This window comes from Myodes glareolus, chromosome 3, assembly GCF_982192425.1.
Source record: "Myodes glareolus chromosome 3, mMyoGla1.1, whole genome shotgun sequence".
Taxonomy (NCBI): domain Eukaryota; kingdom Metazoa; phylum Chordata; class Mammalia; order Rodentia; family Cricetidae; genus Myodes; species Myodes glareolus.
The window spans coordinates 42,639,665-43,216,380 of NC_142028.1; the positions used below are offsets into that span (position 1 = coordinate 42,639,665).

Below are 576,716 nucleotides of genomic sequence, written 5' to 3' on the forward strand. Positions count from 1 at the left end.
CCGGTCACCTGCAGCTGCAGTTACAGGAGGATCTGTCACTGTGGGAAACCCGTACTTACTTACATAAACCCACACACAGACCACACCCACCCACCCACATAATTAAATGATAATATTAATAATAATAATAACAATATATTTTTTAAATCTATCTGGGCTCCAAGACATCTGTGCTATGTGCTGCAACATTTTTGTAATACTGAGAATCTATTCTGTAGCTGGGAGCTAAGAAGGACGTCTATATTTTTAAAGGGTCGTGAAGACTCCACGGAGCTCATATGAGAGTAGCGGGGTCTAAAGTTTAGGCCGCTACTTTGCAGCAGAAGCACTTTCACTGTGGTAGTGCAGTGTCCCCTCTGTGACAAGGCAGCTGTTTGTCTAGTCCGGTGTTGCTAAGGCGAGTAAAACCATCCCTGTCCCTGGGGCTGGAATGGACATGAGACCAATGAACAAGAGAGAAGGGAAGATGGTGCTAGATAAGGACTTCAAAGGAAGAAGGGGGAGGTCATAGGGAGTGGCTTCCTCGGGAGGCATTCTTGAGATGAACCTTGTAGATAAAGAGATTTTGAAGGATTAGGTGGGCCGGGTGGAAAAAGGTCAAAGAAGTAGAACATAGAGTCCAGTTATGGAAACCGTAAGTCAGGTCCCTTTCATGAGTCCCCTGCGGGGTAGTTACGCTTCACCAGAAGGCAGGAAAGTAGAAAGTAGACCGCTAGGCAGTCTCAGCTCTTAGGGGCCCCGGAGGGGCAGCTGTTCTCATCTTCCCTTGGTGTTTGATGTGACCATAGTCTCAGGAAATGACACGGACTTGCTGAAGAAATGAACCTCCTCTCTTGTAGGCGGAACACTTACTTCATCAGTAGCTTTTAGCTATCAATCTATGAACAGCTGAACAGCGTCACTGTGTGCAGTCACCATTAGCAAGTGGAGCGCTCAGTCTCTGTCTAGTCCTCGCAAGTCTCGAAAGTCCTCTTTAGCGGCAGTGCGAACAGAAGCGAGGTGGTCCAGCTTGGCCAGGGGGCCAGGAATGCAGCCTTCTGCCTTTGAATTTGTCCCTGACTCAGCCATCCGACTCCACCTGCTCATTGTCCCGGTTTCCTCTACTCTACAATGAGTACAGCATCGGTTGCCTCATCTCTGCTCACAGAAACTGCTTAGCCCATTCTGAACCCTAAAAGGAGAAAATTCTCATTTCCCTCAATAGTTTTTTTTCCGGGGGGGGGGGGGGTGAGGTTATCAGAATTAAAATCGGAACATAAGAGCTTTGCAAATCAAATGATTATTTTTAATGTATTTAGTATTATTGTATGTGGTGATACATCCATGTGCCTTGGTGCCCTGATAGAGGCCAGAGGACAACCTTCAGGACTCTGCTGTTCGGATAGTCCTAGAGATTGAACTTGGGTTGCCAGGCTTGTACGGGACGTGTTCTTACTGTCAGAGCCATCTTGTCAGCCCTGATGGATGGCACAAAGTTCAGAGACTGCTTAAAGTATTCAGAATCTACCAGCCCATGGTCTCTCTCTCTCTCTCTCTCTCTCTCTCTCTCCTCCTCCTCCTCCTTCTCCTCCTCCTCTTCTTTCTCCCTCCTCCACTCATTCCTCTTTGAACTCTCAATCCTCCCTTCTCAGTCTTCTGAGTCCTGGGATTAGATGTTAGCTGTTAGTGTATCAACCCTGTTAGTAATTTCTAAATTAAAGGATGGGGGGACACATTCTGAGAGAGGATTTCTTTGTGTTTCTTTGATTCCTGTCCTAGAACTCTGTAGACCAGACTGGTCTCAAACTCACAGAGATCTACCTGCCTCTGCCTCCCGAGTGCTGGGATTAAAAGCGCATGCCACTACTGCCCAGCTTCTTGCCTTTTATTGTTATCATTGCTCGAACTGATGGGAGACAGCACTGTCCTGGATCGTGAGCTGATATGTCCAAATCTGCCCCTTTCTGTGTATTCCTCTGTGCTGAGAGCACTGTCGGAATAATTGTTCTGTGTCTTCCCTTGTGATGGGGTCTGCCTGTCGGAAGTTCTGCTCCACCGTCTGGTCTTTGCATGGTCTCTGCCATTGGCTGTCCACAGCTGAGGCAGATACTAAAGTCTTTAATGAAAGCAGAAAACAGGATTAGAGATGTGGCTTAATGGGTAGACTGCTTGCCTAATATGTTTGAAGCCCTGGGTAGGATCCTCACCACCGCATAAAGCTGGGTGTGGTGGTGTGCTCAGGAAGTGGAGGCAGGACGGTCAGAACTTCAAGGGCACCTTGGACTACAGGTACAGAACAACTTTGAGAGCCAGCCTGGCCTGCATGAGAGTCTGCCTCAAACAATCAAAAGTGGGTGGAGGGAGCTTGACACACAATCTCACTGTACCTAGAAGTACACGCTGGGGTTCTTAGACATGCTAAACTCCACAAGGCCCAGGTGATAACAGACTTCTTAGGTGCATATGTCCCTTCACTGAGAACCACTTGGTGGCTTGTCTATCTTCATATATCTCTTTCTGGTTTTTTTTATTTTTGTTTTCCATATATGGTGTTTTGCCTGCCTGCATGTATGTATGTGTACCATCTGCATGCCTGGTGTCTGTAGGGCCAGAAGAGGATGTCAGATCCCCTAGAACTGGAGTTACAAATGGTTTCACGTTCAGTTCCCCAGATCCCATGTAAAAAGTCAAGTGTGATAGCCTGTGCTTATAATCCCTGTGCTAAGGAAATAGAGATAGGTGGGTCCCTGGGCCCCACTGGCTAGTCAGACTAGCCTAACAGGTAAGCCTTGGGTAAATCAGAAACCCCCATCTCCAAAAACAAAAATAAGGTGAGGGATGTCCAGGTGGCTCAGTGGTGAGAACTGACTCCTGCAAGTTGTCTTCTGACTCCCACACTCACACCCAACCCAACTACACACACACACTCTCTCTCTCACACACACACACTCACTCCCAACCCAACCACACACACACTCACACCCAACCCAACTACACACTCTCTCTCTCTCTCTCTCTCTCTCTCTCTCTCTCTCACACACACACACACACACACACACACACACACTACCCCATACCCTTACCCACACACACACTCTCTCCACTCTCTCTCTCACACACACACTCACACCCAACTACACACACATATACACACACTCACAATCAACTACACACACATAATCACATGCACACTTACACCCAACTGCACACACACACACAAACTCACACCTATTGTTCTTTTAAAAAAATAATATGATGTTGGGATGTCCCGGGCAGCTCACGGAGCAGCTGCTAGTAGCTGTGGGTCCCCACAAGATCTCCAGGGTGGCAGCGCCATGTGGCCGAGGGAGTCAGGGTCCCCGGGCAAGCGGCAGAGTCAGGCGGCTGGATGCGGTGGACGACAGAGTAAATGGACATAAGGCTATACATAAAGCTAGACATTTATTACTTAAAGAAAGGGAAACATAGACAAACATAGAGAGAACAAAGACACACACACACGCACACACACACACACACACACACACGAGAGAGAAAGAAGATGGCGGGGGGGGGAGGTGGGGTCAGAAGTGGCTGGGGTGGGCATGGTTTGTTCTTAAAGTGTCCCAATGGAATAACAACACCGAACTACACACACATACACTCACACCGAACTACACACACATACACATACATACTCACACCCAACTACACACACACACACATACACTCACAATCAACTACACACACACACATACACACTCACACCCAACTACACACACACACATACACACACTCACAACCAACTACACACACATACACACACTCACATCCAACTACACACACACACACACACACACACACACACATACTTTTTAGGTGGATAACACCTGAGGAGTGACGCCTGAGCTTGCCTTCTGGCATACGTGTGAACATGAGTGCACACATCTTCACATACACATATGCATAGCCTTCCTGTGGGCTATGTGTTTGTGTCACATCATCTGAAAATCCATACACTGGAAACCTTACCCTCAAAGTGATGGTAGGAATTGGGAACTTTGAAAGCTGAGAAAGTTGTGAAGGTAGAAGTCCCATGAGTGGGACCTGTGTCCCTGTGAAAGAGGCTGACAGAATAGGTTCTTCACTTGTGTGCCGGGAGGACACAGCCAAATGGCCATTGTCTCTGAACCATAAGTGGACTTTCCCAGACTCAGAATCTGCCAGTGCATTGTTCCCCCACTCCCCAGTTTCCCTCACTGTGAGCGAAGAAATGTCTGTCTCTAGGTCTTCCGGTCTGTGGTATTTTATAATTATGGCCCTATAGTGGGTCTTTCTTTGGAGTGCCAGCTTCCAAATAATGACAAGAAGACTTTTTACTAATTATGAAAGCTTAGTCTTAGTTTAAACTTGTTCCAAACTAGCTCTTAAAACTTAAATTAACCCATTTATATTAACCTACATTCTGCCACATGGCTAGCTATCTCTCCTCAGTACTGTACATCCGACTTCCTCCTTGTCTGACTGGTGAATCTCCTACCTCAGATCTTCTTTCCAGAGTTCCCATCTCTATCCAGAAGCCCTGTCTATTCTCTTCTGCCTAGATATTGGCCATTTAACTCTTTATTAAACCAATCAGAAGGTTTCTTGGGCAGTTGAGGTTAAACAGAGACACATGTTCACACAATGTACAAAAAGATGATCCCAACATGACCCAAATGGAATGAGACCATCAGTCTTTAGGTACAGGTTAGCACTTTTTTTCACTGTTCAGTAGACTGAAAGAGAAGAGGGTCTGCCGTCTGTTTTCAGCTAGTGGTAAGAGAAGTCTAAAAATGCCTTTAAGCCACAACTTGCTGATGAGTCCTTAAACAAGGTTCATATAAAGAAGCCATGAAACCACATCAAACATAGAAGAATCTGTGTGAAGCTGATAGAATGTAGAGCTGGAGAGATAACTCAGTGGTTAAGAGCACTGGCTGCTCTTCCAGAGGCCCAGGGTTTGATTCCCAGCACCCACACAGCAGTTTACAAGCACCTGGAACTCCAATCCCAGGGGATCTGATGTCCTCTTCTGGGCCCTGTTGGCCAAGCATACATGTACCACATAGACTCATATGCAGGCAAAACACCCAGACATATAAAAATAATACATTAATAAAAGATGAAGCGAACACCATGCACTTTTAAAAGTATCTAATTGATTGTAGCTCTTTAATGATGCAAAAGCACGCATGCATAGATGTCACAAATTTAGGGACAGAATGTATAAATGCAGGGTTTCACATATGTGTAAAGGTGGAGTTTCATATATGCATAAATGCAGGGTATCACTCATATCCTATAGAAAAAGAACTAGGGAAAGTGGTAGGTTTGGATGCCATGTGGCATCTCATTTTCACTATCTGACCCTGTTTGGTAACATAAAAATAGCCATAGATAGTACAATGGACAAGTGTTCTAATAAAACTTTATTCATAAAAAAGGTGAACTAGAGTTAAAAGTTTCCTGACCTCCAGTTTGAACAAGCAATTCTTCCTTTTTTACAAGTAACAAAAAGTTCCAGGGTCTGGTCAATACTGCAGCAGTATGGCTTCTTTCATGATTTGGATTCTTTCTCTGTTCTCTGCTCTTTGTACTCTGTGGCTTTGATTTTGATCCCTGCGGGATGAGACACCCACAGCCCGCCTTCATGAACAGGGTTCGAAGGCCACAAGAGTCTTGTTTCCTTCTTAGGAGCAAGAAAATGTTCCTTTGCGACCTCCTAACAAACTTACTTTACTTCCTACCCTGGGAAGGATGAGCTGAGTGTGCCTGGGCATCGTCAGCTTGGCAACCTATAACAGGGTCTGCGTTCACTTCCCGTTTCTGAGCAGCAAATTACCACACAAACCCTATCACAGGTTCTGTGGGTCAGACGTCCAAGCAAGTCACGGGGTGCTCCACTTAGGATCTTACAAAACTACACCTGCGGCCACAGCCTTTATTCCCTTATGAAGCTCCGGATCCCCTTCCAGACTCTTGTGATTGTTGGCAAAATTCAGGTTCCTGTAGCTACTGGAAGAAGTCTCTGTTTTTTTCTGGCTAGATGTCATCTTGGGACCGTTTGCAGTTCTCAAGAGCCCTTAGGTTCTGTGTCTCAAAAGACACCTCACTTATTTAAGGCCAGTAGGAAAATGGCCCTCTTTGAAGATTTTCTATGGTGTAACCTACTCAAAGGAACAATAGTCTAATTGTATTCACGGGTCCTGTCCACAGTGAAGAGAACACTCTGGACCCCAGAAAACCTGGCACACATGGTTTAAGCCAGGGGTTGGCAAACACCCTGTAGGGAACAGACAGTTCAAATTGTAGGCTCTCACCTGCTCTGTGTACTCACATAAAGAGACCACATATCATGCATGAGCAACTGAATTTGCCTGTGTTCTAATAAGACTTTAGTGAGTGTGGAGGCCATGCTGCCTACCTGGTACCAGGACACAGTAGAAAATTATACATTCAGAGGACTGGAAAGATGGTTCAGCACTTAAGAGCACTTGTTGGTCATTCAGAGTTTCAGAGCAACTCTGAATCACGGCACACATAATTTCAGTTCCAGGAGCTCGGACACCTCTTCTGGACTTCATATACATATAAGGACACATACCCACACACAGACACATACAATAATTCTTTAAAAAGATCATAGGAATATAGCCTATTTGATACTCCTTTTGTTGAGAGTGTGTCTCTTTCTCGGAATTTCTTTGTTTAATCTTGCTTATTTTTTCATGTTAATGTTAAAATAAACATATACAGTTTTTGTGTGTTTGACACAGGGTCTTATATAGCCCAAATTGGCCACTTGCTCTAGGCAGAGACTGCTTCCCAGCCACTCAGATCCAAATAATCACACAGAAACTATATTAATTACAATACTATTAGGCCAATAGCTTAGTTGTATTCCTTGCTAGTTCTTACATCTTGAATTAACCCATTTCTATTAATCTATGTATTGCCATGAGGTTGTGGCCTACCTATGCGGTTCTGTTCAGTACCTGTCTCCTTTGGCAGCTACATGGCTTCTCCCTGACGCCACTAACTCTCTCTATATATCTCTGTTTGTATTTCCTGCCTGGCTTTACTCTGCCCTGCCTTAGGCCCAAAGCAGCTTCTTTATTAACCAATGATAATCACAGCATGCAGAGGGGACTCCCACATCTACTTGCTTGCATTGTATTGATGACCTTGAACTCGTGATCCACCAGTCTTACCTACTGTGTGTTGGGATTACATGCATCATGCATGCATTACCTCACCTGGTTTGACTTTATATAGTTTTTTAAAAACTTAATTATTAAATCAAATGTTTTTCTACCTATAGATTAATTTGGAAAGGACTGGCATCTTCATAGTTGACTCTTTCAGTCTAAAATTACATGAATGTTTCTATTTATCCAAATCTTTATGACCTTCAGTAGCATTTGAAATCTTTCTCATATGATTCACCTCTTCTGATTGTTTCTAAGAACATAGTTTTTTATTTTTAATATAGATGTATCTTTTCTTCTATTTCTAACCTAATGTTATTTCAAGGATTCTTAAAAGCCAAAAGAGCATTTTTCCTTGTCTCAAAAAATAAAATATTTTTAATGTTTTTATTTGTCTGATTTATGTTCTTATTTCTTTGTTTAGACAAGATATCACTATGTAGTCCTGGGTGTACTGGAATTGGCTGTGTAGGCCAGGCTGGCATCACACTCAATGACAACCACCTGACTCTGCCTCCCAAGTGCTGGGATTGAAGGCATGCCTCACCGCTTCTGTCAAATGAAATCTTTTAAACTACAATCAAGAAAACATCCTTTACTTATGACTGAAACAGTTTGTAGCTGATGTGTGTCGTATAGGGGGAGACTTCCACAAAATTCATGTAAGGAAACTTACATTATGGAAAACATAAAATAACTTTGAAAAAAAATATTTCTTGGCTGACATCTGAATTTTAGAGTAAAGCTATATTTTTCTTATTCTTGATATTCTTTGGGGGAAATTGAACCCAGGGCCCTGTGTGTGCTTGTCAAATGCTCTACCACTGATCTACTGCCTATTCCACCATTTCTCTTTGCCTTTCCCTAATTGGGCATGCATGTATGTTCTTCACCTAAATACCAGTATGCATGTAGCTACTTTCCCCCAGCCAGGCATGCATGTAGCTACTTTTCCTTGGGCAGGCATGCATACAGCTATTTTCTTCCAGTTAGGAATGCTTGTAGGTAGCTTTTGTATTGCTCCATTTTCACTTGCCCTCCCTCAAGGAAGGCTGGCAACACAAATCTCCTGGCTTCTCTCCAGCCTCTATCTTCAGAAAGGAACCAGAGAAGGAACTCAAGGAGAAGAACCATCTAATGCTCCTACCTGCCAGTTCCCTGTGACAACCTGGGAAAGCAATGGGGAACCATAGCAACCCTTCCAGCATTGATTGAAAGATGGGCAAGGGTGACCCTTTCTAAAAGAGTCCTATACTTGTAAACCCAAGAGGATGCAGGGTATAAGTTTGAATAGTGTAGGTCGGGAGCCTAGAGCAGGGACCTCACTTGGGCAATGGAAATTTCCTTTCAGTCTGTGAACTCATGATAGGCCAGAAGAAGGAGATGGGTTGTTACTAAACTTGGGTTCACAATCTGTACCCTAAGAAGGCAGATTCAGCCACTCATCCTCAAGAAAACAATTAAAATAGCCAAATTAATGTAAAAGGCAGAAAAATGCAATATGGTCACACCAAGAAGAAGGACAGACAGATCCAGTAAACCCACTGTCCCATGCCCTGAATTTATCTTCTGGTCCTGAAGAGAGATTAAATAGATGGCCATGAATACACTTCTAAGATGTCCCTGTGCAGGTGAGGCCCCACCCTCCACTGTTAGGTGACCTGACAAGTTGTTTGAAGTGTGTCAAGTCTGTCTGGGGGCTGGTTCTTCCTCCGGCTAGGGCTCCACGTCAGATCCTTTCCTCTCTAAGCCTGCAGTTCCTGGGGGTGGGGGGACTTCTGTTTCTTTGGTCCATTGTTTTAATAGCCTGATAGTCAACTGAGGGATATGTGAGTCTAAAATGTATTCATATCTGCCATTCAAGTCTGGTCACCAGTGGCTTGTCACTCTTCCTTTAAGTCAGGAAAGGATGAGAGGCCACAAGTTCGGCTCACCAGTCCAGCCTCCTTACCGCCAAACACTCAGTCAAGGGCAAGTGTTAGAGTAAGAATCTGAAGCCAGATGCCTGCCTTTGCACATGAGGGATGTCAGGTGTGCAGTGTGGGTATGCAAGCACATGTGTGCGTGTGCATATAGCAGTCAGAGCCCACTTGTGCATGTAGCAGTCAGGTGTCCCCTTCCTCGGGTGTCGTCAGATATCTTGTTTCTATGAGACAAAGTCTCTCGCTAGGACCCGTGGCTCACCCAGTAGGCTAGGCTGGCTGACCCCAGAGATCTGCCTGTCTCAGATTCCCCAATTGTCTGTCATCAGTAACAGCTTTTTATGTGGGCGTTAAGGTTGAACTCAGAGACTTATATTTATGTTGCAATGGGCTGTGCATGCCCGTTACTGACTGAGCTATCTTCCCAGACTCTCAAGAGTCTGATGTAGATCATGCCGTACATTGTTACACTGGGATCTTATGAAAATCAATGGCTGGGGTGCAACTCAGCGGTGAAGTGTGTGAGGCCCTGAGTCCAGCCATCTGCACAGGAAGGAAGGGAAGGAAGGAGGGAAGCAGGCAGGCAGGCAGACAAATATTTGAAGTAAGGGTTAATAGGTTAAAGTTGCTTTGTATATTAAATACTTCTTCCTAGAATTTTAAATATTGTACTCATTCTTTTAAAAAGTAACTTTGCTTATGTTGATGAGTGCTATGTGTGGGATGGCGCTGTTGACTCGTAGGTGTGAAGACCTTCTCCTTTGAGCCACGGGCTCTCAGAGACCTTGAAATCCTGTCACCTGAAAGGTTTATTCCCTGGTGCTGTGACACTTATTTCCCTTGTCACAGTAATTCTGTCCTCACAGTTTAGACCATTGTCTCAAAGAAATCTGTGTGTGCTCATGGGGTGAGTGTGTGTGTGTGTGTGCATATGATTTTCTCATGGCTGTGAATTTTGTCCTCTCCATGATTCTCGTGCCTTAATCCTATTGCTAGGCAACATTAAGCAACATATCTCCCACATTTTCCTAATTCTGTTTGATATTTCACAAATGGACTCCGCATTTTATCTACAGGCAGAATGACGCCAGAGGGTCTCAGAGTTTGGCTTTTGAGATACTCAGATGTCCGTTCAAACCAAACCTAAATGGCCATAAGTACCAGATACAAGCGAAAATGGGGATGAGCAAGCATAAGAGAAGTCCATATGTTTGTTTTTAGACTTTGACCAATTGCTCCTCAATGGTATTGAATGAGATCCCTGCCACTCTGGCTTTGCAGGTGACCTGAAGGTCAGAGTGGACTGGACTAGTTCCAAGGACTTGGAGGTGATTGTATATGGGGAGGACTTTTTCTGATATTGGTGATATTCTGTATGCATAATTTGTGAGATGAAGCTCAGGTGTACATATCCTATGAAAATAGAGGACAAAGCTTTCAGGTCAGGATGAAGAATTGAGTAGCATGTGAAGAGTGGACCCCGGGTGCCCAGATGGTCTGCTTTCGAATCTGCTTGCCTTCTGTGTTCAGGAAGTTGTCAGAGAAAGGTTCTGATGGGCCGGGGGCTGGGGTGTGTGAGATCTGTTTCCACAGTAGACAGCTAATACGCATCACTATGCAAAAGATCATCAGAGTTTCCCCATCTGTTCTTCCCAGCCTCAGAAAAGCAAAGAAAGTAAGGCAAGTAACCCCTCCCTGTACTTGGAGTTGATGCTTACCCGGGGTAAACAGGTAGTTCAGATCTTCCTGACAGGTTTGAAGACATAACTATGAAATTTATCATAGTGAAATTTATGAAATTTATAAATGAGATGGGAGTGGAGTGACTGGTGAGAAATACACTTACAGGAAAATAAGATTAGGTAAGGGAACCTTATATTTTCCCTAGCTGTGCAAAGAGGCTCTGTCTCTTCACTCCCTCAAAATCCTTAGCAATTTGAGAGGATAAATTCAGCAAAAAGCATTTATTATATTACACAGTGTCTCATTGGGATGAAATTGGCATGGCTTAGTATGTGCTTTTCTGTGTCAGGGTCTCTCCAGAGCTGCTGTCCTCAGAGGGCTGAACTGAGGGCTAAGACACAGCTCAGTCAGTAGAGTATTTGCCTAGGATTTTACACAAAGTCCCAGGTTTGGTCCGCAGCACAGCCTACAGTCCCTGCACTTAAGAGGTAGAAGCAAGAGTACCACGAGTTCAAGGTCATCCTAAGACACACAGTCAGTTTGAGGCCTGTTTGGGATGCAAAAAACCCCACCTAAAAATAGATATGGGCCTAAATAGATGGTTCAGTGGTTGAGATCACTGACTGCTCTACCAGAGGACCCAGGTTCAGTTTCCAGCACCCACATGGCCACTCACAACTGTCTTTGACTCCAGTTCCAGAGGATCTAATGCTCTCACACAGACATACATGCAGGCAAAGCACCAATGCATATAAAATTAAAAATAAGTGATAGACAGATAGATAGATGGATGGATGGATAGATAAATAGGTAGGTATGTAGGTAGATGATAGATAGATAGATAGATAGATAGATAGATAGATAGATAGATAGACAGATAGATAGACAGACAGATAAAGAAGGCTGAACAGAATTGAAGGGCACCTTCTTACTTATTCTTTTCAATGGCACCTAAGTGCTGGCTATTATAGAAGATTTAGTCTTTTCCAGGGTCCTAGCACAGCACCTGACCCCTTCAGTGTGGACAAGGCAAAAGAGAGCAAGACTGAAGCCACAGTATCTCTTATAGCCTGGAGCTGTCAGTTACAGGCCACCATTGCACTCAGGGAACCTGGAGCTCTCTGATTGGCTGACCGCTGAGCTCCAGGAATCCACCTATCTCTGATTACAAGTCCATACCACCATACCCAGCTTGTTCTGTGGATACTGAGGATCCAAATTCAGTTGCATGTGCTTATAGAGCAAGGAATTTAGCGACTGAGCCCTCTCCACAGCCCAAGCCGTGATTTCTACAGTAGCCTATTGCTTATGTGATGTAAGCGGGAACCACATAGGATTCAGATAACAACAGGTGCAATTATTGGAGGCCTTTGGCAGATTGGTTACCCCCAAGATAGAGATAGTTCCATGTATACAGGAGAGATTTGTGCAGTGGCTGGGCCATTGATCAGTGGTCTCCAAGCAAACTGGAAGTCAGAATCTCCTCAGCTATTGTGGAAAATACTGGTCTTCCTGTCCTCTTCTGGAGTAGATTAGATCAGGGGTGATGCCTGGGTTTGGCAGTTTTTAGATTAGATTTCTAATGTCAAGTTCAACCTTAGCAGTTTCCATCCTTCTGTGATTGCCGGTATTAGTAGAAAAGTTGTTGAAGGTGTGGATTTCTGGGACCACTTCTGGCCTAGAAAATCAGGCCTAATTAAAATGTTTTCATTTTTAAGTTTTTTGATCGTATATACTCATCGTGATTGGAAGTTCTACAAGGTCTAAAATAGTGAATAATCTAAAAAAGGCATCTCTCCAATTTTGTCCTCCTGGCACTTCAATTTACCTTATGGGGTGATCAGATTTACTATTCTTCATATATTCATCCAGAATATATAAGACAGACGTGGATGTAGAGGCTACAGCTGAATGATAAAATGCTCACTTAGCATGCACAGAGCCCTGTAGGGTCTGTGTAGAGGAGGGTTACACAGTTCTTTTCTTCAGATTCACCTATCTTTATACTGGTTTCTTATGTCTCTCGGAGATAGGGTTCCATTGTTTTGCAAATGACTCCGGTGATGCTTTTTAACAATGGATTTTTATTGATGTCTATTAATTGTATGGAGTATGGGATTTCATAGTAACATTTTATACATGCATATGGGCATGTTGTATGTGTGTGTGTTGTTGTTGTTGCTGTTCAGTGTTTTTGAGACAGGATTTCATGTTGTCCAGACTGGCCTCAGGCTTGCTATGTAACCAAGGATGATCTTGAACTTCTAATCCACCCGTCTCTACCTCCCAATTGCTGAGATTACAGATGTGGACCACCATAGCTGTATGTGGTGCTCAGGAACAAATCCAGGGCTTCATGTATTCCAGGCAAGCATTGTACCAACTGAACTATATCCATAGCCCTCAGACGATCAGATGGTGATGATAATGATTCTTCTTTCTCCTCTTCCTTCCCGCTCCCACCCCGAGTGTCTCTATGTAACCCTGGCAGGCCTGGAATTCACTATCTAGACAAGACTGGCCTTAAACTTACAGAGATCTGCCTTTCTCTGCCTCCAAGTTCTGGGATTAAAGGCATGTGTCACCATGCCTGGTAATTTTTATAATTCATCATAAAAATTGAATTATTGGACCCCTTCACTGTTGCATGAAATGCGCTAGTCAGGTCGTATCCCTGACACCTTATGTTTAGTCTTTGTCTACAAAAGAGCTGCAGTCACTGGAAGGAGCAGCCACGTTCAGCCTAAGAGCTGTGACACCGACCTGCACAGGGCACCACAACCACTCCGTAGCATTGAAAGAAACTTCTGGAAAGAAGAGATTTAATACTGAGGCACAGCAACACAAAACAAAGGGAAAATGAGGATGTGGAACTGAATGGGGAAATGGAGAGAGCAGTGTACCTGGCAGGGAGAAGAATAGAAATCTGGCACTCCCAAGTTTAGATCCAACTCGGTGCTCTCCAAAGCACAGCATCCCCAAAGCAGAGCAGCTTGAAGCATGAGCGCCAAAGAGCCTCAGGGAGAAGCAGCAGAAGCAAATGCACTGGTTGCAGATTAAGAATGGCTAGAGCCGAAGCTTCAAGCTAGAGCATCTGGCAAGTAAGAGGAGCCGTGGACTCCATCCCCAGCGCTGCACTCTTCCCCACGCAGCCTCAACGTAGAAAACAAAATACTGTATATGAAGGCTCTCTGATGACAATTAGGGTAGTCACCAATCTGATTAACGAAGATGGCCAATTCAGGCACCCCCTTCACTAGGATTCCTAGCTGGGGTCATCCCTGCGGACGGGAGTTTGCCTGGCACCAAGTTTCTCCCTAACCCTGAAATGCCCGCCCCCATCAAGATATCTCTTTCAATATTCTCCCCGTCTGTCCTTCCTCCAATCCACCTACCCGGATTCCATCCCCACTCCCACCACCATTGGGCCGAGCTTTGGGAGTCCTGTTAAAGACAGGGAGAAGGTATTGAAGGGGGGGGGGTTCAAGGTCATGAAGGGGGAACTCTCCTCACAGAGACAGCTGACTTGAGCTCATGGGAGCACGCGGACTCTGGACCCACAGTTAGGAAACCTATGTGGGACCAACTGAGGCGCTCTGCATGTGTGTGACAGTTGTGTAGATTAGTCTGTTTGTGGCACTCCTAGCGGTGGGATCAGGTCCTTTCCCTGGCACTTGAGCTGGCTTTTAGGAAACTATCCCTCATGTTGCAGGGGAAGAACTTGGTTCTGCCTCACCTTGATGTGCCATGGGAGGCCTTTTGGAATGGAGGAAGAGAGAATGGGGAGAAGGTAGAGGGGAGGCGGGTGCAGGGGAGAGGAAAGGAGGGAGCAGAAACCATGAAAATAAAAATAATAATTAATAAAAAATTGAAAAAAAAAACCTGGGAAGAGCAAGCGGCTCCAAAAATGAGATACTATCCTTGGCATGCTATACTCAGTGGGAGGAACATGGATGTTGGTATTTAAAAAAAAAAATGGATCAGAAAGACTATATATGGAAGGAGAGAGAGAGAGAGAGAATTTTAAGACATTCTCAATACTGGACTGGCCTGAATTAGGTGACTGGGAACGTAGGTTAGTGGTAGAGTGTCTGCCTAGCACACTCCAGACCTGAGTTCCATATCTGGCCCTGCTTCCAAGGACAAGCAATTGGAAACATTTCAAAGTGTTCAGAAGGTAGATTCCAACGTACTCCCAGGTTCCTAGCATGGCTGGTTTATCCCTTGCTGACTACAGTAGGGAACGTGGGTGGAAGACACGGGTTATGTGGCTGGGTGAAAAGAACAGTCTGATATTTTTGAATTGGGGAACAGTGGACATCCATGGCAAACAAAGTTCAGCTTCCCGCTGAGAAATAGGAGCCAGGTGGTAGCTGGCAAGAGCAAGACACGTTTCTCCCCACCTTTCCTTCCTTTTCTTCCTCCCCTCCGGTTCTTCTTTGAGACAAGGTCTCACTGTGGAGCACCGACTGGCGTCACGCTCTCTATGTCGGCTGGCCTGGATCTCACAGAGACCCACCAGGCTCTACTTCCTAAATGCCGGTACCAAGGGCGTGCACCCGCCACTCTGGCCTTTCTTACTTTCGTCTTAAACCTCACTCCTTTGGCCCCCTTTGCCTTGCCCACACATGCTTTTTTTCCCCGGCCCAGGCCCCCAGATTCTCCTGTCCTCTCTTTAAGCAAGCCGCTCATCAATACCCTTCAAGCTTCCTCCACCTGTTGGAGTGGCAGGGCTGGGACCTAGAGAAACGTGTTCAGAGCTACTGTGCTTAAAGGAGAAGCCTCCCCAAATGGTTATAAAAAGTCTCATGTTCACAGCAGAAATGAACAAAACTGGCTCTAACGTGCTTCCCCTCTTTTCGTTTGCTCCAGAGAATGGTCACAACTCTTGCGCATGGCACTGGCAGCCCACAGCCCCGGGGCTATGTTTGCGCCTAGGTAAGCTGTCGTTTTCTACACTTTTTGGAATTTTGCTTGGAATGGATAGACTTTAAGCACATTTGCCATTTGAAAGTACCTTTGTTTTGCGCCTTGAGCAGCTAGCCAGAGGCATTTTAAATCAGGATGGCAAGGAAGAGAGTAAGATCTGTGCAGAGAAATCTGAAGATTTGATCCATTCTTAGTTCTTGTCAACAGACTCATTGTATGCCGTGTGGATGGCTTGGGTCTAGGACAGATTTCTCTCTGAACTTGACAGCATGGGGATACGAGTGGAATTTGGCCTTTCGTTTTTCCTGGCAGCCGGTGCCCGTCCATTTATATGGTATGTTCACAGGAGAGCTGACAAGTGTTGAGAGGTTTTATTTGATATGCAGTTTTTTTTCCTTTGAAGATGGAAAAAAAAATCCGTAAAAATAGGTACTTGTTAGCTAGTTTTCCTAGTTAGTCTTGTGATCGTAACCAAATGCTTCACTAAAGAGTTTCACCCAAGTACATTAGTGGGCTGAATGATTGGGCTGTGTTTAATATTCATGGCAAAGCTGTACACAGGGAGTTTTTAATGATACAAATGCAAGGCAATATTATTTTTCCTGTATGACTTGCAAAAGCCGTTCCTTCTAAAATAGGGCTATTTATGCTAATTTGCGATAGTTTCTGAATTGCAGGCGGCTCTGTGAATTTACTTTTCTTGGCAGATCTAGAATATCCTGCCATAACACATACTGAAAAACTGTTTGATGGATTATGAAAATCTGGATGTACTAAAGGTATGTCTTGTGCAAACCATGAAATGGTGGTTACATTAGAAAAAAAAATCTGTTATCTGATTGGGTTAAGAAAGCAGTCATTACTATAACCCAAGGAAAACCCAGTGGTTTTGGAATGGGAGATAGGTTCTACATGGGTACAAAGACTCAATACAAAGCTTGGTGACTCCGCATCTGATGTGGTTTGTGGTACCCAGTCCTCACTTGCTTTTACTGGTCGTTCTGAAGATGCTGAACTGTGCTGCACATGGAACTCACCTGGGAGGTGGGTGACGCGCTCTGTTTTCCGTTAGACATTCATTGTTGCTTTGAGACAAGGTTTCATATAGCTTTGGCTGGCCTCAAACTCACTATGTAGCCCAGGATGAACTCGAACTTCCCATCTTCCTGACTCTACCTCCCACGTGCTGGGATACTGGTGTTCGTAATCATAACTAGCTTAATTGACCTTTCTTTTGGAAGAATATAAATACACTTTATTATCTTAACTGTGCATGACACAAAGAAAATGGAAAATGGCCTCTGCCTCCAGTTGATCAAAGGTCTTTAATATTATAGGTGTACTATAAAACTAAGTGCATCTAAATAAATAAAATAGGGAAAACAGATCCAAACTCAGTAGACTTCTCTGTCCTATCAACTTTTTTGTAATTCAAATAAAATTTTTCTTCAAATAACTTTTAAAAAGTTTGTTTTGTTTGGAATTGTGGTAAATTAAGATAGGTATCTTGGGGAGAAGGACCTTGGATTGTAATTTAAACTATAAAATATTCAACTTTTAGTTTATTTTAAATGATTCAAATATTTCAAAATTGGTGCACAGTTTCCCTTGGCACTTTAGTAAAAAGATATAAAGGCTAAAACAGAGAAATAAATAATAGATCATCAGCAATATGGATAACCTTTTACAAATAAACTTGTAAATATAATAAAGATGTAAAAATATCTTTTTTTTACAAGCTGAGTTTTTAAGCATGAGCAGTAGTTGTCAGAATTACAGGTGCGGAATAGATTTTGAGAATTTTGTTATTATTTTCAATTGAGCTACTTGAGCTGTTTTTCTCAAATGATAATTATTGGGTCTGTAACTATTTCACCAGTGATGTGTGATTTCTTCATTAATGATAGATAACCTTGGTGGATAGTATGATTCCACACTGTATTAGCTTGTCTAATCAACTCCTTGGAGACAGTTTCAGAGCTGGGAGTAGTGATTCTAGCAGATGGAACGATCAGGAAGAAACAGAGGTAGTTTATTTGTTTAACGAATAGACACCAAGGATGTCTATGCAAGGCCCTGTATTACCTTTTCTCCAGACATGGGGAACCCTGTAGTGAAGGAGAGAAAGGCTCTTTGAAGTACTGCAAGAAGGCAAACATAAAGATGACTGAACGAGAAATTACTAAGAACTATGGGAAGTGTTTTGAAAGACACTTGCAACCTGGGTTGGGCATATATGATGTTGTATGGTTTTCAAAAAGATTTCTTTTCGAGACAGGGTCTCAAGTACTTCAGACTGATCTCAAAGTTGCTACGTAGCTCAAGATAAACTCAAACTTCTAATCTCTTTCCTTCAGCTTCCCCCACAATGCTGGGATTGCAGGTGTTCGGCATCAATCCTAGATTTATTGAAATGATGATGATTGAGACAGGGTCTCAGCATATAATCCTGGATGACCTGGAACTCCCTATGTAGACCAGGCTAGCCTCTAACTCACAGAGATCTGCCTGCCTCTGCTTCCAGGGCTGAGATCAAAGGCATGTGCCACCACACCCAGCCAAGAAAATGATTTTTTAACTCAAAGATAGAAGTGGTATTTTTATATTCCACTTCCGAAGGAAGAAAATAGATAAGAAATGCAGATGGTCAATTACATGTTCAGCCAGCTTCATCCACATTACAAAGAACGTGCACTTGAATACGAAATCTGTAACAGGCTTACACACTGAGAAGAGCATCGGATTGATTAAGGGTTTCTAGAGATAAGGTTGGATACTTGAACAAGGAATGTTCTCACCTACTTTTTTGTTTTGAGTTTATTTTTTGATAGATTATCTTTTAATCTTTGAGAACTTCATATGTGTAAATAACACATCTCTATCAGATCCAGCCCCAGCGCTTCCCAGTCAGCCCCAGTTCCTCTTCTCCCCTTTATGTCCTTTCAATTTTTTTTTTTTAATCCACTGAGTCTAACTAGCCCTGGCGTTTGGAATGTTGACTGATCTCGTTGGTTTGGTCTTGTCCAGGTAGTAGTTGCAGTGAGCTTGTGAGTGTCGTGGCCATGTTATGTGTGAAGACAGCAAGCACCCCACAACCCTTCTCCCCACCCTCCACTCTTCTATTCTTTTTGCCTTTCTTCTGCAATGTTCCCTGAGCCTTGGGTGGGGATGTGTGTTTATACAGATGTCCCATTTAGGGCCAAGTGACATTTATTTTCATCATTCTGGTCAGCTACATTAACTGCTGCCCACTACAAAGAGATGTTTCTCTGGATAAGATTGAGTAGCACTAATCTACAATATAAACACATGTATTTAGAAAGCGATTTGAAGACATTTCCTCTTAGCAAAATGACAGTTGTAGGCTCCGCTCTACCTATAACATCCCTAACCATGGGCCTTTGACCACATTTACAATACCAGGCATGAATCCCTATGGAGTAGACTTTATATCTAATCCAAATGCAGTAGCTTGTACCCATAACTGTTGTCCACCATTGTACCAGTGGGCACATCCTGCCTGGCAGGTTGGTATTGTAGCATGCACAATTCAGTTCTGGGTAATACCTTTGATGAGTTTTCCTCTCCAGTGGACTGTGTGGCCCCTTCCCACACCGTGAAAGCCAGTCAGCAGAGAGGAGTTTTCAGGTCCGCCCATCTTGATTTCTTTATGTCCTGCAACAGAAGTATATGGTATTTTTTTAGCAATAGGAACTAGCCATCTAGTTCTGGTGGCATCCAAGAGCAATGGCACCAGCCTATATTGTTTTGGGGGCCTCAGGAACCCCCCACCAATAATTCAGATAGTTCTTATCCATTTCTAAGCAAAACAGAGTAATTATATTTGAAGCTTTAATATGACAGAGATGTCGGAAGAACACCTAAATTGACTAAGGAAAGTCAAGTTCATGTTTATAATTTTTGCAACTTTGTCTTTCAATAACGAATTTAAACCGGACTTAATTTAAAATTGTTATTGCAGTTTGTAGTTTGAGAAAGTCAAAAGAAATTTGTAATCAGGAGTAAAGTAAATGTAATCACATAGGTCCAGGTTAGGTAAAAGTGTTACTTTTGATTTAAGTGGAAACATTGTGTTTACTGCATCTTATAGATAATTCTTTATCACTATATCCTTTCATTTTCTCTCTCTTTGCCACAGCCTACTAGTATTGCATATAAAAAAGACCTAACTAGTCTCCAAGGCTGGATATTTGTATTGTTCCTGGTCATCATCTCAGTGATTAATAACTTCGCGATGATCGTTTTACAGGTCTCTCCACAGAGTTAGACCATCCAGCTGAAGGCATAATCACACCGAAATTACCTACATGAAGGCTTCTATAATTTAATCTCTTTTTTTCATTTTTGTGTGTGCACTAGGCACACAAATATATGCATGTTTCATGTGTGTGGGTGCATGTGGCATCTGGAGGCTGAAGTCAGGAATCATCTACTGTTCTTTCATCTTATACATGAGCCAGCATCTCTGAACCGAGCCAGAGCCTTCAGATAGCTTAGTCTTGCTAGCCACGTTGTTCTGGGGATCCCCCTGTTCCAGTTTCGGGAATCTGGAATTACAGGTGGGTCGCCATGCCAACCTGGCATTTGCTTGAGTTATGGGGGCCTGAATTCTGGTCCTCGCGCCTGTGCAGCAAACATCTTAAACAACGAGCCAGTTCTCCAGCCTTGGTTGATGTGATTTGTATTTCCACCCGGGATACAGAAAAATAACTATTTTCGACTTGGTGTTAGCCAAACTTTCAGATTTTTATTTTTTTGCAAATTGCTGAGAGAAACCAGAGTCTCATTTCTTCATTGTTTTTCTCAGGTGATTCTGTACTCTGTTATTCTTTCTCTCTTCAATTTAAAAAGGGATTCTTTTATATTAGGCAGGTGCGTTTTTGCTTACTAATTACAAGTTGGGGAAAAAAAGTCGTGTATCACCGCTGGCCTTAACACTTGCTGTGGCAACTTGTGCCAGTGGGGGTTGATTCTTACATAGCCGAGTTTAACAAAAATGTCTTGTGTGGCTTTTGGACTTGACTCATAGAAAAAAACTCACTATATTTCATTTCATTATGGGGATATGTTATTTTTCTTCTAGACTACAGCAGAGGTAGCTTTTAACTATTTACCTTAACTTTTTTAGCTGTTTAGAATCGTAAATAGTGTGTGTGTGTGTGTGTGTGTGTGTGTGTGTGTGAGAGAGAGAGAGAGAGAGAGAGAGAGAGAGAGAGAGAGAGAGAGAGAGAGCGCTGGACTCCGGTTATCAGACTCGTGACAAACTCCTGCCCTGCTGTGTGTGCCAGCCCGTGTGTGACGTTTGTCGTGGTGTGAGGAAGGTTTTATTCCTGTCCTGGTCACTATTCTGCACTGATTTGTGACACCGCTTCCTCCTTTCCCTTCCTTCTGCCCCCGTGCCATCCACTGTCCCTCCCTCCCTCCTTCTCACTCAGCCTGATTTTCCTTCTTCCCCACTCTGCCTTTCAGTAGGGTCTTGCTATATAGCTTTTCTCAAACAGTCTTCCTGCCTCAGCCTCCCCAGTGCTGGGCTTTCAGGCATTTTCCACTATGCCGAACTACAGGTATTTTTAAATCTCATATCTGTTTGAATCAGTCTCTGAACTTTATTTTTTTTCTATTTTTTAACATACATATTTTAACATAAAATGCTCCCTGTGGCATCTGCTTTTAGCTTCTTTTGAGGTAACTGTGGGGTTTAACTTTTTATTTCATAGATGATTTTTTTTCTTCCTGTTAACAAAATTTGTTTTAGTTGCTTCCTTGGGCAACATGTTTAGAAGCTTATAAGGAATGAAAAATGTGTTTGCAATTATGTGAAAATATTATTCATATCGGAGTTAATTCTGCAAAAGCTGAAACCTCGTGAAAGAGACACATCTATTTCAAGTGCAATTCTCCAGTTGAAGAGTCCATACGGTTAGACCAGAACACACACACACACAAACACAAACACACACACACACACACACACACACACACACAAGAGCGTGCATGCATATATACACTTGTGATGTAGTATATATTTTGAAATAGAAGATGGATTCATTGGGCAATAAATTGGTAGAAGAGCATGAAATTCATATTCAAATAAACATAGTAGAGGTAGCCCATTTCAGAAAATGAAATTCATGGAGCCCGAACAACCCCCCACCTTCTGGTATTATAAATTGCTCAGACCAAGTTCAGCTCTTTCTTCTTCCCAGGATGATACCACCACTATAATTATACCAGTTTTAATAAAGGGTTTCTTGCACATATATGAAGCCGAATAGAAGCCTGACTATTTGAGGAGGGGAAGGTGGCAGAGACTGTGTAGCCCAGGCTAACTTTAAATTTGAAATCCGTCTCCCTCAGCCGCCCTAGTGCTGGGACTGTAAGCATGTGCCACCATGCCTGGCTAAATACAGGCGTTTGTAAGGATTCAATAGCCGTTCACACTTATAGAAGGATTAAATACTTGTAATTTTGTTACTCTCAGGCCTTGTAGTAGAACTTGGATGTATCGTACATTTGAGATAGAAATAGAAATTGGTCTGTAAATTGTGTTTATATTTTCTTTCTTCTTGCAAATACGATCTTGAAATTAAAGCAAGTATCTCAAAAGTACAAATCCATCATCTTCATTAGAGACACAATATGATACCCAGGGGAACCTTTATTAATTTTATACTGAGTAGTTTTTGCTTATGAATGACAAATTACATGAATAAAACTGAATAAAGTTAAAGTCATTTTTTAACATTTGCTTAGTAAATGTATGGTTCTAGTGATTGACACATTACTTTGTATGCTAACTTAAACAATTAAAGTGTACTTCACTTTTTGTAAAGAGGAGAAAAAAAGAAGCATAAGTAAGGAAATACTCAAACTTCCTTTAAAGAATATTTATGCAAGAGGCTGGAGAGATGGCACAGTTGTTAAGAGCACTTGCTGCTCCTACAGAGGACCTTAGTTCTGTTCCCAGCACCCACATCAGGCAGCTCACAACTGTCTGTAACTCCAGCTCCATGGGATCTGACGCCCTCTTCTGGCTTCCATAGACATCTGTATACGCATGCACATACACAGATAAACACACACGCACATAAATTAAAAAGAATAAGTCTTCTTTAAAAGTAAAGTTATTTCAATATAAATTATGTGTATCAAATGGTTTTCTGAGAATGAGGAAATAGGTGAATCGAAACTTGGGAAGCAGAGGCAGCCGGATCTCTATGAGTTCAAGGCCAGTCTGGTTTACAAAGTGAGTTCCAGGACAGCTAGAGCTGTTACGCAGAGCAACCCTGTCTAAAAACAAAACAGCAACAGTACAAAACTGGGATTAGATGGTGGGATGATTTAAATCCCAAAACCTTGGAAAGTGTTCTACAGCAAAATATCTTCTTATTGGGCTTGCCTGCACCACTGTGGAACAGAGAGATTGAGGAGGAATCATGGTCATTGTTGGTGGCTGAAGACACGGTGGCATAAGACAGCAGCGAAGCAGCCTTGAAGATGCTTGTGCAGATACAGATGAGAGGGAACTGCAGGTGAACATCTCTACAGTCCCTAAAAGCAGCAGAGGCAGCAATTAAAGCCATTATTTTAAAAAAGTAAATGTCAGTTCCTGGTATGGCTCTCATTGCTTGCCGATTTTATTGTCCAAGCAGAGTGACTCTCTGTTTGATTGATTCCTTTTTAGTCGTTTTTCATAAACTGCATGTGAGAAATGAGAATTGAAAAGCCCTTTTGTAAAAGGATGAGACTAACAGGAGATCAAATCGAACGTAATTGTTAGTTTAAACTCCCTCTTAGATTTATTGCGCATATTCTCGGTTTCTTGAATTTTAATTTTATGTCTATGTGTGTGTGCCTGAGTATGTTCATTGCCCGTGTGCAGCAGTTCACAGAGGTCAGAAAAGGCTTCAGTTTCCCAGGTATTGGAGTTACAGACTCACTTCCCCTGATACTAGAATTACAGGCTGTTGTCAGCTGCCCCATGGGTAGTAAGAACTGAACCCAGGTCCTCTACAAGAGTGGTAATTGCTTGAGCCATGTCTTCAGCCCCCGTGCTATTGTTTTTGGTGGATTTACCAAGTGTCTTTCATGCTTCATAAAATAAGCCTTTATCCCTAGTTTTGCAGTGGAGTAGTTTGTTTGGGTGATGGGTTTAATCCGCTCTTCTATGTAATATTTAAGCCTGTATAGCAACTGTCAGAGATGATTCGGGTCGTAGAATTTCCAAAAGAGAACTGTCACATAGGCAAGTTTCCTGAAAGACTAAAATTAGTTCTTTTCTCTCCTTCAGTGTGCTGCCGTATATAATTGGCTGGGAACCAGAGAAGTGGATTATGAGCAAAGAAGCAAGGGCAGGGATGAGGGATGGGTTGAGAAACTCTGTACATAATCTTTGGGGAAATGCTTTACTTTGTTGTTGAGGTCCCTTTGAGGATGCCCTTGTATTTCCCCCTTAATCTTTTACTATTTCCCTGGAATTTTCTTTTCCTGAGTTAATGGCCAGAGATGGCAGAACAGAGGGAGACGGACAGGCAAAGAAGAATGTTGGTCTTAGGTCTGAGGAACAGTACAGAGGACTCATCACAGCCCCAAAATCTGAGGAGAGGGCTGTGGGTAAGCACTTGTCTAAGAAGATGACATGAAAATGTTCATGTCAGGTTTGAAGTTGAAACTAGGTCAGAGTCCATTAGAGCCCTGAAAAGCCATAGCGCCTGCTGCCACTGGGGGCAGGGCTAAGGGAAGCCATGGCATCTGGTTCTGAGATCTTGATCAGGCTCAGTGGATGGGTGGCTGTAGTGACATTTCCATTGTATTTTAATAAATAAAGACTGCCTGAAGATCTGAGAGTAGAACAGTCCACAGGTCAGCCTTACAGACCAGGTAGTGCTAACACACACCTTTAATCCCAGTAGCCACACTAGTTGCCATAGAAAATGAGCGGTGCATGCCTTTAATGATGGTGGTACATGCCTTTAATCCCAGCCCTTGAGAGAATTATAAAATGGGAGGAAATAGCTCTCAGATACACAGTCTCCTGAGATTCCTGGAGGCAGGATCACCATTTCAGACTGAGGTCGAGGTAAGAGTCAGTGGCTAGCTGCTTTGCTTTTTGGATCTTCAAGTTGAACCCTAATTTCTGACCCTGAGTTTTTATTAATCATACTTCAGGTGGCCATGGTAGCTCAGATTCTCCTGCGTTATGCCTTGGATCTCATCCTGCAGCACCCAGCTAATGGCATAAGAACCCCTCCGTGTGTGTTTCTACCCACAGTCTCTCCGCTTGAAGAAGCACACCTCAAGGCTGCAGCCCACGCTCCTGCATTCTTGCCTCATCTCTGCCTCAAACAAACCTGTAGTACAATGTTGCACTGCCTTGTTTTAGTTCAACTGGACACAAGCTAGAGTTATTTGGAAAGAGGGATCCTAAACTGAGACGATGTCCTTGCCAGACTGACCCGTGGGCAAGCCTGTGAGACATTGCCTCGATTGAAGGTGGATATTGGAGGTCCAACCCACAGTGGGTGGTGCCACCTTTAGGCAGGCAGCCCTGGGTTCTATAAGGAAGTAGGTTGAGCAAGACAAGAGGAGCAAGTCAATAAGCAGCACCCCTCCATGGCCTCTGCATAATTAGTTCTTGCCTCCAGGTTCCTGCTGTTTGAGTTCCTTCTTTGTCTTCCTTCAGTGCAGGACTGTGATGTGGAAGTATAAGCTTCAGATTAACCCTCTCCTCCCCAAGCTGCTTTTGTCCGTGGTGTTCTATCACAGCCATAGAAACCCTGACTAAGACAAAGGTACCCTCTGAACTCTGGGACTTCCCTGGGCCTCTGTGCTGGTTTCCACAGCCAAGATTTGCCTGCATCAGTACATCTAGGCTGTTCTTTGCAGATGCATACATTCTCAGTCACCCTATGTTAATGGTGCAGCTCTGGAGTCCCTCCTGTAGACCTGGGTTTTCTAGATTTGACTGTTGCCTCAGGGACAATCTTGAACAAATTTAGAGGCTCAATATGTTCTCAGAATCTTCCTCTGACTAGCATTTTGTGGCTTAGTAATTAATGCTGGGAAGCTATGACTGCTTGATATAATCTGTATGTCATCCCGGCCCTTCATTAACAAATAGCATTTCTACTGACTTGGTGCTCAGATGCCTTCTTGTTCTTTCCAAGAAACAAGGGAAAATAATAAAATAAGATGAAAAATAGGGGTTAGGGCTTATTCAACTTACTTCTCTGTTTGACTCTCCATTTTATATAGTTCTTCCTTTAGTTTAACTTTTTCTTGTTTTCTGTAATAAGCACGTAGTATTATTGATACTGTAATAAATCGGGAAAAATACATTATGTTTCCCCAAATCAGCAAAAATGAAACTGCTCAAAAAATGATAGATGTATATAAATACAGAAAATAATGTATTTGAGTGTGTGTATGTGTGTGCATATGTGTACATGTATGTAAGTGTGTGTGTGATGTGGGATTCTGCTCTGTATGTGGTACATATGTTTTATTGTTATTGGTTAATAAAGAAGCTGCTTTCGGCCAATGGCTTAACAAAATAAAGCTAGGCGGAAACTTTGAACAGAGATGTAGAGAGAAAGTAGGTGGAGTCGGGAAGATGCCATGTAGCTGCTGAAGGAGACAGATGCCCTGGAACCTTACAGGTAAACCATGAGCCTCATGGTAAAATATAAAATAATAGGAATGGATTAATTTAAGATGTAAGAGTTAGTTAATAAAAAGTCTAAACTATTAGTCAAGCAGTGTTGTGATTAATACAGTTTCTGTGTGGTTTTTGGGTCAGGACAGCCGGGAATGAATGAGCAGTCTCCACCTACATGTGTGCATATGTATGTATGTGTGTGTATGTATGTGCATGTGCATATGCATGTATGTATGTGTGCATGTATGTGCATGTGCATATGCATGTGTGTGTGCATCTATGTGTATATGCATGTGTGTGTGTGAGAGAGAGAGAAACAGAAAGAGAGAGAGACATAGAGAGAGAAGAGAGAGAGAGATGGTTTCTTGTTTGTGTGTATACACAGGTGTACATGGGTGCCTCCCTCCATCATGCTTCACCTTCCTCCCTCCCTCCCTTACTTCCTTTCTCTTTCTCTCTTTTTCCTTCCTTCCTTCCTCCCCACCTTCCTTCCTTCCTTCCTTCCTCCCCTTCTCTTTCTGTTTCTGATATAAGGTCTCCCCATGTAACTCTATCTGGCCTAGAACTTGCTACATAGACCAGGCTGACCCCAACCACATAGAGATCTGCCTGCGTCTACCTCCCAAATGCCAGGATTAAAGGCGTGTGCCACCATGCCCAGATCCCACCTTACTGATTGATTGATTGATTGAGACATTCGAAGACCATCTGTCTTTACACCTCCACTGCTGGGGTTATAATCATATAGTACTATTGTCCGCGTATTTAAGTGAATGTTGAAGACCTAAATTCAGGTCCTCATGGTTGTATGCAAGTAGTTTATTGACCAAGCTGTCTCCCAGCTCCACAATATAATTTGAAAATAAAGCTTCACAGCTTTGAAGCTGTAATGATGGTGATAGCATTCGATGTTTATGTGATATTTTACCAATTAGCAGATGTTTTTTTCATGTAGCATTGGTGGTAGAATAGCCTAGTGGTTTGACATCAGTTCAGAATATGGTTCTACCACTCCAAGACACAGAGAGGGTAAGGTGTTGACCTCCTCTTAGCCTCTGCTCGATCTCAGTTCTGGTCTCCCAAAGTCATTGTTAGGCTAGATCATGGGAAATGTTTCAGAGCATTACTTATTGTTCAACTTTTTTTTTTCCTTGTGAAAAAGCAGGGCATGTGGGATTAGCATCAGTTCCCCAAAGGGGAAAACTGTGCTTAGAGATTAGGTGAATGACAGGTAACTCTTGCAATATTTCTGCCAGGACTGGAAAAAGCCATGGGTGAGTACTGGACTCTCTCTGAAAGGTGGGGCAAACCCGGACCTGAAACACCGGTTGAACCACTCTGTTGGGGTTAACTGACCCCATGTGGTCCTCTCAGCTCTCCCTAGAGTCCATAGCCAATGTCTGAAAGCCGGGCAGGAGCTGAGCATCCGCAGGGAGGGTTGAAGTCATTCTTCACTCTTTCGTATTTTGATGCTAAGTTGGAGGAAGAGGTGGTAATCGTTCCGGTAAAACTTTCTTATTTCAAAATGAAAGACGTCCCCTGCACATTTCTGTGAGCGTGCATCCTGTCAAAGCTGCTCCAAAAGCCCAGCTTTGTGAGTTGCTGTGGCTTTGAGAAGGGGCACACTGAAGCCTTCCGACCGCAGGGCACTAACTGGCCCTTGCCTTATTTGGTCGGAGATGAGTTGACACCTCTCATCAGCTGCGACTCTGTCATTTTTACTCCTGCTCTGCATTAAAGTTCCCTCCTCCCACCATCCCTTCACCATTCTTTTGCTTCTAACACCCCCCCCCCCCTTGACAAACCATTTTAAAAACGACCCATTGCTTTTAAAAATGAACCGAAGTGTTAAAATGTTGGAGTTTGGAACAGACTCTCTCCTCGTTCTATAATTGTGGAGTTTTTTGTGTGTTCATCTTTGAGAGAGGTAAATGATGAAAGTGAACATTTCCAAGTAAATACTGTAAAGGGCATAATTCACTTTATAAAAGAAATGTTTATTCACATATGGGTTTGTTAGTGATAAGTTTGACTTAGATCTGTGAAATGTTAGGAGTCAGTTGGCCCGAAAATCTCTAAAGTAACATTGTTGAGAAGACAAATTAAAATGCAAACATTTGATGCATCCTAAAGTTCTCAGTTTTATAACGAGTTGGCAGACTTCAAAGTTTATTGACTAAGATGGTTTGGAAAACCAACATGAAAGCATTATAATAAAATCATGCCTATAGATCATGGCGAAAACAGCTTAGTTCTAGAGAAAAAGTATAAATCATGAGGGGAAAAGATTTAGAGATTGGACCACAGATAGAGAAATACTTCACATAGGCATTATAATCTTCAAGGAATATGTGATTTTTTTTTCCTGTTAGGGAGAGGCCTCCATGTAAATCAAGCTGATCTACATGAGAATGACCCTGAACTTCTAAGTCTCTGGCTTCTACCTCCCAAGTGCTGGGATCACTAGTGGGGGCCACAGATCCTGGCTTATGCAGTCCTGGGGACTAAAGGCAGGGCCTTTTACTGTACTTTATCTGTATTTTAGTATTTGTAGAGTTTTAAGTACCAGTCTCACAAAATGTCAACAAGGATGCCGTGGAGGCAGAATAGCCCTCTCCAGTTTGCATGGCCTGGGACATTTCACAATGCTACAGATGTGACTTCTTTCTTTCTTTCTTTCTTTCTTTCTTTCTTTCTTTCTTTCTTTCTTTCTTTCTTTCTTCCTTCCTTCCTTCCTTCCTTCCTTCCTTCCTTTCCTTTCTTTTCCTTTCCTTTCCTTTCTTTTCCTTTCCTTTCCTTTTCTTTGGTTCTTTCAAAATTATACTTTGAATGGATGTAGTAGTGCATGCCTTTAATCCCAACATTTAGGAAGAGGCAATGGGTCTCTGGTATTAGATGCTGGCTTGGTTTACACAGTGGGTTCCTGGCTAGTCAGGACTATATAGTGAGATGCTGTTTCAAAAACAAACAAACACATTCACCATGCAATTAGTGGCTGGAGAGAGGCTCCAGTGGTTAAAGGGGTTTCTGCTTTTCCAGAGGACCTGAGTTTGGTTCTCGGCCCCCAAATCAGGCTGATCACGGCAGCCTGTAACTCCATTTCCAGAGAATCTGATACCCTCTTCCGGTTTCCATGGACACCTGCACACATGAACAACACACATGCTCATAAATAAAATGAAATAAGTAACATTTAAAACATTTGAAGGGGGCCGTCAAGATGGCTCAGTAGGTTAAGGTGCCTGCTGCCAAGCCTAATGACTTGAGTTCAATCCCCAGAGTCACATGACAGAAGGAGAGAGCCAATTCCCCTAAGGAGTCCTTGGACCTCCACACGCATGTTGTGACATGCTCATGTAGCCTTTCCCTCAGGAAATGGAGACAGTTAGAAACATGTCATTTCAATGACTTGAAATTTTTTTTAAGAGAGGGGTTTGGGGCTGGGGTGATGATTCCACTGGCCGTACTCCCAGAGGACCTGGGGTTGTTCTCACAGAGTACCTGGGTTTAATTCCTAGTACCCACACAGCAGTTTACAACTGTCTGTAACTCTAGTCTTATGGGGCCTGATGTCCTCTTTTGGCCTCCATACATACCAGACATGCAAATGGTATACAAACATATATGTAGCAACACACACACACACACTTTAAAGAGAGAGGGGTTTACAAAAATTGCAGGAATAGTAGACTATATTTCTGCCAACTCAACTCAAAGGGGAACGGGAGATTGAGCTGGAGCCCTAAACCAAGGCACTTCTGAGGGAAGTGAGTTCACGTTCCTAAGCACTGTCCTCAGCAATCAGAATTTCATGATTTCACTCAAACCTCCTGTAATTACCTTTTCTCTCAAATATTTTATTTGTTTGTTTTGAGACAGCGTCTGCTATTAACCAAGTGGCCTCAGACTTTGTCTAATCGTCTGGCTTGTTCCTTTCGAGGGTGAGGATTACAGACAGCGCCATCACATCTGGTTCATCCGATGCTGGTGATCAAACTCAGACTTGGGGCATCCTACCAACTGAGGTCTCTCCTTATCCCTTCCATCATTAGTACATGTGTGCATGCACACGTGGGAAGGTATGCTGCAGTACACGCTTGGAGATCAGAGGACAGCTTTTGAGAAGTTGGGTTTTTTTTTTCCTTCTGTCATGAACGGGGGATCAAATTCAGGTTTGGGGGCTAGGCCTTCCTATTGAGTTTCTAATTTTTAGCATGAAATTTATACATAAGTGTACCGTCCATACTACGTTACAGTATGATACTACTCCTGTATTGTGGTGCCTGCACTACAGGACCATTTGCGAGTCAGGCAAGGGCCTGGAGATTTAAACACACAAAGACACACAGACAGAGACACAGGTCATCCTTGAAACAGAAATGCCCCCTTTATTGTGTCCGGGGGCAGCTTATATAGGGATCCTTAACTGATAGCCATGCCCCAGCCAAACTCACCAGAAACCACTCCCCTGCCATCAGGAACTCCTGAGGTCTCCTGCTCAGAGCAGTTGCAAGCATAACACGTTGTTTACAAGCAATTCAGGATCTGGGGGTTCACAGCTCCCAAAACATAAGAGCTTGGAACCTGGGTGAAATAGAGTTTGCTTTGCAAACATAGCAGCTCCAATCCAGCCCCTCCGTAGTTATAGCAGAATGAAAGACCCTCCTTTCTTAAGAGGTGGCCAGTACTCCATTTCCTTGGATGTGGATGGGCCAACGGCAGGGCAGAAAGGAAATCGTAAGATTTACAAAGTAGAAGTCATAGCAACTGTGATGTAGTTTTTACTGGAAATTGCTTTCTCAGGATCCCTGGCTAGCATGTTAAAAGGGCCGGCCAGGCGTAAGTCATGTGCTGGAGACGCCCTACGGAGAGCTCCACAGATGCCCTAGGAGCTCAGCCATCCTAGCCCCACCTGCTTTAGTCTTCTTCCCACTACCAGCCTCCAGACATGAGACAGCCAGCCTTCAAATTATTCCACCCTCCAGCCTTTGAGGCAGCCCCAGCTGATGCTGTGTGGAGGACAGGACCACCTGTCACCATGGAGCCCTGCCCAAACTGCAAGGCAGTTGGAAAATAAGCACAATGAGTGTACCCTCCATATCCATGGATTCTGAGGGCATGGCTCTAACCAAGTACACGTGGAAAACCCCTGGGAAAGATGAGTCTGTTCTGAATGCAAAGGACTTTTGTCGTCCCTAAATAATAAAATATAACGATTGTACACACAGCATTTACATAAAGTTCTCTTGCTTGTGTGTGTGTGTGTGTGTGTGTGGTATGTGAGCAACTGTGGAGGCCAGAGGTCAATGCCGGCTGTCTTCTTTAATTGTACTTTTTTGGGTGACATTTCTAAATGAGCCTGGAGTTTGCTAATTTGGACTGAATGGTCATCGAACCCCAGGGAGCAAAGGAAGTCCTGCGTGAATGCATGAATGTGGACATGTGTATCGTTGCCATAGGCACCTCCATGTGAAGGACCAAAGTCTCAAGCCTATATGGGGGATGACAAAGGCCTCTTCTTTGAGTCTGGATGCAACTGTTGGCAGGATGTGCAAAAACTTAGTAACTGCAGCTTCCTCTGCCCCAGGATGTTTACAGGTTGAGCTTCTCCTTGCAGAGACCTTCTGCCGAGACTAGCTAACTCCTCCCCTCTTTGCTGTGTGTGTGTGTGTGGGGGGGAGTTCCTAGGTTCCAGGTTGTGGTGAGCAGTTGGTGCTACTCTGTTCGATTATGCTCCGCCCACCTGACCCCAGGTTTTCTGTATGTGTCTGTGTCATTCCCTCACCATCCCTAATTAGGTTTCTAGGACCTGGCTTCAAGGGTTGAAGCACCCCTTTCTTTCCCAATGCTGCCAGGCCTGGCTTAATTTTTTGCTTTACAGATTTATTTATTTTTATTCACATGTATGAATATTTTACCTGTATGTAAGTGAAAATGAGGATATGATTGTTCCAACTGTATGGTTGAAGAAAAGGGTTTTTATTATAGATATGCGGGCGGGTACAGTCAGAGGCAGCTGGAAGAATCCATACTGAACCCAGCCATGAGAGGAGAGAGGGTGAGAGGAAGAGAGTGGGGGCAAGCGGACCAGGAGAGGAGCCAGGAGGGCAAAAGAGAACCAAGAGAAGAGAAGAACCAAGAGAACATATGTTCAAAATGGCAAGGCTATAGAGGAAAGAGAAGCCAGAGGAAGGGAAGCAAAACCCCTGGGATAGAGAAGTGTTGCTGGTTGGTTTTTGTTTGTTTGTTTTTCATTTACTCTTGACTCTTTGGGGGCCCTGCTACCCAATTCCCAAATAAATACATGGAATCTTATTCTTGCTTATAAATGCTCCACCTTAGCTTAGCGTGTTTCTAGCCAGCTTTTCTTAATTTATCTTGTCTATCTTTTGCCTCTGGGCTTTTACCTTTCTCTATTTCTGTATACCTTTCTTTACTTCTTACTTGGTGGTTTGCTTTGCAGCTGGGTGGCTGGCTCCTGACACCCTCCTCTCCTCCTTTTCTCGCTCCTCCATCTCCTCTTCCCAGATTTCCCTTCTACTTATTCTCTTTGCCTGCCAGTCCCGCCTATCCTTTCTCTTGCCTCGCTATTGGCTGTTCAGCTATTTATTAGACCAATGAGGTGTAGCACAGCTTCACAGTTAAACAAATGTGACAGAAAAGAGTGCAACCATCTTTACTTCATTAAAACAAATGTTCCACAGCATAAACAAATGTAACACATCTTAAAATAATATTGCACAACAGAGAAATATAGGGAAGGAGGCAAGGCAAGTACTAAGGAATCACAAGTACTGAGTGAGCTTAGAGGCCAAGCTGACACTTTGGTACACTATTAGGCACCACAGTTAGCCATTTGTCCCAGGTACCTTTGGGACCTGACAGCATGTATGCAACTTTACCATGCATATGCAAAGCCTGTGGAGGTTACAAAAGGGGGTCTGATCCCCTAGTTCTGGAGTTATGGGTGATTGTGAACCACTAGGTGCTTGGAAGCAAACCCAGGTCCTCCTCAAAAGCATTATATGTGATCTTAACTTTTGACCCCTTCTCTAGCCACTCTCTCCACTTCTAAAATTTGGGGTCCTAGGGCCTGAATGCAGGTCTTCATGCTCTTGTGGTCAGATCTCTTAAGACTGCCTGAGCAAGGCAGTCTCTGACTGTCATTTTTACTGTGTCCTATTGGTCAGATGAAGTCACGGATCAAGCCAAGGGATGAGAGAAGTGTTGCTGGCTCTGTATGAGCCGTGTGTTATACACACGCAGGGTGACAAGGAACTGATGACAGCCACTTCGGAGACAGATAGGAAGAACAGTTGGTCCCGAGTAGGGAGAGAATGATGCTATCGTTGTTGTCTTTATAGACAACCTCACATTGTAGCCTACACTGGTCTTAAACCCATGGCAATCCTACCTCAGCTTCCTGAATTCTGGGATTATAGCTACCAAGCCTGGCGAGAGAAAGGTTTTGCTTTGTCTTCTTTCTCACATCCATCTCCCCAAGCAGGGCCGACTTTGGGAACACAGAGTGGCCTGGAGCTCACTGTTCAGCCCAGGGTAGTTTAAACTCTCCACCCTCCTACCTCAGTCTCCCCAGTGTTGAGATAACAAAAGTGTGCTGCTATGCCTAGCCCAAGAGAGTGGTTCTTACCCAGGGACTGCCTTTAGCTATGTGAGATTGGTTTAAATGATAGTCGAGAGGAATGGCAGCTGAGAGCCTGCCATAAGACCGTGCCCTGTTCTAGAAGTTACAGCAATTACCCGGGTAGAAACACATGAGCTTAGGAGCATGGGTGGGAGGGAGCGGTTATAATCAGATGCTGAAATACTCATTCGTGTTCTTCTGGGCGGTGGTTAGCCTGAGCTATTGTTTAACATTGAGCTGTGGACCTGAGCGACATCCTCATAGGTCATGACCTTAGCTTCTCGCCCACCTTCAGGACTCGGTGCCTGGTGTACCCAAGTCTTCTTCAGTCCCACAGGAAAGAAACCCAACATAGGGTCCCATTCACCTTTGCTGTCTTTTCCAGGGAGTGGGCGCTTCAGAGCTCTGCAGAAATCCTGGAGGCTGGTTTATGCAATTTATATAAACCCGCTACAAGATAAGCCTCTAAGATTGTTGAACTGGCTCCTTTTTTTGTTTTTAGTAGTCTTCATGTGCTTTATAACTTTGAAATATATAATTCTTTCAGGCAGTGTTCTGTAAAACATCATTTCAAGGAAACTGCCTTCTGCTGTGTTAGTGAGATCTCTTTCTCAAGGTTCAGTAAGTGACCCAGAACATTCAAGTCTGCTGGTCTAAGGTGGGTCTTTCTTGCATTCAAGCCCTTTCTGGTTGCACCTGCTCCTGGAATTTCAGCACCAAACCCCAGGTCCTGGCAGACTCGTGTGTGCCTGGCGCTAACTAGTTTCACCGGTGTGGTGGAGAATCAAAACAATGTGAGCCAAGGTCCACCAGATTCCAGAGGATTTCTTTCGGGCCCTAAACTACCACCTGTTCCCTAGGCCCTTCCGATTCTACTGCCAGGGTGTCTTGGACCTTTTATAACTAAAATGGCTCCCCAAGTGAGAACACGGGATAAACACTACACAAATCTTTCATCGTAAGAACTAAACTTACTGCAAATATTAAAATATAGAATAGCTGGTAGATGGGGGTTTTGTTTGTTTACTTGTTTTGTCTTTTTCCTCATTTTTTTTCTGTAAGTTCTTACTGGGTCTCCTCCGAATCACCCCACATCATAGTTTTCTCCTTTTTCAAATACTTGCCACTGCCTTCCACTCCATTTCCAATGTATCTGAGCTGTTAAAATTTCAGTGACGTGCGATCCTGCAACCCCACACTTGGAAAGCTGAGGTAGAAGGTTAATGAGTTCGAGGCCAGCCTGGTCTATCAAGAAAAGCACCTTTGCCTTAATCAAAACAAAGCAAAAGACCATAGTCTTGCAAATTAAGGGAAGATGTTCTTATAGTTGTTTGTTCTTCAGACAGTGTCTAACTCTGGAGGCTATGTAGCTCAGGTTGACCCTGAGTAGACACCTCCCTTCCTTAGTGCTGGGATTAACAAGTCTAAGCAACTACATCCTGATTTATATGGGAAGAATTCAGACATGAATCAAATCAATCCCTGAGCAGTTAGCCAGTTTTGAAACCTCGTGTGTGTGTGTGTGTGTGTGTGTGTGTGTGTGTGTGTATGTGTGCGCAGAGGAGGGCACCAGAGGTGTAAAGAAAGCCATGAAGGGTTGTCTGTAACCTGTTCAGTTCTTGCTGTTCTGCAGTCCTTCCTTCAGGCCCTGCACGCTCCTCTGACAACAGTATTCAGTAAAACTAGTCCCACAAGATGAGATGGAGAATAAAGCCAAGTTGCAGAGCTTCTGTATTATCAAGATGAAAATGGGGGATGGTGGTACACAGCTCTGGTTGTACACAGCGCAGTGGCAGAATATTTAGGTGGCGTGTGTAAGGATTTAAGACTCGGGTTTAATCTCCTGTTTGCTTTTTTTTTTTTCCAAAAAAGAAAACGAAATTTTGGGGCATGTATACCCACATATAACAAAATTGTTCAGAAATTGACATTCATGCAAAACTGCAAGCTACCAAATGAGATAAATGTGGGACACTTATTCACCTAAATCCTTTTCAGAAACCTTCCACCTTACTAAATGCCATTGGCTGGGTTTAAAGTAATGTTAAAAACAAAATATTGGGGTGTGCTACCCCTCATCTGTGATCCAAGCACTCTGCACTTGGGCCGGATCACATGAGACCATGTCAAAACCAAACCAAGAAAAATTTCCTGTTCTTAACGAACAGGCTTTATTGAGTGTCTGCGGAATAAGAATAAGATCAAAGCAGTTTGAAGGGTTCTGGAAACTGCATGAATATACCTTAAGTTAGGCTGAGGTAAGGGGAGAAGTGTCAGCGTTCAGAAAGAGGAGGGGCCTGGCCTCTGAGTAGACAAGGCCTAACAGGCCCACAGGAAGCTTGGCCAGATGGCCCCCACACAATGGATGCTCATCATTACTGGCTGCTGCTTGTTGAGAAGTCACAGGAATTGTAATATCCCGGTCTTGAGAGTGTTGTGCATGCAGCCACGAAGTGGGAGGCTGCAGCAGGTCCTGACGACTTCCCTCACAAGACTCCCACGGGGCAATGTGTGTGCAGCTTTTGACACCCACTTCCTTTTCTGCAGAAACGCCCTCTCCTAAGGTTGCCGACCTAGACACCCTGCCTCAGCCTCGCCCACCCACGTACTTCCTCCAATCCCTACAGCCCGCACTGGAGCCTACTCCGCTGGATCTGGAGCAGGAGAGGGGTCTCAGAGTGCTCTCCTGGGGGCGCGACCCGGAGGGCGGGGTGACTACGAACAGAGCTGGCTGGCCCGGCAGGGGCCCACGTGAGCTGTTCCCCCTGCTTGCCCTTGGCAGTTCGCAGACGGGTGCAGCGGGGCTGGGGCGAGGGAGTGCCTGGGAACAGTCAGTGAGTGCCTGGCTCTGTGCCTTGCAGCTGGCGGGAGGGTGGGGTCGCCCTGCCCTGCTGGGAGCTGCTGACCGGAAAGTGATTGGGGATGGGAGCCCCTAGGCTTTTTCCGCTCAGAGTGTGGGGACATTGAACATGTGGCAGAGAAACTTTGGACAGCATTGCTATCTGGGAGCATGAAGAGACTCAAAGACGCTTTTTCAGACTCTTTTCTGTCTGCTACCTGCCCTGTGACTTTTGCCAAGTCTCTTGATCTGGGGCCTTAGTTTTCTCAATTGTCCTGAGGGGATGAGGCCTGAAAGTGGCCAAGAAGGAAACACAAGTCATGTCATATTACATTCATTCCATGTCTAGTGAGTATTTAGGATGCTCGGCCAGGTCCTCATCCTACGTCTGGTATCTAGGGCCAGCGCTGTGCAAGTTAGATGCTGGCGCTCCCGAGTGGGCAGTGAGCAGGCTTGACCTCAGTGTCCTCACTGGACTACACATTGACTACAAAGGTCATGAGAAGAGGCGAGGTCTATGACGTACTTCCCGTAGTCCCTGGCACAGAATGGGTTCTTAACCCAAGCTCCAGACTTCCGGCTGCACGGAGCGGTTGGAGACAGCTGATCCTCTAAGAGCAGCCCGGTCTGGAGAAGTGGAAACAGACCTCGCAAGCTGGGCGTGCACTGCGCAGAGCAGGGCTCAGTTTCCACACTGCTGGCTAGCCAAGAAGGAATGCAATTACTCATTAAGCTCACTCCCATTGATCCCGGCCTTAGCAGAGCTTTCAGCCTTGCCTTCAAATCTCTAGTCCAACCCCTGCCTTAAAAATAAAGTCCAGTTCATGGATGTTTCCCCCATTCACGCTTTCTGATGAATAAGACTGTGAACAATCAAGATTGCCCTACATCAGTGATGCTTGGGTATTGAAATAACTTGGGGATGAAATTGCCAGCATTTAATAGCAGAGTTGGTAAAAACCAGATAGTCTTCAACTGTTGCTGAGGCTCTCGGCTCAATGTCTGGAAAATATTCCTACTTTGTGCCTTAGCAATAATATAAAAAAATGCTGCTGCCCCAGGTGCCACTAGGTGGTCCTCAACAGCTGTCTCTATTTTGATGTTGTCGAGTCCTGTTGTGACCTTAATTTCACCTTTTTTTTTTCTGTCAGTAGCCACTTTAAGGTCCTGTTGCTACAGGAATTAAGGGAAAACCCATTAGCAATGAGTTATGACCACACCCCTGACTTCTGCAGAATGTTGAGTAAATCAAACTTCTGTTCTTTCTGGAAAAAACCTGCAGCTGAAACTGGGATCAGGGTTAAAGAAACCCAGCTGGATTTTGTGTCTGACTGCCACTGGTAGTTTCTGTTTATGATCTGTTTATCGAACAACATCTTTTGCCAGGATGTGACTAGCTTTTCTAAGTCTAGGGTGGTGACATACACTGCGTGATGCCTCACGTCTAAAACACACAAGAGCCACCAATTGATCCTGACCCCCTGGCTTAATGTTTGTTGAAGTTGATGATCTGCTCACATATATTAACAATTCCTCATTGGAAACCAGTAGCTATTTGGTTAATTTTATTTATGAATAACAACAAAAGTAACTAAAACATAAAGAATTTCAGGGTTCAACATTTTTCATTTAGCCTATTTTTTTTTATTTCAATCTTTTAAAAAGTTGGTGAGTTTAGTTGCTAATGTTTTGGGCTCTTAATATTGATATAAAAGAGCCAGTTGTCTGTCCTTGGTTCCCTCAGTCCACCATACGTTTTTAACAAGGTGTATATATTATGCTAATCAGTATGGCATATTATCAAAATTCACTAAAAATGTTCTATATAAACTTAGTGTGTATATGTGTTATATATCTAAGTGTATATATATATATATATCACACTCCATTTAGTGTGTGATATATGTGCATATATAGTTATATCTATATAATAGTATTAATCACTCCTTCAGCATTATGGCATTGTCCACCCCCTTCCCTGCTTTCTGTAGCATTGGAAATTGAGCCCAGCACTCAGTATTCACTAGGCTAGTATTCTACTGCTGAACCACATTCCTAGCCCATTAGTGTTTCTAAAAGAATCTGTTTGTAATCTGTTTGTAAAGCCATGCTACTCCCCGCCCCTCACCTCGTGCTGGGTGGTGAGGCCCGGGCCTTGCTGAGCAACACCTCTGTCCCTGAGGACCTCTCCAGTAACTTTTACTTTTCCCTCCTTTGTCAGTCTTGGTCATTATATGTTTAAGAAACACAATTTTCTTTGGTTTTGTTGTTGTTTGCTTTTCTTTAAAGACAATTTGACAGTGTTTTACAAAGCTCAGTTTTTTTTATTTGAGTAAAAGGATGGAGAATCTTTTTGACTTTCCGAGACAGGGTCTCTCTGCAGCCCTGGCTGTCCTAGAACCCACTCTGCAGACCAGGCTGTCCTAGAACTCACTCTGGAGACCAGGCTGTCCTAGAACTCACTCTGGAGACCAGGCTGTCCTAGAACTCACTCTGGAGACCAGGCTGTCCTAGAACTCACTCTGGAGACCAGGCTGGCCTGGAACTCACAGAGATCCACCTGTCTCTGCCTCCTGAGTGCTGGATTAAAGGTGTGTGCCACAACCACTTGACGGAGGGTAGAGAATTTTAATTTAAAACATACCAAGGACTTGAGAAACTGTTCAAAAAATTGGTATCAGATGATAATGTTATCTATTTCTGTATTTATTTTAAATATATGGAATATTTTTTGTTTTTTTTTCTGTTTATGTGAAAATATTTCAATCTTTTAAAAAAATTTTTAATTTTTTTTTTCATTTTACATACAAACCACAGTTCCTTCTCCCTCCCCTACCCCTTTCCTTCATCTTCCCTCTTACCCAATCCCCCGCCCCCCATCCACTCCTCAGAAAGGGTAAGGCCTCCCATGGGGAGTCAACAAAGTCTGGCATCTCAAGGCAGGACCAAGCTCCTCCCCCCATTGATGATGGTTTTTAAACAAGGGGTTTTAGATTTCAGAAAAGGGAAGGTAATTTGGGTTTATCCTGTGCCTTGAGTAAATTTGGAAGTGCAAGAAGTTCCATTAACACAAAGAACACTGATGGGTGAAAGGCATTAAGCAGGACTTTGACTAAATGGGTCTGACAGCGACTTTTGGCACCAGGATCTTAATGATATGTATGTGGGGATGTTGGGTATCATTCACTGCTCAGTTTATAAAATTTAATTCCTCTGGTCTCCATCTACTTCTCTTGAATTAGTTTGACTTGGATATTGCTTAATCCGCTTTAGAAATGAGAAGACAGTTAAGAGAGGGTGAAGAGAAGCATCCGATAACTTGTGAGTCTAGGTCCTATAGTGTCCTATACAGCACAGACATTGTGATCAATGAGCAGTCTGGATGGAGCCACAGCCATGGACTGAGACTCAGTATGTCGGGACGAGCATCCCGACTTTTCCGTTGACTTCATTTTTCTGCCTGTAATTTTTTTCTCTGAATAAGCTAGAGATGACTGGATTTAGCAACGGTGGGAATAAATGCTAAGTAGATGGAGGAGAGCAGCCGCAGTGCTCTTGGAGAGTACAATCCAGTGGGAGATGAGACGGAGAGAGCAAGGTGCTCAGGGTACGGTCAGGGCCAAAGAGAAGAGGGGAAGTTATGTGACATTTCAGAGGAGAAGAGCTGCCATAAGATCTAGAGGAAAAGTCAAAGTCGGTAAAGGAGACAGAGGGAGACAGACGTTCTAAGAGAAGAGCAGCAAGCAAAAAGACACCTGGCAAAAGAATGCTCATTGTCCCAGGGCTGGGAAGTAACAGTGCTGGTTATTAGAGGGGTGTGTGTGTGTGTGTGTGTACGTGTATGTGCATGCGCGCATATGAGCACATGTTGGGGACAGTGGCCCTCAGGAAAGAGGAAGTGGTGAGAGATGGGGACAATGAAGAAGGAATCAAAGGACTTTGCACAATCAATAACGAGTAATTAATCAGGACATATCGTGACAGTCATAGCCCTGAATGCATACCAGTAGCAAATGTCCTGATTCCAAAGAGATCAACATGTTAATTGAAGTTGTCAACCTCTCTTTTAGTATTCATAAAATGAACAGGCAGAAAATCAGCAGAAATATAGAACCCCTAAGTATCCCAAACAATCAACTGTTTTTTTTGGAAAATGCTCCATAAACAAATAAGTTCCCAGCAAAATTTACCTCCGTTTTAAGGGTATATGGGAAGTTCACCAAGTTAGTTAGATCATCTTCAGACATATAAGCTAATATAAATAATTGAGAACATTTAGATTATGTTCTCTGGACCGGGAGGTGGCTCAGTGATTAAAAGTGCCTGCACCTAAAGCTGAAGGGCTGGGTTTGACCCTTAGGACCCACATAACGGAAGGAGAAACCGATGCTGACAAGCTGGCCTCTGATGCACTGTGGCGTGACTCCCACCCCTCCCCTACAACATAAATAAATACAGGTAAAATTATCTTCTCTGGCCACAATGGATCACACTACAAATCAGCAATGATGTCGGGACAACTTGAAACTATTTGGAAACTAAGCACCTTATTTCTGAATAATTCTTGAGTCAGAGAAAGGAATAAAAGAAATGTAAAACTCTTTCGAGTTGGGATGGCCGGGAGAGCGCCCTGCGTGATAGCATGTGGGACTGAGCACAGCAGATCTTCAACGCTAAGACTTAGAGGATTATGTGCAGATTAAATGCTCGTTAGAAAAGAGAAAGGTCTTAAATCAATGTTCTGAGCCAACACTTAAGAAAATAAACAGAAGAACAAATTAAAACCCGACACCCTCAGAGCAGATGTAGAATTGAAATCAAAAGTAGGAAAAGTTACTAAAAGCAAAAGCTGGTATATGAAAGATAATATTCATAAACCTGTAGATAGGCTTATGAGGGGAAAGAGGAAGCAGAGGTAAATTTAAATTTCACTATGCAGACTGTCCAGGGGTGATCCCTTAGCGTGGCAGCAACTGCTTTAACCCTGTCCTGGAACTCTCTGTTTCCTTAGCATCCCAAGGAGCTCTCAGGATGCTGAGGAAACAGGCAGTTAATAGTGCTCCTACTGCATCTGGACCATGGTAGCGCACATCGTTAATCCCAGGAGGCAGGGGCAGGTGGATCTCTGAATAGGCCAGCCTGATCTACAGAGAGAGGTCCAGGGCAGCCAGGGTTACACAGAGAACCCCTGTTTCAGGGTGTGTGTGTGCGCGCGGGTTGTGGGGATGCTTGCTGCTTTTTCATAGGAGCTGAATTTCTAGTACTCACATTGGGTGATTCACAATGGCCTATGACTCCAGATCCAAGGGATCTTATAACCTCTTCTGGCTCCCATGGGCACCATGTATACACATGGCAAGCGTGTGCACACGCACGCGCGCACACACACACACACACACACACACACTTTAAAAACAATGAAAACACAACATAGATTCTACTTATCTAGAACCTTTTCATCTTGCACTACTGAATATTTTTATAACTGTCCACTCCTGCCCCTCCTCTGCTTTCATGAGTTTGAGGTGTTACATGCTTTATGTGAAGTAGGGGCCTGAAGTATTCCTTCTACTGTGACTCGGGGATATTGCCTAGCGGAATGCTTCCATGGTTGATCCATGCTGTGGTCCATGGCAGGATTCCCTTTCTTTCCGTGGTTACATGGTGCTTACACATGCACATATCACCATTTATTTACATATCATCCATCAGTGGACACGCAGGCAGTTTCTGCATCGTGGTCATTTTGAAGAAATGTTGCAATCATTGTGGGAGAGAAAGCTTCTCTCAGAAATCCTGACTTCAGTACTTTTGGATAAATACACTGGAAGTCTGATTTTTGGATCATATGTTAGCTGTATTTTTAAGTGGTTTATGTTTTTGGTTTGTGTGTGTGCATGTATGCGTGCATGCATTGTATGTGTGTTTATCATATGTGTATACTGGTGTTCATACCCATGTGCATACAGGAGGAGGTCAGAGGAAGATATTGGGTATTCTGATTTATATCATTCTCCAATAGTTTCTTTAGGACGGTATTTCACTGCACCTGGAGCTGGCCTGGCAGCCGGCAAGTCTCACAGACCCTTATAACATGAGGGCCTGCTTGTTGGGGTTTCTGTCCTGCCCAGTTCCCACAGTCGCTAGGTTCCAAAGAATCACACAGAAGGTCTACCTAAGTTATAAAACTGATTGGCCCACTAGCTCAGGCTTCATAATAACTTTTATAACTTATATTAACCCATTATTCTAGTATATGTTAGCCACATGGCTTGATACCTTTTTCAGTGGGGCAGGTCACATTCTGCTTCTTCAGTGTCTGGACAGAACTGCAGAGGAATCAGCTTTCTCCTTCCCAGAATTCTCCTGTTCCCATTGCCCCATCTCTATTTCCTGTCTAGTTGTCCCACCTATTCTTCCTACCTGCCGATCAGCATTTATTTAAAACACAGTTGACAGAATACAATTGTCCTGCACCAGACCCTTCTGTCTCCACCCCCACAGTAATGGGATTATAGGTATGCATGTAGCTATACCCAGCTTTATGAAGCATGGGTGTTGGAAGTTGAACTTGGGTCCTCATGTTTCCACAGCAAATACCGGTAGCCACTGAACCATCAACATGGCCTCTGTTTCCAAGCTTTTGAGGCACCACTGTATTTTGGCTGTGCCTGCACAATCATACATAGTACAGAGGACTTTATGAGTATATCCTTGCCAATAATTGCTATAATTTCCTGTTTTCTGTCTCTGTCACTATTCTTATAGTATTCACCCTAGTAAGTGTGAAGTGTTCTCTCACCGTGGCTTTGATTGACATTTTCACTGTGATTAGCAATGCTTTCATGATGAGTTTTCCCACACACCTTCTGCCCATTTGTGTATCATTAATGGAAAATGGCCTCTGTGTGGTTTTGTTCATTTTTTATTTGTAGTTAAAATACTGGAATTCTTTGCACCTTTGAGCATTAGCCCCTTATCAGATTTTTGATGTGCAGATATTTTACCCATTCTGTAGTTTGTTGTTTCATTGTGATGTTTGTGGTATAGAAGGTTTTGATTCTGATGCACACTCATTTGTCTGATTTTGCTTTTGTTGCATCAGCTTCTAGTGGGATGCTGAAGAATTCACTGCGAAGGCAAAGTCATGAAACTGTTCCTGGAAGCTTTCTTCCAGGATGCTGGTGCGTGTGTGTGTGTGCGTGTGTGTATGTGTGTGTGTGTGTGTGTGTGTGTGTGTGTGTGTGTGTGGTGCGTGCTGTAGATCAAACCCAGGCCCTCACTCATGTTGCATAAGCATTCTACTAATTCAGCGCCCCACCACCCCCACCGCCAGCTAAAGGAGTTGGCATTTATTAATGTGTTGGTCAGACAGGTACAAAACCTGCTTTAGGATCCAAGGCTGTCTCTTAGACTACAAACTGCAAAGCCTTGGTTTGTCATGCAGATTAGGTTAGCTAGACCTGCACTGTCCCATCTGAGACTTTAGTGGCAGGTCCCATTACTGACAGTGAGAGGAAGAGCCGGGCATCTCACCCTCACTGAGAAAACTGAAGAGTTCAATGACGCCAGCTTCATCCTAGGCAGTGGAGCACAAAGCAGCAGCTACTCCGTCCTCTTTGCATTTGGGGACCGCTGATGGGACTCTCTGTGAAGTCTCTCACCATTGGGAGGGTCTGAGGGCTATGATGGAAAAAAATTTGGGGCTGCAGGGGAAAAAGAATTGATGGCTGTACTGGAAGGGACAGGCATAGTTTTGGCTGGAAAGATCTGGTACAGTCCCGTTTCCTGACGGTCACTGTTGCTCTTTTATCAGTTTGACCCACGTGTCTTGGAGCCAAACCCTCACAGTTATCTCTTTTAGGTTGAGTTTCAAAGGATGGGCCTTCTGCAGGTTTTTTTTTTTTATATGGCTGAATGCAGCCTCGAGCTCTTCATGATGTTTGTGGGTAAACAAAGTCATTCTTGATGCTTCTTTGATAATGTGGAATTGGCTAAATCCTGTGGTGTCCAGTGCATGCTGGGTTCACCCACATCACTGAAGGGGTGTGACTAGGACTCACCTGGGACACTATGTTCATCAAAGGTATGAGACCAGCTGGGTCCTGTGGTGTCAAGCTCATTTGGGTGGAATCATTTGGGACAATAAAAGTATCTGTGTTCTGTTGGGCCAGTTTTTTTTTTTTTTTTTTTTTTTTTTTTTTTTTTTAACTACGGTTAGGAAATAATTAGTACCCTGTGAGTGGCCAGTCCTGCTTCCTGGTTTTCTCTCTGTCACGCAGTTTCTTTATAACTTTTGTAAAAGCTTGAGAATGATTGTATTGGAGTTGGGGAGAAACAACAGGACAAGCAAGTTGTAAACCTCAGCAGCTGCCAGAAGGGATTGGAATGAGAGAGACAATGAGATGTGTCTACTGAGACAGGGCTCAAGCAAGCAGGCAGGTTCAGCAGTGTGGCCAGCCAGCACTGCATGGAGGAAGGAAGTTTTAGAGAAAGCAAATATGTCCAGAGGGGCAGGGCACACATGCTTAGGATTTTGGCCAGGATCCAAAGGAGAGCTAGAGAACTGGGAAAGAAAAGGTGATGATTATTGAGTTAGAAATCAGAAATGGGCAGACTTAGCACTGAGGATCTGCCATCAGCTGCCTCTCAGTTTTACTTATTTTTAAAAGCATTAATCCTCACAAATAAAACCACCCAAGGGGAAAGAAATCTAGCAATTCTCTCTCTCTCTCTCTCTCTCTCTCTCTCTCTCTCTCTCTCTTATCACATGTGTGTGTGTTCCTAGTTCTCCAATATCAATAATGAATGTAAAAGGAACTGACTGGTTCTTACTCAGGTGTGCATAGCTTTGTCTGTTTTATTTCTGAGATTATTTCGGTGACCTGACTTGTTCAGCTTGTTTGGACCATAAGAAAATGTGGTGTTCCTAATTGTATTCAGATCTCTTCGAAGTTGAAAACACGCATGCGATTGTCTTCTCCTGCCAGCAATATAACTTGCCTAGACCTTGCTCAGTCAGGTGTGGTAGGCACAATAGTGGCCCCTATGCAGATATCTGCATGGTTATCCGAGAGCCCTGTGAATATGGTACCACATACATATGGTGAAAGGGGGTTTGCAGATGGAGTTGAAGGAAGCCTTGGGATGCAGAGATTTCCTAGGTTATCTGGTGGGAAAAACAGGATCATAAAAGATGAAAGAGGTGGGCTGAAGAGTCAGTGATAGCTTGTGCCAAAGACTCAACTGGCCATATCTGTCTTTAGATAGGAGCCGAAACCAAACCGAGGACTCTTCTAGAAGCTGGTAAAAGCCAGAGAATGGGTTTTCTTCCTAGGTCCTCCAGGAAAGTATAGCCCACCAGATTGTGAGATAATATATTGACATGGTAATAAAAATAAAGTCAGAGTTCTATTGCTGTGAAGAGACACCCTGACCAGGGCAACTCTTAGAAAAGAAAGCATGTAATTTGGGGCTTGCTTTCAATTTTAGAGGGTTAGTCCATGACCATCATGGTGGGGAGCATGTTTCTGGAACAGCAGAGAGAGACACTGGGCTCAGGATGGGCTCTTGAAACCTCAAAACTCACTGCCAGTGACGTCCTTCAAAGCCATGCCTATTCCAACAAGGTCATACCTCCTAATCCTCTAAACCTTTCAAACAATCCCATCCCCTGGTGACTAAGCCTTCAAACCTATGAGCCTATGGGAGCTGTTCTTACTAAACCACCACAGCATCTTAGCCTCTATTTTACTTGGTCATTTGTTACAGCTGCAGGTGGAAATTTGAGTAAAATACATTTGCAGGATTTTTATATTTTTTAAGCAATCACAAGAATTGAAACAGGAGCATCACTTCGTTTCTCTCTTTCCTTCCCTTCCTCCCACTCCCTCCTCCTCCCTCCCTCCAGTCCCTCCTCCTCCCTTCCTCCCACTCCCTCCTCCTCCCTCCCTCCAGTCCCTCCTCCTCCCTTCCTCCCACTCCCTCCTCCTCCCTCCCTCCAGTCCCTCCTCCTCCCTTCCTCCCACTCCCTCCTCCTCCCTCCCTCCAGTCCCTCCTCCTCCTTCCTCCCACTCCCTCCTCCTCCCTCCCTCCAGTCCCTCCTCCTCCCTCCTCCCACTCCCTCCTCCTCCCTCCCTCCAGTTCCTTCTCCTACCTCCTCCCACTCCCTCCTCCTCCCTCCTCCCACTCCCTCCTCCTCCCTCCCTCCACTCCATTGCCATATCTACTAAACTCTCTAGCAAACAGTTTTTTGGTTCTTATTCTTGTCCTCAACTCTGAAGTAGTGGAAGTGTGTACACTTAATGTGCTAAAAAAGATAAAAAGGAGGTCAGGCATGATGGTCACCCTGGGAATCTCAGATTTAGGGAGATGGAAGAATTCCAAGTGTGAATCTTGCCTAGGCTACATAGCAAGACCCTTTTCCCAAAGGCAAACAAACAAAAATGTGTGTGGCCCCACACAAATACCCACAGTGGTGCCCTCAGCATAGGAACTGCCAACATCCCAGGCACTGTTAGGTGCACACATCACCATTCACTTACCCATTTACTGGTTGCCGGACAATTTTGTTGTTTCTAGTATTTTTCTTTTTTTGAGATAGAGGCTCAGAGCCCACGCTGGGCTTGAACTTGCTAAGTATGTAGTTGAAGATGACCTTGAACTTCTCTGATCATCCTCCTGCTTCCATCTTCACAGTCCTGGGATTATGGTTATGTGCCACCATGGTTGGTTTTATGTAGTGCTAGGGACTGAACCCAAGACTTAAGAGTTTCTATTGCTGTGATAAAGTACCATGACCAAAGGCAACTTGGGAAGGAGAGGGTTTATTTCAGGCTTACAGTTCCATGTTATAGTCTTATCAAAAGAAGTCAAGGCAGGAACTGAAACAGAGACCACGGAGGAGTGCTGCTTACTGGCTTGCTCCTCTTTTTCACTTGCTTTTTTTTTTTTTTTTTTTTTTTTTACAGCACCTAAGACCTCTGGCCTAGGAGTGGCAACACTTGCTGAGAGCTAGGCCTTCATACATCAATCATCAATCAAGAAAATGTTCTACAGACGTGCCTACAGGCATTCGGATGGAAACATTTTCTCAATTAAGATTCCTTCTTCCAAGATGACCTAGCTTTTGTCAAGTTGACATGAAACCAGTCAGCACACGATACAAATAGTCTGCCCACAACACGCTATCCCCAGGCTTGCATACAGGTTTTTGTATAGACATATATTTTTATTTCTCTTGGTTAAGTTGTCAGAAGCGGGATTTTTGGATAATATATTGTGTTTAAATTTTGGAATCTGCTAAACTTTTTTCCAAAATGGTTCTGCCATTTTGCCTACCAACAATAGCCGAATTTCAGTTTAATAGTAGGAGGAGAGGTTACTGAGCAACCAGAGAGTCTTCCACCCCATCTCCAAGTCTGTTTGCTATTACTAGATTTCTTATGATTAGCAGACATTCTAAACCACGTTTGCTTTATCCAGTTGGGGGGAAAATGTGACTCAGTAATTTACACATAGTTCATAAATAACAAGACATAATTCTTTCTACTACCCCAGATGGCCTTAATTTCCTTATGCTACCTCAGATTTGCTCTGTCTAAAAACTGACTCAATCCTACATGAGGGAGTGGGGTGTTGCCTTTAAGGGTTCCTGGGTAGGTGAAGGTTCAGGTGGGTAAGAATTCACACATTCATGGAGGCTACCCTAAGCATTGTGTCTTGTTTCTTCCTAATGAAGAAGGTTAAGTGTGGGGGTTTGCTTGTTCAGAGGGACCGACTTAGCTTATGATTTTGAGTTCTGAAGTCGGAGTAACCGGCAGTAAGAGCTGGATCTTTGGTTCTATATGCTTCTCTTTGTGCGCAAGTGGCATATTCATTCTTCCATGAAATCTTGTTCTTTGTTCTCATCCTGTCACCGACGCTGAAGGAGAGCCATGTCCTCATTATGGGTGGAGTGGAGTGAGCGAGAGGGTGAGAAGGGATGGGAAAGGGAATAGGACTCAGGACTGAAGATCTAAAGTGGCCAGGATCATCAGGAGAGTGTGTGCACCTTCTCGGGCTCTTTGAAATTGTCAAGGGAAGTTCTGGGTCTTCATGGTTCCATGCAATATGGCATAGAATTTATATTTAAATGTTAAGTGAAAGACAGTGAAATCGAGGATGATTCATATGCAAAAGACTATATCATTAACGGTTGAGAGGTTCAAATGATAATCTAAGTGAAAATACTTCATAAACCAAAGAAATATATGATTTCAGATGTTAAATATCGTCGATATTTTTCAAAAAAAGAATTCAGATTTTAAATTCAACACTGATCACAAACATGCGAGTGATTATCCGGAAGTTGGGAGCTTTATGACTAAGTTTTTTTTTTAAATGAATTATTCAGTTCAAACCGATAGTTACAACATCGTTAAAATAAAAATGACTGGATGTGACCCAAACATGTCATGTGAAGACATAAAGATTTAAGATTCCCCAGTAACAACAGCAGAGCAATTTAGCAGGAACAGAAAGTAGCTCAGTTGTGCAATAGTGAGCTGAGACTGTGGGTAGGTGTGAGAAGAAACTTTCAGACACAAGGAATGGCCAATATGGATGGAGAGGACAGAGTGGATCCTTGGCATAGAGCATCTTCGTGTTCACAGCGCCCGTGGGAGGAAATGGCAGGATCTCTCCCTTTAGAACGGGGAGAGCTAAGAACGGAAAAGAGTAACTTTCTCAGAGTCAAAACACATAGGTGGTTGAGCTAGCATGAAGGATCTCATTGCCAAGAACCCTGCTCATGTACTCAGGTGGGGTCAGACAACCTTTAGCCTCTAAGCCAATGGCTCTTAACCTGTGGGGCTGGTGGTGGTTCAAATGCCCCTTTCATAGGGGTCGCCTAAGACCTATGGAAAACACAGATCTTTACCTATGATTCATAACAGTAACAAAATTATATCTGTGAAGTAGCAACAAAAATAATTTTATGGCTGGGGGTCACCACAACATGAGGAACTGTATGAAAGGGTCTCAGCGTTAGGAAGGCTGAGACTTCAAGCAAGCCTTGTGAGTCCCCATCTTCTTGCCCAGTGTGGCACCAAATCTTCCAGACGGCTTCCACAGAACGTTCCTAAAAGAGACTTTCTGAGATGCTCTAAGTGATGAATACTCAGAAAGGAGATGGACTGACTTGAAGACATTCGGTAAGGTTAAATTCCTGGATCATCCTGTTGAAGTACTGTACTGTCTAAAGTGCCTGTGACAAGGCCCAGCCTATCTCTGTCTTCTGAGGTGACTACAGAAGTGCTGGCGAATTCTTTCCACCAGTGGGTCCTGCACGCACTGGTGTTGTGGGACTCTGTTGTTGTTCAGAATTCACCGTAGGGGTTTTCTCAAACTCTGCCTTCTTGCTCTATGGTGGTTTTCAGCTTTCTTTTTTCTTTCCAGGCTGGGGTGGATGATGCAGTTTCACTTCTGGCTGTCAGGATTCTCTTTGACACTGGCTTGTCCTGACCTTAAAGTGTGTTTGGTTGCCTACTTGCTATTTTTTTTCAAGTCCTACCCCCAGTAATGTAGAGAATTTATTGAATGAGTTCGGAGAACCAGCATTAAAGATCTGATGGGCTGAGCTGTGCTGTGTACAAGCCGGCACTGTGCTTTTAAATTCTCCATGTTGTTAGGTTTGGGGATGCTGAGCTGGAGGCTGGTTATGTTCCTGAACTGGCTGTGGGATGCTACACAGGGCCCATTGCTAAGGGTGGGAAAGTGTTTGTTATGATCGTAATTGTCTTAATTATAATTGCCGTCATAGCTCTCTCCCCTCAGGTAACTGAGCTCTGCTGGCTGTTCTTCGCGAAGGCCACCCACAAAAACCACACGCATGGCGTTTTACTCAAAACTCAACTTTAACCACCACTTTGTGATGCAAAATCAGTGGAATTTTGGGTACTTTCTGTAAAATCGAAATCTTGCTGGGGGTTTTCCGACATCCCAGTTGGTTAGCAAGAGATCAGTACAGTGAACGAGAACTTAGTAAAGTCGGCTAAACCCTGACTTCTGGGACCGCATGGGACAGCACTGGATGTGAGCCCTGTCAGCTGCAGGGAGCTGCTTGGACTGGGTTGAGATTGGCTCTGCTTTGGAAAGCTGTGGCTAAGTAAGAGGTCTTCTACTCGCTTTCCCGTGCAAGGCAGATATGTTAGCGCTTACCTGTTGCTTATCTCTGCCACAGAGTTTTCGGTCTCCACACAGCATCCACAGTTAGTCCTTTCTCGCTTCTAGACGCTCGTATGAACGAGAGTTGAAAAGAAAGAAAGATCAATGGGTAGTGTTTCCCATGCAAGAGTAGAGGTAGAGAGGGGGTGGCCGCTAAACTAGGCTAGCCCTGTTCTGGAAGGCAGGAAGCCCCTGACTGGGGAAGAACTCGCCCTGTGTCGCAGAAGTCAGGAGATGTCTGTTGGTTTGGAGCCGAGCGCTCAGGAAGTTACTGTGCCCGCCAAGGCTCCAGGTTTCGTCTTTTAAGTTTCATTCCTGCTCTGTGGTTTGGCAGACCGAGCACGTTGTCTTTTAAGTGTGACCTTATCTCAAAAACAAACAGAAAACCAAACAGTCCTACCAGCCAACAAACAAACAAACAAAAACCCAAACAAAAGCAAACCTTGACTTGGTGTGGTAGCAAATGTTTAAGCACATGAAGCCCCAAGGATTTCCTACTGCCAGGGTTAACACTTGGCCTGCCAGTGCTCCTTCCTCATCCACGGAGGTACATTTGAAGGTGACCTGGATCATGATCTCCGAAACAGAGGTGTCAAAAAAGGTGGTGTGTGGAGAAGGTAGCAGAACCAGTAGTCTAGCAAGGGCCCTGGGAGCTTCCCCTGCAGATTCTGTTGTAGCTACAGGGGCTTTGGTGTTGACACCTCCATTCCCAGGGTAGGAATGTGAGGCGGAGTGACATTCTAGTTTCCATTATTTTCTGCTGAAGTTGGCAGCCTGAATGAAGATTTTTATCTTTGGTGACAGGATTCAAATGAGACACGACAAACCTGTAAAAGCTGCCACCTGAACATGTCAATGCAGAACTTTCCAGTGAGCTGGATGGGACGTGGGGAGACACCCCACACGCTGCCAGTCTCACTGTATTGGGCAGCTTGAGAGATCAAAGACAAAGCCCAAGGGAACGAGCAAGTCCTTGCTGGCTGCGCAGTATTGTGATATTGAGTACAAGTGCCATTTTGGTTTCAGACAAAAAGCACGTATCCCTTGAAGGCTTACCTTATGATGGAAAAATTTTAAACTGACTGGAAAATTGATTTATTTTGGGTTGCCCGGTTTCTATAGTGGAAGCATCAGTTATGAAATTGCCCATTAAGTTGGACTTTAATTCTGACCCAGTTCTCTGAGCTGGGTGGGAATTAGTTCTATTTACCAAAACATGGAGGAAACCGGCATCAGAAAAGAGCAGTCACAGCCAGCTTTGCTTCAGAAGGGAACTAGTTTTTCTGTATTTGGATGGAAGAATGAGATCAAAGTAACTATCATAAATGGTCTATGACAAGACCCTGACTGTGGGGGAGTGACCCAAACAAACTTCAGTGATTCCTGATACTTCCACCTGGTAGATGCCAAGTTAAAGATCCCCACACCAAACAGAGCACCCTGGATCTTGTTACAGCATGCCGGGTGCCTGTGACAGCCTGGTGGCACTCGGTCACCTAGAAGAATAAGTTCGATATGAAGTAGCCTCTGGTATTTGTTCTACCGGTTTCCCATAGACTATAAACTCTTGTTTGTTTTCTAAAATCAGGTCAGCATTTCCGGAATTAGTCTGGTAACCAAACCAGCTGTAGTTTAACTCTGTCCTAATAGGAAGAAAGCCCAACTCTGGAATCTCTCCTAAGTCACAAGGAAATGCCAAATGAAAGTCACCAGCCAGTTGTAGTATTCTGCATTGTTTATTAAATATAATTATGTATGCATTTACAAACTTGACTTGCTTCAGAACTTGGCTTACGGTTCAGTTTTTAAACTTTTGTGCAGTGACGGTCCTAGTAAAACGAGACCCAGGTACAAAACGAGGCAACAGTAGAAAACCGTCCCTGTTACACTTCGCACCTATCCAGAAAAGAAATTACGTGACAAAGAAAGAAATCCAAAACGTGGCTCTTTCAGAACAGCATTGTCAGTGTTCAGCTATGCATCCTAAGGGGCAGCTCCTACTCTGTCTTACAAGGACATATACATATATTCATAATAACCTCTTACTAGTGTACTGTGTTGGTTCAAATGAAAATCTAGAAGCCATCAGCTAACTCCTTTGCCTATGCTGTGACATTCCATTCACCAGGGAGATGACACTTAACGGCCAGCCATGTGCTGCTATCCCAAACGTCGTGTAAAAAGTTCCCTTTAAAAAAATTCCATCGATTTCCTTGCAAGCTAACGTGTTAGCCTCTAACAGGGCTTCTCTTAAAGAAATACCTTAAATGATTAATTTTGAAGCTTAAAAGTATCTTTGAAACTAAAGTTGTTTTTCTTAAAATGAATGCTGTTTGAACAGTTCACAGACCTGGAGTTATCACTAGGAGACAGGCGCACCAATGCCAGTAGCAATGAGAAACAGCATAACCATAGGATAATTACAAGGTACAAAATTGCCCAGGGGCAAGAAACTCGCTATTAATATAATTTGGGCAGCAGCATCATTTGATATTTAACCATTTATTACATAAGTATTAACATATCAGCTTCAAAGACACGCACTCCTTGTTGGACACTCAGGAGTTACAAAGTTATGGTGATTGCATAATTTGTATTGCACAGCCTTATAAAAAACATAAATACTGGCTATTCTAGTTTTAAATACAAAATACATGTCATATACTTTTAAATCTATAATCTGGTTCAAGTGCAAATCAGGTACTTTCTGTAGTCCTTCCAAAAAAGGCATTTTTTAATAATTTTGGCACTAGTGACAGGTCACCATGCCAACAGAGCTAATTACAATACATAAGTCCAAACCTCTGAGAGTTGCAATCATATACATACAATACAAAACGGAGTATTTACAAATGTACTAAGCACACATGGAACCTTAGTGGGCGCAGGAGAACTAATGAGCCATACCCACGCCGGTAATAATTTAAAAAGGGTGAGTATAGTCCCTCTGTCTCGTTTGCTTAGGCTGGCTGCTGTGGGTTGACATTCATGTGAGGAGGATGTCCTAGAAGGCCGATTCTTTGTTTCTGCTTCCTCTGTTCTGTCATCTGGAAAGTTAAAAAGTTTCATCATTACACTCAGACACTTCCTGTACGTCAGGTCACACACTGAACCATAGATTTACCTCTGTGGTTACGGGTTATACTGAAACCCACTTTCTACAAATAGTGTACACACACACACACACACACACACACACACAGAGAGAGAGAGAGAGAGAGAGAGAGAGAGAGCTTCAAAAAGGACATCTTTCCGCAGAGTGGGGAATTCTGTGGCCCATCATGCAGGGTGACATTTGTCACAAGAACTGCTTGCTACTTGTTTCACAGAGAAACAAAGGGAGAAGAAGCACCGGCTTTGAGATTATTTCTGAAAACCATTTCCAAGTGATGGGGAGACTCATTGGAAAATGGTAGCTTGCTTTGATTCCGACACATCACTATACAGAAAAGCTGTGTTTTTAGAATCCCTGGGTCTGACACTTTGTGCCTACATTCTTCAGGGGGTCTTGGGTTCCTTGCCTCAGTGATTTAAGGTGAGAGGTTCTCACATCCCCAGGATGCAGGCTAACTAATGCTAAGTAAACAGAGCTCTGGTCACCGTGCTGTGATCAGGTACTCAATTTCAGATCTCATCAGGAGAGACCATTTCTCAGTGTAGGTTCCCATGAAAACTGCGCTCCCAGCCCAAAGCGAGGTTGATTTTCTTCTGGTTGTGAGGCTGAGCTCTCCCTCTGGACCTCTAGCTCTCTCCTGGGTATTTTAGGACTCAGTTCTCCGCTTGAGAGAGTTTTCTTAGCATTGTAGGGACCACTTCTGAACTTGAGGCTCACAAGTTAACTAAGATAATAGGCCCTATGAATGCATATTAGATTAAGTTATGTGCAAACAGCATAAGGCTTAGGGTAGAACGGCAAAAAATTATAGACTTTGGAATCAGATAGCCATTTACCTCAATCTAAAATGTTATTTATCTCCTGCCAATTTGCTCATTAGTCTGTGTAATGAAGGTAATTCCCGTCTGGTGGGTAGAAGGCTAAGGGCATATGCAGATGTCTTAGTACAGTGTCATATACAGGATGCTTAGGTTTCAGTTTTCACCTCAACCGATTTCCGGTACATTCCTAGTACACTCACTTTGGTTCAAGTTTAAAGTGGTGATGTTTTGCCTTCTCAAAGCTGGGCACTTAACAGTTTAAGCCAAGATACTATCTTTGGACTCCTATAATTTAGACGAAAAGATGAACAAAGACTGAACACTTCCACGTGGAAGTGTTAAGTGAAAGTTTCTGTAAGGAACTGAATGAAGATATTCTGGACAGCCTCCCAAGTTTACACTCCCAAGTTCATCTGAAGAAGGAGATGTTTCACACGGCACATGGGAAATACCCATTGTTTCCTTAACATGCTAGCTACCTGCTCATCTTATTGGTTCACAGTTCAGAGAGGGTTTGATCACCTCAACTGCTCTCTAGATAGGCAATCTTGTGAGGGAATCCATTTATAATCTTGATAATTTCAAGTATTTAAATAGATTTAGAAATCTTGGCAGGTTTACTCTCTATGCAAGGGCACTTCCTAAAGCATCCTTGTGAAGCTGCTGACACCTTACAGTTCAGAGCTGGCCCACACAACCTTCTCCACAATGCTTTCAGTAGCTGTTGGTACCAGAGAGAATGTTTACAGCCACAGGCCTCATCCCTGCTCAGTACGCCAGCTACTCAGTCTTTGTCTTAAACACCAGTTATAAAGCGTTCTGCCTGCTGGCGAGTGTCTGGCTTCACTTAGAGCCATCGACGGCTCCCTTCCTCTTGGTCCGTATTTCTTTTGATTTATTTTAAGATGGCTGGCGCATCGTATTCCTACTGTCATAGAGCAGAAAGGTCCATGGTGTTGGAGGCTAGTGGCCAGTCCTTAAACCCTGATCATCTCAAGTCCTAATACATATGGATCTGGTTTTGATTGTTTCCATAAAATGGTTTTTCAATGGTTCAGCACAAAAACCACACAGCAAAAACATAAAAATATAGGCAAAAGGGACCACAAACAATATGGTACATCAGGTCTGCTGTGGGGGCCTAGGAATATTTCTAGTGAGTTCCTAGATGCTGAAGATGTTGCTGGTCTGTTTCTGGAGAGCTGAGCATATACATTGTGTGCATGTTTTCATATACTCAAGTGCTTCCTTTCTCTTTTATGAAGACAGGTCTTAGAGACAGTTCTCTGTGGCTAAGAATAGAAAGCACACCATTTGACTGTGTGATCTGCATTAACCTTGGCCTTTTAGACAGGAGAAAGCCATTTAACACAATGCCATTGGAAGAACTGGGTATCACTTCATAACAGCTAGAAGGTAGTTAAATAAAAAAAAAAAACAAAACCAAGAACTAAACAAACCCCCCAAAGCCATAAAACAGCTAAGGACTAAATCTGCTTTGAAAGGAACCAAGACCAACAGTACTGGCCACTTAGCTTTCCTACCATTCCTGCCTGATTTCAAATAGTTTCTGTCTTAACTAGCTTCACGCAAACTTTTTACACCTACCTATAGACATACACGCCTATCTTACCATGAGGTACCACTCACTATGTTTAAAGTACCACACACATGATTGAGTCAAGAAATAGAAATAATGACCCAAATCTATCCTAATCTCACACAGTGTACGCACTGGACATCCAAAGCAAAACTGGCTCCTGGTAAAAGTCTCCACCAGGTTCACACCTAAAGTACCCGAGTCATGGAAAATGTCCGAGCTGTAGAACATTACAAATTCTCAGAGTCTCCATTTAGCTGAGGTTGGACAGCTGAAGCAAAGCAGTGCCTCACAACTATACAAATACAGGAATTACCTGGAATGTCTCTGTGTTGCCTTTTGGCTCTTGTCAATCACTTTATAAACCAGACGGAAGCAACGTCAAAGAGACCTTGCACAACACAAGAACACTAGATGCAGAATGGATGACCAGGTAGTGACTGAAAGTTGGCACAGCGATGAAGCTCGCTGACAGTACAAAGATACCTTAGTCTGGCTCAAAACAGATCTTCACACTCTCTGAAAAGCCTCCAGTTCCACATGGAGAAGCATCCTAGTTACTGAGAGTCCAAATAGCCAGGGAGGTCTAGTAACCAGAATTCCTTCCTATGGTTCTCTAGTCAGTCAGGCTCAAATGATGAGCCCCAAATGCTCAGATGTTCAAACAAAACAAGAACAAAACCAAGAACAATGAAAACCCCTAAAACGAAACCTCCAAACACAGCCTCTGCTGAATGCAATTCTACTGCTTCTATATTATTGTTCAGCCCCTTAGAGGTGCCCCATTAATATTCAAAGTCCTATCTTACTGGCAAACGCTTTCTCAAACTCTGAATGAAGAATGAATAACCCCGAGGAGGCTCTGACGCACTGACGGCAATCTTTCCCCTAAGCTCACTGTGAGGAAAGCCTCACTACCCTTTTTCCATTCCCACAGAAATCAGCTTAGACCTCTGCAACATACCATGTTTAAGTGTCATTCACCTGTCTGTCTCCTGGAGGGGAGACAGCTAGTTCTGAAGGCACTCGGTCCTTTTTGCCTCCGTGTCCTGGATATCCAGTGCTGTGTGTGGCAAGTGTGGTTTCTGAGTGTTGGTTGAAATGAGGAGTTGGGTTAACCTGAATGTTTTGCCATTCCTTGAGCATGCCATGCACTGTCATGCGTTTGCGCATGCCTCTTCCTTTCCTGGAAGCCCCTACTGTAGTTCTCTGCCAGCCCAGAAACCACCTGCTTGGATGATTACAGAAGCTACACCCTTTCTCACTGTAAGCCACTGCTGGGCCGGCCTCCTCCGTGTTCCATGGAACTACATTCACGCCTTCTCTTTCTTTCTTGCTAAACATAGGTTTCTAGAAGGCAGATGTCTTGGCTCTCTTTCATTAAAAAGGCAACATGCTAATATAATTTAGATGTTCAAGCACTTCTTACATTCCTAGCATGGCAGATAAGGGTCAGTGTCCTCTAGGAAGCCAGTCACATTTTCAGGAAAATGAACCTTTTGCTTAATATTTGCTCTTTTGCATTATGAAGGAAACATGCAAAAAAAATTATGAAGTTCTTACATTAGTCTTCCTCCTTGGAATAAGGATGTAAGAGAATCACATTTAGTATTCAGAATCTCTTGGGAGGGGAAACTTGGAGATGAGATACATCATTAACACTTAGAATAGCAATCCAGTCAGACGGAGCACCTGACGCCGCTAACCATGTTTTCACTAATATTCTCTCAAGGACTTCTTCCCAGTTGGTAGTTTAGAAAAATAACCACCAAAGACCTCGAGCCCAGCAAAGATGAAAACTAACGTCGCCCATACTTAAATGACTACAGCTCCATTGCTGGTTTCTACAAAATAGCTAAGGGATGAAGCAATGTGTAGGTTCCCCAGTGAATGGCAGTCTTTCATGGCTGTAGTAAAAATGTCTATGGCAGAGTTTCTTGTTCTTGAATCATTTGTGGGGCTTTTAGGTTTTAAGCCATTTTGTTGCCTTTTGTGGGCAGGAATTCTTGCACTGACCAGAACCAAATCTGTAATATGCCACTACGAGTTCTTATACACAGCAGCTTAAAACATGTTTAAAATTCTCCTAACATCAAACTTAATCACATTCAGACTTTTCAGGTTGGTTCTGAGGTGATTCATTACAGGGCTGTTCGAAGTTTGATTAAGGAAACAATTTCTGTCTCCTTTTGATTGCAACAATCCAATCCCTCCCTGACCCCGAAGCAACTATGGTCTATGTTTTTTTTCCCTCCCTGCATTTCTGAGCATCTCGAAACTTGAACAGTTTAATCCTGGTAAAAGAACTTCTAAATGTGCCACTGCATTTTCATGCTTCTTTGTAGCTTGCAACACTTTCCAAGAAAAAGAAAAGGTTCAATTTCAGAATCACTCACAGGGGAAGGGCTTTCTAAAGAGTGCTTCCAACTGCCAACTTGAAAACTGAAAAATAATGTAAGCAGGGCAGGGAACGGAACAGCTGAGAACGGACAGAGTCTAAAGTGAGTCCATGTTCAGTGAAATGTTAGTTCAATAGGACTAGCTCTACCCTGACCTAAGTTTACAAAAACTGAGTTTCTACTATGCTCAGCTGTGCACATGACAGTGAGGCATCCTCAGTACCATGAAATATTAAGCTTCTTTCTAAAAAAAAAAAAAAAAAAAAAAAAAAGGAAAGGAAAGCAAGGGAAAGGCAATTTAAAAAGTTAATCACAAAAGGCAAAACTGGATACAAAACAGAGCAAACAAACTCAAAACAAACGACTCAGCACCTAAGAGCAGGGCCAGCACTGGAGGATTAGGGCTTCACACCCTCACGCTGTGATCCACGGTGGAATAAATTTCCTAAGAGTCTTCTGTGTTCCTCATCAAGAAAGCCAGGGACTGGTGAGATGACCCAGGCTTTCCTCAGTGTCCCCTCCACCTGCCGTTCTCGCTGTGTTTCCTCGGCCCAGCTCACACCGTGGACATGGCTCACTGGCTCGTGAAGTGGGGCTTGAAGCCGCCTCTAAGTGAGTCACCCTCTGTGACCACTGGAGAACGGCAGGCTCAGCACTGCATGGGCAGGGATTTTCAGCGGAGCCTGAAGGGAAGGGCTGACTTGATTTTTTTTTCCCCCACCACAGAACGCTCAAAAACATAATAGTTTTGTTTCAGACATATTTTAAGAAGCTCCCCGGCAAGCTGGAGAAACCCAATTGTTCACATTAGGAGAGCATTCCCCCACAGAGCTTCCAAGATGACAGTGAGAAACAGTCATGCGGAAATGAGATGCAGGGTAGGTGCACTGCGGAGCTAGGTGGTCTCAGCAGTAGCGGTTCTGATAGCCTGGGCGTGAAGGACAGGAGAGCTCTGAAAAATGGCACGGGGGTCACGTCAGCTCCTGTATTTAAGTGTCTTGGATCAGCGTCTAAGATTTGCTTTTCTGCACCTAATGTAGAACAGCTGGTTTGACTGAGCCTCTTGATGCTACAGCTCTCCCAAGTGGGAGAAGAAAATGCTTGCTAGGGCCATGAAGTGTACCAGGCTCTCAGGGGCTGGAGGGACAGAGGCAGACAAAGCCATTGATGTACTCATGAGTCAGCTAGGTCCTGTAAAGCACCTGCTAGATGGCTCACAGCAGGGTGGGCAGTTAAAGAGCAAAGTGTTCCAATTAAAAGTTCATTAGTTTACTGATGTAGGTTATTATTCATTTTGGGTGGTTGCCAAGTTCAGGGGTACAGACAGCTCCCAACGAGGCCCCCCTTTCTTACTGGTCTTATATTATCTGTATTTTAGAGCATTTGAAAGAAAAGGACTTGAGGTCAATGCTGTCTTAGGGCACAGATGGGCAAAATTCAGGTAGAAAAGATATATAACGGAAAGCAGAATTACTTAAAAAATATTGCTCTCCAAACTGTCTCCAGGAAGTATTTATTGTAGGCCAGCTCTTCTCTAGTTATAAAGTACCTCAATAATAAGTCACCTGTGGATACGCCTTTCCACTTACCTATAGGGCAGGGCTGTCCTGGTACCTGCCGCTGTGCACAACACAGCCTCTTGCCCACAGTGCCGGTTAAGATGCCTTCAGAAACTTAAGACACCGAGCTCTCCCTGTTGGTGTGCGGCTACCCCAGCGAGACTGCTCACTATCCCTGGTTCAAGTTCTTGACCCTGAGCGTTACCTATGACTGCTGTGTTCCTAAGGCACCAGAGGTGTGGGTGTGGAAGACAATATGTTAAGTTTGGTGTATATCTGTATCTGCTACCTCTGGTCAGCTTCTGTGCTCCAAGGGGCAGGGTGGGAGCTGTGTGTCTGAGAGGACTGGACAGGCTTCCTAAGACTGGCAGCTTCTCTCGGGATGTGAAGTTTTAAAACCCTGGGTGAACACTTGAGAAGTCCCAGGGCTAAGACGCTGAGTCAAGTCCCAAAGGGCACAGCTTTATACACTGTGTTGTCGTTGTTGGTCAGGGCTTCGCTCAAGTAGTTTACATATTCAAATGGCACTCTTAGCAGCGCAGACCAGTGGCAGGGATGCAGAGGGCAAGGGCAGCAAAGGCAGGAACTGGGCCGGTGTGAGGACAAACGCTCCAACAGTTTCACTCGAACACTGCCTGCCTCTCCCTCCGGTCTGAGGGGTATGGCAGTGAGCGGAAAGTGTGCAGGTGTGGGGACCGGGTGTGGGGTCTGCCGCCTTTACCTGGTCCTTTAGTTCCGACAGCTGGCCAGAAAGATTGGTGACCAGCTTCATGGTGGACTCCAGCTTCTCCTGCAGGTTCCTCAGCTCGTTCTGTTCTCCTTCAGAATCGCTGCTGACCAGGGACATGGCTCTCATCCTGGGGAACCAATCAAGGTTTCTTTCCTGCGATCCGCATAGGAAAAGAGCCAGAGTTACTTCTAAGGTTAGAAACGGGAAGAGCCATCTTTCTGCGTCACCCTTCCCATGGACCCCCTCTCTCGTGAAGCTGTCTCTGCTTCATGAACAATAACGATTTGAGTACAGAGGCCAGAGGTTGAAGTCACGAGAGGATGAGGTCACGAGTCTTCCCCCTTTGCTCCCCTCTTTCCCCAGGTGTCATGTAGTACTTACTTGCCTGAAGGTCACTATGTAGACCAGGCTGTCCTTGAACTCACAAATGCTCAGATTATTATTTGGAGGAAAGGTGTCTCACTGCATGTGAGCTCACCAGCTTGGTTAGACGCCCTGGCCAGCAAGCCCTAGGGATTTCCACTTCTCTGGAATTACAGGGAAGTGCCCCACCACCTGACTTTTATGTGGGTTCTGTCACGTCCTCATGCTTGTGCAGTCAGTCCTTTACTGACCAACGTGACTCCCTAGAAAAGCTGTCATGAACACAACGGAACTCTTAGTTCCTACGAGAAGAAACTGCTGTAGAATTAAATATAAGCGGAAAGTAGGCTTCCAATTTAAGGTCCCAACTGCAACGATGGACACCACCACTATGGCTCCCGCCGTTGCCACTACCGTTCCTGTGCTGCAAATTATATGGCTGACAAGCTTTGCTTCAGTTTAGTGGAAAACATGCGCAGCAAACTTCAGTAATCTAAGTTACATGCATTCTGGGGCACTGAACAATTCACATTGCTGCATAGCCTATACCAGAAGGCTTCATTCTGCCCAACTGAAATCCCACCTCACTTAAACGCCCCTTGAAGCCACCACCTAGTTTCTGTATGTCTCTGGGCCTTTGACTGCTCTAGGTACCTCACACCATGCGGTATTCAAAGAGAATTTACACTACAAAGACAAAACCATCTACAATTGCTCTAAAAGCAAAACACATGTTAAATTCCCACCTGTTCTGGCATTTTAATGGACAGATGTATGAATTTGCCTGTTGATGGACTGAGATGAGGAACGGGTTCCTCCATCCATTTCCAGTTTGTGAGCTTATGGAAGACACCCCATGTCCTTTCCAGCTCGCGGTGGGTGACAGATGCTGCCCACTGTACACGGCAGGGCCATTTGGCCACTCGCCCCATCCAACGCAATCCTTTTGCTGTTGCAGCTTGTACATGTGAAGGGTCTTTCTCACCTCTGGTTAGCAGAGTGGGACTTTTCCTCCTCTCACCTCACTTCCTTCTGCCCATGATGCCTTTCTCCTCAACAGCGTGTCTCATACTCAGGTTCTGAGCAGAGGGGCAGGAATGAACAGCAAGAGCCAGGGGAACTGACTCATTTCGGATCTAGCCAGTGTCATTCTCACCTGGACCACTTTGATCTTATCAGTACACATTGCACACACCTTTCAAAACACCCCTGTAAGTAAGAACAATGTCCTGTTGTCGCTTTGAGCTACTACAGGCTCTCAGCATTTTTTGGGGAGTCAGTCTTTTCTGACATTGATTATTTTTGTCTCTGCTATAACTACCCTTGCCCACTTCCTCAGATAGCTATAGGCATTATGCAAAAGAAAAGGCGAAGCTGTATGCCAATAAAGCATTATTTACAAGGGCTGGCGGCTCACTGGGTTTGGACTTCGGACTTGCACTGGCCAACCTCTTTTGTGCATAATAGAGGGCATTAGTGTGCTTCTAATAAAAATCAATGCTCTGTGAGACCCCAGTCTAGCTGCGACCATTAGACCGTCTTCAGCTAAGGTGACCTTGCAGGAAAAGCCATGCAAGGCCCAGGTGCAAAATAAACAGAGGCAGCAAGCTGCACGCTAGTGCTTCTTTTATTTTGGGGGTGGGGGAGGCTCAAACTCACAATGTAGCTAAGGTGACCCTGAATTCATGATCCTCCTGCCTTGACCTCCTGACTGTTGATATAACAGGCATGTACCACCATGTCCACTTATGTCGCTCTGGGCAAGCATTCTCCTAGTTGCGCTACAGCCCCAGCTCAGTCACACCTTAAGGTACCAGGAAAATCCAGGCATTCAGTCCCAGGAGCTCAGTCCTCTCTAAGGTGAGGGCTGGGGCTGCGTCATGGAGTGACTAGACCACAGGAGGCAGTCAATGTTTGTGGGAGGATGGTGGGATCCTTCATGGACTCTACTCACAGGAGCTCAAATAGTAAATATGAAGTGCTTACAATTTTTCTTTTCTGCCGAAAGAGAAAAATGGCAGCGTCTATCCTGCTATACCCCATGATACACATGGATGCTGCTCTACACTCATTCTAATCAAGTTCTCAACTGAGTGACAGGTAAAAGACCAAGCCCAGAAAACACGCTGTTTCAAAGCCACTAGCTTAAAAACCAAGTATTTCGCTGCCAGTAATCAGTTTTCTACAGAAGAGCGCAGCAACCTGCTGCTGATGAGGGTCTATACATCCGTGGACATCATTCAGACATACAGCTCCACAACCCTACCAGGGCGCAGCTCACATTCAAGGGGTGCAGTGCTGAGGGAGAAACGAACCTCATGGTTCAGATGACAGCAGAATAGGGCTGGGGGGCAGTGAACTCTCTCTCATCAGTGCAAGTTAGCCTCTGTGCAGGGACAGAGGGATGTTGGGCCTTGACTGACAAAGTCATGAACCGCAAACTACAGAGGGATCCGACAGAAGTCCATCTTAGCCATCAAAGGCCCCAGACAACCAGGCTCGCTGCTATAGATTTTTGTAGAATGATTTCTAGAAGGAGAACAAAGATTCCAAATCCTACTGCCACTGTCAAGCTCTGAAGAACACATGGCTACACCATCAGCTGGAATGTGGCGGGGGTTACAGACCTCACCACCACAGATGTGAGCAACTGAAGCTCTGACTTGGGTGTAGGAGATGGGATTAAAACCCCTTTTCAAGTCAGATCTTGAGAAATAACTTGTATTTACAAATTGTATACCATTGTAACTGAGTATATAGGTGGGCATCTCATAGTTATTTGAGCTCAAGTAGGTATAAGCATTGAAAGTATTCTAAAAGTCTAACGAATTCAATGTGAACTGTACGAGCCTTTATTTCATAAGCTTGGCACTGATGATGATGCAGTGGCCACACAGACGTGGTCACTGTATCTGGACTCTGGAACCTCTTTAAAAGTAGACATGTTTGCCTTAGATACCTAAGTAGGGAGTGGGGCTTCCATGACCAGGTTCCTGCAATAGAAATGAGGAGAGCAGATGTCTAGCCAAGAAAGAGCAGGCTGTGCTGAGTCAAATGAGCAGTGGAGAGAAACACTGAGAACAGAAACCGCTGAGGAACAATCTTTGCACACTGTAAATCTGCATTGTTCTCATTGGTTAATAAAGAGCCCGCTATCCTATAGCTGGGCAGGAAGAGATGCAGCAGGAGAGCCAGGATAGGAGGATGCTGGGATGAGAGTCACAAGCTGGATGCGGAACAAGCAACATGGGAAGGTCTTAGATGAAGTAAACGAGCTTTGGGGCAACACATAGGTTAACAGAAAAGGGTTCATTTAAGTTGTAAGAGCTCGCTGGAGTCAAGCTTAAGCTACCAGCTGAGCACTTACAATTAATAATGTCTCTGTGTGGTTATTTGGGGGAACAGCTGGCAGGACAGGAAAGTCTGCCTACAGAACCCACTCCTAGTGCCCAGCTGGCGAGCATCCTCTGCACAGGAGGCCTAAAGGAGGCCAGCACCAGGCTCTGGAGGGAGCATGCATGCGGATGTCCTCAAAAGGACAGGGCACAGGTGTAATGGATCCCCAGCATGCTGGAGAAGGACATGAGAGCAGACAGGCAATGTAGCTTGGACTGCAGCAGTACAGTGGCACAAGGGAGGGTCTGGAGTAGGAAGGGAGACAGTGCCAAGTGTGAAGGGGGAAATGAAGGGAGAAGAGGAAAGGAGATGTGAGAGAAGAGACTCCACCCTGCCAGCTGTGGGCATGCCCAGTGAGTTGCCACAGGCTCACCTGTGATCAACTTATTATTGCTGTGCAAATAGATGCTCCAAAGCCAAACTGGTAGTGAGCTCATGGAAGGTCTCACTCTCGAATCCCCCGTGTGCTCATCTGCTTAGCAAACCTTCTATACAAGGAGAAGCCAGACTTTCAAAGAGTCCATGTAAATGAGGTGTTCAAAAGACTCCAGAAGATCCATGCTCAGGTGTGCACACAGCTTTGGGTTTAGGGAACGGCAACACATGACTGAACAATGACAGATTACAGTGAGATTGTGCTATGGCAAATTCCAACCTTCTGCAGCACATGTAATCTCCACCCCCTGCCAGCTCCAGCAGTGACTGCAGTGAAGGTCTTTGAGCACATGCAAAATGCACACTTTTTTCACATAAGAGTCCTTGGCTGAACTTTTACTTTTTTTTTCCTTCCCTGTGTCCCTGGGATATGAAGGCCCTGCTCAGGGAGTCCATAAAGCCACCCGCCCACGGAGATCATGTGTCTTTAAACCACGGCAAACTGAAAAAGTGCTGTGTAACATTCTTTTAGACTTGGGTACATCCATTACTACAAGGAAAGGCCATGCGTTAGCTGTGGCTAGTATGGCTACCATGGGCCATGGGTTCTAACCCTGGCATAGCCTTCTTTCTCCATGTTTTAGAAAGTCTTCTATGCAATGGCAGGGAAAAGGGTTTTCTGTAAACTTTCCTTGACTGCCTTCTTAAATTTGTAATATGAAACCCAGGTAGGGGAACCCCACGAAAACCCCAATCCATACAAGACAAGCTGGGTGGAAGAGATCTGAGCTCTGTGGTGGGCAGACCCTGTCCTGTTCGGCACTGAAAGGGACAGATCCACAAATGTGAAACCTTTGGAACCACCAGTATTTTAATTAATCACCTGGCTGTTAGGTCAAATCTCCAATTACGCAGTAGTTAAAATTAATTAGCAATTCTAGCCAGACTCTTTCTCAGTTTCCAGGTGGTTTTGCATGTGGCTCGGTAGGACAAGCTAGTTCTGGTGTAAGGTTCTCACCAAGAGGGCTCTGATCTACACAGAGAATCAATCTGAAAAGAAAATGTTGAGACTATTCCAATCACAGTCACAGCGGCCGGAAGCGCGCTCTCTCTCTCTCTCTCTTTGCACGCGCGTGCGCATGTGTGTGTGTGTGTGTGTGTGTGTATCTGGTGAATTTGAATCCTGCGACTTTCTATGTCACTACTAGCTTGCCATCCATAACTCCTGTCACCCACAGATCTCCAGCCAGAGTGTGAAGCCCGATACATCCAGGTTTGCAGACTCTCACCCTGAGGTCTACTCAGCATTCCATTGTCTTGGTTTTTCTTGCATTTCTCGAAAAACCATCTTTGACCAAGACTTTCAGTTTATAAATGGATTTACATTTTGGGGGATGTATGTATTTGGGGTGGTGGTGTCACACAGCATCTGCCACCCCGGCTCTGATATATTCCTCGTTGCTCTCCTGGCTCAGCTTGCTGCTTGGCATCTCACATGCCAATGCTATGAGGCACCGTCTGCCCTAGTCCTCCCACAATCCAGTCAGGCAGTTCCCATCGCAGCAAGCACTTCCTCTGTCAGAGAACACAGACTAACTGAAGCCGCGGCCGGAAGCAGGCTGACCACAAGTGCTAAAGCTCTGGCGAGTTCTTTTCTAGGTAGAGTTGGAAAAGTCCCTGTAGAGGCAAACACTGAAGTTTTAGACACGGGGGTGTCACTGACCAGCCACTTCAACATGTCCTTGACTGGAAAGAGGGAGAGTGTGCCCTGTGGGGGTGAGGAGCAGAGCCAGGGGGGAGGAAGAACAGAGGCGGGGTGCAGGAGGATGGACTGCCTGCTGCAGACGCTAATTGTTCTGAGAAGCAGGTGTTTTCTTCCCAGGTTCAAGCGAAGTTGCTGTTCTGAGAAAGACTCCAGAGAATCCATCGCCTCCTCAGAGGGAGCCTGCTCAGGTAGAGAAATCTGTTTACTGCCTAGACAAGGGAAGGTTACTTGCCAAACCCTTTGTTAGAAAGATTAGAACATGATGATGGGGGAGGGGTGAAGGGTAAGCCCATGGGTCCTGGAAGAGAGGACAAGTTCTAGAAAATAGAACTGTCGCTTTACTCCTGAGTAACCGCTGCGCTGGGAAGATTCTCGGTGCGGAGACTGTCTCCTAGCCCAGACGGTACCTGCATCTCTTTGTATTCTGCCATATAAGAAGCGTGACATGACTCAACGAGGGGGGGAATGAGGAGGCCAGGAAACAGGCTTGAGTTCAGTCTTCACCCCCTCAGAATGCCTAGAGAGGAGGGAGACTGAGGTCATGCTTCAGTCTGCCAAAGCAGACATGTAGGGTGCTCAGCAGACTTGGACTCAGTTGCCCCTTTGGTGAGTAAGGCTGGATCATCTACACTGAAGAAAACAATAACTATTCTTTAGACTCCATTTGCTCTTTACGCACGGTGCCTTTGAAATGTATACATTAAAAAACCCCTAAAAAGTATATTCCAACCTGGTGCTACAAAAATCAGTAGACGCTACAGGCTCAGCAGGGAGAGGCAGATGAGGCCCGGCGGGTTGTAGGGCCGCGAAGCTATTTTGTTGGGGTCCGTAGCTATAAACCACACATTTGTCTAAACACACTGGATGTGCGACACCAAGAGCGATCCTAAGGCAAACTCGGCCACTCACGACTGTGTCATAGTATCTGGAGGACAGCTGCAATACATTCAATCAGGAATCCACCTTTTCCACTGGGCTAACTAGAGGGAAGGAAGGGAGGGAAGGGCGGGAAGAGAGAGGGAGGAGGTGAGAAGGGATACACGGGAAAATGTGCGTCCTGCTCCATTTCTCTGTAAACCTAAAATTGCTCAAGAAAAATAAAGTTTGTCAACTGAAAGAAAACTGATCTTCTACCTGGAATTTCATTGCTACCCCAAGTAAGAATCCAGTTCGCCTAAACCACATCAACATTGCTCCTTCATAGTTTCTGGATACCTCTTCCACGGATTTGTGACTGTCTTGGCCTGGGTCAGAAGCCAGGTAGTTACGGGTGACTTTCTCTGTGCGCATAGGATGGACTGAGTTAGCTCATAGAGCTCATGGTTTCCTCCCTCCTCCTTCTCGCTCTCTCTCTCTCTCTCTCTCTCTCTCTCTCTCTCTCCTTCCTTTCTTAAAAAAAAAGAGATCACCAGCTATTATACTTGGTGACTGTCAGGATCAAATGGCTGTGAATGTGTCCCCTAAACTGGATGGCATTGTGCAAGTGCATTACAAATCAATAATATTATTTGTGTAAGCTGATGAAGCTCACTTATAGGTAAGGCTGTAACCTAGATATCAATTTGACACCTACCTAAATTACTTTCTTTCTGTGGGGTAAGGTTCCAGAGACCCCGTTTTCTCTTTTCTCAGGAGGGTTGTCCAAGCTGTTCACAAGTTCAAGTGTCAGTCTGGCTGGTTCTGAACTCGGAACGACAGTACCCAAACAGGCGCATTATATAACCTTCAGCTGGGCTGTGGTGACCTATTACCCTTCCTAGACTCAGTTAAGAGTTGTTCTTGGATGATAGAGCACAACAGAGACCAGCTCGTGCCAGCAGAGAGGACCGCACCCATTTCTGACGAAATTCCTCCCAACAGCCAGCTGCACAATCGACCTTTCAAGTCACTCTGGGGCCACAGGTGAAGTGCTCCCTGGGCACCCATGGGACTGGAGGAAGGCAGAGTTCACCACTGAGAGTGACACTTCTGGATCCTGGGTCCTGGGTACCTGGGGTTGCCACGCTGGGCAAACCAGAGGTCAGAGAGGAGAGGGAGGGGGATGGCTGCCTGTGCCAGGCAAGGCAGGGCAGGTCCTTTTGAGACTCAGTAAGAAACAATCTGGCAAAAATCACCCTTTTCCTGAATACAGCATCCAAGCTGGCGTCTGACAAGCTACTCAGGCAGCTTCCCTTGCATTTTCCACTTGCTGAGAACTGGCCAGAACATTCCTCTAGTTGTATATAGAGATCTTGGCAATCTTCACTGGTTTTCTGATTCTTTCAAGAGTTGATGAGTTTTCAGTGTTGACACAGTTAACGAAATCCAGTGTTTTCCTGTTTGTTTTATGCCTGATTTCATAACTACCTTCCTAAAATCTTTTGCTTTGTTTCAGGGGAAAGCACTTCCATCACCTTTGGACAGACACAAAGATACATAGCTGGGCGTGGTGGTGCAGCCCTCAATCTTGGCACTTGGGAAGCAGAGGCAGGCAGGTCTCTGTGCATTTAAGGAGAGCCCCGAGTCACATAATGAGTTCTGGGACGGCTAGGGTTACACAGTGAGATCCTGTCTCAACGTGCGTGCGCTCGCTAATAGTTGCTTCATTGCCATGGTGTTCCTTCTGAGCTCTTTCAACTGGGTTTACAGACCAGAAAACTCAAGACTTGAGTTTTGTTCAGGGTGCTCACTTTGTACATAGATACTCTGGGGGCAGGTTAGGAACGTGCTGCCATTACTGCCCACGGGGTTCTTAAGGAATTGAAGAGCTGGCCTGCAGCTACCGACCCAAAAGTGGTTCGCAAGGATGGTGCCACATCTGAAGAACGCATGCCAGAGCTCACCTATCAGATGCCTATTCCCAGTCTCCAGAGAGTCACAAGCTTGGTCATACAGGTCATCTCTGATGCCACTTTGAACGTTGCTATGGAGTTTCAGAGCTAACAAGGCTACAAGACACCCCCCCCCACCATGCCTACCCCTGCCTGGGCCACTGCCAATTTTTTCTTCTTTATGGAACAGACACTAAAGGGAAGGTCTGTGAAGGTGACAACTCAAAGTCCTGACCGCCTATATGACCTCTGCCTACTAAGGTCCTTCCACCTTTCCCGTGTTCTCTGCAGGCATTCTAGACAGCGTCACTCAAAAAGACGGTCTCAAAGATTTTCAAGGTATGTACGAGATAAACAAAGTCCGTTTACAGGATTTTTCAGGTTGAGGTTTATACCTCTTTATAGACTTTTTTATTTTTTATTTTTTTAATGGCTCCACACCCGTGGTAGCAATCTGATAGTACTGCCTGGTTCTAGCAGACAAAGTCAGTACTTAGAATCAGCAGGAGGGAATGCGAGACTTCAGGGAAAGGATGCAGTTAGGATGAGTGGCAGCCCAGTGCACTGTGCGGTGGAGGAAGAAACAGGAGGGTAGCTGCGTGTATTTCTGTGAGTTTATTAGATCTGTCTTACTGGGGGACTGCGTATGTGTGAATACTTACTGTAGGCATATAAGCATGTGCTTTCCACAGCTCTATCAAACCTTTGCTGACACAGTCCTCACATGCTGCTGCCTGGAATACCAGAGTTTCAGTCAGGTGCCCCCGGCTCCCCGTCTATGCTCTCCTTCAGCATTTCATATCCTTTAGGGCAGATGCTGGTTCCTGCTCTGCTTGTTGTCAGAGACCACGTAGCATACGGACTTTATCCAGAGCACGCTGGAGCTGCACACAGAACTGCAGGCCGGATGCCACGTGCTTCCCAACACACGGAAAGGTGTCCATGGAGCACAGGAAGAAGGCGGTGGCCCCACCTCCTCTCCGCCAGAGGACAGACGTGTTATGAAGTTAGGTGGGGAAACTTAAGCTCAGCAAGTGCTTTGTGCAGCTGCCACCAACAGGAACCCAAGCTTGAGCGCGGAGGGTGGGGTGAGAGCCTGGCTGGCTGGCTGGGAGGCACTGAATGGTGCTGACACACAGTTTCCAGCCACGGAGAAGTCAGCGCCAAATCCCTCTCCACTTCTCTTTCACCCTGATATTCTTGAACTTGGCCATGGTGTCAGCTAACTCCAGGAGGCATTCTGGGAATCGTATTTAGAGGGCAGCACAAGCTGTCACTTCACTTATGGCACCTAAGGGCTTTGGACCAATGCTTATGGACTCCCGGGCTAGGCACGAAGCTGTTGCTATGGCACTGGGGATACCGAATCATTGATATTGGTGCCCCAGGAATTTATCACGACACTCCCTTCCTCCAAGCGTCCTCCCTTGGTTTCCAGAATCAAAGTCCAAACCCGTTACTGTATGCCTGAATGGAGCAATAGGGTGTCAACGTCACGTTAGCAATGCCAGGACAAAGCAGAGCTGGTGAGAACTCGGGCAGACAAGCCAGGGTGGGGCTGGCTGCACCCTGGCAGCCTCTGCCCCCTCAGCTGTGCACTCTACATGGCTAGCAGGGGCTCCAATATTAAGGCACTTTAATTCTAATTTCCCTAAGGGAGTCTTTTCTGGATGGCTCTGACATTTTATGTGTTTCCTTATGCTGGGCAGCCCTTTCTCCAGACATCCAGAGCCTTGATCTTATCGAGCTATGACACACAGAGTCTCCATGCCAGCCCTTGGACTACCCTTGGCAGAACGCTACTGTCCCTGCACTAAGTGCCCGCCTGCAAATAATGAGTACCACGCTCTCTCAGGTCAAGCAAAGTGCGAGACTTGGGTCAGTTCTGCTTTACAACAGAAGGGAATGACACACAGGCAGAGGCGTGCGCACTTCCCATGCTGATCTTTTAACCTTGCTAGCAGTTGCTTTCTGACTGTTTACTTCCTGTGTCTTCTTATCAACTACAGACAAACAAGCTGGGGCCAGCTCTCCTGCTTTCCAGTTACTTCGCACACTTTGCTAATACAATTTATTTGCTTGGAACATTCATGAAGTAGACCTTTTTCGGGGGTGGAGGGAGGGAGAAAGAAAGAAAGGAAGGAAGGAAGGAAGGAAGGAAGGAAGGAAGGAAGGAAGGAAGGAAAGAAAGAAAGAAAGAAAGAAAGAAAGAAAGAGAAAGAAAAGAAAGAAAAGAAAGAAAAAAAGATTTTCACCTTGCTTTTTGGAGGCAAATTGCATTAGGATTTTTAAGGGAAGCATTTCCCAAGAATTCAAAGCTCCTGGCCCCTCCCTTGCTGGGCATGAGGCTCCTTTACCTGAGAGGGGATTACAGGAGAAGAGTCCACAGCTGTGAGAAAGAGTCAGCGTGGGGCTTAAGGGAAGCCAGATCAGACATTCTCCTGTTTAATTGTCACTGAGTGAAGCTCCTGGGCTTGAGTCACCTGGGTGTGGAAGCTGGTCTGCCTGGTGGTTCTGATGATTCCTCTAGCCTCCTGTCCTTAGACTCCCCCCTCTCTCTCCCACCAGATCTGGCCACCAGGGACTATTCTTCTGTGTCAGGTGTAAGTGAGGGGAGAGGTGTTTAGCATGTATTATGAATGAATATATCCTCTCAGAGAGCTGTATACTCTCTGCCCCACCTTTTGTCATCTCTACACTAGCCCTTGAGGGGGTCACCTGGGAGCCATGCTGGCTGTCCACAGCTTTGAGAATTAAACCCCATCTAACCACAAAGTTCTAGGCCTGCTGATTTATGCATTAGCCAGCCAGCATCACCTAAGAGATCCTCTTTCAGGCTCTCTTCCCTATCTCCCACGGGGCTTTTTCTGCCTGTTTTAAAAATGATTAATTCCATATGTTAGGGAGATGAGACAGCCGGATGACAAAGGCAGCAGGCTCCTGACCCAGAGGGCTGTGTGCAGGTGTACCCACACTTCTACCTGCAAGTGTAGCCCGGATGTGTGGGTTGGGGCCACCTGAGGCTCAACTGTGGCTCAGCATCTCTGGTCCAGTTGTGCGGGCCTGCAGAGGCTGATTTAGCTGTATGAGCCTTAGGTTCCCACCTGTCAACTGTTTACATCAAGATGCTGCATATAGAGTGTGCGTCTTATACATGCTGATTAATGACAACCTAGGACAGGCAGTGGTTATCCAATCAGCCCTGCTTCTGCCATGACCGAGCATCATTCTGGCAGCAGCCTCAGGGTACGCCAGCCATTTAAGTCACCTGGGGACACACATTCAGTTCAGCCACTCTGGGCCCTGGATGACCATGCTATGTATCATGAATGAGAGAAGCACTCAGAACAGTCTGGGGTACTCTATTCAGTCACCCCACTTTTATTCAATTCACTCAGAAATACTTCTGAAAAAAAAAAAACCCACAAAAAACCCCCTAAGACTACAAGGTAGAATTTCAAGACACATAAGTGAAAACCTATGTTTAGTTAGCAAAACAAATCCAATTATTTTTAAAAAGCATTTACCATTTAAATGTTTCTTGTGCTTCTAACATTCAAGAACAATTCAGGCTTCTATCTTGAGTAGAGTAGAAAAGTGGGCTACTGCGTCTTCCTGGGAATCACATGTTTTACCTCTCACCTGTAATGCCCCCATTTATGTAGTACTTAAATCCTCCTGGGCAGAGAGTTCAGAGTGGATTCCTACCCAATAGCACCGCCTTTTAACTTATCATCTATAGAGAAGCACGAACCCTCAGTCCAGCGGGCGTAGAACAAAGCAGCTGGTGTAACAATTAGACAAAAGGGCAGGTAGCACGTACATGACCGTGGAAATGCACGTGCGGACCAAGAATAACCAAACTCCTTAACCTACCACCACGACTGCAGTTCCTATGAGACAAGGCAACTTATTTATTGATTTTTCTCCCCATCTGGGCAGCCAGGGGCTATGTGAGGTCACTCTGTAGTCAGCTTGCCTGGAAACGGAGGTAACAAAGGCAACATCCTTTCTATCTATTAAGCTGCATCTGCATCATAGTGGGCAGGGAGCAGAAGAAAGGCGGTTTCTCCAACATTTGGATTCACGGGACCACTTACCAACACGGGCTGCAACCAAGGGTCAGGTCTACTAGGGAACCGACAGCAATCCCAGAACCCCTAGACCATTCTCTGCATCAACAGAAGCCCCACTGTCACGGAGAAGGGGAAGACACAGGGGTTTTTCCGCATAGGATGATGTTAAAATCAAGATGGCTTAGTGGCAATGAGTCAGCAGCCAAGCGTCTCCACAGGGATGGAACTGTGAGAACGCTCCTGGCAGCTCTTCTGTCTGTCACCTCGTGGCCCTCTGTTTGCTGCCTTCTGTACTTAGGCCTGCCCGCCAGCTGTTGCCCTCCACACCCTCCTGCCACCCTTCTGGCCTTATCTGTCCGGTCACAGATGGATGTGCGAGGTGGCATCAGTGGATTTATACACCAGATGCTCAATGGGCCCGGGAGGTCCAATGGCTTGTGGGGGATTGCATGCCTATGAAGAAGAGACTTGGCACTCAAACCAGGATCTTCTGTCCCCAAACTTGGGGGGGGATGGGCTTTGTGGGAAAAGCACTAATGAAGTGAGACAGGGGATGACCAAAAGGAGGGAGGCGAGGACCTATGTTATGTTATGCTTGAGTGAAATTTAACATGTGGGTGAATGGGTGGGAATTTATCATCTGCAAGACAGAGTTTTTTTCTTTTCCCTGTAGGGATACAAGAAGTGCACAACTGCTCTTGATGGACAGGAAAAATCTTGTTACCTTGACTGTGGACTGTTTCCTGACTGAACTAGGAAAGGTGAGAGAGCTGACCTAGTGAGCCTGTCTCATGGGGGGATTGTTTGTTTTGAGAAAAGGTCTCAGGTAGCCCAAGCTGGCCCCAAATTCCTGAAATCTTGTCTCCACATCTTGAATGTTTGGATTACAGGTATGAGCCACCAAACACCTGGCTGCCACATTTACATGCAGGGTGGCCATACCGAAGAGAGACGTGTGCCATTGGGATATAAATCAGGCAAAGGGGTCCTATGCTCGTACCAGACAACCTCCTCATCCTACCCAACCATGTTCACTCATGGCTGCTCAACTCTCATTCTCTCTAAATCATACCCCACTAACCAGATGGTAGCTTTGGGAGACAAGGCCCATTTTCTAGGTCCGTCGCCTCTGTCTGCAAGGTGCTGTCCTTGAGGTACCAGAAGTTCTTTTACGTCCTGAATGGCCACCTGAGACTTTCCACTCGGTCTCCCGCATGGCCCTTTAGCAGATGGCACTAAGATCTGCTAGAAGCTCTGGAATCCTAACCAATAGGTTAACGGAGAGCTGGGGAAGAGTTAAACATCACCTCCCCCTGTCAGGCAAGTGGTATCCTTCCTGATGACCACATAGCACTAAAGAGCCTTTTTTAAAGACAACACAGTGTACAGAAGGGGTGAGCCCTACCAGGCTCACCTTCCACCTCTGACAGCAGCCCCCTTCCTGTCCTTAACTCTGCAGTAATGACAGTCCCCAAGGGTTGTCGCATCTCACAGCCTGGTTTCCTGCCCAGAATCAGTGAGTAGGAGGCTTGCCTCAGCGGAGATGTTTTGGAGGCCTCTCCTCCTGACTGTAGACGCTTCCACATAGCATGAGCTCATGGGTTACAACATAGGCATGTGACGGCTCCACTACAGTTCCGACGGCCCAGGAGACTGACACCCCTGACTGGGGAAGCTGCGCACTCTCAGATCCTGTCCTGCTATGTCTAACTCTCCATGTCGGGGAGATTCATGTGGCAAACAAGTGGAATCACCAAACAGCACTGGCAAAAGGCTTTGGCTGGTGGCTCTAATACTCTTCAGTGCCATTTTTAGAGCATAAAGCAACAGATTTCCCAGCAGTGCTGATGTTCAGAGTTAAGAACCCTTTGAGACCCTAGATTTCTGACAAGACGTCTTAGCCAATCAAAGCATGGCACAGACAGGAAGCATAATGAATGCCCAGGTCCCCAGAGCATTACATGTAGAGGACTCTGACCAGGCTGTGTGGCAGGCATGGGGTCACTCTGGGATTTAATCCCAGTCAAGTGACGCTCACAAGACTTCGTGAAGTCTCCACGATTGAGACGGAAGCCCCAAAGGGCCCCGGATTTTTCTATGACCATAATGTAAGGGGATTAACAGAATGCTTCACAATCAGCCCTGGAAAAATGTCAAGCAAGGACACCGACAGCCACTAAACAGAGCAGTCCAGGTCACCATGCATGCACGTGGCAGTGTGCAGGCTGATAAAACATGGGCCGATTTGCCAGTGTCAACCACTGAAGGAAGAGAATCAGAGGGCTGATGACCTACTAAAGTGTCCTGACCCTGTGGAACAGGCTCTGACTCTTGTCCCCACCGACTAGGTCTCACCAGCACCCTGTCAGCTGCCTCCCATCAAAGTGCCACGGAAGGGGAACCCACCTCAGCACCTTCTAAGCTAGGTGTGGGCAGGCATCGACTCCAGCCCACTTTTATCCACATTTATCCTGGTCCTGGTATCAGTGAAGTGCCACCTAAAAGCTTATGTGGTAAGGGCTTGGTCCCCAGCTGCAATATCTAATCATTGAGAAGCGACTGTATTAGAAGCACTGTCTTAATCAATGGATCAATCCTTTGGATGGCATCTTTAAAGGTGGAAGAAACTTCCAGAAGTAGGGCCTAACTGGAAAACGTAGGTCATTGGGAATTTGACTATATTTTTTGGTCTCTCTCCAACTCTCTCAGGTGTGTGTTTGCCCATGTGCACTCCGCTGGGCATGTACACAAGGAGGCTGAAGGTTGTTGTCACTGGGTGTTGTCATGGTTGGCTCTGTCCACTTTGGCACAGCTGGGAGGCACCTGAGTAGGAAGTCTCAGTTGAGGAACTGCTCAGGTCCAGTTGGCGATGGACACGTCTACGGGGTATAGGAGGCCCCAGTCTACTGTGTGCAGCACCAGTTTCTGGGCTTGTAGTTCTGGGCTGTAAGAAAGTTAGTTAGGTAGAAGCCTGTGAGGAAAGCAGCAAGCTGCATTTCTCTCCGGTTTCTGTTTCAAGTTCTTGCTTGAGTTCCTGCCCTAAATTTTCTCACTAATGGACAGATTTGAAAGCGTAAGTCAAGCAGGCCCTTTGCTGTTGGTCAGTGTTGTAGCACAGACACAGAAAGGGAATGAGAACACTTGTTCCCCTCTACTGCTTCTCCCATCAGCTTTTGAGCCGGCGTCTCTCACTGACCCTGCTCCTCATCCCTTGTCCAGTTCATTTAGCAAGCAGGCTCCAGGGATGTGCCTGTCTCTGCGCCCCCAGCTCTGGGATTACAGGCATGTAACACCAAGCCTGGCTTCTAACGTGGGTGTTGGGATCTGAACTTGGGTCCTCATGTGTGTACAGGAAGTGCTCTGTTTACTGACGCCTTCCCGGCCCAGAATTGGCCTTTAAAGGATGGTATCTCTTTCTGTTCCCTGGCCTCCATGAGGTGAATAACTGTGCTCTCCCATTTCCTTCCCACACAATGTTCTGCTTCACCACAACTCAGGAACAAGAGAGCCAGCTAACCATGGACCAGAACATCTGACACGGAGCCCAAACCAACCGCTCCTCTTTCAGTTGTTTACCAGGCGTCTGTCACTATGATGGAAGAACAGACCACACAACCCTCACCCCTGACGGTGCGTCCTTTTCTGCAGTCTCTCTGTGTGTGCATGTGTCTGGGTGCACTCACCCATGTGTGCATGTATACAGGCCAGAGGTTGGCATCAAGTGCCTTCTACTGCCCTCCAGCCTTTTTTTAAAAAAGCTTTCCTTTTCTTCTTCTTCTTCTTCTTCTTTTTTTTTTTATGTGCGTCAGTGCTTTGCCTGCATGTCTGTGTGAGCACCTACCTGGTACTCAGAGACCAGAAGTGGACACTGGATCCCCTGGTACTGGAGTTATAGGCAAAAGTAGCAAGTATTCTCAACTACAGATCTGTCTCTTCAGTCTCTTATACCTTACTCTAAAACATACATTTACCATGTATTTAGTTAGTAGTGTGCGCACATGGCATGTGAATCAGTTCTCTTTACATCATGCTAGTCTGAGGAATTAAACTCAGGTCATCAGTCCTGGCAGCAAGTGACTTTTCCCATTGAGCCATCTTGCCAGCATTTGCATGAGTTTTTGAGACAGAGCCTCTTATTCAATGCAGACGTCACCGTTTATCTAGACGGGCTGAGCTCCAGGGATCTGTATTCACAAGCTTTTGCCACTAGGTTTGACTTCTTCAAAGGTGCTTGGGATCTGAACTTGGGTTCAGGAACTCAATATGGCAGCACTTTGCCCACTGAGCCGATCCCAAGTCCTTGGATGGTAACTGCTTATGTCAGTGTATTCTGTGTTTTCTGCTAGATTCTTACTACTCAGAGACTTCCAGTGCGGCTCCCCAGAAAGCTGGTGGTGGAGATCCAATCCTGGCATGACTGGGATTATACCTATACCCCCCGCAAGATTTCTAAGTGCATTAGAATTTGTGCAACACGAATTATACCCTGTGGGAGTTAATACTGATTGTCAACTACAGGGTCTAAGATCACCAGAAAGACAGACCTGTATGAGAAAGTTTCTAGACTGGTTAACTGAGGGGGAAGACCCACCCTAAGTGTGGGTGGCACCATTCCATGGGGTGCTGGATGGAATAAGAAGGAGAAAGCGAGCAGAGAGTCAGAGCTCATGACTGTGGACCCGAGGGACCAGCTGCCTCTCACTCCTGCCTTACTGCCTGCTCTGCCATGATGGACTGTATGCCAAAGTAACCCTTTCCTCCCCGAAGTCACTTCTTTTCAGGTGTTTGGTCAGTCATGAACGGAGTAACTAATACAGACCCTAAGGATGTCAAGTTGCATATGGCAGTGCCCCCTCTGGGGAGCCTTGTAGCTTGTAGGACTTGGGGTACCGGAAGTACTCCCAAGTGATGTGGCACTTGTGACTGTAGCACTGCCTGCACTATAGTTCAAACCCTAAGCACTGCTAGCCTGTGAACACTGCTGCTCACTGGGGTGTGTGTGTAACACTGCTGCTCACTGGGATGTGTGGGAACACTGCTACTCACTGGGGTGCGTGTGAACACTGCTACTCACTGGGGTGCGTGTGAACACTGCTGCTCACTGGGGTGCGTGTAAACACTGCTGCTCACTGGGATGCGTGTGAACACTGCTGCTCACTGGGGTGTGTGTGTAACACTGCTGCTCACTGGGATGTGTGGGAACACTGCTATCACTGGGGTACATGTGTAACACTGCTGCTCACTGGGGTGCGTGTGAACACTGCTGCTCACTGGGGCACACGTGAACATTGCTACTCACTGGGGTACATGTGTAACACTGCTGCTCACTGGGGTGCATGTGAACACTGCTGCTCACTGGGGCACACGTGAACATTGCTGCTCACTGGGGCATGTGTGTAACACTGCTGCTCACTGGGACAGACGGATTTGAAAAACCTTACATGGACAGCCTGACAGTCACACACACAGGAACAACAGCAGAGCGGAGTTGGGAAACTCATTGTCAGGCAGAGCCCTCCAGTCCTTGGCAACTGGGAGGACGGTAACCAATCCTGGAGCCTTTTCAAGAGCCAACGGCCTTTTCCAGGGTGAGGCCCGGCTCATCACAAAGGTTCACCTGCTTTCCCAGTTCATGCCTCCTCGCTTCGTCACACACCCCTGCACACCCTAACGAATTTGGAAAGCACATGCCATAAAGGGCAGCTGGCTGGGGACTCTCATGGCACATGTCTGGTGACGCCTCAGAGCCCTGCTGGAGAAGAGTGATGAGAAAGCCTGCAGCTTTTCTGCCTTGCCAGGACACAGCAATACACTCTTCCCACCAGCAGGAAGAGTAATCTGGGGCTCAGATTCTTTCCTTCATACGATCCCTTCCAGACACTTAGCAGAGCACCTCCCTGAAGGCTAGGCTGAGCCCAAACAAATAAGTCATGCTGAAAACTACACCTCCCGATCATTAGGCGTGTAAGGTGCCTCTAATAATGTCCAGGAGAGGATTCTGACACAGATCCTATGCTGGGAGGCGCTAGGTTAGGACCCCAGCCCCAGCTATTAGACAGCTCCGAGTCGATTCAAGTCTCAGGAGCCCCTCCTTGGGAACAGGAGGACAGTGGTTGGGTCCAGATGAGCCCCAGAGATCACGGGTGAACAGAGCACTGACATCTCCATCAATACGTTTTTGGTAGTGCCTCCTCTCCAGGTGCCAGAACCAGACATTGAGCTAAGAAGATAGAGCAGTGGTTGCCATGGCTGCTGTGCTCCCATGGCACCTCAGGGCATCTTTTCACTCACCCTGATCATCTCGGCCACATAACTCTCTGGTCCGGTGTATTCGGTGGAGTCCTTCACTTTCACCAGCACGATGAAACACAGATAGTGCCACATGTTGTGTTCCTCCTTGATGTGCTCTTCAAAGGTGACCGTCTTATTGTCAAACTTGTCTCTTTCTAAGCCTAAACGAGAAACAGAACATCTCAGATTCCTACTGAGCACTCACGATACAGGAAAGTCAATATAGCCGGTTGTCTTGATTGATCTGCATGCGGAGTTGGAGTCTATTGGCTTTGAAACCCGCTTTCATCGTGGCAGGAGGGCTCAGGCTGAGTCTGACTCATTGGGGTTTGGTTTATTTTATCTTTTTGTTTTGAGACAGGGTCTCACATGACCCAGGCTGGCCTCAAAAGCACTATGTGGCCAGAGGATAACTCTTAACTCTGGTTTTCCTGCTTCAAGCTTGCAAGTGCTGGATTTACACATAGGCAGTAGCATGTGAGGATCCCGGCTGGGTCTGAACACCACTTCTGCCACTTGCTATGGGCTACTAGACTTGTCGGTGTCTTGATCACTTCATGAGTGCATGGGAAACCTGCCTTCCAGGTTGCAGAGTAAGAACATGGGGATAGGCTCAGACACAGGAGATCAGTGAATTCCAGCTCCCGCTCCCAGGTAAATGCCAAAATGCAGACAGGGTAAAGGGAATTTTAAACCAATTTCTGATGTTGGTTGATAACTATAGTTGGTAGAGGTCTGGGTTAGCCATTATGAAATGAGAGTTAGGAAATAAAGAAATATATTTCAGGCCATTAGTAGGATTTGAATTGTTCATGTTAAAAAAAGGAGCACAAATATACAGAGTAAGGAAGATGCTACAGACACTGTAATGCTGAATTAGAGGTAGCCATTTTTATGATTAAATATATGAAACTAGAGAAGCAGATGTAGATGTGTGTAGATCCATTTCCATGTGTCTCTACACACACACACACACACACACACACACACACACACACACTAAGGTATACACATATACCAGTTCATATTTCTATAGCTTAGGCTGAGAGCAGTGGACACCAATAGGAATGAGGACTTAGACATTGGCTACTAAATGCCTATTTCACTATGAATAACTGGGGCATATGGAGAAATGGCTGATTACATTGCTGGATTAGGGAAAGCATAGGTCTGAGACCAGAAATTCTTAAGATGCCAGAAAATTAATAAGTACAAAAAAAATGACATGTCAGAACACAGAAACCAGTCTGAAGGGTTCTCATTGGCCAAATCCAAGGTAAATTGAGCATCAAAACAGAGTCAGGTACAATGGCACATACCTGTGATCACCAGAGTTGGGAGGGTGAGGCAGGAGGATCACACGTTCACGGCCAACCTAGGCTACATTGTAAGATGCTATCTCAAAATTAATGAACTAATAAATCACAGCAGAAAATAAATACGTGAGGCAGGAATCATCAATGGATACTAAAGCTGGGGCAGAAAGTCTAACGTGAGAAATACTAAGGTTAGTTACAGTTTCCAAGCTCCCTGCTATACAGTGACTTTCTGATGGAGGAAACATGCCAATTAGGTCCTCAGCCAAGTGATCAGACTGAGTATCAGCAGCTTTAATAGGGACTGGCTCCACGTGTCCCGGGTATGGCAAACTGAGAGGGACAGCAAAGCATGTCTTTGATATTCACATAAAAACGCAGAAGCTCAGCTCAACCACAGGGAGCTTCTGAGAAACTCAAATCGAGGGGCATCCTACAAAGCAAGCGCCTAACAGTCCCCAGAAATGCCAGTCTGTGGAGTTAAGAGGGGTCTGAAGGCGGAACGCCACACATGGTCTGGGACTTTCGAAGGGTGCTACCAGAATGAAGGTTTTAAAATTAGATAGGCAGATTTGTCTCTCTTTTGATTTCCCAATTTCAGTAACTATACTGCAGCCATGTAAGAGAATGTCCTTGTCCTCGGCAAATACATACTGAAATGTTTGGGCACCAAAGGGCATTGTGCCAGCCGTTGACACTGGGATGGCTTGGAAAAATTGTGTGAGTGAGTGTGCAGGTGCGCGTGAGTGCACGTGGGGGTCCGTGTGTGTGTGTGTGTGTGTGTGTGTGTGTGTGTGTGTGTGTGTGTGTGACGTGTGACTGAATAAAGCAGAGGAGAACCAGTGTTAAAATTTGAAGACTCAAGACTGGGAGAAACTGTCTTAGGTTTATGACTTCTATACCTAAAATTATATCAAAATAAAAAGCTCAAAAAATAGGTCTTAAAGAGGTTAAAAAGTATTTAAATGTTCAAAAGAAAAAATGTTCATTTTTTTATTACATATACCGGGAAGGAACTCATAAATTTAGTAACTATATTATGAATAACCCTGAAATGATTCCTCATCTTCCAGATTCCCACATGATTAGCTTGCTTCTGCATACATTTTCCTGCAGTTATAGTAACTTTTCGTGACATTTTGGTACCCCAGGAAACTATTTTTATTTTGTTTATTGAGAAAGGGTTTCATATAGCTCAGACTGACTTCAGGCTCTCTGTATCTCCTAGGCTGGCCTTGAACCTATGATATTCCTTGCTCAGCCTCCTCCCTGAGGACTGGAATTCCGGCTGTGAGCACTTGTTTCATGCAGCAGCTCCCTACTTCACTTGCATGCGAGGGGGGCCATGCCAGGACCCTATTCACGTCCTCCCTCCTAGTTCTCACAGTGATGGAGAAGTGCTTGGGAAGTCAGCCACTTTACAGGTGGGGACAATGTTCAGCGAGTGTGAATGACTGAACACAGGTGCACGGCCTGTCAGCAGCTAAGGCTGGGCATGAGCCAGGCGTGACGCACCAAGTCCAAGCCTTTAACTTTCACCTGACTGTAAGAGACCTTTTTCTTTCCTTCCTTTAAAAGATAAAACAGTCTGGGCGGTGGCAGCACACGCCTTTAATCGCAGCACTCAGGAGGCAGAGGTAGGCAGATCTCTGTGAGTTCTAGGTCAGCATGGTCTACAAGGGCTAGTTCCAGGACAGTTAGGGCTGTTACACACACACACACACACACACACACACACAAAAGAAAAAAGAAAAAAAAAACCAAAAAAAGCAAAACCTGTTTCAAAACCCACCCCTTCCCCAAAATTATTACATTGATTTATTTTATTTTTTGACACAGGGTCTCACTATATATCCCTGGCTGTCCTGGAATTGGCTATGAAGACCAGGCTAGTCTCAAACTCACAGAGATTTGCCTGCCTCTGCCTCCTGAGTGCTAGAATTTAAACAAAATTATACCACCTCTCAAACTCATGGCTTTTTATCTCTCTCTCACACACATGATATACATATATGATAAATATATAAACACAACCTACTGAATCTATTAGTGTTGCTTATATGTATGTGCGTATGAGTTCAGGTGCCCATGGAGACCAGAGCTGTTGGATCCCCCTGAAGCTGAAGTTAAAGTTGACATGAGCCACCACCTGGTATGGATGCTGGGAGCTAAATTCAGGTTACACCAAGAGCAACGCATACTCTTAACCTCTGAGCCTTCTCCCCACCCTTCCTCCCACTCTCTGCTTTGAGGCAGGATTCTGCTAGGTGGCCCAGGTTGACCTGGAAGTTGCAGTGAGGTCCAGCTAGCACTGGACTCGCAGCCATCAGCCTGCCTCGGCTTCCCCAGTACTATGATCACAGGTGGGTGCCAACATGCCCAGCTCTAATGATGGTATTTTTCCACGGAAGCTTGAACTTGAGAAGACTCTCAGGCTGCAGCTGGACGATGGTTCTCCTTTCTAGTTGGCTTACAACTAGACCAGGGTACTCTCAGGATGCCGGGACACAGAAAGATACATTTGTCTTAAATGTGTGGGCTACTTTTCTACTCTCCAGAACTTAAATCTTTGAGGCAAACTGGCAACTACTGCACAGAGTTTATTAGCTTCCCAGATACTCCCCAGCAGGAGAGGCCTCAGAGACCTCTGCTGTTTGCCAAGAGGGGGCAGAGATGGGAGAGAATAACGTGAGCGTCCCAGCCCAGGGTCTATTCTGTGCCCACCCCATCGCCGTGTGTCCACGTGCGCAACCACGCTGGCGGCGCCCTGCTTGCCTGACTGGGGCAGATACTTACCACAGATGAAGCATGTGGTCTTTAAGATCTCCTCCTTCTTCTGCTTCTCACTCCTCAGGTCAGCGAAGGTGTCGATGATGACCCCAAAGATCAGGTTGAGGACGATGATGATGACCATGAAGAAGAAGAGCAGGTCGTAGATCACCCTCGCGGCAAACAGAGGCTCCTGTAGATGCGAGATGGCACTCAGGGCAGTGCCCTCAGAGCCCATCCCTCCGAAGAGGTCAGAGCCCAGTTCCAGCTGGACAGGTGTCCCCTTGGGCAGGAGTTACACTGGGCATCAAACTTTAAAACCCCCAACTATGTCTCTTTTTAATCCCCTGGATCTATACTGTGAATTCTCCAGCTGCTGAAGAAACACAACCAGGAAGGTTCTGAAAGTGTGTTGGGGTGGCCAGGTCTAATATTAACGCAGACCTCTGTCAAGCAAGGAGAGAAACACAAAGTTGTCGTGGAGCCTGAACAAGCCTTAGTGGGCATGCGTGGGGAGGGGCACTGACTAGCTCTTGCACAGTGGCTTGTCACACTCCCAGCGCATCCTCCACACTGACAGTTTACAGTCAGCCCCACCACAGCGCACCCCCACTGGCCACCCCCACGCACCCCTGTGTCCTTTCTTTTCCTTGGGATCCGTTTACCTCCTTGGATGGCTTCCTGAGCACATCTCCTACTCCACCCCCACTACGCAGCCCGTGACTCAGAACGGTGACGATGCACATGAGCAGCGTCTCACACGTGTGCTCCTTATCCTGTTCCGTTTCTTCTGCCGGGAGCAGCTCTGTGAACAGGGCGAGTCATAACACGGTTAAGACAGGAGGGGGAAAGAGATACCGTGATTTGACAGCGACGTTTCTCAAATGCCATCTCTCCGGCCCATGGAATAAAACCACAGGATGAAGAGTCAGGTGTTTGCTGTCAGAACTCAAACAGTGCTGTCCCCACCACTAAACCCTGCTCACTTCTCAAGCCATGGCAGGACTGTCCTTCCTCTACAGAGCGTCACACACCACCTATGTTTGAAGATGTTACACTGTCGTCCTACCTATAAACAGAATATAGTCTTCGGCCCAGACTAGGAGGAAGGCATCTTGCTTCTCAGGTGAGGGATCTATCAGGTTCCAACTGGGCATGCTCAAAGGATGGAAGCATGGCTGGACCATACAAAGGGGCCATGGCCTCTGTAGCTTTACATTAGAGGTTGTCTATTCCAATTTGCAGCCTACCCTGCTACCACCCCGCTGCACTGCTGAAACACCATCTCTTTCTTATTCTTTATTTTTTATTTATTTGTTCTGAACTCCTGGAGACTGAATTCAGGCAGGGCCTCACACATGCTAGGCACATGCTCGCCCACTGAGGTGATCGTCAGCATCACCCCATTGCTGTAGCTTCTGGCTACATCTTACCCGTGTGGCTTAGCACAAGATCTATGAGGAGTCTTTCTGGAACCATCCCTTGCTGCCATCCTTGCACATGACCATTATTTCTTTAAAGGAGTTTTACCACAAAACCTTTAGAATATCCCTCCCCTTCTTTGCCTAAGAATCCTCGGTTGTTGTTGTGGTGCCTTTACCAATACTCTGATGGCTGCTTGTCTTCTAAACAGTACCCTTAATGAGGCAGAATTTGGTTCCATGATCATCCATTTCCCCGTCTCCCTCCGGCTCCATTGCCGTTTCCCACATGGGCCCCGTCCACAGTTGGCACTCACACTCAAATCAGCAGCTTGTGTCTGCACACATGGCTTCCTTTTCTGTTCATCTCCCTCGCGCTTCCAACTTCTCCCCTTTGCTGCTGGCCTCACTCCGGAGCAGTGTTTCTGCTTTAATCTGCTTCAACACCGCCCCCCACCCCGCCTCACCTAAGTTGCTGAAGGAGTCTGATATTCACCTGGGGCTGGTGGCCATGTGCTCCTACCTTCTTTGGGTGCAGGAGAGGTACAGTTTCCCCCCGTCTCCACTCTGCACACATCAGAGTACAGGAAATCGTTTGCCAAACTCTCGCCAGTTTCTGGGAAAGAGAAGGCAGTTTTGTGATGAACAGTCTGGCAGCATATGGTTAGAATGTTTGAAGTCCCCAGTTCACGGCTGATTAAACAATCCTTTACATAAATAACACCCTCCAATACTGCATATAAATTCAAAGCACAGATGCAATTTACACTTTTATTTGGTGAGCTGGATGGGAAAAAAGCCAGAAATGTCAAGTTCTGTAGGCTTACTAACAGTATCGCACTTAAATAGCACCTCTCCGACTTCAGAGACAAACAGCTGAGACGCTAAGAGAAATACTACAGGATGTATGAATTCCGGCAAGATCTGGATCATGCCCGCAGGGGAAGCACCATGGGCATGAATGGCACCCGAGCGCTCAGGCTGGTTTAGGTCAGAACCAGAAGGTAGGTGATGTTAAGTGCCACTTGGTGTCAACCGAAGGCTGAGGTTCCGGGAGAAGGCAGCCAGGCATGGTGCATCATAGATGGTCTAGTGTGTTCCGGACTCAGACAGCCCGGCCATCTTTAACCAGGTTCGGCTAACTAAGCATTGGCAGCTACTCTGAGAAATAACACTCAGGCATCATTTAAGTATTATCACTGTTTATCATTTGCAAATAGGAAGTCACTTCTAGTTTTGTTATATATACAGGAGCTCATTGTAAAACTCACATTTTTTTTTAAAGCCTTAGGGATAGCCACTACTAGCAATGTGTGGGTCTGTCTGCCCACATTAAATATACAGATATTCCGGTGCGGTGTGGTGTGCACGTGTGTAATTATAGCGCTTGGGTGGTAGAGGCAGGGAGATAAGGAGATCAAGGTCATCTCTGTGCACAGTGAATCTAAGGCCAACCTGAGTTATATTATCCCCTGTCTCACAAAACTCCAAGTACAAAGCAATATATAAATGTTTCAATTAAAAGTATATGATCTTATTATTGTTATTCTGTGTTTTCTCATGTTATCAGTGTTTTTCCGTAAAGGTTTACCCACCTCACAGATATGGCCACAGTCAGTGGAATGCTCTGTTATATTCAGATTGCTCCCAACCTCACACCGCAGTCCTAGAAGTCTGCCTTTTCACACACTTAGCAGGTTATCCCCATAAGTATAAATTACCAGGAGTAGGTGTGCTAAGTCAAGGGGATGCTTTCACTAAATATAGTCAAAATGCTTTGTGAAAAAGTTGTGCTGGCTGAAGATATGGCATTAGTACATTTTTTTTTTTTTGGTATGTGTTTTTGAGACAGAACCTTGCTACTGTGCAGTCTTGGCTGGCCTGTAATTTGCACCAATTTCACCTGCCTGAGAGTTAATATCAGAATATGTACCAACACCGTATTTGGCATCACCTTTGGAATAACATGAGGATGACCCTATAGTCATTCTTCATGCTCTGGTGTTAGGGAGATATCTGTCTGCGAACGTAATATATTTATTCTAGTCCAGTTATAATCCTGTTGACATTTAAAAAGACAAGAGGATCCCAAACCCACCTGGAACAGCCGTTTCATTGGGCAGTCTGTCTACTTCCAAGATAAAGTCATCCTTGAAGAACAGATAGCCCACTATTGAGAACAGGTACACCAGGATGAGAGCCAGGACCGCTGTCAAGATGATGGAACGTCCGTTGCGGGTGACACTTTTAATGACATTGAGCAAAGTCTCTTCTCTGTACACTAAATCAAAAAGCTTCAAATAACAAGAGGATAGAACAATTTTAATGAAGCCTGTGTTTAGGTTTATATCAGCATCATTTACTCTCTTGAAAATTCAGAATCATTCTATAGTTTCAACACATAACATGCTGCTTGTCTTCCCAGTGAGAACTGAAATGGTAAAAATGAGGAAAAATAAACACAGAAGGGGGGGTGGTAATCAGTACCAACTTCAAACAGCACACAAAACAGGTTAGAGGTTCCAGAAATAGAAACAGGAGCTTCAGAGAACAAAGGGTGGAAAGTAAGCAGGGTCTTGGCATTTATCCATTTAGAATCTATTTTCTGAGCTTCTCCAAAGGCCCAGCTACTCTGGTTGCTTCCAGGGAGGGCAGTATCTAATGGTGAAGGCAGGCATGTTACATGCAAATTGTAAGATCTCTGGGCTGCTGAGGCTCACAGTTTAGCTCAGCTACTGACAGCCACTGGGTCTTGGGCTTTGTTCTGTCCCCAGTCCCTAGCCTCAGTTTCCTCATTTGTAGACTGGAGGATGGAGAGCTAGTATTAACAGTAAGCAAGCATCATCTATACAGTGCTTAGCACACTTAGCATGCAGGCATTCTTATATGCTGTGCAAGTACTGTAAGTGGTAATCAACAACTTCCCGAGGAAGAGACCGGAGCAGAGTCACACAGTACAGTTGTAAGGATGTCCACAGTGGAGACATACCAGGAAACCTAACCCCTCTATCTCCTCCCCTAGTATAGGAGAGACCCCTGAATGTCACACTAGGTTCATAGGTTAGGCCTGACCCCTAACTAAGGGACATGCTCTCTTCATGAGGAAGGCAGATCCTTGAACATCCATGTAGACGTTAGAGGACGACAGGTAGATTGCCTTGGGGTACCCACATCTGTCTAGTTGGGGGACAACTAGAAGAGAGCTATGGGGTAACTCTTGGACTTAGAAACTTTTATTTGTTATTATTATTTTTTAAGATAGAGTCTTCCTATTTTGCCCATGCCGGCAGCAAACTTTTTATCCCCCTGCGTCAGCTTCTTGACCATCGAGAATTACAGGCACATGTTGTCAGGCCTGGTTGAAGGCTAGCTTTTTGGTTTCTGTTAATCAGTGTGCCCTCTGTCCTCGTGTCTAGACAGCCCTGAAAGGCTCGGTCTTCACTGTGGCTTTGGGTAACTGTGCACAGTGAAGTTAGTCATGGGGAAAGCACCTGGGGTCTTGACTGTGCTTCTGATTTACAGCAAGATGCTGACTGAGCCTCTCAGGACTGCCGTCTCCTCATCTGTAAAATGAGTGGATGAAAAAGGCTGATCTCTCAATATCTTCCAGCTTGAATTTTATATCTCAGGCCATTTTCTGGCCAATTAACTTCCCCTCCCACCTAACTCCAATCTGTATCCTGAAACTAGCTTCCTAGAGGGTACTGGGCAAAGGAGGATCCTTAAAAGGAAGCAAGGAGGTAGCATTCAATCCAAAAAAAAAAAAAAGACGGTTGCTCTTAATGCTGGTTAAATATTGTCTAGCAACTCAGTCTAAGAGAATGTCACACAATGAACAAAGGGTACTTGTCTTCTCTGGGCAGGAACCACAGACATGAAACAGGTCAAAACAGAGAAGACACTCTTATGGTTTCATTTTTTAAATAATTTTGAATTTTAAACAATAAACACATACTATTTATAAAACTGAGATGGTAAAAATGAGGAAAAATAAACATAGAAGGGGGGTAGTTTAATTAAATAAACCTTTTAATTAAAGAAAGAAACAAACAAAAATTAACCCTGAACAAAGTAGAAAATTTGGAAAAGACAGAGTACAAAGAAAAAAACCCTAATAATTCCATCATCTATAGACATCCACTCACATTATTCATTTTTAAAAAATGTAATATATAATAAAGCAAAGAAAAACCAGTCTACAACTCACAATCACAGAGAACCCAGACAACAAAGAGGACCCTAAGAGAGACATACATAGATCTAAACTACATGGGAAGCAGAAAAAGATGAAATCTCCTGAGTAAACTGGGAGCATGGGGACCTTGGAAGAGGGTTTCAAGGGGAGGGAAAGAAAGGGAGGGAAGTGGAGAAATATATTATAACTCAATAAAAATAATTTTAAAAGTGTAATGTACAGATATCATTAAAATATTATAATAATGACACATAAGCACTCTCAGACAACATTCATCAACATTTCATGTCACAATGATCTCCTAGTAGTATATGGAAAAATTACACACAACATAGCCAATATCATTTTTTGAATAATCAAGATGTTTTCAATTGTGCTATCAGAATTGCTTCTGTGATGATGAATATCTCTGGATATGCCTGTATACATGCCTGCCTACTTATGGTGTTCTAATTTCCAGAAACAGAAACGTAGAGTTCCCGTTAGAATAGAAAAGTACTGCCTACTGCCATTCCAGCCTGCTGCATCAAGTTACATTCAGTAGATAAAAATTTCTAACCATAATGTCCCCATGCCCACCAGACCAGGAATTATTATGATTTTTCACCTTTCCCCAAGTGACAGGTTAAACTCAGAGAAGCACGGCTATTTTAATGAGCTTGTCTTGGTTTGGCACTTTGGGATAAACATGTCTCCGTGTTTAGTGACCATCTGGAGTCCTCATTCTGTCACCTTATGAACTTTGTACATTTCCCTTCTCAGGTGTTAATATTTTCTTAAGAATACAACTAGGATGCAGGCATGAGGCCAGGTCCAGACAGTCTTTGGGGGCCGTGGCACCTTAAGTAGGCCAAGGGACCATTGTCGCTTCCTCCTCCCCTTCTGGGCTGTCTAAGACGAGGAAGCTCTGACTACCCAGAGGCCACTAGATTTCTCTGCTGGACATCTTTTTGTTTTACAGAAGACCCAGGTTTGTTTTAAACATTGGAAGTTTGCTTTCTTGGTGGGATAATTTGAACAGTTTCCGTATTGTGTTCTGGGCTCTCATCAGACACATTCAGGATTTCTGGGAACGAGAAAAGGAGCTCACGGGCAAACCTGGAAACACACAGGAGAAGCATTCACCATGATCTAGACGGATCTCCCTGGGCTTCTCCGCTAGAGAGGTGAGAGCTCTGGAGAAGCACGGATGTGAACCGCGGTGTGAGATGCCAGTTTCATAGAGGCACAGGCCTGTCCATGTTTTCAAGACAAATGAGGCTTGGACTTGGGGGATCAACTTCTTATGTGATTTAGGGCAGGAGTTACCTAACCTTACCATGCCTCACGGTCCTCAGTTGTGAAATGAAGACATCATCTATCTACCTCAAAAGTAGGGTGAGGATGTGGGAGAAGCACGGACTTATAAGGGGTAGCGGCTACGGTCTTGTGGATGAGGAGGCCTGAGGAAAGGACGTTCACAACATCCCACTCTGTCCCTTGCATTTAGGAAGGGCCCTGGCTGGCTCCACAAATGACTCAAAAGAAAGGGATGAAAATGAAGATAAGGAAGCAAGATCCACAGGAAGGAGACTAGCAGGGAAAGTACAGTCCAGCAGGGAGAGACGGCATGGGACAAAGGGGAGTCTGTCTCTTGGGAGAGAACCCCATGAGCAGGAACAAAAGAGAGGCCTCAGTGACCTCTGTCCCTCTACCCAGGGCAGAGAGGAGTTTGTTTGACTGGTGGGTATAGGTCTCCTTGGCTCACAGGCTGGAACTCTGGCCATGGATGTTCTTGCATGATACAGAAAGGTTCCGGAATAGAAACAGGGCTCTAAAGATTTCTAATGTACAATGACCAAAATAGGTCACATAATGGCACTCACAAGTATATCCTGCAACCTCATTGCCTAAAACCTCAAAGCATAGCCAGACAGATTCTGAAACTAGAGAAAATAATCCATTCTGTTTAGCCTGCCAACGTCTACCACTAATGGAATGAGCTAATCCTGGTGAATTCTTTATGAGATTTTGTATGTGAGCAGGAAGAGAGGATGACAAAGATAAGAATAGTGAGCCATTGTGAGGCCATGCTTGTCTAGGGTGCTGACCTGAGCAGCTGCATATGACCTGAACAGTATCCCTGTGAGGAAAGCATATCCGTCTCACTTGTAAGTGAGGAAACTGAGGCACAGACAGAAGCAAGCAGCTCAGAAACCACATAAATAGCACTTCCTTAAAGGAATTTCCCCACCTTTCTAAATCCCTTCCTTTCCCTCCCTCCCTCCCTTCCTTTATTTCTTAAGCCAATACTGAGGCCTTGGACATTTTTGATCTTTATATTTTTATTTCTTGTGTTTTCATAATAGGTCAAGTTTATGCTCTTGCCATGTTGTGTAGGTACAATGAAATGTCTTATCTCCAACTCTATAGATCTATGTTTCCTCTGACTACTAGACAGAAAATCACTATTTGGTTTGTAACTTAATCTGCTCCCAAGAAAGGGAACAGAACCAACTCACAGACTGTCAAGGCCATAACCACCTGGCCCCATAGGAACAAAATCACTTTTTTTTTTTTCTAGCAAGCTCATTCACGGGTCTTGAGGCTTTGCATGTTATTCCTACTTTGGTCCTTACATTGAGTTTGGTTTACTTTGGTTTGCATTGAGAAACAGATCCCAGAAAACAGTAGATGATAGTGCTACCTGAGTCAGAGAAATAGACACATACATAGAAAACATCTGAACCACATGGACACCTCTTCCATGAGTGGAAACTACAGATGTGCCGCACACAGGACACGATGGGATTATGTACTGTCAGGTTCCCGGGAGCTGCCTTGTTTCCTATGTCATTTTTCTCTCAGATCCTCCCAAGACCAGATACAACTGGGGCTTGCCATGATAGGACCAGGCACACTAGGTGCTGTTAGAAGGTGGGGTCTGTGATAAGAGGTGACACAGTTCTCCATGTGTGAGATACGTGAACACCTGCTACTCACCAGCAAGCTATAGAAGAATTCATGTACGAAGAGGCCCATGGCACAGATCAGCAGATACAGCAAATGATAGAGGAACTCGACATCCAGAATCATGGCTCGGTAGCCTCTGGTGAATGTGCCACAGTTGCCCACAAAGCTCATCAGAAAGATGATTTTATTGCATACCTGAGAACAGATGGTGGAGGGGACAGTCACGTGGTGTAGACCAAACTCAACTGTGCATGAGACCTGGAGAGGGCCTCAGCACCGAGTGCCCACCAAGCACACTCATGCCTCTCCTGTGTCTCTAAGTCATGCCATTTCTTTGCCTTTCAGGCATATCACAAATTACACAGGAGTCAAATAATTTCATGTGCACCAGTAATCAAGCAGTGCTTGTGTACGGCAAAAACAAAATTAACACATACTGAAATTACAATTTTCGAAATGAACAATTTCTAACATTCTTGTATGAGTCAGTCAAACAGAGAAGTCGCCTCTATCTACAAACTCTGTGATCGGCATGACCGAAGCCTGTTGTCTAAGCTGGCTCCGTTTCAGACATAACAGAGGCAGAACTTAATGACAAGTGGACAAATCTCATGTTTCTTTGCTTATATGTTCACAACTAAAGTGAACACTTTCTTGAGAAACAAAAATAAAGCTCGCCAGGATGAGCTCTTTCTCTTGAACTTCTTTCTGGGAATGACTTCTCATCTTCCCATGGGAATTCACGCTTTCCAAGAACCAGTTCTTGGGGTCTGGAAGCAGCTTCAGCCTGGCCAACCACAGTGTTTTATCCTTATGGGTATAATGACTGCTCAAGGATAGTCACTTGGCCAAATGAAGCCAATGAAAATGTCCCTGGGATTATATCAAAAGACAATTTTGTGTTTTCTACTTACCTTGACCTTGAAGGGATATGACCTTAGGACTTCTGGCCTCTTCTTACCATACCACAGTCATGCAAACACAACAGCACAGAGGACATATAGCCGAATAAAGGAACACAGGAACCGGGCCCTGACTCCACTATCTAGGCTCCTATATTCAGCTATACCTGAACGCAGGCTCTTGATTTCTATGACAAAATGAACCAATGCATTTCCCCTCTGCTTTAGCTAGAATGGGTTTCCTGATACCTACTATTGAAGGGGACCTGACTTATCTGCTGGCTAATACTTTTATATCTGCATAGAAGTCCTGTGCCTGGAAGCCCATCTCTGGTAACATGGTAACAGAAAAGGCTGAAGAGAAAGCTCTTAGAATGCACTCGGAAAACCATCCTCCGCCACTCTAGCTCCCTTGGCACCAGGTGCACAGACGTCCTGCCAGCTAATCTGTCAGCCAGTGTAAGTGAGCTCCCCGGCAATCAGATAAGTGAGGTCTCCAGCACAGACGGAGAACCTCTGGCTTTCTCAAGCAGGTTCAACAAACAACAGGCCAGGTTTCCCCTGAGTTCTAGCCCTGTGTGGAAGAGTCCTTCACAAGGTAGCAAAGCACAGACACTGGATAGAGTTTTAGAAGAGGAGTTTGGAGAGATGAGGGACAATCATAAACCAGTTGATGTCACAGAACCGCCAAATATACCCAAGTTTTAAAAATCTGAACAGGCTGATAAATCCACTTCATCCCACTCACTCTTCTCGTCAACGTTCACTGCTTCTCCAGGAAGTTTCTCCTGTCCATGGACTCAGCCCAGTGCCCTACTCCATACTGATTCTGCTTGACCAGCTTTAGGTCTAGCTTCCCACTCGATCTCCAATGGATTCTGCCCTTATAGACCACATCTTTGCTTGTGCCTTGAATGCATCCACCCAAGCTTCCTCCAGCACTTTGTCCCAACCTTAACCCTGGTGCTCCACCTTTTTGATACCACCCTAGTCTCCTCCCCCAGGCTTCTTCTGTCTGTTTAGTTACTCTTCCTTCTCCCATAGGTGGTGTCTCTTGCTAAAAACAAAATTAAAAAAAAAATCCAAAACCTCTAGTGCATTACAGATGGTAATTAATTGTCTAACTTGAGTGCTCCTTGCAAGTGGTTTATGTTAAAGATGAGCTGTCTGTGGAATGACTAAAGGGCAGAGCAAACAGAACCAAACAGTACACAGTAGATAATCTCTAGGACAGTAAGTCTTTCCATCCACCCATCTATCCATCCATCCATCCATCCATCCATCCATCCATCCATCCATCCATCCATCCTCTGATCATCCTGCATGCCCTCTTAAACTTTTCACTGCACGTGACACCTATGCCACCCTCTCCAGAACTGTCTCTCTTTGTCACTGCGCTCACAGATTTAAAAATGTCAGAGCTAACGTTAATGGCATGTTTTGTCACCTCAAGCATGGTAAGTGAACAATGTGACTACATTTTCACCTCAAAAACTTTGCTGCATCATTTCATTTTAGATGGTGGCCAGAGGCCTTGCCTAGTCATCCCTGACTGGAAATTTGTAGTTAAATTTGTCTTTTTCAGGCGAGGGGGGTGGCCTGGTTGTTAAAGTGCTTCCTTTGCAAGCTTGAGTTTGATCCCCAGAGCCCATGTAAAAAAAAATCTTGTGTGGTGATTTGTGCTTGTCATCTCCCTGCTGGGGAGGCAGAGACAGGCAGGTCCTTGGGGTTAGCCAGCCTAACCAAATCAGCAAGCCTTAAGTCAGTGAGACCTTGTCTCAAATAAGAAGGTGAATGGCTCCTGGGGAACGACACTGGAGTTGACATTTGGCCTCTGTACGCACCAGCACAAGCATGTGTACACACATGAACACCCCCACCCCAAGACCCAGGTGGTTTTAACGAGAATAGCCCACATAGGCTCATATGTTCGAATATTTCACCCCCAGTTGGTAGACTGTTTAGGAAGAACTAGGAAGTGTGTCACAGGGTAGGGGATGGGAGGGAGGGAGGAACTGAGCCATTCCCATTTGGCTTTCCCTGCCTCCTGGTTGGGGATCAATTTGTGAACTCTCAGTTGTTCCTGTGGCCAAACCTTTGCCATCAATGGACTCCAGCTTTCTGAAACCATAAGCCCAACTAAATGCTTTATAACACATACAATAAATTTGTCCCTTTTACTGCCCGCCCAAGCAAGACAGCAATTCTTCATTTGCTTGAAGCAAAAGATCTTGCCATGGTTTGACAAGGATATGGCTCTGCCCTTTTGCCCACCCTATGGCATTCTTTCCTTCACCTCTGTAATATCTGTGCCTTGTTTCTTATGTCTACACTATGACTCAGCCTTACCACACTTGATCAAAAGCACCGCCAGAGCCCCCAAAAGCCTCCCTCCCTGCCTATAGCACCTCCCACCCTAGTCCACATAACACGGATGAATGAATTTTCAAGAATGCCTTTGTACAAATCATCTTGGCTCAAAACACTGCAAGCACTTCCTACCAAGGTGAACAGAGTCTCCCAGCATTTATTCGCATAAAGTTATTCCCAACGGACACGTCTATGAAAACTACAGGTTAAAGCATTTGGGAAACAAGACTTTTCAGGTTCTCTTCTTCAGAGAGTCATGATCATTTCTGTAGGTTTCCGATAAATCTTACAACACTTTTCTTTTCTTTTCTTTTTTTTTAATTGAACCTAGTACTTCCTATATGGATTCCACCATGGAACATTTTCCAAATTTAACACTTAATATACCACCATGGATTGATGTTTTGGAAATAGATGTGAACCTGAAAGATGAGGCCCAATGGATTTCTCCTAGAGTTTAGTGTCCCAGGATCAGTCACCATGTAAAACCAAAGTCTCTTGCCTGCTGTTCCACTTTGCTCTATGGGACTTAAAATAAGCAAGTTCCAAGTTTTGCACTTCTTGGCCTCACCTTTCCTAGTCTTTAAGGTACAACTTCATAGGGTGTGGTGGCAGACACCCGTAATCTTGTCACTCTGGAAGGCTGAGGCAGGAAGATCACGAGCCTGAGGCCAACATGGGCTACATAGTGAATTTAAGACCAGCCTGGGCAACATAGTGAGTTCAAGGCTAATCTTGGCCACACAGCTGTCTCAAAATCAAAACCAAACCAACAAAACTCACAATTTCAACCCTGACTCCTTTCTCTGAGCTTATCTTGCCAGAATCCCTGCTGCTTTTGCCATCTGAAGACCTAGACATGGCTATGCAATACCCTTATTTTTCTGACACTTCCATTTTTGTATAGCTTTCTTACATGCTTAGAACAGAAACCAAAGCCAAGGAAGGTACTTTTAGATTCCCATGACACCTTTCATGTCTGAATTTTCTCTTTTCCTCCGCTAAGAGTCCTGTGCCACCTACAGTCTTCTATCGGCCATCACCCTTTCCTAAGGACCCTTGGCATCCCTTCCACTATAATGACTGCATTTCCCTGTGTTCACTGACATCAGTGATGCCTAATTCTCTTCTTTTTTCTCCACTTCCTCTGTCTGTTTTTTGAACAGTCCCTATGACCTCTCCCCTCTTTTCTATGTGAGACTTTGAGAAGTAAGCACTATGTTAATATTTGATCATTTGACTTACAAGCTAAAAACCTATGGTCTAAACAAACCTTTGTCCTGACTGGTCAAACTAACTTAAAGTTACTCTGCTGCTACAATTACTATATAGTTCTAGAAAGGGCTACTCCCCAATAAAGGGCCTGCTGAGGCCCAAATGATGCCTTTGGAGGCTCAATTTACCCTGAATAGGTCAAAGGAAGATGCCAATCTAACAGCATTTTATTTTATTTTTCTGGATTGAAAACACAGGCCAAGATGCTAGGGACCAAGTGGAAAAGATTGTCACCAATTTGCAAATAAGAACTGTAGTATAAAATGGTTCATACTTACATTGAAAGCTCCCAGCAGAAACAGTGTGGGTTGTAACCCAACTGAAAATATCAATCGTAGGATTGTGGAAGCAATTAAGGCCCGGATGCCGTGGGGCTTGGGCAGAGCAATGACGATTGCCAGAGAAATGAGCATGGCTGTCCACAGAAGGCCTGACCAGTGAGGCTCTAACGTTCCTGGAAAGACAAAACAGAGGTCTTTGGACTTCGTGCTTTCATGGCACTTGGGTGACAGATTAAGGCAGGTCTGACGACATTTTCTTTTCTTCAGTCACCTCTCTAAACTATGTTGTTCTGATTTTTACCTCAGATTCTCAGTTCCAATGTGTTTAGACTTCCAAGTCATTAATTTATGTTTCTTCTGCCTGGAAAACTCCCTGGTCCTCCTGTGTATCTCAGGTTTAGCTGACACATTACCATTTTGGGGAATCATTCCTACTCATAAAGAACAGGCAGAGTGTTCTCCTCCTCATGCTTCCTGGCATTCCTACAGGCCTGGTATGCTAGGGCAGCTTCCTACCCACGGAGCTACACTCCTGGCTCAAATGGTGCTCATTTCTTCTTTTCTTTCTGTCCTTCCTTCCTTTTAAAAGATTTATTTATTTTTACATGCACTGGTGTTTTGCTTGCATGTATGCCTATTTGAGGGTGTCAAATTGCTTGGAGATGGATTATAGGCAGTTGTAAACTGCCATGTTGGTTCTGGGAATTGAACCCCGGGTCCTCTGGAAGAGCAGCTGCTATGCTTAACTGCTAAATCACTGCCTAGACTCTAAATTTCTTGAGAAAAGTACCTGGCACAGAGGAAATACCAGATACTTCTTTAACAAATAAAACTGATTCGCAGGTCACAATTCATTTCTGGGGATGGAGGAACTGGAAGCCTAAGCTTGCTTTATATTAAAAATATGGAAAGGAAAACCGCAGGTTGCATGGCTGAACTTGATTTCCTCAAGGGAAGGAGGAAGGCAACTTCTGGCTCTTGAGCATCATCTACAGTTAGAATACCCCTGCAGTCAACGAGCTTCTACCAGTTTTTGTCATCTCTTGCTATTTCAGGTTCTATTTAGAGTGTCCCACGAGATGTCTTGGTTACATAATATGAGCCAACGTGGCTAAAAATACAATTCTGTAAAACACTCATTAAAAAAAATAAAACACCCCTATTGCAAATGCTGTCACATTTTGAGTCTCCCTCGGATGTAAACAAGCAGTGCTACATGATTCAGGACACTTATATAAAGGAGCTTCTCTTCTTTAGAATGGCCAGGAGTATAGCACAGTCCAAGAAGAGGTAACTATGCAGGTGGCTGCTCTTTCCCCAGGTACATCACACCCACCCAGAGGCATTTTCTCTTTGATTGTCCTCCTAGAGTCAGCCACTTGCCTTTGTTCACTTTTGGTATCCTTGAGAAGAAAAATCTGGTTAAAAATGGGCACAAGGTGGCAGTTCAGATCTCTAGCATCCATGTTAATGTTGGATGGATTTGGTGGCCCTCTTATAAATCCAGTGAGTGGGAGATGGGGACAGGGAATCCTTTCAATGAGTTTGCTAGCTAGACTAGCGAGGCTCAAGTGAGAGTCCTTGCTTCAATACATGAAGTGGGGAATGATCAAGACACATACCACATATACAGAAAAGAAAAAAAAAAAAGAAGAGAAGAGAAGAAAAGGAAAGGAAAGGAAAGAAACGAAATGGGCACAAAGGCACATAAGGTTTGTGAAAACTCAAAATGTGGATTCTGGAGGCATATGTACCTTTTTGTGCACATTTAACAACTGTCAGGCATCACCGTCTTTCTCCTGCTCTCATTCATTATCATTTATTCAGCCCCTCTGTGAATCTATGGGGTTGGGACAGTATCTCTACTTTAAAGGTAATCCAGTTTTTGTGTATTTTCTCCAAAGTAACATAGCAAATGACTGGAAGTTACATGCATCTAATGTTAATAGTCTTTAGCTACTATTAAAAAAAGAACTCGCTGGGCGGTGGTGGTGTGCCCTTTAATTCCAGTACTCGGGAGACAGAAGAAGATGGATCTCTGTGAGTTCAAGGCCAGCCTGGTCTACAAGAGCTAGTTCCAGGAGAGCTAGGATTGTTACACAGAGAAAAACCCTGTCTTGAAAAACAAAACAAAAACAAAAAAAAGAAGAAGAAGGAAAGAAAAAAAAAAGAATTCACTGTAAGCATAGATCAAGAATTTTGGCAGTTTGAAGTCATATGACCATCACAGGATGTTGTCACCACAATCAAGACACAGACTGTGCTTGTGCTGACAAACATGAGCACCCTGAAGATTCCCAGGAGTTCTCTGCAGTTTATGTGTTGCCTTATCCTACCCCCAGGTTACCATGAATGTGTTTTCTCTTACTATAATTGTGCATTTCTCATAAAAATGAAGAAAGAAGTCTATTAGTAGGTAATCTTTTGTGTGGAACTAATAAGTGTTTCAGAATCAGGCTGGTTACTCCTACTTCATTATTTTTATTGCTGAGTTACTATGGATGTACCACAATTTATTTATTTACTCAAAAAATGAAGGGATATGTGTGGTCATCCCAATGTGGAGATTTGGAATAATGCTACTGGAACACTGAAGTGCAAACCTTGGAGTGGGATTGACTGATGCTGTCCTTTCTTTTGGATAAACACAGACAAGTAGATTGTTGGCTCTTATATATAATGCACAACTTTGTGGGATACTGCCATATTGCTTTCCACAGAGACTGCACCTTTTTGCCTTTCATTGGCCTTTGACACTGACAGTCTTTTGTAATTTAGTCATTCTAGCAATATATGACTGTTATTCTCATTTGTGCTTTACTGACACATCACGATGCTGGCTATCTTCTCATGTACCTACTGGTCATTCTTAAATCTTCTTTTGTTATTCATTTGAGCAAATCTCTTGCCCATTCTTTTACTGGGGTATTCTTTTTATTACAGTGTTTTATGTGTTCATATTCTACATTCAAGTACTGATATATTCAGATATATTCTTTAGAAATGTTTTCTTCCATTCTCTGGCTTACCTTTCATTGCCACAAATGTTTAATAACCATTTTAAAAAGATTCTTTTCTTTCTCTTTGGGGTGATGGTGCTAAAGGCAAGGTCACACTATGTTGTTATGGCTGGCTTAGAACTTTTTGGGTTTGAACTCACAGAGATCTGCCTGACTTTACCTTCCATGTACTGGGATTAAAAAACTCATTCAACCAAGCTTGGTTTTCAGCAGACTCTTAATGTCTTAACCATAAATGTGGCCAGTACAACACTTGCATCCCAGTCCTAAAGAGGTCAATGTAAGAAGTTGCTCTTTCCTCCCTATTAACATGGTACTAAAAACTAGTGCTAGACTCCAAGGGATTGGGTTTAGAAAGAAATCTTGGAGACAGCTGGAGCTGGAGAAAAGTGAATCTGGACTATTACAGGATTTACTGTTAGCTTTGTTACATATGATAATGTCATGGTGGTTATATATATTTTAAAATATGCTTATAAGTTAGAGGAACACTGAAATATTTATAGTCAAAATAACAAAATGTCTAAACTTCTCTAAAATGTTTCAAAAATACAGTAGGGGGCTAGAGGAAACAAGTTTAGCAAAATGCTAATTGTTCAAGCTGGGCTGATGTACGTGGCAGTTTGTCGTGCTGTTCCTTCCACTCATGAGTATGTTAAAGCATTTCAATCATAAGAAAGTTTAAGGAGCCACACTGTTTTACTTGAAGTACCGTGGCATGCTCACAGACTGAGCAATACCTGACTCTGCACAAGTGCTGTACTTTCAGTGAATGGCTTAGCAGGTTGGGAAGATGCCTTTGCAAAGGAGCTTTTAAGGCCACAGCTACCTTTGCTTGCTACAGTCTCATAAGCCACGGAACTACAGCACTGCACACAAAAAGGTTGTTATGTACATCTAAGAGGTACATTTTAGCAATTCTGTTTTTAGGGAGCAAGAAATTGTGACATAAACACACATAGAAAATTTATTTTGGAAGTGCTGGGTATCAAATCCTGGCCTTGGTCATGCTTGGCAAACATCCTAACTACTGAGCTGCATTTACAGAGTCAAACATATACTGATCTCACATCGGCACTTTCAGGTTAGTGAACCACATCTATTTTCTGAGCAGTATGAATGCAACCATTTTCCTGAAAACAGTTGTTGAGCACAGAAAACTCCCATAGCACATGTTACAAATCCTGCTTCCAAGGTAACTTCAGTCTCCGTATGGTGAAAGGGGATTTGTAGGTTATATCAGCCTCATTTCATTCCTAGGAGCTCTGACATGCTTTCCACTTAATCCGCTGGCATGAAGTTGACCAATGATCCATAATCAGACAAGCAAACCTTGTATTCTTGAGGCTAATGAAGGTGAGTGCTTTCCATACATAGAGTGCTCCACCAGAAAGTTGGGAAGATCTCAACCATCATCTCATTCAAGGGGTCTCAGGTTTGAATGGGAAGGGTTTAGGCTTCTACAACTATTTTGTTGGAACCTTCTAGGCATTTCTGAAGTTACACGGAAGTCTCAGTATCCTGACTATGTGTCAGCATCCAGTAATACAGGCAATATCAAGGAGTAACCAAAGAGGCTTGTACATGTCATATGACCAGTGACCGGCAAGCCCATGTCTAGAATTTCACAGTATGAAGGATAATGCTGAAGGGTGGGGGGTGTCAACTTACTGTCCCCAGACACTGACCTGGATGCTGGGACAAATGACCAATAATGAAAATAGTTGGGTGAATTATAAAAGTCTGTTTGAAATATCTTTAGAGGGATGGATGGCACATAAAAGCACATGCAAAGAAATGGCTGAGCAATCTGTTGGGATGAACACAGCCATTTCTCTGAGTTGGAAGGAGACCTGGGTAATCACCCTGGAGGTTTGTGTTTCATTGCTCGCACCTCCACAGATTAATGGATCTTGGTTAATGGAGATACTTTCCCAGATGAAAACTGTAGCCCTGTGTTCCAATCAAATCTTTTCAAACATAAACACTCATGTTTCCTGACTTGGCATTTAAAGAAAAAAAATGCCCCCCCGACCTGTGTTTAGACCGTGCTTTAGGGAATAAGTGACTATTAAAATGATACCTTGAATGTAAGTCCAAACAGAAAAGTTAAGTCCTTGAAAGGGTATGTAGCATTATACAACATGTTATTCCTTTAAAGTTGGTCCTTAAATATACTTTTGTTATACATATGCTGCTTAGATCTACAACTGTAATATTCAGTTTAAATATTCTCAATGTTTTTCTGGGTCTGATTGGGAGCATCTTTAGTCCATTAAGTTTAGGTTGTTTTACCTAAAGGCAAAGTGGTGTGCTAAAGAGCTCTGGTGAAAAGTTTAGCTAAAAACTGGGCCTCCCTGGAGACAGAGATGCATGGGACTGACACATGGTTGCATGCTGGAGCACTTGCCTAGCATGCATGAGGTTTGGATTGCATCCTTACTGTGGTGAGAAGAAAGAGGACATGGATATCTAAGAGAGGAGGAGCATTTCATGTCTACCACCAGAACCCCAGTGCCTCTCAAATACCAGTTATCGAGTTGAGGATCCCCCAATAGAAAAATGTTGTCTTAAACTGTTTGCCTTTTCTCATCAAAACATGTAGAAGGCTCATGCAGATGACTGGAAGGAGATGGTGGGCGGGGGAAATCCATGAATGGTAGCAGCCGCTCTCCAGTCTAAACATTCAATGAGTACTGGCTAGTGTCTCAAGACGTGCCTCACCCCTGACCTTCGAAACGGAAAAAAGATTCCAGAGGTTTCTTAAAGTCTTGAGTCTAAAACCATCCCAGAAGTGTGCTGTGGGAAAACATACAGTGGATTGGTTACAAAATGTCTGTTCTGTAAGATCAGCTCCACCAATAACTAGCTTGGCACACTGTCTCTCTCAACTTCTCAGACACATGCTTTCCCCATATGTAAGACACGGGGTTTAAAACAATTTCTGACAGGCTCCATAGCTTCTCCTCCTCCTCCGTTTTCTTTTAAACTATTTTAAGTTTGATTTAAAATCAAATCGTGGGTAAAAGCTACTATTTCATCTTATCTGGAAATGGGTAATTTGGAAACTGGGATTCTAAATGGCACCAATGGTTTCTGTGATATAATTTAAGACCCACATTCTAGCCTTCCTGTTGTCATCAGCTGTTTCCTTGAAATTAAAGATACTGAGCCAGGAATGATAGAATGTACCTATGTGCTGGCTAGTTTTATGTCAATTTGATACAAGCCAGCATTATTTGGGAAGAGGGAACCTCAATTGGCAAAGTGTCCCCAACTCAGGCTGGGTTCTCAAAGTTAGGATTCTCAGACTTTAGGGTACCTTCCTTCTTCTTTTTATAAATACAATTTTAATTACATTTTATTTTTCAACCTGGATGCCAATGGGATTATTTTAGCATTTAGTTTACTTAGAAAAGAGTATCTCAAAATGAAGTACAAGTCTGTGTTTCTCCCCAGAAGTTCCATTAGCAAAATCAAAAACACAGGCTGAGCAAGCCAAGAGGACAGGACAGCAGGTAACACTGTGCCATGACCTCTGCTTTATTCGGTTCCTGCGTCCAGGTTCCTGCCCCGATTTCCTTTGCTGGTGGACTGTGATGTGCAAGCATAAGCTTAAACAAACCTTTCCTTTTCCAAGTTGCCTTTGGCCATAGTGTTTATCACAGCAATAGACATCCTGAGGAAGACAGCCTGTCAGCAGAAGGCTGAAGCAAGAGAGGAGGATCCTGGCTTCCAGGCTAGTTTGTACTGTATAGCGAGACAGTGTCTCAAAAGATATAAAGATACGGTTACCTCCTCGCACTCCTTTAAAGGGGTAGAAAAATGCCACCAGCAGGTTCATTAGGACGGCCAGGTTGAAGGAAATGCTGCTCCAGAAAGACATGTTTCGGGCGCACCAGTACAGCACAGGCTGGGCTGTGGAAACAGATGAAGTCTATGAGGTTGGTGATGATGATGACACAGCAGAGAGTTAGAGTTCAGCACGGCCCTGCCTCCTCCTAGACCCCCACAAGTCCACTTTTGTTCCCAGTTTTGACCACAACAGTAAGAACGAGAATTTGTTTCCAAGCTGGCACACAGTGATGTGACATCGGGTCACTGGAGAACTTGCTAACAGAAGATGCATTGGGGTACAAGAAAGAAGAGAAGGGCAAAGGCTGGGCCAGCTCGAAGTCCTGCGTGCCCCAGTCAGCTCCACCAGTTATGGAATCTGAGGGTTATCCAGAGTTCACACACTATGGTTCTGGTTCTTCCCCAGACCTCCAGTACCAGATGAGAAGCTCAGAGAGACTCAAGAACTCAATTAGCCTTTTAGAAATGTCAGGGAGACAGAACATTCCGAGTTGGCCCAGCTGAGTCTCTGACTGGGCCTGGTACCATTTTCTTGGCTTAAAACTCTCCATTAATTCTCCAGTACAGGCCAGTTACCCCTTTCTCCCATTGAGTCGCTTGTCATTTCCCTCAAATGGTACAGTTGATCTCAAAACCAAGGAACTGGGGTCAGTAAGTGGCTGACCATGGTCAGCAGTGGAGTTCACAACACTATCACAAAGAAGCAGGGGACACTTTGCACATTGCCACCTTCTTAAGCCATTGTTCTGACTGATGATTCCATGCCACGGAAGTCATAGAATTAACTGAAGTGACCATGTAGGGAACAGCGTCCATAAGACAGTTTCACTAGACATCAGTCCCCTCCAGAGCAAAGCACAGGCTATGTGAGCCAGTATCTCTATCACAAACTACCTCCCTAGCAATGAAATCTTCATTTAACTTTAGGACAGCAGCCAGTGACAAATTCAATGACCCTATAATGATGCCTGCAACAGCAGCCAAGCCTTTGGAAACTTCCATCCAAAGAAAGTTATGGAACAATTAAAGAGGTCTCTGTGTAATTTAGTAATTGTTGATATCATGTTGGAACTTGGTCACAGGCAATGTTTCAAAACTGTTGAGTTACAGAGCTATGAGCAATCATCTAGTTTGAAATTCTTCATTTTAAAAAAATAAGAGAAACCAATGCCCAGAAATTGGAGGAAGCATTGCCGATCTCATTTCCCCAATTAGTGATCATCTGGAGCCAGTGAAAGGGGTAAAGACAGATGGCCAATGTCACCATCCAATAGAGCTGACTGAATTCAGTCAACTTCCAAGTAGCAATGTAATATTTTGTAAATTAATTGCTGAAACAAAAAAAGAACATACTTTTTGAGATAGGGTCTCATGTAGTCTAAGCTGGCCTCAAATCAGCTTGGCAGCTTAGGATGACTTCAAATTTCTTATCCTCTTGCCTCTTCTTCCCTGAGTGTTGGGATGAGAACTGTGCACCACTATGCCTAGTTCTATATGGTGCTGGGGGATCAAACCCAGGGCTTCATGCATGCTGGGCAAGAACTGAATAACTAAGCCACATCCCTAGCCTGCTGAAGCAAACTAGAGATGAGAATTCATCTGGTCTGGCTGCAATAGTCACCGGCACATCTTTGAGGACTGATGTCCACTTCTGATATCCATAACAAAAACAGGAAAAGAACCAGAGAGAAATGGTTCTTTAATGGCAGAAAGCTGGTAACCGCTGAAGCTGAGTGACGGCTCTGGGGAAACTGACAGCATCCTCACGTATGCATCAAGAGCTCATAAGAAGTCCAGGAAAAATATAAGAAGCTAGTAGAAATCTGTGATGGTCCCTGGAAGCCAGAATTCCGTGCATGGGAATATGTCCCCTTCAGCACAACTCCAATAAATGTTCTTTAACTAGGGCATACAGTTTATGACTAAATCTAATTTCCCAAAGCTAACATTCTTTATACTCTCATTTTGAATCTGAACAATAAATAATCACTTCTGTAGCACAAACAGTTACTTATCCAGGTTCCAGGAAATAGTTAAAGACTACAGTACCTTTCCACTCCCTGTAGGACATGGAGCTATGTCCTAGCCTTCTCCAAATCTTTCTCTCGCATCCCTTCCTTACATGCTTTGCTTCTGCATCCCAACCTAGCGGTGACTCCCACAAACACAAAATTGTGCCCTTAAGCTCCCATGCACCCCCTCCCTCTGTTGTGATATAGACACATGTCATCAGTTTTGATATAATTCTTTCCTTGACGGAACACTCTAAGAGGAACCACTAATTACACTGTCCTGAGTATGGCTGTACCTGCGCTCTGCTTCTAATACACTGGAGAACCTGCGGGTGCTGGCATGAGGTTTCTAAGAGCAAGCCATATGAGCTCTGTGGTTTTCTCCTCATACTTGCTCTCTCATCATTCACTCTCCGGAAAGCAGCTGTTGTGCCACAAGGACACGAGAGACTCACGGAAAGGCCCATGTGCAAAGAGTCCCCTGATTCCAGAGTTGCTGGAGAGCACTGAGAACTGTATTCATCGGGGTTGAGTACATGCTCAGATGACAACAGCCCAGGATGGTACCTCAGTGGCCACCTAATGAAAGACCCTAAGTCATTAACTATCCAGCTAAGCATTCTCAAATTAGAAACTGTAAGAAAATGAATGTTTTAAGCCATCATGTTTTGGAAATGATTAAAGCAACTGACATACCTTCTGTGGTAAGCAAAATGATGCCCAATCAAATGTCCCCCAACCTGAATCTTCAGCTTACGAATGTGTTATATTACATGACAAAAGAGACTTCTAAAGTCTGTTAAGTGAGAGGAGGAGGTAGAAGTGATGCAGCCTGAAAAAGGCTCTCCTCAACATTGCTGGCTTCGAAGACAGAAAAAGGCTCATAACCCAGAAATACAGGCAGCTTCTAAGAGTCTTAAAATGCTGGAGGTGGTAGCATGAACACATCCCACCCATACCCTGAGTTTTAGCTCCGTGAGAACCTCCCCAGACTTCTGACTTCCAGAACAGTAAGACAGTACACTTAGGCTGTTGTAGGCATTAGAGTTTGGGGCAGTTTGTTATAGCTGCAGCGGGCAATGAAACATACTTCCCTCTCCCAAACGTTTAGGCTGTGTCTGCCGACTCTGCCAGATGCCACCACCATCCCTTTTCGTCTTTCAAGTCTTCATTTCCCATACTTCTGTAACCTGTCATTGCTTGATTATAGCCCTGGCCATAATCAGCTTTGTATTGTAGCCACTTAAAAATACGCCTGTGCTGTCCGTCTCCTTACAGATCGTTAGTTCCCACAGGAAGAAGTATACGCATTGCTGACCCCCACTGTACCTTGCAGCGTGTTTTCTGTTACCAAGGACTGTAATTTAGCTGGATTGATAGAATTGTCACACAACAGCAAAGAGGTAGATTGCCAGCACCCAAGACAAAGCTATTTAAATAACTGCATCCAGGGTAGGCCTTGGTCACATTGGTTCCTGGTTGTTTGTTTGTAAAGAAACTGGGTTTTTCTGGATGACTTAAGACTCCACACAAACAGCATTTCCCACCTCTAATGCGATAAGCATGAGGGAAGATTCACAGCAAGAAACGCTCAGCATAAGCAACTTTACCTAAGCTGCCTCTTGCTCTGCCTTCGAGTTACTCTGCCCTGAGTCTTCTCTTCAGCAGACATGATCTTCAGATGTCAGAAAGGGATGGCCCAAGAAGAATGCGCCCAACAGAAGGAAGTGCGCACTTGTGTGTGTGTGTGTGTGTGTGTGTGTGTGTGTTTCAAGAATAAAGCAGGAAAGGGTTTCTGGAGAGCAAATCAAATTGGGTGTTTAATTCTTGCAGAAGATACAACCATTTTCTTCTAAGAAACAGATTTATTTATCTTTATTTTACGGGTATGAGTGTTTATCTTGCATGTGTGTATGTGCACCATATGCATGCCTGGTACTTACAGAGGCCAAAAGAGGCTATCAGATCCCCTGGAACTGGAGTTACAGATGGTTCAGAGTGGTCAGGCAGGTGCCAGGAAAAGCAGCCAGTGCGCTTAACCGCTGACCCATCTCTGCAGCCTCATACTGATTTCTTAACACTAGAAAACACTACTATCAGTAGCCTAACAGACATTGAGGGTGAACTGGCTACAAATTTCCTATCACAGCAATCACAACCTTTGTAACTTCAGCCCAGAGTAAATCAGCTTCACTGATACGACAGCAAAATCTGCCCTGCACACTTGGTAGAAGTGAGCTATTTCGTGAAAAGAAGTGTGTTCCACTTTAATGCTGTTTCTAATGAGTGCATCTCTTCCCTTCCTAAATACTTGGGCTGTATAATTCACTCATTATTCTCCATTTTTTCTCTTAGTAGATGGCTTTGAAGCCAATTAAAACTTTCAGATGACAAGTACAGTGGTGCTTAAACTTCCCTAAAACAAACACTACTTTTCAAAAACAGAAATGAGAGAGGGCACTACTGCATTTCAGGAGAAGTCTTGGAACAATGAGACGGCCTTTCTGGGGTAAATGATTCTTTACAGTCCACTGGATGGCTGAGGATCTGGGAACGGCTAGGCCATTTGCTCCCTCCACCCCTTGAGGCTGAGGACCTGCTACTACTCTGGATTGCACAACTCTTTGCCAAGTGGAACTCCGGGGTAGAGGGAAATGAGGAGGGAGGCGCACAGGGCAAGCCTGGTGAGGAGAGCAGGCCTGGCTCTGCTCAGACTGGCAGGGACCAGAGATAGCATAAGAAGTCCCGGAAACTGATCTCTGATGCAGCTCTCCCTTACCCTAACCACACCCTGCAAAGAGCCTTCACCATCTCAACTGGAGCTTGACTTCAGAGTTTCAAGTTAAAAAACAAAGGACAAAACAAAACAAAAAAACCTGGCTCCCAACTCACAGGCACAAATAAAGCACGATCCTTTCAAAGCTGGTCACAACAACTGATGCCAAACACGATGCTGGTGCTGAAGGATCACAGTAAAACCTTATGAAAACTGGGAGCGCGAAGCCCTCTGGGGCAGAGCTATAAATGCGCCTAAGACGAGTAATCTCCATTTGACTTGGCTGGGCTTTACCACGGGACCGGCTGGTGAGCAATGCTGCATCTTCCATGGCAAACAATTGTGCTGCCTATAAAATGACTGGGAGTTTTGAATCTGAGCTACTTCATCAAAGGGAAAATAGGTGAGGTCCCAGGAACAGGTGTGCCAGTCTGCATTCTCAGCGCAAGGGAACCATCCTGGGAAGGAAACGACCTGGTCTTTTCTGTGTCTAGTTTGTTTCCACAGGGAGACACCCAAACAGGCACTCCATATCATCCACGATGCCCCCTGGGCCAATCAAATCAAATGCCACAAGAACACAGCCCATTTAGAGCCCTTAGATTGGGCCCATATACTGAAATACTAAAGTCCTCTATATTCAAAGGGGGGCAGCATCACAGCTGCTCCTGAACGGCTTCTACCCAGGCTGAGTGTGAAGCCCAGAGCTGTATGTTTCCAGAGCATTGTCCAGGCACTACAGCTCACCTCGAAGTTTCTTCTGCCAGTTCATTTCATTAAAGAGGTCCTCGGAGCGCAGGAAGAAGTCATTGATCTTGCTGCCCTGCTCATCCCTCTCCGTGGTATAATATATTCGCAGTTTTGATTCCTTCGTCAGGAATTCACAGATGCTGGGCACAGGGAAGACAATCTGTTCCATCGTTCGGTCCAGTCTGACGATCTAAGCGTGAAAATAAATGGAGGGTAAGCAGCTATTCCCAGAGCTTTCTATAAAGACTATGGCTATTGGCAGTGGAATTCAGGGTTCAAAGCTTAGGCAGGATACTGTGACTCTGTCTGATTTGAAAGGCCCTGGTTGGGATGTGTCTGTGTGTGCATGTGTGTGTGCCTTTGTGCATGCACATACCAGATATAAAAGTTTTGTTAAGTCTGTAAGAATTTGTCTAACCTCATATGCCATTCATTTAAGCATTATCAACTTCCCCCTATAATATCTTAATATTTCTCCACTTTAAAATACTGTTTTTAATTTTGTGACTATAACATGGAATAGTCACCATTTTTTAAATCATTAGAATCACAAAACTATAAGAGCTATACTCCTCACACTCCCAAGGCACTTTAAAATGATTCTGCTTTGAGACTGTAGATGAACAATGTACAACCTTTACTAGACACTGCCGAAGTGTTTGGACGAACAACTGATACGCTTAAAGACAACCAGCGCAATTTCACAAGCGAACCAGTTTAGCCTGTCTGAAACTCCAGCAGCAGCTGACATCAATACTGCAGAGTGTCAACATTAGCTGATGAAAATGAGTAGACGGGAAATCCATTCTTCCTTTTCCTTTAAATACAATCAGTGTTCATCTGGAACGATTTATACTGTGTTTTGCTGGGACGTTCAGCTGAGGCTGGTACTGTACGATGAAACGTTTTACAGTGATGGGGCCGTTCTGTGTGTTCAGGAGGACAGTCCTTAGTCACAGGGACCACTGAGCACTGGGCACTGCAGTTACTGCAAATGGAGCCACAGGGACCACTGAGCACTGGGCACCACAGTTACTACACATGGGAAATGCAATCATTACTTGCAACTAATTGAGACTTAATAGGCATGGCTCGAAGGCTATCGTATTAGGGCAAATTTGGGTCATAGTTTAAGTAAGCCTCAATCCACTATCTTTTCTCAGCAAAACCTGGGTTATCTCTGCATCCGGGACTAGACCATTTGCAATGACCTCCGACATCGTCTCATAATTTCCAGTACGAACATGAGATATGATATGTGAATCAATATGCCTCTGGGAGGGTACCAGTGTTTTTTGTTTGTTTTGTGTGTATGGCTTGGTGGTCTTTTGGTTTGTTTTTTTTATTTTTTTGTTTTTTGCTTTTTGGTTTTTTTTTTTTTTTTTTTTTTTTTTGAGATAGGGTTTCTCTGTAGCTTTGGAGCTTGTCCTGGAACTTGCTCTGTAGACCAGGCTAGCCTCGAACTCACAGGGATTCGCCCGTCTCTGCCTCCCGAGTGCTGGGATTAAAGGTGTGTGCCACCAGGCTTCTTGGGGCTCCAGGGGCGGATGCCTGTAGCCTCTATTCTCTTCCTCGTTGGGTTTCGTCCCCAGGGTTGTCTGCTTTCAATTCTAGGACAGTCTACTTAGTCACAGATTCAAGTATAGAGAACTCTACAGGGCCAAGGGCTGCAGTACACCAGAGACATGACCTCTTGGCCTTTCTTACCCTTCCCCAGAGGCTGAGGAGGTCAGGTGAAGCCCAGGGCTGACGCCCTGGACAGGAAGAGCTTGCTCCCTCTCTCAATACCTTTGTTCCCTGATGGGGCAAGAGAGGTGACTCAGGCCCAGTTGTGGTGGGAAACTTGTGGTGGTCAGGCAGGTTCCCACAGCTCTGACTCTGTAAGAGTAGAGGAACACGGTCTGTACACCAGCGCCTCCTGGATCTAGCTGGAGCTCAGGGGTGGGGGTGGGGGTGGGGGTAGGGTTGGAATCATTCTGTTGTCAGAATGGCAGAATGGCTTTGGTTCAAAGTCAACCTGTTTTAACTGGAAGTGTAGTGTGTGGTTAGCACCTAGAACCTGCCGGGGACACAGGCTCAAGGATCTGTTCTGAATATTTGCTATGAAGAGGCCACCCGCTTTGCACAGACAACATCTAGGACAATTCCTTCCTTCACCTATGCACAAAAGAGAAGAGTAACAGGCTCCAGGAGGCAAAGGGAGGGGAGTGGAAGACTTGTGGCGAAAATTCCATTCTCTGGCTCAAGTGTGAAGACTCCGGAGTCTGCTAGCAAAGCCCCAAGCAGCTATGACACAGTACCCTGGATCTGCATCCATAACCCTCCAGGGAATCAAAAGGAGGGTCCTGGCCAGCCAAGGGCACGATCTGGAGGCTAGCAACAGTTTTTAAATTTTTACTGTTTAAGCAGATTTAGCAGGAGTCAGGAGACAGAACAGCATTCCTTCTCTAATTCTAGCAGTAGGAGAATTTATCAGGCTCCGGTCTCCTCCCAACCAGGCCAGAGCTGGGCATATGCTATTTATGTTTAACATTCTGTACTGCCAAGCTTGTTTCCTAAAGGATGCAGGGGACAGAGGTGGCCAAGCTTCCGGCCACGATCAATAAATCAGGACTATGCGTTCACAATTCATTTGGCATGGCTGATGAGTTGATCAAATGAAGCATTTCATCAGGACGACCTGGAGAGGTAAGAACAGACTCCCGAAAAGCCATCATGCTGAACGTGTTATTCTGTCCAACAAATCTCTCTTCCGACACTGACATATTCACCAGCAAAACAAGGCGTAACATGCCGACTACCTAGATCCTGGGGCCAGACATGTTTCTCAGATGCTAAGAGACAATGCAGGTGGTATGAAATCTCCAGCAGTGACACTGGCAGCTAGAGAAGGGTGCATCCTCGCCGAGCCTTACTGAAGAGCTCCTCCATTTGCCACAGACGTGACGCCACACACTTCGGGAAGGACAGAGAGAGTGTTTTGTGCGGTGTAAAATGCAAAGGATGGTGGGGCTGCGGGAGTGGAACGCTAGCAGTTCCGATGCTCTGAGGATGACGTGCAGGCTTCTTCCCAGAAGTGTGTAAGCCTCGGATGCTCTGTGCTGCCTCCTCTCCTTTATCTTGTGCCATTTCCCCCTTGACTCACCCAATTCCAGCCATGCCTGCCTTACCTGCAGTCTTCCCTGTAGAGACCAGAAAAGCTCCTCCCTCTGGGCACCACCCATTTCAGTTCTGTGTTCTTTCACTCTGTATCTGGATGCCGCCATTTATCGGAACAGACCTCCTGGGTCACTATACTCTACAGCCGGTCCCTCCGCTAGACTTTGGGTGTGTACATGTTCATATGTGCAGGTGCTTCATCTGGATTATTCATGTGGGTTCTGGGAGGTGAAATGGGTCCTTGTGTTTGCATGACAAACGCTTTATCAACTGAGCTAGCTTCTCAGCCCTACCCACTTGTTTTAGGTGCTGGCCAGAATTTATAATTAAATCTACATCTGCTACCTAATAGAGGAACCTAGGAACGGAAAGCACTCCAACATTTTTATTGTTGAGAGCAGTAAGACGATGCCAACCCTGATACAGGTACCACCCACTGAAGGTCCAGGCCTTGCTGCCTGAGCTCTCCCTGCTCATGACTTACTAATTTTTTGTTTGTTTGTTGTTTGCTTTACCTCGATTTGTGCCGTGTGCTTTGCATAGAACTCTAAAGCTTCATCACCATCCACTTGGCCTCCAGGTTTCAGCATGGTTTGGAGCTCTTTGTTATGCCGAGCCAACTAGAACACAAGCAAAGAGAAAGTGGGCGTCGACGAGTGTATGAGCTATTTTTAAACTCTAGGGTTCTTTCTTTCAGGGTCTCATGTGTCTCAATCTGGCCTTGAACTTGCTATGTAGCTGAGGATGATCTTAAACTTTTGATTCTCCTGCCCTTCCCTCCCTTGTTCTGGTTTTACAGGTGTAAAAACCACCACAACTAGGCCTTTGTGAGTGCTAGGCAAGCACTCTACCAACTAAGCTACACCCACCGTCTTTCTAAAGCTGAGTTAAAAATGCAAAAGGACCAGCAGTAAGCCAAAGGCCACAGTACCAAGAGGTTTGCTTTGCACAGAGTCTGGCATAAAAGAAAGGATGGTTCATGCTCATGCAGGATACCCCCCCCCCACTTTTCTCTGATTTCTTAGGCCAGGCAGGAGGGACATGAGGTTTTCTGTGTACCCCATTAAGCCTCCATTCTAGGACTATTCAGAAACCCTTTTGGATGCTAGATGCTGAGTATGGAGGTGATGTGGGACAGGGGAGTGTTTGAAATCCTTCAGTAGATACACAGGGTTAGGGACCTGGCAGCTTTAGGCCTCTTGTCTTTATTGTGTTACACCCAGGTACTGTACCCAAGTTTAAAAGGGGCTAAGGAAAGGGCATGTCAGTTTCCAGCTGGGCTACAGCTTGCCCATCCCCACCCAAAAGCTGAAGGCACACCAGCATACCCAAAGAAGAAGCAACTTCAAAAACCAAGCCACTTGGGAAGGGATTATGAAATGTGGCAGTTTGGTGTCAGGGCAGAAAATATCACCCAGAAAGGCAAACAAAAGGAAATGGTAAGGACAGGTTCCCACAGATCCCCAAATGTGATAGGCAAGGAGGCTCAAGTTTATGTCTTTAGCTTGTTAAGAGAGATTCATTAGTATTTATAAAATGCCTAAGACGCCCTTTCAGCGGCTCCAGACAAAGCACCCAGTGTCACTGCTCAAGGGGAGATGCGTGTGCAGAGCATGGGGATTTCCAAGTTCCTGACCTACCACACTGAGAAAGGGGCAGAGTCCTGGAATTTAGCCCCTTGAGGCAGATGGCCAAACACACCTGCAAGCCATGTTCCGATAGGGACAACCAGTGCTGGGAAAAAGCTTTCCAGGAAGTCAGTGTCAGGGCAGCTGAGAATGCTGGTGGTGTCTAGAAGGGCCCGAGAGCGAGGACCATACCTGGTGAGCGAGTATGTAGATGTTGTGGCCCACGTTCCTCGGGGAGGCAGCTCCATCCTCACCATTCTCCCCATCCTCAAATTCCACTTCACCTTGCATGTAGGCTTTCTTGATCACCTCCACCTTTGAGAAGGGACAAGAGAACACACCTCCTGACTCAGAGGTGACCCGTGCAGGACTGGCATCTACAGCACTTAGCCAGCTATCCCTGCTTACAAAGGACTATATCTCATACCCTCCCCCCCCCCCAGGCTTGGATACAGCCCCAGACTCCTTAGTTAAAATGGTGCTGACAGTGAATACCAGTCGACCTTCACTGACAAAGCAAGCCCATTCTTGCCACTTGGACCAGCCGATGATCATTGACTGGTTTCTACCCTTCTGCTTTAGAAGCTGATGGTGCCTATAAAAACACCTCGATGCGGGGGGAGTGGGGAAAGAGGGTTGCTGAGATGATGGTTCACTGGCTAACAAGGGCCTTGCCCTTGAAGTCAGAAGACCCAAGTCTGAATCCTGGAATCCATAAAGGAAAACGAGAACTGGCCCTTGATTTCTACACGAGTAACCCCACCCACCCCATGGATGCACACGGAGACACCACCACCACCACTAGCACCACCAAAACCTGGAAAATGGCAAAATGTGACACACACACACACAAACACACAAATTTTCCTCATTCCAGCCATTGCTTCCTTGGGGGACAAAAAAACCAAAAACCAACCAAACAAAAGAACTAGTAAGAAATTCATCGGCTTTTGGAAAAGAAGTATAATTCCGTCCTGGGTCCAGGTCTCCCAGACCCTCTCTCACGGGAAGGCAACTGCCTGGGCCAGCACCACCTGCTGAAAATCTGCACTGTGTCAAGCACTGTGCTCAGTGTGCTAACGTCGTTAAGGTGTAGGGCTCACAAACGTTTTATGAGGGCTCAGAAACTTCCATTCCTTTATAGATGCAGAAATAAAGAGATAAAAGAACATGGCTAAGATCATGGTTAATGAGCTAGGATTTGAACTTGGCCACTACCCGTCACAGCTGCCTGCCTGACTCTAGGACTCCTCATAACCTAGCAGTATACTTCTTAGGGCATTTTACTACCTGTTGACGGTTCTCAAGCTCTTTGGTTCCCAGGGAACAGGGCTGGCGCTGCTTATATCTGAATCTATCTCTTGGCACTCAGCACAGTGCACAGAGGTGGACCTGCCAAGCTTCCCTACATAAACATATCGTTCAGAATTTAATAATTGAAACACTAAGAATAAATATGCTCAGTTATACTAAGAACTAATCATTTCCTTTGATGATTCAGAAGATATTGCAGCCGGGGGGCACCTTCTTCATTGCCACTAGCCATTATTTGGGACTTCTTTATTATCCAAGATGAAACCTAAAGAGGGCTACACATTCTGCACTGACAGTGGGTCAGCTGCTATTTGGAGGTGACACCCTCACTCTTTGAGTTGGTTTTCCCAGTAGCTCTAAAACCAAACACAGCATGTTATATATGCAAAGGACATGGATCGGTGCATGCACACATATGCATGCATACATGTGCACACACAGATGTGTTTTGAATATCTAAGCTTTTTTCCCCCCCTATTTGTCTTCTTAGAACTCTGTTCACTCCAAGAAGACTTGACCCTTTCTATGATCCAAAATAATGTGCTCTAAACACAAAGGGGAAACCCAGGAGATGAAGGCAGCCATAGCAAGGGGCTGTGGCATTTCCTCTACCCAAGACAGTTGTGAAGAGCCAGGGCACACTCTTGATTCGTAAGAGCTGAAATGGGTTCTATTCAAAGACTATTCTGACTGTACTAAGTAATGATGACCCTTATCTACCCGGTTACCCCAGTTACATAAGCTGTTATGTAAACTTGCAGAGACTCCTGTCTCTGCTGAGAACTCATTCCCTGACCTCTGGGATCAAAGAGCCAGGCTTCTGTGAACTTTTATTTAAAGGAATACATAAAGGGACTTTGGTCTGGTCTCTAGTGCACATTCAGGTCACTGGGAGGCAGAGATGTTTTAATGCCCTCATTTAAATCTGTCAGTTACAGTTTATTTGCATGGGGGAAAAGTCCAAACAGACTCAACTCATATCACCCATCCTTGAATACTGCTCCTCCCAGAGTTCCCACCAACTCCCAACATGGAAGTCAGCCCATCACGAATGTTGCTCTTTGAAAATAAACCGGGTCATGTTTTAAGAAAACAAAACCAAACATCAACATTCAAAATACACTCTCCTGTTATTTAGATTACTGACACCAAGAACAGATGCAAACTTGTAAGTCCTAATAAAAGTGGCAGGGGGCTATGTGTGGTGGCACTCACCCGTAACCCCAGCATATGAAGTAAGATGATCATGAGATTAAGCTGGGTACAGAAAATCATCATTTCAAACAACCAAGGGTGTCAGGGAATGGGGGTGCACACCCATCGCCCCAATACTTGGGAGGTGGAAGAAGAGCCAGAGTTCAAGGACAGCCTCAGCTATGCAGTGAGTTTGAAGCCAGCCTGAACTCCATGGGATTGTGTCTTAACCTCCTACTCCTGTCATCCCCCTGTTCAACACAACACCACAAATCAAGGACTGGGAATGTAGCTCTGTGGTAGGATACTTGCCTAATAATAAACAAAGAAAAGAAAATAGCTCTCGGGTCTTAAAGGACTACATGCCAGGTACTGTGCTACAGGTTTGGTGACTTTTGTACTCTAGAGTTCAAAATAGCCAGTCAATGTAACTTTACCTTCCCCCTTTTATAGACCAGAATCATGCAGCTACCTACCTAAGGTGATACGGTCAAAGCACTGTGCTGTGGACCTGAACCCACACTCACCCACTGCACTGTTCTCTGTGAGCGAGCAAAGGGGAGGGAAGCTTCTGTACGTGGTCTGTGCTGATAGGACAAGGTGGAACACCCCATGTCCACTGCCCTACTTCTGTACCCAGGCCTGGATTAAATCAACCTTGATACTTTTGATTTGGGGAATGTTTTCAGAAGATCAAAGAAGCAGGACCTTCATTCTGTCTCGAGTTTTGCTCTGAGGCTCATCGGCGCCACTGTTGAAGGGTCAGTCACAACTCACCAGCTCCTTGGGCCTCATGTTGTACAGAATCCTCTCTGCATTTTCACTATCGTGCCTGCTTTCCATGATGGCCAGGAGTAGCTTCGAAGCATTGTTCTAAATGGAGAGAACCAGGGAAAGAAATATGGAGGGGGTGCTTGGGCAGCCGCCTAGACATGTGTGCCCAGCTGCTGACTTAAGTGTGCATCCTGGCTGGACAGACAGACTCACCCTATGGCCAAGGACATTCCCGAGTATCGTCACCAGGCGGAGGGTGTGCTGCTAGGGACCTTAGAAGTATGTGTGACTTGGGTATAAGAGGTCTGTATTTGTTAGGACATGCATTATATTTCTGGAATCTTTTACAACCTCTGGAACCCCAGAACAGGGGTAAGAGATTGGGCAAAAGCACACTTCAGACACTGCTCTCAGAAAAGGTCTGTCAGCCAGTAAAACCCACAACAGTTCTAGCAGAAATAGACAATTTATACACGGTGCTAGAGTGTATCCACAGGGAACCCTATGGTCCCTAGATTCTCAAGCCTCGTATAAAATAGAATCACATTTGCATATAATCTATGTATCTTTTTTTGGTCTGCTTCATCTGTATATTATTTGTAAGACCTGATGAGGTATAAGTGCTCTTTGTGGACTGAGAATGTGGTAAAAGGTGTAAACATACTTAGTACAGATACAATCTTTTTTCTTTTTTTCCCTTAAATATTTTGTTATTGGATATTGTGAGTCAGAGATGACAGGCAATAAATACAATTTCTCCCTGTCTTAAAATCCATTAACTTTCATATTTCCTAATATCATTGCATACATATGCTATTAGTTAATAAAAGTGGCCCAGAGGAACACTTCACATCGACCAACACATGCTTTCCCATTACTTTAACAATACCCATGTGTCCACAACCTGGCGTTTCTTGACTTAATTTCATTTGAGGCCCCAGGTCTACAATTTACATATTTCTTTGTCTATGGGTCTCAAGGTTGCTGTTTTCCTTCTGGGGACTGGAAATAGAGCATTTTTTCCTCCTCAGCTTGGGTCGCAGAAGTTCAATCCAGTGGCTGAGCTCTCACCCGTTTCTATCCCAATCCTTAGACCGCGACTTTCATTGAAAAGGCACTGAAATGCCAACTAGGAACACATGGACGTCTCAGTCTATTTCAGACACACATCATGTACTTTCTGATAAGTGATAGCCATACGAGAACAGGAATGATATTCAAGTCAACTATAAAGTATTTATCAGAAGGAAAAAACAGTGCTAAAAAATTCCATTTAAGCCATATGCTCAAATCAACCACGATTTGGACTCTCAGTTCCAATTGCTAAAGGAAAAACAAAATTGACCATGCAGTTTCTGGGGGAGTCTGTTACTATCTCCCTAAAGCCTTGTTTTCCATTGTTGTCCACGCAGTAAATGCAGGCGAGCTTTTTAGCTGACCTCTGTAGTTCAAGACTATCTCCCAGTCATGATAAGGTACTTACTCCTGCCTATGGGTGTGAGAGAGCAGGAATCCTGACATGGGAACAGCAGAAGAGGAAATGTGCTCAAAGATGCTAACACATTTCCAAGCAGCATCACACATCAGGGTATGTTGCAAGTTCAATTCTCAGAACTAGATAATTTTTGAGTCTTTGAGAGCCTTTAGAAACCCCAAACAGGGGCAAGAGACTGGGGAACTGGTTGAAAGGCCTTCAGGGATGGTCTGTCAATTAGTAAACCCCACAGAATGAGCACCTTGAAGTCACCATTTAACTCCATAAAACGATTTTTACAAGGCATTACATGCTAGGGCTGCTGCAGGGTGGCAGCTCCAGGTTCCCATTCATAACAACGCAAAGAATGTACCAGAGGCCTGTATAGGTACATTCTTATTTTAAGCCAACATCATCAGGCACCTTTCTGCCAAGCCAATGACAGAACAGAAAAAGATGTCACCTGACTACGTAAAAGTTGATTTCTGCTGACACTGGAAGGGCCATGTTGTACATTCTTCCGCTGGTCCCTTCCCCAAAAGCAGCAAGCTCAGAAACTAGAGGACCGGTGTTTCCCGTCTCCCTCCCAACCCCCACTGGATTTCCGATTTCAGGCTTTCCATTCTTGGGTACTTTTTAAATTTCTCAGTTCTGGTGACAACTCTTCACTCCAGGTGACCTAGTTGAAAAGCTGGTATCCTCACAAGGCCCTTCTTTGGAAAGAGCAAAGTTCTGCATTTTAGGTCAGAATGTGCAATGTGGGTCATTCGTTCAGTTAAACAGAACTGTCTTTGGTATTTAGTTTCACAATACCGTGTCACATGCCAGGCAAAGCATAAATGGACTTTTCCCAAAGGTTGCCGCCTCTAGCTCTCAGTCTCTACTTGCCTTCAGTTCTAAAACAAGGTCCATCCGCTTCTTTCCCAGTGGGTTGATGTCATTGAGGATGAGGGCTGTGATGATATCGATGCCATTGGATTCATGGGTGGCAATGCAGTTCTGTGTAAACAGACACAGACACACACACACACACACACACACACACACAGGCATTAACATAGATGCTGGCCATAAATCAGACGTCAAAGGGCAACAGGCTAAACTGCTATTTCAACACAATGCTTACCACTCCCATAATGTCATTTGGGGAGAGTGCAATTTTCCGTGAGAAAGTGGTAAAAATAAAAGACAGATGAAGATCTCTAGTTTCAGAATTAACAGTAAACAGTAGGAAAGTCCCCATACACCCTAACTGATAAATTGGCTGAGTCTGATCCAAATAGTGCCGTGCGATCGGCTTTGTTCTTATAGGAAAATATGGTGTGTGACTGATACCAGGATCTGAGCCCCTTTCCCCTTTAGAATTGTGTTCCGTTCTCTCTGTCACTCATCTTGTGAATTTGGTACTTCTGCTTAAGGCTTAAGCTTGGACAGCAAGCTTCTGCCTCAGTTCGCACGATATCAAAATGGATCAGCCATCCCCAAGTTGGATCCTTGATTGCCCTGGTCTGTTCCTTTCAATTGGCCTTGGTGTAGCAGGAAAGTGAACTTGAGGTCTTAGATCCATAGTTCCAGAACCCTTGCATTTCTTTGTGTTTTCTCAAAACCAGAGCTATACCGCCTCCTTCACTGGGGAACCAGGAGAAGGAAGTGGATCTACCAAAATGTCCTCCCACTAGGACTAGGGTTTCCACAGACGGGGAGTGCCTAATTTAAACTGCTTCCTTGGAGCGAATGTCCTCCCTTCCTCAACTAACTCAGCGCCTAATACTTTCCCTGGCCTTAGGGTTAGAACTAACCATTTCAAGCCAGGGCGGAACTACCATCTGAAGTTAAAAACCACAGTCGTTCTTGTCCTGCAGTGCAAACTCAGACTCTTCCAGGAGCCATGAATGAGCAATGCTTCTACTTAAGAAAAAAGAAAAACATTGGGCTCCATTCCAGAATTACACTTCTTGGGAGGTCAGTCAAGACTAGCTGGTCTTTTCCTTTCCCAGAAGTCCATGATGTTATACCTCAGCTACAAATATTCTCTTCTTGCTTCCGATTTGTTTCACAGGAAGCAAGTGTTTTCTCTCTAGCTAGGTTTCAAGGAGCTACTTTTTGATCTTTTCTAGTATTTAGAATAGGTCACTTTTCTCAGGGGCTAATTTATGTCCCACTTTATTACTTTCCCCTAAATATCCAAGTTATGATTGGATATTTAAACCAAATCAAGCTACACCGAGCCAAGCCAAGACATAGTCACCCATTCATTCCCTGGGTAAACTTCTGGATTAGGAGAAGGCACCATGGGAACTTCCCCACTGCTGGAGAAAGGCCACTTGTCTTATGAGCATCCTGAGATAGATGTTACGTGGCTTCTGAATGGGTCTCTGTTAATGTTTCCAAGTAATAAATACATCTTGCTCGCATACCAAAACATGCACAGAGTTACCTGGTTCTCGTGGCAAGGCCCTTGGCAGTATTCAGTCAGGCTCTCCAGGGTTTGGTTGATAAGGGCTACGTTCTTCTCGTTGATGTACAGTCCGAGGAGACCAAGGCCTCCAGTTGTGCTCCCGCAGATACAGTCCAGAAACTGCAGTGTCTCACACACCAAATTGTAGTTGGTCTTATTATTTTGGCAACGAAGAAAATTCTACAACGGGGGCATGTGAGAACAAAAGCAAAGAGAAGAGGGCAAAGGTCACCCATCCTGCACCTTTGATTGTCTCTAATAGGCTGGTGTCCTGGACTGATCAACTGCTAGGAAGACAGGTACAACATGGGACAGAAGACTCTGCCTGGCCCGGGGATGGTCAACCTGTGGCCTTGGTCTATGGCTTCAACCCTGGGACTTTTTTCCCAATGTGTCTGCATGAGATTCAGAGAAGGAGGCATGTTCTTGGAAACTCACTTCAGGTTCTTTTGGTATGAATTCTCCTTGTTCCATTTGTTCTTTCAGCAAAATGAATTTGGGTGCATATGCAGGTGCGGTGAGGGTGTCCATGTGTGTATGGCGGCCAGTGGTCAGCGTTGGGCATCTTCCTTGACCGCTCTCCACCTTACTGAGGCAGAGCTCTTCACACCCTGGAATTCACCTATTTAGCCAGGCTGGCTGCCCGGTGAGCACCAGGGACTTTTGTGTGCTGGAATTATGGGCATGCACTGCTATGCCTAGCTTTTTACACGAGTGCTAGAGATCTGAACTCTGGTCTTCATAGTTGCAAGACAAGCATTTTACCTCCCCACCTCTCTGTTTAGTTCTTCCTTTACCCTTGCCTATCACCCTCTCACTGGGTGGTTAGTGGGTTGTGGTTATATTTAAAGGTGACAGAGTGGACTGTGTGCTGAACACACAAGGCTAGTACTAAGTAGAGTGTACCACAAAATGAGATGGTAGAGGCTTAGCTCAGAGGCAGAGAGCGTGCCTAGCATGCACGAGGCCCCTGGTTTCATCACTGGCACTGAAAACAATCACCTCACCTCCTACACACACACACACACACACACACACACACACACACACAGAGAGAGAGAGAGAGAGAGAGAGAGAGAGAGAGAGAGTTTGGCTGTAGACAGGTGTCATGAAGAAAACCTGGGTTAACTTGCTTGACCATTTCTACTACTAAATAAGGGGTGTGAGTGAGTAAACGTGTGTGTGTGTGTATGTGTGTGTATGTGTGTGTACATGTGCTCATGTGTATGTGTCTGACTATGTATTCTCCAAGAGACACACAGCAAGATCTTTCCTCAACAAGATATGGAAAGCAACACCTGAGTAACTTTGTAAAGCTGGGGACTTTGACGAAGGGGCACTTGTCTGAGACTCTGTAGTGAGACACAAATCAACTACAATATTCTTTATATCTCAGAGTTAGACAGTGGGCAATATCTACACTAGAAACCCGGAAGTAAAATGACAGAAAGGCAAAGTGGACATAAGCTTTAATGTGGTAATTCCACTTCACTCGACAAAGTAAGCACTGGACATTCATGAGAACACTGTTTACAACAATGGAGAAATGGAAGCGAGCTAAATGCCCACCAACTGGGGAGCAGCTAAAAAAATACAGTATACCTGTAAGATTTCATATTATAAATTAGAAACATGAGCAGGTACTGGCATGCCAACATGGAAAGATCTCTAGGTCATGCTGTAGGTTAGCAAAAAAAGCAGATTTATAATCATGTAGATTACTGTATAATATATATTCAAATTTATACCAAATGTTCCTAAACAAAGTAAGGAGGGGAACAGCTCTGTGTGGATAGAAGCTATACAACTCTTTATTTAAATACTTACTGCCATCAGAAAACTTAGGATGAGGATTTATTCACGTATGATTTGAGCAGCAGACGCCCCATGGAAACACAGATTAGAAGTTGGTAAGTAGACAGACTGCTAACTCATCACACACACCCCTCCCCCTATTTAACCTCAGTCCTTTTCATTCAATAACACGGTTCCAGTTCTGGTGGGACACAGGGGAAGGACAGATTACTATGGGCTTTCCTGAGGTAAGTAGCTCTTTCAGAAGGCTACAGGAAGTCAGCAGCGGGTTATACCTGGCTTCTCCCTTGCTGTGGTGACTAAAGGAAGGTACTGCCTATCTTAAGGTCTGGCAGGATAAAGGTTCCTCAGTACAGGCATCAAAAGGATACAGATGCTTAAGATACAAACTCATAGCATCCCCTCTGAGGCCCATTCTGGTGACATCCCTGTTCCCAGTGTGCTCCTCTCTGCTGTATGATGTCACTGCTCCTACCACAGTGTTCTCTGGCAGCAGCAATTAACTCCTGATTCTCTAAGGGCTCCCCTTTCTTGCCTCGGAGGCTCCCATTCAGTATTCCTTCTGCCTGACTCACTCCCCGGGCCTCCCCTCTGACTCCTCTTCTTTCAGGATACAGTATAACATCACTTTGTCCCGGAAGTCCTGCCTGCTCTGAGGCACCCCCATCTTATGGGATGGGAGCCTAGAAGGATGCCTTTCTGTTCTCTATGAACCAGGTGGGCCACGCAGGCTCCACACTGGAGGGGTCCCTCAGCACCACCGAGAACCACAGCCATGGCTCAGATTTGCAGGCAGCTCACCTAGCTCTGTCCTAACTCAGATCTATTTCCTCTGTCTTTTACAAAACCAGACACATGCTTTTCACTGAGAGGCCCAGGGATGCTTTGTCAATCCACCTTGAGCACAAACCACTCTGTCCTGTCAGCATGAAGAAGCTTTGTCTTTTCGGGAGGGCACAGAGTGGATGGAGATGGGTGAGGAAGGGAAAGGTTTGGGGCCTGTGCTCATGTAGCCTTTGGTAGCCTTTGGCCTTTAACCTTGGAAAGGGGAAGCTCCTCTGGGCCGCGGCTCAGCAAACACTCTAAACCACACAAACTGGTGAAAGGGCAATCCTTTGTCAGGTTTCTGACTAAGCAGGCCTTGCTCAAGGCGGCAACGGCCCATTTGGCAGGGCCAAATTCAGTAGCTTTCTCCCCACTGAACATCGACCAACAGGAAAGAAAGTCAAGGTTATTATAAATATGACAAGAAGCTGGCACAAGACCAGAGAAGGCTGGGGCTTCCTCCCTCTGAGCAGATCTCTCTTTCCTTGCACCAAGAAGCAGACCACTCCTGCCTGGCAGCTGTAAGAAAAACTGCCAGTGCCCCACCATCTGCCCAGGGGCTCTGCCAACAGGCGGCATTCTTAGTAGGTACATCCTACTTAATGTCATTTTGAGAGCTGGTTTCTTACAAGTACAATGCCAGTGGAGCAGGTTCCCCTGATCTGTGGGGAACCATGCTTCTTCCTTTTTATTGCTTTTTTTAAAAATTGATTTTTAAATGACCACATTCAGATGAGTTTCATTACAGCACTTCCATACACATCACAGAAGTTTTTAAAAGATGAATCTCACTTCCCCCAGCCCCAGTAAAAGCAGGGATCCAGGAACACCACAGGGCCCTGCAGACACCAAGGTTCCCAGGAATGACCCCTGTGCTCTCCCGGGCTCCTACAAGATGAGGGCTGGAGAAGGAAGGCTCGGGGACATTCTAGTTTCTACTCTCCACAGGGCAGTTTGGATCTGTCCTGCTCGGCTTAGTCCATTTCTGCACAAGATATCTTCAAACAAAGGATTCTCTGGTTAGGAAAAATGGTGTCTAGAATCACCTAATTGGAAAACCATTATGTACCTTCAGATGGTACATTGTTAGGTGTTCTAAAAATATGTGAATATGTACTGCGTGCGTGTACACACACACACACACACACACACACACACACACACACACACACACACACACTTTTTCCCCAGAGCAGTATAAGGACTTCATTAAAAGCTACTTCTCCCCAGGGATCCTTAGGGAATAAGGTGGAGGAAGAGTTATACGAAAAGATAAAGTATAATTCTGAAGAATTCCAGTAAAAAAAAATGGTGAATTTGTAATTAAGGCCTGGTTCCATTTTCCCACCCAAGGAACACTGGCATCAGGGAGAAGGAGGGAGACAGGAAGAGAGAAGACAGAGTAAGTCCATGAAACCAGAAGTCAGCTCAGAACCCACCTATCAGCACTGCCCTGTGACATGCAGCTGGCTTCTAGACAAGGTATCCTGGATTGCTGAGCTGGGAACTTGGCAAATCTTAGCTGTGAAGACCCCTACAGCACTTAGCACATTGTCCTGCAATCTCCGGTTGGCACGAGTGGCTCCTGTTCTAGACATCTGAGGGATGAGTGAGGTCCGGTCACCACTAGTGCTGGGTGCTGAACACGTGACCTCCAGTGTAAATGACAAACGACCATACATGCACACGAACTGCTGCCACTTCTTTCCTCTGTGGAGCCTGAAGTTGGTGGTGACCAGTGACACCGAATGGAAGAACAGTATAGAGCACTGATGCCCATGCTTAGCAGTACAGGGGGACCCCTGCCCCAACCCCCAGTCACAAAGATCCTACCGCTGAGCTGCCTGGGCCTTAAATTCCTATGGATCAGTCACTCTTCCCTTAGCTGATCTTCCCCACGACCAATGAGGCAGCTTGGAAGAAAGAGGGACACCTGACATCATCACGAGACATAGGGATTACAGCCAATGAGATAATATTCAGACCCTGGAGCTCTGAGGAAGGAATGTGTTGTTCTACTTGAACCAAGTCTCAGCTAGCAGATCTGGGTCTAAGGTGTCTAAGCCTGAAGTAGTAACGCTTGAGCAAGGAGCAACCAAAGGGTCAGCCAGGATCCAACACCAGATGGTGACAAGGTCAAGCCCAGAATGTCAAATACCTGAAGTGAACCACTGACTGACATGTATATTTTGACATTTAATGGGGTCAGCATGGCCAATGGTAGGTCTTATGGGGAGTTCCTTCATTTTTAGGTCTCATTCCCGTTTAACCAGTTGATGAACCTGGAACCTAGATGCTTCTCAGAGTTCAGGATCTTCAGACCAATTAGATGAAAAATAAAAACCATCAGAGGTATTAATCTTAATGACTTCTAGTTCATTTCATTGTTCTGTATTACTCGTCAACAATGTCCTTTCTTTATGATGAAGGTTGGCCGGGGCAACAGCAAATGGTCCATTTTATCCACAGTCACTTGGTGGATAAAGTCAGCAATGTAAATATTTAAAGGTGGTACCTTCCTCTGGCTAGACTTGGCCTGTATCAACCCCTCTCATATCATCACCATTTAAGCACAGAGAACTATCAATGCACACTTGTTTGGCTTAGGAAGAGACATCCCATCTAAGAGCTGTGCAGATACACTTTTTCTTTCCATCCTAACACCACTCAAGCAAGGAGCAGTGGGTGCCCCAGGTTCAAGAGTTGACAGGAAAGCCAGGCAGTACACCAAGGACCACATACTCCAGCATGCTTTTCCTGGGTAGAGATTGGGAACAAAGAGGCAGATCTCTGGAGCACACCCTCCGCCCTTTCTAAACATTCTTTGTTACAAGAAAACTGCAAGGGAGATAACACTTTGTCTCTGTCTTAGGTCTGGCTAATATCATAAGCTCTACTTCCAGACTGAAAGTCCAGCTTACTAAACTTCTAGAATGTGTAGTATACACTGCTGTATGTATGATCTGCCAAACACTATAGTGTCATCGTGCAGCACACAACTATATTCAGTTAGATCTATGTATTTGTTTTTATAAATGTATATGCTTCATAAATATACTCAATTGTCTATTCAGCTATTCAGTTATTATCTGAAATCTGCTGGCATGGGTGGCAAAGAGCAGTAGGCTATAAGACATACACACGTAGGTACTTATGCACACTAACTACATATGGAGTCAGCAACCCTAATGAATGAGGCTGACTAATGAATGTGGAGACACTGGTGAAGATAGGAAGGGACAGATCACCTATCCATATTTTCATTATTAGGCGCCCAGAACATCAGTAATGCTGGATCTTCAATTCAGGCAAGGTGGCCTAAGTGACAGGAGCTAAGCCATGAGAAGAAGTGGGACACCATGGTCCAAAATACCCCCACTCCCTACTATAGGTGTTGAGGTCTCCATGGGCCTCACCTACAAATGTTGGGGCTTCCTGTGCTACCAGTCAATCATTTACAAATCTAAGGGTCGCCCAATCCCAGGCTCTCACCTCTAGGTGTCAGATTCCACAACCCAGAACCCTCTCCTGTAGGCCTCAGTGACCCCACAATCTGGCTTTGCACCTGTAGGTATTTGGGTTCCCTACACAGGACCCCGCTTGCAGATCTCTGGGTCCCCGCAGCCTGGACTCTCTCTTGAAGGTCTCGGGGCCACAGCTCAGGGTCTCACCTGTAAATCTCGGTTGTGGTTTTCGCACAGGAGCTGCAGGAAGCGCAGGATGGGCTGCATGATAGTGATGACCGCACTCATCTCGAGGTCATCCTTGGTTTTGTCAGTTGTAGCCTGGGTGCCCTCCCCAGATTGGTAATGGTCGTCAGGGTCGGCCTCCCTCCGGAAGGTGGTGAAGGCTTTCCTGGTGGCAGCAGACGCTTCCAGGAGCTGATCCCGGACCTCTTCTGTTATCTGTGTTGTGGGTTCTTTGGCTGAAAGGCAAACGTGTGACAGTCAATACTGCTACATTCTCAGAAGTTCTATTTTCTATACTCCAGAGGACAGGTTCCTGCATTTGCTAGGGATTTGTAAGATTGGCAAAAAACAATCCAGGAAGCCACCATTTCCTCTCAGTCTCTAGACAGGATGAACATGGAGCCCAGCCCTGCTAACTTGGTAGTCATTTAGGTTTGTGTTGTGCTACTGAGCAACAGCTTTAGTACAGACTCTGTCAACCTCATAACCTAAGGCTCTGAGCCTCCGCTTCTTCCTCCATAAAATATAAGTACGTCGGTATCATCTAGAAGGCTCCCAAGAGACCTGATGTAATACTAATCACAACACCAATTAATGTTACTCGACGGACAACTGGTTGAGCCCTTGTCAAGTGCCAAGACAGCATGCATAAGCACTCTGTGTGTATTATCTTATCTGGCCTGTGAGGCAGCTGTGGCATCTTAGACGGGAGCACAGACTGCATGGGCTCTGACGCTGGCTCACGGGATCTGTGCCTCAGTTTCCTTATCTGTAAAACAGAGATAACCCTTTTATCTAAGTACAGGGTTAACTTGAGCTTTACGTGAATTGACACAGATAGGTAAAGAACTTTGAACAATGCCTGGCTACAGTCTGGGTTTAGGAATGGCTTCCAAAGGCCCGCGTGTTAAAGGCCTAGGCCTAGTCCATGGTGGTATGGGAACTGATAGAACTTTTAGGTAGTAGGGCTTGGTGTGAAATCATAGGCTAGAAAGAAGGGGTGTGTCCCTGAAGGGGACTGTGAGACTTTCTTGTCTTTTCTGGTTTCTTCTGATTTTCTGCCATGAGGTGAATACTTTTACCCTCTGCTGTGTGCTCTGGTGTTTATGTGCTGCTCCAAGGTAGGTACAAAGCCACCAGACTGAGACCTCGATTACCAGATGGATGTTTTCAGGGCCTGGGTCTACACGCCTAAGGTATCTGTGGCAGCAACAGAAAGCTGACTACCCATGCCTGGGTCATACTCAGTACTCAGCAGGACTTGGTAGGTTTATGGTTCTCTTTTTTTCTTTCTCCTTCTCTTTATTCCGCTTCTAGACTAGTGGTTCACAAACAGGGTGATCTTTCCTTCCTTCCTTCCCTTTTCCTTTCTTTTCATCTTTAACTCTACCCAACAGCTAACTGGAAATGCCTGGAGACATTTTTGATTGGGAGTGCAGGTGTGCTAATGGCATCTAACAGGGTAAAGGTCACAAATATTGCTCGACATCCTATAGCCTCTGCAAGGAACATTCTCCAAATGTCGACTGTCACCTGCTTGACAACTCTAGTACTGGCCTTGAGAGTGAAGCTCAGAGTGGTCAGTTAATTTGCTCAAAGATGCCTGACTCCTAAACTTGTGGTTTGTCACCCCTCTCCCCCTGAACATTTTTTTTTTTCAGGGAGATTATAGGGGGAAAAGTCTACAGTTTGTAAACTAAAGAGAAGTCACCTGACATGGACGTATTTTCCTCAACTTTCTCTAACAATAAGCAGAAAAGCACAGTAAAAAAAAATTCATGGATCTTAATTGTGATGGCCAACTTGAGAGGATTCAGAGTTGCCATTGGAACACACCTTTGAGCTTGTCTGTGAGGGACTTTCTAGATTAGGTTAACTGATATATGAAGAACAGCCCTGAATGTGAGCGGTACCATTTCCTCGGCTGGGGCTGAGGACTCAATGAAAGGGAGAAATGCTCAGCACTGGCATTCCTCACACTCTGCTTTCTGACTGTGGGTGCAATGTGACCCGCAGCTGCACGCTCCCGCTGCTGCAACGCTTTCTTGTCATGATGAACAAGAACCCAAAACCATGGTCCAGAATAAGCCCTTTCTGCCTTAGGCTGGTTTAGCTAGGTACTTGCCACAGAAATAAGAAAAGTAGCTAATACAGCCCATACTAATTAAAACTGTGCATACATCTATGAGGTAAGCATGAAGACCTTCCCAGGTGTCAGGGCTTTGTCCTGGTCACTTAGAAGGAAGGCATCATAACCACAGTGGAGGCTTTTTTCTAAATACCCTGGGGTAAGGACGCATCTTGGTAGTGGGACGTCATGAAGAGCATGCAGTATACATAATACAGGGCTCCTCTGCAGGTTCTGGTCCAACGGAACCAAGAGCATCCTTACCTTTCTTCCGGGATGGGGCATCTCTGTCCACTTCATCATCTTTCTTTTTGTTCCCCAAGTCGCTAGTGTTCACAGTCACTGTTGCCTTGATTTCCTGCTGGGCCACCTTCATTCGGTCATAAAAGACCTTGAAGAACTTCTCTGATTTCTTATCTTCCGTCAACCGGCAGAAGAAGGAATGCTGCCATGGAAAACAACAGGTAGATTCTCAACACCGTGCCCGGCCCGTGAAAAAGACTCATTGAAGACCCGCAAATTAAATGGAGATCCTAGGCAGCCACTGGCCTTCCAAATGATGAAGACCAGATGATAGGCTAAATACCAGTTCACACATTCATCTTCTGGGGGTCTCAGGCCTGAGCTATCCAGCATGGAACCGTCAAAAAACTGCTGAACTTGGAGCAGCGCCCCCAAGCTACGATTAAATCAGTAAAGACCCACTCCTCTCACTTCTGCACAACACACACAGCAACTCCAGAAATGGTGAAAGTGGAAAATGGTTTTAGTGATTACTGCACAGAGGTCACGTGTCCAAGGTCTTCTCTATACTCCTGTGCACATGCCTATAGACAATGAATGGAAATGCACGCCACCGTCTGCTCCATAGGGCCTATTCCTAGGTCAGGATGACCTGGAGTCCACAGGCCAGACTGAGAGGTGAGAGTCAGAAGTGCTCAGGAAGCCATTCGATCACATGATGGGAACTTAGATGGGGGTGACAGTGGGTGAGAGCAACCTCAAATTCTTCAAGAAAAAGGTGAGCCTCAAATAAGGCCTTGCAGGACAGGAAGGAGTAGTTAGACAGTGTTCAGAATTACCAGGTAGCTTGCCTCTTGGATGTGCATTTGTTTTTGGCCGCATTGCAAGCAATAGTGTATATTGTTGATGTGAAAACACAATATGGTGTCTCTACTTCATTTACGAGTGTTCGCTTTCACCCCCTTTCAAGAGCCACACTGTTATGCATTACTTACATAAAAATACAATACGTTCCTTTCCGAAGGAATGAGACAAAACTCCAGACAATGTATTTTCTGCTCTTAGGAGCTCGTTCTGTCAGTTTCGTACCTGGTTCTGGCAAGATGGAAGCTCCCACACGGGAGGCCTAGGCTTCCGATATTGGAAAGCACTATACCCTTCCTTTCAGCCCCAAAGCCCCCTAACTCCTCTATATCTCCCAATTCCCAACTCAGCAAACCATCTCCCAGAGCTATGGACCCATTGGCTACCAGGCAGTCACTCTGGCTCTTCTGGCTACTGACAAACCGCAGTGACCAACATCTGTCCAGTTCACTCATGTACTTTCTGGCTTGTGTCCTTTCTTCTTGCTCATTCTTCTTGAGTTCTGGTTCATTCTTGTACACAGCACAGGAGCTGCCTCTCTTTCGAATACTCTCTGATTCTGACTTTTCCCTTCCAATCATCCCCAGTGTCTAGCTCCATGTCCACCTTCTTGACTGTGTATTCGCTGGATCCTCTAAGACCCTACAGCTTCAACTACGTTTACATCTGGAGTGCCCTCCACTGCCCTTTACTGCCTTTGAATTTCTTTCTGGTTTCCTCTCATTTCATGCAGTCACCCACCTGCTACTGTGAACCGGTCATGAGCCGGACCATGTGTCGAGCACATGAGAAGCTGGAGTGAACAAACAGGCACCAAATCCCACCCACCATGACACTGGCAGCTTGGCGAGGAAAAGAAACAGTAATTCAACAACCACCCCAATGATCACTTCAAGACGTCTCCTTTAGTCCCGAGAAAGAGATCCGAGGGTCCCCTGGAAGACAGCTCCCTGACAGAGCTCGGTTCTACTCCTGGATCTCTCTATAGCTAGGCCCTCCTCATCCTTTGGCCTTACTGCTAAAGTTTCTTAATGAAGGCACCCCAAAACAAAGGCGAGATCAACTACTTCTTTTCAAATGACAGTTCTGTTCTCACTGGAACTGGATGCTCTGAAAGTTCACTATTGTATTTGCTGTTCGCCTGCTCACTGGTTTGTACACAAGTGTAAGCTCTACGAAAGCAGATGTCCTAGACCGGTGACTGACGGTCACCTCCACAGCACCTGGATGAGGAGGCTCAGCATAGAGCAGGCACACTACCGTCATTGGACAGAAGAATGACAAGAATCTAATGTTCTGTTTCTTCTTTAGTCTAGCCCCCCTCGATGGAATCCTTCTTAAATTCAGTAAACTTGACAAAAATAAATGCCATCCAATAAATAAATTCTGGAAAGCTGCTTAAATATCAGAAACCAAGTTCTAATGGTTCCCCCCAGTTAGAGTCAACACATCCACAAATAAAATAAGCCATGAGAGAATGCAGAACTAAACCACAGCTGCCTAATTCCTGGGACTGGCCTTCCCATGGATACAGGCCACACAACACCGTCCACACTCAGGGTCACAGGCGAGGCTGCTCAAGGAAGACCTGGTAGGACTCACTTGAAGGCAGGCAGTAAGCAGAATTCATGCAGTTGCCATACAAGCATGGGGCAACTTTAAAATTATTTGGGGACAATCTGGTCATTCAAAAAAAAAAAGAAGTACTTCAAGTAAGTAACGAAGTAAGTAAGTAAACGAAGCCTGTCACCCGTCTCCCCCAAGAGTGAGAGATGCCCACGGCTAGCTAGTCTGCTGTAAACCGCAGGGCTCAGCATCCAGGGAGGGATAGCCCAGCTGATGTCAGCTGACACCTCCAGCGTAAGGGAAGCTCTCCTGAAATGAGAGAAGGGCAAGGGCTTCTGTGTATGTCTGCAACCGGCCACTCTGTTTATTCTGCATTATTTATACCAATCCTTGGCCAGCTCCTCAAGGACCTGAGGCAGCTTTGTGAAGAGAACAAGAAAAAGACAGTTACTACAGAAGGGAGGGGAGATGTATACCCCCCCACCCAACACACTTTTTCAGCCGTGCATTTTCAACAACAGGAGAGGTGCAATCAGTGCCTCCAGGGAAGCTTGTGACAGAGCACGCAATGCAAGGTGTGGGTCTCAATCCCAGCTCCCTCATACAGTCCCGCCTCTCTACCCAGATGAAAGGGCTGCCACCACACACAGAGTGCATAGCCCAGGTCCACTGCCTGGCTTGATCTCTACTACCCAGAAAAGAACAGTCTCTGATGTCTTGCTCCCCTTATCTGCAAATGAGTATAGTAACACTATGGTGGTCCTGAAGTCCCACACAGAGGATTGGAGCCACCCTCACAGGAGGTCAAGTCCACTGCCTTCTTCACCAGGTGACCTTTTGCTCAGCATTTTAATCAGGGACCTGCTGAGTGTTAATTCTCAGGACCCTAAAAGATAACTCATGTTAAATACTTTAGCATGCCCCAGACCCTGTCACAGTTAGGAAGAATGTGACCTCACCAGGACACCCAGGTGGAGTGGTTTAGGGGAGAACGGAGCACAGGCCCCGGACTCTCAGAAAGACCAGGCGACACAGACAGTTGGAAGAAGACTTCCGGTCTCTCAAAGGAAGTGGTGGCATCTTCTGTAAGAAGAGCCGTGAATACTGACGGCAGAGAGAGTGAAGAAGTACAACGCAGCGAGGTGTACAGATCTGTGGAGAGGACAGATATGGAGCCACTCAGGCTCTGGGACAACCTGGCAGAGGCAGCTAGCGCCGTTGACTTGCCTTCTCCCTGGTGAGATCCAGACATAAGAGACTGGGCCCTTATCACTGCTCACAGGTAACCTGTCCACGGTGCCAAGAAGGGAGACTAGCTATGGCTTGTCACACCGTGTAGGTCAGAGCACCAGGGCAAACAGACACACAGCCCCCAAAGTCTCAGCCCTACCTGCTCTCATGTCCACTTTCTTCCCTGAACCTATTTCAGTGAATTGCCTCTTCCCCCAGGCCAAGAGCTGTCGGACAGAGATTTTCCTTTTCCTGAATCCTTCCTTCCATACCACCCGACACATGTCAGGGAACACTCTGATACAGACCTAGCCCAGGGCACAAAGCCTGCACTGGATGGCAGCAGAAATCAAAATGGCAGTTGTCTCTGTGGGCAGTGATGGGAAGTGCTATGAAGGGGACAAGGTAATGCTTTGGTGCAAAAGAACCATCTTGATGGCAGCGGCGGCTGCACAGATAGATGTCGTAGCAAACAAGGGGCTTCTTGAAGACATCCCTGTTTTCATCCTTGTACCCTATCCGTGCGTACTGTACCTTACAGTAGAAATGAATGTGGCAGACAGAATGACTGTTGATTATCCAACCTTCACCAAGGAGAAACCCAGGGCCCCCACGGGGGCCGCTGTCATCACATGACATGAAGGGATCCTTCAACACTGGAGAATGTGGAGGAGAGAGACGGTATGAGGAGTCAGTCCCTGCTGCTGTGCTTAAAGGAGGAGGCTGGGAGCCTAGTTGAGAAGTGGAATCACTTTGTAGGGGCCGCAAACAGCCAGCAAGAGGGGTGTTGTGGGACCCTCTATCTGGGAGCATGGCCTTGTAGGCACCTGGACTGCGATCTAGAAAAATTCATGCTGAAGTTGTAAGATAATGAATTTTGTAACCCAAAGCCTCTAGCTTTGTGGTCATCTGTTATTGCAGCCATACAATAGGTGTAAAAACATTAAAAAAAAATCTAATCAAGTTCCACTCTTCAAATCTGTACATATTATTGTGGGTAAAAATTGCACCACACTGAAAAGACAAGGCTGTTTTGGTTCCAGAATGCTAGGAAACTTCAGTAATATATACAGATGGGGCCACTTTCAGAACATCCCTGGTTGCCCAAGAGAATGGCATCTGCCTGCCTCTCACTGGCCTGTCCTCACCCTTCTGTTATCTCGAAGTCACACTGGATGCCAAAGCCCTCTTCATAGATGCTGTCTCATCAGCATGTGAGGAGATCGCCAAGATAGATAACATCGTTCATAAACGCAGCACATTGCACACCAGTGCACCGGGGTCAGGAGAGGTCAGAGGCTTGTGGCAGAGCCACATTAAACCTTACCTCTTGCCCAACAGGAAGATAGCCTTGGTGGGCAGACATGAGCAGAGGCTGAAAAGCAGAGGAAACGGGGCTTGTTCAGGGGCAGACGTTCTCTCTCTGCCAAGCAGAGACAGGACGCATGGCAGGTTTGCACGTGACATGCTTAAGGGAAGGAAGTGGGGTCAGGAGCAGGGTAAGGAAGTGGCTGCTGGCCCCAGACATCTCCAGGCAGTGGTGTGGGGTGGGGGTGGGGATGAGGACAGCCATTATTAGCCAAGGTTCCAAACAAAGGGGACGAGAATAGAGATCACAGGCTGTTACAGCTGGAGCTGGGAGAAACTAGCAGGACCCAGTGTCTTTCCAAGCATGACAATCCTGTTCTCTCTCTTCCCCAAATACTATCTCATGAGAAGACACCTTATATAAGAGAGGTGGGCATAAAGGATCCCTTTGAGATGGTATCAGAACCACCCAAACTCCCTCTTGGAACTAACTCACATTTACAAAATACTCATTTAGCTGTTCACATCACACAAATGAGGAAATGGAGGCTCACACAGGAAAAGAATTTCATAAAGGTCACAAGAAGACCTCTGTCTCCTTACTGATGTGGGAGGGCCTAATCCATAAGGGGTGGTGCCACCCCTGGGAAGTTGGTAGTGGGGTGCAGAAGAAAGCAAACAGAGTGAGCCAGTAAGGAACATTCCTCCAGGGCTTCTGCTTTACCTTCTGCCACCAGGTTCCTGTCCTGACTTTCCTTGGTGACGGACCGTGACACGAGAGTGTAGATGAAACAAGCCCTTTCCTCCCCCAAGTCACTCTTGGTCCCGGCATTACAGCAACAGAAACCAAACGAAGACGTTGCTCTGTTCAGGTCTTCAGGATCACAAAAGCTCGTGGTTACAGAGTCCTGGCTGGCGCTCCTATTCTGTGATCATTGTTTTGGGGACAGTTTTCCCATCTTGGGCTGAGTGTGACAGGTGCTAAGGAACTGAAGGAGACAGGTCCCAAACCAAAAGAATAATACAGTTACCTGCTATTCTGGTCCATCTTGAAAATAAACTGTTGCTTAATTAGCCTGTTGGCCACCTGCTACCTCCACCTGAGCTCTTACAAAGACATGCAGCCGGGCTTATATAACAAGAGGTGCCCTGAGGTGAGGGTCCAGCAGAGAGTGGAGGCACCCTGCAGCAGGCAGGAAGATATCTGAGGTGTGGTAGAAACTTTAAGTATAAGAGGTGACATCCCTAGTTAAACCGTGGGCCCGAGGTCTCAGAGAAGATCATCACTCGCTATAGACTGGAAGGCCTTTCCTATAGACTGGACACATAGCCAGGAAAGTCAATGAATGGGAGGCAGAGGTCTCCCTCGTCGGAAAGGAGGCTACAGAGCTCAGAACTCAGGCGAAAGGCGGGCTTTTCCACTATCACGGTGCTCACTGGAAACAGAGCTATCTGCTTCTGTCTGCCCAGGCCCTGGGATCTTCAGTCTGGAGGAGTCTCTGTGGCTAGGTGAATGCAGGAAGTGGAGACGCCTGTGATCCAGAATGTCTCCCTGTAGGAGCAGTCCTGGGGCCAGGATGGTGGTAGGACTTTGATCCTTCTCCAAAGAAAGACATTTGCACTCTGTGGTGCCACCTTCTAGAAACGCTCAAACTAGACCCTGAGAAAACCCAGAAAGTGAGGTATTTTTCCTCCCTATTTGATTGCTTCACAAGACATGACCCTGACTGATAGAGCCCTGACGTGGTATACTAGGCAAGGCTCACTTATCTGCTGCAGAATGAGTTGAGTCCTTGGGCTGAGTCCGAGAATTTGAAAAATGTGGCTGAGCACTGAGCCAGAGAACTGATGAAGAGTCTACCTTACTCTTCGCTTTACTTTTTTTGACATTAGCTCTGGGACTAGAGGGGCATCTTAACTGAATTTCTGCCTTCCCCAATGGAACAATGGCAGTGGCTCTGCACCTGTGATTAACTGAGATTTTACCACTTCCTGGGGCCTTTCTGGAAATTATATAGTAGTCAACAGCAAAGGAAGGATGCCAGTTTGCCAGGCATTGCCCACGTATGTGATATACACTATCTCCATTCATCCTCAGCTACCCCATAGGTAGGTGTCATTATTAGCTCTACAGACAAAGAAACAGAGCTTCTAAGAAGTTATATAATCTGCCAAGTCATACAGCTAGTGCACGGTGCCCCCACATTTAGCCTGGCATGCTTCTGATACTCTAGCCTTCAACCACTGCTTTGTTAAACCAATCTCTGTGGAACAAGAGTCTGTCATAGTCTGGATACCTTGTGGCTTTTTATAAGCCATCCCCCCACTATCCTCCAACTCTGTCAAAGGCATAAACACTCTACTATCATGGTAAAGAATCACTGTGAGAGGTACCAAGGCTGGCACCTTCACAGGGAACAAGGATGCTTAGTACATTTGTTAACGCTCACTCCCAAATAATCCCTTTCTGGCATCAAATATTACACTCGATTAGGCACACAGTCCTGTAGAACTGGAACTCAGAAATTAACATTTTGACCTTGGCTCCTCGCTAGCCAATCCTGTGGTCTTAAGTAGTTCAACAACCTCATTGGTGTCTTCAGGATTCCTTATCTGAAAAAAATGGAGAGTTGGATCCCTGAGAGTTGTAGTTATGGTGGTTGTGAGGTACTTAACATGGGTGCTGGGAACTAAACTTGGGTCCTCTACAAGAAGAGTATGCTCACTTAACCACTAAGCTATCTCTCTAGCCCCTGAAGTCTTTTAAATGAACTTTTCTTCAGTAGTTCCAAGATGGCTATATAAAAAGGGACAACTTATCTTTGAAAAAGTTACTAAAACTCAACACAAACAGTCAAATTTTAAGCTGGGTGTGGTGGTAATGCCCTTAATCCCGGCTCTCAGGAGCCAGAAGTAGGTAAAGATCTATGGGCTCTAGGACGGCCTTGTCTACATAGAGTCTTGGATAGCTAAGGCCTGTCTCAAAACGAACAAAAGAAAAGTCAAGTTTTTTTTTCAAGGTTTGATGGGTTTCAACTAAACACCTGAAGCTCTCACTTTACCAAGTTTTTGAGGCTGTTTCGGGCTTAAATGAACTAAGACATAAAATAAACTTCCACATGGGAAGGGAGGAACCAACAAAGAAAACCAAGGGCGTATGAAAAATCATCAACATCTCAACGTCATTTTTCTGAACTGCAGAGTCACTTCTGACGACTTAAAGAGGTACACCAATTTTCAATTACTCTGTCAACCAAGAACAGACAGAGGACATGTTTAGGCCCAGCACTGATTTCTGATGTCTGAGAGAAGGGGTAAAGACAAGGATTCTGTCACTTGGATTCACTAGGTTCCTGGTCTTCATGGTCAAGGCCAACACAGACCTTTAATGATGCTCTTCAAAGTAAAATAATTATTTCTTAACCAGCAGTCAGGTCCACCCTGTTCTGAGATGCATGCTTTTTCTGAAGCAGGAGGCTCAACTGTTCTCTCTTTTATCCATCTCTCAGTGCCCACAGGAGTTAGCACTTGCTGGGAGATTCTGCCCCATCTCTGTAGCATAGCATGCAGATCGCCATGCAGATCAGAATAGGAATAGTTTCATACATATTCATCAACAACGTCTCAGCCAACAAAGTATACTTTAAAAAAAATTAGGCCAGGCAGGCATGGCAGCACACTGCAGTCTTGCAATTCCAGTACTCGGTAGACTGAGGCAGGAAAAAAAAGCCTCTAAATTAGAGATCAGTCTAGGCTACATAGTGAGAACTTGTCTATAAAAATAAATAAATATGAGAAATGAAATGTCTTTCAAAGCAGCTGACTATACAGGTATGCCAGCAGCAATCACTCTTCTGTAAGTCTAGGAGCTGCTCAGAAGGATTTGAGAGACAATGACATTGCTTTGGAGAACCCTTTGCCTCGGAGCTATCTTTTTCTCCTGATTTATCTATCAAAACTCGCTATGATTTCCAAAAGTTGGTATCTTTGTGGGGACACACTGGTGTGATTTCCGGCCAAGGACATGAAGAGGAAGATTAAAATCTCCTGGAAAAAGCATAGATGACCAATGGAAGGTCAAATAGATGCCATCCATAAGAACAATGGAGCCAGAGCCATCCAGAACTCTGTGGTGCAGTGGAAGGGAACTATGGTAGGGCCTCTGCTAATCTCCCACAAGTGCACAAAAGTATTTTGGTATGTGTCTGAGTGGGTATGAGCCTTGTTTTAAAAATAAGTAATAGTGCCTTTTATTAATTACTATAAATCTGAACTAGATCCAGGGGAGACTTCTGTTCAAAGGATTTAAGGCCTCACAGTCTCAACCCATTAGATATCTTCCCAGAGAAGAAGGAAATGGCCAACAATCTGGGATATGATTTTGGGACTGCCTTGCTGTTTATGTGAAGCTCTCAGGTCCTGTCTTGGCTTGCCCACAGATTTCCTGTGGAATCTTAAGTGTGGTGTGCATGGAGGTCTCCTCCTCAGACCTCCAACCTGCATCATGACACCACAAAAGAAATATGTGAGAACTGCTTGGAAAAAACCAAGGAATGTTTCTGAATTAGGTGTGTTGGCACAGGTCTATAAATTCTATCTCTTGAGAGATGGAGGCTCTAACCTACATAGTGAGATCCTACCAGAGAAAGGAAGGAGAAAAGGAAAACAAAGACAAGACACATGCTAGGACATTGAAGTTTTCACCCAAACAAATGTGCTTTCCATCTCCCTCAAGACCATTCTGCAATGAGCTCCTTCATCAGGTATCAACGTGGAGCCACGAAGACGATCCATAGTGAAACATGTAGATGGTGAAGGAACGTAGGTAGGCAGGATGAAAAGATGCCACTATCATTCACCTAAGTGCAGCTCAATATAAAGCAATGCACTCTTTATCAGCTACCGAGGGGTGAAGGGCGGCACTTTTACCGTGGAAAGAGGAGAGCCCATGGTTGAGGCCCTGGTCATGGCTAGCTAGTCTTTCCCACATGGATGGGTGCACTGATCCAAGACATTACAAAAGAGGCCTGAAGAAGTCAACCTTTTGAGCAGACCCTTGTGGTCATGTACCTGTTCTATGTACCTGAAGGGACCATTCGTTAACCTAGACCAACGTTTCCTGACTCACAGCTCCGAAGTTCCCAGGAACCTTGCCTTGAAATGTAGAGCAGGACCAAGACTATCATTTGGCTCACACATTTTCTGTGTCTGTGCAGAGCCCTGGGCTGAGAAAGCTCTTTACATCCTATATCAATAACTGTGCATGCGAATGATCTGGGAACTAGATGGGTTTGGACAGGTCAGTTGTTAAAATCCGTAATTTTCTCATCTTCAGGAGGAAAGAGGAAGATTAAGGTTTCAGGGGCCTATTAGGAGGAATAAATAGGAAATACACGTGACAGTTCCTTTGGTACCAGACATCTGGAGAGATTCAATGCTACCCCACTTCCACTCTTCCCTGCTCTCAGCACATTTGACTGTGACAAATCCACGAGACCATAAAGTCCGAAGAAAACTAAATATACCCTCTCATGCCAAAGACAAAAACTGACCAGTTGATGGAGAACTGGCTGTCACCTGCAGTCTTCCCTGGACCACCTGTCCAACTCAACTCACTCTCAGATGCACTCCTGAGGCTATCACATCTCTTAGCCCAGCAGGCCCAATGTCACTATGCTGGCCCTTCAGGCAATGTCTCCAGGACCAGAAAAGCATCTGACAGTGACATGTACAGATGGCCAAATGGACGGAGGAGGGCAGGTTGAAATTACATGGTGCTCATCTTTGTTAGCTCAACATATTCCAGCCCTGGCAGCAGTAGTATGTATCCAAGCAGGTCACTGACCTGAGCCAACTTGGTGCCCTTTAGAAGCACTGAGTAGGGGCTGGCAGGGAGCGTGGAGATCACCTAATCCAGCCTCCCACCTGATGACAGGCGTGTTACCATAGCTGAACAGTCACCTCATGTTGCTGCCTGCCCTGCATGGCGCTCCTGCCATCCTGGCCTCTGCGGCAACTCCAACACACCCAGCCCTGGGCCAGAATTGTTCTCACCCCATTCCACCTGTAAGGTCTCAGGAGAAATGTCTCCTCCACAGCTGCCCTTGCCATCCTAAGGACGGTCTGCTTCCTTGTCTTGTTTTCCCAGTTTTGCTACACACTGGATGCTTGCTGGTTTTCTAGCCAACTCACCCACTGGATGGGATCCTAGTAAGGTCACAACTGACACTGTCCCTGTCCCCGACACACACAAGCATTTTGTTCAGTACTCAATATTTACTGTATTAATGAATGAATAACAAAACCCTTAAGCGGCTGGTAGCTAGCAGTTGAGGTTTAATTCCGGGTATGTAAAGGCTCAAAGTTCTGCTAAGTAGGGAAAGCGCACACTCCAGGGGGCCAGCTGCAGGCTACCGGTGTGCTGCTGCCACTTCGCAGTTTCTAGCTTCTAACTCTGGGATAGGCTGGGGATCTTTAATCCTCCCAGTTAACAGTTAACCAACCCAGCCTCCGAGACACAGCTGCCCGCATCATTAAGTTGGGAGCAGGAAGGGCAATTCTTTGTGGGCCTTCCGCCTCAGAAGCTGGCTCCCTCCCCAGGCTTGACAACTACAAACTTGGGGCTGAACTGTCTGTGGGCTCAGGTTACAAGGGCATTAATAAAAACACGTTTGTCAGACGCTGGCTGCTGAGGGCGCTGCAGCACATGCCCCTTCAATTCTTTAACAGCATTATCCTTTTTTTTTTTTTTTGAAGTCTTGGGTTCTTGGAACGATGAAGTGAGGAATTCATACGCTCTACAGATCACAGCCTTGAGTTGAGCATCTGAGCCACACTGATGAAGCAGGCTCAAAGCCCAGGTATGGGAGACTGATAAAACAGGACTTTCAGAGAGCCACTCTCAGAGGGGATCTTAGTGGACCTCTGGAAATGTAAGTGCTTGCTGGCTCAGTAGGTTCCGAAGTGGCTAGGAGAGCCACAGCACAGGCACAGAACTGCTGTGAACAGGAAGGTTCTCAGAGTGGAGGGCTCCAGGCTTGGGTGCCAGGTGACTGAAGAGCCCCACACCAGGGATCAAGCTGCTGGCTCTCTCCCAGCAGGAGCTCAGTGGTAGGACACCTGCCGAGTATGCACAAGGCCCTGCCTTCCAGACTCAGCACCAGGGAAAGAGAGAAATGTCTCACCCATCAAGTTAATTCTGCTGGAAGGTTTCCAAAGGGAAAGTCCCTTCGGTTACTCAGAGGGAAAAAAATTACCTACTCAGTCTGGAATCTGGATGTTTTATGCAGATGTCTGCAGCTCAAGTTAACGAAGGGAAGTCAGCCTGCCTTTGATTATTCAAACAGGCTACCTCTATTAAGGATTGCACAACTTGTAAGCAAGGCAGGGGTGGGTCTAACGTTTTAAATTTTTACTTAAAAAAAAACCTTAAGCCTGTTTTGCTGGAACTATTTATTCTTTTCTTTGGAGTTTTTCATGTCAACGTTTTCTTCTGTACTTGTGAAAAGCTTCCGCTCTGGTGAGTGTGTAGGGATCAACACAAAGTCAGCACAGAAATCTGGGTGGCTTCCCTCAGGAGCCAAAGTGCAGGGAGCATTCATTCCCCAGCAGTCCCATATATCAAGGTTCTCAGCCTAATATATCTTCCTTGCTATATATCAAGTGAGAGTCACCATGTGTTCGCACGTGTGTGTGTGGGTGTCTGTGTGTGTGTGTGAGAGAGAGAGAGACCGAGAGAGAGAGAGAGACAGATACATGGAGACCAAACCCAGCCAAGTACACACTGTCCCACTTAGCTACTTCCCTAATCCCTCACTTTTTTTTTTTTTTTAAATATGGGCTATTTTTAAAAAAGTCAACCTGTTAACTTTCAGGTAATAAGAGCCTACCAAATTATCTGAGAACCATCATTACGGGACAAACTTATTCTCTTGTTTTCCTATGAGTCTCTTTTACAATATGTGGGATTCTATTTCATAATATGGCCAGAGGAGACAGATGTCACTCAGCTCAGGGCAAGAGCACAGACCAGGATGTAGGGAACACAAACAACCTCTCTCCTTGGGGGCAAACTGCTGCAGTAGAAGCAACGGAATCCACCTGGTTCCGGAGCAATCTAGCAGCAGCCAGCCAGCCCCTATCGAGCCACAGGGGAGGATAAGCCCCTGCAATGGAGGGAGGGAGTGGTTATGAAAAAAATCACGGGGAAATAGACAAGGGAGGGTGGGAAAAAAACACCTTAGGAAAAAAACTCTTCTGAGGCCCTGGAGCTACACAATGGGGGTGTTTGGGGAAGGGAGGGAAAATATTCCTGTTTCCTGAGACGGCTCCAAGAAATCATGAGTGGGTGTGAGAAACAAGGAAGCTTATGGACTAAAAAGAAAGAAAAGAAAAGGAGGGGGGTTGGGGAGTCAGGGAAGGGGAGAGCAGGATCTGTGAGAGACAGGGGAATTAAAAAACACCATGGCAACAATGCAGTCCACCTACCCCTGGCCGCCCACCCACAGCCTGATTCTTTACTGACGCATTTTGAGAACAAGCTGGTTCCTACCAGCTCAGGAAGGTGAGCAAACCCAGAGAGCTCATTAAATCCCAGCTCTGCGACTCTTGCCTGCCTGCAGATAGTGAGCAAGGAGGACATAAATAGAAGTTATGTAACGTCTCTTTGTTGATTCCTGTGCTCACCAAAAACATGCGGCATGACCTGGTTTTTCTTTAAAGTTCGCCTCAGCCTGCTGGTGGAGGGCTCTAATGTAGTTAGGAATCGTCTTAAAGTTTAAACAGCAGGATACAGATGTCCCAAGTTAAAGGGACTCCTCAGGCCCAAGTCAGGAACCCTCTGAGTCAAGTACACTTTGGATATTAGAAAACAAACAAAGCAATAGAAAAGACAGGTGAAGAATCTTGTGACTTCCTCTTGGAAACCTTTCCTGGTGAAAACTGAAAAAGCTGAGAGTAAACCTACCAGGCAAAGCAAGCCTAACAAAAGTGACTCCCTCGGTTTTTGCAAGGAGTTGAGTATTTGAGACCAAGGTTTCCAACTAAGTGCTGGATTCTAACCACCTTCTGGGCACAGACAGGTGTCTTGTCTGTCTTTCTTTTCCTTAATGGGCAAGACAGTAAGAAACCAATAGACTACAAAGACCTCTTCATGAAAAACTGATACAAACAAACCTTCCATTGTAAAACCAAAAGGTCCCAAAACCTGGCCTGTCTTAGACCCTTCAGAGGCGGTGACTCTAAACTTCTCTAAACTCTAAACTCTGACTTCTAAAGAGCTGTACTTATGTTATGCCCAGATCATGGAGTCCCCCCAGAATCAACTAGGAGACCGAATCCTGTATGTAAAAGCAAAGGGCCTTTATTCTTACACAAGTTTGCAAACTTGTCTCTCCATGTGTTCAACATATTGGAGTGGTCAGAGAGCCCGGAGCTCAGTTAGAGCTGGGATTTTATAGTAGCAAAGGTGGGGGTGAGGGATTTCTAAGGTTTAGGACCCCTGATTGGCTGATATTTGTCTAGGGGTGTCCTGGTGCAAAGCAATGGGTGTGTGCTGCCAGGTGATCCTATCTACAATGGTTGGAATGTTAGGAATTTCCTTTGGATGTTCTGTTCCTGGGTGGTGCCTGGGTAGTCTCAATTTGTGGTCTTTATCGGAACCAGGTATTGATTGCTTCAGGGTAAACTACTGAGACTCAGGCCTCTATTGAGCTTGTCATGGCTGGGTCCCACACTTACAGGATGTACCCGTGATCCAGAAGACTTCTTGTTTAACCTGTTGATGCCATCAGACTGTTTCAAAACTGTTACCATGGAAACTTGCCCCTAGGAAGCATTCTTCAAGATGATAGTACAGGTACTGGAGAATATAATGCTTTTAGTCTCAGGAAGCTTTTCCTGAATCTTAGAATGTAGAAGTATACTAGGGACTTTTAAACCCTTAATACATGGGCTTCAACTGCCTTGTTTTCAAAGGTCAGACAGGTAGGCATTAGTCAAATGCGGGGTGGGTTGTGATGACCCCACAGCACATAAAGGCCCCACTGTAGTGCTCCAATTCTATATGAGCATTTTCAGTGTAGGGTTCTGGCAAGCAAAAACACTCCGCTGGGCTATAATAAGCTCAGTGGCTGACCTTCAGCAAGAGATGCTCTGGTTCTCATCGTACTACTGGATTTCCTTCATCATCAGAAGTCACAGGTAGTCAAAACCATAACACTTAAATCAGGCAGGAGGCTGGGGATCAAATGAAAGCAATTAAGGCTATCTTTATTGCAATATTAAAATGGTCTAGATGACTCATATAATGACTAGGACATGAGGTGGCTGTTGTTTGTTTTTAGTTTAAGAAGATCAAAGATCATCAACAAGGATTCCCGGTGACCGAGTACAAACCCCTCACCTAACCCAGGAGGAAAGAGACACAAGATTCAAGGCACTTGTTGCCAAAATAGGACAACCTCTGGTACATGTGGAGCCAGTCTTTCTCTAAGCCCATTAGCTCCGTGCCTTCTCCTAGTCTTCATCCCTGCAGAGAAGCAAGCATTCCCCCTTCTACAGTACAGAGAGTGAAGAACTGGCAGAAACTGACACATCTTCATGTGCCGACGCAGCAGCGTTGCCAGGTAACAAATGTAGAAATGTACTCAGAAAACTGTATGTGACAATATGCAACCTCCGCTCTGCAGCTGATAACCAAGAGAGTGTTAAAACACTATGTTCTCTTAACACTTCAGTTTTAGTGTGAAAATAAAATTAAATGGGATACTTCCTCTTGTAAATAGAAGACAGGCATAAATCTCACACATGCATGCCAAACTGGGAATAGTAGAAGGGGTGTACAACACCCATCTGAGGTGTATCCCAGCAATCCCTCTCCCTCCAGATGAAGTCCAGAAAACACCTAGAAATGTAATGACTGAACAAGAGCTTTTATATGGCTGGATACACTCACCTCTGGCCAGACAAAGCTACGCACAACGAGAATACAAACACAAACGCAAGAAAAGCTTATGCAGCAATAAGAGATCGAACATGCTTCCTTGTATGGGCTCAAAAGTCAACCTTTAAAGCTAACTGGATATGCCAAAGCAGTTAGGGCTTGCTTCTTGGATCAAAAAGGAACTATGGCTTTCTCTCACCTCCAAAGATAAGACAGACACTGCTATCTGGCATGGCCATGGTCAGAATGAATAGCGCACTGACGAACTTCCTGCCTGTGTGACTGAAAGGCTGTGTCATGTGGAATGTAGGTGAGAGAGTGTGGAAGGAGGAAAGCTTGCATTCAAACCTTGGGACAGTGATAAGACTGGATTTGTTGGGCCTCAGTTTCCTCATCTGTAATTGGGGTCATCTCATGTAACATAGTTAGGGATACTTGATGAAGACAAGAAGTCCCTTTCCTTTCTTGTCATTTCCCCAAAGAAGAGTACTCTTCGACCATCAAAGGTTTGGATATGGGGTAAATCTAGTCCATTTAACTTCACTGCAAAATGGCCAAAAGCTGAGCTCCACTAAGCCCCACATATGCCAATGAGTCTATGCTCTTTAGATGCACGGGAAAAAGTATCACTGATTTAAACTTTTCTTAAGACCTTTAATTAAATGTTCGCTTTCCATGTCACGGAGGGGAGTCTCAAAGGAGAGCCTTCTTGTCACTAATTTTCAAGGATCTGAGAACTGGACACTTGCTGAAGGGGAAGACACATTTAATACGCACAGGTTTTATTTGGCAAGTGAGTGATGGCCACGCTGAAGGGAAAACCTTTCATGGCTTATTCTTCTGTCATTTACAGTGAAGTTTATCAATGAAGCAAAATGGCCAAACACACAAGCTACTTCTGAGGTTCTAGAAAGGCAGCACATTCTCCAAAGAGGGCCTGCCACCAAAACAAAGGCTCAGATGCCACTTGTCTTGCAAAAAGATATCAAGATTCCCAAGGGGGAAAACGGGCCCATTAGGGAAGCTGGAAGTTGGCAGAGACTTCTCAGCACTGTGCAGAGACCAAAACTAAGACACCTGCCAGGAAACGGCACCTATGCAACCACCAGCTACTCTGTCTTTCTGAGTGCCTTGAACCTGTTTCCTCTTCTATAAGAAGAAGGGGTCAAAGCAGCGCCTTTCACACAGGACTGACAAATGAAGCAAAAACGAGCCCAGGAAGTGAGGGCCCGTAGCTGAGTTCCTGGCTTCTCGTATTCCTTATTTCAGTTGGTAGTCATTACTATGAAGGAATAAAGGAAGGCGTTAGCCCATGAGATATTTCTTCATTGACTTTATGGATTTATTTCCTTTGGGCTCTGAAAAACCTAATTCCTTCTTATCCTTAAAGAAAGCACTCCAGTAAGATGTCAATCAACATTAACAAGCTCTCCTGACATTGGCAATGAGAAGGGTAAGTTGTTAAAATAACACGGTGGCACGTAGGACCGGAGCCAGAGCATCTCTTTCCTTGGGGAGTATTTCCTGAGCACAGACGGTGGTGCGCATGCTGGGGAATCAGATGGATGCCTGACCAGGGAACTATACTCTTGGGTGAGTGGGAGCGAGAAGAAGTACAGCCTGGAAGTAAAAGCTACTACTCATTAGCAAGAACTATGTGTCAGGCCCCATGCTGAGCTGAGTACCTTCCACATATGGTCTCACCAAGTTCCTAGGAAAGACCTAGAGAGTGGGATCAAGAACACTGACTCATACACAGGGTGAGTGTGCTGCATCCATCAGAGGCAGGCGCTTCTCTAGCGTCCTGGGTGGGGCAGGAAGCTTGAACCTTGGTTCCCTTGGGTCTTCACCCAACCCCAGTTGAGGTTGGATCATTTCTATCCCAAGTAAGGCATTGAACAGAAGTAGAGACCACTGCTTCTGCTTCAGGGGATCAAGAGAAAGGTTTCAGAATAGGAGGATTAGGGAAAGTGGGCATGTCCTACGCAGAGCAAAGGTATTTCGGTACACAGCCCCACCCAGTCGGCCAACATGCAGGTGCAGGGAAAGACAGTGTAGGGAACGAGAAGGCAGAAACCCAGACACTGCCTTGTCTTGCAGGGCATTCACAGACTTCACCAGCATGACAATGAGGGTCTGTTCTCTATGGGGGGCTTTGAAAACAGGGAAAAGGATGACCAGGCTTCTCTTTGGAGGTGTAAGTCAACAATACTGTTAGGAGATGCAGGGTAGTTGCGGCAGGGTTGTCCTACTGATGAATGCGGTTCAGTACCAAACTGGGTCTCATGCAGTCAAGACAGGTAGGGTGCAAATCAAGGTGACAGAGAGAATGAGCTCCAAAGACTTAGGCGTGTTTTATGGCCCTACTCCGACCCTAGCCGGCCCACTCTGCACATATTCTTTACTCTGGAGTGCCAACTTCCTGGCTCAAGGGGATAACCGAATGCTGGCTGAAAATCACCGGGAGGTAAAATGGGCACAGAATTACTTCATGGCCAATAGTAAAAAAGAAAGGTAATTAACAACTTCAAGGATTCTAGCTTAGGTGGCTGGGGGGTTGGTGGCGGAGAGTCAGTTATGGGCAAAGTCTTGACATATAAATGGCCTGGAAGAGAAAAGAGCAGACGGCAGCCTGATTGGCGTCATGCTAACTTAGAGTTAGCTGAGGTAAAGATGCCCGAAAGGGATTTGAACAGGGATTTATAAATCAGTAAAGAGGTGGGACCCAGAGCTTACATCTTTGGGAGCTGTTGGCAGAAATGCTGGCTGGGAAAGTCTTGGAAATGAATGAGATCATGCAGGAGGTATGCAGAAGGAAGAGACCGATGGGAGACAAGGTCGCCTCAGCTCAGGTATTTCAAAGGTAACTAGGAGCCTTTAGGGACCCCTGTCTTTTCCTCTGTGGAAACCTTTGTGAGAAGCACAGAAATAGCAGACCACGAGGCTACAAGGAAATGACTAACCTTAAAGTGGGATGCCCTTGGGTTAGACGGTCAGAGAGGGCCCACAGATCACACATCTGGAATCTCAGCCACGTGGACAATCCCCTGAGGATGACTGTTTTTTTTACCCTGCCTTCTGGATCTAGGATAAAAGGCAGCTAGCAGGGGTAAAGAAATATAATGAAGAGAAACCAGGGAGGAACCAGTGTTCTAAAAATAAACCCAACCTTACCTCACTTCTAAAAAGAAGAAAGGAAGATAGATGGTGGGCTAGATGGATGGACACATAGACAGAGAAGATACTTATTAGCCTGAATTTCCTATTGTTTTCTGACTGAGTGGCTACAATATCTTGAGACTTAAGATACTGTTCATCTGATGAATATTGCCTAAAATCTGTAACTGTTGGTTCTGGAGTAGGGGCAAACTCAGAACAAAAGAATACAATCCATTCCACTTTCCTTTACGTGGCTTATTAGTCATTAATAATAATCAAGCAAGTCCTGGGGTTGGCAAATGATTTTCAGAAAGATAACATGGTAAATATCGTAGATGCTAAGTGCCTTTATTCCAACTGCTCAGCTCCATCCCTATGAGTGGGAGGCCCCATGAAGGACACTGAAGGACAGCTTTGTTTCAATAAAACTTTATACAAACATGGTCAAATGGTTATATGTGGCTCTTGGGCCATTGCTTGTCCTCATGAGAAGGAGAATCTGGTGTCTGCTTGTATTCTATATTTAGAAGTCACAAGGACAAGTGCAGAGAAGTACTGACCTAGAAGTGAAGGGAGAGATAGAGAGGAGGAAAGTTGACTGTTGTGGGTTCCGGAGAGGCCCACCTTATGAATGATTCAAGAATTCTCTGATACCTTTTTCAGCTTTATTTTTATTTTATGGGTGTAGATGTTTTGTGCGCTTGTAAGTCTGTGCACCACATGTGTGCAGTGACCACAGAGACCAGAAGAGGGTGTCAGAACATCTGGAAGTGGAGTTACAGATCCAGCACTTTGTTCGATAACAACTGTCAGTCTTGGATGAATGAAACTGTGATTCCTACAGCAGTGTCTTGCCTTGAACTGCAAAACCGCGTGCTTTTAGGCCCATGCACTGCCAGGCTGTCCCTTGGGCAGATCCACTAACAATGGAACTCTGAGAACTAACATTTTCCTTTGCCAGGAGCTTAGCTCAGTTTGACATGCCCAAGTATGGTAACTACTGTGTCTTGTACACGTATGGAAGCTGGGGGATGACATTAGGTATTCTTTTCTATCAATCTCTACTTTATTCCTTTAGTCTCTCACTAAACCTAGAATGAGACTGTTGGTCAACAAGCCTTGGAAAAATGCCTGCTCCTGGCCCTCACCGTGCTAGCTAGGCCAACAGGAGCACATGTAACTACATGCACATGAGAATTCGGGCTCTCATGTCTGCCCATATCCATTGACCTACCTCTCCAGCCCCTACAGCAACTACTTTTGAATTACGACTTTCCATGAGACCCAGATTTAAATCAATAATCCAAACGACCTTTGCTCAATGACAGCCTAGTTTCCTGGAGAGGGACAGGAGGACAATATACTCAAAAGTCAAAGCACTGGAGGCAGGGAAGAGGACAGGCCAAGTCAGGAGCACAGTGCACCAGAGAAATCGACCGGGTTGCCCTCTGCCTTCTACTTCATCCAGCATGGCTACCAGTGTAAGGAGTGATACATCAATGGCGATCGTATTTCCTAACTTTCCGGATGTCCAAAATCAAATACACACCCAGAAAGGTTTAGATAGACTGAGTGTGACAATGAGAGAAAACAGCACATTCCACAGGTCTTTCTGGGTGACAAACCACTTCGCAAAAGTAAACAAACAAAACAAAACAGAGGAATTCTTGACAGAAATCAATGCCAGTGAACGAAGTCTGTCTTGACATGACAAGACATTTTATGAATAAATAAGAAGAAAAATCCACACAGCGATGCAAGAGCTTTGCAGGAGCTGACTGCTACACAAAGCACTTTCTATGACTCAGCAGGCACCCCGAGAGGCAGCACCTGTAACCAGCTTGCTCTCAAGACAAGCAACCAGGCAGAGAAAGGCTAAGCACTTGGCTGCAGGTCTGAAGATCCCTTGGGCCAAGCATCTTCCCCTCTTGCTCATTGTTTACTCTTCTGGAGAGTTCCACAGCGGACTTTGTTTTGTAACCCCCATTACCGAAGAGAAACTGAGTTTCAAATTCAAAGTTACTCAAGGATGACAAGGCCAAAGCTCAGGTGCCAATGTTGCATAGAAGTCACAGCCCTTCATATGGCAGCGGGGCTCCCTGTCAAGGCTCTCCCCCAAATCTCTGAACATTTAAGCATCAATTCTCCAAGGAGGGCCAGGACTCAGGGATGGACCCTAGATGTGTTTTTCTGGCAAGTGTGGAGGCCTCACTGTTCAGATCCCTCAATTTTGACAGGCAGATGCTGCCCAGGAGGTGGGGCTGTCTCCTGGAGATGTCAGACTGCCTTTATCAGTTCTTAATGCCAACAACCCTAAATCCCTATATTCTGGTGGGAGAACTGTCTAGACTTTGGGCTAGCTCACTTCTTTCCCACATGGATAAAACCTGAGGTTAGAAAACACCACTTGAAAGTGACTCATTTTTAACTTCCCTGCCAAAAACAACACCCATTTACATAACTCGCTCACATACCAATCTTTCCTCCTCCTCAGGGTGACTGCCCTGCCAAACTGAGGCAGATCTCCTCACAAACTGGCCTTCCCTTTGGTGCCAGAGAATCAAATACTATATCTACCTGCAGCTCTGTAAGATGTGGGGGTCACAGGCAGTCAAAGCAATGTGTTCCTCCCATACTGTGCTCGGCAGTGATCGGTCTGGAACGGGTGTAATGTCATAGTCAAGAATGGCTGGGGCCCATTTCTTAGCCCAACCTCCAAAAGCACGAGAGTGGTGGGGGAAAGGCCCCATGAATTAGGGAACTCTCTCTTCGCAGATGAGCAGTCCAGTTTCTGCACTGAGTGTGCATCTCACATTTTCCATCTCTAGCTGCGTACGTGCAGAAGGAAAAGCTCTCATTGGGTGTGTCTGTAACCTAGACCTTGGCAGAGAAATAGACGTGGGCAGCCACTTGATACATGAAAATCACTGTGTTTCTGCAATTGGAAGCAAGTCCTCCAAGAGGGGGGGGACATTAAAAAAAGATTATCCCCTTAGTTTGCTATAGAATGCTCAACAGTCAGGTTAGCATATATCTCCTCAAACATCTGTATTAGCTTTAACATTAAAAAAAGTCATATATGCTCACAGACAGACTTTCCTCCTCCACATTCCAGGTAAGGACAATCCCATCCTCTGCAGGGAAGAGGAAGCAAAGGGAACTTCCCCCGGGGGCTGGTGGGAACATCTTAGGAGGAAGGAACACAGGAGTTGGCAAGGACTTGAAGGACGGATATACAGCGCCATGAGGCTTACTGAGCGCTGTGTGTGCCAGAAATTAATTCATAAGCAAATGCTTATTTTATAGTTTCCCACTTGCGACAAAACATCAAGCAGAAAGGAAATATTTCTTCTGGGGGCTGGCACTGGAGCGGGGGACAAAGGAGCAGGAAGTGTTCTTCAAGCTGAGCCTGGTCTCCCACTGCCTGACAAGTGTGTCACCCAGCCAGAGAACCCAAGGGCCGTGGCACCATCTCCACGTTCCTGTGAACAGATGCTTTGAAGGCCCCAGGCAGGAGCGTTACCACCATCAGAGAAGCCTCGGGAGAGCAGGAAGGTTCTGGAAGCCTTGGGGACAGGGTTCCTCCGAGTCCATTATGCCACACTAGGAAACAGACTAACTTTGGTCTCCAGCACTTTTCAAGGATCCAGGTCATGATGGATCAATGATGGGGGTGGGAGATGGTGGGGGGGGAGATGTTTCAGGACAAGAGCGCTCGCTCAGCAAGTGTGGCCCTGTCATTGGGCCTGGTTTCCTACTAACTGAATCTTTTGACAGTCTGGCCAATTAAATCCAGGACTTCTGGAGAGCTACAGTCCCCAGTGACCCGATCCTCAAGACGGGATTGAATTTTCATACTTCATCCAAAGGGAGTGGATGTGTGTCAACACTTTCTGCAAAAAAGGAACTGCACTTCCAAAGAAAAACTACATTCACTTCCCGAGACGAGAGGGCCGTCCTTTCCTGTCCCTGCCAGCTCACGGCTTTGAATGACACGTGCACAGTCAGTTGTAACTGAGTGAGGATGAGCGAGTCCCCAAGGGTGGCCCAACAATGCCCTCTCCCATCTCCTCTCAATGGCAGCCTGAGTCCTTTTACAACTGGGCTGGCTCATGGACAGAATGTGGTAGACAGGTCATCCTTTGAATTCTGAGCCTAGGTTTTAGATGGGTGGGCAGCAGGGTGTGGTGGTAGAGGGAGGGAAGCTACAGCAATGCTTCATTAGATAAAAGTGCTCTCTGATCTTCCAGAGGGCCAGATTCTGGAACCCAGGACTCCAAGTCTGGAATCTCACGAGCGCCACTTTCTGGACTCCACAGGTACTGCTCTTACACAGGCGCAGACCCACACACAGAGTCACACAATTACACACAGACTTAACAATACAAACCAATCTCAGAGGGGAAAAAGGATGGACAGCTTCTACTTCTGTGGCTTTGAGCACTTCTCTAAGAACCCAGCCACCATGGTGTAGGAAGCCTCACCCACATAGAGAACCAGCACCAGCTTTAGCTGAGAACCACCACCAGCTGCCACAGCCCAACAAGTGGCCACGACAGTGAGTCTGACTCTCCTGAAGAGTGCAGCCCAGCCAGGGCCACATGGAGTGAAAGAGCCTCCTAGCTGAGCTTCAGCCCACAGAGGCATGCGACTCGTATCAAATGACTGTGGGGACTTGAAGGGGTTACTCATGATAGATAGCAAAGATGGATGGTATGGGAAGCTTGGCTCTGTAGCTCTGACTTACAGTACGGGTGTTCATGTGTGCATACATCACAGGGGAACTGAGAGTCTTTTTTTTTTTTTTTTAAGTTTTTCAAGACAGGGTTTCTCCTGGAACTCACAAGAGATCCATCCGCCTGCTTCTGCCTTCCAAATGCTGGGATTAAAGGTGTGAGCCACCACCTCCTGGCAGAACTGGGAGTCTTAAAGGAGATATTATCAATGAAAAGGAAGGTTACAGAGTGAACCGCCAAGAACACCAAACTGGATGCTAGCTAGCTGTAGCCGCTTTTCCTAGGCCCATATTTTAACACTTTTTAAAATTTTAACAATTGTCATACAATACCAAACTGATTCTTTTGGTATTGAGTTGGATAGATTTTCACACACATACCCAATTGTGTGACTCCCAGTCAAAGCAGGACATACAATACTTCCACGCCTCAAATATTCCCGTGTGCTTGACCAAATTCTCCTGCTGTTCCTGACCCTAACGAGGGCTGATCTGTTCCCCATTACTACCCTTGTCCTTCCTAAGAACCATAAAAACAACACTTACAGCATGTCACTGTCTGGGCAGTGCGGTCTTTCTCTCAGTCTACCATCGGAGTACCCAGGCTACTGATCCATCGCCAGCTTAGCCCATTGTCCCGGGTGAGTTCCTGCCACATGGATGCACTGTGGCTGATTTGTCCAATCAGCATTCTTTCTAATGATTATTTTCACCACTTAAGATGACTCCAGGAGTGCACTTCCCGGGGAAATACTTAATACTGTTCTACAAACAGCCAAATCTTGATTTCAAGCTCCGAGGAACTCCAGATGTCCCTGCCAGTCTCGTACTTGATGAACAGGGGAACAGGGACTGAAGGGGAGACTTTCGAACCTCACACAATACCGGATTTGAAAGCTGCTTTCATTTTGCTTCGATGTCACGCAGGCAGGAGAGACCCTTAGAGGAGGTGCCACACAGCACATTAATTGTCAGGGCTGTAAACCTGGCTCCAAACAGACCGTGTGTGACTCTAGAGCCCACAGCCCAGCCCGCTTCCCTCCATTCTGCCTGCAATCTGTCACTGGCAAAAGCAGCGCTCAGAAAACCCACCTGACCACAGGCTACCGCCCTTCCATGAGAGCGTGCACGTCACGCTGAGCAGGAAGTGGTAATGGGCAGTGAGTTCCAGTTAGGGTGACCCTGTCTTTCATGGACCTCGGCGTTTATTTCAGCAATCATTAATAGCTGCCACTTCAGTCTTAGCCAGACTCGCCTCCCAGCTGGACATTTACTACTTCGAACCAGTTTCTTTACAGCAGGACCAAACTCTGAATCACCCTCCCTAGGGCTTTAGGGTTCCTGTCCTCAGCTGGCCCGAGATGCAACCCGAGTTCTACATCATTTTTTCAAGAGAAAAAGAGAAGCTTTGGGAGCTCCCAAGTCAACTAGAACAATTCATAGTTGTTCATACTAGAACAATTCCTGGACCATAGGCCTGATACCATGTAGTGGATCAGGCTGGGCCCCTAGACGTCATAGGAGGGGATGGGGTGGAGGGAGCAGGAGACCGAAGGCTATGTCCTTGTATGCTGGCCTACATACAAGGCCAGCATATGTACGAAGCCTACAGGTTACCCACGCCCGAGCACTTCACTCATCAGCGTCCTGCCTTGGAGAGGCAGGAAAGAAAGTGGTTCTACCCCATGTGTGTCTGACCAGGACTCTGCTGCAGCACCTCATCTTTAGCCAACGTGTGTGAGTCATGAGTGTGTGAAAACATGGAACTAATATTCATAATTACTGCATAAGATAAAGAACTGGAAGGAAAAACAGCTTCTGTCTGCCTCGCCGCCACTGTCAGGGGTATGCTGTGAAAAACAGGGCAGCTTGCCAGAACCCCCAGATTCCACCTCAGCGGTGAGCCTTGGAGCTGGCAGCCTCAGCCCTGTGAGCTGCCTCAGGCTTCCTTTATTTCCTCACCAGTGGTGGCTCGGAGCAGCTACTCATCCCAAGGACGGGAAGCCACCAGAGACAGCAGGGACTTCTGCCCTCCACCTCCTACAGCCAATTAGCCAGCTTGGACTCAAGTGCCTGTGAGAGCAGGCCTGGCCTCAGCAGATGGTGTCAGCTTCACCCACTGGCATTGATTCCTCTCTTCTCTTGCATCAGGGTCCCAACAAGGCCTAGGCTCCCTCTTACCCACCCCCGCATTTCTTTCTGCCACTTAGTAAAACACGTGTAGTTTAATAAGAGTATGGCTCAGTGTGTAACCATGTATAGAACCCTGTAACCGTCACCTAGAAGAAGATACAGGGTGCTTTTCTAGCACCCAAGAAATACTCTCCCGACTAGTACTGCTGATATCAGAGAGTCGCCAAGGGGTAGAGTGTTTACCACCTTGGCCTATGTCACTGCTATTTAACCTTTAAAATGAACAAATTTCACTGTGCATACTTATGGAAAGTATGGTAAGTATGGTAAAATGATATTGTGAGGTCCATACAGACAGTAACTATCTTACCACAGTGAAGAAAAGTCAACCATTCAACCATGGCCTTACACACACGTATTTTTGTTTCTGTGACAAGAGCAGGTAAAATCAGACTTTTCATAGACATCATACACACTGCACTTTTATTACCTATATCAGCTCTCGTCTAGGACAGTAGACTTGTAAATTCTGCATATTTGCTACTTTGCAAATTTCTGTCCTGTTTTCCCCCTCAGTGACGGGGACTAAACCCAGGGCCTTGTGTATGTGTGTTAAGTGCTTGACCACTGAGACATATTAGCACCTGTTTTCCACTGAGACAGGTCCCACGGCCTTAAATTTTCTATGTAGGAGAGGTTGGCTTTGAATTCACCATTTTTTCTGCATCTAATTCCCACATGCTGGGATTATAGCAAATTGATTTTGTTGTTGTTGTTTTTGAGACAGGGTCCTGGAACTGATGTGGGATTTCCCCTCTGTATGCTGTGAATATGTTTTATTACCATTGATTAATAATGAATTTACTTTGGGCCTATGGCACTGCAAAATAGAGCAAGGCAGGAATTCCAAGCAGAGACAGAGAGGAGAAAAGAAGGCAGAATCAGGGAGATGCCATGTAGCTGCCGAAGGAGACAGATGCGGGAGAACCTTACCGAAAACCACGAGCCTTGCGGTGATAGATAGATTAATAGAAATGGGTTAATTTAAGATATAAGAGTTACTTAATAAGAAGCCTGAGCTTATCGGCCAAGCAGTGTTGTAATTAATATAGTTTCTGTGTGATTACTTGGATCTGAGGAGCTGAGAAACAAAAGAGCAGCCTCCACCTACATTCTATAAGCCAGGCAGCCCTTGAACTCACAGAGTTCTGCCTGTCCTTGCCTCTCAAGTGCTGGAATTAAAGGTGGGCACCACTATGCCCAGCCAGCAAACTAATTTTTAATTTTTGAATGTCTCTTTCTTTCTTCAGTTTATCTGTCCTCTGCTGATGGATTTAGAGCCTTAAATGACAGCCTTGAGGTTTCTGAGAGGGCTACATTGCTCCTCATATAAATCCCAACTCTCATCTACACCTTGTACCCTTTCCTGCACAGTGTTTTTCAGTCTTAAAGACCTATCCCTTGCTCAGGTCCCTCTGGGTTTTGTCACCTACGTGTGCCAAAGTCTCCCTACGTTGTAGGCCCTATATTTAGTTTTTCTCTTGCAGTAAAAGCTATGCCCATTTTTCAAAACACAAGTCATCAGAAAATGTTACGCAAATCCCTTAACTCCTTATATTATCTAATCTATCTATCTATCTATCTATCTATCTATCTATCTATCTATCTATCTATCTAGATATCTCCTTATAGACCTCTGTCAACAAGTGGTTTTCATAGCACAACTCCTTTTTACTGGGAATTCATAAGCTCTCTTCTTGACATATAGCTTCCTATATGGATGTATATGTCTCCTGCATCCTTGCTAAACATTTTCATTGTTTTTTGAAAATGACCTCAGAAATTCTTAGATTTCTTCAGCTAGTGAAGCCTTTTAAAACACATGTGGAGGTAGCATGGCTTACAGCTCAATTGGTAGACCATTTGTCTGGCCAAGTGGGCATTTATATTAACTTGTCTGGTCACAGGCGATCCAAGACAACATGGTTACCGTCCCAGTGCAGGGACCTGATACTGTGAATCAAGCAGTTGAGGGAAAGTGCATCCCATCAAGGCGAAGGGCCCACTAATCCAGCCATTCTCATTCCCAGAGAGAACTCAACAGCCGTCTCAATAGGGCATGACTCATGTGCACATGTGACGGCTCAGACAAACAGTAGACTTTGCCACCGGCACGGGTGAGTAACTTATTGCCACAAATATCTGTGCATAATAAGGAACTTCAAAGCGTATGCTGGGTCAAGTAGGGATTGGAGGGCAGAAAGAAGGGCCCCTGAAGTAGGTTATGCAAGGCACAGGGTTCCAGGCTGGAAGAATGAGCAGAGACTGAAGTCTAACACGTGCTGTGTTTGCTACGTCAAGTGTCCTAGCCCAGGTCACATCTATCTTCAGGAAGAAACACGCTTCTCTAATGCAAGAAGAGTTGAGACTTCAGTAGTACAAGTTCTCAATTTAAATGTAAAGGCCAAGAATACATCAGGTCAGATATCGACACGGGCAAGCCTTCTATTACATGGATTAATCTGAACAAAGTTTGGATCAAAATGTGCATGTATATATGTTCACAAATGCATACATCCAAAGAAAGCCTTGTTCAGGGAGCTCACAGCAAAAGAAAAACTCAGGCAGAATAAAATTTTAAAAATAGTTAAAGGGCTCAGAACTCAGGAGGCAGAGGCCGGAGGATCATCAGAGGTTTGAGGCAAGCTGGTCTACACAGTGATTTCCTGGTCAGCCTGGGATTCATGGAGACACACATCTCATAAACACACAAACAACTCTTAAAACAAAAGGAATCATTTTAACTGGCATTTCTAGTCCAGAATGGTAGCCTAACTGGGCCTGTACTCCTACTACGAAGGAAGTTGAGGTAGAAGAATGGTCTGAAGCCAGGAGGTCAGGGTCAGCCTGACCAACATAACAAGAGCCTATCTAAAAAAGAAAGAAAAAGCTACTTATATGTAAAAATTGTTATATACATATAATAACTAAATCAAAATTCCTTTAAATAGACTCTGTGGGGCTGGAGAGAGAAGAAGGCTTACAACTTTTACAGGCGACCCAGGTATAGCACTCACAAAAGGTGGCTCCTAAGTACCTTAACTCCAGTTCAAGGGGATCAAAAAGTAAGTAAATCTTTTTTTTTAAAAGTCTCTTTAAGGACATTGCCAAAATTAATAGTTTAAATATCTTTAATAATATATTATTTTAAATATTATTTAAGAATTTGTATTACAATTAGCTAACAAAAAAAAAATCCATTTATTCATCTTTGACTAACTAATCTGGCCTGAATCTCTTTTCCCCATTAGTCATTTGCTTTCATTGATCTTTCAGTCAACAGCAGTTACAGAGTCAACAGATAGGTAAAAATTTTAGTGCTTCTAAATAGCATGAAGAGTGTCTCAACACTCTTCTGCCCGTTTAATGATGAGAACATCTATATTCCTGAGTAGAGAGTAAACAGACTTTAGTCAGTCTGACACACATTATGGCATGCCTATTCCATTTTTCAAACGCATCTTATAATTTGGAACTATAGTTCCAAAGACAGAATAATCACAGTATGAGGAAAATGGTTTCTGCCTCATGAGACCACATCTCCACACCTCCTGGGAACCTGGTCCTCAGAACTGGGGTGCAGCACTAGCTGCCTTCCTACCTGGATGGTGGTGTTGCCTCCTTCCAGAAGCGCAATGGCCAGAAGAATGCTCTCATGGAACACTCGGTCACTGGATGCATTCATTATGAGGTCGATGACCAGATTGGAGGCTCCCTCCTTGTCGAGGTGACACTGAACCTCAGCCAGGCTCATCTCACCCCTGCTCGTGGAGCTGGATCCAGGCCCTCCCCCTGGAAAGACAGAACATGGCTCTTACTAAGGACACAGGGAACAATTAGCATTTTTGCTTATTCACTAAGCATCAACCTTGGGAGCTCGAAATAGTCACACTGTTTCCTTTAACCCTCTCAGCAAGTCCACAGCAAAATGCTGATTATTACAGAGAGGTGCTTGTCTAAGAACACCTAAAGTTGCAAGTGGCAAAGATGGTACTGAATTCAGACAGACAAGATGAAGGAAAATGATGCATTTTCATTGAGTGACCCAAAGCCATTCAGCCAATATGGTCTCTTAAAATACAATGACTTGGGGTATAATTATTAAGAGTCAAATCAAAAGGAAACCTCTCTTAGACTCCTAGAAAAGCATCTCCTACCACAATCACCGCCAGCCCTCATTCTGACAAATTAATCCTTTCACTTTGAACATTTCTTCAACAAGTATTACAGCAGTGAAGGCAAGAACTGGAGACGGTGGGGGCGTGGTGTGGTGTGAACAGAATGAATACGGTCCCTCATCTCCACAGCTCTTCAGACAGAACGAATACAGTGGAGAGGAAAGGGTTTATGCCACTCAGTGGAATGGTTTCTGGTCATTTTTGGAAAGTTCATATTTAAGAACATGCCTTCAATTATCATTAGCAATAACCGAAACAATGAAACAGAAGAATGGTCTGAGTGAGTAATTTCAGAATGCAAAAGTCATCAGTTTTCCTCAGAGGTCCACACAGTTGCTGCTCTCACATCAGCCCCAATATCTGCGTAACATCTGCCATAGCTATTTAAGGCAGCCCACACTGCTGCATCTCCATCGCGATGCCTCCCGATTTCCTCATGCAACTGTCAAACAACACACATCAGAAAACAAAGAGAAAACCGTTTTCTCTTTATTTTCTGTGAGAACCATGGGATATTTGGAGTTTGAAAAGCCGAATTTCATCTCTGAGATGGCCAAGAACTACACTATCACCGAAGCCTGCAGAGCTCTATGAACAAGGCAGACAAGTCAAGTTTCCATCAAGTAGAAAAGCCAAATGCCGTCTCTAGAAGATGCTAGAATGAGTATATTCAATACTAGGATTATAAAATAAAATTTAGATGTTTTATTTTATGTGCATGAATAATCTACCTGCATGTACTGAGGCACACCACAGGAGTGCCCTGTGCCCTTAGATGATTGAAGAGTGCACTGGATCCCCTGCCACTGAAATTACAGACGGTTGTTATCCACCCTGAGTGCTGGCTCCTCTCCAAGTCAAACAGTGCTTTTAACTGCAGAGCCATCCCTTACGCCCAAACAATATGATTTTTATGTTTTGCATGGAACTTTCAAAGAATCTGAATGAAGCTGCCCCACAACCACAACTCCAAGATTGTGCCTCAGGAACTTGCTTTTGTGTCTTGAACACTGGGCTACTGGTTCCACTAAAATCCTAAACTCGGTAAAATTTGCCACGAAGCTCAAAATGTTTAAAACTTTTACCTGTTAGTGTGCCTAAAATAACTTCCACCACCTTTAAAGATTTGTTTTTAAATGCTTTTATTTGTATTTTTTTAAAAATTTTTGGTCAACTCCTATGAGAGCGTGAACACAATTCTATATATATTTGAAACAAATTTCCACTCCCTTGTTAAACTGTGCTAAAAATAGTAATCGTCATGTAAATGGGTAACTTGAAGAGTCTTTGGACAAGCCCTCATGGCATTCAGTAGGCACATAATAAATGCTAACTTTCATCATTCTGGCTGTCATTAGCCTCATCACTTAATGAGCAAATACAGCTGCTTACAAGCACAGGATAAGGGACAGTGAAATCTAGTTTTCTGCACCATTCTAGTATCACAAGAGTGTCACTGCATGAGAAAGGGAGACAAAAGATGTATGCAAAACATACATGTAGGGATGTAGGGAAATGCTATCTTTTAGGGGAACTTGTTCATGCAGCAAACTGATGGTTGGCCGAAGATAAAAGAAGTTGCAAAACAAAAACAAAAATAAATAAAACAAGGCCCAAACAAAAAAACTTCTAATACAAATACATCTCAGTTGCAAGTTGTCAGGTAAAAGCAGACAGCAACATGTGACATGCTCAGTTCACACATGACACTCGTTAACACAGCGCATAGCCTACCTCCTCCCCCAGGTTTGCTGGGTCCTCCTGGTGACAGTGGGCCATTGCCAAAGCTCGTGAGGCTCTCTCTTCTTCCTGAAGGTCTGATGTTTCCATAGTAACGGTTGACCAAAATTTGCCTGAGTGCCTCACCCTTAATTCAAACAGGATAATGAAATCAAATCACAGATTTAAAGCATAATTGAGCGACTAATAGTTAAACTGAAAAAAAAAACCACATATAACTGACCCAGTTTTACTCAGTGGGGGGGGGACAATGAATAAAAACCTTTTTAAAAACTTTAAAGTCAACTTCAATTATTTTCTTGGGGGAGATAAGATGCTTTATTTTTATTTTTAAAAACTGGTGGCAATCTAGACTACTAAATTTTAAAGTAGCCTCTCACAAGGATAAAGATAAAGACAGAACAGTTATTCTGAAGGGCAACTAACAACAACAACAACAAAAAAATGGAAAGCCCTTTGGGTTAAGCTGATAAAATTTGGACAAACTGCAAATTTTACAGGTCAGCTTCCACATAGCAGTAAAAGAATGTTACTCAAGGCATAGGATTTATTCCAAAGACCTGGAGAAGGGGAATACTGTTTTGAGGGCTGGCCTTAAACTCACTACAGAGCTGAGAATGATCTTGAATTCTGGGTTCTTCTGTCTCTATTTGCCATGTGCTGGGATTACAGATGTGCGGCATTATGCCTGGCCAAGAAACTAGTAAGATATTATAGTAAGAGTTTAAGTTGATAAGATAGTTGACAGCAAGTCTGTCTGACAGAGACGGCAGATGGGGACAAATGGTGAAGACATACAACACTGCAGGAAATAGGTGGCCATTCTTAACCTCTGGGTCTCGACCCCTTTGGGCAACTGTTGAACAACCTCTTCACAGGGATAACGGTAGACCACCAGAAAACACAGATGATTTACATTACAATTCATAACAGTAGCAAAATTACAGTTATGAAGTAGCAACGAAAATAATTCTATGGTTGGGGTCACCATAACATGAGGAACTGTATTAAAGGGTCACAGCCTTGGGAAGGTTAGGAAACACTGGACAAGTGGGAGATTGCAAAAATGCTGATCAAAAATCAGCATTATGGATAAAACAACACCCTGGTTTACTTAACTATAACACAGGAGAAAAGAGAAACGGGGAAGAGATAAAAGAGGTCAGGATGAACGTGAGCTGATAGCTGAAGCTGAGTTACAGACAAAAGCTGACAAACCCCTCCAGCCCTTTTAGTACACATGTCAATTTTACCTCATAAAAAGCTTTAAAAATATAAACATCAGTGCAATCCTGGAGAGTGGACATAATCATCTTTTTTACAACTCCAACAGAAGCAATACGATTCATTTCTCAGCACTGGGGTGCTTGAACAAGTCACACAGGAGTAGAGCTTATTCTCAACTCTTCCCTTTCCCACCCCAGTCCTGAGGGAGTCCTGGACCACCAATTCATCTCTTTCCCAGGGGCAAAGTAGTAAGGTCTGGAGTCCCTCCAGGACAGCAAAGGAGAGCTAAGTAGGAAGTCTAGCAGAAGGAGGTGCTGAGAACTAGCAGGTCTCTAAAATAGCTTCAAGAGTTCTGAGGAGACCTGGAACTGAGGCATGAGTCAGTAGAATTTTAAGTGATTTGTTAAGAAGTGCTGAGAATAGGTCTGGAGACATTAGGGAGGGGTGTTTGAGAAACGACTGAGCAGGGAGGGAACAGACCAGGAGGGTGGTGTCCTGAGGGAAGCAGGCAGCCAGGGCGAAAGGGAAAAGGCAGAAAGCCTGGGTCCTGCCAACTGTCAAGGTTCACCAAGCAGCAGAGCTACACTGCCCCGGTCATCTCCTTTGTTAATTGATGCTGGCAGCCTGAGCCCAGAGGGGCACAAGAGGGTGAAGTAAACCAACAAGAGAAGGTGCTGAAAGCTTGCTACTTATTTTGAAATGAAATTGCAGGAAATGGGGAGAAAAACAAAAGCAAAACCCGAAACCTCCCTTCTCCATTCCTCTCCTGAATGGAGAGTATTTTCTGGGGTCAGCTTATGAGACCCCTTTCCTACCTGGACCGACAGAAAACTCATGATGCCAAGACTGTGTCCAGTGAAGAAGTCCCTTGTTATATTTAATGTACTTTTGAAATAAAATGCTTGCCAGGGAGAAAAAGTTTAAGTATGAGGTTTCTTCACGGCTCAGAAAACCTCAGTTTGCCATAAAGACACAGCTTGACAGGCACTCTATCCCATGGGCTTGGACAAGCACATCGGCATTCTCCAAAGCAGTCACTAGGAAACCAGGGACTTAAGAGCCGACTTCAGGAGATTACAAATGTGAAAAAGAAACATTCATGAAGAACCACGAAGAAAGAAATGGGAAAGGCAGCAGGTGACCTCTGTGTTGAATGAGAGCTTATAATCTCCATTTTTAAAATAGCCAGATTCTAGTCTAAGTATTCTACTTAGTTTGAGTAAGAACAGGGTCTGAGTAAGATAGATGTTTAGTAAAGATCCAGAGGCCCCTAACTAGATCCCCTCCCAGCTGTGAAGAGACCTAAGACCAGTCGCGGTGTTTTCGGACCATCTATGTCACCATCAAGAGAAGAGTCAGGAAGACAGCAGAGCTGGGTGGTCAAATCAAAAGATGAGGGATGGGAGCCAATCAGCAAGTATGCACGTCTGAGCCTTCACACGATTCTACTTTGGACCAGGGGGACCCAACTTTCACCTCCCAGAGGTTGTGCTCTTCACAACTATTGGTTTTGAGGGGAAACAGTGAGACTGGGGTCTGTTTGCGACTAAGCAGGCAGGAGGTAAAGAAGAAGGGAACATGTGGGCTCTGCACAGGAAGCCCGTGTTGAGGCAGCCCGGATGCCCAAGTGATACAGAGGGACTGCACATTTGCATTCTGCCTCTCCTCAACAGAAAAACCCTAGCAGTTTCCATAGCAACAGATGCATCAAATGGGACATTTTCCCCCATTGGAGAATATCATGAAATGTGATTATTATTGGGGGAGGGTGTAGAACACATCCCACCCAAGAACTTTCCCCATTCTTATTATAAGGTCTGTGGTACATATTCATCTCACCATCAGTGTGTGTGGTGTGTGTGTGTGCGCGCGCACACACACGCATGAGCACATGTGTGTGTGCATGCACATGTGCACACACAGAGAAATTTAAATATATAGAAAGAACAGAACAAATAGGAATTGCTTTGGCTTATTCTTAAATAATAAAGTTGCTTTGTTTTTCTGTAGAAAATAAAGACAGGGTTTTAGATAAAAAGGAACAGGGAGAAGACATGAAAGAGCATTATTAAAAGTTATGCAAATCTCTAGTGTTTTTCTGTGCCATTGGTTTAATTTAAGACAAGTTAAAATCTTCAGAGAAAAGCCTTCCTAATCATCTTGATATAAATTACTCAACAGCACTAAGCTGTTCACCATGTACCAGGATATGGCATCTGATTGCAAGGGAGAAAACAGCGACTTCCCCAGTATTGTCACTTTAGCTTTGACTGAGCTGTGGAGGTGCACTTTTCGCCCCGCTCCTCACTGCAGTTTTTTGCATCTAGAGCATGTAAACAAATACCCGGTGTTTGTCTTCAGGTAAGAAACTTCACACATAATAAGTATTACCTAAGACTGAGAAAATGAACAGTCAAAGAAAGTTTCATTTGTAGTAAGTGTCAGGTTCAAATAATGACAGCTGGCATCTATCCGTCCTGAGCTCAGAGTTCCCTGTCAGAGAAGCGGCTAGCGAGGTGTGTGGGAATACAGCTACGTGCTGAACAAGGGACCCAAGAGTCAACACATCGCTTGCAAAGGAGGTGGAGGTGGCCGGGTTCCCACGTTCCAGGCACCTAAATAGCTTGTCCTTTAGGCAAGGTCACCCCTTAGACCTGAGTATGTCACATCTTAGTACTTAAGACTGCATCTGAATTTAAAAACATCTCCCTTTTCCTAACCTTTCTGTCTACACAATCACTTAAGCATTTCAAACTACAACGTGAAACTGCCTTAAACACCTGAGACACGGGGCTTCGTGCTTCCTGTGTGCAGCTCAGCTCCTGTCCTAAGCGATGGAGACTAGTATCGCTCCCATTACACAGTGGAGGAAACCAAGACACAGGAACACGAACTAACTTACAAATCACACAGTGCCTAGCAAAAGAGGGCTGTATCTGTTTCTAATACCATTTTTTGTTTTGTTTCCCTTGAGAAGCATTCGGCATTAAGGGTGGCTGGGCTTAACTTTTGCTGGCTACTTCTAAAATACAGGATAATTCTTCGCGAGCTGGCAAAAACCTGGGAAGGATGCAAATGTAATGTGACCCTAGCCAGTGAGCTGCAAAGGATATAGGCTGTTAAGGGGCATCATGTCCAAATCTGACCCAAATGCAAATGTCCTAGCAACCATTCCTTAGCTAGAGAAGTCATAAAACTTATTTCTCTACCAAGGCAAGAAAATGGAGCAAAATCTGAGGACAGTGGGACAGGGCGGGGGCTGGGGTATATGAACAGAACACAGGTGTCTCAGGCTATGCATTTAGCTCAGGAATAAATTTTCCATGACACAAAAGACCCTGTGACAGTCTTCACAAAGACTGCTTATTTTCTAACCATGCGACTTTGGGAAATATGTTAAACCTCTGAGTCTCAACTCTCTAACCTGTGCTATGAGGAAGTGGGCCTTGCCACTGGGTCAGCATACTTTGTTAAAGAGTGACACATGGATATACATGGAAGTCTTAGCACACTACTGAGTAAGTTCTCAGAACACAGAGATACACAGCTATCTTCCAGAAATGGGTACTGTGAAAATGGTGCTGGTCAGCATGTTTAGGTGTATATACATCCTTTAGAAAATTCTTTGGCAATACACAGCCTGCATTGTAAGAAAGTACCAATCTTTGTCTTAGGTGGCATTCCTTTTCTAGGAATCTATTGAAAGATACACATTTGTTTCCTTCTCAGAGGACAAAAAGTGACAAACTCCTTCCTAGTTTGGGGAGCTTTGAGTGACTGCTAGTGTTCAAAGACTTACTTATTGCTGCCCCACCAAAGGCTGACATGTAACATTAAATAAAGAAAGCAAACTACAAAAGCTGTGTGTCTGAAACAATCCAATGCTGAGAATGTGCCTGTGGTTGTTGGGACATGTGCTCTTCCACAGTTAAGACCCTGACCGATGGGAAAAGGAGGAAGTTGGCACTCTCACGGCTGGGCAGTGTAACTACACTCCGCTGGCAGTATGCTTTTGTGTTTATTGTAAGCCGGCTGGAAGGCTCACTAGTCACTGTAGAAGCACAAAGCTGCCCCATCACCTGTTCAGAGGAGGTTCACACCATCACCAGGGAGGAAGGTGTGTAAGGCTTCCTTGGTTATTATTTGGAGCTTGGTTGTGCATAGTTCTGTTCAGGTAGATAATAGCACTGCCAGCTAGGTTCACCTCTGTGCAAGGGGATGATTGGTCCTAAGCCAATTCATGTTTGAACAATATTAACACCAACAGAAGCTGTCTTTAAATCATAGCTGTGTGGTTGAGGGGGGAGTTACAGTCATTGGCTCCCAACACACGAGACTCAAGACTACATACCCTTTTATGGTCTTCCAGTTGCCTCAGGGGTGGACTTGGTTCAAGCTCCTGCTAAGCATGCAGAAATTCCATTTTAAGTATGGCACTAAGGAAACACTGCCGTCTTCAGCATCAGTCACAAACATATACAGTCAACGTTACATAAAAGAACTATCCTGTTTTGTGGTTTTCCCCCAAGGTATGAATACTTTAGATTCTTTATAGCAGCTGTCCCAACCCCTCATCCCATGACATTGTTTCAAATGAGCTTTTGGGCCAATATTGCCCTGTGCGAAGATTACGAATGGCAGTTCTATAGGATATGCTTTATATTAACCCAAAAGGGGCTATAAAACAAGACTCAACTGGGAAAGTCCTTATGATTCATACATGCAGCACTGAACAGCACATGCATAAGGACACCGATACATACAGAATGGGTCAGACACATACATGAGACCAAAGCACTCCCTAGCCCACCAGCACTTGAGTACTCTAACCAAACTGCTAGTGAAGAGCTCTGATTAGAAAACGACAAGGTGACCGCTGGGAAACACCTGCACTGCACCTCAGGCCTTCTAGCTTCTGTGTCTGAATCTTATCATTTCCGACAGACTTCTCTCTGATAAAGAACCTTCCATTTTAACTCGAACTCCTGTGATTTAGCAACAGTGTTCGAAAGGAAATTTTCCCACCTGGAAACATGCCAGCCCTAACAGGTTCCTCTGATCTTACTTTTTAACTCCCTTGGATTAACTCGAGTCCTTCATTCGGCCAGTGGAGCTGGGAGCTGGGAAGGATGGGACAGACCCACTGCCTTAGGCAGCTTTCTTAGTAGTTTCTGGGAAAACTATAAACTCATGTCCTGATTTTCAAAAGCACATAATCTTTACATGGGATCTGAAGTCAGTCCATACAACAGAAAGACCTTAACATTCCAGGATTCCTCACATCTGGACTAAAAAGGATTAGGAGTGAAGACCTGTCAGGGGTTTGTCCTCTCTCCTGGAGCTTGCTTAGTCTAGTTCTACCAATGGAGGACTTTCTTTCTACCCGCAAACAGCCAACACAGCAAGTTAGTTCCCAGCCTGCTAGACCTTGCCCTCCCATGCCCATCACTGGAGTGAACAGCTCGTCATGACAATGCACACACTCAAACGGGAAAACTTAGAAGCACCCATATTTGCTGGTACTGCAAATACAGGTGTGTAACACACCTCTGTGGAGTTCTCAGCTTCCGGTGCCTGTGGTAGCTAATTGGAAGTAAAATGAAGCATGTTAGTCATGTCATTTGCATGTTATAGACCACAGAGAAGTCTGCAGACCAACACTGAGGGACAAAACACGGAGAGAGAGACCACAGATCGGTGATTTTGCTGAATCAATGGTTGCATGGGGCTGGGCCATTGAGGGGGACCAGTGGTCTGATGTTTAAAGTAAATGGGATGTGGTGGGGAAAAAAGGCTGACTGATATGAGATACAGGTTTAAAATTAGAAAATACTATCACTGAGATGACTATGAATTCCACTGTCACCATGACTCGATTTGAAGTCACCTGGGAGATACACTTTTGGGTGTGTCTGTGAGGGCCTTTCCAGAGAAGTCTTAGTGAGGAGAGATGTTCCCTGATTGTGAGTGGCACCACTGTACAAAGGGAGAAAGGAAGAAGCCAACAAAGCACAGGCATTCATCTCCTCTGTCTGACCCGTGGAACACTGACCAGTCGCCTGGAGTATCTGACACAGCTAGACCCAATCTCACCAGTGTTCCTTCTGAGCCACGATGGTTGCAAACTGTGAGCCAAAATAGACCCTTTCCCACCTTGTGCTGCTCTCGTCAGACATTGAGCTACAGCAATAAGAAAGCTGAAAGAATCACTAGCCAGGAGGGAAGAGCTCCCATCTGTGGGTTTCTGGCTGGGCAATGAGAGGGAAAGTTGTGCTTTGGGTACCAATGGAGGCTTAGGTACAAGGGGGCAGACAGCAGCAGGGTTCCTCATTGCCACCCTGCAGGAACACATGCCTCCTCTGGAGTTAGGCTTCCTCCCATCTCTGCAATTCCTTGCTCCACCCTGCAGTGGACGGCTCTGGCTGAAGCTTAGCAGGTGGAATGATCTCTTCCAGAATCTCTTGACAAGCAGATGAGTTTCTGCATTCTGAGCATGATTATTCTAACCTTATGGCTCCCTAGGAGTAGCACAGACAGGTTTCCTGGGCTTATTCCTGTCACATCAGGTAAACAGCCCACACTCAACTTCAAAATTCCTACCTCGTAGAAAAAAGAGAGGAAGGTACATTCAAAGAATACGCACATGAACTCTCTGTCTCTCATACACACACACACACACACACACACCCACGCACATGCACACGCACAGAGAGAGAGAGAAAGACAGAGAGAGGATAGCTCAAAAAAGGTGTGGCTAGGAAAGTCTATCACTCCATATGAAGATAGTGCCACGTGTCTGGCCAAAGGACACGTGCAGAGAACAGGAAACTGATGTCAGACATAACCATCAGATCCTACGTGGGCTGCCCTGAACCCAAGTCATGCGCCAGCAGCATGGCTGAGCAGTGCAAGGTACACTCTGGAGCCATGGACTGAAGCCAAGGTTCACGCTGGAACCATATGACCCTGGCCTCTGCTGCTGCTCTCCAACACTGCCCACTGTGCCCCGCTCCTTAGGCCAGAAGGTGGCTGGGAAGTGGCCAGCCAGTCTGGAAGATGGAAGCTGTGAGACCTGGGTGGGTGTGGGGCTTCAGTGCAGCTCCAGGCAACCACTTCAGTAACTGGATCACCACAGTGGAAAAAATGCCCTTAATAGAAAGCTCTTGTCGTGAAGTTTAAAAAATGGTCTTCTATTTTGTCAGCTGATAAAATCCAAACTGTTTCAGCAAAGGTAGAGAAGCACATGTGGAGGATTGCTCAGTTAGGTCTAGACGGGGGAGAATAATCCAACACTATCACTTCTGGGGAGAAGAAGTTGGTGCCAAGCACCCAGCCTCCTGAAGAGGGTGGGGAGAAACACGATGGCCGAAAGCCTTCAGCACAGCAAGAAAAATAAAAACAGAGGTGAGGTGTGTGTACTGTCAAAATGGTAAACATGGTAACACAATCCAAGATGCCCCTTTAGCTCCACTCTTCTGCTCTGCCCGCTTTAGGCTAAAAACCAGAAACTGCGTAAACAGTTTTGCTTTCTGTCCTCAGTGGAAAACAGACATGTAAGAAATGGCAGCGTGAAAGCAACTGTCCGGACATGCTAGCGCGGCCAGAGATGGACGGAAGGTACTGTCTTCTACCGTTTGTGTTGGCCACACTCCCGCGGGCATGTCCTTTAGGTTCATTCTATATGATTAGAACAAAAGGATTACGGGCAGGGATTTCCTGCAGGAACCCAAGCAGCTACCCTCTTATTCCCCTGCCAAACAAAACCAAAGGAAACGAAGAAGCTGAAGCCGGAACTGGAATATTCTCCCCACCCCACCCCCTTGTTTAACTGTCTACTCTACCTCCGTTCTCTTTGTCCAGAGAGGCATCTCCAGTTCCTCGGCAGAGGCTGTCAGTATTCCTTCTTAGAGTGAGAGCAGGAATTTCCATATTTCTATGATTGCACTTGCGCTGTAGCTTCTCCCTAGATGATTGTGCTTGTTCTAAAGTTAGTTTGATTTTTAAAATAAAATTTAAATTATCTTTTTAAGGTTTTCCCCTGAAAATCTTATGAAGTTGTTTGGGACAGCAGAGGACGCTTGGAGGCCTCGCTGTCCAGACAGACAAGTTTTAGTGTTTTTCTGTTAGTGGGCTGCAAGGGAAAAGCCAGGAGCACTGGCAGCTGCTATGAGATGAGGGCCTCTATGAGGCCTCTTTGGCCACCAAAGAACCTCTCTGGGCTTCTGTCTCCTCACCTGTTCAGCGATACTGGGGCATTGTTGGGATTCCTTCCAGCTACAGTATCAAATAATGCATAGTCTATTGTCAGTAAACTTCATTGTTAAAAACCTAGCAGCCAAGTTCCCTAAACAATATAACTCTCGGGCATGGCATAGACCTGACCAAACCAGGAATATAATTAGGTAAAACAAGCAACAGTCCACATCAGCACTTCCTTCTCTGATGACTGAAGTCACAGTTCCTTGGGGATAAGCTGATTCTATGGCAGTAAGATGCAGCTCTGATAAGTATAATAATAAAGGATGCATGTTCCAAAAATAGCTATGTAAATATGATACCAATATAAGTAAACATAAGGAGAATCTGATAAATGAATTTAGTTTTTCTCAGTGGTTATTATTATCATTTGACGTGAATGGCAAGGTTTCAGACAACATTTTAAGGCATAGATATTCTAGGTTTTATTTCTCCCTGTTAGTGTATGCTGCTGACATCACTAATTACAGCGAACTCTTAGAAGCTGGTGGGTGATTAACAGGCCTAGTTATGAACCTGAAAACCAAGCAGTGTACCAGACTGCTTCATCATATTGATCCTTTGATTTTAAGTCTTCCCAGGACATTCAGAGAAGTTCAGCCAAATGTAACTTAATAGGAACAAACATTCAAATGACATGCAAACATGAAAGTGGAACTCAAATAGTACCTCAAGTTTCTGGACCCTCAATGTCCTTCCGGGATGAGGTCAATAATCAGGGCATCCTCACTGATGTCAATCAAGTAATGGGTTACGTGAATAGAAGATCCTCATGTGCCTACTTTACAAATAAAGTATCTGATTTCTTATGGAAGGATGCACATATGCTATCATGCCTGGTAATTCTGAAAGAAGCCCAGAGACTTTTCCTAGGTTATTTCTGGTGTTTGCAATTTCAGCAACTCCCTCACACCTGTCCATCTATCCATCCATTCCTTTCATGTGTGTCTATTATTGGAGCAGCACACAGCCGGGCCTGTGGACAGGCTTGGCTTCCTACTGTCCTTAACGAGAATTCTTCTGCGGCCCCACAGCATCCATGTTTCTGTTAAACACAATGCTTCCATGTGGACCATCCTGACAGAAACTGAACACAAGTCAAGACGTGGATGATAGATTGATACAGCAGTACAGCAAAAAGAACTTATCACTTCTGTCCCCCTAAATCAGCGTTCAGCTGCTTTTTAATCTACTTATAACCTCAGGGAAAGGAAACAAAACAAGAATGAATGAGCTTGCAACTATGTTAACCAGGCCCCATCTTTTATCAGTTTTTGCAACCCCTTCATTAAGAGGAAAGAAAGCTTTAAGGAAACCGAGCCCAAAATAGAAGTTTTCTAGCATTTACAAGAACAATTTTAAATGTTCACATCTGCAAATACAATTCTCTTTTTAACTATATTTGCTTTTAGAAATAAAAATAACTTAAAAATTATATGGCTCCACCCATGTAGTCTGATGCATATCTTACAGAGAGACTTCATCAGAACTCACTAGTGTGGTCCATTATTTAAAAATGAAATCTGGCTTGACTCAATTACACCACTTCAGACATTCTGGAATAATCTCAGCATTAAAAAGAATGAAAGAAAGAAAGAAAGAAAGAAAGAAAGAAAGAAAGAAAGAAAGAAAGAAAGAAAGAAAGAAAGGAAGGAAGGAAGAAAGAAAGAGAGAGAGAAAGAGGGAGGGAGGGAGGGAGGGAGGAAGAAAAGAAGAAAGGAAGGAAGGGAGAGAGAGAGAGAGAGAGAGAGAGAGAGAGAGAGAAGATAGAAAGAAAAGAAGCCAAAAGAAAAAGCCCTGAGCAGACTCTGCAGTGGTTTCTGTGTGCTGTGAGGAGCGCTTGCTCTGTGGTTGCCAGTGTCTAAGAGTAAACACTCCTGCTACACTTATTGGCAATTACTGCTGAAGGTCGCACATCAGCAGTGAGCCTAAATTCCAGGAAAAAAAAGAAAGGTCTTATGTAACGGCTGCCTGAATGTTGGCAGATGCCCAACTCAGCAGTTCACAGCAATGTAAAAAAGTAGGACGCCTCCACCGGGGTTGGACGTCATGAGCACGCCCCCTGAAGGTGAAATCTAACAATTCCTATGCTTCTCTGTCTCCCCCCTCAGCCTTCGCACATCCTGAAGTTTACAAAGTTTCTTGTCTGTGGCATCACTGGCTTGTAGGAGGAGCTGGAGGTGAGAGAAGTTAAGGGCACAATAAAAATAAAACCAGGTTACAGCTACTCTGGGTGACACGAAATGTCTGTCTAGTATTTTTTTCATTTTGCAGCACAGGAAAGCAAAGTTGCTAGCTGTCACCAGAGGCCTGGAGTGACATTAATTTAGAGCAGATCACATCTCAAATGGAAACTAACAGGCATGTCCAGGGAACATCAGTGCACACCCAACTCCTTTTCAAGGACAAAATGAGGAAACCTAGGTGGACCACTCTGTTAGTCCCTACTTCTGTCTGAACCCCTACCGTGTTCTCAGCAGCTATGTCACTTCTTCGTTTAGAAAAGTGGGTGCTATCCTGCCTTGAGGCTACGAATTTTTACCTGACCTCTGAAGTGACTACTTGACCTTCTGGCTTAGGGAACATCCCCAGATGACATTTGTCCATAACTCCGTGGAATTTCTATCATGTTTTGTGACAGACTGGAGTAATTTTTATGTTAATTTGTACAGGCTCTCTAGCAAATCTCAGCAGGGAAAATATTGTGTGTATCTGGGGTCACACTGTATCCAGCCTTTAACACGGTGCCTGTAACCTAACAGGTTTACATCTTTAGCATCAGCTGGTGTGCCCTTTAACGACCAGTGAGGGAACTTTCTATATCTTGATGGGGGGTGCACAAGTACACACATGGAACAATCCATCAAGCTTGACACAGCTCAGGAAGTTTCCTTTTCCCGCCCTTCAGCCCCCGTTCTTCCTATCTCTGGTGGACAAGACCGAGTCAGGGGTAAGGATGGAAAGTGCCCCTTTACTCGCTAAGAAACATGAACATAAACACCCATACTCTCCTATTTCTGGTGTCAAATGCAATTTTACTCTAGGAGGCAGATGGGAAGGGCCCATACAATGCACGTGTTTTATGAGGAATTTATGACTCCGCCCTTCTTTTACCCTCTTCCCCAAAGTCCTGACATGGATGGAGAAGCTTGGGCTTTTCCCTTTTTCCTACGTTGTTTGCAGCAACCATTTCCTGGCATGCTCAATGGGCCGTTATCACCAAAAAGCAGTGGCTCTTCACCAGTGAGGAGATCGAGGGATCAGGCATGCCTAATACCCCCCCCCCCTCAACACACACACACATTCGGGATTCAGGACTGAGCCGGCAGGAGCTCTCATTAAACTTCTGTAGAAGCTCGGCTATGGATGCCAGCTTCCACTAGCACACTCTGGTGAAAGGTTGGGGGGGGTGAGGGGAGTGCTCCACAGGAGCTGTGGAGGTTTTCAGAATGGTCTGATAATAAAGGCCAATCAGTCATCTCTAAGAAGAGGGCCAGAGCCAATAGCCTGAGGGACCAGGGACAGGGTGTTGGTGTCCCAGGGTTCTGACTGTTGCCAGGGGTAACTACGCAGAGGGGAGCCACAGTTGCTTCCTCAGGGAATTTTCAAAGAATCTAAGTGCCTGCCAGAACATTCTTCCTTTATAAACAGACAGTATTCTATTTCCTAGAGTATAATTATAAACACACCTGCTCCAACTGTGGAGTCTTTCCATAAGCAAGCAATAAAGTCCTAGCCAGGAGAACCAAGTTGTATCTTGAGCAAGCAAACACATCAACTGATCACTATGGTGCAAACAGTGTCTTAATAACACTACATAGACTCCGAGGAGGGAAGGTTTTGTTTCCCTGACTTAGTCTATACCTAAGCAAATAGAAATTCAGTTTTAGTAGCTCAGGGGGAGAAATTTAAAGGGATGCCTTCATAACTCTAGGTAGAAACAAGAGTACTGAAGGGGCCAGCACACAAAGTTCAGCGCACAGCGACATTCTAGCATGGAAACAATTCAGAAGTGGGAAAACTACATAGGAAACAAGAAAAGACGTCTGTGCTACAGGCAGTTGAGGAGGCTAGCAGGTGTCCGCCCCTCTTCACCCCTCTGCCATCTGACAAGCACATCTGTTTAAAGTGCAGGCATAATTGTGTCTGATTACAATAAAGACAAATACGTTCACAGCACATTCATCATATAGAACTATATGGAGCTAAACTGGCCACGTGTAAGACCTGGCTGGCCATGCTCTAGCTGGGTGGGCTGAGTGGCCGCTTGCCTCTCAGAATGCCATTCCTGAGGCAGCCAGTCCAAATTCACAACCACTTGTGTTGCTTCCAGACTTAAGTCTGTGGTGCATCTTAACTCTCCTTAGATGTATCTAAGCCATTTATTAAGAATTTTCAACAGCAGTGTGTTAGAGTGAAAATACACTGGATAACATGTCTAATCTGGTAGCTTCATTCCATCTAAATTAAGGTATTAATTAACTAGCCTAACAAAAAAATCAAATAAAATTTTATCCCAGTGTACTCTATGCACTCCAGCCAATAAAACCACATATGTGTGTATATGTACAATACATACTCTCTCTCTCTCTCTACACACGCACACTCACACAGACACACACAGACACACACACACACACATACATTTTCTCCAAATCATTTTTTTATCTTGCTAGTACCCCCTACCAACTGCACATCACAGCCTAAAAACACTAAGGCTGTTGAAAATGCACAGAACAAGCAAGAGGTAGGAAGTCTCCAATCCACTCACGTACCAATGTTTCTAGGACAGTACTATAAGGGCCACTTGACAGGCCAGTATAGGAACCACAGATTGCCATCTTCATTTCTGCACCTACTGGTAGTTCTTGCAGAAGAAAAGCCATGGCTACAGGGGTGGATTCACAATGACTTATGAAAATATTTATGTGACACCCCTACCCCCACCACATAATGCCTTTCAACACAAACAGCAACAGAGTAGTGGGATTGGTGTTTTGTTGTTGTATTTTAACTTCCCAACCAAGTCAATCTTTCTCTCTCGTCATGTCAAATGCTTAACACAAAGCAAAGTTCCTTCATGTTGACATCAAGAGTTAGCTTCACGCCTAAGGTACGGACCCAGGCAATAACTGAAACCTTGTCACAGCTTAGAAACTCTATCTGGATGAACAGTGGGATATCCAAGGACAAATGACACACATTCTGGAGGGAAATACTAACACAGACAGGACCGACCCTGCTCACTCCAGAAGGCACACTACACAAAGCCAGACACTAAACGCAGAGACCAGAGGACACGGTACAAGGCTAACTGGAAGGGTATCATGGAGACATCACTATGGGACATTAAAAACAAAACAAAACAAAACAAAAACAACAAAATTAGGACCTCGGCATTTTCCAATTCATCAATGGAAATTTGCTGGAAAAGAAGAAAGGAGGGGAGAAAAAGAGACTTGTTAGGAAGTGAAACACAAGAATCTAAACGTTAGAAAGTTGTAAAAGACGCTTATGCTCAAGCATGTCACCTTCAGTGCTGCTAGAGAGTGGCCATTTGAAGGAGCTTAGGCAACGTGGTCACGGCCACAGCTTGGAATGACGTCTGCTTTGGAACAGAATACGGAGCATGTGCCACGTTTCATTCACACACTGGGCAACAAACCTCACGAGTCCATCATCCAAGCTTTGAGACAGCCTTGTTCTCACTTGTAAACATGAGATCTTGAGCTGAATGGGACTGAGAGGCAACTCCCTGAGCTTTGTTTTTCAGAAGCAGAGAGGGAGGGACAGGATAAAGCCTGGAGTACTATAAACTCATCTGACTGCTTTACTGGGAGTCAGGAGCCCGAACTGCAGTTGGGCTCAGTCAGACCTGGGATTAACTTCAGGAGGCAGAGACCAACATATCTCATAACCTGGGAGTGTGGGTGAGCGATAGTCAACATTTGCCCCAGTTGGATTAGTAACATGGATCTATTGGCATCAACTGCAGGGGAATTAAAAAATCATGAGAGAATAATCTCAGTTACATTAGTCTAAGGATAGCAGGCTAATGCGCAGAAGCTCTGTCACATTCCATTTTGAAAAGTAAAGAGTTTGTCAGAAATGCTAGTAGCCAGAAAGGTCAATGCTCTACTCATCTAGAACCAAGGAGCTTCCATGGTTAGCAGAGAACCGACACTTGGTAAGAAATAAAAACCTTGGCATTACCTGGGGTGCTCTCTCTAGAACGAAAACAGGGATTATTCAAAAGGGCAAGTGGGATGTCAAATAAATTCTGAAATATCCTCTTACATAGTTCTTGGTCTCTGAATTTCTTTCAAAGCTCTTTGAATGGTAATATAAACCAAGATCAGCATAATAAAAACCTACAATGAACAGCGAGAGGCCAACACTTAAGAAAACTATGTTACTTTTTCAAGCAGGATCAAGGGGCTTGAAGATTTTCTGTGAGCTGTAGAAAGATTCACAGAAATCTTTAAGATTCCTAGCCATGGAGATGTTACCTTTTTTTTTTTTTTTTTAACCACAGGCAAAATATATTCCAGACTCAAAGCAGACTTTAGTGGGCATTTCTCATATGTATATTCATATATACACAGTCCTGGTATCATTCTAAATTCTGATCTCTTTGAAGATACAGGATACAAGATACTGTCAGCTTCATACCAAGATGTACTTCAATACCATTTTGTGATAATTTTTCAAATATTCTTTATTTTTATATTTACCAGCATGAGTAACATACACTGTTGGTTCTTTGCTTTCAGGGACATAACAGGTGAAGATTAATTGCTTCTTTAATTTCTGAGTGCTTCATACGGTTTGGAGAGGGTTTGCATCTATCCTTGCAGTTGGCACACTGGGAAGTTGGACCTCACTGGTGACATGCTGGCAGGTGGTAAGACCTTGGGGGAGGCCCTAGGACACAGGGCTCTGCCCTTGTATGGAACTGACACTTTGTTATCTGGGTTGGTTTATTATTATTATTATTATTATTATTATTTTGCTTGGTTTGGTTTTGAGTTGGCGAATAAGGTCTTATTCTGTACTGGAACTCTCTACATAGGTCAAGCTGGCTTCAAATTCCTAGCAGTTTTTCTTTCTCAAATTCTTTGGTGTTTAGGGTATCAGCTATCAAGTTGAGCTCTGGACCCTCTACAGCTGTTTAAGAATGTGATTTCTCACTGTCTCATGAGGTACTTAACACTCAACATTAGTTTGGGAGCTGCCCAGTCTTGGAATTCCAGGCTCCCCAACTGTAGCTATAAATATAACTCATCTATTTGTTTGTTTGTTCGTGATTGTGTCTGTTAGGCCATAGAGCTAGCCCCTCTCAGGTATTTCATTATAGTAACATCACTGTAACTCAACAACTGTGATTCATGTAGTCCTTACCACCCTTGGCACTTCTTGGACTAGCACATCTTATGGACAGTGGGCTTAACACTCACCACTCACTATTCCGATTCCTAATATGGGACCTGTTGGAAACCACAGGTTTCTGATGGCCCTAGGACAACCAGCATCGATGAATTTACCTGCTATCAATGGGTTTTTTTTTTCAATTGGGTGACAAACCAGAACTGAGATGAAGCCTAGATTTTCTGCAACATCTAATGCTCCTGTCCTTAATGTAATAATCATAAAGCATAAGGAAGACGTCACTGTTAGGACTACAGATAAACTTTAGAGCACTCCAGTGTAGTCCACCTGCTCACTTTTGATGCACTGGTGAAAATCCAGCTATCTGAAGTCAGACAGTGGGTTTACGTTTACGGGGCCTTGCTCTTAGCTGTATGATCCTATGCAAAATTATGAACCTTTTTGTGTGTTTATCCTTCAATATAAAAATAATGATATTTATTCTGAGGGTGATCTGAGGAAAGATATAAGAGGTCATGAGATTTTATATCTGGGGATTAAAAAGTATGTCAGCTTTTGAGAGATTTTGGCATATTTTAATCTACTTGGTAATCTGAGTCATACTTCCCAATGGTCTCTGTTCCCCTTGATGAAAGTAGATCCATATAAGCACACCATTTTTTTTTTTGAGCAGAATAGTAAGGAATTGTTTCAAATTTCCTTGTCATATATGACCTTGGTAGGTCCCGAAGTTGAATGAAAACACTGAGATGAGCAAAGGCACACAAAGCCTCCCCATCCGCGGGGACTACAGCCTAGAGAAAGAGACCCAAACCGGAAGATACAGCGTGAGAGAGATGGGATGTGGGAAACTGGGGTTCTAGGCTTGATCCCACTCAGGCTCTCCATGTGACCTCAGGCAGATACTTCATCCCAGCCCAGGTACTTATGCTCAAGGGAGGGATCATGAGGCAAAGCCTGAGACGTCTTCTAGATCTCATTCTGTGGCAGTGGAGACTCAAGAAAGGGCAGGAAAGAAGGACAGTATCATATATGCTCAGGAAGGTGCCAGACATGGGAACATTCCACACAAGGGGCAACCAGCAGGAAAACCGAGATGAAAGCAAGGGAGTGTCCTCACCACCAGGCCAAGGACAACCCCGTTTATAAAAACCCAAGCCAACTGTTTCCTTGAGAAAAGAAGGTTAGGTCGTTGGCTGTGAGATTTTTCTGCCCTTGAAAATGCTGGCATGTCAATGAGTCGTGTTTCTTCAACTCAGCAAGGACAAGCAGTGGCCATCAGAAATATCATCAAAGAACCTTGGTGAGACAAAGTTATTATCGACTGCCAGACTGAGGGAAGTGGGAACCCTTTCATGCCCTCTGCCCATTGCATAGTGTTCTACATACAGATGGCTAAGTGGTACTTTTAGTTAGTCAGAGCACCAGGGCCAGGAGTTTCAAGTCTACCGCAGGTTCCTAGAACATCTTCCTTGGCTTTGTGATCTTCCCTAGTCTAGTTTACAGTGTTTCCGTTTCCCAGTAGTGGGGATGGCAGTCCCAAGCAGTCTAGAAAGAGATGTCAGTCTCTGGGATTGGGGGTGGCTAATTTCTTCACCAGCTACAAAGGAAAGTGAACAGAGGCCCAGGAAACTCTTCTAGACTCTGGTCATCTCTTACTTCCTGACATCTGTCCATCCGTCTTTATCTATCCCCTACCCCTAAGCTGCCCTTGGCTTTTCTCTTCCCTCTCTTTTCTTTCTTTTCATGAAAACCTGCCTATGTGTGTGTCTATACGAGCAAGACATCATTTCTCACTGGACTAAGGCTCTCTGCACCTACTCCATATTTATACGCTTCTTCCTATTAGGTTTTGTCCACAACATCCTGATTCCATGACCAAGTATTCACCTTTACACACCATAAATATTTAGAATGACGTGTACATATGATTCTTTTGTTCGTTTGGTTTTGAGCCAGGATTTCATGTATCCCAGGCTGTGCCTGGAACTCTCTTCGTCACCAAAGATGACCTTGAACTTTGGATCACCCTGCCTCCACCTCCCTAGAGCCAGGATTACAGGTACATACACTGCATCCAGTTTAATGAAGCTTAGTGTATGTGAAAACCAGGGTTTTGCACATACTAGGTAGGCATTTACCAAATGGGCTTTAGCCTTGGCTCCCTTGATATTTAAAAGCCTAGTGATCTCAGGACAGTAGAGGAATATTCAGTACAGTAAAACTGCACATTTTCCTGCTTTCTTTTTCCTATCCAGGGAGCCTTGTCTGTTAAGTAAGCTGACATTAATGAGAGACCATGGTTAGGCTGAGAAGCAAGACTTCAGCAGTCTGTTATACTTCTGATGATTTGGTTATCGTCATCTATTCTGACAGGGAAAGTCGTGGTTTAATTACCCAGGCTCTTTCTCAGAACCAACCAGTGAGTTACTAGGTATTCTGACAGGCCAACGAGATCAGGAACTACTGGTAAAAGTGGCTAGCCGACAATTAGTGGGTGCTCTTAACTACTCGATAAAGGCTGTTGGAATTGAGATCGATGCTCAGGGTTCTTTGCTGGAGATGAGAAGAAGCACTGGGATTATTCTTGCCACACTGTGCCCTTCGTGAGACACGCGCCATAAGCCTGCTCTCTCTCTATACCAAGAAGTGTCAGGTCACGGGGATTGTCTATTTCACAATCTCAATCAGAAGTGGTGACATACTTGCTTGTCTTCCTTCCAGTTAGAACTGGATGGAGTTTCTTGAGGTGCTGGAAGGATTGGGCAACACAGTATCAGAAAGAGACAAGTCACCCCACAGGTATGCTTAGCTGGAACCCAAAATTCAGGTACCCAGACTGATACATAAGAGGATTATGCCTCACTGGGAAGTTCAGTAGGAAAGATCCTACAAGTGTTTCCTTGATGTTAGGTTATATGGTGAGTAGTCTACGAGAGACAACTAATAATATTTGACTTGCAGGAAGACAGTCATATGATTCAGCTACCTTTAGGGACAGGAGAGACAGCTTAAAAAGTACACTATCAGCTAGTAACTAAGGGTATTCCAAGCACTCTCAAACCTTAAGTTTAGTTCTACCGTGTAATTTAAACATGGAAATCGAACGCAGTACCTTTTCCCCATAGCCTCTGTCTTTGGTCATCATTTCCCTGAGAGTCTGTAAGACTTTAATGCATAGTTTCTCTTCATTCTCCTCGAGCAGCTGCTTGGTGTGCTTTATTAACCTGGAGGAAAGAAAAGCACAGGTCACGTCCGGAAAACATCCTCCAGCTAAAGACCTTGCATGAGAAACTTGGTTAAACTAGTCAGGTAAAGGGCAAATTTTCTTAAGGGTTCCAACTTTAAATACACTTCAAGACATCCATGCACTTAAGAACCGGTCGGCAGCTATGTCTCACGGGCGACACCTGCTGGCTGGGGACAGATGACAGGCTGACAAGGCAGGAGCTGGCCACAGTCTCTAGTGAAATTATACCAAGCCGAGAAAGCAGCAGACAGAGCCCTACTCATAAGCGTGCCAGTTTCTCTGCTGAGGATTGCTGCTGATATATGCCAACAGAATATTTTTAAAAACCTCATGAAGTTGGTGGCTGGGTAAACACACAATTTCTGTATCTGTAGTCTCGTCTTCAGAGGAGCTCCTAGGGCAGGGCCCACCTTTAAACTAGACAACTAATCTCACAGTGAAAATCAAATGGGGATGCCTTGTCATAAAACCACTGGTTTCTTTTCAGATTATGCCCCCATGGAATAAACCGAGAAGCTAAAATGTTAGGAAATGATAGCAAGGTCATGGGAGGTCCAAGACCTTTGAGGGCCTGGTGGGCCACGACATTTTGTTTGCTTGTACAACACATGGTAGGTATTGGCTCCCAACTTGTTGACGGGAGAAAAACATGAACAGGCACGCAATTCAAATCGGCGGGGAGTGTCAGTAAATAGGATCTAACAGACAAGTTTACTCTGGGACGGTCAGAACAGGGCTCTAGTATCTGACTTGAATCCACAAAGTTAAAAACTGGCCAACGGCTCCTCCTCCAGAATGGGGGGCTTTCTGGCTACTGACCACTCCGGAAGGGAGGCTGCTTACTTGCAGATGAAACCACCACTCTCGCATTTCCTCCTGGCATCTGTGTTCTCAGGGAAAAGCAGTTCTGGTCTGTGGAGAACATCCACCAGCACAGACAACTCGGCCTGGACCAGGGGCCTGAGTCGGTCCTCCAGGGCAGACACGATGTCCTGGAAGGAAAGCGTCACTTGGTCAGCAGCCCAGATGGAAGCTGGCTAACAAGGCGAGACACTATCTCTGCCTACGCATGTGGCACAGGCTAGGCTGCGTTAGCTTAGCTTTCGTACTGCCTCCCATTATTTGCAGTTATCAGACACTGTCCCACTGGGTACCAGAAGCATTGCCTCCCAATCCAAAAAACAAAGGGCAAACAAATCAACACCTTCTCCACCCCGTCATCTGAGACAGTTTTATGCTACTCAAGGGCCAGCCCACATATTTGTAAGTTCAATACCCAAACACTAGTTTAAGGATGTGAAAAGATGTCTACAGTATGAGTTTAAAATAGTCAGGGAATAGTATGGATTCTGTGACACTGTTTTCAAGAACAACATCCATATCTAAAAAATACATACTACTAATCCACCACCACCGAGTTTCTCTGGGCGGTGCGGTCACATGGAATTTTAATATCCTTCCACACAGCTACTAGTGCTGTCTGGTTCTTTACAATGAGCAGCATTTACAGAATAAAGTTATATAAACATGAGCACACAAATGAATGAACATGCTGTATCAACATGCTAAATACATGTACCCTGATAGCATGATGGTCTTCAAATGCAAAACACACAGCTGTAGGAAAGGAAAACAGAGAGAAGTTGAAAGGGCTGCCAACCCAACACAACAAACACCATTTAAAGGCAAATGATAGGAAACAGACAAGGAACCATCTTCAAAAGATGCAGCAGCCTGTGCCATGGCTTGTAGCCTGTCCAGGGCCTGCCGAGTCAGAGTTTAGCTGGCAGCATGCTAAGACCAAGACAGTACAACACAAGGGGATTTGCATGGGAAGAGACACCTCACTTCAATACTTTAACCTGTTGGGGGTTTCAAAAAAGGAATTAAAAGGCATTTTATCCAGTAACAAAAATTAAACCACATAAAAATAGTCTTATCTTATGTTTAAGCGACTCCATGTAATGATAACAGCTCAATAATGTTTAGGACACACAGAAAGGGATGCAAGATTAGAATTTTTTCCTGGTGGGAGGAAGGGGTTTCCAACAAAAACTGTAAGAAATCAGGACACAGATTCTCTAACTCATATGACTTTCGTGGGAGTGAAGAAGAGGTTCTCACTAGCTTCCCTAAGAGTATGCCTTTGGGGACAATTCTTTCCTCTCTCCCTCTTCTCTTCAGACCCTACTGGTCCCAAGTCCAACCCAAATGAAAGCATTGACATGGCATGGAAGTAATTCTCAAAAACTGTATAAACATATTGCATGAAATCTTGCATCTTTGAGAAGTCTGGACTTTACACTGAAATTTGTTTGCATTGTATTTTCAAATGTATGACATTTAACAGTAAGAGAGCGAGAGCAAAAGAGAGAGAGAGAGAGAGGGAGGGAGAGAGAGAGAAAGAGAGAGAGAGGGAGGGAGGGAGAGAGAGAGCTCGCGCGCAACAAAGATGCCAAAGCAATGAGCTGGGGAAGGCGCTAATGTCGAGGGAGCAAGCGTCTAGATGAGAATTAATTATAGACGTGGTTAACTGGCAAGAGCTGTCCTTATCACAAGTTTTGCTGCCTGCACGAGGGCATCTAATGATGACAGGAACTCGGGGATAATGTATAACTGCAAGATCAGATCTTTTCAAGCACTGACAAGTCTTTACAGCAAGTTATGACCTACCTATGCCATCTACTCCATTGCCCAGGATGGACTGACTCAATCTAAGAGGCAAAAAACTAATGTGCTTGCAGATAACTGACAAGGACTGTGCTGTCCAGAAACTACTATCTGATCACGGAGTGTTGAGCCTGTTATCCCTCACCTTCCCAAACCACAGAAAGTCAGGACATGGTCCTTCGGAATCAAAGTTACATCTGCTTAAGAATTCCTCTATCACAGGAAGGGGAGAGTCCTTATCTTGCCCGAGAAGCTCTATGGGCCTCTTAGCTGCAAGGGCGGAAGTCGTACAGCTCATAGGTCCTGTACAATAGTCTTTCAAAGGATGTTTCCTACTCTTTGCCTCTTTAAATCTGATCTTAGCTCATGTTACTTCCTCAGCCAAGCATCCCTCATCCCCTACCCTAACCACAGTCAAGACTGGGTCTTCTGTTGTCCCTATAGGTTTACATGTGTAATCAGCTGATTAGTGGCCTTGTTTCCCTCAAATCTGGAGATCTCTGTAAAGGGGGAGATCATGTAGGGCTTTTCTCATTATGGCACATCACCAGTACCCAGAGCTGAATGATCAATCGATGAATTTATTTGTCTCTATGTCAATTATGGACCCTCACAGTAACTTAATTACTTTTCCAAAGGAAAGTAACTTGTCTCCATAGCAGTAACCTTAGTTATTGTAACAGAAGCCCTTGAGTGCTCACTATACTATATCTCTGGCACCGTTCAAGGGCATGTGTTTTCCAAGGACAGCCATTACAAGACACTCTGGTTCACACACTGCTATAATATGGCACTGACATCTTTCCCATTGTATAGTAGCTTGAATTCCCCTCCTAAGAAATTAAGTGCAACTCTGAGGCTGCATTGACCAACAGAGGGCAGAAGAATTAACGTCAAGTAGCATCTTTAAAGCTGGGTGAGAAGGTCAAAACTGCTTTCAGGAGGCCCTAGAAATATTGATAGACTCGGCTGTCGCGATGGGAGGAAGCCCAGGTCACAGGGAGGTTCCACAGGGATTTAGGACAATACAGCTGATGCTCAGTCAGTTGTCTACCAGGGGAGTGGCCCCCTTCAGGAGCTTTTGTTCACCAATGACTTTGTCCTCCTGGCCTCACAGATCTCTCTCTGTAACCGAATTTCTATGTTTTGCGGCTTGAAAAAATACAGTTGTGATCGTCAAGTTAATCTCGACTTCCTTCAGCATCGGACATTACCTGCAATCTCTCAATGATATTTCTGTAGTCTCTAGAAGCTGCCAGAACAGAGTCTCGACGAGCAGCGTTGCGGGCCGATAGTCGCCAGTTCATGGCCGTTTTCTGCACAATGTTGTGGGACTTCAGGAAGAGGTTGTTGACTTGGCTGTCCAGGTCAACAGGAATGGCTATGGCCCGGCTCTTGGCTGGAAAAGAGACAGATGACTCATGAGTCCACGGCTTTCAGAGGGGCAGGATATGGGTTTGAATCCTCAGCAGCCACTGGGCTGATTCTGCCATGCCTCCAATGGGCAAGCATGTACGGTATGGTGAAGAGGAGAGGGAGCTCAACCTTTAACTGCAGCTTAGTTCAGGATTTCCCAAGGCGACTCCTGGGGACAGGAGCAACCATGAACACTAAAACAGTTCCAAGTGATAAAGCTTGGGGAAGACAGAGGAGCAGCTCAATGTCAGTTTGCTTTTTGAACAAACGGCTTCCTACAAATGTGTGTACATCTTAAGAATTATCCAGTTCGAGGCTAGCCTGGTCTACAAGAGGTAGTTCCAGGACAGGCTCCAAAGCTACCGAGAAACCCTGTCTCAAAAAACTAAAAGAGAAGAAGGAGGAGGAGGAGGAGGAGGAGGAGGAGGAGGGGGAGGAGGAGGAGGAGGGGAAGGAGGAGGAGGAGGAGGGGGAGGAGGAGGAGGAGGAAGAAGGAGGAGGAGGAGGAGGAGGAGAAGAAGAAGAAGAAGAAGAAGAAGAAGAAGAAGAAGAAGAAGAAGAAGAAGAAGAAGAAGAAGAAGAAGAAGAAGAAGAAGAAGAAGAAGAAGAAGAAAAGAAAGAATTATCCAGACAACTTGCTAGGTCAGGGATTTTTTTTTTTTTTTAAATCTGTTGTCCTACATCACGGCCTATAAAAGCTGACTTCTGCTGACCGGGACACAAACAGCATCTGCCCTGTAGGCTCTCCCTTCCCTCCCTAAAAAGAAGGACACACTCTCAACACATAGTGAAATCCACCACAGGGAAGCTCGACAGGACACCTGGCCAGTACTTATTTACCAAGACTGTCAAGGTCATGAATAACAAGTAAAAAGCAAGAAACTGTCCCAGACCAGGCTGGAGAGCTTACAACTACATGTGAGACAGGTGTGAGGATGTAGCCAGGTGTAGAAAAATGACAGTCATGGAAATATTAGTAAAAACTGGAATCAAGCCTAGACTTTAGCTGGTGACAATGTGTCACTGTTGCTCTCTAGCTTCTGACAGATGTGCACTAGCAAAAGCAATGTCGCTAACAGAGGAAAAGGTGAGAAGGACACAGGAACCCACTGCATCTTCTTCATACCTCTCCCAGGGATCTGAAAGTCATACTAAGTAGAAGCTAACCTAAAAGGCTAAGAGGAATACTTCTGTGTGGGGAATTCTTCCCAAACGAAAGGAACCATTTCCTATCTTCAGTGCTTCAAAACATCGGAGATAAAGTGTCTTCTATTGCCTGTATCTAACTGTAAGGAGAGCTGCAGCATTCTGAAGGTTGCGCTAGAGAGCAACCGTTTTTATCTCAATAGAACACATAATGCACAGGGAAAAACCCACAGCTAGTCAGTGACTTCCTAACAATTTACTCTATTGAATGGAAAACCACATAAGAAAAATACAATATAAAAACAAAAAGCAGGACACCTGGTTTACAATCATTTCTGTTAGAAAACTTGTGCCCTGGGGGCCAGGGAGATGGCTCAGTGGTTAACAGCACTGGCTGCTCTTCCAGAGGACCCAGGTTCAATTTCCAGCATCCACATGGCAGCTCACAACTGTAACTCCAAGAACTGACACCCTCACACAGACATACATGAAGGCAAAACACCAATACACACAAAATAAAAATAAATAAATTAAGAAAATCCGTGCCCTGGCCAAGCTACCTAAAACTGAACAAGACACAAGGGGCGCCAGTCGGGTACAGTTTTGGTCAGTCAGGAGGAGGCCGTTGCCAAGGGGCACAGCAGCGCTGGTATTTGGAAGTGAATAGCATGGACTCTTTTTATGACTTTGCACAAGTATCAACTCTGTTTTGTTTTTTTGTTTCCTTGCCTTTCTGGGGACTGCACCAAGGGTCTCATGCAGATGAGGCAAGCTCTCTACCACTGAGCTGTGTTCTGGCTTTCCCTGCGTTGTTACTGCTGTAGAGACGACTGAATGATGCAGCCTCTCTGACTGAATGATGCAGCCTCTCTACTCAAATGTAAACGGCCGTCAAGCCAATGGCTTCCTTGAGTTTGAATCAACTAACTTATGAAGCCAGGGCTCAGTCAGACATTTTGGCGTGTCACGTCTCTATAAACTGCTGTCAAGTCTGAACAAAGTAGAGGGCCATCCAGGCTCTCTCTCAGCTTAATCTCTCACAACACGCACACACACACACACACACACACACACACACACAAGCAATACCTGTCATATGAGAGGATTAGAGTACAGGAAATCAGGTAGGGCCTAAAAACTCAAAGCAAGGAGCCCTCACAAACATACCCCTTGCTCATCTAAAGGCTACATCACAGAACACAGAATTACTTGTGTGTTTATCTTCTGACCACTAATGGAAACTTTCTTACCTGTAAAGCACCCATCCGTTCCCAAGGACACCCTTTCTGAGAAGCATTGCCCTTGCTGTTTGCCAGGGTCTGGGGCTCTAGATCAGTCCCAAGACTTCTCACCTGAGGTGGGAAGCCTATTCCTTTGCATAGAACTTATGGAAAGTGGGGAAGGGTTAACATCGTAAGTTTGTTTTAAGTAGGTGCCCTAGAAGTAGGAAAAGAAAGGTAGTCAGCATGGGCAGAGGGAGAAGGCCCAGGATAATGGACATCCACAGGGTAATCATAATTTATAGCAACTTACCAACTATTTCAAACTAATCAGGAGAAAGAAGTCTGACGTTCCCATCACATGGGGCCTAATTATCCGGATATGTTGTATCTCAGAAATATGTACAATGATGGTACCACTTAAACTTTTCTCAAAAGGGCTGGGGTGTAGTTCCGTGCTAGAGTGCTTGCCTAATATGGAACAGGCCATGTTTAATATTTAGCATCGCAGAAAGAAAAAGGGTGGGGAGGATAATTGCCTTTTAGGATGGGAATCTTGGGGGTGAGGGAGCGAAGGGAGGAAGGAGGAGCAGCCACTGCACAGGGAGAGGAAAACAAGGCACCATTTGTGGGAAAGGGTGCTCTTGAGGATCTGATGGGTGCTTTACGGGAAGAAAGTTTCCATATAGCAAAATGCATCTGCTGGAGTAAACAAACTCAGGTTTTGAATGAGGGACTTCCCGGGGCCTTGAATATCCTCGTGGATTGTCACTTGCCAAGAACTGTCTGACTATGAACCGTGGAATCTTATTTTTCAAGGACTTACTGGTTCTTACTGTGCTGTCTTGGCAAAGACAGAGGCTGGGGAATCAAGAAGAACCGGGTCTGGCTTTGCAGCTTCCTTCCTTACAAGAGGCTCAGTAAACAGCGGGAACTTCATCTGCGTTCTACTGTATCCACGCTGACTGGGGACCTTACCTACATCAGAGAGCACGCGGATACAGCTCTCCACAGAGGCCTTCTGGCTCGGCATTAACCAGTTGCAGTGGTAAACTCTGAACACACCTTGCAGGAGTTGCACAAAGACAGGTTGGCGCGTCTGTAAGAAGGAGGGACAAGGTCAAGAAGATTGTGTGAAGCTCCAATGGCCTGAAACACAAGCTAGTGAGAAGACTCCAGAAGGGCAAGGGGCTGGATTCCAGAAACTGTTTTCGGCAGTGTAGATGTTAACTAGTCCCTAGAGAGCCATGTCCTAAAAGGTGGTACCCCGGGAATGAGGTGGGGCCGAGGATGAGGTCCTTCAGACATCAAAAGATGTCTTGGTGGTGACTGTAGGACCTTGACCTCCTCTTTGCTCTTTTTTTGCTTTTCTGTTTATGATCGGATGGATGGGTCTGGCCCACAAATGCACCTGCCATGATATGCTCCCTCATCACATGCCCAAAGCACAAGACCAACTGATTGTAAATAGAAAGCTTCTCAAAGCTAATGAAGAAGAAAAAAAAAATCAATCGTTTTCTTTTTGTAACTTAATTATTTCAGGTTTTTCATTGTAGTGACAGAAATCTGATAAACATAGAACCTAGATAACAAGAAAAATTTAGGATTATTTTAAAGCAACAACATATTATCACAATATTATCACAAATGTGATGCCACTTATTTTTACACATTTTAAAAGTGACATCATCTAATTAATTCTGTCCAGTATTAATCAGTAATGGAATCCAACTCCCAAAAGCCTTGTCCAGCTACAAATTAGCTGAATTACTTGAAGTCAGTGATTTCTCCATGGTGTTAGCTTCATCCACTATATAAGGTCAATCATAGTAAATTGCCCCAAACTTTCCTCCAAGCACTATGTCCTAAGAGCAGAATCCAGACTAGCCTTAGACTCATGATTCTTCTGCCCTAGCTTCCTGCTGACTGTATTATAGGCACGTGTCACCAAGCTCAGCCAGAATTTTTATGTTTAAAACATCTTTTACATTTCTTTATTATTTATTTATATGCATGCATGCGTGCCATGGGAAGTCAGTTCTGTCCTCCCAGCATTTGGGCTGTAAGGATCAACCTTGGGTTACTAAGCAGGATGGCAAGTGTCTTTCCTCACCCAGCCAACTCACTGGCCCTACAAGCTGTATTGTTAATTCACAAAAACAAAATGCTAAGTGGATCTACTCCAGAATCTACTCCCTTTCTTACTCATGGCAGTATCTTCCCCAGCTGAGATGGACAGCGTCTGCAGGGATTCATTTAACGCAGCGCACTGGGTACAAGTAAGCTACCTTCCACGGGAAGACCTCTCTGTGAAGGTCTAAGTGAGTAATCCTTTTAAAGTGAGAGAATGCAGCCATCTACTGAGTTAGATCCCGACTTTGCAAATGCTTTTTAAAATGGTGATTTTCTCTCTCCCCAGATGATAGCTTTGGACCTACCAGGCAAAGGTAATTGTCAGTGAGGAGCTAGACCGGTCATCTGTGTGGGACAGATGGGCCACTCAGCTTCACTAAAAATGCAGTGGAGAAAAGTAGGAGCAATGCTAAAGGAACTATTGCAATGAAAGAAAAGGAACCGTTCTGGAGGAAAAGAGTCCATTTTAAGAAAATGAAAGAGAGCTAATAGAAAATTCAGTTTCCTCTGTAAACATGGCTCATGTGTCTTCCCTTTAGTAGGTATGAGACTACTACCCAGCATGTCAGGCATGATCTCATTTAGGCCTGGATGATAATTCTGTGACATGGAGGTTACCTTTGTGTTATAATGAAGGACAAGGGCTAGGGAAGGATAAAATTACCCAGGAGTACTAAGAGGGGCCAGGAGGGCACTGAGTCAGCTGGTTCCTTCCATTCAGTTCACCTGGGACTGAAATCTTCAGGAAGCCCATCCTGTCCTGCACTCCCACCATCCAGCACGCAGCTACATTACTCACAGAGGTCAAGGATGCAGGAAGCCAGAGGAATTGGCAGAGAAAGCTAGAAATAGCTGCTAAGTTTGGTGGCTTTTTCTTAGCTCCTGAGTTTACACAGGGGCCCAATCAAGACAGCCAGAGGCCCCGAGTGCTTCTCCCTGACCAGGCCCTGTGCTAAGTGCTATACAAATATCTCATCTAGCCTCAGTGTAACTCTGTGAAGAAGGAAGTGGCATTATTGTAAATGTTGAACTTGAGATGAGAACCTTAAAGTCTAATTCACGGAGAAGTTCTCCTCCATTGTTCAACTCACTTGAGCAAGTGTTTATGAACCATCTACTTGTTCCTGTCTGATACCTGGGGATAGAAAAGATGACCTAACGACTCACCAGTAGCTGTCTCCTAATTGCCAAATGTGACAGGCAACCTGGTGACATCAGCTCACTGAATGTCTTAGTCAAAATGACAGACAGGGCTATTGTTTGATTGGATGGGTGATCAAGAGCAACACAGGGATCGTGACAGTTGTAGGATTTGTCCACAAGGGGGTGCTATCTGAAAGTGGTGGAAACCTGGATAGGCCAGGGAGGCACTGTGGAAGGATAGTGGTTCCTCTCCATCCCTTTCTCCTTCTTTCCTTTCCTTCTTCTCTCTGCTTACCTCTCTCTCGCTGCCTCCAGTTCAGTTTTGCAGCTACATGCAATCCCATTTTCCATCACCAGGACAGAGCTGAAGCAAGTGCCTCACTGTAATGTGAAACTGATTCAGTCATCCAGCACCCCATTCCTAAGCCTCCCCTTTCCCAGGTCCAGGGGTCCTACTTGGTTCTGAATCCCGCCCTTCCTGCACCTTCCCCTAGCCTCTTTCATCTCCTCCCTTGAACTATTCATGTTCTCTCCAGGCCCGCTGAAATTCCTTCCTCACTATGCAAAGATTTAAGTCTCTTTTAAATCTTTGGTCATTACCACTCTTCTGACTCTCAGAAACTCAAGTGCTCACTCAAAAAGTTGTTAACTAAGTGCCAGTCAACAAAGGACCCAGCAATGTGTGGGGGACAACAGTCTGTGGACTGGTCCAGGCTGTCGCGTTTGAACCACCTGCTGTGTGCTATGCACTGCACTGCAGCTCTCCTCACGAGAGGATGGAACGTTGATATTATAGCCCTCGTGGACATCTAAGAAAAGAAGTTATGAGCCAGGTGTGCTGGCACCCTTGAGAAGGTGAAGCAGGAGGTGCAGGAATTCAAGGCCAGCCTTGGCGACAGAGTGAGTCTGAAGCCACTGCAGGCTACAGAAGACCCTATTTCAAAATAGAAAGAAGAACGGGAAGAGAAGACATGGGAGATGGGAGGGCGTTGGAAATTCAGTGACCTCTCCGTCTTAAAAGAGCTCATATGGGACAGAATGGAGATTTGAATACAATCTGTTTTGCTCTAAAGTCTCCAAAATTCTCCTCTTCCTCCCTGGATTCGACATTTCCAAGCTGACTCTTGGACATTTCGCTGGCAGCTCAAGAGCGCAATATCTAACGCCAAGTTCATCATTTTTGTCCCTAGCATATGTGAAGGGAGGGAGAAAGCACGGAGATCTAGCTGTGAAGAAGACATGCCTTTCAAAAGAGAAGGATGGGGGCTATGGGACCAGCACAGGGAACATGCACTAGCGAGGAATGGCTCAATGAATGTGGAGCAATGCCAGTGATTGACATTTCATACTACAAGGGAAGCAGATCTGGCCTCACTACCCATTCAGCTTCCCTGCCTGGCACTTAGTGTTGAAGGACAAACACACTGACCTGGCTGCTAATGGGCTCCTGCTCCACTTCTCAAGTATGCGCAGACATTCAAAGGTAACATGTACCTACATTCCTCCGTGGCTCAACTGCTGGTGTTGAGATACTTCTAAACTAAGTTTCTCAACAGTGCTTAAGAATATACTGTACTGAAAAGCTCCCCCTTAGCTTTAGGGCTAGACAGCACAGGGCTGAGATCATGGTGACGCCACTTGGCTTCTGAGAGCATGGCTGGGGATGCAAGCTGACGCATCGGGGCTGAGTTTACTTCATGGCAAAATTCCATCTACGCTACAGCCTGTGGTAAGTGCCCATGAGTTTTTTTTAAAAATTATTTTTATTATTTGTAATTATGTTTAAGAATATGCACATGAGTGTAGGTGCCTACAGGGGCTCCATCCAGCCTAGAGCCAGAGTTACAGTGTGTTGGAGCCACCTGATGGGGGCTGGGAATCAGACTTGGGTCCACTGGACAAACAGTGCAAGCTCTTAAGTGCTGAGCCATCTCTCCAGTCCTATAATAATTCTTTTCTACTTACTGAATACAGAAATCCATTATACAAATTTGACTAGGAATCATTCTACTCTTGGAGAATTTCCATTACGTTTTTATTTATTTTTATTGGAGAATTTACATTTTATAATATGTCTCTCACTCAGCCATCCTGGTCCAATCATCAGCCCATGACAAGGACAACTGGTGACTTTCTGGCTATCAGAAATCGAGTGTCGCTTTCGCTCTGCAGCCTGGACAACAGGCCTGTGGTCACTGCTGTAGTGACCAGTTCAGACGTGGGTTGTAAAAAGAAAAGTGCTGTTTTCAGTTGAAATAGCAAAGATGTCCCCTGGATCTACAGAGTTCAGGCTTTGACAAGGTAAGTATGGGCAGAAGCTCTGGCAAGACTACACAGTTGGGGAAGCCCTTGGAGAATCCCACGTGATCTGCGCTACACAGAGTGGGTAGTAGCAGCCCTTGTGATCTACTACACCACCTCTCACCTCAGGTGCCAGGCACTTCTGAGGAATTCAAGGAGTACATTCTCAGTTAGAAGAGAGTTCTCAGTTTTTGAAGATTACCAAAAAGAGGTTGGAATAAAAGAATTTTAGGACAAACCCCTATGTTTTCAGGTACAGTCAGTCTTGTGTATCCTTAGATTCTCTGTCTGCAGAACTAATCAAGGACTGGACATATCTGAAAAACGATCAGGTCTGTATGGAATTCACACACATTTTTTCATCTCAGGCCCTGAACAATATAGTAGACCTACGACTCACACAGCAGATGCCTGGTATAGCTCATTATAAGTCCTCTAGAGATGTCTTACAGTCTGTCGGAACAGTGGGAAGGTTTTATGCAAATTCTAGTAAATTTTATACAATTACCTCACCATTTAGTATTCAGGACTTGAGCACCCCTGGGTTTAGGTACGTGAGGACAGGGGAGGTCTCAGAGTCAACTGCATCCAAGCATCCCTGACAAAGCAACCTTCCATTCTGACTTTGCAGAGTGGCTCATTTACAGCAGCTACCTCACACTGAAGGCCTGGAATGCAGATGCACACAGGAAAACCCCGCCACAGAGGCACTTCTCACCTGCAGAGTGGTACTCTGGTCTGAGAAGGGAGAGCTGAAGAAGGTAGTGACGATGCTCATCACGATTTCAGTGACGTACTTCTCCAGGATCGAGTCTGCGTGTTTCCTGTCGCTTGTGTTGTTACAGGCCTGGAAAACAGTAGGATGCTGGAAATGAGACACCCAAACCTACTCCAGAATACTGAGAAATCCACTGCCTCCCCCACTGATCACCAATTGCAGGACAGAGGTAAGGATTTAGAGGTCAGAATTTATCCCAGAAAGAAGTAATTAGAGCAAATAAATAAGCAATTTGTATTCTGCACTGTGGAAGGAGAAGAAACCTCAACTTGAGCAGCATGACATAAGACAGAGGAATAAAACTGGTAAGAGACTGACATGTCTATTAATCCAACTTCCTGCCTGTACCCAGCAAGCTGAAAGCCTTGAAGAACAGCAAATGGGACCAGAAGTAGAGTAGCCAATTTCCCTTAAAGGCAAACTGCCCCCAGGTAAGTTATCTGTCTACTCTGTCACCCACATCCTGAGGAGAGTCAAATGCACCATGAGGCCCTATGCTCTTTATTCCTATAAGATTTTACTGAGATACAGTTTGCAATAGCAGGCCATAATGTGTAATAGCTGAGCTCACTGGTTTGGAATGAGGAAAAGGCTTGGATTTTACCTATTCGCTACTTTTCATTTTTCTGCTTAGAATAACAGCAGCCCTTTATAAGGTTAGAGAGTAAATTTGAAAATAAATTAATTAGTTCTATACCTTGAGTTACAAAAATCACTTATAACACAAGGTGAAATAAGAAATTATTAAAAAGAAAACACACACACACACACACACACACACACACACAAGCCTCACCCTGCAGATGTCCACGAGGAAATTCTCAAACAATTTCCACATGTGATTGCTTGTGTAAATCTCCTTCATTTCCACCTCAGTGTCTACATAGCAGTGATTCAGGAAGTTAATGTAAGCGATTTTAACCTGCAGGCGGAAGAAAGCTTTTGTGAAAATCCACTCAGTACCTGAGGAGTCCACGAGCTCCATGCTCCTCACTGTGAGGCACCATACGGAGCGTCACTCCACGTCCCCTGCTGGCTTTTGTTTCTGTGGCCTTTTGATTTTCCATATTCATAATTATAAAATTCAAAACCATAAGGCTTTAGGGAGAGAATGTTTTTATGGTCTTGAGATAAAATTTGGTGAAAAAAAAAAAAATGCTGACCATGAGAGGCCCAAACTCAACTGAGTTGTTCCTGTTTGTGAAGGCACCATTAAGTACCACACGGCTCAGGCTGGGAGAAGTTTGCAATGAGTGACCAAGGAATACATGACCTATGTTTACACACACATGAATGTAGTGTCTGCAGCAGCACCCTTTATAACGGCCAGCAAGTGGAAACAGCACAAGACTGTGTCAGTGACAGCAGGAGAAACAAAATGGGGTATTTGGATAGAAGGAAGTATCACTTGGCAATAATCAGTACCAATGCATGGAAAAGTTGCACGATCTGTGAAAAACTATGCTAAGTGCAACAATCCAGCCAGAGCAAGACATCCTTGGTGCGGGAGAATTATCTGTATTCTGTCAATCATATTTTAATAAAACGCTGATTGGTCAGGCAGGCAGTATAGGCAGGAAAGCCAGACAGGAAGTAGAGGTGGAGTAAAGAGACTGGGAGTATTCTGGAAAGCAGGAAGCTCCCTCCGCAGTTCTGCCCAGACCACCGGAGAGGAAAGATGTAAGCTGCCCAGCTGAGAAAGGTACTGAGCCGTGTGGCTAACGTAGATAAGGATAATGGGGTAACATAAGTTATAAGAACTAATAAGTAGCCTGACCTAATGGGCCAATCAGTTTATAATCGTATGGAGTCCCATCTGTGATTTTCTTTGGGGTTTGCTGGCTGTAGGGTACCGGGCAGGACAGAAACCCCAACAAGCGGGCCCCTCATACTACACATCCTGTGTGATTTCACTTATACCGGATGACCACAAGAGGTAGAGGAAGGAGGCTTGCCATGAATGTGAGGCTAGCCTGGGCTACTTGGTGAAGAGCAGACCACACAGGAATACACAGTAAAACTCTGTCTCCTGAGTGCTGGGATAATTGGCATATACCACCATACCTGGCTTTGAAGGTACTTTTTGAGGAAGTGAAATTATCCACCATTTACCTGTAGTTCCCAAAGTTTGCATCATGGTCCCTCATTATTTCTGTACTAAGGGTTTTTGCTTGAAAGGACTAACTTACAAGTGAAGGGCATCTCAACCCATTGTTAGTCTCACTCCTAGGCAGTTCCCCAGGGCACATCCTCTCTGAGCTGAATCTGTCCCACAGCCCTGAGGCTTTTATCCCATTCTCTGTGAGGAAGCAGAGACTCATCTGCCTCCTGTTCTTTTCACACAAAATCAATATCCAGGAAAACGCCAGTGGTGTGAAAAGTTTTTGCACCATGAGCTATATAGGGTGTTAAAGCCAAGGGCTCTCCAGGCCAGCCATTATGTCTCCATTCAGCCATGGCCCCAAGTGCAGCAGAGAGCCTGGGAGAAGGGTGCCTTTCGGGCCAAGCTGCTCACCTCGGGGATGCAGTCTTCATGAGTGACCACACGAACAATGTCATCGAGCGGGAGCAAGGAGTTGCACTTGATCTCTGTGTACACATTCTTGCCCTCTGTGCACACGGCCAAGAGCTCCACCAGATGGATGTGGTACATGAGAGGGCTGTTCTCATCCATCCGGTCACGCTCAGACCGCATCATCTGGATCAGAGTCTGGAAAGAGGCTCTGTCGTTGTAGAACACGAGGACATCCTCTCCAGAATTGACAAGCTACACAGGGAAAAGGGCTCATTGGTGTTCCAAGCTTTCAGGAGTGAGGCAGCCTTACAAGATTCTATGTGTAGAGTAAGACAGACTTACTTTCCCAAGCAAGCTGCGTCTGTACCACTAAACTCATCTACGCCCCACTTGTTTCTGGACGGACCAAAGAGCATTTCTTAAGAGCATCATGTGAGTCCAAGGACACAGAAGTCATCAGGGTGATCATATAAATCTACTAGGGGAGACCAGGCTGTACACCAAAACACTCCATGGAACAGACTGCTGGCCTGTGCTCTCGGGTTACTGCTTTCCTAGTTAAACTTTTCCATCTTTTAGCATAGTTTACAAGGCATCCTGATGCAAATCCATCTCATTTCTCATCTCTTTAATCATAAACTATTCACTTCTTAGATGTGTTCCTTTCAGCCCTCATCAAAAAGTCAAGTCATTCTAGCTAATATGGTGATGCATGCCGATTTGTCTCCCAGAATGTATCTTTTAATAAATCTATGCTAATTTAATATACATCCATTATATTACAATATGAAGTACAAAAGCTTAAAAAAAAAGGCTGGAACAGAAGTCAAAATAAACTCAGTCAATTCTATTCACTCCCTGCCAACATATCTTCAACTCAGTACGTGCAGAATTTTATTTTTATTTTTTGGAACTACTAGAGACTGAGCCAAGAACCTCATGCATGCCATAGTCAATACCACTGTGTTTCTTCCCTTCGTAGTCTACCTGCTCACTACCAACCAACTGCAATGACCTCTAATCAAGGGTATAGATTGTGCTAGGTTACTTCACTTTGTTGTGCCTCAGTTTCTTCTCTAAGTAAAAAGAGAGACAAAAAATGACCTATGCCTCAGAGTTTTGCTGTACAGAATAAATAAATCATAACACAAAAATATCTTAGAACAATATGTAGACTATTGTAAACTTCAAGGAAATGTTAGCTATGACTGTTATTATTACCTCTTTTAATCCACATAGTACATGAAAATGCTCATTTAACAGAAATACTCAGAAGTCTTGAGATATCAAGACAGGAGAGCCAGTACATGCAAGCCAATAAACAACACAGCAGACATGTGCACCCTAGGCTGAGTCAACTCTACTGTCCTGGAGCCATCGGTGTAGACAGGACAATAAATTTAAACATGGGGTGAGTTTACTCAAATCCCGTGGGAGCCATCACCATATTTGCAGGGTGGACCTTCCTAATCAAAGCCAATACTCATCCCAACTTTCGCAAAGTAACAAATGAAACTCTGCCTCTATCCTGCAGACCAGATGCTCCTTGTGAAATATTAAGTCAAAACTGTTCAAGCTAATTAATCGGGTGAGTAATTAAATAAAAAAGTCATAATTCCTAGAGAGGAAGCTGTTCTGGCTTACTGCCCGCGCTCACATTTAATCTCCACATAGACGGGTCTAGCATTCGTCTTCCTTTTTTCTGTCTGAAGAGTCCAAGCCAAATTGCCTTACAAGTAATAGATTTACTGCTACCAAGAATCAATCAGACTCTTGCCTAAGCTACAAATGTGAAACTACGCACATGTACGAGTACACCCTTCCCTTCCATATGGCTCCTCGAGAGGGTGCCAAACCACACAGCTAGGACTAATTCAGCTTTCTAGAGAACAGCAGATGGAGGGGGTGGAAAGACGCGGTCGTCACCTCAGCCATGACCATGTCTTGGCACTTCTTAATGAATTTCCCTTCTGCCTTGACAATTGTCTGGAGAAACTTGATGTACTGGACATTCCGGCCGTGGGTCTCTATGCAGTGGACGAAGTGCTGGACCACCCTCTCGTTGATCTCGCTGCACAGCTGGAAGTTGTTCATGAAGATGTGCTGCATGGTCACGGCCTCCAGGATCTGGGGACCAGGATGGGGTCAGAGCATGAGCTAGCCAAGGCTACCAAAACCCAGAAGCACGTGTCCACGTGAGCCTGCTTCTCACTCTTGTGTCACGCTATGCCGTTGGCTAGCAAACACTGTGTTTTTACACGATACTGTTAAACGGCCTCTGAAAAGGTGCTGTGTGCATTTTAGAGTACGGTTTACAGTCCAGTCCAGCTGTTCTAGATTTTATGTGTACAAATGTTTTGTCTGCATGGATGCATGTACACTTTTGTGTGTGTCTGGTGAACGCTGAAGTCAGAAGAGGGTGTCGGATCCTCTGGAACTGGAGTTATGAATGGCTGTGAGCCACCATGTGGGTGCTAGGAACTGAACCCTTGACCTCTGCAACAGCAAGACGTGCCCTAAGCACTGAGCTATGCCTCCGGCCCAATACAGTTATTCTACACTTCTGTCAACAGTCTCTTTCATTTTAGTCCAATCTTGGATGTCAAGTTTGTCTGATAACTTATATAGTGTAAAGGCCTTGTTTAATCAACTAGCTGTGTTCATCAAGTTTTAACCCATTTTTTTTTTTTAAAAAAAGGCTCTCTTTCATTTCCCTAACTGACTTATTAAAAAATTAAGTGGCTTTTAGACACAAAGCAAACAAAACCAGCCTACAAATCGCAATCCCAGAACATAGACAACAATGAGGACTCTTAGAGATCCATATATGGATCTAATTTACATGGGAAGTAGAAAAAGACAGGATCTCCTGGATGGATTGGGGGCATGGGGACCTTGGGAGAGGGCTGAAGGGGAGGGGAAAGAAAGGGAAGGGAATAGAGAAAAATGTAGAGCTCAATAAAATCACTAAAAAATATGATATAAAATACAATTAAAAAATAAAGATGCTGGGTATCAATTCTTTACTGAACACATGTAATGCAAATGTCTTCTCCCACTCTGCGGCTTGCTCTTGGCTGCTCTTGATGGCATCTTGTGAATGGAAACTAATTTTAACAATGTTTGATTAATTTTTCCTTGTAAGTGTTCTTTGCACACTGTAATGTGGCTCACCACAGAGTCGTGAAGACATCCCATGGTATGTTCTAGGAACTTTGCTTTGCACATTTTATACAGAGTTACTCATAGATACTGAGTTTTATGATTGATATAAGGTAGGTGCTCCTATCTTTTGCCCCCTTTTTAACATAACAAAGAACATATATAACCCTATTACCCAGAAATCCTTTTAGAGAGTTCCAGTTGTTCTAAGTATGTGTATTTGCATATACAAAGATATATTTTGCAGTGTTATTTACAAACCCCAAAACTAGACAGTGACAAACTATTCACTAAAAAGGAAGTGAACTTTAAGTTACAGCCATTTTATCGAATGCCACTGAGCCATGGAAGACAGTGAGAAAAATGCTTATCTGTGGTTTACAAAGGCATCAGTGATGTGTTAAACAGAAAAAAATGCAGTATGTAAGATAATGCATGAAGTGTGAAGGCATCTTAAAGAAAATGTGCTATATTCTCTTACTGTATCTAGGAATATGTACTTAACAGACAAGCTATATAGAAATGTTCTGTGGGCATATTACATATTCAGCTAAGTACTAAAACTTCTCATGTTTGTATTGGTAATCATGACACACTAATGTTATTAGGAAAAGATAAAAATACACTTTCTTTGCCCTTACTTTTTTCCTCCTTTATACCCATGGCATCCTAGGCTCACAATATGGAGTACTTATGTCCTGAGAGCTGGCCACAGTGCTCTCCTTTGGAATGAATGCTACATTCTAACAAGTCCCAGAACCCACAATATCTAAAGACAACTGGTTCCCCCACAGTCCCCCCAATACAGGGCTGTCCGGAGGCTTCCTAACTCACCCCTGGGTTGAGAAACAGGTTTATGTGTTTATGCAGCAAAGCTTGATTCTGCTGGTTGCCTGCACAGAAATTCTGCAAGAATTCATGAGCCAGCCTCATTATCTCCTGCATCTTGGTGTCTTCTGCCTGTGTGGGAGGAGAAACAGGAAAAGCACTTATTGTAAGGCTTCTACTTCATGCTAATACCTTCTACCAAGGTGGCTTCCAGAGGTGTGTGCCCAAGGCACTGTGGGTAGAGTGAGGTGCTTGTATGACCCACTGAGAAGCAGCCAGGAACAGACAGATTTATATGCCCCGTAATGGAAAACAAATTCTTTCCTACTGGCCACTAGCACAAACACAAAGATTTTGCATAGGAAAAGGCCATGGAGTCAAAGTTAACAGAAGGATCCCACTGCCTACTGGTGGCTGAATTTCTGAATCCCTACTCTGAATTCCGACTTAGGAGAACAGGTGCTGACTACAAAGAACCCATTTCACCCCTGCTGCTAAATCCTCAGCTCAACTGCTGACTTTTTAAGAGTTCACCCATTGTCAAATATCTGGGAGGAGACAAAAAGGTCCTCAGATTATAAATTATGACAACTGCTGCAGCGGTTCATCCCCTTTCTCTGCAACCCTAGACATATCTGTAAATGAAGATTTCGCCTTCCCTTCTGAAAAATGGGATCGTATCGGCCCTGGGCATGCCATGCTTGGTCACGTAACTCTTCCATAGTTCAGACTCTGTGATTTCCCATTGCCACTTTTACTGTTAGTAAAGAGTTAAATATTGTTACAAAACAGAAAACCTACTGTCATTCTGCCCAGTTCTCAATCACAAACATTTTAGGCAGTGAAAGGAGATTGAGACTCTCCAAAGGGGAAGTCACCATTCACATCCTCCTGCCAATGGTCTGCCTAATGCATCTTGTATCTACCACTTCCTCCTGGAGGCAGGAGACTGGCAGCAAGGATAAGAAGACCCTCACACTATCTGCGACATGGACTTCCTAGCTGTGTGACCTGGAACAAGTTACTTCAATACTCTGGTTCTCCATTTTCTCATCCATAAGTGGAGATAAAATCAAGTACACACAGTACAATCACGAGGAGGGTGAAATGCGAAAGTCCACATGGAGTGCTTAGGCAGGCGCGGAGAAGTGCGAGTCAGCTATGGCTTCTGGTTTGAACGGAGGTCAGTAAAATGAAAGAGCAAGGCAGAAAATTTTTCGGATTAGTGAGTCAAGAAGTTAAACCCAAAACACTGTGGGTACTTATGTAACTCTCTGGAAAGGCAGCAGCTATTCTGAGCTGACATGCTAGGCACAAACAGGCAGTGGGTTGGAAGGGGTCCATTTTTATAGCTTGTCAACTCTGGCCTAAAAAGTAACCCAACCCTTGAAGAAGACAGGACAAACCCATCGGGAACAAGTGGCACAAGGATCGTGAGCAACCAGCTATGGTAACCAAACAAAGCCAGAAGAGCAATGGAATCCTCATAACAAGTCTCTGTAGGTGGGAGTGGGTACTATGCCTACCTCTAATTTGGAGGCAAAAGTTTTAGATGTAAGACACTAGAGGACTCAGGAGAGAGGGATACTGCTGGTTGAGACGGGCAACCTTGAAAGTCCTGTATGCTTCCATTTCTTCTACTAAAATAAAGGATCTGCTAAGTTCAAGGCAGCGAAGAGCTTCTGGGGTTTAAACAGTATTTTCACAAGGTGGGTAGGCTTGGAAGACATTGTGTGACAAGATGTTACTTGTGGGAATCTCTAGCATTCTCACAATCTGGGATGTCTGTGCTCTTTCCACAGTGAGTGAGCACACACACACATATATACAGACACAGAGAGAGAGAGAGAGAGAGGGGAGAGAGAGAGAGAGAGAGAGGGAGGGAGGGAGGGAGGGAGAGAGAGAGAGAGAGAGAGAGAGAGAGAGAGAGAGAGAGAGAGTTCTGCCTTAGTGGCATCAACTCCAAATTAATCTGGTTATACATAATTTAACATTGCTCTATAAATGGCTATCGTTAAAGTCAAGGACCAAGCTATGGCCATCCAATCATCTTCCCACACTACACACTGGAAAAGTGTGGAAGGCATGCATACTTGTATTAACTCCAAGTTTAACTCCAAGTTACCAACAAGTCTGGTGTCGCAGAAGGATGTACTTTGTGCTTTCCTTGTGGCTGGGAAAAGATATAACTCACCTGCTTGATAACTTCTCCCTGACTAAGAAGGTAGCTTCTGTGTATGGCACGATCTAGACTAGCAGACCCAGACTGCACAGGGGAGCAGAGCTGGCCCTATTCATACAGCTGTGTCACCCTGAACCTCCCTGGCCACAGTGTCCTCAGGACACTAGGAGCTAAGCAGCACAAGGGACTCAGCAAGGTGTTGGGAAACCTACAGTCCCTCAGCAGTAGGTTCACTGCAGGAGATGATGCTTTACCAATGGGGTTCTTATGGATGAGCTAAGTACTCCAGAGTCACACCAAACTTCCCTAGGCCTCAGTTTCATAATATGTCAAGAAAACTACAAAGGCTCACTGCTATTGAAAGGATTAAATGAATGCTTTCCCAAGAATCTTGCCTGTCTCCATAAATGCTGAGTAGTTAGCTTCCTGCCTGTTCTTATTGGGTTTTGTCAACAAAATCCAGACATATCTGGAAAGAGGAAGGTTCACCTGAGGAATTACTGCTGTCAGATTGATTTGTAGGCCAGTCTGTGGGGCATTGTCTAGATAAATGATTGATGTGGGATAGCCCAGTCCACTGTAGGCAGTGCCATCCTGGGGCAGGGAGTTGTATTAAAAAGCAAGTTGAGCAAGCCATGGGGAACAAGCCAGTAAGCAGCATCCCTTCACAGTCTGGCATCAGTTCCTGCCTTGAGGTTTCTGCCTTGAGTTCTTGCTTTGACTCTCCTCAGTGATGGACTGCAACCTGAGCGTTTTAAGAGGAAATAAACCCTTTCTTCCCTAAGATGCTTTTGGTCATGGTGTTTAGGAGAATGTGTTAGGTCAAGGGTTAGGAAAATGGAATCTTTCTTTCTTTATAGAATACCAACATTGGCGGTATGGGGAAGTTTGTCTCATACAAATTAGCTAGAATTGCTCTATGTCACAAGCTTATTTTGCTCTTCACCTACTATGTCCAATCCCGAAGTGTCAACCCACCCTGGGCAGCAGCCTGGGTGCAAGCCCCTCTCACCTTCTCATAGGGGATCTGCAACAGTTCAAGCACCACGGCATGAGCACCCATGTTCCTCAGCAGCCGCTGCTGCTGCTTCCTGCTCTTCCTCACTGAAGCGCTCTCCTGCACACACAGCTTGCTAAGTCGAATCAGAATCTGAGAGGAAGAAGTCAATATCAGAAAACAAACCTGGAACTGTAGTGTGGGGAGAGCCCTGAGGGGAGCCGGTGACAATGTATTAACAACTTAGGACAGGGGCATTCCTCCAGTATGTCATGTCCCTGATGATTGCATGAAATCCCGTCAGTGTGAGAAAAGTGTGCCTTTCAGAATAAATAGCATATCTGGGTTTCAACAGCCAGTGAAATGAGTTCATGGGTCACTTAAATAATCAGATCGGACAACAGCTGTCACGACTTAGGAGGGCTTTGCTGGGATAAAAACCAATGTATGCGGAGATCTAAAGACAAGCATGGATATAAACTTAGTGACCATATGAATGAACCTTTGATCAGCTTCAAATCTGAGAATTATGTATTACCTATTGAAAAACCAAAATAAAACAAAACTTTGTTTACCAAAGGTGAGAGACTGAGAATACTCAGTTAATTCTCAGAGGAGCTGGGATTCCAACTCAGACCTGAGGCTAAAACCCAAGTGTTCACCCAAGGGAGATGCTACTCTCTCCCTGGCCAAATTTTACATGAAGGAAAAGAGCTCGAACAGTGGCCTTCATCTTGTCTACGCGGACCAAGCTCCTTAGAGGACTATCAGGACGAAGCGGGCGGGGCAGCTCACCTCCTTCACCACTCTGTAGTTGTAGCTGCTGGTGCTCTCATGCTTTTGTGGCTTGTTACTCTCCCCTCCTAGGGACCAGAAAGAACATACATGTGGTTGGTGACTCTCATGGCCAACTTTTGGGTAAGCATCACCCTTTAAGAAAGTACACACATTCTGTACTGTCTTTCAACACTCAGGTGGCCCAAGACATTCACATACTCTTCAGCCTTTGGAAGAAGATGTCATGGTCACAGGAGGCCATGCCCTGTGGGAATTGTCTCTGTGGGAAATGTGCTACACATGACTCAACTAGTCTCTTCTCTATGGTGCAGGGTTACCCAGAAATACATCTTAACTTTGATTTTGAAGCTAATTTCTTAGGAGAATAGTGGTTATCCTGGCTAAACAGCAAGCATCTCTTGGGATTAAGACTCACCCTATCATCTGCATTGATATTTTAAGACTCGGAGAGGATGCTTCCTTGTTTTAAGATGCAGGAAAGCCACTTGAGAAACATAACTTGGAATTTGCTCACCTCAGTCTTCTTATGTTCATTTTCACCAGATGCACCATCCATGGTCTCATCGGGACCCTGGCCTTTGTACACCCACAGCTCGGATTTTTCCACAATGGAACGCAGTTGGTCCAAGTCTTGCTTGATCTGTTTGTAGTTGTCCACATCTTGGCTGGTAACCAGCAGTTGAACCTTAATGAACACAATCTGTTAATTACACGCCCCTTAAAATGTACACACACACACACACACACACAATCTTCTTACTACACATTACACCTCTTCTGATACCCAACAGCCATGTTGGCTATAGGAAGTACCTGTTTGAAGGCCTGAAGGACCTCCTGCCTTTGGCTGAAGTGCCGAAAGAGGAGCTGCAGGGCCCCAGACACCAGGGGTGGGTAGTCATGCATTGTCAAGTGGAGCAGGACCCGGAGGAAGGTTCTGCCACCATGATCATCCAAGTCCAGTGGTGTGTTCTCCTCACTTCAGGAACACAGAAAGAGGGAGAAACCAAGTAAACCACAGATTCGGGAACATGCATGTGAGCCTTGACGGAGCAAACTGCAGTTCAAACACTACTCTATGTAACGGAACCTCAGATTTCATCAACTTCTTAATGAGACTAAGGAGCACTACCTTCAGCTATGCTGTGAGACAAGTAAGGAGTTTCAACAATACATTATCAAACCAAAGTCCTTATGCTCCTAAGCTAACGGGGCTGACGTTACAGGATTCAAGACACCTAACTTACAGTGCTCTTCCACTGTACTTCACCTATGCTCCAGAATCTACAGCAGATGTGGGTCTTCCACGCTTTTGTGTTTTGCTCACCATACATTTTGATGATGGGCAGTGTTAAGTGGCCACACAAGTGCTTAAACCACGACTCTGTTCTACATTACATTAGCATCTCCATGTACACTGTCACCAACTGGTTTGATGCCATGATTCCTGCTTTGAAGTGTTGGAATGAACCAATAAAAAACTCAGTCTGCTCCAAAGGAGATTCAGCCAACATATTTAACAGCGATTACTTCAAAATCTATGATAATTATTGTGCTATTTACATAAAGAAGATCAATAAACAGACACTGAATTGAATGGCAAATCACTTCACAAATGGTCACCACTGGACAATAACTGCGTTAGCACCTATACTGACTGTGTCTACAGTTGCATGAATGACAAATGGTGAGACCTTCATGTCTGCAGGCTAATAAGTTCAGGGAGGACAAGATGTGGCATTATTGTAGTCACACTGTGTACCTAAAAGGGCGTGATGGTTGCACTGCTGCCCGAGATGAGGTAAATGGCTGGAGAGCTGAGCTGTCATATGATACTTAGTGTCATCACTGTGAACTGGATAGCATATGATACTTAGTGTCATCACTGTCAACTGGAAAAATTGCAAACAGATGTGCCTCAAATTTCATGTTTTCTTATATCAAGCACCGAGGCACGCTGCTAGCATTCCCAGCTCCTATAAACTGGGCCTTTGCACTATGCACATCCTTATGTAGCCCTCTTTATTACTAACACTGGCTTTGGCCAATGCATCAGTAAGCACAGCGAGAGCAGACGTGTAATTAGCACTTGCATACTGTTGGCTGGTCTTCTTGGAACATTTGTTCTGGAAATCAGCCACTGTACTGTTAGATGCACAAACTAGCCGTGTGGAGCAAGGTTGAAACCTCAGCTTTAACATATTCTTTTGAAGGCACCAGAAATGAGTAAAACAGGCAGGGTGTGCCATTCCCAGTTACTACATCACTACAGTTGCAGGGCAGACCTAGCAGTGACTACAAGGGGGGGAACAGTGACTGCACAGGGCAGCTCCAGTCAACCAAGAGAATTGTAAGAATTACTTGGTGTTCAAATTCTTGAGACTTTTGAAGATGCATGTTATTAAACAATAAGTAATCAAACCAAATCTGTTAATTGTAATTGCTCTGCATGTAGGGTATTTATTCTTATAGATAGGTGAGTCCATTATAATTATGTTTTGTGTTAAAACTAAGGCCTGCGATGATAAGAGGGGCTCACATTAGCAATAATTAAAGGACAAATTGTGGAGTTTTCTTATTTATTTATTTTGTTGTTATTGCTACATAGCTTGTCCAGAGCTCAGGGATCTATTGTAGCACGCGTGTACCACCTAAATTCTGTGACTCAGTAGCTTCAAACAAAGCAATACAAGAATCTGAACCTAAAGGCTAAATAGTAGTGTGCCCAAGAAATAACTCCATGAGAATTATAGAATGGCTGCCGGCCACACTCTCGAACTACCATGACATAGTCAATGAAAGCACACTTGCCTTCCTCCAAAGATGCCTTCTGCTTGTTCTTCAATGTGTTCAAAGTCAAGAGCACCTGAAAGGTGAGAGAACGGAAGGTGAGATACAGCAGGACTCGAAAACCTGCTTCTCATGGACTGACCCTAATGCGCTTCAATAGCGATGCTCACGGGCGGCCCTCAAATCTGCCAGAATCGTGGCCTACAAAGCTAGGAGCCAGGCTAGCTCAGATGACCCTCAAACCTGTCATTTTTCTTTGCTAAAGGAGAGTGATGGTCTCAATCCAAAGAAGGCTTAGGCTGTCTGGGAATCACGTCTACCACTGGCTCTTAGCCTTCTCCATTATTTTATGGCTAAGCAGAACTTCAAATATAGAACAAAAGTTGCCAATGGACAACTGAGTTCCTTGGAAATATTTTTGGAATTCCATTGGTTTCGGGTTGCTTTATAGGTAATCCCAACACTATAACCTTCACCTATCTTCAGTTCCTAAAGACGTAAAGTCTACCTCCCAGAAGCAATGTTTACTCAGTATGTTCTTGATGGAAGAGTCCTTCAAACACAGCAATCCTCAGGAGCAGTCACGGTTTACTTTTTCTGGAAGATATTGTTTTGAGCCTCAAGTGCTATTACACCCAGGCCCCAATCTATGGATGGATCTCCAGGCTGGCATCACTAACCTGGAACATTACTTGGTCCTTCTTGGTTGCTGTTTCCGGAGGATGTTTCCGACGACTGGGAATTGCTTTCATCAAACTCCCGCTTAAATATACACAGGAGGCAGGAGATCCTATAATCCAGCCTCACATTCAAAATAAACTAAAGATTCAAATAGAAATGGAAACACTTGGTTACATTAGCATACCATCTTTAACACTTTGCCAAGCCGCTGCATTCTGGCAGGGCCTGGTATTAGCAGCATCAATTACCTCAGGCACGGAGTCAAATATTTGTCTTGGGTTTCAACAGTCATTTTAACAACCACAGACTTCTGAGGGGCACACGAGTCTGCCCATGAGACACCTTAGCTTCCAGTGCAGACTCTGGCATCCTGAAGATGAATTAAACACCTGGAATGCTACATCACTCAAGCCTCCATCCTCTCTAAAACAGGACTCTATTTCAGCAAAGACTGAAAGTCAATTCTGGGCCTAACCTAAGAAGTTGGCTGCTTTGAACTGAAAATAACTGACAGAAAGTTTGCTTTGACTTCCAAGAATCTGCTTCATTTATATTTACAACAAATCTCTGATCATCTCCTCTGATTTCGGCAGAGCCTCTGGGCTCTCATTTTGTTAACTTCCTACATTCTCCATCCCTCTGCTGCCACAGACATGTTCCAAAGGATTATTGCTAAGACGCAGAAGAAAAGTCATCCAGCTGCACCATGTAAGCATCCTACCGACATCCTTCCTTCCCCTTTCTCGTAGCTTCTGTTTAGTCCTCTGGGTGACCTTACCCAATTTCAGGCTGTCACCAGTACCAGATGGAGACAGATGTTTGACCTGTCTCCAAGCTATTAGTCCATGTTCCCAAGTGACTGTTGGACATCCTGTTTGGTATCTTTCCAGAACCTTAAATTCAGTATTATACAAAACCAACTATAATCGTTACTTGTAGTAACGATTTAAAGGACACCCAGATGACTGGCTGGAGCTGGGACAACACACAGCAAGGTGGGGAGATGGGCAGAGAGCAATTATTAGTGAGGAAGGAGGGGCTCCTTTTGCTTTTAATGTTTTTCAGTTGTAGGAATACAGCAATTGACACAGCACATGGGAACAATCAAGTTAGGGGAGAAGAGATGAATAATGTTTGGAGCGAGCCAGCTCCTTGTGTGTGGAGGGGAAGAAGTCTAGGCTTGAGCTCAGTGTGAGACTCTCAGCCTCATTACACCCCTCAACTCCCAACAGCTTGTACTGTTCTCTTTCTGCTCTCTATATATGATCTTTAATCCTCAAGAAGTTGCTTAGTGGGAAGACTCACATTATCTATGCCCATGTCCTGCATCTGTGTCTGATCAAGCCACCTTAACTACGGAGGTCTTCTCTCACAACTCCGTCAAAAACCATTATCTTTGCCCCCGCCTATGGTGTTCTCCAAAATAGCTGATCCTTCTTTAAAATAATTAATTTTTATTATAAATGTATTGGTTTTTCACCCACATATTTGTCTGTGCAGCACTTGCATGCCTGGTAATCATGGAGGCCTGAAGACAGTCACCAACTTCCTGGAACTGGAGTCACAGATGGCTGAGAGCCGCCATAAAGGTACTGGGAATCAAACCCAGTCTTCTAGAAAACACCCAAGTGGCTTTAACCATTGTCGTCTCTGCAGCTGCCAACTGACCTGTCTTAATGTATAAATAACTAAGCATTGCTCTTTGGATGACATATGCCTATGCACCCTGTTCAAATGGAGCTCTTTAGGACCACAACTTTAATGGGTTTTGTTCATTCTTTGCTTCCAAGTGCTAAAAGGGAGCTGGAGCTGGTATCAACCAGCATTCATGGTTGGGTAGGCAGATGGATGAAAAGGGCAGAACATTGATGGGGACAAGAAGAGGAGGAGGAGGAATGAGGAGGAAGAGGGAGGAAGAGGAAGGCTTTGCAACACTAACAGAACTTTTGAGATGCACACTGAGAGAACAGTAAAGGCAATGGTTTGGTCAGAGAAAGGGAGGCCAGCTGTTGTTTAAAGCTAAGGTACACGAAGTAAGCTCTGGGATGGCGGAAGAGACAAAGTCATGATGGGAAGGGGTAGGAGATGACAACCAAGAATTAAAAGGAGTCAATTCTGAAGTGATACAGCGGGATGAGCTAGACCCCTGGCCCCTATCAGAGCAGGGAGAGGAGATACTGAACAGGGACTCTATGAGTATCTTGTTCCCTGCACCACACCTGCAGGATTTCAATGATCTTCAGCTTGGTGTCCATGACCATGATGTCCTCCTTCTCTGGCTCTGCCTGCTTCACGTTTCCTTCAGGGGCAGTAGCCATGGGTGTCATGGGCAAAAAGCCTCCTCCCCGAAGCACCACCTGGGTCATGAGCTCCCCAACTCCGTGGATAGATCGCATGACATTACTGCCTATAAAGGGCAAAGACAGACAGATCGTGGTCATGATATTCTCAGAGAAAGCCTGCAGCATCTGATTAGAAGTATGGCTTTTCTTGAGACAAATTATTTAACACATCCCTGTTCTGATACACTCTCTTGACCCATGGAACCCAAGAGGTTAATACACATTACCAATTTAAGGCTTCTGGGATCAATGGGAAGAGCAGGGGTTTGACATTTCCAATGGGGTGTGTCTGTTTATTAATTACCCCACCAAATTTGACTCAGCACCAATGATGCGTGCTTGTTATTGTGCACAAAACAGGAATATAAATTAGCAGGGTACAAACACTACTGCTTTTAACAAAAACTGCTTGGTCTTGAATTACCTCACTTCTGAGACTCAGTTTCCTGAGCCTATAAAAAGAGTTCTATGACAGAATTCATTGCTATCATGTATACAAAACAACACCACACAGGACTTGACAAAGAGGGAGAATCAAGTCAAATATCTTTTCCATCCTAGCCGCAGGAAACCAGCTAAGCATATGATAGATGGTGGTTATTCTATGCATATTTTGACCCCAAAATACAGGAAAAATAAACAGATAAACATGGATTTGCCTATTCACAAGGTGAAAAGAAATACCAAGGTACAAGTGTGCACTTTATTCCATCAGATAGGAGTACCATCATCAAGTGTCTCAATAGCATCGAGACCAGATGGTAGGACTTAGGTTTCAGAGGGTTAAACATTCAAAGCACAAGGTCACTTTCAAATTATTCAATAAGACACATGGAAAGACTCATGCAGATGCAAAGCCACGAGTGAATTGCTGAGGATGACTGGAATGGCCAACAGTGATGGGCACTGGAGTCAATGGAAGCCTTGCACATTTTATTCTATTGATATGCTTCCAATGTTGCGAATGGACAAGGACAGGATGTCACATGATGAGGCATGGCATGAGTGATGAGGAGGGCAGCTCTCAGAACAGACACTTCAGATACTCACTCTTCAGCTTCTCCTCATCATTGTTACCTTTATTCTCTTCTCCTTTCGCCATCTTGCTAATGGGGAAGATGGTAGTCACATGGACACAGTCTAATATTGCCAAGAGGATCTTGGTTAATCGGAGAAGGTCAGAAAAATTGTAGAAACCAAAGTATATGAGATTCCTGGCTAAGTTCACAACCTGTTGCATTTGAAAGAAGATGAAGAAATGGGTGTTCAATGGCCTTTGTCCTCTGGTTCCACTCAATGCTGATTAGCTAATCACAACATATCATGCCCTTCTTTATGGTTAGAGAACGTATACGTCTGGCTCTCTGCTTCTGATTAAGTTTCATTTTGTTTCACAAGAGAGAAAGCTAAGAAATGAAAATTTGCAAAACCGGCCGGCAGTGGCGGCACACGGCTTTAATCTCAGCACTCGGGAGGCAGAGGCAGGCAGATCTCTGTGAGTTCGAGGCCAGTCTGGGCTACAAGAGCTAGTTCCAGGACAGGTTCCAAAGCTACAGAGAAAACTTGTGTCAAAACAAACAAACAAACAAAAAAACCCTACTCATCTGCTTTGCTGACCAGTTCAGAAAAAAATGGGCCTAATCAATTGGCATCCTGACTTGCCAAGGGCATACCAAATCATAATCAGTAAAAGCACAAATAATGATGCTGTGGTTCTCTGGAACATGATCCCTAAAGGATGATAGTAGTCTTAGAAATAGTTTAATGCAAAGGCAACAGGCTTTATGTTCCTCAGACGATCAATCTACCTGACGGGCAACTGTTCTATTTTGTTTGGAGTAAATCTGACCCAAATTCCCTTTGTGTTTCAAAACTACAGCACTGAGATACAGTCACTGAGGATTAAGATATTTTCTACTTACTCCACAGAAAAAGGACCACTGTTAACAAAACTTCAGAAACCATTTCACCATGCCTTACCTCAAATGTAAGCTTATTTTTCTCCTTATCTGAGAAGGGGAATCTTTGACAAACCACATCTCTTAAATACTCCTCCACAAATTCCATCGTCTGAGCGAACCTCTCCTTAATTTCATCTTTGGATGCCCCACTGCTGTCGTAGCTGAGAGGAGAAGAGAGAGAGAAGGAAGGAGAATGGCAAGTTCTTCCCAGCCAGGCCCTTTCAGGCTGCTCAGTCTCTGAAGACAGCATCCCCTGCCCAGGGCTTGACTAACACTCCCTTTCTTAACATGGACACTTACATAGATAGCCACTCATCACATTTACTGGCTGTCTGAAGCACAGCCCTGGCATCCTACTTTCTCAAGAAATTCAACAATATTTGCTAGTTATACAGTTCTATTAAACTCCTGTGATGTCACTAGGTCACACAAGTGCTTGATCTGCTGGTACACAGAACAGTAGAATCACAGGATTTTTAAGTGACATACAATCTCTACAGGCAGCTGGACCCAGACTTACTCATCAATGGCGATCTCGGAGGGAATTTCTGACCACAGACGGGCATATTTCACAGGGGTCACTTGCTCCTGGGGATCTCGGTCCACATGCATGTGAAGCATGAGGCGGCAAAAGGATGCCCGGAGGTCGTACGGGAGGTTCTCATCAGACATACAGCGCAGAATAAGATCAACATCCAGCTGGCCAGAGATTTCATTGATAGCCAGGTACTGGCGGTCCAAACACATCCTCGCAAAGAGGTTAAGCTGATACCTGAGAAAAATCAACAGAAGGCTCGTGCTTCAGAGATCAGTCAATATGAGGGGAGACACAGAGCAGAATAGTCCAGGTGGCTTCAGATTTCACAGAAGTGATATACGGCCACCTGAACTTACATATCAACATCCCTAAATGACTGTTGTATACCTAATTTTAGATTCTATATTAAGAGATGGAGGAAAAGTTCAAGGTCTGCCAGAGTCAGCAAACCATAGTCACACATGGTTTAGCTGTGCTAAAACAATCAAGTCATCATGTGATTCCATTTGCAATCTTTATCTTATAAAATAAACAGGAAAAATAACTAGGCCTGAAATGACTATCTTTCTGCCCTCTAAATTTCTCTCTGTTCTCCCCTGTATTTTATACAGAACATCAAAGACCATTCAGGAAATGTCAAAGACACTGTTCATTTAAGTGTAATTAAAATGCTATAATATCAGGGCTGGAAAGATGGCTCAGTGGTTGAGAACAATGGTTGTTCTTCCAGAGGACCTGGGTTTAATTCCCAACACCCACATGGCAGCTCACAACTGTCTGTAGCTCCAGTTCTAGGTGATCTGGCATCCTCACACAGATAGATATGAAGGCAAAACACCAATGCACATAAAATAAAAATAATAAATTATTTTTAAAAAATCTATAATATCCTTAAGATCTTATAACATGTAAGTTAATACTACTAAAACGTAAATTGAATCATCCAGTTTAGAAGTTAAAAACATGAGTTCCCACCAACCCATCTTTTCATAGAGAATGGAAACTCATGTGTGAACACAGAATTAAGGATATAACCTTCATATGACATGAAGAACTCAACTGTGGCATATGATGGAATGTCAAATGTCAATAAAAGTGATATATTAGCAAAATAGAAGACATACAGCAGTCAAAATTAAAGAACGATCTACCTCTATTAACACAGAATTTATACTTTCATTATATACTAGAAACTAAGGAGAGGTTCAGAATGGTATTTGCTGTAAGGTATCTTTTACAGAAAATCTGAGGGATAGGAAACATTTACACATGTAACACACTGTAAACACACAAGGAAGAGCTGAAGTGATGAGTCAGTGGTCAAAAGCCCTTGTTCCTGCAGAGGACCTAGGTTCGGTGTCCAGTACACACATGGTGGCTCACAACCATCCAAAGGTTCAGTTCCAAGAAATCCAGTGCCCTTTTCAGACCGCCGCAGGCATAAGCACACATGTGGTGATGCACATACATACATGCAGGCAATATGTGTACACAGAAAATAAAATACTTTAAAAATTAACAAAGAAAAATTTTAAAAAAGATCATCATATATACATATATATAACAGACTAGCATATAAAAGAAACGGCATTCTACTGCAAAGTTGTGTCTATTTTATTAGGAAATATTAGAAGTACTAATTTTTCTTCCCTTTTTAGAAGTATCTAGCAGGTAATGTTTCTTCTTTGTCTTTCCATTTCCTTTGCTTCAGGTGGCGAGGTCATAGGGCCTTGGGTCTGGGACCAGGACTAGGGACTTAGGTGACTAGCAGAACTGGACAGTGGTGACATACAATGGGCACAAGCAAGCAGATAAACATTTCAGGAAAGACGGCAGCTCAAGGGAGTTAGGAAAACTGGAGGGTGACAGCCAGAATGCACCTGTGGCGTTAGGCGGGAACAGACAGCACACGCTGAGCATCTGCCTCAGAAATGCACCATACCAAGGTGCTGAGTACCAGAGTTACTCAGATTTGGGAATTCTTGCATTAATTTTATCACTGTTGTTTTGCAAATCTGAAAATCTAAAATACTCCAAAATCTGAATCTTTTAAAGCATCCTGTTTAGGGTCCCAACAGTTCTGCATTCCAATTTCTGAATTTTTAGGTTAGGGCCGCATGACTTGTATTAGTGCAAACCCCTGGGTTTTATCACGCATTTGACACATGCACACAGATAACGAGAATATGAAAATACAGGTGTGTGCATACACAAGGGGAGACATTTTCTGTGAATGTTCTAGAGGACCGGCACTATTATCCCTAGTGTGAAGAAGAGGGCTTTGGAACATAAAGTCAAACTTAGCTAAAGTAACATGGCTAGTCAAGTAAAGAGAGCAAGACCTGAACAGACGCAGCCTGATCGTGCGGCTTGCTTGCTGCTTCCCGCAGTATCGACAGGCTGTGCTGGATGGGTCAACTGTAACAGAGGCTGAAGCAAGCTCTTGTTCTTCCTATGACCTCATCAACACACACCTGTCTTTCTGTTGGACAGTCTTACTGTAGGACATCACACCATTCTCCAGAACAGTGGTCCTCAACCTTCCCAAAGCTATGACACTTTAATACCATTCTCTATGTTGTGGTGACCCCAACCAGAAAATTTTTTTCTTTGCTACTTCATAACTGTAATGTTGCTACTGCTAGGAATCATAATGTAAAGATCTGTGTGTTCTGGTGGTCTTAGGTGTCCCCTGTGAAAGGGTTGTTCAACCCCTGCAGGCTGAAAACCACTGCCTTAGAATGAGCAACAGAAAACTATATGCTCCCAAGGGCCACCACTGTGGGGCCCTTCGGTTCACGCCCAGCATGCCTCCCACTACCTGTAGTAGCTGAGGATGTCCCGGTCTTCCTTCTGTCCCTCCTTAGCATCTTGCGCCAATTCCCTGACACTCTTACTACGGATCTCTTTATTGCTGTCCCTCCAGAACAGCCAAACCTCTTCCTCATCCTCTCCAGCTTCCAGAGCATTCTCTCCAGTGGCCACGCCTTCAAACTCAAAACGAGAAAGAACCAACCTGTGAGAAAAAGAGACAAGAGTTCAGTTTTATGACATCCTTCGAAGTCTTGCTTTGCTTCCAGCCTAGAAAAACACAGAAAACTACTTTGGTCTTTATTCCTCCCAGAGGCAGAGCGACAAAGAATCTGTGTGGTCCTCATGTGCTTTAACCTAGGAATTCTTAACTAGGAAAATTTTCCTCCCCAGTACACACTTGGCTATATTTTTGATTGTCACAGTGGCAAAGGAGGTACTGCTAACATTGAGCAGCCACAATCCAGGGACAAATCTTGCTAAACATTTTATAGTGACAGGACATTTGCCACCACAAAGTCATCTAGCCCCAAATGTCACAAAGCCAAGGTTCAGGCACCTTGCAGTAACACAAGTTCTTTAAATTACAACTAAGAAAAAAATTGCACTACACTCTTATACCTTAACTCTGTTCAGTACTGTTCATCTACAGTGCTACAGTATAATCACCAGGAAAAATGCTCCTTTGCTAAAAGTGAATTACTACTACTACCAAAGCAGCAATAATGGTAATTATGACTATTATCAACAATAATTATCATCACTACTTTACCGAGGACCAAAAAGCACTACTTACACATTTTTATTTGTTGGGTGCTACAGTGGACGTGCAGAGGTCGGAGGACAACTTTCTGGAATCATTTCTCTCCTATCACCACGTGATTCCAGAGCATTGAACTCAGGTTGTCAGGTTTAGTAACAGGTGCCTAGACTCTCTGAGCCATCTCGCCAGCCCATCAAATTTTTGAACAATGATAATTTACAATTTTTTCAAACATTAATTAATATTAGCAATGCTTATTTGTTTCTTCCTTTTTTAATGAATGGGCTCCAAGGCTCTTCAACTCTTTAAGCTGTGTGTCAAATGCTCCCTGGTGGGTTTATACAACTTTCCAGTATACAGAGAAAGTGACATAGTAGATTTTAAAGTATACAAAGTGTCCTTCTGCACAGAAATTCACACCAAACGCAGGCTAAAAGCAAGCTCAACTGTTCTGATAAACAAGGCCCGTGAAACAAAGATGAAATTCTACCAACCAACATTAGACTAACTCTGTAAAGATGAAGGGTTAAGTTTATTCCCCACAAGCATACACATCCATTTAACATCTAACCTTATCTTTCGTGTGTGTCCCTAGATGGTACTCACTTGGTCTCAATCAGGATGTCAGCATTGGTGGGATTCAGCACAGCTTTACAAATGAGCTCCTGGGTCACAGGAATCGACTTGTTCATGGACACGCAGAGGTCGGAGAGGTAATCCAAGAACCTAGGAGAAAGCAAGTAAGCAGGATGCTGAACAGAGAACAAGCAGAGGGACCCTGGTTCTTCTTCACATAGAAGTTCCCACATTCCCTTCTCAAGAGAAGTCAGGTATATTGTAGACTTTGGTGACAGTGATCACAAGAAATCTAGATATGGCAGATGGGGAAAAACAAAAAAGAAAAAAAAGAATTGAGCAGAAGAGGAAAAATGCCTGAGGTTAATAAAAAGGTGGTAGGACCAACATGAGGGGGACGTTCTCATCAGGAAGAGACAATGAAGGCGCTGGGACCAGGGGGGACAGGGCCAGTTGATGCCTTAAAGCCCAGAGTGGCAGGCTGGCTGTGATACGAACTGGCTGAACTCTGCCATGTTATCTCTTGGAGACATTTCTCAACCTGATTGCATACCAGTTTCCTAATCTGTAAGAAAAGACATAGCATACATTTCTAAGGGTTTTCCTGAAGAGTAAACAAGGATATCCATGAATATGGGCTTCCAGAGATGCCAGGTATAGGTGGCAGTGGTCACCTTTCCAGCAGCTCTGTGAGCTCTGTCTGCAGAGAGACTGATGGCACAGTGCTGTGAACTGCTTCCCACGCCACCTGAAATCTCAGGGAGAACAAAGAAGAAAGAGATGTGGAAGAGGGAAAATAATGGGGGCGGACCTGTGTGTATAAGAGGGTGGGAAGAACTTAGATACAGGAAAGCATTCAGGAGACAACTAAACATATCAAGGGACACGGAGATAACATGGGCAGGGATTCTGAGAGCTCAAGGCCTAAAAGCCAAATGTCATTGACTGGGTGTCAAGTAGCTCATTAGCTACTCACTTAGCAAATAAAGGAACTAAAGGCGCAGGGAGGAGTGAGCAGTTGGTAAACAATGAAGATGGGGCTGCAGCAAGCAGTTCCAATACCACATCCTTGCCAGGCAGTGGTGGCTCGTGTCTTTAATTCCAGCAGCCAGGAGACAGAGGCAGGTGGATCTCTGTGAGTTTGATGCCAGCCTGTTCCTGAACTACAGAGCGAGTCCCAGACAGCTAGGACTGCACTCACTCTGTCTCAAAGAAAACAGCAGCAAAGTTGGGGGAGAGGAAAGGTGAGCAGCTGCTGAACCCTGAAGATGGAGGCTGCAGCAAGAGGTCCTAATAGCACATCCTTGCCACTACTCACCAAAGGGTCACTGGAAACTGACTGTCAGTCCCCAGGACAACAAGCCTCGTATATAACCCCAAGGGCAGCGCAGTCCCACATCTTAGATGTGCAGACACCTCCTCCTCTCTGGCACCTCACCTGGGCTCCCTGTTCTTTCGCACCAGGCTGACGAACGTGTCAATCTCTGCTGCAGTGATGTGCTTTTCCAGGAGTTTCCGGTTATTGTGGAGCAGGGCGGTGATGGTGTCTTCAGCCAACACATCATAGCCAATCTGCTTCTGCATGAAGCCAAACTGCTTGGCGATGTACTCCTTTGAGGGAAAGAAACACACGTCAGCAGGAGAGATAAAGACAGTGTGATGAAATTACACAGAAAAACTAGCAGCGGTGCATGGGGACTGCGGTTCAACAGGCAAAGGACCTTGGGCATCTTTCTTCAGCTTTCTACCCCAGGGCAATGATGACACAGCCCTGTGTAGCCTTTACTAAACCTATCACACAACATCATAAAAAAGGATTGGAAGCAGTTACAAAGCTCTGAATGTATTACTAACTCAGGACAGCTTAACCTTCCCCATTCCCCTGGAGGTGCTGGAGACTGATAATCTCTATCTGGACATTTGGAATGCCAGCCCATGGAGTTTTCTTTGTCTTGAGCTAAAAAAAAAAATCGTATTTTAAACTTACTTTTTAATGAGTATTTTGTGAGTATTATGTATGTTAAGCTCACCACACATGTATAGTGCCCACAAACGCCCAAGGAAGGCATCGGAGGCCTAGAGCTAGAGATAAAGGTTTTGTAAGCTGCTGCACGCATGTTAGGGACTGAACTAGGTCCTATGCAAAAGGATCTAAACCTGTTAACCACTGAGTCATTCCCCCAAGTCCCCTAAAACTTCATTTTTAAAGTCAGGAGGTTTATGGTATATTTTAACCTTAGTGTTTGGGAGGCAGAGAAAGGCAGGTTTCTGTGAGTTTGAGCCCAGTCTGGTCTACATATAGAATTCCAGGCAAACCAAAACTACACTGTAAGACACAGCCTTAAAAAGAAAAAAAGAAAGAGAGAGAGAGAGAGAGAGAGAGAGAGAGAGAGAGAGAGAGAGAATATTAATAGGTATAAGAGAGTCAGGAATATCTATGATGATCTTTCATATCCCTAAAAGCATGGATCTATCTTGGCTTTGCAAATCAAACATCATATTTTACAGAGATAGCTACAGAACCAAGGACACCCCTTCTGAGAGGACTTAGTTTCTATTTAAAGATATTTCCCTGGTAGAATGCTTGCCCTCCTCCCTACCCACACCTCCCACTTTCAAACACAGACACACAGGGACGGACACACATGCACATACACACACACAACTTTCTAAGATAGTTCTATCCAAGAAAGACTGTTTGCTTGCTTAAGATTGAAGTAGTTCTTCAAACTGGATGTAAATTGTTTCCCTAAGTCCTAAATTCAGCAGCCACTCAGGTATTGGACAGCAGACACAGGTCACATGCAGTCTATCCCTAAGGATGCATAGTTGAGACTTCAGAGGTATAGCTCTGCCATCTGCCACACAATCCATAAACTACTGATATCCAATCCAGCAGCAGCAACAGCAACAAGGACTAGTTTGGCTTCCTTGTGTACAAGTGCTATGTCCTAACACACTACAATACTCTTATCCCTTCATCTAAAGAATGAAGACAGAGGCAGACTATGTATTCTGGTATGAATGTGTTGGAGGTAGACTTAAAAAAAATCTGCAGCCTGCTGGCATGGTTATGTTTCTAAATCATTAGTAAAGATTAAGGTTATCTTCACAATAATGAAAGCCTTTAACTACAAAGAAAATTCAAACTTACAATCCAGACAGAGTGGCAGACCTCAAGTATGCTAACATTGCCAGTTTGTGCACCCTCAATGCTACAAAGATGCTGGTTGTCCTGTCTTAGTACCACTGACATGAAGCTAGATCACTCTTTGTTGAGTAGGGATGCCCTAGGTGCTGCTGAGTATTTCCCAGTATCTCTGTTCCTACCCATTAGATACCATGAATGCTCCCAGGATGTAACATCCAGAAGGGTCTCCAGACACTGTCACAGTTCTGTATGGAACAGAATCACCGCTGGTTGAGAGTCAATGATCCATCAACACATCTCTCAGTGTCTTTAGAGTCTCCATGCTGTTTATTACACCCTTGACTTCACAAGAAGAGTGTGTACCATATTTGTGTGTGTATGTGTGACACACAGAGAGAGAGAATGAGAGAGATACCTTTATTTATAGACAAAATGCAAATCTGTGTATAATATACACATAGACATAAGTCACTTTTTAAAACAGCAAAAATGATCTAGAACTATAGTCAAGAAAAACTAACCTTCAACAGCAGAGGTCATGAAATGTGGGTAGGAAGAAAACAATCTATTCCTTAAACATGAAATCATTTCGTGCCTAAGCCCTATGGGAACATGGCACAAAAGCATACAGCAGAGTGAGGGAAATGGCTCAGTGCGGTGGAACGTTTCTTGCACAAGCATGAGACTCTAACATAAACACCCAGCACCCACACAAAAGCCGAACACTACCATGGACACTTGCAACTCTAGCTTTGAGCTGGGGAAGACTAAGTTCACTAGAGGTTCTGAACCAGCTGCCAGCGCAGCTCCTGGTCCAGTGAGCAATCCTATCTCAGAGGAGCAAGGAAGAGAGTGATGGAGTATAACACCTTATACCCTCCTCTGACCTCCACAGGCATGGGTGTGCACACTCACAAAATGCACATGTACCACACACAGAACACACACACATATGTTCCACATACATGTACTGCAAATGTAACACCAATCTCAGAAATATAAGTTTCACTGAAATGTGTTCACAGAAGAGATTTCTTGGTATCTTTTCCATTTCTTATTTGTTAATTGACCCCTGAAAATTACACACGTTTACAAGAAACTGTGATGCGTCTCTAGTATCTCCCTCAAGGATCCTGTGATGCATGTTCTTCCCAAACTCACCAACCATCCGCTTCCTTTTTGGGGGCAAATTTAACAGAGGACTGACTATTCTCTGTCCTTTAATTGCAAAGGTATATATCACCTAAAACTCATGAGTAAAGCACATGAACATCAGGGAGGAACCCAACATTTATTTCCTAGCCATTTTAATCCCTACCTGGTTCTTCCTGTAGTCTTGCTGTGAGTGTCTCAGGACCCTGTAGCAGAGTCGGCAAATATGTCGGAAAGGAGCATGGCGCTGGTCCCCCAGCTCCTCCAGCCGTAGCATCGGGCCATCCCCACAGTCTGTGAAGGGGGCCTGCAACAGCTTGAAGATCTGTTTGTAAAAACAAAGAGCAGTCTGCCATCACTGTGTGCTTTAAACTCTTAACTCTCCCTCCAGGAAGGGACACACCTAGAGCAGGATTACTTGGAAAGGTTTTCTCTACTCAAACTCATCAAAAGACTTGAAACCTACATCTGTCAATCATCAAGGCTGGGTTTCTATACATTCAGCACACCAATATCTCATCGGTCCTCACTCACACGGTGGAGCATCATTTAGCAGACTGTGGGAAGGGGATTTTAGGTTGAAATTATATACCTTTATGACTTCTGCCAGGGAGAAAATAAAAAACAGATTAGCATTGATCCAGGCACTAACACTGAAGTTGTGAGAACTTGCTAAGCCAGATTTCACAAACATCCACAGTCTAATTTTGACCTCAATTGTCTGTGCATGCCCACGCAGGCACAGGCTGACCTCAAACAGAGCTGGCATGCAATCCCTAGAAGGAGATTTAGTGAGTTTCATAACAGTTTGGAAACGATCTGCCTGGTTTCATGAGACTATCCAACCCTTTTCCTGTAAGACAGTGTGACCCTGGTCACACCAAGCACAAGTCTCCATGGACAGGATGCAATTAGCCAACCTGCTTGTGGATTAGGCTATAAAAACAGTCATCATCTCGTAAAACTTTGAGTGCCTGCTGAAGACCGTTGGATTTGGTGTCTCCTGGATTACAATCCTAGTAAGACCAAAATGAATGTAATTCTTTGCTATCAACTAGACTGATTTGATTTCAGGGAACACTGACTAATAGTGCAGGTCATGGCCAAAGGAAACTATCTCTCCCACAGGAAAAGAGCAGCATCTGAAGGACTTAAGTATTGTGAGAATTAAAACGGACAGCAATTGTAAACCTCAGAAACACAGTGTCCTACGCAACTGACCAACACTGCTTTAACCCCTCACGGGATGGCTACTGTGGGAATGAACAAAGACATTAAGCCAGAATTCTAATCTGGGATTCAAAACATGAAACATCTGGATGTAATTTGTTGTTGGACTTCAAACCTGGCTGAAATATGAATTTTGTCTCTCACAGCCCAACAGGAAGGAGGATTTCCACATGCCAAACTCTCACGGAGAAGTATGGGGCTTTGTAACTAGTTTCTTCATTTTGGTCACCAGCAGGTTTCAAGGAAACACTAAGCAATTCTCCTGCAGTTTTAGAGAATGTACTGTGTGTATTCAGCGTGCGTCCTCTACCTGGATTTGCCATGCTGCTCCCTTGACTCTGTCTGTTTATTTAATACTGTCAATACTCAGAATTATAAGGACCCGAGAAGCTCATGGTTAGGGCCTGGTCCCTGATGCGGCTGTGTTAATAGGAGAGTCCTCTGGGAGGTGACTGGGTCACGAGGGCTCTGATCTGATTGGGTGGATTCACAGCTGAACGGGTTCCATAGAAGAGGCCTGGTCAGAGAAGCAAGTTCTCTGCTTCCTCATGCATAGGAGAGCAGCTTTGCCCCAGCACAGGCTCCTCACCATCATGCAATACACCACAGGCTAAGAGTAACAGGGCCAGTGACCATGGACTGAAACTCCTGCAACTGGGAATCACAGCAGACCTTTTCTCTGTAAGATTATTTCCAGGTATTTTGTCACAGCGATAGAAAGGTGACTCATACATACCAAATGCCATCTAGACACTTCTGTAAACTAGCACTCCATGTTGATGGAAACATTTAGAGGTGATCACTACGGCTGTCCATAAGAGTGAATATAGGCCTGCTGGATTTGTCAAATATCACAAATTCCCTTAACATACGAAGTAGCCATAAGGAACTGTGGCACACTATACTATATTTGAATGACATAGCAGTACTCCCTGAATGCTTCTTAGGGTGCCTATAATAAGTGCACACCCACACGGCTCATGCCTAGCAAGTGCGGTACCTAGCAGCTGGACTGGGGTACTGAGCCATGAGAAGACAGGGAGAACCTTACTTAGCTGAAAAGCCTGCAAGCCACACAATTCCACACTGGCAGACGGAATGAGGAAAACATGAACACAATTAAAAGAGGAGTGGTTGCCAAGGACAGTGGAAGAACAATGGGTGGATAGGTGGAGCAGAAAATTTAGGGGACAATAAAAATATTCCATGGATTTTTAGGGCAATGATACTGTGATAGTACACACATACCAAAACAAAACAAAACAAAAAAAATCATGTACAACACCAAGTGAGGATCATGAACTATTTATCAATCTATATTCATATGACACAAGCTCCATTCTGCTTCAGGATATTGACACTGTGGCAGGGGATACAGGAAGACACTGTCTTGCCACTTAAATTTTGCTATAGACGGAAAACTACTCTAAGAAAGGACTACTTTTTAAAAAACAATAATCCATACTACATCTTCCGGATCAGAGTCATCCATGTCTCTTCGCATGAACAAAGATCCCGCAGGCTTCTCACAAGGCTAACCCCAAAGATCACCAAGGCACACCGACCTGTTTGAGGATATTCTGTTCCCTCATCAGCTTCTGCCGCTCTCTGTTGGGCTTGGAGAAGACTACTTCCAGCACGTCTTGGCCTGAGTTCGTTCCGCCCGTGACAAAGTAAACCAAGTCTTCCAGCAGCTTTGTGACGGACCTTAGGAGAGCAGAGCTTGCTAAAGGCAGTGTTCAAACTTCTACAGGCTAAAAGCTTTGCCTGTAGGTTCAAGCGTTAGGAACAAGGTAAAGGGAAGAGGACTCAGGCTTCCTAGCACCCTCAAAACCACAGCTGAGGCCAACTGAGCTACATAACATGACTCTGAAACAAAAGCAAGCACAGGTAAGTACAAAAGCACCCGTTTCTGGACATCATACAGCGCAGCTGCCCAGAAAGCTCAGGCCTGCCTCTCTCTCACACAGTTCTTCAGAGTCCTGATCTTCTTGCTCCCCAAGGGCTTTTGTAAGTCACAGAGGAGGACTACTGTGTCAGCACCTGTGGGAAGCACTCACCTTCTTTCGTTCTGGGTGATGGTGCCCTTTTCCAGCTTCCCAGCAATGGAGCCCAGCACCTTGCTGGCATCATTGGCAAAGTCCAGGTCCCGAACCTCAGCAGGAGAAACAGGAACTATGGCAAAGGCTTCCTTGTCCTCCTTCAGAGGAGAGGTACCAATCTGAAAGTCAAGGGAGTTGTCATATGGTAATTTTGATTGGGAAAGTAAGGCACTAATCAAACGCTTTGTTTACAGGATATTAGGCAATCCAAAGAACTTGAAGTTCTCTTGGCATTTGTATCAAATAGACACAGGAAACTTCTAGAAAGATGTTCTCCAAATAGGAAAGTAGTTTTGTGGGGACTGGTGAGGTAGTAAGGGGGGCTATTATCTTTTTAAACAATTTTGCTACATCTGCATTGTGTATATTCATTGTGCATGGTACTACTGTGTTACAAAGAGCTATTTCCATATGAATATACACTGTATGGTAAGAAAGGAAAAGGGCAGAAGGAAATATGAGGGTAAATACATGCAATAGGAACAACTTATAATTAAGTAACATTTTATTAAGAGAAAAAGTAAATATATAAAATGGCAATTAATGACTCTAAGGAACATAGACACTGTACCATTCTTTTAATTTTTTCTGCAAACCTAAACCCACCTAAAAGGGAAAATAATTCTCAAAAGAAAAATCCCGCATGTTTTCATGCCATATAAGCTCCGTGGCTGGTGGAGAAAAGGAGTGATGGTAAATAGGTGGGGAAATCTCTTTTAGATGCACAAGGAATAGATACTCATCACATACACTGAGAGAGAAAATACTGAAGGTGCAGAGGGAATCAACCAAATATCAATGTATCTCAATACACAAGCAGGCATTCCCATAGCCAAAGCCATGGCAGACATGAAATGAATTGCTCAACAGCAAGGGAATAAAAGAAAAGGCCTGTTTATCTTCAAATCCCTGAGCTGGCTTCACCCAGGTATTTGATCCCTTGAAATAAATTTTTTCATCACATCAAGTTTGGTCATGACTGTACTCTTACCAAAGCTAGAAGAAACAAAACAACAGGGAAATTCTCCAAAGTTCCCTATCTTCCCATCTGTCGTCAAAGGAGCCCTTTTATCAGAGCATGAGGCCACATTCTGGACTTACCTTCAGCATCACAGGTTTTTCTTCCTCCTTGTCGATGGGAATGTTTGTGCTGTGAACCCATGTATTTGTGCACAGGTGTCGGAGACGGACATAGGAGTTTCTAAAGGGAAGCAATAAAAAACTTCAGACAGAAGGACATTTGGGATCATGATAATGTGGTTACCATGCACCATGCTAAAGGAAAAATAGTAGCCTGGAAAAACAAAAGAACTAAACAGACTTTAAAAGTTACTGATCCATACGCACAATGAACTCATACAAATCAGTAAGAAACATGAATAATGAAAATGGGACAGACACAGGCAACACTTTAATGCTAACATATAAATTGCAGATAAACACTCAACTTAGTATATCATTAATACAGAAGAAAGTGCTATTTTTTTTTCCTATCACATTCCTCAGAGCTCAAGGCTGGGAAAAGCTAGTGTGTAGAAGAAAGGAATTCTCCTACGCTTTTGGGGTAGGTGTTTTGTTTTAGTGACAGGACTGCTCAAGGGCCTGACATTCTAGATACTAGCCATACCACTGAGCTCACTCCCTGAGCGCTGCTGGCTAGAATGGAAAAGCGACAGCTCTAGCAAGGAGTCTGGTTGCTGACAACATGATAAATGAGATACAAACAAATGAAAATAAACGACTGCTTTTATTTACAAACTCCAACTTTAGATTTTCCCAGAAGAAAAACAGCACAGGTGCAGAGTGTGTTACAAAGATGCTCAGTCAAGTGTTTGTTGTAAGACAAAACTGCACCATCTAATGTCCATAAGGACCTAGTCCATTACAGTATATGGAATGTCAGTTTCTTAAAATGTTAACAAGTGATAATCAGTTATTTGAAAACAGATCCACAGCACAGAGTTCCACTAAGGTCATTCAAAGTAGCTCACAGTTTCACGTATGACAAATCACATGTTACAGTTGTGCCCAGAAACCTGTTTGGAACCTACATGAACCCAGGATCTTAAGTGCAGCTGATTTCCTCTGAATAGTTCAATCATATATAGTTGCTACTTGCTTATTTTTTTCTCTACATGATTTATTTTATGGTTATTTCTTTATATGATGAACATGCATCATGTTTAAGACATTTTTCAATGCAGCTGCACTTCTGAAATAGTAGAAAACAATGGAAGGCGGTTCACCCTTCAAGAATAGCCACTCCTTTAGTGAGACAAGAGAAGAGGACACGCAGCAAGCAGCAGCGACAGGAGACGGGTGAGGAGGACTCAAAACACGAAAGCATTCTGCTACAGGAAACCGTGATGACTTTGAACTGGAACTTTAGACACTGGCAGACCAGGGGCAGATCAGGTAAAGTGAAAATCATTCAAAGGAAGAGTCATTTAGGACCTATGCATACCACATTCATGGAAGAGCCCAAGCACAGATGTGCACCTTCAGTAGACCTGGGTTTCTTTTGCTGAAACTGTCCTGAACATTTCGAGGGCAGAAAAGGGAAACCCTAGTGCTATTTACTGTGACTAACATGAACCGAACAAGATATTAAACAGGGGTATTTGCATTTTTTCCCTTTTGAGTGAGTTTGGTTCATTTTCTGTATTTTTAGAGTGCAGCCAAAACTCAGAGCATAGTTTTAGTTGGATAATTACAGTCCATAGAGTCCTATGACAAATAATCCTAATCCTTACCTCAAATGCCATGCTGCTGGGATAAGTACACAAGAGTCATACAAGTCCTTCCAATGCTCCTTAAATTATCTAACTCACACATACTGCAATTTTATTATCTGATTCAATATATCCAAGATTGGTCATTATCCCTTTTATTTGACTCTGAAGAATTCTTTTTCGACTGACTATTAAAAAAAATGCAATTGCTGATACCACTTGTGCACATGTCTAACTTTATATATTGCAATCTGTAATAAGAAAAACACAGCACAATTTTAAAATGACCTAACAGGTTAGCGCACACTGTCATGGATGGCATCTTAATACTGTTCTTTTTGGTTGTCATGTGTTCTTTCAACTGCCTTCTTCCACAGGAGAGTTTTTACATGCAGAGAAAGGAATGTGTTGCTCCTAAGGTCACTTAGATTCCACAAGATCAGTGGATAAGAGGCCCTACTTTCCTCTGGCTCTAAGGATGGCAGCTTAGGACGAGAATGAAGAAAAAAAAATAAGGCAAAGATCCGACAAGACCATAAATGAACACACTGACAGGCCATGCCAGAGCTATTATCTCCCGAGGCTGAATGTACGTCCTCACCTCTTGTTTCTAAGCTTAGAATCAGTGTGAGGACACCTGCTCACAAAGAAAGTTGGCCTAGGAGAAGCAATAATGAATGCACAGAAAACAGAGGAGGGGTCTCAACCAGCCAACACCACTTAGCCAGTCGACTAGCAATTTAAACTTGCCTTCCTCCTAGGATTATGGGGATTTCTAAGTCACTGAGGAACACAAGCTGATGAGTTCCTGGTTCCCTCTTTGCAAGGAATGCAATAAAGAAGATTCTCATAGACAGTGTGATATTTTAAATCACATCTTTCAGTTCTTCATTAGCCTGACAATCCCTGAGTACAGACTTTCAATGATAAAACCTAAGGAAAAAAAATCACTAATTGTCAGAACATGGAAAATGGAGAATTATTTAAGCTACAATGTTCCTGAGTTATGCAGACCAACACCTATTTACATGGAGAAAGGAAGTTTTTAAAATGCAGTATTTCCTACCTCAAAATATGCTTTAAGCAATTTCAAAATGTATAAAAAATCTAAGTGTAAACAATGAAAATAAATAAAATCTTAGAAGAAAATATCACTATAAAATCTTGTGGTCATGGCTTTTTAGGTAAGAATACAAAATAGAATCAAACTGAAAAATAACTTGAACCTATTCAGTACACCATTAAAGACTGGAAAAATAACATGTAAAGCATTTGTTTCTCATGGATCAGATGTTTGTATCGAAAACATAACTCAGTAGTAAGAGGATGTGTAACTAAGAAAAATGACAAGGAGTATGAGAAGATAAACACCTGAAAAGAGGATCAACATTACTGACCATTAGAGAAATGCGAATCCCATCCTCAATGACATCTCACTTCACACTAATTAGGATGACTCAAAAAAAAAAAATATTGGTGAGAACTGGAACCCTCATGTGTTTGTTGATAGGAACAGAAGTGTATCTACTTTGAGAGATAACCTGTCAGCTCGTCAAAGGTTAAACTCAAGATTCCCCTACAATCAGCAACACTGCTTCTAGATATGGACTCAAGAAAAATATGGAACCACAAAAATTTGTATGCAAACATTCACAAAGATATCCCTCCTGTGTAGGCCAGAGTACAGATAACTTTAATAGTCACCAGGTAATAAATGTGGCCTACAATTAATGGGGTGGATGTTGGCTGGAGTGTAAGCTAGTACATCCATGTTGGAAATCAATCTGGAGGTTTCTCAAAAGACAAGAAATAGAACTAGCATATGATTAAGCTATACTATTCCTGAGCGTATAGCTTATAGCCTCCTAGAGCAGTCCTCAACCTGTGGGTCACGACCCCCTTAGGGGTCGCATATCACGTTACAATCCATACAGTAGAAAAATTAAAGTCATGAAGTAGCAATGAAATGATTTTATGGATGGAGTTATCACAGCATGAAGAACTGAACTAAATAAAAGTTTGCACATTAGGCAGGCTGGGAATCACTGTGCTAGAGAGACACCTGCGCATCCGTGCTCACAGCTGCTCTACTCGCAATAACTAGAAAGCAGGACTCAACCTGGATGCCCGTCAATAGATGAGTAGATAAGAAAAATGATACATGTAATAAGGGAATATTAATCATCTGCAAAGAAAAATGATACCTGTAGGTAAAAGGATGGAACTGTAAAAGTTATACCAAGTGTGATAACCCAGACACAGAAAGACAAACGCCTCATGTTCTTCTCTCCCATAGGCAGATCCTGGCTTTAGATCTTTTGTTTTGCCGGTTTAATGTGGAGGTGGAAGGCAGGAAAGAAGAAAGAGGCCTTTTTGTAGGGGGAAGAGGATGTTAAGGGAGAGGTAGACTCAGGTGAAAGGGAACTATGAGGTGAGGGGAAGAAAGGAAAAGAAAAGTGGGGGTGGGTGAAGTTGGGGGTACATCAACATATTCCAAAGATTGGGGAGAAGGGGACGGCTACCCCAAGAAAAAGAATATGAAATACTACATGAAAGCGTACCTCAACACAAGCCAACTTAAAAACAAAAAAAGTGTACAGGTCGCAGAGAACTGTGAAATGAAAGAACGGGAAGTTTGAGAATTAAAAGACTGAATGCGAATAGGAGGGGGAGAAACATGAGAGAGAGGAAGGGGTGTAGTGGAATATAACCCAAACTCAAAATCTACGAAAAGGCCTTATGGAAACCTGTCAGCTAGTGAGCCCATTTTAAAATCCAACTAAGAAAATTAGTTTGAACAGAATTATCCTGTATGAGAGGACAATGCTGCTTCCAGAAGACTTGGGCTATTAAATGAACAAGGCATAGGCTACCTCCCTGTGAGTTATTGGTAAAGAAAAATCCCAGTGCTCTCTAAAATAACACAAATTATCGCCATTGCCCTTGGTTACCTAGGATAACCATATGGCAAGAGCCTGTTCCTAAAAATACTACATGATCTGGCTCTAAGACAGAGGGAAATCAATCTCAAACCTTCCAGGACATATTCTCCCTGCTAGTCACTTTCATGGTAACAGAAGGTACTATCCAGGCTGTCACAGGAGAAGAAGTCTTACCCGCTGCTGGACCCTTCATGTTATAGTACCAACCTGACAGAGATGATATGCCCACTTGTGCAATAGTGGCACAGCTGTTATAGGCTAACCACTTTCTGATTGGATTTGAGGTCTGCTCCACAGGAAGAAATTTCATGCCTTGTACCCAGGTCAAAAGTTTATGAATGGCTAGGTATGCCATAGGCCCTGGAGCAAAATCTGCTATTATTTTTTTTTTGCTAAATGGTCATGTGATCAACATGCCTTCTAAATATTCATGCTTATACCAATAGACCTCCAGAAGTTTAAAGCTGCCCTCAAGTTCGATCATAAAAGCTTCTTTTTGTGGTAGACAGAAGTCCATGGAAGAAGATGTAACTGGTCAGAATGCTGAGAATAAGGGACAACGTTCACCCCTACATGGGATATCTGTCATTAATCCAACCACTACCAGGGCTCAGGGAACATCATGGCAGAGGAAACAGAAAAAAAGTCTAAGAGCTGGAGACTCTAGCCTCCCCCAGATTCTCAAGGGATGAGCAAGCCAACAGAGCTTAATAACTAGGAAATCTGATTGACCAGCAAAGCGAGGCTGTCTCACCTTGTAAGGTTTTGTTCTCTATGGGCAATGCCTTCCATTTCTCCCTCTTAGAAGGACAGCAATAGCAATGAGCACAAATCAAGGATTCTGAATTGTGATAGCCATCACACAGGGGGTGATGTTATACCCCCCTAGCCCATCCCAGGTTGAGCAAAAAAGTGGCAAGGTAAAATGAAACACAAAGGTGTACTCAGTGAGGGGCCTCATGGAGATCCAGTGAACACCAGGGAGATACCGGCCACCCATTGCAGAGCTGAAGAGTGAGATGTAATGTCCAGACACTCTGCCTCAGCCATTTACCAATATGGTTTCCGCTACAGGACTCTGACACGATACTTTGCTTAAACTCGCCGAGTCCCAGTGTCTTTCTATAAAAGGGTGAATAATACCTACCTCACAGAACTTCAAGTATGATAAAACTATAAATTATATAAGATGAGGATGGTATCTACTTAGCACTGTGATTCATACATACAACTACTTAGTTGGAAATCAATGGACAGTATAGTCATGAATAATACTGTTGTTGAATTTAGTAAGAATAGATTTTGACAAGGTGTGTTGGTGTACAATTTTAATCCCAGTACTTTGGAGGCAGAGGCGGAAAGATCTAGGTGAGTTCCAGGCCAGCCAAGGAAACACAGTGGGACCCTGCCTCAAAATAAATGAGTAAATGACAGACAAACAGATGGACAGATGGATAGATGGGTGGATGGATGAATACAGACAGACAGATAAATGGCTTTGGGGGGTGGTCAGTGAGATGGACAATGCATAAAGCACTAAGAGCACAAGACTGTAACTCTGAGAAGGCTGGAGCCATACCTCAGAGAGAAAGAACTCCAGCAGGGTTTGGTTCCCAGTACCCACCTGGTAGCTCACAACTGTCTGTAAATTCTATGGGCACCAGGTATGCACATGGTACATACACATACATACAGGCAAAGAAATCCATACACATAAAACCAAAACTTTTTAAAATAAAAAGTATGGCCTCTGAGTTTGAGCCCTGCTCCCTACGGGAAGGCTGTCCTGATCAGCATCCTCACACAGTGAGTACACACTCACATAAACACATCATGCACACGTACAGAACACTGAAAGTTGTTTAAAGTTTGGCTCTTCCATTCACAATGCAATACGGAAACACATTCTTAGGCAACAAAAGTAATAGTTAAGTTAAATAAAATACAAAAAATAACCCCAAGAGTTCAACTTTTCAGTATTTTAAATAAATTTACCATGCACACAGTAATTTTCAATTTTTAAAAGTTTCTTTTCAATTATTTATCCAGTTTACTAAGAGATTATCCAGATGTCGGGGAAGGAGAAAAAGGCTTTAAAATATAGAACTGCCAGAGATATGTATTAATAACCTAAATAGTATGTTTAAATTGTGTGTGTGAGTGTGAGTTTGTGTAGTGTGTACAGTGAGTGTGAGTGTGTGTAGTATGTGTGCCTGCATGAGTATAGAAGTCAAAGAACAAACTTGGTGTCAACTCTCACCTTCCATACCTTGCTTGAGAGAGTCTCTGCTCTCCACAGATGTACTAGACTACTAATACACCAGGCTACCAGCTCATAAGCTTCTAGGTACTCTCCTGTCTCACCTCCCATTTTGTCAGAAAAGCATTGGGATTACAGATGCATACAGCTTTACTTCAGATCTAGGGACTCGAGCTCATGTCATTTAGCTTGGATGGCAAACATGTTATCTCCTGTGCCATCTCTCCAACCCCAATACAGGACTTGTAAATAATGAAGTATCATGTCTATGTCTATGTGTATGTGTACTTGCATGAGTTTACATGCATCATGCATGCAGTGCCCATAGAGGCTAGAAGAGAGTATCAGATCCCATAGAACTGGAGTTACAGACAGTTGCGAGCTACCATTTATGTGCTGGGAACCAAACCTGGGTCCTTGGTGCTCTTAACCCATAAGTCATCTCTCCCGCCTCATAAATATAGTACTTTTTACCCAACCACCAAGAACTGACCATTGGTGAGGCATACATATTTAAATGTTATGTTGGGATCAGTACAAATGCTTCACCAACTCCTTCAAAAGTGCTTCAAGAAAAGGCCACGATGCTTTGCATTTCAAGAAACACATTCAGACCGTCAAGACTAGCCCTGATTCTCGTAGGATAAGGAATTTTAAAATCATACCTTGGGACAAGGCTGTCACCTCCACGAAGAGTTGTGGGGTCTAGCTCAAAGATGGAGGAGATGTCATTGCCTTCGGGCACGGAGACCAGAGAGTATACCATTTTTTCTTGGGCATTTCTCAACCTACTCCTTGATGCATCCTGATCTGGGTCCACCTGAAAAGAAGAGGGATCAAGTGAGGGGCTCTGTAGGTGAGAGCCTCACTTACCACCATCATGCCACAGTCCACAGGAAGAGAGGAGGAGCAACAGTGTCAGCAGCTGGCAGGAGAAGGACCACAGTTTCAGAGTAGACCTACAAGGTGGCCATTGGCCATGTGACCCCAAACTATTTATTCTCAACTTCTCTGTGTCGTCATACATAATGTTCCCACCCTGTGAAGGGACAGCAGCAGATGACTATGGAAAGAGTTATTGGCCACCAAGATCTTCACTCCATAGAGCCACACCCATGTGCAACAGCTGGGGAGCAGAGCACTTGAGGAAGCTTGGCCCGTGAAACTAGTTATTTGTGGTGGTGTTAATTTATAGGAATAGTTGTCTACCAAAAATATAACACAAGTATTTCCTAGGAGAAGAAATAAAATAAACCCGGATCTAAGTGTCCCTGAGCTTGACAAGTCACTCTAGTCCTAAAGAACACACGGGTCATTGATTACGAAGGCTACTGATGGCAAAGCAAAGGGCCTCTCATGCTGCAGTAACACTTGATGAACAATGGTGACTGGGAAACCCTAAGGATCCATTCTCATCTCCAAAGCAAAGTTCATGTGCCAAAGAATGTTCACAAATGGGCTTAGCCTGAATGCCTGCTCAGATGGGCTCTGCTTCTATTTCAGCTCGGAAACCACACGGGCGATTCTTTTCAATGCCAGACCACACGCCCTGCACCTGCTGGGAAAACATGATTTCCTCATCTCTGGCTTGCTTCTGTCTGGCTGAAACGTCACCTCTTGCCCAAATGCAGAGGAAGACAATACCAGGAATACACAGCAATCAAGACCAGGAAGTCAACTCAAAGGAAACAGAGAGAATGTGAGAAAATTCAGCTCCACAAGGCTGAGGTCTAACTTTAGTTTCCACAAACAAATAAATAAGTAAATAAGTAAGTGAAAGTTCTTTTACTCTTATACAGATCTATAATCTCAGATAACAGGGCTACTGGAGAGACTAGGGATTGGTGGAGATTGTGGTAGTGCTTGATCCTCAGCGTTCAAGACTAGCTTAGACAACATAGCAAGACCCTATCTGAAAAAACAAAGCACAAATAAAAACTCAATTAAGAAGTTCTCTTATTACCACACACACACACACACACACACACACACACACACACACACACACACACAAATCTGAGGGCTTTTATTTTCTCTACCCTAAGGTAACATCTGCAGCCAGAACACTCTGGGCCTTTGGTTTGGGGAGAATACTTAGAAGCTGTTCCCTCCTAACTCTTGTCACCTGAAGTGTTCTATACACACTCTCAACACAGATTCTGAACCAGTTATAACTAAGGGCTTGGTTAAGGCAATGACAGCTCAGAGACTCCAGTAGGTCTAGAGGAAACTGCGGCTTCATAAGCTTTCTCTATTTAGCAAGGAACCCAGCCACACACTCTGGTGTACAGTCGGCATCTGCCACCTAGTGGGAAGAAAGGCACATGTGATGAGCAGCAGAGAAGAAGCCTCAGGTTGGTCTTCTAACTCTCTCTGGGACCAGGTAAGTGGCCACCGATTTTAGGAGCAGCACACAGCTAGTCTAACACTTCATTGATGCCAACTTTTAGGAAAACCAAGAGCAGGTGAGAAAAGGACATTTTTACCAAGGTTTATATGACTCTAGACTTCCCATTCTCACTCCCAAGCTAAAGTGGCAATGCAGAAAGCAGGGCTCTCTCAGAGCTAACACCTGCCTACAGAAACCAATGCTGTGCTTCCAGCCTCTTGGATGCAAGTCAAACCCTCTCAGCCTTCATATGCAGACCCAAGTCCCAGCAACCGTGGGGCCATCAGAGCAATGCCATCTTGGTCTACATCCATCCTGCTGGTATTTCACTGGTACGGCGAAATGAGAGACTCAGAAAGACCCTGAGATACATCATGTTAGGGCAGCGTACAAAGGTCTTTCCTAACTCTTGTGAAGTCAAGACGAACTGCTGGAAATGAACACACTAAAGTCCCTACTGATCTCGTGCAACCTGAAAATGATGCTTGTCCAGAGGAGGAAAATGAGGTTCAGGGAAAGAAAGCTACTTGTTCACAGTCAAACAGCTTGTCAGTGATCAGTCTGGTATTTCAATGAAGCTCTGTCTTTCTTCCCTCCTTCCTGGGCTTCTGATCACAGCACTTTATCTCACACCAAGAATTACCATTTTCTTTCATACACAGAATCCAAAGGAGCAATGCCATCCCCCAGAGTAATAGTGGCTCACTAGGACATCTTCTACCCTCAAAAGAGCCATGGCTTGATATTCATGCCAAGGGTCAGACTCCCTCAGTGATACGCTGGCTGGCAGCACTGGGGTCACACATGGCAGTTTGCTCTCTAAAATAAAGAATGTCCAAGAATAAGAAATGTCAAACAGGAAAATAAAGTCAGGCCAAGGGTTCAGACTAGCAGGGAACTGGATTAGGCCTGTTTTCCAAGATGGATTAGCACTGGAGGATAAGCTTTCCAAATGCCTGTGGAAGGAAAAGTGACAGAAAGGCAATGGGAAAATGAAGACGAGGCACAGGCACCCTGTGGGGCACAGTGAGAGGAGGAGATGGCCCTAATAAATCGACGTAGCCACAGTCAGAAATCCTCAGCCACAATGGCTCAGATTCTTTCAAAGCCAACCTTCTACCTAAGCATAACAAGAAGGTTAACCAGGACTCACGCATCTTCATTTTGAGTTATTTTCAACTCACTTCCCTCTTTGATGTGCCATTTCAAATTTTACTAGAAAAACAAGTACCCTCAAGACCATCTACCAGACCAACCACTGAGAACAGCACATGCCAACAGACAGCAACCTTCTGGCATTCTGTTTAGTTTGAATTCAGCATAATCACTGACTCTACAAAGAGAACCATTTTGTGAAAGTCCTTATGCACATGAAAGATGACCACTGCCTTCTTGAGCCCCTAGATGGGTATACTCACACCCCAAGCATACACAGATCAATATTACTTGGTCATGATTTCTCTAAAGCTAAATCCATTTTGCACAGAAATTCCAAATCACATCGTAAACTAAAACCCATTTCTGAACTTGTAAAAAGCAAGGTTAGAGGTTAGGCACCTGACTGGCCCATCTGAGGCCATGTGTACCAGGCCTCATGTGTGAACTCAGAAGTCAAAAGGACACTATTCACTATCACTTCAAAATCTAGATTAGTCACAGGTCAAGGTCCACAGCATTAAGGCAATTGTTTGTAAGAGGCCAACTTTGACAAGGACCACCGCCATCTCCCACCCAGAAATACTCCAAGAGATACTATGCACTTCTCCAGCTTAGAGGTGACTGAACACAGAGGAAAAGCATCAGAACCAGCAGGGCCTAGACCAATCAGGCCATAGGAGGACCTGACTTCCTTTAAGAGAAGCACAGAACAAAATCTTGTTGAAGGTAGCCTGAGCCTTCCCCTTCCCCGACACTCAAAGGCCACTTGACAATTTCTTAAACAAACTCCAGAGGATTTGGCCTTAGCCTACTGGACAAAGACACGAAGGCGCTTGCCTATACTTACTGAGGGCTGAAACTCCAGGCATTCTTCCTCAAAGTCAGGGTCTACCTGATGAAAAAGAATCATTAGGAAATTAAAACATCCATTGCTTTCTCCAGGACCAGGACCCATCTGCAGGAGACATCGATGCCTGCAGCCATCCTTGAACAGCTAAGAACGTTGTCCCTTCCCTCCATTCACAGAACCAGCATGCCACAACAACGACACAAGTCACACAGATACAATACACACAGAATAATCCACCGGTCACTAATAGACAGTTCAGCTCTGAGTATAGACAGGGAAACACAACAGATTGGCTAGGAGCGCAACGGTAAAGGCCAAGATAAAGATGATGTCAACACACAGTCACTGATGACCCTGCTTACTTTTAGATAAAAGAAAAAGAAGAAACAGGAGGCCTCTAGAAAGAGCTACATTTACCTGAAGACATAACAGAGAAGACAATCATCCTTAATCTTTAACTATATAATCAAAGGTTTTAAAAGTTGCTTAGTAAGGTCTCTTCTTTCCAAGACTCCATTTTAAATGTCAACTTAGACTTCTTCATGTTTGCTTCTTAAGCATTTCAAAATCATCAGTTTGTACAGGTATCAGACACCCCAGGGAGTTTACAAATTTAGATTCCAAATTCCTAGGGCCAGTGGCAGAAGCAGTACTGACACCTAAACAAATCCTTGGAAATCCTGAGTGAGTGGGGCCAGATAACAGTGGGGTCTTTTGACGTACTACTGGAATCTGTATGCACATCTTCTGTATGTGCATACTAGATTGTATGCACATCTTCCATCAGATCAGAGTAAAACTCAACATCCGTTACATAGCAGGATGCCCCTTAATTTAATACAAAAATAAAAAAGGAAATTCCTCCTACCCTTCAACACAGAGTCTTTCCTTTCCTCAAAGCGCTTTCATAAGTTAGATACTTATCCAAGTGGCTCACACTTGGGAGTCTCAGTGCCTAGAAAATTCAAAGCCAGCCTGGGCTGCTGAGGGAGACCATGACTCAAAAAGATAATTTGAGAGCCTGGCACACTGTGGCACCAGACTTTAATCCCAACACTTGGGAGGCAAAGGTAAGTGGATTCACAGCCTGGCCTACATAGCAGTTTCCAGGTCAACTATATAGTAAGGCTTTGTCTAAAAAAAGAAAACGAAAAGTTAATTTGGTTCCTGATATTCTTTCAAGATTGATAATGCCAATGTCTCTCCCTAAACCCCAAGTACTCAGATTTCTCTATGAAATTCTCTAGTTCTCCATGCACTTCAATGCTTCTGATTTTATAAACCATGTGTCCAGTGCAGACAAGTATCAGACAAGTGTTAAGAGTGGGTCTGGTAAGTACAAGCAAAGTACAAGTACAAGCAAAGAAATACACAACAACAAAACAGGAAAATCACTCTACAAACCGACGTTACTTTCTAACTTCCTTTTTTCTCCCTACTTCATCAGGACGCCTTTGTCAAGTTCCACTGTATGCCAGGTATTTGTAACTTTCCTTTTCTACAGAAACAAGATAGAAGAACACAGAAAGGCAGAAGGAAAAGCGTGGTGGCTGAGTACTCCCTTGAGTTTCCAGGCGTCCCGCGGCTACAGGAAGTGAGGAAAGATAATCACAATGACTTCATTTTCCAAGAGAAAACCATGAGCAGCTACTTACCTCTGCTGCCAAGTAATGCCCTGTTGCCAGGTGCTTGAAGCGGAAGAGGCTGTTCCAGTATCCAGCTCCACCCCGACATGGGTCATGTTGGACCACCTGCAAGTGGAAAGTCAGTTAATGGGTGTGGAAGAGCTGTCAGCCCACACTGAGATGCCACCGAACTGGAGACATCACAAGTCACATTCACTAGTGGTGTTTTCAAGGTGGAGGGAATGAGGAGGGTGGGTTCGGCACCCTTCTGTACAGCTGTGCCAAGCTTCAAGATGGAACATCTCAATTTAGAGATGCAGAGTCATTAAAATGATGCTTCTCCATAGAAGGGATTATATCCTACTTAACATGCAATGATTAGAATAAGAACTGCAGTGCTATTTAAGTCTGCTTTAATACTAATGAAACATAAGACTGTTTTGCTGGTTGTATATATGGGTGTGCATGTGTGTGCATTCATCTTGTGTTTGCACATATAGAGGGCGGAGGTTGACTTCAGGTATCTTGGTCTATTGCTCTCCCTGAACCTAGAGCCTTCCACATTGGCTAGACTGGCTGGCCAGCAAGCTCTTGGGAATCTCCCTGTCTTTGCTCCCTAATGCTGATGTTAGGGTATGTGCCACTACACCCGGCTTTTATGTGTAAGTGGGGATCCAAGCCCATGGCAAGTGTTGGGCCATTTCCTTTAATCTGTAAATCAAGATTCTGAAACTCGTCCATAAAACACACAAGTTGATAAAGCAGAATTTCAGAGATCACTCCCATACATGTACTTGTGTGCTGCAACATATTTGCAGACTAAGCTTTGAAGTGTGAGAGTAAGAAGAGTCTGGGGCAACTGACCATGGAACTTTCAGCTTCTAGCCATGACAACGCATTTGACATATGTAACTACTGTGCCACAACATACAGATGACATCACCACAGTGAAGGAGAAAATTGGGAAGGATTATAAAACAAATGCACCTGTTAGACAGGTTGTGGTGTATCCCTGTGGTCTCTCAGACCAGCAGCCTAATGAGGGTATATATGAGCACAAGGCTCATGGTATAAAGAAGAAAATCAGAGATAGGGAGGAAAAGCCCTAGAGGTATTATGCAACACCCAGAGAAAGCTCCAGAAATTTGCATGAGTTTTTGACTGAATATCAAACCACCAATACCGGAAGAGACCATAATATACATCCCCCAAAATGATTAAGGCAGGCACAGGAGTATAGTTCCGTGGCACTTGTCTAGCAGACACAGAGCCCAGGGTTCATTCCCCAGCAACACACCCACACACGTGTGCAAACATGTAAACATGAATGTGACTCACATACACACACCTGAAATTCGAATACTCCCAGAGTTTTTAAGGGTCTACAAATGGTTTTGGGAGGCAAACCTTGACAGAGAGATTCAGTGGACCATGTTGAGCATTTATCATTAATAATGAAGCCTCACGATATAGACTATTCTACCTTGACCTATGGTGCAGGAGAATTGTCTGTATTCTGTCAATCATATTTTAAATAAATGCTGATTGGCCAGGCAGGAAGTATAGGCAGGAAAACCAGACAGGAAGTAGAGGTAGAGCAAAAAGAATGGGAGTATTCTGGGAAGCAGGAAGCTCCCTCCCCTAGTCCTGCCCAGACCACCGAAGAAGAAACATGTGAGCTGCCCAGCTAGAAAAGGTACTGAGCCATGTGACTAACGTAGATAAGGATAGTGGGGTAATATGTGTTATAAGAGCTAATAAGTAGCCAGAGCTAAGGACCAATCAGTTTATAATCTTATGGAGTCCTGTGTGTGATTTTCTTTGGGGTATGCCGGCTGTGGGGTGCTGGGCAGGACAGATACCCCAACAAGCAGGCCTTCATGTTACAGACCTAGGAATGCATGAAAATGAACCTACACAGGACCAGGATCAAACTGATTCACAGGAATATAACTCTGACAAAACAAATCTCCTTTTTTCTAAAAAGAACAACAAATCCATTCACCCAATAGAGTTACACTGCAGCTTCTATCAAAGAATTACAAACTCCTATACTGTAAAGCAATAAGGAGGTGACCCATTAACTCAGTCAGTTGGCATCAAATGATCCAACTTATGTCAGGGTCAGTTGGTCAAAGCATAAGATGTATCTGGGAAATAATGACACCAATATCATTATTGACAAATATTCACAGAATCAAGAAACTAAGGAACTCTGACAGGATAAGCACATACATACACACATGTACACACAAAGGAACACCATAGTTAGATTTATGAGATGCTGCACACAGGGGACATAGATTTCAAAACCTTTGTACTCACATCACAAGCAATATAAACAAATCCAACAGAACTACTTTTTGGTAACAAAAGCCCCACCAAGAAACCAGAACCATGATACACTGATGGGAACTGATAGTTTGAAGACACTTTAGGAGGCAGCCTGGGTACTCTAAGTAGAGTCCGACTTAAACCTATCACCCACGATTCTACTCTCAAGACATGAAAATACTGCACACAAGAATTAGCACATAAATGCTTAGAGTTGCACTCTTCATGAGAGCCAAAAAGTGAAAATTACCCAAACATTGTCAAATGACACATACATACATACATACATACATACATACATACATACAAAGGGAAACCCATATAATGGAATATTACTTGAGTGTAAGGAAATACAGTACTCACAGATGTTAATATAGATGAACTCTGAAGACAGCATTTGCTACATCTAAATGTGTGTAGCTCTCAAGTCCTACACTGACCTCTAACCTCCAAAGCTAGGCTCAGAGCCTTAGTAAGGGAACCTATACCCTTACACAAGACTCCAGAGAACTCCCTAATTCACTGTGCCACATAATGACATTTAGAAATCAATTTCCAGTATTGTTAGAGCAACCCCAAAGCAATTCCCCATGTAAAGGGAATCACATACAAAATATAGCTTACAGGAACATCCATTGAAGAAGCTGATTCCATCTCAGGGAAATGGAATGTAGTGGCGGCTGGGGGTGGGGGAAGGAGTGACTGCTAATGGGGACAGGTTTCCTTGGAAATGATCAAAGAATACTCTAAAATTTAGAGGGCATAGCCCCATGAATCTATTAAAAAGTATTTAATTGTATATTTTTCAACATAAATATGCAGTGTGTGAATTGCATTCCAAAAAGCTGTTAATGGAAAGAAGGAAAAACATTTTCAAGTGAAGGTAAAACAAAGGTATTTCCATAGAAATGAGAAAATAGACAATTTGTCCATGGCAGAACTGCACTACATGAAACAAGGGAAGTTCTTCTGAAGAAAGGAATCCTCGATATAAACTTGAATCTCTGTGAACTTAGAATGGTAACTATGCATGCAAATAGGAAAGATTCTGTGTGGTCCTGTCGTCTTTGAAACATAAGTGACAGCTTCCCTGGGTGCCCAACATTTTTGGCTTATCTGACTGCCCCATGCAACGAGTTTCAGCCCACAGCCTGCAGGTTGCAAGGGCGTATGTAAGATCTAAGGGCCACTGGTTAGCAAAGCAAATAATAAAATGAAGTGATGTTTATGATCCATGTATCAACAACATAAATGACCAGAACAACCCAAGGGAGAGTAGGGAGGAAATGGAAGGAAACTATTATGACACATGACTATAATACAAACATTAACTAAAGCTGGGTGGCTATGCCAATACATACATGAGAATTCAAGAGCTCTTTTAAATTTTTTTTGAAATTTTATGTGTATGAGTGATTTACCTGACTATTTCTGTGCACCACACACATGCAATGCCCAGGCTGGGCCAGAAGAGGACATCAGACTCCCTGCGAATGGAGTCTGATCATTGCTGGCTGTCTTGTGGGTGTTGAAAATTGAACTTGGTTCTTTAGAAGAGCAGCCAGTGCTCCTCTCTCCATCACCCCTAGATCTATTTTTTTTAAATGCATAAAATACATGGTGTTGTTTTCTTTCTTTTATTTTGAAGGAACACTTAAATTTCCAGTAAAGCAGAAAACAATTTAGAGAAAGACTAAACATTTTCATAGGAAATTCAAAAAAAATAAAAATAAAAACCTGGCAGGAGACAGCTTTTCATGAGTATGAAATGGATAGCAGGTTGTCCTTAGAGGAAAAATGGAAAATGCTCTCCAGTAGGTTCTCAAGTGAAATCTCCTTGGAAAATTAGCATCTTTGATTCATCTCAATCAATTTTGAACAAATAAGGCTTGGGAAATTGCTTAGGTCCTGGAGTGAGACACCATGACTTCTGTAGGCTTATACACTTCCTTCAACTTAGGTCAAGCAGGGTGAAAAATCTGTTTATAAAATGTCAACTACGCAAAAATATCCAACCCACTGAAAAATGGCTCAATGGAAGTGGTTAAGTCAAGAAAATGACAGTCTGTTTTCCCTCTACTTCCTAGATGCTCAGTTTTTCCTTAAAACTTTTGCATTTACCACTTCCAGTTAGCTTGGGGAGACCGTTACCTTACCTGCCTCCTTCCTCTTCCTGCTTCCCTCTCTGCTTCCCTCCCACTCCCTGACTCCCTCTTCCTGCTTCCTCCTCTCTGCTTCCCTCCCACTCCCTGACTCCCTCTTCCTGCTTCCTCCTCTCTGCTTCCCTCCCACTCCCTGACTTCTTCCTGCTTCTTTCTCTCTGCTTCCCTTCCATTCCCTGACTTCTTCTTCCTGCCCCCTTCTTCCTCTGTTCACTTTGTTCTTCCCATGACATTGTTTTGAATGCAAAGGAAAGGCACACAAAAAGAAAAAAAAAACTCAGTAGGGTGGGAACAAGGAGGGTCTCAGTGACCAAGAACAAAGTTCTAGCTCTCACAGAGTTTGTAATCCAACTGGATTGACTGGCCCTAAACAGATGTGAACAGAAGCCAAAGAACAAATGCTGCAGATGTGGAGAGGATAAGGGAAAGAAAACTGAGGGAGAAGCTCCCCCGCAAAAGGTAGATGGATGGATGGATAGACGGATGAACAGATGGACAGAGACAGAGGTGTCTTTTCATCATAGCAACTGCAGCAAATTATCTATACAATACCAAAATGAGCCTATTTCTTTATCCAGAAAAAAAAGAAAAGAAAGAACATATTTAAATGGGCAAAATATTTGAGCAGAGCCTTTACTAGAAAAGATGCACAGACAATAAATCAGTACAGAGGAAAATCAGCAGCATAACTGCTCACCTGGGGGGGGGGCACACAAGGAGTATCACCTTCCTTCACATCTATTTCAATGGTTAACATGGAAAAGAATGATCATATTGAATGCTCGTGGTTGAGAATTGGAAGGAATAACAAATTTTGTGCACTGCTGGCAAAAATACAAAATATTCTTTCCACTTTACAAAACAGTTGGGAAATTTCATTCTTGTTCTCAGTTCCCTTTTAGTTTTGGTTTTGGTCAGGGTCTCTATAGGTGATCCAGCTTGACCTTGAACTCACAGCTATCCTTGGCTCCCAAATAGTGGCAATAGAGGAATGTTACCACACCTGGATTCGGACTGGCAACTTCTTATAATGCTAATGTATACCCAATATAGGCTCCAATTATTTCACTTGTACGCATGTGAACACATGAAAGCTTACGTCTAAGCACAAATGGCTCTGAAGCTTTAAACAGCTCTCAATTAGAACCCCCTCAAATGCCATCAACAAGTGGTACATCTGCAAGCTGCATAGGATGTGACAACAGAACACCCTGAGGCAAGACAAAGGAATGGTCTATCAGAAGGAGACAATGACATAGACTAAGTGAGGACTGTTTAGCCTAAAGGCTGCTCTGTGACATTTAAGAAGCTGGCTACCTACTGGAGGCCACCTATCCAGGAGAAAACCGGAAGTGACCAGGAACGTGCTGAGGGACCTCTTAGGGGCTACTCTTCTTCTGGCTCTTGATCTAGGTGCTGGCTCCCTGGCCGAGGAGATGTGTAAACAAACACAGAATTTTGTGTTTATGACTTGCGCATTTTGCTATATTTGTCTTGATTTCAACCAAGATATAACATAATCAAGGCCAGAACGAGGGAGAAGGAAGAAAGTTGGCAAGTAGAGACAGAAATGCAGCCACTCCAAGAGAGATTTCAAGTAAGGAGGGTGGCTCTGCCTTCCTTCATGCTCTCAATATTTCTATGACCAAACATTCAAATAAACTTTTTCTTGGTCTTACAAGCTTATGCCTCAGGACAGAATTAGCATCTTCTGTAAGCAGCATGCCGACTGTGCTGTTACTCAAAACTCTTTGTCAGACTTCTTCCTGCCTGTGAGTGACATTCCCAATGTCCTGCAGTCTTGAAAGGTGGAATTTGAGGCTCTCTGGTCTCCAATGAGTTCATTTTTCCATGTTCATACTGTGTTGTCCCAAAGTCAGGTTAGTCGATGCTATTATGCCAAAGCTGTATCATATTCTGTTTCCAGTTCCTAACCTTACATGACATGACCAACCCTAATTAACTCCCTTTCAAAATGCAGATCATCTAGTAGATACAAGCTCAGATGCTAATTTTCTCAATGATAATTATTTGACAATTCAATGCATGCATATAATCCATTCGTTTTGTTTACTCCCTCCACCTGTCTCTCTTCTCTACCTCCTTCACTATCAGCTCTCGCCCCCTCCCCTCTACCTTCCCCTTTCCCAGATCATGACTTCAGTTTTTGTTTTGTGATGCATTTTAACAGGACCTTTTGTGTGACCAGTGGATTGGAATCATCCACTAACATTGAGGAAATCTTAATTCTTACCCCATCAGTCCATTCTCCTTTACCAAAACCTCCAGGGCACTGAAATGCCCCTCCTGTCACCTAGGCCATCCTGCTGAGTATGCCTGCTATCAGAATGCTCATTTCCTTTGTTTTTAATTTATTTTTTGAGAATTTCATGCATGCGTACAGAAATTGCAAGCTTTCCCTCTACCCTCTAAGTACTCTTCTCAAATCCATGGCCTCTTGTATTATTATTGTTGTTGTTATTGATATTATTCTTGCTATTATTTGAACCCGCTGAGTAAATTCAATGTTGCTCACAGGTATAAACACTTAGGTCTTGATCACTTAGGATTGGTTAACCTATCAGGGGGCTTGTCCCTGGAGAGAACAACCCCTCTCCCTGTGGCCACTACTTTGCTGTAGCTCTTGGGGTGTGGTCTTTTGAGATTCCCTTCCATCCACCAAGGTAGGTCAACTGCGGATGTCATTTTTTTCAGGTCTTCTTTAGGTAACCATATTGTTCAGATTTCATGAGTACAGCTTCTCCATTATCTATAGAAGACACTATTTCACAACTTGAGTCCCAAAACCAGTGTGGGAGCCATGCATTGATCAATGTCAGGTGGATTATTTGATTGAATAATATTGTGACAGATAAACAAGCAAGAGAAAGTGGAGGGGGGACAGAAAAGGGGAAAGTAAGGAACAGCCACATCTGGTGACTCAGGGAAAGAATGTGTAGATATTATCTTTCTCCATAGGGCCATGTACCATCCATCCAGTATATCATGGTATGCATGCTTTCCTGGGCCATCTCTACTCGTTTTTGTTTGTTTGTTTGTTAATAAATGCCCAGACATGATTTAGAAGCACATCTGCAGAGAGGTTTACTCTGAACTCCAGCACTTGCATCCCAGCCCCCCGCCCCACGCCACCACCACCATCACCACACTTCTCCAGGCCCACTCCTTACCTCCACCTCCCACAGGGCTTTGGAACTGGTGGCGGAGGTGGCTGACTGTCGGCCAGTTGTCCTCAGGAAGACATGCTGCTTCTTCCTGTGCTCATCGCATGTGAGAAACTTCTCTTGTTCAGCATGGAAGAGCCTTACCACATCTCCCTGTATGTCCATGCAAGATGAAAGTAAGGGGAAAATGAGTTTGAAAAGAAAACCAGCCTGCTGCCCTGAGAAAAGCAGAGTGCCAAAAAGCATCCAACTTACTCCCTTTAAAATGTCATCTTTGTTATCGCTCCATTTCATGAAAAGGACGATTTTCCAGCTTGTGTTGCAGTTGACAGAGTTGACCTAGAACGCAAAGCAGAGTTAATTTTTCACATAGCTCCGAGAATTACGATGTCATTCAGTCCCAAAGTCCCTCACTGTAGCCAGGAAGGCTGGGCTTCAGTACAAACCTCTCATTATAGTTCAGAGAGCTATGATGTCCCTACACGCTCACATGTCTGAAAACATGGTCCCCAGCTGGTGGAGCTGTTTCGGCAGAATTTGGAACCTTTAAGAGGAGGGACCTAGCCGCAGGAAGTAGGTCTCTAGAGTAGTCCATGAGGTTTATCGCCTGGCCTAGCTTCCTGTCCTCTCTCTTTGATGCCTGTTCTATGGAGGCATGCACAGCCTAACACTATTTGAGCTGCACCTCGCCCATCTCCACGTCCTCCCCACCGTGCCTGTGAACAACAACCCTTTAGTTGCTTTGTTTCAGGTACTCTGTCAAGGCAATGAGAAAAGCAGCTAACAGGCCCCAAAGACAGACACCATGGAGAACAAAGAACCTGAAAAGTCATCTGGGGAGTAAGAAATGGGCAACAAATTTGGGTAACAAATGGCTTATTTGTACCCATCACTACAGATGCTCCGACTTGAAGGTTAAAGCCCTGGTTTCCTCCTACCCCTTTTGGAAGGCTACCTTCTTTTCTTTCAAGTCTCTGGTTCTAGAGCTACAACTGTAAAGGCCAAATGAAATAAAATACTTTGAAGATGGAATGAGATACCAAGAAATGAGCCTGGGGCCTACATGTGAAAATGTGAGTAGTGGGCATTAGCAGTAGCAAGAGCCCTCATTTGTAAACTCACACAGCAATGGCGTACTAACACCATCTCACTTCATCCTTAGTGGCACCCTAAGAAATTCTACCCTCCTTTCAGACTACGGATGGAGAGAGAGAGAGAGAGAGAGAGAGAGAGAGAGAGAGAGAGAGAGAGAGAGAGAACCCACGGACGGAGCAGAGCTGAGGAAGCACAGACTGAGATTTGAGCTCACATCTTTCTCTGAGACACAGACATTCTAGCACAAGAGAGTTACAACCCCGGGTCTGCAACTGCCTGGTGAGAGGCTTAGCAATGTACAGCTAAAAACTAGATTCCCCAGCAGGGCTGTGCATGACCTGTAATGTCACTTCTTTAGGATTAAAAAAGGTACCCTACTTAGGGAGACAACTTGGCACACTGTGCCCCTACAGCTAGGGTAGGGGAAAAGTGGCAAAGTTCTTTTCAGGTCTCAACAAATTAGAGAATGATTCTTCAGTGACGCAAAGTTTCCACACCTACAAAACCTCATGCTACCCAACTGTGGGCCTTGGGCTCTTCCCCTGCAGAATGGGCTCAGTGTCCTGAGTTGCTGCTGAAGTCACATGCAGTGCACACACACTCTGGTCCCACAAGGTCTGCTCTTGGGGCACAACCTCATCCATATACCAGGGCAAGGACTTTTTCAAATTTCCTTACCTCATTGCAGCCTGGGTTATCCACCAGTTGATGGGTGCTGGCGTGCAGAGGCTGGCCAGCGTTGACAGGGTTCAAGACCACCTTGTCACCTATGACCACCTGGAAAGAAAGGAGCAACAGAGCTTTGCAAAGGGCAGAATGGGAGTGCACAGGCTCCGCTGCATGGTCCTGGGAGGCCATCTATCTCAGGACGTACAGCTTTTACAAGCCGACCCGCAAAAGCATGGCTTGTGTTCTGAAAGATGGCTGAGGCTGGATTTCAATGCACAGCAGTTGCTGCTTATACTTCAATACTTTGCAAGTTGGTCCAGGGCACTAAGAAAGGGCTTTTTGGTATTTAGTTGAGACACCTGTATAAATAAACTTGACTCAATTTTAGGGAAAGCAGGATACTATTTTGAGCGATCTTTATGCTTGAAAGAATGAAGTCTAGTCATGTTTCTAGAGCAATGATCTTCAGAACTGTGATTACAACATAAGAAATCTATTTTCTAATACAATTCCTTTATATATGGCAATAAATAGCTTTTACGTTTTAAAGGTTTATTTTTATTTTATTGTGTGTATGTCAGAGTGCCCACCTTGCCTGTATACCATGTGTGCTGTATTCCCATTGAGCAAAGATGGGGCTTCAGATTCCATGCAACTGGAGTTACAGGCCATTTCTTTTGTCCCCAGCAATAGACACTTAAAGATAATGTTCTATAACTGAAACAAATGCCTGACCAGAGCCTCATACCTACCCTTAGGTGTCACACAGCCTGATCCTTTTTAGTCCGACCTCCTATCTAAACTGACACCCTTAAAGCACTGAGGTATGAATAGATCAAACCCTATCGGATGGGAGAAACTATTTTTAAAAAGGTAACTACTCATAGTCTCAACTAAGTCAAACACATTAAATGACAATGACAGAATAGCAAAGATTTACTGAAAACAAAACTCAGATCTCAGTACATTGGTGTGTGTGTGTGTGTGTGTGTGTGTGTCTGTGTGTGTGTGTGTGTGTGTGTGTGCATGTGTGTGTGTAGGCCAGAAAAGATGGAGGACAACCTGTATCATTCTCTACCTTATCTCTTTGAGACAAGTTATCTCAAGGAGCCTAAGTTCTTTTTCTCAGTGAGGCTGGCTGGCTAGTGAGTTCAAGGATCTGCCTGTTCTGCTCTCCCAGTACTGGGGTTAAAGGCAACACACAGCCAAGACTTGCATTTATGTGGATACTAGAGATTTGAACTCAGCTCCTCATGTTTATACAGCAAGCCACCCAATCAACCCTGCATTTTCTTTTTACAGTGGGAGAAGAAGGAAAGGAAACAAAAGAGATATCTGCCTTCTTCCAAGGTAAAACCCACATATTCTGAGAATAACACATTTTAGAAATATATATGGTCATATTTTCTATAACCTGAAATAAATCTAAGTTCATTAAAAAAAAACTATCACTTGTAGCTCAATATTCATTGTAGGCCAGCAGTGAAAGACCAGATTGCTACTGTTATATGATATGTATACAAACACAAAATATTTGAACTGACCACAGATTATAAACTTAAATGGCACTACTTTAAAAATGTCAGAACCTAGGTTTTTTTTCGTATGTATGGGTTTCTTTTTATGGGGGCTGGGATAGGGGGTTGAGACAAGGTTTACTCTGTGTAGCCCTGGCTATCCTGAAACTCACTTCTGTAGACCATGCTGACTATGAACTCACAGAGATACGTCTGCCTCTGCCTCCCAAATGCTGGGATTAAAGGTGTGTGCCACCACCGCCCGGCTGGAAACCTAGTTTTAAGTAAAGGGTAGGTGAGTATTTCCAGAATACTCATGCTGTTTAAGGTGCCAATTTCTTTTTAGTATTTTCCCCCGTAAGCATCTATTTTAGAACCTTAACAAGGTCAAGTACATAGCTGACAGCATTTAAACATATTCACCGCTAAGTATGTGCCCACGTAATGACTGACTAATTTAACTAACAGATATCCAGAGTGTTCTCAGTTGCCTTGCAAAGGGATTCCTGTGGCTCTGTATTGTCCAGAATCCCAGGCGGCTACTGCAGTTGCAGAAGGAGATGGAGAAGCAGCCCTGCTTACTGACTTGGGATGCCTGGGGCGAGCCTGCAGTCCACTCCCATTCCCTACTAAGGCCTTTCCACTTTCTGTCCTTTGGTATCTCCAAAATAGCTGGATATTTCTGGTGCACTCATGGAAATGGAGTGGCAAGGGATCCTCAACCAGGATATTAATTCAGGATGGCTGTTCTCATGGTAAAATCACTGAGGTAATGGGATTTTTCTCAAAGGCCCAGTAGGAAAAACATAGCGACTGTATTTAGGTCACACTTCTCTTCTTGTTTCCTTGTTTCCCAAACACCAGTTTCCATAGCAATCGGATCTCTTCTTCTGCCTGTGGCTCCAATGCTAAGCTTCTCTTGGTGGAGCCTCAAGCACAGTGAGGGCTGGAAGCAAGGCATGGGGCATTTCCTGGTGGGGAAGCTCCACTTACACTGTCTCCAATGGAGCGCAGCTTGTAGAACGGCTGAATGTAAAACCAGGACCCTTCGTTTCCAGCCTCGTCCAGCGTCACTCTCATGGCGTTCTTCTCTAGCAGGGCCGGAAGCCTCTTGTTCACGGTTAGGTATTTATTGCTTTTCAAATGCAGGAGCTAAAAATCCATCAAGAGAATAAGGCATGAGCGAGTTTGTGAGTTCTCTGCCATAGGTCTTCTGGTCATATAAAATACTTACCAAAATTTCGACACCGAGCTGTTTGAGAAGCAGGAGAAATACAAAGTACCTAACGCTAGGAACAATGAGAAAAGGGACAGTGAAGGAGGCAGAGAAGAAGGCAGAAGGGGAGAAAAAACTGTCTGCCTTTTTACCAGTGTGGCCTTGGACGAGACAGGTAATGCAGAAGCCAGTTATATCATCTGGAAGCTGCTAGAGAGGCATGCCATCACCTTGTGAACAGGGGCTAGGAACTGTGGTCTAACTAGTCACTGATACCAGTGGGGAATGAAGGAAGGTAATCATGTCAATAGGCAATAGCCTGATTTAAAAGGCAATGCCATCAAGGATTGTTATTCCTTGTGATGAACAGGGTGACCCTGGACATCCACCTTCAATGCTCCCAGCACACTATTCTTTACTCTGGGGTGATGATTTCATGAAGCACAGGAGGAGAGAAGATCCAAATAGGAAAGTTTGTCTAATAATCTGGACCAGTAAGTATTACTAAGGTTCCCCGTGTTGGTAGGTAAAAGAGAAAACAGGAAAGCAAGACTTCCCCGTCTCTAGAGAAGGAAGGCCAGCTTGTGACTCCACCGCGGCTGTCATATCTCCCGTTTACATGAGAACACATGAGCACCCTTAAGGGGCCCACAAATGTACTGATGGGGTTGCTGAAAGTGGAGGCATAGCATGTATAATTTGTGAGTCCTGGAAAGCCTATGACCAAGAGAAATGGGAGCCAGTAATGCCCTCCCAGGCCCTTGATGAATGGCCTCTAATCCTCCACACACAGGCTCACTTTCCCACAGGTGAGCCTGACAGCAGAAATAAAACTCAGATCATTTCAAACTACCCTAGAAGAAGAAATCATTACCGCTGGTTTGGCATGCCGTTCTTGAAACCTCACAGGACTAGGAGGGATTAGCTGTCAGCATCTCCCACGAAATTCTTTCATCCTTGGTGCCACCCAGATCTCCAGCCTAACCAACTGGGTGTCTTCTACTCTGAGCCTCAGAACACTGGCCTAGCTTGATAACAGAACAGAACTTCAAGGGGACAGGGAAAAGTGACAATCTGATCTTCCAATAGCTTTCGAGAGCTGTTACTAAGACCGAACCCAAGTAACCATTTAATCAAAAAGCATTAGCCAGGAATGGTGACCCCCCATACCCGTAATCCTAGTAAGATCAGAGCAATCCTGGGCAGTTTAGCAAAACTATAAGTTAACTTCTGCAATTCCCGTTTTTTTAAAAAAAAATCACAAAGTTGGTTTTTTAAAACATTTTTTAGTTGCACTGTTCTATACCTAATAGCAATAAATATAGGAAAAAAATCATTTCTAATTAGTAATTTACAAGGTTGCAAAAGCTGGAACAGATAACAGATGGACAGGGTGCTCAGCAGTTACAACTACTGTCGCTGGGCCTGGGTTAAAATGATCTGGGAACTTTCTATATTAAGATAATTCCGAGGATTTCCTGACAAACTCATCTCTAAGACTGGGCTAGGTCTGATCAGAACCTTCTGGGAAAGACCTGGGGAAGCCTCTTTGAACTGTGTTATTCATTGTATGTTAAAAGGTACAGAGATATCAGGTGACCCAAACAACCATAAAATATGTCAACAGTTGTGAAATACTTTTGATTAATAAAGAATATATAAAAGAGGGTGCAGATGATTAAAGTTTTGCGAAGTAATCCCAATGCTTGGAGAGTGGAGGTAGAAAGGTCAAGAATTGAGGGTCAGCTCAGCTACCTGGTTAACATGAGGCCAGCCTGAGCTGCACAAAACCTTGTAAAGACATATATTCATGTGCGAAGAACTCTTTTGGTTTTCTCTGGCAAACAGCTCTAACTTACAGGGCATTCAATTTTCACTAAACACAGAGAACTCCCAAGCATCATAAATTAGGCCAAACTACTGCAATTAGGGTCTTCTTCAGGCATGGTGTTTCCCACTTGAACCATCTGGACATAAATGATCAGTAATTGGCTGAGAAAGGAAATGCTTACACCATGACACAAACCAAGAAAATGCCCAAGTGATACAACAAGAAACATGAGGGGATTGTCGCTGTTTTTGCTATTGCTGCTCTCTAGGTTGTTTTCAATAAAGTAGCTGCCTCTTTTGGAGCCCCACTGCCATGGAAATGGCACGCCATGCAACATGGCTGCTTCCTCAGTCTCCTTCTTCATGCTTCAGCTTCAGAAGGGAAGAGCAGCTCGCACCTACCTGGATCACATTGCCGTACTGGATCACGGTCCCCAGCAATTTCCTGTTTTCTGTCTCATTCTGTTTCTTTTCCAGGTCTGCAGCATGCTGTAACATTGACAAGGAAGACTGGTCACAAAGAGCAAATGGGTTATATTCCTCTGCAGCAATACAGAACCACTGTCACCAGAACCGCGGAACAAGCAAATCCCTGGGCACAGCCCGAGGTTCTATGAAATGAGCCAAGAGCTTCTGAAGCTCATCTAACTTGGCCTAACCTATGCACTGGCTTACGTCTCAGCTTTCAGGACCTTTGGAGATTATTAAAATGAGCTTTTTCTTCAGGGACGTCATGAACATTTGACTTATGAGAAACTAGTCAAGAATATATATCTTTTCACAACAGTGAAAGGACAGAAAGAATTTTGCATTCCTCTTGTGATTTGGAAATATTCTTTAAGGCTTTAAAATAAAATAAAACTGAATTGGAAAGTCAATTTGGAGCAGCATGTGGTTTTGGGAACTTTATTACGAAATAGCTGTGAGCTTGTTTTCTTATTTGTAAAACCAGAATAAAGGCAGTACCTATACCTCATATGCATTGCCTTGCATAGTGACTACTCACTGTACTGTATGTGGTCTATTATTGATTACTGTCAAATATTTATTCACCATAATTTCTCTAATTTTCATGTAGCTCCTTAAAAGAAAGATGATTGCTCTATTTTCAAAGAAGAAACAGTAAAATTTAAAGGTTTGGTCAACATCACACAGCTAATCGGATGTTGAGTACAATGGGTTCAGGTAAACTATTTTCTCAATTGTGTATATCAAATTTTGCTTGATTTCAGTTTTAGTTTTTAATCAAGAATTAAAATCTGTCACTAAGTGACAGAGCTAATCCGCAAATGTGCATTTGGGTTAACCTCCTAATTTGCAGAGTTACAGTAAGGTTGGAAACATTAGCAGTCAAGTCTGGCATGCTTAAAAAGGTCCAAGGCCAAGTAGAAGGTACTTGAAGGGGTTCCTGGGACCACCACCATGAACAGCTTTATCTCATTCTTTGTCCAAGCATTGTTAGAGGAACTACTACACCACAATATGGCAACGGGGAACTACTGACACCATGGACAATAAGCAGCACACTATCATCCTTAAAATGCATCAAAGAAACATGACAGGAAAGAATTACATACAGAAAATGACAGAGGTGACAGCCTAATGACCAATAATGTATTACGACTTCAGAAACATTTGTTTGCCATGTTCTCGTCAGGTGAGACACTGCCAGATATCAATGGGGTCTCCTTCATAGGGAACACACCTTCATTTTCACAGGCCTTTGTGGGCATGTTATCATCCAACTAAGTTGATATGTTAGCAAACCCTAGTTGGTGTTCTTACCACAAAAGGGAACTCACAAGCATTAAAACACTACCACAAATATTACAGAAGATTATGAAAGACATATCATAGCATCCAATAACTTCTCATTTTAACTAATTTTTTATTCACTTATTGTAAACTAGGGATAAAGCCCAGGGCCTCACTCATGCTGGGCAAACGCTTTACCACTAAGTAAACTTATTTACCAGTCGTTCAATAAGATAATGTGGTGGGTAGAATAGCAATGACCCCCACTGACCCATAAATTTGAACGCCTTGCCATGGGGAGTGGCACTACTTGACAGGGATTAGGAGCTCTGGCCCTACTGGAGTAGGTGTGGCCTTGTTGAGGGAAGTGTGTCACCAGGAGGTGGCCTTTGCATTATCAAGGGCTCAAGACAGGCCCAGTCTCTCTCTCTGTCTCTCTCTCTCTCTCTCTCTCTCTCTCTTCCTCCCCCCTTCTGTTCCAGAGATAGAACTCTCAGCTACTCTCTAGCACCATGCCTGCATGCGCTCATGTTTCCTGCCATGATGACAGTGGTCATGGGGTCTCTTCACAGAATTAGGATACTGACTAATACAGAAATTGGTACCAGGGACTGGGCTACTGCTGTTGAAAGGTCCGAGAATAAGAATATAAGAAATATAGATTCCAAAAATAGGAATGTAGAAATAGAGAAATATAAAGTTGTAAGCCTAGGAGAATGAGAATAGACGGTCATCAGCTTTCTCAGTAGCTTAAGAATTAACTATTAACAGTGAGTGGGTTACTCCGCTTTACAACACAAAGCTCTATTTACAAGGCTGAAGCAACTCTCTCCAAATTGAGAGCTTAACACTCCTGGCTATCCTTGATTACTGACGGATATGAGCTGAGTCAACTTTTAGGAGATAGATATGTGACCTCTGGGTTATGAATTATCCCTGCTATGTGAAACTGTCATCATCAAAGGGGAGAGCATAGGGCTTCAGTAAGCACCACCTGTAAGTACCAAGGAAGACAATAGACTAAGTACAAACACTAGTCTAACTGAAAAACTCTGTTAAGAAAGATTGTAAAGTAAAGCAATCTGTATCTGAATTTTACCTTGAGATTGTAAAAATTCCTTTGTTCAGACCTAATGCCTGGTGCCCCTGCTATAAAAAGGTGGGTTCAGAAACTGGCCTTTGCCACAGCATTAGAAAATCCGTCTCTGGCTGTGGTCTCAGTTAGCTGATAAGCTTTTTGTGTCCCATGGAGCTTTTTATTTTATTTTATTTATTTTTTCCTGGAATCTAGTTTCCTTATTAGACTTTGGTGGTCTGTCCCCATCTTTGTGTGACCCCCGTGGACCCAACACTGTGATAGGCCCGACAATGCTTTTGTTTAGAAGAATGTGGACTTTGGGATGTTGGATTAGAAAAGCAGTTGAATGTTTTAAGCTTAATGGGCCATACCAGTAGGAGCATGGAAGACAATGGTGCTAAGGGTGATCTGAACTGTCGGGACCAGCTCAAGAGATTTCAGAGGAGAAGAATACTAGTGTGGGGCCTAGAAATGGTTCTTGTGATATTTTGGTGAAAAATGTAGCTATTTTCAGCCCTTGCCCCCCAAAAATATGCCTAAGGCTAAACTGGAGAGTTTTGAATTAACAGTATAGACAGAGAAAGTTTCAGAATCACCTTAGTATTAATTGTGCCCTTGGTTATTAGTGGTCAGTCTTATGCAGAGCTATAATGAAAAGTAGCAAGCTGAGCAAGGAAAACAACAAAATGTAGAGTTTGAGGAAAAAAGGGGAACCAGGAAGTATACTGGACTTAAGTTTTGTGTTCAAGGAAATAAACAGATTAAAAGAAAAGCCTGTTGCTAGAGGAGATAAAGTGAGTGGTGACCTCAGGGTAAGATCCAACCCAGCTAAGCTTACAACATGCAAGGCCAGCCTGGCCTACAGAGTGAGTTTCAGGATAGCCAAGCTTAGGCAGTGAAGAAAACCATGGAAAACAGAAAGCTGGTGAAGATGTAATTGAACAAGAAGGCCATGTTCCAACCCCAGCAAGCAGAAAAATTTGGCAGCTTTGGCCATATGATTCTGGCTTTAGAGTCAAGGATAGAAGAAAGGGGTTATGGAATCTCCCTCTACATCTAAGGAAAGCTGCTGAGATCAGAGGGGCCTGTTCACCCATTTCTCTCCCGCTCTTTCGAATGAGATGCCAGTCCTCTACTCTCACTAACACAAAGATAAAGCCACAAAATTCCAGTCACCTCCAGTGGTAAAGCCGTGCAGACAACACAGCAGCACTCAGTCTCCATGATGACGTCTGTGCAGGTCGACAGTCCTGCTCCCAGCCCCACCCCATCCTTCTCCCAATTTCCACCCTGGATTTCCTACGAGCTCTCTGTAGTCTCCACAGGTAGTTTTCCAAACACCGGCCTCGATTCATTTGGAATGAGAGTTTACGCTTTGTACAGGGTGATTTGTTCTTTCTACTAAGCTGTTCTCGGCTAATGCTGCATAGAAACTCAAGAGAAAAAAAAATATCGATTGAGGAAAATAAAATAATATTTTTAAAAAAGAAAAAAATAACACCCAAGCAAATGGAGCTTTTCTATGCCAAAAATATCACACTGGTGAGGTTAATGCTTACAGAATTCTTGAGTAGCACAGCACTTCTTGGACTCAAATGATTTGAAGATGAAAAATTCTCATGAACCTTTTCTTATTCCCAAGAAACTCCAAAAGCCTCAGCTTCAGGCCTAAGAGCCTAAAATATTAAGTCCCTGTGCTGGCTGGAAGGAGCTTCAGTTGAGGAAATGCCTCCATAAGATCTGGCTGTAGGTAAGTCTATAGATCATTTTTTTAATTAGCTATTGATAGGGGACGGCCCAGCCCATTGAGGGTAGTTTCATCCCTGGGCTGGTAGTCCTTGGTTCTATAAGAAAGCAGGCAGAGAAAGTCAGGGGGAACAAGCCAGTAAGCAGCACCTCTCCAGGGCCTCTGCATCAGCTCCTGCCTCCAGGTTCCTGCTCTGACTTCCTTTGGTGATGAACAGTAAAATGGAAGCGTGAGCTTACTAAACCTTCTCCTCCCAAACTCGCTTTGTTCATGGCGTAACTCAGACAGTTCCTACCTATGCTAACAATGAGGACAAATCAATGTCAAGCTGACCATCAATAAGGTACTACTATTCCATAACAGAAACTAATTACAAAGAAGTGACCCTGGAGAGCAATGACAGCTGGATAAAATAAAAGGAAAATACACAGGAAGTAAGTAGCGAATAGAACCGAAGACTATCTTAAAGACACTGTGGAAGATCACAGTTAAAAATTTGTCAAACTATGAATTACAACTTTTTCATTTCTGCTAACAAGGTCACTGAACAAATACAGAAAGCAGTAAACTTATGGGCCATTATGTGAGCACACTCCTACAGCTCCTTATCACATAAAGAGAAAAGTCTCTAATTTACTTTTTACTAACAGCATGAATTTTAAATATGTTTGTTTAGTGCAGGAACTGGGAGATGGCTCAGTTGGTAAAGCGCTTGTCAGACAGCACAAAGACTTGCGTGGTCAATACCCAAGACCTACATCAAAAGCCAGGCAGGAAAGCACAGGCTTGTGATCTCATTGCTGGATGTAGGGGAAGTAGAGGCAGATTTATGGGATTCTATGGTAAGTCAAAGGCAAGTGTTCTCTCTCTCTCTCTCTCTCTCTCTCTCTCTCTCTCTCTCTCTCTCTTTCTCTCCTTTCCTCCTTCCCTTGCACACACACACACAAAACAAACCAACAACATCACAGTTCTGGCTTTTGAAGATCATCACCCAAGACTGACCTGTGCCTTCTCTCTCTCTCTCTCTCCCTCCCTCTCTCTATCTCTCTCTCTCTCAGACACACACGTACACACAATTGCACATGTGCACACACATATACCTGAACATACATCAGTCCTTAAATAATCCCCTCAAGGCAAAATTTAGTTTCTAGAACAAAAATATCCATCATGACTTTTAGGTTCAATAGGCAACTAAGATACAGATCAAAAGGCAGCAAGACCTAGATTGCACCAGGACCCACAGACTAAGGTTGTCCACTTCCCTGAAAAGAATGAAGTCATGATTTGTTAAACTTTTCAAATTCATCTCATGAACATATTGCAACACAGTGAAATGACAAATTTTCAAAGGAATCTCGACTGAGGGATGGAGAAAGGGCTTGTCTCAATGGACATAACTTTACTCAGTAATTTTATTTTTAAGCATTTGTCTAAGGCAACCGAACAAAAATAAAAAGTTCCAACTGTTTTTCAAATAGCCAAAACAATTTGTCAGGATCTTGAATAAGTATCCCTATCCTGCCCTCCCCATAGAAAATGTTTATCTAAAATTTCAATGTTGTCATACAGTGGGGCAACCATGGAGCCATTAAAAGTAGAAGTGAAGTCTTCCATTATCTCACAGCCAAGTGGTGAAACAAACAAGCGTCACTGAAATGAGAGAAGATAGCACATCCCCACCAATGGTTTAAAGACTCTGGGGCAGGGCAGGGTATGAGCAGAGCACACAAGATGATGAAGACCAAGGTTAGTCTTCAAGGAAAAAGACTGGGGGATACCAGCAATGAATGGTCTTTCCTTTTCCTGTTCGTGTTTGCCTTGGAAGCTATAGCACTCATTTGTGTGATTTTTAGAACTGTATCTGCATTGTGTCTCTGGTAAATATCCTTTTAAAAGTCATATAATTTTTTTTATGTTTTCTTTAGAGATCTTGCCAAATGAAATAGCTACTATTCCTTTTCCTTTTATAGTGGGTGAAGGACTGTTTATAATTTCTAAGAACAAAGTACTCCATCCCAGTTTCTCGACAACTGATACTACAGTGTGCTCTAAACAAGATCAAGGTGAACCCTGGTATAGTCACCTGTGATTTTGTTTCAGAAATAAAACAAGCATTGTTAAATTAGTACAGAAGGTACACTGCAAGAGTTGGGGAAGGATATTAGTGTAAGGTCAATGCGCTCTCAATGACGTAATAGGAAACTGAGTTAAGGATCCAGAAAAACAGCTACTCATATCCCAGGCTTTAAAAAAAACAATAAAGATTTGTCACTCCTCTGCTTGGCTTATGTCAAATAGCTTAATGACATGCTTATTCTCAAAATCTAAACAGTATGGGCACCCATTTCAAGGTCACGGGCAAACCACTCTCAGGAAACATCAGCTAGAGTCTTTGTAACTAACATTATGATACGTTAGTGACGCTAACTCATTTAGCCAAGAGACTTCTGGGAAATCAGGACCTAAAGAGTCAAACAAAATCCCTTCTGCTGGAGGAGTAAGTAAGCAGCCACTAGATGTCATTCTCCTTCAGAGGGCTGCGCACATCGCTTGCCACAGTCAAAAGGATATTGAGTGGTCTAGACAACAAATTCCTTAAATGGCATTAATTAAAAATAGCCTGACCTCTGACTCCCGGGTGCTGCCCAGTAATTGACCAAAATAAAAATGAAAACCCACTGGAGACCAGTCACCAGTCCCCAAAGGCAAGGAAGACTTCGACCAAAATACATTTCAATGACTGCACAAAACAGTCAGAAGATTTTGGGATTAGGGGGAAAAACTCCAACTAAGCAAGTACGACCCACACAAAGTCAAGGGCAGACCATCATTCAAGACAGAAAGGCCATGCCAACCAGTTCACATTGGGGCAAAGAACTGGCTTTCATTGCATTAAACAAACAAATAAACAAACAAATAGCATAAAGGACATAATATTCCCTCATCTTTCTGGTTCTCTTGTCTCTTAGTATCTGTCTGTCTGTGTATCTGTCTGTCTGTCTCTCTCTCTCTCTCTGTCTCTCTGTCTCTCTCTCTGTCTCTCTCTCTCTCTCTGTCTCTCTCTCTCTCTCTCTCTCTCACACACACACACACACACACATACACAGAGAGAGGGGGGACTTTTAATCACATTTAAGAATAGATTAAAAAAAAACAAACACCTCTTTTGCCCATTCCAGTTGTAGTGTAAACATCAAAAAAAAAAAACCAAAAAACAAAAAACAAAGGCATAGATTACAGGTTGTAAAGGTACTAAAGACTCACATCTAGCTTTAGCCCAGTCATTCTGAGTTGCTGTGGAGCATATGCTTTAAGCCTTAAGTGAATCAGCTGCCAGCATCCTTTAAAAATCCAAGTATTACACGCTGAAGCATCAATTTCTATCTTCACTTGTCAAAGCACAAGCCATGTGCAGCTCTTAGTCCACCTTCCCACACAGCACTGCACTGCAGGGGGGCGGTGCTGCTTCTCTCAGACCTGCACGTGTAGGAACCCCAAGTGCAGCACTACCTTACAAGCCCCTTTTATTCTTATTGGCTTCCCGATGGTCTAGAGGAGTATGAATCTGAACCCCTGCAGTAAAAGGCACAGGAGAAGAAAGAGTTAGAGATGCACTGCTAAGATCCCATTGAACAGAGTGACCTTCCTAGCAGAGATGCAAAGGCAAGACAACTAAAGACACCCAGGGCTTTCACAAAGATAAGGCCCCAGGTCTCTGCACCCAGTAGCACTCTCCCAGGAGCAAGGAGAATGGAAGGACCTTCCCCACCCCTTCGATGAGAGGCCCATGTTCCCACCACAGGCTTGCAGGAGTGGGGCTGGGGCTCTGATTGGCACCATGATTGGAAGAGGAGGAGTGGAGCCAGTGATATTCAGTAGACAGGAGTCAGGTAGGCTGGTTCCTATGAAATGTCGGGCTTGGTCCTGTGCAGTAAGCTTTCATTTCATCCCACACAATCTTAGGGCTGCCTAGACATTTACCTGGGTTAAAAGGCATCTGCAATTTTCATAACTCAGGGCCCTACTCCACTTTACACCTCAGCAAAAGGCATAATTGTGTGTGTTTTATTAGTAATTGTCACCAGTATATTTTTCCCCCGAAGTGCAGGTACTATTGAATGACACAAAGTGTATGCTATATGTTCTTCATAACATTACTGGGAGTTGTTGATCATTTTGAAAAGTCCCTTAGCAGACAACATGCTTCCCACATCCCAAGTATTTACCTGCCGTTATCAGTCAAGTCCTGCAAGCCCTGATTCCCTTGTCTCCCAGGACAGCTGTCACGGCACATTAACTTAAGCATACTATTTATTATGTAACTTATCGCTTTCCTTTTATTTCTCCTTTGTAAATTATTTTAAAAACTGATACCTAAGAATCCATTGAACATCTGCAAAATTGTACAGTATTTTCTATGGGGTGGGAGCAATGAGCCCGTGGCGCCTAAGGCCAACATTACGATCACTCTAATAGTGATGTAATCCCTTCGATCTTTACCAGTATCTCTACCTCCTTTCTTTCTTCTGCTCTGTTAATCCCGGGAAATGCCTCACACTGAGCCTTACATGTTACTCCCCTCTTCCTCCAGGAAGCTTGCTCTGACCACTGTGCCACATGCTCTTAAACAGTAAAGGACAGTTTGCCCTGTATTGCCTCTTTATTAATTGAAAGGTAACATTACCTCTTTGTTCTTTATTTGCTAGAAGCTACTAGATGGTTAAGGCAAATTCTACCTCTATTACCTAGCAGAAAGCTTAGTCAGCCAGTGTTTCTCATGTGTCCAGACACCAAGAGAAGAACTAATAAATAACAGGTACGAACAAGAGAGGATGCCCGACTTTGTCCGGCTGCCATTTTCACGAGTGACAAATAATTAAGGAACTTATTAAACATAATTGCAGACTATACTCAGCACTGAGAAAGACATAAGCAGGAAGCTGAAGTGGGGGAAAACAGGAAGCAACTCTCGGAGGAGTATGTAGGGAACACTCTCCTGAGAAGGATGCAAAGGTCCTAGTTGAAGAGCAGCCTGGCTAAGGATGACCCAAGCAGGATTAGCTAGGAGTGGAAAGGTCATGTGACTGGGGTGAGTGTGGGCTGCTCAATAAAATAAAGTGAATAAATCCTACTATAATAAGAGTACAGTACTGTGTACTGTATTATACCGTATTTTACAGTGCAGTATAGTAAGAGTACAGTAGCTCCAGAGGGAAGTTCAGAATCTAGGCACAGACAACCACATACATAACAGGAAAACGTTTGGATTTCATTTCAGGCACAGGGGAAGGACTCCATGTTTCACACTGGTCTCAACATGAGCTGACAGAAGGTAGGACCCCGAACACTGGATCTTGCCTGGAACACAGAACCCTCATTGGAACAGCACAGGCTGAGGGAAGGACCCCTTCTCATAACATCAGCCTCATCAAATGCAAATGGCTGTGACACTAAAATAGAACAGGCTCAGACCAGAGACTGCGAGCTTCTCCAGGGCTCAGCGACCATCTTCAAGCTATGACTGAACACCAAACAACACCAGGTTTATGTTTCTCCTGTCTATTTCGTGAGTGCCTAGTGTATGTGAATCCTGACCGCAGACACGAGGGACCCAGCAAGAACCAAAAGTGACACAAGGACCTGACCCCATGCAATTTACATTCTAAGAAACACAGAAGTTATGTGGAGAGAACTAAAACAGTGTGAGGTATGAAGGATTCATTAATGCAGTAACGTTACACTGGATCCATTCAAGATCTGCCTTCTACACACCTCACAGAGCTTCTACAAAGCCTAGCCTCCAGGTGTCAGGTAGCAGAGGAATCACATCATACTTTTATAGGATAATTATCTCAGAAAGGCTCAGAGACTTGCTGTGGCGCACAGTAGGTCAGTAGTACTGTGAGCACTTCTCTTACATGTCAATCAATATGATAAATACAATAACAGTTATTAAGCATTAACTAAGTGACTGGCGGTGTTCCTAAGACCTCCATGTATCCTTTACTGTGATTCTTGCAGCCTCCTTTTAAGGTGGACATGACCATTGTGTTCATTTTATGGGAAAGGAGCAGAGTCAGAAGGAGCTATATGATTTGCCCAAGTTCAAAGTCAATGAATAGTGGCGCCAAGATTCAATTCTAGCTGCCATGTTGCCTCAAGACACTCCTGGAAAGTTTTGTGGGTGCAGGGCAGGTGGAGAGGGGGAAGAGTATCACTTCCCTGAAAAATAACTTAAGATGGCTGCAGTTCATTTCTTCTTAGATTTAAAAAAAAAAAAAGTCAGGAGGGTGGAGAGAGAGTTCTGCAGTTAAAGAGTACTGGCTGTTCTTGTTGAGGACCTAGGTTAATTCCCAGCTCACAGCCATAAGCAACTCTAGTTCCAAGAAATCCAAAGACCTTTCTGGGCACTGCATACACAAATGGGACACAGATATATACACAGGCAAAACATTAATACAACGATGATGATGATGACTTTTAAAAGCCAACATATAGGGTCAGAGACTGACATTGCCCAGCCACCCTCAGCCTCCATGCAGATGACCACTCCAGCATCCCCATCCCTCCAGTCATCTCTGTACATACATGCAATTTGTTGAGCAGCACCGCATCTGTTGTGCTGTTGGCCCCAGGCTTAGCAGCTTTCCAGAACTGTTTCTGTGCAGAGTATCGGTTCATAGGACATAGCTTAAAGAGGCAATCTAGAAAGAAAAACAAAAGGCAAAAGCTGTTATTGGGGATACATATATACTCAGCCTATGATAGAAGGCTTCCCAGTTTTACTAAGGTTTTATAATATCTTACACATGTGTGCTGGTACAAAGCCCTTTTGCCATCACTGTATACAGGTGCAGATGAGGAAACTGAGGTTTACAGAAAGGTAATCAACTGTCTATTGTCAACAAGGCAGTTAATGGCAGAGCTGGGACTACATGCCAAAACCCAGTGTTCTTAATCTTTCACAATTACCACCATCCATCCATGGTAGATAACCCTAAAGCCATAAAGTCCCCATTGGATACAACAATATATACATGTATTTTTGGTCTTACTGAATTTTTTTAAGTGCAAAACTAAGACACACAAACACACACATGGCTTATTTGAAAGCACTTCCTAGAGCAAAGGTCTTTTAAGTGACATATGCATGATGACTGTCTGGGATATAGAAATTTCAAAAAAGCAAAATTCAAATTGAGACCAATAGATGTACCCTCGACCCTTGTGATTAGTGCATCCTAATTGCTCCCTGTTAGTAGTCCTGGGTTTCTGTGACTTTACTATACTGCCTTATACAGCATGGACAAGTGACTTCCAGATTTCTGTAAAGAAACTGACACAAAGACTGTAGCAGCAGAGCATCTAAGCCAACAACAGAAAAGCAGATGTGACCCTACTCTTACACTTCCTGTCAGCCACCCCAGAGTAAAGAATTAAGATCTAGTCAGGTCTGAGCCAAAGTCACGCAGCAGGTAGAAACCAAAAGAAAAACCTGCAGCATACTGTCTTCTGATGATGAGCCTTACCCTGAAGCAGCTGTAACGATCTGAGTGTGAAATGTCCCTGACAAATTCACATTGAGCACTGACTCTAGCAGGGGGCATTGTCTTGGAGGTCATGGAACCTTCGGACAGGGGGCCTATGTGGTGGATGAAGACCATGGACTTTTAGGGTTAGGACTGACTCTACTTCTTGACCAAATACTCTGCTTCCTATCTGCTGAGATGTGAATGAACTCAGAGCAAGCTCCAGCCCTCTCAGCCCGACCAGCACATTCTCCTTGACCGAGGCATTGACTCTCTTTCAAATCAAAGAACGAAATAAATTCTTTCCCCTCTCAAGTGATTTCTCCAAGGTGTCCCCTTACAGCAACTAAAACAGGAATGAAAACAAGTCCATGACTGTGATGAGGCATAAAACAATGTGGCCACTGGGGTAACGAGACACTACATTTCTGTCTCATCGCCATCTTTCTCACTAATGTCTCATTTCTACATGCCTGACTGTTTTGTCATGTATTTATTTAAGTTCAGTAACACATATATACACAACTTTTAAAATATCCATTTATTTTAAGAGGACCACGACAAAGTAAAATGTCCAAAGGGCTGCAGGTGGGGGTAGAACATGTGCTTAGCTTGAACAAGTAACACAGAATAACAAAAACAAAAATTCAGAAGTAATTTCCTTAGGAAACTAGTTTTTAAAATAAATACCACTGAAATTCATTTTGACATATTAGATATTCAAATAGTATGATAGAGAGAGTAAAATTAATAAACTCGGAGCAAATGGCCAATTTGGAAAAACCGCACCCTTAAGTACATCAGAAGGGACAAATCACTTGTTCTCATCTGCTCATTAAAACAGATTTTCTTAGAAGACCTTCTCCAATAAATCCTGCTTATTATCTTATTCAAATAGTTACTTCACCGTAAGAAAAATCAATGTACTGCCATTGCAGAGATGGCGCTAAGTCCTGAGTGAACATGTATTGCGGACATGGACACAGCCATGTCAGGGGCCAATGCCTCAGAGGACGGAGAAGTCTCACTCTGTCTGAGTGAGAATGTTGACAATGTGTACAGAAAATGTCCGCTGTTGCTTCAACCTTCCACAAGGTGTCCCAGCCTGAGGACTGCTCATTGGAGAGACGGCTCCTGCAGGGATGAGCTGCCCCTGCCTCCTTGTTCAGATGTACATCATAAACCCCACCTACTCATTTATCTATATGCAATAATCCCATCCTCCCTGGAAAATCACACATAAGAAACATGCCAAGTGCCCCGAGCACTGTAGCTTTCTTTCGGAGAGCCCAGAGCAGCCAGTCCCAATCTATGGTCTATGTGTCTGTGTCCTGTCATTTCTTTGTTTCCCAGTCGTTCATATCACGTCTAATCAGGGCTCTCTGGAGTCATGTAGCACAAAGCTGCGTCCAGTTTATAAACACTAAAACCTTATAATTCAGACAGTTCTTTCTTCTACTGAGTCAATAAATTTTCTCTATGTACTATACGTGTAAATACTTGATATCATCAAGAAAAAAATCTTTTAATCACAGAAGCAAAAGGAACATTTTCCATTTTACAATCTCATCAACTCAGCATTCTAGATGGTCACAAACAGTTCATTACAAGGTAAACATGGGAATGTTGAAATCCATCTTTATCAAGCATCTGATTCATCTGCTATAAGTAATTTTCATTACAGAGGAAAGGCACTACCCAGGTCTTTCCAGAACAAAAGGCATGGCAGGAAACCAGCGTAAAAGATAAGGCTGCTCTCTGTGCCAGTCATCAAAGGGGTAAGGCACGGTCATTTACAGACTCAGTGGAAAGTGACGACATCACTTAGAGAGACTTCTCCTACCATCACGATGGATTCCAGCTCTCCGTTCATCTCCTGAATAACCACACTACTGGTCAGGACCAAATGTCCTATCTTCTTCACAGGATCCAGGTGGCATCTAAGCTGAGCCAAGAGGACTTCCTTAAGTTAACATTCCCCACCTCACCCCGGACCCATTTACTGGAAATGGACCTGTGGCCTGGCACATGTCAGAGAAGTACTCTACCACACTGCTGCATCCCAAGTGATCCTCTTGTCTCAGCCTCCTTTAGAAACAAGCCCAGCTAACCTATCACTTAAATAAAATAAAACGATTCACAAATAAGTCACCAGCCATGTTTCTAATATTTTTAGTTATTCACTGAGAATTTCTTACATGTACATAATATGTTTGGTTGTGTTCACTCCTCCCTCCACTCCTCTCAGGTCTTCCCCTGCATCCACATCCCAACTTCATGCCCTTTTTATTTGTATGTGTGAATATATGTATGTTCATGCATGTGTGTGCAGGCACGCACAGAAGTCAGGGGAGGGCCTCAGATCCCCTCAAGCTAAAGTTACAGTCCAACATAAATGAGGAAATCAAAGAACCAAACTCAGCCCCCTGAAAGGGCAACAAGTGCTGCCCAACAACTGCTGGACCATCTCTCCAGCCCCTCCACCTCAACTACCACTTCTCTTCTGCTTTGTTACTGGGTCTGATTAGCAGCACCAATTTTTAACATATGACTTACTTTAAGGATCAATGGGATTAACTGTTTCAATTTTCATCAATAGTAAGATATAGAAAATAAAAATGACCTAATTTTTTTTACCTCTAACATATTTCATATGCCAACAGCTTGGTGCCATACATAACCAAAAACTAAACAACAACAACTAACAACTTGACAAGTTGATATGAGGAAGGGGCAGAATCCATGATGCTAAGGGGTAGGAAGCAATGAGAAGAATTATCTTATACCTGTGTATGTTGTGGCCAAGTCACTTAGCAAACAAACAGGCTCTGCCACACAGGCTCAAAACTCAGCAGGAAACTAAGCAATGCAAAATTGAAAGCCTTGAACGACTTCCTCACCAACTATTTTCCTTGGATGAAATGTAGCATTGCATAGGCTGAAGTGTATTTACAACCAACTGTCAATGTAAATATAAGAGATGCTAACACACTAGTAACGGAACCAAATTAGCCTTGCTGATTTTGCCCCATCTTCCTGGTTGCCGAGCAACGGATTCAAAGTGAAAATTAAATTAAGCACTCAAATATAATATTAAAGTACCCTTGTGGAATTTTGCAATTCCAAGGTTCCATGGTGCCCTTTGCTATTTGGATGGCACAGCAGAGCAAAATTAAAGTTCTGCTGGGTCCCAACACTGTGCTAAGTATAGAACCACTCAGATACAAGACGTTCAGGAGCAGAATATACACATATAACCTATAAGGAGGGAAGTGAGCATGTTTGTGTGCATGTATGTGTATATACACAAATACACCCCCCACACACTGTGGTTTGGTCTCATTCCAAAAACATGCCACAAAGAAAATCTTATATGACAGGTGTTATTTTAGGCCTGTGAGGAATAAACTAAATTAAGCTTTCAAAAAAAAATCACTTAGGAATATTCCAAAAATTTAGCATATGCCACACTGGATTAGGAGAGAACTCAACTGAATTACGGGGTTGTTAAATGCTCTAGGGCTGGGTGAGCTGACACCAGAGAGAAGAGGGTTCAGCTACCTCCAAAGGCTTAAATACATTCTAGAGCTCAACTGGAGAAGAAAGGATGTACCACCTAGTAGATGTGTTAGCTGTGAAATAAGGGCTTGGCGTGGACACTTAAGAGAAAACTGGCATTCAAAAAGCCACAGAGGTGCCTCTAGTCAAATGGAACCCAAAGGAAGGGAAGAAGGAAGTGTTCTCTCAGAGGCTATGTCAAGGAATAAAGATGAAGGCCTTGACCTCCACACCACCCATCTACCCCATGGCTAGAAATTTCAACTCCAGCCTAGGTCCCTAAGGGCAGAGGTCTAGGAATATAACAGCTGCTCAGCAAAGGTGCTGGATTAGTGATCCAAATGTGCTATGAACCTGGCCTCCAGAAACGAAGGCTGGGGGAGGGGTGGTCTTCTGAAGGCACTTCCAGCTCTCGGCTTCCAGAAGACTCTTCACAAACTCAATCACTATTTAGGGAAGCCCTTGCTATGTGCAGGTCCTGGGTATGGAAAACAGAACTTAGACACAGCAGTGTCTTAAGCACTGTCAGTGACAGACAAAAAGTCAAACAGACAAGTTGAACCACATCAAGTTCACAGTACTTGAAAATTAAATGGAGCAGTTAAAATGAAATGCTTTGCAATTCAACAGCTTTCTGTTACCCTTTGCCGTGTGTACAGCGGCAAGAATTCACGGCATGAACTGTCTTTGGACACAGTCAGGTTCATGGAGAACCAGAGACTCCCACAGGCCTTCAGCAAAGCATCTCCAGAAGCAGCACATCTGAATGAAGGTAGACCTGAAGGGCAGAAAGGGAATGCTAACTTGACGGGAAACACCCAGGAGACAAACCCCTGAGTGTGTCTAATAAGAAGTCTCTATTCGTACAGATCCTGGACTGAATAGAACTGAAAAGGGCAATAGTTGGAAACATTCACCTCTCTCTGCTTCCTGACTGCTGATGCAGCATAACTATCCCCCCACATCTTCCCCACCAAGATGGACTGTACCCCAAACATGAGTCAAGATAAATCCTTCCTTTTCTCAATGGTTCTGTTATGTATTTTGTCACAACATGGAGAAAAGTAATTAACACAGAGTAGACACAAAAAGGACAAAGGCCCTGAGCTGGGGGTGTGGGGAGTGGATAATGTTTGCAACCTTGAGAGAACAAGAAACAGGGGACTTGGAGTAACATCTCAGTGGATAGAACGCTTGCTGTGTAGGCATAAGGTAGAATCTCCAACACCTGTATTTAAAGGCAACACAGCTAGGCATGCCCATAACCCCGACTTGGTTCCAGAGTACCCACACACTCAGAGCATGTTACACACACACGCACTCATGCACATACAGAAAGGGAACAGTAAGCTATAGGAGTTGTGTATCTAGAAGCTACAGCATGAAGAGTAGCAGAGATCTGGGGTGGGGGTGGGGGTGTCTGGGTCTTGGTAAGAGCAGTGGGAAATCACAGAGGGCCTTAAGCAAAGACAGAAGAACGTAGTCTGCCTTATGAGTATATGGGAGCCTTCTCTCTCTGTCTCTCTCTCTCTCTCTCTCTCTCTAGGTTTATCTTAGTTTTCATTATGTGTACTTGTGTGTGCATATGTGAGGGTATATGCGTGTGAATGAAGGTGCCTGAGAAGGGAGGAAGACAGCATCAGATCTCTGGATCTGCGGCTGGAGTCACAGGTAGTTGTGAGAAGCCAGATAGGGGTGACAGGAACCAAACCTGGCTTCTCTGAAAGAGCAATGTGCTCTCTTAAGCACTGGGCTTATCTCCAGTCCTACAGGAGAGTTCTTTCCATCTTGGAGACCAGGAAGGAAGTAAACCAGGCAGGAGCAAGGCTTGGAGAAAGGAGTAGAAATCAATGACTTTATGTGGACTACACCAAGACTGGGATATGCCTAAAACATCCAAGCAGAAATGGTGAGTAATGTGCAGGTCAACCAGCAGCCAGCATGTGGGAAATGCCAAACAGCAACCTAGGAGGTCAGGAGACAAAATAAAAAGGGAGGAGCAGAAGGCAGGGAAGTCATGATTAGAATACATTGTTGTTGCCTATCAGGAACTAGTAACATCCCAGCTTCTCTACTGAAATCAAGAAAATACATGGATTTGAGATTTAGAAAAACTTGAGCTTGATTAACAATTTTTATACAGACAGAATAAAGTTCTCTACTTCCATCTCCAGGGGAGAAAATGAAGAAAATGATGGATTTTTTTTTAAAAAAATTAAATCCAGTATTATCTATGAAACCAAAATTTATCTTCCCAAGTTATAAATTAAGCTGGAGAGAGGAGGAGGACAGAACTTGACAGGTGAAGAAAAATAAAGCTTGTATTTCTGTGGAGGAAAGCCAAGAGGCAGCTGGCAGAACCAGAAAGTTCCCAGAAGGTTTGGGAACTGGAGGCTGCAGCCAACAAGTGTGGGACAAGTTAGGCAGAGGGTAGGATGGACTGAAAGGCTTAGAGCGGGCCATTGGACCTTGATGCGCACCACTGTCATACACATACAGTCAAATATGTGTGTATTCCTAGAGGAGGGGGTACACACAGGTAGGGTGTGCTGACAGGACGGGGTGGTCAGAGGTTCTGAAGTTTCAGACACCAAATGTGGTAAAGGGGTAAGAGATGGAACTGGAAGTAAATGGATCAAATAGAAATATACAGGTGGGATGGTGAGGTATACAGGCTCTCACTAGCCAGGACCAACCTGTCTCACCAGGTTGACAGGAGTCAATCTCCTGACAGTTGACAGGAAATGTCAATCAGGGTATCTTGGGCCAACTTTGGTCAGTTGCAGCCCACCTGTGCATGGCTCACAAGCTAAGAAGGGTTTCACATTTTCACATAATTGGAAACAAAAAACATGTTATTTTATAACGTAATATTATATTGAATTCAAATTTCAACATCCATAGAAAAGATGAATGACTCTCACCAATAAGAACATTTATGAAACATTTGTTCTCTTATATAATATCCTCAGTTTTGTCTATTGAACTGCAAAGCTTAAAATATCACCTGTCTTAAGGCTTCAAGCTTGCTCAGTGGGCAAAGGCATTTCCCATATAAGCCTAAAGACTTGAGTTTAATCCCCAGAACCCAGGAGAGAGATAAGGATGAGAAGAGAGAAGCAACTCCTGGAAGTTATCCTCTGACATTCACAATACAATAAATAAAAATACAAATATTACTTTAAATAATATTTTGTCTCATCCTTTACTGGAAATGTATGCTGACTTGAGACTTGGAAGCTCCTTCTGAGAAGACACAGAAAGCAGCAGAGAGATGCCGTGCCTGAAGCCCTTCGTGAGAGAGGTGCCTTGCTATTGGATAATTTGTGAATGAAACTACCCATTCCCAAATCCTACAGTCTCATGTCTTTTCATATCTACAGAATACCCATTAGCCCCTTCAGGCTCCTCTTCCTATCTAATCTACAGAGATAACCAAGATCAGCAGACTAGGACCCATCTCCCAGTGCTACATAGAGGTACTTGACAACTGACAAAAGCAACTAACCCTGAAGAAGCAGAGAGAACAGAAAGAATGGAAGAGAGAAAACAGCAACACTATAGTCAACAGCCTCACAGGTTAAGACTGAAAATTATCATCCTAAATATTCATGACACCTTAATAGGTGACAAAGAAAAGAAATTTAAAACAAGAAACCTGAAATACAAGGACAATGCAGTTTTTGAACAAAATAAGTTTTGGAAGCTAGGTTGGGAGACTTTTCCCAAAAGTAAAAACAGAGGGAAGAAGAGAAAAGGAACTAGCAGCTAAAACCCACAATTCCAACACCTAAGGATTTCAGAACAAGACACTGCAAGTGCAGAAAATTATTGAAGAAAACATCCTGGGCTTGGAGAAGATGACTTTCTAGGTTGAAAAAAACCCCTCACCAAATCCCTGCATGTGGTGAGAAACCATACATATGGTAGAAATATTTTAGAATAACAAGGAAAAAGATGCTTGAGTCTTCTAGCAAGGCGTGGGGAAAGCACCAACTCTTAAACAGCAATATTAAAAATAGAATAACAATAATATTATCAGACACTTCATATTAACTATCCCAGGACTCTGTTGCAACACAACAGTCCCTTTAACAATTCTCAGCCTAGAATTCTGTGCTAAGTAACCAAGAAGGCTTGAGAGTCAAGTCTCCAGACAGGAAGCTGCCAGAGGGTACACTCTACCCAAAGATGGAGAGGACATTTCTTAGGTTATGTCTATCTGTGTGGAGGTATATGCACACGAGCACACATTCTTGCAGAGACCAGAAGAGGGCATCAGTTTCTTTAGAACTGGAGGTTGCTGAGGAGTCACAGAGTACTGGGAAAAGACATTTTTATTATGAGATGTATAAACATTTTCTTGAATGTATGTGTATGTACCATGCATGTGGCTGTGCCTGGGGGCCCTGGATCCCCCATAACTGAAGCTAGATGCCTATGATCTACCATGTAGAACTGGAAACTGAACCCAAGTCCTCTACAAAAGAACAAATGCTCTTAGTTGCTGAGTCATCTCTCCAGCCCTAGGGAAGACATTTAAAAAATAGTTATTTGGTGTTTAAAAATGGTATCATTGTTCAGCTCCATTTCTGTGACATGAATTAAATGTTTAACTATGGCTATCAACATCACAAACAGCTCATAGATGGTAAAGAACGTTGCATCAGGTCACATAATGCAGGGCCTTGTCACTGACACAAGCTGAAACAAAGAGACAAAAAGCCCTAAAGGCAGTACAGTGTTAAGGACAAAAGGGACAGGTAAAGGATCCCTTGCCAAATGGAAGCATACCTTAGCTTTCAGAGTGAAAAGAAGCTCAGTAAATACTATGGATGTTATAGGCAAAGAAAAAAAAAACAACTAAGCCTTCGGTCCAGGAAAAAGTAGCACATGAAAATCATGCTCAACAGTAAATAATATATGCACAGTCATAAAAGCATAAGGCAGAGTATTAATTTAGCTCAAATAAAGTGGAAATGGAATATAGTGAAAAAGAAACAGAAGTATAATTAAAGCCAATGCCATATATAGTAGCCGTAAGCAAACAAGTGATATTTAAAACAGGCTAATATAATAATCTATAGATACCAAAAAGTAGTGGTAAATACCAATCCAAAGAAAATATTAAAGTATTTCAAATTGATCCTGAGAAGCGCAAAGTGTGAACTATTAATTATTGCTTTTAATTGTATTCCATCAATATTTGATAAACATGAAATCTATGCATTTGTCATAGAATCAATCAGTTCAGAGTGATCAACTTAGTGGCAATTAGTCCTTTGGCAGCATTGTACAATTGTCATATTTCTCACCTTCCCAATCACTGTCATCATTTCCCAAAGGAAACGCTGTCCCTACTACACGGCTGCCCCATCTGTGCTTCATATTTGAATTTTTGAAGGAGGTACACGTGTTAATGAAAACAGTTATGAATTTAAATTACTTCTGGGTACTCAGCTGTTCACTAGGTCCTGGAATATTACTTTACCTTACAAACGTATGCAGAGGAGCTGGTCTAGGAAGGTGCAATGAGCAGGCAGGCTGCCTCTCAGTCGCAGTGGCTGGAAAACAACTCAACACTGTCACTCATAATCAGTGACCTCATGAGGTGGAGCAGATAAGACATGGTGTTCAGCTGAGCTCTGAGAAGCACTGATGTCTCCCTATGTGCCCAGAGTTTCTGTTACCAGGACTTAAGCTTGTCTGGATTTGATTCACTTAGTGCCTTATCGACTGGCTCAATCAATTAAACATGGACTCTTCCAGATGGTGTAGGAGGTCCTTTTGTATTTGTGTTGCTTTCATTGGTTATTAAAGAAACTGCCTTGGCCTAGTTGATAGGACAGATCTCAGGTAGGCGGGGAAGACAGAACAGAATTCTGGGAAGAAGGGCAGAGTGGCAGACACCACGAATCTCCAGTCTGAGACAGACGTAGGTTAGAATCTTGCCGGCAAGCCACAGACATGTGGTGATACACAGATTTAATAGAAATGGGTTAATCAAGATGTGAGAGGCTAGAGCTAATGGGCCAGGCAGTAATTTAATTAAAACCATTTCCATGTGGTTATTTCAGGTATAAGCTACCCAGGGGGCAAAGACGACAAGCAGCCCACTGGCCCGGGTGTAAGCCACTCTGGAACTGGACACAGCCTGTTCCTCCTTACTACATCCAGAATCATGATCCTTCAAAACTACATCACAAACAGGATAAGCAACCAACACGGGGGGGAAAAAAACTCTATTTAAGGGCTGGGGAAATGACTCCACTGGTAAGGTGTCTACTGCACAGGCAGGAGGACTTGAGTCTGGACCACCAACATGCACACAAGATTGGAGGCCAGCAGCCTGAGCCTGCAATACCAGAGCTGGGCACGGGGTCAGGAGGGTGAAATAAGTACAGTCCCTGGGGCTTGCTGGTCAGCCAGCCTATCCAAAATGTTGAGTTCCTGGTTCAAAAAGAGATTATGTCTCAAAAATAATGATAAATTGGAGAAAAATTGAGAAAGACACTTGACGTCAACTTCTGAACACCATGTGCACACATGCCCCATATACACACATACACACAAAAATTTAAAAATGAAAAGACAAAACTCTTCATTCATCCAGCATATAGAAAGGCAACTCTTATCTCTAGTGTGTGTGCGTGCATATGTGTGTGTGTGTGTGTGTGTGTATCACAAATAATAAAACAACAACTGTCAATCACTCACAGCTTCTTTTTCTGTGAGAAGAATGAACACTAGCTGCATGAGCTCAGGGCGAGGTAGGAGGAGGAGTGTCAGTTCCTCACGAAGATAATTTCTTATCAATGAAAAAGAAATACGAAATATCACATACTTAAGAATCATCCCAGTGGAAACTCACTACATGATTAAGATTAATGAGGATGGGTTTGCCTTCCTGCTGATTCTGCCACACACGCACTCAATAAACATGGGACATGGGACAAAAAAGAGCAGTTCATAAAACCAATCCTGTGTCCAACAAACGCCTTTCAGTGAGCAAGTCATTAACTCCAGGTCACTGTAAGTGGAAGCTGTTTAGACACTGTTGTGTCTACTGCATGCTAATCACATTTCCTAAGCGGTGGCAGCAGCCTTTTGAAGTTAAGTGACATTTTCCAACTGGCAGTGCCAGGCAAACCTGGTATTATCTGTCTGCAAAAAGCATAAACAGTGTCATTAGAAGATGAAGGACACCGAGGTACTATTTTTCCCTCGGAGACACCCAGATGCCTTCTCCAAATAGAAAATTCAAGATGACACTGACAAGGATGATGCTCTCTGCCTTTTGCCACCTTTCCTGTATTAGATGAACCATCTTTCACACAACCTCTGGAGCTGGAAGTGCAAGAAAGGACTTCTTTTCTGGCCTCCAGCTAAGGCAATTCCACTTTTATTTACCTAATGATTATTGTGTTTAGACTGGCACTGGCCCAGAGAATGGCAGCTGCTAATCAGCTGAAACAGCAACTCTCCCCGTTGTAGCAGACAAACGCGGCCGAAAGTGTCCTCACCAACAGAACACAGGGCCTACACTTGTGCAGATACTGTATCCTGCCCTCTACACCTGGGGAGATGTCTGCAAGGACTGGGGTCTATTAAAGACTGCCTGGAATAGCAAGATCACATGACCAGAGACAGCAGCGTTCCATCAAGAAAGAATGGGAAGGGAGTCACAGGACCAAAGGCACTGTTTCCTTCCACAAAGTTCTTAGCATGAAGCTGGCAGAAACATCACACTCCATAGCATCCAAAGATGGCTCCATCCTCTGTACTGAGTGTGCAGGCTAGTCAACATTCTTAGTTTTTGGCCAATGCTAGTAATTTCTTATTGTTTGCAATGAAGAGTCCTGGGTGACTTGTGATTGATAAAAGATATTTCACTCAGCAGGCAATGGGACTAAGAACAAAGAGAATGCCAACTGTGGTTATTCAGGGACCCACAGAGACAGGTTATGGGCCTGCCTCTGCCACTCACTGACTGATCAATCTCCCAGGTAGCTAAACCTTTTCCAGTCTTCATGTCTACCTTCAATGGGATGGATCAATTATCTCTTGGTTCTTCTTGGCAGAGCCCTTATTCATATAAATTCCATTCAACGTCCTGTAACTAACAGGAAACCAGATCTGAGCACCCTAAAATGTTCAGGGGAGTAGAGTCTGGTCTATCCCACATAAGTTGTATAATTTCAGGGAAAATTTTCCTCCTCTACATATTTAAGTTTCTGGTCTATACAGGGATAAATCACAAGTTAACTTTCCAGATGAGAGTAGCTGCTTCACTTAAAGTCCTAACCCAGAGCGATGAGTCAATTAAATACCATCGCTATGATGCAGTGGGCAGGCAAATGGCACAGTCACGCTACACTGAGATGCTGGGAGGCCATGCTGCCCTAAAAAGCAAACCAGTGTCACACAGAACAGCAGGAACGGATTTCACAAATGTTATTTTATTTTGAGCAAAAGTTGGCAAAGCAGTGACAACAAAAAGGAGTCTGTTTGTACAGAATGAACTCATTTATATGAAGTTCCAGGTCAGGCAAAACTAACTTAGAATGGCAGTATCAAAACACTGGTCATCTTTGTTGGGGAATAGGATGGTGTTTGGAGGGATTAAATGCTTTCTGAGGAACCAGTAATTTTGTCTATGCTTAAGGGAATATACTTATAGGAATGAAATGTGTGTAAAATTTAATCAGGGATACATTAAATATCCATACATATATATGTATAAATAGATGCCTGTATACACACACATATATATATGGAAAAACCTCAATGAAATATTTTTAAGATTTCACGAAAAGGAGGAAGATCTTGCTGATAAGGAAAAGAAAGAAGAAAAACAAAATTTCCCTTGATGGAAAAGGTCAAAAGTGTCTGATTTCTATCACTAGAAAAATATGCTTTGTTTGGTCAGGGTTCAGGGTTGGGAGTGGGAGGGGAAAGGGAAGGGAGGGAGGTGACAGCTTCCCCTATGGTCCCAGTCATCTGTGTCACCCACAGGACACTCAGGCAATACAGTTTTCCTGGCCAAATACCTAGTGGCCCAGACGGACACAGGCAAGGTTTCCTGGTTATTTATTCTACCCAAACAGCTGGACCACATTAAAAGGCAGCAACTTAAAGATGTCCTCTCTAATCAAATAATACAATATCTTCAAATTAATCAGGGCAATGAAGCAGAGGGTTGGCCAGTCGCTATAGAAGGTAGGTGCTGCATGTATAGAGACCCTAACACTACTGTTCTCCCAATCTACAGGCTTCTGTCTCTGTATAATATAACATTTCCAAAATCACCTTTGAAATTTACTTTCAAGCTTACCCTTTTAAACCACATCCAATATATTCACTAAGTTCGAGGGTTTTTGTTGTTGTTATTCTTGTGTGTTTAAGTCCTAATTCAACACAAAAAGAATGAAAGGAGACATGTCTTCCATGTGAAAAAAAAGAAAAGAAATGTTAGGTGGATCTATTCAATGAAAAATCTGACACATAGAGTCAGGGTGCATTGAGGCGGGAAAGAAGTCAGATTATTGATAAAGCAGCACCGTAGACTTTGGGTTAGAAACTCTGACTGTATAGAACTCTCATCCTAAGCATCTCTTAAAGTCAAAGGCAAATAAATCTCACTGCACAGGCCTGATGTTTCAAAAACCGCCCTAGCTATGACAGGTTATAGCCACAAAAGGGCCTTCAGAAGGCATAAGGCAGCTGGCATGAAAGGAGTTACATAAGCTACTGGGTTGGTCATTCCCAGCCTCCTGGAAAAGTACTCTTTCCCTCAGAAAGTTCCACTACACAAAAGGAAAGTAGGTTGTTTCTGTTCCAGTGTTGGGCTACGGCTTTCACTCAAACACGTATTAAATACCTGTTCACGGGAGACACAAAGTCAGTAAAACCTGGTTGCAAGCATCATGGGAAGCCGCAGGGTATTTGGAGCACAGAGACACAGTGATGCAAACCCAGGCAGGGATGCCAGAGGCATGGAGAGAAGGCCTCTGAGGTGCTTTGCAGGTAAAAGTCACTGGCAGGGCAGGAAGAACAGAGTGTGGCATACAAAGAATGAAAACCCAGAATCGGTTTCTTGAGAGCCAAGCCAGCAGTCCCATTTTGTTGACTCTACTGCGTAGCAGCCAGACCTCTTGATGTGGCCTACGAAGTAGAAAGAGAAAGGACCTGTGGTCCTTCCTTACATAGAGGAACTGACTTCCTTAACGCCATGTACACAGAGTGCAAGGAAAACTAGAGGGCTAGCTGAGCAGAGCTGTCATAGCTGGGTTTGACAAGAGGGTTCATGTATGTCATTCTATTGTATGCCTTTCTTTCCTGCTTGCCACTAGAGAGGTGACAACCTAAGCTGGACTCCATTGTCCTGTCCTCCACCCCAGCCCTACCATTCAGCTCTTGCCAGGGGGATATGGGGCCATTTCCTTACTTCTAAAAGACTATAATTTTTAATTAACACACAAAACCATCAGTTTCACTGTGACATTTAAAGATAAATATTTCATTGTACTTTCTTTATATCTACTCCATCTTCCTTTCCCCATCTCACTTCGTCTCCTCCTAAGCAAGCCCTTCCTACTTTCATATCAGATGGATGCATGCATGCATGCATTTATTTAAACATGGATTCTACATATAGAGAAAACATGATTTTGCTTAACATAATGACCTCCAGAGCCACACATTTCCCGCAGATGTCTTGCATTCTTACTAGAATGTTCACCACATTTTCTTTATCCATTCATCTCTCGCTAAGCCTTTACACTGGTTCCATATCTTAGTCATTGTAACTAGTACATCAAAATACATGTGCCCAAGTATCTCGGTCATGTACTGGCTTAGATCCCTTTAGGTATACACCCAGGAGTGGAACAGCTGAATCACTGGGCATCCTATTTTTAGCTCTTGTAGGAACCGAGACTGATTTCCACAGTGATTGCACCAGAGATTACATTCCCACCAGTAGTAAATAAGGGTTCCTTTCCCCCACATCCTCACCAATGTTTGTCATTTGTTTTCTTGGCAGATAATCTGACCAGGGCGAGGTGTTATATTAATATAGTTTAAATTTATTTCTCCCTTATGGCTAAGAATGTTGAACTTTTTAATGCAGTTGTTAACTGCTCATACTTCCTCCTTCATATTTCCTCATTCACCTATTTATCAACTGGACGATTTTTTCAGGTATTTAAATTTTTAGTTTCTTATAAATTCTAGTTATTAATACTTGTCACATGTACAGTTGGCAAAGATTTTCTCGCAATCTATATCTGCTTGTCTCTTGACCCTATTGCTTCTTCTACTGTGCCAAAGGGTTTCATTCCATGCAATCCCATTGCCAATTTTTATAAATATCTCCTGAGCTAGTGGAATTATTTCCAGAAAATTCTTGTCTCTACTTATAACTCCAAGTGTCCCCCTCTGTTTAGAGTTTCTGATGTTAGGTCAAGGCTGTCAATCCATAAGTTCAGGGATCTAGATGAAGATGAAGGTTCATTTCCCTACATGTAAATCTGCAGTTTTCCCAGCACAGCTGTTGACATTTGCACATGGTGAACTGGCTCTTGGTGGAGAGATTCCTTACTTAAATCCCTAACACTGACCTTATGCCCAACAAAACAGGAACAATTAAACTGGGGCTCACTTTAATGGCACCAAGCATTTGCCCTGAGGATGAAAACTGTTTCCTTAATTTAATTTCCCTTATGACCTATGTTTCATGTGCTTACCCATTATTTTTATCCTAGCAAACACAGATCACCACTAAACTGCTTTTTGAAACTCAAAACCTACCTGCCAAGAAGAATGACTGTCATATTGTCTTTTTCTCAATAGCACCTACTCCAACGGCACAGAACAATGCTGCCTCAGATAATGGCTTATAAACAGTCTCAATAAGAAACCACAAGCCAAGCGGTGGTGGTGCACACCTTTAATCCAGCATTTAAGAGTCAGATGTAGGCAGAACTCTGTGAGTTTGAAGCCAGCTTGGTCTATAAGAGCTAGTTCCAGGACAGGTTCCAAAGTTACAGAGAAACCCTGCCTCGAAAAATAAAAAAAAAAAAAAAAAAGAAGATACCACAAATGATTCTAAGATTCAATAGATGAGTTTAGAAGAACAGGGCTCCTCAATGCCATATGCATTTTGGGTACCACTTGTAATTCCTTTTAGGGGAGGGTTGATTTGTACACGAAAGGGTGCTGCCATGCTTTCAAGACACTCCATCCCCTCAAAGAATCATAATCTAGAATCTTGGTACCTAGGGTAAAAGTTGTGGTGAGGTCATGGGGCTTATAATAGTTAATCTTCACTGTCAAGTGGATTCAGAATCACCATGGAAACACACCCCTGGATGTGCCTATAAGGGTGCTTCCAGAAAGGTTTAACAGTGGAAGGAAAAGACCTACCCTAAGTGTGGGTGGTACCGTCCCACAGGCTAAGATTCCAGGCTGAATAAAACAGAGAAAGTGAGCTAAGCACCAGCATCCACCCTGATGCCTTATGCTTCTGATGCCATGCCATCCTCACCACAATGGGCTGCAAACTTAGACCAGGAGCCAAACTCAACCTTTCCTGCTTTACGCTGCTTTTGTCAGAGCAATGAGGAATGTCACTCATCGAGGGCTCCACTCTCCACTCAGCAAATGGATGAGTGCATCTCTTGGGAGTGGATCAAATCTGGGAGGCTCGATTAGTTCACACTAGAGAAGGTCATTATGGATAGAGCGAGGCTGGCCCCTTTCTAGTCTCCTGCTTTCTTGCCCCTTCTGCACAGGATATTGAGCCCTTACAGACACTAGACTCATGAGTCAAACATAGGTCTTACCCTGTGAGTTATCCAGTCTCATCCGTCTGACACAGCAATACAGAACAGACTACAAGACGTGCTAAGCATCACCTTGGGCTTTCCACAGTAGCTGTCAGCTTCACTCTGCTCCTATCTGTAACTATTAAAAATGACTCCGGGAGTTGGTCAAATGTCCTCCAAGGGACGAAATCACTTCCCATGACAATTATAAAATTAAGCTTTTTTCTTTGCCTTTTCTATGAACCTATGCCCTAAGTTCTCAAAGGCAGTAAGTGACTGATGAACAAGAGTAGGGGCAAGAGGTATTTTAGACCCCTTTGAAGAATGCCTCAGAAGCATCTTAATGGATGTAATTCACTTTCTACAATTGGCTCCCCTGTCAAAAATCGTATAGGATGTGATAGTCAGTGGGGGAGCTTTCAAACATCACAATGCTCAGGCATCGATTGGAAGGTGGGTCATGGAGAATGTTTCCCACCCATCTTTCCATGATGGCTTCATCTTTCAATGATAGTTTCTGCTGGGAGCAACTTCTCTGGGATTTCACATCACATGTGCTATGGCATGGTAGATGGCATCCAAGTAGATAGAATGGACCTAGAAATCTTTATGTCTCCTAAGGTCTCCAGTTGACTCTGATACAAGAGGCCCTAGCACACTGAGAAACACTTAATGTGCAGGTTAGTTGAATTTTGAAAACAGCACTTCTCAGGCTGTGACATGCAGGGGGCTTGCCCAGGATCTTGTTAAAATGTGGTCTCTGATGGGCCCAGGGGAGTCAGGCATCTGCATTTCAAACAAGGTGCTGGTCCAAGACTCACAATGAAGAGTGAGGCTAAAGCAGACTCAAGTCATTAAGTCACTGCCAGTGATCATGGTGGATTTACCAGTCCAAGGACATCTTAAAGAGCATGGTGGTACAAACTAGCAGATCCTTCGAACACTTCTATGACCTGCTGTATAAAGAACTTCAGCCATGGGCACCAGGCCTTCATCTGGCCCATCTATTACTCTGTTCCATTTTTAAAAAATGTGCCCCCTCCCAGGAATACACCACTCTTCCCATTTCAGTGTCATTACAGCTCTCAAGTGTGTGCCATGTGTCACCCTCTGGGTCTTTCCCAGGTTGTCCTCCTCTCTCCTCTTTGCAGCAGCTATATTCGGGGATACCTTTCCACATCAGTACCACTTCTTCACCAATAGTAGCCTAAGCTCACCTCAAAGCCAGTTCTCTAGGGAAGACTTTCCTGCCCTCCACCTAACCCTGTAGAACTCATCACGCCATCCTCCAGGACCTCACAGAACTTTTTCCACTCTAGAACTGCTTTATAATTTGCAAATATGAATGTAGTTTAGCTATCAAGAACATATCTGATATTAAAAAAAAACACCTTTGACTTTGATCTCCCATTGTTGTTTTAAATTTTCCCATGTCTCTGGTGACAGGAAGAGTTGCTCTTTGCTTGGGTGCTAACTTAGCCATTAGCAGTCTCCAGTCCCACAAGCAATCAAAGCTCCCAGCATTATCTCTACAACCTGCCTCAGTTGCTCTTTTCTCCCTTATATTTCTCTCCATTGTCCCAATCCCATTCCCATGTTCCCTCCCTTTATTCCACTTGGATGAATAAGGAGGGTGGGAGGATTAAAACGGTTTCTCCCTTCTGGTCCTGAGGCTAGGAAATTCAGGCTGACCTCCTCATTTGTGGACACCATCCTAAATTTTTATTTGGAAAGAGTTGAAAACTTGAAGAAAGCTTACAAGGAAAACAGCATTCTAAACCCAGCATGAACCCTTCAATACTTTACACATGTGTGCGAGCGCATGTTTGTGTATTGGGTAGAGCATTTGCTTAGCATGTATGAGACCCTAGCTTTGATCTATAGCATACCCAGATAAAATCATTTCCAGAACCTCACAGTGAGGTGTGTCCATCTTGTCCTTATTACAACATCCATTTAATGTAAAATATATGTATTCCCAAACAGTTATCAGTTCCACCAAATTTAATGTTAATGGTATATGTTTATGTGACCTATGGTTTATATTCCCATTTCGTCATTTGACTCAAAGCTGCTTTCCCCAGTGCTTTCTTCGGCCTCCAGTTCAAGATGCAACTGAGGATCAATATACTGCCTGTGGATACAATCTTTCCACAGCTAGTTTTCGTCTTTTATGGCCATAACTTTAAAAGAATAAAAACAGAATGTTCTTCATATGGGTTTGTCTGATGTTTCCTTGTGCTAAGATTCCAGCTGGAATACTACATAAAGGATGTTGTGTCCTTTGCAGGGCCACCCATCTGAAGACTCACAGTGCCCATCTGCTCTCACTGGCACCTCCATAGGCATCTTGGCGATCAGCCTGGCATTGCTAGAGGGCCCTCCCCTGCATCCCCATTTCTGAGGAAAGGCATCTGTTCTTCAGTAGCAAGCATCCCTCCCTCCTGAGCCTTTCACCCATAGGCGCTCCACTCTGGAGCTTCCTTTACAGCTATGAAGACTCCCATGCCAGTTCCTTCATATGCAAGCCGGTATCTGGAGAGATCAGGAGCTCTTCGCTTAGTCAAACTGCTGCCAACATAGGACAGAAATGCTTCTTTATTCCACTTGTCGAGACTGCCAGACAGCCCTGTCAAACCCTAGACATTCTCTTCTCACAGTCCTCGATTGCTAGGGGTCCATATCCCGGCATTAAGCTCACAAGCTCAAGGCCAACCTCAGTTATGTAACAAGTTGGAGGCCAACAGGATGACGTGAGACTTTGTCTCAAAACAGAAGAAGAAAATTCATATACTCCCATGTTTTCCCAAATGAAGGAAACATATCAGAAGTTCTCTGAGGAAACCACCTGTGGCTTTTCTACGTCAATGACTCTACTGGCATAGATACACTCAAGGGTGCATGAGTCCCAGGTTCTAGGGCTTCAGTGAAGACTCTGACTTCCATTCTGCCTACTCAACCTCTTCCCCCACCCCCATAACTCTATACGTCCCGAAGCACACACTCTGGGTCCATTTTGTTCCAAAGGGCCTCGACAGTACATACACCTGCAATAATGTGCCCCACACCTGGAATATATATTCAGACACAATCAAAAACTCATTTCCAGAGCAGACTTCATCTTATTTCCCTCCCTCACACCTCATTTTTCACTATCTTCTCTTTTCTTAGCTTACAAAAAGGAGCTATTTTATTATCTTACTTGACATGTCTCTGGTGTTCTATTTGTACGAATTTTGACCAGTAAGCTTAAGTATCTTACACATAGACATTTTTACTGATTTCATTCAAACCTATCAAAATGCATAATACAATTTAGCAGTTTTTAAACAATTCAGAGTTTCTACCACCACCACTACTATCTTTTATAAAGCATTTGTATTATTCCCCTGGGCGGGTGGAAGTGGGAATTCTGTGCCCATTCATGGTCACTCCCCATTCTCCCATCTCTCTGGCCCTGCCAACTATACTTCCTAAGTTTATGGATTCTGCACATGTCACATAAAGAGACTTAACTTATGTGTAGTCTTTTGTGACAACACTGTACCATATGTCAGTACTTCTTTCCTTTTTATGCATGAATAATGTTATTGTGTGGTTATATTGTGTATTGCTTCTCCATTTATCAAGCAATAGATCTCTGTGTCGTCTGAATAATTTAATTCCTATCCATAAAGCTATTATGAATATCCATTCATTAGGTTATATATCTAGGGTGGAACCGCTAGGTCATATGGTTTGGCTGTGTCTGACCTTTCGAGAACTGCCTATTTGTTTTACAAAGTCATTGCACAATCTTAAACAATCTAGCCAGTGTCATATGATTACAATTTCTCCAGACTCTTGCCAACATTTCTTCCTCTTTTGTACATAATAGATTGTTTTGTTTTAGACAGTGTGTATGTAGCCAAGGATGGACTCTATATCCCTAAGATCAGAAACTGCAGGCAAGTTCCAACAATGTACATTTCTGTACTGAGGACAGAACCCAGAGCCTTACGCACACCACAAAAACATTCTGCCATCGAACTAGATCCCCAGCCTATGACAACAACAACAACATTATTTACTGATATATATATATATATACCCTTGCTGACCTCTCATTATGGGTTAGATCTGCATGCATTTTCTTAATGAGTAATGATTCAGAAGACCTTTCCAAATTCCTACTACTTGTCTAATTTCTTTGGAAAATTATTTTTTAAAGATGTTTTGCTTCTATTTTTACTCTTGAGTTGTGATTATTCTTTATGTATCCTAGATACTAGTTCCCAGTTAAAGACTTATTTATATTATCTCCCTTTCTTAGTTGTGTTTTGGATTTTTAGGATGCTCAGTTTTTCTAAGCTTGTTTTTCCTTTCTTTGTTGTTATATTTTGCCATTACCTATTCAAAGCCATGAAGTTTTAAAGCTATATTTTCAACTAGGAGTCTCAGAGTTTTATGTTTTCAACACTTGGTCCATTTTGAGTTAACTTTAGAAACAGTTAGGTGATTGCTATAGTAACACAATTCATAACTATATTCTAAATATTTATCCCTACTCCCACAGATAAGTTTAGCTCTCAACCCTCATCAAGTAAATTTCTCTTTGAAACAGAGGCCATTAAAGAAAGCGACAACCAACAAAATGCAGAGTTGTGGAGCCCAGTCCCAACTGATACATCTATAACACAGCTCCTGCACCTAAGGCTCAGGGATCATTGCAGAGAAGGGTCTGAGGGAACAGGAAGCTTTCAGTGAGACTGTGTCTCCTGAGAATGTCAGAGAAGTTATAACCATGAAGTTGACCACCATAGTCGCCTAAAAGAGACCTGAATAAGGATGAGGCCAATAGACATGCTAATATAGAGGAGGGGAAAGTCCAGGTGGCTCCAAGCCTAGACAAAGACCTATAGGCAGGAGAAATAGTCTTCTATATTCCTTCACACATGGAAATCAATTGTATTCACAGTATTTGTAGAAAAAAATTGTCCCAGATGTAACTGTTTTTGGCATCTCTGCTAAAAATCAGTTGGCCATAGATTATAAGTTTCTTCCCCTTAACTTTTAAAACACATGGTTAGAATCCATCAAATCCAACTACCACCTATAAAAAGAAAAGTAATTTCTCAATTATTGACTAAAAAATAATCCTAAGTGTGAGGCATGTACCTCACTAGAAGTGTGTACATAACATGCATAAGCTGTGTTTAGTTCTGGGCACCAGAGGGGAAAAAAGCTAGAAACTCACCAGGAAAGTCTAAAAATATATTTAGGGAGATTTGAAAATATTAAATATACTTATAGTTAATATTTAATTTATTATATTTAATATATATGTATATGTATTATATATAATTTTTCTGAAATTAGACAAACATGGCATATAATAATAACAAATGAAAAATGCTGTTCAGTATGAAGTGATGTGCCTGGATATGAAAGTCTAGCTTTTCAGATACAAGAAGAGGAAGATGGGTCCTCAGACTGAGCCTTATTGATAAACAGACGGCGCCATGAGGAATTCCTTGGCCACTTTTCTCTAAGGACTCTGAAGGCCATGAGTACAATGCCGTATTTGGTGAAATACCTCTGACCAAGATGCCTTCCAGGAGTAAATGCAACTGCTAACAACAAATTTATTTTGCTGGAAACCACAAAATCACAATGTGGTTTCATACGGTACACCACACAGCCAGGAAATTAAGTGATGCTCATGCTTCTACCTCTCCATTCCTGAGCGGTGAGGGCCACTGGCTTTCCATAGGGCTTGCTTGGGGAAGCGCAGCCTCAGAAATGAGTTCTTCTGACACAACCATGGCATTCCTTCCAAGGACTGCGTCTTCCATCACTGACGTCATGGTCTCAGTATCCCACATTTCACTTCATCCTCTCCACACTGCAATTCCTCAACAGCCCACAGGCTATCATCTTATGGGGCAGATTCAAGCATTCACATATAATTAACGAAGGCCAGGAAAATGTTTTAATTGTGAAACTAAAACGGAAACTAATTTCAATCGTTCTTTCAACCAGCACAAAATAGGAAGGTCCAAAAGCAATGGAGTTCTTTCTGAGCTCCATCCTGGGGGCTTTCAATGAGCCTGTCCACATTTTCCCTAAAAGGCATCTATGATGGTTGTAAGGCTTCTTCCAAAATTCATGTGGAAATGTAATTCCCATTGTGGTCATACTAAGAGGCAGAACTTTTAAGGAGTTATTAGGTTCGGAAGAAATAAATTTATGGCATTGCTTCATGAGCATGTTCCAAATAAAAGCAATGACTGAGCCCCACAATTTTCTCTTTTCTCACGTGCACTTTTTTGCTCTTCTGTTACATTGGGACACAGCACAGTGGCTCTTACCAAAAACTGGTGCCAACCTCTAAAACTTCCAGAAGGGAGAGATAAAAATCTTATAAACCAGTGGTGAGCCATCAGCAGACAAACACCCCAAGACAGTATGCTTGTCAGTGTTCCATTCCCGCAATACCCGAGACAGTCAGGCAATCGAGAACAAAGTTTCTTTGATGAGAAACCTATCCATCTCATAGTCACCACATGGCTGAGATTGGGGAGCTGGGGACAGAGATGAGGAAGGGAAGAGAGGAAAAGGAAAGGGAGACACACTGAGGTCCCACAATCGCCTTCACGTACATATCCTCAGTGACTGAAAGATCACAAATTAAGCCCTATATTTCAAAAGTTTGCGCCACTTCTGGATATCACCAAGTTGACAAATGAAGTTTTTGACACATGGGTCTTCCTGGAATATTATAGATTCACAGCACAGCCAGGCCTGGTCACAAACAGTTCAACAGTTTCCAGCCCCTAAGCTTGCCCTCTCTGAGCTCTACATCCCTTGATGCCTAGAACGGTCCTCCTAGACTTCGGTCCTTTATTTCCCTCTTTTGGTTTTTGGAGACAGGATTCTCTATGTAACAATCCTGGCTGGCTGTCCTGGAACTCACTCAGTAGACCAGACTGGCCTTGAACTCAGAAATTCATCTGCCTCTGCCTCCCAAGTACTGGGATTAAAGGCCTTTGCCACCACCGTCTGGCTGACTTTGTATCTTAAATATCTCCCATAGGCAGTTGTGTTGAGGCTTTGTCTACGGGATAGTGCTATTAGATGATGATCAAACCATAGAGAGGTGGAATCCAGTGGGGGGTCTTTAGATCATTTGGAGCAGACAGTAATAGGGTCCTCAGCTCCTTTCTCTTTGCACTGTGACTCATGAGAGAAACCAGTTTGATGATCTACCAGTCCCCACCATTGTGGACTGCCCTGCCATAGACCCTAAGGCCAACTGATTGTGAACCTAAGTTGGTTGTCTCGGGTGTTTTGTTATAATACCGGAAAACTGCCTACACAGGGCCCCATCTGCCCTGTCTCCTTCCCAACAACCAAAATGACTCTCTCCTTGGTGATAACAGGCAGAAATTCTCCTCCAACTTGGGAACACTCATCTTCCGTCTCTACAGTACTTATAAACGGCCCTGGTCCCATTCTACTACACATGAGCGATGTGCGTACTGCCTACCTTTCCTTCAATCTTCTCAAAACACTTTTCCCATTGCTGTGCACACACAAGCTAAGAGTTGTTTCACTTAAGGAAACATGATTTTATGTAAAATTTGACTGCTATTAGACTACAGTCTAAATCCTACCCACAAGCTTCTATCTGGCCTCTTCAATGTTTTCAACAGACTCGCATTAATTACCACTATTTGAAAACTGGGCTAATTCACATTAAAAGCCAGCTCTACAGCTTTTCGCTAACAAGCAAAGAAACCAAACAAACCAGTGTTTGGCAAGACTCTATGGCAGCCAGCAGCTGGACGCAAAGGGCCTCTTTAGACAGGCCAGAGACTTGCTTTCTCATTTGCTCTGTCCTCGATGAGTTTATTTACTCACTTACTGCTCTTTCTACCGCCCTAACTCAAGCTTGTTGAATATGCATTAGCCACAAAGCCCCAGTGACACATCAGCATGCCGAGATAACCAGATTCTAAATGCCAGCACACTTCTGCTTGCCCAGAGAAACAATAAAGATCAGCATGCTGTAACGTGAATTACAGCTACCATCTACCCAGCCCAAGGAGTGCCGTGTGCTGTGCACTATATAACCTGCATCGAGGAGCTGCAGGGTTTAATGACAATTATGGTACAGATGGGCAGGGTGTACAGTGGCCAAGGAGTATCTCTGATCACAGGAAGCTTCCTAGGAGTTTATGAGAGGCATACAGAAGTGTGCCCTAGCAAAGATGCAGCCAACCCCAACCAGACATTTTACATCTCGATATGACAGCAACCTGGTTCGGGAAACTGAGAGCCCATCTATGACCAATTGATCAGTCCTTTGGAACATAAATAAACCCTGAGTTTCAACCTAGGTCCCTATAAACAGGGGATTGACAAAGCACAACTATCGCTTCGCAGGGATGAAAGGCTACTACTTAATTCTGCTAATAAGTCTGAGTTTGGGAATTAAAGATGACAAACACTATTAGGAACTAATACTTTAAAAGCAGAAAAAGAATGACTCATAGCAAGGGGATGTCTGTTTGTATATGGAAATGGCTTTCAAGTGTTTGTCAGAACCTCTACAACAATTCCTCACAAACTCTTCTCTCGGTTCTTGGCTCACAATGAAGTCTTAACTGCAAACACTTGCATGAGATGTAGATACCAATTACACCCAGCCTACCGTCTTTCTGAGACAGACAACTTTGGAGAACAGCGCTGGTCTCCAGCTTGGGCGTATCTCAATTTTGTGGATGCTGTTTGGGTTGATGGCAAAGGCCTCCTCAAAAGTCAGCAGGTCTGTCATTGGCTTGCAAGGAGGTGTTTGGCAAGACAGGGGCACTTGGGTAAAGCACACACACATACAGCACATTTCTTTGTATAGAAAAGCAGTCATACCTGGACTTTGCAGGTCCATAAAAGTTTCCACCTCTCCATCCTCCCAAAGCCCTGTCAAAGGTCGCTGGAATCTACATGGTACGGTCAGTATATTTTGCCAGTCTCACCTTCCCCATCTTGCTGTCATCTGGCATCACCATCACTCTCCTGAGGGGGGCCCAGCGCTCTGGCAGTCCCCTTCCACCCTCTACTCTACTAGATGGTCCCTCTGTAGGCTGCTTTTCCATCTTCTCTCTTTTAATCCCCTAAAAATATTCTCGGATCTGGAGTGATGGCTTACTAGTTAGGAGGGAATGGTTGTTTTTGCAGAGGACCCCCTTTTCAATTCACAGCACCCATATGAGGTTCCACAACCATCTGGAATTCCAGTTCCAGAGATCCGATGTACTCTCCTGGCTTCCCCGGCACCAAGTACACAGACATACATGCAAGCGAAACACCCATGCATGTAAAATAAAAGATATTAGAGAGAGATTGCTGGGAAGATTGTGGTTCTCTTAAAAAAAAAAATCCCTGAGGGCTGGAGAGATGGCTCAGTGGGAAAAGTGCCTACTAAGTATGCATGAGGACCTGAATTGGGATTCCCAACACCCATATAAAAAATACCAAAGCAAGAGCTGCACCCGCCCCAAACTCTTGGGTCTGTGGGGCCCATAATCAAGCAGGAGCCACCTGAATTAGCAATGTTGTGGGGCAGGAAATCTAACCCTGGGTCACAGCAGAACTCTAGCCAAGTGCCTATGCCATGCCTAGCACAGGCAAACACACCAACCAGGAGCCCACCCAGTAGTGTCTATGGCAACAGGCGGTTGGGCACTGCAGTGATCTCCTTGTGATGAGGAAGCATGGCCCAGTCCAGAACCACGGCTACCTGAGTGAGACAGGGAGATCATACTCAGGCCTGGGGTTGCCTACCCAGGGCTCCAGGGTGAAAACATGAGTTCACCCTGTTCCTTGCAGCACCAGCCAAATGGGCACTATTAGAGTGAGCAGAAATATGGTATGGTGACTTATGGGACTGAGAGAGAGGGAAAGAGTGGGGAGGGTTCAGGCCCTGTGGACAGATGCATATCTGAACAGATTAGAGAGGAAGAAAGAGGTCTGAGATGGTGAGGGAGCTGACCCTGTTGATGAGAGCACAGGTGAGCCAACCCTGAGGATGTGCATATAGGAGACCTAGCACCACCCCTCAACTACCACATGCCAGGGGCTCGGGAGAGATGTCCTCCCTCATGCCCATCAAAACCAAGGGCAGGTGGGCGAACTGGCCCTGTGATCATAAGAGCGGGAGAGCTATCCCTGATCCCCACCAGTTGCAACACTCAGAAGAGCAGCCCCTGCACCTTGCTGTCGACAGAGGTATAAGTGAGCCAGTCCCAAAACGGTAACCATGGGAGAGCTGTCCCCATTCCCCACCTGGCGGACCAACCCTATAGCTGCTCAGCTCAGACCCAGACCCAGACCCAGACCCAGACCCAGACCCAGACGCAGGCTTATGTCTTGGTCTGCCCCATCTATAATCTACTGGAGCATGTTAAGGGACCTGACCTGCAGACCCAAAGTTGCAGGATCGCCACAACACAGGGCAGTAGCTGGAAGACTCCTAGTGGGGGACCAACATTGATTGTGTAGTGAAGACCAGACCAGGGGCCTCATACCAAAGCAATGACTTTGCAATAAACACTTGCCTGTAGAGAATTATGGACAAAGGGGCACACGGCATGACTTGGGTTGCACAGTAACTTCCATGACGAGATTATTTTTTGCTATTTTTAATTTTTTCATTTTATTTTCTTCCCTTTTTTTCTCTTGGATTTTATTTTGTTTGGGGTTGGGTGCAAGAGAGGAGGGTGGATGCAAAGGGACAGGGAATGAATAAAATCAAGATACAGGATGTGAAAGACATTGAATAAATAAAAAATAAACAAAACTGAAGGATGGCAGTAGAGATCTATTACCCTAGCATCGTAAGACAGACAGAGGATCCCAGAGGCTTGCCGCCAGCCAGTCTAACCAACTGGTGAGATCCAAGTTTGTCATGAGACACTGTCTCAATAAGTAATGTGGAGAATGGCAGAGAAAGACACCAGATGTCAACCATGAACACATGTGCAGACACTAACACACAGAGATGTACTGATTATTCTATTCCTCGTATGGCAATTGTTCAAAATTGATGGCTATGGACATTATTATGAGAATCTCATGAATGGATTCTCTTAACTAGCATTGTAGACTGATTATCTATAGCTAGACTGAATATCTACAGTTAGAGTCACTTTTTAGATGGGTAGACTGATGCTTAGCAACTGGTCCAAGATACACACCATGGGAATGGTAAGACTAGGAAGATTTTAGTACAGACTTAATTCATAACTATTATGGATGCCCTCAACTTCTTGGCACGCCTCCCTCCCACTCCCTGCATGACATCTCAGTTTCCCCTTAAAGCCTGGTAGCAGACAGTCTATGCTTATTCAGAGTCCACTCTCCTCCCTTTGCTTGCTATCAACCACTTTATCGCTGAAATAACAGGGCTAAGGGCCAGTGAGATACTGTGACAGTTGTCTAATAGTTCTGTTAATTAGGAAGCTTTTGGTTGGTAATGTCAAATTTCACTTCAGTATGTGGTACAGGCACACACTAGGGATAGAAAAGCAAGGAAAGTCAAGCAGCCCAGCTCTAGTCAACCATATACCAGACATGGATTTCTTTTACCTAAAAAAAAAAAAAATCGACTTCTATATTGGGTTATGGTCCCTTAAAGGGGACCCTGGAAGAGAGACTCACATCTTGCTCCTCAGGTAAACTTGGCAGGAGGTGACAGAAGCAAGTAGGGTAATGAGTAAAAGTGATCAGGGTGGGTGTCAGGCAAGGGTCTGGAGGAAAATCACTTCAGCATGCTCCATAACAACTCCGAATACTGCTTATGTCCCCTGAAGCCGGGCTGCCTCACTGGACTTTCAGACTTCTGCCCCAGCAGTCCCAGTGAGGGCATGAGAGGGGAACACCCCCAGCCCTCTAGGCTTGCTGAATCTCAGGAAGAGGTGGTGGTTCTTTGATGGTGAGTCTGGCCTCTATAGCTAAAGAACCACAGAAACAAGAAGAAGTGCATGGGAATCCAGGCCAAGCACTCACAGCACCCACTGTAACATCTGTGCTGTGACTTACATTCCTGGCTGTATCTGAGTCGAAGGCAGTTGCTCTGCAGCTCCACCCTCCACCCCAGACTAGGCCTTCAGGTCCTGGTAAATAACCCCATAGCAGTTCAGACCTCAGCTGGTTCTTCTGGGATCTGGATGACTGCCATATATGTCTCTTGGACTTGTCTGCATTAACCAAGGTCAAATCACTTCCTGTTCCTGCCTCATTCAGTACCTAGTCATTCTGACAAGCATCTGCCTTAACTCTTGCTACCCTTTACTTTTCTGGGAGTCAGGAAGGGCTGTTTATATTACCTTTGCTTTCCTCCTCAAATCTTCCAAAGCTGGTAAACAAGCCCCAGAGATACTGCTTCCACTTAAGGCCACCCCCACCTTTTCTGCTGCTTCACTGGGAGCTTTGAACCCCCACTTATTGTCTCTCACCTGGACCCTCCCAGGAGTCTCCCTAGCTCCAATCTTTCAGGTGACTGCCAAAGTTCACTTTCTGAAGCACCTGCTGATTGACTCCATCCATCCCTAACCCAGAAATCCTCAAAATTCTTCACTGTTAAGAAGCAGATCCTGAACCCCATAAAATCATCCCTCAAGGTAACAGAGCCTCAACCCCCCTTGCCTGTCTTCACATCTAGCCTCATCTTGCATGTTTTTACTATATGCCTTATGTTCTCTTTTACAATAAGTTCACCTGATATGTTACATAAATTTATTAAGCATTTCTCATGTCTTATAATGGAATTATACGAGAACACAGCTACCATCGTGTTTTACAGAATTCTACATGTGTGACGGGCAATAAGGCTCCATCTGACTCATTTTTTCCCAAGTAGCATCTGAACTTTACAGATAATTAATCAATGGATGTCTCAGAGTCAAATTCAAAATTATTTTTTAAAAAATTAAGTCTGTCACCGATCCCATTGTTGTTCGTATTCTGTCCTGTTCTGTTTTCTAGTGCTGAGGATGGAACCCAAGGATATCCATGCTGTGTGGGTGCTCTACCACTCAGCTACATAAACCCCAGCCTACGTTCATGCCTTTGCGATCCCATGTGTTCAGTATAATGTAAATCCTATTAGATAAATGATAAATGCAAATCTGCTCTAGACACTTCTCTTGGGTGACATACTCTGTTTCTGAAAAAGCAGAGTAACCTAAATTACAGTGTCAAATTTTAGGGTCCAAAGTGACTATGTTTAAGTTCTGTGTTTGCAAATGAAACAGCGAATCAGAGGAAGGAAATAAGTGTATGTTCATAAGCCATATAATGTAAGTACATGCCATATGTATATCCCATGGGTGTTAGTAAGCAGACCCAGCAAGGTTCAAGACAACAGTCAGAAGAGCTGAAATCAACCCAATGCTTTATGAGTCTAAGAAGTAAGGAAGGGACCTCTTGACATAGGCATGTTCTCTTATGGTGAATAGCATATCCTCAGTTATCAGACTATGGAACCATGTCCAGTGATCATGTCAAGAAGCTAACTGTTCATTGTATGCTTAGGAAAGACCAGTGTCCGGGACTTCTAGTACCATCACTCCCATTTCCTCAGGGAACTAGCCTTCTGTCACTCAGAACCTATGCACTTGAGTGCAGCTACTACACCTCTCTACTCTAAAGGAATTCTATCTTCTAGCACTAGGCAGAGATAAAACACAGCCCTGGTCTCAGTGATAAAGTCTGACTCTACAGTTAGCGGACTGAACCCAAAGAGAAGCTAAGCAGAGTCTCTCTCCTTCCGGACAAGTTATAAAAAGGAAGTTTCACATCTAGAGCTACTGACAAGGATTTAGACATCATCAAGGTAGAAATGGACACCGAACTGCTTCACCCATAGGAGAGCAGATGAAAAGTGGAGAAGGGGCAGAGTTCAATCCCTAAGGATGGGGTACCATCCCTTGAGTTTCTCTGCCCTGGCCTGTTACATAAGCCAGTGTAAGTGGAAGCTGCTCGGTTGTTTCCCAGCTACCCAGACCTGAATAATCACACAAAACTATATTAACTACAACAACTCAGACATATTTCTAAATAGCTCTTATATCTTAAATTAACCCATTTCTATTATTTTATATTTTATCACATGGCTCCTGGTTTACCACTTGCTTCTTGGGCAGCTACATGGCGTCTCCTTGACTCCACCTACTCTCTCTATATATCTCTTCCAGTCTGGCTATATTCTGCCCTGCGATAGGCTAAAGCATTTTTAATTCATTAACCAATAAGAGCAACACATATACAGAAGGGCATCACATATCATCTCCCCTTTTCTAAGTAAAAGTAAGGTTTTAACTTTAACATAGTAAAATTACATATACAAAACAGTTATTAAGCAAGAGTTATAGTTACAATATTTCTTTGTGAGTATAAAGTTCTATATCTAATTTATCTTTTATCATAACTAAGGAAAACTATAATTATCTGTCTTCAACTACACCAAAGACACCAGAAGGATATAATATTACCTAAGTAAACAGGAAGTACATTGTAAGCAACTTCCAAAACTTTAGACTTGACAGAGACATCTCACTGCAGACAGTCACTGAATGTTCTTCTGTAACAATGGGGCATCCAGTTTCAGTCTACAGGCCCATAGTATCTGGCAAACTTTTCCATGAAGCAGGAAATTTGAAGATCTGTTCTGCCTTGTAATGGCAAAGTTCATTAGTTGCTCTCTTCTGTGTCCTTCAGAATGTCTGGCAGTTTCTTCTAGGAAGCAGGAACCCTGAATAAGCATCCCATCTTTCGGAAAGCTCTGCAGTCACTCTTCTGTGGGCCCTGCATGTCCAGTTCATACAGTGAAGCATCAAGCAGTCCAGGCAAGACCAGTTTCTTGCCCAAATGGCTAGCCCTGTCACACTGAAGGCAAATTCCATAATGAGTTTCTTCAATGCCCATCAACCTCTCTGAAGTAACTGGTGTTGCCAGATGCAGACATGTCTCACTGTCAAGAAAAGTCTAAGTTCTTGAAACATTTTAAATGCCATATTCTGGAGGTCTTTGATTGTTGAAGATTATCTATCTATACTTGAAACATTTTAAATGCTATATTCTGTAGGTCTTTGAAGCATTGAAGATTATCTAACTGAAATGTATCTCTTTATATCCAGAAAACCTAAAGTAATTAAAAGTTTGATTATTATACCTAACTACCTATTTATGTGTATTTCTTATCTATAGATTACAGAGCTGCATAATACCTTAAACATAAGTAGAAATATACATACAAGAAAATTGACCTTAACTTTGTATCAATAGATCAAGATCCATACCAATGCAAAGTATTCATTTCTATATCATATCTCTTTATAAATGAAAACAAACATTTATAAACAATCATTTTGTGAATTTGTGAATTGTTTTCTCCAAACTGTTTCCTGCTGTCTGTTTAGTGAAGTATTTTTAGGTTCACAAAGACCTTTCAGGGGGTCTTGTTCCATCAAAACACATTAGCCTGAAAGAAATCTACAGGTTCTCATCTTCTGTAGAAACAAAAGCAGAACCTCTTTTCCAATGTAACATATACTTAGACTCAAACTGTGAAGTAAAAATACCTTTAAAATATATATGTTAGTTTAGGTTAGCAGCCCCCAGAATCAAATGTCTCTCTGCAGTCAAACATTCAAAGAAAATACAATAATATGCATAATCCAGACTCTCTGTGTATTTTCCATCTTTGTGTGGTTTTTATTTTACTCTATTACTTTTTAATATTTACTTTATTATCTTTACTCCTTTAATCTATTACTGTCTACACCCTTTTATATTACTTTTACTGTTCTATAACTGTCTATACTCTTTTTCCTTTCTCCCAAGCCTACAGACATTTTTTAAACACACTGTGACCTGTTCAGAAGTTCATTTTTGTCTGAATTTGTCTGAATCTGCCTTTATTGTGTATCTGTAATCGCAAATATGACTAGAAGCACCTTTTTTAAAAAAAAAATTTTTTTAAAGCTAGCAGGATAGTACTAACTCCGTGGCCCTGCCTGTTGGCTCCACCCCATCCAACATGGCAGAGGTATCACCTCTGTGAGCCATGCTCACCACCCAAGCTTCATGGATGGAGCAGGTCTATGTCACCATTTCATATATAAATATATATATGAAATATATATATATTTCAGCCTGGCTATATTCTGCCCTGCCACAGGCCAAAGCAGCTTTATTCATTAACCAATAAGAGCAACACATATACAGAAGGACATCACACATCAAACCAGCATATGAAAGCTGGGGTTTTCAATGTATGTACCTTCAATGACTATGACTAATAAAAAGGTCATGAGGAAAAAGCAACAGGAACGTCTTTGCTTAAACAGAAGCAGTATTCTCCAGATCAATGACCATGCATTTTATATAATGAGCAAATTTTGGCACAATGTTTGATGTGCATTGAATACCACTAGTAGTCAAAGACAGGTGTGAGACAGACACCATATGTTTTTACACTCATAGCATCACCAAAGGCAGAGGACTGGGTATCATACCTAGACTGCTCAGAGGCTGGTCAAACCACCTCCCAGCCTTCCCAGGTATGGCCAGCAGGCTGTGGTGGTGCGTCTTTTAAAAAGTTAAGATTGACATGATCTTCTGTACTTGCCCAAATTTTATTACACATAGACAGCCTCTTTCAAAGGCCCAAAAATCCTTCAGAACCCCAGCTCTGAATTAACCACCTGAAAAGGCTGTATCAAGGGTACAGGATCAGAAGCAGGAAGCTCAAGGCTCAAAGCAGACACAGTAAAAGGAGTTCTAAAGCCTCAGTGCAAAAGCTTTCCAATTTGCATCCTTGAAATGTCTGATTACATAAGATGGTTATGTCAGCTCTGACTGTTCAACTGACACTGCTCCAGATGAAGGCTGAAAAAAATTTTTTTCTACTAAGTCCAAGTAAGCCATCATGTTAAATTCATTCCCTCTATACCAAAGCCAGAACAACCTGTGACAAACATGGTCTAGTGACAAGTGCAAATGCTGTGTATGATTGTGAAAGAAAAATGGCCAGGTGAAATGAAAAAGTTGGCAAAGACCTAGTAATCTAGAAACAGACACTCTGCTTTAGATAGATAATGACATTGTCTTGTCTTGTCCTTCCTTCCTTCCTCTTTATTTCTTCCCTACGTAAAAAAGGAAAAATGCCATCTTGAATCAAAATATATGACCAGGTCCAGTGTGACAAATGACTATGAGCAAAGTATTCTTCCTCTCTCTTCCATCCAGGGAAGCCAGAGAGCCAGCAAAGCCATTCTATAGTCAGTCTCTTATGCTACTTCCAGCTGTTGGTTTGCAGGGCTGGGATGGTACCCAGGGCCTCGGGCATGGTAGGCAAGCCCTCTACCATTGAGCTTTACCCTGAGCCTGCTACTCCTGTTCAAGAATAATGTGAATTCTGGCTGGGCAATAGTGGTACACATCTCTAATCCCAGCACACGGGAGGCAGAGGCCAGGGGATCTCCGTGAGTTCAAGATCAGCCTGGTCTACAAAGTGAGTTCCAGGATAGCCAGGGTTGTTACACAGAGAAGCCCTGTCTTGAAAACACAAAAACAAACAAAAGAAAGAAAGAAAAGAAATAATGCAAATTCTGTATTATCTTTGAATCAGACACAGTTCTGGCTACTAAAAACACAGTGGTGAGCAAGATGGGCATGGTCTCTGTATAGTCTCACACACAGCTTAAATTCCAAAGGGAGGGAAGGAAAATCAGAAACGAAGCAACACAAAATACAAAACTCCAAGTAGAATGGAGTTTTAAAACACCATGAAGCCGCTACAGGGGTAAAGGTGACAGAGCAGGACGGTCAGGAGGTCTCTGAGAGTTGATGCATTGGCAGAGGGACACAAAGCAGGTGATGGAAGAGAATTCCAAGCAGAAAAGTATAATGAATGCAAAGATCTGTGCATGGAAAGACACTAGCTGTTTGCAAGTACTCGTAAGGTAGACAATGTGAGTGCAGTCTAGCAGGCCACAAGAGCCATAGAGAGGCCCACGGTGGGTGGGAGGCAGGGACCAGATGCTATAAAGCTGTTTATCAATCCTGACTACATACCCAGGGACTCTCATTCTTTCAAGTCTCAGGCACTGGCTTTGTTGATATTTATGTATTTTTAATTCCTCCAAGTGATATTAGCATGTAGCCATCTCTAGCAGTGGCCTGGTTGGATAAAGAGGCCTGCTGGATTTTGTTGAACATGAGGTGGGAGGTCATTATTGTGTCGGCAAAGCATAGCCTGGGTGGATCTACAGTGACCACTACAACTCTGTCCAGGCAGCTGAGTTAAAAACTAAAGGACCCACGGTGGGGCCGCCATGGTCACTCAAGAGCACGAGTGGGATCTGTCTCAGTGTAAGCTGTTTGAACAGACTCGTAGGGAGGTGACAGCTGCATTCCTTAGGGTTTTGGAGCAAAGTTTCTTACTTCGCAGATTGCCTAAAACATCAACATTGAAAACCACTGCTCTTCCAACTACCGTCCACAGTTGAAACTGAGTCACAACATGAATTACATATATTTCAACTAATATCACACACGCACCCTCCAATGAAATATCACAGTGCACTACAGAAACTAAAGGTTAAGTACTGTTTTCTGGCTTTGGTTGAATATGTCTCCTGGATTGCAGCATGATGCATGCTTCTTACTACAAAGGTCAAAGAGTTGTGGGAAACCCTGCTCTAAGAGACAGATGATGATGGCTCACAACAGCAAGGGGCTGCCAAGTAGACGCAGGGATGCAAGCAGATCGGCAGTACCATCAAGAGTGAGAAAAGAGGCCTCAGATGGCTAAAAGGCAATGGATGACGGATGAAGAGGAACCAGACAGTATAAGGTTCAGAGCAAAGGTCAGCGAGGAAAGGGCAAGGAGCAGGCGAGAACACAGGAGACTACCAATTTGAAGCAGGGTATCACTGTGAGATGCCTCTGATGTCTGTTCCTGAGAAGCTGTAACTCAGAAAGATGGATATACAAGTTTAGCTCCTGGGAGAACAGATGGTGATAGAAAAAACCAATGTGCTGTAGTCATCTGCATAGTCAACCTCTAGGGCTAGGTAAGAGCAGCTAGAGCACATTGTGTGAATGGGGAAGAGAGGGCAGCAAGAATGAAGCCTTGGGTCATTAGAAGTCAGAAAGAGGTAGGCGGTGGTGGGGAGGTCTAGAAAATGGCATCTGCTGAGTCTGTGGATGAAAGGCCTTCCTTCATCAGACAGAGGTGGAAAAGCCACTGTTGGGTTGAGGAGGTGACTCAGTAAAAGAGCCTTTACCTGCAATGTGCAAGGCCCTAGGTATCATCTTAAGCAGCACAAAAAGGAAAAAAAGAAGAAATAATAATCACTCTAACCTTAAAATACACAAATACACATACCCTCAGCAGAAGACCATACAGACACACACACACACACACACACACACACACACACACACACACACACACTATGATTCACTTTACAGGGCACCCTAATAATGATGGCTAACTCTAGGGTCCATGTTCTGGTTTGAATCTGAAATGTCCCTCTTGGGCTCATATACTCAATGTTTGCTTGCCCCTAGTACTGTTACTTTGGGAGGCTGTAGAAACTCTGAGAGGATGTTCTTGCCGCCAAAAGTAGATTATTAGGGATAGACCCTGGAGATTATACTTGGCTCTGGCTCTTTTGAGCTCCCTGCTCCCTGGACCACATGCTTGAGCTTCTATAGCATACTCCTACAGTTATGAGCTGAGCCACTCTGCCTTCTGTAGCATGAGGGCCAGCTTGTTGGGGTTTCCGTCCCGCCCGGTACCCCAACAGCCGGCAAATCCCAAAGAGAAATTACACACAGGACTCCATAAGGTTATAAACTGATTGGCCCATTAGGTCAGGCTTCTTGTTAACTCTTATAACTTATGTTACCCCATTATCCTTATCAACATTAGCCACATGGCTCCGTACCTTTCTCAGCTGGGCAGGTTACATGCTGCCTCTTCAGTGGTCTGCACAGGAATGGCTGAGGAACCTCTCTGCTTCCCAGAATTCTCCTGTTCTCATTGCATCACCTCTACTTCCTGTCTGGTTTTCCCACCTATACTGCCTGCCTGGCCAATCAGCGTTTTATTAAAATATGATTGACAGAATACAGATAATTCTCCTGCACCAGCCTTCCCCACCGCAACACACTGAAACCTTCTAAATCCATGAGCTAAAGTAATCTCTCTGTCTTTGAGTTGTTCTGTCGGGCATTTTAGTCGCAGTGATGAAGCAAACTGAAACTTGAGCCTTTGAGGCTGTCTCTTAACGTTGCAGTAAGATATGGTATGTATCTACTTCATGTCTAACAGAAAATAACATTCCTTTATCTTTGAATAACTCATGATCTGAGGATCAAAGATGGAGAAGCTCAAGGAGACAAGCATCTAGTATCCACCTGAATGAAGTTATCTTTAAGGTAGGTGTGTATGTGTGTGTGTGTGTGTGTGTGTGTGTGTGTGCGCGCGCGCGCACGCAAAGACATGCATGCAGGTTCACATATCAAAGTCAGAAGACAACCTCAGTTGATGGTCCTCACCTTCTACCCTATGTTAGGATCAATTTTCTGTTGCTTACCATTAGGAATTCCTAGCTGGTGCACAGACTTCTGGGGATTTCCCTGCCTCTTCATGCATGATACCAGACCTTGCTTTATTTGGGTTCTGTTCTGAGGATTCAAACTCAAGTGACAACACTTGCATGGCAACCCTTTACCCACTGAACTATCTCCCAAACCTTCCGTTTTGTGATTTTTGTCTGCGAATTGCATGCCAGGGAGGTGGGGAGCTATAACATTAACCACAGCAGTCTTGGCAGCTAAGATCTGAGTGAGGATAACCTCCCTACACAGCTTCTATTTTGGACTCCAGTAGGCTATTTAACAAAACCTCAGATGAAAGGTGTGAAAAAACCTCTGCACTTAGAAGCTGTCTTCAAGAAGACTCCGGGCAGTGTGATTTACAGCCTTCCCTGACAACCATTAGCTGCTAAGCTACCAATTAGGGGTGCCTGTCTTTTTAGCAAGTCCTATCCAAATGGCGGCAACTTCTCCTTCAATCCCTGTACATTTTCCTCCCCATTCGCACTTCACTCTAGTGGCAGCAAAGCTTCCAGATGGCCGCTGAAGTCACAAATTCCAGCCACCACAAGAGACAGCTCCACAAATAAATTAAAAAGGGTAAAATAAAATTTAAAAAAATAGATAGTCAGGATGCAGGACCAGTGTGCTCAGGCCCTCAGACTCAGGGTGAGAAATGAGAACTCAGAGCAGCAAACCCTCCCGCCACCTGGTGACATTCTAGATGGTAGATATATACACCCTTCAGCACCAAAGCAAGTCAGACAGAAAAGAGGAAGTTCCTCAGTATGCATTTTGATGACATCATCAAACATTTTACATATAACTTCCAAAGTATCTACTTGGAGCAAAGCTAGCTGATCATCTTGATCTCCACGGAAAGGATTTTTAAAATGATTTCCAAGTCAACTCACAACTGCAGACACGAACACAAGGAAACGATGTCTTAATCTCCAAGGCAATTCCTAGCAACCAGCACCTGGGAGGCCCTGAGAAATCCGACAGCTCCAACCAGCAGATGAACAAGGGTCAGAAAAAACACAGCAAAGTAACAAAACAGACAGAAGCTTAAGTAAAAGAGACGGTGGCAGGCCGGGACAATGGTTCACTCAGTAAGTAACTGTTGCATAAATATGAAGAGAGGACCTAAGTTTGATCCACAGAACCCATGTAAAAAGGTCATACAGTTAACGTGTGCTTAGAATCCCAACCCTGAGGAAGAAGAGACAGGCAGACCTGCTGGTCAGCCAATCTAGAAACCCAACTGGTAAGAGCCAGGCTAAGTAAGAGATCCTCCTGTCTTGGAAAGAAAAATTTAAACAACCATGGATGGTTCCTAGGGACTGACACCAGAGAGCATTCTACATGTATTCTACATGTATCTACACAATTGTGTACACGGGGGGGGGGAGAGAGAGACAGACAGACAGACAGAGAGACGGGGGGGGGGGGGGAAAGAGAGAGAGAGAGAGAGGAGAGAGAGAGAGAGAGAGAGCACAAAGCACAAAGAGAGACTGGTCTAAAGAAGGGTGAACAGTGACTTTATAGAAGAATCAGCAATCGCAAAAAGAACATGTGTGTTTCATGAAGGGTAGAAAAAGCTACTCTTCACAGGACAGTGACTTCAGATGTGAGAAGACAGTGGCGCAAGCAGCTGGTTAGGCCACTCCCCGAGTCTGGTGGTCAGCTTTCATGTCTCTGACTAACTGTAGGTCTCAGCATGTTAGTTCTCGAGGTCTGCCTTCCTAGAAGAGTAAAACAAGGATGTGGCTGGCAGAACCTCATGAGAGAACATGTGTGCAAATTTACATATGGGAGACTTTTCAGTGCCGACCAGGTACCATGCAGGACTCAATAGCTGTCAGCAGTAGCAGCAATCACCATTATTAGTGTGAAAAGTTATGTACGCCGGAATAGAGAAGAGTAAGAAAAAAACAAACAAACAAAAAACCAAAGACACTCAGTCTACCTGAGGAGCGCTCAGCTCCAGTTCAGGATGACTCTGGGCAGTCTAAGCAAACAATCCTACATTTCCCTGCAGACAGGTAAGTGGCGGGTTTTACATGTGTCGCCCAGCATCAGGCAGCCTTGCTCCTGGGGCATCTAGAGCACTGCTCGGGATCTTCTCAAGTCTGCTTGCTATTTTCTCAACAGGAAACAGAGATACATGAAGCAGATAGGAGGGAATGCTCTCCAGCTACCAAGACAACGGGCAAGCCAGGAAACCAGGCAACAACACACAACCCCACAGGTGGGGCACGCCAGTGTCCTGCTGGCTTGAGTGGGTGGGTAACACAACCCGACAGTTGAGCTCTGAGAAGTTTGGCAGCAAGCAGAGACAGGTTTCCTTCCCTCCTATCTCTTTCTCTCCCTCTACCCCAGCAAGCTGCCGGATGTCACTCTTTTGCCTTTCCCTCGGCCTTTCTCGGGGTGTGTATGAGGATGCTAGCTAGCCAGCTCCCTTAACCCGACACACGCCAGCAAATTGCAGGGAACTGGGGAGGATCAGGAAGTCATTCTGAGACAGGCAGGTCTGGAAGAGGGGAATGCAGGCAAGCTGAGAGAAGAGGGTTAACCAAGTTCTAGAAAACGAAAGTGAATTCGGAGCTTCTGCAGCCTCGGAAAGCTGGTGGGAGGGTAACATTCTCCTTGTAGGTAGGCAGCCCCCCTCAAATCCAGCTGCTTTAAACATTAATTGTGTGTGTGTGTGTGTGTGTGTGTGTGTGTGTGTGTGTGTGGTGTCCTCTGAGCCAGGAGCAAGGACTAGCTCCATTAACCTTACTTCCTCTCCTCCCCCTTCTCCATCTCCACCTTCCATCAGGAAGAATCTAATTTCCACTGTACATACTACAAACTTCCTTTTTAGGCTAAAACACAAAATAAACACAGTCGCCAAGAAATAAGGCACGCCTTCTCATCTCTCTCATACTTAATCAGTTTTTGTTTTGTTTTGTTTGTTTTTGGTTTTTTGAGACGGAGTTTCTCTGTGTGTAGCCCTGGCTGTCCTGGACCTCACTCTATTTATTTTTATAATGACGCCGCTCGTCTTACTTAGAAGGAAGACAGGAGTCTAGACCCCAGCAGGTGAAAAAGTGGGGCTGGTGGTAACAGTGGGAACAAAACTGTGAACAGTGAGCACGAAGATTACACATGACTACATGGTGCCAGAAATGATGGTTAAGAGAATAATAAGCGATAGCTAAGAGAGATAGTTAGGAGCCAGGAGCACGTTACAACTGGGGATATGCATCTTTACTGCAATCAGTGTGTGCGATAAGATGAAGCCCCCAAAGAGGCAGAGCGAAAGCAGAGCCAGAAAGAATAACTGGGGAAAAGGCAATCTAGACAACAGGATCCTGGAAAATGTGAGGACAAGCCCTCTTTGGCCTCGAAAAAAAGCCAAATAAACCAATACTCGCTGGAGCCCCTGGATTCAGAAGGAAGTTTATACTTAACAATATACATTATAGGTAAACATCTCATTAGTCAGCGACCCAATGGTCACCAGCCCTGGAGCCAGTGAGATACCCCTTAGAACCAGGAACCCCAAGCTCCAAGCAAGCTTTCCTTCTCCTCAGAATGAGATACAGGGGAAACAGTGCCTGAAACGGGTGAAAAGGCCCTTTCCAGGAATAACGAACTCCATGTCTGCCCAAATAAGGCAAGTGAAAGCAAAAGGCCACGGAGGACCTTCCTAAAGCAGCCAGCTGGGTGACAGGGATGTGCACCCCAACTCTAGCCTGGATTGCCTGGCTTGTGCATGGGCAGAGAAAACACGGGAGGGGGGGGGCGCTCCGAAAGGGAAGATGCGGTGCCGTGGAGAAGCCTGGGATTCACTACTTCCATCCCAACACAGACTTGGCCTGGGAACCTTCAGATGTTCCGAGCTGTGTCCCTGCACATCCTGTGACACCGCGCAAACTGGCACAGTCTGGTACTAAAACTCAAAACTGACCTTTTTCTTTCTCAAATGCCCAAATACAGACTCATCGTCCAAAGCTTAGATATGACCTCAGTGTTACATATCGGCCTGAATAATCAATCTTCAATTTTCAGAATGAAGACAATTACAAGACTTATCTCATGTAAGTATTTATTTCACTGTATTTTTTGGTTTCCAAATAAAGTTCAAATTTCATGTTTTAAGAAATCTCTTTATAGAAGAAATGACTTGGTTCTTTAAAATATATTTTTCTCCTCCCATATGCTAAGAGTCCTTTATATGCTGAGAAAATTTAAAATAAACACCATAGGAAAAGATTGCTATTGCTATAATAGAGGTTGGCTGTGGGAGAAAATAAAAAACCTCTATATTGGGTTTAAGCTTAGATTTTGCCACCGTCTCTTGTGGGTTTTCAGAAATGTCATCAGACCAGAGAGTGTGGGCATATGACAAGAGAAGACAGAAGCACATGCATACATAGTTGGGAGAAGGAGAACACATTCCATAAGATTTTTCCAGAAAACCTAGTAATGCTTTTCCCTTTCCTTGAGCAATGTGGGTTTCTAAAAGCAAACCAGGTCACCAGAAAATAAAACAGATGGTAAGAAACCATCGCAGCCTGAAAAAGAGGCCCATGAAGGGTTAAAAGCTCAGCAAACAGGATGTCACCTAAAACAGCATGTCAGCAGTGCCAGCCTTCCAGGATCAGAGTCCTGCCCATCCACTTCCTCTTTGTGCAATGTGGTCTCTCACTTATCCTCCAGCATCTTTGTTTTGGAAGTCTGGAGCAAATTCTGCAAGCCTCAGCAGTGTAGAGAGGCACCCAAGGCTGTGTGCATCTTGACTCGGACCCAAGGCAGAAGAAGTTGAAATGCACAGGCTGGTGAAGGGAGGAAGGAGCGGCCATTCATTTCCTAAATACACTCAGAATTGAGTCAGCTGGCTCACCCTGGACACGCTGAGGGAGGTGGGGGTATCCCAACAGTCAGCAGAAACCCAGCCTTTGGCTGTAAACTAACCAGCTATTCCTTTGGCATGTTTCAACATTTCTCCTTCTGAAAGCTTCTTGAGGGGTAAGGAGGGGAGGGGAGGGGAGGCCACACGGACACAGACATACTTGAAGCATCCAATCTCTAGGTTCAGAGGTTGGTGTCTGGGGCTAGTTCTGTGATTGCATGGAGTATATTTGGTCTGACTTGACAGCTCAGTGCTCGTCAATGAATGCATTAAGGCCAGAATTAGATCTTTTGAGGCCTGGTACACAGCACAAGCTTGCGAGACACTATCAGAAGCAGGAAATGAGCTGATCGCTTTAAAATCCCTAGTGATTCTGATCCTGTCTCTCAGTGACTCTAAACTGTGGTTTGTTTATTCCTATCAACTCATGATCCTACTTTTTAATATACGTGTGTGTGTGTGTGTGTGTGTGTGTGTGTACCTTCAAAACCCAAGATCCAAGTAGATTTCTTTTAGGCAATAAGAAATATGAGAAAGTGAAAAAAAATTAGCAGCTGTGTAGGCAAGATGGCATTTCGAGTCCTCAGGGAGCAGTGTGCATCCCTCCAATACCAGAAACGCCTTGAAATGAAATGACCTAGCAAATGTAGTTCTAGGGCACAATTTCTGGCCTGTAGGATTGGGTTATATCCAGGGCAGAAAACAACATGGTTCCCCCCCCCCACAGTCATTTTTGCATCGCAAATGATTTCTGAGCATTTGATTATTTTTAGCACTTCATACAGTGGAGTCTGCACAAAGCAAAAATAGATGTTTGCTTCATATAAGACTTGTAATGAGGTGGGCGTTGCTTGTTGTCCCAGACTTATTTAATACTGAATTGAGATGGTCCCAATATAGATTACCACTATCATCTCACATTTTTCTAAAAGAGGCTTATGTAGAACATGGCAAGCCATCGAGATACAAGTGCAAGAAACCGACAAACCATGCTTGTCTGGGAGTACCACAAGTACGGACGCCAGCAGTTCTGAATCCGAAAGAGGGCACAGTTCAGGAATGACAAGGGCAGCATGGGGATGGACTTCATCCACATAAGGGCTCCACCTTTGACTGGACCTTGGCATCTCTTCTAACTGGACTTTTGCCTTTGGCACTGGCCTGCTAACCTGGCTCTAGCTGCAACCACAAAAGCACTCTCTAAGGTAACCAAGCTGTCAGGCGTAGTTGGGTCCCTTCCAAAGGTTCTCAGGAATATTACTTGGAAATTTTGTCTACCTGAAACAGGTGGTATGTTCCCTTCCTGGAATGCTGAATGGTTCATCACAGTTAAATCCTCTGAGTTACATAATCCAGAGGGAGAGAGTTTAATTCAAGCTGCTCTGGCAGCTAATACAATGCTTGCTGCTCATGGAAAACAATGCTTGCTGGCTGGGAGTGGAAACCTTCATTCCCCTTTCCCGATATTTCACATAGCAAGGAGGATCTACCCTTAAGGACACCACTTCTGGTTTCTCTGTGACCACTCCATCGCTCTTCTCAGTGGGAAGTAATTCCATGCAATGATTGGCAGGTCTGCGCATGTTCAGTTCAGCTGCAACCTGCCCAGAGAGAGTCTGCCGTGATGAGATCCCCAACTCCCACTCAAGGGGAAGGAGAACCAGGACAGTTGTGCAGAACACATCTGTGGGGCGGCAGAGTCACAGGCTCAAGCTGTAACACTGAGGGGGATCACTCCCTGATCTGTGGTAATCTCCCCGAAAACCTCCCGGGAACATTTGCTCTCAAACCACTGACAGAAGATTAGATAACCATGCTAACGGGAGTAACCAGCTCAGTAGCTCTTAAGAGAACTGAACATGGAGATTTGTGGGGCCCTCCTGTTCCATCTCTTTTGTAACAAAAACAAGTGGCGAAGTTTTAAAAAATGTTTGCCTGAACTACTGACCAGTTTCTTATTTAATCTGGTGTTTCATTTCTTCATGCTAATGTTCTCTATCAGTATAGCTATAAGTATGCAATTGAAAAAAAATTAAAGACAATTTAAAAATAACTGATCAATCCCACTAACACACACACATTTTCACATAATCTAGGTGTATCATTCTGTACAGTTTAATGATCTTAATTTTATTTGTAAGAATACACAGGGGAGTGAGGAAGCTTGAGAAAACTGAAGGGGGGCAATACCCAGGAAGACTATAAGACTCAGTCTGCCCTTCTTTCGCACACCACTGGAAAGAGGTAAAGCACACATACTACCCGGGGACCGCCACTGTAGATTCTCTCAAATATAAAATACCAGCACAACACACCATCTAATGTGAACCTTCCCACAGCAAAGAAGCAAGGGCAGTGACAGACTTTCTGCTTAAAAGGAAAGCCCAGAGGGATACGCTCAATTAATGACTCATTCAAATGTCTATTCTCTAAGCACACCTAGGCAGGCAACCAGCAATTTCATAGCTAATTCTCCTGTAAGAAGAAATAATTTTCTATGAAGTCAGTTCTGGGTCATTACATAATTTATAGGACCCTTCCTCTACCCTTAACTTTGGTGCACTATAACACATGTTGTGTGTGTGTGTGTGTGTGTGTGTGTGTGTACACACGTGTGTATATGCGTGCGCACGTGTGTTGTGTGTGTGTGTGTGTGTGACACACATTAAGCTGACTAACAGAAATAACGAATGCAGTCAGTCCTCTGTATCCAGGGGTTCCATATACAAGAATCAAATGTAGGCAGAAATAACCATTGGCAAAAGAAAATTGTGCTTATAATGAACATATAAAGACATTTTTCTTATTATTCACTAAATTATCTCATTAACACACAGCACCAGTGTGGTATGAGGGATTACAAACAATCTTAAAATGATTAAAGTATACAGGATATTATGCCTACTTTATATGAAAACACTATGTCAGCCAGGCAGTGGTGGCACACGCCTTTAATCCAAGCACTTGGGAGGCAAAGGCAGGCTGATCTCTGTGAGTTCGAGGCCAGCCAGAACAACACGAGCTAGTTCCAGGACAGACTCCAAAGCTACATAGAAACCCTATCTCGAAAAACAAAAACAAAAACAAACAAAAATATATTTTAAAAAAAGAAAAAGAAAACACTATATAAAGCCTTGAGCAGTGGCTGATTTTGCTATTTCTAGAGGGTCTGGAAACAATCCACTGTGGATACAAACATACAGCTCTATTTATAAAGAGTTATTGATATTGGTAAGGTATTATCATTTTTTTGTTGTTGTTGTTTCAGTTTGTTTGTTTTGTTTCCAACATAGGGTTTCGCTGTGTAGCCTTGGCTGTCCTAAAATTGACTCTGTAGACCAACCTGGCCTTGAACTCAGAACTTAAAGATCTGCCTGCTTCTGCTTCCCAAATGTTGGGATTAAAAGCGTGTGCCACCACCACCCCTCTGGCAAGATATTAACAGTACAAAACTGATAATCACAAAGCAAAAATACCTACTTATATTTTAATTAACTTCCCGAAATGTTTTGTGAGCTTTATACATACTTCACAATATTGTCTCATTTAATTATCAAAACAAGCATCCTTTAGTAAAGTCTGAGGCTACAAGAGCTTGAGGAATTTTATAGTATCACAGAGTCAGAAACTAAACCCTGGCAATCTATCCCTACAATGCCTCCCAAAGCACTCAACGCTACTGCATTTGAGTCTGAGCGTTCAGACAGCGACGACCACAGAGTCACTCATAGGATTAACTACATGGAACTAAACCTATGTTTCAACAGGTTGGAATCAGTGACATCGAGTGAGCCAATATTTTTGCTGTTTAGTCAAAACAGCAGAAGTTATTTTATTTTGACATTTTTATGACACTATAGAAATAAAAGACTTCCCCATCCCTAAGGGTTCCATGTATGCCTCTCTTAGGGTTCTCCTTGCTACCTAGCTTCTCTGGTGTTGTGGACCATAGACTGGTTATCCTTTGTTTTACATCTAATATTCATATGAGTGAGTACAAACTGTGTTTGTCTTTCTGGGTCTGGGTTAACTCACTCAGGATGGTTTCTTCTAGTTCCATCCATTTGTCTGCAAATTTTACCGCTGAGTAGCACTCTACAGTTCAATCTTATGGCATTTTGTCAATGAAGATACCCTCCTCCCAGACATATTCAGATTTATGAGAAGCTGACAAAATACTAACCAGAGCAGAAACTCTACCCATTTAACCATGGCAGTCACAGGAACACCGCAACTCTTCAATCTCACACACAAACGTTGGTTGGAAGATCACGGCACACATGGCTCCATTAGCAATGAGGACTCAACCACTAAAGAATCTCACCACAGAGAGCATGCGCACGGTGCAGAATTAAGTACTGGTGCCTTTCCCAGCTCTGAAGACATCTGGAACTCCACGATTCTCACGGGCAAGGTAACCTGAACTAGAAACTAAATTTGTAATCTTGGTATTTGATGGACTTCTCGGGTGAGCACAGGATCTGTGTAAGTTATATTCCTCACTGTAACAAAGTACCTAATAAAAGCAAACTAAACAAACAGAGACGGGTTTCTTTGGGCTTATGGTTTAAATGGATGCAACCCATCCTGTCAAGGGTGGCATGGGACCTGGGGGGAGTCCGGTCACATTGCTTTTATGGTTTGGAAAGCAGGTATGAATGAATACTGGTGCTCAGCCTGCTTCCTCTTTCCACTGAAGTTTGGGACTTCTGCTTTAGAGCAATGCTGCCCACATTTAGGGTGGGTCATCCTGCCATGATTAACCTAATCTAGAAACTCCTTCGGGAACAGGAGCAGAACTTTGTCCCACCTGGATGCTCGATCCTGCCAAGGTGACAGTGTTAAGTCACCAGAGGGTCCATTCCACAATGGTAGGAAACTAATTAAAAGGGTTGGCACTGAACTGCCTGTTCCAACATTGCTACATTCTCCAGTACTGTCACTCAAAAGAAAATAACAAAAGCCACTGCAGAAAATAAAAAAGAAATACCTAAAAAAGCTGTTTTCTATAAAATCTTATATAATTAAAATTTTAACCCCATATCAAACAATTTTTTGCGAAAAGAAAATACACCTACGTAAAAACTCAATGTGCTCACTTTACAACCTTTAAAAAGCCCAAGAGTGTCAAACATTAGAGCAATGTGAAAATAATAATTTTTCTCATTCTACACGCCATAAACAAATTATGAGTCGGAAGGGCTAATATTTCAAGATGTTTGCAAAATGTGTAATTTTACTGTCACTGGTTATTGTTTGAGCTTCAGATAAAAAGGTTACCACCCTTCAAATCTCTGAGCCAGCTTTGAGTGTGTTAATTACTGCTGTAAGACGGAGCAGTGGAGCTGAGGGGGGCTTGGTGGGGAGGCACTTGCTGGGAAAGCCTGGGAACTGGAGTCCAGGTTCCCAGCACCCACATACATGCCAGGTGAGCAGGGCCACCTGCCACCTAGGGCTCAGCAGGCAAAGGATCTCTGGAGTAAGTGCTCTGTCTGAACCAGCCATACATCAAGCTCTGGGTTCCAGTTAGTAACCTTGTCTTAATATACAGATGGAGAGTAACTGAGGTCAACCTATGAACTCCACACATGTATGCACGCACACCTGTACACACACAAATAAGCACACATGTGCGCACATAAAAACTACACACACACAAACACATACACACTCACACACAGAGAAATATTTTTTTAAATCTAGGAGGGGATGCAGTCTGAGAATCTGAGATGTGGCCATCAAACTGTACTGAAGTTAAGAGACTCTCAGCGCGTGCCCTAACACCCTCTGGACTTCCTTTATAGAGACTGCCACACTTCAACTGCAGTCTGCACCGCAACAGTGGAACAGTTGGTGAACTCAAAAAAAAAAGCTTATACTATCCAAAATGATATTATAATTTTTCATAAGGTCCAGTAGGGTTAGGGATTAGAAGAGAAAGACTATCGATCAAGAGGTCCCTTTCCGAGAGGAGAAATATTTTTAAAGAAACAGTACATCTTTCCATTATAAACTAGAAAAGTACAAACAACACAATCAAAACTAACGAAATAGAAACTACCACCAAGGAGATCTCTGGAGACCCAAAAAGTCCCTCACAGCTCTAGATATCTATAACGTTGCTAGACTTGGATGCACCCACTGGCATCAGCAATATTGGGAGTATGTTGGAGATGTGAGACCTCAGCTTATTGTGTATCCACAGAATCTTCACTTTTAACAAGATGTCTGAGACACAACCTTGTACAGTGACGTTCAAAAACCAACTGTCAGCATCATCCAACTCACACCAGCGCAGACTGCATGACGAAAGAACTCAAGGGCAGCAAGGAACCGGCATCTCACACAGTGTGGAGAGCACAGGGCTCTTTGTGTCTCCAGTTCCCCATTTCAATAATAATGAAACACGGGAGGTATCTGTGGGACACAAACCTTGTTTCCTAATAAACCAAGCTGCTGTCACATTTAGCTAGCATCTTGCGAACACCACTGGCCACAGAAGAGATACCTGTGGTTGCTCTATTACTGCTCATGGGAACAGTCAAGAGTGGATCTGACTGGGAGAGAATATTTGCTGCAGCAGGATTCCAGGGTCTAGCCCAGAGCTAAGCCCACAGGAGCTACATACCTTAAAAAGTACTTAAAGAATAAACAAATAACTGAAAGGATTTCCCATCAAAAGTTCTCAAGTCGAGCATGGGGGCACACACCTGCAGTCTCAGTACTGAGAAGTCTGAGGCAAGAAGGTCCAGACTGGGACCGCCCTGGGCCACAGAGCAAAACCCTGTCTCTAGAGACAAACCAATAAACAAACCAGAGAAATCTCTGAACTGTAGACCAGTCTCTGCTCACCCCAACAAGATACTTCTTAGGCTCGAGGAGGAGCTTTCAGTAACGCTCAAAAACAGAAGCAAACCTTACAGGTGATCTTCTACCTGTCGTTTAGGAGAGGACACTGCAGTACCTCGAGCCTAAGAAGTATCTTACCTCATTTTCTACATGTTTTGTTTCCTCTGCAGCTGGCTGGCATCTGCTTGACTCTGCGTACTCTCTCTTTCTCTCTGTTCGGATTTCCCTCCTGGCTTTACTCTGCTAAGCCATTGGTCGAATCAAGCTTCATTTATCAACTAATAAAAGCAACATATATACAGAAGGACATCCCACATCACATTAATTTGCCTTGCTATAATACGTTGTCATTAATGTTAACAGTAGCCTAAGCCGATGGTCTGCTATTGATTCTCTTCAGGAGGAGAGGCCTGCATGTTTGGTTTTCTTATGAAGACTTCTTCAATAAGGTGTGGTGATGCAAGCCTCTGATCGAAGATTTAGAAGGATAAGGCAAGAGGTTTTTAAGCTCAGGTTAGTCAGAGCTACATAGTAAGCCCTACCCCCATCTCAGAAAGAGGGGAGAAAAGGCCAGGATGATGGCCCAGTGGGTGAAAGCACTTTCCATGCAAGCATGCCTGAGTCTGAGCCCCAGAACCCACATAAAGGAGGAAAGAAAGAACCAACTCCACACACTTGCACACTTGTCCTCTAACCTCTGACATGCACTGTGGCACACACATTCCCACACAAATCACACAGAAACACACAATAATAATACAGCATTTTTTTAAATAGAGGGGAGGTTTTTTTTTTACTGAGGTAAAAACATACATGTAGAAATTATACAAATTATTTAGTAATTTTCAAACGAAACTCATTTAAGTGAGTAGTCCCCAGACCAAGAAGTTAAACGACACTAGTACCCTAGGAGTATCCCTCCGACTCTTATGCCCAGTCATCATTGGGTCTCTTGTAATGATTAGGTCTCTGGTTAGCTATCAAGATACTTGCAACCTGCATCAGAACTAGCAGACTAATAAGACAGAAATGGTTTGGGGCTGCGAGGACGCTTGAACAGGCAAAGATAACGCTCCAGTCCGATGACAAGATCTCTGTGCTTGAGGCATCAGCAGCATGCTTCCCCAGCAGGAAAGGCCATGGAAGGTAGATGTGCTGTGCTTACAACCAGGTGAAAATCTTCAACATTAAAAGAATAACTTCATCATAAACTCAGCCATGAGAAAACAATGCAATTATACATGTTCCTAACCCATAGCCCCCAAAGTTCAGAGCAAAAGGTGGGTGGATTCCAGAAATAACCAAAGCAAAAAGGGAATAAAAGCCCATTGTTTATGGTTTCATATTTTGGTGTCTTTAACGAGGAGGATCAGAGGAAATTCCACTGTATAATCCACAGACTTGTCCATGGACCATCTCCCCTGCAGGAGAAATTTCTGGCTTTGGGCTATGTTGCCGACTTCCAGCAAGTAGTCTTTGACAGACAAGGTGCCGGTCTCCCATTAAAACAGGAAATGGAGCTGCAGGTGATAACACGCAGCCACGACTCAGTTAGGAAAGGTGATCAGAGGCCAAGAGGACCAAGACAGATCATTGTCATCAATCCCTGAATTGTTTTCAGTTAGAGGAGACATCTCTACTTTCCTGCTCAAAGCTCTTGACAATGACCCAGAACGCAAGAAGAGCTGCAGAAATCATGAAGTGGAGTCCAGATAGAGGTGCTTTCCTTGAAAATCACCCGGACTAAGAAAGCCACATGCGCACGAGGAAACTCAGTCAGCATGCCAAAAGCCATGCAGATGGAAGAGCACACATCATAATAACCTTTTATTGGTTATCCCACAAATATTTACCGAGGCCCTTTGTGTGCGTGTGCGTGTGCGTGTGTGTGTGTGTTCTCTTCTCGAGACAGGGTTTCTCTGTATAACAACCCTGGCTGTCCAGGAACTCATTCTTCAGACCAGGCTGGCCTTGAACTCACAGAGACCTACCTGCCTCGGTCTCACAAGTGCTGGGATTGGAGGTGTGTGCCACTACCACTGCGCCTACTGAGCACTTTTGAAATCTAAGCCATCTTTCAGATGCTGAGATGGAATTTCTGCATTCATGAGGCTTACATTTGCTCACGAGAGACGCTTATTAAAGTCCCAAATAAAGACAATCTGATATATGGAGGGAGCAAATACACACAAAGAAAGCAGAGAATCTAGAGGTAGCTAACAAGGGTTGTCTTTTCAGAGAAGGGTTTCGGGAGCACTCTGAAGAGGTTATAACTCAGTCGCACTTAAATTACAGGAAGGTGTGAATCAAACAAAGTCCATGAATACAGCCCCTCAGGCTGAGAGCACAGCAGGTACAAAAACCCTGAAGCAGGAAAAACCTTGCTGTGCTTAAGGTGGGTGACTAAAGTCAAGCCATTATGGGGATGGATGCTCTGGATGTTACAAACCAAGGAAACAATTTTGGGTCTTCTCAGAGTGATGGCTGTCAACTGTGTTTACTTAAAAGAGGAAGGGAGTGCCAGACTATTGCTCCGTTTATCACTATGCAAAGCTGAAGAGAGAAAGCCCCAGTTAGAAGACCCAGTTAGATGGTTCAGAAAGAGTCGATCATGACAGGGGAAGGGTGACAGTGATGAAAAATGACAGGGATGAGAAAATATAAGATGTGGGATATAATGTGTATCTAAATGAAGTGGGTTTGCCAAGGACTAGATAGGAAATGCGGGGTAGGGGAAGGAACTGGGGACACAGCTGTGCACTGCCCATCATGTGCAAAGCCTTCTTCAGTTTGATCTTCGGCACTGGCAGTTAAAAGACAAAAGAAAAAGGAAAAGCACTTGTTTTCTATGTGGGATCCTGTCCCTAAATAAATCAATACGTACATAATAAATAACTAGGATCTCAAGGCTTGAGTGGATGTGGGGAAGTTAGAATTCTTTACATTTTACTGGGATTATAAAACAGGGTGACTACCATGGAAAAGACTGAAAGTTTATTAAAATAAATAAATAAATAAATATCAGAGTTAACCTAATATCCATCAAGCCCACTTCTAGATAAATAATCAAGTAAATGAGAGCAGGATTCAATGGGAGATGTGCATAGCCACAGTCAGGGCAGCAACAGTCACATGATTGATTCAAATGGTGCAACTGGCAGGTGAGTAAATAGTGAACTCAACCTGCCCACAAAAAGGAAGAAACCCTGCCTGTTATGTGCTACAACACAGATAAGCTCCACAGGACTATGATGTGAATACACCCGTCATAAAGCACCAATACCTTCTGATGCTACATACATGAGGTGTCTAATGTAGCTGGGTATGGTGGCACAATACTGTGATCCCAGCACCTGGCAGGCTGAGGCAGGAGCATCCCAGGGAATTCAGAGACCACCCTGAGCTACACAGCAAAACCCTGTCTCTAAAGCAAAGTAGGAAAATCCAGAAATGGAAGTAAGTAGAGCTGTAGTTACTCAAACAAGGGAAATATTAAAAGAATAAAAAAATGGTTGTCAGATATAGTTTTGGACGCAAACTGAAAAAGCTCAGCAATGTGAACACACTTAGCGGTGTCAAGTGATATACTTCAAAATCCTTAGGCTGGAAATTTTCTGCTGTTTTAGAAATCATAAATAAATAAATAAACAGAGCATATCTGTGTGTTTAAGATGCTCGTAAATGGCCAGGCGGTGGGGGCGCACGCCTTTAATCCCAGCACTTGGGAGGCAGAGACAGGTAGATCTCTGTGAGTTCGAGGCCAAGCTGGTCTACAAGAGCTAGTTCCAGGAGAGGATCCAAAGCTACAGAGAAACCCTGTCTCAAAAATCAAAAAAAAAAAAAAGCTCGTAAATGAAAACACAAAACAAGGTAAAGAATAAAAATGTAAAGCTCTATTTAGTTTCATCTGCATTAGATTACATTTTCTGATTTGCTTTCCTTTATAATATACACAGTATATTAGATAGATATGGTGTGTATACAACTTAAAATGATTTAACCAATAAGTAGAAAGACAAGTTACTGACTTCTTTTGTAAGTGTTCATTAAAGTTGTCTTTAAGAAATATCACAATAAGCCTTTACCAACACTCTGGCATGTGAATTGTCAAATCTAGCTGTAATCTTCTTACCCACTCTGAAATGCCCTTTTGTTTAATCCATAGCTGCCCAAAAGAATGAACAAAATTTGGGGCACAGTATGTTCCTATTAATGGACTTTGTATTATTTTTATTTGTATTTGCTATTAATAAAGACTGACTGGGGAAGACTCAAGAGTCACACAGAGAAAGAAAGAAAGAAAGAAAGAAAGAAAGAGAGAGAGAGAGAGAGAGAGAGAGAGAGAGAGAAAGAAAGAAAGAAAGAGAGAGAGAGGGGGGGAGGGAGGGAGGGAGGGAGGGAGGGAAGAAAGAGAGAGAGAGAGAGAGAGAGAGAGAGAGAGAGAGAAAGAAAGAAAGAAAGAAAGAAAGAAAGAAAGAAAGAAAGAAAAGAACTTAGCCAACACTCCCAAGGCTTACGCAAGGAAAAACTGGACATTGATGAATGATAAGTGCAGGTTTATGAGGAGGAATTAAAGTGGTCCAGTTAGGGTACAAGTTTGAGATGGCCATAGAATATACACAAGTGGAGCTATGGAATAAAGGAATAAACATAGTAGGTCGAGTCTGTGATTCACAGGAAAGGTCAAGGCTACAGGAAGAAACTTGTGGCTCTTTGGTATCATGGAAATATAAAATCATGAGTCTTCAACTATGTAATGAATAACTGAAGAGAACGAGATGAAATCACGAGTCTTCAACTACATGATGAATAACTAAAGAGAAAGAAATGAAGCTAGGACAGCTCTGCTCAAGACTGGACAGGGGAAGAAACAGTCCATGAGCTTGGTGTTGGGAAGATGAATTATTTTTACCAAGACAATGAGATGACTGTGAGGCTTGAACTCAAAATCCTTATAGAATTGAATCTGAGGTGGTCACAGTGAGTTCCACCAAACAAAAAAAAAAATACTGAAAGATAAGAAACAAGAGCAGAAATGAAAGAAGGTTCATGAACCCTATGCACAAAAGACAACCGCATGGAGTCTAACACATTAGTGTCTGTCCCATTGCCCCCTCCTTCCATTGGTTCCTACTGTCATACAGCTGTGATCTTGCTTCTTATATATATGGTCTTGCCTCTTATATGTATGCCTCTTATATGTATGGTCATCTTCAAGCAAACTTGAGTACATTTCTGTCATTTATCACCAAATAATTCCTGATAAAGACCAAAGGAATAGAAAGGCAGTAAGATGTGAAATCAGCTGCTCTGGGTAAAAGTTACAAGGTAAACAGGGATATAACTCAGTGGGAGACAACCTGCCTAACATGTGTGAGGCCTGTGTTAAGTCCCCAGAGCTGCAAAATTAATTTAAAAAAAATAACTTATGAGGTGAATTGCATCATTTGGTCCCAGGTCTCATTCCTTCCTGTGTCCATGCCCTTTGCCTTGTAACTTTTCAGTGCCAAGCTACCATGGGTGTAGTGACCTTGTCTATCCTTGACTGAAGGTTCTGCCCAAGGGACATGCTTTGGATCAGTTGGATAGGTCACCTGATCAAGCAGTCAACCCCAAGGCACATGGGCAGACTTATGCAACATGAGCAGAGACGCTGCAACCCCAGACGCATTAACAATGAGCACCATGCTATCAATTACTAAGGTTTTGTGACTACCATGTAGCAAAGACAATAACAGTGAATGGATGTGGTCAATTTCTTCCCTACTCACGGTTATCACTACTAGGCAAGCCCTCCCCCAATATGAACTAAAAGTCACTGAAACCACAAAAAAATGAACATATGGGCATGTCCAACCTGCAGCCAAGGATTAAACTAGAAAGGTAACCCAAAACAAAATATTTAAAACATTATAAGAAATTTTTTTGGAATTTTGAGGGTTTTTTGGTTGTTTGTTTGTATTTTACTTTAGTTTGCTGTTGCTGTTTTGTAACTCAGCCAGGAAGTTCTCAGGCACTAACTTTATAGATGACAGTGGCATGTCACACTGTCAAGTCTGGACATACCTGAGAGATGATACAATCTGGTTGATCTGTAAGCTACTGTAACAGACAAACAAAATCAAACAGAAGGCTCTCAGGCATTCAGACTCTCCTACTTAAGATTTGCAGTCCAGGTTGCTAGAACACTCCAAACACAGCCTCTTTTTTCTTTCAAAAGCCCTTTGAATCTTTCCTCATAAACACACCACTCCTCTTCAAAGAGTGTTTAGAGCGCTGCTTGTCCTTTTAGGTCAAGCAGCATTCTGACATCCAAAGGCACTGATTCTCAGAATGTGTTAAATGTGCTCACATTAGCACAGCTTCCATAAACGCTGCTCACACACTCAAACAAATTTTGAAGGGAACCACTATTCTCCACGAAGTGTTAAAGTTGTCAATAAACCGCAATGAATGAGCTAGACTATTCATTTGATGGTGTTACTATGCTTGGGACGTTATGAAATTCAGAAGCAGCCTGAGTAACAACTTCAGATTCATCTGTGCCAGAGCCGGACCTCTCGCCACTGTCTTCTATCGCGTGTATCTGTGTTGTCCATTAAACAGTCAGCAAGCCTCCAAATGTGAGAGCGAGGCTGGTGAGATGCTCCATGGGTGTAGGGGCTTGCCACACAAACCTGACAACCAGACTTCAACGCTTTGGAGTCACACAAGGGTAAAGAGAAGCGAGTCTACAAGAATGTCCCCTGGCCTCCATACATGCTCTGTGCCATGTGCGCCGCACAGCATCATGCGTGAACATTCAGAATCGCAGGCACAAAGTTTAAAGAGTTTTATTTTTTAAATGTGTGGAAATATTTGATGCTTCCAATTACAGAGAAACTCAAATGTAGAGCTGAGAGAAGAGAGGAAATGAACAGCAATAGAACCGTTAGCTATTATGCTGGACTCAGGAACACAAGAATGCCAGTAAATATCAATTTGTGGCCAGCCAACAGTTTAAAAATATTAAATTCCCATAGGAAGTCCTTTCCTTGAACCTGAATATAACTGTCTTTAGCTCTTTAATAGCCATTCATAAAAGTCTTTGTTAAATATGTATAAATGCATTCAACAGCTGATCTTTGGAAACAAGACTAAAAACTCATTTCAAAAACTATGCAAGTCCCATGACAGGCTTTAAGACCCATTCTCAAACACGAAAATATCCATGTACCCACTAAAAGGCAGCTGTAAAACAGCTGTGCGCACTTCCCTGGTCTGGAAACATGTGGATTCACCACTTCCCAGCCAGAGAACTCCAAAGTCCATGAATCCTACTGACCTACTGATAGACAAGAAAGTGTGTCTTCAAAGGTGCGGCTGGAAGGAGAACACTAGAGGTCTGGATGGTCCTCTGGCATCTGAAGGGGCCAACGTGGAAGACCAAACATAATCTCTCACATTTGAGAACTGTCCTGTGACATCAACATTCTTTATTCCGAGACAGCGTGGACACAAAAAGAACTGCACTTCTAAGGCTCTAAAAGGTGATTTGCTTTTAAGTTTAGAAAATGAATGTGATAGTTTTGGTTTTTGTACTCTTAGAAATACTGATACATACAACTATAACATTAGAATTTAAACAAAATGCTAAAAACAAAATATGCTATTTTGTGCTAAACACTGAGCATAAGGGAATACATCTTTCACACCATCACCAGAACTGACTTTTTTTTTTTTAAAGCCAATTTAATGACATCGTTTTCTGGCATAAAGGTTCTCATGACTTCCTTGGATTGTACAAGAAAGGGCCCATATAACTTAACTATAGCAGGAAGAAAAACCTTTCTCTATAGAGTCTTCATCAACATTCCCAGCCTCATTTGGAACTTGTGCTACCTTCTCCTGGAGTCCTGCTCCACGCCGGCCACACAGAGAACATTCTTCACTTCAGCTATGACCTTTCACATCTCCTTGATTGTGCAAGCTCCCTGAGTTTGCTGAAGTCACCTTATCCAACAGGCTAATACCCATCCATGTGTAAGACTTCACTCCCGTGGAAGCCATCTCCCTTCTCAGACGAAGGCCCATCCAAGCCTTCTCCCACACATCGTTCTGCACACAACCACCCACACTAAACACTGAGCTTAGTTGTTCACTCAAGGAACACTGGGAGAGAAAGGCAGGAATAACATCTTATATATACCAGGATCTTCTCCTCCACAGGATGAAACAGGTCACAGCGGAGCACTGTGGAAGAGGAAGTGGAGAGCACGAGAAGAGGAGAAAAAGTGAAATAGAAAAAGAGGAAAGTATACACACACCCTGAGAGGTAATGTAGATACCAGCAGCACAGTGTGACTGTAGATAGAGCACTGACTTCTGCAGTTACCATAAAGAGCACTGCTAGCCATTCGACTGTGAGATTCCTATCACTATCCACTCTCCTCAGTCTAATGAAATACGTACCACTAGTACCAACAGCTCACACCAAGACACAAGAGCATCAAACGACCTTCCTGGGTCAGGAGTGGCAGACGCTGTATTCAAATGCAGACTTCTTACCCTGCCTTGCCTTGCTGCTCAAAATGCACATCCCAGAAGAGGGGTTGGGGAGTCCCTCAAGCAGGAGAAGGTGAAGACTGGAAGGATGTCACTTAGTAAGCACTTAGGTCACCTGACAGTAGAGGAAATGGAGAGAAGAAAAAATGTCTCCTCTGCTCCTGGTACAGAAGAGTACGCAGCACTGGTCAAGGCCGGGGGCAGGCTGGTTATTGTTAGTGCAGAGTCATATGGGTTTGACAGGTGGATAACGTCAGGAAAGGTGATGGAGAAGGAAGGTATATGTGCTGCATTTAGGACATAAGGGACTTAGGAAACAGCTCTGCTTCTTCAGTGCGTTTAAAGATGTGTATATATGTGTGTGTCCTGGCCCAGACAATACTATTTCTCTCCCTTTCCACTTTGACATGGCCTTGAACTATGACATTACCTAGCCTCATCCTTGCCTCAGCTGGTGATTTCTTACCTTTCAGCTGTATTTATTTGGAGCTGAGGTTCTAGGAGCTGGTACAACAGGCACAAGCCTGCTTGCAGGGGAAACTAGAATAAAGGTCAGTGCATTCTGGAGAAATCAACTATGGTGCCATAACACACTACTCACACACAGTGTTCCTTAACCGGCCACTTGAAAAGCAATTGTTAACGCTCTTGAGTTGAAAGAACACAGCTTTCAAAGACTCAAGATTCACTTTCCAATTTGGCTTACAAATTCTTACAAGTCACTGACATTTTTATTTATTTATCCTGTGAACTTATGACTATCCTCTCTCACCTCCAACACACTTTTCTGAAGTTCATCTGAGGACACGTGCAGCTCACTGTGCAGGGATTTGGCCATCAGGAAGAGCAATGGGCAAGATAAAGTCAACCATTATGCTTTTTGGATTCATGTCGAGCAACTCTAGACTTCCTGGTACAAGCGTTAAGATAAAATGGTACAAAGGAGAAGAGTGAAGAAATTACTGTATCCCAACATTCTTGAACACTAGGGCCAATTTCCAAGGTAATACACCTAGCAAAATTTAAGAATTGCTTTTCAAATGATTTTGGCATTGCTCTCCAAATTTCTCAAGTTACATTCAACTTAATTTCCTAAAAGTTGGAATTTAAAACCTATCTCAACATCACATTTCCACCCTAGGGTCTCCTGTGTTCGATGGTCTACAGAATCAGAAGTAATCACTTCCTCTTGGAAAGATGAGTAATGCAGCCTTTCACCTTGGGAGGACTCTGTTCTGCAAGCCAAGGTTGCTTCCGCCCCAAAAGGATGGAGAGAGCCTGTTTATTCCTTGGCAATAGGTTAGAAAATTCAATTTAAATGATCACGAGCATTTCATCTTCAGAGTGCTGAATGACTGAGTCTGAAGGCTAAGTTACATAGTGCTGCCCTATATCACAAGAGAGGATCTCTTGGGGGTAAGGACCATGGGAGTCACTAAAGAAGCTGGGACTGGAACAAGAAAGACAAGAAACATCTCCAACAATGAGAAATGCCTTTTCCTAGTGGACTGGCAGCTACGGGACACCCTTGTTAGTAGTTCCGGCTACTTCGTCCACCTACCAGATAAAATTCAGTAAGTATGCAGGACAGCGTTGAAACTAGAACTCATATGACAGGGAGGGCAAAGTTTCCTCGCAGAAGTGAGGCTGGGTTCCCACAAGCACAAAGGGAAAGGGGTTATAATGCCACCTCCAGAAAGTGCTTTGAATGAGTTACAAACACCTGAGGAGCCTTCAGTCTAGCACAGCTCAATAACTATTAGTTGCTACTGATTAGAAAGGAGGCACAGCTCCCAGATATCTACCCTGAAAAACAGGCTCAATGGAATCAGCGGGTACCGTTTCTATCTATTTGTAGGAGATAATAAATTCTGCCAAATCACACATACTTTGTTGTGGGCTAAATCATACAACAAAACACCATAAACAAAATGGTTTAAAAACAAGTATGAATTTCTCATGGGTCTGGAGGCTGAGAAATACATAATGAAATTGCTGATAAACTTAGTTTACTGAGAGCCCAGTTCCCCATGTACACAAAGCATGGTAGGTATTGAAAAGAGACAAGGGTTCTCTCTTGGGCTGTATGTGCATGGATGTGTGTGTGTGTGTGTGTGTGTGTGTGTGTGTGTGTGTCCCTGCATATATGTCTGTGCACCATATGTATCTGGTACCCACAGAGGCCAGAAAAGAATCTCAGATCCCCTGCTACTGGAGTTACAGGCAGCTGTCAGCAGCCATGTGGGTGCTGGGAATTGAACCCAAGTCTTCTAGAAAAGGAGCCAGTGCTGTGAAACACTGAGCCACTGTCTCGTCCCCACGCGCCTCTTCTTCTAAGAGGACTATTATATAAATGTAAAATGTCCCCATAGGCTCATGTGCTTGAACACACAGTCCTCAGACTCCTCAGACTATCTGCTTCTGGCTCCTGCCCACACTTTTTGCTTCCTAATTCACCAACTGGTGATATGCAGGAGTGGCTAGCTCCCATCACCTCACTCCTTCCACCATATTGTGCCACCATGCCTTGCCCCAAGGGCAGACTCTAATCCTTGAAACCAATGGCCAAAATAAACTCTTCATCCCATAAGTTGTAATACATTTTGAACAGAGGTCTATTTAGAGAGTAACATGTCACATGAATGTCAAGGAGGATACTGGGACAAAGTAGCCAGCAAACAACAAAACAAGCATCCTGTCACCAAACTGAGAACCAATCTTACCAATGACACAGCAAAACCCTCATGACCTAATCATTTCCCAAAGGCATCTTGTCCGGATATCATTACCACGGCAATTAGGCTTCGAAAAAGAATTATTTCATACAAAACTATACATACTATATTAAAATGCGATATTATAAGGTCCCTGCAGATGCAGATAGTTGTAAGTAGGTCAAACTGATGCAGAGTAGACCCTACTTGACATGACTGCTTTAAAAATAACTATAATTGTGCATGAAAATGCAGATCAGTGGTTATGAACTTGTACTACTCGCATAGAGGACCAGAGTTTAATTCCCTGCAATCATAGGGCAGTTAATAATTGCTTTTAACTCCAGCTCTAGGGAATCCAACACTTCCATGAGCATGCTCACATGCATCCACATATACACAAGTAAAAATAAATCTTTTAAAATAGTTCCAGGGCCATTGAGATGGCTCAGTGGGTAAAGGCACTTGCCACCAAGCCCAACAGCCTGTGTTCGATGCCCTGACCTAGATAATGCAAGGATAGAACCAGAAAATGGACTCCGGCAAGGTGTGTCCTCTGACTGACAGACACATATTTATACAAACAAAAATAAATGAGTTTAACAAAGTTTCAAAATTATAATTCTATATTGCAAAGGGACTTATTTAATAGTGAATTACATGCTATATGAATATCTAGGTAGATGTTGATAAAAGCACCCAAAGTTAATAAACAATAGATAAACAATAAATAAACACGACCACATCAGGCTACCAGAAGCTAGCCTGTAGCAGAATGTGGTGTCTTTCTCATTGCCCTTGACTGGAAGCTTCCCTGCAAAGACTTTAAATTAAGTGAGACAATAGATTTCTGTCTTCCAAACCACTTACATCAGCCCAAGTAAATGAGCATGACTTCTAAGTAATATTATTTTAATAAACACTCGTGCTCATGAACCCACCAAATTTGACATATATATTGTTTGTTTGGTTTTTTCCCCCCACAGGATCCTAAAATATCCTGAACATTGCATGACAAAGGGTAGCTAAGGTAAGAAAGGAAGCAGTGGAAATGGGAGCAACTGCAGGGACCAAGGAGACACGCTCTAAAATCTGCTGGGAAAAACCCAGTTCAGCACATGACTCTGATCCCCTGAATAGAGAAGAAAAAGCACTGGACACAGGCAGGACTCCACACGTTGTGATTGCACCAGAGTCACCGTTTGCTTCTCTAATGCCCTCCTCCTTTGTCCAACACTAACATGTGCATGTCCTGGCTCAAGCGTGTGGTCCCAGGTCCTTGCACACCCTTCTTCTATAAGCTCACAGGGGCAGCTCCCTAAGAGACTAGTTAGTAGCAAACCTACATGTTACCTCTATAGAAGAGGTCCCACACCAGCAAATTGAGTGCTGGCCTCAGCACACTCCCTCCAGCCCGACTGGATCCTATCTCCAGGCTCAAGGCCTTTCTCATTCGTGGGTGCCATCTTACAAAGGACTGTTTACTTGTGTGTGTCTTATCCAGCCTGGCTAGGGTGTAAGCCCTAGAAGGGCAGAACTAACTTAACATCACATCTCTGGTGCTTAGCACACTGAATTGTGAGCACTATTTTTTTTTTTTTTTGAAAGAGAATACTACCTCCAAAGGTGAGCTCTTTTCGGCTAAGTGCAAAATCCTACTGTCTATTAGAGGAAGAACAACTGCTGATCCGACAAGACTCTGGAAAATCTCAACATACGGGGTTGGCAAATGTAAAACCTGAGATATTGGTAACACACATTTAAATGATCTCTACTGTAAACAATTTGTTCCATGCAATATAAACATGTCAGAAATCTTTTCCTAAGTAATCTCAGTTTAAACAATTAGGCCAACTGCTTCACCCACTCAGTGTTTTCCCCCACATACTATCAGTAAAATGAAAATTAAATTAAAAATCTATGGTTATCACAAGTCAAGATTTTAAGACAAATGGGGATTATCATCATTTAATGCAAGCCTATTTAATGCAACTTAACTTTACAGTCTCATGATTTTTTGTACAAAACATGGGACAGGATGTTTTCTGAGGTTATCAAGATCCCGGGATGTGTGTTTAAGTTCCGGTCTTTTACAGTGTTCAGACAATGACAGTTAAAGAGAAAATTGAATAAATGCCAGTGATGCTGGAGCTATTCAGTTCAACTTGTCTAAATTATTCCTGCAAGAAAAATGGCCATTCTAATCAGGAGCACTGAATTTTGAATGTGACCTTTAGAACAAAACAAACAGTTATCTGCTTTTATTTTAAAATATTTGTCAGCAGATCTACTGCTCATGCTTTTTTAACCCACATTCAATTTTTAAGGCCTTTAAGTTATTCAAACTAGATCATAAATATTATTCTCTAGTCCTGTGACAGGAGAGGAGGGAGCTGGGAAAGGAAGGAGGTAAGACAGAGCAGGAGGAAGGAAGGGATGCAGCCGCAGCAGCAATAGCAGTTATACCTGCCATTTCTAGACAAATCTAACTCTATCCAAAAGTCATTTCAAATTCAAAAGCCTGATGTAAAAAGTAGACAATATAAATTATTTCCCTCTGTTAAACTCAGTGTAGCACACTGGGCCTCCCAAAATCAACACATTTAAACCCAGAAATATATCATAATGACTCCTGGTTCACAAGAGTACATAAATTCTAGCTATTCATTCATCTGCAAATTTCGGGATTAAAAAATTCTGCCAAGATTTCTTGAGCCACCATTATCACTATCAGCTGCTATTACTGGCTGAATTTGCTTTGCTGTTGTTGGTGGTGGTGTTGTTGTTGTCACCGTCAAGAGACTCCGGGTGGTCCCACATGGTCCTTCTCAATTAGAGAAATCCTTTGCTAAGAAAGAATTCCACTGACATCATTATCGTTATAGCAAAAACCAAATACCCAGCCAGGCAGAGCATATCCATCCTTTCCAGACTCCTCAACCAAGACTAATTGACATTTACACTACAGGAGATTAATCAGCAAATCATGGCCAACCAGGTCAGGTGCAGAAAATGCCCTAGATTTGGAATAGAGTCTCCACGTCATCCCATGGACACTTCCAAAAGAATGAATGACTACCACAGCTAAGGCAATACCCTGAATCTTCAAAGTAGCCAAATTCCAACCTGGCAGGAGTTCACAGGTCTCCAACCTCTCTAGTCTCCTGAACTCTAAACAACTATAATAGCAACCGTCAGACCAAGATAGGCGTTCTGGAGCCCTCATCAGCGACTCAGCCACACTATCACAATGCACCGTCACCTCTCCTCTGCAGACATGAGAGAGGTTACACGGGCAGTGAAAATTTACTGCTTGTTCTACCTGTGCAGTCAAGCTACTCTGTTCACCTAGACTTTTTTAATTAATTAATTTATTTTCTTTTCATTAGACTTTTGAGTTTTGAATGCAGTAAGAGGATTAACAGTTTCTGCTGCCCTCTCTTTGACAGAAAGGTCCAAATCCATCCTTAATTTCCCAGAAAGTTTAACAGGATTAAATGCAATTCTTTAATGATTCCTTGTAATTTATATAAATTTACCTGTGGCATAACAACTCTTAGCCACTCAACCTTCAAGTTACTGGTGACCCTGTCACCTCTCCACAGTCTTCTATACTGGACTACCACGCCTCTGTGGTTTTCTTTTACATAGTCAAGATTGATTGACATCACCGCTTTCTAATCATGAGCTGATTGTTAATTTATATGTAACTATCACCATGTAAGTACTGGTCAAGGCACATCAAGTAATGCAATATGGCTGCATTTCTCTTTTCCAAGATAGCAGTTTCTTTATTGTTCATGTTAGGTCACTGGACAAAATGATGGGTTATGGCACTTTTGTATATTATGCCTGCACTATGCACTCTTTTCAGATCCAACCCCCGCTACCCTCCCTCACCTCTCCTCTTCCCTCTCACTGACTCCCTTCCTCCAGCCCACATGATTTCCTCTTTCTCATTCTTTTTTTTTTTAATTGGCTAAACTACATTCCATATAGAAGAAAAAAAATGTAGCATCTGTCTTTCTGAATCTGGCTGATTTCCCTTAATGTGTATCAGAGAACATAATACAAATGAACACATCTATTTATTAAATGATGTGGTTTTAACATATTTCTTTTATAAATTATGAGGTTAGTCCAATTAATATGTATACATATTTTAATAGGAAATGAATCCAGTAATTACTTTCCTTTTTAGCTCAGTGCCCCCAGTCCCAGGTTTCTCCCTGCTTTCAGTTTTCCTTCCACTATCTGTCTTTAGTGTGTCCCTGACTTTATCCAAACTTCATACTTTATCCTACTCTGCCTGACAAACAACAGAAAACTCTCATTCAGAACATCTATGCCAAACGTTATCCCTGTTTTCATGCTGAATTCAAAACTTGGTCAGCTTGAAGATAGCCCAATACTATCAAGAACTTATTCAGGAGTAGAGAATATCCTCATAGGAAAGAAAACAAGAAAGGAATAAAACATGGATTCATGCGGCTACAATGAAGAGCTCTGTTACATTTAGATGAGTTTATGCCATGACACCATGATTGCTGCTGGATTTACAGTGAAGCTGAAATCACCACCCGAAACCCCAAATTCACAGTTACATTCAGAACTGGGACTACCCCACTTCACCTGTGCTGTGAGTCATAGCCCTATACTCTTTCTCTGCTGGAGGGAAGACAGACACCATGAGTAAAAGGAATATAAAGGAAAAAGCAAACTCAAACAGGATTCACATGCACACACGTGCACATACACGCATACACACACACACACACACACACACACACACGCACGCACGCACACAAACACTCTTATTTCTTTAAGCTGGAAGGAAAAAGAAAAAGATCACTACTTGCAAGTCAGGTCAAACCATCTGCTATCACAGTTTATCAAAATAAGATGGAACTGAACACAGTCAAAAAGAAACTGAGGAGTGATTAAGTGTTGAGGCTCTGGGTTCAAGTCACCAACTGTCACTCACTGAATGAGTATACTGGGAACAAATATGTTTTACTAAATTGTTGATGGTTTCTAGCTGACAAGAGGCTGGAAGTCCCAAGCATGGAGTTCACTGTCAAAGATGAGTCCCTGACACCATTTTCAATAGAAGACATCTTGTGTTGATCCTGGTTACTTTTGTATTAAAAAAGTAAGTTTATTTGATGTTTCTTAGGGGCTGAAAATACTAGACTGCACATAGGCATTTCTAACATCTTTCTGTACAATTGGCATACAGCCAGTATGTCTTTCAGGCAGTTGGTGGGTGAGATCTGGGTATAGTCAAACAACTAAATCTTGCTCAGTGCTGAAAGGAAATGACCTGCCGTGCCATGAAAAGACATGGAAGAAATGAAAAGGTATATTAGAGAGTAAAAAAAGGGAATGTGAAAAGACAGCATAATATTTTATTCTAACTACATGACTTCAAAGTTCAAAGATCAACGGTTCCCAAGAGTTGGAGGTGGGGTAGGGTACAGAGAGGGATTGTCAAGACAGTTAAACTATTCTGTAAGATGCTCCAATAGAGGATACATGCCATTTTAAATGTGTCTAAAGCCACTGAATACACCTCATGTCAGGGATGAAACCCTCACACTATAGGTTTTAAGTGGCAATGACATCAGCATAGGTTCAACTATTCTAAGAGGTACACCACTCTGAAAGGTGCCACGGCAAACAGAAAGACTGTGCACGTGTGGAACACAGAGTTGATGGGAACTCTCAGTAACTTCCTCTCAATTTCTTTTCTGGGAACCTCAAATTGACCTAAAGAACAGAGTTTATTTTTAAAACTCTATTAGGAAAAAAATTCCTTGATAATTCCACTGCTGGACTATTCGTCATCCTTATAGACACTGCACGTGTGAACCAACAGCTACAGAAAGGTTCTGATTGCCAAGAGGCAGCAGAGTGCTAGCTAAGAACACAATGACGCTGCTGAAATTCAGCCTGCTTGAAATCCTGACAACAAGCCATGGGACATTAAATAATTACTTAACGCCTTCTCTGACTCGGTTTCTTTGTCCATAAGACTGACAAACATTATTATGCAATTATAAAAAAAATTAGGTTACTCAATATTTATACAGCCTTTAGAGAAGAGGAGGGCACAAAGTAAGAGCTATATAAATTCTTGCTTAGTAAACTGGCAGTACTGCTCATAACAGTAATAAACGAACGACTTAAATGCATACTACTCAGTGTAGATAATTCTGCTCCGGCATAATTATGCTATGCAATGAATAATCCTCAACACCTGAAAAGAGTTAGGTAGTAAATGTGTAGGCACTGACTCCAAAGGATAAAAGGAAAAATGTCAAAGAAGCAAAAGGAAGTGAAAAAAGTGAGGTGCAGAAGAGTCATTACAGGCGCAAGAAGGCTCCCACAATTGTTCTGTTGTATAGATTCCTATCTGTCTTCAAATGAGCAGAAGATGTTTGGGGAAGACATGCAATAAACCACTAAGCATGATCATTAGATGTCTCTCAACAGTTCTAGTCCAGTCTCTGTACTAACTTACCAGCTGTACATCTTGGACAAGGTGCCTAACTTGGATTCACTCAAGGCAGCTTACTACTAGGATTCGGCAATTTCTCCAAGTGGTACCATTCTCCCAAGTCCCCTGAATCTGAGTACAAGACAATGCATTCTATAAATAAAAACACTAAATCTCTCAACGCTCCCACCCTGTGAAGAATTTATCAGCCTCTATAAATCATGGAGCACTGTTTCAAAAGCACAGCCCAAGCCAGATGGAAACTTGCTCTGCGTGGGTATAGTTCCATCCCCGGATCATGCTCCCAGTAACAGACTCTTCCTTCCCTCACTCCCAACTCCCACATCCTACCATTGGCTGCTACAGAAAAGAACTGCTCATCAATTGATGCCTGAGCAGCGGCTCCTTGTTTTATTGCCACTTTTGCTCCTTCTCTGAATTGTCATCAGAAACATATTTATACTATCATTCATAAACACAGGCAACCCAAATCAGCAACCCGCAGACAGGAAGGCAAGAAACTACTGTTTAAAATTAGCATCATGTTCTAATCACCTCCTCAAAGACACCACCTCCCGCTTTCCCTCTGTCCCTCTCCCAATCTACCACTGATGACATCATTGGAGAACAGCACCTACATTCAGCTAACGTCAAACAAATTTATCAGTGGCATTAATAGTTATGATTACCAGGCTCATGCTCCTAAAGAGAAAAAGTAACCAGACCTGTAAGTGGGTAAACCACAGATTACCTGGAATGTGGCAAGCACAGTGCCCATTCACTTCAGCATGAAGAATGTTACAGGACTAAGGAGACACATGACTTAGTGGGTAAAGCACTTGCTACACACGCATGAGGACTGAATGTCAGAGCCCCAGCATCCACGAAATTGCCAGGTGGGCACAACGACCTACCTGAAATTCTAGGATTGAGGAGAGGGGGGACGCCCAGGGCCAGCTGGTTAGCTAGACTAGTTATATTTTCAAGCTATGGGTTCAACTGAGAGATCATGCCTCAATTGATAAGTTAAACAGGAACTGGGGAAGACTCATCAGTCTCAGGACACTACATGCAGGAGTGCACACACACTTAAAGACACCCATGCACACACACATGCAAGCACACAAACACAGACAACTACACATACCCAAAGATAAGCATACAAAAGTAAAAGGGGAGATGTATCCCACTTCCCATAGTCACAACGAAACACTCAGCTCTGTTCCTAACAAGGAGAATAGAATTCATTGCTAACTATGAGGGTGGGATGTTTCTTAAACTCGTCAAGCCTTTAAGACAAGACACTCTCACTGTAGCTAATAGGACAGCCCTGCTGGCTAAGTAAACTGAAGTATATACTCTATTCATCATAGCGACTTATCATGATATATCATTTTTCTTAAATCAACAATAGTATTAGTAAGAACAAAATTCAAATGTCTTTGTCCATCAAGAGCATCAACTGTTCCAACTTTGACATCACACCCAGTCTACCCATATAATACCTCTGGACTTTGCCCATCTGTGATGTTAGTCTTAAAGTGGGCTGGGGATATAGTCCAGTGTTAGAAGGTTTGCCTAGAAGGTTCAATCCCCTGTACCTAGGGCAAAAGGGAGGGAGGGGAGGGAGAAAGGGAGGAGAAAAAGAAAAGATTTCTGTATTAGAATGGCCCTTCCTTCAATCCCAATCTCACTGGTTCCAATCACCTTTATCGCTTACTCATCTTTTATGGCTCAACTCAGTCTTCTTTCTAAGATTTCCTAATGACCACACCTATCTCTCAGTAGACTTCAGGCGTGCTCTATGACAGCTCATACAGCAGGAATATAGTACTAGTCTTGGCTTTTATAACACACTCATTCAATGGATTTTGGTTGAAAAGCAAGCTTTCTGAAACATGTTCTATTTTATATCAGAGATGCTGAGTTCAACAAGAAAGACAAAGTCTCTGCCCACAGTCTACCAGGAGAGGCAGACAAGAATAAACCATCACCCAAATAATTTCTTCCTTAAAATTATGATAAGCAACTTAAAACAAATTTTAGAAGACACAAAGGGGGCTGGTTAGATGGATTACTGGTTAAAAGCACTAGCTACTCTTGCAGAAGACCCAGGTTTGATTCCTAGCACCTCCATACTGGCTTACAACCACCCACAACTCCAGTTCCAGGAGACCTGATGTCCTCTTCTGGCTTTCACAGGCAATGTATGCATGTGTTGCATGTACATATATACAAGCAAAGCACCTATACACATCAAAGAATGTTTAAAATATTTTTCAAAAAAGATACATGGGATTATTTCAGCTACCTTGGGACACAAAAACAAATCTATTTCTAGTTCACCTTTTGGTACCTCCAAAAGGTGAAAGTTCAGTTGAGTCTACCAAACTATCTTTTCCATTAAAAGTTGTTTGAAATTACAAATCACGCATCAGAGAGCAAAGAGGGAGTAAGAAAGAGTAAGTGAAATACCAGCTCTTTGACTTGGGAGTCACAGGACTTAACCGCACCTTTCCAGTTTTTGGAGTCTACACTGAAATAAGGGACTAGACCTTGCAGGGAAGGGCTGAGAGGAGAGGAAGAAGGGGAAACTTTGGTCAGGATATAAAAACAAATTAGTTAATTAATTAACTTTTGAAGAGAGAGAGAAAAAAACCTTTGCAAACTGTCAAAAGCACTAGAGGTGGGGTATGATCTTTGTATCCATCCCACTACAAAGAGCACAGTCTATAAATGTGGCAAATGTTGGAGGTATGTTTGCTGAAGGGGTGCTAAGTCACCAACCAAGCCATGACTACCTCTGCCACGATCTTGTTTTAAGAGGCAAGGACTCATGCTAATCCTGAGACATCTACTAAACCCTTCATAACTAAAACACAAATTAAGCTCTCTAGATAAAAGCAGGGGCACTTCTTAGCAAAGCTGAGCAACAAGGAGCATCCTGGGATTTGTTTTTCAAAAAGTAGCAAGCAGAAGACTGTGTTTACAAAAAAAGCTTTGAGAGTTCATGTTTGCTCAACTCTCAAATGCTCCCAAATGAAGGACGAGTCAAAGAGTGCACCCCATAAATACTGCCAGGCTGGCATGATCCTAACACTCTCTGTTCTCATTATTTTTCTCCTCTAGACACCAGATGGTCTTTTTTTGTGTGTGTTTTTGTTACACGCAGAACAAAATCAGAATGAGACCAACTAGACACATGTAGCACAGAAGGTCCTTCCCTGTCCTTGGCCTCCAGATAGCCACTGTGAGAAGCCCCAGCTGGAATCTCCCCATTGTGGTCCATCCCTGCTCACATGCCAGCACTTCCAGCAAGCCTGCTAGTGCAGGAGACAGCAGCTCCAGGACCAGCAAACTCTGGCTATCTCTCTCTTCTTCAGCCGTTTGGGTCTTAGTGGAGTCATCTTCCTCTTAAGTCACACAGGGCTTCCTGTTAACTCCTTCCACCATGGACTGGAAAGCATGTGACTCGCAGCATGGGTGAATTCTAAACTGGGAGGGAACTGGTCTCATTACATCCCCAAGTGGCTTTTTCATGCAAAGCTTTTAGAACATGTATCATGTGCCAAAGCACAAAGATAAGTTTGTAATTATGTGCCAGGCCCTACATAACGTCCACAGAGTGCCCAATGACATCACCATGATGCTAGAAGGTAGAAGTCAGCATGGCTGTGAGGGTGGTGGCTACCATATGTTCTGAGGCATATGACCTTACAGTGCTCCTGCTGAGAGGACCCAGTTTGTCGCAGTCTCTGGGCCTATTTAAATAAGCCATCTAGGAGATTGAGACAGAGACCCATATTGGAGCACTGGACTGAGCCCCCAAGGTCCAAATGAGGAGCAAAAGGAAGGAGAACATGAACAAGGAAGGCAGGATCGTGAGGAGTGCGTTCACCCACTGATACAAGGGGACTGATCTAATGGGAGCTCACCAAGGCCAGCTGGACTGGGACTGAACGATCATGTGATCAAACCGGATTCTCTGAATGTGGCTGACACGGGGACTGTCTGAGAAGCCATTGATAATGGCACTGGGACTTGCTTCCTCTGCATGTACTGGCTTTTTGGGACCCTAGTCTGTTTGGATGCTCACCTTCCTAGACCTGGGGGAGGGGGGAGGAACTTGAACTTCCCACAGGGCAGGAAACCCTGACTGCTCTTAGGGCTGGAGAGGGAGGAGGAGAGGGAGTGGGGGGAGTGGGAGGGTATTGGGGGGAGGGGCGGAAGTGGAAACTTTTATAAATTAATAAAAAATAAATAAATAAATAAGCCATCTAAAAAATATTATATGAAAAAATGTGATAAAAGATAAACTGATTAAAATAAATAGCTGATGTGCTGGAAGTCTCAAGTATCTGCTTGGAGGGACCTGGGTCCTGGCAAACTCTTCAGTGCAGGTGACCAAGCCCTGCTTGTCAGCAGATTCACTGGCAGGTGAGGATTCTAACAATAAAGAGACTGAAAGCACAGGAAATGCTTCAGACGCTGATTCTAGAAGCAGAAGCAATCCTCCAGGGAAAACCAGGACACCGCATGGCTGTCTCCAGGGAAGACTTTTGTTTTCTTGGAGGAAGGGAAAAAAGACTCAGCGCTGACTTTTCATTAATAGGACTGTGGTCTCTTTCTTTCCTGGCACCTCCTTCTTCCAAGGGCTATCACGGTATGAGGTCTTTGAAGGAAAATCCCCCACTTCCCAGGAGGAGACGAAGACAAATGATGGAGAGAAATAAAGTAAGAGTTAAAAATATGTCCTCAGCAGCCTAAGTTACAGTTTGGAAAAGAAAGTGCCAGAAGCTACTGATAAGGACCCAAGGAGAGGCTATGATGCTTTGGGACAAGCAGACTTCATCTCTGACTCAAGAGGGGTTTACAAACCTCGACCTTGGGAAATCCAAGAACCCAACTTTATAGAAGAATGGAAGACAACACATAAGACCCTTAAGAAAACCACCCATTCAGAGATTCCACAGTAAGAGAGGGAGAGAAGCCGAACTGAAAGGAGGCCAAAAGTCAGAATGATGTTTGTAAGAAATGTACAAAGCACTTCTGTGCTTCATTCATGATGGAACTGTTAAGAGTTTAAAAGCTTGAGGGAGTCTTTTAATTGTTTTATATTTGTGTATGTGTGTATATATATATATATATATATATATATATATATATACTATAAAAATAATTTTTCTAGATAAAAAAATAATATGAAGCCCCTCTGTTTAAAAAGCCACAGTGACTCAAAAAGTCACTGTGACTTTGATTTGCAATCTCCTCATACAAAGTTAAGTGATTCCTAGCATTCCTGTCGATGCATTAGGCCATTATGGTATTTGTTTTGAGGTGGTTCCGTAGGTAAAGTGACTGCGGTACAAGAGGAAGGACCTGAATTCAGATCCCCAGCACTCATATAAGGAAGCCAGTGTGGCAGCATGTGTCTGCAAACTCAGCTTCGATGGGTCACAGACAGCAGCGTCTCCCGAGGCTCACTATCCAGCTAGTCCAACCAAATCTGTGAGCTCCAGCTTTGGTGAGAAACCTGTCTCAAAGAACACAGGTGAAGGGCACTTGAGAAAGACACTCCCCTTCCCCAAACATGTACATGTACACGGACATAGTAACACATACAAAAAGCAAGATCCATTATTTTGACATTATTTATTTGTGTGTGGGGGGGGGTATTAGTGGGGGAGTCTGCCTCCCCACCCCCACGCATACACTGCAAACATGGAGGTCAGAGGACAAGTTTCAGTAATCCCTTTGCTCCTTCCAGCATGTGGGATCTAGGGATGGAACTCAGGCTGTCAGGGTTGGCAGGAAATACCTGTACCCACTGAGCCATCTTAACAGCTCCCATGGTATTTATTTAAACTGGCTATGCAAACTGGTACTTGGAATGATTTTCTAAAACATTTACACACTATAATTCTTTAAACAGCCAACAATTTCTAAAAATAAACAAATAAATGTTTAAATCAGCAAGGCACAATGGCATAAAATATTGACTGGATCCCAGCAGTCAAGAGGCAGAGGCAGGCAGATCTCTATGAATCTGAGGCCGGCCTGGTGTTCATAGAGAGTTTGGGCCTACCAGGGCTACATAATAAAGTCTAGTGTCAACAAAACAAAACAAAACAAAACCCAAAAAAACCCACTAAACACCAAAAGCCTCTGCAAAGATTTCCTCTGCTGACTTCCAGCCGGGACTGCTTAGTGTTATTTGAGCTCTGTGACAGAAAAGAGAAGCCAGCCCCCTTCTCTTGAAAGTGATTGCTGAGTAACATGAGAACCCACATCAGTTTCTGCAACAAGGAGTCCCTTTTTGCTGAGGGGGAAATAACAGCCCAAGTGTTCAGGGGAGGTGAAAACTGGGCCAGCTGCACTCCAGTGTTAACTGCAAATTCTCTAGTTGGAAACTGTTTCTACAGTTTAAAGAGGGAATACAGGGTCCTAAAATCTCACCAAATCTGCAAGTCCACTTAGCCATAGCCCTAAAATGAAGTTCGTAACCTAAGTCAGGCGTCCCCCTCCATAAAAGTGACTTTCATGTCACCTCAAAGGGACATTGAAAATGGTCACTGGCACAACCCCAATGAACAGTACAAAGAGTTCATTCATCGCTGCCTGTCCATTTCATAAAGAGGTAAACGAGCTGCAGGGAAAGGTGCTGAACTTTATTTTCTGCACACGGGAAATTAAACATCTGCTAAGTCTGATGTAAGTTAAACACCAGAGAATGAGAAGTGTGTGGCTGAGCATTTACTAAAGACAAGAACATCCTACTTTCGTATACATACATACAACTTAATACTCGACAAGTTCTTGGATGATGTTGCTACAAACACCTCTGGAAAAGTTAATCCAAATGTGTAACTAACCAGACTTGGTGTTTGCCTGGCACAAGGGTGGAAATATGAAGATGAACACAGGCTGAGATGTAATTCTCAATTAATTAGACAAATTCAATTGCACTGGTTTTAATTCAACTGCAATTTAATCTTGGCAGTGTCTTTCCACTTACAGTCAGATCAAAGTCGTATTAACTTTATCCACTACTGCAAACAAACCAGGGCTGAGCCAAGGAGAGCCTCCATTCAGAAGGAGTTTTTAATGGCAATGTCTAAAACCCTCTTGGCCTGTGCCCACTCAGTTACCCTACAAAGCTCTGACCTACGCTTGGAGTTGAGAGGCAATCTGATTTTTAAATTCAAGTGAAAAATAGCCAAGGGGGATACTTTGGCAGAAAGCCAAAGCCCCCTATTGAGGTGGTTGTATGGTAATACTTCATAAATGGGTTTTTAAAAAACAATCTAAAATAGTATAGTGAAACAAAATTATCTAAATAATTCCCTTGCCCCAAAATAGCTGCACTGTAGAAATGGTTCAGTGATAGAGCACTTGCCTAGCATATAAAAACCATGGGTTCAAAGCCCAGAACGGAAAAAAAAAAACGAAGTAAAGAAATGTGCTGGCCACACGTACACAAACACTCATGCAGACACATATGTAAACACACACAAATAAATAAAATACAATCTTAAAAAAATTCTAAGGCATTCTAGGGAGATGGTTCAATGGTTAAGAACACTTGCTACACAATTAAAATGACCAAAGTTCAAATCTGAATACAAACCAGGCTTCCTGCAAATGTCTCTAACTCCATTGTGGAGGGGTCAATACCCTTTTCTGGCTGCCACCTGCATGCAGGTGCACATGTGCACATACCCACTCAGGAGCACAGGTGTACATACCCAGTCAGGAGCACAGGTGCACATACCCACTCAGGAGCACATACCCAGTCAGGAGCACAGGTGTACATACCCAGTCAGGAGCACATACCCAGTCAGGAGCACAGGTGTACATACCCACTCAGGAGCACGTACCCACTCAGGAGCACAAGTGTACATACCCAGTCAGGAGCACAGGTGTACATACCCACTCAGGAGCACATACCCACTCAGGAGCACAGGTGCACATACCCACTCAGGAGTACAGGTGCACATACCCACTCAGGAGCACATGCCCACTCAGGTGTGCATACTGCTTATGCGTGCATGAATTCATGCAGAAAATTTAAAGAACTTAAAACATAATCTTAATTTAAAAAAAATAATAAATGGGCTTGTATCTTTTCTTAGGCCCTATCTATCGCAATACTACATAAACTCTGGAGCAGTTACAGGTAATTGTGGCAGGTAAATGGATTACGTTCCTGGTATAAGAAGATGGGAAAGAGGATGGGAATGAACAGTTACTGTCTGCCTGTAAGATATATAAAAGACCATCTCTGCTGGAAATGGTATTTTACAGCATAAATAACTAAACTTAAACATTATTCACTTCTAGTAAATGGTGAGTAGTAGCTGACTCGAAGTATCACTATGAAATCTTTGATATTATCAATGAGGCATTTTGTTTTCCTGCATGCCAAAGTCCTTTGAAGCTATGCTATATTGACAGACAACCAAGAAAGTCAAATCCATTACAAATTACTTTGAGGGAATACGATGTAGAGATTCTGGGAGCATTGACTTCAGTCTTTCCGTTGTTTATGTTAGAGCTTCCCATTGTGGGTAAGTATAGAAAAATGTTTCAACTTCTTGGCTAAGTAAGTGACTTTAATAAATGCATACATATGCTGGTGACTCATATAAATAAATATGAAGGAAAGAAATGGGCTAGTCTAATTTGAAGATTGTGTGATTCTTAAAACTGAGGAGTAAGAAGAAAATGCAAGGCCTAATCCTTCATAATGCAGAGATTAAAATCTACCAGGAGATAAGAATGACTACAAACACTATCACACTGTAAATTATTCCTGGCCCAGGCCTGGCATGGCATAGACATGCAGGATGTTATGTTTTGTTTTATTATCAAGTCCAATATACTATCACATCATGTATGAAGAAGCGAGGGTCCAGATAGGTCAAGGGTATTAATGAAGGTCAAGCTGATATTCACAGACAAAGCAAGTGATGGATTCAAATTGTTAGCTCCTAAAGCCAAACTGTTTTCAGAATACCAGAAGTCAGTCTCTGGTTTCCTTGTCCTATCTCATGCGCTCACACTTCCCCACACAGCACTTCCTCCAGGGTGGTCATACATCAGAACGCAGCACACAGCAATTCTAAGACAACAAAGCGGCATAGTTCTCTCCTTGTCTGGTTTATTTTGCTGAGTTTTCAACACCATCCTACACATCTGCCATTAAATTATTTGTCCATTCTTTAGAAAGACTCACAACCTTTCAGCATAGTACATGATGTTTAAAATAAGACAACAAGCACAATAAATGCTTGAAGGTTTCCGGTGATGAAGCACACATTTGCCACTGACTGGTAGGGCAACAGAAAATGGGCCAAACTCAAAGAGCTTTGAAGCAAGAAATTTTGGAAAAGAGGAAAGATTCAGAAATGGCCTCTTGGATTCAAATCTCTGCTCTACATTTTGCTACCATTTTTAGCCAACTCAAGTTTCACAAACCGTTGGTCACCTCCTCCCTCCTAGGAAGTGGGCAAAACCCACCGGCTTCAGCGAGCTGAGATGGGGGACAGTGGAAGACAGGGAGGTGAGCGGAAGTTTCTGGAGCACACATGCTCTAACGCACCAACAACTAAAACACCTAACAGTGCCTAGAGAAGATACTCCTGCTGGCTAACTCTACACGTCAAATAGTTGTTCTTCCAACTCAGAGGAAAGGCCGAAAGAGGGAGACGGACATCTTGATCACCGTGATGATTTGGTTGAGTGAGGACCCACACATTTACAATGTGCTGGGCATTGTTCTAACCCTCTTGAACAGTGAGTCCCAAATAAAATGTTTTGTTTTTCTTTCATAGCTTTGTTATCCTGTTTTGGCAAGGCAATAGAAAAGTAACTAAGATAATAACATTTTGAAAGACATAGTTGCCAATATTCATTTTAAATGTTCTTTTACCGGCAACTTCAACCAGAAAAAGATCTGTTTGTTCTTATGGATGCTGCTGACAGTCACTGCTCCTCAACTGACAAAACAGTAAAAACTAATGGACAGAAACTCACGTGCGATTGATGTGGGATTTCCCTCTGTATCTTGTGAACATGTTTTATTGCCACTGGTTAATAAAGAAGCTGCTTTTGGCCAATGGCTTAACAGAGTATAGCCAGGCTAAAAAGGATATATAGAGAAAGTAGCAGGCGGAGTCAAAGGGAAAAGCCATGTAGCCACTGCAGGAAACAGACGCTGGATGGAAACTTACTGGTAGGCCACGCAGCAATACACAGATTAATAAAAATGGTTTAATTGAAGATATAAGAACTAGCTAAAAATATGCATAAGCTAATAGGTCAGGCAGTGTTTTAACTAATACAATTTCTGTGTGGTTATTTAGGGTCTGGGTAGATAGAAAGCAAACAAGCAGCCACTGCCAACAGAAGATCCTCAGTGTGTAATCAATATGCCACAAAGATGAACCCTGTTGTCCACACTAAGACCTTCCCATGCCTTTCTGATTCACTGCTTCTTATCACAATGTCATAGAAAGAGGCCAGCTTCCCCCAAACTCTGAGAAACTTAGAGTGAGGCTGAAATACAGCTCTGTCCAGCGAACGCAGACTACTGCGGGGAGCACTTGGAATAGAAACAGGAATGAGACCAGAGCTCAGGGGACTGCCCTCACCTCTCACTCCCTGCTTTAATAAATACAATGGTTGGAGAGGCCACTGCACTCTGTAAGCAACAGAAGTGACAGGAATATAAAAAGAAGAACTCATGCCAGGGAAATGAGAAGTAAAAAGAATAATACCAAGCCTATCACTGTAGCTAATGCTTTCATCTAAGAGGTAACAACAGAAGTCCTTATGTTTTTAAGCCATTGTTTCTTGACTGTAGTTGAAAGCATCCCCAAAAAACATAAGAATCCATCTAAGTCCCTCATTCGTGGCAGAGGATATTTTATCTGCCAGGCACCTTTTGTAAACCTAGAACCTGCTTGCTTGTTTGCTTGTTTAATTTAGATTAAACTGATACTAATCCAATGGTTTCCATGTTAACACAGCTTCCATATTAACACAGAACATTCCTAATCCTTGAGCCTAAAGCAACTGCATTACTGGAGTAAATCTGACCCAAGCAAGACTAACCTGAGTCCCTTTCCTATCATTTGAATATTCAAAACCAGAGATCAGTCTCTTCTCAATGATTCTATCTGTACAATAATGCATTTGAGGGGCTCCTGGCAGCCATGCTTTCCATCACACAGATAATGAATTTGTTGTGAACAAAAGACTTGACACGTTTCCATTTCCTTTCTTTAGCGTGTAACAGATGGGATACCCTGAATGTGCCTCCCCACTAAAACAGTAAAAGCTTAAGGAAATAGTAAAATGCATTTGAAATGCATTCAGTGAAGCTGCTACCCAGTCACGGAATCAGAGAGGCCAACATCAAAGTGAAAAAAAGGATCAGTAGCAGGGGCTCCGGCCCACTCTTAAGCAAGCATTCTCTTGAGGAATTCTAGAAAACCCAGAGATCTGGGGCAGGATATCAAATACAAGACAAGGCTCCAGCCCACTCAAGGTTGAAGTCTGAATGCAGCTCAGACAACTAACTCCCATATCCTTGCAATGGTAAATACCAAACAAGCCCATCCTAAATGATGGGGGATAAGGCAACTTACTTTTTCATTCAGTTCATCTACAGGGAAAAACTGACATAATAATTTAGAAGAACCAAGGTAAGACTTCATATTGGCTTGCCACCGTGTCTCATGCCAAATTGGAAATCTGTGGATTTTATACAGAAAATAAACAGAAAAAAAATTTTAAAACTTGCTATAAATTTGACTTCAGGAAATTCTGAAGTGGCAGCACTTCAGGCAACATACAGTAAAAAACCATTTCCTCTGAAGGAGTATAACGTCAAGCCAGGTCTCAATGAAACTCCACAGATGAAATGTAAAAAATACATAAGCACATGATCAGAATCACCACACACAATGGAGAATTATGTTTAGAAATAGTCAACTGAGAAAGAGAGATCTGGAGGCATCGTAGCTATTAGAACTTTTACAGATAAACTACTTCAGCAAAATATCCTATGGAACAGAAAATAAAACAGAGGCTTCAATGTATGGAGGAATGAGATCAACCAAACATATAGAGAAGAATCAAAAGTAATTTTTTGGAACAAAAATATAAATAAAATTACTCTCTCTAATGAGCATACCATAGACTTAGAAAAAAAAAGAATATGGCTAGACAGTGGTCACACACATCTTTAATCCCAGCACTCAAGAGACAAACGCAGGCAGATCTGAGTTCAAGGCAAGAATAGATGATATGAAATAAGAAGGTCCAGGCTAAATAGCAAAAATGTAAATAAAAAAAGTAAAAAAAAAAATCCTGAAGTTCCAGAAAGTAGCATTTGCATAGTTCTGAATTCTCCTTGATTATTTACAAAAGCCAAATTAAAATCTGGAAATCTAGCAAATATTGTGCATAATTAACAGAAGGAAATAAACACTTGGAGTCACAGAAGGAAGACTGTAGAGACCAAAGGTACAGAGAAGATCGGAAAGTTAGCAAAGGAGAAAAGACACAGGACATCCTCTCCTTAGTACTTGAGCAGAAACAAAAGAAAACAAAGCTGAGGAAGAAAGTGGCCATAATCTACAAACCTATGCCAAGCAAATTATCAATTACAGATAAAAGTAAAATATACAAAAAAATGAAGATATTTTCAGAATTCCCCAAATTTAAGGCAGCTTCTTGAGGCAGAAAAAATTATTTGAGATACCGATTGATTAAACACAACGGTCAGGCCAATTTTGTAAAATGGCAATATGAAACAAACTTGTACTTAGCAAAACTAGACAAACAACAAAAAAAGCTCTACCATTAGGAACAATAAAAGCCTATACTGAGAGAGGAGAAGAAGAACTTAAACATTTTAATATCTTGACACTGTGGGAAAGAATGACAATCATCAATTTCAGGCTTAATAAAAGATGTGGGGTAACAACTAAGACAAACACAGGAAGTATAAGCCGCAATCCAGTCCAGGTGAGCCCAGTGGAACAGACACAACAGTGATCCTTTAAAATCTTCAAGCAATGAAATAAAGCAAGAAAACAAACAAGAGAAGAACTTATAGAAAATTACTTCAAATATACTGGTATTTTCAGCAACTCTAAATGAGCTAAAGATTTCAATTAATAGACAAAGAGAGCAACTTTTAAATATCTGCTTAGCTACAGCTTATGGCATACATCTCTAAAACATGGCAGACAATTTAAAACTCAAGGTTATACTCCTAAAAAATTAAAAAATGATTCTGTTACCAATGTTTTATTTAGCATAAACTAAAATGAGTCTTAATACATAAAACATTAACAGACAAAAAGAATGTGTCCTACCATAATGATAAATAGGTTACTGCCAAAGTAACAGTTTCAACACTTCCATCCTGTATTAGCATAACCTCTCTACACATAAAAGAAAAAAAAAACTATAAGACAAAATGGTAAAATCCACTGTTGAAATTTAACTTTTTATGAATTTTATTTACATTAAAATTCACGCTATTGCTTGGGACACAGTTCTTTGACCCTAAACACTTATATAAATCCATGCCACTACTACTGTAGTTAGGATGCTGAGCAGTTGCACATGCCCAAAACATTGATAGCAGAAAAGCTCAACAAACAACTTTCGACAACTGTTAGATCCAACAGACAAAAGGAAATAGTGAAAGTCAGACGCCCTCAGATTATTTTTAAAAAATTAACCAAAAACCCTCTATGCAATAGGAAATATAAACACAGCCCTGGGGCTACACAGATTCAGCAAAGAGCTAACGGTGCAAGCATTAGGACCTCACTTCAGTTCCCAACACCCACATGAAAAGACAGACATGGTAGCCACACTTGTAATTCCAACAGTGGGAAGATGCAGAAAGGCAAATACCTGGGGCTCTTGGGTTAACCTGCCTGGCTGAATGGGTGAGCACCAAGTCCCACTGAGAAACCCTATCTCAAAAAGCAAGGTATATGGCTTCTGAGTAACCATACCCAGGGTTGAATCTCTGGCCTCTCCATGGTCACATACAACCACATACAAATGAATACACATACACAAACACTTCTAAATGGCCATGGACAAAAATTGTAATTAATATATTAAAATAATTAAAATTGAGTAAGAACAGAAAATTTTTTACTACAAAATGTGTAGGATACAAGTAAAGCAATATTTATAGGCATTTACAGCTTACAATGCTTAAAAATGTAATTCGAGAAGTAAATTCATTTGTAAATTAATTATTCAACTTAAGAGAGCAATAAGAGGGGCTGAGAGATGGCTTATTCTTTCCAGAGCCATGAAAGCTGGGCATAGCACCACGCACCTGTAGCCAGTCAGGCAAACCAATCAGTGAGCTCTAGGCGTGGTGAGTGAACCTGACTCAGAAAATAAGATAGAAAGCTATCCAGGAAGATACCTAACATTGACCTCTGGCTTTCACAAGTGCATGCACTGGTGCACATATGTGTACACACACACACACACACACACACACACACACACACACACACACACACAGAGTAAATTAAAAAATTAAGAGGTGGGCAGGAGAGTTCCTTTCAGGGAAGAGAAAGCTTCCATGTGCTCTCAGTTCACCATTCTATTGTTTGTGGTTACATAATTTCAGACTCTTGGGATCCTCGAATCTCTTACCAACTCTAAGCCCTTAGCTTCCCTTGTCATTTATCAGGAACAACTGGAAACGAGAGAATTCAAGGTCTTTCTCACATCTGTTGGGTCTCTTGCCACAACATAGTCACAGGCTCTGGGAATCCAGCAAGGGGGCATCATTGAGAAATGTTGGGGAACAAACAAGTTCCTTCAGAATTAACAAAATAAAAACACAAGATGACACAGTACATTTTCAAAATAATAAGCTTACAACATTGACTTAAAAAGAAACAGCCCTTTAACGACAGAAAGACTCTCAGACAGCAGTAAATCTTCACATCAGGAAAAAAGAAAATGAATGGCTGAGACTTCTTGGGACTTTCCCCCAAAATTCTATTCACCAAAACCACAAGATCACAGAACAAAGAAACAAAGTAAAAGATGGACAAAGAAACCAAAGTGGCTCACAGAAAATAAGGGTGTGCCCACAGACCATTCCCTTCCGTCCTTCATGTAACTCAGTTGGAACAGGCCTATCACCCCCAAATCAGAGTCCTTTCTAGTTTACCATGCCAGCCGGTTATTACAACTCACCTCGCAGATGGTTTTGTTAAACAGCAACGCGATCCATATTGATGGAAGGGCCTGAGGATATATGTACAGGGAAAACCAGGAAGTGCTTGAGAATGCCTAACTTTTCCAGTGAGCTCTCTAACTCCATTTTTCTTAAACTATTATTACTAAGATGAATTCAGATTATTTGTACACAATGACCCAATGGAATAAAAGCATGTCCGAGATTCAGCATTCTCAAGAACAATCCACAGAGTGATTCTCAGCTGTCTCTTCCCTCCTAGGCTATAAATTCCCTAAGGGCAGGGGCCATTCCTTTCCTTCCAGGTAGACAACCTCAGAGGCAGCCCAGGCTCTTTTACAGTTCACTACCCTTTGGGGCTGCTTTTCTGAGAGTCCTGCCAAGGATGCATTTTCCGTTGCAATAGTTAAGATTCCAGGACAGAAATAAGCAAAATGGCAAGAGGGAGGAAAGGCAAACAAATAATTCATCTTCCCTCAAGTATACTTCATCCTTCGAATTCTATTAAATAAACATCTTAAGGTAAAATTGCAAAGCTAAATCATAAAAATTATATGAGAGAAAACTTACTAAAACGTTGTGGACATGGAGCTGTGATGATGGAAATTCATCAAAACATGGGGATTAGTGATAAAGCCAGCACTCAACTGTGCCTTGTCTGGGCTGTTGGCATAGGCCTCTAAGCCCAGCACTCAGGAGGCAGAGGCAGGCCTTTGAATTCAGGGTCAGACTTTCATGACAGTTAGGGTTACATTGGGAAGATCATGTCAAGGGGGAAAAAATGGCAAGAAAGTCAACGAAGGATCAGAAAATCTCATTCTTACCTACAAAGCCTGAAAGCTACTTTACCATTTCCAAGCTAACATAAGATTACTGATATTTTTAATATTTTCAATCAAGTTCAGAAAGATAAACTACTGTAGTTCTTAACAGGCAGTTAATGAGGAGGGCCAAATTTTACATAATCTACATACAGATCATGGTGTGGGGCTCTATCGCTGCTCAGGGACTAATTGACTACAGAGCTGGAGGGCTGGGGGAGGCAGAGCACAGCTGGATTTAAACAAGGAGATGTTGGCTCCATTTAATGACATGTTAAGCATTCAAAGTAGTAGGAGTCTAGAAACAAGTTGGAACTGCTCAAAAACACCGAGATTTCACTCAGGAAATACTGCCCTTCACACCCACTAACCAGACCCCAATGCGGGCTGTGTCAGCCCCTGGCTCGGCATCACTTTCACACCATGCCTTTTAATTCTGTACCTTGTAGGAAACAACCAGAAATAACGTGGGATGTGATGTTTTGCTCTCTCAAAAAGCTGTATAACCTCATTCCTGACAGTTCTGGAAATAAAATCAATCCTAATATTAAAACAAAACAAACAAACAATAACAACAAGGAAAAAAACCCCACTCAAATTCTCCTAGTTTGCAAAAGACCAATCAAGATGGATTATGGGTTTCCTTCCTCCTCTGCCCAGGTCAGAGGACTGCATTCCCTTGGGCTTTTATAGCCTTGGATAATATTTAATTAAATACTCTGTTCTGACTGCTTTATGTACTAGAGAATACTAATTTTAGAAAACCAGTTAGTTGCTTCTCTCTAACTGTATGTTATTATAGCGAAGGTCAAATTTTTCACTGAAACTATGGCAACGACACCCCGGTACATTTTTGCCGACGAGACTAAAACAAAATTCTCAAGACAGTCTTCCGCTTGATGGCTGAACCTGTGCTGGATTATTCTGTTTCTCCCCTTTGCCTCGAGTACCACATTTGTGGGATGGCTGAGGGGTGGGAAGAGGCCTCAGTTGCAGTAATTTGCTAGCGTGAGTCCGAGTGAGCTTATATCTAAGTGTCATCACTGGTTACATTTTTAGACACATATAATTTTAGCAGCATAAAACACTGAGACATTTCAGAGGCACCCAAACTGGAACATAAATGTACCTGGAAAAATACCAGACCAGGGTGGGGGCATACACTTTTACATTTTAGTAAAGGGATAATCCTGAACGTATCTTCTTAATTATTGCAACTACGCAGATTATTTTTTTTTTTTCATAGTGCTCTGCAACTACTGGCCTCACGAGGAGCAGAGAACGGCTCATTGAAGAGGTGCATCTAGCTCTCCACACCTATGGATGCTCTCCTCGCGCTACTGCCAAAGCAGTACTACTGAGTCGCGCCTAATTTTGGCCTCAGGTCTGCACAGCTGAGTGAGAGTGGTCAACTTTGGTCAATGCCACAGAAGTAATTTATCAGCATCCCTTTTAGAAGTGTGATTGCCCTTGAAGACAAATAGCACAAGCCAAATGGTCTAAACCTCACCAAACTTGCACCCCCTGGGGGTAGAGACAAAGAGGTGGCTTTGGAGAAAGACCAGACTGGCTTTATCTTCCTTGTGTCAACAGTCTCAGCAGGACTGCTGCTCAGATAAGAGAAACACAACTTCCTCTTCTCTCCTTTTGTAAGGGTATACAGAAGACAAGATTACCATCACAAGCAAAGGGCCTATCAGTTACTGAGGTTGATCAAGACTTGTGAAGGAAAACACCTAAGGACTTCCCTTCTAAAGGCCAGTGTCTGTCAGGAATATCCTGCCACATTCAGGAAAACCTACAAACCTGAGAGGTTAAGGTTGGTCTGCCTATGGATACATGAATGTAGTTTTTAAGTACAAACAGATCAGTGTCTTAGAATATGGCAAGAGCCAGAGCCACACTGGGTCTTTCTGAGAGATGTCCTAAAAGCTGCTTGCTCACATATTCGGTCGCTATTGCTTTTAGGTATTGGGCACTTAGACTTCGTCATACGTGTTGGCAGTGGTTCATGTGCACTGGGTCATGCTGAGACAGTATCACCATGTCTGTACTATTTTATGGATCATCATTGTGAGCAGGTGGGGAAAATGAGGCTTGGAAGGTTTACTAGACCAGTCCACAGCCACCTCGCCAGTAAAAGGCAAGGCAAAGGCTTGGATCCACGACTGATCCAGGCTCCAGGCACTCCACTCCACTGACTCTCCACAGCCACTTCCTTGCTCGCTGCAAGCACATGCAGCAGGACCTTAACTTGGCAGGCTTTTGTTTTTGCCATTTGTTGATCTTTACACATATTCAGTCATTCCATCTCTCCACCACTTTGCAACCTTCTCCGATGACTAGACTGAACCCATTTGGTTTCCCAAGAACTTCTCAGCATGACTGTTGGAGCTACACTCTCTCCAGCTGTCTGCTGATCCATGGCCCAACCATAGGGCTTCTTCCAAGCAGGAGAACAGCTGGGTCCTTTGGTGCAAAAACAGACACTGTCAAAGGAGAACATCTACCTAACCTCTGCCCTAGAGCAGAAATTCTATCTCTGAGCCCCCAACAGATGCTTAGTCCCAACTGACCAGAGGAAACACCTAGATACAGGAGTCTTCAGGAGTAACCAATCCAGACTTACAGTCAGGACCAAGCTCTTTACAGCTAAAGCACTCTGCTCACTCTTAGCCAAGACCCACAGACCTGACTAGGAAGAGGCACCTATCATTGTCTCTTTAGGAACCCTGCAGGAGCCAGAGGGTCTGTTAAAAAATGCAATGCTCCGAAGTCTCACCTCAGATCTTCTGTCCCTGGGACACAGTCTGTCTATCAAAAGCAGAGTTAGGAAGTCACTGAGCAGCTCCTCAGCCCTACACTGACTCCTCTGGTGGCAATGACAGTGATAAACCAGCCCCTACACCTATGCATATAGAATGCAAAGGTGGGAGTGCCCAAACAAGGGAGGGGTGTGTGCTCACACACGTGATGAGAAGTGCTACTACAGCTTGTCAACAATGTGGTCTCGCACTCTTGAGTTGAGACAATGCCTCTTCCTGACCTGCTGACCCTGCGTTAGCTCTATTTCTACTGGACAACATGCCTGTTTGATTTGGTTTGTAGCAAGAGGCCCCAGACAGCTTCTGAGCGGCACAACTCTACCAATTCAGACACTCTGCAGTTCTCCAGATGTGGGTTCAAATCCACGTCCAGTCTCCCCACACTCTCTAGAGTCAAGGCACCCAACTGTCAAATAGAGACAATAACACCACCTGCACAATGGGATTGCTTTAGGCATTACTCATCAATGAGCATACAGCCCTGCCAGAAGGCCAGACACAAGGCAGTCAAGGAATCTTGAAATTGTAAACTTCACAGGGGCAATAAAAATTCAATGGGGCAATAAAAATTCAATATGCTAAAAAAAAACAAAACAAAAATAAGCTCTGAGGATGGATCAGTTTTCTCTCCTGATCACAAACACCTAAGATGATCAATCTATAGAGAAAGGTGTGTTGGGCTAACCATTTTGAAGCTCGTGATTGGCTGTCCCTGCAACAAAGCAGCACAATACAATGTGAGAGCATGTGGTGGAACAGTCAACTCAGTAAGAAATGAAGGACAGAAAGAACAGGGAGTCCAGGACGTCTCCTACCCCATCCCAAACCCTGCAAAAGACCTAAAGTCTTCTCACTAGGCCATGCTTTTTAAGGTACCACCACATCCTTGTCCAAGTCTTTACACTGTGAGTCTTTGGGGGCCAATCAAGATCCAACATGTAGCCAAAAAATGAGACCAACTGCAGCCCACTTTCCAGGGAGAAGACAAGCCTTTATAGAACTACCAGATTCCCATCTTTTGGAAAGAGATTATGGCATGAGATGGCATACTAAAAAGATCGGAGGCCAGTTGACTTGAAATGTCATCAATGAAAACACAGTTGGGCTGAGAACCACGAAATATCAAACCAGGAAAAACACTGACTCCCCTTCAACCGACTTTTACTAAGAATCAACATTATAAGCATTGGGTCAGACAGGCAAGGCAATGTGTGGTACTTCCACACGCCCCAAAGTCTAGGGGCGAAGACAAAAGGAGAAGACAGCTGTAATAAACACTATACTGGAAGGTTGGGGTTACAGAAAGGACATATCTCTAGTCTGTAGATGGAGCTCAGAATGACATAGATGGAGAGCTCACAGCAGAGGCAACTGAGAAATGGAATGATTTTCACCAGGACCAAAAAAAAAAAAAAAAAAAAAAAAAAGGCAAAAGTTGTACTGGAGCCAGACAGACAACTTCTGGTTCTGTCATTTCTAGCTATATCATCTTGGACCAAACATCCCACATCCTGTATGTCAGTTCCCCATCTATAAAAGAGCACCTCCTTTTAGAATTGTTCTAAGATGAAATAAACTGATGTACATAAAGGAAACTGTACAAATTAAATAAACTGATTTAACTAAATTAATTAGAGACTGTGCAAAGCACTCAGAACCATTTATTTGTATTTATAGATGGCAAATTACTCACAAAAGAAGTAATGACAAAAAAGAAGGGACAAAAGGGTGTGTGTGTGTGTGTGTGTGTGTATGTGTGTGTGTGTGTGTTTAATCCATGATCCCAAAGAGAAAAAGGAAACTCCAGGCACAGTCTGACTCCAATTCTGACACAGCATCATTCTCTGCCCCAGCAGGCTAGTTACACAGCTCCAGCTTCCTCACCTGTCAAATGAGGTTATCATAAGCTCAAGTGATTCACCTCCTGTTCGTCTTCACTGATGCCCTCGAGACAGGCTTATAAAAACCCTCTGCCAAAAGGAAAGTCCTTAATCAACCACTACATACTGCTGTCAGAAGAACCATATAATGATATGACAATTTGACCCAATTACACTGGCTGGGATTTCGAAATCCATTTGTTCTTGAGTGAAGGAAGCCACATCGCGTCAGTGAGATTGAATTAGATGACATGGTAATCATATTTATTTTGCTAGGAACATTTTCAGTATACACAGTTGAAAATTATTCTCCATTAGCAAGGGATTAACTATTAGGGTAACTGAATATGAAACAGACAATGTTGTCCTGTTTTCCAATAGGTGACTCAAATATTCAAGAATGAATGGACTCAAAGCATGAGAATACCCATACTCACTTATTATGCGAGGGACCTCAGACATACATCTCATATTTTCCAGAAAGTGGGCAGAAACATAGGGAGCTGCTTGCAGGAGTGTGTGGGACTCCTGCAATAATCAAGCTACCGAAACCAGCCCCACTGATTGTGTAACACCCTAGAAGCATTCTAGGTTGCCCAGGGAATTGATTTAAATTACAGCTTTGTTCCCTTTAAATGGAGTCTGTTGGTGCAAGATTGAGATAAGCTAGCAAATCTGAAATGAAGATTACAAAAACCTACTAATCTTTTTATTAAATTTGAATTGACTTTGTGAATAAAGAACAAGTTGCAAGAGCCTCTCCTACAAGGCAGCTTCAAGCATGCGCAATATCGCCAATATGCTCCATGGCATGTATCTGACATGTCCCTTAAATAGACTGATTTTTCTCCACTACTTAATAAGACAGGCAAAAAATAAATCCTGTATTCCTATCATGGATTAGAATCAGAAGAACAAACAAAATTTAAGTTCGGCCCTTCCCTTTACATGTAGGTATTTAAAACTAAATAAGATATGGGTTCATTCCTTGGTTGCCTTGCCAAAAGGAGGGGGGTTGCTTAGCAACAATTAAAACAATGTGCAGCAAGGGAGCAGGGTTTGAAAGAAACCTAAGCCAGCAAGCTTGCTTTAGTCACCCTGGAAGACCTCTGTGACCCAAGATCCTGGCTGTGACTCCTTCTGGCCCCAGGGTGAAGTCTGCCTGTTCCCTTCTTATCTTGACAGAGACAACTTGTAATCCCAGGGAGATCAGGACCTACTTCTCAGCAGTGTGAGCCTCCTGAATACCAACGTTTTCTTGTGAAATATTAACCTGCCCATTTCCAGTCCTGCCTGCAATGTTTGGAGTTGGAAGGGACTGGAGGAGTTACTTCAGTTAAACTGCATTTAACAAATGGGGAAACTGAAACATACAGACAGAATGATCCCTCCAAGATAGCAAAGCAGCTTTTCCTAGCTTTGGCCTCATATGGTATCCTTTTCTCAATGTCCTACCTTAACTGCAGGCAAGTCTATGATCTAGTAAGTAGGTTTAACCATTTATATCACTGAGCTTGAAATATGCCACTCTTGGTAGAGTCAGTTACTGAAGTTCCCAGGTAACTTCAAGGCCAACTACAAAGCACATGGATCAGAAATGAAACACTTCATTCCTTCTTTCCCCACTGAGCCAGCCTATTAAATCTCCAAGACCCCTCACAAAGGGACCGACATCCCGCAAGTACTCTAGACATGGGGAACAGGGGGATCTGGCAAAAGTAGAAAGACCACAAGCCTGCATCTCAGACCCATACCTATACATTGGGCCTCAGAGGGACTCACCCTGGAAAGCCACGTGCTCTTCTCCAGGATCATCCCAAGAGCTAGACTCCCAAGCTATCAATGTAGAGCCCAGGCTGAGGGACCAGACATTTTCAGCCAACACCCAACGTGAAAGGCTCAGACACTGGGCTATACTGGCCTGGACTGGGCCCTTAATGGCACTACAAATAGGCCCTAAACCATATGGAGATTATGCATACTCCTGAGCTTGTGTTGGGAACAGCTAAGGAGTCATTATGCCAAAGGGTCCAGGCCTTCCTTCCTTCTTAGCATTCCTTCTCATTGAAATAATCCTCAGTAAAAGCTAGGAAGAATGTAAGATCAGAAAAGTAACATCTTGTCTGTTCTCAATTTGAAATTACGCCAGTAACAAGGGTCATGCCCTTAGAGAACCCTTGGGCCAGGGCTGAAAATGATCTACAAGGCAAAGAGAGGAAAAGCAGAGTTTGCCCTCAGGACTCTGACATTCAGGCTCACCATAACACTGGAGCCAGCTCCTAACATCTGTTACCTAAATAGCATTAGGTATGAAACAGATGTGCCCTGCTCTGGGGAGGTGCTGCAGACAAAGGTACATATGAAGAGTGTCACTATTTACTCTGCCCTATAGGACACAGGAAAGCACTTTGCCCACCACCCTTCTGCTTGCAAACGTAACTGCTGTGTTGTGGAACAGATGACTTCCCGGAGAATGCGGGTAACTTTTCTCCCCGGAGTATAAAAGGCTGACATATGGAAGGTAACCAATAAATGTTTGTTGAATGAATGATAATCAGCCTGGGAAGCGGCATCTGACTGTCTATGGGCAAGTTACTCAACTATTTGGAGCCTCCATTTCCTCCGCTGCATAATGGAAACATCAATATCCACCGCCAAGGAAGTGGATCACAAACACAAATTAAAAGACGTCATTCACCAGAGCAATGCTTTGCAGGAAGGAGAAGGTCTTTCATTGGGATCAACTGTTAAATATTAGATGGGTCTGTCTCTCCGGAAAAACCCTAAGATTCTTAAAACCACAGGAAACTATGAGCAAATCAACCTGCTGCTCATCATCCCGCCTGCACCCATCAGCAGAGCCAGCAGTTGGTACACCATGTTGTCTCAGCCATACACCAGCTTAGATGGGTTAAGTGTTCGAATCCATCACACTGTGGGAAGAGAAAGGGAATCCAGGGGCAGGGAAGACACCCAGAACGTGCTAGCACACTGCAGCCTGATGCAAGCCCCTCCCCAATTGATGTATCTACTTAAAGGATGTGATTTGTTTCCTTTCACTTCAGTTCTTCCCCACACGATTTCTCGTTCTCCTCCCCTACCCCTCCTTCCCCGTTCTGCCCTTCCTCTCCTTCTCTTGTTGAGTCAGGGTCCTCCCTCTGTAGTCAACTCACCATCTTCCTCCCGCAGTCTCCTAAGTGCTGGGATTACAGGTATGGACCACCCTGCCTGGTTTTCCCACCTTAAATGTAAACTTCCCTTCCAAAACATTTTTTTTTTTTCCAGAAGCTCTACGCTTTCAACAAATTTAAATGCTGCAGTCTACTGACGTTGATATGCTAACACTGGTCCAAGGTCAAGAATCTGAGGCCAAGGTTGTTCTCTTACAGTGAAAGTTTCAAGGATAAAAATTTGACCATTCCCCCAGTGTGGGAAAGAGATTACACAATAGATGGTGTAACCAACTCCAAAGCCTGTCTGATTCCCTCAAAGCCTGAATTCCCTTCTTTCTACTCCAACAACCCTGGAGGTTATGAATGTGAAGCGAGCAGAGGCCCAAGACAGAAATGGGGACTAGCTGTCAGTTTCCATCTTTCCTTTCTAGAAAGTGCTTTTTATATTTAGTATCTTGAGGCGGGAGGGATGGGGAGAGATGGGACGAGCAAAAGATAATACAGAGAAAGGAATTCACTAACCACAAAGTTTCTATTCCTGGTTTCAATCTCATGTTTTCTTCCTTATTCTTCCTAGACTGTGGGCACAGCTAGCATCTATCAGGGAAAGCAGTGATTCTGCACCACCGTGCACAGACTCCAGCCCATTCAAATGGTACCATAGTGTCCAAAGAACCAAGGTACCGAAATGACTCCAGGTCTCCGCTATTTCTTGTCATTACACAGAAGGAGATGACACAGTTCAAACCCATTCAGATATAAAACTTTGTTTATCCCAACAAAGTTTTAGGCAGGGGATACAGTCAAGGAAATGACATGCCTGAAAAGAGAAATTCATTTTGGAAATGCACTTACAAGCGTCAGAGAAAATCAAGGGCACTCAATACTTAACCCTTCTGCTTCCACTGTACAAAAGAAAAGCTAGTGCTATTAAGGCGCAATCCATCCTAATCACTCTGTTTCTCCATATTATCTTCAATTCTACTTCCTTTGTAAGGACAGAAAGCCCCTATTCTACAATTTTCTGGGGAAGCTCAGAAAATTACACAGTCTCTCAAGAACACTCAGTTTATACAGGACAGCAATGGACCTTGAATCTAGGCATGGAGAGTCCATGTGTGCACCCTTATACATACAACGTAGTCTGCACTAGCATACACCAGCTCCTATTTCTCCTAACCTTACAGCCGCTGACTAGTCCTCTCAGTTTCGCTCCTTATCGTCTCTGTGACCTCTGGTAAGCACTGTTTTATTTTCAGTTCTTGGGAATCTTTCAGGACTCCCCATGAGTGAAAACACAGTCTTTTTCTATCTGTTCCTATCTTAATTCATTGTCACAATGCCTTCCAGGTCCACCTACCTTGTCATAACTGACAGAACTTCCTCAAGTACTAAATTCTTTCTTTTTCTTAAAAATATTTATTTATTTATTATGTATACAATATTCTGTCTGTGTGTATGCCTGCAGGCCAGAAGGGGCACCAGACCCCATTACAAATGGTTGTGAGCCACCATGTGGTTGCTGGGAATTGAACTCAGAACCTTTGGAAGAGCAGGCAATGCTCTTAACCGCTGAGCCATCTCTCCAGCCCAAGTACTAAATTCTTTACACACATTTATCTTATATACAAGATAGCCAGGTTCAGAGGTTAAATAATGTGGCGGTGTCATACAGGTAAAAACCCGTGGAACTTCGATTTGAACCCAGAAAAACTCACTGGTTTAAGGTTCCATATTTTTAAACAGCAGGGTTGCAAATCTCAGAAAGAACTTCCAAAATAAGAACCCCAAAGTCAGAAGTCATGGGAATGGAACATAAACAGGTACCCTCCAATTTCCATCTACTAAAGAACAATTTATAATGGTCCTCGATACGGGAAAGCAGTTGGCAAGCCAACAATGCAAACTAAAGCAAATCCAAGCGACTCAACGAAGCTCTGCTGATTGCTCGAATAAAGGCCCATCATTCCATTGAGCTGCTTGTCAGCATCTCTTTTTTCCGTATGTGTTTGTTCAATGCAGGGAGAAAGGGATCCATGAAGAATGGACCAGGAACTCCTGCAAATTGCCCATCTGCCCCATGAACAATTTCTAAACCAACAAAATGACCTTCAACTTCACAATGTACTTATAGCTGGAGAGGCAACAATCTCTTTTGAAAGAGAGATCTTTTATTTCACTTCTGGGGGAAAGTTCTTGGATAGATGACATCACAGCTGAAGAGATGCTTTAAAAAAAAAAAACTTAAACTATTTCCTCCCCAAGTCCCAAGGTGGGTATCTCCCAAGCAGATTGGCCAGGCTTCTTACCTGATATGGGAAGCTCACACTCAGCACACAGAGGCCAGGAAGTTCTGACCTACATTCACAAAGTCTGCAGCTCAACTTATTTCAAACTAGATTTCCCCACTACCACAGAGCAGCTCACCATCTAAAAACTACCTAGAAAAATAAATAAACAAAGTCACTGTCTCATTCCTACCTGTACAACTAAGTCAGGACATTAAAGGACATAAAAGCTTGTTTCCAAATGGCCTCTTTCCAGACTGTTGCTCTGATTTCAAAACAGTCCCTTCAAATTAGCTACCAAAGATGCATCCAAGCAAGAGCCACCCTGACCCTGCTGCCAGGGAAACATATATGGCTCTGGACTTCCTCTGTACTGGTCCTATTTACTTTAATGTCCTAAACCTGTATTCAAAGAGCCACTTGATCATTTGTGATTAAAAAAAGAAAAAATCTGGGATATATGAAATTAGGTAGGCACAGAAAAATATATACTGTATAATCACTCTTATTTGTGAAATCTTAAAAACTTCAACTCAGAGAGGCAGACTGAAGAATAGAGGTTACTGGGCGAGGAGGTTGGAGAGAGTCAAATGCTATAAGATCTCACTTAGAGCAGCAGATAGATAGGGAGGAGCAGATACAAAAGATTTATTGTACAACATGGTGACAACAAAGCAAACACTTGAAAACCTCAGAGTAAATTTATAGAACTCAGATCACAAAAGCAACGTGAAGAAATCCATGTTAATTACCCCAATGTAGGCATTCCACAATGCCTGCCAATTTCAAATCATACATATGTACAATTTTGTTAGCTTAAAAATGAAAAATATTTGACAATACTTTTTTTTAAATAATTAATAACCATTGGTTAACTTGTCTTGGCCCCCAAGGCTGAAATGAAACATGAGGTCCTGCTGGACCCAGGCCCCAGCCCCTGCTTCTGTCCAGCATCCCTTTTCTGTGTCCCAACGGCAAAAGCCAAGCCTGGATTAGCCCTTCCCTCAGCAAGGAAATTGGTAGTCTGTACTCATTAGCGGTGATTCGTAGCTGTGGTCGCACAAGAGAATAACCCAGGGAGCTCTAGAAAACCCTCATGCCCAATTAAGTGAGGAACACGGCAGGTGGGAGCAGTTTTATTAGCATTTTTCATAGCTCTCCAGGTGATTTCCTTATGCAGCCAAACTGCAGATCCAAACTCCTATTCCCATCTGCCTGAAGCTATGTGGCCACAGGTCAGGTACTCAGGTCTGAGTCTGATCAATCCCTTCCCATGCAGAGGAGATATGACTCTCCAACTGAGCTAACACAGGCAGCATCCTCTTTCAGAACGGTGACTAACGCAGCCAATGTTGGCTTGGGAATTTCACTCAGTAAATGACATTTATGGTCATTAAATAAATCCTTCATTTCTGCTCTACTCAAGATTTTGCTTTAGAATGACCCATGGAGGAGGAGCTGGCTGTGGAGAAAACAAAAATTCAGCAGAAGCAATAGCTGCTTCAAGTTTCTGTGACTCATTTTTTTAAAAATAGTTTTCCCTCATCCTCAGGTGAAAACATTCTCCTGATAGCCCCATGCCAACTGGATACAGCTCAACACCATGCTGCATCCAAATGGCTCCTTTCCATCTGAACGCCTGCCTTCTATTTCATCCTAATTTCTTTAGCTTTCATCCAAAGGAGTCAAACAGTTTCTAAATGGCTCAACATAAAGAATTTAGAACTCAGATGATAGAATCTGCAACTGGCGACTGCTGTACCCTGATGACTGAGACTGTGAGTCAAATTCCTAAGACAGTGGGTTCCCAACCCACGGCACAGAATAATCACTTATGTCACCAGGATGGTCAAGCGGTTAAGGCACTGGACTCAAGATTCAACAGACATAAGTGTGCAGTGGTCTGAGCCATGCTCTCAGTAAGACTTCTTTATGCATACATTTCTCTTTGTTGTAAGGGGTGGGGGATGCCTATGGGTCCCACGGACCCTTTGAGTCTAAGCACTCAAACTCACATGCTGAAAACCAACTCCAGCAAATGTCCTCTGACCTCTCCCAAAGGTGGTACATACATGTCCATACACAAAATTCATAAACAAATAAAAATAGTAAATGTAATTCTTAAACCACCTTGAGCTTTAAAAACAGATGTGAGTGCAGAGCTGTGTGCAGTGACACACACCTTTATTCCCAGCACTGGAGACAGAGAAAGAGGTGGGTCTTTGGAAATTCGAGGTCAGCCTGGTCTACACGGTGAGTTACAGAACAGCCAGAGCTAGATAGTGAGATTTTTTTGAAAAACAACCAACCAACCAACAAAGAAAAAGCAGTGCCCAATCTTCAGGGTTGATTTAATTGGTCCAGAGCATCTATGGAATTGAAGTCTTCTTTAGATAATTCTAAGATGTGGTTCAAACTGAGAACCAACACAGCAGAAGTCAGAAACAAAGAGATGGCATCTAAGATGCCAACTACCTTTTGAGAAAAATTAAAAGCACAGGACTACAGAAGGCGACATTAAGAGGAAAGTTGCCCTGCTGTACCTTTTAGCTTAACCTCAAGTACAATAATCAAGAATATCTCATTCCAGGTAAGGCAGCTAAGAATTACCAAGGCCCTAAGAGGGATCATGAGATCTGCTGAAATAGCCCATGCTCCCTGTGACTGGACCCTTAAATCTCATCTGTTTGGAAAAATAGCTTTGCTAACAAAAAGCTTTCAGATGAATTAGCACTTGGCAGCACATATTCTGTAGACAAACTAAGGCCCTTATAAAAGCCATGCCAATCTTGACTAAGAATTTATTTACACATTTTTCAGGAAGTTTTAATGCCAGGACTTGAATCTGATTTTGAAAAATATACTTAAGTAAATAAATCTCAGGTTGCTACAGGAAAGAAGAAAGGACTGGAAGCAGGAAGGGAGGGAGGGAGGGCCAGCTGCCCTCACAGTCGGAGGAACACCCTTCATAAGTTATCAAGGAAGTCCAGGTGACCACTCCATCAAAGCCACTACTTTACCTCTGAATTTCTTGGGCGGATTGTTAAGGTCCCCAGCTTCTGGCTGCACAACACAACGATCATCAACCAGGCTGCAAAAAGAAAAATAAATAAATGTTGTATCACACCAAGCCTAAGAAAATACAAATATCAATAAGCATTATGCAAAAGCAGAATATCCCAGGGCTTTTCCTGTGTAACATTTAGAATGTCATGTTCCTCTGCCAGGGAGTGTTGGCCAAGGAGTGAAATATTCTATGCACGGAGTGAAATAAACCTAAACCCAAGACCCAGCAATCTGCTTCTGTGAGGGACGTGTCACAGTTTTCTGTAGCTCCTTTCCCCAGAACCACATCTGTGACAGATTTGCACACCAACATGCAACATTGCTGAGGTCTGAAAAGCTCAGCCAAGGGTCAATGCATTCGATGAATGGTAGGTGAGGAGCCAACCCTGCACCAGGAACTATACCAAGTCCTAGGATGTGAACTAGAGTGAGCCAAGCCCCAGCACTGAAAGCTCAAGGCTTGGGTGTAGACGCCATAAAAAGAAGCTAATGAGTAAGGTGAAGGCAAGAAGGAAGAGAAGAGAACGGTCAGGGGCCATCTGGGCCAGATGCCTTCTGAAGCTGCGGACAGAGGAAGATGTTTCAGAACCGTTCAAGAGCTGAAGTAGGGGTTGAGCAGGAGGAGTGGAGCAGCTTCCGGTAATGGGGACCCAGTACAAAAGCACAGAAATGGGAAGGGCTTGGGGCTTCAAACGCACAACGATGTTACAAATAAGTAATAGTCCCAGATTACATCAGGACTGATAAAGCAAGTTCTGACGTCATTAAAACAATTTAACTTGCATAATTCTTTTTAGGAGAATCACGAAAAACATAAACATATTTTTGAACTTCTGTCTCAGAGATGATACTATGAGGTTACATGACCTATCCGAGTTTCTAAAACTAGGAGAGCCAGCTCATTTTCCACACGACCATGGAACTTGATCCCAGGTACCATGCTAGGATTTTTTAGAACCTCTTCCATTAACCTATGCTGCCTCTTATTCCAAATGCAAGGGACCATTAAATATTCAACTTTGATCTTTCTTATTCTTTCCTCCAAAATTGACCTTTACCTCCTGAAGTCTGCCCTGTTTTCAAGGCCCTAATTCTGAATGTCATTTCCTAAACTAAACTACATATTTCCACAGAAGTCTTTCTTGCTTATAAACTCTCTCCTCCTCCATTCTCCCAACCAAGCTGTATGGAAGCGACGGAGTAGGCTCCCTGCTTTGTGGCTCATAAGATGTCCAAGGCTGAAGTTCAGTATCTGCCCAGTGAACTGAATCCAAGTGTGAAGAGTTTCCCGCCTTTGCCCTCAATACACAAGACCTCACAAGAGGTCTTCTACAAGAGGCACAGTATTCAGTGTGGTCAGTGGCCTGAGGGTTTTCTACAAAAATCAAGAGTACAATGTACACATATAAAATCTCTACTCTGAGCCCTTGTATGGACAATACAAGTTGAGTGAGGTCACCAAAGCTAATTCAATACTTAAAAGGGTAGACTCAGAAACAAAAGTAAGGGCTGGTGATGTAATCCAGTGGGAGAGTACTTACTTATTATGTATAAGACACTGGATTTGGTCCATACACAACGCAAAGCTGGACTAACGATCAAATTCCAGCAAGAAGAAATGATAGGAGGAAGGGTCTCATTGAGCATAAACTGTAGATAACATTATGGTACCAGCTAAGGGCATGTTACTATGTGATTTCACTGGCCCCTTGTCTTAGTACTTCACCTATAAAACCAAAGAATTGCTTTCAAGAGTCTCCACTCAGGCAATGTTTAGATACTTTCTGCTTCTAAATGTATCAATTCCAGAGTCCTGTCACAAGCCCAACCCTCCTACCCAGGCACACTGAAACTCTGTTCCTAGAAGGGATCCAAGAGTCTTTGTTCTTAACAGGCTCCAAAGGTGATGTAACGGCACACCATGCTCACCAGTGTAGATTCACATATGCACTGGCTCTCCACGGTCCTGCCGGAATGCTAAAGTTGAGTGAGTCATAAAGTCACTGAGAGGTACCCACCAACAGTCTATATAAAAAGGATAGACACCTGTCTGGGGGCCAGACAAGTCCCATGAAGAGACTGACAGTCACTCATTTGTGTCTATGACTGGTACTTCATAAATGTTAAGCACATCCCAAGAAGGGGGGAAGAGGTCAAATTTAACTTTCCAGGTTAATGTTTATGCAAGCTACTCTCAAGTATGTGGGAGTGTAAAGGCAAATTATCCTCATTTGAAGAAAGAACCAGTATCCAAAGTTTAAAAAACATGCACCTGAACTTTATGAGGGACTCAACACAGAACAGTTGAGAAAAGTTTAAAGCCAAAGAACATGTCCCTCTAAGAATTTTAAGAATGGTGCACACCTACAATTGTGCACTTAGAAACTGAGACAGGACTGCAAGTTCAAGACCAGATGAGGCTCAAAATAATAATATAATGTCAGGCTGTGGTGAAAAATGCCTTTAATCCCAGCACTTGGGAGGCAGAGGTAGGCAGATCGAGGACAGCCTGGTCTACACAGTGAGTTTCAGGATAGCCAGGGCTACACAGAGAAACTCTGTCTCAAAAAACAAACAACATAAATAATAATAACTAATAGCAATAATATAAAATGATGGATATCCTCCTGAAAGGGAAAATAGGAAAGGAGGCTAAGATTTTAGGGGCTCAGCATCTGTGAGGTCAGAGGCCACAGAGGAAACATAGTTATAGGATGGGGCTGAGGTCTGACAGGCACCCTGACAGGCTGTGAGCAGACAAGGAAGCCAGAAGAAACTGCCCTACAAAGGTTATGTGTTAGGACTCCTGACCTTGGAGACCTAAGTCTTCTGAGCTCTGAAACTTGGGCAGGTGACTGCCCTGCCTGAAGCACACAAGTGTCGTCTCCATACACAGTGAGGATGGCGGTGCTCACCGTGATGAGGGTGCTTGGGAGCTAAGGGGATAATGGGGGCACAGGACTTACAACAGCCCCTGGTACACAGTGAACACCCACCGGGCTCAGGGAGTGCTTACCACTGCTGTACCGTATTGTAGTCAATGCTGAAAAATAAGAAGAAGGTGAAAATTTTAACCACAGGTGATAAAGAGAGATGGCCATCATCGGAGAGGCCCAAATAGCAGGAAGCCTGTTGCCCAAAGCCACTAACTGTTAAGGGTGGGTCTACTACGCAGAGAGACCAAGCATAGAAAGAAGCCACGGGTGAGTTCTGAAAATAAACTCTCTATAGAGTGAGAGCACGGGTCTAACTGAGGTATAATTCTGTTATCTGAAATAATTTCCTCATGGGGGGTGGAATAACCTGAATGAACGCTTAACAATACTTACTTTGCACAAATACCAGAAAATAAGCACGCTTCCAGTAATAGCTGTAATTACAACGGACATTCTGGCTGCTGTTAAGTACGGGCTTTTGGAAAATCTGCTAGCCTGCCTTCTGCCCCCATTTATTTGAGACAAGGTCTTGCCAGAATCAACAATGCCACCCAGGCCTAGCTACTCCTTCCTACACAAAGACGGCAGAGCATTCCTGACCATTCTGGAATGAGCCATGAGCCATCTTGATTCTCCATTCTGTCTCTGTCTGCCTTTAGGGGCTACTCCACTCTACACTTCCTCCCTGAGACAAGAGGAGTAGGAGGGGAAAGGAAAAAATGGCTAGAGGCACGCGATGGAACATATTCATATCCTTCACAGCTGAGCGACAACCAACGCGAGCACAAGTGAGCAAAAGGGATTTCGGAACTTGGTACAGTTTGAAACTTTCAAATGCATTTGGTTACTTAAAGGAGGAAAGGTTCTGCTTCAAAGAAGACAGATAAGCATGCAACCTGTAACAGTCTTCGCTCAGACTACACACGAGCCACTGGGTGAAAAGACAAGCCAAGAAGTTTTCCCACAAAGCCAAAAAGCACTTCTTTGGGTCTGTCTATATTAATCTTTAAATTGCATTCCCTTTCTTAAACCGTTTCCCTCTTATATAAGAGAAGACTACAACAAATTCAAAATTAATAGAGCCTTAACTACAAAGGTGTTGTTCTTTTGAGACTGACAGAAACGTTTCTGTGTAAAGGTGACGTGACTAATACAGGATCTGCTAATTTCAAGATGCCCTTGGGAAAGCCGAGTAATGGGACAGCAGTCTTAGCTTACAAAAAGCAGATGTTATGATATCTTAAACAACCCCCCCACAAGGACTTTTCCACTCTTACCCCAAGGTGCTGATAAATCCATTCGTAGATCCCTCCGCATACAGAGAACAAATGTCTCCAATATGTAGGAAACTAGACATTTTGTCAGACATGTCTTTGTTGAAACTCCTAGACAAAGTAAAACATGCAACATTGTTAGCAAAAGAGAAATGATGAGGGAGGGAAAAAAAATGTCACAAAGATTTGGCTTAGCTCCATTTCCCCCAAGTGCATTACTTAAAATTCAAATTTAAATAGGCGTTTGACAAGCAGGCGATTCCATAAGCCAAATGAGGACATATGCAACTCCATTCTGTCCCGTGTGCTAAATTCTGGATATTCCAATCACAGTGTCATTTGATTCAAACAAAGCCACATCCGAGTCAGGTTCAGCGCTTGGAGGACCCCTCAGCAATACTGCCTGCCCAGACATCAGGGAACCCAGCCAGGAACTCCAGCTACTAAGGATCTGGAAAGTCTGACGTACACACATTAGCATATCCAGTGTGCCTCATGGAACATGAATTCAGAAGGAAACACCTGCTAGAAAACTTAGGACTGGCAAAGCTGTGGGGTTAAGGAATCAAAGCAACAAAATGACATTAATCAAAGGAAACTTGGGAACAAGTATCACAGTGCCTTAGAGGTCTTTTCAAAGGCCAAAAACAGCACAGTCGCACACCGATGCTACTGCAGGTCTTTCCTTCTTTATCAGGAAATACTCCCGGATGGAGTAAGACCCTTGCCCAGGTCCAGGCCCAAACCCTTCCCCATGCAGGCACTAATGAATAGTAAGAGTCCCTGGCTAGATTACATGACTAGTTAGAAGTCAATTCCAGGAAATGTCTACAAAGCCCAGAAACTATTAAATACACACACACACAAACAAAAATAGTGAAGTGATTCCTAACAACAGTTTTCACCAGGGCCATGAACGCTGAGGAACAGAGCCAACTGCATGACGCTAAACTGACATTCAGCAAACAAACTCGGTCATGTGGGAAGCAACGGCGCTGGTGTGGACCGCAGAGTTTCCCAATGCTTCCTCAGCATCTGGTGTGTAGATGCATGAAGTGTCGGGGTTTTCCTCCAGGCCAAGACTCCTCTGAACACCTTTCCCCCTCTACTGACTCAAATAAATCATTTACTCCACAGGGCCATGAGAGCTGTAATGACGTGCAGAGGTAAAAGGCCCTCTCTTCCTTCTAACCTCTCTGGGTGCCAAGTTTTCCTCTGCAAACTTCTGGAAGCATTCTCCTCCCTCAGCAGGAATGCCAGATGCGGAGAGCAAACTGTTGAGAGAAGCACCTCCCCTGCCTCTGAGAGGCTGCAGGGAAAGCTGCCCACCGCTCCAACGACCCAGACACTTCAGGGGAGGCAGACGTAGGCTTATTTATAGAAGAGTCAGCAACCGAGAACATAATCAGCTCTCAGACAGAGCAGCCCTCATCTCTAGAGCTGGAGGAAGGACACTCAGAGCATGCAGAGGGACAATATGCCAGTTACTGCTCTCTAGAACTTTGTCAATCACGTTGCTATTTCTTCCTAAGGATGTAGTAGCTAGAGTCAAATCAATGTTTTGAACAACACACACAAGGGAGACACCAATGGAAACCACACGCCCCCAAAAATCACTATCGCCTTTATGATCTACAATTTAAAGGCTTTGTCATCAGGAGCCAGAAAGTTAGTATACTTCTGGGACCAATATCTCCTTTCTTGTGAAAATGGAAGGAGATGCCATTGTATATTGTAGCCCAGGCTGGCCTTGAACCCAAGAGTCTACTGCCTTGGCTCTGCCTCTTGAGTGTTGAAATTAAAGCAGGCACACCATACCTGGCTCATGATTATACAAAACTGTCTGTATGCTGGGCAAGTGCTCCACCTCTGAGCCATACCCTCCATCCAAAACTGTGATCTATCTTAAGTGAAAAAAAACGGGAGACCGTATATAATGAAAGCACAAGATGACTGCTTTGCTTCCTTGGCACTAAGCGACTGAACCCAGGGTTTAGATATGCTCGGCGAGTGCTCTGTTATATAGCTGTATCCCAGTTGTGGAGCTAATTATTAGAAAACAATTTCTGTTTGAGTCGGACCAAATTTATGTACATACTGGCCTTCCAGAGGACCAGTGGGGAGTTGATGGATGCAGGAGGGTGGGAATGTGCTTAGGCAAGACAACCAGGGTCTTATTTATGCAGAGTGACTAACACTCTCCTCCAGACTTGTCCTTCTAAGGGGCATTTAACTCCAGTGAAGACCAAGCCAGAAGACAGCCATGCGATGCTGTCCTTCAACTCTGCATCATCTTCTGTGTATCGTACTGAAAGGTTCCCTTGCTGAAAAGCAGCAGCTATAACCCAGTGTTCTATAATGGCAAAGCATGGCAAAACTAGCAAGGCCTGACAATCGCAATAGGTTCCTGTACTGCAATAGGATACCAAGAGTCTACGTTAGTGCTATTTGGTCCATCCAGGTTCTAACTAGACCCTACCCTGCTTGGCTTCCAAGATTCAACAAAATGGAACACTGAGTAGTGTAGACGTCTTCAGTCACTGCTAAGCCAAACAGCTAATGTCTGTCAAAAACTATCACGCCCACCACTGCTGAGAACATAACAAATACTCTTTCAGAACCCTCAAGACATGTGGTGGGTCATGAGGCAGAAACCACCACTGCTACCCTATGCTGTGGGACAATCGTCTGTACCCTGTCACTTGTGTTTTAAATAAACGTTGATTGGCCAGTAGCCAGGCAGGAAGTAGAGGCAGGACAATGAGAATCTGGGGAAGAGGAAACAGTCTTCAGTTGTCACCCAGACACAGAGCAAGCAAAATGAGAATGCCTTGCTGAAAAGGGTACCAAGCCACATGGCTAATATAAGTTATAAGAATTAGTTAATAAGAAGCCTGAGCTAACGGGCCAATCAGTTTATAATTAATATAGAACTCTGGGTGATTCCTTGGGATTTAACGGCTGCAGGACCAGGCAGGACTGAAAACTTCAAACAACAACCCTATTCTGATGTTGGGGAAGCTAAGCAACAGTAAGGTTCACATGTTCATCACAAATAATTAACAAATCAGGAGGCACAGAGTCATACCAGGTCTACCAAATTCCGTTGAGGACCTTTCCATCAACAGTAATCCCATGGCAGAGGCATAAACGCTGACCGTTCTTATTATCTGGGTGACAATGGAGAGTTGTTTTTTCCCCTTTACGGATAATTCTATTCAGTTTTTCCCTATTGAAGAATGTCTCATTTTCTACCTTAGCCATATAACACTTTTGTTCAGTCAGAAGAAAGGTTAAATGTCTTCTTTCTTACCCATATGCTTATTAAGTAGACAAGATAATTGAACAAGTAACCTTTTGCCATGGTTTACATTTTTCCGGAAAACAGAGGCCAGTACACCCACCACAGTTAACGATCCTCAACTGGGCAGTCTGCCAAAAAACCCTAAGAATCCTTAGGGCAGATTCTTCCCCAGGGAGATAGGCAATGGTTCCAACCTTGCACAAGATTTGAGAAGACAAATAGCTTCCAGGTCTGGCTGGCTGGAAACCTCTGGGTCTCCCCTAGTCTGCCTTTAATGTCAGGGGATAAGTACAGAGGACCAGAGACCCTGAAGCAATTATCAGTTGTGTCCTGAAAGGAAAAACCCAGGCCAGCAGAGTCAAAAAACAGGCATCTGGAGCTGAAGGGAAGAGGTGGGAAATGGGCCTGGGAACAATCTTCAGGAAGACTTCCTGTTGTTTAGAAGCAGGGTGGGAGGCCACTTCTTTATCTGATTGTGGGCCATTTGTGCCTGCAGGTTTCTACCAGCTGCACTCAGGGCTCCCAGTATCCCTCACACACAATGACCAGGGTCACTATGAGAAAAAAAGAGCAGGTACCGAACTGCTATAGAACTCTATCATAACTGTGCAACTTTCAGCACTACAAGGACACCCAGGGCTCTGTGCCAACAGTTCTACAAAACAGGCTTACTCGTCAGCCTAAGACTCCAGCCCAGCTCTCTACACATAAGCTATTCCTGTTATCTTCGCACCGTTTCTCAGTCTCTGTAGACCTCTGCCCACATATGTACACTGCAAATCTACTTCATAGGGAAAGGATGAGACCATGCATGCAAAGTGTCTGCAACAGCAGCTGACAAGCTTTCAACATTCATTGCTAACTGATTTTTTATTCTGTAGGTAAGAGGTAAAGAATAATTTGGAATAATGGAAAAGGTCCTCTGCATAAAAAGTCAGCAAGGCATTGAAACAAATGACCTCCTGTAAGACCCGTGATGTTGCATTTCACTTTAGGGAAAGAGAATTAGCTTCTCTAATTCTCCTATCAGAAAAAAAAGCTCAACAATACAGAACAACTCTCAGCTCCGAATCATGCAGGATGCAGGACTTTCTGAAGACAGAGAACTGCAGACTGTGCAAGGCATGAACCGTTGGCTAAGCATGTCATGCAATCTCTTGTTCATCGCTGGAATCCAGCAAAACGCTCGTCTGGAAGGTCTCAGCTCCTGCTATAACACACCGTCCTGCTAGAAAAATTACTGTCATCCCCACAGTGAGGCAGCTGCCTCCCAAAACTTTTCTTTTTCATCTGTCCACTCAAGTATCAATGGTCTCTAAACCTGTGACTGCACTGTAACCTCTTCTGCACAGAGGTTTACCATTCTCCTCCACCCCGACATGGTATGGTCTCAAGAGCTCTGGAAGACAGGCAGAAGGCCCCAGGCTCAAAGCACCTGCACTGAACCCCAGTTCTGCCCTGTATTCAGTGTAGGAATTCAGACGTTCCCTAAGCCTGGCTGTCCCCAGCTATATGCTAGGTCATCCTGAGGCTCGGGTACATGACTTTGATAATCACCAGCAAAGCCCCTTGCATAAAGCCATGTTCCATCTCCATGACCTACAAGTACCAACGCCCACCACCCTGACTGACTGCTGGCTGAGATACCTGTCAGAACAGGATTCTCCGAGAGAAGCTGGGCCAGAGCAGAGGGAGTAAGCTGGGAAGTGTGCCTGTCCACTGGGGCCACAGCGGCTGGATGGAGCTCCCACTACCCACTGTCTGAGTTTCTCATTGACTAAGCAATGGGTAAAGAGAAGGGGATATCTGACCCCACTCCTAAGGAAAGAGCAAGTACAAACACAAGAACACAGAGATCTGCTCTCAGAACAGATGCCAGAGGGGATGGCACTCGCTGTCCGTGTTGTTCTCTGTCTCCCGGACACTTTTCCCGGGTCTCCTCATGTGCTCTGCTGGCTTCTTTACATAACTGGGATTTCCACATCTGTATCGCTGGCAGCAGCCTCTAGGGTTCTGCTCCTGGCTGCTCACAGTCTCTTCCTTAGCTTATGAAGTTGCCCGCCTAGCCCACCCCTTCTCCTCCAAACAGCTGAGCATTACCCCCAGCCCGGTGACACTATTTGACTCCCTGCTCTCCTCTCATACCTCCTACAGCTCTGGCTCTAGTGAAAGCAGGCCCTTCAGATCTCAGTTCAATTGTTATTCCTACCAGGCCATCACAGGATGGGGACAAACGCTTCGGATGCTTGTACAGACTCTGCCCATGAGCTCTCTCCTCCTCAGCCTGCATCTCTGTTACAACACACATCTATCTGTGTGATGCATGTCTGACACCCTTGAGGAACAGGCAATCCTAGAGCTCTGCTTTGTGCACAACCTGCATCTCCAACACCAAAGCTCTGCAGAAAATGTTTGCCAAATAAAAGACTGAAGGAGTTGAGTTGAACATGACGTCTCAATGCTAAACTTCAGCATCACCAAACCCTTCAATTTTTTTAATCTCATATCACTTTCACCAGGGTCTCGGCCAGTATCATTTCTTTTCCCACTTTCTTTGCGTGTGTGTCTGTGACAAGCATGTGTGTACACACGTTTGCATATGTGGGGCACACATGAATGCATGTGCACATCCATAGGGGGCTGAAGTTGATGTTGAGAAATATCCTCAATCTCAGGATCTTTCACTCAGACTTGGAGCTCTCTGATATGCCCAGTCTCCCCGGCTGTCTTGCTCCAGGGATCAGCTGTCTCTATCGTTCAAAGCTGAAATTACAGGCAGGTTGCATGTGGAATCCGGCCTGTAGTCTCTACCTTAACATGGCAATCACTTTAACCAGTGAGTCATCTTCCTAGTCCCAAATGTTACTTTTAATTCATTTTTTTATTTAAATATATGCATGTGTGACTGCTTACCCATATGTGCGCTACCTTCATGTAGTACTTTCAGAGACCAAAACAGAGGCAACGAATCTTCTAGAACTGAGTTACTGGCAGCTGTGAACTACCATATTGGTGCTGGAACTGAAACTGAGTCTTCCACAGGAGCAGCAAGTGATCTAACCACAGAACCATCCTGCCAACGCCAAGTTTCGTTTCTTAACTAGACTCTTGAAAGGGTCTAGCCTTTTGACATTTCAACGCACAGTTGGCAGCTCTAAATTTCACACTCAAAAACTGCACAACTGAGTTATACCAAAAACTGAAAAACATATCATGTTTTAAGTAAATTTATGATTTTGTGTTATCTTGAGGCACATGTAGGGTGTGGGTTCAATTTACCTGAAAGTCTTATTTTTTCTAAAACCATGGGTTTCCCCTTAATCTATTCTGAACACAGACAGCATAATCATTTAGAAACATCAACCAGATCATTCTTACAACTTTGCAACATCAGAAACAGGTGCAGTACACACACCTGTGGCCCCAGCTCTTCATGAAGCTGAAGCAGGAGGGTCGCTGTACACACTAAGGACAGGCTATATAACAGAGACCCCATGACCCCATTTCAAAAAAAAAAAAATCAAATACCCAAAATCTCTTCCAGTCCTGTCTGCCCTCCCTTCCACCTTCACCATGACAGCCGGGGTGAATATTTCCTAGGCTCCCCATAGTTCTTACAGACTGTGACACCCCCCCCAACTACTTCTATGGCTAACCCCACACCTTTGTAGCCCCACTACCACATCTAAGAAGTTCTATTCACTCCCAAAACCGGAGTTATTTATATGCATCCACACGTCCCTCCAGCGCAACCTTGTCATCTCCTGGACCTACTGTTATTGTCAACCCATCGCCTGTCTGCTCTCTAATTTGTTTCCCCGACACTGCAAACCTACAAGGGAAGGACCGCTGTCGCCTCACGCTCACTGCAATCCAGCACCTAGGACATGACAAACATGTCCCGAACTGGGATTCCATGTCACCATGGTGCCAGCTTATGTATGGCCAAAATTGTCTGATACTATTTGGGGAAGGGTGTTTTCTAAAGTTAATTGATGCTAAGTGTCTAAACTCTTGGATCAATGATATATAGAACTTAGACCTAAAAAGTGGCCCTTTTTAAATTTCAATGGAAAATAAAGGAACAAGAGACAAACTTCTTTTTATTCCTAGACAGCTGCTCTGAGCTCAGCCGTGCTGAGCTCCACCCCACATGTCAGAAATGGCGTATGAACCCTGACAAGAGTGTATGCTTAGAAACAGACTCGGACTGCCTGTGTGCACGCTGGCTGTGCACCCTTAAACATCAGGTCAGCTTCTCTGGACCACGCACCCTTACATGTTAAAGACGGTGGAAGGAGCGAGTAATTTTTGCATCTCTCGGTTTTATTACATGCATAAACCAAACAATCCACAAAAAGGGCTCAAACATAAGACCCGGCTCTCAGTGTTCATTTCTGCATCTTTGAACAGGATTGAAACAAACACTACCTCTAGTGACTTCAGCATGTTCCTTCACCTCTGCCCTCACCTTGTGAGTCCTCTACTTGAAATACATTTCTTACTTGGTTGATACTGCTAAGAAAAAGGCTGGGAAAAAACACAGGCCCAGAGATATTTAAATCCTCTGCAAGCCCATGGGGCGCCTGTTGCCAGTACAGCATGTCTCAGGTACCCGAATTCACACCACCCAGAGAGTCAACCCACAACTCCACTCCCTCTCTCCCTCTTCCCACATCAAACCAGAGGCCCTGCTGGGAAGGGGGGGATGGTAGCAAACTCTTCAAAGGGCTGATAATTTAATTATTTAAAGCCTCTCCCACTTTGCTGTAAAAACAGGCTGAAGCACAGCCTGACTGAAAGAGAACTATGTTCATTTCCTTTTAAACAGCTCCAGATAGGTTTTACATTTCGTTTTCTAAATGCTCTGATTATGGGAAAGAAAAAAAACCTCATTTATTATCATTTTCCCATCCATTATATCTCCTGCACGCACTTAAATAATAGCACTTATATTCTTTTTCCTTAAAAAAAATTTATTTTTACTTTCGCCTACACACAACTCAGAATTTAAAAGTTAGGAACTCCTCAAGCTGAGTCTAAATTAGAACGCGTTTATTAGCCAAGGAGAAGTCACCAGAATACCACAGCTGTCATTTGTCACAGGCTCCTTACAAGTGGACGGGCTGCTGGAGGAAAACAGAAAGCAGCTCAGCCCCGGTCTTCCTGGTCAAGCCTGGGCTTCAGCAAGAGGGTCAGGCCAGCCTAGGCTATATAGTGAGTTCTAGGTCTGCCTAGACCAGAGGGCAAGGACTACTTTCCAAACAAGATAAAACCACATATTTGCACATTTGTGCCAAGAATAACACACATTTTCTGTGCTAAGATGAAGGCGCCTGGCTACTGGAGCTGAACAGCTGCCTTTCAGTAACTGGGAAGGACACAAAGTTCACTGGGGGGCCTTTAAAAGCCTCCCCAGCACGTCATCATTTCCTGGTGATCAAGCCCCCCACAGATGCTTTGATACCCAACACTTTCACTGGGACATAAGTGCAAGCCACCAGCACAGGGGTACACAAAGCACTCCCCAGACGTCTAAACAGGAACCTCTCAAACACTTTCTCAAATACCTTCGTAAACACTTCCACAGCCCAGTATATTATCAACAGCACTCACCTTGCCCCTTGCAACTGCAATTGCAGCAGAGCCTATCAACAATAAGACCTCAAGTCAATAGAATTTCCACTGGACTTCTTGTCCCCAGTTCTGGGAACAGAACTCTATGCCCCCAGCATGCTAGGCAAGCATTCTACCAATGAGCTACATTTCCAGCCAAGACAATCGAACTTTCATAGTAGAATACTACGTAGCCAAAGCTGCAGGAAGAGCCCAGTAGAGACTGTGGGGTAGCTGCTGTCAAGGTGTTTCCTTCAAGCTGCTATTCCCAGTCACCAAAGGACCCTACCCACTGCACAGCTTCTAGGCCGTTTGCTATGTTACTCCCTAGAAACAGAGCAAAGACAAGCACTACTCCCTTCCAAGGTCTCAGAGCAATTTTGTTTCGCTAAGACTGCTGAAATGCATGGCCATGCATCTCTTCCTGAACAGGAAGAAATGATACATAGTCTCTAGACTAAGGGATGTTGGGTTGCCTCCTGCCACCAAGGCCTTCAGCACCTCCCAATTTCAGAAGCTCCCTGTCATACCCAACATCTCAAATGACTCATCTCTCCTGTGTGGCCGTAGCCTCAATCAAGTCCCCAAGGCCCTTTCAGTTAAGATTCAAGGGCAAAATTAAATTGTCAACGCCACAAGGGCATTTGTTTGTCTCTTTGATCTGTCTCTTTGCCCAGTCTCTTGTGTGTACATTAGTGTTACCCAGAGACTGCAAGACACGATATCACAGCAGACTGGAGGCCAACACAGATGTGTATTATGTGCATTTCTCATTCAACCAGGCCTTAAAATGATCCACAAAACTACTCGACAATGCCACTTCTCCTTTTAAAATATATATATAGTTTTTGAGACAGGGCCTCAATACACAAACCTGACTGGACTCAAACTTCCTAAATAGACCACACTTGCCTCAAACTCAACAGTGATCTACACACCCAGCCATCTTGCTAAATTTTGCTTTGTCTTATTCTAGAGGGCATTATCATTTTCTCATTTGAAAAAAAAATTTACTATGCTCATGTGTAATATCCAAAAATGTTTATAATATGATAAATATAAGCAAACATATTTCATATCAATGTTAGTTTCTGGAGTTGCATTTGTTTGTTTGTTTTTTAGCAGTTTTTAAGCTTGTAACTTTTTAAGCTGGGACTCAAGAATCTGAAAACAAGACTAAGTTAAACTTCTTTTTGAGATTTGATCTGATTCAATCCACAAAGATACTGAAAGATGGGTAAAAACTTAACAAGGACCCTACCCTAAAGACATACATTATAACCCTGCCCTAACATTCAACACACATTAGGACCCTGTCCTAAAGACACACATTCAAGTTCAGGCAGACAACAAACAAATGGGACAAAAACAAGGTGACTAGAGTCAGTGTAAACACATGCAAAGAATCAAAGTCAGCCTAGGGGTGTGTATCAGTGGGAGACCACCAGCCTAGTATTCATAAGACCTTGGATTACACTCCCAACAGAAACCTCCTCAAAAGAGGAAAAATTTAAACTAGATCACACAACTGGGTGGCAGCTTAATTTTGGCTGGTCAGAAAAACCAGATGGCACATTTAGACTGACACCTGGAAGTGAAGAAAGAGGCAATCATGGGGAAAGGAGTGGGAATCAGGCAGATGGGGGACATCCTGGTACAATGGCACTAAGGACAGGAACGAGGTCAGCGGGTTCAAAAGCAGACATCAGGCCATAAATTACACAGCTGTAACAGAGAAAAGGGTGAAGTTGGAGGACTGGAGCCAGGCCCGAGGACACAAACCAGAGTAAAATCTATGCTTTTTTTTTTTTCTTTTGGGCTGGGCGGGGGGGTGGGGGGGAGCGGAGGCAGGTGCATGTGCTCTTCCATTGCCCAGGCTCCAGTCCTGCTCTTGCCTCTACTCACAGTAACACTGACAGAGTGACTTAGTGACCACAGCCTCTTCTGTAAGGTACGGTACATAAGGCTATGCTGCGGATTAAATGAAAGGAAGAGAGCGTGTGCTTAGCACACAACAAACAGAACAGGAAGACATTCCCGCTCTCCACTGTACTTTCTAAGCTGCTGTTGGCGTACAGACATCTTAGAGTTAGGTGAGGATAAGCGCTTCCGACCAGCAGCTCCAAATGATGAGTTTAGGAAAGGGACATTGCAAGTTCCACACACACAACCAGGCCAGCAGCAACGCCAGCAGAACATTCTCTGTGCTATTCCTAAGAAAACCAAAGGTACCATGTGTGGAGGAGGGGGGAGGATGCTGACATAGCTCTTACGCGGCACAAAAACAAGGAGTTCTTGCCAAAGTCCTCTAGCCCTGATTCCATTGCAACGCTGATTAAATGCTGCCTCCTTTAAAAATAACTACGTCTAAAAGATTTGTCTAAAAGTTAGACAGGTAAAGAGGGGCTTCTGTGTGAAGACGTGGTTAAAAGCATCTAGAACTGAGGTCAAGAATCAGTTCAAGAAGACACCACATCACTGTCAGGCCAAGCAGCCTCCAGTTGGGAGGGGTTAACAATGGGCAGAGTCAGGCAAGCCATGAGGTCTTTCAGAAGGAAGAGAAAGGAATGCCCCAAGAAGGAAGGGTGGCTGGCATGTGATCAATCTCCTGGCCAGAGGCCAAGGAAACTCTGTCCAGAGGAGAAGTCTCCTGCCATGTCCTCACCCGGGGACATATATGGTAATATGGCTGTAAACCCAGGGTAGAGAAAGTCCAACACTTTTATGGCTGGCTCTCCCAAGACAGAGAAAAAGGGTTCCTTTACAACTATCTGTTTCTGTTCCTGGGCTCTCTCAGGGTTAATTTCTGAACTTCCTTCGCGCAAAGACGCTGGATGAGATTTGTACTGCGAAAGCTGGATGAGCCTCGGAATATTCTGGAGTTGGACACAGTGCCATCTCAGCCTCACCACACATTCACACAGGTCACTCCTTGCCTTGTCCTATCAGAACCCATCCTTGCAAACACCACATTCTGTCATCAAGTAATTGATTCCGTTCTATAAGCCACTGCTCGGGACATAGGAATCATACTCAAATGCTTTCATTTTCAGCCCGTCCCAGGAAATGATCATCTCGGAAGAGCCAAGGCCCTTTCAGACAATCTCAGAAACAGTTACTCGAAATCTGAAGCTCAGAGCAACAGTTAGTTTAAAAGATGTCCCTTAAGGCTGGCGATGCATTTCAGTGGTAGAGAGCTTCCTAGTACAAGTCCCTAGGTCCATCTCCAGCAGGCTGCCCTCACATATTTCACACACCAATCTACTTGCCCCCCACCCCCATCTGCTAAATAGTCTGCCCTGGAAACACGTACACCCTCTACAGCGAATTATTCTTCAAGAGAGGGGCTAGGACCAATATCTGATCGTATGTCCCCTCAAGACTGTGGTAAGAAAAGGCAGCCACAAGCTCAGAACCGGCCAGTTAAAGTACTGGGGTGTTGGTGTTTAACAGCAGGGAGCCAACAGTCCTCATTTTACATGTGAGAAAAACCAACCAGTCAATGCAACTGTCTGGCGATTTCGTGAAGCTTGCAGAGCCTACGAGAAGTCAATGGAAGACCACAGGACTTTGGATACCAGGCCCAGCACTTGTGAAAGGAGAGAGAGGGCATTTATTTTGGTAAGAAGTTCAAGCCCCGCCACGGGATGGTTTACCAAGTAAGAGCACTTTCTGCCTCTGCCAGGGCTGACAACCTGAGTCAGAGTCCCCAGGGAAAGAGAACTGATTGCTCCAAGTCGTCCTTCGACCTCCATACATGCACCATGGCATGCATGTACACATGTACATGCGTCCACATGCAGATATGAAATAAATAAATGGGATTTAAACATTTTTAAAGTGAAAGTCAACCCCAGCCTCTGAAGAAAGCTCTGCTAGACTAACCTGAACTAGTAAATTAAGTTCAATCAGTCTCTTCAGGGAGGGAATTTTCACTGGATCTGGAGACCTACTCTAGCACAGGGCTCCTCAACCCTGGCATGACTGGCATGTGGAGCAGTTCTTCATGACAGAGATATTTTCCTCAGCACCGCGGTTCTCGACCTTCCTAATGCTGGAATCCTTTAATACTGTTCCTTATGCTGTGTTGAAAACTCCAACAAAAGAAAGGATTCTATTACTACTTCATAACTGCAATTTTGCTACTGCTATTAATCATAATACAAATATATGATATGCACCCCACAAAGGAGTTGTGATCCCCAGGTTGAGAACCACTGCCACAGCACAATGAGCATCATCCTGGGCCTCGACATTGGTTACCAACTGGAGCTCACCCCAAGACCCACAGGTGTGACAAGCAAAAATGTCTCCTGACAAAACCAAATGACACCCCTTGCTGAGACGTATCCTGACCCCAGGGAGAAGTCTGTGGTTTTGATTTTTGGTTTTTTTTTTTTTCCCCGATCTGATTATACAATTTGGTGGCAGGTGTTTGGGTGGGAAAGAATGGTATGTGTGCTACATGTGCGGAGCCCAGAAGTCAACTCTAAGAGCTGCTTCTGTTAATTTTTTGGTTTGGTTTTGGTTTGATTCTTTGACACAAGGTTTCTCTCTGTAACCCTGGCTATCCTGGAACTCACTCTGTAAACCTGGCTGGCCTTGAACTCACACATCCTTCTGCCTCTGACTCCCACGTGCTAGGTTTAAAAGTCATTCATATGCCACCACTGCCCGGCTTGTTTTTGTTTTTGAGAGAAGCTCTCACTTTGACCTGCGGTTCCTTGATTAAGCGCTGACTGGCCAGTGCATTCCAGGGACCTCCTGCCTCCCACTTCCCAGCGTTGGGATTACAAGTGTGCACCACCACACTTAGCTTTGTGTGTGGGCTCTGGCGACTGAACTCAGGCAAGCACTTTTCTGACTGAGCTATCTCCCAGCCCCCAGCCCCAAACAGGTATTTTTATACCTAATCTACAGAGGAGGAAACAGACACACAGATGTTCCATGTTTTGTTGATATCTAAGGACCAGGGAACAGGAGGTCGCCCGGGAGCCCCCATCCTGTGGTACAGCAGGGTGCAACAAGAGCTCCAGTAAATTCGTCTCACTGCCCTGCTCTCGGTTCCACTCTCCTATTCTCCTGGCCAGCAATCCCCCAAGCTGTGTGTCCTCTAGAGAGCTGTAGTGGGCAAGAGCTCAAACCCCACCAAAAGAGCAGCTTAATGCATCTCTCCATGTTCTTCACATCTCTCTGCACACCAAAAGGGCTTTCCACAGTAATAAGGTAATTCAGAAAAGATTTCATCAGCAGAGAGGTACAGAGCCTTAGTTTCTACTGAGAAAGCACCTGCAGCCTTCAAAGGCAAAGTGAGTATGGATTACTTCATTCAACAAATATGTTTTGCGCTCTTTTAATATGCTAGGTACTCTCAGAGGGATAAGAAAACAAAACACCCCTGCGAAAAAACAGAGTTTAAGAGACACAGTTTCAAATGACAGAAGTCTCAAGTAAAAGGAAAAGTTACAGAGAGGAAGAAGAATTTGGGCAAGATCCGAGGGAATAGGACTTGACAACATGGGGGGGGTGAAGTACACAGCAGGCAGAATACACAAAGACACACACACACACACACACACACACACACACAAGGCAAATAAATGAACGTCCCTAAGTCTTTTCTATTCAGAAGTAGATATGGAATGTTTTTAAGCTATCTTTATAAAACAAAAATCTTTCCCCAGATTAAAGTCCCACCCCCCGCCCCAGGGCAAATGAACCTGGACACTAGGAAGGAGGCTGGTGTTACTTTCCTTCGCTCGGGTTTTTCTGATGAGAAACTTTACACCCAGTGGTGCAGATGTTCTGTGATGAGAGAGGGCCTCAAACATCAATTCCCCCAGTGTCTATGGACAGCAAGTTAGAATGCATCTGCACTTGTTTCTTCACATGACTACATGACCCCTGGGCGCACAGGTAGCTTGTGGTCTCTTTCTGCCTCTAGGTCCAAAGTCATAAAAGTGTCCGTAAACTTTCTCTCTCTCTCTCTCTCTCTCTCTCTCTCTCTCTCTCTCTCTCTCTCTCTCTTCTCCCTCCTCTGGCCAGAATTCTGCCTGGTGAAGTGAACAGGACTGTCTTTCCATTTACCTGAAACGGAGAAGGCTGCCAGGGGCATGTACAAAGGTGAGCTTCAACAGGTGGGAACTGGACGTGAAACACTATAAAAAGGCCATTGCTAGCAGGACTGGGCAGGCATCCCTTAGGACAGACTTTCTCAAGCATGGCAGGGTACACATCACCCGAGGGTCTTCCTAAATGTCAGCTGATACAGGTCTAGGCAGGACGCAAGAGGACAATTAACAAGTTCCCGGGTGACACCCAATGCTGAGCCTCGGACAACATGGACAGAAAAGTGTAAACAGTATTTCTCAAACTTCTGGCTGAATCCAACAGCAAGAGAAATACTGAACTTAGCAGCAGCGTCCTCTTGCGTGGTCCCTCTCTCTGCATGTGTATGGGAGGGGGCTAGCAGTTGCAAGGAACACATGGGTTAATTTTGTCGCTGTTTCGGCACTGGGCTGCTTCACACACAATAAGCACATAGTCTGCCTCTGAGCTATCCCCACAGCCCAGTTTCAGTACAGGTTATGCCAGGATAATCCAAAATTCCATAACTTCTTGAATGCTGACATGATACCACAAAAAAAAAAAAATTCACACCAAAAACTATCTCGATGCACAAAACACTGAAGTTTTGCCTGAGAGTATCGTCAGACAATGTGTATAACATGAAGAAAATGCAAGTGAGCTTCAGGGTTTACACATAGGCGCTATCCCCAGGATGCCTCCCATCTATGTCACTGCAGTACGCTTGGATGGCTTCTATTCATCCTCCTTCATTGCAAAAGTTGAGCAAGATCCACAAATGTGACTCCCCTTCCTCTAGACGCTGTGCGCTAAGGAGTGTCAGCAGCATTTTTGCTAATCCAGGAATACACTGAAAGTCAGACCAAAATTTTTTTTTAAAGTTCAGATTACTTTCAGCCTCCTTTGAGATAAACACAGACATATCAAAAGGGATTGTTGATCAAAATGTTATTATGAAACACTCAGGTAAGTCAGGTGCAGTGGCACAAGTTTTTAATCCCAGCTCTTTCTTGGGAGGCAGAAGCAGGAGAAGCTCTGTGAGTTAGAGGCCAGGCTGATCTATATAGTGAGTTCTAGGACAGCCAGAGCTACATGGTGAGACCCTGTCTCCAAAGAAGGGCGGGGGGGGGGGGAGAGTCGGGTGTTAAGTTTTCATCATTTAAATTTCATTTTATCACCTACAAGATGACGGCAAAAATGCTCATGTGGTCCTAGGCAAAGGTGTCTCATTTCATTTCCCTCTCAAAAGAACAAGGGCTTCCTGATGAAAAAGCTGATTCATGCTGTGGGGCGAGAAATAAAAAAGATGAGCCTGGAACATCTTGTCACACACAAAGGAAGAACACTATGAGAACTTTCATAGTTTTGTCCAAAGCCTCAGGAGCCAACTTGAACTCTCTTACTGAGATCGATAAACTACAAGGCTGAGGATAGTGGCATACAACTACATCTCATCCCTGCACTCAGGAGGCTGAGGCAGGAGGATCACCAAGTATAGTAACCCAGTCTCAAAATTATAAGAACCAAAGCAGGTTGGAATGAAGACAAAGAAAAGTAGCAACATGAAGAAAAGCGTACAAAGTATGCTTCAGTCTGGGAGTTCACAGTGGTACTTTGAAAGGATGCCATATGCAGGGATGCCCAACAGTGGCACTAGCCATATTTTAAAATGAAAACATTGTGCCCCTGAAGGCAAAAACAAATAAAAATAAAAAAGAATCTGACTTAGACTATGCCTCTGTATCTAACTACCAAAATACAACAGACTGTAGGTTGCTGAGTTAGCAGCCACCGTTTCTATGCAATGAATGCCAATAGCACTCACTCCCCCAGCACCGGCAGAGAGGAACACCCTGTGCTGCAGACTTTGAAGTATTTCATTATGTACCTACATAAAGAATTCAAACCCTAAGAATTCATGATAAATACAGAGGCAGTGATATGTCTAAGATGGGCTTCCAAATAATCAAAGACTAAAGGGGTGGGACGTGTGTGAGGATGCAGATGGAACAAGATCGGTGCTGAGTTAACGATGCTGAATGCAGAGTAGGATGAACCAAGCGGGTTTCGTGGATTAAGAAGCCACTGCTGGGGCCGGAGAGATGACTCAGTGGCTAAGCGCAGTTGCTGCTCTCGCAGCTCAGTTCTCAGCACCCACACTGTGCAGCTCACAAGGTGGCTTGTAACTCCAGGTCCATTAAACCCAGTGCGACTTTTCAGGCAATTTGCAGGGACCAGAATACAGATCGCTGGCTTATGCTTGAAATCGATACTAAAAAAAAAAAAAAAAAAAAATTCCCTTACAAGCAAACAGGACTGAAGATATGGCTCCAAAAAACAGTTATTTTAAAAGTTTGAGGACTTAGGTCAATCTCTAGAATGCACCATGTTTAAAAGAAGAGGGAAAAAAGCAGGAGAGAGTACCTATTTCACAGGGTAAGGCTAGTTTACCAAATGAGAAATGCTATAGTTATAGACAGCAAGTACTAGGCTTTTCTTCTGTAATAAGACAGCTTTCATTTTCTTCCAAGGACAAAATACACCAATTGAGAACATTTGGATTGTGCAACAAATGACGAACTCTGAAGGATGAAGTATTTTTCTACTCTACTCATTTCATATATGTTACTTAAATAAAACCCCAGCAAGGGGCTGGAGAGATGGCTCAGCAGTTGCTCCTTTTCAGAGGGCTGGGGTTTGGTTCCCAGCACCTGTATGGTGACACACAGTCCATCTGCAAGCCCAGTTCAGGGTATCCAATGCCTGTTCTGGCCTCTGAGGTCACCAGGCAGGCAGGCAGTGCACTTCCGCAAATGCAGGCAAAACACTCCCACACAAATAAAATTAAAACATTTTTTTTTAGTGAAATAATCCCATCAGAGGGACAGATCTTTGGAAAAAGGAAAATTCAGGTATCTACAGGCTAGCCAGAGACTCAACTGTCTGCGTACCAAAGAAAGAACAGCAAATGGAAGGGTGCAACTTTGAGTCTTAAATACACAGCTAATTTTTACGTGTGGCAAAAAGCTTGGGGTCTGACTCTGGGATGGCTGAGACAGATTTATTCTTTTGCTGTGTGATTTGCCCATTGATTCCTAGCATTTGACAATGAACAGGTAACCTTTGCAGTACTACAACCAGGGACTTTAGCAATGCCCCCGTTAAGGCCTCGCTCCCGAGTTTTCCAGAAGAATCACTAATATGGAGTGTCTCGCACCCAAGGCGATGAAAACATAGTGCTCAGGGGCAGGTCATTCCCCCTCAGTGAAATTTGATGGCCAGCAGGGTGGTGATGGGGCAGAAAGCCGGTGAAAGCCCAGGACCACCGGATGCTTCTTAGAATTCGCTGAAGAAAGCAAAGATGGGTCTACTCTTTAGCGAAGGAGACGCCTTTGCTCCTTAAGTGAACCTCAATGCCAGGAAATGTCACATGACAAACCAGTCTGGAAATCTAGGTTTCCCTCATGCCCCCTGGATCAAGTTTCCATCTGGTATGTGGTCTTGCCAGCCAGGCCAGTCTCTTTAGAAAGCACAGTTGAGCTCAGCAAGGCTGAAAATTTCACTGGGGACCCCGTCAGGGTTCAGAAATCCTCAGAACTGCTGGTGTGCAAAATCTAGCTCCACCATTGGACCCTGACCACCCTCCCACCTGAGGTCCTCCCCTGCTCTCCACCTGCAGCCTCTCCAGCCTCCTTGCCCTGCCTCCAGCATGCCCTACTTCCTTCCACCTCAGGGCCTTCGCATTTTCTACTCTGGACTTGAGAAACATCAATATGGGCATATGGCTAGCTTCCTCCAGAGCTCTGCTCAAACGTCACATAGTGAAGACCTCTGCCTTAACTGCCACCACGACACACCCTTCACACCCTTTGAACTTATTTTTTTTTAAGATTTATTTATTTATTATGTATACAGTGTTCTGCCTGCACATCTGAAGAGGGCACCAGATCTCATTATAGATGGTTGTGAGCCATCATGTGGTTGCTGGGAATTGAACTCAGACCTTGGGAATAGCAGCCAGTGCTCTTAATCTCTAAGCCATCTTTCCAGTCTCGAATTTTTGTTTTTTATTTCTTATTTGGATAATACATAAATAAAATTTTCCAGTATTATCCATTGCCAGAACTTTTTAATTTTTACAAAGAGAAAGTCTGTGTTGATTAATCCAACTTCCCCTTCCTTTCGCCTCTGAGATGGTACCAATCTACATTCGGACCCTATTACCTGACTACACATACAGGACTTCCTACTTTGAGAATCATACACATATGTCTGGTGATGGCTGGCTTCTTTCAGTTAGCATAGTGTTCTGTGGTTTCAATACACCGTGAAAAGTTTCTTCCTCTTCTGGGCTGAATAATAGCTCACTGAACACATAAGCAGCACTTTGTTTTTCATTCATGTATGAACAGATACTTTGGGGGTTTGTTTCAGCCTATTGGCTATCATGAGTGAGGCAACTTTCAGCATAAAACAAACTGCATAAGTCATTGCTTTGAGTTATTTAGATACCTAAAAATGGAAATTTCAAATCTTACGATAACTCTTTCATATTTTCAGGAGCAACCATTCTGTTCTGCTAAGCGCTCCTCTTGCATTCCCACCAATGATACACTAGGGTTTCAATGTCTCTGAATCTGGCCCACACTTGTTCTCTGTTCTTCCTCTCTTTGCTTGATTTTTCCCCAGAGCACTTAGCACCTGCATACTGTAACACCTACTTCTTTATTTACAGTGACTGCCTCCCACCAGCAATTGAGAAAGACAACCAGCATCTACCTCTGGCCTTCACATGTACACACACATACACACACACACACCCCCAAGCAGCAACCTCTGAGGAACAGACTTGATTGCTTACTGCTGTACCCCAAGCACCTAGAACACAGCTGGCACCTAGCAGGTACTCAAGAAATCTGCTGAATAAGCAACATAACACATTTGAATCATAACACTTTTTAACAGGGGTGACAGTCTGTTAGGTACATATCACACCAGCTGTCTCTAACTATGACCAGGCTAGGAAATCACAGGGTTTAACAGGTGATGGCTTCCGGAGTTCATTCAGCTCATTCCTCAGAAAAGTAAAGTCATTCATACTGTTGACTTCAGGCCTTCATTCATCAAACTTCAACAGCAGAAAATAACCTAACACAACGCCATTCAATTCTAGTTATCAGCAATCTGCAGATCCAATGCATTTTATTTTGAAAAAAAAAAACCAAACCAATAGCAGACAAGACAGGACACTGTCCTTGTGTAGATTCCTTAATTAGAAGTATCCAAGGACAGCTTGACCTAGAAACCTAACTCCAGGCCTGCTTTTATTTTGGTGGATTTTTTTTTCTGTTGTTCATATTTGGTATCTGTTGTTTCGTTTGGTTTGTTTTTAAAGAGCTGCTTATATTAAAAAAAAAAAAAGGTCAGACAGAAATTCCATGAGATCATTATTAGCTAAAAAGCCATGTGGATTTTTCTCAAGTCAATTCCTTGCACACGATTGAATTAGTCCCAGAGTGTCCCACTACCACCCACACCTCTATAGTCATACTTTTGCAGCTAAAAACACTTTGAGGGCAAAGTCAACAGATCTTTTCTGTGACGTTTATCTACTGCTCTTCGAAGCAACCACTGCACCTCATATTCTTCAAAGAAGGCTGGCAACAGGAACCACATTGTCTGAATGGATGATAACACCCAAATGACTTTCGTGGAGAGACCAGAGTGATTCATTTGGAACATCAAGAACTTTCCCTGCTTGCTTTAGAAGGAAATCTTGATGGGATTTTCTGTTCCGATTTGATTTAGTCAAAGAGCAGTTTGTACTTTCAATGCACAGGCTCACAAGTACACATCAACACAACTGATAGAAATGAAGAAATAATTTCAAAAAAAAAAGAAAGAAAATAATGAAGAAGAAAAACATTGCTACCAGGCAAATCAGAGGCCACAGACCAACCTACCATCATTCCACACATTGAAGTAAAGCAGTTTAAGGTCTCCAATTATTCAGGCAGAGACACACCTGATTCTTTCAACCTGCTCACACGCCTTGATGTGAATGGTCAAGATATACTTCAAGCAAGAGAAAGGCCTCATGTTGCACGTGGACACTGGGGTTTGCTTGGTTTTCCTTCTTCACTATCCTGACTCCAGCTTTCAGCATAACGCTTTAAAAATTAATTTGACCCTACATTAAATCCTCCCACAAATATCTACATTCTCTTATCCCAGTGGCTCTATCAGTTCCTTCATACATCAGGGTAAGTATGGCTAATGTATCATTGGTGGGGCATAACTAAGAACTATTACATTAAGAGCAATGTGTTTACTATTTTTCCCAGTGTCTCGATCTCCCCCAGCACTGCACAAATTTAAGCACAAGCAGTATACATAACTGTCTGGGCTGCATCTCGGTTTCTTTACCGGTATCTAAGGCCTTCTGTGAGCCACAGCTCTGTACCTGGCTTACTACATCCTAACAAGGCAGTCTCATTATTTTTAGGCATCAGGTAGAGAAGACTCTGAGGACCAGTTATCCCTTGTCTGCAAAATACTCTGAAGAGTGGACTGACTCCAATCTTTGGTCAACATTAGACCACAGAAGAACTAACCTTCCCATCCAAAAGCCGCCCGCTCCACCACTACTCCCGAGGATCTTATCAGCAGGAAACAAAAGCATTATACTACCATAATGAAGTATCTGGCTTTTATTCCCTAATTAGAAAAACCCAAAGATTGTAGCCCAGGGAACAGCTAAATATTTAGGACATTAAAGAAGTTACCAAGAACCAGCTGCCCACAGCTCCCCAGCCCCTATTAACCTGTTGTTTACTTGGTTCACAAAAATTTCACAAGAAAAAAAAAAAAACTTGATGGATCAACCTGCAACTATGAGTGTGTGTGCCCCTACAGAGGCTATACTTTCTAGAAATGGAGTGGGACCATTTTAAGGCATAAAAAAAATAAAAATAAAAATAGGAGCCACTGTATTGACAGAGAAACACTGCCCTCAGCTCCTCTTCCAAGAACACATATCAAAACAAGAGAAACTCTCTGGGTTCCTTACCGTTCAGGTGCCTCCAGTCAAGTCCTGGAAGCTATTGTATTATTCTTTTAAACTCTAACTTCCCGTTTATGAAGTTCTCATTCTTTCAATTCGCCACTTTCATTTCTTACAGTCCAGCCCACTGATTACGTGCGAGTCCACAACAGAAAAGAACAAAGTGGCAATGTGTGAAGGGGAGGAGTATTTCACTTTTGCTTAAAGACCTCGGCAGAGGAAAAGTTCTGCATCGTTTGGAATTTAAATAAGGAGCATGCCTCTCCCATAGACCCATTATAGACCCATTTTACTGCATTTTGTTGTCGTTTGGTGCCTCCCCCCCTCCCAAACATCAGTCAGCTTCAATTCTGAGCCACCTTCAAAAGTAGTTGGCACTGGATCTTTACTCGGCAAAGATCATGACCAATTTTGACCACAGTTTCTTTCTCTCCGCTACTCTAAGGCTGCTACAAGAGGACTTGCGGAAAGGCTTAGGATAAATCCTCCTATTGACTTATTGACTCGACTTCCACACTCACCTGACCCAGGTCAGGCACTCCGTAGTCAAAGCTCGCCCAGCCAAGGATGCGAATCGTGCTCCCTTGCGGTCAGCTCCTAAATATTTACAAAGAAAGAAGACTGAGTAGGGAACCCCGCAAGGGTCTATAAGAAATGTTCCCAAATCCGAGTTTCGACCTTTTTGCCTCCATTTCCTGCGGATCCCCACTCCTCATCTCCCAATTTAGCAGCCAAATTGGCGGGATCTCTTGCCCCCAGATGACAGCAAACCCAGCTTGGTTATTTCCAGTACGTAGCTGACCAGAAAGATCAGGCACGCAGAAACTTCGAATACGCTGGAGGTGGAAATAAGGTAAGTGTTGAGGAGATCCCAAAGCACTTATTTCCCCGCATGGAGGAAGCCAAGGATACAAAACCTGCATCCTCATTGGGCACGAGTTGGGTCCACATTTCTTCCCTCACCACTCTCCCCGGCCCCCAGTTTTCTTCCGTTTTTAACCCCCCCCCAACACACACACACACACACACACACACAGGGGCCCCCACGCATGCATTATTCTATCAGCTATTCGGCGCAACAGGACTAGCTACATTTTTAGAAAGATTATTTCCTTGAGCAAACTCATATGACACCCCCTCAACTGCCCCCTTCCCAACAGGAGAAAAAAAAACTATTTCCTGCAGCCACTCCAAGAGTTTCCAACTTGGGGGAATGCCATTTCAGTACAGAGAAGGGGGTTGAAGCTGGTCACTAGAGTCGAGGACATTTGGGGTTGTTTAAACCTAAAAAAATAAAAATCAGACCTCCTCCCGAAATTGCTCGCAGGGAAAGAAGCCCAAAAATACACGCCAAGTGCATGCAAAGCCACCAAAAAAAACTCCCAGAGATCAGGGCAAAAACTTCTGCGCACGGGAGCCAGTGCCAACTCCCCGCGCCCTCTGCCCGGCCCCAGCAGCTACCTTGGTGACCGGGGAGCCACGCCGGTTTTGGGGAGCAGGACCAGGAGAGGGGTTAGCAGCCGCTGGGCAATCCCATATCCGCGAAGAGGGAGCTCGTTCCGTTAGGATGGGAGAGAAACACCCACACCTCCTCTCGGCGTGCGCTTTCTTTCTCTCCACCCCCTGCCTCCTCCTCCACCACCACCACCACCTCCTCCTCTCCTCCCACCCCAGCAGGCTTGAGGAAACGCTTCAGCAGAACATCCACATGGTTACTGCACTTTGAAGCGGCGCCCGGCTACTTATATAGGCCGGGAAGCTCCCTGGGCAATGTAGTCCGAGTCCCAGGTCGTGCCGGAGCCTGGGGCTGTGGAAAAGAACTACAAGTCCCAGAAGCCCCCAAACTCTGGGGCTGGGTTCTAAATAGACGCGCGCGCGCGGAGAAGGGGGAGGGGCGTCCAGCGGGACCGCCCGGCTGGCGAAACTGAGTCTGAACAACCGACTTCCCAGGTTTGGAAAACGCGACCCACAGTCACCCCAGAGGTATCTCCTAGCCCTGTGAACCATTCTCTTTGCCTGTCATATCTTCCCTTTCCTAAAATTTAGGTGTCACGAGGGGCCGGAGAGAGGGGAAGCGCTCGGATTACTGTTTGGGGAAGTTTTTATAAGCTATTAACCACCCCCGCGTGCCCTGTGTCCAGGAGCCAAGAATTTCAGAAATCCGAGGCACAAAAACGCCAGTGTTTGAGGTCAAGGATTAACGAAGCGAGTTTGTCTTATTAAATCTGTTCTAATTCTTTATTAAATCGTGCTAGTGTTTGCCTGAAAAAATAAGTCTGGGAATGGAGTGGTTTCTGCTATTGGGGACGTGGGCTTATCGTGTGAGAGACCTTTTCTGAATCCGAGCTGTGTCTTGTCTTTCTTCGCACAGTGGGGGGTAAAAGAAACGCAACCCTCTCCAACGAACAGATAAAGGAACCGGTGCTGTCACTTGCCTACGCTGCGATTGCGAAGCAGAAAAGAAATTCAAACCGCGACCGCGGCCCTGACCCGGTTTCTAGAAGCCCCTTTGCTCCTGGAATTTGTAAACGCTTAAGTAAATAAACCGCAAACCAGAAAAATAAGACTTTCGGAGAGAGCTGCTCACACTGAGATGCTTGCGTCTAGGCGAGGCGTGCTCCTAGACTTCATCCGCTGCATCTGGGGTGAAGGGGTTTTCAACCCACCCCCAGTAGTATCTAGGGCTCCAGCTGCAAAGTGCTTAGGGCTTTGACTTTTGGAAGAAGTCCTTAGATCCCAGGCCAAATCGTCCTCCTCTCTCCTTCCCTGCCCCACACCCCAAAACCAGATTACAACGTATTCATTCCACAAACGTTACCCAAGTGTCATCTGGTGCCAGGCCAGGAACTGTGCCAGGGTATGAGAGCGCGCCAAAATATAACATCCTAAGCAGGGTCTGGCTGCTCCCGCTAAAGACCTGCTACTAACAGTAATCCTTGTAATGCTAACAAATGCTTCTACTGAGCTCAGCCTGCATGCATGTTATTGAGTTTTACCAACTCTGGGTTTGTTCCTATCTGCGTGGCAGGTGCATGGCTCAGGACCAGGAGAAACCAGGTTATCTTCAGTCTATATTGCAGCTCAAGCCTGTACCTATACTAAGCACTTGCTTTTAGGGGCCTCCATCACCATTTCCTTAAAGGACCCCTCCCCACATTTTTTAGGAGCAGCCTCTGAACTGCTCCTAAATAAATAAATCGCTGTCACTTCTTTGTCATAGTTTTGCTATCTAGAGAGGGATTGGATGTTCGTTACTATTTGCCTGCTGTCCTTCCCTATTGCTTGGTTCAAGTCTTGCCTGAAGCCTTGAAACTTTAAGAACAAAGGAGAACAAAATAGCTAATAATTAACAGACATCTCATGGATGCATGTTTATGTCCCAGACATTGTTTTTAAGCTCTTCAAGTGTTATCATTTCATCAAATTCCTATTAAGGAAGCATTGTTTTTAGCCCATGGGAAGCTAAAGACATGCAGGTTGCATTACTTCCTAGAAGGCACACAACTGGCTGATCTTGGAAATCTAGTGTCTGCTGCTTCACGCTGGTTTTCTCCCTTCTCAGGAAAACCCCCAACTTGCCACAGCAGAAGAACCCACGCCTTTTCATATCTGTTGTTTCTCCTTCCCCCCCATAAAAACAATTGGTTCTGTTTTCCAAGGACCTTTGACTCTACCTTCCAAGCAATCCCAGCAAATTGGTCCATGATGATCTAACTGGTGAAGGCAGAGAGGGTTAACTTCATGAGCATCTTCCTGGGAAACAATGGAGTTGTGATATGGGTGTCCAAAAGAATACTTTTGGAACGGAACAGGTATCTCATTTTCATATTCACTACGTGGTAGACACAACCCCCCTACCTGCTTTATCCATGGCCTTCCCTCCCCAGACACACTTTATTTATGTGTTTATACTGTTTCTCTGGACTCAAAGGGACTGACTCTTCTGTCTGCACATTCCTGTAGATGTGCCAAAAAAAGTTTCTTAAACCTTTTAATGGAAGGTGTATTGAGCTTATGGAAGGCAGCATGAACATATTTTCTGAACATGCAAGCCTTTAGCTGTCCAGATCATTTTCTATGTCAGTGTGTGCACATAGTATTGTTCAACATTTAGCAAGTTCTGGAAGCTGCTGGAGCACAGAATGGTACTTTTGCCAAAAGAGGCTCCTGACGATGCACACACATCCCTATTGATGTGTGGCGATGCTGACGGTGATGGATGCTGAAACGAGTGACTTGCTCTTTATGACCAGGGGCCAGGAGAGGGGCTGTTGCTTCTCTGTTTTATTTTTCTCATGGGAAGAATTTCTCTAGACCTGCATCTCCAGTCCAGTAGCTGCCAGCCATTTAGGTACTCAGATGGTGGCTACTTCTAATGAAGATTTGAAGTAGTTGGAAGGTGCACAGTTAGTTTCAAACACTCTGTTTAAAACCAGAAATCCTCAATAACTCGTGTTGATTACATTCTGTAATTACAGTAGTTCGGATCGACTAGATTTCAAAAGTGAGAGGACTGGTTTTCCTGGTTTTTGCTTTTTAAATTGACTAAAAAATTAGTCTGAGGCTCATGTTATATTCTATTGGACAATGCTAATACAGAAAACTAAGAGTTAAATCCCCGAAGTAACTCCAAATAATGAAAACCAGAGCTGGGAGATAGTTCAGTGGCTAAAAGCCTTACTATATAAAAGCGTGAGGACCCACGTTCTGATCTCCCAAACTCACATGCAAGCCTGGCAGGTGCCGTGACCTGTGACTTCAGCACTCCAGAGGCAGAGACCTGAGCCCCAGGGCATGCTAACGAACTAGACTAGCTGGAATTGGTGACTTCTGGATAAAATGAGAAGCCCTACTTAGTAAATAAAGAGGAACTTGGCAGAAGATACTCAATGTCACCTTTGGACCTTGGCATGCATACACATACATATGTGCCATGAACAAATGTGCCTATACACATGCAAACATATCCATATACGAATACTACATGTACACACATGCCCAGTAAAAAGAAATTATAATCCACCATAAAAGGAGCCATGTGTGACTTTACCCTTGAAATGCCCATGCAGGGAAGGCAGAGAACTTCACAGTCAAGACAGTATTGTGGACTGAGTCTGAAGAAAGTCCAAAACTAGCACAGTAGCTTACTCCAGGGAAGCCCTACAAATAGAAACAGTGTTTGTCAGCAGTACATGGCTGCAGACTTGGACTAAATTCTAAATTCATCTGCTGAGAAACCCACCCACAGGTCCCTCCTACTGTGGCAGGATGTACCAAGGAAAGCAGGATTCAGAAAAAGAAGGGTTTACATCCAGTTGCGCCCTTAACATCCAAGGCGTGTGTTTGTGGAGAGAATAATGTAATTATTGGCTAATCCTTGGCTTGCCAACCGGCTGGGTCATTGAGTTACAGGACATGACAACACTTCCAAACCTCACCTGAGCATTACCAAAACAAGAACATGATCCCCAAGGCCAGGGAAATATAATGGTTCATCCTGATACCATGCTTAGCCACAAAGCAAATGTCATCTTGTTAGAACACAGTTATTTCCGGTTTTCTTCTAGGCATAATCTCCAATCACCCATAACTGTCATAGTGAGCCTTGAATGTTTCTGTTAATAGCTTCTCCGCGTCACCCATAAGTGGCATGACTCTAGCTATCGAATGTGCTCTATCTTGGACCTAACTTCTTTTTACCTGGTGTGATGAACAACCATTGCCCATGAGAAATGTCAGTAAAGAGAAATTGATGTTATCTGTATAGTTACCAGATCATCTTTCCTAGTCATATGTTAAATCCTGTGTGGTAGAAGAAAGAAGATATAGTTCTTTTTGATGATTTTCTAAAACCCATGAACTTGTCCCTCAACACCAACAGACATTCCAAATGGTAGTGGGGTGATCTGAAAGAAAATGCCCCCAAAGGGAGTGGCACTTTTAGGAGGTGTGGCTTTGTTGGAGTGGGTGCAACCTTGTTGGAAGAAGTGCAATTCTGGAGGCAGGCTTTGAGGTCTTATATATGCTCAAGCCACACCTAGTGTCTCAGACCACTTCCTGTTGCCTGAAAAATGTAGGATTCTCAGCTACCTTTCCTTGTCTGCCTGCACACTGCCATGTGCCCACCAGGATGATAATGGACTAAACTTCTGAACCTGTAAGCCACCACCTCAATTAAATGTTTTCCTTTATAAGAGTGACCATGGTGTCTCTTCACAGCGATAGAAAGCCTAAGTAAGACAGGTAGTATCAGTCCTTTGAGTTTTTATACTAAGTGGTCCAGAACCCACTCATAAGCATACCCAAAAGACTAAATTATCTTTGAGCTCCCTGTGTGATCTTTATTCTCTTATCTTCAAAGATAATATCTTTAAAGATGGATGTTTGTGTACCTTTTGTAACTCTAACCTGGAACTGAACAAAGAGGAGGTGTTCAGCACTTACTGGATCATGAATTCTTGGGACTCCATGAATGGCCAGAAGAGATGATGACCTGAAGACACTCCACAACCTGCATGAGATGGAAAAGTAGAGCTGGTAATCAAACAAAAAACGGGAAAGAGAATAAATTGATATGGAACTTAAAAAAATGGAAGGCATTTCCTGACTCCGGATGTTTCTCTGTTTCTCTGTTCTGCTCAGTCCAGCAGCCTCTTCCAAATAATCACTCAGAGGCTTATATTAATTAAAATTGTTTGGCTGATGGGTCAGGCTTATTACTAACTAGTGTAAATAGAGGTTGCTCATTTGTTTCCTGACTGCCCAGACCCGAATAATCACACAGAAACTATATTAATTACAACACTGTTTGGCCTATTAGCTCAAGTTTCTTACTAACTCTTACATCTTAAATTAAGCCATTTCTATTAACCTGTGTATCGCCATAAGGCTGTCGCCTACCAGGAAGTTTCTGGCCTCTCCTTCTCCTCTGGCCGCTACATGGCTCTCTTGTCTTCGCCTGCTCTCTCTTTCTGTCTCTTCCAACCTGGCTGTGTGCTGCCCTGCCATAGGCCAAAGCAGCTTTACTCATCCACCAACAAGAACACACATACAGCAGGACATCCCACATCAAACTAGCTCTCACATTTAAATTAATCTGTTTCTTTTAATCTATGTATCACCACGTGGCCGTGACTTTTACCGGTTTGCTGGCATGTTGTTTCTTGGGTGGCTGCTAGCATCTCTGCAATCCCGCCTCTCTTGTCCTGTATCTCTGCTTGGAATTCCCGCCTGGCTCCATTCTGCCTTGTCATAGACCCAAGCAGCTTTATTTATCAACAAATGAGAGCAACGCATATTCACAGCACACAGAAAATCCATCTCACAGCATCCAGACTCGGGCATCCTGTGCAGCCCAGAGAAAATATCTGAAGTGGAGGCCCCACATTTGTTGTCCTGTCTCTGAAATTTAGAAGAGTTTGCTAGTTGGTTACCTGGTGACTAGGGTTAATACTGCTTTATTTCACATGGAAACACAGTTGTGCTGTCTCTGAGGGTAGCATTTATAATATTATTTGGAATCCCACAAACATAAGAACTATTAATTTCTTGCACATTGTTTCCATGTGAAATTTGCAGAGTCAGGGGTGTACCACAAAGTAGGACATCCAACCCCACCTCCCGCCTCCCATCTACAAGACTGTTAATTCTTAACCTGTTAGGGTTGACAAACTGGACCTGGATCCTTGAAATACCTTGCTGCCGTACTCTATTATTATAGCAGAAATTAAATACAGGTGTCAAAGGAGACACATGAAGTTAGTTTGTTATTGTTTTAAGGTGGGGTCTCACTGTATAGCCCAAGTTACCTCAACTCGAGATTCTTCCCCACTTCCCAGTGCTGGGATTGCAGGCATATGCCCCTGTAGCTGTCTGAAGCTTTACATTATACAAGAATTTAAGAATCTGTGTTGTAAAAAAGCATATATGTTTTTCAAAAAATCAATTATTTTCCAGCTTCTGGGGCAATGATTTATTTATATTAGAATTTCACAAAGTGAAGTTCCATGGTATCTGAAACTCAATCTCAAATGTTTTACAATTATGTAACTGAAAAATATTACACATTTCTTTACTTATAGTTATTTGACTTACTAAAAGCTATGACGAAAACCCTGTGTGAAATATTTATAGTTGATTGTCTTTTTTGATACATTTGCAGTTATGTAGAAGAAGATTACATTTCAATAGATTGTTGAAAAATATATATGAACTAGCAATAACTAGCAATTTTCATGCCAATAGTCTCCAAGCTTTGAGTAAGTCTACATATTTCAGTATAGCCTTCTCAAGACTTTTCCAAATCGAGACCTGTCCTTTTCTGAAGAGAAACAGAAGATAGAAAACTTGAGAAATTTTGCAGACATCAGTCAATATAATCACTAACCCAGGTATTAAATTTTACTTAATTCAGTCACCAAACAACTGAAACCAGCAACTTTTCTCACTTCATGTCCTATGTTAGTATATCCAGATTTAAGTAAAGCAACTACTTGCTTTCATTCCCAATTTATTACCTTCCCAGATTTTAAGTCTTGTTTTTGAGTCCATATTTTAAGTCTAACGTGGATAAAGGCTTTGATTAACCTATATGCTGATAGATTACTTGAGGGCCATGTTTCACAATACGGGTCATTAGGGTGGAAACAGTCCAGAGCAGCAGAGCTGAGGGTGTAGGGCTTGGTTAATAGTGCTGGACTATCAATCAGTACTGAATAAGTAGTTTCCTGTTTTACCACGCACTCTGTGGGGCACTGGGGACTATGGAGGACAATGGAATTCAAAGAGCTTTTGCTGTCTGCCTTTTCATCACAGCCTTCCTTCCAGAGGAATTTCTTCATGCGGTTTAGAGGACAATAACCAGGAAGGCTGGCTCCATTTAACTCACAAGCTAGACTCGCCTGGGCTTTCACCTCTACCCTTCTGGGTTTCCTTCCAGGGGCAGACTGCAGAGTGTGCAGCTGTGGCCTAGAAAGCAGCCCAGATGCTGACAAGCCCTCCAGCATCCTCAGTTACTTACCTCCAGAGCCACCTGTCAGTTCAAGCAACAGTGTTTCTTTGTTAACACATTACTTATTACCAAGATGGTCCGAAGTTACTGAACCGTTTCTATTGACTGTAATACAGCATGTGAAGGAGTGGTTCTGAGTGGTTTCAGTTCATTTTCCATTCAAAACCAGCCCTTGCTTTTGTTTTGTTCTCTGTGGATATATACTTGATGCTGCCTTCTTAGGAGGATGAAAAGAAAAGGGAGGCAGGAGAGGAGGAGGCAGATTGAGGAGAAGGAAAGTGAATCTATTTAGAGGTAGTCTAAGCCTTCCTCAATATTTGGGAAACTTTAAGAAACAGAATAGATCATTTATCCTCTATACCAAATGAGTAGTTATTCTTTAAAGAAAAAAGTTTTAAATAAGCCTATGATACTTTTATCAATGAAAGACTACTTAAAAGACAATAATAATTGTTTTCAGAAGAATTCTACTCCTTAAAGAAGCAAGGCCTTTTCTCCCGAGGTTCTCTCTTTTGTCCATGAGACAGAAAACATTACAAGGCAGAATGAAAAGATTCCATTTAGTAGTAAGTAAATATATTTGGCCTTTAAGACGAAAGATCCTGGTAAGATGTTACTAATTATTTTAACTTTTAACTAGTGAGTTATTGGATGGTTGTTTGACCTTCAGAAAAGGTGTGTGTGTGTTCAGTTTGGGTTTAGGAAGTAGGAGTAATAGTTCATTAGGATAAAAAAAAAACTTGCTGCTTTTTTAAACTGTCTGTCCTTGCTTCTGACTTTTTATTTTTTTAGACCATGCTCAGCCTGACCCCAAATCAGCATTAGAAAGTAGGTTCTCACGTTAAATTAGCCTTTATTTCTCCTCTGCTTCACTTATTTTCAGAGCATATCACAAGGGAAGAGGCACCAATATTGAAAGGAAAAGGAGGAGGGACCTGCTAACCTATTTTCAAACTATGTTTTGAACGACTAATAAGTCTGGTGACATGTCAATCCATCTACAAAGTAAAGGAAATAAAACTCCATATGTTTATGGGAAAATGCCCAATGCCCAAGTAAATTTTATTAACGTCAGCCATTAAATGGCGAGTCTCATTTTATGTTTTTATTTCTTTTATAAATGAAGTAGAAGCAGAAAAATCTTGAGATGAAGGAAAGTAGGATGTGTTTTAAAGGTTTGTTGGCAGAGGGGCTCATGGTCATCTAGAATTCTCCAGAAAAGCTGAAGCTTGGTTGGGAGGTACTGAAGACTTCACGCTCATAAGATGGGATGCACTTTTTGAGGCACGTATTTGGCAAATAGCAGCACTCACAAAGTACACAGTGAAGAGCTCTGAGGAGAACTTAGAATGTATTGGCAAGTAGAACTTAAAATGACTTCTGAACCTAGATATTTTTTTCTCTTTAAGTCCCCTGTTCCTAACAACGTGTCTGCTATGTAGGGGATCCTTGGTGTATACGTGTTTTTTAAACACCTGGAGTCAACTTATTTCTTAGCACCATTTATCTGCATGGAGTATCCGTGTCTCTAAAGTTCAGACAAGGTGACAATGAGGATCCCTGATGGATTTTAAACAGGCTAGTTAGTCATGGTTCTTTAACATTGAACTACGTGTGTTAAGAGACATTCGTTCATTTCAAATAGTTGTTGAATTAAGATACAGCTTATAGTACTAAGTCATTTGTATCCTAGACTGGTCAGAACTAAAAAGCCTCACACAGAGAAGTAAAGAGGAGCCAAAATGCCTGGGTCTTTTCATTCCTAGATGTCTCCCTGAGAGAAACAAAAGCATGGTAGCATGCCAGTTACATAAGAGCTTGTATGTGAATGTTCACTGGATTTGGAGCTGCAGGCTTTGTGAGCCATCTCGTGGGTGCTGGGACCAGAACTCAGGTGTTTGAAGAGCAGTAAGCACTCTTATCTGCTGCCATCCTTCCTGGCCCCAGCCTTCATCCTCTTACCTGTCCATACCCATATCATCATTATATTCCCCTTCCTTGAACTCTTGATCCTCCTGCATTCACCTCTCAAGTGCTGAAATTACAGACATGCCCACCATGCCCAGTTTTATTCAGTGGGGGAATGGAATCCCTAGCTTTTTTTCATGCTGGGCAAACACTCTCCCAACTGTAGTTGGACTTTCCTTTTAGCCACCAGCCCCCTAAATAATAACACACAAAGACATATTGTTAATTATGAAAGCTTGGCTTTTAGCTTAGGCTTCTTCCCAAGTAGCTCTTACAATTGAAATAAACCTGTTAGTATTAATCTACTTTCTGCCACATGGCTTTTTACCTCTCCTTCATTATGTATGCCTGACTTGCTTCACGTCTTGCAGGTGTTTCCCAAGGGACTCAGATTCTTTTCCAGTTCCTCTCCCTCCCTGGAAGTCTAGATTATTTTGCCTAATAGAATGTCCTCCTGATCTAGTCATGTTGTATCAAATAGCATTGCTATATTGCAATGTAGCAATTGCATCCTTTTCAATGGCTAAGTAATAGCCCATTGCAAGTATGTGTCACATTTTTTTTCTATCTATTCATCAATGTTGGGTATTTAATGTGATTACAAATCTTGTCTCTTGTGACTAATGCTACAGTAAACATAGGGGTGCAGATGTGTTCTTTACATTTTCATATTCATTTCAATGTGTGTGTGTGTGTGTGTGTGTGTGTGTGTGTGTGTGTGTGTGTGTGTTGCATTCCAGACACAGAGCACATGTAGAGATCAGAAGGCAACCTTTAGCAGTAGGTTCTCTTCTTCTACCACTTAGATCCTGGGACTCAAACTCAAGCACATCAACAGCAAGCACGCTTATTTACCTCCTCCGCCATCTCACTGGCCCAAGCAGGTCTGTTTCCAATAAACTTATTTCATTTCCTTTGGATATATGGCTGGTTCTTAGATTGCTAAATTCTGTAGTATTTGTAGTGTTGATGTGTTTAAAAATGTTTTTAACCTTTATTTTTGCCTTATGTGTATGGATGTTCTGCCTACCTGTCTGTTTGCACAGCATGTGCATGCAGGACCCACAGAGGCCAGCAAAGAATGTTGGATTTCCCTCTGGAAAAGCAGTGCTCTTAAACACTGAGCCATTTTCTAGCCTCCAGTTTTTTAAAAAAGTATGTATAACATGTTTGTTAATACTTTTGATATTTGTTTTTGAAGAAACTTCTTATGGTTTCCATATAGCTATGCTAATTTACATGCCTAACAACAGAGGCTAAGAGTCCTTCTCTCTTCCTAGGCCTGGTCAGCATTTGGTATTTCCTATCTTTCCAAGATAGTTGCTTGATCTGATCACTATGAGTGACATCTTCCTCAAGTCTTCAGCTTTGGATTACCTTGATGATCAGTGATTGAAAAGTAGTTTTCCTTTTCCTGACAGGGTTTGACTGTATAGTTCTGACTGAAGTGGAACTCAGCGAAAGTCACAAAGACTCACCTGCTTCTGCCTCCTTGATACTGGAACTAAAGGTATGCCCCACCATGTCTGGCTAAACTAAAGGTGTGCCGCGCCATGTCTGAAGAGGAGATTCAAGTCAGGGATGGCTTGAATGTAGCTGGAATCCCAGAACTCAGGGAAGACTAGGGAGGAGGGTCCTGAGTTCAAGGCCAGTCTTGCCGAAATACTGTCTCAAAAGAATGAAAAAATACTCAAAAATAAAAATGTTAGGAATTTCAGTAATTCTACTGTACCTGCTTTTTTCAATAAAGTGTGAAAAAGCTAGCATGTAAGGGCTGGGGTGATAGCTCATTGGTAAGCTCATCTGGTAAGCTCAGAGATTTAAATTTTATCCCCAGAATCCACATAAAAAATTCAGTTAAGTAACACATATTCATAATACCAGTCCTAGGGGGGTAAAGACAGGAGGATCCCTGGGCCAGGTGCTCAGGCAGCTACTGTGAGATTTTTCAGGACAAAGACAGAACAGAGCCTAAGGAAAGACACCAGAGGTTGTTCCGTGCCCTCCCCACCACATTCACACAGGAACCATCCACAGAAGAACTGCACCCTTGAACATGCAGTCACACATGCACGCACGCTTGCACGCACACAGTATTGGAATGAGAAGCCAAGCTTGGGCTCAGTTCATCAGCTCTTAGACCACTGGAAATCTAAACTACTAAACTAACTTCCCAGCCCTTCCGGTTCTGCCCATTCTCCCCCGAAAGATGAGATGGGATTAACGTTCTGATGCTGCTTGTGTCACTGCGTCGCTATTATCACATTGTAACGAATTGGACTTTCTATTACAGCAGCATTTTATCCCCCTGCCTTATTTGCTTGACCATCAGGATGGCCAGTCCTCACCATGAAAACTTTCCACAAGGGATCACAGGACCGCTCTTCTTTCCCAGTGACCCAGGCAAAGAATCCCTCACAGTCACAAGAAAATGGAGTCTTCCCAGGGCGGCGTCTTTTTTTGTTCACATAATGGTGATATCAATTTATTTTTTATTCTAGAACAGGAAAACAAAGAGAGCCTAAAGCCGGACTTTCTTGCTAGATTTCCCAAAGGAGTGTGGCACAGTTCCTTTTTCTTCTCTGCAATTATGTTCAGATTAATTTGCTCCTGGCCCAGTTGACATCTATTCATTTCTGCAGCCACTGCATCACACCCCAAATGAACTTCCTCTTTCTATTGTTGGACAAGTTTTCACAAAATAGTTACAAACTTTCTGCTTCCGCTTTATTCAGTGGCGTGTGTCAAGCGTTTTCTCCAGACTCTTTCCTCTGGCGTCTCCCTGAGGAAAGCGAAGTGACAATCCATTATGGGCAGAGCTTTCTGACTTATGGGGAGGAGCAGACGGGGAGGACACATTTACTAACTGTCTTTGGCATGCCAGATGACAGTGCATCTAAGGCCTTTTAGGGTTCTTCACACTAAGTGATTTTTTTATTGGTCATATCAACACATTAGATACATTAGATCAACACTAGAGAACATTTATTTTAAATTTTATTTTTATTTGTGGATGTGTGTGTGTCTGTGTGTGTGTGCATGTTCACACGTCACAGCAAGTGTGCCAAGGGTCAGAGAACAACTTTGTAGAGTAGGTTTTTTCCTTCCACTATTATGTGGGTTCCAGGGATCTAACTCAGGCTATCCTGGGTTCACAGTAAGTGCCTTTACCAACTGAGCCATCTTACCAGCCATAGAAACAATGTATTAAGGTCTCACAGTTTGCTAAGCACTCCATATAGATCACCCTGCTGAATCTTATCACCATCCTCATAGATGGGTTTATTACCTCCTTTGATAGATGAAGAAGTTAAGTTCTAAATTTCAAAGAAATTGCTGAAGATCATTCAATTGAAAGTAGTGAAGATTGATTGACTCCTGAGGAATACCTTGGGTTCTCACAGTGCAGCCCTCAGATCAGCATCCTCAGCATGGCCTGTCCCCCAGGAAATTGCTAGAAATGCAAATTCTCTACTGTACTTCAGATGGATGGAGTCAGAAGTCCCAGGCCAGGGATGGCAGGTGAGAAGCAATCTGTGTTTTAACCAGTCCTGCAGGTACCTCTGATGGATGCTAGCGTCAAAGACTCAACTGTGCTTTGCTTTCTATATACAAAGGCATCACACTTGTTATTAGGAAACTGTGAAGACCACCTGGGAAATGACTTCAGAAGTTTCAACTGAATGGCCAGGAACTGGGGAGATCCTGTGGCTTTCTGCTGTGGAATAATCCTTTTGTATTCTGTAAAGATTTGTCACTTGAATTGGCTTAATAAAACGCTGACTGGTCAGTAGCTGACAGGAAATGTAGGCAAGACAACCAAACTAAGGTTGCTGGGATGATGATGGGTGGAGTCAGAGGAGTTGCCAGACAGACGCAGAATGAGTCAGACATACAAACTGGGATAAAGATAAAAGCCACATGGCAGAATGTAGATTAATAAAAATGGGTTAATTTAAGTTGCAAGAGCTAACTAGTAATAATCCTGAGCTATTGGCCAATCATTTATAGTTAATATTAAGCCTCTGTGTGTTTATTTGGGAACAGCTGGTGGGAGAGAAATTTCTGCCAATAGCTTTCTGCTTCTTAGCAAGATGCCTGAAATATCCCATGGTTTATGAGACCCTTCCTTGAAGTTTTCAGGAACTGGGCAGTTGATAGTCTTCTAAATTCCCTTAAATAGCTGGTATGAGAGTTAGACTCTATTTGGTCCCTAGATGATTGTTACCACTAGCATCCCATGCAAAATCACTCTCATAGTTTTGGTGGAGGAGGAAGGAGAGCAGAGAGAGAGGGTGGGGACCAGAGTCCCTCACAGTGTGTATAAGTTGCCTCATTCTTCCAAGGATACAGTGCAGTGGTGAACTGTGCACCCGCTGACCTTTGCCTGTGAATTCAATCCTCACCCTGTAAGATATTAGAGCTGAAATATACATTTGGCCTAATTCCCCCTTGATGTACAAACGATCACACACCTAGTAACATTCACAAATACAAATGTATTCTTTTACAGTTCCATGGGACAGAAATACAACATGGATTTTATTGGGATAAATTCAAAGCTTTAGCAAGGCTATATTTTTTTCTGGGGCTCTTGAGAAGAATCTGGTTTTTTGTTTGTTTGTTTTCTTTTGTAATTTCCAGCTTATAGCAGCCACATTCTTTGGCTCTTTTCAGAACCAAGAATGTTGTAGGTCAGTGTCTATTCTTTCATAGTCATTTATCTCTCTAGACACAGTTTGAACACTTGTGATGATATTAGAGAATGCAATTTAATGCCTTTGTCTCAGGTGTTTAACTTAAATATACCTGTACAGAGGTGGCTCTGGAGGCCACAGCCTTTGAGGAAGTTACCAGTTCCTTAGAAGCCTCCAGCCTGAGTAGGTCTGGGCCCATAAGCCCCATCCCAGCTCTTCAGAACTTGCCTCTACTAGTTGCTCTGCTACCCCCACCTCTAGAAAGCCAGGAACATGGTCCTGGAAATTCCTTATTGAAGGTCCAGACAGGACATCCCCAAACAAGAAGATAGCAAGGACAGGTGGGCCAGCTAACTGCCAAGATTTGGAAACCACAGTTCCAACTCTTCCTAAGAACCTGTCTCCTAAGCAGGAGAAGCCACAGTCACCTGGTGTCCCTGGGCTGACCCATCCACTTCATGAGGTCCCCAGTCAAAACTGGTTATGAGAGTCTGAATCTGAACAAATGGAGGAAGAGGAGACAGTCCTGATCATTATGGAAATGCCTGATGCTTCAGGTGACAGGGGGCAGGACATTCCATGCAGAACCTACCCCCTCAGCCCAGAAACTGGGCCCAGCCTACTCTGGAGAAGCCAAGAATGTGGGGACCAGCAAAAGGATCAGAACTTGGCACTGGCATCAGATGAATTTTTAAAACCAACATAGCAGTTGGGTTTTCTTTTCTTGCACTCACCTGTGTAATATATCCTCCTGAAAACCAAAATAAATAAATACATACATAAATAAATAAATAAATACACAAATAAATAAATACACCTACAAAATCCCCTTTGTCAATCAAAGCCATGCACTTTCAAGTTCTAGAAAACAGAATGTGGACATCCCCAGGGAGGGGGATTGCCCTGCTACCAGAATTTTTTCCCTATTAATAGGCAACTTTTTATTTGAGCAACTACATTTTCAAATTACAAGGTATTATAGCAAAAAAAAACTGAGCTCATATAACATTTGTCAGCAAGAGAAATATCGAAAGTCATTTTTAATTTTTATAAGACCAGTTACTAAAGTAAGTATCTGTATTTGTATGTCTGTGAAGAGACACCTTGAACAAGGCAACTCTTATAAAATAAAGCATTTAATTGAGGGTTTGATTACAGTTTCAGAGGTTTAGTTCATTGTCATCATGGTGGGATGCTACGAACCGGCTCAAGGGAGCCACTCAGACCGTAAGGGAATCAGGGCGAAGGCACAGGAGAAATCAGGATACGGCGAGGAAATTGACAGACAGTCATTCTTAATGAAACATACTGCTGCGTCTTTATTCTCTTAGTGTGAGGTATTTATATTTTTACAGACAAAGAACTTGGTAAAGGCATACATCATCAGATTATAAAATAGAAAAGATCAGCACAAAACAGTTTTACAAAGAGAATCTTTAAAGATGCTTTGGCATGAGTACAAGGACTTTTGCTTCCTTACATTTGTAAAGTTACCCCTTCTTTTTTCTTGTTATTAGAGAGACCATTGTTCTTGACTTAGCCCACCTTTATCAGCTTGTACCAGGTGGCTGACTTGGGCTCAGCTAAGTGACCTTGTGTGTCTGGGTGAGAAAGAAGAAGAAGGCTACTATCTTCCTGGAAAAACTTCCTGAGACTCATTTTGTACCATTAATCTCAACTCCTTTCCCTTCCCGACTCTCAGGGTCAGATGTTGTAATTAGCCTAGGTTTTCTGGCTATAAGGAAGGTTGCATAGGCCTCCTGTTAAGTTGCACATAAATGCCTAATGCTGTTTCCCTGTAGAAGGCTTCTAAGGTTTTTTCCTGCTAAGATTAACTCCTTTTATTCCACATCATCAAGGAATTGTCCTAATGATGATTTTGGCAATTCCCAGAACTGGCTACTTTTTTAAGGCTTTAATTAATAGTGGAGCAGAATTCAAGAATGTCCTTAGCAGTCTTGTTTGTATCCGCAACTGCCTGGAATAGTCTGATCTATTAGCAATATGCAAGAATCACAAAGAACACACAGACAAGGGAAAAGACACACATATGGCTCCAAGGACAGCCAGGTCGAGTCAATACTAATGGCAACTCAGGTAGCATTACACCACAACTGATTGCCAAGGGACCCGCCTGGAACACACAGCTCCTAGAAGCACAAATCCCACTCCTACCGGCAATATTTGCCCATCCAGTCAGCATTTCTGCTACACTGGCGAGACAGCCGTGGATGTAGCAGTGGGAAGCATGGTGGCACACATGGTGCTGGAACAGTAGCTGAGAACTGTATCCTGATCTGAAGAGAAAGAGAGAGAGAGAAAGGGAGAGAGAGAGAGAGAGAAAGAGAGAGAGAGACTCTGGACTTACCTTAGGCCTCTGAAATCTCAAAGCCCACCGCCAGTGACACAGTTCCTCCAACAAGGCCACTCCTCCTAATCCCTATAATCCTTTCAAATAGTGCCACTCCCTGGTTACTAAGCATTTAAATATATGAGCCTATGGGGGTCATTTGTATTCATACCACCGCAATATCTATACATAGAATTATTTTGGAGAGTAAATGGAGTGCTAACATAGCATAGGTATCCATAGCCTGAACGATTACAGAAATCCTGAGAGTATCTCAGAAACAAATTATACTCCAGGGATGTGAATGCAGTGTCCAGTGAGACCAAAAGAGGGTGCTAGATTTCCCAAGAACTGCAGTGACAGTGGCTATGAGCAACTCCAATGAGTCTAGGAACTTGGTTCCTCTGGAAGAGTAGTACTTGCTTTTAGCTGCTGAACCATCTAACTAACCCCCCTCCTCAACTTTGACTTACTTGGTATAGGGTCTTGTCTTGGTTATCTGGGGTTTTTTTTTGTTTTGTTTTGTTTTTGTTTTGTCAACTCGATACAAGCTTGAGTCATCTGGGAAGAAGAACCTCCACTGAGAAAATAGATTAGGCGGAGCACCCCATGGGAGCACATTTCTCCTTGGCCTCTACTTCAGTTTCTGCCTCCAGGTTCCTGTCTTGAATTTCTTCCCTGACTTCCATTCATGACGAAATGTGATTGTGAAGTGTAAACTACACAAATCATTCCCTCCCCAAGCTGCATTTGTTGTGGTGCATTTTCAATAAAAACCCAAGACAGGTCTCATGTATCCCTGACTGACTCTAAGCTTATTATATAACTGAAGATCTGAAGATGACTTTGAACTCTGATCCTCCTCCTGCTTCCACATCCCAGTGCAGGGGTTACAGCCTCTATCTCACGATCGCTGGGATTATGGGTTTGCATCACTAAGCCTAGCACAGCTAGCTTATTTCTCTTCTCATACTTGTATACTTGACCTCGATAAAGTAGTACACGGAAGCAGACACAGGCAGGAAACAGGGTTACACAAGTTTAATGAGCAAACTTAAATCGAAATCTGATCTTTGCCTCCATCTCTTTGTACTCCACAAGGTAAGACAGCTCCAAGCAAAGCTCGGGCCCACAAGCTGTGGTCACATACGCTAGTAACTCAAAGAAGGATTGTAAGAGCTGAAGGTTCACTGTATGCTTGGCATTGGCTGATCTTGGGGCTGCAATGGACAAGAGCAGCTCTCAAAGATGCTGTTGTGGTGTACTTGGAAATTTCCGTGGCTGATGCATAGTTTTCATAGCAGTATCTTGACATTTCATTTTCTAAACAAATGGGTACCAAAAGTCAAACTGCTGCTGTGGGAACATCCAGGATAGCCACCTGTCTCTTTCTTACTGAGCGTTCATGCCTGGAAAAGTCAGCCCCCATTCTTATCAACGCTAAGGCGTTAAAGAGACCCGCTATGATGATTTCTTATGCAATCCCCTTATTTCCTCTTCCAAATGTACATAAAACATCTTTTCCTTGGTCTTCATTTCTTTTGGTACCATCCTGGTTCTCATTTTTCTCTTCAATCACTACTGTCCAGAAACACCAGGAAAATAAAAAGATGGCAAGTTCAGACAAGGATAATTCTAGATTGTATTGGAGTTTTGAGTTATGTGCCTCCCATGCCTCCAACTATGTGAAGAGAAAAATGCCTCTCCCAGCACAGACTCTGAGACCAGCACTATGAACCAATTCTGTGAAAGGGGTTTTTAATATATTGGAATCAGCAGCGTCGGTGGCACAGGAGACCTTGTGACAAATGTGACTTCTTGGGATCCGCTTCAGATTTCCAGAACAATTCTTTCAAACAATCTCTACATGAGTCTAATGCAAGAAACATGTTCTCCTGACCTAATTACAACAGACTGGACCAGAGATGGCTTTCCTACTCAAAAACAGCCAAACCACAGGCTCCCCTTTGAGCTTACGGTGTGTTGTGGTGTGAGGAAGAGAAGCAAACCAGGCTTCCCCTTGCAGCAGCTAAATAAGGAAATTGATACCTTGAGTGTTACTGTAATAAAAGGAGTAGAGGCTGAGTGGGGCCACAAAGGTCATGAGCTTGTTTGAAACAGGAACTGCAAGTAGACACTATGAAGCTAAATACATTTTTAATGCGAACGTGTACAGAGAGATACAGAACTTGGCGAAATGGGGAGTGAAGCAGGGAGGTAGCCATGTGGAGCTGGAGAGCAGCTGCTGTGATGGTCTATGGAGCTGGTACATGCTAAAGCAGCCCCTGTTCATAGTTCTGTTTTTTACAGGGTGCCAGTTCCCTATGCAAAACATTTGTTTTTGCTTGTGGCGTTGAGGCTTGAACCCAGGACTTTGAACATCCTGAGCAAGCACCCTAGCACCTAACCATAACCGCTGTTCTGAAATCTAATCATTCCAAGTAATGGAATCTTTGTCTCTCCATTTAGGCTTGTTAATTTACTCTCATTGGCCAGTTTTTGGGAGGCTGAGGTAGAAGAGTTAGGAGTTTCTGGGCTACATAGTGGGGTCCAAGAAACCCACATAATAAGACATAGTTTTAAAAATCAAAAAGAGTCCTGTAGGATATAGAATTATTATAAAGTGTGGGAGGGGAGCAGCGGAACAGGAAGGATTAAATGGAATGGGATCTTGGGGACAGGTAGAAGAAGGAATATGGAGAGCCTAACGCTGAAGCTCCTTTGAAAAACCCATGTGGAAACCTAGTACTAGAAGACATTTCCTAAAATATATGTATGTATAAAAGAGTTTGAGCGGAGTTACCGTACAGTAGGAGGATAATATCCCAGCTAGATACCACACACTGTCAGATAAAACCCCCAGGACCAGAAGTGGGCTACCTCTCTCTGAGGTGTTGGCTAAGGGGGTCCCATCAATCCCCAACGATTACCAGCTATTGTCATTGATCTTGGTTGCCCTTTAGAAATTAATGCTAAGACCATATTGCTGAAGACCTCTCTTATTTGCTGAGTTATAAAGAGAGGTGTTATCTGAAAGGTTATTCTGTACTGACTAGTTTTATAGCATTGGAAGGTATTATGCACACTACGGGATTGAGAAAAACATCACCAAACTCTGAACATTATGAGCTATAATAACAATCTGCCTACCAAGATAGGCCCACTGATGTATAAATGTCTTGGGAGTAACCAACAACTTTCTGTTTAGATTTAAGACCTGTTCCACTAAATGAAATCCATACCTGCCACTGTTTACAAGGCCAAGGACCAGTGGCTAGATAGGCCAAAAACCCTAGGGAAAACTTACTATTATTATTCTACCAAATGGACAATAGTAAAATGATCCTTAGTGACTTGTTGTTGTACCCATAGATCAGTGTATCTTCCAAACCTCACCAGAGAAGCTTCTTGTAGTAGATGCCAGTTACCACAGTGGCTCACAACTGATCAGTGTACAGAGCGGAAAAGACTTCCATGTGCTTATCTCCAAATAGGAGGTCTGTATCAAACCCCTCCCCTAATTACTCAGGGATCTTTGTGGAAGAGGGGGTACAAAGACTATAAGAGCCAGGGGTGGGTGATAAATGAAAGGAAACAGTGCTTTCTGGGTGCAACAAGGCAGTTGCAAATATGAACTCACAACAACACTGCAACATGCAGAAGACATGTGCAAGTTCAAGTCAGACAAAGTACCGGTTGAGCACGAAATCCTCCTCACTGAGGTGTTATTGGCATTTGATGGTTGCTGGTATAGAGTCAATTTAATTTAGTAGTGTGCCACCCAGTTTATGAACCCATATCAGGATGGATCCCAAGAGTATTTGGGCAGTACAAACTGGACTTGATAAATTAAGCAAAACAAAATAAACAGTAAACAACAACGAAAGGAGAGAGAGAAAGAACATACAGATGGGCAGGGAGAAAGGTGGGGGAGGTCTTTGAAGAGTTGGGAGAGGGTAAATATGATCAAAATATATTGTATGGAATTCTCAAAAATTACTAAAAATATTATTATAAAATAAAAATAAAAGAAAAAGAAAAGAAAAGGAAAGAAGCCAGGTATGGTGTCCTACACATTTAGTTCCAGCACTTGGGAGACAGAGGCAAGAGAATCTCTGTGAGTTTAAGAAAAATCTGGTATACACAGTGAGTTCAAGTTCAGCCATGCTTACATAGTGAGACTGTCTTAAAAAATGGGAAGGACTGGAGACACGGCTCAACAGTTCAGGGAATTTACTGCTCTCACCGATGACCTGGATTCAGTTTCTTCCGTCCACATGGCAGTTACATCTGTAACTCAGTTCCAAGGCATCTGATGGTCCCCTTCCAGCTTTAGCATGAGGTGCACACATAGTACATGTACATACATGCAAAGCATTCATATGCATAAAATAAAAATTAAATGAATCTTAAAAACAGAAATGAAGTTAATCTTTTTTGTTATATTTTAAAGGAACGTGTGTGTGTGTGTGTGTGTGTGTGTGTGTGTGTGTGTGTGCATCCATTTTTAAGGAAGAAGAAAAGACCTAAAGTATTTGAATGGGAGGAGATAAACACAAATAAAATTCCCCATTCATAACTTTCCCACATTACCTATAGAACAAGTTGGCAAAACTAAAAAGCATAATGCTAGGCATGATGCTGGACCTCATCATTCAAGCTGCTTTGGGAGGCGAGGGTGGAGGCTTCCTTGAGCCCACGAATCTGAAACAACATAGTGAGACCTTGTCTCAAATAGCAAAATTAGACCTAAAGTGCCAAAGTTAATAGATTTTTTCCAACCGCATAAGACATTAAGGAGAACCTGGTTAGAAACCTGCATAGCAGAATTTTCCCACCTTTAAGTATTCCTACTTCTGTCTTTTACTCAGGATATTGAGAAAAATGTCCTGTTGGTTTTTAAGTAAATTGAAATACATGTTTTTGATATAAAAATTTATGATTGTAATAACCATAGCTAATAATCTTCACATATGATGTTTCCAGAACTTAATGTCAGTTCCACGGAAGTAAAAATGTCTTCCTGTTTTCTTCCCTATCTGCTGCTCCTGGAATAGAGCTAAAGGTTTATATTGTTGACTATACACACATTGTTTTTTCAGCAGATGTTTGCTTACTACTTATACACACTGTGTTGGTAAATTTGTTTATTGTCAGCTTGACACAATGTAGATTTACCTGGGAACTGAGACCTTCCCTGAAAAATCTCCCTAACCAGATCAGCCTGTGGCCATGTCTGTTCGACATTGTCTTGGTTGGTGATTGATATGGGAGGGCCCTGCCCACTGTGAGGAGCACTATCCAGGGTCCTCTGAGTACCAGCCTCAGTGTCCTCTCAGGGTCCAGAAAGAAAGCTATAGCAAGCACGAGAATTAGAAAAAATCTGAGGGCGAAATGAATTCTATGCTACATACTTTTCCACATCAGTTTCTTTATTGTTCTGCCTCTTTCCTAATTCTCCTGTCCTATTTCTAATTCCTCCTAGCTTCTTCTTCTAACTTCTTCTTCTCTAAAATCTCTTGTCCTTCAGGAACTTTAAAGTGATAAAGAAATTACAAGAGCTACCTTCTCATTGGTCAAAAGCACATTCCTAGAGAAAGCAATAAGAAGCTGAGCCATTTACCATGGCAACACAAGATCCTAAGGGCATAGGAGCAAGACCGTGACCAGACAGGGGGGCACAATGCCCAATGACAACTTTGAGACACAGATCCGTTGTTAACAGACTGGCAAAGTGAAGAACCGGCATGCCTTTTCTTGGGTGCTCTGTGCAGCAACCTGGTTAGATATATGCAACTCTTACCTTGTGAAAGCTGTAAAGTTTTAAACTTATGGTCTATTTCCAGAGAGCCTTAAGTTCAGTTTGAACTTGCTGTGAGGTGAACGTGAGCTAATTGTGTGCAGTAAGTCCAAACAAAATAACAAAGCAGCCTTATTAAGCATCCACAGTCCTCACGGAACAAACAGATCCAGTTATGAAGGATGTCCCAGTATTTAATCTATATGTCAAAACTATACAGCCAAATGAAAAGTTGTCTTCCTGACCACCCACAGATACATGACCAGTAGATAGAATATTTTCATGAGATAAACAGAAGCAGTGGGTAAACACTCAAAACTAGTTTTAGGGAAGAAATGAAGTTCCTAGGGAAGAAATGAAGTGACTCATGAGAGAAATTACAGACAGGAGCAATTGGACTCCACAGCCAGCAACTCCATGGCCTTTCCAGGTGGGGCTCCCTCTCAGAGAATCGCTCATCTGGTAGATCAGCCTACCGAACACTAGTTATCACCTGCTGTGTCTCTCATGGCCCCTGAGACAGCACCATCTTTAGGTGGGTGGGTATAAGGGAAGGCTTAGCTGAGCAAGCTAGAGAGTAATCCAGGAAGCAGCATTATTCCATGGTTTCATCTTCAGTTCCTGCTTGAGTTTCTGCTCTGATTTCCCTCAATGAAGGACTGTAACTCAAAAGTTTAACCCAAATGGACCCTATCTTTCCCACAGTTTGTTTTAGTTATGGTATTTATCACAGAAATTGAAGAGCAAACTAGAACAGATACCAAGTGTTTGAGACATTAAAAATACAGTGTTGATTGCTAAGGAATTCCAACTACATAGAGAATGGGAGAAGCAAACACTGTTCTTCCAGGGAGTGGCAAGTGCTTTGAGACAGTGGGAGAGGGGTTGTGATGGAGTAGAAAGTGGAGTGATATGTTTGGGGGTTAAAGATGACCTCTCTGAACCTGCAACTTTGTCCTGAGGCACGATGGTCAAAAGAGGACTAACCACAAAAGGTTAAAGCATCCAGGTGGGAAGGACAGCACATACCAAGACCCAGCAGTAGCTGGGTACTTGATGTGTCCTGTGAGCACCAAGAAGACAGTGGCTAAAACATGGCAAGAAAAAGGAAAACTTGTAGGAAGATAAGTCAGAACATTCCTGGTGGTACATGGCAGTGGTTGTATGTGCTGAAGTGGGTCTTTAAGAGAGCATTCATTGCAAAGTGTACAGTCATCTTTAGGAGCTCAAACTAAAAGCAGTGGCCAGTCCTCTTCACGAGAAGCCCCAGCCAATGACTAAAGATGAAGGGAAAGGCAGGATCTATGTTGTGGAGTATTCCTGGACACTGTGTGACGATACATCATTGGAATTGGTTTAATAAGAACCTAAACGACCAATGGATGCAGGATTTTCAGGCACAGAGGACACCGTGAAGAAGAAGAAGGGCAAAGATGCCAGGAGATGCAGAGGAAACAGCATGGACAGTGCAGAGTAGTAGAGTCATGGTAATAAAGCCATGTGAAAAAAGGTCGATTAAAAGATGAGGATTAATTTATGTTATTAGAGCTAGTGAGATAAGCCTAAGCTATAGGCCAAGCTTTCATAATTAGTAAAAAATATCCATGCGGGTTTTTTTTTGTGACCTGCAGCCCAAAGAAAAGCCTGACTGCACATGGTACCCAAAGTCTGACAACATTAAAAAACAAGTTTAAAAAAATTCAAAACACAGAGACAAACGTGGCTTCCTGGTTACTGCAGTCTCTTGGGTAGGCTCAGAGAGGTACAGAGACAAAGCTACCGGCTGCTGTCTGGGGGCTAGAGTCAGCCACCACGTGCCAGTGCCATGAGCTAGGCTGAACTGTGCAGTAGCAGCTGACATAGCAGTTTAGGATTTGTCTCACATGACCAGAGGATGATGCAGAAGCTCAGTAAAGACACCTCCAGATGTAGAAAACAAGCCTCTAAAGAGGTTGCAGTGTGTTTAAAAAATGTGTGTAGGCTTAAGAAAGAAAAGAAAATGGGTGTAAATAGTCATAGAAACAAAATAAGTAGTTTACAAGTAATAAAATAAAGTCTTTAATGAGTGAACAAAATGATATAAAAGGATAAGTCACATAAAGATGGAAAATACACAGTGAATCTGGATACTGTATGAGGATGTGTTAATTTTTAATTTTTGAGTGCTAATAACAAACAGCTGCTAAGAGACGTTGGATTGTGGAAGGCACGGCTGAATCAAATGAACCCATATACTTTAGGAATGCCTTAACTTTAACATGGAAGTCAAAAAATGTATTAGGTTAGGGAAGAGGTTATGCTTTTGTTTCCATGGGAAATGAAAGACTGTGGATTCCTTCTAGGTTAATAAGAGTACTTGGCTACAGACATGGTGGGGGGAAGCCAAGAAAGACTACAGGACAGGTGACATGTAAATTAATCCCTCTGCTTGGGAACAGCATGAAGCTGAGGTGAGATATGATATATCTTGTTGGCTACAGAGTTCTCATGACTTATTATTACAAGCCATCCTTTCATATGGCATGGATAGAAATTTATATTATAGTTTGGTTATGCACTCCAAATGGACTTGTAAAGTTGACAGATGCCTTTTGCTTACGCAAACATAGAACAAAAGAACATCTTTAGTTGACTTGTGCACACTGCACCTTCAATACTTGGGTTAATGAAGATATATATGTTACTTTTCAAAGTTTGTATGTTTTCAGAGCAAAGTGACCCAGACTCTCAGAATGCCTCTGTTACAGTTTCTCCATTGTTCTGAATCCAGAACAGCTTTAAGACTGAAGGATGAAATGGCCCAACCTCACAGACTACTCCAGCCCGGACTTCAGAAAAGTCTTGCATTTTCCCATCACACAGAGACTGGACTACAAATGACAGAGCTAGTTTTCCCCAGGACGTGACCATTATCCTAATTTTCTTAGGGTCCCCAAAAGATGCCAGGCCCCCAGGCAACAGGAAGTCTAGAGAACATAACACCCACATTTCCAAGAGTTGGGTGGGTGGTTTTTGGTTATTTGGTGGATTATGGATGTTTGTCATCAGGTAAAGGGGTTAATTACAAATTGTTGTTGGTCATGGTCAGAATAAAAAATAAAACTGACCAAAGGAGATTAGCATTTTCAACAAATGGTGCTGGCATAACTTGATGTCTACATGTAGAACAATGCAAATAGATACATATCTATCCCTGAGCTCATAACTCAAGTCCAAATGAATCAAAGACTTTAACATAAATCCAGCCACACTGAACTTCAAAAAAGAGAAAGTGAAAAGCAGCATTGAATGTATTGGCACAGAATACCACTTTCTGAATATAATACCAGTAGCACAGACACTGAGATGGACAATTAATAAATCGGACCCCCTGAAACTGAGAAGCTTCTGTAAGGCAAAGGACACAGACAACAAGACAAAATGACAGCCTACAGAATGGGAAAAGATCTTCATCAACCCCACATCAGACAAAGGACTGATTTCCAAAATCAAGAATTCAAGAAACTAGACATCAAAGCCAAAACAAAACATATAATCCAATTAAAAAAGGAGTATGGATATAAACAGAGAATTCTCAACAGAGAATTCTCAAATGGCCGAAAGACACTTAAGGAATTGCTCAACATCCTTAACCATCAGGGAAATGCAAATCAAAACGACTCTGAGATACCTTCTTAAACTTGTCAGAATGGTTAAGATCAAAAGCACTAATGACAGCTTATTCTGGAGAGGATTGGAGTAAAGGGAACACTCCTCCATTGTTGTTGGGAGTGCAAACTTGTGCAGCCACTTTGGAAATCAGTGTGATGATTTCTCAGAAAACTTGGAATCAATCTACCTCAAGATCCAGGATTACCAATCTTGAGTATAAACCCAAAGGATGCTCAAACACCCTATAAGGACACTTGCTCAGTAATATTCATAGCAGCATTATTTGTAATACCCAGAACCTGGAAACAACTTAGATGCTCCTCAACTGAAAAATGGATAAAGGAAATTTGGTATGTTTACACAGTGGGGTACTACTCAACAGTAAAAAAATACACGACATCTTGAAATTTGCAGACAAATTGATGGAACCAGAAAAAAAAAAACATTCTGAGTGAGGCAACCCAGACCCAGAAAGACAAACACAGTATGTACTCACTCATAAGTGGATATAAAGCAAAGGATATCCAGGTTATAGTTCACAACCCCAGTGAAGCAAAAACAAAAACAAAGAGGACCATAAGAGATATGTACATTAATCCTCCTGGGAAGGGGAAATAGACAAGATCCCCTGAGTAAATTGTGAATGTGATGGGGAAGGGTGGAGAGTGGAAGGGAAGTGGGGAGGTGAGAATGGGAGAGTGGAAGAGAATATGGGTGTTTGAGAAGGTTGAGTTGGGGAATGGTCGGAGATGGAGAGCAAGGAAAGAGATATCTTGGTAGAGGGAACCATTACAGGGTTAGCGAGAAACCTGGCATTAGGTCATTTTCCAGGAATCCACAAGGGTGACCCCAGCTAAGACCTTAAACAATAGTGGAGAGGGTGCCTGAATTGCCCTTCCCCTGTAATCAGATTGATGACTACCTTAATTGTCATCATAGAACCTTCATCCAGCAACTGTTGGAAACAGATGCAGAGATCCACAGCTAAGCACTGGGCTGAGTCTAGTCATAGAGAGGGAGGAGGGATTATATGAGCAAAGGGGTCAAGACCATGATGGGAAACCCACAGAAACAACTGATCAAAGCTATTGGGATCTCACTGACTCCAGAATGACAACTGGGGAACCTGCAGGGAACCAAATTAGACTTTCTGAATGTGGGTGACAGTTGTGTGTTTTGGGCAGTTTGTGGGTCCACTGGCAGTGGAAGCAGTATTTATCCCTAGTGCATGAACTGGCTTTTTGAAGCCAATACCCTATCGAGGAATACCTTGCTCAGCCTAGATACATGGGAGAGAGTGAGAAGGCCTTGGTCCTGCCTCAAGTGATGTGACAGACTTTGTTGACTCCATGTGAGGCCTCACCCTCTCTGAGCAGTGGATGAGGGGTGGAGTCAGGAGAAGGTGGGGGTAGCAGGAGGAGGGGAGAGGAGAAGTAACTGAGATTTATATGTAAAATAAAAAAATGGTTTTAAACAAATTAAAAAATAAAGGACCCATACTGTCAGAGCTGATGGCGAAATTGATAGGAGAATTCAGATGGTATAGATAGTTTTGGAAAACACATATCCAAAGGAAAAAATGTATACAGGAAGCAAAAACAAGATCCATTAAAAGTAAAAATTCTAAGCAAATATAATGTATATCATCTGAAGTGTAGTTTATTGTGAGATTTATTTTTAATTTTGTATATGTGTGTGTCATATGTGGGCATATGCAGGTGAGTACAAGTGCCCGTAGAGGTCAAAAGAGGACATTAGATTCCCTGGAGTTTGGGTTATAGGTACCTGTGAAAGTCACTTGATCTAGGCACTGAGAATCAATCTCGTAAGAGCATTTCACACTCTTAACTCCTGAGTCATCTCTCCAGGCACTGTATAAAGTCTTGAGCTTTTTATTTTTTCCTGCTTGCAACACCTTCAGCTAACATTATCTCTTGGGAGTTTGCAGAATGTGGAGTAGACTACGCACACAAAACATAGTATCGAACCAGCAGATCCATTTCTCCCTGAGGAGGTGAGGGTTAAGCTACAACAATGGTAAACTTATCCCATACCAACTGGAAGAAGCTGGTCTCAAGGGGAAGGATGAATTACTGCAAGTGCACATGAAAGACTGGCTTAGCGCTGTCTTAAGTCTCTGTTGCTACAGCGAGTACCAAGAGTTGACACTTCATAAACAAAGGGGATTTATTTAGCTCACTGTTTCCAAAGCCAACATGTAAACATAGATTCTCCCTAAGATGCAGCAGTCTCCATCCTAGTACATGCCCCAAGGGGCTGGCAGGATAATTCAGCAAGGGAAGGTGTTTGTCACACAAGCCTGACAACCTGAGTTTGATCCCCTGATTCCAGGAAGGAGTGGAACTGATTCATTCAAGCTTTCCTATGACCTCTACACACATGCCATGGTACCTGTGTTTCTGTCACTACACTAATAAAATTTACCCAAAGCCCCATCTGTCAGTCAGTGCTGAAGATCCTTCTTGACTGTATTATACAACACAGCAAAGAGGGACGGGAAACAGTCACGTGCAGAAAGAGTCAAATGAACGGAGTGGTTTCGATTCATAATCACCCAGACTATCAAAAACACTATTTCTTTGCAAGAGTTTGGAAATTTCACCAGATCTCTCATCTAATACGTTCCACATGGTGACCAAGCTTCCATCACACGAGTCTTTGGGATACATACTATCCAAAGTGTGGTTGAGGTGGTTCTCTGTAAAGAGAACCATCTATTAGGGGCCATCTATAAGGGTGTGTCCCCGAATATGCATTCAACCAGAGACTCTGAATGATACTCTATTCTCTAATGGGAAGCACACATGACTTCCGGAAGCAATATAATAGGCTCATTTATTTTCACTTCTATTAACCCATTGGGAATTCTGTTCACTCCACCACCTCTGCTACTCTAGAGTCTGTAGAGTTGAAGGCCCTCGTCTTCAGCCTAGTGTTATCTGTCGACCTAGCAAGCTTATCGATGAACTTCATCCCATGCTGCCATTATGGCATGTGATGCTTTGAATGAAAATTGTCTCCCACAGGCTCATGTATTTGAATACTTGGTCCAGAGTTGATGGAACTGTTTAGGGACGTTATTGAACTTTTAGGCTTTGCAGGATCAAGTAGATCACTGGGGGAGGCTTTGAGAGCTTACAGCTTTTCCTCATGTCTGTTTCCTGTGTGTGGATGTAAATGTGATCAGTTGGTTTCCTGTTCCTGCTGCCATGTCATCCTTGACATTATGGACTCTGGCCCTTTAGAGTTGCAATCCACAATAAATGTTTTTCCTTAAGTCGCATCTGGCTATACTATTTTATCCCAGCAACAGAAGAGTTGCGGATACAAAGCACTGGGGCTTCTCCCTGTTCAGGGACTAATGACGAGGAGTGTCTAACTTGTCAGGGATATTAGTCCTACGCAGTGGGAAGAATCGTCGGGGGTCTTCCCAAACAGTGCAGGGGTACCAGCATCACTTATAGCACCGCTGGCGGGATCCTGCATTAATTAGCACTCTCTCAACTGTTCTGAACACTCTCTCTTGTTCTTCCCCTTGATCTTCGCACAAAGGGCACTTTCAAGACCTGGGCTTTGTCAGATAAGAGGAAAAGGGAAGGCCACAGAAATACAGAGGGTTCTGATTTCTTATTATTTATTGCCTTAATGAGGAATGGGTATTCAGAAAGAAATTCATATAATGAGTTAAGAGATGGTGTGTGAGTGTTTTGCTTGCATGTATAGAAGGACATTGTGTGTGTGTCCTGATGCCCATAGAGGCCAGAGGATGATACTGGATCTTCTGAAACTGGAGTTACATATGGGTAGGAGCTGACATATGGTGCTGGTAATCAAATCCTGGGTCCTTTGGAAGAACAGTCAGTGCTCTTAATGGCTCCAGCCTCTCCTGTCTTCATTTTTTGTTTTCTTTCTTTATCTTTTTTGTGATCCACTGAATTTAATTAGAGTTACAGGAATAATCATAATGTGTGTGTGTGCGCGTGCGTGCGCGCGCGCGCACACACACACACACACGCAAACGTGCATGCTAATGTGAGTGTATGCACATGTGTGGTGGGGGGAGTCATTGGAGGTTGCGTAACTTACCAGATGTTACATCACTTAAGAAAATTACTCTCCCTTCTCCATCATCTCGTAACTGCCAATAGCTTCTCAGGGAGTTGGTGGGTCCTAGTGAACCCCATGTCCATTTATGATGGATTGTTGAGGAACCCGGTATTGTACAGGTAACCACGGATGCTCTGAGTTCCCAGAACTCTTCCCAGTCTCAGACCCTTAAATTCTTTCCAACCTCTTTTCCTCTGTGTTCTGTGAATAATGTAATTTGTTTAGCTTATATCCATTGTAAGCAGCCAACTTTTAAACAACAACAACAACAAAACCCCATAAATTTTACTAGTTTAATCTGTATTATTTTCTCAACATTTTGTTTCCCCTTAAGAGAAAGAGCTTATGTTTTATAATGGCTTTATTCATATATCCATTCATTCAATAAAATGTTCACTTTGGATGTTTATCATGTGCCAGGTCTTTGCTTGATTTTTCTCATACAGTAAACAAATCTGCAAGATCCTTAGCTTCCATGGGACTTACAGCTTAATGGTGTGACAGAACCATTACACTGGCTAGTTTCTATGGTAACTTGACACAAGCTAGGGTCATCTGGGAAGAAGAAATCTTACTGGAGGAAAAAAAAAATGCCTCCATAGGATTGGCCTGTAGGCAAGTCTGTAGGGCATTTTCTTCATTGATGAATGACAGGGCAGGGCCCAGCTTACTTAAACAGCCCCTCCCTGGATTGGGGTCCTGTAACACGAAGGCCGGCTTGTTGGGGTTTCTGTCCCGCCCAGTACCCCAACAGCCGGCAAGCAACAAAGAAAATCACACACAAGACTCCATAAGGTTATAAACTGATTGGCCCATTAGGTCAGGCTACTTATTAATTCTTATGACTTATCTTAACCCATTATTCTTATCTATGTTAGCCACACGGGCTCAGTACCTTTCTCAATGTGACAGCTTACATGTTGCCTCTTCGGTGGTCTGCCCAGGAGTGGCTGAGAGAGCTTCTGCTTCCAGAATACTCCCAGTCTCTTTGCTCCACCCCTACTTCCTGTCTGGCTTTCCCGCCTATACTGCCTGCCTGGCCAATCAGCGTTTTATTAAAATATGATTGACAGAATACAGATAATTCTCCCTCATCATTTCCCTCTTTTTTTTTTAAACAAAGGAAAATACCCATAATCCATTTGTTGGGAATGTGGGTGTAGTATTTCATGCTACTTCCTGCTGGTTGGGGGCGCTGATAATCTTATGGGGACCTAAACAAAATTTAGAGTTATCATCAAGTCCTGACTGGAGTATCCTGTGAGTCTTGATCATCTCAGGCAACAGTCTTGAACCAGTTCTGGATGAAGAACTCAGACATCTGGGCCATCTATTCCTGTCGGAGATTTTTCAGATGGCCTCCCTTGGTCAAAGGTGATTTTTCTTAACTCTGAATAAATCTAGAGCCTCTCGTTTTCTGTGGAAACAAAAGCAGAATCTCTTCTCCAAAGTAGCATACCTTTTGACTTCAGTTTTGAAGCCAAGGTATTTTCAAAATACCTTTCTTGGGTTAGTTCAGTATCATTTATAAACAAAAGTCTTTTAGCAGCTGTTGCTCCTTCCTCAGCATTCAAACAATTGAAAGAGAGCATAATAGCATACAGTATCAAGATTCTCTGTGTATTTTCCATCTTTATGTGGCTTTATTTCAACCTCTATTTCTTTTATTTTTACTTTTAACTTTTGGCTTTTTTGAGACAGGTTCTCTGTATATATCTTTGTCCTGGAATAACTCTGTAGACCAGGCTGTCCTTGAACTCACAGAGATCCTCCTGTCTCTGCCTCCCCAGTGCTGGGATTAAAGGTGTTTGCTACCACACCTTGAACTCAGAGATCTGTCTGTCTCTGTCTCCCAGGCATTGGGATTAAAGGTGTGTGCTACCACACCTTGAAGTCACAGAGGTCAACTACCTCTGCCCCTTAAAGTCTCAGAGGTCAACGTACCTCTGCCTCCCAGGCATTGGGATTAAAAGTGTGTAACACCACACCCAACTCCTCTCTTTTTACTTTCAGAACTTTAACTTTTATCCTGCATTTATTTTTAACACACTATAAACCATTTAGAGGTTTTCTTCGTCTTTGAAGCTCTCTTTACTGTATATCTCTCTTTTTCTGACCACATGAGCCTTTAATTTACAAAACAATACGGAAAGCCGTGGCTTTGACGGCTAGATCCTTAGCTTTCCAGCCTCTGTGGAGGTACTGGCTGTAGCCATTTTTGTTGCCACAACTCTATGGCGTTTCAAGGTCCTTGCCAGCAAGCTGCAGCATTCTGCTCACAGATCACACTCAGTCGGACTGCCTGCCTGAAAGAGTCAGAGTTTGCCCTGGCAGGACAGCCCAGAAAGCCAGCATTTTAAAACAGCACAGCTTTTTTCCTGCTACAGCTTAAAACCGAAAAGCATGCGTTCAGCTTTTCATCAACACCGTTTAAGTGTTTCGTGGCAGGACCACTTAATGAGCTGCAAGGTTTTGCAGCTAAAGCTGAGTCAGGAAGCCTCTCTTAGATGAAAGCCTTGCTTGCCCCTAGCAAGCAAAGTAGACCCGAGAAATTGCTGCTACCAACAAAACATGCTTTACTCTATTCTTTTCCCAAGCTTTCTCAGGCTTTCTGTGGATTCAGTTATCCACGTCTGGGTGCCACGTTGGGCGCCAATTATTAACGAATCAATCCCACACCAGTTATGTTTTCAGGGGTTATTTATTTGGCGAGGGGTAAAACTTACATACACCATAAACCGTCAGGAAGGGAGCCTAGTCGCTGGAGCAGGAGCCGGGAGCAGCAGCCGAGACCGAGCACTGGAACCAAGAGCCGGAACCAAGAGAGACCTTATCCGGAACTGCTTCTCTTTTTAAAAGAGAAATATACCACGCCCCAGTGGGCTGGTATTTCAGCAGCTATTGGCTGACGGAGCGGAAGTCGCTCCCCGCTGCACTGTGGGCTCCTGCTTCAGGGTCCTGGGTTCTATAAGAAAGCAGGCTTAGCAGATCATGAACAAGCAAGCCAGTAAGCAGCACTCCGTTATGATCTCTGCATCAGTTCCTGCCTTCAAGTTTTTTCCTTGACTGCCCTCAGAAATGGACTGTGATGTGAAAGCTTAAATAAACCCTTTCCTCCCCAGTTTGCTTTTAGTCATGGTGTTTCATCACAGCCACAGAAGCCCAAACCAGGAATCAAAGGCCTTTGAGTCACACATGCCAGCACTGAGCTGTTGAAAGGGAAAAGCAAAGATTATCCTCAATCGGGAATACATACAATGTAGAGTATACACAATAGCTTTGGTTTGTGTGGTGACCTTTCAGCCTCACCAATTCAAAAAATGAGAATAGTAATAAGTTCCTTGCCAACTGTTTGTTATATCAAAGAAAATAATGTATGAAAGCTTTTGGAAAATTTCTGTGAAACAGTCAACATGGAGGAAAGGACTTTATGTTAAAAAAATTTAAAAATATGTTAGAATACTTCAGTATGTGATTATATACTTATCAATTTGTTACCACAATTATCAACTGGTGGCCCATCTTGTCCCATCTGCCCTTTTTGGGATGGGGTAAAGGAAGTAAATCCTCAATCTCTGTCTCATTGTCTCTGTCTCTGTCTCTGTCTCTCTCTCACACACACAGTTTTTCTATATGTATTAATCGGGAAAGAAATTATTTTTTAAATTAAATTTTATTTCATATGCATCTGAATTTTGTCTGCTTGCATGGCTGGTACCCTCAGAAGCACTAGGTCTTTTAGAACTGGAGTTATGGATAGATGGAAGTTGCCATGTGAATGTAGGAAACCGAGCCTGGATCTATTGGAAGAGTGCACAGTGGTTTTAACTACTGCACTATCTTTCTAGCTCTCAAATAAATTAATTCTTTAAAAAATATGGCAGAAACCCAAACAGCCACACTACTATTATTGCTGCTAACAACTCAAGATCGTGGGCTGCAGAAATGACTCAGTGGTCAAGAGCACGTGTTACTCTTCTGGAGGACCCAAGTTTGATTCTCAGCACCCATATGGTGACTCACATTTATCTCTAACTCCAGTTCCAGGGAATATGTTTTCTTCTTTTGGCTTCCACAGGCCCTTCCCATTCAAGGTGCACAGATACATAAAATAAATAAATAAGCATAATTAAAATTTATCTTACTTTTGTTTATTTAAGGTACATGTATTGTATTTTATTAGTACAATACTATACCTTTGGATTTTTTTTAGGTTGCTTTCTAGCTTTTGGGCTTTAGTGACTCTGGTATCCTCCTGTGGAACACCTGATATTAAGAGTAGTTACTATCACATCAGACCGTTGTGTCTATTCTAAGAATCTTTAGATTTCCCCTTTCATCTTACTTTTGTTTTGTCTTACAATCTATTTGCTGATGGAACCGTAGAATAGTCACTATTATACTTTAGTTTGAGCTGGGTATGGTTGCATAGGTATGTAATACAAGCCCTCTCTGCAGGCCAAGGCAGCAGGATCAGCAGTTCAAAGCCATCCTGGACTATATAGCATGACTTTGTCAAAACAAACAACAAAATCCCATGACATCTCCTAAATGTATATTAAAGAACTCGTTAAAACACAAGATTTACCTGGACATGGTGAGGAGTGCACGTCTGTAATCTCATCCCTTTGGAGGCAAAGGAATAAGAATTTCAAGAAGGCTGACTCCAGTTTGTCTACACAGCGAGTTCCAGTTTAGTCAGGACATACATATGTAGTGTCTTTAAAATAAGCAGTAAAAAGGAGACAGGACTGGGCAATGTCCAGCATGCGGTAGAAACCTGGGCCCTGCCTAAGCCTGAGACTCCATTCCTTTGAGAAGAGCTAGAGATTAGAGGATCGCCTGGGTTTCTTGGCTTCCGGTTTAGCTCCAAGTTCAGTAAAGATGCTGTCTCAAAGGAAGAGAGTTATAGGGCAGAACACTAGATGTCTTCTTCTGGCCTTGGCACACACCTGCCTACCCTCCCCCAACACACACAAACAGAGACAGAGACAAAGAGAGGGAGACAGAGAGACCGAAAGAGTGCATAGATTGCTGTATTCTGTTTCCATAGATTTTGATAAAGTGCTTCATGTCTAGTAAGTTACCAGGTGATTCTCTTGCTGTTTGCCCGTGGTCCCAGCTTTGAGAATCTAGGCTACATACCATAGCCTAGATTTCCATAACTCTACTCACTGATGTACTGTCCTTCACTATGTTCATTTTCCATTTTAGGTCCATTTACTTAATTGTTTATAATGGTTAAAACTCAGCGTTTCTGGTAAGATTTCAAGATCATACTTGATTTGGGCAGGTCACTTAATTGTTTTGTCATCCTAATATTGCAGAATCATTATGAGGATTAAATAAGTTTTTTGTTGTTGTTGTTGTCGTTTTAATGAAGTATTTATTTAATATACTATTAGTGCTTAGCAAATGCTGAATAAAGATAATATCATTTTTCAGCCATGAAGAGTGGGGTGCATTGTCCGCGGAAGGCCTTGAATATTGTAGAGTTTTGTTATAATTTGCAAACTTTTAACAATAGCTGGAGAGCCCCAGATTAACTACCTGGAAACATTCTCAGTCCACTCCTTAACAGTCAGAGGCAGCGCTTGAAGTGGGGTCGATCACGTGACACAGTGGGTCACATGATTGGCGAAACAACATGGCTGCGCCCGCGCGAGGGCCACCTCTCGGATGCTACACCGGGCTAGCTCGCGTCTTCTGGCTGCTGGTGCTGGCGTTCGGGGCAGCACGGAGCGAAGAGGCTGGGGCCGGGGATGGCGCGGCGTCCCTCGCGGGCTCGTGCGGCTGCGGAGCGCCCCAGCGGCCCGGGGCCCACGGCAGCTCAGCGGCCGCGCAGCGCTACTCCCGGGAGGCGAACGCCCCGGGCCTGCCTTCGGGCCCGCGACCGCTCGCGCTCACCAAGGTGCGCCTTCCATTCTTCGGGGCGTGTGGGTGCCGCCGGATTCCGGAACGAGGCCGGATGAGCCAGGGTAGGGGTGATCAGGAAGGCCTGGTCTGATCACACTCCAAGTAGCTCAGCTGAAGATCGCATTTGACGGGTGTCCCCCTTCTTCCTGCTCCTCCCCAACGGGAGGTGGGCAGGGTTTTGTGGCAGTGTTTATTACTGAGACTTGAAGAGTGTTGTCTATTCTTTTTTACATCTTCTTGCCCTCTTCCCCCTTCCCCCATCGTGCTCGCCTGGTGAAGAGCTAACAGTTTAAAGTTGGGTGGATTCTTAGTTCTTGTTTTAGTACCTGTGGAGACTGAGTCTCCAGCAACTGTCTTAAACTCACCTGCAGTCTACTTTTCCAAGAAGCCTCTGTCAGCATCTACTTTTACTCTATCCGCCGCCCCACGAATCCTGTGCAGTGCATTATCTTCTAGTTCATAGGTGAGGCAACTGAAGTCTCAAGAGTCAAATCTCAGTGTAGACAAGATCTGGACGGTATACCTCCTAGGAGTGATGTCTGCGTGTGCTGTGGCTACATGGGTCTTATGTAGCCAACATAGCCGGTGACATACAGATTTATTTTGCCCGAGGCTTTCATGTTGAGTTCAAGGAGTGTAAAGAAGGAAATGGGGGGGCTGGAGAGATGGCTCAGTGGTTAAGAGCATTGCCTGCTCTTCCAAAGGTCCTGAGTTCAATTCCCGGCAACCACATGGTGGCTCACAACCATCTGTAATGATGTCTGTCAGACATACACACAGACAGAATATTGTGTACATAATAAATAAATAAATTTGAAAAAAAAAGAACACTTGCTGCTTTAAAAAATTTAAAAAAAAAGAAGGAAATGGAAACGCTGTATATTTCATTTTAATGCACAAAACAAAAATTCTTACAGTACCAAATGAATCAAGGTAGCTTAAAGTGAGGAAAGAGAGACTTATGACTTTTCTGTGCTTGGGAAGTTCAAGAATGGGCATGCTGATTCAGGGCATCAGGCTTTATCTTCAGGCCCATCTCTTGACTGTCCCTTGGGTCATTTTATTTTAGTTTGACTCTGTTTCTAGATAGCTTCCTGTCTCCCAAACCAGTTGGAAGAGGAAAAGTTTCTTTTTGGTAGCTCCAGGAAAAGTGCCCACGTGAATTTTGAGCCATGATCCTTTCCTAGTTGAATCTTTGTGGTCAGAGGAATGGCAAGATTTGCCAGGTTGTAATATATACGTTATATTACTAAATTGTCATATGCTATTTAATCTCTAAGAATTTGGCTGTGGAAGTGAGCTTGGCTCCACCACATTAAACTGAAACATGTTTGTCTTAAAAGTGTTTTTTAAGATTCCTTATCCCAGGATGGATGAAACATTGTATCCTTGAATACTACTGTGTGATACTTCCCAAATGGTAGACTCAGTTACTATTTATCCCCTGATACAACAAAACCTGTGGTGGGTGTGGCTAATGGAAAGCCTCCCCAGGAGAAGACTTTCTGCATTGGACTCCTTTTTTGTGTGTGTGTGGATCAGAGGCTCTAGTTAGTTTTTTGGTGCCTGGGACTTCCCCCATCAGTCTCTGCTGGATAGTCTTTCTGATCTGATGCTCTAAAAGCTTGCTGTTTACCTAATAAATTCACCCAGCGGAGATCCAAAGCCAGGCTGTCATGTTCATTGGCTAATGACATGTATGCAGAACACAGGCCTTGCCACAGGACGTGTAGTTGAGTCATCCATCTTTGCATGGGTCATACATGTTAGTGCGGTTTTGAGAAGGGAGTTTTCAAAGGGGACACCAGGGGCTTCTTGCACGTAGAGGAATAGGTGCTGGGTAAGGCAAAACTAGCAGTTGCTCACTGCAATTCATAGTGGTGTGCAGCCTAAACATAGTTCTATAATAATGGAATGATTCTTGACTATCTTATGCTCCAATATTTAAAAATTATGTTTATTAAGTGTGTGTGTGCTTCCTTGAAGGTCAAGGGACAACTTTAAGGACTCAGTTCTCTACCCTCGCCCTCTGAACTGTCTCATAGCCCCTATAGGTCTGTCTTAAGTGGCTGTGGCAGAAGCTATGGTGCACCAGGGGTTTTTTAAACTCATCTCTAGACACAGAAACGAATGGATTATTGGACTCTTTAATTTGGCCTCTGGTTCAGAAGAGTGAGATGCCTGGATGTACGGGATTTCACTACAATGGACATTTTACATTTGTAGGACAAAAAGTCTGATTACTGTAAGTTAGAAATTATGATCTACTTAGAGCAGTCTAGAGCTATTTTTATCTATATCCTTCAGGATGAAAACTTGGCCTATTCAGCACTCTCTACCTATTGGTTAATCAAAGAGGGAAAAGAAATTAGGCCAGGAGTCCACAGTGCAAGCTGTGATGGTGGTAGCATTGTTAGCATTCATCTTGGGGGAGAAGAGTTTGAGAACTAATTAGGAACTGTAGAAGTCTGTTGGGTACAGTATGCGGGCACAGTTTCCGTTGGGCTGTGTGTTTGAGCTGAGGGACATGAAGCTATTCTCATAGCAAGACCTTATCTTCTGTGAACTTGGTCTTTCCCCCTTTTCCCCACTTCCTGTAACTCCTTTATGAAAGCTTTTCTTGTTGGAGGGTGGGGCTAATTGTGTAGCCCAGGCTTACCTTGAATTCATGATACTCTTGCCTATTGAAGGACTGTGATAAAAACATCAAACATGGCTCCCTATGAAACCTTTAGGAGCTCTTAAGGCTCGTTTTGAGACTATTTTGGCATGATTTTAAATTATGCGCATGTGTGGGAGTATGCATATGAGTGCATGGCCCATGGAAGGGTTGTGTGACACTATTTCTAGAGAGACATAAGCGAACATTTCGTCACCCTAGTTGGAGAGCTGGTGACAGGCCAGAGAAAGGATGCCACCAAATTCCACCTTGGTGTTACTCATAGGAACGTGCGTAGGGCTTACCTACAGGAGCAGAAATGACCCAAGAACAGCTGCATCAACAATGTTCAGCTCAGCCTGGGCGACAGCTCACACAAGCTGGAAACCTGGAGCAAACTGCACAGCCTTCAGGCTGTTCAGCAGTTTGGAGAGCATTGGCTGGTGTCTGCTTCTTCCAAGCAGTTCAGCTCGTCTGAGAGCTTCTCTTAGCAGTTCTGACTGCTTAAGTGTGCTAGGGAGAGAGGGACCTTGTGAATCTGGTTAGTTTCAAGGACTTCCATCAGCTTTTTTTTTTCTTCCTGGGCTTAATGAGTTTTCCTGCAGGAAGGAATGCTTTACCTCCTCCTACAAGACCCTGTTTCACTTTTTTGTAAGCATCTTGTATTGTAAGACACCTCCTTCCAAGGTGGAAGGTTTTAATCTAGGAGAAAATTGCTACACAGCAAAAAGGCAGAAGAGGGTGTCAGATCTCCTGAAGCTGGAGTTACAGGTTGTAAGCTACTTGGCATGGATGCTGGGAACGGAACTCTGATCCTTTGAAAGAACAGTATGTGCTCTTAACTGCATCTCTCTGTCTTCTATTTAAGGCTACTATTGAGACTTTTGTTTGAAATCTTAACTTTTTCTACTTACTGTTTTTAAAAATCCCACTTTTCTCATAAGGACTGTAGAATCTATGTCCCAGATGCTATGGTATTAAGAATAATGGGCAAATCTAGTTTGGTCCCTGAGCCAAGACGATTACACATTTCACTATGACCCATACATGTAGCTCATGACTGAGACGGTCTTACAAATGAAATGGACTTTTGATCATTTTGCCTATAAATAATTCAAATAGTAACTTACTCCTCATATTTGTGGTCTTACATGTTCAGTCAGTGAAGATCATTTGCCCTCTGACTGTGGATCTTGTGCCATGTGGTGTGCTGGAGGTTTAGAGAGAGAAAATTTGTTCATAAGGAGCCTAAGATACTGTAAGGAGAAACATGTAACAGAAGAGTCTGTGAGGATAGCTCAGTTGGCAAAGTGCTTACTCTGTAAGCATGGAGTCACAGTTTGATCTCCATTGCCCACATACAGAGCTGGGTGTGGTGCCATGTGATTTTGATTCCAGCATTGGGGAGACAGAGACAGTAAGATACCTGAGTCTTGTTAATCACCTGGTCTAGCCTAACTGGTGAGCTCCAGGCCTGACGATGATACCCAAGGTGGTTCTTTAGTTTTCACAAACACATCTACACGTGTGTGCCTACCTTTACACACATACACGCGCACACATAGATACATGTGCACACATAGACACACACACATACCTTCAAATGTACATACAATCATACAGGTAAATAAAACATTAAACAAGTTAAAAAAGAAAATGTATAACTAAGATGACTTGGGTGTTTGTGAATCAGAGAGAGAGAGAGGAGAGAGATATCACAATAGATAGAGATGGCGTCAGAGGAAGTAAAGTGAGGTGCCGTAACACGGGTAAGAGAAGGATGTGCTGCAGGAGAGCCTGAGAAGGAGGCGATCCTTGAACAGTGATATAATTTATAAAGAGACAAGGTGTCTTATAGAATTTATTCAGCGAGTACAAGTAAGAGGTGATAAGTGTTAGATTCTGTTGTTTTGGTATTGCACCCTAAAATGTGATGGAAGTTTTGCACAGTTTTAGATAGGAAAGTGGGTTTGATAGGCTGATACTTCAGTTTGTTGATTGATTAATTAATTAATTTCTTTATGTATTGATTCTGAGACAAGGTCTTACTGTGTAGCTCTGGCCTTCCAGAAACTTGCTATGTAGACCCAGCTGGTCTTGAACTCACAGAGATCTATATACCTCTGTCTCTACAGTGCTGGGATAAAAGGTGTAGGCCACCATGCATTATTAATAAATGTTTCATATATATGGTTCTAAAATTTAAAAAGAATTGTGTGTAGAGTGAGAAACATGTCTATCCACTTATTCTGTTCCCCTCCAGACAACCAAATGCAAACAAATCTTAAAATCCATGACCACGAAGTCATCCGTACTTAACTTTCTCTCTCTCTCACATGGGGCAATGTCACCTCCTCTGTATGCACCCCACTTTCCTCCCCTAGTTCCGTATTGGTGAGACTGCCCCATGCCACCATATTAAAAGCTTCCTCTTTTGTCTGCTTTGCTTTCTGTTTCTGCATGGCCTACCGTAAGCTTCAACAATACACTAATGGTGGTTTAGTTTTTTCTGTTTTTCTCTGTGACAAAGTGGTGGTGTTGCGTTTTCAGAAAGCTCACCTGGGATCTAAATCCTTGATAAGTGAATGACTGGGTGGCAGAAATGGGTGGCAGAAATGGAGAGATGTGAATGGGTAATGAGAGTTGAGACTGGAGCCAGGGAGGCCCCGGTGAGGGTACTGCAGTTGCCTGGGATAGGAAGAGATGGGTATAGGATGACCAACCAGGCCAGGTGGCCTATGGATGTTGGGATTTGGAGATAGAGGGATTCAGGGTTTATTTATTAGTACTGGATTGATACACCAGACCAATGTCACATGTGATACAAATTAGCTGAACACAGCACCAGTGGGGTTGAGAGAGGCTCAGAGGTTAAGAGCACTTGATACACTTGCAGACGATGCAGGTTCAATTCCACGCAGCCACATTGCTGCTAACAATCCTGTTACAGAGGACCTGACATCCCCTTCTGGCCCTGGCACTTCATGCATGTGGTGTGGTACCCAGACATACATGCAGGCAAAGCACCCATACATACAAATATAGAAAATAGCACTATTGTGACTGGAAAATTCACGCACATGACTGAAGGAAGTAACCTCTGGCTGAGTAAATCTGTAGGCTTGAAATATAGGGAGAGTAATTCTTGGATTCTCAACTTCCATTTCTACCTCTTCTTCTAACTCTTCTATGCTTATTGTGAGGTGCTCACCCTCCAACTAATTACCTCTTGGGTTTATTTTCTCTTTTCTTTGATTTGAACTCTTGTTTCTAGGTCAGAGACTTGACAGTTCACAAAAGGCCTGTAAATTGACTTTTTGTTCTTATGATTTTAAAGCTATGTCTTGTGTCTATAGCTGTAACATGATGGCCGGCTTGTTGGGGTTTCTGTCCCGCCCAGTACCCCACAACTGGCAAGCCCAAAGAAAATCAAACACAAGACTCCATAAGGTTATAAACTGATTGGCCCATTAGGTTAGGTTAATGGGCCTTAACCTAAGGCCCATTATATTAGCTCTTATAATTTATCTTAACCCATTATTCTAATCTATGTTAGTCTTACATGGCTCTGTACCTTTCTCAGCTGGGCAGGTTACATGCTCTCTCTTCGGTGGTCTGCACAGGAATGGCAGAGGAACGTCCCTGTTTCCCAGAATTCTCTTGTTCTCATTGCATCACCTCTATTTCCTGTCTGGTTTTCCCGCCTATACTGCCTATCTGGCCAATCAGTGTTTTATTAAAATGTGATTGACAGAATACAGAGAATTCTCCCGCATCATTTCCCTCTTTTTTTTTTTAAACAAAAGAAAATACCCATAGTCCATTTGTTGGAAATGTGGGCGTAGTATTTTAGGCTATTTTCTGCTGGTTAGGGGTGCTGATAATCTTATGGGGACCTAAAGAAAATTTAGAGTTATAATCAAGTCCTGACTGAAGTATCTTGTGAGTCTTGATCATCTCAGGCAGCAGTCTTGAACCTGTTCTGGATGAAGAACTCAGACATCTGGGTCATCTATTTCTGTCGGAGATTTTTTAGGTGGCCTCCCTTGGTCAAAGGTGATTTTTCTTAACTCTGAATAAATCCAGAGCCTCTCGTTTTCTGTGGAAACAAAAGCAGAATCTCTTCTCCAAAGTAGCATACCTTTTGACTTTAATTTTGAAGCCAAGGTATTTTTAAAATACCTTTCTTGGGTTAGTTCAGCAGCATTTATAAACAACAGTCCTTTAGCAGCTGTTGCTCCTTCCTCAGCATTTAAATAATTTAAAGAGAGCATAATGGCATACAGTATCAAGATTCTCTTTGTATTTTCCATCTTTATTTTAACCTCTATTTTTTATTTTTATTTTTACTTTTTGAGACAGGTTCTCTGTATATCTTTGTCCTGGAATAACTCTGTAGATCAGGCTGTCCTTGAACTCACAGAGATCCATCTGTCTCTGCCTCCCCAGTGCTAGGATTAAAGGCACGTGCTGCCACAACCTTAAACTCATAGAGATCTGTCTCTGCCTCCCAGGCATTGGGATTAAAGGCGTGTATTACCATACCTTGAGGTCACAGAGGTCAATCTACCTCTGCTTCCCAAGTGTTGGGATTAGAGGTGTGTACCACCACACCCAACTATTTTCTTTCTTCCTCTTTTTACCCTAAGAACTTTAACCTTTAACCTGTATGTATTTTTAACACATAGTAAACCATTTAGAGGTTTTTTCCTCTTTGAATCTCTCTTTACTGTATCTCTCTTTTTTTGACTACATGAGCCTTTAATTTACTAAGCAATATGGAGAGCCGTGGCTTTGACGGCTAGATCTATCTCAGTGCTTAGCTCTCCAGCCTCATGGCTGAGATACCAGCCAGAGCTGTGTTTACTGCCACAACTCTATGGCGTTTCAAGGTCCTTGTCAGCAAGCAAGTTGCAGCATTCTGCTCACAGACCACATTCAGTTGGACTGCCTGCCTGAAAGAGTCAGAGATTTGCCCTGGCAGGACAGCCCAGAAAGCCGGCATTTTAAAATGGCACAGCTTTTTTTCTGCTACGGCTGAAAACCGAAAAGCATGCGTTCAGCTTTTCATCAACACTGTTTAAGTATTTCATGACAGGACCTCTTAATGAGCTGCAGGGTTTTGCCGCTAAAGCTGAGTCAGGAAGCCTCTCTTAGATGAGAGCGCTTGCTTGCCTCTAGCAAGCAGAGCAGACCCGAGAAGTTGCTGCCACCAAGAAGCCATGCTTTACTCTATTCTTTTTCAAGCTTTCTCAGGCTTTCTGTGGATTCAGTTATCCACGTGGGTGCCATATGTTGTGAGGAGCTGTGGGCAGGCCTGCTTTTCATCCCGCCCAGTTCCCACACGACTAGCTTAGCCCCAGAAATAATAACACACAAGTTGTATTTATTTAAACACTGCCTGGCCCATTATCTCTAGAGAGTTAGTTACTGACTAACTCTTATATCTTGATTAACCCATTTCTAATAATCTGTGTAGCACCACGAGGTGGTGGCTTACCGGAAAAGATTCAGCATGTCTGACCTGGTGGCTGGCTCCATGGCGTCTGCCTCATTGCCCTCTTCCCAGCATTCTGTTCTGTTTACTCCACCTACCTAATTTTCTGTCCTATCAAAAGGCCAAGGCAGTCTCTTTATTAACCAATGAAAATAACACAATAGACAGATAACCCTCCTCCATCATATAGTGTTCTGACAGATGGTATAATTGACAGCATATTTTATTTGCATATATATATATTCAAGTCAGGGTTTCTCTGTGTATCCCTGACTGTCCTGAAACTCACTCTGTAGACTAGACTGGCCTTGAACTCAAAGGTTCTCCTGTTTTTGCCTCCTGAGTAACAAGATTAATGGCTTATTCCACAACTGCCCCACTGAGGGCCTATTTTTAATGAATATGTGGTTCATACATCATATAATTCACTCTCTTAGAGTGTATAACTCACTAATTTTATTTTTTATTGAAGTCAAACTGTTAGGGCGATCTTAGTCCAGAATATTTCAGTATCTCCAAAGACACACCATATCCATTAAACAGTCATTCCCCATTCCTGCCTCCTCATAGCCACTGGCTACCATAGACCTACTCTCAGACTCTTTGGATTGTCTTGTTTTGAACACTTTATTATTTTTTAATTTTAATGTCTGTGTGTTGTGTGTGTGTAGGTATTCACATTTGCAGTGTGTGAGCGCATGTTCGTGTTGTATGGAGACTAGAGGTTGAAGTTGGGTATCACTCTTATTGCTCTCCCAGTGTATTCATGGATGCTGAGCATCTTAGTCAAACCCAGAGCTATCTGATGTGTCTAGTCTTATGAGCAAACATTTCCTGGGTACTGTGAGACAATGGTCTTGTACCCTGTAAAGATTTGTCACTTGTATTGGTTTAATAAAGCACTGATTGGTCGGTAGCCAGGCAGGAAGTTTATACAAGGCTACTAGACTAGGAGAGTTCTGGGAAGAGGAAAGGCTCAGTCTGCAGTCATCACCCAGATATAGAGGAAGCAAGATGAGAATGCCTCTCTGATAAAAGGTACCAAGCCAAGTGGCTAACACAGACAAGAATTATGGGTTAATTAAAGATGTAAGAGTTAATAAGAAGCCTGAACTAATAGTCCAACCAGTTTATAATTAACGTAGACCTCTTGTGTTTTTTTGGGACTGAACAGCTACAGGGCTGGGCAGGACAGAAACCTAATCCAACATCTGGGAATGATCCCCCTCTCTCCACTTGCTGAGCCTGGATTACCAGGTGGGCTGCCTTGCTCATAGTCACCTGTAATATCAGCTCCAGGGGATCCAGCATCCTCTTCTGGTCCTGACAAGTGCCCCCACACATAAGCATATACACATAGGCACAGAGACACAGACACCTACACATACATTAAAAAGACATAAATCTTAAAAAATAAAGAATTCAGATTTTCCTTATCTCCATAATTCATTGTTAGCAGAAGTTCCCCAGAACTGCTTCTTGCATGTCCAAATTTGTTATGAGGTTCGACTAGAAAGATCACTTTCCAAAAAAAGTTTCTCTTCTTTCTATAACTTGTGATTCATGGTCATTGACGTATGGAGTGATTTTACAAATTGTGTATGTGAGTGAGTGCGTGTGTGATTTGTTCCATGTGCAACTCATAAATACATGCACATGTGGCAGTCAGAGGTTGACATTAGGTGTCTTTCTCAGTTGCTTCTCCACTTTATTTTTTTGAGGCAGAGTCTTTCACTGAACCTGGAGATCACTGATTCAGCCATACTTGCTGACCACTGAGCCCCTGGGATCCTCCTGTCTCTGACCCTGCATTACCCCCGCCCCCACTAGGGTTACAGATCTGAGCCACCATGTCAGCTTTTATGTGGCTGCTGGGTTCCAAACTCAGGTCCCTGACTTTGTGCAGCAAGCACTTCATCCTTGAATCATGTTCTAGGCCCTTGATTTTACTAGTTTTGCAGAGATTTCTGTGGTGGGGGTTTTAAGAACTGCGTGCTTGCTGTGGCTGAGAACTTTACAGATACGCTTTGCTTTTGGTGCATGATGCCCTGTGTGTCCCCTTTCCCTGCAGATGGTCCCCATCCCTGCTGGAGTGTTTACAATGGGCACTGACGATCCTCAGATCAGGCAGGATGGAGAAGCCCCTGCCAGGAGAGTCACCGTCGATGCCTTTTACATGGATGCCTATGAAGTCAGTAATGCTGACTTTGAGAAGTTTGTGAACTCAACTGGTTATTTGACAGAGGTAATGGGCTTGGTGATGGGAGGGAGAACTTGCCATTATCCAGAACATCTAAGAAGGGTTTAGTAACTATGAACACTGAACTTTGGACACTGTTACTTTGTGCCCAGCATTGTGATGGACACTTCCTTTCTGTCTTTCAACTAATTTCTCATAGCATCTCCATGATGTAACAAGCTGAGAATCAAAACTGATTCATCCCAATCATACTGCCAGTCAATGATTGTAATCAGGCATGGTATGGACCACAGAACCTTTGCTGCTAACCCGTATGCTGTATTGTGGCAGTGTATTATCCACTGTGGAGGGCTGCTACTCACTTGGCTTTCTGAGAACACAGCCAGCGGGTGATTCTTCTCAGTGCACGCAGACTGCTGTCCCACAAGCACCGCACATTTCACAGGGGCGGTCAGGTGCCCAAGTGCAGATTTTCACTGTTGTGGCTTTGTTCTAGTAAGCCTTGGTGACCCAAAGCTTTTTTCTGGGGGCAGTTTCAGCCCTTTTCCAGGGGTCACGGAATCACAGTGCAAGGCAGTGTTTCGGTGAGACTCTCAAATGAACTTTTTCCTAAATCCTGTCTTTTTAAAACTCTCATTAAAAAAGTTACCCTTTTATTCAGTTTGTGGAGTCCCTACTTTAAACTCTTTTTTTTTAATTTAAAAAATTCCTTTGGGTGAACGCCAAAAGCAAAACAACATTCGGATTCAGTTCTGCACTGTCTCATTTCTTTGGAATTTCCTAAAATATACGAAGTGGTCATAAATCTTGTTTGTAGATATTTGTAGTAAGCAAAAGCAAAAGCAAAAATTCTTTTTGTTCATATTCTCAGCTTAATTCATTATCTGTTAGAAAAAGTCTGTAGGGGGGGTGGTGATGGTGGTGGGGTGTATGTACTTATGTATGTACCTACATGAGGATGTGGGTACATTCACCCATGTGAGTACTATAGAAGCCAGAAGTTAATCTTGGGATAACTTCCTCAATATTATATTACTCTATATTATTACTCTATCTTCTGTATATTACTGTTTTTTAAAAAGTTTATGTGTATGTATGTATGTATGTATGTATATGTGTGTGTGTGTGTGTGTGTGTGTGTGTGTGTGTGTGTATGTGCATGTGACCAAAGAGGTCAGAAGTGGACATCGAATCTGCTGGACTTAAGAGTTACTGGTGGGGGTGAACTGCCTGATATTGTGCCTTATTTTTTGAAAGGGTCTCTAACTGAACCTGTAAGGTGGTACTTTTGGTTAGACTGGCTAGCTAGTGAGCCTGGGATAAACCTAGCTCTGCCTCCCCAGCGTCCAGCAGAGGAGAATGTGAGACATCTCAGAATGTGTCTCCATATTTGCAATCTTTACATTCACTCAGGACATAGACAGTGAGCCATGATAATAGTGCACAGAGGACTTTATCACCAAGAAAAGTCACAGCCAGACATTGTTTGTCATGTTGTTGCTGTTGAAGTACTATTTGCATTCATCCTCGCCTTGAAATATGAGGATTGTATTTATTTTATAAGCACACATACCATTGCAGCACTAATTTTAAGTAATTGCCTTGGTGATCCTATTGGTTTTATTTTATGAACCTCTCATTCTGAGGAGGTCTCAGCTTCACGCTACCAGGAGGGTGGAGGGCACAGCAGAGTTGAGACCTTTTGCCTTTAGCACAGTGTTTCTTATTTGCATAGCATTTCTCAGACTCCCTTCCCATGTCTCTAACTTCATTGTACACATTCTCCATTCCTCACCACATTCTCGCCCAGTGACTCTGTTTCTGTTCTTGAGGATGATGCATCCTTCCCCTTTAGAGCCTTTAGTTCCCTCTGCTTGGAACCAGAGCCCCCTGCTTGTCTCTTCTTTCATGATTTGATACTGCTTTATTCTGCTTGGCTGGATTGCCCCTTTTTCAATGAGCCTTCTACTCATTCTACCAGGAGGCTGTTAACTAACTGTTTTAACTTACAAAAGCAGAATTAAGTATTAATTATTTTTAAGATATTTTTTCAGTATTGTAGCAAAAGGAGCGGCAGGCTGCTTCCCGCCGCCTGGATTCCGGCTAGCTTACACTTGAAATAATTACACGGAAACTGTATTCTTTTAAACACTGCCTAGCCCATTATCTCCAACCTCTTATTGGCTAACTCTCACATCTTGACTAACCCATATCTAATAATCTGTATGCCACCACGAGGTCGTAGCTTACTGGGAGGATTCTAACCTACATCCATCTTGGGCAGGAGAAGCATGGCATCTGCCTCACTTCCTTTCTTCCCAGCATTCTGTTCTGTCTACTCCACCTATCTAATATGCTGTCCTGTCAAAGGCCAAGGCAGTCTCTTTATTAACCAATGAAAGTAACACATAAACAGATGACCCTCCTACATCACAGTATGACTTTTATCTCTGCCCTCACATTTAAGCCCCCTAAGAACAGAGACCATCCCTCCCTGATTATTTATAGTTGTGGTCACTGGGAGAGGGAGAGCCATTTTCTTTACTTGTATAGTGAAGGGCACATACCCATGCTTCTAAATAACCTTTTACCCGTGTTCCTAAAAGCACTCATAATTAAACTCATTGGAACACACATACACCTCCCCAACCCCGCTCCCACCCCCATCTCTTCCCCCACCCCTCCTCTACATACCTACTCCCATTCACCCCCTCAGTACACACACCCACCTACCCCCCCCACATGAGAAAAGGCTCTATTTGGAAAGAAGAGAATGATTATAGAAAGGAGGAAAGGAATAAGAGAGGATAATGAGTGTATAGGATCTAAGTGCTTTCTCTACATGTATGAAATACCATCATCAAATCCTTTATTACATATAATTAATATCTACTGGTAAAAATGTACAAAAGGACAGAGCCCATGACTATGAAATACTCACAACAGTAATCTCTGATTTAGCCCTAGACCAGTCTCGTGGTAGGTGTTGTATATGTTGAATGAATAAGTGACTTGGGCTGTTAGGTATCATGGTATTGCTAGGACTATACAAATACTATCAGAGCTAAAGAAGACATTCATATCTAATCAATAAAAACAGACTGGAGGCTCTTGTAAGGCCTGATGTACAGGGTTCAGGACTCAGTTAACTTCATCTGGTGAAGGTTGGCCAGGCCTAGATGGGGAGACTCGGGGGGTATTCCAAGAACTGGTCATGGTTAAAGCAAGGAGACTAGAAGGGACTGTCCACCACAGCCAGTCATTCATTTCAGTGTGCTAGAACTCCTGGACTTAACGGGGCATCTTGTTTGGCATCCTTTCAGCCCCCGTAATTAGAATCTCTGGGGTTGGAGAACAGCAGACTGAGTTTTTTAACAAGCTGCCTGTGTGAGCCCGATTGCAAACGCTGTGGAGCTGCTGGCCTGGTGTAAGAAGTCCACACAGGCAGGCACAGAGCTCCGGGGAGCCCCAGTGAGATGAGTCCTTATGTTTCACGGATGTGTAAGAGCAGTTGGCAATGTAAGAAGCAAGGTGGAGCAGTGGAGTCACAGGTGCTAGAGGTCTAAGAGTCCCACTCTCGGAGCAGATATTAATGAAGATTTGTGATAGTTCTGTCAAAAAATGATTAAAGTGCAGATTCCTCCTGATGCTTAGATTGGCCCCTTGGCAACTGTAAACACATGGAGTCTGTCAGAGAATCAGCAAGCAGTGTCGTTTAATTCTTTAAGGTAGATCTTAGGAGCAGGGCATTGGACAAACAGCTTGCTTGTGTAATATCACTAAATTCTGTCATTTCTCAGAGTTATTTACAATATTGGGAGAAATATGTTTCTTCTCAGGGCATTCATCTTCTCAAAATCTAATCTCTTCTAGTCTGCAGTCCTATCAGCTAATCAGGCCCCATGTGAGAGCTGTCTTCTAAGTGACATGAACCTGTTTTAAGAGGAAACTGGATGCTTTCGAGTCATTTCTGAGTAGTTGAGGAAGTCATAGGGAAAACCCGAGTCCTCTTGGATGGGAAGAATCACCATATTAGCTCTGTGAATAAAAAAATTGGCACCCTTGAAGTCTGTGACTCTAACCTTATCTGGCTTTTTCTTTTTTACCCTCCTTATAGGCAGAGAAGTTTGGTGACTCCTTTGTCTTTGAAGGCATGTTGAGTGAGCAAGTGAAGGCACACATCCACCAGGCAGTAAGTAATTCTCAAGTAGGCTCTCTTATTTCTCTGGGTCTCATCAGAAATTACAAATACCACCTTCCTCTCATTTCTCGTGCCTAGCCATTCTCCTGCTGTAGATTTGCTCTGAGTCACAGGCCTATGGGGTCAGGGTGCCTTCTGTGGCTGAAAATATATAAGCCCAGGATGACGTCTGATGGAACTTCTGGTGTGCTTTGAGTTTTTGCTTGTGCCTTGGAGTGATGCTATGCTTCTAAGTAGAATCCAGTTCGGTGCTTTGGATGAGTTTTACTTGAAGCCATTTTTAGAATGGAGGATAAGTGAGTGTTGCAGACTGTGTTTTCAATGTCTTGATCTTGGCAGGGGCTGGTGTGGATCTAGAGCTTCATTAGTATTCATGAATCCCCATGCAAAGTCATGTCCATGGAAGGAGTTGTTTTGCTGGGGTTGTCCATAAAAAGTAGGGGCTGGAACTAGTCCTTAGGGAAGGGGTATACATCTTGTACAGAGAGAATACAGGGAGTGTGGACTAACTGTTTTTCTCAGACATAGAGACGATTGGCTAGGCTTCTATAAGTACTGTGTGTCAGAAGGAACTTGGAATTCCTGTGTCAACCAGTTTAGCAGGTCTATAAATATTTGTTTGTATTTATGTCTCATGAATAAGTAAAAACAAGAGAAAGAGCGAGGTTAGCTAGGAAGTTGAGCGTTCTCACAACATGGTAGACAGAGACTGCAGAGCAGGAGACAGTGAGAGGGAGTGGGCCTTGGAGTTGTCTAACAACACAAGGAGGACAGATATGGAGGGTGAAGATGAAGAAATCTCACCCCAATCTTCCTCTTTTATTCAAGATTCCTTTAAGTAATTCATGCTTGGGGACTGGAGAAATAGCTCAGTAGTTAAGAGCACTGGTTCCTCTTAGAGAGGACCCGTGTTCTATTCCCATACCCGCATGGAGGCTTACAACCATCTGAAACGTCAGTTTAAGGGAGTATGATGCCTTCTTTTAGTTTCCACAGGCACTGCATGCTTGGGGTGCACAGACTTACAGGCAGGCAAACCTTTTCACACATAGAATAAAATTTTAAAAAGTCCTGCCTGAACTTCATCCTAAAGTGTTAGTGTCCTTGCCCGGGGGTAGCAGCATCAGGAAATGGACCTTTTCTGGCTCATGCTTTCTCCGTGTTCTAACCAATGTAGAACAACTTGGGGTGGGGGAAATGAAATTGTCTTGGTCTCAGATTGTAAAATTGTATTCTGGTGAGTCAGGACATTTTTCATGTTTGTTTTTAGTAAATGTTTAAAAGGTATGATTATCCATAAAATACCAGTTTGTTCATTGCCAGCTAATATCGCCTCTTATACAATCCGATCCCCCACCTCCATTTTTTTTTTTTTCTAATGGGATTGAGTTCAGCTCAGGGTAGTGATGATGACCTGGCAAGCAGCTCAGGGTGTGGCTCCTGTTTTAAGACACGGGGTTCAGATGAAGGAGCCCATCTGTTCCTGTTTCTGTAATTTGCCTTTCAGAAGCAGGGTGTCGTGTCTCTTAGGAATTACTAATGCGTTAGGCGTGAAGGCAGACATGGAGCATTGCTAGGCTGCAGAGGTGCCCTGAGTCATAATGAAGTGTGTGTGCTTGTAGCTAGGGTAAGGATGAGCACCTCTCACCTGGCTGCAGGGTTGGCCTCCTGCTTAAATGCTTATAATGGAAAAGCAAACCTTTTAAGGTTGTTTTGAAAGGGCTGGATGAGTAAAGCAAGTCTGCTGATGGCCTGGGAGAGCTTCATCCCATCTCTTTTGTTGGCCTTACTTGTCTTCACTCACTAGACCTCACATTTCCATAAAATAGGATTTGAGATGTCCGTGAAATTAATTTAGGTTGACTTCAGAAGGTAGATGAGACAGGGGAGGTGACCTGGAGTCCCAGTACCTTTCATGCATCTGTAGGCCTCAAGTCAAAAGAAGGGCTTATTTGAGTTCTGGATTGTCCTTACCACCTGACATTAGTTTGTTTACAACATAGGGACCCTGCGGAAGCTGTATCAGGTGGTAAAAATCTAGTAACTGCATTTATTTTTATGTGCTTGTTTTCAGGATTGTATTCTATTCATTCCAGTTTGCACCAGTGGTATGAATTTCCCTATTCTTTTGCTGTCCAGTAAACCACAAATACAGATAGTCACCTGATTTAACTGTTACTCCATTATCGTAAGCTGGAGCACACTTGCCCCCATCACTCAGATCAGGAATTAGAGTTGCCACCTGCCCCAGCCGCCCCCAGTGTGTGTCACACTGATCACATCCATTGTGTCCCTAAAGTAGCCCCTGGCCTGGTTTGTAAAGTGAGCTCTTCCTTGCCTTTTATTTTACTCTCATCACCTAGGGGTAATCTTGTCCATTTAAAGAACCGCTTGTCCAAGGCATTACTAATCTGCTTTCCATCACATCCTGCACTTGTCTTCTCATTAATTTTTACCCTCCGAAGACCATAGAACATTAAGCTTGTAGATTTGCCCAGTCTGAATTACTGACTGACAGCTGGTCTGCATTCCCTGCAGATGCTAGCTGAGCTCTGAAGTATGACCAAGTTCATGGTGTACCTGTGTCGTGAATATCATAGTGCTGGCTTCCTCTAGCACGGTGGTTCTCAGGCTGTGGGTCACAAGCCCCACAGGGGTCACATGTTGGATACGCATATCTGATAATTACAATTCATAACAGTAGCAAAATTCCAGCTTAAATGAGCCCTTCTTTTGACTTGAGGCCTACAGCTGCATGAGAGGTACTGTGATTCCAGGTCACCTCCCACTGTCTCATCTACCTCCTGAAGTCAACCTGATGTAGTAACAAAATAATTTTATGGTGGGGTCACCGCAACATGAAGCATTGTGTTAATGGGGTGCAGCTTTAGGGAAGCTGAGAAACACAGCTCTAACATAAAGCAGCTCGTGTCTGCTTCTTCATCCTTTTTGTCGTATCAGCTGATGCTGTGCTCAGTGGCTGTGTCCATGAAGTCATTGAGAGTGTAGATGATGGGAGCCTAATTGTTTTTAATTTATTGATGGAGAACCTTTCACAAAGTGGTGGTCTGTAGCATGAGGGGGCTGGCTTGTTGGGGTTTCTGTCCCGCCCAGTACCCCAACAAGCCAGCAAGCCCCAAGGAAAATCAATCACACAGAGATCTCTATAAGTTATAAAGCTGATTGGCCCATTAGGTCAGGCTTCTTGTTAACTCTTATAACATATATTACCCCATTATCCTTATCTATGTTAGCCACATGGGCTCAGTACCTTTCTCAGTGTGACAGCTTACATGTTGCCTCTTCGGTGGTCTGCGCAGGAATGGCGGTGGGACCTTCCTCCTCTGTAGCCTTATTCTATTTTCATTGCCCCGCCTCTACTTCCTCTCTGGTTGACCCGCCTATACTGCCTGCCTGGCCAATCAGCGTTTTATTAAAATATGATTGACAGAATACAGACAATTCTCCCGCATCAGTGGTTCCTTCCACTTACTGTTTTCTTAATCATTGGTACAGGCTATACAAGAATGATAGGTAAATGCTTACTCCTTCACCAGCTTTAAAAATAAAAAACTAGGCGTGGTGGGGCACGCCTTTGATCCCAGCACTCAGGAGGCAGAGGCAGGTGGCTCTCTGTGAGTTCAAGGACAGCCAGGGCTACACAGAGAAACCTTCTCTCAAAAAACAAACAAACAAACAAAAGAATTAGAGGGTCAGAGAAGTGGCTCGGTGGTTAAAATTACTGACTGCTCTTCCAGAGGACCTAGGATCAATTCTCAGCACACCCGCTAAAAAATGGTCTATAACTCTAGTCCAAGGGGACCTGATGCTTTCTTCTGGCCCCTGTAGAGCACTGCATGCACATAGTGCAAGGCATACATGGAGATAAAAACCCACACACATAAAATAAAACATGGAAAGAAGTGAATTGGTTACTTATTACTCTTAAAAGGTAGCTAGCTTCATATACCTTCCACATACCACCAGGTTGGTGTGTGGTCAGTAGTGCATGCCCATGTGTGTATGTATATGTGTACGTGTGTGTGTGTGTGTGTGTGTGTGTTTGTGCATGTGTGTGTATGTGCACATGCATGTGTTTCTGACTGATGACTGGTGATTGGGATGGAATGGAGGGCCTCAGGCATGCTAGGTAAGCACTCTACTACTGATCTATTTCACCAGATCATGAACTTGAAAAAGCATCCTGTGCTCAAAAATAGCAAAGTGTGGCCTTCAAAAAAGATCATGATTCCAAGTGAATGAAATCTATAACAAGAATAAAAATTTTATTTTATTTCTTCCTTTTTATTTTACTGTTTTTTTCAGGGTATGAGTTTTCGGGAGTATCTGATACAATTTAATTTATTCAGTGTCTCTACCTTTCTTACTTTTTACAAGCATCAACTACACATGGTGTTCAAACATACCACATTTCAGTGTAGTGATTTTCTAGCTCCCGTTGCCCCAGTGTAGGATAAATAGAGAAAGCACTTTTCTTATTAATAATATTTTTTTTTAAGTTGGACATGTTAGCACTCATTTGAAAGTGTGCTTCTGCACTTAGGAAGTTGAGGCAGGAGCATCAGAAGATCAGTACTAATCTCGGCTACATAGTGAATTCAAGACTAACCTTGGTTGCATAAGACCCCACTTCAAACAAAGAAACAGAAGACACCCCAAACCAAATTTCCTTTAAAGATAATTATATTTTCACAGGGAGTTGTAAAAGAGGGTGTGTCCTCACTGAGTTTCCTGTGCTATAATTACAGCACAGGAACCAGAAAATATTACCCTATTTATCTGTAGTTCACAGCCAGAAGTGACAGGTGATACAACCTCTCCTTGTTGGCTGATTACACCAATTTTATGTATATTCATTGTGCATATATGTATTTATTTCTATATAATTTTGATGCAAATCTATCTATCTATCTATCTATCTATCTATCTATCTATCTATCTATCTATCTATCTATATGTAAGTACCATACTTAAAATTTTTAAAGTTCATGGATTTAAACATGTTATATATTTCATTCACTTGGAATCATGATCTTTTTTGAAGGCCACACGGCTATTTTTGAGCACAGGATGCCTTTTCAAGTTCACATAGGCCCTATTGTGTTCCCTCCACTTGCTTTAAACAGTTGCATTGAGATGTGGTTTATGTATTGTACCATTCACCTTTTTAAGTGTACAATTCAGTGTTGGTTTGGTATATTTTTAGAGTTGGGCAACCATCCCCACTGTCTAATTTTAAGTTGTTTTCATTGGCCCATAAAGGAACCTTGTTCTGGGTCCTTTTGAACTGAGCCTAGGAGTTCTTTCTGGCTCCTTTACTTTTTCTGATAATAGCATCGGTCCCACCCCAGTCCGGTATTAGCTTTGCTGTAAGAAGCCCTGGTTTCTGTACTAGTTTCTCTTCTCTTTCTGGGACAGAATGCCCAAACAAAAAGCAGCTTAGGAGAAAGACTTTATTTTGGCTTAAAGTTTCAGAGGGAAGAGTCCTTTATGGCATGGTGGCTGGGAGCAGGAAACTGGCTGATCACACTGCATCCGCACTCAGGAAACAGAGAGAAAATACGTGGGACCAGGTTAAAATTCTCAAAGCCTGCCCCCGTGTTATACTTCCTCCAGCAGGCCTCCACCTTCTAAAGGCTCAGTAGCTTCCCAAACAGTGCTTCCAGCTGGGGAGCAAGTGTTCAAGCCAGTGAGACTAGAAGAATGTTCTTTGTTCAGATCACAACTGCAACTCAATAGAGGAGTGTGTGTGTGTGTGTGTGTGTGTGTGTGTGTGTGTGTGAGTGTGTATGTGTTCAGTGCCGCTGCATTGTTTCATCAACGGGCAGAGTTTAAATAAGATACCGCACAGTTTCATGTTGATAGTTTCATTTCTGGGTTTTAAACTTAGCCTGTTCTATATTATATCCTGTTTCTCAGGACAGGGGCAGAGGGGTATAGCCCACAGCAACTCAGGACTTCATCCAGGATCACACATCAGTGCCAGCATCAGCTCTGTGATGACTGAGAACAGGTTAAAGCAAACTCAGATTCTGCCTTGTGGTTTCCTTTTCACCCCCAGCTCTAAGACAGTCCGACCACTTCATGTTGTTACTGAAACTTGGACCCCGCCACATGGAGTGCGTTCTGCTTTTTAACTCCTTAGACTGAGTTCTAAAAGGAAGTTTCTGTTCAGCCTTCTGATTCATGAGGCTCAGTCTCTGCTAGCTTCTTCAGGAAGTGGCCGTGGGAACAGTATTCCTTCACATCTGTTTGTTGGCAGCAGCTTCTTGTTAAGGCACTTCTAAACTCTCAGGTCAGTTTTGCTGGAGAGGAAATATCTGGTTTGCATTTGTTTTTCTTGACTGTCTTACACACTTTGTTTTCTTTTGGAATAAAGTCTTGCTGTTGAGAAGTCTGCTATGTTTTCTTTTTCCTGGAAAACTGCGTATTGTTTTTGCCTGAGTGTTCTAGTGTTTTTTCCTTTTTAGTGTGTGGTGTTTGCTCTGTAAGTGTGTTGTGGCACGACTCAATGGGGGTCAGCATTTTCAGTTACAGGTTTGCTTTTTCAATCTGTATTTTCAGCATTATGGGTTAAACATCAGAACTTTTTATTTGTTATTGTTTTTGTTTTTATCGTGCTTTTCTGTGTCTTTATTGCTCCCTCCCCATTTTTGGAGCCTTAATTTGTAGATTATTGTACTTTTTGTGGGGGTGTAGTGAGGTCAAGCCTAGAATCTTGTGCTGTTAAGCAAGCACTGTACTATCAAGGCATACCTTCTGATCATGCTTATTACTTATTTTTTGAATTACCTTTGTCTTTATTTTCCCTTAAGGTAAAATTATATTCATTTTGTCTGTTGGGTCTCTGAAGTAATATTTGTGAAATGACTTTTTGTTTAATTTATAGTACTTTATTGACTTTAGCAACTGTATGTTTGTGAATTATGACTTGCTCCTTTGTCTATAATTTTATGAATATTATTTACTTCATTTTGGATCAGCGTGTTGTCTGTGTGTGTGGGAAAGCACCGGAGCATGTGTAAGAGCTCACACGAGAGCTGTTGTTCTCCTGTGGTTTGATGTGATTGTACTAGAAGATTAGTTGCAATATGGTAGTGTGGAGAAGTGGTAGAATTTAAGTAGACTATTAAGATAAACCTTAACCTTTCCTATTAGGAGGTAATTAGGGGGTGCTGGGGATGCTGCCTACCAAGGGACTTGATTCTCTTCTTGTAAGAGTTGTAAAGGAGCTAGTCTGGGCTGGAGAGATGGCCCAGTCAGTAAAATGCTTGTCTGCGAGCACAAAGACCTGAGTTGGATTCCCGGACCCCGTGTGAAAAAGCTGGCTTCAGTTGTGCATACCTATAATTCCAGAAGTGGGGAAGCAGGCGGAAGGATTCTTGGGGCTTGCTGGGCAGCCACCCTAGCCACATGGATAAGCCAGTGAGAAACTGCATCTGAAAGATGTTAAGCAAGTGGGAAAGCACCTGCTCTGGTCTCGGTGTAGACATGCACGCATGGAATCATTACTATGTAAACATCCCTTTTTCGTTTGTGGCGACGTGAGTGAGCTTCCTGCATGGCAGGCATCGAACTATACTCCCAATCCAAACTGGTTTCCTTTAACTATTCCCCAGCAGTCAGTATTTTGTTATAGCCATGGGAAAAGGATGCATTCATCTTCCAGGTGGCTTTTATTTCTGTCCTGTTTCTGTATCTCTTTTTCTGTCCTTACAGTAACTTTGGTTGGACTTGAACCTGAGTCACTTTTGTTGTTCATTATTAGCTGGGCTAGAGTAGCTCTGTAAATTTCCTCAGCTCCTCCTTGCCCTTTTTCCCTCTTGTCATCCCGTTTCTGTCAGGTGAGTTTTTTCCTGTAGGATTTCTCCTTAGTTAGAGATTCTGTGCAGGAAGGGAAGCCTGGTGGGCCAGTGTCAAGTTTGTGCAAGAGTTTCTGTCCTTCCATGCTCCTTGTGGGTTGCTCACACTCAGGTCGCTGGAGTGGATGCTGTTCCTTCCAGTTCCAGCTGCTTTTCTCAAGTTGCCTTCTGTGCTTTCCAGCAACGCTTGTCACTTGTTTGAGGAATTTCCCACAGTTTTTGATCCTGGAAAGTCTGGGTGAGAGAATGTTTCAGCATACCCCCGCAGGTTGAGGGGGACTGATCTCAGGGACAACTCAGGCAGAGCACTTGGCTAGAGGCTGCTGTGCCCACCTGTTTTGAATGCCCACCTTCATCTCTGTGGTCGAATCTCAGTTGTACTCCCTTTGGGAGGCCCATTGACAACATCCTGTCTCACTCACCCACATTCCAGACTGATATGCTCTCTCTGTGATCTTGTGGCTCCTTGTGCCCTTCCTCTGTACCCCTCACCTCTCCTATCGTCATGATTGTGTAGGTATTTCATGAATATTTGCCTTAGCTAGATTACATTTTGTAAGGTGGGTTGAATGCCTCATGGGTTTTGTTTTTTATTTCTTTGTTTTGTTTTCTTTATTTTTGAGATAGCGTCTGTGTATCTCCGACTCTTCTGGAACTCTCTCTATATGTCAGGCTAGCTTCAAACTCAGATATCTGCCTGGTTCTGCTTGCTGAGTGTTGGGATTAAAGGCATGAACCACCATGCCTGGCTTCGAATTGTGTATTTACTATTCTATCCTTGGTACAGTGACTGTCACTTAATAAGTTCTTGATACCTATCTGGCAGAATGAAAGCTTATCATGCAGGCATTGTGTTTGAGCATTTAGTTTTTGAAAGAGCAGGGTTCAGACCTAGTGAGACCTATCTCTCTGGCTGCAAAGGCACCTCTTCCTTGGAGAGCAATATTGGCCTTGTCATCAGGGTTGAGATGAGTTCAGAGCTGCAGAGTTATTTGGAAAGGGCAGTCTAGGGCTGGATGGTTGGATAAGATAAAGTGCTTCTGTCATTTGTACTTTTACTGAAAAGAATAGTTGTTTGCTTGACATAGGAGTCAGTGTGTGGTGTGGGCTCAGGAAGTAAACTGTGATAATCCTGGAAGGGGAGAACCTAATATAATAGGATAACAGGGCACAGTTGCCTTTCTTCAGCCTGTTCCAAGGCACCTGATAAGTATGAGGGTGCATGAGGTAAGGTGGGGTCAACAATGCCTGTTTAATGTGCACTTACAATTGCTTTCAAGGCATAGGTCTTTTTTTTTTTTAGATTTATTTTTATTTCATGTGCATTTGTGTTTTGCCTGCATGCATGTCTGTGTGAAGGCATCGGATCACCTGAAACTGGAGTTACAGGCAGTTATGAGCTGCCGTATGGATGCTGGGAACTGAGCCTGGGTCCTGTGGAAGAGTAGCTTGTGCTCTAAATCACTCATCCTTCTCTCCATCCCCGGCACAGGTCTTTTAAGGCTCAACTTAGATCAAGGAAAAGAATAAGTCTAACCTTTCTTTCCCCAACTGAATGTTGGTCTTTATATCATCAGCTCCCCTATAGAAACAAGGTAGATTACAGATAGATTACTCATGCCCAAGGATACCCAGCTTTAAGAAATCTATTTGTGCCTGGTAGTGGTGGTACACACCCTTAATTCCAGAATTTGGGAGGCAGAGGTGGGTGGGTGGGAGTTTGAGGCCAGCCTGGTCTACAGAGTGAGTTTCAAGACAGCCAAAGCTACACAGAGAAACATTATCCCAAAAAGAAGTTAAAAAAGAGAAATCAATATGTGCAAATAAGAAATTAACAGTGGGCTGCAGTGCACCCGTGACCCCAGCATTCAGGAGGCAGAGGGAGGATGACAAGTTGAAGGCCAGCCTGAGCAATACCGCAAGGCCCTGTCTAATAAAACAACAACATCAGAAAAGGGTGAGTTAGAGATGTAGCTCAGTGGTAGCACACGTGTGTCCCTGGATTTGATCTCAGCACTGTCAAAGAACAAAAGCAAGGACAAGAGTGAGAGAGGCAGTATTTCAGTGAATTTTCAAAATAACCTTCAAGCATATTTTCTGTAGATGATTATTTTTTAGGCTTCATGTTATTCAGAGTTATATACACACTACGCAAGTACTCTACCATGAAACTGCACCCACAGCCCTCCACATAGAATTAATTTATATGTTATGGTCATACTGTGCCTTAGTTACTCGCCTGTTGCTGTGCTAAGAAACAATGACTGATGCTACTTATGGAAGAAAGAGTTTATTGGGCCTTATAGTTTCGGAGGGTGAGTCCCTGATCATCATGGTAGCGAGCATGGCAGCAGGCAAGCAGATAGGTAGTAGGTAGGCGGTAGGTAGGCAGGCAGGCTGATAGGCAGTAGGCAGGCAGATAGGCACTAGGCAGGCAGGCAGGCAGATAGGCAGTAGGCAGGCAGATAGGCAGTAGGTCGGTAGACAGATAGGCAATAGGCAGGCAGATAGGCAGTAGGCAGGCAGATAGGCAATAGGTAGGTAGGCAGATAGGCAGTAGGTAGGTAGGCAGATAGGCAATAGGTAGGAAGGCAGGCAGATAGGCAGTAGGCAGCAGACGGGAAGGGCAGGACACTAGAATGGTAGCTGAAAGTCGTTATTTGCAAGTAAGAGGCAGAGAGAGACAGACAGACAGACATGCAGAGAGAGACAGACAAACAGAAAGAGAGAGCGCTAACTGTGAATGACACTGGCTTTAGAAACTTTAAAGCCTACCCCGTAGTGACACACCTCTTCCAACCAGGCCACATGCCCTAATCCTTCCTAAATAGTTCCACCAATTAGGGACCAAGCATTCAAATATATATGCTTGTGGCGTCCCTCTCATTCAAACTACCATATATGGGCATTATGGTTAAATCTACATGGTCTGCGTGTATGTGATACAGGATTTTGCTGAGTGCGCTCAGATTATGTAAAGATGGGGCATAGGCCACCTATTGCACCCTCTGTCAGTGTTAAAGGCTTTCGTTTTTTTTTTAAAGGTTTTTGTTTTTTAAAAACAGTGCTTTCTTTTCTTATTCCTTTTAAGAAAACATCCAAATCAGTACCATATCCTATGTCTATCTACATTTTAACTGAGAAAGAGTAAAATTGATCAAGTTTCAGCTTTCACCGAATGCGTGTGTTCCTTGAGCCGTTCTCTCTTTTTGCCTATAATGTCCAACCCTGCAAGTTTCCAGTCTACCTGTGAAGACCTGAAATGTCGTGTATACTAATTGTGGGGATAATGGTCCAGGACTGGAAATTTCACTAAGAACAGAAGCGAAAAGTCTTTAAAAATTTTGTAGTTTCACCCTACATAACAAAAATATTTGTGTCCTGTTTGAAAACACAAGCATTGTTCTCTTGCATGCAGCCTATGAACTCATCAAGGTCCCTATCTTAGGATTTAGTTAGAAGTCATTCGTCTGACCTGACTGCATTTCTACTGTGGTGATGATTTTGTCTCCACCCTTTACTAGAGCCTGTTCTAATGAGTTTGTGTTGCTAAGCATAGAGACAGTTTAGTTACCATGATCTCTGTTCCATTTGATACTGCCAGTTGTTAGTTAGGTATTCCTTCAGTTTTATTTATACTTTGTGAATTTGAATAGATCTGCAGTTTCTCATTGTTCGCTGGTACCAGTCAAAAAATTCTCCCTGGCTGTTTTTATAAGGATTGCTGTCATGTTTATACTACATTTCAAGAAACCTCTGACTTTTTAATCTGCTTGTCTAAATGCATTCAGTTTTTGAGAGAGAAGTTGTAAAATTGTGAGCTTGACATCTTTAGACTTGAATGTGCATAATTACACAGTATTTCATCTTTTTACTGTGTGGGTTTTATTCTGGGCTGAGTGTGTATAAGAAGCATAATTTACCACCTCTGGCAAGAATAAAGGCATTTTGCTCTTTCCCCCTTCCTCCTTCTTACTACACGTCTGGCTATGTCCCACGGGAGAGGTGGGAAACCATGTCTTTGCTCTCTGATGTCCATTTCTCGAGGGGGCATGGGTTCTGTTTTCATTGCCGTTGGTCACTAGCAGGCTGGTACAGCTGTTTCGACTTAAACCCAAGGCAGTTGCTATGGAAATGGCTGAGGAGAACTAGGTCATGTTTAAAGCCTTTTCCCTTGAATATAAAGCAGTGTTATAACTTGAGGTTGTCTTGGTTGAGCAACAAACGTGTAGGTGGACAACCACATCCAACAGAGACTTTCTTGTCTTAGGATGAGGTGGTTTTTATGTTTTTATGGCAGCCTGTCCTCATTGCTGCTTCTACTCAGTAAACAAAACACCCAGAAAAGAACAGTGTTAGGGGTAGGGTCATTTGCAGTATAATGCTGGATAACTCCCTATGTGTGTTTGTTAATAAAAGTTGCTTTATTTTATAAAGTCTCCTAAATGTGATAGAATAGCATTTATTCTCAAGGCAGAGTCAGAAGTTCAAAGACAAGTTTTTAAAGACATGGAATTAACAGCCCTGACATTTGGGACTGAAGAGTTCGGAACATTGGTTTCTCTTCCAAAGGTTCTGGGTTTGATTCCTAGCACCCATATGGAGGCTCACAACTTTCTGTAACACCAGTCTCAGGGATCCGATGCCCTCTTTTGGCCTTGTTAGTACCAATAACACACGTGATGCATAGATGTACATATAGAAAAACACTCATACACATTTAAATAAAAATCAGACATGTTGATGTCTGTGGCACATGTTACCACCAAAGGCCATGAGGCGTGGTCTTTGCTGATACCTGAAGCCATGTTGTTGTCCCTGTCCAGTGCTGCCACTGAGGGCCATGTCTGGCTCCATGGTCTTACTGCAGGCAGGGGTTATGTTGATGTTTAAGGTTCATGCTGTTGCCAGAAACTCTGTGAAGGTCCTTGATCCATGCTACCACTGACTGTATAGGGCAAGGAAGTTGGATGATTGTAGACTCATAGTTGAGAAAGAGAGACATAGAAGGCTTCTGTGACTCCCTCCCCCACCAAAAAAAAAAAAAAGATAACAGCCTAAACAGAAAGCCACTGCAGAGGAACTTTTAACAACTGTGATAAAGACGCTGAAGTGTAGCTCTCCATAAATGATGGAGAGGTATGGGTGGGGAAGGCTTCAGTTTTCTTTAAGGGGCTGGCCACTGGAAGTTTGACCATGTTCCAGTGGTTGTGTGGGCAATGCAACCTGTTGAATTGTTCCTTCCTTCCTTCTTTCCTTCCTTCCTTCCTTCCTCTTTTTTCTCTTCCTCCTGCTCTTCTTTCTTCCTCCTCTTCCTCTTATTTCTTTTCCTTTCCTCATCCTCTTCCTTTTTCTTCTTCTTCCTCTTCCTCCTCCTTCTTCTTTATCAGAGGGGTGGGGGTGGGGCAGACCTCTGAGGACTAGGAAGTAGGTGTGATTGGGGTAGATGATATGATTTAAATACACACACACACACACACACACACACATATATATATATATATTTTTAAAACTGACATTTGCAAGAAGAAGGTATTCATGACATTGAATGGAGTGTACCATGAGTTTAGTCAGAAAATATCTTGGCTCATCCAGATCAAGTTGTCCAGGATGAACAAGACCATGCCTGGTCTCAACATAATTATTGTGGAGTGGCTTTAGTTTCTTGTGTCATTTGGAGACTTTGACTCTTCATCTGACTATCATAGTGGTAACTACGGTCAGTCTCACGGACTGGTATGTCATTAGTGTCCTTATTTGTTCTGAGGCTTTGCCTAGTTTGGAGGTCATCCTCCTGTTTGTCCCCTCCATGGTGTATCTTGCTGCAAAGGAACAGACTGGCTTATGTGTAGATGGTTCTTGAAGCAAGCCTGTGGTGAAAGATTGTCATAACATTCTCTTCTTGGGAATCCTTTGATGCAGCACATGCTGTTCCTTGACTTTATAGCCCATGGGCACTTCCCTCAGCCTGTGAGTGTTCTGAAGGGGTGATCTGATGGGTGGATGAAACACAGACTGGAAAGCTATTGGTGGTAGGTTTTTACTAATTGGAATACGTGTTCTATAGACAATTTAAGATGATTTTGTAACATGCAATAACATGAATAAATAATAGTGAGATTAGTAACTAACACTTGGTGATTCTTATTCCTTACCCAAATGCTTTGTATGCATTTTGTTATATAATTCTTATGATAACCATAGGGAACACAGGGAATTTTCATCTTCACTTCACAAATGAGTAAACCGGGGTCTGGACAGGGTAGAAAGCTCGAGGTTTTATGTCTTGTAGCATGTAGTACTGTTTTCAAGTGCAGGTAGCTTGTACCTGCTAGATAGTCAGGAGCATTTATCACTGGGCCAGTGTGAAGTATGCATTAACACTTCAGAAAACTAATGCTTTTCCAGATTGTCACTGTGGTGGATGGTTTGCTTGTCAGGGGAACATGTGGCAATGTTTTGATTCATTTCTGCATGTGCCACAGTTGATGTGCAACTGGTGTGTAGTGGGTAGAGGACAGAAATGCTGCTACACATTCTGCCTTCCACAGGAGGTTCTAACTAAGATGGGATTGTATGGCCTAGAGAGTGTCTAGATGCCGAGGCTGATAAAGCATGTTGTATGATACATGCTCATTACAGATAAAAGCACACATCTCTTCTGGTCTGCCACCTTGTTAAGTGTATGTACATTTTCCTGGAGGTTTTTAATTTACTTCTAACTATACTAACATACATTTTAACACAAATATTTTATTGAAACAAAGTCAGATCTATACTCTATAGGTTATCTTTATAACAATGCGTGATACATTTTCATGTTTAGGTAAGTTTTAATAACTAAGTTTAGGACAGCTGAATAATTTGTAATTTTTATTTAGAAGTAGTGTTCTATAAGTCCACATCTCTGCATTTTTTACTTGTGTTCTGTGTATCCTGCATATATCTTTGCATTCAGATCTTGCTGTTTTGGACTAAACAGGACTCTGTGGTCTTTGATCGAAGACTTGGGGTCACAGTATCTCCTCCTTATGCCCTGCATTATGGGTTCTTTTGTTTCTCTGTGGACATCAGTGAAGCTGATCATTTTATAGGCCCAGGAATTTAAAACTTGTTCATTTTGGGTGATGTGCTAGAGTATTGTGAAACTGAAGAAAAGAAAAAGTCAAAAGCTGAGAAAGAGAGCATGAAGGGAAGTCAGGAACCTCATTACGGATGAGCATGTTACTACTGCTGAGTATGCATCTGGATACAAGTTTGAATTTCAGAGACATACTGGAAATGGAAAGAAAATGAGGTGACTAGCTTTATACTTTGTACCTAATTTTGCAATTAAATAATTACTATGTATAAAAGAACCTGTCAATATACTAACTATCTTAAACTGTACTCTGATAGTTCCTGGTGACAATAGTGTACCAACACCATACCAGCCTGAGGCGTTTTCTTCCCCATTAGGGATCTCTACCTGGTGAAGCCAAATTACACTACAGAAAAAAATTTCAGGATGAGCCAGAGTAAAGTGGAGTTAGTGAGTTCATTGAATATTTAGACAGTAAGTCATCTGGGGAATGGACAGGACACTGCCCCAGGACATGGTGCAGGCTTTTGGACAGTTGTGCTTGGCTGCCACACTGGTGTGTATGATCCCATGGCTTTCTAAGTTGCATTCTACAACAGATGTCATTTATAACAAAGTTTAAGCAAGACTCAAAGCTGAAGTAAAAATGTACGAGTTGGCTTACTTATTTTTCTTAAAGACTTTTTAAAATGTGAGGGTTTTTTTGTTTTGTATTAGGCTTTCAGCTAAGATGTAGGCATGAGAAAGGAGTGCTAACATGGTAAAACTCAAGATTACTATGGTTCTGCTCATTTGTAGTTTTAGCATTTTTGCCATATCTTTCAAACCTGAATTGCCCCTAGAGGGAGTTTTGGCAATATCAGCTGTGGGTTTTGTTTTTGTTTTTGTTTTTTGTTTCTTGTTTTTGTTTTTTTGTTTTTGTCTCAGCAAGAAAGGTCAAGTAGATTCCAGGCAAGGAGAACTTCTTTGTTTTCTCACATCTTTTTACTTTTTGTCGTTGCTCTACCCTGTATCACAGAGACCCAGAGACTCCATCTGGGAACTAGGCTTGGTGCCTGTCACTTAGTGTGTCCTCTGTAAGTATCTGTAGCCAGTTGAATTCAAGGAAAAGCTAGGGATAATGAAAGGATTGACAGGCCACTGCTGTAGTAGCCCTTGGGACTTCTATGGAGAACCTAACCCCAGGATATTCTCCTTGGAAGAACGGTTAGGGAGCTTGGGGAGCTTCTTCTAACCTTGTGTTTGTTGTCTCTTCTAAAGCTGGGTTATGTGGAATCTTCAGCCCTTTCCACAAAGTACAGTGAGCAGAGGTGGGTGCTACCCAAAGTCGTACGCTCTTTGAAGAATATTCAAATTACTATTTATTATAGCTCCAAACGGGAAATGCCCAAATGCCCATTGGCAGGCAGAATGGATATAAACAGACACTATATTCTTTTTCATTGCTAAAGGTGAAAGAATTATTTCAAAATACAAAATGGCATGAGAAAAAAATAAAGGCACCCCAGTATCTACCATCCAGATTTGATATCGTTTGTTTTTTCTTTTCTTTCTTTCTTCTTCTTCTTCTTTTTTTTTTTTAACTTTAAGAGCTAGGATCTTTCACTAGCAGTGTTTTGTGCTGCGAGTGAAGTTGGGCAGGCCGGGTTATGTGATTACCTTCTTGAAATTCAAGAGTGGGTGACCTGAGTTTTCTGTGCACATTCTCCCTTGACATCAAGTGAGTTGCCTGGCATGGGCACCACACAGAACATACCAAGATTAGCTGCCGATGAAGTGAAGGAAGCCATGCCTTCCGCTTCCGAGTGCTAGCTACCATAGGCAGTGCCTTGCAGCTGTGGTGAAGGACAAGGGAGCCTTTCTGTTGAAGTGCTTCAAGCGAACGGCTTTTTCATCAGATTGTTGTGCAGACACCCTAAGTGTTTTGATTGTGCTAATGTGAAAAAGTAAATAAGCGTAGTTGATGTTCACGGTGACAGTGTTCACTGTTAGCAGGGACACAGTCCCTGTCACTTCCACCCCACCAAGCTCACAAGAATGCAGTCTGTTGAGAATACGATTGTCATGGGCCTAAACTTGAGTCTGCTCTAGTTTTCGTTAGAAGAATCATTCCCAACTTTCTGTTCTTCACTGTTAGCAGTAATGATTGATTTATGTGACTCTTCTTGTGCCTGCTTGTCACAGGGCCATGCTCAGTGAGACTGGTTCCCTTTCCCCACTGCTTGCTCAGTCATTACCCTAAGTTGCTAAGGGCAAGCCTTAAGCCCATTTTCTATGATTCTTCACTCTAATAGAGCTGCTGAATCTATTTGCAAATGAGCAAGCAGGCCTGAAGGGATTAAATACTGTAACTAGTAGAGCCATAATTCAAAGCTAATTTTGATTGGCATCAAAGCTTTAGGTTCTAACCAGTCACTCAGTGGGGAACCCTTCTCACTCTCATTACTCTGGTGAACCCTAAAAAGTTGTTATGTTTCTAGTAACGATTTTCTTAGTGTTTTGTAATCTTACTGGATTTGGCCTCCTCTGGTGTCTGAATTAGTTGAGGCTGGATTTTGATCCCATTTCACAGAAGAAGGCTGTCAGGAAACATCATGAACTTACCCAGCTAATTTTGGGCTGCAGGTTGAACTATGGTCTTTTGAACATAGTTCACTTTCTGTATGTGTTTCTACTTGATCCCTGCCCTCTTTGGATAACCTTCAACCTCATGTTTAATGTGAAGATTAACTGTTTCCCCTTCTCTTTTACTATATGTCTGATTCTCTATTTACTCTTTGGAAATTTCCCATCATGCACTTCAGTCCTGCTCACCTCCCAGTCCCTGTATATCCACCACACACCTCTGAAGCATGACCCCCCCAAAGTGAATTCAAAACAAAGCAAACAAAAACTTACCTTGCTCCTCCATCTTTCCTACACTCCTTCATTCATCCTAGTGGCATTGGGAGCTGCAGTGTGTTACTCAGTAAATCCATTTGCCCCACCTGCAAAATGTTCATTGCAATAAATCATTAGTTTGGTTCAAAACCTCTGGCCAACCATTGGGCCCTCACTGAAACCCTCTTGGATATCCTGCCCCAAGTCGCGAAGATCCCAAAGCTATCGTTCTGCAGGACAATCCGTTTGTGTCCTCGAGCAGGTCATAGATGGTACAGTTGTTAGGGTGGGCCAACCCAAGGCCTAGGATGTGTGTCTGGGTGGTACCTGAGCTGGTCAGTCTGGGCCACTGGGACTGCCCCCTCAACAAGGGGCAGAGCCTGCTCTCCTAGGCCCATAACATTGGAGCCAGCTCTCCTATGGCTGTGGTGAGGGCTAGGGCTATCTCTCATGAGTGCTGGGCATCAGCTCTTCCTTGTGGGACCTTAAGTGAGATTTTTACTTATCTTTTTGGCTGTGTATATGAGTTCAGTGTTTTCTGGAGTTATGGTAGCTGACAGGGCCTGTTCTCGGTTGCTTTGAGGTTGCAGCTGCTCCATGGTGGTTACCTGTCAAAGGCGCTAACTGGAGGCACCCAGAGGGCCCAGACTCCAGCATTCTGCACAGGTGAGTCTGGTCATGCCTAGTTTATGTGGTTCATTCAAAAATAATTCTGTGCTCTTGCAGAACTCAGTAGCTGTCTTCATATGTAAAGTGAATGGCAAGTGTGGCCATCTGCGCTTGGGGAAGGAAGTGGATGGCAGGAAATAATGTCTGCAAAGGCCTAGCCACTGTCTTGTCTGAGTTCTCCTCACAGATTTCTTTCTTTTGGACAGACCATCACAAATCTGATGACATGTTTACTAATAGCAGTCTAGCCATGAATGAGTCTTTATGTGGGAAAAGACTGTCTTATGGATAAGTAGTTGTGTCTTAGCGGGTGGCCTTGGGTATAGGATCCATGCGCTCTTTAGTCCTGCAATGACATACTTAGAAGCCACAGTATGACTAAAAAAACCAGAGTGGCAAGTCGGCCAGCAGGTCTCCAGGGTGACAAGAAGGTAATTATCTTAAGCAAAAATAGAGACACATGCTAAACCCTGGAGATGAAGAGGGGATTCAATTATGACTCAGCTTCCCAACAGTCTCCAACCGTGTTCTCCTAACCCTGTTTTTCAGATAGTGTTTTAGGCCTTTGTTTTCAACCATGTTCTGGGTTATTGCTCTTACAGTCAGGGAGCGGGGAGTACATGAAGTTCAACTTCAGAGATACAACCCCTTGACAGATATCAAACTTTTCACAGTCTGAACTGGCTTCCTCTAGAAACAGACACTGAGGTAGAATGATGTAGGATCCCTGGAGACCTGGGGAGAACTGGGCTTCTTAGCTCCCAATTCATGTCTACTGTCCCAAATCCAAAGTTGATTGTCAGGTTAATAGAAGAAGGAAAACCTGAAGGAGAGTGCATTTTCAGTTTGTGGTGCTAAGAATTATTCTACCATCGGGCTGCACCCCCACACTTTTAAAATTTTGTACTAGATGCTGAGTTACTCAGGAACATTTGTTAAGAAAGTTAATGAGTGTCCTGGTAGGAATTCAGATATGCATGAGGTATGGAGTGGGCCAGTCTAGTTCACTTAAAAAAGTGACCGGTGATTTCAGTGCCATTGACTTCCTCCATCTCTCAGGAAAGGCTGACTTTGCATCTGCCAGAACAGTGGTTCTCAGCCTTCCTAATGTTGTGACCCTTTATACGGTGTTCATGTTGTGGTGACCCCAATCATAAAATCATTTTCATTGCTACATCATAATTTTAATTTTGTTAGTTATGAATTGAAATGTAAGTAAATATTTGATATATCAGATATCTGATATGCAACCCCTGGGAAGGGGCTGTTTGACTCCCCAAAGGGTTGTGACCCACAGGTTGAGAACCACCGTGTTAGCGTGAACCAGATTACGCTGGCTGATTCTTAGCAGGGTAGCAGAAAGACACAAAGTTTAAAGTCATGTGTCTGGAAACAGGCAAAGGTAAGAGTTTGACATGGAGAAAAGAATGTCTGTTAGCGACCCACATTTGAGTAACGGAGTGGATGTCAAACTGCAGTGCAGGCCCAACAAATTTCTGGCCCAGTTCACATGGAGCTCTGAGGTGTGTACAGCCTATGACTGAGTCTCTGTAGGCCTTATGTCCCTGTTGTGATAGTCACTGGGGCCTCGAAGGTGCTCCTGGCTGTTGGAAATGCCAAGGGAGCCAGAGGCATCTGCTGATGGCACTCTCAGCAATGAACCAGTGGGCAGAGCTTCCCTGTGTCCACCATCTCCATGGAATCTGTGACATCCAAGGCTGCAAAGCGAAGAAATGTTTGAGTGCAGGCCCAAGGCCAGCTGTGACTCACTTGGGAGTCTAAGACTTAAAGTCCTTGTGGACAGTACAGATGTGTTATGGCAAGTCTTTGAAGTCATGGCCAGATGGAGGGAGGGTAGCTATGATCGCTTTCTGAATATAGTTCCTGTTTTCTGTTCAGGTCAATGTCTTTTTTTAACTGTGGTTGCTCCTCCCTAGGCCAAATCATCCGGTTCTCCATGTCTCCTGGAATGACGCTGTTGCCTACTGCACGTGGGCAGGGAAGAGGCTGCCCACGGAGGCAGAGTGGGAGTACAGCTGTAGAGGAGGTCTGCAGAGCAGGTGCTCACCCCGGAAGGCCCTGCGTTATCCAGCCTTCACGGAGTCCACCCCTTCTCCCCCACCCCACCCCCGTCCTCTTCCTTTCAGCTCTGTGGAGCTGCTGTAGTCAGAAAGTTGATTAATGACAGCTCTTGTTCTTGCTAGCTTTTCTTCTTCTTTGTGAGGTCCTTTGGTGACACTAGGGAGTGAGTCACCAACTCTTTCCAGTTCCTAAAGCCAGGTATGGGGTCAAATGGGCTCTCTGTGGTCCCAGAGTAGTTCTAGCCTTGCATCCCCTCTTGTAAATCCCTCCCAGAGCTGTTTGGCAGGCTGCCCTGTTTTTATTATTTTCTTATTTTAACTGTCTTCTGAAACAGTGGTATTTCTCTGCTCCTACAGCCATAAGATAGAAAACTCATGTTTGGGTCACATCTTCTAGGAAAAGCTCCTTAAAATAGACAAGGCTTTAAAAAAAAGTGTGGTGTGCTGTGCCTGCTCATGCTACCATATAAGTCCTGGACGATGCCTCGTTTCTCAGATTTCTAGACGGCTTCTTTCAGCCACATCATTTACTTCAGGCCTTCTCACCAGTGAGGAGATCCCGCAGTTGTTATGCCCTTGACATGAACTGTTATAAAGATATTTTTTAAAGATTCCAATTAAAAGCTATATTTATGAGTATGTCTTTTAAGGCAGATGTTCACTCGGAACAAATGTGCATTGTTTGCTCTCTTCGGTTGCATCCTTTCTCTTGACTGCAGTCCAGACGCCTGTGCACCGTGCTGATGCCTGTGTCTCTCCCGATAGGCTTTTCCCCTGGGGCAACAAACTGCAGCCCAAAGGCCAGCATTATGCCAACCTTTGGCAGGGCGAGTTTCCTGTGGCCAACACCGGGGAGGATGGCTTCCAAGGAACTGCACCTGTGAGTAGCCAGTGTGGGTTTGTTTTTATTTTTGTTTTTATAACTTTCCAGGGGCCCACCACCCACCTCCCAAATCAGTGTGCAGGAATGCCCAACCTTAGCTTGGCTTATTTTTAGCCAGCTTTCCTAACTTAAATTATTCCATTATTCTGTAACTATATTTTGCCTCTGGGCTTTTTACCTTTCTTAATTCTATATATCTTTCTTCCCGTCTTACTCCGTGGTTGGTTGTGTGGCTGGGGACTGGCCCCTGGCATTCTGCTCTCCTGTTCTTGCTCCTTGCTCTCTCTTGAACCTAGATTCTCTTTCTGTTTATTCTCTCTGCCTGGCAGCCCCACCTGTTTCTCTCTTTTGCTAGCTATTGGCTGTTCAGTCCTTTATTAGACCAATCAGGTGTTTTAGACAAAGTAACACAGCTTCACAGAGTTAAAGAAATGCAACATAAAAGAATGCAGCACATCTTTGCACCATTAAACAAATATTCTACAACCTAAGTGAGCATACCATATCTTAAACTAATATTCCACAACAAGCCAGGCTTTTAGAGAAAGGCATTGACCCTGGGAGTTGAGGCACTCTCGAAATGGGATGAAAGGACCTGGCCCTGCACCACATGCCTCTGATACCAGCAGTTGGGAGGCTGAGGTAGGAAGATCAGAAGTTCAACGTAGCTACAGAGTGAGGTCTAGGCTAGTTCAAGTTACTTGAGACCCTATCTTAAGCACACAAAAACAGGGCCAGGGAAACTCCTCAGTCCGTAGAGGTACTTGCTGGCAAGTGTGGTGACCTAAGTTGCCACCTCGAACCTGTGTAGTGTGAGGAAAGAGCAAACTCTCATAAGTTATCTCTTGGTTTCCACACTTGCCCTGTGGCACAAGCATGTCCAAATACATTGTGTGTGTGTGTACGCACACACAGTCACATGCGCGCACACTCACTCTCACACACACACACACACACATATGTACACACACACTGTTAAAAACCAAAGCAAAAAACACAAACCAGTCCCCCCCCCCAAAAAAAAAATGGAGTGAAAGGCAACACTGGTTCTCTGGCGGACACTGTTCTCCCGACACTATCGACCTTCAAGAGTGTTGAACGCTAGAAATCATCAGATGTTTCTTTCTGACTATGTGATGCTGACCATGGGAGGTTTAGAAAGAGACGTGCAGGATAGAGGAAACTAGTCTGGAATTCTTCCCCTCAGGTTAGCATTATGGTCCCTGCCTTTCCACTCATTGTAGGGGTTAATGGTTGCTGTGGCAGCAGCTTTGCAGTATTCCAGGCACAGTGCATCTAGCTCCTGCGCTACTTCTTCCGGTCAAGAGGCCCTCACGAAGTTCTCATTTTGTACCCTGCTCCATACCAAAAGTCTTGGCTAAGCCTGAAGCAAGGTAGAAGTCATCACCTCCCTAAGACCACTAATTTCTTACCAAAGAAAACACTACGTCTGGGAGAGGAACAGTGATCCTGAAGAAAGTTGAAGAGGAACCAGCTACCAGATGGCTTGGTTTGCCTTTTCTGCCTCTATTGAATAATGCATCATCTCCCATCAGTTTGTGTTGGCTTAACATATATGTAACTCACATACATAGGACTGGGTACACACACCAGGCATCATGAGCTTGTACAGGCAGAGTGTCCTCAAGCAACTTGTTTTTTAACTTAGTTCTGCTCCAAACACTGTGGCGCCCAGCAATAGCTCACACTGGGTTTCAGTTTCTCTTAGGTCAGGTGCTCCTTCACTCTTTCTTTTCCAAGAATTTTTTGGTCTTTAACTCTCATTTAGTTAGTTTTCAAGCTGAAGTTTTCCAACCATTTGGTCATATCCCAAATAGCATATCTGTGTCAAATATATAAATAGACTTTGCAGGAAGATTTTCTTGAGGAAAAAATTACAAATTAAAAAAAAGAAAAAAAAACTGTTAGAAAGACTGCTGGAAGAAAACGATTGTTTTCTTCTACCAAACCCGGTTATGGACTATTTCTCCATCACAAAACTTCTTTCCTCATTATGGTAATAGAATGTAGAAATGTCTTTGTCTGGTCTGAAGAATGGTACCCCTCAAAACTTCTACTGAAATTTAGTCCTCAGTTTAACAGAACTAAAAGAAGGGTCTCGGGGAGGTGACTAAGGGATGATGTGGTATCATGAGTACTTTAAGGCTCAGAGTTGAATGGGCTGTGCGGTGGCTCTGGCCATGGGAGGACACAGTGCTCCTTAGTCCCTTCAAAGGGATACACAAATTCCTATCTTACTGAGACCTCCATCTAGACTTCCCAATTTCCAGATTTGTGAGACATGTTTCTCTTTATCAATGCTTCAGGCTATGACATTTTGTTATAGCAGCACAAATTAACTAAGACAGTTTTTAAACAGAGCTGCACTACTGGACTGTCGGTAAGAGCTCCATGAGAAAGGGACTCTTCTACATCAATGGAAAGAAACAGGCCATGGGCACTACTGAATACCATTTAGCAAAGAAAGTTTTCTAGGTTGGGAGTGTAGCTCAGAAGTAAAACACATGTTTAACTACAGGCAAGGTATTGGGTTTGATTCCTGGAGGGAAAGAAAGGGGAGATGGGGAGTGGAGAGAAGTTTTCTAACTTTTAAACACTGATTACTGCTGGGAATATTTTTTAAAAAGTAAGAGATAGCTTGGTATGAATATACAAGGTGCCTGTGTATGGCGGTGCCTGATATGAGTGCATCAAACTCCAGGAAATGTGTTGGTTGTCTGGACTGGTGAGGTGGCTCAGTGGGTAAAGATGCTTGCCACCTAGCTTGACGATCTGAGTTTGATTCCTGGGACCCAGATGTTGGGAGGAGGAAGGCTTCTGTTAGTTGTCCTCTGATTTCCACGTGCACACTGTGTTACATCACACACACACACACACACACACACACACACACACACAAGAAATGTAATAAAGAGATGTTGACTATTAGCAAGAACAATCCAGTAGCTTCACTTGTAGGTGCAGGTAACCCTTAAAATGGATAACACTCCTTATCCAACTTTTTTTTTTTTGGATGTAAACACATGAAAGAACCTGGCAGGAAGGGAGACCTCGGCAGGAGGGGTCTCTCTCAAAGCTTGTGGTGCCACCTAGAGCAGCTGCAATAAATCCTGAATCCAGGGCATGGCTCAGATGGAGCTGTAGAGACAGACCTCGGTTGTTATAGTAGCAACATTCAAGTGAGAACTGTGAAGGCCAAAGTACAGAAGTGTCCACGTGCTCAGTTGGACAGGATCATTTTGTCCTGGGAGATGAACAGGTTCCATCCCAGAGGCACAGGAAACAGCCAGCATTGTCTCTGTTGTTTGGAGAAGTCTATGGTAACTGTAATGAACCAAATCAATAATGTAAGCACTAGTCAATTTTAGTAAAAGGCCACAGTAAAGCTGCTTTGGACAGTTATGGGTATTTCCTGTATTTACTACCACGGTATTGTATGTACATTTAATTAGGTGAGCTGAATAAGAAAAAAATCGAGCCATTTCTGGGTGCTGTTGTAACACAAAGCTTATAGGGCCTGATACATACATACACACACACACACACACACACACACACACACACACACACACCCGGGGGGGGGGAGGCGATAAGGACGCTCTGCAGATATTTACTTTGCTTTTATTGTAGTATTATGATTGGCCTAGGACCACCCCAGTACTTAGTTACACAAACTCCTACTTTGCTTTTCCCTTGTTCAGCTTTAGAGTGTTTGGCAGAGAGGTCACCAGGTGTCTGCAGAACTTCCCTGAAGACATTACTCCCGGAGTTACCAAGATAAAATGGTTCCAGTTACCAGGAGTTCAGAAGGAACCCATTCTAGAAACAAGACTTGGTCAAGGCTGAGGCAAGCCTCTGTCTTTAAGTTGAGCATGCTCTGGAAGAAGAGGACAAGAATTTAACTTTTTTGTTTGTTTGCATTTTTAAGACAGGGTCAGGCTAGCATAAAACTCACAGTCCTCCTGGCTCCGCTCTTTGAGTGCTCAGCACTGTGAAGTTAAGGCACAGGATGAATATTCTGCTAGGTCACTGTCCCACCATCATTAACCGACTTGTGAGCCTGAAGCTAGCATTTCAAGCAGGAATGAACCTTTCCATTTAATTTCATCCGAGGCTCCTGGAAGGAAGCTTGGTTAGTGTGATACATATAACCATAAGTCGTGAGCGTTCATTCCCCATACTGACCTACTCAGGTGTAATAACTTAGTAATTAAGAGGGTGGTAACTTCTAGATTTTACCTCAAAATCCTGTTATTTAAGAGGGGAGGCAAACCTTTGATCAGACACTGTTACTTTCCTGTTGAAGACCAACAACACTCATGAAGGACAAATTCTTGACAACACCTTTGTCCGTACCTTCTAGCAGCCTGCAGATGGATTCCTTCCTCCAGAATGTGTGCTTCTGTTTCTTATTCCTCCTACCCCATGACATCTTCCACTTTCTCCCCACAGCTACAGCCAACTTATCTTTTTTCTTTCTTCTTCCTTCCATTTTAATTCCATTGACTGTTTTTGGTCACGACCGTGTTTTTGAACAGATAGCTTATTCTGTGGCCTCCTCTCCCTTTTGTCTCTGACATTTAGACTGCAGAGTTCTAGCCCAGAGTATGCTCAGATTGCCCACTGGGGTTTGGCCTCTTGGAATTTCTGTGGCAGTTCCTATCATCTTAGTTTCTTTGTCCCAATCTGCTTTTTAGAGCTGTATTTAGAGAGAGAGGGAGAGAAGGAGAGAGAACGCTAATATGAGAGTGTCTAATGTGACCCAGGTTGGCCTCAAACTCTCTATGTAGCCCAGGATGGCCTTGATCCTCCGATTTTACCTCCCAAGTGGTAAGGTTGCCATCATGATCGTCCTGGCCAGCTCTTTAGAGCTGAATTTTTAGTTTGAGACATTCTCTCTTTTTCTCTTCCCTCATTAAACTCTTTACGATATCATTTGCCACTGAGCCACTCCCTGCCCATACTGGCTGCACATGGCATTTCTCAATGAGCCAAGGCACAAGCAGGGCTGTTTCCATAGTAAACACTGATTATGGAAGCAGCATGGTTAGGTTTTTCGACTTTCCAGCTCATCTCGATGAACTTCTCTTCATTGTGGCTTTATAACTTTGATTGAAATGCTCTGAATTGCCCAAGCAGCAGATGCTTCCGTATTCATGTGTAGATGCAAAACCATCTGAAAGCACCCAGAAATGAATGCTAGTTTATTCATTCTTATAGTCTTACTTCATTAGTATGGAAAAGTATGAATTATAAAAAGAGGAGAAAAAATCCCCAAAGATAACCACTTTTTTCATCACAATTTGATTTTTTTCAAAATGTCTATTGAAAAGAAGGGAAAGAGTTTTTCTTTGTGTCTTTGCCCTTTTTATGATATTCCCCTCCTCCCTACCTCTTGTGGGAACCAAACCTACGGCCTCACAAGCAAACACTCTACCTAAACACTGGCCTAAACCCTCCGTCCTGGCTGGGAGACTTTTTAAGTCATGAACTATCCAGTAACCTAGATTTACTGTTGTTCAGTGGTGCAGGAGAATTGTCTGTATTCTGTCAATCATATTTTAATAAAACGCTGATTGGCCAGGCAGGCAGTATAGGCAGGAAAGCCAGACAGGAAGTAGGGGTGGAGCAAAGAGACTGGGAGTATTCTGGAAGCAGAAGCTCTCTCAGCCATTCCTGCGCAGATCACTGAGGAGGCAGCATGTAACTTGCCCAGCTGAGAAAGGTACGGAGCCATTATGGCTAACATAGATGAGAACAATGGGTTAATATAAGTTATAAGCATTAACAAGAAGCCTGACCTAATGGGCCAATCAGCTTTATAACTTATAGAGTTCTCTATGTGATTGATTTTTCTGGGGCTTGCCGGTTATGGGGTACCCGGGCGGGACAGAAACCCCAACAAGCCGGCCCACCATATTACATATGGCGCCCCACGTTGGGCGCCAGATGAAGGCGTAAGTCACAGACAATCCGACACCAGTTTGGAATTATGATTAATAGAATGGTTATTTATTCAAAGGGGAAAAAACTTACAGATTACCGTCCCAGACAACAGCCCCTCCACGCGAACAGGAAAGGAGTCCAGGGGCCGGAAACGGAGCCGGAAGACAAAGACAGAGTGGAGGACAGCCGCTGCTTTTTTTAAAGGGAGAGAGACCACGCCCCAATGGGCTGGTAACTCAGCGGCGATTGGCTGAAGGAGCTGAAGGAACTCCCACAGCAGTTCAGTTTGTGTTTTCCCCTCTTGCGCTCTGTCTTACATTAACCTCACTTTGCTTCCATGTCTGTAGGTGGTACCCAGTGCTTTCTGACCTGTCTTTGGTTTGTGCTGTGCTTTCTTGGTGAATGTGTAATTTGCTGCACACTGCTGCATCCCAGAGATCTACTGTTAGAAACACATGGATAATGAGTTAATGTTTTCCTTATTTAATGACAGTGACTGAGGCTCAAAGATAAGATAGTCAACTGGAGGGAGCTTCTGGAGAGGGTGAGGTGATGTGGCAACTGGAGTCCTGAAAGACACTATGTGGTCCAAAATTCTGATAACATATATAGTAGGGCATTCTTGCTAATGATTTTGAATGCCTAGATACTGTTTGTCTGTTCTCTCTCTCTCTCTCTCTCTCTCTCTCTCTCTCTCTCTCTCTCTCATATTCACCTCTCTCCCATACTAGTCAAGTCTTGATACTTATAGCTAGTGTTGGTCACTTAGTTCTGGGCCATTCAGTAAAGCCCTCTTAGCTTTCTGAATGCCTTCTGAGTACTTAAAGTTAAAAAAAAAAGCAAAGCAGAGGGGGCAGGACTTTTTCTTTTGTTGTTTAGACTGGTTTTTGACAGGTGGGGGTGGAAATCAATATTTATATTCTGAAATAAATAGGTCTTGGTACATTCATGTACTGAAGAGATTTTTTAAAGCAAGCTGAGTAATTGGTCTTTCTTTTTAGGTTGACGCCTTTCCTCCCAATGGCTATGGCTTGTACAACATAGTGGGGAACGCATGGGAGTGGACCTCAGACTGGTGGACCGTTCACCATTCTGTTGAGGAAGCACACAACCCAGTGAGTATCTTGTAGAGAAGGCTTGGACCTTGGTAGTGTGACACTTGTCCTCTAAGTAGGCAACAGCTAGGATTTCGTGTGTTTGTCCTGACATTATCCTCACATTTCCCTAAGGAATGCCACATGCATGTGTCTTATTTAAGCTTTAGACTGCTGTATAAAAATGTCTTGTTTTATGTCCCACTGGATTGTGATATTGATAACTTTTTAGGGGCATATCCATACCTCTGCTCCATATCAAAGTATGATATATAAATGACCATAAAATTCTTTCATGTTTTAATATTAACCGTTAAGTTCTGGTAGATGATATTTTTCATGAAACTCCTTGCCTGGGTTTTGATGGGTTCAATTTTGAGTCAGCAGCGTTATTTGGAAAAAATGAGACTGGGTAGCTGCCAAGTAAGGGACCTGAGTCACTCAGTGGTTGTTTCGTGGTGAACCTGTTTGTGTGACAGGAAAATGTACCATATTCCTCAGTTAATAGAAGACCACCCTGTCCCTCTGAGTTTTACTTACTCTGCTTTGTAAAGAATGTTGAATACAAGTTCCCTGCCTCTAAAATTAAGCCCTCCAGTACCGCACATTAAAACTGAGATTTGAAATGAACATGTGTTTGGACAGCGCCTCTTTTACAAAGAACATCTTTGAATACTTCTTGTCTCTGAACACATTGGAGGTGGAATATGTAATAATTCCATCTCTAGCAAGCAGGCATTCGTCAATCTGACCGAAGAACAGTATGAAAACCAGCTCCTGGGTAATGCTCTATGCTTAACCTTTGTAATGCACAGAAGACAAAGATAAAGAACATTCATTCTTTACTTGTTTGTCCCTGGAAGGTTAACCAGTTTAGAGTCAATGAAAAACCTGTCAGACTCCATGCCTGGGGCCCTTTTCAGAATGTACAGATGAGTTTCTGTTTGATATGCTTGATTTCAACAGATAAATGTGAACTGTTTATAGTCTAGAGATATATATCTACTCTTTTGGGGAGTGCAGGTGGAAAGGCGGAGTGCTTTAGAAACTCTGCCCCCTTACCTTTGTGGCAGGGCTGGTGGAAATAGTGGGCAAATAACCTGTGCTCTGAAGTGAGAATAAGATTGTGCATACTTGGGGAGTCTGTGGTTGGGAGCAGCCACTCTCTCCCCTGGCAAGACGTGACTTGGCATTTGCTGTCAGAGGCAGAAATAGATTTTTTCCTGTCAGATTAAAGCATCTGCATGCTTGGAAGGGGCTGTGCAAGGCTCCAGAATTTTGGCACATTGTGAATGTATCTATCTGACCATCTGGTGTCGAGCTGAGCGCTCATTAGCTTTCACTTTTATGGGCTTGACTTTCTTCTAAGGATTTGTAGGAAAATTCACATTTCCCTTTCACCAGTTGCAGGCTATTTCCTGGATGTCACTCTTATTCCAATGAGATTGTCCCATTTAGATTCATCCTTGTTACAGTGGCCTCATTTGCTTTCTGATTTGATGGGTTGCAAGTCATCATTTTGAGAACTAAACCCCAAATCATTGATGACATCATTGAAATCTTTACAGCTTTGTTTATCCAGTAGATGAGCTGTCATTGTTGTCTTTCATTAGTTACTTCATCTCTTGCATCAAGAATGGTCTTTGTGCAAAACAAATCTAATATTGCCGCTTTTCTATTTAAATTCATACATGGGTTCCTGCTTCCTTCCTTCCTTCCCTCCCTCTTTTCCTTCCTTTCTTCTTTATTGTTTATTTTTTGAGGTGTTGCACTACCCAGACTGACGTAGAGCTCATCATATAGCCCAGGCTGGCCTTGAACTCAGAATCCTCTTTCCTTTGCCTCCAGGGTGCTGCTGGACTTTCAGCTTTGTACCTGAAACCTGGTTTTAAATGCATTCTTACTATCTGCAAAATATAGAAAGGGTACTTTTAGAATATGACTCTGAAAGCCAAAAATGATTTAACTTTTGCTGATCTCTTCTTCAGACCCAACTTTCAGATCTTTCTAAAACTCTTAACTGGAATGTTCCAGAAGTCCAGAGGAGTGTGGTAAGCAACACAACAGGAACCTGTATAGCTGCCATCCTCTCTTTTTAACCAAAGGAAGAGGATACAAGAGCAAAAGTTGTTCTTCTCAGAACTTGGTGTTGTCAGTATTTTACATTTTGGCTGCCCCGATTCGTGTTTAGTGCTGTTTTTACTGTGTTTCTTCAGTCATTTACAATATTTACTTTTTAAAGAATTTTATTTTATGTGTACATGTATTTTGCTTGCATGTATGTGTGTGGACCATGTGTTGTGCACATGGATGTCTGAAGAAAGCTTCAGATTCCCTGGAACTGGAGTTAGATAGAGACTGTTGAAAGCTGCAGTGGGTGCTAGGGATTGAACCCAGGTCCTCTGGAAGAGTACAGCCGGTGCTCTTAACTAATGGGCTGTCTCTCTAGCTCTACTGTCATCAGTTTGCAAATGTGTACATCTGCTAAGAAATGCTTGGCTAGCATGTCTATGCACTTCTTTTGTTGTCTTTGCTTTTTGGCCACATCTTGTTTTCACATGTACATTGCTATAGCAGGAATTAAATTGGTCTTAATATTAAAAACCCCCGAGTGAGATATAGAGGTTAAAGCTGAACGAGCAGAGAAGTAGAGCAGCCAGCCACTAGTTCTTACTTGTACCGAATCCTCAGACCAAATGGGCAATCCTGTCTCTAGGAATCCTCAGGATGAATGCTCTGACTGAATGCTGAGCTCCTGTTTCCTCCCACCTAATATTCTTCTCTTCACCCAGCCATATGCCTTCCTGTTTCCACCTCCCTAGTGCTGGGATTAAAGGCGTGTGGCTCCCATGTACTGGGATTAAAGGTGTGAGCCACCGCCGCCTGACTCTGTTTCTCGTTGAGATGGAATGAATCTAGTGTAGCCTAGGATGGTGTTGACCTCACAGAGATCCATCTCCCTTTGCCTCCTGAGTGCTGAGATTAAAGAGTGCCTGGCCCTCTATAGCTAGATAGTGGCTAACTCTGCCCTCTGATCCTCAGGCAAGCTTTATTTGTTATAGCACAAACAAAACACCATCATACATTGTTATTTTTGATTGTATGGAAAAACTGTGGCAAGCTTTTGAGGTCTAGCTGGTGCAGTCTTTCTCTGGAGAGTCTTTATTTTTGCTTCCATGTCATATTAGCTTAATCAAGTTAGGGACTGAAGTGTCTGAAGCTGAGCTTTGGTCCCTCTCAAGCCTATTGCCAGTTCACCTTGGTTCCTCCAGGTATCAGCCGAGAGACGGGATTTATCATGGAGACTCCTTGAGGAGTGAATTCCAGATTGTTGTTTACTTGTGCTGTGAGTGGACTGGAAGTTGTTTCACTTCCACTGCCATTTGAGTTGCCAGGTCGCTAGGGACCCCCTTTCCTGGGATTTGTGCTCGGCAGTTCTTACAGCAGTAGAGACTCTTGCTTGGTTTGATCAATTGCTATTTCTCTTCGAGGTTCTAATTTGTTTGCCTTTCTTCCCTAATAGCTTGTATATCTTTAGTGTTTGGCAAAGAACGTGGAGTAAAACCATTCACCTCATAGTAATGCCAGTTCCAGGTACTTCAGTGTCTGTTCAGACTCCAAGCGTGTTGGAGCAAAGATAGAAATACACATCTTCATGGAGAGTTTTAACCCCGAGACCCTATGTAAACATGTCATCTTTAGTGCCTTGTGCTTGTTCTGACTCCAAGACTAGCCCATAGCAAAAGGTATTAAAATTGCTTTAGAGAGCTTGGGGAAAGTCAGCTCTCTCTATGCACAGCTTTATTCAGGAAATATCTTTTTCTTATTCAGTAGCTTCTAGGGAGCAAAGGTTAATCATTAGTTTTTTAATTTTATTAGGCTGTCATCTATGGCTAAACAGGTTGTAGAAACAGCCTGACGTGCTTTGTACACAAAGTCCGCAGAGAAAATAAGGTATTTGGCCGTGTGCCATGAGCATCAGTTCAGTTTGCTTGTTTGTGTGCATCTGTCCATCTGTCCGTCCTCTGTAGGCACTTTCAGAGCACTGGCCCGGAAAACCCAAAGTGTGGCTATTTACTGTGACGATATCTTAGCCCCATAAAATATACATGGTCCAAAAATATAATTTGTATTTTTTGCCCATCTCTTTTGCTTACATCTAGGCCCCATATTACCTGTGATAGTGCGTAGTGCTCTAAAAAAAAGTAGAGCTAAAAAAAGAAAAGTAGTGATTATTTAATGTTCTGATTTCCTACCCCTGCTTAGTCACTATGGCGACCAGGTACCTTGCTGATGTGCAGCTGATGATGTGATGGGATAGTGTGATTTGTAGCATCTTTCTGATTCTAGAGCACAATTGCATCTAGATGGGGTTGGTTGGTTGGATGTTATCAGACAAGGTACAGGATCTCATTTGATAGCCCAGGCTGGCCTTAAACTAAAATCCTCCAGCTCTTGCTTTTGCTGTGATTTCAGAAATTTGCCATCATGCCTGGCTCAGACAGCCAACCATCCCCTGCCCTACCCCCAGGAGGAGAGTTCTAATCTTGGGATAGCCAGAGTAACTTGTGTTTTCTAACTCTACCCTGAGCAACAGTGTAATGCATCTCAACTTACAATGCACCTAAGCTTCTTTATGTATGAGTTAGAAATTCGATTACCCACCTGATGAAGTTGTTGGGCAATTAGATGTGTTCATTGTGAGACACTTTCCATTTCTGTGTCTCAAAAATATTGTTTTTCTATTGTTAAGCTGTGGTTTGACTCTCTAATTGGAATGTTGCTTGCGTCTGCCAGCAGAGATAATGGGGAATGTTGCCCTGTGGAAGCAAAGGGGAAGACAAATATACTTATGAATACCAGTTGTTTGCTATTCTCACCCCCTTGTCTTCAGTTGGCACACTCCTTACAATACAAACCATGCTCATGCTTCCATGCTTGTGACAGTCCAGTGCAAACACGGTATGCCCAGACGCATTCTTCCTCTCTTGCCTGCCAAGGCTTAGCCAGAGATTCTGTCAACACGAGCTTTGATCGTAGAGTATTCTGTATAGCTCTGGGCGGATGAGGAATGTGTATCTTTCTCTGGCATGTTTTGAGGTGGTAGGGAATTGGTCAAGGAGGTTATAAGCCCCTCCTTTCTACCTTCTGTGATGTGAAATATTTGTACTTTACTTGCTTCTAAGGACTCCTCTTTGAGCTGTCACCTATCTGCACATGGTCCATGAAGTGAATTGGGACGCATTCCTGTTTTCTGGTCTGAGATCGGCATGACTAGTATCTGTGCCGGCTTATTGGTCCTGCCCAGACACTTCTTCACTATTGCTTGATTGGTACAGAGCTTAGACTGGCTTTATTTTGTAGGTCCTAAATGTTATGCCTGCCTGCTTCTCTTTATAAACCCTCCCACGGCCTCCTGCCACTGCTTGCAGGACAAAACCACACGCTGCTGACCATCTCTTAGTTTTCCTCTGCCTGCATGATGTCCTACCCTGTCCAGACTCCATCCACGGGCACAGCTGTTCATGGAGCACACACTGAGTACCTAGTCTACACTAGAAACAGGAAGTTGTCTTGGAATTTTTGCCTGCTAGAAGACTTTTATTCATGTGTCTTGGTGAGAACATTCTGGAGGGTGAGAGTTCAAAACGAAAAACTGTGGTTGTGTTAATACAGTTCACTGATGAGCAACTCAGGGACTACAGAGATGTTTAGTGAGTGCCAAGGGCAAAGCAAGGTGGTTTGTACTGTTGGATTCTTGGGACTTTCAAGAAAATAATTTTCAGAGTGTAGAAGGATATATGGGGGGATTTGAAGGGATGAAAGGGAAGAGAGAATCATTGCAATTAAATTATAATATCAAAAATTAAAAAATCATCGTAACTTTGTCCTAGTGGAAGCCAGAAATCCTGCTGGAAGAAGTGTTCATGGGTATCCACTGCCCTTGGGTATCCACTGTCACTGTGGTTCTTGAGTGGAGCTTTTCATCCAGCACGAAAGAGCTGCTGAAGCACACAAGTCAGTGTGAATGTATAGAGTTCCAGTATTTAGCACCTTTGACTACATTTCCAGTGTGTTATGGGGTAGGAGGCTTCTCAAGTGGAAAGGCTGAATGCTGTTTCTAATGCTGAGAAGGGAGCATTTGTTTCCACTTCATTTTTAAACTGCCATCTCAGACGCTCACATTGCAACTTCCTGAGCGGGGAGTAGAACACTGAACTGTGCCCACCCTGCTTTCTTTATTAGGGAGATCAGCCATGCAGGGCTCACTGAGAGCCCTGAAAGCTATCCTGCAGCCTCTTGCTAAAAACCTCCTGGGCAATAGGAACTTTCCACCACCTGGAGAACATTGCTCTATGAACCCTTCTGTTTAAGGTGCTGTGTCCAGCCAGAAAATTTCTGCTGGAACATCAGTCTTCTGGTTCTCATTCTGCTTTTTCTCTTGACATGGAAGCTTTTCAGATCCCTGAAGGCAGTCTTAGTCTTAAGTTTTGGGAGGTAAATATCCTTTTTCTTCTATTATATCAAGGGTAAGTTACAGTTAGGGCAATGCAGTTACCTTCTTCCAAACAACACGAATGAGGATACAAATGTCCAGAACATATACAAAAGTTCACTGAATTGCTTGGAACTTTGGAACGATTTAAAATTTGGACCTTGAAGAATTTGAGTACACATTTTGAAGTACCTCAGGGGTAGAATCTAAGTGTGAATATGAAATGCTCCCGTATTATATGTAACTTATACCTGAGGGTGATTTTAAATACTATTTTAAACAATTTTGTACATTAGATAGCTTATGGAATTGAACCATCAGACGTTCAGCATACTGATACTTTGATACTTGAAGTGGTTTTTTTTGTTGTTGTTTGTTTGTTTTGTTTCTCTGAGGGCAGCTTGGGGCAGAGGTGCCCAGCTTGTAGTAGCTTTCCTTTCGATGATGATTATCTCCAGCAGATCTGGCTGTTTGTGAGTGGAGAGGACACTGAACAGAGAGAGCTGAAGTCAGGGCTCTGGAGCTCCAGAGTCAGCCCACATTTCCACAGTCCTCACTATGTTATGGGGCTGTCCCTGCTCTGTGGGAAGACACAGGGATATAGTAAACAGGACTTGGTATCAAGGAGGTTCTTAGGAGGAAGCATTGGATGCTAAGCAAATGAAGGTCTGTTTGTGTGTGGCAAGATTTCTTATGTTTGTGCTGGAGCCTGGACGAACCGTTTGTTCTTGACAGTGGGAGCTGCGCTGACATCTCTAGAAGCCCTTAGCATGATGGCAGCACATCATTCTGCTAGGTCAGTGGAATCCAAGGATAAGAATGGCAGGGCCTGGCCTTTTAAGGAATTCGGGAGAAGCAAAGGTCCCCCTACCACAACTGGTACCTGGAGCTATTACTGTCTTCAGTTTATCCTCACCCCAGAAACACGGCACCTTAACTCTTTCCCATGTATGTACATACTTGTCTCCTTTATCTCATTTTCTTTCTGCTTTGTATCCCCACTCCCTTATGGGAGAATTAGAAATGTACATAGAATCTCTTTTGACTAATCAGTTAGGGTCTTTAGAGAGTGACAAATCATCTTCCTTGCTTCAGTCTCCTCAATAAAATGGCTTGTTTCAGCTTTCTTTTTCAAAGTGAATGACACTTGATAGTTGTTGAACCAATGTTGAATGAGAAGAGCAAAGAGTTTTTCAGTGGGTGATTTGTTGTTCTCAGTGATATTGTTTCTGCTACGCTTAGTAACAACTGTGCTTAAGTAATGGAGTAGAGAGGTCAGTAGCTGTGTCTCCATTTGCAGTGTTCAAAATGTTACAAGGCCAGAGGTTAGTCATCTCATCCTTGTTGGACTTAGTCCTTCATCTGTTGTCCTGGTTGATTTTTGTCAACTTGACACAAGCTAGAGTTATCTGGAAAGAGAAACCCCAATTGAGAAAATGTCTCCATCACATTGACCTGTAGTCAAGTCTGTGGGATTTTTTAAAGTGTTGATTGATGTGGGAGGGCCCAGGCATACTGGGGATGGTATTACCCTGAGCAGGGGATCCTGGGTTGTGAGCAGACTGAGTGAACCGTGGAGACCCCCTTCCCTAGACGTCCCTCAGTAATGGAGTATGACCTGAGAATTATAAGTAAAATAAGCCCTTTCTTCCTCGTGTTGCTTTTGGTCATGGTGGTTCCCCCCCAACCCAGCCTGAGACAGGGTTTCTCTATAGCTTTGGAGCCTGTCCTGGAACTAGCTCTTGTAGACCAGGCTGGCCTCGAACTCACAGAGATCTGCCTGCCTCTGCCTCCCGAGTGCTGGGATTAAAGATGTGCGGTGGTCATGGTGCTTTTATCACAGAACAGAAACTCTAAAAGTAAGAGGCTGGAGAGATGGCTCAGTGGTTAAGAGCACTGACTGCTCTTCCAGAGGATCTGGGTTCAATTCCCAACAGCCACATGGCAGTAATTGTGCCATGTGTCAACTGTCTGTAATTCCAGTTCCAGGGTATCTAACACTTTCACACCAATGCACATAAAATAAAGTTAAATAAATTTTAAAAAAGAAATAAAGAAAAGAAACCCTAATTAGGATATCTATAAATTGTCCTAGGGATGTATCAAGCCGTTCTCAGGCAACAGGCAATGTGGGCAACCATTGCTGCTGGTTTACAAAGTAGGCAATCATTGAATATGCTACAGCTTATGGTCAAGCAGTTGGGCGGATGGCTTTGAAATGATCCAGGAGCAATGTGTTCAGGTCTGTATACATGGATCACTGGTCGTGCAGTGGCTTTGGGGAAAGAGGATGACATCCTTTGATTCTGTTTCCTGCTCTGTGAAAGAAAAAGAACAACAACAAAAATCCAGCATTGTTATTTTGCATGAAAAAGAAAGACTATATTAGGGAGCCCTGAGCCTGTGGCATAGTTACAGACTCAGCAAAGGCACTCAGCAAAAGAGAACTAATTATCATTTCTAAGTACTCCCCAGGGAGAAAGTTTTCTTTAACCAACCAAATTCTTCCCCCCTGCAGCACCTCTTAAAGGTATTTATCTGCATTTGTTGAGCAACAATATTGGGCACTTGGTCTGTGCTAGTGGGAAACACCAGGATCACAGATAGAATCTCAGAGTTGTTTTGATTTGCATTTTTCTGATGGCTAAGGATGTTGAGTATTTCCTTAAGTATGTTTTTCAGCCATTTTTGATTCCTCTGTGGACAGTTTTATGTTTAGGTCTGTACCCTAGTTTTTATTGAATTATTTATTCTTTTGATGCCCAATTTCTTGAGTTCTTTGTTCATTTTGGAGATCAGCCCTCTGTCTGATGTGAGGTTAGTAAAGATCTTTTCCCATTTTGTAGGCTGCTGTTTTGTCTTGTTGACCATGTCCTTTGCTTTGCAGAAGTATCTCAGTTTCAGGAAGTCCCATTTATTGATTGTTTCTCTCAGTGACTGTGCTACTGTGATTATATTTAGGAAGTGGTCTCCTGTGCCAGTGTTCAAGTGTACTTCCCACTTTCTGTTCTATGAGGTTCAGTGGGGTTGGTTTTATGAGTTTTATGTTGAGGTCTTTGATCCATCTGGACTTGAGTTTTGTTCGTGGCGATAGATATGGATCTATTTTCATTCTTCTATATGTTGATATCCAGTTTTGCCACACCATTTGTTGAATATGCTTTCTTTTTTTAATTTTATATGTTTTGCTTTTTTGTCAAAAATCAGGTGTTTGTAGGTGTGTAAATTGATATCTGGGTCTTTGATTTGATTCCATTCGTCCTCCTGTCTGTTTTTATTCCAATACCAGACTGTTTTCAGTACTGTAGCTCTATAGAGCTTGAAGTCATGGATTGTGATATCTCCAGAAGTTGCTTTATTGTACAGGATTGTTTTGGTTATCCTGAGTTTTTTTGCTTTTCCATATGAAGTTGAATATTGTTCTTTCAAGGTCTGTAAAGAATTTTACTAGGATTTTGATGGGCCTTGCATTGACTCTGTTGATTGCTTTTGGTAAGATTGTCATTTTTACTATGTTAATTCTACCTACCTAACAGCATGGTGTCTTCTTCAATTTCAGGTCTTCCACTTGTTTGGTTAGAGTTATTCTGAAGTATTCTATGTTGTTTGTGTCTATTGTGAAGGGTGATATTTCTCTGATTTCTTTCTCAGCCAATTTATCATCTGTGTAAAGTAGGGCAATTGATTTTTTTGAGTTAATCTTGTATCCTGCTACATTAATGAAGGTGTTTATGAGTTGCAGAATTTCTTTGGTAGAGTTTTTGGGGTTGCTTATGTAAACTATCTTATCATCACCAAATAGTGAGAGTTTGACTTCATTTCTGATTTGTATCCCCTTGACCTCCTTTTGTTGTCTTATTGCTCTAGCTAGGACCTCAAGTACTATATTGAATAGATATGGAGAGAGTGGACAACCTTGTCTTGTTCCTGATTTCTGTTGAAATCGCTTTGAGTTTCTCTCCATTTTGTTTGATGTTGGCTTGCTGTATATTGCCTTTATTATGTTTAGGTATGTTGCTTGTATCCCTGCTCTCTCCAAGACCCTTATCATGAAGGAGTGTTGTATTTTGTCAAAGGCTTTTTTAGCATCTAATGAGATGATCATGTGTGTTTTTTTTTTCAGTTTGTTTATATGGTAGATTGCATTGACAGATTTTCATGTGTTGAACCATCCCTGAATCTCTGGGATGTAACTGATGTGATGAGGTAGATGACTTTTATGATGTGTTCTTGTATTTGGTTTGCCAGTGTTTTATTGAGTATGTTTGCATCAATGTTCATGAATGAGACTGGTCTGTAATTCTCTTTCTTAGTAATGTCTTTGTGTGGTTTGGGTATCAGGGTTATTGTAGCTTCATAAAAAGAGTATGGCCATGTTTCTTCTGTTTCTGTTGTGTGGAACAATTCGAGGAGTATTGGTATTACTTCTTTGAAAATCTTGTAGAATTCTGCACTGAAACCATCTGGTCCTGGGCTTTTTTGTTTGGAAGACTTTTGATGACTGTTACTATTTCCTTGGCAGTTATACATCTATGTAATTTGCTTATCTGGTCTTGATTTAGTTTTAGTAAGTGATATTTATCCAGAAAGTTGTCCATTTCCTTTAAGATTTCCAATTTTGTGGAGTGCAAGTTTTCAAAATATGACCTAATGATTCTCTGAATTTCCTTCATGTCTGTTGTTTTGTTTCCTTTTGTATTTCTGAATTTGTTAGTTTGGATATTCTCTCTCTGCCTTTTGGTTAGTTTGGATAAAGGTTTGTCTATTTTGTTGATTTTCTTGAAGAACTAACTCGTTCTGTCATTGATTCTTTGTATTGTTTTCTTTGTTTCTATTTTGTTGTTTTGTTGATTTCAGCTCTCAATTTGATTACTTTTTGCTGTGTTCCTCCTGGGTGAGTTTGCTTCTTTTTGTTCTAGAGTTTTCAGATGTTCTATTAACTCAGTAGTATAGGATTTTTCTAGTTTCTTTATGTAGGCATTTAGTGCTATGAACTGTGCTCTTAACACTGCTTTGATTGTGTCCCATAAATTTGGATATGTTCTGTGATCATTTTCATTGAATTTTAGGAAGTCTTTAATTTCTCCCTTTATTTCTTCCTTGATCCATTGATGATTTAGGTGAGCATTGTTTAATTTCCATTTGATAATGGACTTTCTGAAATTAGTGTTCCTGTTGAATTCTACTTTTAAGCCATGGTGATCTGATAAGATACATGGGATTATTCCATTTTCTTGTATCTTTTTTCTTTTTAAATATTTATTTATTTATTATGTATACAATATCCTGTCTGTGTGTATGCCTGCAGGCCAGAAGAGAGCACCAGACCCCATTACAGATGGTTGTGAGCCACCATGTGGTTGCTGGAAATTGAACTCAGCACCTTTGGAAGAGCAGGCAATGCTCTTAACCTCTGAGCCATCTCTCCAGCCCCCCCCTTTGTATCTTTTGATGTGTGCTTTGTCCCCAGTATGTGTTGTAAAATGAGCAAGTGGGCTGCTTTTTGTCCCACCCAGCTCCCGGCCGCCTGGCTAGCTTTACCTGAAATAATTACACGGAAACTGTATTCATTTAAACACTGTCTGTCCCATTAGTTCTAACCTCTTATTGGCTAACTCTCACATATTAGTTTAACCCATTTCCATTAATGTGTATTGTCACTTGACTGTGACTTACCGGCATAAGTCTAACCAGGGTCTGTCTCAGAGAGGAGAGCCATGGCGTCTGCCTGATTCTGCTTCCTTTTTCCCAGCCTTCTGTTCAGTCCACTCCACCTATCTAATTCTGCCCTATGAAAAAGCAAAGGCAGTTTCTTTATTTGACCAATGAAAGCAACACATAGAAAGAAGACCCTCCGACACCAAGTATGTGGTCAGTTTTTGAGAAGGTTCCATGAGGCACTGAGAAAAAGGTATATTCTTTTATGTTTGGATGGAATGTTCTATAGTTAAGTCCATATGAGTCATAACGTCTGTTAGTTCCCTTATTTCTCTTTTAATTTTCCGACAGACCTGTCCAGTGGTGAGAGTGGGGTGTTAACGTCTTCCACTATTAGTGTGTGTAGTTTAGTGTGTGATTTAAGCTTTAGTCGTATTTCTTTTATATGTGAGGGTGCCCTTGTGTTTGGGTTATAGATGTTCGGTATTGAGATGTCCTTTTAATGAAATTTTTCCTGTGACTAATATGAATTGTCCTTTCTTGTATCTTTTGATTGATTTTAGTTTGAAGTCTATTTTGTTAGATATTAGGATAGCTACACCAGCCTGTTTCTTAGGTCCATTTGATTGCAAAAATTTTTCTCAACCCTTTACTCTGAGGCAATGCCAGTTTTTGAGGTTGAGGTCTGTTTCTTGTATGCGGGAGAAGGATGGATTCTGTTTTTGTAGCTAGTCTGTTAGCCTGTGTCTTTTTATAGGTGAGGTGAGTCTATTTATATTAAGGGATATTAATGACCCTTAATTATTAGCTCCTGTTATTTTCATTGTTGGTGATGTTATTGTGTGTGTGTGTGTTTTTCCCTTCTTTGGAATTTGATGCTGTGAGATCATATATTGTGTGTGTTTTTGTGGATATAGCCAACTTCCTTGGGTTGGAGTTTTCCTTCTTGTGGAGTCCTGGGTTTGTAGCTAGGTATTGGTTAAATATGGTTCTTCACGGAATATCTTGTTTCGTCTGTCTATAGTGTCTGTCTATTGTTAGGTATAGTAATCTGGGCTTGCATCTGTGGTCACTTAATGTCTATATAACGTTTGACCAGGACCTTCTGCCTTTCATTGTTTTCATTGAGAAGTCAGGTGTAATTCTGATAGGTCTGCCTTTATATGTTACTTGACCTTTTCCCTTTGTAGTTCTTAATATTCCTTCTTTATTCTGTATGTTTAATGTTTTGATTATCATGTAGTGAGGGAACTTTTTTCTTGATCTAGTCTATTTGGTGTTCTGTAAGCTTCTTGTATCTTCATATGCAAATCTTTCTTTAGGTTGCAAAAGTTTTCTTCCATGATTTTGTTGAATATATTATTATGCTTTTGAGTTGGACTTATTTTCCTTCTTCTATCCCTATTATTCTTAGGTTTAGTCTTTTCATGGTGTCCCATAATTCCTGGATATTTTGTGTTTGGTTTTGTTAGATTTAATGTTTCCTTTGACTGATGAGCCTGTTTCCTCTATTGTATCTTCAGTGCTTGAGATTCTCTCTTTCATCTCTTGTATTCTGCTGTTTTTTCTTGCATTTGTGGTTCCTGATTGTTTTCTCATGATTTCTGTTTCTATAATTCCCTTGGTTTATGTTTTCTTTATTGTCTCTATTTTGGTTTTCTAGTCTTGAATAGTTTCTTTCATCTGTTTGATTGCTTGGTCTTGGTTTTCTTTAAGGTATTTATTGATTTCTTCCAATTTTTTGTTTGTGTTTTCCTTCATTTCTTTAAGAGAATTTTTCATTTCCTCTTTAAGGGCCTCTAACATTCTCCTAATGTTAGTTTTTAGGTCATTTTCTTCTGCTTCATCTATATTTGGTTGTTCAAGTCTTGCTGGTATAGAGCCACTAGTTTATATTAGTGTCATGTTGCTCTTTGTGGTGTTGTGTGTATTCTTACATTGTCTACCCATCTTTTTCTCTGATTGGTGTCGTTGGGGCTTTGTCTCTGGTGATGAATCTTCCAGGTAGCAGTGAATCCAAGACTCAGATGGTTGCTCCTCATAGTGCAGTCAGGACAATGGTTTCAGTCATGTTGGAGGTCACTCAGTGTTCTTTGAAGTTGCTCAGCCCTCCCAGGGTTCGCTCTGCTCCTATGGAGATCATTGCCTTGGGCCTGCTCTGGCTGAGTTAGTTAGCTGACTCAGGTCTGCTTCAGCAGAGGTAACTGGTTCAGGCCTAGTCTCACAGATGTTGCTGGTTTAGGCTTGCTCCCTCAGAGTTCCCTGACACACATGGGTACAGCAAAAACCTCTGACTTGGGCATGTTTCCTCAGTGGTTCCTCCCTTCTACCTGCTGCTGCTCTTGTGGAAGTTGCTGCCTTTGGCCTGCTCTGGCAGAGGTCCCTGGCTCAGACCTGTCCCAGTGGAGCTCGCTGTCTTGGGATTGCTCCAGCAGAGGTTGCCTCAGGCCTGCTCTGGCAGAGGTCACTGTCTCAGGCCTGTTCTTGTGGGGATTGCTGACTCAGACCTGTTCCCACAGTTGTACCTGGCTTGGGTCTGTTCCTGTGGTGGTCCCTTGCATGGGTCCGGTCCTGCAGAGTTCTCTGGCTTGGGCCTGCTCCCTCAGCGGTCACTTCCTTGTACCTGCTCCTGTGGAGGTTGCTGCCTCAAGCCTGCTCCCACAGATGTCCCTGGCCTGGGCCTACTCTCTCAGAGATCCCTAACTGGCACCCGGGACTGCAGAGTTCTCTGGCTTGGACCTGCTCCCTCGGCAATCGCTCTCTTGTACTTATGGGGTACCATCTTAACCCTGCATTGTAGGCCAGATTGCTTCCACCATATTTGTCATCTTTGTGAGCCTCCTAACCATCTTTTTGTGTCTGGGACAGTGGGTTGATGTTTTTTTCTCACCCAAAATGCTATTGTAGCTTAGCTTCTAATTTTTCAATAGAATGCCTTTTCTTCATTTTTTTGACAGTTTCATACATGTAAACAATATATCTTGATCATGTTCCTTCTTTTGGCATTCTATCTTGGATCCCCAACCCTCAACCCATCATGTGAGTGCTCTTTCCCCAAGTAACTCAGTGGGTAACAGAGCTACAGTGAGTTCCAGAGTGCCATGGCCATGCCATATCCAAAAGACAGCATTTCACCCGAGTCCTCCCATCCTCTGGCTCTTTCTGCCTCTCATTTATAATGTTTCCTAAGTCTTTGGTGTGGGGGTGTTGGTACAGGTGTCCCATTTAGGATTGAGCAATAAATTGTCACTTATTCTCAACACTTTTGTCTAACCCTACTCTTTTTCTACATTTTCAGTTAGAACTTTGTTTTATTACTCTCAATAATCAATAGAGATTAGCATATGTGTAGATTCTGGCCTACAAAATAATGTTTCTTTATAATTTTTCATATATGAGTCAACTCATATTCATGGACATTTTCCCTTGACTACTGATGAACCAACCAAAAGTGAAATTATTACAGAAAACAGCCATGTCTTTCAGCTAGAAGCAGTATTCCATCTGGGTTTTATCTAACTGCCAGAAATCCTCCTATAGTCCAGGTTCAGCCCATTTCTGTTTTTTAGACTGCCTTTTGGAGTTTGGGGACTTTGGACCTAACAGCCTTTATCTGTCTATATAGCTGAGGATGGTAAAATCTATTTTGGTTTGCGGTGTGTTGTGTTGCTTAAGATGGAATCTAAGGTCTCATATATGCTTGGAAAAGCAGTCTATCACCGAACTGTACATGTATCCAGCCCTGTATTTTGGGTTAAACAAAATCGTGTAAACTTGGATAGTAGTTTTATTGAGAATGAAGTGAAAGAGGCTACACTTGATGCTGATAGAGGTTTTTTCTTTCTAAATTAGAGCATTTCCTTAAGCACATATATTCAAGTGCTCAGTTATGTATGTTTGCATCTATCTATCTATCTATCTGTCTATCTATCTATTATCTCTCTATCTATCCAACATCTTTCTATCTATCTGCCATTCTGTCTGATCTATCTATCTATCTATCTATCTATCTATCTATCTATCTATCTATCTATCTATCTATCTATCTATTATCTCTCTGTCTATCCAACATCTTTCTATCTATCTGCCATTCTATCTGATCTATCTATCTATCTATCTATCTATCTATCTATCTATCTATCTATCTATCTATCTATCTATCTATCCATCCACCTATCTATCTTTTTATCTATCTTTCTATCTGTTTTTAAGTCCACTAGGTAGCCAGGATTACCTTTGAGCTATCTAATCTGTCTATCATCTTTCTCGTTTTCCTTCCCTATCTACACACACACACACACACACACACACACACACACACACACACACTATATTCTCAAAACCTTTCTAATGGTGTGAAAGTAGGACTATGGTCTTGGAAACGTTATTCATGATTATTCTTGGAGTGGAGTGGAGAGGGGTTCTGACTTCACCCTGGCTTTTGAACATTATTTGTAGTCTGGACTTAATTCTAGCTTTTCTGATTCCCAGACTTGTTGCTGTTTGCTGGACTCTTAAGTGTTATTTCAAACACGAAATATGAAGGGCTACTTACTTCCTTGTAGTAATATTTTATCACAAACCACATATGTTAGATCAGGAAGTGTTATGAATATGTAAGATAATTTAGGAGGCATGAATCGCTGTGTCATGCAGTGCCTCTTTCCAAAAACAAGCAAGAGCTAGTAAATTATGCCTACAGTTTCTTTGATTTTGAGACTCGAAATTGGATTCCTGGTCTTTTTGCCTTTTCGGGTCTCTTATTTCTGTTAAGTCATTATTAAAATTACTGACTAGGCAAATTGTTATTGTTTTTAAATCTGGCACCTAACTTGTTAATGAATGATAAGGTAACAATATATCCGTTTCCATTTCTCTAGCTCACTTGTAGTGCCTTCCCTCTGCCACGCCGTGACTCATTTGTTCTTTCCCTCAAGGATCTGGAAGTGAAGCCTGATGAGCAAACAACAGTCAGTTATGTTTTCTTCTTAGTCAGGTTATGCTGCAATTTTTTTGATATGGCTCTGTAGACTCATTTTTAATGCAGGTACATGAATGTCAAATATCACTCTGGTGTGAGTTCATGGAGGAGGCCCTTGGTATCAACAAGGTATGCATCCAAGGTTCCCATCAACTACCCACTGAAAAATCTGAAAAATTGTACCACAAGCTATCCAGACCCTTTTGCTGTCATGATTTCCTAAACAATGTCATATAGTAGAGCTTTGCATAGTATCTGTTACATTAGAAATTATAGGTAATCTAGAGATGTTGCAGAATAGACAACGGGATGCGTAGACTCTGTGCCAACACTGCTTCATTTGGCATAAGGGATGGAACTCTGTGTGGATTTGAATTCTTCGATCCAGTCTCCTCCAGATCCTGAGGAATGTTTGTATTTTCATCTGTTTATCAGCAATCTACCAATGCCATATTTTTATGTAAGATTTTGGGTATTTGTCGATATAGCTCCTTTACCTCACAAGGGTTGCAGATATTTAAAAAGTAAAAGCAAGTGAAAACACCTAGGCACACACAAATGTGTGTCTATTTAATCACATGTAGGAAAGAAGCATACCGTGGATGTTAGATGCATTTGGTTTTAAAGTTGGATCTTGTTTTAAGTCTGTACTCAGCCACCCACTAATTGAACAGCCTGAAGCAGGTTTTTACTCAGCTTCCTTGTGTGTCAGTGATGAAGTGGTAGTGTGGGCTGATGACGCAGCTTGGGGGGTGAAGGTGCTGCCATCAAACCTGATGCCTGTCTTTGATTCCTTTGTTGTGGAAGGAGAACACCCTCCTCAAGCTTTTCCTCTGGCCTCCATGTGTGCCACGGAAAGGATAACTTTAAAATCTTATTTTTACAAAAGAACAAGACCAGTCTTGGTCTTAAATCACACTGCAGATGGAAAGTAACCAGAGGCATCTTCAGGATGAGCTGGACAGATGGCATCCCTGGGAAGCCACCACCCGGTCAAGGACTGGAATCACAGGGTCTATCTAGTCTGGACTCTGACCCTCACTCTTGGTCTTGAGTTCCCTCATTTGTTAAGTTCAAATGCTTTGAAGGGGCCCTCTGAGGTCCTGCCTCCACTCCCATTTCATGGGAGCTCGCAGATACACCCTTAGATACGTCCCAAGTTGTTTCATTGCCTTGCTTACCTGTACATGCCCACATAAACAATAAGTAAATAAATGTCATTAAAAAAGTGAAGAAATAGTAGTGCTTTTCCAGGTTATTGAGGTTTCCATGGTACTCTGAAGAAAATGTGTAGTGTAGAGGCTGGTATGCAGCAAGCAGTTCGTAAATGCTAATTAAAACTAGTGTTTGGGATGTAATCAAAGTTTTAAAGAAATATTTGTAAGCCACAACACACCTTACTCTGAAATCTAATACGTGGAGGAGCTTTTCTCTGGCCCCTTTTAGAAATGTGGAGGAGAGCTATGCCATCTGGTAGCGTGCAGTTATAAATAACACTTCTTCCCATGGCCAGCCTCCACTTCATACCCAGCACAGGAAGTAAACACTGCATCTCATCAACTGAGACGGTGCCCAGAAGTGGGCACTTAGCACTTACCCACTTTCAGACCGTCCAAGTAAAATCATGGGACTCTTTAAGTAGTTCCTTGAAAATAATGTTTAAGTTAAACTACCATTTGGTGTAAGTTAATTGCCATCTTTTCCCTTAACTTGCTGATGAAGTATCATGTAGAACACAGAAGGGCGCCTGAGAATGTGTTAAGTCCTTAGGAAAACTGACTTGTTTATCCTTTTCACTTTAAGGGATGCTTAGAACCCCGTCTGACCTTGCTTGCTTTCTGCAAAGTAGAAGTGATTGACTCTGGAGCAAGTATTTAAGCCAGCGTAGCTGGTACCCTGTGATATCGGTGGTTTGGTTTGGGTTCACCTGGAAGTCACCTTTTAAATAGGTGTATGCATTGTTTACAGTGGAGAAACTGATTTCTCTCTACTTTACAAGGGTGTGCTGTACAGTGTCTCCCCAGCTTTCTGAGCTGGAGACCTGCACATTGGGAGACACAGCCCACGGAACAGGGTGCAGCTTTGGGCAGATGGTGGAAATGCAGTTTCCCCGGTGCAGACATCCATGTGACTTGTTTTCTCGGAGCAATGGCTGCCTCTGTATTTAGGCTGCCTGGTTTTTAGTGCTTAGAAACTTCATATCTATAATTTTAAAATTGCCTTTCATTTACTACAGCGTGTGTGGGTACGCCACTGGGTAGTTTAGAGTCTTAAATTACTTTCCTGGAGCCTGGCTCCACTTTCTTCTCTTCCTTCTACCTGGTAGTTGTTGGGAGTGGCTACGAAAGTTGAAACTCTTAATGAGGAATTTTAAAGAAGGTTGTGGTTGCTTTATCTCCCATTTCTGGAAGAATGGATAGAAAGTTCTCTAGAGGCTGTGAAACAGCTTGGGATGCTGGGATAGGCACTGTCTGAGGGCATGTCTACAAGCTCCAATGACATGGTCGTGAAGGTAGAACCTTGAGTGTCCCTCTGCAGCACTCTCATTTCACAAATGAGGGGACTCAAGACCAAGAGTGAGAGTCAGAGCCCAGGCTAGACCCTGGTGGTCCCAGTTCCTTGTCCTTGTGGTGGCCGCCTGGGGATGCCATTTGTCTTGCTCACCCTTCGGATGTTTCTGATTACTTCCTATCTGCAGTATGTTTTAAGACCAAGACTGACTTTGTTGTTATGTAGAACTAAGATTTTTAAAATGACGCTTTCCATCTTTAATCTGACTGTTTATTTCTGGCCTTTACTCACTTCGTTCGCCAAATCCCGAATCTCTGGCTAACAGTTATTTCACGGACATTTAAGTATAGTGTAGTCACTGTGGAGTCAGTAAATGGCTGTTGACATCCCCAGTCTCAGATGCTGGTGAATGCTCTTATAAATCGGGGAGCAGAACAAAGCTTGTGCTGTCAGGGTACAGCCTTATACTTGCAGAAATAAAGGGAGAATTGCTGTGAGGTGGGAAATGCTGGTCTCGTTTTTCCTGTCACTTGTCATAGCAGCCGTCACTGCCGCTTCCTCCTTTTCCTCTGTCTTCTCTCTCCCCTTTCATATTTTTTCCTCTCCGTTTTCTCTTCTTTGTTTGTTTGTAGGGATTTCATTATATATCCCCATCTGGCTTCGAACTTGCTATGTGCAGGCTGGCTCCAAATTTGAAATCCTCCTGGTTCTGTCCTAAGTGCTGTGATTACAGACATGTGCCATCACGTATGTGGTTCTGATACCACTTCAGACATCAAATCATGTATGTGTGTGTGTTGTTTTTTCCCCCCTAACATGAAACACATGTCATTTTATTACTCCAGTTCTCCAGCACCAGTGGGTAATCAACTCATTAGTTTAACATTAACTGTAACTCTGGGCCTTAGCACAGACCCCACAGATTAAGATCTTAGTCTTATAAGGTCGTCCCCATTCCAGGTATAGCCTGAAATAGGTCACACAGGTGACTCAGGCTGCCCCGGCCCCTGTACAAATTTATTCATTCCCATGGCCACTTATTTTAGTTGTTTATATATGAAAAGTTTGAGGCTAGCCTGAGGTACAGTGAGCCCTTCTCACCACCACCCCCCAAAATGGGAAGGTGGAGAGGTGAAGCTAATCAATGTCCTTTAAAAATGAACTGCTCACTCAGAGTTCTCCTTGAGTTGTAGGTATTTTCCTGAAAGGAATCTCTAAAGGGAAGTTTATGCACCTCAGTTGGAACAGCTGAGTCGCTTATTGCAAGAATATAATGCCATATGAAGGGACCCACACAGAACACGTAATCAGCCTAGGCTGGAACCCTGGCTCCTCAACCTTCTTGGGACCTTAGGAGTCTTCGCACCTTTTCGTATCCTTAATTCTTCATTTAAAAAGTATGGCAGATGACTGAGTGTCATACATGCTTGTGCCGGCACAATTGTTAATAGTTCTTCCTTTGTCTTTTAAACATTTCTTTTATTTAGAAATAAAGTATGTGGTTATCTCATAATAATGATAATAAAATAACCAATAAATGGCCATTTAACAGTTTTAAGACATATAAAACAATACTTAGATATAGAATGTATGTGATACATATCAACCTTTATGTTTATTTTATGCTGTTTTTTACTGTGATTAGAATTATTATATTAGAAACCATATTTTGTGCATGATTCCAGAAGCAAGATTTGAAGTTCCTTAGACATTGGAGAGCCATCCATCATGGTGTGAACAGTTTGAATGCAGTTTTGAGAATTCTCTTTCTTTTTGACCAGTTAGGAGCAGAACAGATAGCATTAAGGAAATAGCTGTTCTCATTCATTTCACAGACAGGATAATTTACCACCACAGGATTCCGTGGTTTTACAAAGAAAATATGGGGGACTGTTCATTTGATTTGTGTCTGATGTGCTGTTGTTCTAAGTTGGTCTTCCCTCCGCCTTTAACCTCTCTTGTACATCACTTCCTCTTTCCTTTTTTCCTGCTATAACTAAGCCCAATTATCATCCCCCTCTCCCCCTCTTCTTCCTTCCTTCCTTCCTTCCTTTTTTCCTTCCTTCCTTTTTTCCTTCCTTCCTTCCTTCCTTCCTTCCTTCCTTCCTTCCTTTCTTCCTTCCTTCCTTCCTTCCTTCCTTTCTTGTTTTTTTTTATTGTTGTTTTGAGACAGGGTCCTATTATTTAGCTCTGGCTGTCCTAGAATTCACTGTGTGGACAAGGCTGGCCTTGAACTCACAGAGATCCTCTTTTCTCTGCCTCCTAAGTGCTGGGATTAAGGGCATTCACTACCATGCCCAACTTGCATACCTTTTTTCATTAATCCTTTCCTAGAAAATGATAATATTTCACACAATTCCGAAAAGGTTTACTTGAAGTAATGTTTTTATCTGCTTAACTTTAAAATCCTTTGTCCGTGTTTAATAGTGAGCATAAAAGAGAATTATTGGGACATTTTACTGTGTACCTTAGGAAGAGGTTCTGTGATGCCAATAAGATGGTTGATTAGCTAGAGGTGAGATAAGTCTGCAGGCGCCGTGGTGTTCTGATTATATGGCCTCCCGGCTCATTACTTGCTAGCTGTGAGACTAGGACTTGACACACATTTTTTCTCTAGGGGCTTCCAAATTCCTCATCCTTAAAATGATACTTTCTGCTTTCCTGGATCACCCATCACTGGAATCAAATGAGATGAAAGAGGTTAGTGTGCTTGCAGTAATTGTGATGCAGACCATCAGCGGTTCTCAGTTGTGTTTACATTACAGGATGTTTGAGAGCAGAGTGTCTTTCTTTAAAGAAGTGGGGTGGGGTGGGCTGGTGTTATGGTCTATACCTATCATCCCTGTTCTCAGGAGGCTGAGGCAACCTGCCCTACAACACAGTGAGACCTTGTTTAGAAACAGAAGCTGGCAGAGATGACTGAAGGAGCTTCCTGAGGCCAGGTGAATACAACAAGTGTCTTGGTCACACTCACGATGCCCCTGTTGGTACATTAGTGCTTTCGTGTGCAAGGAGACCTTCAAATAGGCAGTGGGATGGTTTCTTGTTGCCCTGCATTTTGGGCTGCTGGAACCTTGCATGGAGGAGTTCATGTCATTTGCCAGCTGGAAGCCTTGCCTAGAAGTCAAGTTTGCCAGGGATCCAGCACTTAGTCAACCAGGACAAGGGAAACTTAGCTTTCAGCACAATCTTCTCAAGATTGTAGAGGGGAGAATAAACTCTCTCCCTTTAATATCTGGAGTTGTCTGTATTTAAACTTCTATGGAAGTCTTTGATGACTAACATTTTGGGTCATGTAAGACACAACATATCTTTTCATTTTGTGTCCTTTGACTTCAAAATTTTTCTTATTTATAGAAAATTCCAAACCTGCAAAAGTAGAAAAAATTAGTCAGTTAAGCCCCCTGTTCTTAATAGTCAGCTTGCCTAGTTATCAGCTCAGAACATATCTTGTTGGAGCTGTCTGTTTCTTCTTGCCTCTAGTAGTGTGTGGGAGGTATGGAGGTCTGCTGCCTATGGTGTTTGCAGAGATCCTGCCATGATATGCTTTAGATGTTATATTTTACTGAAAAGTGACTTTGTCTTCTTACTGACTTATGGCTTACTCTGAATTTTATCATTATTTGTTTTTTTTTTGTTTTCTCTAAAAAAAAATAACCCTAGTCATACAAGGTTGTACATGTACTCCTCCCAGCACTTGGCAGATCTCTATGAATTTGAGGTAACATGAAGGCTTCCAGTCTAGCTAGGGCTACCGAGTGCGACCCAGGCTCAGTGAATAAACAAGCAACTCCCCAGAATTATTTTCACATAATTGATATTGATATTCAACACATTGCATACATTTAAAGTGTTCATTTTGATCCAGTTTGGTAAACATCCATGAGATCAGCCCAATCAGAATACCGAACATACTAGTCACCTCAGACTTCCTTTGTGACACCTTGTGATTCTCCCCTTCTCTGTGTCTCATGTCCCAGCAACGTTTGATCCTCTTTCTAGAAAGCACAGATTAGCTGGTACTTTTTTTGGTTTTAGATCAGTGAAGTATACAATATGCATTCCTTTTTCTTCCTGGTTTGTCACAAGATTCCAGTCTTTTATCTACTCAATACATATTATTAGATGCTACCAGGTGGTGTGGGAGAATTATCTGTATTCTGTCAATCATGTATTTTAATAAAACGCTGATTGGCCAGGCAGGAAGTATAGGCGGGTCAACCAGACAGGAAGTAGAGGTGGGGCAATTAGAACAGGAGAAGGCTAGGAAGGAGGAAGCTCCCTCCACCATTCCTGCCCAGACCAGTGAAGAAGCAACATGTGAGCTGACAGCTGGAAAAGGTACTGAGCCACATGACTAACACAGACAAGAATTATGAGTTACTGTAAGATGTAAGAATTAGTTAATAAGAAGACTGAGCTAATGGGCCAATCTGCCCAGCTGGAAAAGGTACTGAGCCACATGGCTAACACAGACAAGAATTATGGGTTACTGTAAGATGTAAGAATTAGTTAATAAGAAGACTGAGTTATGGGCCAATCAGTTTATAACCTAATATAGACTATGTGTGATTTTCTTTGGGACTTGCCGGTTGTGGGGTACCGGACAGGACAGAAACCCCAACAAGCTGGCCCTCATGTTACAACCAGGTATCATTTTGGTATCTGTAAAGGCCTGATAGGAGGCTACTGCAGTTGTTTCTGGTGAGAAATGATGGTGGCCTGAACCAGAGAGGTTGCAATGGAGATGATGAGCTGTCATTATTTAAAGCTCTCCTTTGGAGGTAAAGCTAATTGGACTAGTTGGATGTAGGGGTAAAAGAGGGGGCAGAATCCAGATTATCTCCCAAGATTGGGAGATATTTTGAAATAGCCACAAAACTGCTGTTTAAATGTTTTTTTTTTTTAAAAAAATAAAGAATACCTTTTTTGTCCAATAGAACATTTTGAATTCCAGTTTTCACTCAGGTGTTGGGACCTGGCTTGGACTGGGCTAGTGGAGAGAAAGACCTTATGAAGGCAAATATTTTTGGATTTTTTCATTATGTTGAAATGACATTAACTCTGCTGTCTATGACTCACAGGTTTCTGTGTCGGTTTTACTGATGAAAAGTTCAGTTTAACAAAGTCCGATGCCACGATAGAGTCAGACTGTGCTTTGTGATGCTAACTATGGTAATTTTATTATAGTATAAAACAGTCTGTCTTTATTTCACAAGGGTTGTTAGCATGCCATTAATTTTATTAGGGCTTGGACAGCTCCATCTGGGAGCTGAGCATCAGACAAACTAGATCAAGTGGTCTCTGTGGGTTTGAATTTGAAGTTATACACCACGAGGTCTATTCAGTTCATGAGCGCCTTTGGGAAATCTAAGTTAGTTATAAATTAATAACACAAAGCAGTGCCATCAGCCTGACACAGATTGCCCTTCATTTGCTCAGTCCGTCCTAGACATCATCTTCTTCAGTCTCTACATTGGTCCAGAGGAGCAGGGACCATTATTAGTTCTATTTTGTAAAGGAGGAACCTGGGGGTATAGGGGGGATTGCATAACTATCCCAAAGGGTCACTCAGTGTTGGAGGCAGGATTTGAACCCAAGTCGATTGAGCCCATGTTTTTCATCCAGAGGTAACATTTGATGAGGTAGATCCTGCAAGGTAAGAAAGAGTCTAATGAGCAAGTGGAACCAGGCTATTAGGTAGAGAGAATTAAATGTTTCTGGGAGGCTGGTGAAAAGTGTTGTTAGTAAGTAGAAAAACACAGGGCTTCTAAGCATCTGTCTGGGTTATTTGAGCAGATGCTTCATAGATAAATCTACGAGGCCTTTTAAAATTCTCTTTAGAAATTTTGAGTAGTTTCATGATCCCTCTTTTTATTTTCTTAAAGGCAAAAAGTCCATACTACAAGCATCTGGTTTGGTCGATATCAAAGGTATTTTCTGATTTCAGACAACTTGGATCTTGCTTGCTCTTCACTGTTTCCACCTTTTTCTTAAGCTCTGATTTCCATTATGATTGAAGGAGACGTCTGTAGTGGCTGTAAACTACTAATCTTTGCTGCTCTGCCCACACTCAGCCACTGGCTCTAGGGCTGTCAGCCAGCACAGCCAGCATCTGAGTACCACTGGAGTGCCCTCACATGTCCCATGTTTGTACAAGTCACATCTACAATGTGCTGGTTGACCTCTTCCACAGAGGCTCATTCTTTTATTTTACTTCATTATTCTTACTTATTTTGAAATGTTTTTATTAGTATGTATGTATCAATTATACACAACAATGGGTTTCATTATGACTTCATTTTTCCAAGACAGGGTTTCTCTGTGTAGCCCTGGCTATCCTGGAACTTGCTCTGTAGACCAGGCTGACCTAGAGATCTGCCTGCCTCTGCCTCAGCCTCCCAAGACTGGGATTAAAACCTTGTACCACCACTATCCGGCTCATTTACATTTTTATACACATACACAAATGCAATTGTGACTCATTCAATCCAAGCTGGAACCAACTGGATATCTGTTCACATCTTCGTGTGTAAGACGAATTTATTACTGAATTTTTACAGAGTGGCTGTAATGCTGATTTTTAAATTGATTTTTGATATGGTCATACATATGTACACTGTATTATGGAATAGTGGTTTTCTTCAAGTGCGGGGCCTTGAGATCTATGAGAACACAGCTGGAACAGTTGTGACATGTTGTGAAGCTTCTATTTTGGCAATTATGTCATAGTTTAATCATTACCTTTATTTATGTTATTATATATATATTATTATGCTATATTTATGTTATTTTTAAAGGACTTTCCAAGTGCTATATGATTTTTACCTAAAATTTCAGTGTGTGTCTATAAAATGTAAAATTTTAAAATAATATTTTTAATTCTTTGAGTAGAGATGGGTCTTGAGGATTCTTCCTTGATCCATTGTGGAATTTTGGCTGACTTGATCCTATGAAACTGATGCAGCGAACAACCAGGTCATATACAGAAGTCAGCACGGTGCAGCTCTCCTCCTGTCTGCTAGCTTTTACATTCTTTCCACCCCTCTTTTATGATGTTTCCTGAGCCTTGGATGTTGGCAAGCTAACAAAGATGACACATCCATAGAGTAACTCAAACTATGCACCTTGACCACTTATGACTCTTACATAACAATTGTCTCTGACCAAATATGAGCGCAACACAAATCCATGGATATAAACTTTTAGAAGACAGCATGACAGTGTGACCATTTAGCAAAGCAAAAACAGTAGGCTTCCCCAAGGCCTTTGATCTCTTTGGTAATGGACTTTCGAGCAGGTTTAAAGTACCAGGCATGAAATTCCTCCTCTGGAGCTGGGCGCCTAGCCAGTAAGAAAGTTGGTTACTCTCTTAACCCTCATGCCACTGCTGTACTAATGGGCATATCTTGCCAACAGGCCAGTATTGTATTGTCAGGGTCCCACACTAGGTGAGGGCAGTGATGTTTCTTTCCCCCAGCAACTGCATAGCACCTCTATCACTCTGTAGACCAGCCATTCAGGAGTTTACTGGTCAGTTCGAGGTTGATTTCTCTGTGTCCTGCACCCAAAGCGAGTGATGTTTTCAGCAATAGGCTCTTACCACCTAAAGACAGAGAAATAGAGATATCATCACTAACCCATTTTTAAATTTTGTTTGTATGCTTATATGTGGACACAGGTGGCATGGTGGGTATGTGGAAGTCAGAAGGCAGCTTGCAGGAGTCAGTTCTCTCCTTCTTCCCTATAAGTCCTATAGATTGAACTCAGATCAAAAAGGCTTCGTGACAAACCCCTTTATGCCTGAGCCATCCCAGCAACCCAAATTAGTAACCTTTTAAGGCTCTGTTTAACTTGAGTTTTAGGATCACTATTTAATTTTCCTCTTAGTGATTTTTCTGCCTTTTTGGCAAGGTGGTAAGCATTTCATTTGTACCTAGTCCTATGTCTTGTTTTATAAGAAAAATAGTCTCATTTATAGCAAGTAGCTGGGCAGTCACCTAGGTTCAGGATTTCAGGATTGTGTTGGCTGTTGTAGTCATTTTATCTTGCAATGGCTCTTGTTAGTGCTGTGCTACCGTGAAGGGGGAAATATTTTTCAGCTGCAGCATTAGGACATTGGAGTAACAATAAGAGGGAAATTTTATTGTTACATCTTCCTATTGGTGAGTGACCTGTTCTTGTTCTTAGATGGTGAATGACCTGTTCTAGTTCTTAGATGTATTTTGACAAAACAAAATTTACCTTATATTCTGGCACATATCGTGATAATTATGGTAAGAACTGAATTGTCATTAACCTATGATCTGGTAGACAGTGACGAACCTCCCAAGGCAGCAAATGCAAGAATTCCCAAGCAAGAAAGAGTCTTAAGTGATATGGCCATCATATGAGCAGATATGTAATTATACGTGCTTCAAGTGAATTTTTTTTGTGTGTTGCTGTTTTTGCCATGTGTATTGGGTCCTCTGGAACTGGAGTTACAGACAGTTATGTGAGCTGCCATGTGGGTACTGGGAATTGAATCTGGGTCTTTTGGAAGAGCAATCTGTGCTCTTAACTGCTGAGCCATCTCCTCAGCTCTTCAGGTTAATTTTTGATTAATGCCTTACCCTTTTCCTACTTTTTTTATGTGCACAGGTGCTTTGCCTGCATTTATATCAGTGTACCATGTGCATGCAGTACCCACAGAAGCCAGAAGAAGGCCTTAGATCCCCTGGGACTGGGGTTATGGATGGTTGTGAGAAGCTGTATCAGTGCTGAGAATTGAGCCTGGGTCCTCTGAAAGGGCAGCCAGTGCTTTTCACCGCTGAACTGTCTTTGTAGCCCCAAATGCCTTACTTTTATACATTGATAAACTCCTCCAGAGATTCTGATGCAATAGCTGTCTAATTCTAGATGTTCCTCAAAAGAAAGCTGTGATTGTAGCCTTTATCTTCACTGATTTTTTTTATATTTTCAGTATGCCAATTATAATTGGAAAAATTATCAATGTATCTAAGTGTTTAGGGCCTTGGGAATACCCTGAACTCGCAAAGGAATAATGTAAAGTCAGAGTCAGTGACTATGTGACAGTGTATAAATACCTGGGAAAGCTTGGAAGAAACCTGCCCTTCTAGCCATCTTGATAGCAGTGTAAGGCAGTGTGCTACCCCCTTTGAGGGTGAGGCATGCATGGTTCTTTTAACTTTTGTCTCTAGTCAATAGCCTTTGACAAGTATGCTTTTAGCTAGAAATAGGAAAACTAAGTCAGGAAGAAGACTGTGCGGGCTTCTCTTATTTTCAGTAAACAGAGCAGATGGCTGTGTGATTAGTTGTCTTTTTGAACAACAAAGGAAAAACAACAGCATTCTCACCCCACTCCCTAGCTCTGGCTTATGGGAGCTTCTTGGCACTTCTTACAGGCCTTTTGGAGAGCACACTTGATCTTGAGGCTTTTATCTTGGCAGTGGAAGTGCCAGGATTTTCATCTCCATTGCTGTTTTATCAGAACTTCTTTCTAGAAGAAACAGACTTGCCTTTTGGCTGCTCTGTCTGGGTCTTTGTTCTCCTCACTGTTCCTTCTTGTGAGCATGAGGCTCTCTCCAACTTCCTGCCCTTCTGCTTTCTAATGGGAAGTAAGGTCTCAGAGTGCTTCAGAGCACAAATCCGGGAGCAAAGATGGGTGTGGATCTTCATTCTGCTACTTAACCACCCTCCAAGGGGCTATTGATGACCCAAGAATTAATACAAAATACTTAGAGCACAGCTTTTTTTCAAGTAGGCACTATGTCTACAGTGTCTTGCTTCTGAATTGCATTAACAGCCACATGGTTGTATATCATTTTTGAGACTGTGTAAAGGGTGTAATAGGTAAAAATAGAGGAATTATTAACCACCAATAACATAACTCAACCTCGTTATCTGGTTGAATAAGCTGGTGATTAATACAGGATAAATATTAATAGCAGGATGGTGAGGCAGGATGCTGCCAAGCGGTTTAGTAGGCACCAAGGCAAACAATGGATTTGGGAGATTAGAGGTAGAATTGCTTCCTGTCCTCACAAAGTCCTCATTCAGTAGCATGGAACTTGAGATGAACTGTCGAGGAAAGGTGGTTGGACATTTGGGGACATGGGTATTCAGAAGGATGTGAGTGCAGGTCAGGTGCAGTGTCCAGAATGGAAACATGTGGAGAGTTTAGGTACCACGGATGACTGCCTCTAACAAAATGGGCTTTCCTACTATGTGAAGAGCATTCATGTTGTTGAAACTAACATGGTTTTTCTTTTCATCCATAGAAAGGCCCCACTTCTGGGAAAGACCGCGTGAAGAAAGGTGGATCCTACATGTGCCATAAGGTCAGTCATGCTATTAAACTGTCACATGTTCTTGTGGGTCACAAATTCATTATAGCATACTGCCCCCAAATGTTCCGTTTATTTTTGCCAATGTAAGCCTCTTCCCATCCAAATGAGAAAAAATAGGGGAGTCTTCAATTTATGAACAGGCATGGGGGAAGTAACAGGAGAAATGGAGCTTGTGAATCACATGCTGTAACCAGATAGTCTGCTGACTCGTGCCTGGTGAGAGGCTTCTGTTGGTCTGTGAAATAGGGTGGATCATCTGTCTCTTCCCATGCTTAAGTCTAGGACTACACCCATAATTTCGGATGTCTGTAAATTCCTGAATTCTTTGTTGAGATTCAAGCTAAAGTTATAAATGGAGGGTGGTTTGTGGTCTACTAAAATGGAAGCACCCAAGTGTGTTGGGTGTTAATATGTGCATTTTTGTTTCGTGAACTATGATTTCAGTGTCCAAAATGGCAGTTCTTGGTTAGTCTGAGTGATCGATGCCTCACAAGCAACTTTTAGAAGGAATTTGAAAATAGAATCCGACCCTTTCCCTTTCCTCTTTGAGTCATGTATTTTCAGTGCCTTGAGCACTCAGGTTCTGTCTTCTGGCTGTGTGTAAACTGCATTTTGCAGTTTGTTCCTACCAAGAAACTTTGCTTGGTAGTGGACTCAGTTCTGGAGATTTAAAGCCATCTATAGTGACTTCAAATTAAGTTACTGATTTTGTAATAGACACATTATTATACTTTGTCCAGGGCCATCAGGATCTTTAAAATTCTGGAGGTGTTGAAAACATACAGCAAAGTTTGGTAATCGCCTCAAGAAACTAGATGGTGTATGTGAGTGAGTTTGTAGGTATGTGTTCCCTACGTGGTTCTTAGTTTAGACTCTTTGACCATATGATTCAGGTGGGAAGTTCATCCAGTTCAGCTCAATTCTTGCTTCATACCTACATTAAACTGAGCATAGTGGCAATACACCTTTAATTCCATCTCTTAAGAGGCAGAGGCATGTGAATCTCTGTGCATTTAAGGTCAGCCAGGGCTACAGAGTGAGAACCTGTCTTCAAAAGCTGAGGCCAAAAAAGGACAACAAATCTACATTAATAATAAGATGTGGGTGAATTTAACTTTATGCAATCCTAATTGACTAATTAATTAATTGAATTTTTGAGTCAGGGTCTTGGTATGCTGACCATACAGTCTCTAATTCCTAAAGTAAAGCATTTTTTTCTGCCTCAACTCTTCAATAAATGGGACTATGGATATGTTCTACTGTGCTTGGCTCATATCTCATTCTGTTTGTTTTGGATTTTGTTTTTTGGGGGCAGGGTCTCTCTGTGTAGCTCTGGTTGGCCTGGAACTTACTATGTAAACCAGACTCTCCTTAAACTCACACAGATTCTGCCTTCCAAGTGCTGGGATTAAAGGCGTGTACCACCATGCCCAGCCTTGATCATAGGGAATAAATAACTTTCTGAAATTAAGTATTATACTACTATAGTTGTTATTAATATTTCATATCAGATTGAGAATATTTGCAGATTTTTTTTTTCAAGACAGGGTTTCTCTGTATAGCCTTGGCTGTCCTGGAACTCACTCTGTAGACTAGGCTGCCTCAAATTTAGAGATCTGCCTACTTCTACTTCCCGAGTGCTGGGATTAAAGGTATGTGCCACCACTGTTCAGTTTATTTGTAGTTTTTACTCATCAATGAATATAGATTTTGCTAGATGATGATTTTCTTGTCTTTTCAGTCAGTCAGTACAGAATAATATGATGAAACACAATGATTGATTATCATTTTCTTCTTGTTTTTTGAGGCAGTGTCTCACTGTGTAGCCAAGTTGACTTTGGACTCACTATTGCGGCGCGCATCCTGACCAGCAGGAATGAATGCCACTAAAAACGAGAATTCCTTCCCTGGTCACGTCTTTATTCGGAGCATTCCCTTGAGGAAAATTGGGGGAAGGGAAGATAGAGCAGGGACAAGAGAAAGCTTAGAGAGAGGAAGTAGAGTCCAGAGGCAGCTGCTTTTAAACGGTGGAGAGGCTTGAACGCTGTCCTGATTGGTTAATGCCATTCTGCTGGTCTGAGCATGTGCAAGCAAGGGTGCAGGCAAAGGTGCTCAGCCCCACGCGGCCAAGCCAGGTATACCTCCAAACTGCAGGACCACCTGTGCCTCCAGGTGGCTCCCAACACACTATGGGACCCAGAATCCCACATTAGCAACCAACCATGTCCTGCTTGATTTTTCATTTATTAAACCATCATTGCATTCCTGTGCAATATTCCACTTAGTCATGATGTGTTATTCTTTTTATGTAGTTTGAATCCAGTTATTTTAAATGTTGAGAACTTTTGCATATAATTAATGAGGAGTAGGTCCTTATTGTTTTTAGTAATCTTTGTGTGGTTTTGATATATTGGTATGTAACTGGAAAATATTGTCATATCTTCAATCTTTTATTCTCAATTTTTAAGAAGAGGTCTTATAAAACTAACATTATTTCATTCTGAAATGCTTGATGGAGTTCCTTATTAAAGAAATTTGGACCTAAGCTTAGGCATTTAGCCTTACCACTCCCTATTACTGTAGTGAAAACACAAGGCAGACTACATTTTTAAAGAAAAGAGGCTTATTTTGACTTATTTTTTAGGAATCCAAGCTGAGGAGCATTATATAGTGATTATATTCTTGTTGGCAGTATCCAGAGTTGGTCCAAGGCGTCATATGGGAAGAGACAAAGGGTGTTTGTGAATGGTGTGTGTGTGTGTGTACATGCATGTACACATTCATTATGATCACTCTCCCCCTTCCAATGAATAAGATTAATAGAATAGTGACTCTATGTTGGACAGGGGAGCCGCTTGTTGATTCCCAGCTGCCCGGCTATCTTAGACCCAAAATAATCACATTGAAACTGTATTAATTAAATCATTGCTTGGCCCATTAACTCTAGCTTCTTACTAACTCTTACATATTCATTTAACCCATTTCTATTAATCTGTGTATCACCATGTGACAGTGATTTACCGGGTAAAGTTCCCAGCGTCTGTCTCTAGCGGCTCCATCCCTTTTCTCTGACTCCACCCTTCTTTCTTCCAGCATCCAGCCTAACTTCCCCCCCCCCCCCGCTCCCCAATTCTGTTCTTTCCCGCCATAGGCTCAAAGAAGTATTTTATTCATTCACCAATAAAATCAACACATATACAGAAGGACCTCCCACACCAACTCTACCTAAATGACTTTACCTAACCCTAATTACCTCCCCAAAAGGCCTTACCTCCAAACAACATAAAGGTATGTCTCCACCTCCTTGATAGTTTTAGGGGATGCACTCAAACCATATCTAAACTATAAGAAGTTATAATTGTAAATTTAGTTATTTAATAAATACTTATTTGTAGATTATATGTTTCTACTTGGATCATTATTTCACCATCATTTATGCCCCAGCAATGTTTAAGCATGCATGGGCAGCCGGCCCATTTATGGCTGTTCTTCAGTTGTTCCTATCCTGGGCAGTCCTAGATGCTTGTGGTATTGTCATAGCCAGAGAAAATCATAAGAATACTAAAAAGTGCCTATAAAGAAACCTTTGCATCCGTCAAAGTCTATGGAGAACAATTGTCAGTTTAAGACAATTGTAGGAGTGTTGCAGGGATACGGTCTCTCACCGCTACTCTTTAATATTTTATATTCCTGGAATTAATAATAGCAACAGCCCTGGAGGATGAAGAGATAGGTATGCAGATAGATGGTGTGCGAATTAATAACTTGTGTTTTGCCGACGATACAGCACTACTTGCTGAAAGTCCAAATGAGCTGCAGGCCGTGATAAATAGAGTGGTGGAAGTCAGTGAAAACCTTGGTATGAAAGTAAATTTCTATGTAGATGGACTCTGATAATTCTGTCTTTCAAGGAATCAAATCTTTCATATGAATTTTTGAATTTATTATTTCAATCTTTGCATTTTTATTGATTATATAAATCAATTATATGTCATGCAATTATTGTTATTATTGGGATTGATTTTTTGAGATTTTGTTTTTTCTGTTCTTTTTTCCTTTTTAATCTCTGTATTTTTTGGATTAAATTATTTAAATCACTTTATTTTCTCTTCTTAGGCTTATTATCTATAACCCTACTTTAAAATGAATGCTTGATTTAGAATTAAGTTAATAATTAACTTTTTCTTATCAGCTTGTAAAATATGTCTTGAGTTGTTTAGGCTCAGAGTGATAGAGAAACTATTACAAAAGAGAATAATAGAACGACAAAACTGAACGAAATTAGATTTTTTCCAGAGAAAAGCAAGTTTCAGAAATAAATAAAAAGAAAGAATGTTAGAATTAATTCTTTAAAAGTTTTATTTATATTTTGACGTATGAGTATTTTGTCTGCATATATGTGTGTTGAGTGCCCTCAGAGTTACAGATAGATGAACCACCATGTTCTGGGAATTGAGCCCTGGTCTTCTGGAATAGCAACCAGTACCCTTAACCACTGTCATCTCTCCAGCTCTATAATTAATTTTAAAAATTACTCTAACTAGAAAATAGTATACTTTTGGCCATAAACTAAAGCCATTTTGCATGTCTAAAGTAATTTTTTTAATCATGTCTATTTTAAAAGAGTTATTTAATTTTACTAATTAAAAAAAATCCTGTGTGTGTGTGTGTGTGTGTGTGTGTGTGTGTGTGTGTGTATTGTTCCTGCGTTTATGTCTGCATACCACTTAAATTCTTGCTATACATGGTGAACCACCATGTGACTTCTAGGAATCGAACCTTGGTCCTCTGGAAAACCAATAAGTGCTCTTAACTACTGAGCCATCTCTCCAGGACCATCAGTCCTAGTTTTTAACAGTCCACCTAAGCTTCTGGAAGGAGCTGGAGACACAGAAAGAGAAGGAACAAGGTAGCACAGCATCCAGTTAAGAACATAGGCTGTTATCTTCCACTTGTTGATAACAGGCAGTGTGGCCTTAGGCATACTATTAATATGTCTTTGCCACAGTTTTTCCTCAAGTGTGTGATGTGAATTCAATTTATACCTTTCTCATAGGATTACTGGAAGAACTCACAGAATCTGCATATGTTAAATTGATGAGCAGTTCACTTAATGAGCACTCAAATAAAAATTTTGATAATTGATGTTGTTGGGTTGATGCCTAACATTCAAATGTGGGATCTTTATTCCAATCCACAGCATCTAGGGGATCAGACAAAAAATGCCAAAAGAATTAGTCCTGTGTCTTTTGAAACAGCAGTAGTAAGACCTGGGTTCTGGTATGTGCTTCCCTAGAATGATTTTATTCAATATGAGATACAATTGCCTTAAAATATCCTTTATCTGAGAAACATTTTCCTCATGAAAACCATATTTCTGTCTCATTTGAGTTCACGGCCTCCAGGCTGATAGGTCATTATCTTAAATGGATTGTTTCCTGATCCAGGATCACATCCTTAGTAAAGAGCCCGAGATCACTTTTACAAAGTAACTAGCCATTTTGATAAAAATCAGGTTGAAACAAGTCCCTCCTCCTACTCCTGTTCTTAATTAATAGAATGACCCATTTTCAGCCACCCAAAGACCTCACTTTCTTTAAGAACCACTTTTGATTCTAAAAATAAGGGTAGAAAAATATGAAGAATAACCAGAACGTTCATAACCAGGACATTTGCTCTTTATTCGTGGCTCTATTAGTGACCCATTATTGAAATTTAAAAGAAGTACTTATTAATAAATATTTTCTGTGTGGATGGGTGTGTTTAAGTAGAATGAAAGTATGGATTGATTCTTTGCAGGTGATGGACCTGACCTTTCAGCACTCACAAGTGCACGTGTGTGCTTGTGTGTGTGTGTGTGTGTGTGTGTGTGTGTGTGTGTGTGTGTGTGCTTGTGTGTATGTGTATCTGTTGCTAAGGATCAAACCTAGGGCCTTGCATGCACTGGGAAAATGCTCTGCCACCAAGTGATGTCCCTCTCCCCTCACCACTTTTGTGAGACTTGCTTTTTTGGATTTAGTTCTTCATAGCTGTTTTGGTTAATGAAAGGCTCGGGAACTGCTGTCATCCTATGGTGACCCTTTACAAGCAAACCAAATTTGTTGCATAAAATTTAGCAAAGAAATGATAAAGATAACAATAAAATCAGATGTTTATGTCCTAGAGAAAACTATTAGTTTTCTATTATGGTATTCTGCCATGAGTTTTTTGTTCTTTAATATATATTTTTCAAAAATATAATGAATTACTTTGTGTATACTCAAGCTTTTTAATTACAGTCATAATAACAATCTTGTATGTCACAGATTTTTTTCTAGTGTCTAGTGTCATTGATGCAGAATCCTCAACACTGTTCTAAGCAGGCACTAAAAATTCATCAGAGCTGTTGCAGCCTGGCTTTTGTAACATATAGAATAATGTACCCCACAAAAACTATAGCCCTGTGCTATATTCCCAGGGTTGTCCTTCAGCCTCCTCGTCTCTACGGCAATAAACCTTCCCTTCCATCTGCGTGGCACCTGTATGTCCACAGTCGTAAGCGGCAGGACTGTCATCATAGTCCCGAGGGCCTGCTTCAGACCTGTTTCTGTGGGGAGGTCAGCCACGCTGAGTTTCTGTGACCGAGAGTGTGTGCACACTAAACAAATCATGGGCTCTCTGTACGCACTTGTGTTCCTTTGTTATGGAGGGCTTTGTCTTGGTGTGTTCCAGTTTTGGGGGTGTAAGGATTGAACACAGGCTTTGCTCACACCAGGCATGTGCTCTACTGCTGAGCTCAATCTCCCATTCTACATACTTCTGTGAACAGTGTCATCTTTTCAGTGAGGACCTGGGTTCTAGAAGGCTTAGCCTAAGGATAAATAGCCACTGAGCTTGGAATTTTGCCTTTGCTGGTCAAAAATTAGCAAGATGTTTTTCACAGTTTTTATTGGTATCACGTTCCCGTTCCTGTAACTTTGGAGGTGGTAGAGTGGCTCCATCTGTTTGTCCGATCACATTTCCTGCTTTTCACATTAGCCGTCTTTGGCTGATTTTGTTTGGAATTCCCGTTTTTCAATTCTTTGGGCATTTCAGCTCCCTCTTGGAGAGGCCTTCAGTCCTTTCTCCCCATTTTTACTCCCTTCAGAGATGACTACTGCCAGAGGCAGTCTTGAGTTTTCAGTCTACTTATAGTCTGTCTACTCCCTTTGAATGTCAGCTCTCTGATAACAGGTTCCTTGTTTGTCTGCTCTGATTGTATTCCTCAGGCCTAAAATTACATCTGGCCTATTACAAGCTCTCGTATATTTAATGTGTAATCTTGCTGTGATGTGATTGGGCTATGGTATAACTGTTCTTTTGGCTAATTTTTCCCCCTCATTTTCTGATACCATTGTTTAGCCTCTTAATCTGCCTTACATCGTCCTTTATAAATTGCTGCCACTCAAAGTCTACCCCATGGGCTGAAGCAGCACCTGGAAGCTTGTTAGAAATATAATTCGAGTGTCACACAAGCCCCATGAAAGCAGTATTTCTGGGTGTACAGTTTAGGGATGTGTATTTAAACAAGCTCTCCAGACTCTCTCTGTCTCTCTGTCTCTCTGTCTCTCTCTCTCTCTCTCTGTCTCTCTCTCTCTCTCTCTCTCTCTCTCTCTCTCTCTGTGTGTGGTCTTGTTGCAGTGATAAAATATCCTTACTAAAGTAACTTAAGGCCAGTGAGATGACTCACTGGTTGGAAAGAAGTCCTTGGCAGGACTGATGATTGTTAGGGATCACTACAGTATACAGCACACAGACAGAATAAAGAATTTAACAGCGACTTATGGAAGAAAGGGCTGATTTTGGCTCACAGTTCCAGGGCACTGTCTTTTATGACATGAATATAGTGATATTCATGACACGAAAGTCACTGTAGCTATAGCTTGAGGTAGCTGGTCACATCGTATCATCAGTCAGGAGACAGAGGGGGACAAATATTGGTGATTGACTAGCTTTCTCCTTTTTATGTAGTCTAGCACTGCAGCCTATATTTAGCGTGGGTCTTCTCACCTCAGTCAACCTTATCAATCAAGATAACCCCTCACCTGTGTGGCCAAAGGTTTATCTCTTTGGTGATTTTAGTCCTGTCAAATTTACAATATTAGTCACCACAATTGCATTTGGAGAAGCACTGCCACAACCATGCATGTGTCACTTAGGCCAAGTCCTTCCTAGAGACGTTGACCTTCCACAAAGGATCCGGAGGACTAGCATTCACTTTCTAACTTAGCCCAAGGCTGTTTTGTGAGTGTTTGCTGTGTAGTCATGGCGAATACAGTAGGCAGTCAGGAAATGAATGCTTGTTATTTTCCTTGTGTGTGGCCTCCTAACACCATCAGAGTCATCTGTGTGCACCTCCCCCCCCCCCCCCCCCAGCTCAGCCTTTGCTAGCGTGCAATGCACTGCTGGTGTTTGGTTTCAGAGAGTGCTGACTTATCTGAGTTTGATTCTAGCCATTTCACAGCAGCCCAGCGCCTGCCCCGAGGCTTCTGCTGCGTTCTCGCACACGCCTTACCAGGTGTTGGGAGCTTCTGTTCGTGCGGGGCACACAGACACCATCAGCTTCCTGTTATTTCAAGCACATTCAAAATTCATCTTTCTTTTAACTACCTGAGAATGGTAATACATTCTGTTCCTCACTGTCCAAGGAAAATTGCTTGCTATTGTTTTACTATCTATAGAAGATAGAACATTCTTTCTTTTTTTTCACAGGGGAAATGCATGAGAAAAATTTCATGTCAACCTCAGAGATAATTTTTATGAATATTAGAAGCATCTGACTTCTTGTGAGAGAAAAGAAATAATAGGAATAAAAAAATGTCTTGCATGCTGACCTATTTTCTCCTTCCCACAAATTATCTCTTCTGCATGAGTTCCCAACATTTCCTACAGGAGCGATTCTTTCTGACGTTTCTTTAAGCAGCTGGCAGGCACTTGGATTCAGTGGGCCAGCTCTTGAGTTTACGCTCATGGCGCCCAGGATGACGACTTCGTTTCCATTTTCTGTTACTTCGAATCGGGGAAGGAGCCTCACAAGAGGTCTACGCACCGCAGTTATTTTGGAATCTGGGAGCTTTCTAAATGCTGGGTGTCAAATAATCCGTGGCTGCAGATGTAGCCTGTCCTGTGTGTTTGTGTGAGTGTTTGTAAGGAGGATGTGTGTGTTGGGGGTGGGAAAGAAGATGTGAGAAGGATGGCACCCTTCCTACCAAGAGTGTGGAATCTTGCTAAGAGAGGAACCACACTACAGTTTGTCCGGATTGTAATCTTGCTTCCTTAACAACTGCATCACCGTCTATAACTTGTTTGGTTTGCCTGGGCTCTTGCAATCTAAGAATAAAAGGCAAAAGTGCCTGGTACCATGCCTAATATGTCCTAGGAAATCAGTGTCCATGTTTGTGTGCACACTTACACTTGACTTTTACACAACTAGGTAGAATGAGATAAACTATACCCCAAAATGTATAGCTTTATTGTTACTGTGATTTAAATTTCCAGAGTATTGGGAGGAAAGCAGTTTTCCTATAGCTTTTCTTACATTTTATGTTCCTATGCTGACTCTTTAATTTTTGCCAGTCTGTTTGATTTACTACATAATATTTAATGCAGTTGTTAATCTTTTTATTACTATTCATCTTTATTGATAAAATGCCAAAATTTGATACAATAAACTAGAAATGAGAAACTTTGCTCTCAAGGATAATTATTGTGAGTGTGTATGTGTGATAATCTTGTACGTCTTTTAGTCTTGTCTTTTCCTTAGCATATGATGATTCAAGTTAGGTCATACCATATATATAGCTCTATATTCTGACTTCTAATTTAACACTTTATTATGGGAATTCTGTGTTTTCACATATAATGTAAAAACATGATTCTCAGTGGCTGGTGACTGTATGATCACGTGAGTAACCATGGGTGACTACTGTCTACTTTTTTGGGTGTTGTAAGTGGTGGAGGTCTTTCTACTCTATGTAGGTAGTATTTTTAAGGTGAAAAATACTGACTGGTTGGCTCTTTAATGTGCTGCCTTTGCCAAGTGTAAATTACAGTGAGTGTGTAGGAAGGCCGTTCAGGGGAACCTCTGATTTCAGGGAGTTCTGCCTTCTCCGTAACAGATACTTTTGTGCCCTAAGCCTTAAGCCAAAGTTCCAGATCTCTTATGACATGTTATCTCTTATAGTCCTATTGCTATAGGTACCGCTGTGCCGCTCGAAGCCAGAACACACCAGATAGCTCTGCATCCAACCTGGGATTCCGTTGTGCGGCTGACCACCTGCCCTCTGCAGACTGACAGCCAATGGGAGCCTTTCCAGATCCAGGAAATGGTTTCTAACTTGCAACCGGCTTCCTTCCGAACTCCGAACAGATCTTGTGTAGAGAATTCCCACCTCAACAGAGTTACCTGTCTGCCCAATGGCCAAAGGAACTGTCTCACGTGACCAAATTGCTGACGTGTGTCAGTGCTTGTGCTTTATCGTGTGGTGCATCTTTGGGGATCATCGCCATGTTTTACTTTGAGAGCCTTTTCAAGAGGAAGGAGAGAACTGAAAACCTTGAAGTCCTGCCCAGACTCTGCCACAGGGCTAGGATCTAGGGTCCAGTACTTTATCTGCCTGGGCTTCTGTCCCATCATCAAATGAGGGGATGGACAACATGGTCTCTGAGACTCTCTCCAACTCACAGATTCTATGCGTAATAGCAGAGTGTATGTGATTGCATAGTGAGAATTTATGACAGATTGTTTTTTAGCTATTTTTTTGCCATGTGTGAACCTTGGGTTATACTAATGATATCAGGTGAGAGTCCTCTTCTATATTATTTTCAGAAAAGGGTAGGGTGTGAGTCTTTTATATTCCTACTGCACTTTGTTCTTTTGTGGAAATCAGTGTCTTTTACATTGTTGTGACAAATCTCATGTGGACCAGTAATGGGGACACTCACGTTCAGAGTTCTGAACACACAGGAATGTCTGTGGAGTGACTCTACTGTCCTTTATCTTTTAGTATTAAGTGCCTTTGGCTCAGAGGGACAGTTTAAAGCCCTGTTTCCCTTTCGCCCCAAAGCCTTCAGAGAATGTGAAATGTGTACTAATTAGGGAAAGTGTTGAGTTCCGGGTACGAGGGCCTTGAACAGAATGCATTCAGGGTGTTCAGTATATTATACTACAGAGATGGGAAGTCTTGTTGACTTTGAGATACCAGATGTTTTGAATCATGCACTATGTCAAATAAACTGGTACCCCCCCTATCAGACTTCACTCTTTCTTCCTTGCTCGACTTTCTTTCTCATTTCCGTCTTTATGTTTTCCTTTTTTAAAAAATGTGATGCTTGTATGTTTTGTTTGCTAGAAAATGTTTTTTACATCCAGAAGTTTGTTGATACCGTTGATCCATGGGTATTGTGTGGCAATTTTTATTCTCTGAAGCAAGGACGTTCTGTTAGGAACCCGTTATAACCTTGCTACTTCTTGCCATAATAGAGGATGCAAAGTCAAGGGCATTACTTCGGTGAGCAGATGCATCACATGACAGAAAGACACTTCTTTCAGAGCGATGGCTTTCAACCCAACAGCGCTGTTCTTAGAATCCACCCAGGTTTCCGGGCCCCTGTGCTGTTTTTAGCCCAGCAGTTGAAAAAAGGCTCATCTTCACGCTAGCTGCTCAAAATGCCAATCAAGTAATACTTAGAACTAACTATTCAACACTGCTGCTGTTACCCTTTACTTTAAAAGCTACATTTGTGTGTGAGTGGTGTAGGAGGTCCTTCTGTATTTGTGTTGTTTTCATTGGTTATTAAGGAAACTGCTTTGGCCTAGTTGATAGGGCAGAACTTAGGTAGGTAGGAGAAGACAGAACAGAATTCTGGGAGGAAGAAAGCAGAGACAGGCAAACACCATAAAACTCCTGTCTGAGACTGACGCTGGTTAGGATCTTTCCTGGTAAGTCATGACTTCGTGGTATTACACAGATTGGTAAAAATGGGTTAGACCAGGATGTGAGAGTTGACCAAGAAGAGGCTAGATATAATGGGCCAGGTAGTGTTTTAGTTAATACAATCTCTGTGTGGTTATTTCGGGGGCTAAGCTAGCCTGGCGGTGGGATGCAGCCCTCGCCTCATATATGTGAGCACATGTGTACTTAAGCATGCACAAAGACAGGAAGACAACTGGTGGGAGAGTCTACTGTTGGGTCCTGGGAATCAAACATGCGTCTTCAGGCTTGGTGTCAAGCATCTTTAGTCTCAGAGCCATCTTACTAACCCACCTTTGGTTTTTGAGATAGGGTCTCACTCTGTAACCTAGCTTGGTTTGAAGCTCAGTAGGTTGACCTTGAACTCCCTTTCTGCCTCAGTCTCCCAAGTTTGGGATTATTGGCATACACTACCGGTGCCCAACAGTGGCTGTGTATTTAATGCAACCTCTGAACAAAGTAGTCGTGTATATGTAGACACATTTAAGACCGTTTTGTGAATACAAACTGTTTCTCTAAAAACTTTTAAGTGATGATTAATCCCACTCAGCAGAAAAAAATAACAAACATTTGTAGGAAGTGGCTTCTGTAGGAAATAAGGTTTTTATTTTTAAAGTCACTACTATTCCTGTACTGTTTCTGTTTTTACTTCTTACCTTCCACTTTTGTTTATGTGTACGTGTGTACGTGCACACACACACACACACACACACACACACACACACACCTGTATTGTGCTTTATATCTTTATAGAGTTTATATTTTGGTCTCTCTTCCCTGTTAATTAATGTTATGTATCATAAATATTCTTGAGTAGTTTTGGGCAGTCCTTATAGCTACATTTTTAGCAGCAGCATGGTACTAGAGAACATTTCAAGCAAAATCCTAGCATATCCTAGGATTTAAGAACCACATATCTAGGTGACTACAGCATACTCTCATAATATTACACATTGACATATGAACAGGCAGAATGTAATAATAACAGTTTTACATTTCAGTCCCATAAATGAGATTTTGAACGTGTTAGTTACTTGTCTTATCCTTGGACCTGCTGATTCTGGGCTTGTGGCGGAGACAGATCATGGCAGCAGAAGCATGTAGAAGAGGAGGCTGTTTACTTCATGCAAGACAGGAAGCAGAGAGAGGTAAGGGACCCTAGGGATAACGTTTACAGAAGCACCTCTACTACTGACCTGCTTCCTCCAGCTAGGTCTTACCTTGTAAAATTTCTGCGACCTCTGAAAATAGAACCACCAGCTGGGGACTAAATGTTCAAAACATGAGTTTGGATGGGACACTGCACAGTCAAGCAATTAATGCTGAAAGTTTTTTATCTCCTGCAAAACTGCATACATACACATAACACAGGTACATATGGATACAGACATACATACAGGCACATGGACCCACAAAAATACACACACACAGAGGCACACACTCAGGCATATACACACACAGGCACACATAATGCAGGCACATACACACAGAGGTACACACAGGGGTGCCAGGTAAAGAAGTCTGGGATTGTGTTACCTTTTATTAATATCAAAATCCGTGCACAATGATTACAAGACAGAATGGGGAATGTGGGCCGTGTCACCAGCTGCTCCTCTCTTCCCGCTGTGGGACCTGCTCTCCTCCACTGCTGATGTAACCTCATTCCCAAAAAGCAACGGGGACGCTCCGAGCTGTGCCTCTGCCAGCTCTCACACCATCCAAGAAACCACTCTACTATCCAGTCACATATCCCCAGAGAAGACTATGTGCTCTTTGAGCCAAGTTGCCCCCAATACAATTGACTATCAGATTGAATTTCCACAATACAGATGTACACACATACCGGTGCACACATACAGCACATAAGAAACAATACGTAGATAGAGGCAGACTACTTAGGAAATTCACATTGGCACTTATGAAGGCAGAGTCTTAATGAAACCAGGACTGTAATGAAGTCCTTGCTGCCATTTGTAACTAGAGTTACAGCTCTTCAGTCTTTTGTTCCTCTAACCTCTGACGCTTGTTGGAAGGAGGACCCACTTGTTTGTCCCGTTTGCCCGGCAAGCTTAGCACCAAAATAACCACACAGAAACTGTATTAATTAAATGACTGCTTGGCCTATTAGCTCTAGTTTCTTATTGGTTAATTCTTACATCTTAATTCAACCCATTTCTATTAATCTGTATATCGCCATGTGGCAGTGTCTTACCGGGTAAAATTCCCAGCTTCTGTCTCTGGTGGCTCCATGGCATTCCTCTGACTCTGCCCTCCTTCCTCCCAGCATTCAGTTCTGCCTTCCCTGATTACCTAAGTTCTGCCCTTTCAACAGGCCAAGGCAGTTTCTTTATTCATTAATGCTAATCACAGCACACAGAGGGGACTCCCACATCACTTGCTCTCCCTTCGTTAGAATGGAAGCACTTAAAGGCATGTGCTTCTAACGGAGACAATTTCCATCAAAAATCAAAGTGAGCCGGGAACCTGGTCTACAAAGTGAGTTCCAGGACAGCCAGAGCCACATAATTATGAGACCCTGTCTCAAAACAAACAAACAAAAAGAAATATAGAACCAAAAAATAAGAAAGAAAGGAAGAAAGAAAGAAAGAAAGAAAGAAAGAAAGAAAGAAAGAAAGAAAGAAAGGAAGGAAGGAAGGAAGAAAGAAAGAGTCAAATTTGGATCCAGGGGATTGTCCTCATTTTTTTTTTTAATTCATTTATTATGGATACAGTGTTCTACCTCTACTCCAGAAGAGTGCACTGAATCTCATTATAGATGGTTGTGAGTCAACATGTGGTTGCTGGGAATTGAACTCAGGATCTCTGAAAGAGCAGACAGCACTTTTAATCTCTAAGCCAGCTCTCTAGCCCATTCTTTTAAAAAAAGGTTTATTTATTTTTGTTTTATGTGCATTGGTGTTTTGCCTGTATGCATGTCTTTGTGAAGATGTTGAATCCCCTGGAGGTGGAGTTACAAACAGTTTTGAGCTGCCACGTGGGTACTGTTTTGTATGAAGCAGCGAGTGCCTGTATAGTATCTTACCTGCATTTCCTGTTCTTAGGTGAGCTTAGCATGGTAGAAAATGTAACAGTTCCCTAGGATACTGATTAAACACTTCCTTAGATTAAAACTAAGGAAGGGCACAGGAAGGGCACCTCCAGAGGACAACTAGTATTTTTATTTTTTATTTCCTGAAGATTTTCATAAATTGATCGGTAAGGTTTTCTCTTGCATTGAAAGGAAGTTTGTGCCTGCTTACTTAAAAATGCGTTGTAACTCAATTTCCGCCCTATACTTCCTGCTTATTAACCATTCAGCCATTTTTGCATTCAATAAATGCTTACAGTGCACAGTGCTTGTGTGGTAGGTCAGTTCCAGTGTGGAAAATAGTTTCATTGGCTTATTGTCTCCTTCAATAACCCTTATTTATTTTGGGTTGCTTTCTAAAAGTTTTTATTTCTTGTCTCCATTGATGCACAGAAAGAATTTGGGCTTGCTTTTTTTTTTTCTTTTTTAAATCTCTTTTGGCCTTGAGTTCCTGTTAAACTTGCTTTATTTTCAGGAGTGTGTTATACATATTAGTTGAGTGGGAAGCAGGCATATTTTCTTTCCCAAAGCCTTGAGGACATGATTAGAAGGGAGAGGAGATGGCAGGAGGTGGCGGTGGCTACCAAGCGTGACACTTACTTTCTGTAGATTGAATTGCAAATAGTTCTCAAGCCTCAAATGGCGCATCCTGTAGTTTAAGATGGAATACCGTGCCATAACCACGCAGCTCTTTCCCACTTCGTACTTCCCTGCCCCTTGGACAAAGCATTTCAGTCGTCCATTGCCCTTCATGAAAGTAGGTGCTGTTTGCCTGAGTAGGTGTTGATTAGGGCAAAGTCTGTGGTGAAATGGTCAGCGGGGGTCATTCCTGTTTCCATGTCTTTCCTGATGACCGAATTTTTGACATAAAATGAAACAATGGCCTCTAGCCCTGGGAATCCTAGAGTTCTCCTGTGTAGTCGCCCTCAGTAAAGAAATCCTCTTTATCTCCAGCTTTCCAGCTCCACTCGGAACTTTTTCCATGTCCTTAGATCTATGGCTGAATTAGAACAGGGACAATTTTGGAAATAAACATCACGCTTTCTGTTCTGAAACTTTGAGAATTTACCAAGGAACTACAGAGGGATTTTTATTATTATTTTTATTTTGAAATGATGCTATACGTGCGTCTTCCCCTCCTCCTTTCCCGTGTCGGCGTTCCACACAGGAGAATTAACCTGTCGGCTGGCTGTCAGAAAGGGGAGTGCAGAGCCTGGGAAAAACAAACAGACAAAAGCCCAAAGCGTCACAGGCTGTGCAGCAGGCTTTGTGTGCGGCCCACGCTCAAGAGGTAGTGGGATCAGCGTGGAACTGCTAAATTGTCCAGTACCAGGATAGGTCTAGATGTTTACATTCTTTTTTTTAAAATTTTTTCTCATTACATCTTGTGTGTGTGTGTGTGTGTGTGTGTGTGTGTGTGTGTGTGTGTTTATGTGCTACAACACACACGGAGGTCATGTGTGAGAATCTTCTCCTTTTACCATGTGTGTCCTGGTGATCAAACTCAGGTAGTCAGGGCAGGCAGCAAGCACCTGCGCCTGCTCAGCCCTTCCCCTTACCTCCTGTTGGTGGCCCAAGCTACAACTCCAAATCCTCTAGCCCTGAAGTTATAGGTGTGACTTGGGGTTATAGACACATGCCATGCACTTGCAGAGGGTCTGAGTGTGATTCCCAGCACCTACATGGTGGCTCACAGGGATTCTGACGTCTTCTAGTACCTATGGGCACTAGGTATTTTCATGATGCAGAAACACACAAGCTGGTAAAACATCATAGACACTAGAGAATCTGTAAAATGAATAAAATGCCCACACAGTGAAAAATCCACTGTGGAGTACAGCATAGGAGTGAAGAATGACTGAGCCTGCAAGTAGACACGAACAGTGTGTGAGAGGAAGGGCAGCAGCTTGCCTAGGGGCCTCATTTTACCCAGAAATCCCTTATAGAGTGCCATGACTCCATCCCCACCCCATCCCAACTAGAATCATTTAACAGAACTATGTAATCAGCAGAGACATTGATGACATCCTTTCATTACCTTCGCCCCTTCACTAAGTTCTCAGGTTAATATCTGCAAGTATCACAAATGTCAGGGTCTTGACTCTTGGCTTCGTTTTTATTGGTCGGAACTTGCTTCTTGTAATACAAAGTCCCCAGAACAGACCTTAAATCCACAGGCTTCTCAGAATCTGGCCTTTGTCATTTCTAATGCTTAAAGCACCATGGAAATTATTAACTCCAGAGCCTGGGATGAAACCTTGGCAGCTAACCAGAGCTCCTTTCTTCCACTGTGCTTTTTGGAGAATTAGAACCAGAGTTTAATGAATTTTTTGATTAAGGGAAATCATTACAGATGATATTCAGGTAGGTTATAAAGTAAGAAATGCTGGATTTTGAAACTTTCCCCATTTGAGTTCAGAAAGTTCAAGGGATTAATGTTAAGGGCTAGAAATGGCCAACCTCAGATTCTAACCTGTTCCCAAATGGTCACTGACCCCCAAACCATCCTCATGAGAAGGCTGCTTGGTTGGTTGGGCCTTTGGAATTTCAGAATAATTGAAGGTTGGATAGGATTGCTCTCCTGCCTCAGTGTAGGCCCTGTTGGAAAACCTCCTTGCTTTATCTGCTGAGGGGAATGAAAGCTTATCAATGTGACTCCTCGCCTGGCACCCTGGCACCTCAGCAAAGTGCCTGTAGAAGGTAAGAATCAGCTTAGGGGCAAGGTGAAGCCAGCTGGAGGCTGCCAGAGGAAAGAGGTGGACCGTCCTCGGAGGTGAGCTGATAAAGGTTCTCCCGAATTTCTTTTGTGCCTGTTGTTTGCGTTCTCAGAATCCACAAGTTGATTTCCTTTACACACTTGCCAAATCAAATCGTATCTATCTTTAAATGACACAGGGAATTTTGTCTGGAATCTCTTTAGTGGAAGGAAGAAGTCGTTTGGCATCGTGTACATTTACTTCTCTGGGCCACTGTTAGGCAGGTAACATTCTTGGGGGTAAAATATATTTGGTGATGCTGCCCACCTATGGGAGAGTATGAAAACTCAAGTTCAGCATAGTGCCCTTCGATCATCAGTTCCTAGGTACTCGTTCCTGTTTGTGAGTCTTTTATTTAAAGGAGACAGGGGGACCCGTGAGTAAGGTCACTTTCTGCCAAACTTGATAATCCAAGTTCAATACCTGGGGTCTAAATTGTGGAAGAGGAAACTGATTGCCCTCTGACTTCCACAGGTATGCTGTGGCCTATGCGTGCTCATGCATGTACACACACACACACACACACACACACACACACGTTGAACACGTTGAAAGCCAAACAGAGGTGGGACTGTTTAGCTATGGTTATAGCTATGAACACAGGAAAAAGGACTAAGGCCCTGTGAACGTGCGAACCAGACTTCCTTTAAAAACAAAGTTGCGTTCCAGATCTCTGAATCTGCAAAGATTGCTCCTATGCTACGTGATCTGTCTGTCCCACAAAGTGTACATGCAGAAGGAAAGTTGGATCTGGTCATTGCTGTCGTGTGTCATTCTGAAGCTCATCCTCCTTCACCTGCCTCACAAACAGTGACAGTGCCACTTGGGCTGGGCTTAGAGGTCAGTGGCCAGTGTTACCTGGCACGTCCAAAGCCTTTGGTTTGATCCCCAGCACCTCCATTAAAAGAGAAATCTCTCGTGATTATAGCAATTGAGAAGGAGAGAGCACAGAACGGGGGATCAGTGTGCTGGCTCAAGAGACCATGATCAGCTGAAGAAATGTTCTCTGTGGTATTTTCTGAGCCGCTTTAATTTTGGTTTAGTTCAGCCTCGTGATTTCAGTTCATCCTTCTCTCTGTGATTACAGGTCCAGGATCTTGGTTCTAACATCTTCAACTCCACATTTAAAGATTAAGGTGATGTTCAAGGGAATAATTTAGGGTTTGGCAGAGAGGGCTCGCTGGTGCAGTAGTGTTTCCCTAGCTCAGCATTTCACACGGTACGGTTTGGGACTCTGAGGATCTCCGGCGTCATCCGGGGTCAGTGAGTCCACACTATTTTTACAACATTATTAACATATTATTGCTTTTAAAAAATTCCTCGTATCTCATGATCATGCTGTAGAATTTCCCAGAGACCTCATGGTGTGTAGCCCAATGGGCATAGCCTTTTGGAATCTTCTGTCATTTCTAGGAATCAGAACTTTGAGAGCAAACTCTCTCTGAGAAAAGCAAGGTCCCATAAGTAACTAACGGTCTTTGTCTTTAAAGAATGTGACCTGCCCTTCTCTAGTTTCCCTGAGTATAGCCAGCAAAACTGAGCTCAAATTACCACAAAAACAGTTTAAATGACCTTCGAAGAAACTGCCACAGGTTGTCCCATTTTCCACATATCCTTTGTAACATAACTTGGTTTGTGGATGAGTCTTGTAGCTGGAGTCAGTGTAATGTCAGACTTCCACAGGAGTTCCACATATATTAGGTACATGTCAAGCAAGACTCCTCAACATGGAAGCCTTCACTCAAAGCGACAAGGATCTGGGGCCCTGTGTGTCCTCCAAGTCTTTCCTTTAGGAGATGACTGTATTATAAAGCCAGAGAGAAGGGCCAGGGTCTTCCATGGTAGAGTTTGACCATCTTAGTGCTGTAAATTGTGATTCCTCCAAGTCTTCAGGTTTGCTTCCTAGTCACCATTCCAGGCACCTCCTTTGCTCTCAGCACTGTGCTGAGTGTTTAATGTCCATGATCTAGTTTAACCTGGACAACAGTGGTGAGAGGAACTAGTTGTTTTTCTCATTATTCCAAGCGGGTGTGTAGGAAACCAGGACTCTCAGAGTCTGCAATGTGCCCTAGGGGCAACTGTGGAATGAGGGAATCTGGAGACTCGTCGTTTTTGTTGTCGCTATGTTATGGAATCTGTGACTTTATTCTGAGTTTAGTCTGAGGAAGCATGGGTGAATCTGGGAGATTTCTAGATTACTAGATTACTACAGGGAGAAGCAGCCGAGTGCGACGCAATAGATTCGTGGTTGAGAATATGGACTTTGGAGCCAGACATCTAAGGTTTCAATTCTGGTCCCACCACTTGTTAGCTCTGTGACTTTGGCCAAGTTAACCAACCCATTTAAACTTTGAAGATTATGTGGAAAGTATGTCTAGAAGCCATAGAATTGAGACGGGGTGTAAAAGTGGTATAGGGTGATTGAGTATAGACCTTTGACTTGCCTTGAATCCAGTTCCAACTCAGAATGTCTGCTTTGTCACAGCTTAATACTTTCTGTAAGTTAATGAGACACCCAAGATTAAGATCATGACAATTTTGGAAAGACATGTTTTCATTACACCTTCTGCCTCCCTGCAGAATGTCCAATTTATTTTTATACCATGCTTAGGTGACTCTCAAGAAAGGCCTGAGTTTGTTTTAGAAGGTAAAGTAGAGGAAGGGTGGGATGTATGGGAAATGGTTGTCTTGCTGGAAATACTGGCGACCACAGAGTCCATTCTGAGCTCATTTGTGCCAGGCTCAAATGCATGAAAAGGATGAGGTCAATTGAGGGGGGCTGAGATCCACTGTGAAGAACAAAAGGAAACAATCAAGTGTTCACGGTGCTCATTCAATCAAAGTCTGAAGAAGCATAGCGAGGGCAGCTCTGCGAAGACTAAATCCCCCCATCTTTGTAAAACAGGGCTAGTGTTTCTTACTCCCTTATCTCTACTGCTGGGCTCAGAATAGAGCTTTGTTCCTTAAGAAATAGTTTTGGAGCAGCTTCCACCTCCCCCTTTGCTTCTGTTCCAGAACATTTGCAAATAGGTTTGGAGGTGGTAGTGGCAGAAACCCGCTATCGTGGCCATCACAGTCACCTGTATAATCTTACTAGCAAGGCCTTTGCTTCGGGACATAGTAGAGAAGCCAAAGACTGGAACACAGTGGTTATTGTCTGTGGATGCTGAGCTTTGAGCTGTGTTGTGGGCGCCAGTGTTTGTACCTCCTACTGTGGCAATGTTTGTAAGGTGACCACTGGAAGTGCTTTTATGTGGAATGTTCCCCCTCTAGTGGCTAGATTTTGTACGTTTTTAAAAAAAGTTATTGTTTTCTTACTGTTTTTAAATGCATGGTCTGTAAAGTTGGAGAACCTTTTATTTAGGGCTGCTGTGATTTTGGGGAACTAAGAGGAAGGAGCTAAACCAGATTGGGTACAGCTCTTCTCTTGGGTCAGTGTTGAGGAGTTTGTTGCAAGCCCTAGCTTTTTAGATTTATTTATTTTAAGTTGATGTATATGAGTGTTTTGCCTGCGTATATGTCTGTGCACCACATGTGTGCCTGGTGCCCACAAAGGTCAGAAGAAGGTGTCAGATCCCTTGGAACTGGAGTTACAAGACAGTTGTGATCCATCATGTGGGTGCTGGGAACCCTGCCTGGGTCCACATCAAGAGCAGAAAGTGAGAGCTCTTACCTGCTGAGCCATCTCTCTAGCCCAATTGCTGGCTTTGTAGGGAGTAGACAGGAAGAGAGGTTTGGGATGCTTCCTCGTCTTTTCAATTGCATTATTTTTGGAAACTGCTATTACTGTTATTAAGAGTTATCTTTTTCATTCTTCATTAAGAAAACTTCTCTCTGCAGTGATGGATATCATTACAGAAAACCATAACCAATCAAAATTCAGAGTTGTGGAGCCCAGTTCCAATGGTTAAATCTACAAGACAAACCCCATGCCCGTGGCTCAGAGAACATTACTGAAGAAGGGACAGAAAGGTCCCAATAGCCAGACTTAGGCGGTTGCTGAGACTATGTCTACCAGTAATGTCAGAAACTACATCTATAAAGTCTCAGTGTCAGTGTTTTATATGAACTGAATGAGGACAGCAATAGCCATGCCAGAGTGGATGGGGACAGCCTACGAGGCCTCCACCCTGTACAAAGAACTGCAGGATGAGGAGTGCTGAGAGCGGGAGAGACAGTCTTCCCCGGAGGAGAGCACACCAACTGGCTTTCCAATGGCCACCCCAGAAAGCATACATACAGGTAGCATCATATGGACATAACAGGTTGTATTTAGGGAGCTACATGTATATACATATATGCATATAACAACAATTAGTGAAAAATAAGCCATGAATTTGAAAGAGGAGTAGCATATGAGAAACTTTGGAGGAAGAAAAGGGAAAGAAGAAATGATGTGATTTTATTATAAACTCAAAAAAGAATTATTAATAGCTGTTTATCAAGTTTCTCCAGAAAAAAATCTGTATTTTTAAAAATGTATCACACATAATAAATACATAGAGTAAAACTAGCCGAGGCAGAAAGATTGTTGATTTGAGGCCAGGCTTGGCTATAGAAGTTCAAAGATAGCCTTGGCTATACGAAGAGACTGTTTCAAAAACAAAACAACATGAAATTCCCTCTTTGTTTCTCTCTGTCTCTCTCGCTCATGCTCAGTCTGTGAGTTCTGATTTTTCAATCTTGTAACATGATGGGTCCTGTTTGTTTGTGGGTTTCTGTCCTGCCTGGTATCCCACAGCTGGCCAGCCCCCAAAGAAAATCACACAGAGATCTCTATAAGTTATAAAGCTGATTGGCCCATTAACTCAGGCTTCTTATTAGCTCTTGTAGCTTATATTAACCCATTATTCTGATCTATTTTTGCCATATGGCTCTGTACCTTTTTCAGCTGGCAGATCACATCCTGCTTCTTCGGTGATCTGGGCAGGAGTGGGAGGAATCAGCTTCCTCCTTCCCAGAATTCTCCTGTTCTCCTTGTATCACCTCTACTTCCTGTCTTGTTTTCCCACCTACACTTCCTGCCTGGCCAATCAGCGTTTATTTAAAACATGATTGACAGATTACAGACAATTCTCCTTCACCACAAACCCATGCCTGTTAGGTTATCACTGTCATTAGTCCATCTTTCCAGATTTTTCTGTACATTTGTAAGTGATACTATACATGTATATTAATATTAGAGAATCAGCTGATTATAACCATAAGCATGTCTGTACTCACACATAGAAATTATATATCATGCATAAAACATTGTTTTTAGAAATCAGGATGGATCTACGGTATATAACTCACTGATAGAATACCTGCTTAGCATTTGTGACCCTGCTAGAGTTTGATTCCCAGCACCAAAAGAAAAAGTATAACTATAAATACTATAGTTATAAATACCTTGTGAAGGTACTGTATATTACTATGGTTAGCTCATTTTTTTTAATTTTTAGAATGCATCTTTTAAATTATTATTTTTTTGAGACAGGGGTTCTCCGTGTAGCCTTGGCTGTCCTGGAACTCACTCTGTTGACCAGGCTGGGCCTCGAACTCACAGGAATCATCTGCTTCTGCCTCATGAGTGCTGAGATTAGAGGTGTACAATAGCATACCTGACTCAAAATATTCTATTTTTAATTATGTGTATATGTTTGTGTATGTGTGTATGTGTATGTGAGTGCATGTGACCACAGAGGCCAAGAAACAATGTGGCATCCCCTGGAACTAGAGTTACAGGCAGCTCTTAGTTGTCACGTGGTTAAACTGAAGCTGAGTCCTCTGCACGTCCTAAACCATCTAGCCTTCTCCCCACCCCTCTGATTACTGTTGTTGTTTTAAATTGTGTGTGTGTGCGTGTGCGTGCGCACACACATGCACACACATGTGATTGCAAGTATCCTCAGAGGCCAGAACATGGTGTTAGATCCCCTGGAGCTGGAATTACAGGCAGTTTGAGTCACCCGACCTGGGTGCTAGGCAGCGAACTTAGGTCCTCTGCAATAACAGCATGTCCTCTTGACCTCCAACTCATCTCTCCAGCCTAGCTATAGCTGATCTTAAAATAACTGATTTAATTTAAACATTAACTCTTAAGTGTCTGGGTTTACTTCATTGATTAAAAACAAATGTTCCAGCAAACCAGTTCTTACTTATTTATCTTTGCCAATTTGTGATGATGTTTTGGCTTTTTTTTAACTGTGGTGGATATTGCCAGTCCTCTGCAGCAGTTTACAGCACAGTAAAGGGGGTATCCATATTCTACACCCCAACACAGGGAATCCACACTACTTCAAGAGCTCTTTATCCAACATTAAAACTGAAAAGAGCCAGCAGGGCCTGGCGTAGGGGAGACTCTTCTGCAGGGTTCAGGAGTAGCTGCCATGGTGGTGGGTAGTTGTGGTGAGTGAATGAAGCCCAGGTCTTCATGTGGTCTACGCTGCAGCCTTCCCTACTTTCTGTGGCTGAAACACTACCCTGGGGTATGCGGCTTGGTTTGCTCTTGGTTGCAAATGACTCCAGTCTGCAGAAGTGATTCACAGTTAATCAATTCCGTCCTCAGGAGCAGATTCTTTCCACTCTTCTCTCTGCCCACAATTGACAGTGACCTCCTAACCGCCTGCAATTTCCATGCTGTTTCTCTCCCTGTGGTTTAGTGAGCTGGGGCCCTTGCTGAGTTAATAATTCTGACCTTCCCCACATATGGCTCATTCAGCCTGGCTCTGACCCCATGTGCCTCTGAGAGTTGACAGCCTTGGTCTAAGAGCCAGAGAGGTCTGGCATGCTACCTAGCCTCACCATATCTCAACACCCATCTCTTGATTCCATTTTATGATCCCCAGAGTTGGTCATTGGAGCAGGCCCAACTCGTTGTACTAGAAGTGCTTGTCAGGAGACTGTTCAAAATACATTTTCCCAAGTGTTCTCTCTAGAGGACTTAGCTTGGATCAAAATGAGGCCTGGGATTATAAACCTTAAACATCTCTTCTTATCTCCTGAGCTGTGGGCTTCTTGCCTCTTGGGAGATTAGGTTGTAGCATGTGGGAAAAGTGGATTTGATCTCTCTCTCTCTCTCTCTCTCTCTCTCTCTCTCTCTCTCTCTCTCTCTCTCTCTCTCTCTCCTGTAGGAAAATAGAAGGTAGGGCTGTCAGGAAAATTCTGTCTAGAGACATTAGATTAAGTGAGTCATTCCTGGGTCATTGGTGACCTTATTACTGGGGAGGCCTTAGTCTTGCTTCCCTGCTGAGTAGCAAAACAAAACAAAACAAAACACCAAAACCAGTTGGGAAGTGTCATCCCCCTTGGCACAGATCTGTTGTTGACCTCCCTGGAAGTCAATGCAAAGGCAATGCCAGCCATAGAAAACCTGATAAAAGTGGGTTCTTTTTAAACATTATTTGTGTGTGTGTGTGTCTCTGTCTCTGTGTGTATATGTATGTATGTATGTATGTATGTAGGTATGTATGTATGCATGTATGTATGTCTGTGTATCTCTCTCTCTCTCTGTATATGTTTGGTGTTTGTGTGTGTGTGTGTGTCACACACACACACACACACACACACACACACACACACACATGCTAGGATGCACAGTTGACTCCAGGTAGATGTGAAGGCCAGAACAGGACATTGATGTTCTTGGAGCTGAAGTTACAGTGGTGGTGAGCTACCCCAGTCGGTGCTAGGAACTGAGCAGGGTGTGTTGTCTTCCCTCAGTGTCTGAAACCAGGGCTTTTTGATACTTTAAGCACCAGTAACTACGAAAAATTTTAGTATAGATGGAAACTCTTGTATGGTGGTTCCTACACAGTGGCTACCTAGTAAGTATCACTAAATGACCTGGGATTTTGATATTTGTTGTGATTGAGGACATAAAGTGAGTCTCCAGCAACTTCTTGAAGCTAAGTTGTCTTTATGTAACAACTGGCATGCGCTTTTGTTGTTGGAAACTGGGGTTGTGTACCATGAATATGATGCCCTGGAACTTTTATGTCTCATGACCTTTGCAAGATTCTTACAACTCTGCACATGTTGGCGCTGTGAGCAGAAGGAAATTGAGATTGGAGTATTTAAGAAGACTTTCTTAGATAGAAAAGAAAAAAGTAGCCAGGTGGTGGTGGCACACACCTTTAATCCTAGCACTAGAGAGGCAGAGACAGGTGAATCTCTGTGAGTTCGAGGCCAGCCTGGTCTACAGAGTGAGTTCCAAGATAGACTCCAAAGCTACACAGAGAAGCCCTGTCTTGAAAAAACAAAACAAAACAATGACAACAACAATAAAAGCCCCCAAAAACAAAAGAAAGAAAAAAGTAAGTAGCATTTATCCCAGAAAACCTGAGCTTTGCTTGTCTTCCCCTCCCCAACTCTGGGATTCTGAGTGTTTCCCATTACATCTGGCTGGTTTATGTGGGTTCTGGGGATTGAACTGTGGTTCTATGCTTACAAGGTGCCTCCCTAGTCTCTAGACTCTGAAAAATTAAAAAATATTTTTACATTGATATGTTGTGGAAAAAACACATTTTTGTCTGTTTGGAAAATTTTAAAGAAGGAAAGCAGTATGCATATATACATATGTATTTATATACAAACTCATAGCAGAATTGGAAAAAGATACCTAAACTTTACAAATAAAACCTAGGGTTCTAAACCCCCTTTAAAACACCAGAACTCCTTTAATCTCCTGGGAGTTTCATTATTCCAGGCACCTCCGCTTCCTGTGAGGAGGCTTGCTTGCCTTGAGTTCCTCCCTCTTGATACTGTCTTTCTTTATGTCTCCTCTTTTCTCTTTCTCCTTTTCAATGTTCTTAAAATGGGCAGAACGTGTTTGAGAAGAACTAATTTAGCAAGATGTGCTTTCTGGCACCAATGGCAGCTGTGTGATGTTCTTTGTCACGGTGGGGCGGGGGTACAGCCAGTTCAGAACAAGATGTGCTCTTCTGAAACTCTATACCAGTTTTGATGGTCAAATACCCAGAGGCATTGCATTCTCTGCATATAAAAGCTACAGTGCACACACCTTACACTAGGAGTACAATGTTGGGGTGAAAAACCAATGTTTGTGGGAAGAAGAAAAATCAAGCAAGTGAAGATTTATTGTGTGGGGGGACAGTGTGTGTGTGTGTGTGCGTGTGTGTGTGTGCACATCTGCAGACTGGAGGTTAAAACTGGGTGGCTTCTTCCATTGCTCTCCCCCTTGTTCTTTGAGAGTCTCCCGCTGATTCTGGAGCTCACTGATTGGCTAGCCTGACTAACCAGTGACCACCAGGGTCCTTTTGTTTCTGCCTCTGCGGCACTAAGACTTGTGGTACCCTGACTGGCTTTTCAGTAAGTTCTGGGGATCTGAACTCAGGGCTTTCTGCTTGTACGGCATGGATTTTTGTCATGGGGCCCTCTTCCCAGAATCACAATTGAGGTGTTTTTGTTTGTTTGTTTGTTTGTTTTTGCATTTAACACTTGAATTTTGGAAATAAATCCAAATATGTACAAACTCTGTATCTGAGGGCCTTGTGTTCCACCAGCTGTTTCTCTCCCAGTCTTTGGAAAAGACATTTCAGTGCATCTTGTTGTGTTAGTGAAAATTGCAGCGCATTCCTAGCTTGCATGACCTCTCGTTCCTGACATCACCCTGTCCTTGTCCATCTCCTGGTTCTATTTGTATCTTAACTAGTGCAGGCAGCTACTTAAGAACTCTCTTGGTCTCTCTTGTTCCTGGTCTTTTCGAATCTCCTCTGACAATCCTATTCATGCAGATGCCCAAAAACCATAGGACACATATGTGTATGGCCCTCATGTTCAGGATATCAGTGGCTTTTCTGTTAGGGGAAACTAAGTACTTTGAGGATAAAGAATGCTATTGGTTTTGACTTCTCCAGGATGTAGTAGATTAGAGGCTCAAATCCATCTGCTGAATAAATTCTGAGTTCAGGGGCTTAACTTCATAAATCTTGTGCATATGAGAATAATTAAGCTTTTGGGATCTTAGTCTGTTCGGATGCTCACCTTCCTAGACCTGGAGGAAGGGGGGAGGAACTTGAACTTCTCACAGGGCAGGAAACCCTGACTGCTCTTAGGACTGGAGAGAGAGGAGAAGAGGGAGTGGGAGGAATGGGAGGGTATTGGGAAGAGGGGAGGAAGTGGAAATTTTTATAAATAAATAAATAAGTAAATTAAAAAAAGAAACTGTTGTGAATTAATTGGCTGAATGAATAAGTAACAGAGGTTTTAAAGCTTTATTTGTATTGCTTTGAAAAGATTGTTTAAAAATACTGATTTACTTATCCTCATGATATTAGGGAAAAGATTCATAGTATGACTACTGATACTCAATTTATTCTGTTTTGAGAACAATTATAGCAAAGCAAATTTGGATGGAATGGAGGTCTGGAATCTGTTAAAGATTCACATCTTTGAGCTGTGTTTGAAACAAGGGTCTCTATGGTTGGACTTGGAGAGGAGGTGACTTGGTTGCCGGAGAGGAAATGGATATAACGCTGTCTGCAGGAGCTGGGAAGATCACGGATACACACTGCAAGCACACAATTCTTACAAAAACCAAAAACTCAAAATAGAAGGGATTCAGTTACGCTTGCTCAAATGTAGAATGGGAGTTGTAGGTTATCTTAGGTTGGCTTCTGTTGCTGTGATAAAACACTGTGACCAAGGCAGTTTGGGGAGGAAAGGATTTATTTGGCTTATGTCTCAGATTACAGTCTACTGAAGGAAGCTGAGGTAGGAACTGAAGTAGAGGCCATGAGTAAATGCTGCTTGCTCCTCACAGTTTGCTTAGTTTGCTTTCTTATATACCCCAGGACCGCCTGCTCAGGGGTGGCACGGCTTGCCGTGAACTGGACCCTCACACATCAATCATCAATCATCAAGAAAATGGTCCAGGCTTGACTAAGGCAGTCTAGATTTGTATCTTGCTCCATCCCCACCCCCTGTTCATCTACTCTGTTTAAGAGGTTTGAAGTAGTGGCATCTTAGGAAGAGATAGAACCAGTCAAATGATGGAGGGAGGTGTGGGATTGGGCCTCAGACTTGGGCACAGTGGGAGGACATCATTGGATATGGAGTTGGGAGGACTGATATCAATGCTTAGCAATTAGTTGTCTTCATCAGTATTGAACATGCCTGGACCAGAGGATTATCAAGTTAGCCAAGTAGGACATGGCAGAGGTGGTTACAGGGTAGGTCAGGTCATTGGTATTTTCTCATCCAACTATGGTGATGTGTTATAAGGCTGGGGACGTGTCTGATAAAGATGTTGATGAGGTAACAGTAGGCTGATGGAAATGACGCCCAACTGGGAGGCAGCAAACAGGGACAAGAAATGGAAGGAAAGAGAGAGGTAAGGAGGGAGGGGAAGAGAAATAACGGAGTAGAATATATTGCTGTTTTGTTACTTTTAGTTGTCTAGTAGCTGTGTAAAAAGTAAGCAGAAGGGAGAGAGAGCAAGAAATTACAGCGGCATCTATAAAGGTCACCAGAGTGAATAAAATAATGAATATTCTGCAACAAAGGCAAGGGTGAGCATGATTTAAAGTAAAAACTCCATACATGTGTACGGACACACACACAAACACACACACACACACACACACACACACACACACACACACACACACACACGAGTATTGCCCTTTGAAATGGAAGTTTAAAATCTGCTCCATTAAGCTGCCTCTAGAAGGGAGTACTGTCATCAGGGCTAAAATGATAGAGCTTTTCTGAGACCTGCTGGTTACTTCTTGAAAAATAATGATAAGCCATTGAGTGCTGAAGGCAAAGGGGTTCTTGTGGGAAGGAATGGGAGGAGTGCAAAGCTGAGGCCAGAAAGAAGCATGGGGTAAGGGAGTAAGGAGGGGAACATCTCTATAAATTACTTTGAGTACCATAATAGCCTTGCCAGGGAAGCTAATCCCTTGTCTCCGTTATTAGCATCAAAGCCAGGACAGCTTGTGGGAGAACCATAGATTGAAACATCTTCATAGCCAGATGAGCGAAACCACATACAAAGCTGAGTTGTAATATTAGCAAAAGTTGGCAAAACCCCTGCATATTTCTAAATTCCATTGTCTTTGCTCATGACTTGGCGTTCACTGCTCTGGTGAAATTTGGATGGGTAATAAAATAATGACCTATTGGGTTCATAAATTATGTAGTTTCTGTAATATTTTTTACCTCATCATTCAGTAAAACCATAAATTGTGCTATTACAAATAAGATTTTCATATAGTCGTCCTGTTAACATCAAATAGGAGAAACTTTTGAGTCATTGTAGTACTGTGACATTAATGCTGAATCAGAGATGAAAACAAATCACGGGATTTATATATCTTACTCAAATATAATGGAGTCATGTACAATAAATATCATTACTGCAGAAAACAAACATTTTAATCTTATAAACTATTAGTTTTGGGGGACATTTTCACCGTCTCTGAAATATAATACTACCAAGAATCAATATAAAACTTGTAGAATCACACATAAACAAATTAAAGTAATATGAGCTATATTAATGGTATGAAAAATCTGTTTCCAGGGAAGCCATTTTAATTACTGTGTAGTTTGGAAATACTTCTTGATCTCTAAATGGGAACAGGAAGGAAAACAAGAAAATCAACATTATATACACTCTAGGGAAACGATACCCGCTATTGAAGCTTCAGTTGCCTGCATACTGAAGGGAAGGATTTAGTAAGTTAGGGAACTTGATTCTTTTCTTATCAACCCAAACACTTTTGCAGTTCATGCTCCTCCTGCATCCCAGAGCGGTTTCCATCTGTAGTGCTAATAGTGGCCCTACTCATAAGCATCACACAGCATTAAGCAAAGTCATGTCTTGTTCTGCCAACAAAAAGCAGGTTGTGGGGATGCCTGGGAAGAGAGCTCAGTGGTTAGTTCGGGGCTGATTGGAGAGGGCTCAGTGGGTTAGTTGTGGGGAGTGGCTGGAGAGAGAGATCAGTGGGTTAGTTGGGGTGGCTGGCTGGAGAGAGAGATCAGTGCTTAGTTGGGGGTGGCTAGGTAGGGAGCTCAGTGGGTTAGTTGGGGGTGTCTGGAAACGAGCTCAGTGGGCTATAAACACTTGTTATTCTGGCAAAGGACCCAGATTTGAATTTCAGCACCCATATTGTGGCTCATGAACATCTGCAAATCCAGTTCCAGGAGATGCAGTGCCCTCTTCTGACCTCCTTGGCCACTAGGCATGCATATGTTGCACACACACACACACACACACACACACACACACACACACACACATGCACTACTCCTATATATAAGATAAATAAATCTAAAAAAATAAAAACAAAACAAAGTAAAAACTCAAGCAAGAAGGGAAACAATTTTTTCTGGGACCTAAGGATATTATCCCCAACCTGGATGTTCAGGGTTTCAGGTTTCTAAGTTGGGTTGTCATCTTCCTTCTCTTTTCTTCCCTCTTCTTTTTTTTTCAAACAGAAAATTAATGGAGCTATAATTTATATAACTTTCTTTTTTTAAAAAAACCTAACAAGTTTTAATTCTGTAGTGGTGACACACAGCATTCAGGAGCAGAGTCAGGCAGATCTCTGAGTTCAAGCCTAGCCTGGTCTACAAAGTGAGTTCAGGACAGCCAGGATTATACAGAGAAACCCTGTTATAGAATATTAGTTGAAGTTGTGTTATATTTGTTTATTCTGTGGAATATTTGTTTAATGATGCAAGGGTGTGTTGCAGTCTTTATGTTGCATTGGTAACTCTGTGAAGCTGCGTTACTTTGCTTGTCTAAAACACCTGATTGGTCTAATAAACAGCTGAATGGCCAATAGCTAGGCAGGAGAGAGAAGTAGGTGGGGCTAGCAGGCAGAGAGAATAAATAAGAGAAGAGAAGAAGGGAGAGGAGAGAAAGAAAGAGAGGACGACTCTAGAGACCAGCCATTCAGCTACACAGCAAGCCACAAAGTAAGAAGTAAAGAAAGGTATAGAGAGAGGTAAAATCCTGGACGCAAAAGAGAGATAGGATAACTTAAGAAAAGCTGGCAAGAAACAAGTCAAGCTAAGGCTGGGCATTCATAAGAAAGAGTAAGTCTCTGTGTATTTATTTGGGAGCTCGGTGGTGGACCCCTAAAGAGCAAAGAACAAAAAGTAAAAAAAAAAAACAAAAACAACAACGACAAAACCCTATCTTCAAAAACCAAAAAAATGTACAACAAATTACACAACATTCTCTCCTAACTCTAGAATATCTTACTATCCTCCCCAAACATGTTAATGTACCTAGTAGCAATCAGCAGCCCTGTATTAGTCAGGGTTCTCTAGGGCAGTGACTCTCAACTTTCCTAATGCTGTGATCCTTTAATACAGTTCTTCATGTTGTGGTGATTTTCAGCCATATGAATTATTTCACTGCTACCTTGTAAATGTAATTTTCCTACTGTTATGAATCATAAATGTAAATATCTGTGTTTTCTGATGGTCTTAGGTGACCCCAAAGGGGTCATGACCCACAGGTTGAGAACCACTGTTCTAGAGGAACAGAACTTATAGAATGACCGACCTATCTATCCATCTATCTATCTATCTATCTATCTATCTATCTATCTATCTATCTATCTATCTATCTCCTATTATCTATCTGTATAAATGGGACTTATTAGAATGGTTTACAGGCTGTGGTCCAGCTAGTCTAACAATGGCCTACTACCAATGGAAGATTCAATAATCCAGTAGTTGTTTATAAGACTGGATGTCTAGGTGGTCTTCAGTATACACTGGAAACCCCCCCCAAAATAGACTCTAATGCTAGTGAAGAAATAGACTTGCCAGCGTAAGCTCTTGGTCACAAGTCAGCAAAATGATAACAAGCTGCCTTCATCCATGTCCTTTAATATAGATGCTTTCAGAAGATGTGACCCAATAAAGGTGGATCTTCCCACCTCATACATCCATATAAGTGGCTCTTCCAACTTCAAATGATTTAATTCATAAAAAAATCCCTCACAGTGTACCCAACCATTAGAATTTTAGTTAAATACAGATATAGCCAAGTTGACAATCAAGAATATCCTTCATAACCCCCTAATACTGCCTCTTGTGTCCAGCCCTTAGCAACCACTAATCTAGGTTATGTCTCTGTGGAATTGTCTACTCTGTATAGTTCACATAAATAGAACTACACTAAATTGACTAGATATTTCTGGAATCTCTTATTTAGTAAGTACGGTGTCTTTCTTCAATAGTCAGCTAGGTCATGGTGTGTTTCAGTACTTTATTTTTTGTTTGTTTGTTTGTTTTTTTAAAGATTTATTTATTTATTATGTATACAACATTCCTTCCATATATGCTTGCCTGCCAGAAGAGGGCGCCAGATCTCATTATAGATGGCTGTGAGCCACCATGTGGTTGCCGGGAATTTAACTCAGGACCTCTGGAAGAGCAGTCAGTGCTCTTAACCTCTGAGTCATCTTTCCAGCCGCCTCAGTACTTTATTCTTCTGGTAAAATAATACTCTCTGAAAGGGCACCACATTTTGTGTATTTGTTCATCTCTTACTGGTCATTTGGCTTGTGTCCTACTTTTGCTATTGTGAATTATGGTACTAGCCTTGTACTCAAGTTTCTTGTGGACACTTGAAGTTTCTTGGGGTTTTACATAGTACATGCAGAGAGAAACTACTAAATTGCCTTGCAAAGTAGATGTATACTCTTGTAATCTCAGTAATCATATATGATGTTCCAATATCCTTGTCAACTTTTATCATTGTCATTCTAATTGTCATAGTAACTCTGAAGGGGTACCGGTGGCCTTTATCTGTACCCCTCTAGTTACTAATGACATTAACCTGTTTCCATTCACGTACTTGCTGTTTGTATACATCCATCAGAGAAATAGTTTTCAATTGTTTGTTTTTATGTTTGTAATAGACGTTTATGGAAGAGTTTCAGATTTATGGCTAAACTAAGAGGTGAGTTCTGGATCCCAGTTAATATGGGATTCCCCTCTGTATGCTGTGAATGTGTTTTGATAATGAATAAAGTTGCTTTGGTCCTATAGCAGGGCAGAATAGAGCTAGGTGGAAAACCTAAGCTGAATGCTGGGAGAAAGTGGGTGGAGTTAGGTAGATGCCATGAAGCCAATGAAGGAGACAGATGCCCTGGAACCTTACCAGTAAACCACAAGCCTCATGGTGAAATATAAAATAATAGGAATGGGTTAATTTAAGATGTAAGAGCTAGCTAGAAATATGGTTAAGCTATTGGCTAAACATTATTTCGGGTCAGGGTGGCCAGGACCAAACAAACAGTCTCTGACTACACCCAGTGCCATTTACTGTCATCATGGCACATCTGCTTTACATCTCATCTCCACATGCTGCATTTGTTACAGGTGGAGAACCAACATCGACATGTCATTCTTAAGTGAAATCTGAGGTTGGTGCTGCAGCTTTACCTGTCATCTGCTCCAGGACACATTGCCTGTAGATGTCCTCCATCTTTTGCCTCCTCTTGGCTCTGTTTGTCCCTGAATTATATATTTTTTGTAATTTCCAGTGTTTTTCCTGCAGGTTTGTAAGTGTACCACATTTATATGTTGCCCATGGAGGCCAGAGAGTGGCACTGGATACCCTGGAAGTGGAGTTCAGGTGAAGGGAAGATACCAAGTGGACTGAGCCCAGGTTCTTTGGAAGAGCAGCAGGTGCTTTTAGCTACCAAACTATCTCTCTCACTCTGACATTCTTGGTCTTTGATGACTTTGGTAGTTTTTGACGAGTTATGGTAAAAACTTTTGTAGAATGCTTCTTTATTGTATTTATCTTGCCTTTTCCCCTCATGACCATAGTGCGGAGATGGGACTTAGGAAGACCATAGAAATACATTATTTGTTTTTATCACAGTTGTCAAGTAGAAGTATTTTTTAATGTGTTCTCTGAAAGATAGAAGCATCAGCATATTTTTGAAAATTTTATTTTTACTTTTTGAGTATCAGATATTTTGCTTGCAATGTATGTATGTGACCACAATGTATGTATGTGACTACCCAGGGATGCCAGAAAGGGCATCAAATTCTCTGCAACTGGAGTCCCAGATGGCTGTGTGTATTGGGAACTGGACCTGGGTTCTCTGCAAGAGCAGCCAGTGCTTCAGTCACTGCGATATCTTTGTAGCTCCTGTGGCAACATTAAGAAAACAAAGCAAATGCAGTTAACTTGGTGTTTAAGAAAGACTTCAGATTTAATCTTAGGATTATGATTTTTAGACTTCATTTGATTTAAGAATAAGAAAGTACATGAGAATGTGGTGGTCTCAGTGAGAATATGCCTCATGGGACCATAATTTGAATATTTGGTTCACAGTTGGTAGAACCATTAGGGAAGGATCAGGAGGTGTGGCCTTGTTGGAGGAGGTGTGTCACTGGGGGTGGGCTTTGAGGTTACAAAGACTCACACCATTCACAGTTCTGTCTTGTGCTTGTGGATCAAGATGTGAGCTCTCAGCTGTTCCTGCTGGCACACCTTTGCCCTCATGGACTCTCACTGGAGCCATGAACCCAATTAAACACTTTGTTGTATTAGTTGTCACAGTTGTGGTTCATCACAGCAGTAGAAAAGTAACTAAGATGAAAGACACACACACACACACACACACACACACACACGCACACACACACACAATCTCAAGTGTCTCATTGTATTCAGTTTTCTCCATGGCTGAAGTACCAAGGTGGTAGGGGCTGAGGTGTCTCTGAGCAGACGGTCCTTTGTGAATATCCCTGAATCAAGATGGAGATGTTCAATAGAGGGTAAGTAAAAAGCACCAAAGGGAATCTCAACCAAAAATATTTTCTCCTAGGGATTTGCTTCTTGCTTCTCATGTAGCTTGGGTCCTTTAGCAGCAGTATAGGGAAAAGAGCCATTCTAGAGTGAGAGATACAGGCTGGCTTATAAAAAGTAAGCAAGAGATTTCAGAGAAAGTAAAGTAACAGAAAAGTTGGCAGGAGAAATAATTCATGTAGAGGAAAAATTTGACATTGTATACTTGTAACTTGGGACATTTTATGTATCATCTACTACTATCTTGTTTCAAGGGAGTAATTTCTGATGCTATGAAAATATACTGTGATATACTCATAATGCTTTTACTGAGATAATTCACATACATTCCCTTATTTCTGATGTTGGTCAACTAACATTTAGGTTTTACACTGGAAAATGTTGTTATAAATAATATAAATCTTTTTAAAGTATGAAGCTTCCTTGTAGTATGATTTACATGTACTACACAGAAATCAATTTCTTTTCACTAATAATATACACGATTGGATAACTGCCTTTTAAGATATTTAATTTTCACAGAATTTATGTAGAACGAGCCTGATTTTTAAAACAGGTGTCTTATTTATCTTGTGATACATAGGCAGGAACCAGGGGCATCTACATGGTAGGCAAGTGCTCCACCATTGAGTTATATTCCCCAGATTATATTAACTATGTTTTTTATAATATCCATATTTAAGGAAGGCATTCAGAAGCCTTTGCTCCTTCAGAAGTTTAAATGGAATTATACAATTCCCATCTGCTTCTATGGTGTTGACAGGGTTATTTTTATGTTATTAATAAATGAAGGAATGAGGTTGTTTGAGGTTTTGAAACCTAACTTCATAAGCTCTGGGACACAGCCAAGAGTGTAGCCAAAATTTTACAACAGGCTTCCTTTTCTGACCTGATTATTAATGGAAATAATTCTCATGGTTTTACTTCATTATTGTGGTGATTATTAAATTTTAGCAAGTGATGACGTCCTTCCTTCTTAATTCATATTTAGAAACACAAAATAAAATCAGGAGTCAAAGAGACAGAAAAAACAAACAGTTTTATTACTGATAAAACTAGCTGGAAAGGAAGGCTGAGGTCTTGAGTCATAAGGGTTGCTCAAATGCAGGCAACAGTGGCTTTAGTATCATAGGTTTCTTATCTACAATTTCAGGGGCAGCAGGTCAGGACTAGCAGCATTTTCTACACTAACAGATCTCTTGATTTGCTCAGTGTGACACTTTCCCAGGGTCAACTTGGATTCTGGATGGCTACTCCAATTTCAGTCATCAAGTCTAAGTTCTGGTTTCCAAGAAGAAATATAAGGATGACACCCAAGGAGTCATCTATAAAGGTAAGTATTCTGGAGAATGGGTACAGCTGGACGTTTTATAATCTGGGCCACATTCTTGAGTTGAATTTAGGCAGCCTAGCAGGGGCAGGGCTGGGCAAGCCCTTGTCTTTCTTACCGGGATGAGCAAGACGCTGACTACTAGGTACACTTCCCTTGGGGGTAGGCTGTTTACCAGAGAGGAAGCAGGATGCAGTAGAAGCACTTAATGCTTGATTTCCTCTGGTTCTGTCCCCAGAGAGGCTGGTAGGTAGGACCTCCCTTCCTAACTGGTGTCTGGTTTTCCTAGGGGCAGTATAGTGAACTGTCATAGGGCAGGAAGGTGGCACATGATGGGGCACCACAGTAACAAGGTTTTCTTAGTTGTTCAGGATCTATCCTTTCTTTGTCTTCACTGCTTATTTGGTTAAGGAACCTTCCTGAATAGTCATAAGAGAGTTCTTCTCCTGGCAAAATAGCTTTGGCTGCAAAAAGTGCCAGCTTAGGTACCATTGAGTCAATTCGGACAGGAATCATCAACAGGTTTGGCTCACAAGAATGATTCAGGAATCTCCCAATATTTCCTATGTAGGTAGGGTCGACAAAAGTTTCCATGACCTGCCCATTATAAATGTGCTCTCTGATGGCGATGATGTAATTTGGGTCATGTGCTGTTTGTAGGTGAATTCTTCTCTGTACTTCAGAGAATCCTAAAATCTCCCCAGCATACTCGCAGACGAATCTTCCCTTGGGTATAGATTCCAAGGTCCGAAGTCCCCAGCCCTTTCTGTCTGTTTGGAACACCTGGAGGCGGAACTGCAGACCACGCTGGACCACCCTGTTTCTGCAGCGCTCACCACACTGGCAGAGGACGTTGCACTCAAAAACGGGCTTGGCGTACTTTGCTTCCAATCCTATGGTGCCGAGGCACAGACTGTCGTCATAGTTATTCTCGTGGCGAAGACAGGAGCAAGTGCCAGGGAGACACGGAGTGTCGGTGCAAGCACACCCAGGAAAGGTGATCTGTGTGGGGTCGATGTCTGCTCCAGGCCCAGCGACATGCTCGGGAGTATACTGCAAAAACGAGAGATGCTTGCTAAGCGTGGCATTCACGTGTTTCACATGGATGTAATGTATGTACTGCTCACGCGTTTCATATGGATGTAATGTATGTACTGCTTTTGGTGTGGACATTTCCTAATTCCAGCATATGTGAAAACATGAAAGAAACCTACAACAAAAACACGTTGAAACATGACCTAAGAATACCCTCCACTTAAAGAAATTAAGTTTTAAAGATTTATTTTGATTTTTACTTATGTGAATGTGTGTCTGTGTGCGTTCTATGTGTGCCAATGCCCATGGAGGTCAGAAGAGGACATATGATCTCTGGAGCTGAACTTAGAGGAGGTTATGAGCTGCCTGGCAGAAGTGCTAGGAACCAACTCTGGTGCTCTGCAAAAACAGCAATTCCCTCAACCGCAGCGACCTCTCTCCAGTCCCAAGACTAACTTCCAAAACTTGAAAGTTTGGAAGTTATATCTCACAGGAATAAAGATAACAGTATTTTTTTCTATAATCAAGACTTGACCCACATTGGAGCACCGGACTGAGCCCCCCAAGGTCCAAATGAGGAGCAGAAGGAGGAAGAAAATGAAAAAGGAAATAAGGACTGCGAGGGATGAGATCACCCACTGATACAGGGGGACGGATCTAATGAGAGTTTACCAAGGCCAGTTGGACTGGGACTGAACGAGGACGCAATCCAACCAGATTCTCTGAATGTGGCCGGATTCTCTGAATGTGGCTGGCCCGAAGTCTTTCTGAAAAGCCATTGACAATGGCACTGGGACTTGTTTCCTCTGCATATACTGAATTTTGCGGATCCCAGTCCGTCTGGACTCACCTTCCTGGACCTGGAGGGAGGCGGGAGGAACTTGAACTTCCCACTGGGCAGGAAACCCTGACTGCTCTTAGGGATGAAGAGGGAGGAGGAGAGGGAGTGGGGGGAGTGGGAGGGTGGTGGGAGGAGGGGCGGAAATGGAAACTTTTATAATTTAATAAAATTACTTAAAAAAAACAATTGAAATCTTTAGCACTCTAAAACTTGCTTCTCCCATAATTTAGAATTTTAGGAACTGACATATTTTTTGTTCTTTGAGAACTGCATATGTGTGTACGATGAACTATGATCATAACCCTCCATCCCACCCCTCACATCCACCTCCCAGCTTCATGTCCTCTGTTTTTTCTTTTCCGTAGCCCACTTAGGGCTGCCCTATGGGTGTGGCATGGGGCCATCTCCTGGAATGTGGGGAACCTGTTAGTAGTCACACCCTAAAGAACGAGTCTTCTCCTCCCAGCAGCTATCACCTGCCAACAGCTCCTACGTTAGGGGAGGTTTCTCAGGAATTACTTCCCCATCTAGGCTGGGATTTTGGCTGGTTTAATTGTGTGAGTCTTCCCAGCTAAGCACAGCTGCTGAGTTCACGAGCACACTAGCCACACCATGTCCAGAAGACAGCATTTCACAGCACTCCTCCCATCCTCCAGCTCCTACATCTTCCCCGCCTCCTCTTCTGTGATGTTCCCTGAGCCTTGGCAGGGGTGGGAGGATTGATAAAGATGTTCCATTTAGGGCTGAGCACTCATAACCGTTTATTCTCAAGCACTCTGACCAAAAACTGCTAAATTTGATGCCTGCATGAAGTTTAGTATTTTATACTGAGGTTCTTTTCCCTTTTTAGCTTTACCTGAAAATGTATATACACACATATATTCATTATGAGACATTCCAGGGTTTTTTTCTGGGGGTAAGAAAGTCATAATTGTTAAATCATTAACAAATAATTTTAAAATGGAATTTATTAAATAGGTGTCAATATATAAACTATAGATGGATCTGATACATGGAAAGAAATTCTGTTCTTAGTAAATGACAAAGGGATAATTTGCAACAGCTCTTGGTGTTTTAAATGTACCTGCATTTTCAAAAGATTACATTTACAAAATATGAAAAATAAAACCTCAAATCTAAAATCTTTATGGAAAGCCTTCTGTCTTAATTATTTTCTTATAAGGGTTAAGAAGCACAGTTTTAAACCCTGAAGCTTAAAGTATCTTTAGGACTGGGGAGATGGCTCTGTTGGTAGAGTGCTTGCCATACAAGTACCACTATCTGACTCTAACCCCCCAGAAGACATGTAAAGGCTGGGTGGCAGCATGCACCCTGCAGTCTAGCACTGGAGATGTGGAGACTGCAGGATCCCCAGACTCAGTGGCCTGCCAGTCTAGCTGATCAGTGAGCTCCAGCTTCAGTAAGGACCCTGCCTCAAAGAGAGATGGTGGAGAGCAAATGTAAACTTCTGGTTTCTATACACATGGCTTGCGTGCACGCATGCGCGCGCACACACACACACACACACACACACACACACACACACACACACACACTCACACACACCCCCTCTTAAGAACCTAAAAACTTTATTTACAGAAAAATTGTTGCTTACATGGAACTTTATTTATATCCACCTCTTTCCAAAAAGGACTTAATGAGATCGCTTTAAAGAGGTAAGGTATGGGGCTGGAGAGATGGCTCAGTGGTTAAGAGCATTGTCTGCTCTTCCAAAGGTCCTGAGTTCAATTCCCGGCAACCACATAGTGGCTCACAACCATCTGTAGTGAGGTCTGGTGCCCTCTTCTGGCCTGCAGACATACACACAGACAGAATATTGTATACATAATAAATAAATAAATATTTTTTAAAAAAGAGGTAAGGTAATGTGCAAAAGGCAAGCATGAGGTGTGCCATGGCTTGGGGAAATACCCCTCCAATGCCTGTGTGTTCATTCCTCAGCCTGTGGTTCTGGTGGGAGGTAGTGTAACTTTTAAGAGGTGGAGCCTAGTAGGAGGAAGCCTATTTTTGGGGCACAGCCCTCACAGAGAACATTGGGATCCAGTATTTTCCTATATTTACTCTGCTTCTCAGCTGCCATGAACAATTTCCTGTATTACATATTCCCACCTTGAAGATAAGTCTTAGCACAAGGTCAAGCGATAGGGCTTCAACCTTCAAAGTGTGAGTCCAAAGAAATCATTTCCTTATATGTACAGTGTGTCGGGTAGGGGTGGAGGTAAGACAGTTTCTAGTTGTCCAAAAATATCTGGTAATCCTTCTGTCTCAGTCTCTAAAGTGCTTGGATAACCATGCCCAACAACCTTCCAACTTCCTTCCTTCCTTCCTTCCTTCCTTCCTTCCTTCCTTCCTTCCTTCCTTCCTTCCTTTCCTTTTCTTTATTTCTTTCTCTTTGTTCTTTGAGACAGGGTTTCTCTGTAGCTTTGGAGCCTGTCCTAGAACCCATTCTATAGACCAGGCTGGCCTTGAACTCACAGAGATCCACCTACCTCTGCCTCCCGAGAGCTGAGATTGAAGGCATGCACCACCACCGACTGACTCAACCTTTTAATTTTGTAAGCTGATCATCTCAGGTGTTTTGTTACAATAGCAGAAAGCTGACTAACCCAGGGTGAAATAAACCTGTCCAGTGAGCTTAGACATATAAAGTGTGAAACAGAAACAGCTCAACAATTGCCTTTACTTGGAATCAGTCAGTTCAAAGAGGGCATATGATTAGACACAAGTTTTGCACTGTCTGTAAGGAACAATCTCACCATCAGAAGCAACATGGACTTTTCTAGTACAAATACAAGAAAGAAGTTTCACCAGTGTGTCCCTCCAAACCATGCTTTTGTGGGAGGCAGTTCCTGGGAACTCTTTGTATTCTGACCCTTGGTAAAGCGGCATGGCACAGAGTCAACAGAGTTGGGCATGAGTGGTTCTGCAAGGCGGCACCATTGGGGTCACGATATTACAGGATCCGACAAGATGCTGGAATTGCCCATCTCTGATCCCCTGTTAACAGGGTGATTCCTGGGCCCCTCTTTAGAAAGGCACTGAACAACATGCACACACTCCCTGTGGAGGCTTGGCGGAGCTGTGCAGTTAAGTGCAGAAGCCTATACTTTAAAAAGCACAGAACTGGAGGAGGATTGGCATTCCCGTTGAAAGATTAGGAAGGTGAAGAGTGGGAGTCTGGGGTGGGGGGCAGGCCAGCCTTCTGCTTAGACAGTGACCCGGGGGTGGGGAGTTAAACAGCTTCTGCTTACATTGTGTCTTACCCCTTTAGCTGTGTAGGGATGTCCTACAGGGATGAAGGAACTCTCAAAAAAAGATGCCCCTGTCCATCAAGTGCTCTTACCCAGAACCCACTTTTGGTTTTTTTCCTTTTCAACACTGAAATGTAAATGGTTATTGAGGCGTTTTAAGAAGTAGCTGTAAAATGAAGGTTTTCTGATCTCCTGGTGAACCTTTTCACGAAGAGTATTTTTAAACTGATTTGTCCCTCAAGGAGCGCATCCTTCTAAAGTGCAGTATTAAGTCACTGAACTAGAAAATGATTTCTTTCCCAACACAGATGACTCTTTTTAAAATAAGTCTGACTTACTGCAGTTTTCTAACCAGGAAAGTATTTTTTCCCCTAAAAATGAGTTCTGTTTCTTTCTACTTAAAAATAAAAAAATATTTTGAGGTTACTTTATTATATTTTATTTACTTTTGCTGTGTTGAAGATTGCATATAGGGCTTACACACGATCGTTAAGCGCTCTACTGTTGAGCTACAGCCATAGTTCATAATTTACTATGAAATGTTCTTATATATATATTTTCCTAGCATCTGCAAGGCACATGCTGGGTTTGCTCTGTAGCACTGAGATAGAAATACAGAGACAGGGCTGGGTGGTGGTGGTGCATGCCTTTAATCCCAGCACTCGGGAGGCAGAGGCAGGCAGATTTCTGTGAGTTTGAGGTCACCCTGGTCTACAAGAGCTAGTTCCAGGACAAGGTCCAAAAGCTACAGAGAAACCCTGTCTTGAAAAACCAAAAAGAGGAAGAAGAAGAAGAAGAAGAAGAAGAAGAAGAAGAAGAAGAAGAAGAAGAAGAAGAAGAAGAAGAAGAAGAAATAGACAGACATAGAGATAGATAGATGAATATATTTGATATAAATATATAAAAATTCTATAATTAAAATTCTACAATCTGACAATTTGAGCTTCTTTACACTTGGGTTACAAATGGTAGCAACTTCCAAATGAGCTTCAGATATCTTTGAACAAACAATACAGACTTCAAGGTAAATTTCTAGTTTGGCAGGAAGTGTCTCTGCCCATTGAGCCATTTTACCAGACCAGAATAAAAATAGATCTAGAACCACTGACCCTGATATCAGTGATGATTATAAATAATTTTATCTTCATCTTTCTTCACTTTCCTCCTCCAGAAAGGGTTAGAAAAATATTATAAAAGAAAAGTATTTTATTGATTTTAAAAATGCTATAGTGAAGAATACTCCTTTGAGGCAGGGAGACAGTTCAGTGCAGGGTTTGTATAGCAGAACACCACTAATTTAAGTGTTTGGTTTAGGATTGGGGTTACAGCCCAGTTGGTGGAGTATTAGCTCAGCATGCAGGAGGCCCTGGGTTGCATCTCCAGTACCATATCATCCACAGTGGAGGCACTCAGGGTTGCTGCCAGAGTTTTACAGATGAAAGCAGTGGGAACAGAAGTTCAAGACCATCTTTGAACTTGGCCTCAGATAGTTCCTCATCACCCTAGGTTCTGAGAGAATCCACCTCAAAAACAAACACACAACTGAGGACAAGAACAACTAAAGAGAACTGGGAAATTTTTAGTTTGTGGCCAAGCACGCCATCTAAGCCAGAACAAGGAAACATATCTGGGTTACTGACACAATGAAGGAAGTAGGACCCCTCCACAGAACGCTCAGTATCAAGTTTACCATTTAGACAAAACCTGCCTAGCCAAGTACTGGAAAGGGAAGTAGAGGTGTGAACAGTGTACAGCTCTGAGGGGAAGGGTTTCCCCTCCACAAATCTTACAGCTCTGAAAAGGAAAGTGTCCTGGCAGTCAGGAGCCTAGCAAAGTCCCACTGCACAACAAACCTCACACAAGAGATTTATTGGGAGAGACAAAAGAGAGTGGTGGCCTGGGCAGGAAGCAACAGGACCTGAGCAGAAGGCAGATTAAAGTTTAAAGAAGGACTTTTTAGAGGCAGGGTTTCCCAGGGTGGGAGGTTGTGGGATTTTAAGGCAAGCACGGGATTGGTGGGATTTTGAGCTCTGGACTTGTAGATTTTGGTGGGTTTTCAAACCCAGAAGTGGGCTTGAACCTTTTGCTCTGCAAACAGGAAGTGTAGCGGTAAGATATAACTAGACATCATTACAGTTTTGATACAGACAGGTCTAAGGTGGCTACTTTTGGACATTTCCATTATGTGAGGCAATTCTTTCCCTCTATTGCTTGAGCCAGTTTGAGGGATGTTTATGTTTCATGCAATCAAGGGAGTCTGGCTAATACGGTAGGGTGAAAGCTGTGACTGCTATAGGAAAAGGCTAGAAAATGTCATCAGAGACGCAAATAAACAAAGAACTACCAGGTTTCCAACTGTGTTTAAGATACTGGAACAAACTATGCTGTACTTCAGGCAGAAAACCTCATGACTGTGGCCAGGAACACAGGGTATAACCACCAAGCTTCTCAATGCAGAATATGGCGCACTCTGGGGACACAAACAGAGCCAGATTCACATTACCATGGTGACTCTTGGCAAGTGACTGGGTAAGTTGTAGACCAACAATTATAACAGGGAAAATATTCATATTGGGGTTGGTTAACACAAGCTCCAAGGGAGATAATGCTACTCAGGGCCTGGGACTTGCTTTGAAAATATTACCTTCCCTTAACTATCCATTCTTTCTATCTCACTTATAAAGGAAACTATAAGAGAGAATCTAAACAATTACAATTGGGGCTGGCACATGAATTTAAGAAAAAATAAGCAGGTATTGTAGTAGGTGATGAAAAAAATAGGTCCTGGAATTAAACTTCCTGGCTGCAAACATATCCAAACAATAGTCCGGTCTATGAACTACTTTCCTATCCTTGCTTACTTACTCTTTTCGAGTGAGGAGATTAAGAGCTGACCCAGCCAAGACTTCCTTCATTTATCAACAAATACCGCCTTAGTAACTGTCTTATCCATATGCTGGGATTTGGAATCAGCAGAAAAAAAAAAAGACAAGAAGGGGAATTTTACTGTTCTTAAATTGTCATATGCAAGAGCTAGAAATAAGTGCAAAATGATCAGTGTGAAATGACTCCCTATCAGCCACATCCTGGGTAGAGATTCCAATTTTTCTCCACAAAAATACTTAAGAGAAAAATATAAATAATAATTATCTAGGAAGCCAAAATAGAAATAGCATATAGCATGCTAAAAAAATAAATAGCTATCTTGGCTTCTCTTGTTCATGATGATTTCCTCTCTAAACTAGGCTAGCATGAACTGAGCTGAATGTCGAATTGTGTTAAATGTGTAGGTGTCATTTTTCAAATGTGTGTCCAGAGGAAGAACATGAGTTCTGGGGTGTGTCATGAAGTGTCCTTCTAATCTGTAGTTCTAGACACACAGCAGACACCCAGTTCATTCTGCTTTGCTGCAGCTCTTCACAGCCTTCAAATGCAAGTCAGGACTGTTTGATTAACATTCTGTATCAAAGCCCCAGAAACTCACGTACAAGTCTGTACATTACTAGGATTTTAAACATAAGTGTGACTCTTACGGAAGCTTCCCGAATCCTAAGGAATATTTAAGGAAGCACTGTGGAAACCTTCCTTCCTTTTTTGGTTGTGTTGAAAACGCAGCTACAAGAATCTTTGGGCTTGGCGTCCAGCGTCATCAGTTTGCTTTTGCTTCTAACAGCTATTAGGAGACCGTGAGCCAGATAATTCTGGTCAAGGCCCAGCTGAGATCTTAAAAATAATGTTTGAAGTTGATCTCAGGGACATGACAAGTAATTAAACCTGACTTAGCTGGAGAAAACCAATTAGTTTATTTTCTCCTTGGCTTTCAACCCTGAGGACGTTATGATACACTGGCTTCTAATGTGAACATTTCAATGTTCTCTTTTCTCTTTACACGGCATCCCAAACCAAAGCAGACAGAAAGTTATTTTTACCTTGAGTTTTTTATGCCTTAATGGTTGTGTGGGCCTGTGAAGCCAGCGCTTGCGGGAAGTAAGCTATTTTGATTTTTTGGGGGGTAAGATTCCTTTTATGCATGTGGAATACATGGAAGAAAATTAGCTGAAGGTGAGCTGGGAGTGTAGGCCAGTGGTGGAGCAATTCCATGGCACATGCAGACACACATCCTATACCACTAGTACCACTAGAAAACCCGGGCAACCATGATGCTTGTTTTATAGTGTCAAGAATGTGGATTTTGTTTTCTGAGAGGCAGTCCTTTCTAGCAGAGATGGCTAGCCTTCCAAAAGACCACTCCTCCATCTTGTGAAACTCTCGTGAATCTGCCTGTTTGCCAAACCCTGGATGGTAGATTTGAAACTCAGCTCTCTATTGTAACCTTCCCTTGCCCACCAACTATCAATTAGCCAATCATGCCACCAATGGCGTGAGACACAGGTTAAGTGGCCCCGCCCGTGTGCTTGCTCAGTGGTGTGGGCCATTGTGTACCCTTTTGCAGTAGTAACATTGCTGAACTGACTTACTTCACTTTGCTCAGTATCTTGCTTTGTGTCACCAGGAATATCTTTTTCCAACAGTTTCATTCTCATGACTTTCACGTCTGCCTGCAATGGCTGTCTAAGGATCAGTCATATGAGTTACTTTTTCTCTCCTCCCTCTTCCTTTTAAAAATAGACAGGTACTTATTTTAATTTGAAAACTGTGATTAGTTTATGGACACTAATGACTGTGAAGATGCTAAAGAAGATACTTACATAAAAACTTTTAACTTTTGAAGGTGCAGGGAATCAAACCCACGGACTTAAGCATAATGCACTCGGTCACTGAGCCAGCTACATTCCTAGCGGCTGGTTTTTGGAGAAAGTGTCTTGCTGTGTAGCTTAGGGTGGCCCTTACATTTATATTCTCTTGCTTTTGCTTCCAGAGTGGTGAGATTATAGGCAACTGCCTGGCTAATTAAGTTATTGTTAGTTATGTTGAAAATAAAGCGGACTAACAAAGGGTTACATTATTCTACTGTTTTATGGATTGTTCTTAGAGAAGATGGCAAAGAAAAATACAATCCAACTGGAAACTTTTTTGCAGAGTTCACAATACATACATACCCACATACACACACGTGCACACACACACTTCATTCAGTATTACAGCTGCTCAAATCAGTTCTAGGATCATTTCACTGTTAGTGCTTTGAGGGCAGAAGCATGTTTTTCTAGTCTCTGTGTCCCAACTCATCACTTGGTATACGTTTAGTTCTTAATGAATACTTACTGAAGCGACTTAAGAATGCAGCATTTTTCTTCCATATTAGATACTTCTTGGATAAAATAAAACCAACCAAATGCTGTTTTCTTCAACCGAATGAAGTCATCTTCTAGGCCTCACCTAACACAGAGCCTGGCATTTTACAGGCACTCAACAGTTTGACAAATAAAAAAAAAAACAAAACATACAGGTAGTCTTACCAGACATTCTGTAATGTTTGATCTTTAACATGCTTTAAGGGTTCATTGGTGTATATATAGTGCTATCTACTTGTGCTGTTAATAATAAACCATCAATGCAAATGCAGACATGTACTATTGGTCGCAAACTATAATTTGAGAGGACGGTAACTAGTTCGCACACTAAAATCATGATTTGCCTTTTGAAATCTGCTATAGAAGTTATTACCCCATTTGCTGCTCACAAAAACCCTAGAAGGAAGGTAGAGACAACCCCAATTTGTGCTGATAAAAGATGGGGAAAGGTGTACAATTTTAAATTATCTTCAGTAGGAAAACAAAAAGCTCTGGCTTTGTAGAGTAGCTAAGACTAAAGCATCATCTAAGTCCAATATCCAAGGGCAAAGTTCTTTCGCCAGAATCTTGGGTATTCCCAATTCCCTAGGCAACTTTTAGGCCACAATAAGAGGGGTTGAAGGTTAGAGTAAGGGCTTTGGGGCAGTAACAGCAGTGGGCATTTATTGAGTTCTTACAGAGAACTAGATCAGTAATTCCCAAAGTAGCTATAAAGCGAGGTACTATTACTTAAACTCTCCACAAAAGGCTTCCGAGGCTTCGCAGAAGCTAACTTATATTCGTCCAAGACCTCTCAGCATGAAGGAGCCCTCAGCTAAGTTTGACTCTAGGGGCTGAGATTCAGTACTAGGCCATTCTTCCATGAGAGACAGTTGAGACCAGTGCAGGAAACTGATTTGCTCTGATCCCTCAATAAGTTCTGAGTACAAGACCAGAGGAAAATGCTCCTTTTAAAAAGTCACCCCTCTGCCACACAGACTACAGGGAACTGCCATTTTACCAATAGAATAAGATAAAATCCTTGTTAAGGTCTTATTACAGGTTCATAGAAAAATATTAGATCCTATTCGTTTAAGAACCTTCTCTTCAGGCCAAAGGCTTTTTTTTTTTTCTTTCAAGAAAGAAAGAACATGAAATTGGATAGACACGGCGGGAGGTAGGCAAGGGTCTGTGAGGAGTTGGGGGAGGGCAGGGTAAGATCAGCATATATTACATGGTATTCTCAAAAGATAAGTCCGTAACAAAAAAAAGTCAAGAGGACTTAAGTTTCAGTAAACAACCTTGATGAAACTCATTGGGTTTCCTCTCTCTGGCTCTCTCTCTCTCTCTCTCTTTCTTTCTCTCTCTCTCTCTCTCTCTCTCCCCTCCCCCCCCCCCCTCACACACACACACACAGTTGAAGGGGGGCATTAGCCAAGAAGATGATGGATTCCTAGGACTGGGAGTGGGACAAAAGAGGTTAGGAGTGGTGGTGCACATGATCTAAACATTATGCGCTTGTGTGGAAATGTCATCGAGAAACCCACTATTATGTACGACTGATATTTGGTAAGGAACATTTTTAAAACACCATAATAAATCCAAATACCCTGTATGTAAAATTAAAAATTTTAGGAAAAAAATAGAAGCCTGTGGTTATAGCCAGTTTGACAATTATGACCACATGGGGGAGCTATGCGTCTATCTTTCTCGGCTCTTAGGCAAGGTGCCCTAGCGCCCCCTTGGGCTGTGTGCAGCTCTGAGGTCCCGCCCAATAAGGAAGGGCTCGGCCTCGTCCCCGAGCTTGTGAGCCCCTCTTTAGTCCCGCCCCTACACAGAAGGGCAGGGCGGGGCCTCACCTACTGGAGTCCTGAGCAGCTCTCTAGTTCCTCCCTTGGGGGCGGGGTGTCTGGGTGGGGGGGGGACGGAGGGAGCAGGCCTCTAGCTCAGCCCATACATGGAAGGGCGCAGGCTCCGACCGGGGTAAATAAAAGCCGCCCTCTAGACAACCCCTGCAGGGCTATGGACTCGGCAGCCCAGCCCCTAGATGAAGGGGGGGGGGGGAGGGAGGAAATGGGAGCAGCCCCCTGGCTCCGCCCCCACACGAAAGGCACCCGCCCCGCCTCCCTAGTCCCGCCTCTACCTGGAAAGGCTTAGGCCTGGGCTCCGCCCCCAGAGGCCATACTCTCACGGGAAAGTTCTCCAGGCCACGCGCTACATCTTGTTGTTCTATCAGGGCCGCAGATTCCTCCTCCGCTGCTGCTATCCCTAAGGAACGCTGCTCTACAGCTTCCGCAGACATTTACAGTCTCACTTCGCCTACTAACCTGACGGTCTTGGGCCTCCGGTGGGGAGGATGCTGGGAGTTGGGGATTCCGCGGCCCCACTTCCTCATGGGAGTTGTAGTTTTCGTTTTTCACAAGCGGCAGGTGAGCGCGATTCCTCCCTCAGCGTTGTAGGGATACCTTTGGTCTGGATCCCACTGTTTTGAGACAGATACCAGTCAGAGAATTTGAAATGTTTTAGTTTTTCTGGGGAAGCGTGAGAAGCATGGTCAGCTTTTTGCAAGTTTAGTAGTTGCACCTCCTAAGCTGAGGAAGAACACACACACCAGGGTATCTAAAGATTAGAACCCCTGGAGAAACCGCATGACTGGCGGTGGATTATGTGTTAGGGTCTTCTTGTATGTAGGCTTACCTTGTTTTCACACAATCATGGAAGAATGAGCCAGTTTTGGATAGAGATAGTCTCTGCGTTTCTGAATCTGGTGGAATATTTTAACATACCTAAACTTTCCTTTCTGCTTGTCTTGATATATGTAATTTTCTCTCTCCATGGCTTTCACGGTCTTGGTGACTGACAGGTTGGAAGCTCAAGGGGAGCACTGAGATGCATTGTCCTTATAAAAGATTTGTTAGAAGAGACATTCATGCCACAGACAGACAGGCAGATAACAGGGCCTATGTGGTAAAGTGGTAGTTCTTCTTACAGGTTTCAGAGGAAGGAGGCTGTAGTTGATGATTAGCCCACGATATGTGTTTGTAGGTAGGCTTTTTCTGAATTATCTACAAGGGCAACCGAATTACTCCAGTTTCTGGAATTATTACAGTTCAATACATATGGAGAAACTTTACAAACTGCATGGTCCTGAATTTTTCATCTTGGTGTATTAGAGAACAAAATTACAAATAAATGTGTGTGTAACTGAATATATATTTAGTTATCTATGTATCTGATTAGTTAGATTTGTTTTGAGGCATGGTCTTAGTATGTCACCCAGTCTGGCGTTGAACTCTCCATCCTCTTTAATATTGACTACCTGTATGAGTCACTGCGTTTATCTCAGTTGGTCTTATATTCAATTCTAGAACCAGGCAACATTTCATCCTATAAAATTCAATAAGCATTTTTATTTTCTGAGCATAGCATTGGTTTTCTAGGAAGAGAAGGGATGGGAAAATAGAAGCAGTGGGTCAAAGAAGACTGGTCCTTTCAAAGTCACTTTACCCTTGTAAGGTGGGGGTGGTAATGCAGAACAATAGGAAAATAATCAGTTGGTTAGCAACAAGGCAGTGTTTGTGAATTAAGATTAAGAATTTTCTTATTCTGGGAAATTTGCTATCTCTGTAATTCTTTAGTTATCCAAAAGGTCAGATAAACAGCTTAGTTTCTGCTTGGAGACAAGGGACTCTATCTTGACTTGTAGTCTGCTTTGTTATGGTCTAGTGTAGAAACAGTACAAAGCATTTTATATATATATATATATATATGCATACATGTACATGCACACACACATATGTGTATGTATGCATGTTTGTGATTATGTATGTGTATGTGTATACTTATACAGTGCATGAAAACTGTATATCGAAGACCGAAGTTGACAATGGGTGTTTTCCTTGATCACCACTTTATTTGTTGAGTCACTGTTCTTTGCTGAACCCAGAGTTCCTGGATTCCAGGCGAATCTAGCTAACAAGTTTGTGTGGTGGAGATCGAGAAATACCCCTTCTCTGCTTAGGGAGAGCTGGCATTGCAGGCAGCTGCCACACCTGCTCAGCTTTTACTTTGGTTCTGGGACTTTGACATTTGTCCTCACCCTTGTGTGCCAAGTGCTTTATTCAGAGACATCTCCCCAGCCTCTTACCTCCTGTGATCTGTATTTATCGATGTTCTTTTGCCAGTCTCCTGACCCTACTCTCTAAAATGTGGCTATCACTGAGGATTCTGTGGGGTTTTGTCTTTTTTTCCAACTTCCCTGGACTCAGAAGTTATCTTTGAGATAGGATCTTGATTTGTTGCCCAGGCAGGTCTTCAGTGCATAACCAGGACAGGTGCACGACTCTCCCCCACCAACACGGTTTCAGATACGAAGGATTAGGATGACAGTCTCCAGACCTGATGTCATGAATATTGGATGCTTCTGCTTTCTGTCTTATAGGCTCCTCGAGCTTAAAATGACTGGAGCTGATTTATTCTTCTGTTCGATTTGCTTTATTGATATCTAACAAGGAATCCAAACAACAAACAGAAGAGTTTCCTTAAATTCCTTCCATTCCCTAGGCCTGCATAATAAGGAGTTAAGAGTGGCCAAGTCTTTGTTCTATCTTCAGTATTTTTTAATTTCATTACTTCTATCCTAGTTCCAGTTTTAAGTAGCAATAACAATAATTAGATACCTGTCTTCAAAATGTAGCAATGTAAGAACAATTGGGGGTATGGAGAATAGGATAGTGTGAGAAAGAATGACTTTAATAGATCAAGCATGAAATGAGACCATAGAAGTTTATAACTAGGTTTTACACTGTAGCCATAACACACTCATTGGAATAACCCTCATGGGTTTTATTCATTTATTTATTTTATTTAGAGTCTGCTAAGTATTCCGGCTCACAGTGCAATCACTGGCCACATGACACTGGGCTCAAAAATAATTTATAGGAAAGCAGCCATAGCCACTAAGAGAGAGGCCGCACATGCCTTTTCCTATGGGAACAGGGCTGTAGCTAGCTGTTAGCAGATCACAGAGTTGTCTCTGAGTTTTTCATCTTCTTAGAAGATGGCTCAAATGTAAGGAAAAGGATTCTTGTTAATAGGACCAAGGTATCTTTTGAGACAGAAAGATGGCCACGAGTTTGAGGCTAACCTGGGCTAAACAACGTAAAACCCAATGATAAAGTAAACAAAAGCAATAGCAACAAAAGGTGAAAAAAAATAAAAGAGTAATGTAAACAGAAAACCATGTCTTTTAGCAATTAAAATTTTATGTTAAAGTGTATGGTGTGTGGGTCATAAAGAAATATCATGATGATTTTTATGTGCCCTTGTGGTTAGACTATTAAATTATTTTATCAGAAAAAAATCTTATGTATTGCTCTATTTTGTCATTTCAGTTTAGTTTTATGAGATCCATCTAATGTGGGATCCCCCTCTGTATGCTGTGAATACCATTGGATAATAAAGAAACTGTCTGTGATAGGGCAAAAGAACAGAGCTAGGCAGAGAAAGCAAAACTGAATGCTGGGAGAAGGAAGGCAGAGTAAAAGAGAAGTCATGGAGCTGCTGCCAGAGCCAGACATGCTCAAACCTTGCCGGAAGGCCCCGGGCCTCCTGGTAAAATACAAGAAAATGGAGATGGGTTAATTCTATATGTAAGAGCTAGCTAGCAATACGCTTAAGTAATTGGCCAAGCAGTGATTTAATTAATACAGTTTCTGTGTGATTATTTCGAGAGTGTGGGAATCTAGGAAACAAACAAGCAGCCTTTTTACAACATCTATTACTTCTTTCGTTAAGAAGCAACAAATAAGACAAAAACTGTAATAAAGATTGATTACAGTGTGAGTACATTAGCTGTAATATTTGGAATTGAATACTATAAAGTATGTCATAATGATATTCTATGATATACAGGTAAAGAGGTGAAAGGAGGGAGTTATGAATTTACTTAACCTGGAACATCAACAATTAATTTCACTCACAATAAACAGAAATGTATTTAGTATTAGGTGAACACAAACATCAAGGCTCGGAGAATAAACTTTATCTTTTTACAACTTGACTTTAAAAAACATGGCTTGGAACTATGCTTATTTTCGTTTTCACTCCATGTTCTAGGTAGTAAGCATTTTCATACTATCTCAAAAGTTATCCTAGACAAATAGAATTTGCTTTTCTAAATTTTTAGTGGGATCTTCTGGTCTAGTGTGAAGTGAACAGCTTGCCACTTTCTACATAGATGGGTGTTTATTCAAGTTTTGTCTCTTTGTGTTAATTTAGTCCTCACTACAGAAAAATTCCATTACACAGGTAAGCCCATATCCATGAGTGCTCAGAAGATGATTTCAACAGGTGCTGAGAGGGGAATCCTACAGTTCAGGATCTTGTCCAGAAAGAACCTTAGCATGTTTTTCCACTCTGATAGCTTCCCAGCTTCTGTTCTGACACTGGTGAATGGGAAGTTTTCCTGAAAGAACTGCAGCTCAGATGAAAAGGGATCCTGGCAGTCAGGAGCCAAAGAGAACCACAGAGTCACCGGAAGGGCAGCCACTTACAGCCCTGCTCAAGGGAAAGGTTTCCCCAAATGTAGCAACACTGCCCTGGCAGTGAAAGGGTTACAATTCTGCTCTGCTCAACTCAGCTCAGCTCTGGCTCTGGCAGCAAGTTGTTACTTCTCTGCTCTGCTCCATTCTGGTCAAAGAAGATCATCACCCAAACCTCATTCAAGAGATTTATTAGGAGGGAAGAATCAAGGAGAGTGGCTGTCTCTGCCAGGGTGGGAAAAGGCAGCAGCACAGGGGGATGCTTAGTAGGTGGAGATTTCATAGTGGGAACTGGTCAGATTTCTATCCTCTTGAGCTTGGACAAGCCCAGAATGGCTAGCTTTTGTGCTCAGGGATTGTGTTATATAATGTTTTTGTTCTTTCACGCTTTGATTTTTCTGAACTTTTTTTTTTTTTTTTTTTGCCCAGTCTTACAATGGCTTATTTTTAACCAGCTTTTTTAAACTTAAATTATCCCATCTATCTTTGGCTTCGGGGCCTTTATCTTTCTCTATTCCTGTATACTTTCTTTCCTTCTTACTCCATGTCTGGCTGTGAGGCAGGGTGGCGGGGTAGCTGGGTGGCTGACCCTTGATCTCCTCCTCCATTTGTTCTCTCACTGTTCCTTTTCATTGTTTCTCCTTCTATTTATACCATATGTCTGCCAGCTCAGCCTATCCTTGCTCCAACTCTTGGAGGACCATCAGGTGTTTTAGACAGGCAAAGAATCACAGCTTCATAGGATTAAACAAATGCAGCATAAACAAAATAATAATATTCCCCAACATTTCCCCTTTTCTTTCTAAACAAAAATGAAAAGTTTTAACTTTAATACAATAAGACTATATACAATAAGAACAATTATCAAATACAGATTACATTTACAGTGTACTGAATTCCAATTCATTTGTGTCTGGTGAATTTAAAGAAAATAGTCCATAATATATCCTGTTTTAGTAAATCCAAAATTTTATACCTAACTTAATTTCTATCATATCTAAGAAAAACTGAAACTATAACTATCTAATTTTTGACTCCATCAAAGGCACCAGAAAGATATAATATTCTTTAAATAAACAAAAAAGCCATTGCAAATGACTTCCATAAACTTTAGAAATGACAGAGACATCTGACTGCCTGTACAGTCACCCAAAGTTCCTTTGCAATGTTGGGGTATCCAGCCATACAGGCCTAGAATATCTGTCAGACTTTTCAGTGAAGCAGGAAATTTGATGGACTATTCTGTCATGCATTGGTAAAGATTGTCAGTCACTTTCTTCTATGTCTTGCAGAATGTATGGCAGTTTCTTCTGAGGGACCATCCTGCCTTGTTTCAGCAAAGTTTGGTGGTAACTTTCCCATGAGCCCTACTTGTCCAGTTTATACAATGTACTGTCAAGCAGTCCGGGAAAGAGCAGCTTCATGACAAAATGGCTAGCCTTGCTGCATTGAAAGCAAGCTCCATAAGGAGTTTTTTGATGTTCATCATCTCTGAAGTAAATTGGTGCTGCCAGAAGCAGATGTGTCTCATTGTCATAAAAAGCCTTAAATTAACAAAACATTTTAAATGACATATTCTGTAGGTCTTTGAAAGGTTTAAAGACCATCTATCTATCTAAAATATCTCTATATAACCTGGAAAGTATATCTAGCATATCTACAAATCTGATTGTTAGAGATGACTAACTACTGATCTGTGTTTCTTGAATATCCCAAATAGTTCATAATAATAGCATTCAAAAACTAGAATTTTACCTTGCATTTTAAAATAAACTGCATAGGTATCGTACCTTAAACAAAAGTAGAAACATATATACAATATGTTGTAACAAAAATAACCTTAAATTTGTATCAATATACAAAAATCCATTAAATAAGAGTAGAAACATATATACAGGGTAACAAAATTGACTTTGAATTTGCATCAATATGACAAAATTCATGCCAATGCAAATATCTGAGATTAATAGTTGTGTTTTTATCCTATATTCCTAAATTCCCCTAAATATAACAAAATCCATGACCCACAAAATAATCAAAGACTACCCCCTCCTTTTCTTTTGGGAATATGGGCATATTTCTCTTCATACTGCTTCCTGCTTGCTGTGGGTGAAGACATCTGTTGGGGGCCAGCCTTCACAAAAATACCCTTCTCCAGAGTGGAGTCGTGGGAATTTAGAAATATAGTAAAGAGTACGAAGACACTAATGAAAATAATAAAATGCAGAATCATATAGGATAGTATTGGGAAAGAATTTTTCAGTGAGCACTAAAAATTTGCCCGTGTTTAATTTCCAGCTGGTTAATATACCCGTAACCTCAAATGTTAGGAGTAAGACAAAAGACTGCATTAACATTCCAATTGAAAGTCATGGGCTGCTTTGTCAAGCTCAGACACTAGACTCACACCCTAGACTAAACACTCAGTAGGCAAAACACTCCCTGGGTGGAGTCCCAAGTTATTTCCATAAAGACAATCGGAACTTAGTTGGAGCCTTAGACTTTTGTGTTAGGCAGGCAGGAACAAACTACTTTCCTATTCCAGGAGCACAAGTTCTAGCAACTAGCCACACCTGTTGACAATAGCCTTGAGAAAGCAGAACTCCCTGATTTACAACTAGGTGGGACCTTTGTAGGAAGAAGCACAATAACCTTGAAGGAACTATAAACAAGTTCCAAATTCTCTGATTTTTGGCCCCTTTGGGCCTCCATAGACATCCCCAGGGGTCCTTGAGAAAGTTTGAGATAATGGCCAAATCCTGGGAAGACCAGTTATAACCTTTCTTGATAGATATCATTTGTCAAAATTCAGGAGGTCTCCCTTGATCAAACAAGATCCACACCCACCTGGAATCAATCCAAAGCCTTTTGTTTCCTATGGAAACAAAACCAAAACCACTTCTTTAAAACATTTTTGATTTTCACTTGACAAATACATTTTTTGACTTTTTTTTAAAGTTAAGGCACTCCTCAAATATTTAGGCTGGTTTATTTCAACAGTCCCTCTTTCAATTCCAGTTGTCATAGCAGCTGTCCTTTGCTTTTCAGCAATCAAAAAATTCAAAATCAATACAATAGCATACAGAATCCAGACTCCCTGTGTATTTCTTGTCTTGGCGTAGCTCTTTTCTTTTGCTCTTACTGTCTCTTTAAAGACTTTATTTTTTAAATTCTTTCTATAACTGCCTTTACCCATGTTCTTTCTTTCTTAAGCCTATACATACTGTAACATATTGTAACCTATCTAGAGTCGTGTCCCCCCCCCCCCATTTCCTCCATCCCCCCCCCCCCCCCCGGCCTCTTTTACTATGTATCTTTTAGCTGTTTTTGATCACATTGGTAAGCTAGTACCTGGGTCCTCCTCATGCTCTATAAACTGATTCTGCCCACTCTTGGGTTAGTTCGTGAAAGTCAAGCCTAAAGCTTGCAGTCAGATTGGAGGGGCATTAACAGGAACTGCATTGAATTTTCTTAAAGCTCTGGAATGCCGTTGCTTGTGTGGTGGCAGTATTTTTCCTTTCCTTTCCTTTTTTTTGTTCATACTTAACTTACTGGCTGCTCAAGGGCTCACCAGGAGGCCTAAACTCTTAAAGGAGTCATATCCTTTTTCTTTTCTTTCAGCTTTATCAGGTCCTTCATGGAAACATGGGCCCATGTTGGTATACCAAAATGTTATTGGTTGTTTTGCTCTTACTCTTTTGACAAAAGTCACACACCTTAAAATAATATTCCTCAACAGGATTGGTTGGTTTTCCTGCTCAGGGCTTGGTTGGTTTTGTGTTCAGTTGGTCTAGGGACGATTTGGCTCTGGTTTCAGGGCTAAAGTATGTTTCTTTCACTGGCCATTTTTAGCCTTTTTGCTCTAGTTTTAGGGCCAGACTGTGTTTCTTTCACTAGCTCTGGTTCTAGGGTCAAAGTGTGTTTCTTTGGCTCTGGTTTCAGGGTCAGGGTGTGTCTCTTTCATTGGTTCTGGTTTCAGGGCCAGAGTGGGGGTTTCTTTGACTGGTCCTTTTAGCCTACATTTACTACTGGAAGCAATGTAATTCCCAAAGTAGTATCTTTCCATGAATAAGAGGCATGGGGTCTTTGTCAGGAAAACATACATATTCATGCTAGAAAACCTCATCACATACAAATGTACATATCTTCTTGAGTGCATTCAGTTTGAGATCATACATTGCATGGTCACAAACGAAGTCACTTTCTTGGCAGTCCTGATAGTTAAGTCTAACTTGACTAAAGCATGTCTTAAGACTTCTGTTCCTTTAGTAAGTTTTTAGAGGAAACAGCCTTGTTTCACTATCTCAGTGTATTAGCATAGTTAAGTCAGCATCACTGCTGTATGTAGATGGTGAACTTCTTTACCTGTTGCATGCTGGATGATAAGCATATGGCACTATACTTGGTTTATGGATTGCTGGGTGCTAAACTCAGGGTTCTTCTTACTTTGTTGTGTTACAGGTTGTTTTATGCCAATTAAATATTAAAATAAATGTTTAAATCTGGTACAATCTATGCAGTTGCTAACACTTAGACAGCAGATATTTTTATAATAACAATTACATGATGGATTTCCCTTGTTTTTTATGTAGTGAAACAATACATTTTTGCATATTATGCAGGTGGAGGCACTGAATCCCTATGTTCCAAACTATCCAGTATGGAGTCTTGGAAGGTAGGGCTGTTGCCTCCCTCTAGAACAAAGCATAGGCTTGTTGTTCACCACACTGAATATGCTGTCTCTCTCTGAGGCTTGGGTTTCCTGAATGTGGCCTACTTTCCCTATTACATAACCATAGCTTGAGCAAACATCATCTGGCTCTCTCTCTCCTGGGAGAGCTGGGACTTGGACAGTAAGGCACATGCTGATCCTTTGGGTATTGTTGTAGTTACAAGTAATAAAGTACGTCTTCTCTGAACCAGGAATCTTAATGTCTTTTTAAACGAATTCATATCTATCATTTCCTTTTTTTCCTCTCTTCTCTGTAACTCCTACCAGGTCTCCCCTACTCCATCTCAAATTTATAGCCTCTTTTACTTTAATTATTATTGCGATACACACACCTAAACATACACATTAATATAGGTTTAAGTACAATCTGCTCACTTGCTGAGTGTTTCTTGTGTGTATATATTTTTAGGACTGACCACTTGCTGTTAGATAACCAATTGGAGGTTCATCCCTGGGGAAAACTGGGTCTTCTTCTTAAAGCAGCCATTAATTAATTAATTAATTGCTTTCAGCTCTTTATCCAGGGGTGGCACCTTATAAAATGCCCCTATCCATGCTGGCATGTCAACTGATGTTGTCATTGTTTGCTTCTTGTTTAGGCAACTATATTGTTAAGCACCCTATTTCATGGGTGCCAATATTGCAGTAGACTGGCACTCCATAGCCAGTTCTCTGCATGTTAAGTAGCTTCTGTAATAGTCTCTGTCTGCTGCAAAAGGAAGCTTCTTTGATGAGGGTAAGAGCTTCATTTCTCTGTGGATACAAAGGTATTAAGGGTGCAGTTAGAGATTATACTGATTTGGGAAAGTAGCATTAGGAGGGTCTCCTGTAGGTTCCATGGCCTCACTAGCTTTGGAGAGTTGGTTAGAGTTACAGTACCAGGTGTGAATCCCCCACGGTTGAGTGGGTTTCAAGTCCAATCAGATGGCCGTTGGTTACGCTGAAGATGTAAGTGCTACTATTGTACCCTGGGGAATTTCTTGCCATACTGGCAGCGTTGCTGTGATTCATGAACATCATAGCTGAGTAGGACTGATTCCTTTTCCCCTTGACAACTTATATAACAAACTCTGGTGCTATAAAAGCTACTTCTTAAGGATGAGGCTTCCAGGTTAGACTTAACTCGCTTCCTATGAGTTCTGTGTTCAAAGAGTGTGGTGTCTATAGCATCAGAGACTCACTCAAATTCTGTGAGACCACCAACGGCAAAGGAAAGAGCTCATTGTTTTGTGAGTTGTTTGGATTCCTCTGGCCAATAACTCCGGGGTGGTTTGAATGGTAAGAACCCCTATAGGTTTGTGTATTTGAATCCTTTGTTGTCAGTTGGTGGAACTGTTTGGAAAAGGTTAGGAGGTGTGGTCTTGTTGGAGGAGATGTGTTACTGGGGGTAGGCTTTGAAGGTTCAAAAGCCCACATGATTCCCAGTGAGCTTTTTCTCTACCCTGTGCTTGTGGATCAAGATGTGAGATCTCAGCTACTGCTCCAGTGTCATGCTTACCTGCTTGCTGCCATGTTCACCATCATGATGGTCATGGAATCAAACCCTCTGGAGCCTCAAGTTAAATGCTTTCTTTTATAAGTCGTTTTGGTCATGGTGCCTTTTCATGGCATTAGAAAGGTAGCAAAAACAAACTCAAAAGGAGGCTTCTCATGCCTGGTACTGGGAATTTTGTTAGACAGTCTATGGCTCTTGAGGGGAACGTTAACATAGACAGTATTCTGTAAAATATAGATATAGAAAAGGACTTTCTGAATAGGCTCAATTTGCCCAGAAATTGAGGTCAATGCTTGACAAGCTGGTCCTCACAAAACAATGTTACTGTATAGCAAAGGCCCCAATCAAATGAGTGAAGAGGAAGCCCATGTAGTGGGGGGGAATCTTTTCCATTTCTACACCCAATAGAGGATTAATATCTAGGATAACAAAGAACTCAAGAAACCAAGAGTCAAGAAAATAAGAGACCCAATTAAAAATGGACTATGGGTCCGAACAGAGAGTTCTCAAAAGGAGAAATAAAAATGGTTAAGAAATATCTCAAAAAGTGTTCAGCATCCTTCGTAGTAGGGGAATGCAAATTAAAATTAATTTGAGAGCTCACCTTATCTCAGTCAGAACAAGAAATAACTGCTAACAAATGTTGGAGAGGATATGGGGAAGGGGGATTCTCATCCTCTGTCGGTGGGATTGGAAACTGTTGCAGCTACTCTGGAAACCAGTGTGGAAAATTATCAAAACATTAAAATTAAATCTACTGTATGACCTGGCTGCACCATTCCTGAGAGTATGTGCAAAGGTCTCCACATCCTACTCCGCAGACACTTGTTCAGTCATGTTTATTGTTGCTCTATTCACAAAGCCAGCGAATGGAAACAGCCTAAATGTCCTCCATTAGCTAACAGATAATGGAAATGGTACTTAGGTACTGTGGAATACTATTCAGCTGTAAAGAAAAAGGAAATTGCAAACTTGGTAGGTAAATGGATGGAACCAGAAAGTATTGAACTGAGTGAGGTAACTCAGGCCCAGAAAGACAAAGGCTGTATGTTTGCTATAAGTTGTAAATCCTAGCTCTGAATCCTCAGATGTGAGTATACAACCTGGAGTAACCATAGAAACAAGGAAAGCAAAAAGTGACCACAATGGGGGAGGAGGGAAGAAAGAACTGTAGGGAGGGGGAATTGCAGGACACACATGGTATGAAGGGGAAAACAGGAAAAATGGGGAGGTGACTTTAACTGAGGAGGCCCAGAGAAGGCACTGCTGAGGGAGAGAGAGAGAGAGGGAGAGGAAGGAGGGATAAATAACACTAAGGATGTATTAAAAAGTTATAGAAAACTATATTATGTTTAAAATTACATGTAGAATGCTTAAATTTCTCTATGTCCTCAAGGCTTTGTATGTGATGTTAGTCAAGTGTTTTCTAACTGAGCTATATCCCCCAACTCCTTCTACCATATTGTTTTTTTGCTATGATGTATTTATTTTTGTTTACTTATTAATTTATTGTTTATGTGGCACATGGGTGTGTGCATACGTGTGTGAGTGTGCACATGCTGAACAGGTGCAAGTGGAGGCCAGAGGTCAACATCAGGTATGCTCCTCTGTTGCTCTCCCTCCTCTATTATGATCTTGGAACTATCCATTTTGACTAGCCGGGCTGGCTGGAAAGCTGCCTAGGGAGCTCCTGTCTCACACCCAGTTCAGAGGCTGCCTTTCCTCTGGTTGTTTTGGAAAAGGCAAAGGATTAGAAATTAGGAAATTAGAAGGCATACACACTTTAAAAAAAATCTTACTTGAAAGTATTTACTCAGTGAATGCATTATATAGCTTAAGAAATGTCCTTCCAAAGGGCTGTGCCTTTGGGCTTTGAAAATATAATGGGGTTAATTAGTCTGCCACAAAGGTAGCCTTGATCTCACTGCCAAAAAATCCAGGCGTAGAGCCTCACAGCTGACAACTGTCCATTAAGCTACAGAGGGGCTTGTATTGTGGCATTGAGCTGGTTTTGCTGTAATTTGCTAACTATGAACTACCTTAGATGGCTGAATAGTATAAATCTATCACATACATGGTTATGTCTCTCTTGGAAATCTTAAAATAATGAGAAAAGTCACCAATTTATGAATAACCATCAGGGTGGTTTCTAGTCCTGTTTTTGTTATCTGCTTGGCCTTTGTTGTTTGAAAAGAAAGTGGAGATGGGGCACTGGTCCATGATGGTGTGGCTCAGCCAGAAGATGTGGCTCCTCCCACGCCGGGACTCAAAAATGGAAGGTCGGAGGCAGTTATATTTGTGGAAAATTGAACTTTTTTCTTTTCTTTTTCAGAGTTACTATTTATTTATTTTTCCTGAACTTTCTTTGCAGCAGTAGGAGCAGATATTCAGTGTCTTGTCAGTCTTATTCTTTTTCACTCCTCCTCTGTATGTGATAATTATGCCCGTGTTTTGTGTATGATCTGTCACCTCATATGGTTCTAAATGCCCACCGCCTCTATCCTCTTCTCATTCTAGTTTGATTCCAACCTTAAACTCCATTGAAAATTCTCGTTTTCCCATGCCACACATTTCAACTTACAGGCATTTTTTTATAAGTAAAGTATTCTCAAATACATTTTCTTTAGTGACATTTCAGTCCTGGAAGGTTCCATTTCTTGTTTTGGAATTCACCCACGGACTCCACTTAGAGTGACAATTTGTCTTTATACCGAGCCTAGAAATTCCATGGTTGATGTCATGGGAAACTACTCCAACTGAAGATAAAATATGTAAACTTAAAAGAAAATCTCTTTTGGACCTCCTGGACCTGGAGGGAGGGGAGAGGAACTTGAACTTCCCACAAGGCAGGAAACCCTGACTGCTCTTTGGGATGGAGAGGAAGGAGGAGAGGGAGTAGGGGGAGTGGGAGGGTGTTGGGAGGAGGGTCAGAAATGGAAACTTTTATAATTTAATGAACTTTGAATAAAAAAAATAAAAGAAAATCTCTTAGCACAAATTAGGGATATTCCCCCCTAAAAAAACCCCCAAAGTTTTCATTTTTAGTTGAGTGAGTTAAGCAAGAAGTTCAAACTGTGCTTTTCTGGATCCCCATATTTGTAGTTTTTTTGTGACTAAGGCTTTTGCCTTAGTGTTTTCTGACAGTACCTGTTCAGGTGGTACAGCCAGTTTTTACCAGTGCTCTGGTGTTCAGTCCAGCCATCTGCTCTAGTGTTGGCTTTCAAACATTAAAAAACAAAAAGCCAAGTATAGAGTAAGCCAACTTGGTGGTGACAGCTGGCAAAGGGAAAAAAAATTATCTTGTTTGACAATGTTCTTTGGAACAGAGTCTGCAGCAAATCACATTCGATACATTACCTCATCATATAGAGTAAAGGTGCATATGTGTTTGTTGCAGCAAATCACATTCTATACACTACCTCCTCATACAGAGCACAGGTGCATATGTGTTCGTTGGACTATTAATTCATCACTTACTCATCTGATTTCTACTTCTTTTTTCAGGTATTATTATTATTATTATTAAAAATTTTTAGCTTCTCTCCTCTTCCCATTTCCTTCCCCCTCCCTCCATTCTTCCTTCCCCTCCCTCTCCAGTCCTAAGAGCAGTCAGGGTTCCCTGCCCTGTGGGAAGTCCAAGGTCCTCCCCCATCCCCATCCAGTTCTAGGAAGGTGAACATCCAAACAGTCTAAGTTCTCCCAAAGCCAGTACATGTAATAGAATCAAAACCCAGTGCCATTGTCCTTGGCTTCTCAGTCCGACCTCCTTGTCAGCCACATTCAGAGAGTCCGATTTGATCACATGCTCCATCAGTCCCAGTCCAGCTGGCCTTGGTGGGTTCCCATTAGATCAGCCCCACCATCGCAGTGGGTGGGCCCCACCCGGTGGGCCCACCCCTTTGTGGTCCTGACTTCCTTGCTCATGTTCTCTCTCCTTCTGCTCCTCATAAGGACCTTGGGAGCTCAGTCCAATGCTCCATTGTGGGTCTCTGTCTCTATCTCCATGCATCTCCAGATGAGGGTTCTATGGTGATATGCAAGATATTGATCAGTGTGGCTATAGGATAGGGCCAGTTCCTGGGTTATTTCTACTTCTTGATTGATGCCTCTTCCTGGGACACACAGCACTGCCCACATATTCTTGGAGAAAGTACTGTCAATCAATGTTGAAGTAAATTCCATTAAGTGAAACTGCCTCGTGTTTGACCACTGTCTTTAAGGCAGTTGTCTGTTTTAGCTTAGTTAGATATATGGTGTTTTCTTCCTTCCTTCCTTTCTTTCTTTCTTTCTTTCTTTCTTTCTTTCTTTCTTTCTTTCTTTCTTTCTTTCTTTCTTTCTTTCTTTCTTTCTTCCTTCCTTCCTTCCTTCCTTCCTTCCTCCTCCTCCTCTTCCTCCTCTTTCTTCTCTCTCTCTCTCTCTCTCTCTCTCTCTCTCTCTCTCTCTCTCTTTTCATACTGCTGCAGTGCAGTGCTGGGGACTGAACCTTGTGCTTGTTAGGCAAGTGCATGACCACTGAGCTACAATCCCAGTCCCACTGTGTGTTTTAAAACCAAAGATGATTATGGCCATTATTTGTAAATTCCTGGGAAAATGGTCATCTTTGAAAAAAGTCAATACTTGATTTTTTTTCATGCATGAAAAACATCGCTGTCCTAATTAATAATGGATAAGTAGGGGAAATTTATGCTAGATGAATACATTTACATTTGAACAATTCAAATTTTGTTCCAAACCATCTGGAGTAAATCATATTCCAAGCCTGTTTTCGCAACTAATGTTTCAGTGCTCAGTTTTGTTTTTTAGCAACCAAATGAAGCTTCTGGCAGATCTTTCTACATAGGTAGCTCTCTGATGCTATTTTGAAGCTAAAGAAATCAGTGGTAGGGATGAGTGATGTAGGTGAAGACAGGGAGGGGCACTAAGGGAAGGAAGCCCACGGAGAAGAGTGTGCATAAGACCCTCGATAAAAGGGGAAGAGAGAAACCCCTCTCAAGGCAGAGACAGCCAGGGACTCTGCCTCTGGAAATGTGGCCTCTGCAACCACAACAGAGAGGGATGTCTCTTGCTTCTCATTGTGCAAAGTGTCTGGAATTCCTGGCAGCTTAGTTTTCAACTTTATGCTTGGAAACTTAATTTTGTCTTTCCCCAAAGGTCAATATAAAAAACCCATTTCTTTCTGCTCCCAGAGCATGGGATCAATGAGTGGAATGGTAGAACTCGACTTCATTTTCTTCCCTTGGAGAAATGTAAAATACTTACTCACTAAGCATGAAGCTGAGCTATCTATTATTCACTGCAGACCTTCTATGGGACAGAGTGGGGCATACATTATTTATTTTGCATGAAATAAAGTGGGAAAAGGAGAGCACTTTAGTGTGAAGGGCAAGGAGATATAGAGAGATAGAGACAGGGAGAGAGATGAGCAGGGAGAGCGCAGGCAGGGATTTCAAGGTGTGTGTGTGTATGTGTGTGTGTATGTGTGCACACACACACACACATACACACATGCAGTGAAAGGGGTAATGTCCGGATTAGCTATATCTTGTGTAAAGGTTTGACATACTTCAACCTGTAGCTACTCTCAATGTGAACAAATCTCAAACCTTATCGAAATTTTCGATTTTATTTATATTAATAGCTATACCAGATACAAGGCGTTATGACAGGTTTTTTGGGAGAATGCTAGTCATTAAACAAAGCCCTGTATTTGGGTTATTTTTTAAAAGATTTGTTTTATGAATGTGGTGCCCTATCTGCATATACAACTGCTTTACAGAAGAGGGCTTCAGATCCCATTATAGATGATTGTAAACCACCATGTGTTTGTTGGGACCTGAACTCAGGACCCCTGGAAGAGCTGCTAATGATCATAGCCATTGAGGCATCTCTCCAACCCCAGGTTATTTAATTCTTATGACAATCTTCTGCAGTACACAATATCAACTCCTCTCTTCTCAGCATATATTGATTGTAGAGAAAACAAATGTGGAGAAGTTAAATTGCATACATATACATGTATATATGCACACATACATATCTATCTACATACATATGCACTATATACATATATAGAGAGAGGGAGGGGAGATAGAGATAGAGAGATAGAGATAGAGAGATATCTCTTTTTGGGTAGCCTAGGCTGTTCTGGAACTTTACTAGGATTACAGGAATGCACCACCACAGCTAGCTGGGAAAGAGTTTCAATTTCTGTTGTATAAATGCATCTAGTTTCAAGCTATAGCTTGACAACTGACTGACAACTGACAACTGACAGCAGAAATATTAAACTGCTGGCAAAAGCAGACATTTCTATCTCGGCTTTAGCAAACCTCTGAAGGCGGTTATTCACACTTCCTCAAGATGCTTAGCCTAGCAGTAGAGATCATCTGAATTATAAAATAAGAAGGGGTATGGCTTTAGAGTAGAGTGTTTCATCTGTGGTTTTATTTGCAATTAGAGAAAGCTGTCTGCATTTTAACTGTGTTTGGAGCTGTGGAATTAGACGCAGACCACCAGGGGAGGGTGGAAAACCAGCTAACCTTCACAACCTTGAAATAGACTTCGCTTACCTTGCCTGGGGTCTGTGCTGAAGTCCTGCGTTGCCACCCAAGGCCACATAGAGGCCCAAGGTTGGAGCCGCAACCTAAGGCCTTGGTAGTGTCCAGTGGTCACATGGCCGCCAGAACCATTCCCACCTGAGTGAGTATTCCTTTCGCCCACAGCCAGTATGATGTCCAGGCCTAAGCAACTGCTGAGGGCCATGTTTGGGTCTGTGACCCAGTTACAGCTGGAGTCTATATGGATGTCTGTGGCCTGTGTCACCTCAGGAGGCCTTAGGAAACATTCGAGATAAAATCAGAGGACCATGATGAGCTGGCTCCACCCTTCACTGGCCCTGGGAAAGCTGGCCTTGTCTCTCACTGAACACTACAGCAAGAGAGTGGGTCCTGCATGCTGGAGAGATGACTTCCACCCCTCACCACAGGTTAGGGTGAACCTAACCTGAGGGCATGCATGCATTTAAGGGAGCTGACTCTACTCCCTCACCTGAAGTGGCCCAAGTAGCCCAGATTGACCAGCTTGGTTACCACCCAGGCCCACAGCCAGGTCGTGGGTTGACCCACCCCAGCATCTACTCCATCTAGAACTTGGTGGAGCTGGTGAAGGGATGGGTCCTGTGGGATGACACCTGCAAGATCTCCAAGACTTGGGGTGGTCATAGGATATCCTAGAGGAGTTCTGGTGAGGACCAGGGATGGTGGTGCACCAGAAACCAGAGGCCTTGAATTAGAACAGTGACTCATTGCAATGAACATTTGCCAGTAAAGTTGATGGGACAAAGGAGTACTTTCTGACATGAAGCTCCCAATGCCACCAGGATGAAGAAAGAGGTGTTGAAGATCCAGGAAAAAGCCGAAGCAAAGAGATTTTTCTGTTGTTGGGTTTTTTTTTTGTTTGTTTTTGCTTTTGTTTCCATGCTTGCTTACTTACTTTGTTTTCTTTTGTGGGGGGATTCAGTAGGGATGAAGGGAGGATATGTGGGGACCAGGAGGTGAGAAGAATTGGAGTGCATGATATGATGTGAAACTCCCAGAGTCAATAAAGAAGTTAAAAAAAAAGAGAAAGAAATAGACTCTGGCGTTGAATCAGCAATACCCCAGTGGGCCACAAGGTGGAGAGACAGCCCTGTTCATTCCTCTATTACTGACAAATAGTAAAATGACCATTTTTCATGAATCAGAAAGTAGTATTTTTTCTTAAAAACCTAAGAGAATGCTCATAGGAATTGTGATTAGGAATTATAGAGAAATAAGTTTCATTTTCTGTGATATTTTTAAACGCATACTTAAACAATTTAAGATAGTTATGCTGAAGCTTTAACTTGAGTAGATGTGAGACTCTTAGATGACCCACTCAGTGAGCCTGACAAATCTGTGTACGTGTGGGAACATGCTGTTTGTCTTAAGTATAATTCTATTAATAGCACGTTCCTAGGACAGTTCCTAAGACACTGTGCAAAAGCAACTTAAGGAAGGACAGGTTTATTCTGCTTTGAAATTTTAGGGTATTTATGGCATCAGGAGCTGGAGATAGCTAGTGATACTGCATCTATCTCTCATGTGGTCTGGGGCTTCAAAGTCAGGTTGTCAGACTTGGTGGCAAGTTCCCGCTGTTTCAAAATGATAGAATTTTTATAAGCACAAATAAGGGCTAATGAACAGCTAGGAAGGTATCATGGAAAGGTGCCGCATTACAAAACTACACTGAGGTCTCTGGGGACTCTGCAGGGACCTCACAAGGCTGCTGCAGGGATTTTAAGCATTCAAGGGAAAATAAAGTGATATTCAACACCTATGCATATTACTAGATCTAGGTAGTTCACAATATCATTATAAGTATTTTCTATTATTTTTTTCAGTGAGCCTCCTCTTTAGTAAGCTGGGTTTTGGTGGTTGTTGTGAAACAGAACAAAGACCATAAGCATCAGTGTGGCATAGAAAATGAGGGACAGCATCCATTCTAATTCCAGGGCTAGAGAGGCTGTACTGTTCACCAGTAGACACACAGGTTCACTAATAAGAACATTTGGTAAAGAATATTTTTAACTATTAATGTGAATTGTTGGAGACCAGCTTCGACAAAAATATCCCTTACCAGGGTAGGGGTATTGTTCTTTAAAAGGCGGGTGTGTTCCCTGGCTGGCTCGCAGAGCAGCCGCTAGTCCGACAAGGATGGCTGTGGGTCCCTGCAAGATCTCCAGGGTGGCAGGCTGGTCCCGCCATGCGGCGGGAGTCATGCGGGCGGGTACAGCGGATAAAAGGCTCACAGGACATACATAGTAAATAGATGTAAGGCTAAGAATACGCTAAATATTTATTACTTAAAGAAGAGGGAGACATTTATTACTTAAAGAAGAGGGAGACAGAGAGACATGGAGAGAAACATAGGGAGAGACAGAGACACGTGTGCACACGCCAAGAGAGGGGGGACAGAAGAGGAAGAGTTAAGATGGTCAGAAGTGGAGGTCAGAAGTTAAGAGTTAAGATGGTCAGAAGTTAAGGAGGTCAGAAGTGGCTGGGAGTGGGCGTGGTTAGCTCTTAAAGGGACCAGACCCAAAGGAAAAACAAGGGGCATGGGGATTAGAAAAATAAGTAAAGATAACAAAGGCCCGATTGAAAATAATAAAATAGAAAACATAGAATTGTACCGGGAGGGCGTTTCAGCGAATACTGAAATCTGCCTGTGTCTAATTTTCCATACACTTTTATACACAATAGGGGGGAGAATACAAAAGACTGCTTTAACATGATAAAGGACAACTACAACAGGTATTTGTTTCAATACTTTGAGACTTCAAGTCACCAGCATTTTGTTTAGGCAGGAAACCAACCCTAGACCAAGTATCCTGAAGGCAGCCACTACCAAGGTCAAACCTTCTGTTTTTAAAGGTCTTTGAGTCTATAATTTGTGATCCTAGAGAAGCTAAATAAGAAGGTGAACCTGAAGAAAATCATATAGTTATCCTCCTGGATATTAGAAGTAGGCAAGATTGCCAGGCAAACTTGGGTGCACGGGGGGTGGGGTGGGGGAGTGGAAGTAAAGGGAGATGGTTAGAGAGAAGGGAGAGGGGGAGGATAAAAAAAAAAGAAAAAAAAAGGTGCAGAACTATGCTTGAATATCCTGACCTTTGGTCAGGGTGGAGTGGATCTACCTGTAGGGGCCATCTTAATGTCAGAACCACCAAGTAACCCCACCCTTGATCAAGGTGTACAGCCACACTTGTTAACAACTTTGAACAAGCTAAAACTCTCTGACATTCAGACAAGGTGGAAATAGGCTCACATTATTGGGACTCCACAGTGAATATTATTTCTAAATGGCTGTTATTGTTTGGGGTAGAGGCAGTTATTGAATTGTTTGGGCCTAAAAACACTCTTAGTATTTATTTTAGCTACAGACTGATGCCAGAATTAGTCAGGACAAAGGCACTCATCATGAAGCAAAATGCTTGGCGACCTAGAGTTTAAATCATTTCATGTAGTATTTGTGGTAGCTTTTTTCCCTTAAAAGCTTTGCATTTTTTTCTCCATGATTTTATCTAAACATATCACTGTAACCACATACCTATTTTTAAAAGTATCTTTTCTGTTGTTATGTAGCTCTCAGATGCTTCCTTACTGCCCTGCCAGATGCTACAGAGGTAGGTTGCTGTGTATCCTGGTACATTATTAAATTTCATTTAATATTTCTAACAGTTATCAATTTGTGATGGGTGCGTCTTTAATTAAAGTTCTTGGGAGACAGAGGCCATTGGATCTCCATAAATTAGAGGCTAGCCTGGTCTACAGAATGAGTTCCAGGACAGCCATGGTGGTTACACAGAGAAATCCTGTCTCGAGAATTTTACAAGCATGCTATGCGTCATGGGAATGAAAGGTTAGATGAAGACAAAGCTGGAATTATTTACAACTCTACTCTTGTCTCCCTGCAGATTAATTATTATTACTAGTATAGTATTAGATTTTCTAGACCTCTTTTCTCAGTTTATAAAAATGTCTTATGGGTGAATACACAGTTACATGTGTTTCTTGCAATGAAATAAACCTTAACACATACCTTAAGATTTTCAATTAATGCAAAATGCCTAAATTTCTCTCATGATCATCCCTTGTCTCAAAGCTAGTTTCCACAACTTTTCATTACATGAATAATTTACATGTATACTTTAAGTGGACTCATTTCATGTCAGTTGCAACCTATAAACTACACTATTCTTTTCCATAGCTACTATGAACATACTAGTTAGTTATGTTAGTTAGTTTCTAGCTAACATAGAAACTTACTTGCTTACTGGTGGGGTTAAGATTGCTTTTCATAGTAAAAATAATATCCTAGTCAATATCCTCATATGTGTAATATATATCCACATAGGATAGTGAAGATTCTAGAAAAAATTTTATTAAGCAAAAAGATATTTTACTTTCTGACAAATTGTATCTGGTTATTCCAAATATTGAACTAATTTATAGTTCATATAAATAGAGAATTTTAAATGTATGTATGTGTGTATGTATGTATTTACTTTTCTGTGTTCATAGGGCTAAAACCAAAACTTTCCTGCATGCTGGGAAAACATTTTACTAAAAAAAAAAATTCAAAGTTTAAGGACTCAATAAACTGAGAAACTTTAAAAAGTTTTTATACCTCTTATTGTTCACAATAAATGCATTTTTATGTCTAATAGTTTTTCTCTTGAAATCAATATTTTATTTGAAATATTATTTTTCTATTAATTTTTTATAGCTTCCTTTTTTAAGGACCCTTTTAAAAAATTGATTTTTTGTAGATTTCACTTAATGCATCCTGATCCCATTCATCTCCCCATCCCTTCATATCTGCCCTCTGCCCTTGCAGTCTCCCCTCCCGTAATTAAATAAAGGTTAAAAGAAAAACAAAAAACAAAAACGAACTAACATACAAAATAGTTGTAAAGAAGATTCTGTGTCATTATTTGGGAGCTGGCAGTACAAAGAAAGTCTGACAACAGGTGTTATAGGTCACTCAGATTGACATAAACCCAATGATTGTGGCCCTTTAACACCAACATGGCCTCAGTTGGTGGTCCAGATCCTGGACACCCACATGGCCCTTGATGGCAACAGGAGCCTTGGACATCAACACAAACTGTATTGGCTGTTACTGGGCCACGAATCCAGGCATGGACCTGGCTATAGATCGGCCATATGATACCATGGCCCTTTCTAGCAGCACATGCCACTCAGGTCTGTATGGACCTTGTAGTGGCATGGCCATTGGACACCAACATGGCCTTAGGCGGTGGCCCAGATTCTGGGCATCCATATGTCATTGGGCAACACGGGCTATGGCAACACAGACCCAAGCTGCAGTAAGACCATGGACCCACACAAAGTCCCTGGCAGCAGCCTGGGCCTGAATTTCATCATGGCCCTAGTTGGCATAGCAGGTCAACCAGATAAGCATGGCCCTAGTGGCAGCATAGTACAGTGCCAGTGTGTCCTCAGGTGGCAGCTCAGTCCCTGGGCATCTGCTAGGCCTTCATGGCAACATGAGTCACAGACAACAACAGAGACCTTAGCTGCAGTAGGGCCAAGGACATGGTTCTTGGCCGCAATTTGGTCTGGTCTTCACCATGGCCATGGATGGCAGCACAAGTCATCCAGATCTGTAAGCCATGAACATCAAAACAAACTGCCTTGGCTGCATCAGGGCTGCAGACCCAGACATGGCCCTTGGCAGCAGGGCAGGCCTGGACATCACCATGGCTCCAGGTGACAAGCAGGCCACCCACATCAGCGGATTCTTCACTACCCTCTGGTTAATGAACAAAGAAACTGCCTTGGCCTAGTTGATAGGTATGCGGAGAAAACAGAACTGAATGCTGGGAGGAAGAAGGGCAGATTCAGAGAAGCCATGGATCCTCCACTGAAGATGGAGACTCCAGTTAGAACGTGGTAATACACAGATTAATGGAGATGGGTTAAACTAATGCAAGAGTTAGCCAATAAGAAGTTAGAGCTAATGGCCAAGCAGTGTTTAAATTGATACAGTTTCTGTGTTGTTATTTTGGGTGTAAGCTAGCCCGGCGGCTGGGATAAACAAGCCGCCCGCTCCTCCAACAACCTTTGACTCTTAAGATACTCCTCTCTTCTCCGCAATGAACGTTTTCATCCTCTTTCTCCCATTTTTCCACCAGACTCACTCACCATAATGGTGCCCATCTCATGGTGCCATAGGTGCCAGGCGGGCTTGTGGTTGATATTTGCCTGCCTAGGGCGAGTGCCCTGAGGAGGAGCTGTAACTGTCCTTCATGTGCCCGGGTGTCATGGTGCCTGGGGGTACAGCTTCCTTTTACACTCTATAAATTGCATGTCTTGAGGTCAAAATAACACACTCATTTGAGGAACAGGAGACATCTCTTAAACTAGAATGTGATTATTCTTAAAGCAGCTTGCCAAAGCTGGCTTTTCCACAGTGTTTAATGTTTTTCATCTCATCATTTCCATTAAGGTGAATATATAGGATTTGATACCAATTTCAAATTATAGAATATTTTAAAAGGACCAAATATTCTTTATTTTTCAGTACTTTAGATCTGATCTCTTTAGGCATCTTATTTAATTTTCTGTAGACTTATTATTAAGATATAATAACAAATTGAAAGCCTGTATGATGAGAACCTTTAAAATACCCCCTTACTCTCTCTGTGTGCATAAAAGCCAGAAGTCAGTGTTGGATGTCTTCCTCAGTCTCTTTCGCCTTCCCCTTTGAGATGATCTCTCACCAAACCTGGTGTATGCTGACCCAGTAAGACAAGGTGAACACCTACCCTCTCTGCCACTGCTGGTGTTCTGATGCTTTCCGCTACACCAAGCATTTATGTGGGTGTTGGAGATTTGAGCTTGGGTCTCCGTGCTTGCTCAGCAACCGCTATACTGACTGAGTCGTCTCTCCAGCCCCCCAAAATATCATTTATTAAATCATCTAGAAATAGTAGAGTGCAGTAACTTAGATAGCATCACATTAATATTTCCTGAAGCATTTCTAGAGTTTTGACTGCAACTCTAGACTTCTAGCATTATACTGCCTCTAAAAATGGAGCAATAGTTTAAGTACCATTCAATAAAACATTTTCAAGAATTTACTAAATACTTTAAGGAATTCATTTATGTATGTACATGTGCCTGTGTGGATGCTGGCTGTATGCTTGCAGAATCTACAAAAGTCAGAAGAGAGGGGTGAATTCTCTGGGAGCTGAATTACAGATGGGTGTGGAGCACCTGATGTAGGTGCTAGGAACTGAACTTCCGTTCTCTGGAAGAGCATCAAGTTCTCTGAACAGCCAAGCCATCTCTCAAGTCTCTTACTAAATACTTTAAATAAATAAAGCATTTCAGATATATTATTATTCTTAGTCCAGAGGAATCAACAAAAATCAAGAAACACCTGGGCTTTGTGGCACATAGCTAATCTCAGTATTATTATTATTATTATTATTATTATTATTATTATTATTGAGGCCAGCCTGAATTGTACAGTGAAACCTTGCCTCTGAGAATCAATGGTTAGGGATGTAGCTCACTGTTAGAATATTGCCTAGCTTGATGATTTTTACTGTCAATACTTGATGTAAAAAACTTATGGTATTGCCACCCACCAGTGACTGCTCCAGAAGGGATTGATGTTGGATTCGAAATTCAAGAGAATCAGGGAATTTAAGGTGATAACTACTCAAGAACCTTTCTTTGAAGCTTTTACGACATCTCAAAGATCAAAGTTGGGGTCGAGAAACAATGATAAATGCACAGAGATTTCTCATCACCATCCCCAGATGTGCTAGGGATATGAAGAGTCTCATGGCCAAATGGGGGCTATTTACATAATGACCTGTGCTTTCTAAGCTTCATTGCTGAGGAGGTGAGAGAAGAAACATCTTGCCTGCAGTGTTCGTTACTTGAGGTTCACACAGTAGGTTAGTATAGTAAAATCCATTGAGTGCAGGCTATGATATGGGGTTGGGGAGATGACAAGGCATAAAAACTCTTACTGTCAAAACGTGAGAATCAGAGTTCAGAGCCTTAAAAACCCATGCAAAATTCTAGGTTCGTGTGACAGTGGTCAATAATCTAGCCTGGGTAGGCCTAGACAGGGAATCTGCAGATCAAGATGGTTAGCAAGAGTAGTCATATTGAAGAGCTCATGGTTTGATTGATTACCTGACTCAATGAATAATGCGTGAGAGCAATGGGGGATAATTCTCAACATCAACTCCAGGCCTCCATGTGCACACGCATGCACACATACATGCATAATAGCACATGCATACCCACATGTGCTCACACACAAATGAAAATATGTATACACACAAAAGCATCAATGTTGTGTTAATGATACTGATCATATTGATCTTCAAGTTGTTTGTTGACTTCATTGATAGTGAAACTTTTCCCAACACTTCAGATACTATTTAGGACCCTAGATGCTAAGCAGGTACTTAAAATTGAGTCTGAAAAGTATCTTTTGAATTTGTTATTTTAAGCTCTTTAATGTGTGAAACTTATTTGCAATTTTCAAAAAAATTCCTCATTAACTTTTACATTTTTTGTTTTAGTGAGATCATGGGCTTCAACAAAACACATTTTTTTAAATTCTGAGAAATGTATTCTTAAAAACAGAAGTATTAACTTCTTTTTGGTCTATAGAGACTCCTATGAGACTTGAAAAAGAGAAAAGAAATTTTATTTTGGATTGGACTAAAAGCAACATTATTGGCAAGTATCTGGAAGTAGATAAATGGCTCTATTTTAAGTTCTGATTTATGGGTATTAAATGAGCTCATTTAATAATTCTGTTCACATAAGGTGTATTGAAAATTGAATTTTGTAATTTTAATTTGGTTTAGAAAGTCTTGAGCTATTCTTGGAATTTCTGGTAAAATTCTGCATTAAAACCATCTGGTCTTGGGCTTTTTTTGCTTGGGAGGTTTTTTTTATTGAAAAATGGGGTACTGAACTGAAAAGAGAATTCTCATCAGATGAAGTTCAAATGGTCAAAAGACACTTAAAGTCATGTTCAACCTCCTTAGCAATCAGGGAAATGCAAATCAAAACAACTTTGAGATACCATCTTACAACTGTCAGAATGGCTAAAATTAAAAACACCAAGGATAGCCTATGCTGGAGAGGATATGGAGTGAGGGGAACACTCATCCATTGCTGGTGTGAATGCAAACTTGTGCAACCACATTGGAAATCAGTGTGGTGGTTTCTCAGGAAATTGGGAATCAATGTACCTCAGGATCCAGCAATATCAATCTTGGGAATATACCCATGAGATGCCCAATCATACTACAAAAGCATTTGTTCTACTATGTTCATAGTAGCATTATTTGTAATAGCCAGAACCTGGAAACAACCTAGATGCCCCTCAATGGAAGAATGGATAAAGAAAGTGTGGAACATTAGTACACATTAGAGTACTACTCAGCGGTAAAAAATAATGACATCTTGAATTTTGCATGCAAATGGATGGAAATAGAAAACACTATCCTGAGTGAGATAACCCAGACCTAAAAAGATGAATATGCTATGTACTCACTCTTTAGTGGACTCTAGCCATAAACAAAGGACATTAAGCCTATAGTTCACAAGCCTAGAGAAGCCAAATAACAAGGTGAGCCCAAAGAAAAGCATATATAGATCCTCCTGGAAATTGGAAGCAAACAAGATTGCTGGGCAAAAGTTGGGAGCATGGGGGTGGGATTAGGGGTGGGAGTGGGGTTAGGGGACGGGAAGAGGGAGAGAGAGAAGGGAGAAAGGAAAGACTGGAGAGAGCTTGGGAGAGTGGGAGGGTGGAGATGGAGGAAGGGCGGATTTAGGAACAGGGAAGAAGTTATTTACATTAAGGAGTCATTTTAGGGTTGGCAAGAGACCTCGCTCTAGAGGGGATCCCAGATGTTCACGGGGATGTCCCCAGCTAGGTCCTTGGGCAGCAGAGGAGAGGGTGCCTGAAATGGCCTTACCCTACTATCACACTGATGATTATCTTGAATATGACCATAGAATCTTCGTCTGGCGATGGATGGAGATAGAGACAGAGACCCTCATCGGAGTAATGGACTGAGCTCCCAAGGTCCAGTTGAAGAATAGAAGGAGGGAGAAGATGAGCAAGGAAGTCTGAACTACAAGGGGTTGATCCACCCACTGAGACAGTGTACCTGACCTAATGGGAGCTCACCAAATCCAGCTGGACCAGGACTGAATGAGCATGCGATCAAACTGCATTCTCTGAATGTGGCTGACAATGGGGGCTGACTGAGAAGCCATTGATAAAGGCACTGGGACTTGTTTCTACTCCATGTACTGGCTTTTTGGAACCCTAGTCTATTTGGATGCAAAGCTTCCTAGGCCTGGATGTAGAGGGGAGGGCCTTGGACTTCCCACAGGGTATGGTTCCCTGCCCTCTCTTAAGGAGGGAGGGGGACAGAGGAGTGTGAGTGGGGCAGTGGAAGGGGAATGGGAGGAGGGGAAGAAGTGTAATGAAAAAAAACAGATTAGCTGAAAAAAAAAGAAATAAAAACAAAAAAATTATAAAAAAAGAAAGTCTTGAGCTATTCAGAATAAGCTGAGATTATTTCAAAGTTGGTTGAAAATTTCCATGTCAAACAAAACATTTGAATATAATCATATACTAATTTTTGTTAAGATTCTAGGCCAATCATATTTTTCTTTAGAAAAGTTGTTTCTTATTTCAGAAGTTAAATTTGCTCATTTTTCTTTGAGTCTTGCACATAGTCAACAGACATCAAACACATTAC

At 43.2% G+C, this 576,716-nt stretch overlaps 3 protein-coding genes and 2 long non-coding RNA genes across 9 annotated transcripts; 3 read left to right on the forward strand and 2 right to left on the reverse strand.

Annotated features, from left to right (window-relative positions):
- Positions 1–52,826: 52,826 nt before the first annotated feature.
- Positions 52,827–390,273, reverse strand: Itpr1 (inositol 1,4,5-trisphosphate receptor type 1). Its single transcript, XM_087904450.1, has 62 exons — positions 390,100–390,273; positions 389,160–389,235; positions 366,572–366,679; positions 362,313–362,383; positions 265,563–265,678; positions 254,794–254,880; positions 252,339–252,497; positions 249,838–249,936; positions 248,320–248,403; positions 248,071–248,217; positions 240,414–240,509; positions 238,756–238,800; positions 235,027–235,181; positions 227,529–227,628; positions 226,386–226,546; positions 225,891–226,032; positions 223,262–223,420; positions 220,231–220,403; positions 218,823–218,942; positions 217,464–217,658; positions 214,625–214,876; positions 214,124–214,265; positions 213,194–213,374; positions 212,021–212,208; positions 209,801–209,939; positions 209,142–209,196; positions 207,144–207,309; positions 206,845–207,015; positions 206,328–206,387; positions 205,548–205,685; positions 202,360–202,485; positions 200,290–200,490; positions 198,364–198,615; positions 196,645–196,770; positions 195,789–195,917; positions 190,472–190,592; positions 186,926–187,110; positions 183,885–184,033; positions 182,907–183,018; positions 177,795–177,827; positions 169,694–169,729; positions 168,498–168,548; positions 162,914–163,046; positions 160,603–160,793; positions 131,026–131,206; positions 128,616–128,869; positions 122,284–122,484; positions 120,735–120,845; positions 118,376–118,471; positions 115,283–115,405; positions 113,978–114,082; positions 110,301–110,493; positions 104,706–104,828; positions 97,888–98,063; positions 93,093–93,257; positions 88,014–88,209; positions 86,439–86,531; positions 85,160–85,299; positions 84,522–84,687; positions 80,410–80,570; positions 61,325–61,486; positions 52,827–54,156 (listed from the first exon to the last, which is right to left on the reverse strand). Exons 3-62 carry the CDS (start codon positions 366,661–366,663, stop codon positions 54,070–54,072), a joined length of 8,271 nt encoding a protein of 2,756 aa, XP_087760576.1. The 5' UTR covers positions 366,664–366,679; positions 389,160–389,235; positions 390,100–390,273; the 3' UTR covers positions 52,827–54,069.
- LOC146895227 (uncharacterized) lies at positions 69,454–77,861 on the forward strand. Its single transcript, XR_015000967.2, has 3 exons — positions 69,454–70,381; positions 74,792–74,879; positions 77,616–77,861. It is a non-coding gene; the product is annotated as an uncharacterized LOC146895227 (long non-coding RNA).
- A 208-nt stretch (positions 390,274–390,481) lies between the features above and the next one.
- On the forward strand, positions 390,482–403,631 carry LOC125403263 (uncharacterized). 5 transcript variants are annotated; one of them, XR_015737468.1, is made up of 8 exons: positions 390,482–390,621; positions 391,010–391,495; positions 392,298–392,450; positions 395,000–395,175; positions 400,423–400,500; positions 401,038–401,126; positions 401,949–403,138; positions 403,234–403,631. It is a non-coding gene; the product is annotated as an uncharacterized LOC125403263 (long non-coding RNA). The 5 variants fall into 5 exon arrangements; XR_015737467.1 differs by having other exon boundaries at positions 401,910–403,631; XR_015000963.2 differs by having other exon boundaries at positions 401,949–403,631.
- Positions 403,632–425,864: 22,233 nt separating this feature from the next.
- Positions 425,865–510,514, forward strand: Sumf1 (sulfatase modifying factor 1). The gene is made up of 9 exons (XM_085686817.2): positions 425,865–426,153; positions 436,386–436,559; positions 440,632–440,706; positions 459,143–459,225; positions 461,166–461,288; positions 462,075–462,189; positions 469,161–469,274; positions 499,180–499,239; positions 509,450–510,514. The coding sequence occupies exons 1-9, from the start codon at positions 425,890–425,892 to the stop codon at positions 509,558–509,560; spliced, it is 1,119 nt and encodes a 372-aa protein (XP_085542943.1). The 5' UTR covers positions 425,865–425,889; the 3' UTR covers positions 509,561–510,514.
- Positions 510,515–535,899: 25,385 nt separating this feature from the next.
- LOC125403259 (histone-lysine N-methyltransferase SETMAR) lies at positions 535,900–548,954 on the reverse strand. The gene is made up of 2 exons (XM_048438511.3): positions 548,735–548,954; positions 535,900–537,262 (listed from the first exon to the last, which is right to left on the reverse strand). Exons 1-2 carry the CDS (start codon positions 548,891–548,893, stop codon positions 536,495–536,497), a joined length of 927 nt encoding a protein of 308 aa, XP_048294468.3. The 5' UTR covers positions 548,894–548,954; the 3' UTR covers positions 535,900–536,494.
- Between the last annotated feature and the right edge of the window lie 27,762 nt (positions 548,955–576,716).

Bases quoted from the DNA above. Each gene is read 5' to 3' on its own strand.
- LOC125403259 (XM_048438511.3), bottom strand. From the start codon at position 548,893: ATGTCTGCGGAAGCTGTAGAGCAGCGTTCCTTAGGGATAGCAGCAGCG. The intron at 537,263-548,734 runs GTAGAGGCGGGA...TCGTTTTTGCAG, and splicing joins CCAGGCCTAAGCCTTTCCAG to TATACTCCCGAGCATGTCGC.
- Itpr1 (XM_087904450.1), bottom strand. From the start codon at position 366,663: ATGTCTGACAAAATGTCTAGTTTCCTACATATTGGAGACATTTGTTCT. The intron at 88,210-93,092 runs GTGAGTAGCAGG...TGTTATTTGAAG, and splicing joins AATTCTTCTATAGCTTGCTG to CTTTTTGATTTAGTGTACAG. The intron at 86,532-88,013 runs GTGGGTTTGGGA...TCTCTTTCCCAG, and splicing joins CAATGAAACGGCTGTTCCAG to AAACTGGCGAGAGTTTGGCA.
- Sumf1 (XM_085686817.2), top strand. From the start codon at position 425,890: ATGGCTGCGCCCGCGCGAGGGCCACCTCTCGGATGCTACACCGGGCTA. The intron at 440,707-459,142 runs GTAAGTAATTCT...GGTTGCTTTGAG, and splicing joins AGGCACACATCCACCAGGCA to GTTGCAGCTGCTCCATGGTG. The intron at 499,240-509,449 runs GTCAGTCATGCT...TATCTCTTATAG, and splicing joins GATCCTACATGTGCCATAAG to TCCTATTGCTATAGGTACCG.